Below are 444,965 nucleotides of genomic sequence, written 5' to 3'. Positions count from 1 at the left end.
AAAATGGCTGCCCCTTCCTTCTCCAAGTCGGGGCCCGCGCCCTGCGACCCTGAAATCGGAATTTCGATGTCCTCCCCATTAAGCCGAAGGCACACGGGCGGCCATAACGAAGAATCACTAAACAAGGGGACCCCAGGAAGCACAGTGTGGCCGACGCTGGTCGCGTGGATCTTGCAAGGGAATCTAGGTTTCTACATCTTGCCAAGCTTTGGAGCGGAAATATTAGCGGCGGGGGGTTAACCCCCAGCGATGTCCGTCTCGGTGCACCGCTCCTCAGTCGCTTCCTGGTCTTCCCAGGAGCTGGATAAGCCTGAAATTGCTCAGTTTGGGTTTCCTAGTAGAACTGGGGCTTGTTTTTACTTTCATTTTCCCCTTAGGCCGACTCAGCCACATCAGCCAGAAAGCTGTGGCCCCACGCCTAATGTGCCTTGCGGGAGTCCAGCATGCTGTTTGGGCAAGGACCAAACTTAAGGCTTAACATGTCATGGTCATCTCCAGGACTCAAACATGGCGGAGGTTGACGAACACCAGAATGCCTCCTAGACTCTTTTCCTTCCAAGGGTGCACAGAGCCGAGATGGGACCAGGGCCAAAGCAAAGAACGTAACAATCCCAGTATGTGTGCTCCTCGTAGAGTCAAGGTCCCCTAAACTCAGGGACGCATCCTTCTGAGGAAAAGTCTGGGCTAGCTGTTTTGTGCCTGGATATACTTTGGGAAGGGAGGCTGCTTTGAAATAGTAGGGACAGCTGATTACCTCCAGCTTCCAGGTACCTTTGCACAGAAGACAGCAAAGTGGAGAGAGGAAACCAAAGGAAGAAAGGGTGTTATCACCAGCAACTGAACTTAGCCTCCTCCTAAGGATATTTTCATGAATTCCAGGGACTCCCAAGCAGCTTTTTACTGTTGATGGCAACTTCTGAGCTCTAAGTCCTGGAGAGCTTCTAATTAATTCCCTCATCCTAGAGATGAACAAACAGAAAAGTTTGCCCTCCTGGAGTGGGATCCTACCCCCATTCTGTTGAGGAGGAGCCTCAGTTCCTTCTTGGCACCGTGAAAATTCCAGGAAGGATCAATCAGATCCGTTTTAATCCCTGTATCCTGACAATGGCACATATCAGGCACCCAAATACCCAATGAATGGATTGTACTGTACATGCTTAAATGACAAATGCGGCAATGGCAGGGACCAAGCACCTTGCTTCCTCGTCCCTACTGTATCACGGTGTTGGGCAAATTCCAGGGGAGTAAGTCTAATTTTCCACAACAGCTCAGACATGATTTAAAAAAAAAAAAAAAAAAAAAAAAAAATTGGAGTGTTTAATAAATGTAACCTTGATTTTTAAAAAAGCCGCTGTTGGGCCAGGTGTGGTGGCTCACACCTGTAATCCCAGCACTTTGGGATGCCGAGGCGGGCAGATCATCTGAGGTCAGGAGTTCCAGACCAGCCTGGCCAACATGGTGGAAACCGTCTCTACTAAAAATACAAAAATTAGCCAGTGTGGTGGCGGGTACCTGTAATCCCAGCTATTTGGGAGGCCGAGGTAGGGAATCACTTGAACCAGGGAGGCAGAGGATGCGGTGAGCCGAGATCGCGCCACTGCACTCCAGCCTGGGCAACAAGAGCGAAACTCCATCTCAAAAAAAAAAAAAAAAAAACCAACAACGAAAAAACAAAGCGCCTCTCTTCAGTTTTTCTGCACACTCTATGTTCCTACCCATCAGATTATAACTGCAAGGCTGCAGCACTAGTTGGGAAAAAGGGGTTTAAGAAGTTACTAGAGACCAGGTATGAGCTATGATTAACCACTTAAAAAAATGATTAATTAGCTCTAACAGCAACTTTAAATGTCCTAAAGAATAGATGGCTACCAAAATCAAGGGTGGCCTAAAGGGTACAAAGCCGTAAACCCAGGTATCTGAATCTGTGTCACATAGAAGGTGGGACTTAGAGCAGTATCTATATCAATACTACTACCCCTTCAGAACACTGGGTGTCATGAGTTGTGGTATCTGAGCTTTAAGACCCTGACCATTTATTAGAAACCGCTGTTAGGATCAGTTCAGTACTAATAAATGGTGGCTGGGACCGGTGGCTCACACCTGTAATCCCAGCACTTTGGGAGACCAAGGCGGGCAGATCACGAGGTCAGGAGTTTGAGACCAGCCTGGCCAATATGGTAAAACCCTGTCTTTACTAGAAAAAAAAAAAATTAGCTGGGCCTGGTGGCACACATGTGTAGTCCTAGCTACTTGGGAGGCTGAAGCAGAAAAATCGCTTGAACCCAGGAGGCTGAGGTTGCAGTGAACAGAGCGCGTGCCACTGCACTCCAGCCTAGGTAACGGAGCAAGGATCCGTCTCCAAAAAAAAAAAAAAAAAAAAAAAAAAAAAAAAAAAAAAGCAATGATGCTGTTGTAAATTTAAGTTACTGTCTCATTCTCCAAATTCACTGGAAAATAACCCCCATCAAACTTCTGTTGGATGAGTGGGCTTTCCCCCTAGCAGTAATTATTCATTCATATACTTATTTGGCTCCACAACGGAACTTTACATTTTAACTTCAAGCATCCAACTGGTTTTTGCATAGACCAAATACAAAGGTCATGAGTTATAATTTATTTTCTTTTTTTTTTTTTTTTGAGATGGAGTCTTGCTCTGTCGCCCAGGCTGGAGTGCAGTGGCGCGATCTCGGCTCACTGCAAGCTCCGCCTCCCGGGTTCACGCCATTCTCCTGCCTCAGCCTCCCGAGTAGCTGGGACTACAGGCGCCCACAACCGCGCCCGGCTAATTTTTTGTATTTTTAGTAGAGACGGGGTTTCACCGTGGTCTCGATCTCCCGACCTTGTGATCCGCCCGCCTCGGCCTCCCAAAGTGCTGGGATTACAGGCGTGAGCCACCACGCCCGGCATAATTTATTTTCTTATACTTCAATGGCTCAACTCTTGGCCTAAGCAAGCACTAAATAAGACTAATAACTACCCACCCATGTCAACTGACTGCATGGCTGGCTCCCAAGTGAAGGCATGGTAGAATAGGGAGGGAACGGCAGCCACCATGCAAGAGAGTCCTCCTTGGTTGGAGCCCATGCAACCTGAGAAAGAGGCATTAAAACATGAATAAATAACCCAATGACACCCTCCGCCCCAGTCAGTGCAGCCACAGGAGATAGGGTGAATTCAATCCAAATGGTTATTTATTCTAAAACTGGAAGCTACTTTGCCTACATTTTCGCCAGAATGGTGTAATGAGAACAGGGGAGGAAAAAGTTACAGATGTAAACAATGACACAGTTACATTTTTTTTTAAATGGTAAAACCCTTTTTTACTGGCCACTTCCAAGAATGCTTTACAGGTTGTGCAAAAACATTTACAGGCTCCATGTGGTGTTTTTCTCACAAGCTTTCCTGTCTACAACTACAACAGACGTCTGATAAAACACAAAAAGTGTTCTAAGGAAAACAAGGCTACGGATTCCTCTGGTTACCATAATCCACATTTTCCCCCTTAACAAAGTTTTTCATAATAAAAAGACAGAAACAAAACCCAGACATCTACTGTTGTTGCAAATGATCTCTTGAACTAAACCAACAAGGATGTGGCAATTTCACTTTCCACCCACCTAGAAAAAATTTTGTAAAAAAGATGACTTTCTAGTGTCAAATATCAACAGCAAGTACCTCTCCTAATCCCTGCTGGGAAAAAACCTAACTTGATTTAGTTTAGTCCCCTTGCCCCTGAGGGCCCTAGCATCCCCATCCATGTCACAGACTACAAGAAAGATGCTATTCGCAGGACTAAACATCTGAAAAGGGGTGGCAGCCACTACCTCAGGAAATTCAATTTTCTATTATAACATAATCTTGCCCTAAGGGAATTTCTTTGGGCTCGTTTTTTACCTCCTTGCCTTGACATTATAAGCAAAGCTTTCTCAAACTCCCTTAATAATAATACAAAGTTAATGTATTACAGAAAAATTCATGCAATCACTCCACTGCCACACACAAATCCATTTGAGGACACTGCAGGGAAGCAGTGCCAAGAGAAAGGACATGACTATGAGAAAGCAAACGTATCTCCTACCAGCCCTGTTCCAGCCTTGGGGTCAGAGGTATTTGGGTGGAAGGGTGTGTCATGACAGACAGAGACACTGGAAGGCAGAATAAGGGTCTGTACACCTGAACAAGGGCTGCAGGGCAGTAACAGTGGGAGGAGGAGAGGAAGACCAAATCAGCACACAATTTTAAAGAGAGCTGCCCAGGTGAGGAAATGGAAGTGAAGCATTTTCTAGTGGCACAACCCAGATTTTCTCACTAGGAAGTGCTGCAGTATGTGGTGTCTGCTGAGTAAGCTCTCGGCTGACAGTGCTGAGCAGAAGGATGAATAAAAACTGAAGCTAGACAATGGAAAAGCATTCCATATCCCACCCATATTCTTGAACCCAGCAACCTACAGCTGTCTATCAAGAACTGGGCGGATATTGGTAAAGTCACAAATGAAACTATCCCAAATGAAGTCTCTTGGCTAGAGGCCTCTCTGGGGACACACAGGGAAAGCTCCCCAAAAGGAATTTTGTTTCTAGAAGTCAGGAAGGGGTGCTCCCTTTCACACGCACATTTACACACGTTCACACTCACTCTTCCCAAGGTTCAGCAGCCCCACTGAGCTGCCTCCCGCCCCCCACCCTCCCCTCTTCTATCCACTCTCTACCTGTGTATCAAAAAAACCAGCAGGGCACAAGCCCTCCACACTGTAGAAAATAGTTGCTAATTGCTATTCTCAGCACCTGGGCCTGGAAGCCCACACCACAGGATTCACCTATATACATATCCCGCTGCAGTGAAAAGAATCCTGCTGTGTTTTCGTGTGAGCTGAAACCCTGAGAAACGTTCCTTCTCTCGCACTGTAAGAGGACACTCTAACAGGGATGATTTCAGAGACCTCCCACCTCTTTCAACCTTGGAAGACAGAGACTAGAGACTGGCAAATCATAATCTTCAGGCTGAGGGCTGCAATCCCATTCTCCCCAAGATTTTATGGGAATTAATCAATGTGTTTATAGAGGGGGCAGGCTATTCTGCTCTGCAATCAAGGACAGTCCCCAGGCTTTCTTGGCCTGGGAATCCTGCATAATAGAACCACCCGCTGGCAGTCTCCATGCCTCAGCCAAACAGCACAAAGGCACAGGAAAATGGAGAGTTGGGACACTGTAAGCCTCCCAGCCCACCAGACCACATATCCCAAAAGGGAAAGGTCGGTAAAGAAAATACAAACGGTTAGTTGGTGCAAGTGATTGATAAGAGCCAATCGTTTATTTTCACTGCCCCAGTCACAAGCTCTCCCCCGTCCCGACTCCTGCCTGCTCCTACCTGCTGTGGAGAGCACCCTCGCACTGCCTCCCCACCCTCCCCACACCACCTCATCACTCTCCTTTACTTGGCTGCCAGTCCAGCTGCCTCAGAATGTCAGAAGGGTGCCATTTTCAGTTCTTTTCCTGTCTGACTGCAGGGTATAGAACAGGCAGCCCTAAGTGCTGCTTTCTGCGCAAATGTTTTTTGATTACAAATCTCTAACTAGGTTTGAAATGTTTTATAGAATAAGACAATATTCTTTTCAACAAACTTTAAAAAAAATGTACAGTTTCGTTGTTTCCACCTCCCCCCTCCCCCACCCCTGCTTGAGCACCCTCCCCCCCCACCACCCCTCCCCGGCAGCTCAGCCCCACCCCGACAGCCCCTGTTTTCCTTGGTTGTGTTTTGCGGGGGTGCCTGGCACCCCCAGAGATTCAGCTTCATGGCTGACAGGTGACCATGGCAGGGGCTTCACCGATACCCTTGGTAACCGTAGTAGTTCCTGTAGTATCGGTCTCTGTCCTGGGGGTGGTGGTAGTAGTAACTCTGCCACTAGAAGAGAGGGGAAACCCCATCACTTGGAGCCAGAGCTGGCTGAGGATGAAGAGGCACAACATTCATCCTTCTGCTCCTGCCCCCCGTTCACCCTGTATCTATCCCAAGATGATACTCACATCCCGATTGTATTGTCTGTAATAGTCTCTGTATCTGTTGTACTCATAATCTCGCCCGTAAAATCGATCATAGTCTCCCCTGTATCGATCATAGAAATTACGGTAACCCTGAGAAAGGAAAAGAAAAAGAAGTGAAGATTTATGGGTTTTTGGCAGCATGACCCACTGCGACCCCCTTTTAAATGGGACACATCTTAGCTCGATATTATAAATTGGTTTAATTTTCCCACAGTAAATCTTCCAGAACATATTAAATGGGCAAAACCCTAAGCCCTAAGAAAACAGGCAAACCACTCTGCTCCCCTAAGCCAATAGGAATGGCTCTCACAGCCCAGAGTGAGGAGCAGAAGGAGAGCTGCACTCACCCCTCTGTTTCCAGGCTGCCCCCAGTACTGCTGCCCGTAGGCCCGGTTGTCGTAGCCTCGGCGCTGCCCGCCCACTGGAAGAGAAATGGAGAGCGCGCTCAGACAGCTGGCATGGGGTCCTGGCTCCACGTCTGGGTGGAAATCAAAAAGTCGGAGCCAAAGGCAATTCTGGGGGAATATGAGGCCTGCTTCGGCCAGGCTCACGTATGTTAATTAAAGCACCAGCCAGGAGCTTTTAAAAAGTCTGAGGGGGGAGGGCAGAGGAACAGAGACACAAGAAAACCAAGCCACTTTGTTTTTGAACCTCCCCAATTCCTGTAAAACATTTAAGATGGCAAAAGGATACATGGCAGAGTTAGAAACATAAAGAAAAACTGCCATTCATAGAATCGCAGACTTTCAGCCCTGGAAGGGATTTCAGATGTCATATAACCCATACCTATCATTTTATGCAAAAGAAACAAAGTTTCTGTCATCAGCTCCTCAAGGGCGGGAACTGTCAGCATTTACAGTACCTAGCACATAGCAAGCACTCGAAAATTCTGCTGACTTAACAGTGACACACACACATACACACACATTTTTAAAGAGCAGTGAATGCACACTGGGGTTTTAACTGACAAACTAGACATTCAGGGGGAAATTAATTCTACTAATAGCCTAACTTGCTTGGTTAACTTCCTCCCCCGATAAAAAACACTGAATAAAGCATTCACTTTCTTGTCTATACAGTTAGGATGATCGAAATGACAGAGGAGCAAGAAAACTGAAGATGAGAATCTGATTTAACTGCACAAATCCTTCAGATAGGAACAGTGACACTGCGAACCCATGTGTTAAAATGAAAACTAGACAGATGAGAGAGCCCAAGCATTGCTTTTCAAAGAAAAAAATACTTTTGTGAAAAGTAATTCTTTTTTTAAAAAGAGAATTTTTGTTGTCAAAGAATTATGGAAAAAGCACAAGAAAAAGGCAGGGATAAAGAACACAGGAAGAAATAAGCTCCATGAAGAAGGCACATCCCTATTGTTAATGACCTGACTTGGTTTCCTTGGCCTTCCCTTGCACATCTTGCTGTACTAAGCACAAAGAATGGACAGAAGCAGGGGGGCTGGCAGGTCCCCAGGACTCACCATAGCCTTGGCCGCGGCTTCGGTTCTGCCGGTTACGCTTGTTTCGGTTGTTTCGGCGGTTTGTCCGCTTCTCGGAGGGGGGCAGAAGCTTCCTCGCCTCCTCCTTGTACTTAGTGACAATGGGCTGAGCTTCCTCCTTCTCCAGCTCCCCATATGTCACTTCATCCATATAGTCGCATTTTTCAGGCAAAGAGAAGTTGGCTATAAGAGTAAGAGAGAAGCTTGTGGGCCTGAAAAGTGCATAGATGGGTAAGAACTCATTACGAAAACTCTACTACAAGAAGCATATGACTTCCTATGCCTCACCTATTACTGCACAAAAATGTGCTAGGTTCATACCCACTCACATCTCAATAATGACATTAACTTTTTCTACTCTAAGTTTTCTCTAAATTGTAACAGACCCAGGCAATAGATTTACAAGTTCTCAAGTGATCTATAATAAATTAGGAGTGAACTGGGTTAAAGTTTCTTATCAGGACAGAAGCAGGTAACCAGAGGCTAAAAGTAACTGAGAAAGTTTTGGTGTTGGTCAGATAAGATGCTAAGAAATAACATTTTAAAAAGAGACTCAGTGATGGCCAGGCATGGTGGCTCGCGCCTGTAATCCCAGCATTTTGGGAGGCCAAGGCAGGCGGACGGCTTGAGGTCAGGAGTTCGAGACCAGCCTGGCCAACATGGTGAAACCCTGTCTCTACTAAAAATACAAAAATTAGCCAGGCATGGTGGCATGCGCCTGTAATCCCAGCTACTCGGGAGGCTGAGTGCCACTGCACTCTGGCCTTAGTGACAGAACAGAGACTCAATGAGAAACTGACCCAAGCCTAAAGGCATCTGCTCATCTATACAAGAAAAGAAGACAAGAGTACAAGGGCTCTCATTTACCACCTGTCCATGATAGGCCAGCACATCTGCCAGTCTCTGGACGTCAAGTTCAGAAGCTGAGTCCCCATGGAAATTCAGTTCATTGGGGCTCTTGTGATTCTTAGATGAATAACACTTGGCCCTCAGTTTTATAAAACTGAGCTACATTTCTCTGAGTGCCTAAGTATGAGTTATAGACTGGCATAGTTCATTTTGAGTAAACTCTGAGGATCTGGCTCATAGATGTGCAAACCAGTTCCCATGCCTGGGGAATTATCAGAATTTGAAGAGCAAACAGTTGATAGAGTAGGTTGGATGTCAGGAACTAAAGGCAGCAAGGGGAAAAAAAATCACATTTTAACGGAATAGTAGGAGGATCAATCAAAATATTAATATTTCTTTCTTGTGTAGACATTACTGTCTTATGTATTGCATTACAGACTTCAGCCAAATTAACAAACAAAACATAAACATAATGTGATACCAGAAATCAAGTTACACCAATGAGATCATTCACTCCAACTGCTATATTTTAATTCGAACCACAATAATCTCTCCCTGCAGCCAGGCGCGGTGGCACACACCTGTAATCCTAGCACTTTGGGAGGCCGAGGTGCGGTGGATCACCTGAGGTCAGGAGTTTGAGACCAGCCCGATCAACATGGCGAAACCCCGTCTCTACTAAAAGTACAAAAATTAGCTGGGCGGGTGCCTGTAATCCCAGCTACTCAAGAGGCTCAGGCAGGAGAATCGCTTGAACCTGTGAGGCAGAGGTTGCAGTGAGCCGAGATCGTGCCACTGCACTCCAGCCTAGGTGACAACAGGGAGACTCTCAAAAAAAAAAAAAAAAGCAGCCGGGCGCGGTGGCTCAAGCCTGTAATCCCAGCACTTTGGGAGGCCGAGACGGGTGGATCACGAGGTCAGGAGATCGAGACCATCCTGGCTAATACGGTGAAACCCCGTCTCTACTAAAAATACAAAAAAAAAAAAACTAGCCGGGCGAGGTGGCGGGCGCCTGTAGTCCCAGCTACTCGGGAGGCTGAGGCAGGAGAATGGCGTGAACCCGGGAGGCGGAGCTTGCAGTGAGCTGAGATCCGGCCACTGCACTCCAGCCTGGGCGACAGAGCAGGACTCCGTCTCAATTAAAAAAAAAAAAAAAAAAAAAAAAAAAAAAAAAAAGCAGAGTAAGAAATGTAGACAAACAGTAGATGTACCAGAAATATTTACTTAACAAATAACAGATTCACAGAAGCCTCTCCGTTGAGTTTAAATCACCCTACGGTCACTATTTTCCTTTCTTCTTTTTTTTTTTTTGAGATGGGAGTCTCCCTCTGTTCAGGCTGGAGTGCAGTGGCACAATCTCAGCTCACTACAACCTCCACTTCCCGGGTTCAAGCAATTCTCTGCCTCAGCCTCCCAAGTAGCTGTGATTACAAGTGCCCACCACCATGCTTGACTAATTTTTTTTGTATTTTTAGTAAAGACAGGGTTCCACCATCTTGGTCAGGCTGGTCGTGAGCTCCTGACCTTGTGATCCACCAGCCTCAGCCTCCCAAAGTGCTGGGATTAGAGACATCAGTCACCGCGCCCGGCTCACTATTTCCCTTTCTGTATCTTTTTCTTTTTTTCTTTTTTTTTTTTTTTTTGAGACGGAGTCTAGCTCTGTCGCCCAGACTGGAGTGCAGTGGCGCGATCTCGGCTCACTGCAAGCTCCGCCTCCCGGGTTCACGCCATTCTCCTGCCTCAGCCTCCCGAGTAGCTGGGACTACAGGCGCCCGCCACCACGCCCGGCTAATTTCTTTTTGTATTTTTAGTAGAGACGGGGTTTCACCGTGTTAGCCAGGATGGTCTCGATCTCCTGACCTCGTGATCCGCCCGCCTCGGCCTCCCAAAGTGCTGGGATTACAGGCTTGAGCCACCGCGCCCGGCCTCTGTATCTTTTTCAAAACGAGTCAAGGCGGCTGGGTGCAGCCGCTTATGCCTGTAATCTCAGCACTTTGGGAGACCAAGGCAGGCAAATCAACTGAAGTCAGGAGTTCCAAGACCAGCCTGGGCAATATGATGAAACACCGTCTCTACTAAAAACACAAAAATTAGCTAGGCATGGTGGCACATGCTTGTAATCTCAGCTACTTGGGAGGATGAAGCAAGAGGATCGCCTGAACCCAGGAGGTAGATGTTGCAGTGAGCTGAGATCACACCACTGCACTCCAAGCTGGGCAACGGGGTGACACTCTGTCTCAAAACCAAACCAAACCAAACCAAACCAAAACAAACCAAGAAAACAATGAGTCAAGGGGTTACTGCTTCTCTCTGCTCATTCATTCACCTACAAGTGCTTGTAACCATTAAGTTCCTCTTTAGATTTATATTTTAGATGTAGAGTGTCACTCCAGGTGCTAAGAGGCTTCAATAAGGTGTGCACTGACCAGGGATAAAATCTCTTTAACTTGTTATCGTGAGAGCGGCTTTGTTATAAAAGCAAGTTCTCTCACATTTGCCCTCTTGCCTTTTGCCCTCCTGCCACAGAATGATGCAGCAAAAAGGACCTCATCAGATGCCAGTGCTGTGCTCTTGGACTTCCCAGCCTCCAGAACCATGAGGGAAATAAACCTCTATTACATTTGTAAATTACAAAGTCTGTGATATTCTGTTATAGCAGCAGAAAATGGACTAAGACACCCACCTTTCATCTCCAGCATTATAGATTCAGGCACATCATCTCCCTCTACTTCCTTCCTCAATTCCAGCCTCTTCTTCCAGTCTTCCTCATTAGGGACAACCACCACCACTTTCCGAGAGAAGGTCTTGAACAGTAATAGCTTCCGCCGTTGGCCAGAATTGTACACATTACACTAAGAACAGGAGGAATAACTGATGTTTTGGAAGAAAATGATCACTCAAATTTAACCAAAAGAATCAGTATCAGCCAGGCACAGTGGCTCACGCCTGTAATCCTAGCACTTCGGGAGGCCAAGGTGGGCAGATCATCTCAGGTCAGGAGTTCAAGACCAGCCTGGCCAACATGGTGAAACCTCATCTCTACTAAAATACAGAAATTAACTGGGCATGATGGCGGGTGCTGTAATCCCAGCTACTCGGGAGACTGAGACGGGAGAATCGCTTGAACCCGGGAGATGGTGGTTGCAGTGAGCCGAGATTGCACCACCGCACTCCAGCCTGGGTGGTGGCTGAGCAATATTCCATCTTCAAAAAAACAAAAAAGGCCGGGTGCGATGGCTCAAGCCTGTAATCCTGTAATCCCAGCACTTTGGGAGGCTGAGGCAGGTGGATCATGAGGTCAGGAAATCAAGACCAACCTGGCTAACACGGTGAAACCCTGTCTCTACTAAAAATACAAAAAATTAGCCAGGCATGGTGGCGGGCGCCAGTAGTCCTAGCTACTCTGGAGGCTGAGGCAGGAGAATAGTGTGAACCTGGGAGGTGGAGCTTGCAGCGAGCCGAGATCGCGCCACTGCACTCCGGCCTGGGCAACAGAGCGAGACCCCATCTCCAAAAAAAAAAAAAAAAGACTCAGTATCTTTGGTAACTCAGAAGACATGAGATGAGGGATCAATACACATGATCTTCTTTAACTTTTCAAACTACGTGACAGGTATTATCCTGTTTTGCTCATTAGGGAAACTGAGGTTCACAGAGGATAAAGGACTTATCCAAATTACAAACCAGAATGTGGTGGAGCCAGGAATTCAAATGAGTTCCAACTCTTTCCATTGTTTTTATTACATGTTTTAGAGCCTGGGTCCATATATTTTCAGGTAAAAACACTAATCAGGGGTACCCCTGAGTTCAAAAAACATTGCAACCATTAACACACAACCAGATGATCATAATTAGGTAAGGTGATTCTGTTCCTTAATTCAGTCTCTCTTTATATACACACCCCACATTGACTCTAGACAATTTTATCAGTTTAATACCTGATCAAGAATAAAGTTCCTCTTTGTCCGGGAAGCAATCTGGACCAGCTTACTAAGGCACTGGGAGGCTTGCTGAACTAAAAGGTCTCGGCTTTTGGGGTCCATCTCTGGCTCCTCGAGCCCCTTCATCTGATTAGTTTGAGAAGTGGTGAAAAAAAAACACACAAGTTATATATCAACTTAGAGCCCAAGAGTCACTGGTACATGTCACCTCTTCAAATACTGAATCTATGATATCATTCTATTCCTGTTCTTTGGTGCTGTGAATGTTGTCCATTTCCTGCAGTAGTCATTTCCAGTCTTAACCTGGATGTATTTCAGATCTTATGTGCTTTCAGAAATGTGACAACACAGCAAAGAAAAACAAAAATAAACCCACCTAAAACACATAGAGAGAAAAATCTCATTTCTCTATTTATGGGACCCTTGTTCTCAGACACCTGAAACTAACTCTCCATTAAAGATAGGTTATAAGAGTCTCTTGGTATGTGAAGAGCAAATACTGTATCTGACAAATATCCCCAACAGCAACTAACCCTCATTTGATTGAGCACAGTCTCAGCTCCCAGGACATTATATCTTTTCTCAGGGTTTTCTTTTGCGTATTTCAGTGCCCACTGGGTCTTTCCAGATCCCGGTAGTCCCACCATCAGAATAACCTGCAAAACACAGAACCAGAAATATAATGAAAGATAAGTGAGGGTCATGTTTATCAAATCCAATTTAAGAACATTCTCCCATTCCTGTTTGGTAATGCTCTGAGACCTGGGAGAGCATATGCACCCACCTCTGCAAAGTATACAACCTCAGTGTTTGTATACTATTTGGCATACCTCACATTCCTCTATGGTCTTGGGAGGGACTGCAGTGCGCACACGCTCCTCAACAGGCACAGCATGAATGAACACAAACTCTTCTGGTGGTGGGAAGAAGGGCTCCTCCTTCTGACCAAAGTTTAATTCTACAACACAATTTTTGCAGAGGACATGGGGTAGAAGGGCCCGGTCTGCCAGGGATTCCTTGTTGATCCAGAACGCCACACCTAGGTCTTCTCCATTCTTGGAGAAGGAAAGTTCTACTTCTTCAGTCTCAAAATTCTACAATGACAAAGGACAAGAGCACTTATTGGCTGACAAGGCTTCAGGTTGATTAAACTTTACAATTTAATCTTTTTTCACACAGACTGCTGCACAATGTAACTAAGCGAGCCACGCATCATATGCGTAAAAGCCAATAGTTGATGGGAAGCACAGTGAATTCCCAGTGCCCTCTATCCACTCCTTGTTATGACCCGCGACTTTCAGGAGCACTCACAGCAAAGCAGCCAATAACATCATTCTCCCCAAAAGTCTGGCCAAATTCCTCAAACTGTCCATTTTCTGCCTTGAGTCCTCGTCCATCGAAACCGTAAGAGAATTCATCTTCACCTAGAATAGTCAACAAATTAGTTACCTACATCCGGACTTGCCACAGAGTAAGCAATATGGTAGTAAACACTAATGAAGAAGTTAAAGAAATAACCTTACCAAGCTGTGGACGGGAAAAATCAACAGACCACCCAACTCGAAGGAGAGAGACCTCCGTGCAGCCTTCTTTCATTGGGAGATTCTGGGTTACCTGGCCAAGTCAGAAAGGGAACTATTAGATATTGTGACCAACTGAGTAGCAAACTCAGAGTTAGAAAGACACGATTTTTATACAAACTGAAAAAGACAATTATCTCAACATCAGAATAACAGTCACTGAACTGAAAGCCACAGGGATCAATTTCTTGGTTACTGAAACTAAGGTTCTTGTTAAAGCACAGTGCTTTTACCTACCTGCACTAATAAAAGCCTGATTGGACAGAAGTCCAGTATACATAGGTAGTAGTTTAATGAATAAATGAAAGGTCTTTTAAAAAAAATCTTTGTTCCTCGGCCAGGTGTGGTAGCTCACGCCTATAATCCCACCACTTTGGGAGGCCAAGGCGGGCGGATCACCTGAGGTCGGGAGTTCAAGACCAGCCTGACCAACATGGAGAAACCCCATCTCTACTAAGAATACAAAATTAGCCGGGTGTGGTGGTGCATGCCTGTAATCCTAACTGCTACTTGAGAGGCTGAGGCAGGAGAATCACTTGAACCTGGGAGGCAGAGGCTGTGGTAAGCCGAGATGGTGCCATTGGACTCCAGCCTGGGTAACAAGAGCGAAACTCCGTCTCAAAAAAAAAATAAATAAATAAATAAAAAATAATAATAATCTTTTTTTTCTCCCTAAGAACTGTAACTATCCAGGAATAAATGAATGAATGGTCTTAATGAGCTACCTTTGCCTCAAAGCAGACTTTTCCCTTTGTCACTCCATAAGTACTCCTTGCCCCAGACCAAAGGGTGGGGAACTTCTCTGAGAAAAGGGGCTGCCCTCCATAGCGGTCTTTGCTCACTTGAAAATGCAGATCCGAGGTATCTGTAAAGAAAGAAGCAATCAGTTTACTCCAATGTCCAATACTTGTAAGCTACCAACAGAGCACAAGTGTAGCCAGTTGTTGAAGTGGATACAAAGTCTCATAGAATTTATAGGCTATGAAGTTTTAATCTCCAAAATCACTTTTAGGAGATTAGTTAAAAACCACAATCTGTCTGCCTTATACATACACGTGTCCAGGTTCACAAGAGTTTGATCCTCCTCCTCATCTTTTGCCTCTTCTTCAGGAGGCAGTGGAGACTTTGAGCTATATATGTAAGATAGAAAAGAAACACAATGTAAACAAAGTCCTCTTCTTTGAGAGGTGTGTGTATGACATTATGTCCATTTTAAACTATCAGTGAATATCAAATCCCAGCAGACAGCTTTTTTCAATAAATGAGAAAGGGCAATATGAGTTTCCATGGTAGATGCAATCTAAAACTCATGCCTATAAAAACCTATTCCATTTTGAATCCACCCTCCTTCCAGTCTCTCCAGTCAATACCAGGTATACCAAAATCAGAGCAGACACTCCCTTCAAGGAAAGGGACTGTTTCCCTCACCGGCTGTGGTAAGCCTCCTCTCGGAATTCATAGTAAGCTCGGCCATGTTCATCCTTCTCATCCCGCTGTCTCTTTACCCCCCGCCGCTCACCATCTGAGCCTGCTGGTTTTGACTTTTCACTATCTTGGTCATCTCCTACAAAAACGAGGGAAAGAAAATCAGCAGTTTTCATACTGGAGTGTAGAATAAGCTCAGAACTAATAGACACTAACAGGGAATCTGAGAATCTGTCTGATCAAAACAACTAGGTTATTCCCACTACATTCACAGAACATTTTATTTCTAAAGATCATCTTTCTGTCATTGGCTGTGATTTTATTTTATTTTTTAAAAAAGGGACATGGGCTAATTACAGTCAAGCAGTAGATAAAAATTGGACAATTTTTGCATTCTAAATTTATCCACTTAAATCAGGTCAAACTTGCAGATTTCCCCAACAATATGACATAAAAAATATCCCCTAGGTCTCTAAAAAAACTTCAAAGGTTAATTTGACTCTTGTCAGATCTAGATTTAAGGTAGGCAGTTAATACGTATTTTTAACACTTTTCCACAACTTCATGATACAGAGAAGCCTCAATTTTTCTTTTCCCTTTCCTGTTTTGAAATGCACAGCCAAATGGACTCAAGTGCATTAAACATAGTTGTATTTTTACCAGGGACTTCTACTGAAAGTTGTAAGAGCAAACCACTAAGTCATAAGAGATCCATAAATAATACCTCATCTATACTGCACATAATTTGGGGCAGAAAGGTGGTGGTGTACATTTAGCAACATTCTCTACAAGGGGAAAAACCCTGGAATTTTTCCCTAGGCTTTTGCATTTTGCAACGCTAAGGTTTTTAATAATGATTTCTTTAAAAATCTTTTATCCTTCAATATATATATTTTTGAGATGGAGTCTGTTCTGTCGTGCCCAGGCTGGAGTGCAGTCTTGTGATCTCGGCTCACTGCAACCTCTGCCTCCCGGGTTCAAGCCATTCTCCCGCCTCAGTCTCCCAAGAAGTTGGGATTACAGGCACCCGCCATCACGACCGGCTAATTTTTTGTATTTTTACTAGAGACAGGGTTTCACCATGTTAGCCAGCCTGGTCTCGAACTCCTGACCTCAGGTGATCCACCCGCCTGGCCTCCCAAAGTGCTGGGATTACAGGCGTGAGCCACCACACCCAGCCTATCCTTCAATATTTTTATCTGCTCTTTAGGATACACATAAGTCAAAGGTTATGTAATGGGATTTTTGTTCCAGGACACAGGACAAACAATCTGCAAGTTGCATGCGATTGTTGTACAATGGGTTCAGACTCTCGGTTAGTGGCCTAAAAAAAAGACTAACAAAAGAACTAAGGCCACCCACCTTATAGTAAGACTTATCCTCCCTACTCTGACATAGTGTTATGGATCAGTTGTAATCATCCAATCACTTCAAAAGAAAGGAGAAAGGTCACTAACTCCCTGGGGCAATTCTACAACACACTCTTCCACAAGCTTACTCAACGGACCCACCAGCACCTCAATCATTACCAGTCAGGAAACGAGGGACCTGAAATGTAAAAGGCTAGCACCAGGTATTCAGCAAATCTACAAATATGCCCATCCACGGACTCAGTGGGAGAATTAAAATGTAATCATAATCCAAGCAAGATAAAAACCCTAGCCAAGTAACGTTAACTAACTCTAAATGCACATGATTAACGTTTTCTCTTCACTGGTTAACTATTAAACTCGACAGTGTTACACTAGAAGCTCTCCCCTACAGCTCAAAGAAGAGCAAAGTTGGATTTTCAGATTCTCTGGCTCAAGCTCTGGTAACATGCTTTTAACTGAGCGGACTTTGACGGACTTCGATTTTCGCTTAACATTTTTACGGTGAAAAAGTTAACAGGTAGCCCAAAGGCCTGACCCTCTAACCGTGGGCCTAGTTCTCCGTGTAATCCCCAATTGCTTAGCACGTTCTCAACTAAGAAAAATATAACAAGCACCGTGGGAGACTGTTCCACAGGTAGCTCACAAGCAGTTCGCGTACAAAATCACTCACTGCCATCCACTATCACCAAGGAACCAAGTTAGGCAGGAACCTTCCTCCTGCAAAGAGTAGGACCACGAGAGGCGGCCTAACCCCTCAGAAAGGTGGGTAGAGAATGAAAGGCATTCCATCAGATGGCACTTTGAGGCAAGCGAAAGCAAGGACTCGGACCCCGCGGTGCAGGGCGGGGTGCTAGATCAGGGGAGCAGCCGGCAGGTTGGAGCCGGGCTCGGCTGCCAGCTCCTCACCCTGTTCCTCGGCGGCCTTGTCACCCGGCACCTCGGATCCCGGCGTCTCGTCCCCGCTCCGTTCCTCGGGTTCGTCTTCCTCCCCCTTGCCGGGGCCCTGCTCTTCGCCACCATTTACCCCGCCTGACCCGACCGTGGTTTCCACCGGCTTCTCGGAAGCATCTGGCTCGGCTGCGGCCTCCATGGCTGCCGCCTCCGGGGGCTCCGGCGGCGGCTGCGCGGCCTGACCCAAGGCCTGAGTAGGGGGTGGCTCCTCGTCCTCGTCCTCAAGCAGCGCCTCCTCGTCCTCCTCCTCCTCCTCTTCGTCCTCCTCCTCCTCCCCGCCCGGGCCGCCGCCCGACGCGGCCACAGGCCGAGGCTCCGCCTTGCAGGCCCCGCCGGGCCCGGCCCCGCCGCCGCCGGCCTCGTCCTCGAGCATCTCGGCGTCCAGCGCCTCCTGCAGCCGCTGCGCCAGATCCACTTTGAGGCCGCGCGAGTCCAGGCCCCGCCGCTGCAGCTCTGACCGCAGCTCGGTCACTTTCAGCCGCTTCACCTCCATCGCCGCCGCCGCCTCCTCCGCCTCCCGCCGCCTCCTCCCCTGCGAACCGTCGACCGAGTCCGACCGCGCAGGCGCCGCCGCCGCCGCCCGCCTCCGCCTCACGCGCCAGCACTAAGCCCGCGCGAGCGAGCGCACGCACGCAGGAGCGGAGTCCGCGCACGGTCCCACTGCGCAGTGTTTGCTTCTGCTTCCTCTCCCCTCCCCCTTTCGGCTCACGGAGCCCAAAACAACGCCGCGGGGAGCTGTTTCCCCTCCAGGCCTTCGGTTCCCCAGCCGCGGGCAGGCGCGCGCGGAGGACGACGGAGTTCCTCCCGCTTCCTCCCGCCCCCTGGCGTCCCCGGGCCAATCGCCGCCGGTGCTTTTACCGCGCAGCCGCAGTGGAGTCCAAGACGGGCAAGGCTGGCTGCGGCTCAAGTGCCTCGTAGCACGGAAGCGTGTGCGCGCCGGTCTTTCTGTACTTCCAGCTGGGGGGTTCTGCGCAGCCGCGCGGAGCTCCCTGATGCCATTGCCCCTCCCACTACTGTTACTTCCGTCTCACTTCCAATTGCTGAGGCGTCTTAGGGGTCGCTAGCCTCTTTTTCCTGCTGTCTGTGCTTGCAGCAGTAACGACAAAAAGTCAAAAGAGAATGTGTTGCAACATGTAAGCCTACTAGCAATTGTGTTTCTGGCTAGGAAGCAAAAGGACTCCCCAGAACCAAGAAATACAGTAATCACGGGCCCTCCTTTTTTCGCAATGCCTCAACTTCTACCCAGCAACTGAGGCCTTGACCCCGCCCTTTTTCTCTTATTGGACAACTTGAATCGTCATTTGCCGTTCCGATTGGTCATCCATGATCGTCCGGATTTTTCCAATTGGCGAAGCTGCCAGGGGATTTTTTTTTTCCCCCCCCCCCGCCCCGTTTGGTTCGTTGAGGAGGCGGGGTCGTTTCTGCGGGATTATTTTTCCGGAGCCTCTTCTGATTGGGCGATGTGGCGCAATGCTCGCCACCCTTTAAGATACCACACTGTCCGCATTTCTGACGTGCTCCCGCCGGTAAACCGAAGCCTGGGAAAGTTCCAGGCTTGGGCATCTGCTGAGGGCGAGGAACTGGTCGCGGCGCTGGGTGGGCTTGCAGCTGTGACGCTTATGTGGACACCTCAGTCTCCCTTGGTGGTGGTTCACCTCGGTTTCCCAGTTTATATTACTGACGTCAACAGATAAATGATTGCTGAATAAAGAAGAGTTGGAATTGCTTCAAGCCTCCGGACTTTTAGCACTAGTCCCACCCACTCCCTTCTACTTCCAGGTCGGGGGGCGGGTCCGAAAGAAAGGCGGAAGCCAGTGTGCCCGGCGTTCTCACGCCCGTAACAATTTCTGAGTAGGGCGTCGCTTGAGTTTTTCGGAAAGTCTCCCATCGTCTCCCCCGCCCCCATCGTCTTTTTAGGAAGTCCCTTAATGTTTGGCTTCATTATTCCCACATCCCCTTCCTAACTACTTGCCTGCACTTCTGGAGAAAAAGACTGCAGAAAGGAGAGGTGGGGCTGTGAGTAGAAACAAGCAAACCGCAGGTCCCTGTTGGGGGACCCTCCAGGAAGAAGAGTAATTTCCTGCCTTCTTGAATTGGCTACTACAGTCAATTATTTTGTTCCCAACCCTAGAGCTTCAATTGCTCCTTCACTTAGCAATTTCCCAAGAACCCTGGGCGACAGTTATGGAGAAGCGTCTGCAGGAGGCTCAGCTGTACAAGGAGGAAGGGAACCAGCGCTACCGGGAAGGGAAGTACCGAGATGCTGTGAGTAGGTACCATCGAGCTCTGCTTCAGCTGCGGGGTCTGGATCCGAGTCTGCCCTCTCCATTACCTAATCTCGGACCTCAGGGCCCGGCCCTCACGCCTGAACAAGAAAACATACTGCATAACACCCAGACTGACTGCTACAACAATCTAGCTGGTAAGAACGGGGCTAAAGGGGGCTAGAGAGCATTAAGACAGGAACATGAACATCTGTGAACATTGGGGAAAAAAAACCGCTGACTTTTTTTAAACTGTCATCCATTTATTCTGCCATGAGTTAAAATAATCTGCCAATCTGTGGGGCTCTAATTAAGTTGCCATAGAACAGGGCTTCTCCGACTTCACCTGGAGAGTTTGTTAAAACACAACTTCCTAGGCCCCATCCCCAGAGGTTCGATGGGTCTGACGTGGGGCCTACCAGTTTGCATTTCTTTCTTTTTTTTTTGGAATGGAGTCTCGCTCGGTCGCCCAGGCTGGAGTGCACTGGCACGATCTGGGCTCACTGCAGCCTCCGCCTCCCGGGTTCAAGCAATTCTCCTGCCTCAGCCTCCCGAGTAGCTGGGACTACAGGCGCCCGCCACCACACCCAGCTATTTTTTTTTTTTTTTTTTTTTTTTTTTTTGAGACGGAGTTTTGCTCTTGTTGCCCAGGCTGGAGTGCAATGGCGTGATTTCGGCTCACCGAAACCTCTGCCTCCCGGGTTCAAGCGATTCTCTTGCCTCAGCTTCCCGAGTAGCTGGGATTACAGGCATGCGCCACCACACCTAATTTTTGTATTTTTAGTAGAGATGGGGTTTCATAATATTAATCAGGCTGGTCTTGAACTCCTGACCTCAGGTAATCCACGCGCTTCCACCTCCCAAAGTGCTGGGTTTACATGCGTGAGCCACCGTACCCAGCCCCAGTTTGCATTTCTAACAGCCTTCTGGGTATTGCTGATAGCTTTAGGGAATTTTGCAGGCTATAGGACAAAACTATACCTAAGGTCAGGCCATTGTTTATTTAAGGGACATTTAATATCTAAACCACCAGCTGAAGCAATGAACGTGTTTCACAAGTATTAAATGTCCCTTATTTTAATATTAAGTTTAAAGTAGGTCGTATAACTTTTCCTCATTTTTCTTTTTTTTCTTTTTTTTTTTTTGAGAAGGGTTTCCCTCTTGTTGCCCAAGCTGGGGTGCAATGGCACGATCTCAGCTCACTGCAACCTCCTCCTCCCGGATTCAAACGATTCTCCTGCCTCAGCCTCTGGAGTAGTTGGGATACAGGCGTGTGCCACCACGCCCGGCTAATTTTTTGTATTTTTATTAGAAATGGGGTTTCACCATGTTAGCCAACCATGTTAGCGAACCATGTTCAGACTCCTGGCCTCAGGCGATTTGCTCACCTCGGCCTCCCAAAGTGCTGGAATTACAGGCATGAGCCACCGTACCCGGCCCAATAATTTTTATTTATTGAGTGCCTATAACATGTTGGGCAGTCATTTACAGATGTCTGCCATCTTCACAAAACTGCAAGGATTATCCCCATTTTACAGATGAGGAAATCAGATCATGTCACTGCCTAAAACACCCCATTGGCATCTCATCACACTTATGAGAAAATCCAAACTCACCTTGGTCCCAGCACCAACTAGCTCTTTTATTTTTTTATTTTTTCTTGAGACTGAGTTTTGCTCTTGTTGACCAGGCTGGAGTGCAATGGCACCATCTTGGCTCCCCACAACCTCCGCCTCCCAGGTTCAAGCAATTCTCCTGCCTCAGCCTCCCGAGTAACTGGGATTACAGGCATATGGCACCACGCCCTGCTAATTTTGTATTTTTAGTAGCGATGGGGTTTCTCCATGTTGGTCACACTGGTCTGGAACTCCCAACCTCAGGTGATCCGCCCACCTCGGCCTCCCAAAGTGCTGGGATTACAGGCGTGAGCCACCATGCCTGGCCTTATTTTTTATTATTATTATTATTATTATTATTAATTTTTTTGAGACAGTGTCGCACTCTGTTGCTCAGGCTGGAGTGCAGTGGTGTGATCTCGGCTCACTGCAAGCTCTGCTTTCTGAATTCAAGCGATTCTCCTGCCTCAGCCTCCCAAGTAGCTGGGATCATAGGCGCCTGCCACTACACCCGGCTAATTTTTGTATTTTTAGTAGAGACAGGGTTTTGCCAGTTGTCCAGGCTGGTCTCGAGCTCCTGACTTCAGGTGATCCACCCGCCTTGGCCTCCCAAAGTGTTGGGATTACAGGTGTGAGCCACCATGCCCTTCCCGAACTGGCCCTTTTATACACTTAATGCCCAAAGTACATTTCCACCTTCACGTTTTGTAGGCTGTCTTTCTAGCTAGAATGCCCTGTCCCTTGAATGACACTTATCCAGATTTGGACTCAAAAGTTGCTTCCTTAGAGAAGCCTTCTGTCAGCTGGGCGTGGTGGCTCATGCCTGTAATCCCAGCACTTTGGGAGGCTGGGGTAGGTGAATGACGAGGTCAGGAGATCAAGACCATCCTGGACAACACGGTGAAACCGCGTCTCTACTAAAAATACAAAAATTAGCTGAGCATGGTGGCACGTGCCTGTAATCCCAGCTACTCAGGAGGCTGAGGCAGGAGAATCGCTTGAACCAGGGGAGTCGGTGGTTGCAGTGAGCCGAGATCGTGCCCTCCAGCCTGGCAACACAGTGAGACTCCGTCTCAAAAAAAAAAAAAAACAAAAACAGAAGCCTTCTGAGTTGGGCGCAGGGCGCAGTGGCTCACGTCTGGAATCCCAACACCTTGGTAGGCCAAGGAATTCAAGACCAGCCTGGGAAACGTGGCGCAACCCTGTCTCTACAAAAAGTCACAAAAATTAGCCAGGCTTGGTTATGCGTACTGGGGTAGTCCCAGCTATTCTGGAGACTGAGGTGGGCCAATGTCTTGAGCATGGGAGGTCTAGGCTGCAGTGAGCCAAGATTGGGCCACTGCCCTCCAACCTGGGCGACACAGCAAGCAAGACTCTGTCCCCCACATTCCTCCCACCAAAACATCTTCCATAAGCAAACAGCACTCTGACTTCATTCATTCTCTGTCCCAGCGTAGTTTTATTTTTCTTAAAGCAATTCTTTTTTTTTTTTCCAGACCAAGTCTCGCTCTGTCACCCGGGCTGGAGTCAGTGGTGTGATTCTGGCTCACTGCAAGCTCTGCCTTCCAGTTTCACACCATTCCCTTGCCTCAGCCTCCCGAGTAGCTGGGACTACAGGAACCCGCCACCACGCCCAGCTACTTTTTTGTATTTTAAGTAGAGACGGGGTTTCACCATTAGCCAGGATGGTCCCGATCTCCTGACCTCATGAGCCTTGGCCTCCAAAGTGCTGGCATTACAGGTGTGAGCCACTGTGCCCAGCCTCTTAAAGCACTTTTAAAACTTAATTTACGGCCGGGCGCGGTGGCTCAAGCCTGTAATCCCAGCACTTTGGGAGGCCGAGGCGGGTGGATCACGAGGTTAGGAGATCGAGACCATCCTGGCTAACATGGTGAAACCCCGTCTCTACTAAAAATACAAAAAAAAAACTAGCCGGGCGTGGTGGCGGGCGCCTGTAGTCCCAGCTACTCGGAGGCTGAGGCAGGAGAATGGCGTGAACCTGGGAGGCGGAGCTTGCAGTGAGCCGAGATCGCGCCACTGCACTCCAGCCTGGGTGACACAGCGCGAGACTCCGTCTCAAAAAAAAAAAAAAAAACTTAATTTACTTGTGCCGGGTGTGGTGGCTCACGCCTGTAATCCCAGCACTTTGGGAGGCCATGACGGCCAGATCACAAGGTCAGGAGATGGAGACCATCCTGGCTAACATGGTGAAACCCCGTCTCTACTAAAAATATTTTTTAAATTAGCTGGTTGTGTTGGTGGGTGCCTGTAGTCCCAGCTACTTGAGAAGCTGAGGCAAGAGAATTGTTTGAACCTAGGAGGTGGAGGTTGCAGTGAGCCAAGGTCGCGCCAGTGCACTCCAGCCTGGGTAACAGAGGGAGACTCTGTCTAAAAACAAACAAATTCATTTACTTGTTTCTTGTGTATTCCTCCACTTTTTCTTTTTCTTTTCTTTTTTTTTTTTTGAGATAGAGTTTCACTCTGTCAACCAGGCTAGAGTGCAGTGGCATGATCTTGGCTCATTGCAACCTCCGCCTGCCAGGTTCAAGCGATTCTCCTGCCTCAGCCTTCCAAGTAGCTGGGATTACAGGCGCCCGCCACCAAACCCAGCTAATTTCTTTGTATTTTTAGTAGAGATGGGGTTTCACCATGTTGGCCAGGCTGGTTTCGAACTCCTGACCTCAAGTGATCAACCTGCCTCAGCCTCCCAAAGTACTGGGATTACAGGCATGAGCCACTGCACCTGGCCTCAACCTCTTTAATCATCAAGATAACTGCCTTGCTTCTCTTATTCTCTGCTTCTAGCTCAGTGCCTGGCACATGGTCAGTGCACAAGAACTGGTTGTTGAATTAATGAGCAAGGGTGATAGATTGGTTGACCTCTGGGGAAATAGCTAAGTATAAACCATATGACCACTTGGTGGGGGTGTTGTAGAAGGGATACAGACATCAGCACAGGCCCTTTAATGTGCTCAGCAGTGCTGATTCTTGGTCTTTCTCAGCACTGTGATTTCATAATACTATGTTTAATTCCCACAGTTGTGAAATAGGGAATGTGTTTCCCTTCTTAATCATCAAAAGGCAGAATATTGACCTGAATTGGCTTCTCCGCAGGTTTGTATTTCAAGGTCCCATTAAGTCATCCAAGAGAATAGTGAAGTTATATACTGGATTGTTACTGAGAATCATGATTTTGGAGTTAGAGAACGCTTCATTCAAATTTCATATTCATTGCACCTAGAAGCTATAAGATCTCGGACAAGTTACTTCTCTGAGTCTTGATTTCTTCATCCACTAAATGAAGATAGTAACACCTATGTAATCGTGTAGATGCGAAGATTAAACAAGACAGTATATATCAAGCATATAGCACAGTGCTTGCCATTTCCTCACACAATTAATGGCAACCATTATTAACAAAGCTGCAGTACAAGAACTGTGGTGAAATGGGGGATACAGAACATAGAGCCTTGGGTAGAAGAGATACAATGAAGATAAATTTGTTTTTTAAAAAATTGTAATTTATCTAATTTTTTTTTTTTTTTTCTTTTTAAGATGGAGTCTCGCTCTGTAGCCCAGGCTGGAGTGCAGTGGTACAGTCTCGGCTCACTGCATTCTAATTTCATATAAAAAGTTAATGGGGCCAGGCACGGTGGCTCATGCCTGTAATCCCAGCACTTTGGGAGGCCGAGTCAGGCGGATCACAAGGTCAGGAGTTGGAGACCAGCCTGACCAACATGGTGAAATCCCGTCTCTACTAAAAATACGAAAATTAGCCAGGCATGGTGGTGAGCGCCTATAATCATAGTTACTCAGGAGGGTGAAGCAGAAGAATCTCTTGAACCCGGGAGGCAGAGGTTACAGTGAGCCAAGATCACGCTTCTGCACTCCAGCCTGGGCGACAGAGCGACACTCCATCTCAAAAAATAGTAATAATAATGGGGGGCTGGGCAGGGTGGCTCACGTCTATAATCCCAGCACTTTGGGAGGCTGAGACGAGTGAATCACCTGAGGTCAGGAGTTCAAGACCAGCCTGGCCAACATGGCGAAATCCCATCTCTACAAAAATACAAAAATTAGCCGGGCATGGTGGTGTGTGCCTATAATCCCAGCTACTTGAAAGCTGAGGCGGGAGAATTGCTTGAATCTCGGAGGCAGAGTTGCAGTGAGCTGAGATCGTGCCATTGCACTCCAGCCTGGGTGACAGAGCAAGGCTCCATCTCAAAAAAAAAAAAAAAAAATAGGGTCTCAGCTGGGCATAGTGGCTCACGCCTGTAATCCCAGTACTTTGGGAGGCCAAGGTGGGCTGATCCCTTGAGGTCAGGAGTTTGAGAACAGCCTGGCCAACATGGTGAAACCCCATCTGTATTAAAAACACAAAAATTAGCTGGATATGTTGGCACATGTCTGTAATCCCAGCTACTCGGGAGGCTGAGGCAGAAGACTTGGTTGAACCTGGGAGGTGGAGGTTGCAGATCACGCCACTGCACTCCAGCCTGGCTGATGAGTGAGACTCTGTCTTAAAAAAATAACAATAAAGAATACATTTGTTATCCGGGATACACTTGTTATAACACTGCAGTGAATACCCTGCCAAAAAAAGGGGGCAGGGGAAGGTCTCACTATGTTGCCCAGGCTGCCCAGGCTGGTCTTGAACCCCTGGGCTCAAGCGAGTCTCCTACCTTAGTCTCCCAAAGTGCTAGGATTACAGGCATGAGCCACCATGCTCAGCCCAGAGTTTTCAATAAATTTTAAAGTATGTTGTTATCAGCTTTATAGCCAGGTCTAACTCAGTACTAAATGTGTAGCAGAAAATCAGTAAATATTGAAGTAGATTACAAGATAATGTGAAGTTTTGTTTTGTTTTTTTTTTGAGGTGAAGTTTCACTCTTGTTCCCTTGGCTGGAGTGCAATGGCACAATCTTGGCTCACCGAAACCTCCGTCTCCCAGGTCCAAGCGATTGTCCTGCCTCACCCTCCCGAGTAGCTGGACAGGCATGCGCCACCACACCTGGCTAATTTTTATTTTCAGTAGAGATGGGGTTTCTCCATGTTGGTCAGGCTGATCTTGAACTCCCAACCTCAGATGATCTGCCCGCCTTGGCCTCCCAAAGTGCTGGGATTACAGTCATGAGCCCCTGCACCGGGCTGATATGTGAAGCTTTTATTCACTGCTGCATCCCCAGTGTGTAGAAGAGTGTCTGGCATATGGGAGACACTTTAGCATTTGTTGACTGAATGTTACCACCCTGTTTGGTACTGCCTTGAGCTGGCCAGTGGAACCTGGTGTAACGAACCCTCCTCCCTCTTCTCTCTTTTCATTTGGCCCATTAGCCTGTCTCCTTCAGATGGAGCCTGTGAACTACGAACGAGTGAGAGAATATAGTCAGAAAGTCCTGGAACGACAGCCTGATAATGCCAAGGCCTTGTATCGGGCCGGAGTGGCCTTTTTCCATCTGCAGGACTATGACCAGGCCCGCCACTACCTCCTGGCTGCAGTCAATAGGCAGCCTAAAGGTAAGGGAGAAGGGCTTTGAAATGGTAAAGACAAAATTGTCTTGCTAGGGTGGATCTGTGGAAAGGGGATTTTATTTTACTTTGCCAATGTATTATTTTCAATAAGTAATACATTCACATGGTTGAGAATTCAAACTGAAAAAGTATACGATGAACAGACCTTTTCCTACTCTTATGTTCTTGTCTCCACAGAAAAGCAGTATTATTGGTTTCATGTGTAGGGGGTTGATGCTTAATCAGGCACACACAATATATATGTCGGTATGTCTGTTTCATATATATATGTATGCCTATTTTAATATACATCAATGTGCTTTTATTTATAAGTACATATTTAGGCAGGCTGGGCGGGGTGGCTCACGTCTGTTATCTCAGCACTTGGGGAGGCCAAGGTAGGTGGATCACCTGAGGTCAGGAGTTCGAGACCAGCCTGACCAACATGGAGAAACCCCGTCTCTACTAAAAATACAAAATTAGCTGGGTGTGGTGGCGCACGCCTGTAATCCCAGCTACTTGGGAGGCTGAGGCAGGAGAATTGCTTGAACCCGGGAGGCAGATGTTGTGGTGAGCCGAGATCCTGGGCAACAAGAATGAGACTCTGTCTCAAAAAAAAAAAACAGTCTTATTTGTCGGGGCTGGGTACCGTGGTTTACGCCTGTAATCCTAGCACTTTGGGAGGCCCAGGCAGGCAGATCACCTGAGGTCAGGATTTCAAGACCGGCCTGGCCAACATGGCGAAACCCATCTCTACTTAAAAAATAAATAAATAAATAAATAAATAAATAAATAAATAAATAAATAAATAAAAATACAAAAATTAGCCTGCATGGCCAGACGCAGTGCTCACACCTGTAATCCCAGCCCTTTGGGAGGCCGAGGCGGGCAAATCACGAGGTTAGATCGAGGCTATCCTGGCTAACATGGTGAAACCCCGTCTCTACTAAAAATACAAAAAATTAGCCGGGCGTGGTGGTGGGCGCCTATAGTCCCAGCTACTTGGGAGGCTGAGGCAGGAGAATGGTGTGAACCCGGGAGGCGGAGCTTGCAGTGAGCCGAGTTCCTGCCAGTGCACTCCAGCCTGGATGACAGAGGGCGACTCCATCTCAAAAAAAAAAAAAAAAAAAAAAAACCAGTGTTGTTTTTCAAGTTCTGTTCCTGGTCTTTAAGAGTGATTGGACGCCAGGCGTGGTGGCTCACGCTTGTAATCCCAGCACTTTGGGACCCCGAGGTGGGCGGATAGTGTGAGGCCAGGAGTTCGAGACCATCCTGGCTAACATGATGAAACCCTGTCTCTAGTAAAAATACAAAAAATTGGCCGGGCGCGGTGGCTCAAGCCTGTAATCCCAGCACTTTGGGAGGCCGAGACGGGCGGATCACAAGGTCAGGAGATCGAGACCATCCTGGCTAACACGGTGAAACCCCGTCTCTACTAAAAAAATAGAAAAAACTAGCCGGGCGTGGTGGCGGCGCCTGTAGTCCCAGCTACTCGGGAGGCTGAGGCAGGAGAATGGCGTGAACCCGGGAGGCGGAGCTTGCAGTGAGCTGAGATCCGGCCACTGCACTCCAGCCTGGGCGGCAGAGCGAGACTCCGTCTCCAAAAAAAAAAAAAATACAAAAAATTAACCGGGCGTGGTGGCAGGTGCCTGTAGTCCCAGCTACTTGGGAGGCTGAGGCAGGAGAATGGCATGAACCTGGAAGGCAGAGCTTGCAGTGAGCTGAGATAACACCACTGCACTCCAGCCTGGGTGACAGAGGGAGACTCCATCTCAAGAAAAAAAAAAAACCACACACACACACACACACACACACACACACACACACACACACACACACACAATAACAACAAAACCAGTGATTGGAATAGGATGTGTGAATGCCAACAGATCCACCACTTTTATCCGTTAGCTCAGCTAACCCCAGGTGTGACCTAGAAAAAGGGCAGTCCTGCTGAGAGAGAATTTGGGACTTTGTTTCCAAGGCAAAAAGGATATTTTGAAGCAGATGAGAGACTCATTCCTGTGTTGGTTGGTTGAGCACTGAAAATTGTCTCCTTTTTGCATTCTGGCTTACAATAGCCACAGGATACTAGTAGCAGAGTCCCCAAATGTATAGCAGTGCAGTAAAATCTCACTAATCTAAATGAATGAGAAAGGCATTAATTATGAATTAATAAAGATATAAAATATAAGCCATTTGTTCATGTTTCTCACCTTCAAGTACATAAATTAACCTGCCATCTTTACGAATAGTATCTTTAGAGGCTCTATTTTAATAATTGCTTCATCAGTCTTGCTTTTATTATGAAATTAGCAACCAGTGGCCAGGCGTGGTGACTCACACCTGTAATCCCAGCACTTTGGGAGGCCAGGGCGGGTGGATTACGAGGTTAGGAGTTCCAGACCAGCCTGGCCAACGTGGTGGAACCCCGTCTCTACTAAAAATACAAAAGTTAGCCAGGCATGGTGGCGCACACCTGTAGTCTCAGCTATTCGGGAGGCTGAGGCAGGAGAATCGGTTGAACCCAGAAGGTGGAGGTTGCAGTAAGTGGAGATCGCGTGCCACTGCACTCCAGCCTGGGTGACAGAGTGAGACTCTGTCTCAAAAATAAATAAATAAATAAATAAATAAATAAATAAATAAATAAATATTAACAACCAGTCCAGCCCGGGACACAGATTGTTTTTTCAATTCCAAATGTTATTAATTAACGAGATTTACTGTTGCATAGAATGGTTGCGATATATTCAGATCTTGGAGAGATTTAAAAATGGGAGCATGTTAACATTGTTTCTTGCCACAGGTATGATTATGGTCTTAACTGACTCTGTTTCTAATTGCTTCTCCATCATCTTCCAAGATGCCAACGTCCGGCGGTACCTCCAGCTGACACAGTCAGAACTCAGCAGCTACCATAGAAAAGAGAAGCAGCTCTACCTGGGCATGTTTGGTTAACAAAGAAGAAAGATGCTTCTCCAGTTGAACTTAGGTGGACCATTAAACATGCATGAAGGAGAAACCTGACCCTCAGCAAGATAAATTAACCCTATACCTCTGACCCAGGTGGATTTTTGTTTCCAGTTCTGCACAAACTTTACTACTTAGACAGTCTGAGTCTTTTTCTGTCTATGCTGTTTATTTCTATAGCGTTCAATACATGTTATTGTTGGGGATATTTGCCTTGAGAAATATAATCAGAAAATATTCATCAGCTGTGGGTGGAATTAATCGTATCTCTGGCATAGATTTTTCATGACAGTGTTGTTAAATGTACTTATATACAGAGGCGATGGCTTGCAGAGGATGACATAGTAAGGATAGGCAGAAAGAAGTGTCTTCCTTTATTTTTTCAGAAGCCCAAAGCAAAATGGGAAATATGGCCGGGCACTGTGGCTCATGCCTGTAATCCCAGCACATTGGGAGGCCGAGGCAGGCAAATCACGAGGTCAGGAGATGGAGAACATCCTAGCTAACACGGTGAAACCCCATCTCTACTAAAAATACAAAAAATTAGCCGGGCATGGTGGCGGGCGCCTGTAGTCCCAGCTACTCAGGAGGCTGAGGCAGGAGAATGGCATGAACCCAGGAGGCGGAGCTTGCAGTGAGCCGAGATCGCACCATTGCACTCCAGCCTGAGTGACAGAGCAAGACTCCGTCTCAAAAAAAAAAAAAAAAAATGATGCAAAGATTAGCTGGACCTGGTGGTGGTCACCTGTAGTCCCAGCTATTCTGGAGGCTGAGGTGGGAGGATTGCTTGAGTCTGGGGGACAAAGGTTGCAGTGAGCCAAGATTCTGACAGCACTCCAGCCTGGGCGACAGAGTGACATGTCTCAATAAATAGCCCAAATGTATTAAAGTAACTTTTTGTTGTTTGAGGCAGTCTCAGTCTGTCGCCCAGGCTGGAGTACAGTGCCATCTTGGCTCACTGCAGCCTCTGCCTGTTCCCAGGTTCAAGTGATTCTCGTGTCTGAGCCACCCAAGCAGCTGGGATTACAGGCATGTGCCTCCATGCCTGGCTAATTTTTTTGTATTTCCTTTTTAGTAGAGACATAGTTTTGCCGTGTTGGCCAGGCTGGTCTTGAACTCCTGGCCTCAAGTGATCCGCCCACCTCGGGCTCCCAAAATGCTGGGATTACAGGTGTGAGCCACTATACCCGGCCAAAAGTAACCATTTTGTTTAAACTAATTTTTTTTTCTTTTCATTGTTTTTTTTTTTGAGATGGAGTTTCGCACTCGTTGCCCAGACTGGAGTGCAGTGGCGCGATATCGGCTCACTGCAACCCTTGCCTCCCGGGTTCAAGCGATTCTCCTGCCTCAGCTGCCCAAGTAGCTGGGATGGATGACAAGCGGCCGCCACCACGCTCAGCTAAATTTTTGTATTTTTAGTAGAGATGGGGTTTCGCCATGTTGGCCAGGTTTGTCGCGAACTCCTGACCTCAGGTGATCCACCCGCCTCGGCCTCCCAAAGTGCTGGGATTATAGGCGTGAGCCAGCGCGCCCGGCTTTTCTTTTTCTTTTAATGTTAAGTTCCAGTAAGCAGAGATCACATTCCACTGTACTCTAGTCTGGGCAACAAGAGCAAAACTCCATCTCAAACAAAAAATAAAAAAAGAGAAACAGTGAGTAAGGGCTTTTCTTGCTTAGTGCCTTTTAAGCACCTGATAGAACTCTCTGGAAACTGTGTTGGACTTGGAGGCAGGTTGCAGTATGGTGCAGTCCTGGCTCAGTAGGAGGTTCCATCAACCAGGAGCCCCTTTGTGATTTTGTTTCTGTTTTTTCATGGTGGATAATGTCTATGATGTGGGCACCACATAGATGAGACTATATAGCACGGCCTCTACCTTTATAAGTGGTGGCAATAAGCATGTGATTAACCATCATATAACCACAGAGCAAACAGATTTCAGGGAAAAAAAATTCACTTTAGTCCTTTATCAGTAACACCCCCTTTCTCAATGGGCTAGACTTCTGTTTGTTCTTCCCTATACCTTTAAATAATACAACCATCAGCTTACAAGAAAAACTTACTAAAGTTCAACGACAGGAGAGGAATGGTGGTTCACCCTTGTAATCCCAGCAATTTGGGAGGCCGAGGTGGGTGGATCACCTGAGGTCAGGAGTTTGAGACTGGCCTGACTGACATGATGAAACCCCCATCTCTACTAAAGAAAAATACAGTATTAGCCAGGTGTAGTGGCACATGCCTGTAACCCCAGCTACTCAGGAGGCTGAGGCAGGAGAATCATTTGAGCCCAGGAGGTGGAGGTTGCAATGAGCCGAGGTCATGCCATTACACTCCAGCCTGGTCAACCAGAGCGAAACTCTGTCTCAGTCAATCAATCAGTAAAGCCCAAGGACAGAACAAACAAGTAAAATATCTTATCCCTCTTCCCAGCTGCTTAAATTGCTAGGCCTGGGTTTATTGACAAAACATCGTCAGGATTGCATGTTTTATTTGCTTTACAATGGTTTTGTGTTCTCGTTTCCTTTTTATTTCAAAGACTTAATGTTATAGTAAGCTATCTTCTGCATCAATGAGGAAAAATAAAACTGATATTTAAAATGCATTTCAGAAACTTGTTGCACTAATCCTTTTATTAGCGCTGCTAAGAGATAGCACAGGGTCAGGCTTACATTTGTGTTTTTATTGAGAAGCCCAGCTCCTAATGAAAATCTTCATGAACAGGGAATGACAAAGGCAGTCTGATGCAGGTCTTGAGGACAACCTCAAGGTCCCAAGGGAACCAGCCAGAGAGTGCCTCAATCTCTGTATTCAGAAGTTTGTGGAAGGAGAGGCTGCTCACTTTATCAATCCTTGTTTCCACACAGGAGTTGAAGATTTTGAATGAAGAAAAAACATTCATGGTGAATGTGAAGGATTATACACCTTGGTACATGAGGGACGGTGTTTCCCAAACTCATACCCACCACCTTCACAATGTTGCCAGAACCACTGCCTGTACTAATATATATGGATATGTGTGGAAATACATATATATATGTATGTATTTACATATATATGTGTGTGTGTGCATATATATATATATATATATATTTTTTTTTTTTTTAATTTTTAACACAATCTGGCTCTGTCGCCCAGGCTGGAGTGCAATAGCATGATCTCGGCTCACTGCAACCTCCACATCCCAGGTTCAAGAAATTCTCCTGCCTCAGCCTTCCAAGTAGTGGGATTACAGGCATACACCACCATGCCTGGCTACATTTTTTTGTATTTTTAGTAGATACGGGGTTTCACCATGTTGGTCAGGCTGGTTTCAAACTCCTGACCTCAGGTGATCTACCCACCTCGGTCTCCCAAAGTGCTGGGATTATAGGCGTGAGCCACGAAGCCCAGGCTGTTTTTTTTTTTTTTTTTTTTTTTTGAGACGGAGTCTCGTTCTGTTGCCAGGCTAGAGTGCAGTGGTGCAATCTCAGCTCACTGCAACCTCTGCCTCCTGGATTAAAGAGATTCTCCTGTGTCAGCCTCCCAAGTAGCTGGGACTACAGGTACCCACCACCATGTCCGTCTAATTTTTTTATTTTTAGTAGAGATGAGGTTTCACCATCTTGGCCAGGCTAGTCTTGAACTCCTGACCTTGTGATCCACCTGCCTTGGCCTCTCAAAGTGCTGGGATTACAGGTGAGAGCCACCGTGCCTGGCCTGTTTTTTTGTGTTTGTGTATTTTTTTGTTTTTTTTGAGATGGAGTCTCGCTATGTTCCCCAGGCTGGAATGCAGTGGCGCAATCTTGGCTCGCTACAACCTCTGCCTCCCGGGTTCAAGCAATTCTCCTGCCTCAGCCCCCAAGCAACTAGATGGGACCGCAGGTGTGTGTACGCCACCACGCCTGGCTAATTTTTGTATTTTTAGTAGAGACAGGGTTTCACCATCTTCGCCAGGCTAGTCTTGAATTCCTGACCTCCCAGTAATCTGCCGGCCTTGGCCTCCCAGAGTGCTGGAATTACAGGTGTGAGGTACCATTCCTGGCCTCAAGCGGAGGTTTGATAAACAACTGCCAAAAGGAGGATTCAGTGTTAGACTAGAAATTAGATGAGCTGATCCCCAGGAGCCTATGGTTCCTTAAATCCATGAATGGGAGCATTAAGACCGGTGGAAATGAGAAAGAATTCATTGATCACATCTCTACAAATTGGCATAAACTGTTCCTAGCATTCAGCAGATAAACTAAGGCCACAGGCTGGGCACGGTGGCTTATGCCTGTAATCCCAGCCCCCACTGCAATCCAGCTTGGATGACAGAGGGAGACTCTGTCTAAAAAAAAACTTCAACTAAAAAAAATAATAACAGGCCGGGTGCAGTGGCTCAAGCCTGTAATCCCAGCACTTTGGAAGGCCGAGACGGGCGGATCACGAGGTCAGGAGATCGAGACCATCCTGGCTAACACGGTGAAACCCCGTCTCTACTAAAAAAATAGAAAAAACTAGCTGGGCGTGGTGGAGGGCGCCTGTAGTCCCAGCTACTTGGGAAGCTGAGGCAGGAGAATGGCGTGAACCCGGGAGGCGGAGCTTGCAGTGAGTTGAGATCCGGCCACTGCACTCCAGTCTGGGCGACAGAGCGAGACTGTCTCAAATAAAAAAAAATAATAATAATAATAATAAATGAGGCCGGGCCTGGTGGCTCACCCTTGTAATCCCAGCACTTTGGGAGGCCGAGGCGGGGCTGATCACCTGAGGTCGGGAGTTCGAGACCAGCCTGACCAACATGGAGAAAGCCTGTCTCTACTAAAAATACAAAAAAAATTAGCGGGGCGTGGTGGCACAGCCTGTAATTCCAGCTATTAGGGAGGCTGAGGTAGGAGAATCGCTTGAACCCAAGAGGTGGAGGTTGCAGTGAGCTGAGATTGCGCTGAGCCAAGATCGTGCCATTGTACTCCAGCCTGGGCAACAAGACTGAAACTCCGTCAAAAAATAATAACAATAATGAGACCACAGTGGCTGTAACTGTGATAGCTGCTGCTTTACAAATCTTGCAGGCTGGGCATGATGGCTCATGCCTGAATCCCAGCACTTTGGGAGGCCAAAGAAGTCGTGATAGTACCACTGCACTCCAGCCTCAGCAACAGGGAGACCTTATCTCAAAAATAAATAAATAAATAAAAATATTGCAAATACCTGACTGCCACCTGCAAGAAAGCATGCACTTTATGCTGGGTATTGAAAGCAAATGCTTGCACCTCAGGAGAATCTCACCAGGAACAGAGCCTCTTTAGCTAAGTAGTGCATGTGATCACAACTGTCTACACATATAGACCCTTTATTATGCCTTGATTTTAAGAAATGATGTTCTGAGACAACCAGTTTTTTTTTTTTCCTGCTTTGTGTTTCTGTTGAAATCGAGATATACAGACTGTAAAATCCACCCTTTTAAGGGTAACTGATTCATAAAGGCATTTTGATTTGATATTTACTCTAGGGAAGACTTGAAAAGGTGTTCCACCCAGCTAGAATAGCTTTTATTGTATTTATTTATATCTTGCCTTGTTTCATCAAGGAATTAAAGCAGTAAGGTGGCCGGGCGCGGTAGCTCAAGCCTGTAATCCCAGCACTTTGGGAGGCCGAGACGGGCGGATCACAAGGTCAGGAGATCGAGACCATCCTGGCTAACATGGTGAAACCCCGTCTCTACTAAAAAATACAAAAAACTAGCCGGGCGAGGTGGCGGGCGCCTGTAGTCCCAGCTACTCCGGAGGCTGAGGCAGGAGAATGGCGTGAATCCGGGAGGCGGAGCTTGCAGTGAGCTGAAATCCGGCCACTGCACTCCAGCCTGGGTGACAGAGCGAGACTCCATCTCAAAAAAAAAAAAAAAAAAAAAAAAAAAAAAAAAAAAAAGCAGTAAGGTACTTGCATAAATAAAATTAGAAGCCATTTGAAAGATAAGCTAGAAGGTTATTTCAACACAAAGAATGTGAAAGAACGTAGAATTCACTGAGCAGAAAAATGTTAACCATCTTTTGCTTCCCATATGTCCTAGTTAAGGAGATTTCTTGGCCGGGCGCGGTGGCTCAAGCCTGTAATCCCAGCACTTTGGGAGGCCGAGGCGGGTGGATCACGAGGTCAGGAGATCGAGACCATCCTGGCTAACACGGTGAAACCCCGTCTCTACTAAAAATACAAAAAACTAGCCGGGCGCGGTGGCGGGCGCCTGTAGTCCTAGCTACTCGGGAGGCTGAGGCAGGAGAATGGCGTAAACCCGGGAGGCGGAGCTTGCAGTGAGCTGAGATCCGGCCACTGCACTCCAGCCTGGGTGACAGAGCAAGACTCCGTCTCAAAAAAAAAAAAAAAAAAGGAGCTTTCTTTAGCCACATCACTGCTCACCTTTCTCTCCTTCCTGTAACTCAAAAATAGTCACTTGCTGGTAAGGGTTCACAGTGCTGAATATGACACCGACTCAAAAAGACAAAGAAAATTCAGAATATTTACTTGTTATTTTCCCCCTTTTCCTTTTTTTTTGAGATGGAGTCTCGCAATGTCGCCTGGGGTTAGAGTGCAATGGTGCGATCTCGGCTCACTGCAACCTCTGCCTCCCGGGTTCAAGCAATTCTCCTGCCTCAGCCTCCCGAGTAGCTGAGATTACAGGCGCCCACCACCACGCCCAGCTAATTTTTTGTAAAGATGGCGTTTCACTATGTTGACCAGGTTGGTCTCGAACTCCTGACCTCGTTGATCCACCTGCCTCAGGCTCCCAAAATGCTGGGAGTACAGGCGTAAGCCACCGCGCCCGGCCTCTTTCTGTTTTCCTTCCTGCTTTATTTACACTCACGTCCTTATGTACCAAGGAAAGGCTTGTAGGGAAACCTCTAGACCCTCATACAGCACAGGTGGGGCCAGACTCCTCACATATTCCTAGAGCTCTTTTTTGCCCCCATCCAATGATGGCACCCCAAACTGCCATTTCTTTGCTATCTCCACTGTCAGTAACCACCCGCGTGACCTTAGGTGAGTAACCTAAACCTCCCTAGACTGTTGTCGTCACACTTTTCTTTTTTTTTTTTTTTTTTTTGAGACAGAGTCTTGCTCTGTCACCCAGGCTGGAGTGCAGTAGCCGGATCTCAGCTCACTGCAAGCTCTGCCTCCCGGGTTTACGCCGTTCTCCTGCCTCAGCCTCCCGAGTAGCTGGGACTACAGGCGCCCGCCACCTCGCCCGGCTAGTTTTTTTGTATTTTTTAGTAGAGACGGGGTTTCACCGTGTTAGCCGGGATCGTCTCTCCATCTCCTGGCCTCGTGATCCGCCCGTCTCGGCCTCCCAAAGTGCTGGGATTACAGGCTTGAGCCACCGCGCCCGGCCGTCGTCACACTTTTCAAGTGAGGGAGTTGGACTCCATGAACTGTAAGATCCTCTCATCCTGAGTTTCTTACTTTAGGTTTTGCAAGCACCCATCATTGCGACAGCACCTCAGACCCTCAACCTCCCGCCGCTAGTCAGCCACCACGGGCCTTAGTGTTGCCTGCCTTTCAGTGTCTCATCTTCGGAGAATTCAATTCATATCTACAACTTGCAGGCACAAGTTTCAAATCATCAATACAGTACCCATTGTATCAACAAAAGGTCTTTCGGTGGGGAAAGCAGAGGTAACAAGGGAACAAAGCCAAATATGCAAAAGGACAAAAAAAGAAAACAACTTATGATTCTTGGTTAACTATGTTCAACTATTTATTAATTATTTTATAGTGACGGGAGGCCTCACTATGTTGCCCAGGCTAATCTGTAACTCCTAGCCACAAGGGATCCCTCACTTCGGCCTCCCAAAGTGCTGGGAGAACAGGCATGAGCCACCGCAACAGCCCTTCAAACATGTTTTTTTTTTTTCACTGCAACCTCTGCCTCCTGGGTTCAAGCAATTCTCCTACCTCAGCCTCCTGAGTAGCTGGGATTACAGGCACCTGCCACCAAGCCTGGATAATTTTTCTTTTATTTTTGAGACGGAGTTTCGGTCTTGTCGCCCAGGCTGAAGTGCAGTGGCACAATCTCGGCTCACTGCAACCTCCACTTCCCGGGTTCAAATGATTCTCCTGCCTCAGCCTCCCAGGTAACTGGGATTACAGGTGCCCACCACCACTCCTGGCTAATAGTTGTAGTTTTAGTAGAGACAGGGTTTCACCATGTTGGCCAGTCTGGTCTTGAACTCCTGATCTCAAGTGATCCGCCCGCATCAGCCTCCCAAAGTGCTGTAATTACAGGAGCGAGCCATCGTACCTAGACAATTTTTTTGTGTTTTTAGTAGAGATGGGGTTTCACCATGTTGGGCAGGCTGGTCACCTCGCAAGTCTTGGTATTACAGGCGTGAGCCACTGCACCTGGACGAAACAATGTTTTTAACCAGTATAGCAGGCAGGGTGTTTGCAGTCGCAAGCCAGGTTCAAATGCTGGCTTCCCCTTAATTAGCCTCTGTGACCCTGAACAAGTTAACTTTGATTTCTAAGTCTCAAGTTTGTTTATGAACAACAACAAACAAAACAGGAGGTGGACCCTATACGTCCTGACGTTGAGGATTAAATGAGTATTTATACGAAATGTCTGATACAGCCCAGAAGACAGGAGCTCAACTGCAATAATAAATCATAATTTTATAAGCTTCCTTAATTTGTATACTTTTCTTAAGTAAAGGCTATATCACCCTCTGCTTGTCCCACTTTTTTTCCTCATGAGCAATCTGACCTCTACCCCTATCCCAAGTACAGATGTGACATTCCAAAACGAACTGAAGGAGAGGTATGAAAGCATGCCGGTTTTTAGAAGAAATCAGCCAACACCAGTTCAAAGAAATACTTTCAATCCTAGCTTTATGTTCCAGAACATACAGTGAGAAGCGATTATACCTCAGGAAAATTCCCAGTGCCCTTGGAGAGAGCTGTCATATCTCTGCCCCACAGAGTCCTGCTTATCTGGCTGGGCAAAGAAAAGGGTAGGAGGCCAGGCACAGTGGCTCATGCCTATAATCCCGGCACTTTGGAAGGTCGAGGTGAGCGATCACCTGGGGTCAGGAGTTCGAGACCAGCCTGGCCAACATGGTGAAACCCCGTCTCTACTAAAAACGCAAGAATTAGCTGGGCATGGTGGTGCGTTCCTGTAATCCCAGCTACTCAAGAGGCTGAGTTAGGAGAATCGCTTGAACCCAGGAGGCAGAGGTTGCAGTGAGCTGAAATTGCCACTGCACTCCAGCCTGAGCGACAGAGCAAGACTGTCTCAAAAAAAAAAAGCAGCCGGGTGCGGTGGCTCATGCCTGTAATCCCAGCACTTTGGGAGGCCGAGACGGGCGGATCACGAGGTCAGGAGATCGAGACCATCCTGGCTAACACGGTGAAACCCCCGTCTCTACTAAAAATAAAAAAAATTAGCCGGGCATGGTGATGGCCACCTGTAGTCCCAGCTACTTGGGAGGCTGAGGCAGGAGAACAGCGTGAACCCAGAAGGCTGAACTTGCAGTGAGCCGAGATCACGCCACTGCACTCCAACCTGGGTGACAGAGTGAGACTCCGTCTCAAAAAACTAAAAACTAAAAAAAAAAAAAAAAAAAAAAAAAAACAGAAAAGGGTAGGAACTTTCAGCCTGGGCAGAACCTTTATTCTTGTCACCGAGCAGGGGTGATGAGATGCCACCAACCTTCTGAGCTGCCATCTAAGGATGGTAAGAGCAGCCTAGCGTCAGCTCATGCTCCTTAGATGTTAGTTTTTGGGGCCAAGTACAAAATCTTTGGGTGGCCCTCCACCACTGCTGCTCTGTCTGTCTGCTGTTGGAGAGCCAGGGAGAGGTTGCACCCCTAGAAGGGGTCCCACTTCTGGATCCGGTTTGCTGCGTTTGGCCAGGTCCTCGTTGTGAGCCTTGCGGATGTGGCGGTAGAGGTCCCCTGACTGTGTGTAGCTCCGCAGGCAGTAGCGGCACTCGTAGGGTCGCTCACGTGTGTGCACCGTGGCATGTCGCCGTAGTGTGTAAGAGCATGAGAAGGTCTTCCCACATGTCTTGCAGGTGGGAACATCCTCAGTAAAAACCCCAAAGCTTCCTGGACCTGCTTCGTACTCAGAAGGCAGGTAAAGTGGCTCATGCACGGATGCGGGCGCAGGCAGGGGTGAGGTCACCAGTCCTCGATGATACTGCCCTGCACCTGGCAGCAGATGGTAGGGTAGATGAGGGTCTGAAGGCAGGAAGTGGTCACTTGGCCCCACCTCCTCCAGTCCTGCTGCCCCTGAGTCTTCAAAAGCCTCTGGCTGGGAGGGCTGTCCCCCATACACTGCTCCTCCAGGTGGGAACACTCTCTCAGGATCCTGAGGCTGTTCATCTGACACATCGGTCTCTTCATCAGAGATCACAATAGCTTCAACTTTCACCTGGACCAGTTCAGCTTCAGCTGGGGCTGGAGCCTGGGATGGAACTGGGGCTGAGACAGGGGCTGGGGCTGAGCTGGGGGCTGAGGCTGGGGTATAGAAGCCTTGCAGTGGTCCTCCAGGATCCCTTGGTTCCACCACCCTCAGACTCTCAGGACCCACATCAAGAGTTGGCAGTGGCTCCAATGAAACTGCTGGGATGCCAGAAGAGTAGTAGTTTGCAGGAATGGTCTCAGTGGAGCTACTAGGGCTGGCAAGAGAGACATCAGCCACCGGTGGAGGAGGTGCCCGCAGATGTGGTGCGTCAACCTCCATGCCAGGCTGTGTAGTGTCAGCCCCATTGGACATTGGTGGCTCATCTGGGGGACGGACAGTAGGTGAGGGAGCAGCAGAGCCTTTCCATTCCCCTTTGCCCCAATGGCCTGATGTCTCAGCAGATGACAACGAAGGCTGGGGGCCACGGGCAGTACTGGACAAAAACTCCAAACTAGGAGGCTGTGAGTTGGTTTCTTCCTCCTTCTTGGTACTGTCTGCCTCTGCCAGGGCCCGGGCTTGAAGCCGCCGCTTACACACCTTGACGATGTCATTCATGTGCAAGTAGCTGGCAGCTGCCAGCACATCCTCCACAGGGGTATCCCCTCTCAGGGCCAGCTGGCCAGCATACATAAAGTCCAGAAGAAGCCCAAAGGCTGGGGCCGTGACAATTTCATTGTGAATACACACCAGATCCCTCTTGTCCAATTCCCGCTCCTTGTAGAAAAGCTGGAAGAATGGGCTGCAGGAGGCCAGCACAGCCCGATGGGCCAAGAACTGGGTACTACCCACCATCACGGTGCAGTCACAAAGGAAACCCTGGGACCGCTGCTCCCGGAGGCTCTGCAGCAGCTGCTGACTGTGTTCTGGGAACTCCATAGTACCCCACGAAGGAAAGGGGGCCCAAAAAAGGTCCCCACCAGTGGCTCCCTGAGAAAAAAGGACAGTGGGTTAAGACAGGTAACCTCCCCAGCAACCTTATCAGCCCTTAACTATCACTTCCCACCCCAAAACAATCGCTTAAGTTACTGCCCTCCTTTCTCCTAGGTCACACCCAAAGCTCTCCCATAAGCTCCGCCCACCTCGGCCCAACCTTAGAACAGGCCCCACCCCCGCCAATAAGCCCTGCCCCCGGAAGTCCCGCCCCTTAGCCACCCTCCGCTTCCTTGATGCCCACCCGGTAGCTTCCAACGGCTCCACGAAGTAGGGATCTTTTTCGCTCCCAGGCCTTGCCAGGCGATGCTTCGACGCCCCACTTCGGAAATTCCCTAAGCATCTCCCTCTCGCATTCCAGGGGCTAAGGACTCCCAGGGTGGGAACTAGCAGAGAAAGCTGATCCCTCACCCACCACCGAGCAGCCACAGGGCGAGCTCCGCCCCTTCCCACCTTCTCAGTTTTAATTGGCTTAAAATTGCCCTCCCCTGTCACGGATTGGTCCGCTTTCCACTAACCAGCCTCCCTCTAACGGCCATCTGCAATTGGGTGCTCGCCGCCATCGCTTTTACAGTCAGGCGTTGGATTGGGTGGCGCTTCTGTCCTCAACTTTTCCTCCTTGTCCCGCCTTCCTTGCTTCCGAGCTCTCAGGATTGGCTGAGCTTCTTCTACCTAATCCCGCAGGCAGGAGGTGCCCGGCACAGAGTCGCTGAATGCGGCGCTCTCCTGGGAAGGCCAGAGTTTGGGAACCCTGCAGTGTCGGACCTGAGCTGACAGCATGCCACTCCCGCTACAGGCTGACAGAGAATAAGAGAACCAACTAGGCCAGGCGCAGTGCTTCACGCCTGTAATCCCAGGACTCTGGGAGGCCGAGACGGGCAGATCACTTGAGGTCAGGAGTTCAAGAGCAGCCTGGCCAACATAGTGAAACCCCATCTCTACTAAAAATACAAAAATCAGCTGGGCATGGTGGCGCATACCTGAAATCCCAGCTACTTGGGAGGCTGAGGCAGGAGAATCTCTTGAACCCAGGAGGCAGAGGTTGCAGTGAGCCAAGATAGCGCCACTGCACTCCAGCCTCGGAGACAGAGCAAAACTCCATCTAAAAAAAAAAAAAAAAAAAAAAAAAAAAAAAAAAATCCAAGATGACCTACTGCTCCACTCCTCCAAGCTAAGGTTCCGGGGCTCCCGGCTCATCTTACGGTCAATTTATAGTTGAGAGGATAGAGTGTTCTTTGTTTCCAGAGCGTGCTGGGCAGGTGCTGGTAGGAAGGGGTGAGAATGGGGTCAGGGCCATAAAATGTTCCAGGACAGGAGAGAAGAAGCAAAAACCGCGTCTACTTCTGAAGGAATATTTGAGAGTCCCTACACAGCTAGAGGAAAAGGCTGTAAGTTGGGAGTCAGTGATAACTGCCCTGTCTGACCCAGGCAGTGTTACTAGAGGAGTAAAGTCGGTGCCCTAATCCTCACTTCTTCACCCACCACTCTAAGCATCTCTACCTTATTCTGCCGTCAGGGCCTCCAATCAGACCTAACCAGAATTAGGGAGAGTTTCTATGCAACAAACTTGTGCTAGATACATGCAGGGTATGTTGGCCTTAGCTTGAGATCATGCCTCTTCAAGACACTGTGTTCATTCTTTTTTTTTTTTTTTTTTTTTTGAGACAGAGTCTTGCTCTGTGCCCCAGGCTGGAGTGCAGTGGCCCGATCTCGGCTCACTGCAAGCTCCGCCGCCCCCCCCCCCCCCCCCCCGTTTCACGCCATTCTCCTGCCTCAGCCTCCCGAGTAGCTGGGACTACAGGCGCCTGCCACCTCGCCCGGCTAATTTTCTTGTATTTTTAGTAGAGACGGGGTTTCACCGTGTTAGCCAGGATGGTCTCGATCTCCTGACCTCGTGATCCGCCCGTCTCGGCCTCCCAAAGTGCTGGGATTACAGGCTTGAGCCACCGCGCCTGGCCGACACTGTGTTCATTCTTACAAGCCATACAATATTTGCTGTATAGGAATTAAAACTAAGAAATGGGCGGGGCACAGTGGCTTACGCTGGTAATCCCAGCACTTTAGGAGTGCAAGGCGGGAAGATCACCTGAGGTCGGGAGTTCGAGACCAGCCTGACCAACATGGAGAAACCCCGTCTCTATTAAAAGTACAAAAATTAGCAGGGTGTAGTGGCGCATGTCTGTAATCTCAGCTACTTGGGAGGCTGAGGCAGGAGAATCGCTTGAACTTGGGGGGCGGAGGTTGTAGTGAGCCAAGATCGCCGTTGCACTCCAGCCTGGGCAATGAGCGAAATTCCATCTCAAAAAGAATAAATAAATAATAATAATAAAAATACAAAAATTAGCTGGGTGTGGCGGTGGGCGCCTATAATCCCAGCTACTTGGGAGGCTGAGGCAGGAGAATCCGTCTCAAAAAAAAAATATATATATATATATACACACACACGCATATACACACATATATATATACACACACATATACACACATATATATATACACACATACATATATATATATATATATATATGTTGTAAATAGAGACGCGGGACTCTCTATGTTGCCCAGGCTGGTCTCAAACTCCTGGGCTCAAGTGATCCCCCCAGCTTGGCCTCCCAAAATGCTGAGATTACAGGTGTCAACCACCAAGTCTAACCTTTTTAATTTTTAATTGAAGTTTCATTTATTTTTCTTCTTTTGTGTCTTGCTCTGTCGCCCAGGCTGGAGTGCAGTGGAGTGATCTTGTCTCACTGCAATTCTGATCCCTCAGGTGATCCACCCACCTCAGCCTCTCAAAGTGTTGTGATTACAGGCATGAGCCACGTCGCCTGGTCTCATATATATGTATATTTTTTGTTTGTTTTGTTTTGAGACAGTGTCTGCTCGGTTGCCTAGGCTGGAGGGCAGTGGGTGATCTTGGCTCAATGCAAGCTCCGCCTTCCGGGTTCACGCTTCTCCTGCGTTAGCCTCCTGAGTAGCTGGGACTACAGGCGCCGGACAGCACGCCTGGCTAATTTTTTTTTGTATTTTTATTTTTTTTTTTTTTTTTTTTTTGAGACGGAGTCTCGCTGTGTCTCCCAGGCTGGAGTGCAGTGGCGCGATCTCGGCTCACTGCAAGCTCCGCCCCCTGGGTTCACGCCATTCTCCCGACTCAGCCTCCCAAGTAGCTGGGACTACAGGCGCCCGCTACCACGCCCGGCTAATTTTTTTGTATTTTTAGTAGAGACGGGGTTTCACCGTGTTAGCCAGGATAGTCTCGATCTCCTGACCTCGTGATCCACCCGCCTCGGCCTCCCAAAGTGCTGGGATTACAGGCTTGAGCCACCGCGCCCGGCTTTTGTATTTTTAGTAGATACGGGGTTTCACCGTGTTAGCCAGGATGGTCTCGATCTCCTCACCTCGTGATCTGCCCACCTCTGCCTCCCAAAGTGCTGGGATTACAGGCGTGCGCCACCGCACCCGGCTAATTTTGTATTTCTAGTAGAGACAAGGTTTCTCCATGTTGGTCAGGCTGGTCTGGAACTCCCAACCTCAGGTGATCCGCCCATCTCGGCCTCCGAAAGTGTTGGGATTACAGGCGTCAGCCACCACGCCCAGCATATATATTTTAAATAAGAGATGGAAAATAACTATTTACCAAAATCAATAAATGACGCAAGAATAATGGCATTGTTTTACAGGGGGGTTGGGGGAGACACTGTTTTTCTCTCCTCTCACACCACCACAACAATCAACAAAGAAGGCTTCTGTTTGACCAAATGTGTTGGTTTTTTTCCCCCGTCCACAAGCAAGCAAGCAATTCCAGTTGGGTGTCCCTCTTGTTTAATGCCAACACTGTCTACCTGGAGATAACCTCAGATCTCAAAGGTTTAGGGCGCAGCTCCCAAGACCGCCCTCCCCACCCGCCCCCCAGTACTAGTTTCTTTTCGTTCCTTTTGTTTTATTTCTTTTCTTTTCCTTCCTTTCCTTTTATTTTCCTTTCTTTGTCTCTTTCTCTCTCTCTTTTCCCCTTTTTTTCTTCTTTCTCTCTCTTGTCTCTCTTTCCCCCTGCCTCCCTCCCACCCTTCCTGTTTTTTTAAAATCAAATGACTGTTTACCAGACATGGCCCCTGACTTCTGATGCCAGTCAAAAGCCCCAGGCTGTTTTACCTGTGCCTCTGATTGACCAACTGTAAATCTAGGCCCCCACAACTCTACTTGGGCTTGGTTAACTTACTAGGGTGGCTCACAGAAATCAGGGAAACACTTACTTACGTTTACTGGCTTATTATAGAGGCTATTTCAAAGGATGCAGATGAAGAGGTGGCTAGGGTGAGGTATGGGGGAAGGAATGTGGAGCTTCCGAGCCCTCTTCCGGTGTGCCACCTTCCAGGAACCTCCAGGTGTTCAGCTACGTGGAAGCTCTGAACCCAGTCCTTTTGGATTTTTGTGGATGCTTCATTATGTAAGCATGACTGCTGAAACCATTAGCCACTGGTGATCAACTAAACAGTTCAGCACCCGCTCCACTCCCCAGAAGTTGGGGGTGGGCTGAAAGCCCCAACCTTCCAATCATGCCCAGCTGTTTCTAGTGACCAACCCCCCACCCGGAAGCTACCTAGGGCCTGGCAGCCATCAGTTAATCATTAGCATACCAAAAAAATCGCTTTAGAGATTTAGGAGTTGTATGCCAGAAAATGGGGTCAAAGAAATGTATATTTCACAATATCACACTGTTTCAGTAGGAGACAGCTCGACTTTCACATCTGCTTCTGTTAGCTATTAGGATATATTGTATTGATTGAAACACATGAAGAAAATTTGGTCTCACACAGACACGTAACTAGAAGAGTACTTCACCAGTCCCTGAAAGGTTCTTTCTAGGACCACAATTTCAGAATTGCTGTTCTGAGCTTTCAGGCTCTACATGTACCCACTTTGAGGAGCAGACACAACAGTCCTTTTCATTGCTTTGGTGTCTTTTTTATCCAAAGTTTCAGTCTCAGGCAGTAGAGTGTACAGTAGTGAAGAATGCAACTTTCCCAGGTGCGAGGGCTCACACCTGTAATCCCAACACTTTGGGAAACCAAAGCAAGAGGATTACTTGAGGCCAGAAGTTCAAGACCAGCCTGGTCAACAGAGTAAGACCCGTATCTCTGCAAAAACTAAAAAAATTACCCGCACATGGTGACCCACACTTGTAGCTGGGGAATGCAATGAGCACTCCAGCCTGGCAGCCTGGGTGACAGAATGAGACCCTTTCTCAAGAAAAAAAAGGGGGTGGTGCTGGGCGCAGTGGCTCAGGCCTGTAATCCCAGCATTTTGGGAGGCTGAGGTGGGTGGATTACCTAAGGTCAGAAGTTTGAGACCAGCCTGGCCAACATGGTGAAACCCCGTCTCTACTAAAAAAAAAAAAAAAAAAGAAAAAAAAAATTAGCTGGCCATGGTGGTGGGCACCTGTAATCCCAGCTACTTGGGAGGCTGAGGCAGGAGAATCACTTGAACCTGGGAGGCAGAGGTTGCAGCAAGCCGAGATCACGCCACTGCACTCCAGCCTGGGCGACAGTGAGACTCTGACTCAAAAAAAAAAAAAAAAAAAAAAAAAAAAGAAAAGAAAGAAAGAAAGAAAAAAGAAAAAAAAAGGAACACAAGCTTTGGAGCAGGTCTGCTATTCATACCCAAATACCTCCCCTTAATCTCTTTCGGTCTCATTTACAAGGTCCAGCTCCAGAGGAATGGAGTCAGTGTTGTGAAGTAAGAAAGTTAATATTTCATTTATATAGGCGAAGGGGTGGCCAGCCCCTCCACACCTGTGGGTGTCAGGTGGAACCAGAGACTTGAGAAAATAAATAAGAGAGACAAAGTAGAGAGAAAGAAAAGTGGGTCCAGTGGCACTCAGCATACGGAGGAACCGCACTGGCACTGGTCTCTGAGTCCCTTCAGTATTTATGGATCATTATCTCTACCATCTCGGAGAGGGGGATGTGGCAGAACAATAGGGTAATAGTCAGGAGAGGGTCAGCAGGAAAACATGTGAACAAAGGTCTCTGTGTCATAAATAAGTTTAAGTAAAGGTGCTGTGCCGTGATGTGCACACACACAAACATCTCGGTGCAATAAAAAGCAGTATTGCCGCCAGCATGTCTCACCTCCAGCCCTAAGGCTGTTTTCTCCTATCTCAGTAAATAGAACATACAATGGGGTTTTACACGGAGACATTCTATTCTCATGGACATGCAGGAGACAGATGCCTTCCTCTTAACTACAAAGAGGCCTCCCTCTTTCACTAATCCTCCTCGGCACGGACCCTGTCCAGGTGTCGGGCTGAGAGACCATCAGGCCTTTCCCTTCCCAGGAGGCCATATCTCAGGCTATCACATGGGGAGAAAACTTGGACAATACCTGGCTTTCCTAGGCAGAGGTCCCTGTGGCCTTCCGCAGTGTATTGTGTCCCTGGGTACTTGAGATTAGAGAATGGTGATGACTTTGAACAAGCAGACTGCCTTGAAGCACTTTTTTAACAAAGCACATCCTGCATAGCCCTAAATCCCTTAAACCTTGAGTCAACCCAGCACCTGTCTCTGCACATGTGCTGTACACATGCTTGGGGCTAGGGTTGCAGATTAACAGCAAGTTGAGGCAGAAGAATTTCTCTTAGTACAGAACAAAATAGAGTCTCTTATGTCTACTTCTTTCTATATAGACACAGTAACAGTCTGATCTCTTTCCCCACATATAGGCAAGCACACAGGACTTTTTAGCAGGATTACATTTTTCATAGAAGATTGGTACATAGTTATAGTAATTTGGTTGGCTATAGACAATGTTTCTTTTTGGGAAAAGTACATGTAACTTTTTTTTTTTTTCAATGTTTTTTGATTTGGAGTCTGGCACTGTTGCCTGAGCTGGAGTGCAGTGGCACGATCTTGGCTCACTGCAACCTCCTCCTCCCAGGTTCAAGGGATTCTTCTGCCTCAGTCTCCCAAGTAGCTGGGATTACAGGCACCTGCCACCACGCCCGGCTAATTTTTTGTATTTTTTTTTTCTTTTTTTTTGAGACGGAGTCTCTCTCTGTGGCCCAGGCTGGAGTGCAGTGGCCAGATCTCAGATCACTGCAAGCTCCGCCTCCTGGGTTCACGCGGTTCTCCTGCCTCAGCCTCCCGAGTAGCTGGGACTACAGGCGCCCGCCACCTCGCCTGGCTATTTTTTTGTATTTTTTAGTAGAGACGGGGTTTCAACGTCTTAGCCAGGATGGTCTCGATCTCCTGACCTTGTGATCCACCCGTTTTGGCCTCCCAAAGTGCTGGGATTACAGGCTTGAGCCACCGCGCCCGGCCCCAATTTTTTGTATTTTTAGTAGAGATGGGGTTTCACCATGTTGGCCAGGCTGGTCTTGAACTTCTGACCTTGTGATTCACATGTAACTTTTTTTTTTTTTGAGAGGGAATCTTGCTCTGTCTACCAGACTGGAGTGCAGTGGCACGATCTCGGCTCACTGCAACCTCTGCCTCCCGGGTTCAAGCAATTCTCCTGCCCCAGTCTCCCAAGTAGCCGGGATTACAGTCGTGAGCCATCGTGCCGGGGGTATGTAACATTTTTTTAACAGAGGATGAAATAGTCATGGATTTCCTGCACTCCAGCCTGGGTGACACAGCGAGACTCCCTCTCAAAAAAAATAAAGTGAATTAATCTATAATCTGAGAACAGAAGTTGTAAACTATATGTGACTCATAGTCATATCTCTCTCGAGGCTTAAAATGTTTTTTAGGATTGCAATAGCTTTTAAATTTTTTCTTTCTCTCTCTCTCTTTCTTTCGTTCTTTCTTAGTGTTGCTCTGTTGCCAGGCTGGAGTGCAGTGGCGCGATCTCAGCTCACCGCAGCCTCCGCCCCCCGGGTTCAAGCGATTTTCCTGCCTCAGCCTCCTGAGTAGCTGGGACTACAGGCACATGCCACCACGCCCGGCTAATTTTTTGTATTTTTAGTAGAGTCGAGGTTTCGCCGTGTTAGCAAGGATGGTCTCAATCTCCTGACCCCATGATCTGCCCGCCTCCGCCTTCCAAAGTGCTGGGATTACAGGCGTAAACCACTGCGCCCAGCCTAAATTTCATTATTTTCTGTAGCTTCCTGGCCTTTCGACTAAGGCTCATGTAAATTTTTTGTTATTTCTACACCAATTTCTGTAGATTATTATGAGAATTAAGGGAGATAATTATATAAAGGGCTTAACACAGTGTCTGGCATTTAGGAAGAAAGCAGTAAGTGGTAGCTATTATTTATTATTATTTTTTGTGATGGAGTTTCGCTTTTGTTTCCCAGGCTGGAGTGCAGTGGCCTCCCAGGTTCAAGCAATTCAGAGAGTTGCTGGCCGGGCACAGTGGCTCACGCCTGTAATTCCAGCACTTTTGGAGGCCGAGGTGGGTGGATCACCTAAGGTTGGGAGTTTGAGACTAGCCTGACCAACATGGAGAAACCCCATCTCTACTAAAAACACAAAATTGGCCGGGCGCTGTGACTCACGCCTGTAATTCCAGCACTTTGGGAGGCTGAGGAGGGCGGATCACAAGGTCAGGATATCAAGACCAGCCTGGCTAACCCGGTGAAACCCCGTCACTACTAAAAATACAAAAAATTAGCCGGGCGCGGTGGTGGGCGCCTGTAGTCCCAACTACTGGGGAGGCTGAGGCAGGAGAATGGCCCGAACCCGGGAGGCGGAGCTTGCAGTGAGCCGAGATCGCGCCACTGCACTCCAGCCTGGGAGACGGAGCCAGATCCGTCTCAAAACAAAAAAAAGAGAGTTGTGGTTTGATGGCCGGTGGGGGGGCGGTGCGGTGGTGAGGGGCGGGGCTTAGTGGTTCACGCCCACGGCTACAAGGCCCAATCAGACCCGTGGAGCAGGTGGAGTTCCGCCCTCGCGGAGGAGGTGGAGTTCCGCTCTCAACGTCGCAGCAGGCGCGGAACTGGGGTTGCGGCGGCTAAGTGTGTTTCCGGTAGATTCCCAGGGGCGGTCGGAGGTGTGGACTGTTCCTGCCTTCATGCTCTGGGAAGATGTTCTACCATGTGAGCAGGGCCCAGGGTGGCGGCAAGGGCTGGGTGGAAAGGAGGAGCAAGGCCAGGCGCCGGCGCGAGGCTCCCCTTGTCGTCTGATAAGCTCCCAGCGCGTGGCCTGGTCGCCATCCCTCTTTTCTCCGCAGATCTCCCTAGAGCACGAAATCCTGCTGCACCCGCGCTACTTCGGCCCCAACTTGCTCAACACGGTGAAGCAGAAGCTCTTCACCGAAGTGGAGGGGACCTGCACAGGGAAGTGAGTGCCGAGCTCACCGCGCCGCCAGATCGTTCGATGCGCACACGGGTCGCTATACCTGCAAACCCTCCGCAACTCCTATTAGTCCTGCCACCCACTCTAGGGACCCCGCTCACCCTCTCAGGCAGCCAGTTGCTTCCTGCTTTGGGTTCCCAGGGCGCCCTCTGCAATGCTGGACAATAAGACTTCCTTCCCTCAGCTGAGATTGGTCATTCATTCATTTACTCCTCAGACATTTTAAAAACACTTGGTGTGTGCCAGGACCCGTGTTGGGCTCAGAACAAGGTAGAATGGGAACAAGATAGAATGAGGCCAGCTCTTGTGGAGCTCACAGTGTAGTCATTGTTCCTGTGTCTCCTCTCACTCTGTCATTCTGCTGGTTTTCTCTTATCCCCTGTGTCCAGGGACCACACACCGTGGGCCTCTATATATCTTCTGAATGGATGACCAGAAAAAGTGGATCGAAAGTTTGGGGGAGGAAGGAAGTAGACTGGGACTTGACCATCTCTGGGCTTTGCACTGAGGGCCTTCTGTGATATTAATGAGCTGGGACCCAGCCCAGGGCAGTGGAGTACTTGGGCCTCCAGCATCAGAAAAACCTGCAGGAACATGCAGATTCCTGAGCCTCCTTATTCCCTACAGAATCAAGACTCTGTGAGGCAGACCTGAGAATCTGCATTTTAAGAAGATGATTCTCAGGCATCCCGAAGATTGAGATCTGTTTCCTCAAGGACTCCAGCCTTCTTGTACATTTACTGTGAAATTACCAGAACAGGCCGGGCGCGGTGGCTCAAGCCTGTAATCCCAGCACTTTGGGAGGCCGAGACGGGCGGATCACAAGGTCAGGAGATCGAGACCATCCTGGCTAACACGGTGAAACCCCGTCTCTACTAAAAAATACAAAAAAAAAAAACTAGCCGGGCGAGGTGGCGGGCGCCTGTAGTCCCAGCTACTCAGGAGGCTGAGACAGGAGAATGGCGTAAACCCGGGAGGCGGAGCTTGCAGTGAGCTGAGATCCGGCCACTGCACTCCAGCCTGGGCGACAGAGCGAGACTCCGTCTCAAAAAAAAAAAAAAAAAAAAAAAAAAAAAAAAAGAAATTACCAGAACAGCATTTGGTCTTATACATACTGATCTGTGTTCTTTTTTTTTTTTTTTTTTTTTTTTTTGAGACGGCGTCTGGCTCTGTCGCCCAGGCTGGAGTGCAGTGGCCTGATCTCAGCTCACCGCAAGCTCCGCCTCCCGGGTTCAGGCCATTCTCCTGCCTCAGCCTCCCGAGTAGGTGGGACTACAGGCGCCCGCCACCTCGCCCGGCTAGTTTTTTGTATTTTTTAGTAGAGACGGGGTTTCACCGGGTTAGCCAGGATGGTCTCGATCTCCTGACCTCGTGATCCGCCCGTCTCGGCCTCCCAAAGTGCTGGGATTACAGGCTTGAGCCACCGCACCCAGCCCATACTGATCTGTGTTCTGTCTTCTCTTGGTCATTAAGCTCTCTGGGAGCAGAGGTGCTATCTACTTGTCCTTTTGCTCTCCCCGACACTACTCCCAAGAGCTCAGTGACTTTTATTGCAGATGTCTCTAGAGGCTCTTGGACACACAATGTCTTTCTGTTTCTCATCCTCCTTGCAGGTATGGCTTTGTAATTGCTGTCACCACCATTGACAATATTGGTGCTGGTGTGATCCAGCCAGGCCGAGGCTTTGTCCTTTATCCAGTTAAGTACAAGGCCATTGTTTTCCGGCCCTTTAAAGGGGAGGTCGTGGATGCTGTTGTAACTCAGGTCAACAAGGTGAGACCATACGTAGGGGAGGCATTGGGGTAGTCTCTCAGTAGATCTGGGTTGGGTCCTGGCTCCACTTCATAACTGTGCCTTCAGCTAAGTCACTTTACTTCTTTTTTTTTTTTTTTTTTGAGACGGAGTGTTGCTCTGTCGCCCAGGCTGGAGTGCAGTGGTGCCATCTTGGCTCACTGAAACCTCTGCCTTCTGGGTTCCAGTGAGTCTCTTGCCTCGGCCTCCCAAGTAGTTGGGACTAAAGGCAGGTGCCACCATGGCCGGCTAAGTTTTTGTATTTTTTTAGTAGAGATAGGGTTTTGCCATGTTGCCCAGGCTGATCTCGAACTCCTGAGCTCAATCTGCCTACCTCGGCCTCCCAAAGCGCTAGGATTACAGGTGTGAGCTACCACGCCTGGCCATCACTTTACTTCTTGTGCTGCACTTTCAAATTGTATGGTAATCTTCCCTGCCCAACTCAGAGGGCAAGAGTCAACATTAATAGTCATAACAATAAAAGCCTGTGTTGATTGAGTAGTGACTGTGGGCCAGGTGAAGTGCAGAGACTCACAATGACTAAAAGGTGGGTGCTTTCCTTTTTTTTTTTTTAAGATGGAGTTTAGCTCTGTCGCCAGACTGGAGTGCAGTGGCACAATCTTGGCTCACTACAACCTCCGCCTCTGGGTTCAAGTGATTCTCCTGCCTCAGCCTCCCAGGTAGCTGGGACTATAGGCATGTGCCACCACGCTCAGCTAATTTTTGTATTTTTAGTAGAGATGAGGTTTCTCCATGTTGGTCAGGCTGGTCTCAAACTCCCGACCTCAGGTGATCTGCCTGCCTCAGCTACCGAAAGTGCTGGGATTGTAGGCGTGAGCCACTGCCCCCGGCCAGTGGGTGCTTTTTACAGAAGCTGAAGCTTAGAAGAAGTTAAGTGTATTGGCCAAGATCATGTGGCCAACAGGTGTTCAAATCTTGGACTAACAGGCCTAAGCTCTTTAATACTTTAAAATGAAAGGTTAGGCTGGGCATGGTGGCTCACATCTGTAATCCCAGCACTTTGGGAGGCTGAGGTGGGCAGATCACCTGAGGTTGGGAGTTCAAGACCAGCCTGGCCAATATGGTGAAACCCTATCTCTACTAAAAATACAAAAATTAGCCAGGCATCGTGGCATGTGCATGTAGTCCCAGCTACTCGGGAGGCTGAGGCATGAGAATCACTTGAACGTGGGAGGTGGAGGTTGCAGTGAGTTGAAATTGCACCACTGCACTCCAGAGTGAACAACAGAGCGAGATTCTGTCTCAAAGTAAATACATAAATAAATACAAATGAAAGCTTAAAAAAAAAGAGAAGAGGGCTGGGTGTGCTGGCTTACACCTATAATCCCAGTGCTTTGGGAGGCAGAAGTGGGAAGATTGCTTGAGCCTAGGAGTTTGAGACCAGCCTGGGCAACATAGCAAGACTCTGTCTCTACAAAAAGTTTTAAAAATTAGCCTAGCATGGTGGTGTGCACCTGTGGTCTCAGCTACTTGGAAGGCTGAGGTGGGAGGATTGCTTGAGCCCAGGAATTCAAAGGTACAGTGAGCTGTGATTACACCACTGCTTTCCAACCTGGGCAACAGTGAGAACCTGTCTCAAAATTTAGAAAGCAAAAAACAAAAACACAACACTTGAGGGGACAAAGAAAAGCAAGATCACTCTTTTTTTTTTTTTTGAGACGGAGTCTTGCTCTGTTGCCAGGCTGGAGTACAATGGCGAGATCTGGCTCACTGCAACCTCCACCTCCCGGGTTCAAACGATTCTCCTGCCTCAGTCTCTTTTTTTTTTTTTTTTTTTTTTTTGAGACGGAGTCTCGCTCTGTCACCCAGGCTGGAGTGCAGTGGCCGGATCTCAGCTCACTGCAAGCTCCGCCTCCCGGGTTCACGCCATTCTCCTGCCTCAGCCTCCCGAGTAGCTGGGACTACAGGCGCCTGCCACCTCGCCCGGCTAAGTTTTTGTATTTTTAGTAGAGATGGGGTTTCACTGTGTTAGCCAGGATGGTCTCGATCTCCTGACCTCGTGATCCGCCCGTCTCGGCCTCCCAAAGTGCTGGGATTACAGGCTTGAGCCACCTCGCCCGGCCCTCAGTCTCTTGAGTAGCTGGGATTACAGGTGTGCTACCACACCCAGCTAATTTTTGTATTTTTAGCAGAGACAAGGTTTCACCATGTTGGTCAGGCTGGTCTTGAACTTGTGACCTCATGATCCACCCGCCTCGGCCCCCCAAAGTGCTGGGATTATAGGCATAAGCCACCGTGCATGACCATAAGATCACTCATTTTTTTCTAGGTTGGACTCTTCACAGAAATTGGACCCATGTCTTGCTTCATCTCTCGACATGTAAGTCTAGGCACACTGGGTGGGGCTGAGGAAGAGATACCCATTCATTACCATCTACTGAAGCATCCTTTTAAAGTGCTACCCTAATCTCACTTTCCTTTCAGTCCATCCCTTCAGAGATGGAGTTTGATCCTAACTCCAACCCACCATGTTACAAGACAATGGATGAGGTAAGTGGACAGAAAGAAGTCAGGAAGAGGAAGAGAGAATCAGTCATCCTGAGGGAGAATATTGGCCTGAGGATGGCCGAGCACAGATGGTCCCTGAATTACCATGGCTTGATTCATGATTTTATGACTTTACGATGATGTGAAAGTGATGTGCATTCAATATGCCCCCGGGCTTACAGTGAAGTAGTTGTGATGTAACCTCTCATAAACTGAGGAGCATCTGTACACTGTTCCCTCCTCTCCCCAGGATATTGTGATTCAGCAGGACGATGAGATCCGCTTAAAGATTGTGGGGACCCGTGTGGACAAGAATGACATTGTGAGTCTTTTCCCCACCTCTACCTATACCAGGCTGAGCGGAGAGCTGTTGGATTTCTTGCCACCTAGTTTCAGGGGGTTCTATGCTCTTCTGTCAGGAAGAAGGGATGGATGGGCAGAAGGCCTGGGGCTGCGGGGTAGAGGTTGGTTCTGTGCTCATCTTGGCTTCACTTTCTTTTTTTTTTTTTTTTTTTTTTGAGACGGAGTCTTGCTTTGTCGCCCAGGCTGGAGTGCAGTGGCCGGATCTCAGCTCACTGCAAGCTCCGCCTCCCGGGTTTACGCCATTCTCCTGCCTCAGCCTCCTGAGTAGCTGGGACTACAGGTGCCCACCACCTCGCCCGGCTAGTTTTTTGTATTTTTAGTAGAGACGGGGTTTCACCATATTAGCCAGGATGGTCTCGATCTCCTGACCTCGTGATCCGCCCGTCTCGGCCTCCCAAAGTGCTGGGATTACAGGCTTGAGCCACCGTGCCCGGCCTTCACTTTCTTTTTACCATCTTTCCTGCAGTTTGCTATTGGCTCCCTGATGGACGATTACTTGGGTGAGTGCCTGATCATATGGGCTGGGGTTACTGCCTGGAGAAGGGGTGTATAGGGGTGGGGAGTAATACAGGATTTAATGCCCAAATGAGAGAGAGACAGAAGAAACTTTCACGCTGTCTGGTTGAAAGATCCAGGACACGTTCCTCGGGATGAGAAGTACATGGTTGTGGCTGCCCCCAAATTCTGGGTCTAACTGATGCACTTTTTCTGGTTTCACAGGGCTTGTAAGCTGAGCCTAGTGGCTTCCTACCCTTGGTCCTGATGTAGGAAGTGTGATTGTCACACTTACCGTGTTGTCCAGAGGTCCAGTCTGGCTGCTGTTGTGGAGGCAAGGAAGGCAACTCATTCCAGAAGGCATCTGGTGCTTCTTTTAGCTTAGCTACTGCCTCCTGATTTTTCAGTATGTGTTCTAAGTATAAAAAGTCCTTGGTTCTCATGGAAGTGTTATCCTCTTTTTTTTTTTTTTTTTTTTTTAGCAGTAACAATAACTCTTTAAGGAGGCTGTGGAGTTGTCTGCTTACTAGCCCCTCTTTCTTATACTGATGCGTCTGCTATCCTCAGCCACCCAGGGGAGCTGACTAACCCATTTGTCCAGGTTTAAAGGTGACCTCATTGAAGTCAAGGCTCTGATGTTGGGTCTTTGGCTTCCAGCAAATGATACAATCATTAGCGGCATTCTGAGTACTGATATAGTTCCAGAGTGTTTGCTCTTCTCCTGCCCTTAAAAGTAACCAAGAGCATAACTGGGAAAGAAGGGAGAGGAGACAGCAGACAGGGAGAGATGAACAAGAGGCTAGTAATGACACAGGCTATAGGATCTCAACACAGCCCTTCCTAAGATGGGTATATAAACAACAGTGTATCACTATACTACACTGAACTGAAGATGTAAAAGGGCTCAGAATCTAGTTAGGGTACAAAAATGTATGAAATACCTACAGGATTAAACAAACATGCCAATTTTCCCTGACATTATACCTCGGCAATACTATTTGTCTACCTTGGAATGCCCTTTCCCAGCTTGTCCATTTCCTATCTAGTAATCTGTGAAATTTCATTTCAGTTATGTTTTTTTTTTTTTTTCTTTAACTTTCTTTGACTACCTTGGGAAGCAGAGCTCTAGCAGAAAACAAGAAAGCATGGTATTCGGATTGATACAGAGCCGGTTTAAGTCTTAGCTGGACTCGGGAGGATGAGGGATGAGACAGGAAAATCGCTTGAATCCGGGAGGGGGAGGTTGCAGTGAGCTGAGATCCCTCCACTCCACTCCAGCCTGGGCGACAGCGAGACTCCATCTCAAAAAAAACCAAAAACAAAAAAGTCTTAGATGGATGACCTTCTGTTTCCTCATTATAAAATGGGTAGAAAACCCTCTTTGGAGGCTGCTATATCAGACATGATATGTTAAAGTGGCTGGCATAGAGCCTGGTCCATGATGGGCACTCAACTTTTTTTTTTTTCTTTTTGTTTTTTTTTTTTTTTGAGACGGAGTCTCGCTCTGTAGCCCAGGCTGGAGCGCAGTGGCGCGATCTCGGCTCACTGCAAGCTCCACCTCCTGGCTTCACGCCATTCTCCTGCCTCAGCCTCCCGAGTAGCTGGGACTACAGGCGCCCGCCACCGCGCTCAGCTGATTTTTTGTATTTTTAGTAGAGACGGGGTTTCACCGTGTTAGCCAGGATGGTCTCGATATCCTGACCTCGTGATCCGCCCGCCTCGGCCTCCCAAAGTGCTGGGATTACAGGCATGAGCCACCGTGCCCGGCCTCAACTTTTAATTATCATTATTATTATATAATGCATCCCAAAGCCAGTGCAGTGGTGTGTATCTGTAGTCTCAGGTACTTAGGAGGCTGAGGTGGGAGGATCACTGGAGTCCTGGAGTTCTTCCCAAGTTCTCAAACAGGGGAATAACACCAAGCCTGAAAGGAAGAAACTGATGGACAAAGAAGCAGCTCATGGATCCTAAGCATGTGGGTGCCGGTGAGGATGTAGGGTGTGGCATCGAAAAGGCTGGCACTAATAAGAAAAAAAAAAAAAAGGCTGTCACCTGTGGAGGAAGGGAACAAGTGGGATGCCCTGGAGATGGTTTCCAGAACTCTTCTGAGCTTTGAAGGTTGGTAGTAAGGGAGTCTGAAAGTTATAGCCTCCTAAAGAGGTCACAGGGTAATAGGGTACCATGTGCCTGGCAACATGCTAAATCCTTTACACACATTTCTGAATCTTCACAACAGTTCCATGGACTAGATTTCGTTATCCCGCTTTATAGTTGATGAGACAGGTCAGACAGGTGAACTAATATGCCTAAGGTCACACAGCTAGTGAGCCGTGATTTTTTAAGACTAGTCTGGGCCTGGTGTGGTAGCTCTTGCCTGTAATCCCAGCACTTTGAGAGGCCGAGGTGGGTGGATCACTTGAGGTCAGGAGTTTAAGAACAGCCTAGCCAACACGGCAAAACCCAATCTCTACTAAAAATACGAAAATTAAGCAGGTGTGGTGGTGCGTGCCTGTAATCCCAGCAACTCAGGAGGCTGAGGCACAAGAATCGCTTGAACCATGGAGGTGGAGGTTGCAGTAGGCTGAGATTCCTCCACTGCATTCTAGCCGCGGCAACAGAGCGAGGACTCTGTCTCAAAAAAAAAAAAAGGCTGAGCATGGTGCCTCATGCCTGTAATCCCAGCACTTTGAGAGGCTGAGGCGGGCGGATCACAAGGTTAGGAGTTCAAGACCAGCCTGGCCAACATGGCGAAACCCCATCTCTACTAAAAATACAAAAGTTACAACACTTAGCCAGGCATGGTGTCGGACACCCGTAATCCCAGCTACTCCGGAGGCTGAGGCAAAAGAATCACTTCAAACTGGAGGGCAGGGTTTGCAATGAGCCAAGATCACGCCACTGCACTCCAACCTGGGCGACAGAGTGAGACTCAATTTCAAAAAATAAATAAAAATAAAAATAAATGAATAAAAACAGTCTGACTCTGGCCAGGTATGGTGGCTCACGCCTGTAATCCCAGCACTTGGGAGGCAGAGGTGGGTGGATCACAAGGCCAGGAGTTCAAGACCAGCCTGGCCAACATGGTGAAACCCCGTCTCTACTAAAAATAAAAAAAATTAGCTGGGTGTGGTGGCGACTGCCTGTAATCCCAGTTACTTGGGAGGCTGAGGCCGGAGAATCATTTGAACCTGGGAGGCGGAGGTTGCAGTGAGCCAAGATGGTGCCACTGCACTCCAGCCTGGGCGACAGGGTGCTACTCTGTCTCAAAAAAAGGAAAAAAAAAAAAAGTGTCACAACAAAGCCATCATAGTTCTTGCCAGGCGCTGGGTGTGTAGAGCGAGCCACCTTTCTCCCATCTGTGGTCATGGAGGTCTCACTACTGCCTTCCCTGGTCCCTGCCTCCACTCGGATTGGGAGCAAATGAGCTCCAGACAGGGTGGATACAGGTTCACTACATCTAACAGGTCCCTGGCAGTCCCGGCCTCCCTCCCATCTTTTAGTGTCTCCAAGGTTGCTGATGGCTGTCCAGAACAGTAAACCTAAGCAAGGAGCTCTGCCAGCTGTCCAGGTCTGGCTAAGCTGACTTCAGGCTCAGTCAGACCTTAGAGGAGAGGCCCCTCTTTCTCTTAACGCACAGGTGGGCAGACACCTGAAACCACTTCTAATTTGTTTCTGAATATAACTGTAAGAGACTCAGCAGGGTCACATTCTCCTTTGGTGGGGTTGCCATGACAACCACAGTCGCATCCATCTGGCTTTGCCAGCTCTGTTCCCAGAGGATTTTCTTTTCCAGCGGCAGCACCATCTAGCCCTGAGAGAGGGGAAGAGAGAGAATGTGTACATTCGTGTTCCCTTATGCTCCCATAGTTCACCCAGTGCGAACTACCCCATCTTGGGTGAACCTAAAGGAATTTACTGTATGCCTTGTGACGTATGAGGGAAAGTTTCTCTTTTTCTTTTTTTTTTTTTGAGACTGAGTTTTACTCTTGTTGCCCAGGCTGGAGTGCAGTAGTGCGATCTCGGCTCACCACAACCTCCGCCTCTTGGGTTCAAGCGATTCTCCTGCCTCAGCCTCCCGAGTAGCTGGGATTACAGGCGTGTGCCACCACATCCAGCTAATTTTGTATTTTTAGTAGAGATGGTTTTTCTCCATGTTGATCAGGCTGGTCTCGATCTCCCGACCTCAGGTGATCCGCCCACCTCGGACTCTCAAAGTGTTGGGATTACAGGCGTGAGCCACCGCGCCGGGCCAGGAAAGAAAGTTTAACCTCCAACTCTGCCAGAGACTCTCAGACATTAATTTACAACAACTGTGTGAAGTGCGCATTATTACCCCATATTAGGTAATTTGCCCAAAGGCAGTGTCAGAATTTTAACCCAGCTCAGTCTGACTCCAAATACCATCCTTTACTCACTAAGCCCACTGCTTATCTATTGAGAACTGCCCAAGTAGCTGTTATCGCAGTGAGAGTTGGAGAAAGAGCTATCAGAGTGCGTGTCCAACGGTCATGCAAGGCAAGGCAGGCCAGGGCTTGTATTTGGTTCACAGGCTTGGGCAGAATGCGAAGTAGGCGCAGAAAGAGCAGAACCCTGGAGTCCGGAGCTTGCACGGGATGTTCGGCTCGGTCACAAGTCCCCTCTGCTGGGAGCCGCGCTGGCTCAGGCCGGTTGCCCTGGCACGCGGGGAGGCGAGGCTACACGTTCGAGGCCAACCTGGTAAACACTGATTAAAAAAAAAAAAAACAAAACTTTAACAGAAGTCCCCTCTGCTTGCAGAGAGCACCTACCGAGAGCCCCATCTATCCCTTCAGGAAGGGGAAGTGGTATGTGATGCTGGGGAGGTAGGCTGGGCAGGAAAACTAAGCCAGACATCAAAATCTAAAGCTTTGCTTCAGCCGCGAAAATGCAGGTGCTCAGAAACTCGAGAGCAAACAAGACAAAGAAAATGAAGACGCTGTCCTTGAGATTGTTTATTTCCTCGTGACTACTGGGAGGAGTAAAAAAATAAAATATGCTTATTAAACGTGTGTCAAAACATAATACACACTCGCAAACGTAGCAAGAGAGGTTGCTTTAAGAAGCGCGACTCTTCAGCGTCTCGTGACCGCCGGTCTCTACAGGCTGTTCACACTAGCCAATCAGGAGCCAGGAAACCTCCTAGAGGGCCGGAAACTTTCCAAGGCGCCCGCCGATTGGCTGTACTTGTGGAGGGCGGGGCCGGGGCCCCCAGAGAGGGAATTAGTGAGCTGGTGAGTGGGCGCCGCTGCCGCCGCCCCCGCCGCCGTCGTCTCCGTAGCAGCCTTCGCCACGCCGGGGTCTTCAGGTGAGCAGGCCCTGCTCTGGTCCAAGGACTCCCCATTCCCGCCGCCGACCGCTTACTCACCGGCCTTGGAGCCCGCTCCGCGGGGGCCCGCCCCCTTGGCTTACCACGTGACCCAAGTTCAGTGACCCCTGACCTCCTCCCCCCGCATCCCCCACTCCAGATCTGGGTTGGGCGAGGCCGGGTGGGAGGGTGCGCGTCGCCGAGGCCCGGCCCGCGCAGGTCAGTTCCCACGCCTCTTCGCCAGCTTGACTAGTGGCTGAGGATGCGGAGGAGAGGTGGCTGAAGAGCGGGAGACTTCGGTCACAGTCTAGACTTCGTGTACTGGCATATAATAGGAAACTTCCTCCGCGCCTTTCGCGCGGGTGGACTAAATACTCCCATTTTACAGATAGGGAAACTGCAGCTTCACAGTGATCTATTGGCGGGTCTCGGGTCACCGAGGGGTGGGTCTCCAACCCATGTCTTTGGGCTGGGATTCAGGCCTTGTTCCCCACACAGCTGGCGGCTCCTGAAGCGGCATAGAGTAATGATTAGGAGCAAGGGGTTGAGTCCCTGCTCCCCCTCCCTGCTTACTCAGTGCTTACTTCGTGATCTTGGAGAAGTAATGGAACATTTAACCTCTGAGTTTTGATTTCCTTGCCTGTGAAATAGACGAAATACATAATAATATCTTATTATTGAGGATATAGTGAAGTAGTCATATAAAGCACTTAGCTATGTCTCAGGCATAGTACAGTGCTATTCGTGGCCCGGCGCGGTGGCTCACGCCTGTAATCCTAGCACTTTGGGAGGCCGAGGCCGGCGGATTGCCTGAGCTCAGGAATTCAAGGCCAGCCTGGGCAACATGGTGAAACCCTGTCTCTACTAAAATACAAAAAATTAGCCCGGGGTGGCGGCGTACGCCTGTAGTCCCAGTTACTGGGAAGGCTGAGGCAGGAGAATTGCTTGAACCAGGGAGGTGGAGGTTGTAGTGAGCCGAGATCACGCCACACTGTACTCCAGCCTGGGTGACAGAGCGAGACTCCGTCTCCAAAAAAAAAAAAAAAAAGCTCGTCGGGCCAGGCTCGGTCTTCTCACGCCTGTAATCCCGGCACTTTAGAGGCCGAGGTGGGCGGATCACCTGAAGTCAGGAGTTCCGGACCAGCTTGGCTACCATGACGAAACTCTGTCTCTACTAAAAATACAAAAATTAGCCGGGCGTGGTGTCGCAGGCCCACCTTGGCCTCCGAAAGTGCTGGGATTAGAGGCGTGAGCCACCGGGCCCGGCTACAAATTCTTATAACTGGTTTGAAGGCAGAGTGCAAGGACATTGGGGGATCTAGGAAGACATGCCTGAGCAAGTGACATTTGAACTGAACTCTGAAGGAGTGAGTAGCAGTTCACTAGACAAAGGGATTAGGGGTGGAGGACAGGGAGGAGAGAGTTTCAAGTGGAGAAAACAGCGTTCAAAGGTCCGAAAATAGGTGTATTTGAGGAAATGAAAGGAGGCCGCAGTGGGAATGCAGAACACAAGAAAGTAAGAGGTAAGAGGTAAGAGGTGTTGCAGAAGTAGGCAGCACATGCAGAGCTTCCAGAGCCGTTGTTCAAATTTGTTCTTTATTTCAAAGACAATGGGGAGCCATTGGGAAGAGTGCTGCGCAGAAGCCACATAGCTGCCCTTGGATGTAGGGACCTGGACATCACTGGTGACCCATTGATCCCTGCCAGAGGAGTAGTGGGGGCAGTGCCTGGGTGGGTCATCGTGGATCTGGGCCCTCCTGTCTGAGGTGTTGATGCCTCACTTTGGCGCATGTGAGTCTACCTTCTCATTGTGGTGTGCGTTGTTGGAGTGAGTCATCAGCTACTGTTTTTGTCGGGTTCTTATTGTGCCGTATCCTGTGAAAATACAGGTTACTGCATTTAGGCCTTGCAGCCAAACTGGGGAAGACCAAGCACATAGGCAGAAAGCCCAGCTACTATCCAGCCTGGCCAACATGGCGAAACCCTGTCTCTACTAAAAATACAAAAATTAGCTGGGCCTGGTAGCACGTGCCTATAATCCCAGCTACGTGGGAGGCTGAGGCAGGAGAGTTGGGGGCAACAAGAACGAAACTCAAAAAATAATAATAATAATAAATAACAAAAATTAGCTGGCCGGGTGTGGTGGCGGGCACCTGTAATCCCAGCTACTCGGGAGGCTGAGGCAGAGAATTGCTTGAACCTTTGAGGCAGAGGTTGCAGTGAGCCGAGATGGTGCCACTGCACCCCAGCCTGGGCGACACAGCGAGACTCAAAAAAAAAAAAAAAAAAAGACTGGGTAGTGTATAAAGGAAAGAGGTTTAATTGACTCAGTGCTAGGAGGCCTCAGGAAACTTACAATCATGGTGGAAGGGGAAGCAAACATGGCTTTCTTCACGTGGCCGCGGCAAGGAGAAGTATCGAGCAAAAGGGGGAAACCATTAGATCTTTTGAGAACTCACTCACTGTCAGGAGAACAGCATGGGGGAAACTGGCCCCTTGATTCAGTGATCTCCACCTGGTCCTGCCCTTGGCACGTGGGGATTATTACAATTCAAGGTGAGATTGGTGTGGAGATACAGCCAAACCATATCGATCGTCTCATTTTCATAGCAACCCTGTGAGCTGGAGAGGGCAGGCATTATTGTGCCTGTTTTACAATTCAGGACACAAGGGCTCAGACTGATGAAGGCCTTGGCCAAATTCACATAGAAAGTGACAGGGCAGGAATGGGACCTAGTTCTGTGAACCCCAACGCCTGGACTTTCTCTAGCTTCACTGTTCTTGTCCCACTGGCCAGTCTGTTTCCTTCTCTGAGCCTCAGTTTCCTCGTCTGGGTACTCAGAGCTCCTGGTTCAGAAACTCCAGAGCACGAGCAGCAAGGCTGGTGTGGAGGGTCTTGGGTCACACTCCTGGGCTCTCCAGGAGACTGGGACAGCTTTTCCAATCTTCCTTCTCCACTCCCAGCTCCACTGGGGCCATGTCGGAGCGAGAGGAGCGGCGGTTTGTGGAGATCCCTCGGGAGTCTGTCCGGCTTATGGCGGAGAGCACGGGCCTGGAGCTGAGCGATGAGGTGGCGGCACTGCTCGCAGAGGACGTGTGCTATCGTCTGAGAGAGGCCACGCAGGTACACTCCCCTCACCCCCTGATACCTCCAACTGTCCTTGTTCCTGCCTTTTTACCAACCTCTACCCTCATTGATTTACTCAAGTGTACACTGGGTGCCTGCTCCATACAACAGAGACGGTCCATGCCTTTACAGAGCTCTACTTGTAGCTGTCTGGGCCTCCAGCAGACAAAGTGCTTGCCAGGCGTCTTCCCATGTGCTCCTCACAACAGCCCCGCTGGGCAGGCAGAGCGGGTACATACTCACATTCTACATGTGAGAAACTGAGGTGTTGACAGAAGATGTGACACCTGGGGGGTGTTTTTGTACAAGAACAGAGATGGAATCTAGGCTTTTTTTTTTTTTTTTTTTTTTTTTTTTTTTGAGACGGAGTCTTGCTCTGTCACCCAGGCTGGAGTGCAGTGGCCGGATCTCAGCTCACTGCAAGCTCCGCCTCCCGGGTTTACGCCATTCTCCTGCCTCAGCCTCCCGAGTAGCTGGGACTACAGGCGCCTGCCACCTCGCCCGGCTAGTTTTTTTGTATTTTTTAGTAGAGACGGGGTTTCACCGTGTTAGCCGGGATGGTCTCTCGATCTCCTGACCTCGTGATCCGCCCGTCTCGGCCTCCCAAAGTGCTGGGATTACAGGCTTGAGCCACTGCGCCCGGCCACTTTTTTTTTTTTTTTTTTGAGACAAAGTCTCACTCTTGTGCCCCAGGCTGGAGTGCAATGGCACGATCTTGGCTCACTGCACCTCCGCCTCACGAGTTCAAGCGATTCTCCTGCCTCAGCCTCCCAAGTAGCTGGGATTACAGGCGCCCGCCACCACACCCGGCTAATTTTTTTTTTTTTTTTTTTTTTTTGAGACAGAGTCTCGCTCTGTCGCCCAGGCTGGAGTGCAGTGGCCGGATCTCAGCTCACTGCAAGCTCCGCCTCCCGGGTTCCCGCCATTCTCCTGCCTCAGCCTCCCGAGTAGCTGGGAGTTTACAGGCGCCGCCACCTCGCCCGGCTAATTTTTTGTGTTTTTAGTAGAGACGGGGTTTCGCCGTGTTAGCCAGGATGGTCTCGATCTCCTGACCTTGTGATCCGCCCGTCTTGGCCTCCCAAAGTGCTGGGATTACAGGCTTGAGCCACCGCGCCCGGCCACCCGGCTAATTTTTTTACTTTTAGTAGAGACGGGGTTTCACTATGTTGGTCAGGCTGGTCTCGAACTCCTGACCTCACGTGATCTGCCCGCCTCGGCCTCCCAAAGTGCTGAGATTACAGGCGTAAGCCACTACGCCCGGCCGGAATCTGTGCTTCTGATCGCTAAGCGTGGTCTCCTGTTTGCCTTCTCTCCAGTCTGGCCCACTTCATTTGGGGTTTCCCACGCTCCCTGCTCCACATCCTTTGACTCTGGCTTCTGTTCCCTCCCTTCCAGAATAGTTCTCAGTTCATGAAGCACACCAAACGCCGGAAGCTGACGGTTGAGGACTTCAACAGGGCCCTCAGATGGAGCAGCGTGGAGGTGAGTGGGGTGCAGGCCACAGAGGGCTCAGGTGGCATGAGGCCACTTCCATGTCCAGTTCAGGGCTGGCAGTGTGGCGAGACATTAAGGCCAAACGCTGCCAGGCGTGGTGGCTCATGCCTGTAATCCCAGCACTTTGGGAAGCTGAGGTGGGCAGATCACTTGAGGCCAGGACTTCAAGACCAGCCTGGCCAACTTGGCGAAACCCCTTCTTTACTAAAAATACAAAAATTGGCTGGGCCTGGTGGTGCATGTCTGCAGTCCCAGTTAGTCAGGAAACTGAGGCATGAGAATTGCTTGAACCCAGGAGGCAGAGGTTGCGGTGAGCTGAGATTGCACTCCAGCCTGGGCAACAGAGCAAGACCTTGTCTCTAAAAAAGAAAAAAAAAAAAAAGGCTGGGCTCAGGGGCTCATACCTAAAATCCCAGCACTTTGGGAGGCCGAGGCGGGCACATCACGAGGTCAGGAGTTTGAGACCAACCTGACCAACATGGTGAAACCCCATTTCTACTAAAAATACAAAAATTAGCTGGCCGTTGCAGTGGGCGCCTGTAACCAACCCCAGCTACTCAGGATGCTGAGGTAGGAGAATCGCTTGAACCTGGGAGGCAGAGGTTGCAGTGATCTGAGATTGTGCCACTGCACTCCAGCCTGGGCGACAGAGCAGGACTCCGTGTCAGAAAAACAAAAAAACACAAAAATTAGCTGGGTGTGGTTGCGGGCACCTGTAATCCCAACTACTTGGGAGGCTGAGGCAGGAGAATCGCTTAAAACCGGAAGGCGGAGGTTGCAGTGAGCCGAGATCATGCCACTGCATTCCAGCCTGGGTGAAAGAGCAAAACTCTGTCTCAAAACAAAAAAAGAAAAAAAGACCAAACGCGCATATAAGAGAAGCAAGACACTGATAGCAACAGCAGACCAGGTGCTAGGCCCAGCCCACCTGGGCTACGTGTTCAGAAAAGAAGGAGAGGAGGCCACTGGGGGCCCAGAGGTTAGAGAAAGCTTTTTGGAGGAGGTGGGACTAGAGCTGGGCCTTAAAGGGTGGTGAAGAACTTGAGCTTGGCTTAAACTAGGCCAAGAGGAAAAGAAGGCATTCAGGCTAAGTGTTAGGTCCTCATGGTGTGGGTTTTTTTTTTTTTTTGAGACAGAGTCTCGCTTTGTTGCCCAGGCTGGAGTGCAGTGGCGCGATCTTGGCTCTCTGCAAGCTCCACCTCCCGGGTTCACGCCATTCTCCTGCCTCAGCCTCCGAGTAGCTGGGACTATAGGCGCCCGCCACCACGCCCGGCTAATTTTTTGTATTTTTAGTAGAGACGGGATTTCACCGTGTTAGCCAGGATGGTCTCGATCTCCTGACCTCGTGATCTGCCCGCCTCAGCCTCCCAAAGTGCTGGGATTACAGGCATGAGCACCGCGCCCGGCCATGGTGTGGTTTTTCTGGAGCAGTGAGATGAGAGAGGAAGGCCATGTTTAGAAGACATTAGTGAGTTTTCAAAGTGAGTGAGTGTGAATAAGGAGGACCAGTACATGGTGTGGGGCTCAGGACCCTTCCAGTTATGGGAGGAGCAACCATGTTCTCTCCCTTGACCCAAGGAGCCTAGGATGCTCCAGGCAAGTCCCCAGTGGTGGCTCTGAGCCCCAGGCTTCCACCACTTTTCTTGGGACGTCTGGACTTCCCTCAAACATGCGCTCTCTGCCCTGGTCAGTGGAGCCTCATCCTGGATCCTGACACCTGCTCCGTCCCTGGATTCAGGCTGCTCTCCAATTCCCTTTTTCCTCAGGCTGTATGTGGTTACGGATCCCAGGAGGCACTGCCCATGCGCCCTGCCAGGGAGGGTGAACTCTACTTTCCTGAGGATCGAGAGGTGAACCTGGTGGAGCTGGCCCTGGCTACCAACATCCCCAAAGGCTGTGCCGAGACAGCTGTCAGAGGTGGCTGCCGGGGTCCTGCTGAGTTGGGGATGGGAGTTGGGCCGTGAAGAGAAGTGGTGATGGGCTGGCTGGTGGAAGAGGCAGAACTTGGAGGGGTAGGCAGTACTCCTAGGGGCAGAACGCCAGGCTGACACATCTCTCTACACTGCTTCTAGTTCACGTCTCCTACCTGGATGGCAAAGGGAACCTGGCACCTCAAGGATCGGGTAAGGGGTGATGTAGGAAACAGGCCCTTGGGATGAATTTTCTCCCTTAGGTTGTGAGGGTGGTGCCTGTGTGCCCCCGAGTCCGCATCTAACGTGTTTACCCATGCCTGCCTTGTGCCGTGGTCTAAGTGGGCACTGGGCTCTGCATAGAGGGCTCAGAGTTGGAGATGGGAGCCCAGACCTGTAACCAGTCATGATGCAACATGTTGGATGCTAAGATGGAAGTCTGGGCAGCATGCTGGGGCGGTGTTTCACCCCCAGGGTATGCTGAGCAGAGCTTCACAGAGCCTGAAGCTCTCAGGAGTCTGTCCGGCAGAGGGTGGGTGGAAGACAGGACAGAGCACAGAGGTGTGCGGAGCCTAGATGGTCAGGGCTGAGCAGACCCTAAGAGCAGTGGGAGTCTCTTGCCCTGGTTGTCCTGACTGAAAGTCTTCGTGTGGATGTGTGTGGGGATGGTGGTTGAGCGGGAGGAGGCTGGAAAGGCCGGGAGAGGGCCAGCTCTCCATCTGTGCCTGCTTCCTGCCTGTCCTCTGGCAGTGCCCAGTGCTGTGTCTTCACTGACGGATGACCTTCTCAAGTACTATCACCAGGTGACTCGTGCTGTGCTAGGGGATGATCCGCAACTGATGAAGGTGAGCAAGTGGGTCCAAGTTGGGGCGCAAATTTGAACTTATAAATTCTATGAACTTGTTTTTTTTTTTTTTTTTTGAGATGGAGTTTCGCTCTTGTTGCCCCGGCTGGAGTCCCATGGCACGATCTCAGCTCACCACACCCTCCATCTCCCGGCTTCAAGCGATTCTCCTGTCTCAGCCTCCTAACTAGCTGGGATTACAGGCATGTGCCAGCACATCTGGCTAATTTTGTTTTTTGTTATTTTTTTTGAGATGGAGTCTCGCTCTGTCACCCAGGCTGGAGTACAGTGGCGCGATCTCGGCTCACTGCAAGCTCCGTCTACCGGGTTCACATCATTCTCCTGCCTTAGCCTCCCGAGAAGCTGGGACTACAGGCGCCCGCCACCACTCCCGGCTAATTTTTTGTATTTTTTAGTAGAGACGGGGTTTCACCGTGTTAGCCAGGATGATCTTGATCTCCTGACCTTGTGATCCACCCACCTCGGCCTCCCAAAGTGCTGGGATTACAGGCTTGAGCCACCGCGCCCGGCCCCGGCCTTGTATTTTTAATAGAGACGGGATTTCAGCATGTTGGTCAGACTGGTCTCGAACTCCAGACCTCAGGTGATCCGCCCACCTTGGCCTCCCAAAGTGCTGGGATGACAGGTGTGAACCACTGTGCCTGGCCTAATTCTATGAATATTTAAATTTTTATTTATTATTTTAATTAAAAATTTTTTTTTAAATTTGAGATGGGGTCTTGCTCTGTCACCTAGGCTAGAGTGCAGTGGTGTGATCTTGGCTCACTGCAGCCCCTGCCTCTTGGGTTCAAGCAATTCTCCCACCTCAGCCTCCCAAGTGACTGGGATGACAGGGGCATCCTACCATGCCCGGCTAATTTTTGCATTTTTAGTACAGACAGGGTTTCATTGTGTTGGCCAGGCTGGTCTCAAACTCCTGACCTCAGGTGATCCACCTGCCTCCGCCTCCCAAAGTGCTGGGATTACAGGCATGAGCCTATTTTTTTTTTTTTTTTGTTAGCGACAGGGTCTCACTGTGTTGCCCAGGCTGATGAAACTCCTGCCCTCAAGCAGTCCTTCCTTGGGCTCCCAGCACTTTGGGAGGCAGAGGTGGGTGGATCACTTGAGGTCAGGAGTTCGAGACCAGACTGGCCAATGTGGTGAAACCCCATCTTTACTAATAATACAAAATTAGCCAGGCATGGTGGTGGGTGCCTGTAATCCCAGCTACTTGGGAGGCTGAGGCAGGAAAATTGCTGGAACCCAGGAGGCAGAGGTTGCAGTGGGTCAAGATCGCGCCACTCGGGTGGATCACCTGAAGTCTGGAGTTCTAAAATTACAAAAATTTAAAAAAGAAAATTCTAAAAATATAAATATTAGCCAGGTGTGGTGGTGGACGCCTGTAATCCCAGCTAGTCAGGAGGCTGACGCAGGAGAATTGCTTGAACCCGGAGGCAGAGGTTGCTGTGAGCCGATATCACGCCATTGCACTCCACCCTGGGCAACAAGAGCAAAACTTCGTCTCAAAAGAAAGATCGCGCCGCTGCACTCCAGCCTGGCTGGTAGAATGAAACTCTGTCTCAAAGAAAAAAAAAAAAATACTAGTATATGTTTACTGTAGATGTACATATGATATGAAAACATAGAAAGAAAAAGAAAGTGGCCAGGTATGGTGACTCATGCCTGTAATCCCAGCATTTTGGGAGGTCGAGGTGGGCCGATCATGTGAGGCCAGGAGTTCGAGACCAGCCTGGCCAACAAGGTGATACCCCGTTTCTACTAAAAATACCATAAAATTAGCCAGGCTTGGTGGCGTGCATCTGTAATCCCAGCTACTTGCGAGGCTGACGCAGGAGAATCGCTTGAACCCAAGAGGTGGAGGTTGCAATGAGCCGAGATCGTGCCACTGCACTCCAGCCTGGGCAATAGAGTGAGACTCCATCTCAAAAAAAAAAAAAAAAAGAGAGTGCCAGGCACAGTGGCTAACGCCTGTAATCCCAGCACTTTGGGAGGCTGAGGCGGGTGGATTGCTTGAGGCCAGGAATTTGAGACCAGCCTGGTCAACATGGCGAAACCCTGTCTGTACTAAAAATTACAAAAGTTAGCTGGGCGTGGTGGCAAGCGCCTGTAATCCCAGCTACTTGGGAGGCTGAGGCAGGAGAATCGCTTGAACCCAGGAGGCAGAGGTGGCAGTGAGCCGAGATTGAGTCACTGCACTCCATCCTGGGCGACAGAGCGAGACTCCGTCTCAAAGAAAAAAAAGAAAAGAGAAAAAGAAACTGAAATGTCTGTTCCTCCACCTACTTTTTTTCCTCTGTATCAACTATGATTACTCTCATAAAAACCTAAGTGGTATTATATTAAACATCTGGTTTTATAGATTGCCTTTCTCAGTTAAAAATATGTTGGACATTCAGGTTGTATTCCGTGCCATATGTAGGTATATGTGAATGAGTTTCTGTAGGTTACATTTATAGAAATAGAATTGCTAAATCAAACAATATGAACATTTAAAATTGTAAAACATGAATAAGGTGATACACTGCCTTCCAGAAGAATACCATATTCATGTTTTACAGTTTTCTGGTGGATCCAATGCAGTCTGGGCCCTTCCTTTTAGGTTGCACTCCAGGACTTGCAGACGAACTCCAAGATCGGGGCGCTCCTGCCTTACTTTGTTTATGTGGTTAGTGGGGTAAGTGACCAGGCTGGGACAGGGAGAGTGTTTTGTAAGGAAGAGATGACCCAGCAGGTGTAGGGCTCATGGCAAGTGCTGTCAGAATGGTGGGCTCCTGCCTGTCCCCTCATGTTCCCCTAAGCTACCCTCTTCTCCCAACAGGTGAAATCTGTAAGTCATGACCTGGAGCAACTGCACCGGCTGCTGCAGGTGGCACGGAGCCTGTTTCGGAATCCACACCTGTGCTTGGGGCCCTATGTCCGCTGTCTGGTGGGCAGTGTCCTCTACTGTGTCCTGGAGCCACTGGCTGCCTCCATCAACCCCTTGAATGACCACTGGACTCTGCGGGATGGCGCTGCCCTCCTGCTCAGCCACATCTTTTGGTAGCCACTGGGCATAGACCTGAGCAAAGGGTGGGATTGCTGCAGAGCCAAGTGGGTTGGGGTAAGGAAATGGGGCAAAGTCTCTGGCTTTAAGGGTCTATGAGAAGATGGGAAACCTTTTCCCTCGGAGCATCCTAGCTGGTGTGCTGTGACACACTGGGATTCTGAAAATGGATTACAAATACGCCAAGGTATTGGTTCTTCAGCCCTCAGATTCTAGGCCAGTCACCCCTGGCAGCCTTCTTCACTTAACCCCAGCACGCCCGAATGTGCCGTACAGATGCTGTTCTCTTGGTGTTGCCTTGTGCCCTGTTGGGTGGCACTGTGCCTCATTCCCCTCACTCACTGAATGGTGCTCCCACAGGACTCATGGGGACCTTGTAAGTGGCCTCTATCAGCATATCCTGCTGTCCCTGCAGAAGATCCTGGCAGATCCTGTGCGGCCGCTCTGCTGTCACTATGGAGCCGTGGTGGGGCTGCATGCTCTTGGCTGGAAGGTGAGCATCCTGGCCTTTCTCACAGACAGAGCCGTAAGAACTCCCATTTGTGTTAGAAAAATAGTACTTGTGTGTCTTTATCTCCAAAAGGGTGTGTGCCTGCCACTGCCATGTATTGAGTTCTGGCCTTAGGCCAGCCTCAGTGATAGCTTGACTTTCTGTATGTAAATGTCTTATCCTTTCGAAAGTCCTGTATGACAGATACTGATGTCCCCCCATTTTATAAATTCCTGCCCATTCTATATTACCACATTAAAAAATACCTTCAAGGCCGGGCGCGGTGGCTCACGCCTGTAATCCCAGCACTTTGGGAGGCCGAGATGGGCGGATCACGAGGTCAGGAGATCGAGACCATCCTGACTAACAAGGTGAAGAAACCCCGTCTCTACAAAAAATACAAAAATTAGCCGAGGGCCGTGGCGGGCGCCTGTAGTCCCAGCTACTCCGGAGGCTGAGGCAGGAGAATGGCGGAAACCCGGGAGGCGGAGCTTGCAGTGAGCTGAGATCGCGCCACTGCACTCCAGCCTCGGCGACAGAGCGAGACTCTGTCTCAAAAAAAAAAAAAACAAAAAAACAAAAAAACAAAGAAATACCTTCAATTCCTGTTGTACTGAGCATTTTACACATGAATAGATACTGAATTTTGTCATGACTTTTTAGCATCTATAGAAATTATCAGGCCGGGCGCAGTGGCTCAAGCCTGTAATCCCAGCACTTTGGGAGGCCGAGATGCGCGGATCAGGAGGTCAGGAGATTGAGACCATCCTGGCTAACACGGTGAAACCCTGTCTCTACTAAAAAATACAAAAAACTAGCCGGGCGAGGTGGCGGGCGCCTGTAGTTCCAGCTACTCGGGAGGCTGAGGCAGGAGAATGGCGGGAACCCGGGAGGCGGAGCTTGCAGTGAGCTGAGATCTGGCCACAGCACTCCAGCCTGGGCGACAGAGCGAGACTCTGTCTCAAAAAAAAAAAAAAAAAAAAAAAAAAAAGAAATTATCAAATGATTATGTGCTTTAAAAATTAGGTGTTGGGGCCGGGCGCGGTGGCTCAAGCCTGTAATCCCAGCACTTTGGGAGGCCGAGGCGGGCGGATCACAAGGTCAGGAGATCGAGACCACAGTGAAACCCCGTCTCTACTAAAAATACAAAAAATTAGCCGGGCGCGGTGGCGGGCGCCTGTAGTCCCAGCTACTCAGGAGGCTGAGGCAGGAGAATGGCGGGAACCCGGGAGGCGGAGCTTGCAGTGAGCCGAGATCGCGCCACTGCACTCCAGCCTGGGCAACAGCGTGAGACTCCGTCTCAAAAAAAAAAAAAAAAAAAAAAAAAAAAATTAGGTGTTGGCACCGGGCACAGTGGCTCATACCTGTAATCCCAGCACTTTGGGAGGCTGAGGCAGGCACATCACGAGGTCAGGAGATCGAGACCATGCTGGCTAACACGGTGAAACCCCCTCACTACTAAAAATACAAAAAAATTAGCCGGGCGTGGTAGTGGGCGCCTGTAGTCCCAGCTACTCGGGAGGCTGAGGCAGGAGAATGGCGTGAACCCAGGAGGTGGAGCTTGCAGTGAGCTGAGATTGCACCACTGCACTCCAGCCTGGGCAACAGAGCGAGACTCTGTATCAAAAAAAAAAAAAAAAATACAAGTTAGGTGGGTATGGTGGTACATGCCTGTAATCCCAGCTACTCGGAAGGTTGAGGCGAGAGAATTGCTTGAACCTAGGAGGCAGAGGCTGCAGTGAGCCAAGGTTGTGCCTCTGCACTCCAGCCTGGGCGAGAAGAGCGAAACTCCATCTCAAAAAAATAAAAGATCCTACCTTTTAATACTATCACAGTGGCAACACCTGTTTTTTTTTTTTTTTTTTTTTTTTTTTGAGACAGAGTCTTGCTCTGTCACCCAGAATAGAGTGCAGTGGCGCAATCTCGGCTCACTGCAAGCTGTGCTTCCTGGGTTCAATTCTTCTGCCTCAGCCTCCCAAGTAGCTGGGACTACAGGCACCGCCACCACACCTGGCTAATTTTTTATATTTTTATTTTTTGTTTTTTTTTTTTTTATTTTTTTTTTTGAGATGGAGTCTCGCTCTGTCGCCCAGGCTACAGTGCAGTGGCTGGATCTCAGCTCACTGCAAGCTCTGCCTCCCGGGTTCACACCATTCTCCTGCCTCAGCCTCCCGAGTAGCTGGGACTACAGGCGCCTGCCACCTCGCCCGGCTAGTTTTTTGTATTTTTTAGTAGAGATGGGGTTTCACCGTGTTAGCCAGGATGGTCTCGATCTCCTGACCTCGTGATCCACCCGCCTTGGCCTCCCAAAGTGCTGGAATTACAGGCGTGAGCCACCACGTCCGGCCACTTTTAAGATTTTTATTGGAATTACATCAAATGTATTAGATTAATTTTGAAGGGGAGTGATATCATGATAGTAAGTCATCCTGTCCACGAAGGTATCATATCTCCATTTTTTTTTTTTTTTTTTTTTTTTGAGATGGAGTTTCACTCTTGTTGCTCAGACTAGAGTGCAATGGCGTGATCTTGGCTCACCACAACCTCCACCCTGACCAGGTTCAAGCGATTCTCCTGCCTCAGCCTCCCAAGTAGCTGGGATTACAGGCATGTGTCACCATGCCCGGCTAATTTTGTATTTTTAGTAGAGACGGGGTTTCTCCCATCAAGCTGGTCTGGAACTCCCAACCTCAGGGAATCCACCCATCTCAGCCTCCCAAAGTGCTGAGATTACAGGCATGAGCCACCGTGCCTGGCCTATATCTCCATTTTTTTTTTTTTTTAAACAAAAGTTTATTCTTAAATGTATAACAGCTCCAAGACAACCCTTAATTCCAGCTATAGGTGTCAAAGGATGTTATGGCAGGGAATACAGATGTTTAAATATAGATGAAATAAAGGGTCACCATCTCCTCAGGCACAAGGAACAGCTTACTTTTTGCCAGATTTCTTAATTCTACCTGTGGCCAAGGGCCCCTTCCCTGCGGCCTTCACTTTTAGCTCCTCGAGCTTCTGCTCCTCTTTTTGTTTCTGCTTGAAAGCCTTATCTTCCTCGTCCATCTCCTTGGCCTGCTTCTTTGGCTGTTTCAGTGGCTGCTTCTTGCCAGCTTCCCGGCCGGACACGGCGCCTGCCGCCCCTTCCCCCTATATCTCCATTTTTGTTTAGGTCTTCACAGGCGTTGGGGATGCTTTCATCATTTCCCTGAGTAGAACCTACACATACTTTAAAACGTTGTTTCTTTATGGATCAACTAAACTATAGAAAAACAAAGAGTAAGAAAAAGACAAAAAATAGAAACAAGATACAAAGGAAAAAGAAAGAAAGAAAGAGGAGGGCTGGGGGTGTGGTGTTTCATGCCTGTAATCCCAGGACTTTGGGAGACTGAGGTGGGTGGATCATCTGAAGTCAGGAGTTCAAGACCAGCCTGGCCAACATGGTAAAAACCCGTCTCTTCTAAAATACAAAAATTAGCTGGGCATGATGGCACATGCCTATAATCCCAGCTATTCTGGAGGCTGAGGCATGAGAATCGCTTGAACCCAGGAGGTGGAGGTTTCAGTGAACCGACATCGTGCCATTGCACTCAACCCTGGGCAACGGAGTGAGATACCATCTCAAAAAGAAAAAGAAATAAAGAGGAAAAAAAATTCTGCCTAGTGCAGTGGCTCATGTCTGTAATCGTAGTGCTTTGGGAGGCTGAGGTGGGAGGATCACTTGAGCCTAAGTGTTCAAGACTACCTTGGGCAACATAGTGAGATCCCATCTCTACAAAAAATTTTAAAAATTAGCCAAGTGAGCCGGGCGTGGTGGCTCACGCCTGTAATCCCAGCACTTTGAGAGGCCGAGACAGGGGGATCACCTCAGGTCAGGAGTTCAAGACCAGCCTGGCCTACATGGTGTAATCCCATCTCTACAAAAATACAAAAAATTAGCTGGGCGTGTTGGCAGGCACCTGTAATCCCAGCTACTCAGGAGGCTGAGGCAGGGAGAATGGCTTGAGCCCGGGAAGCGGAGGTTGCTGTGAGCCAAGATTGTGCCACTATACTCCAGCCTGGGCAACAGAGCCAGACTCCGTCTCAAAAAAAAAAAGAAAAAGAAAAAAGCCAAGTGTGTCCGGGCATGGTCTTGCACCTGCATTCCCAGCACTTTGGGAGGCCAAGGAGGGCAGATCACCTGAGGTCGGGAGTTCGAGACTAGCCTGACCAACATGGAGAAACCCCGTCTATACTAAAAACACAAAAATTCAGCCTGGGCGGCAGAGCGAGACTCCGTCTCAAAAAAAGAAAAAAAAAAAACAAAACACAAAAATTAACCGGGGGTGGTGGCGCGTGCCTGTAATCCCAGTTACTTGGGAAGCTGAGGCAAGAGAATTGCTTGAACCTGGGAGGTAGTTGCGGTGAGCCGAGATCACACCATTGCACTGCAGCCTGGGCAACAAGAGTGAAACTGCATCTTAAAAAAACCCCAAAAAACAGAAAAAACCTAGCGTGACTGGCATGCACCTTTGGTCCCAGCTACTTGGGAGGCTGTGGTGGGAGGATTGTTTGATCCTGGGAGGTCAAGGCTAAAGTGAGCCAGATTGCTGCTCTCCATCCAGCCTGGGTGACGGAGTGAGACTGTCTCAAAAAAAACCCAAACAAGCAACAAAAAAACCCCACAAACTATTCCTAGATTCTTGCTGTCCTTCGATGCTGTTGTAATGGGGTCTTTATGGTGTTAGTTTCTTGCTCGTGTATAGAAATGTAATTCACTTTTACACTCCTATCTTCCTAAACTATCCAGTTACTTTGCTAAGCACTGGGGATACATACAGGGTATAAAGACAGATAATAGTGACCCCGCTATCACTGTCATATGGGTGAAGGGCCAAGAGGGCATATGTAATGCTTATTGTTAGCAACATAAATTTACAGTTTGCAAACTGCCACCCTATACAATCAGCAGGCAAGTACTGTCCAGCTGCTTTCTTAAACTATCATTGCTAATTATAGATTCTTTGGAGGTTTTAATATAGATGATCATATCATATCATGTATAAATAATGACAGCTTTATTTCCTTTTTTTTTTTTTTGAGATGGAGTCTTGCTCTGTCGCCCAGGCTGGAGTGCAGTGGTGCGATCTCGGCTCACTGCAAGCTCCACCTCCCGGGTTCATGCCATTCTCCTCCCTCAGCCTCCCGAGTAGCTGGGACTACAGGCGCCTGCTACCACGCTTGGCTAATTTTTTGTATTTTTTAGTAGAGATGGGGTTTCACCGTGTTAGCCAGGATGGTCTCGATCTCCTGACCTCGTGATCCGCCAGCCTTGGCCTCCCAAAGTGCTGCGATTACAGGCATGAGCCACCGTGCCAGGCTTTTTTTTTTGTTTTTTGAGACGGAGTCTTGCTCTGTCGCCCTGGCTGGAGTGCAGTGACACGATCTCGGCTCACTGCAACCTCCGCTTCCCAGGTTCAAGCGATTCTCCTGCCTTAGCCTCCCAAGTAACTGGGATTACAGGCATGTGCCACCACTCCCGGCTAATTTTGTGTTTTTAGTAGAGACGGGTTTCTCCATGTTGGTCAGGCTGGTCTTGAACTCCTGAACTCAGGCGATCCGCCTGCCTCGGCCTCCCAAAGTGCTGGGATTACAGGTGTAAGCCACCGTACCCAGCATGCCTTTATTTTTCTTATTGTTAGGATTACTAATGTTATATACACATGATGATGAACATCTTTGGGATTACAGGCACCTGCCACTGCACCCATCTAATTTTTGTATTTTTAGTAGAGAGGGTTTCATCATCTTGGCCAGGCTGGTCTTGAACTCCTGACCTCGTGAGCCACCCGCCTCGCCTTCTGAAGTGCTGGGATTATATGCGTGAGCTACCATGCCCAGCCTCTTTATAGTTAATTCTTAACTACTGTTTCAGTGTCTTCCATAGTTACAGAATTATTGAAGCTTTCATATTCTCAAGTCAGCAGTAAGTTATATTTTTTAGGAATTTGAGAATTTTGTCAACACTTTCAAATGTTTGTGCTGTGGATGAATGACCATAGAACTCTGCCTCATCCATCAAAGCCCATCACAAACGTCATTTATTTGAAGTTTTGCTTTCCCCCAAATTAATCACAGGATTTTTTTTTTGAGATGAAGTCTTGCTCCATCGTCCAGGCTGGAGTGCAGTGGCGCGGTCTTGGCTCACTGCAATTTCCACCTCCTGTGTTCAAGCAATTTTCCTGTCTCAGCCTTCCTAGTAGATAGGACTACAGGCACCTGCCACCACGCCCAGCTAATTTTTGCATTTTTGGTAGAGACGGGGTTTCACCTTGTTGGTCATGCTGGTCTTGAACTCCTGACCTCAGGAGGTCTCAGCCTCGGCCTCCCAAAGTGCTGGGATTACAGGCGTGAGCCACTGCGCCTGGCCAATCACAGGATTTTAAATTGTATAATCAGAGTCCAAGTCTCTGGTTGGTGGTTTTTACGCAGATTGTTTGAACTGAGTCTCAGTTTACATCTCAGTGAAGCCAGTACTTGCCTGATTGTATCGGGTAGCAGTATGCAAACTAAATTTTGGAGTTGTTAGCAATGAGCATTGTTTTAGCCCTTGGCACACAGGGTAGTGATACTGGGTACACTTTTTATTGTCTACTTCTTTTGTGACACTTTATTATCTATCTTTGTACCTTTATTCCCAATGCCTAGCTTAGGTATACAGTAGGTTCCAAATAAATGTATGGCTGAATATGCCAGTCAGGGAATTTAGGAGGATTGAGCTCTGTCTAGGATCAGAAATAAAGGTGTTTCATGGGAAAGGGTCCTAGAGAGGGAGTAAGTGTCAAAGAGACGCTAACTGCATTCCTTCTCTTCCAGGCAGTAGAACGAGTCCTGTACCCACACCTGTCCACGTACTGGACAAACTTGCAGGCTGTGCTGGATGATTATTCAGTATCTAATGCACAGGTCAAAGCAGATGGGCACAAAGTCTATGGAGCCATTCTGGTGAGTACCATCCCCTTCCAGCCTCCCTCCCCTGCATGAGCTTAGCAGCCAAGCAGGCTTACTTTGGAATATTTGATGGGCCCAGGTTCCTCGAATTTTTTGCCTATCTTAGTCCTTGGCTTTTACAGGTGGCCGTAGAGCGACTGCTGAAGATGAAGGCCCAGGCAGCAGAGCCCAACAGGGGTGGCCCAGGTGGCAGGGGGTGCCGGCGCCTGGACGACCTGCCATGGGATAGCCTTCTCTTGCAAGAGTCGTCCTCCGGGGGCGGTGCAGAGCCCAGCTTTGGGTCCGGTCTCCCGCTGCCGCCAGGGGGAGCGGGGCAGGAGGACCCTTCTCTTTCGGTGACCCTGGCGGACATCTACCGGGAGCTCTACGCCTTCTTCGGTGACAGCTTGGCCACACGCTTCGGCACCGGCCAACCTGCACCCACCGCTCCGCGGCCGCCCGGGGACAAGAAGGAGCCGGCGACAGCCCCTGACTCGGTGCGGAAGATGCCGCAGCTGACGGCAAGCGCCATGGTCAGCCCGCAGGGCGACGAGAGCCCCCGGGGCAGCGGCGGAGGCGGCCCCACGTCGGCCTCTGGGCCAGCGGCCTCTGAGAGCAGGCCCCTGCCGCGCGTGCATCGGGCGCGCGGGGCACCCCGGCAGCAGGGCCCCGGGACCGGCACCCGCGACGTCTTCCAGAAGAGCCGTTTCGCCCCGCGCGGCGCCCCGCACTTTCGTTTCATCATCGCCGGGCGGCAGGCTGGGAGGCGCTGCCGCGGGCGCCTTTTCCAGACTGCATTCCCCGCGCCGTACGGGCCTAGCCCGGCCTCCCGCTACGTGCAGAAGCTGCCCATGATCGGCCGCACCAGCCGCCCCGCCCGCCGGTGGGCGCTCTCGGACTACTCGCTGTACTTGCCGCTCTGAGTAGGTGAGCGCTTCCATCTTTGTAAATAAATCCCGCCCCCGGAAGTGACGTCTCCATTTTCGTGGGTCGCGCCGGATAAGGTGGGGTTTGGCCGGGTTGAGGCTGTGGCGGCGCTTCCTGGTGGTCAGGGCGCCATGGCGCTGCCCTGGCTGCAGCGCGTCGAGCTTGCGCTGTTTGCTGCCGCCTTCCTGTGCGGGGCCGTGGCGGCCGCGGCGCTGACTCGGACCCAGGTGCGGCTGCAGGGCGGGGTCAGGTAGGCTGGGGAGCTGGCCGGTCCTGTCGTGGCGAGGCCACTGTCGCTTTCCGACCGAGCTCGCTGCTGCTCGGAGCCGGTGGACCTGGTAAGGCACGGCTGGCACCGGCCTGTACCTGAAATGCAGCGAGGCTAATCGCGGTTTGTGGCTACTCTGGGCCAGGTCATACTTCGAAGTTGTACTCTCGCCAAAGGGACTGGTCAGTACCGTCTTAAAGCACTAGATGGAGTCGGGTTTCGTGGCTCCTGCTGACCTTACTGTGGTTCTGAAACAGAAGTCGATGCGGAACCTGCGTCCATCCGTTAAATCAGAAGCCTTTTGTGCTGAGCTTTGTCTAGAAATAAAGCATAGTGTAGTGGAGATGATGAAGATGCCACATGATTGCAGCACAGTGTATTAAATGACAAAATGAGAGATGTAGAAAACGCTGACGTAAAGGTAGAAGCCAATAATTTACATCGTTTACCCCAGCCAGGTAATCTGGTTAGTAAACATGGGTTCATTTAATGCCTATAAAGTAGGCACTAGTGTGCCTATTTTACACCATGAGAAAACCTCAGAGATCCGCAGGGCGCGGTGACTCACGCCTGTAATCCCAGCACTTTGGGGGGCCGAGGCAGGCAGATGACTTGAGGTCAGGAGTTAGAGACCAGCCTGGCCAACATGGCAAAACTCCGCCTCTACTAAAAATACAAAAATTAGCCGGGTGTGATGGCTCATGCCTGTAATCCCAGCTACTTGGGAGGCTGAGGCAGGAGAATCGCTTGAACCTGGGAGGCGGAGGTTGCAGTGAGCGAGATCGTGCCATAGCACTCCAGCCTGGGTGACAAGAGCGAAACTCCATCTCAAAAAACAAAACAACAAAAAAAACCCTCAGAGGTAGTTATTTGTTGAAGGATATACAAGGCCTGGGTTTACTCTAAGGTTTCTGCACAAAGACCAGAATTAATGAGGCTTCTCTGAAGCTCATTGTATTCTATAGTCATTGGCTATTTTCTGATCCTTCTGGCCACTGTTTGATTCCCCAACAGGCCCTCTCCATCCATATCTCTGTCCCAGAAATAGGAACTGACAGTGCACAAATAACTTCCTGGAATGGTCGTGGCCTAGGTTATCACTAACACCTACCAAGACACTGCATCCAGAGGCATTAACCTGAAATCTAGGACTCAGCAGCTTCTCTCCACAGGGCTCCTTCAGTGGTAGATGTCCCCTGTATGGTGTCGCCACCCTGAATGGCTCCTCCCTGGCCTTATCCCATCCCTCCGCACCATCCCTCTGCTACTTTGTAGCTGGGGCCTCTGGCCTCTTGGCCCTCTACTGTCTCCTGCTTCTGCTCTTCTGGATCTACAGCAGCTGCATTGAGGACTGCCACAGGTGACTGCCCAACCCTGAGGGCCAGGGTCTGAGGTAGGATGAGCCTCGCCTCCACCACAAGGCTTGTTCTCTCCCTCTCAGAGGTTCTATAGGGCTGCGCATTGCACTGGCCATCTCAGCTATAGCCATCTTCCTGGTCTTGGTGTCTGCCTGTATCCTTCGATTTGGCACCAGGTCTCTCTGCAACTCCATCATCTCCCTGAACACTACAATTAGGTAATGGGAGAGGGAGGGAAGCCTGGCTGGGGCTACCTTCCCTCTGCACCAGGGTCCTGTAATTTCCTTTTTATCCCCATCAGTTGCTCTCAACTCACAGGGCACTGAGCACAGGTGTGCCTCGGATATAAACTATCACCCTTTCTCACAACTGTCTCTTTGACCTCACAGCTGTTCTGAAGCCCAGAAAATTCCATGGAGACCCCCTGGAACTGCTCTGCAGTTTTACTCCAACCTACACAATGCCGAAGTGAGACCCAAGGATAGAAGGAAAGATTCACATAAGTATCTGTAGCTGTGTGGGTGCTCACCAGTGTATCATGAGCTTGGCTCACCAGTGAGAGGAGCTGAGGGGGTTGTCAGCCTGAAATTCAGCAGTTAAGAGTGGTGTGTGGGTGGGAAGGACTGGATTTGAAATGGTCCCATTCCTGACACTCCTGTCCCTGTCTCCCACAGACCTCTTCTTGGGTGAATTTGGTATTGTGGTGTGTGGTCTTGGTGCTCCAGGTCGTGCAGTGGAAGTCTGAAGCCACCCCACACCGGCCTCTGGAGAGGGGTGACCCTGAGTGGAGCTCTGAGACAGATGCTCTCTTTGGGCCACGCCTTTCCCATTCCTGAAGAATAACCAGAGTCTTCCTTCAGCCAAAGACTCCATGCCCAAGTGCCTGCAATCCTCTTGCCCCCACAAGGCCCTGTTTATGTTGGGAGTCTTAGTTTTCCTTTCAGGGGGGAAACGTAATGACAGGCCCCCCTCCTCCTCTTCCTACAGCTGTTTTTGTACCAAAATATTATATTACTGTCTTCATCTTGTGAGTTTTTGATGTTAAAGTACAACTAGATAGGAGGAAGGAGTGAAGGCTAAGCAGACATGGATTGAAACTTAGAGGTACTGTTATGCAGCTGCCCTAGGGATGACTGCTCCTTTATTTGTTGTTAATGAATCTTAACCTCCTTGTGTGACCTGGTTGTTACTCCATTCTAAGATTGGCTTTTTTTTTTTTTTTTTGTAAATACAGACAAGGTCTCGCTATGTTGCCCAGGCTGGTCTCAAACTCCTGGGCTCCAGCAGTCCTCCTGCCTTACCCTCCCAAAGTGCTGGGATTACAACAGGTGTGAACCAACACACCTGGCTCCCCAAGGTTCAGCTTTTATCCCCCTGTTGGAGAGGTGAGTGACTTGAGGTTGTTTCTTCACAAGCTCCGGTAGGCACCCACAGTATTGTCAAAGAGTTTTGTGTTAGGGAAGTGTCCAGCTTTGTCCAAGAGGAAATAGAAGCGTCGGCCTTTGACTTTCAGAGGTAGCATGGCAGGGACTTCATCTCGGTGGGCCATGCAAGATACCTGCTTCAAAGGAACTGTGAAATGGGCCCACAAGCCAAAAGGGGCATGAGTGGTGAGGGTCACCTGCTGCCCTCCAGCTCGAAGCACCACTGAGCGCACAGACCGGAGAGAGAAGAGAAGACCAGCACCGAGTACGAGGGCTCCTGCAGGAAGGGCAGAGTTCGGGGTGAGGGGTTTTCACTGAACGTCTAAGTACCGACCTTTCCAGTGCCCTCTGAATAAGAAATCTTGGGGATGAAAGTAATATTTACTGAGCTTTTTTGAGACTGAGTTTCGCTCTGTCGCTCAGGCTGGAGTGCAGTACTGAGCTCCTCTTATACACCACAATCCTGTTACTCCTCCCAACAACCTTAGTAGACATCTGTTTCCATTTTAATGGGAGGACGAAGAGCTTTAAGGACCTTGCTTAAGGTCGCAGAGTGAAGGGCAGACCTCGGCCTAGACTATGACAGGGCACAGCGCTCAGGGACACAAGTGTTTCGCTTTTTTTTTTTCTTCTGAGACCGCAGTGCGACTGAGCCGGAGTGCAGTGGCGTGATCTCGGCTCATTGCAACCTCCGCCTCCCGGGTTCACGCTTCTCCTGCCTCAGCCTCCCGCGTAGCTGGGACTACAGGCGCTTGCCACCACACTCAGCTAAATTTTTGTATTTTTAGTAGAGACGGGGTTTCATGGTGTTAGCCAGGATGGTCTCGAGGTCCTGACCTAGTGATCCGCCCGCCTCCGGCCTCCCAGCATATGAGCTACCACGCCCGGCCAGTGTTTCGAATTTCTGTAGGGTTAAGCCCGCCCACCACTCTTGTATAGGGAACCCCCAACTCTCCCTGCCTGTATAGGGAAGGTCGTGTCCCGCCACCCCACGTTGCCATAGTGGGAAGCCAGCCCACGTCTTACCGATGGCGCCGCAGCCGACGGCCAGACCATAGCGCCAGAGCGCGGAGCGCAGGTCGAAGGGGCCACGGTTTGGGACCTCCGCATCCAGAGGCTTCACCCGGACCGGGTGCCGGGACACGGCTACCACAGCCAGGGAGGCCCAGAAGACGCCCTGGCCCGCGCAGAACAGCCCGAGGATGGTGAAGAAGCGGCCCCGATCATGCTCAAAGAGCAACACATCCCGTTGCAGCGTCGCGCCTTGCAGGGGCCGGCGCGTGGGCAGGGGTCGCAGCACAGTTAGCAGCCCCGTGGGCCACCGCCTCCAAGGCGCCGCCATGGCCAGCCGACTTCCGGGGTGGGACTTCCTGTCGCGGAGCCGCCTCCCGCCCTCCCTGGCCCCCCCCCTCCCCCGCCCCGCTAGAGGGCCCGCCCTCCCGCTCAGGGCTGGGAGGAGACAACCAATCCAGAACGCAGAACACAAAATACAACATCACTCTTTATATTAAAAAGTAAGGAGGTCCTGGGGTTAAGTACACAAAGCACCTAAATCCTTCGGGTAGTTTAGTGTCAGTTCTACAAAGTAAGCTTTGGCTTCCGGGCATCAGTGAGGCTCAATCTTCTGAAGGCTTCCAGGGCAGGCGAGGAGAGGGATCAGGCAGCCCTCCCTCCCTCGGTCACAGTCACGGGGCGGCCTAGGGCCAGACAGGAGGAGATGACAGACGACAACCAGATGGTAATATCCAAGGACTATTTACAGGGGAGGCTGCTTCTGGGGCATGACTACAATCACTTCATGAATGCCACTTCTGGGATCTCGCCCTTGGCCTGGAGAAAAATGAAGGTCAGTAGAGGCAGGCCTACCATCTCCACTCAGCAACCCCAGCTAACCTGACCTCCGGAAGGCCCAGAGATCCTAGTGTTTTTGCCACTGTATTTCCAGACCTTACCTTGAGATGAGTGAAGGCCTGGGCAGATCTGGTGTAGTCCCAGTTGTTGTCCTGAAGGCACCTGGAGTGGAAGAACAGGCAGCTCTGTAAGAACTCTGACCCCTAAATGCCAGTTGGAAGTCCATTCCATAAAAGCACCCAGGTTTGCCAACAAATATGTACATTCTTATACATCCTTGCACTATTTATACAAATGAGAAATTAGTAAAAGTCCAAATGTTCTACCAATGGCTTATCAAAGATAAGGAATATTAAATAGCTGTCAAGAAGTCCAAGATAGTTTTTACAGTGGTAGGGAAAGATGTTCATGGTGTAAGTAAAGAAACTAAGTTGCAGAACAGTATATGAAAAGGAACTTCCATTTGCCTTTAACGTTTTTTTTTTTTTGAGATGGAGTCTCACTGCCGCCCAGGCTGGAGTGCAATGGTGTGATCTTGGCTCACTGCAACTTCTGCCTCCCAGGTTCAAGTCATTCTCCTGCCTCAGTCTCCCGAGTACCTGGGATTACAGGCGCCGCCACCATGTCCAGCTAATTTTTGTATTTTTAGTAGAGACAGATTTCACTATGTTAGCCAGGCTGATCTCGAACTCCTGACCTCGTGATCCGCCCACCTCGGCCTCCCAAAGTGCTGGGATTACAGGCGTGAGCCACCGCGCCCGGCAACCTTTAAAAATTTTTATGCTAGGCCGGGCGCGGTGGCTCACGCCTGTAATCCCAGCACTTTGGGAGGCCGAGGCGGGCGGATCACAAGGTCAGGAGATCGAGACCACGGTGAAACCCCATCTCTACTAAAAATACAAAAAATTAGCCGGGCGCGGTTGTGGGCGCCTGTAGTCCCAGCTACTCAGGAGGCTGAGGCAGGAGAATGGTGGGAACCCGGGAGGTGGAGCTTGCAGTGAGCCGACATCGCGCCACTGCCCTCCAGCCAGGGGGACAGAGTGAGACTCCATCTCAAAAAAAAAAAAAAAAAAAAAAAAAAAATTATGCTAATTTATGCACAGGCAAATTTTTTGTAGACTATCAGGGTTTTTTGGTTTTTTGTTTTTGAGACGGAGTCTTGCTCTGTCACCAGGCTGCAGTGCAGTGGCACGATCTCGGCTCACTGCAACCTCCGCCTCCTGGGTTCAAGCAATTCTCCTGCCTCAGCCTCCCGAGTAGTTGGGACTACAGGCGTGGACCACCAAGCCCCACTAATTTTTGTATTTTTAGTAGAGATGAGGTTTCACCATGTTGTCCAGGATGGTCTTGATCTCTTGACCTCATGATATGCATGCCTCAGCCTCCCAAAGTGCTGGGATTACAAATGTGAGCCACCTTGCCTGGCCAACTATTAGGTTTTTTTAAGCAGCCAAAAGCTTTGCCTTTTAAAATTTCAGGAACCCAGGCACGGTAACTCACACCTATAACCCCAGCACTTTGGGAGGCCTAGGTGGGCAACATGGTGAAACCCCATCTCTACAAAGAAATACAAAAAAAAATGAGTCAGGTGCTGTGGCCTATGCCTGTAATCCCAGCTACTCAGGTGCCTGAGGTGGGAGAATCACCTGAGCCCTAGCAGTTGAGGCTGCAGTGAGCTGTGATCACACCACTGTACTCCAGCCTGGGCATCAGAGTGAGACCCTGTCTCAAAACAACCAAATAAAAATCTGGCTGGGCGCAGTGCCTCACGCCTGTAATCCCAGCACTTTGGGAGGCCACAGTGGGCAGATCACGAGGTTAGGAGTTCAAGACCAGCCTGGCCAACATAGTGAAACCCTGTCTCTACCAAAAAAAAAAAAAAAATACAAAAAATTAGCCAGGCATGGTGGCATGTGCCTGTAATCCCAGCTACTCGGGAGGCTGAGGCAGGAGAATTGCTTGAGCCTGGGAGGCAGAGGTTGCAATGAGCCAAGATCACACCACTGCACTCCAGCCTGGGCAACAGAGCAGGACTCCATCTCAAAAAGGAAAAAAAAAGGTGGCACATGCCTATAGGCCCAGCTACTCTGGAGGCTGAGGTGGGAGGATAGCTTGTGCTCAGCAGTTAGAGGCTACAGTGAGTTATGATCACCACTACACTCCAGCCTGGATGACAGAGCAAGAACTTGTCTCTATAAAAAAAAACCAAAAACACACACAAAAAAACCATCAGGAGCTCTCATTATTTACAACTAGCCCTCCTTCAGTTCACCCCGTCCTACACATGCCCAGTACTCACTTCTGGGACCACTCGAGGTTCATGCCAGACTGGGTAGAGAATGCCTGCAACATTTCCTGCTGCTCTGGAGAGAGGGTGGGCACTGGGCTGGAGGAAGGCGTGGGCGCAGGCATAGCGAAGGCTCTTTGGATCTCTTCAGAACTGGCATTCCGCACAAATAGCTCGTCGTTTACAATGCATAGCCTTGAGGACAAAGAGCACTTAAAAAGCTAGACAGATAACGTCATCCTCCCATCATTCCTATTCTCTGATTCTTTCAATATCCACAAGGTCCCCCCCTCCCCCCTTAGCTATTGTTACCTCTTATCATTTATCCCCTCCCATGGAATCAATGTTTGGAAGGATTATCTACCAAACACACTAGAGTTCTCCCAACCCATGGACAGTTCTTAGCTCTTTTATTCATCCTCACGACAAACTTAGGCAGTGAATATTGTTAAATGAATTTTCAGATAAGGCAGCAGCCTACTTGCTGGAAGTGGTGGAGCCAGGATGAAAACCCAGACGGCACAATTCCAGAGCCAAGCTATTAACTAACTGGCTCTTAACTAACTGGCTCTTAACTGTGAGCTTTCCCTGATTTCCTGTTGCCTTTCTGAAATCACCCCAAAGACTGACTCTACCTTCCAATTACCACACTGTTGGCCATGATTAGGACTGGTATCCAATGTGAAAAGCAGAATACTTACCCTGAATTGCTAGCAGGAACAGCAATGAACGTCCGGGTGAAGGCTCGCAAAGAATCCCGGGACTTTCCGTCCACTGCAATGAGAACAGCAACGACACCTTAGGGTCACTAGTGCTTTATGTTTACAAACAGCTTCTTGAATCATGGTCTTCTTTGATACAAAGAATCCTAGCGGGTCAGAGAGGGATGATTAAGTATATAAGGGTATAAGGGAAGCAGAGGTGGGGTGAAAGGTCAGGTCAGAAAGGATAATAGTAATAACTACAGCCGGGCGTGGTGTCTCATGGTTATAATCCCAGCACTTTGGGAGACCAAGGCAGGTGGATCCCGTCCAACATGGCGAAACCCCGTCTGTACTAAAAATACAAAAATTAGCTGGGCGTGGTGGTGCGCGCCTATAGGCCCAGCTACTTGGGAGGCTGAGGCAGGAGAACCAGTTGAACCCAGGAGGCGGAGGTCGCAGTGAGCCAAGACTGCGCCACTGCGCTCCAGCTTGGTGACAGAGTGCGACTCCGTCTCAAAAAAAAGTAATTACTACTAATCCACTGATAGCATCTGTGTGCCAGGCCCCAGGCCAAGCACTTTGTAAGTCACTTCAGTTACTTCCTATAGCACCACTATGAGATGGCTATTACTTAACCCCAACTTACAAATAAAGAATCTGTCTTAGAGGTAATGTTACTTGTCCGCAGCCCCACACAACCAAAACTGGGATGGAAACTAAGAACTGCCTGACTCCAAAGTCCTCCTAATCCCCAGGCTTTTCCCATATCCAGAAAGGACAGGTGGAGAGGCAGGCCAAGCCAAGACGGCTTGGGTTCAGAATGGGAGAAGGAGCTCAAAAAGAAAATGGGAGAGAAAGTAGCTGGGAGGCTAAGAGTGCTGAGGAAAATTCCAGCTGGGGGTGGGACCATGCTACAAACTCAGGACTCCAGAGATTCTTACCTTCCTTGAAGACTCCATTGACAGAAAAACACAGCAGTGTACTCTGAAAGAGAAGTAGCATCAGGTACAATGTACACTTCTCAGAGCCTGAGTGCCCCCCCTTGTCTATTAAATGCCACCCCCACCCCAATTTTAGGCTTCTGTCAGGGCACCAACAGGAGCTTACTGTCTGGGCGCTTATGTCTACCACGAAGGAATTGACGTCATGCTGGGTTTTGGGCAACTCGTTGAGGAAGGCAACAACGTTGAGACGCGTGTGCTTCAGCAGCCGGAACCGCAAGGCTGTGGGTGGAGGAGAAAGCTCAGCGGTGCTGCCACATACTCCTGAGTTCTATGACTGATTCCTTCCCATGCCCTTTTCCCATCGTATTTTGTTCATATCACACACTTACTAGGGTCTTTAAGCTTCTTCACATTTCTGCTATCCTTGAAATACTCGGCCAAGCTGCTTCTGGGGGAATAAGAGGAATGGACGTGGTGTTCAGAGCAGTGCTGCCAGCAGGTGCTGCCTTGTATCTGCTGGGAAACCCAGTGGTCCCGGGGAGATTCTGGGATGTGATACTCACCGGGCAGGGTTCTGAGGAATGAAAGGAATGCTCAGGGAACAGCAGGCCCCATCATGGTAGGCATCCAGGAGCCCTTGCCGGTCTCCAGAGTCATAAATTGCATAGTACCTATGGGAAAATCAAAAGAGAAAGTATGAACTATGTGGTCTAGAGCCATAAAAGGACCCAGTAGCTCCCAAGAGTGAGTTGTGGCCGGGCATGGAGGCTCATGTCTGTAATCCCAGCACTTTGGGAGGCTGAGGCAGATGAACAGCTTTTGCCCAGGAGTTCAAGACCAGCCTGAGCAACATGGCAAAACCCTGTCTCTACTAAAAATACAAACAAAATGGCTGGGCACGGTGGCTCATGACTCTAATCCCAACACTTTGGGAGGATAAGGCAGGCGGATCATGAGGTCAGGAGTTGGAGACTAGCCTGGCCAACATAGTGAAACCCTGTCTCTATGAAAAATACAAAAATTAGCCAGGTGTGGTGGCACACGCCTGTAGTCCCATCTACTGGGGAGGCTGAGGCAGGAGAATCACTTGAACCCTGGGAGGCAGAGGTTGCAGTGAGCCAAGATCACATCATTGCACTCCAGCCTGGGTGACAGAGTGAGACACTGTCCAAAAAACAAACAAACAAACAAAAAAAACCCCAAAAGAGTGAGGCTGAGGTGTGCCTGGGTCTGCCCACCTTTCCCTGCCAAACCCGGGGTGGGGAGGGGGGCCCTGGGATACTTACTGTTGTAGGAAGTGCAGGACCAGACTCTTCAAGTTTTCTGTTCCAAAATAGCTTCCCTGAAATCAAACAAGATATTAGGAACATGGAAGCAGTATTCTCTCCACACGTAAGTTCTTACTCAGTCCATGCTTCCTACCTTGCAGGGCGGTAACGTCGTGGGGGCTTCAACATCAAAGGCAATTGGCGGGGGTAGCTCATGGCCATCCTGTGGAAAGGAAATAAAAGTTGACAGTGTAGACTGAGCACAGTGGCTCACACCTGTGATCCCAGAACTTTGGGAGGCCGAGGCAGGCAGATGGCTTGAGCCCAGGAGTTTTAGACCAGCCTGGACAACATGGCAAAACCCATCTCTACCAAAAAAAAAATACAAAAATCAGCTGGGCGTGGTGGTGTGTGCCTGTAGTCCCAGCTATTTGGGAGGCTGAAGTGGGAGGATCACTTGAACCTGGCAGGCGAAGGTTGCAGTAAGCTACGATTGTGCCACTGCACTCCAGCCTGGATGACAGAGCGAGACCCTGTCTCAAAAACAAAACAAAAGTTGACAGTTTAAACCAGAGAGAAAAAGGCTGGATGCATAAGTAGACTAAAGAACTAACAGAGAAGGATCAGAAGTCACGTATAAAAGCATCATGAAAAGTATCCAGGAATCCAGGCTGGGCACAGTGGCTCATGCCTGTAATCCCAGCACACTGGGAGGCCAAGGTGGATGGATTAGTTGAGGTCAGGAGTTCAAGACCATCCTGGCCAACATGGTGAAACCCCCGTCTCTACTAAAAATACACAAAGAAATTAGCTGGGCGTTGTGGCACATGCATGTAATCCCAGCTACTTGGGAGGCTGAGGCAGGAAAATCGCTTGAACCCAGGAGGCGGAGGTTGCAGTGAGTCTAGATTGCACCGCACTCTGGATAACAGAGCAAGACTCCATAAACGGCCTGGCAAGGTGGCTCACGCCTATAATCCCAGCACTTTGGGAGGCCAAGGTGGATGGATCACCTGAGGTGAGGAGTTTGAGGCCAGCCTGGCCAACATGGTGAAACCCTGTCTCTACTAAAAATACAAAAATTAGCCAGGCGTGGTAGCACATGCCTGTAATTCCAGCTACTCGGGCTCAGTAAGCTGTGGCAGGAGAATCGCTTGAACCTGGGAGGCGGAGGTTGCGGTGAGCTGAGATCACGCCATTGCACTCCAACCTGGGTGATAAGAGTGAAACTCCGCCTCAAAAAAAAAAGAAAATAATAAAAAGAAAAAGAAAACTATCCAGGAATCCTTGTGAGTGGGAGACACTGTGCTTGTTAGAATGAAAAAATTATGGACTTACCAGGCGTAATAACTTGGGAAATCGTTCGCGAATGGCGCTGTCAAGAACGGGACAGAAGTAAGTGATGCTTCAGAGCCACCGTGCCTCCTGGGCTGCTCTAGGAGCAAATATACCAAACCCGAGGGACAGCCCATCCCATCCTGCTCATCCCTCCACTCCCTCCCAGCCTGTGCTCAGGGAAAAATGGCCCCACTCCCCACCTGACCCGGGGCACCCAGACATGGACTGCCTTGAAGGCTGTCTCTTTTCTCTCTGCCTGACCCTGAGTGTCAAGGAGCAGTACTCCAAACCTAGGCTTTAAGCCCAGGACCTCTTTCCCCTCCCTGCCCCCCTTACCTTCCACCTACTCACCTGTGCAGCCCCGGGAGGAGGGAATGGGGTGGGAGCCCAGGGGCTCCGCTGCCTCACCAGGTATCCATCAGTTCTGCCAGGTCTGGCCTTGGCCAAGACCCAAACACACCACAGGGATGGCACAGGATGTTGGGGCAGGGAGATGAGCAGGTGGGGCTCAGGAAGAGGAGAAGCCAAGGAGTAAGAAAGGAGAGGAAAAGGAGGAAAAAGAGAAAAAGGCAAGATGGGGCAGGGGCAAGGCAGAGATGGGGAGGTATAGGAGACACAGAAGAAAAAGAAAGAGAAAGCAAAGAAAAAGGGAAAAGAACTACAAGGCAAAAAAGCATCTAGAAAAATGAGGGAGAAAAGGGAGAAACTGACACAGCCCTTTCTTTCAGCTGCCCCATCCCTGTGGTCCAAGGTAGAAATGAGAAACAAATCCTTGCTGTGGTGAGTAGGCACTTGCTGTTGGCCAGGTCTCTGTCTGCTACCTGGGTCCCGATCTGAGCTGGGCGTGGGGAGCAAAGCAGCCATGGGGGCAGGAGACCTCCCTCAGAAGGTGTGAGGGTTCAGGCCCTTGCAGGATTGTGGGGGTGAGGGTCCATGCCCCACCTCTGTTGCCCCCAAGTTATCTCCTGATGGCCCCTCTGCGACTGTGCCTGTCTTAGGTTGTTCCTTCCCTGAGGAATCTTACCCGTCTCTGGCTAACCAGCCATCCACCGGGGCCAAACAGGGTGACGTGCAGTGTGTGAGTGAGGGAGAGGCAGCGCCCCCGAGGGGGTCAGTTCTCTGTCTCCTTGGTAGCCTATGCCCCCGTGGCCTCCACGCCCAGCACCTGCCTTGGGATTCCCTCGCCTGCTGGCGGGGCCCCAGCTCTGATCACGTCTTGGGGAACCCAGGTTTCTTCTTCAGGGAGATAGACAGATTGCATGCCACCAGCCCCTAGGAGGCCTCAACCTCAGCATGGGCAGGAATGCCCAGGCAACAACCCTGGGCAAGTGGATCCTGAGAAAAGGGTCCCTCTTCGCGCAAGGGCAAGAGGGACCATCACAGTACAAAGGACGGAAGGCCCATCTCAGTAAGGAAGTCCCAGGTAGGGAGGGCTTCCTCCGCCCACGGACATCAGGCTCTTGGTATAAGGCCACTCCATCTATAGGGTATGTACAAATACCCTCTGGTCAGAGTAGAAAGGAGAGATGCCTTTCCTGGAACAACAGGGTAGGGAGATTCTAGAAAAGGTTGTGTTCAGGAAGAAAGAGAAAGGCCACAGACCCAGCAAACAGATAGTCAGGTCAGAAGAGAAGAGAAAGGATCTCAGGACAAAGCTGGAAGACATAGACAGACCAAAGTGGGGAGCACGTGATCCTCCCAAAGGACAGGTGGTTCCAGCTCAGGGCTGCACATCTCCGCAGACGGGCCCTGGTCAGGATGCATTAGCTCAGCCTCCCAGGGGATGAAGGTCCCCAGGAGGGGAGACACAGGCTACAACTGACCTGATGTAGGTGGACTGGTCTCGGAAGGTGTCACACAAGGAGTTTCCGTCGAGCCAGAGCTCTTCTAGTTTCAGCCCCTTTATCTTGTCCAACTCCCGCTCAGACTTCAACTGCAAATGGTGGAAGGAAAAAAGGGAGGAGACCCTGGTGAAGACAGCCAACTGGATCCCCATACCCCCAGTACCTACGCTTAGCTCTGAAATCTTCTTTTTTAATCTCTTAAAATTTTCTTTTTTTGGGGGGGACAGGGTCTCACTCTGTCACCCAAGTTCAGTGCTGTGGCATGATCATAGTTCACTGCAGCCTCAAACTCCTGGACTCAAGAGATCCTCCCACCTCAGACTCCTGGGTATCTAGGACTACAGGCATGTGACATCATGCTTGACTAATTTATTTTTTAAATTAAAAAAAATTTTTTGGCCGGGCGCGGTGGCTCAAGCCTGTAATCCCAGCACTTTGGGAGGCCGAGACAGGCGGATCACAAGGTCAGGAGATCGAGACGGTCCTGGCTAACACGGCGAAACCCCGTCTCTACTAAAAACACAAAAAGTTAGCCGGGCGAGGTGGCGGCGCCTGTGGTCCCAGCTACTCGGGAGGCTGAGGCAGGAGAATGGCGGGAACCCGGGAGGCGGAGCTTGCAGTGAGCTGAGATCCGGCCACTGCACTCCAGCCTGGGCGACAGAGCGAGACTCCGTCTCAAAAAAAAAAAAAAAAAAAAAAAAAAAAAATTTTTGAGACAGGTTGCTCAAGCTAGAATGCAACAGCGCAATCATAACTCACTGCAGCCTTGAACTCCTGTGCTCTAGCAACCCTCCCACCTCAGCCCCCAGGAGCAGCCTGGACTACAGGCAAGTGAACTCCTAGCCTTAAGTGATCTTCCTGCCCTGGCCTCCCAAAGTGTTAGGATTACAGTCGCAAACCAGCGCATCTGGCCCGAGTTCTCTCTCTTGCCTCTTGCCATCACCAGACAAACTCTCTACACGCTCTACCCATCCCTTCAAAAATATAGCCGAGCGATCAATTCTCACTTCATTTCCAGAAAGGTTTAGGATCTTCAGGTTGGGCGCCTTCTGAACAATGCTAGACATGTCATCCAGCCTGTATAGCCTGTTGTTGCTCAAGTTCAAGGACAATAGCTGTGAGGAGAAAAGTTTAGAGAAAGCACCACCAGCAAGTGGATCAGAGACGAATCTGCCCTCCAGCCACATCCTATCTAACCCACCCTGCTTCCTCATGCCTAATACTGGGCCAAAGGCCTTACCTCAGGGATGTTCTCTTCAATGATCCTCAGGGTAGCTGCCATACAGCTTCTGCGATTCAGGACAACGTCAATGTTCTGGGCCACCAAATCTTCAGGAAGCAGAAGGGAAGGAAAGGGAAGGCTGAAGGGTTTGCCCAGGGCAGCATTAACAGTAAAACATCCTCAAACTTTCCCTCCCTGACAAATTCCACCTTGTCACCACCTATCTGAGAACTACTGCTGTCAACCAACCTGGGTCTGAACGGAGGCCCTTGAGGTCAAGGGCTTGCTGGGAGCCATCGTATCGTTTGCTCATGATCAGCTACAGAGGTAAAAGAAGGGTTTAGTGGTCACTGGGGTGGTATGAGTGGGGTGGGGGTGTGAGAAGTGGTAAGACTGGGTTGGAAACATCTAATTTGAGCCTGCCTCACCTTTAGCTGTTCTACTTGTTCTGGCTTCAGTTCATTCAGTATAGTGTGGGGCGGAGCAGAAGAGTTGATGATGATAGATATCTGGAGGGAAGACACAAAGGGCACAGAAAACTCTAGAGAAGCCTAAGCCGCAAGACCCAGACCAAGACCCAGTCCCTGCTCTGAGCACCAACTTCCACCTCCAGCCAAGCCAGGTCCTTTAAACACACCCTTCGGTTCTCCCGATCCAAAATCTTATAGTTGACAGCCTTCAATGCAGAGGCAGTGCTGGCGTCCTCAACGAAGAACTGGGCCCGTGTATTCTCATAGTGAAACTGCAAGAGGAAACAGGAGCATTACACTGGGAGTCCAGAGCCTCTTGGGGAGGGGCATTACACTGGGAGTCCAGAGCCCCTTGGGGAGGGGCATTACACTGGGAGTCCAGCTTGCCCCTTCACCATCCCTGATGCCTGGCCAGCCACTCAGGCCTTGTCTTACCTCAATAGGGGTGAAGGGCACACTGCACTTGCTCTGAATCATGCTCAGGAGCCATGCCTTGTCATACTTTCTGCCATAAGGAATCTAGAAATGAGAGAAAGAGCAAAGAAGGGAACGATAAGTAAGGCTGAATAGCAGACCCAACACAATGCCTTTTATACCTTCTACCAAACTTTAAAAGACTACCTAAAGGACGGACCAGTACTAGGTTTTCTACTTGAGACATACATAGATTCTTTAACTTCCTTTCTGTCTACTTACACTTACTATATTCTTTTTTTTTTTTTTTTTTTTTTAGACAAAGCTTCGCTCTTGTTGCCCAGGCTAGAATGCAATGGCACGATCTCAGCTCACTGCAACCTCCACCTCCCAGGTTCAAGCGATTTTCTTGCCTCAGCCTCCCGAGTAGCTGAGATTACAAGCACGCCTGACTAATTATTTGTATTTTTAGTAGAGATGGGGTTTCACCATGTTGGTCAGACTGGTCTTGAACTCCTGACCTCAGGTGATCCACCTGCCTCGGCCTCCCAAAGTGCTGGGATTACAGGCATGAGCCACCACACCTGGCCAACACTTGCTATATTTTCTTAGTAATAGGGCCTCACTCTGTCACTCAGGCTAGAGTGCAGTGGTGCGATCATAACTCACTGCAGCCTTCATCTCTTGGGCTCAAGCGATCCTCCTGTCTCAGTCTTCTAGAGTAGCCAGGACTACAGTCATGCACCACCATGTCTGGCTAATTTTAAAATTTCCTGTAGAGAAGGGGTCTTGCTGTATTTCCCAGACTGGTCTTGAACTCCCAGCCTCAAGTGATCCTCCACCTCGGCCTCTCAAACTGCTGGCATTACAGGCATGCGCCACTGTACCCAGCCCACTTACGCTTATAATCCCTCCAAAAAAAAAAATCGGCCGGGCGCGGTGGCTCACGCCTGTAATCCCAGCACTTTGGGAGGCCGAGGCGGGCGGATCACAAGGTCAGCAGATCGAGACCATGGTGAAACCCCATCTCTACTAAAAATAGAAAAAATTAGCCGGGCGCAGTGGCGGGCGCCTGTAGTCCCAGCTACTCGGGAGGCTGAGGCCGGAGAATGGCGTGAACCCGGGAGGCGGAGCTTGCAGTGAGCCGAGATTGCGCCACTGCACTCCAGCCTGGGCGACAGAGCGAGACTCCGTCTCAAAAAAAAAAAAAAAAAAAATTTTTTTCATTCTAAAAGTTTCAAGATACTATTTACACCTTGCCTGTCCCTCAGAGAACTTCATGGACTCCAAGCCCCATACTCAGCCTGAGCCAAATGAAGACATCCAGAGGAATTACTCCTTCCACAACCACAGTTTTCATATTTCTCTTCCACCCCTTCTCTGAACCTGCTCTAAGGTGTTGGAAGATACTGATTCCTAGGAGAAGAGACAGATACTTGACTATGGCGTAATCAGCTAACAAGAATAATTTTTGGGCTGGGCACGCTGGCTCATGCCTATAATCCCAGCACTTTGCGAGGCCAAGGCGGGCGGATCACGAAGTCAGCAGTTCAAGACCAGCCTGGCCAATACAGTGAAACCTTGTCTCTACTAAAAATATAAAAATTAGCTGGGCGTGGTGGTGGGTGTCTGTAGTCCCAGCTACTCAGGAGGCTGAGGCAGAAGAATCGCTTGAACCCAGGAGGCGGAGGATGCAGTGAGCCGAGATCACGCCACCGCACTCCAGCCTGGATGACAGAGCAAGATTCCATTAAAAAAAAAAAAAAAAGCCGGGCGCGGTGGCTCAAGCCTGTAATCCCAGCACTTTGGGAGGCCGAGACGGGCGGATCACGAGGTCAGGAGATCCAGACCATCCTGGCTAACCCGGTGAAACCCCGTCTCTACTAAAAAATAAAAAAACTAGCCGGGCATGGTGGCAGGTGCCTGTAGTCCCAGCTACTCGGGAGGCTGAGGCAGGAGAATGGCGTGAACCCGGGAGGCGGAGCTTGCAGTGAGCTGAGATCCGGCCACTGCATTCCAGCCTAGGCGACAGAGCGAGACTCCGTCTCGAAAAAAAAAAAAAGAATAATTTTTGTGGAATAAAATTAAACATCGCCACTCTGAGCGTGGCCTCCGATCTCTACTGTACCATCTACTTTCTCAAAGTACTCACTGTAATCTTGAACCAGTTCTTTGAGGTCCCATCCTGGCTGGTGCCAGCCCCTCCTCTCTCTGGGGGAGCTCTGTCTCTCCGCACAGTAACATGAATGCGATCTCGATCATGCCAAGTATCACCCCGACGGTTAGGTCGGGTGGTATAGGGGTTGCTGTGGGTAAACAGAGAATAAAATGACCACAAATGCTAGGAAAGTCTTCTCAAAGACCTTCCTGCACTGTGTTGGCGGGACTAAACTAAGACTGTTCAATCGCTAAGCTAGTCCTGGCATTTCTCACTATAACAGGTGGGAAGGAAAATGACATGGACAGTAAAAGGGCCATATAATCTCATGAGCCACTAAATTCAAACCAGACCAACTGGTCACTTACTATCGTACTCGGGGACCATCCTGGGCATCACTCATTGCCACATCTCCATCATCTTCCTCCAGGCGGGAAGACCGAATACCAGAACCGCCTCTTCCAGACCTACGGTTTCCTTCACCATATTTCCACCGGAAGGGACCCCGGCCTTTTTTCTTTCTTTGAGGGAAATTAACGCGTTCATCATCGTGTTCTGGAGTTAGAAACAGGAACACAAATTAGAAGTAACTGGTCCGGCTTGGTGTGGCAATCATAGTTTCTACTCTGAACTACTGGAAGAGATACATACTAACTACACAGGCCATCTCCATGCAAACTCCGCTGCCTGTCCACAGGAAAGAACTCTCTCTGTGGGAGGTCAGCATCAAGGAAAAGTTATTGGAAATCTGTGCAGGGCTTTTGAAAAATGAAGTAGAAACTGGAATTAGAAGCAGAATGTATAAATGTGAGACCCAAAAGTGTAAGTGAACACAAATCAGACCTCTGAAAGCCACCTGAAATCTGCCACTCAATACTTTGTCTATACAGTACAGATGCCAGTTACAAATATGATCAGTTTAAGGATCCTCTAAAAATTCTCCTTGTTCTCAAATTGCCACTTTGAAGTTTTCTGAGGAGCTCTTCGATTCCTTGGCCAGAAATGCCCTTTAACTCAGGAGACAATTTCTAGACTCAGGCTCTAGTGGTAGTGCCAGGCTAGGGTGCTTAACCAGGGACCCTGGAATGCTCTCCAGGAATATGATCTGATTCATGCTGTGCAGGACTAGCATCTTAAAAAGGGTCCCTAACTCCCAAAAGAGATCTGCCTAATACCGAGCACTCTGTAAACAATGAATCTCAACAAATGACCCTAGGAAAAAAGAACACAGAAGGCGCAGCTAACATTCATTGAGAACTGTTCTCCAGTACCGGCCACTATGCTTCAGGCACTTGATAGGAATCATCTCATTTTCCCCCCTACTTCCCCCCCAACTCTTAAGAAATACTGTTGTTATTCCACTTTAAAGGGGTGGAAGAGGAGAGTTTTAAATTCACGGTTTCAACCTCCACCATGCACTCCTAACTACTACAAAGAACTAACACCCAGTGTAGTGTTCAGACTGGAACATCCAGTTGATGTGTAAGTCTCGAATATTAAGCCAAAGCCCAGGCCCGAGGGTTCAAGACCGACTGGACGCAGTAAAAAATAGGGCACCAGGGCAGCCCACGAGTAGGGCACTAACTCACATTAAAGGAAGAGTCAGGCCGCCAAACCGAACTGACAGGCATCAACCACCCACAAAGTTCAAAGGAATCCCGTCCCCCTACACCCGAGCCACCCGCTCCGAGCCGCAGGTCCCCCAACACCAGGATTCCAGGAGGAATCCAGGAGTCAACAACTCGGTAATCCACCTCGAGTGCCCCCGACCCCCCGCGCGCCGCTCCCCGCGGACGCCGGGCCCCTGGCGGCCTCACGCCCCGGAGGCTGAGGCCTAGGCCGGCGCCGCCCACCCGCGCCCTAGATAGCCGGTTCCCGACCCGAGGACCAGCACTGACCGCTGTACGACTTCCCCTCGTCCGCCATGCCACAGCGAAGAGCAAGGGCGGGCTCAAGCGCTGGCCGCTACGCCGGCAAACGACCGAACGCCCAAGCACTCAGGACCGAAGTGTCCCTACGCCGGGCGCCACCGCATTTATATAGCAAGGCACGTCGCGCGCCGCTGACGTCCCAGGCTGGGGGCGGTGTCGCCGCCCGGAGAAAGCGCGACCCCCTGCGCGTGCGCACACTTAAGGCCGTCGTGCGAGGGGCGGGGCCTGACCCTCCGCGCCCTGCCCAAGACCTGAGCTTGCGGAACCCCGGCTGGTAGCCAGCAGGTCCCCGCATGTTTTCATCTGTCCGCTGACGCTGCCCTGGCAGCTTGAGTTAGTGCTAGAGCAGAGTGCTGCCGCTGCAGCCCAGAACTCAGCGGGGAACGGGGCCGTACCAAGGGCTTCCGAGGAATGGAGACCGCGCCTCCGGGTGGGAGTGATGGCTCAGACCCCTACCCGCATCTAGCCAGTGTTTCAGCTCGGCTCCTTGTCTATGCCTCGCTTTCTTCGCCTATAAGATGGATTAACAAATCACGAAGTTGAGAATTAGAATGTGAGCTCGAACGTTGACTAATGGCTTTTTTTTCCTCGAGGGCTTGACTCGGCAGGTACTATGCCTGGCACATAGTAAAAATTCAACATGTATTTGTGAAATAAATGAATTTCTATTCTGTGAATTTCCCCCACCCCACCCTGAGTTGCTGAGTCAAATGAGACGACATCTGTCAGGGGTTTGCCGAGCATTGTCTTCACAGACCTTCCATCAATGGCGTCCCCTGTTAGAAACCCATCGTGTCAACGGGGCAGACAGTGAAGCTCACCAGCAGTGGCAACTTGCTGGAGATGCCGAGGAGGAGGACATTTTAAAATATCAGGGCCTTGGGCTCTCCTAGACCCCCAAAAGCACCACCATCAGCCCCTGATTGATTGTTGTCTCTATAGCTTCAGCTTCCTTTGGAATGTATGAGACAGGGGCACTCGAGCGTCCTCAGAATGTGGTTGCGAGTCTTGGTCAGGAAGAACAAAGCACATTAATCTCTCTGGACGGTGGGTATTTTGGGCAGGTGTCTCCTCCATTCTCTGTGACTGGCTTTGATTTGGTGAAGTGCTTTGAGGGAATCAAAAGCCTCAACTGGAGTTGGGAACAAATTCTTCACCTTCCACTCCTGGCAGCAGGCAGAGCTTCTGCCTTGCTTAGCTCAAGGAAGAATTACGGCCAAATAGTTGGAAGATACAGATGAAACAGGTCCAAACACTGTTTGAGATGGTCCTGGAAGCTGCCACCAATCAGGGACCCCCTCTGGGATCCTGCTTCTGTGTGAAAGGAAGTTTCCACGCTAATCAAGTGTTGCAACACTTGGTTCTCCCCTGTCTAGAGGCAGCTGTGTGTCAGAGCCCAAAATAGCCTGCCTCAGCAGTGATACCTGGCACGGCCATTAGCCCAACCCTTTCAGTTCTGGTACTGGGCAGTGGGCTCACTCCACTCGCTGCCTAGGCCCTTCGACGCTCCCACCCAGAAATGATGACATGGCTAGTGAGGCTGACAGTCTTGCTGTAATTGGGAGAAAACGGGCTGCAGCACATTTGGCAGATTGAGAGTCACCAGCAGCCAATGTCAGGGGTTGTGCAGGCAGCTGAAGGGCTCAGGGTTCCCTGCCTCACATGATGAAAGAGGAAGAAAGAGGTCAATTGGGAAAATTGGTCCCTGGGGCTGCTTCCTCTCTTCACTCACAGGAAGGTGGGGAAAGGCATCATCTCCCTTTGCTGCCAACGTTTCCTTTGGGAGAGGCTGGAGAGGGTTTATAAAAGTCTCCTAGTGGAGACAACCTACCCCACTGGCCCCCAGCTGGCCTCTGTTCCCTTCCAGTCACTTCACACACAGAGTCCAAATCTAGAACCCTGTGTGTTTCATAGGCCTGAGGGTGGTGGGGGGAGGACAGGGTGGCCAGAGGCAAGGGGTGGGGGGTCAGGGGCAGTGGCCATTCTTTGCAGTTCCAGGGAAACAGGGCCTTTCTCCCAAGCACCCTGCACAGGCTCAGTGGCAGCACTGGCCACTTGCCTTCCTAGGAGGGTCCCAAACCCCAACGGAGTGCCTCAGAGTGGAGAGGGTTCAAGCAAGGAAGACCACAAAGATGATGAAGAAGACAATGAGGATGAGGAAGATTTTGACCATGAGCCACCGGTTGGAGGTGACTGACTGGAAGTACTTGAGGATCTCTGAATGGGCGGCCTCAACGTCCAGCTGGGCTCCCAGCACGTTCTCGTCGATCCTGGGGACAAGGCCGGGAGAAGAGGAAACAAAAGGACACTGGATTAAAAAGAATGCTGCTGAAGTCTATTTATTGACATGGAAAGATGGTCACAATATGATCCCATTCTTATATATATATATTTGTGTATAGAAAAAGTTTTGGAAGGATACTATAAACAAGTTATTTCTGGCTTGAAAACCAACTCTGCCATTTATTAACTTAAGACTCTTAAGTTAGTCTAACTTCAAGCTTCATTTTCCTCACCAGCAAAATGAGGATAACCCAAGCCCTGCCTTCTCTCAGACTGCTGTCAGTCTTCAATTAGTTAGTATAAAGTCCCTAACCCACAAGAGCCCCAAAAATATTAGTTATAATTTTTGCTCATCAGTATTTAGATTTTTATCTGGTGAGTATGTATTATATTTATTGTAAGGGGAAAAATGTTCACAGACCATTACAGTCAAGAAATCATGGTTCTGAGTGAAAAAGAAAAATGTAATGACATGGACAGGAAGTCACGGGATAAGAAAAGCTCTATGGCCAGCCATGGTGGCTCACGCCTGTAATCCTAGCACTTTGGGAGGCTGAGGTGGGCAGATGGCTTGAGCTCACGAGTTTGAGACCAGCCTAGGCATCATGGGAAAACCCCATCTCTGCAAAAAATACAAAAATTAACTGGGTGTGGTGGTGTGACCCTATAGTCCTAGCTACTTGGGAGGCTGAGGTGGGAGGACAGCTTGAACCCAGGAGGCTGAGGAGCTCGAGGATGCAGTGAGATTGTGCCACTGCACTCCAGCCTGGGTGACATAGCAAGACTTTATCTCAAAAAAAAAACAACAAAAAACCACCAAAAAAAAAAGGTATATGGACCCTAGTTTTGGCCGGGCTGTAATCCCAGCACTTTGGTAGGCCCAGGCAAGAGTATCACTTGAGCCTAGGAATTGGAGACCAGCTTGAACAACATGGTAAGACTCTGTCTCTATTTAAAAAAAAAAAAAAAAAAAAAAAAAAAAAAAAGGCCGGGCGCGGTGGCTCACGCCTGTAATCCCAGCACTTTGGGAGGCTGAGACGGGCGGATCATGAGGTCAGGGGATCGAGACCATCCTGGCTAACACGGTGAAACCCCGTCTCTACTAAAAATACAAAACAATTAGCTGGGCGTGGTGGAGGGCGCCTGTAGTCCCAGCTACTCGGGAGGCTGAGGCAGGAGAATGGCGTGAACCCGGGAGGCGGAGCTTACAGTGAGCCAAGATCGCACCACCGCACTCCAGCCTGGGTGTCTGAGCAAGACTCTGTCTCAAAAAATAAATAAATAAAATAAAATAAAATTTAAATAAGTATATCAGAGGATGTGAGTAGATTACAAACAAATATGACAAGATGTTATGGGCCTTGTGGATGCACAGATTTTGGTTTCCTCTGGGTCTCCTGGAGCCAATGCCCTGCAATACCAAGGGATGAGTGTGCTTGGTCTGACAGCACCTTGAACAAGTGATTCAATTGACATCAGCAATAAAGGGACAACCTCATCAATTGCCTACTAATGTAATCATCATGGCAGAAGTATTTACCCTAATTTCATCAATGTTAAATTTAATTTGTCATGAAAAATAAAACAAAAGGCACACTAAAGACACACATTGAATACAAAATGTGAATCTTCCTGTGTCTTAAATTAAAAGAAAAAGAGATAAAAACTTCTGTTTTAAATATCAGATGGGGGCTGGGCGTGGTGGCTCACGCCTGTAATCCCAGAACTTTGGGAGGCCGAGACAGGCAGATCATCAGGTCAGGAGATAGAGACCACTCAGGCTAACACAGTGAAACCCCGTCTCTACTAAAAATACAAAAAATTAGCCAGGCCTGGTGGCAGGCACCTGTAGTCCCAGCTACTCAGGAGGCTGAGGCAGGAGAATCTCTTGAACCCAGGAGGTGGAGCTTGCAGTGAGCCAAAATCATGCCACTGCACTCCAGCCTGGGTGACAGAGCGAGACTGCATCTCAATAATAATAATAAATAAATAAATAAAATAAAATCAGATGGGGAAACTTGAACATGGGCTGATTACTGAATCATGCTGGAGAATTGTTAATTTTCTTAGCTTGAAAATGACATTATGGGTTGGGCGCGGTGGGTCACGCCTGTAATCCCAGCACTTTGGGAGGCTGAGGCCGGTGGATTACGAGGTCAGGAGATTGAGACCATCCTGCCTAACACGGTGAAACCCCATGTCTACTAAAAATACAAAAAATTAGCCAGGCGTGGTGGCGGGTGCCTGTAGTGCCAGCTACTCAGGAGGCTGAGGCAGGAGAATGACGTGAACCTGGGAGGCGGAGCTTGCAGTGAGCGGAGATCGTGGCACTGCACTCCAGCCTGAGCAACAAAGCAAGACTCCATCTCAAAAAAAAAAAAAAAAAAAAAGAAAGAAAATGACATTATGGCTGTTTAGGAGAATGCCTTATTCTTAGCATGCTGAATGAAGTATTTCGGGATAAAACAGCATGACATTTGCACCTACTTTCAAATAATTCGGCAAAAGAAAGAGGGGAAAGGCTGAGCATGGTGGCTCATGTCAATAATCCCAGCACTTTGGGAGGCTGAGGTGGGCGGAACACAAGGTCAGGGGTTTGAGACCAGCCTGACCAACATGGTGAAAACCTGTCTCTACTAAAAATACAAAAATTAGCTGGATGTGATGGCAGGCACCTGTAACCCCAGCTACTCAGAAGGCTGAGGCAGGAGAACCACCTGAACCCGGGAGGCAGAGGTTGCAGTGAGCCGAGATCTCGCACCGCTGCACTCCAGTCTGGGTGACAGAGTGAGATTCCGTCTCAAAAGAAAAAAAAAGAAAGAAAGAAAGAGAGGAAAAAAAGTGATAAAATGTTAACTACTGGTGGCCAGACCAGATGGCCCATGCCTGTAATCCCAGCACTTGGGAAGCCAAGGTGGCTGTACTGCTTGAGTTCAGGAGTTCGAGACCAGCCTGGGGAAAATAGGAGACTCTGTCTCTACAAAAAAAAAAATGTAGCCGGGCACGGTGGCTCAAGCCTGTAATCCCAGCACTTTGGGAGGCTGAGACGGGCGGATCACAAGGTCAGGAGATCGAGACCATCCTGGCTAACACGGTGAAACCCCGTCTCTACTAAAAAATACAAAAAACTAGCCGGGCGAGGTGGCGGGCGCCTGTGGTCCCAGCTACTCCGGAGGCTGAGGCAGGAGAATGGCGGGAACCCGGGAGGCGGAGCTTGCAGTGAGCTGAGATCCGGCCACTGAACTCCAGCCTGGGCGACAGAGCCAGACTCAGTCTCAAAAAAAAAAAAAAAAAAAAAAAAAAGTAAAAATTAGCTGGACATGGTGGCATGTACCTGTTATTCCAGCTACTGGGGAGGCTGAGGTGGGGGGATCACTTGTGCCCAGAAGTTTGAGGCTGCAGTGAGCCATTATTGTGCTACTGCACTATAGCCCGAGTGTCACCTTGTCTCAAAAGAAAAAAACAAAGATGAAAACAAAGTTAGTGACTACAGGTGAAGGGAATATGAGTGTTTATTGTGCTATCCTCCCAACTTTTCTGTAGTTTGAATATTTTATGAGGTGAAAAGGAAAATGAGCAACATCGATCAGTGGTTTTCACACCTTAGGAAAAATAAGAATCACCTGTTGAATTCTCAAATATAAAAATTCTCAAGTGTCACAACCAGAAATTCTAAGTTGGGGACCAAGAATCTGCATCCCAAAGAACTTCAGACTTAATCAGTGGTTTATAGAGCAAGTGCTCAAACCCAGATCCACTGCCATGCAGGGAGGACGCATATGAATGTCTACACCTATTTTAAAGACTGCATCCTTTCATAAATTTATTTTGTATATGGTTGCCCATAAATTCTACTTCCTTATTTCCCTTTTATGCTCCAACATACTGTAAAATTGCTACTGAGCCATTCTACTGAAAATACTGGCACTGATCCAATTAATTCAAGCCTCCCCACCCCCACCCCCACCCCAGACTCTAACACATCCTTACCTCTAACTTTCTCAGGAGCAATAAGAAATAACCACTCCTTAAAATTCCTCTACCCCAAGTTCTATTTTTCTCTCTCTGCTTTCTTCTCTCATCTTCCTCAACCTTCCTCCTCAGTCTGGCCAGATTCTTCCCTTCTCTACATACCCTGACTCCATGGGGGATCTGTCCTGACCTTTTTCTTACTTTACCCACTGTCTCTGGGTGGTCTATGCCCAGGGTTTCACCAAGAGGCCACTGTCCTAAGTCCTTACACTGCCTTCTCTTCCAAACATCAGAACATGAAATGCCTACTAAACTGTCATTTAGCTGTCCCATGCAGTCTGAGGCACTCAGCACATCCAGAACCAACCTAATTCTCACCCAGCATCAATCTGCTCACTTCTTCTTATGTTCTCTCCCTGACACCAAATTTCTTGCTGTGACACACAGGTCATTTGTGACCTGGCCTTGCCTCTCACCACTCCCCCAGCCATGCTGAGTAATTCTGCACTCCTGAATCTACCAAGTTCTTTCTCATTTCTGTGCTGTTTTTCCCTCACATGGAACAGCTTCTCCTTTCCCCTTTTTGGGCTGGCATTCCCCTCAAGTCTTAGCTTGGTATCACTTCTGGGAAGGCCCCTTGGCCCCACCTAGGAGCAGTACCTACTCCTAGGAGTTCTCTCGTCCCCTTCTTTTTTTTTTTTTTAAATAGAGACAGGGTCTCTGTGTTGCACAGGCTGTCTTGAACTCCGGGCCTCCCAAAAGTAATCCTGCCTTGGCCTCCCAAAGTGCTGGGATTACAGGGATGAGCCACTGCACCCAGCCTCATCCCCTTCTCTTCTTGCCCTATCATACTGAGCTGTCACTGTCAACTTATGTCTCTCCTACTAGTGAGCTCCAGGAGGACCAGAATGGTCTTTCACCCTCTTATCCTCAGACCCAGCAGGATAAGCTCACAGCAGCAAGAAATGTTTGCGAAACCAATGAGCAAATGCATGCTAACAGTGAAAACTACTTACGACACTGTTTCAAGGAAGACTAGAATGTAAAGTTGCCTATATGCTATTTTTAGATGTATACTGATTGAGGAAAGAACTCAAGTATCTTTTATAATTCTGTTTCACTGAATCTATAATAATATTCTTTTTTTTTGAGTTGGAGTCTCTGTCACCCAGGCTGAAGTGCAGTGGCGTGATCTGGGCTCACTGCAAGCTTCGCATCCCGGGTTCACGCCATTCTCCTGCCTCAGCCTCCTGAGTAGCTGGGACTACAGGTGCCCGCCACCATACCTCGCTAGTTTTTTTGTATTGTTTTAGTAGAGATGCGGTTTCACTGTATTAGCCAGGATGGTCTCCATCTCCTGCCCTCGTGATCCACCTGTCTCAGCCTCCCAAAGAGCTGGGATTATAGAAGTGAGCCACTGTGCCCAGTCTTAATATTCTAATATTCAAAATACAACATAGCTCAAGGAGCTATGGTGTTTATGGCCTAACTCTGCAAGGGGTTTCCTAGGTCTCAGCTGAAATAGATAAAAATCAGTCAGGCCAGGCGTGGTGGCTCACGCCTGTAATCCCAGCACTTTGGGAGACCGAGGTGGGCGGACAATGAGGTCTAGGAGTTCGAGACCAGCCTGACCAATATGCTGAGATGAGTCAATATGGCTCCTTCTCTACTAAAAATACAAAAATTCGCCGGCTGTGGTGGCTTGCACCTGTAGTCCCAGCTACTTGGGAGGCTGAGGCAGAAGAATCACTTGAACCTAGGAGGTGGAGGTTGCCACTGCACTCCAGCCTGGGTGACAGAGCCAGACTCCATCTCAAAAAAAAAAAAAAAAAAAAAAAAAAAGAAGGGCTGGGCGCAGTGGCTCATGCCTATAATCCCAGGACTTTGGGAGGCAGAGGTGGGCGGATCACGAGGTCAGGAGATCGAGACCATGGTGAAACCCCATCTCTACTAAAAATACAAAAAATTAGCTGGGCGTGGTGGTGGGCGTCTGTAGTTCCAGCTACTCAGGAGGCTGAGGCAGGAGAATGGCACGAACCTGAGAGGTGGAGCTTGCAGTGGGTGGAGATCGCGCCACTGCACTCCAGCCTGGATGACAGAGCGAGACTCCGTCTCAAAAAAAAAAAAAAGAAAGGAAAATAAAAAATCAGTCAATTATTAGCCGGGCATGGTATGGTGGCACATGCCTGTAATCCCAGCTACTCAGGAGGCTGAGGCAGGAGAATCACTCGAACCTGGGAGGCAGAGGTTGCAGTGAGCCAAGATCGTGCCACTGCACTCCGGCCTGGGTGACAGAGTGAGACTGTCTCAAACAAACAACAACAAATATCAGTCAATTCTCCTGACTCTAGGATCAAGACAGCTGTACTCACAGTACCTTATAAATGGCTGGTGCTCAACATACAGTAGTTGAATAAACAAACTTTTTTTAAATCAGTGGTTCCCAAACCTGGATGCTTGTCAGAACTTCTACAGATTTTGTAAAAATGAAGCTCCCTGAAAGCCCACTCCATTCACATCTCTCGAATCAGAATCTCCAAGTGTTTTCTTTTACCTTGGCCAATCAAATGTGTGAGGCTGCTTAATGGATTGACGTTCAGAAAGTGGCTTTATACAAATGTAGGTGCTCACTCAGTTTCACATGATCAACAACATAGAGTAAAAGCACTCTGCTAGATACCGTGGGGAAGAAAGATCAATCAGGGTTGGACCTTGACTAAAGGGATAAGAGCAAGTAAGCAGGAGTGGATTCCGAAAACCTCCTACACTTCCTCTCCCCTATCCTCTCCTCTACTGGCCTTTCTTCTTAAGGAGCTGGGAAGACTGAAGTGGTCTGAAGATAAATGCCGCTCCACCCCCTGCATTGCTACAATAGCCTGTCTTCGCACCTATCACCAGCTCCTCTTAGAGCCAAGCTTCGATTTCTCTGCTGGAGCCACTTCTTCTCACCTTCTTAAGGACATCATTTCAAGAATTCTCCCATCTTTCTCCAACCTCATCATTTTAAAATTTATCTGTTGCATCATTCCCATTGGCATGCAAACATACTTTTATTTCTCTCAGCCTTTTAAACCCTCTAGACTCCCACCAGAGATATTTGGAACAACTTGAGCACTGGCAATAATCATTGCCCTAATAAGAAGACAATACATTAAAACCTATCATTAAAGCCTATAGTGATGCTCAGAAAAGAGGAAGAATTTAATTAATTTACTTGAGATGGAGTTTTGCTCTTGTTGCTCAGGATGAAGTGCAATGGCACGATCTTGGCTCACTGCAACCTCCACCTCCTGGGTTCAAGCGACTTTCGTGCCTCAGCCTCCTGAGTAGCTAGGATTACAGGCATGTGTCACCACGCCCTAATTTTCTATTTTTAGTAGAGATGGGTTTCACCATGTTGATCAGCATGGTCTCCTGACCTCACGTGATCCACCCACCTCTGCCTCCCAAAGTGCTGGGATTACAGGTGTGAGCCACCGCACCCAGACTCTTTGTTTTGTTTTGTTTTTTTTTTTGAGACAAGAGTTTCACTCCGTTGCCCAGACTGGAGTGCCACGGCGTGATCTCAGCTCACCCCAACTTCTGCCTCCCGGGTTCAAGCGATTCTCCTGCCTCAGCCTGCCAAATAGCTGGGATTACAGGCATGTGTCACCACGTCCGGCTAATTTTTTTTTTTTTTTTTGAGACAGAGTTTCGCTCTTGTTGCCCAGGCTGGAGTGCAATGGCATGATCTTGGCTCACTGCAACCACTGCCTCCCGGGTTCAAGTGATTCTCCTGCCTCAGCCTCCTGAGTAGCTGAGATTACAGGCATGCACCACCATGCTCAGCAAATTTTGTATTTTTAGTAGAAACGGGGTTTCTCCATGTTGGTCAGGCTGGTCTCCAGCTCCTGACCTCAGGTAATCTGCCCGCCTCGGCCTCCCAAAGCGCTGGGATTACAGGTGTAAGCCACCACGTCTGGCTTTCTGATTTAATTTTTTAAAACCTAATAAACAGTTTGGGGATAACTGGGAAAATGTAAACACTCACTGGATATCACATAGTATTAGGAAATAGTTAATTTTAACAGATATGATAACTGGGTGTCTTTTTTTTTTTTTTTGAGACAGAGTCTTGCTCTGTTGCCAGGCTGGAGTGCAGTGGTATAATCTCGGCTCACTGAAACCTACACGTCCCAGGTTCAAGCGAGTCTCCTGCCTCAGCCTCCCAAGTAGCTGGGACTATAGACACGCACCACCACGCCCAGCTAATTTTTCTGTTTTCAGTAGAGACGGGGTTTCACCATGTTGGCCAGGATGGTCTCAATCTCTTGACCCTGGGAACTACCTCGGCCTCCCAAAGTACTGGGATTACAGGCATGAACCACCGCCCCCGGCCAACTGGGTGTGGTTTTTATTTTTATTTTTTGGGACAGAGTCTCACTGTCGTAACACTAATTGGATAATACATAATTACTAGGAAATTGTTAATTTTCACAGATATGATAACTGGGTTATTTTTTATTTTTTGAGACAGAGTATTGCTCTGTGGTGAGTGACACTCACTGGATAATACATAATATTAGGAAATCGTTAATTTTCACAGATAGGATAACTGGGTGTGTTTATTTTTTTGAGACAGAGTCTCGCTCTGTCGCCCAGGCTGGAGTGAGGTGGCACAATCTCAGCTCACTGCAACCTCTGCCTCCCAGGTTCAAGCACTTCTCCTGCCTCAGCCTCCCAAGTAGCTGGGACCACAGACGTGCACCACTATGCCCATCTAATTTTTATATTTTTAGTAGACAAGGGGTTTCTCCATGTTGGCCAGGCTGGTCTCAAACTCCTGACCTCAGGTGATCTGCCCACTTCGGTCTCCCAAAGTGCTAGGATTACAGATGTGAGCCACCGTGCCCAGTCTGGTTTTAATTTTTTTAATTTTTAAATTTTATTCTAGTTTTAGGGGTACACGTGCAGGTTGGTTCTATAAATAAATTACGTGTCTTGGGGCTTGGTATACATATTATCTCATCACCCAGGTAATAAAAAATACAGAATGCTTCAAAAATTTGTGCCATCCATGTGCAGAGGCCATGCTAACCTGTGTATCATTCAAATTTTAATATACGTCCTGCTGAAGTGAGTACTGGATGTGGTTTTTAAAGAGAATTTGTGTATTCTTAGGAGACGCATGTTAAAATATTTAAGGATTAAGTGTCATGATATCGGCAACCTTGTGAAATGGTTCAGAAAAATAAAAGATAAAGCCAATCTGGCCAACTGTGAACTGCTGAATGTAGGGTGTAGGTTGTAGGTATATTAGTGTTTACTATTGTTCTTTCAATTTACTGGTAAATTAAAAATTTTTCTTTTAAAACATTTTTTAGAGACAGGGTCTCACTTTATTGCCCAGGCTGTAGTACAATGGCACCATCATAGCTTATTGTAACCTCCTACTCCTCGGCTCAAGTGATCTCCGCTCAGCCTCCTAAATAGCTAGGACTACAGGCATGTCACCATGCCAGGCTAATTTTCCATTTTCTTGGAGAGATAGGGTCTTGCTATGTTGCCTAGACTGGTCCCGAACTTATGGCCTCAAGCGATCTTCCCGCCTTGAACTCCCAGAGCGCTAGGATTACAGGTGTAAGCTACTTTGCCTAACCCCCAAATTTTCATATTAAAAAAAAAAAAAAGGAAATCTTCTGATTAACTTCCTCCTATCAGCTATTACTCCATTTCCTTTCTCCATTTTGAAGCAAAACTCTTAGAGCTGTCCATTCTCCATCCTGGCTAACATGGTGAAACATCCCCTTTACTGAAAAAAAAAAGAATTAGCTGGGTGTGGTGGTGCGTGCCTGTACTTGGGAGGCTGAGGAAAGAGAACTGCTTGAACCCAGGAGATGAAGGTTGCAGTGAGCCAAGATCGCGCCACTGCACTGGATCCAGCCTGGCGACAGAGCAAGACTCTGTCTCAAAAAAAAAAAAAAAAAAAAAAAGAGCTGTCTATTCATCTATTTCTACTCTTTCTAATTGCTCTCTCATTTTTTTTTTTTTTTTTTGAGACAGAGTCTTACTCTGTCACTCAGGTTGGAGTGCAATGGCGTGATCTTGGCTCACTGCAACCTCAGTCTCTGGTGGTGGCACATGCCACCATGCCCAATTATTTTTTTGTATTTTTAGTGGAGGTGGAGTTTCACCATGTTACCCAGGCTGGTCTTGAACTCCTGGCCTCAAGTGATCTGCCTGCCTCAGCCCCACAAAGTTCTAGGATTATAGGCAAGAGCCACCATGGCTGGCCTCATTCTCTCTTAAACGCCATTGCATTCAAGCTTTTGCTCCCATCCCTCTATTGAATCTGACTCAAAGTCACCAACAATATCTGCATTGCTGAATCCAATGAGTATTTCTCACTCCTCGAGGTTCTGCTTCCAGTAATGCCTGGGTAGCTCCTATTAGACTGACCATTCCATAAATCACATAAACCACAGAGGAAATATAAAAAACAACAATCTTACTTCAGCCAAGTTAACTGCCTGCGAAAACAAAAAAGTCAACATTCTTTATAGAAACATAATCCAGAATCTTCAGATCAATTATAACATGCATGATAAAATCCTCAATTAGTAGATAAACAATGAAACAGGAAACTGTGACCCATACAGAAAAGAAAAGGCAATGAAAGGAACCATCCCTAGGATAATCCAGATGATGAGAATTAAATTTTAAGGCAGCTATTATAACTGAGGGAAAATATGATTGTACTGACTAAGAAAGTAGTAAGTCACAGCAGAGAAACATAATCTCTAAAAAAGAACCAAGTGTAAATTTGAAACTGAAAATTATCTAAAAAAATTCACCAAATGGGCTTAACAGCAGATTGACCTGAAAATATATATATATAATAAATATAAATAAATTTATTATATGAGACATGTATCTGGAAACATACATATGTATATATTTCCAGATGGAAAGGACAGAAAGAGGCAGAAAAATGTTTAAATAATAGCCAAATACTTCCTAAATTTAAAGACAAATTTACACATAAAAGAAACTCAGAGGCTGGGCATGGCGGCTCATGCCTATAATCCCAGCACTTTGGGTGCCCAAGGCGGGCGGATCACCTGAGGTCTGTAGTTCGAGACCAGGCTGCCCAACATGGTGAAACCCCAACTCTACTAAAAATATAAAAAATTAGCCAGGCGTGGTGGCTGGCGCCTGTAATCCCAGCTACTCAGGAGGCTGAGGCAGGAGAATCGCTTGAATTCAGGAGGTGGAGGTTGCAGTGAGCCAAGATCGCACCACTGTACTCTGGCCTGGGTGACAACGGCAAAACTCCATCTCAAAAAAAAAAAGACATGATCAGGCCGGGTGCTGTGGCTCATGCCTGTGATACCAGCACTTTGGGAGGCAGAGGCAGAGGCAGGAGGATCACTTGAGGTCAGGAGTTCAAGACCAGCCTGGCCAGTATAGTGAAACCCTGTCTCTACTAAAAATACAAAACAAAAATTACCTGGGTGTGGTGGTGGGTGCCTGTAATCTCAGCTATTCAGTAAGCTGAGGAACAAGAATCGCTTGAACCCAGGAGGTGGAGGTTGCAATGAACCAAGATCGCACCACTGCACTCCAGCCTGGGCAACAAGACTAAAAACTCCGTCTCGGAAAAAAAAAAAAAGAATAAATCTGTATGAGCCAGGTATATTGGGAGGTCAAGGTGGGAAGATTTCTTGAGCCCATGAGTTTGAGACCTCCCTGGGCAACATGTGAAACCCTCGTCTCTACCAAAAAAAAAAAAAAAAAAAAAAAAAAAAATCAGCCTGGTGTGGTGGTGTATGCCTGTAGCCCCAGCTACTAAGGAGGCTGAGGTGGGAGGTCAAGGCTGCAGTGAGCCATGATCGTGCCACTGCACTCCAACCTGGGCAAAAACAGAGTGAGACCCTGTCTCAGGAAAAAATAAATAAAAAGTTAAAAAAAAAAAACCAACCTGAATATTCAGAATTCTATATCCAGAGAAAACATCCTTCAATAATGAAGGTGAGGCTGGGCGCAGTGGCTCACACCCGTAATCCCAGCACTTTGGGAGGCTGAGGCAAGCAGATCACGAGGTCAGGAGATTGAGACCATCCTTGCTAACATAGTGAAACCCCGTCTCTACTAAAAATATAAAAAATTAGCCGGAGTGGTGGCAGGTGCCTGTAGTCCCAGCTACTCGGGAGGCTGAGGCAGAATGGCGTGAACCCGGGAGGCGGAGCTTGCAGTGAGCCGAGATCGCGCCACTGCACTCCAGCCTGGGCAACAGAGTGAGACTCTGTCTCAAAAAAAAAAATGAAGGTGAAAAAAGTTTAGTTTTGATTTAGTGAAAAAGATTTGTTTTCTTTTCAGATGAAAGAAAACTGAAAGAAATTGTTGTCAGCAGATCTCCACTACAAAAAAAAATACCAAAGGAAGTGCTTCTTCAGGATAAAGGGAAGAGATACCAGTGGGAAACTTAGATCTATTCAAGGAGGAATGAAGAACAGTGAAGATGGTAAATATGTGAGTACTATTACCATGTCTTCCTCTTATTTAAAATACATTTAACTTTTTAATACCTTTTTTTTTTTTTTTTTTTTTTGAGACAGGGTGTTGCGGTTACCCAGGCTGGAGTGCAGTGGCGCAATCTCGGCTCACTGCAACCTCCGCCCCCGGGGCTCAGATCCTCCTGCCTCAGACTTCGCAGTAGCTGGGACCAAGAAGTGCACCACCACGCCCAGCTTGTGTTTTTGTTTTTTGAGAGTTTTGCTCTTGTTGCCCAGGCTAGAATGCAATGGCACGATCTCGGCTCACTGCAACCTCCACCTCTAGGGTTAAAGTGATTCTACCACCTCAGGCTCCTGAGTAGCTGGGATTACAGGCATGTGTCACCATGCCCAGCTATTTTTTTTTCTTTTGTATTTTTAGTTGAGATGGGGTTTCACCATTTTGGTCAAGCAGGTATCAAACTGCTGAACCTCAAATGATCCACCTGCCTCAGCCTCCCAAAATGTTAGGAATACAGGCATGAGCCACCACTCCCAGGCCAGTAAGTGGAGATGTTGAACAGGAATATGGATATATGGAGTTTAGGAGAGTGGTCTGGGATGGAGATTAAAATATGGGCAGAATTGGCCAACACCTGTAATCCCAGCACTTTGGGAGGCCGAGGCAGGCGGATCACAAGGTCAGGAGATTGAGACCATCCTGGCTAACATAGTGAAACCCCGTCTCTACTAAAAATACAAAAAAAAATTAGCCAGGCATGGTGGCGGGCACCTGTAGTCCCGGCTACCTGGGAGGCTAAGGCAGGAGAATGGCATGAACCCGGGAGGCGGAGCTTGCAGTGAGCTGAGATTGCGCCACTGCGCTCCAGCCTGGATGACACAGTGAGACTCTGTCTCAAAAAAAAAAAAAGGGCAGAATCTGGCCAGGCATGGTGGCTCACATGCGTAATCCCAGCACTTTTGGAGGCCAAGGCGGGGAGATCACTTGAGGCCACAGGTAATTTTTAATAAAGTTGGATTTAGGGCTGCCATTTTACCTTTTTTTTTGAGACCGAGTCTCGCTCTGTTGCCCAGGCTGGAGGGCAGTGGCGTGATCTCAGTTCACTGCTCTACCTCCTGGGTTCACGCCATTCTCCTGCCTCAGCCTCCCAAGTAGCTGGGACTACAGGCGCCCGCCACCATGCCTGGTTAATTTTTTGTCTAATTTTAGTAGAGACGAGGTTTCACCGTGTTAGCCAGGATGGTCTCCATCTCCTGACCTTGTGATCCGCCCACCTCGGCCTCCCAAAGTGACGAGATTACAGGTGTGAGCCACCGTGCCCGGCACTATTTTCTATTTTTCTCCTTTATTTTTTGTTTCTCTGTTTATCCTCTCTTGTCCTTCTTTTGAATTAACTGAAATTTTGGTTAAAATTCTATTTCCATTTCAATTTGGTTGTTGCTCTTCTTGCTATATGTCATTGTTGAGTTTGTTTTATTTCAGTGGTTGCTCTAAGGATGACAATATACCTTATGAACTTTTCACAGCCTACTTTATATAAACTGTCAAAATCGGCCAGGCACAGTGGCTCACACCTGTAATCCTAGCACTTTGGGAGGCCAAGGCAGGCAGATCATGAGGTCAAGAGATTGAGACCGTCCTGGCCAACATGGTGAAACCTCGTCTCTACTAAAAATACAAAATTTAGCTGGGCGTGGTGGCGGGCGCCTATAATCCCAGCTATTCGGGAGGCTCAGGCAGGAGAATTACTTGAACCTGGGAGGCGGAGGCTGCAGTGACCTGAGATTGAGCCACTGCACTCCAGCCTGGCAACAGAGCAAAACTCCATTTCAAAACAAAAAACAAAAAAAAAACCTGTCAAAATATTGAAACCCTCTTGCTTCATCCTTTATTCTACAGTTAAATTTGCTGCATCTACGTACCTTATAAATCCCAGAGTATATGCTGTTATAATTTTTGTTTTAAAGTTAAATGTGGCCAGGCGCAGTGGCTCACATCTGCAATCCCAGCACTTTGGGAGGCCGAAGTGCATGGATTGCCTGAGGTCAGGAGGTCAAGACCAGCCTGGTCAACATGGTGAAACCCCATCTCTGCTAAAAATACAAAAATTAGCTGGGCGTGGTGTGGGTGCATGTAATCCCAGTTACTCGGGAGGCTGAGGCAGGAAAATTACTTGAACCTGGAGGTTTCAGTGAGGCAAGAGGTGCCACTGCACTCCAGCCTGGACAACAAGAGAGAAACTCCACCTCAAGAATAAATAAATAAATAAAAATAAAGTTAACGCTGGGCATGGTGGCTCATGCCTGTAATCCCAGCACTTTGGGAGGCTGAGGTGGGTGGATCATGAGGTCAAGAGATTAAGACCATCCTGGCCAACATGGTGAAACTCTGTCTCTACTAAAAATACAAAAATTAGCTGGGCATAGTCTCACACACCTGCAGTCCTAGCTACTCAGGAGACTGAGGCAGGAGAATCGCTTGAACCCAGGAGGCAGAGGCTGCAGTGAGTCGAGACTGTAACACTGCACTCCAGCCTGGCAACAGAGTGAGACTCTATCTCAAAAATAAAAATAAAAAATATATAAATAAATAAAATAAATAAAGTTAAATGTATTTGGCCAGTTGTGATGGCTCACACCTGTAATCTCAGCACTTTGGGGGGCCAAGAAGGACAGGTCATTTGAGGCCAGGAGTTCAAGACCAGCCTGGCCAACATGGCAAAACTCCGTCTCTACTAAAAATACAAAATGTAGTTGGGCATGGCAGTGCACACCTGTGGTCCAGGGTACTAGGGAGACTGAGGCATGAGAATCACTTGAACCTAGGAGGCAGAGGTTGCAGTGAGCCAAGATCGTGCCACTGCATTCCGGCCTGGGCGACAGAGCAAGGCTCTGTCTGAAACAAAAACAGAAACAAAAACAAAACCCTGCAATGGCTCCCTATGTCACTTGGAATAAAAGCTAAGGCCTACCAATGGTCCCAAGAGGTCTCACCAGTTCCCCTCTGACCACACCTTGTACAACTCTCTTCCTTACTGATCCCAGCTGCAGTAGTCTCTGCTGTCCGTTAATTCATCAGATATATTGTCACCTGGAGGTCTTTGCCAGAGTCTATGTACCTAACTTCCTCACCTTCTCCCAAGTGTGATGCCACCTTCTTAATAAGGCTTACCTCCCTCCAAACCTGGCACTCCTGATTAGTTTATCCTGTGTTGACTCTTTTTTTTTTTTGCATTTATGACTTGTTTTTAAACATACTATTTATTATGACTTTTTCACATCTATCTCCCTACTAGGATACACGTTCCACAAGGGCAAGGATTTTGTCTCTTCTGTCCACTGCTGTATTTCCCATAACTGACTGACTGAATGCTAAGCACCACAGAGGAGGAGCAGATAAAACCTCTTATTTTTTTTTTTTTTTTTTTTTTTTTTTTTGAGACGGAGTCTCGCTCTGTCGCCCAGGCTGGAGTGCAGTGGCCGGATCTCAGCTCACTGCAAGCTCCGCCTCCCGGGTTCGGGCCATTCTCCTGTCTCAGCCTCCTGAGTAGCTGGGACTACAAGCGCCCGCCACCTCGCCTGGCTAGTTTTTTGTATTTTTTAGTAGAGACGGGGTTTCACCGTGTTAGCCAGGATGGTCTCGATCTCCTGACCTAGTGATCTGCCCGTCTCGGCCTCCCAAAGTGCTGGGATTACAGGCTTGAGCCACCGCGCCCGGCCAAAACCTCTTATAGTAGCAGGAGACACCAGAGGAACAGAGAGGCCAGCCCATTGTTGGGCCTCTGCCTACATCCCTCCAGTACACCCTGTACTTCTCTATCCCTGTTCATTACTTTCTAGCCATGCAGGCCTTCTTGATTCTTGCGTATAGTTAGACCGTCCCATTACAAGGCTTTGCTCTAGCTGTCCACTCAGCCGAGAACACTCACTCTCTCTTCTTTGCCTGGCTGGATCCCTCTTGTCATTCAAGTCTCTACTTAAATGTGGTGTCTTCAGAGCAGCATTCCCTGCCACACAATCTGATATACCTTAGTCACTTCCTTATTTTTTCTTGAGATGGAGTCTCGCTCTGTCACTCAGGCTGGAGCGCAGTGGTTCCATCATGGCTCACTGCAGCCTCAACCTCCCATGCTTAAGTCATCCTCCCACCTCAGCCTCCCGAGTAGCTGGAACCACAGGCCTATGCAACCACGTCTAGCTAATTTTTTTATTTTTGTAGAGATGGGGTTTCACCATGTTGCCTAGGCTGGTCTCGAACTCCTTAGCTCAGGTGACTGTGTGGGCCTCTCAAAGTGCTGGAATTACAGGTGTAAGCCACGGTACCCATCCATTACTTTCTTAACACATCATCCTACTTTAACTCTGTATACAGTCTTCATTACTACCTGAAATTTTGTTGGTCAATTTTTATTTTTATTTTTTGACACAGAATCTGGCTCTGTCGCCTAGGCTGGAGTGCAGTGGCATGATCTTGGCTCACTGCAACCTCTGTCTCCCAGGCTCAAGCCATCCTCCCACCTCAGTCTCTTGAGTAGCTGGGACTACAGGCCCGTGCCACCATGCCCAGCTAGTTTTTGTATTTTTTTGTAGAGACAGGGTCTCACTTTGTTGCCCAAGCTGGTCTTGAATTCCTGAACTCAAGCGATCTGCCTTGCTCGGCCTCCCAAATGCTGCCTATGAGATTACAGGTGTGAGCCACTATGCCAGCCTTGTCAGTTCTTTTCCACAGCTGTCCTCATCTGCCCTATGAAATTCTAGACACTTACACATGCTACAAAGTAGCTCCAGAGAGACTTTACTGTCCTATTTGCCGCTGTTATCTCCCGCACCTGGAACAGCGCCTCACATGAACAGGTGCTCAATAAATACTTGTTGGGTGGACGGAAGCAGGTGAACTGGGTCCCATGGGTGGGCAGAATTCACTCTATCTTCCAAAGGTCATCAAGCAGTCCCTGGGGACTTTAAGATGCCAATCTACGGGGAAGAGAAAGCTCCTCTGTTTGGGGTGAGAGAGTATGTCTCACCTCTGAATGGTTTCCTCCTGTTCCTTAACCATGTGTGCCAACTGCTGAAAGATGGAGCCCAGCTCAACAATTGTCGACTCAATGTTCTGCATGGTGTCTGCCCGACTCTGGATGTAGGAATCCTTCAGGAGAGGGAGAGAGCACATGAGCACCATCAGCTTCTTCAGGGTCAGACCTGCATCTTTACAGCCCTCCCAGCTTGTCATTCTGCCCATGGCACACTCCAGACACTCTCTTGGGAACCACAGAGGATAATGGAGAAGCTGATTCTCCCTAGTTCAGAGCCTGGGTACCTGCTCGTCAATGAGCTGCAGCTGCTGGCTGGTCCGAGAGTCCATCATGTCGATGGCAACATCCTTGGAGGCATGGGACTCTGCCCCCAAAACCACAGCACCACCCCCTGGGGAGAAAACAGGACGTGGCACATCTTCACAGTTAAAAGCAGGTTCAAAGCCCACATGCTCTGGGTTTGAATCCCAGCTCTGGCACTTACTAGCCTTGTGACCCTGGACAGGTCATTTAACCTCTCTGAGCCTCAGTTTCCTCACCTGTAAAATGGGGGATAATAATAGTTGCTTTCTCAAAGGGTGGTTGTGAAAATTAAATGAGAGAATGTGAATAAAGGTAAGTGTATGAAAAAAATTAGAAATTATCATTCTTCTGAATACAACTGAATTCACCCCAACAGTGAGAATGTGGGAGTCTAAATGTGGATCACGAATCTCAACCATCTGGTTCGGCCTCTGAGAGATAGAGCCTAGAAACTTCCTTGACCCTCCACTCTCCTACCCAACCCGTGCCTTCAGAGGATGCCATCACAACCAGAGTAAGTAACCTTACCTCCCGGGGCTTCCCGTTTTACCTCTGACTTACCCAGGTGGTTAGGGGCAAGGGGCAGGGCTGACACAGGTGCCCGGGAGAACTGCTCTCTCCGGCTCCTCTGCTGCTTCAGGTTCTGGGGTTGGGGAAAAACGCAAAGGACCTGAAGCCACTAGAAAGCAGGCATGTTAAAGAGACTCCCACCATTGGCCCCATGACCCTGTAGAACCTGTACCTTCCCCATTTCCTCTTGGATCTTTACCCCCATATTCCTATCCCTCCTAGGCAAATTGTTCTCACCTCAGTCCTCACTTCTAAAACCGATTTGAAGTCATTGGACATAGAAGCCAGTTTCGACTAGAAGAAAAGGAGAGACGGTCAACCAAACAAGACTCCACATTCTTCCCCTTTGCCTCCTTCCCTTCCTCCCCAGCTCCCACCTGCAAGGAGACCACAATGGTGTTGGAGTGGGTCTGCAGGTGCCGGCCACTCTGGCTGCCCTTGGCCCTCACGAAATCCTGGAGCTGAGCAATTTGTTTGTTGAGGCTATTGATGTCCTGGTAAAAGAGTCCAGGGAAAAACAAAGTATTAGCCAAGGAGTCCTCAGTCAGCATCTCTCCCGATGGCCATCTCTGGTAGGAAGGGCAAGGTGGAAGTTACTAGCTAGAGTGAGAGTATCCCAGACAGTTAGACCAGATGGGCCTGCTAGGATTTTCCAAGGTCTATTGTTTGCTCTGGCTCAGTTCCTGCAGAGAAGAGCTAGAAAGAGGCAAAGTAGGCCTTCATCCATTTGTAAATAACTTGTTTACTCCTCCAGCCTACTGCCCTGCTCCATTCTGTGAGGCCATGCTCTTGGCCACAGAACCCTTTCAAAGGCCAAAATCTTGGGTCTAGAGCATGACCAACAAAGCCCCTGGACAGCACTCAGGAAAAGGGAAGAGTCAAAGGCACTGTAGCTTCAAGAGGCATCAACAGAATTATATTTATACACACAATTCCTCAGTGGCTCACATCTGTAAACCCAGCACTTTGAGAGGCCAAGGCAGACAGATCATGAGGTCAAGAGATTGAGACTATCCTGGCCAACATGGTGAAACCCCATCTCTACTAAAAATACAAAAAATTAGCTGGGTGTGGTGGCGCATGCCTATAGTCCCACAGTCCCAGCTACTTGGGAGGCTGAGGCAAAAGAATCACTTGAACCTGGGAGGTGGAGGTAGCAGTAGGCCTAGATCGCACCACTGCACTCCAGCCTGGCAACAGAGTAAGACACCATCTTTAAAAAAAAAAAAAGAAAAGAAAAGTTATTATTGGCCTGGCGCTGGGGCTCACGCCTGTAATCCCATCACTTTGGTAGGCTGAAGTGGGCGGACCACCTGAGGTCAGGAGTTTGAGACCAGCCTGACCAACATGGAGAAACCCCACCTCTACTAAAAATACAAAATTAGCTGGGCACGGTGGCATGTGCCCAGCTATTCAGGAGGCTGAGGCAGTGGAATCACTTGAACCCAGAAGACAGAGGTTGTGGTGAGCTGAGATCACACCACTGTGCTCCAGCCTGGGCAACAAGAGTGAAACTGTCTCAAAAAATAATAAATAAATAAATAAATAAGTTATTACAGTTGAGTGCAGTGGCTCACACCTGTAATCCCAGCACTCTGGGAGGCCGAAGTGGGCGGCTCACTTGAGGTCAGGAGTTTGAGACCAGTCTGGCCAACATGGTGAAACCCCTTCTCTACTAAAGAGAAAACAATTAGCCAGGCATTGGTGGCAGGTGGCTGTAGTCCCAGGTACTGGGGAGGCTGAGGCAGGAGAATAGCCTGAACCTGGGAGGTGGAAGTTACAGTGAGCCAAGATCACACCACTGCACTCCCACCTGGGCAAAAGAGCAAAACTCTGTCTCAAAAAAAAAAAAAAAAAATTATCCAGGTATGAGGGCATGTCCCTATAGTCTCAACCGCTCAGGAGGCTCAGGCTGGAGGATAGCTTGAGCCCAGGAGTTAACAGCTATAGTGAGCTAGGATCACACCACAACACTCCAGTCTGGTCAACACAGTGAGACCCCCTCTCTAAAAAAAGAAACTTGCTCTGGGTCCCCATGGCAATGGAAAATGACAGGAAGACAGAAGTGATCTGATTGGAATGCTGGGCTCTCCTGATGGCTAGTAGCTCACCTGTTTGATGATATATGTTAGTTCTTCAATTTCCACTGCTTTATCATCAAAGAGGGACTTGCGCTTTGCCACTACAGAGACAAACAAGAAGCCACAATGGGTGAGGTCAACGACAAAACTCAGGGAATATAGCCCTCAGTCCTCTTTGATTTACTGCCCCACTTCTGAAAGACCCCAAGAACACTCACAGATTGTCAGCTTCTCCAGCTTGGCAAATGTGTTGCTAAGGTCTTTCCCAATGCGCCTGCAAATGACCACTAGTGAGACTGTGGGAAAGGGCAGGAGGCCTTTTCCCACATAAGGTCCAGCACAACCAACCCCAGACTTCACAGCCAAGGCCACTGATCGCAAGTCTACTTTTCTTCAGACATTGTAGCACCCCACCAGAAACCTTCTCTCAACTCACTTGGCCATGAGGGTGAATTCACTGCGTTGTCGGACAGCACGCAAAGCTGGCTTATTTGTCTGGATTCCATTCTGAAAAGCAATGGCAGGAGGTGACAACTTTAGTTCTCCCTTCCCCAGTTCCAGCTTTCACTCTTCCTGAGGAGTCCACTAAACTATCTCTAGCACTAGTGGCATCCATCAGATGATCCAGACTTATGAGTGGAAGTCATTTAGAGTCCAGATTTGAAGACAAGTAGATCTGAGTTCAAATCTTGACTTACCACTTACTAGCTGGGGGATTTGGGGCAAGTTACTTAAAACATTCTGATTCTCTACTTCCTCTTCTATAAGACGAAGACAATACACACATCTCCCATTGTTGTTGCTAAGGTTAAATAACAAAAAGGCTGAAAAGTACTTCAGTCAACTACCTGGTACATAGTAAGCACTAAATAAATGGTAGCTAGTATTGCCATTCTATTCCTCAAATCAGGAAATCAATAAGGATGACTGCAAAGTTCTTGGAGATCATATAGAAAAGCAGCTTTACCATGAGCTGAAAAACACATTTTTATAACTTTACTATTTTTGAGACAGGGTCTCACTCTGTCTCCCAGGTTGGAATATAGTAGCATGATCATAACTTACTGCGGCCTCGACATCCTGGGCTCAAGCGATCCTCCCACATCAGCCTCCCAAGTAGCTGGGACTACAGGGCACACCACCGCACCTAGCTAATTTTTAACTTTTGTAGAGATAGGGTCTTGCTATATTGCCCAGGCTGGTCTTGAACTCCTGGGCTCGCACAATCCTCCCACCTCAGCCTCCCAAGTACTGGGATTACAGGTGTGAGCCAGCATGCCCACCCATCAGTAAAAATATTTAATAATACAGTTACTCAGCCAGGCGCGGTGGCTCACGCCTGTAATCCTAGCACTTTGGGAGGCTGAGGCAGCAGATCACGAGGTCAAGAGATCGAGATCAACCTGGCTAACACGGTGAAACTCCGTCTCTACTAAAAATACAAAAAATTAGGCAGGTGTGGTGGCATGCACCTGTAGTGCCAGCTACTCAGGAGGCAAAGGCAGGAGAATCGCTTCAACCTGGAGGCTGCAGTGAGCTGAAATCCCACCACTGCACTCCAGCCTGGGTGACAGAGCGAGACTCCATTTCAAAATAAATAAATAAATACAGTTACTTGGCCGGGTGCAGTGGCTCATGCCTGTAATCCCAGCATTTTGGGAGGCCGAGGCAAGCAGATCACAAAATCAAGAGACGGAGACCATCCTGGCGAACATGGTGAAACCCCGTCTCTACTAAAAATACAAAAACTAGCTGGGTGTGGTGGCGCACGCCTGTAGTCCCAGCTAATCGGGAGGCTGAGGCAGGAGAATCGCTTGAACGCGGAGGCGGAGGCTGAAGTGAACCCAGATCATGTCACTGCACTCCAGCCTGGCAACAAAACGAGACTCCGTCTCAAAAACAAATGAACAAACAAACAAAAAAATACTTACTCAGGTGCTTGTAACCCCAGCACTTTGGGAGGCTGAGGCGGGCAGATCACTTGAGGTCGAGAATTTGAGACTAGCCTAACCAACATGGAGAAACCCCATCTCTACTAAAAATACAAAATTAGCCGGGCGTGGTGTCACATGTCTGTAATCCCAGCTACTTGGGAGGCTGAGGCAGGAGAAACACTTGAACCCAGGAGGTGGAGGTTGCAGTGAGCTGAGATCACGCCATTGCACTTCAGCCTGGGCGACAAGAGTGAAACTCCCATCTCAAAAATAATTAATTAATTAAATAAATAAATAATTAGAAAGCACTCCCAAATTTTTTTTTAAGAGGAGCTGAGTGCAGTGGCTGACACCTGTAATCCCAGCACTTTGAGAAGATGAAGAAGGTGGATCACTTGAGCACAGAAGTTCGAGACCAGTCTGGGCAACATGGTAAAACCCCGTCTCTACTAACAAAACAAAAATTAGGCAGACATGGTAGCACATGCCTATAATCCCAGCTACTGAGAAGCTGGAGGCAGGAGGGCTGCTTGAGCCCAGGAGGGCAGATGTTGCAGTGAGCCGAGATAGAACCACTGCACTCCAGCTTTGGTGACAGAGTGAGACCCTGTTTCCAAAAAAGGAGAGAGAGGCTGGGCGCAGTGGCTTATGCCTGTAATCCCAGCACTTTGGGAGGCTGAGGAAGGCAGATCACCTGAGGTCAAGAGTTCAAGATCGGCCCGACCAACATGGTGAAACCCCGTCTCTACTAAAAAAAAATACAAAAATTAGCCGGGCACGGTGACGGGCACCTGTAATCCCAGCTACTCCAGAAGCTGAGGCAGGAGAATCGCTTGAACCCGGGAAGAGAAGGTTGCAGTGAGCTGAGATTGCACCACTGCACTCCAGTCTAGGCGACAAGAGTGAAATTCCTTCTTAAAATAAAAAAAAAAAAAAAAAAGAGAAAGAGACTGGGCCTCGCTCAGCCTTCTAAGTAGGTGGGACTACAGGCACATGCCACCACGTCCAGCTTTTTTTTTCTTTTCTTGTAGAGACAGGGTCTTTCTTCATTGCCCCTGCTGGTCTCTAACTCCTGGCCTCAAGCGATCCTGTGGCCTAGGCCTCCCAAAGTGCTGGAATTACAGGTACGAGCCACCACATCCAACCCTAAGTTATTTTGATACAAATTACTGGTCTAGGGCCAGGTGTTTGTGTCCAGACCAACCTGGGCAACATAGTGAGACACTGCCTGTACGAAAAAAATTTTAAAATTAGCTGGTTGGTGCATCCATGTAGTCCCAGCTGCTCAGGAGGCTGTGGAAAGAGGATCCCTTGAGTCTAAGAGTTCAAGACTGCAGTGAGCTATCATCACGCCACTACACTCCAGCCTGTTGACAGAGTTGAAAACAGATCTCAAAACAAAACAAAAACAACAAATTACTGATCTAGAAAATGTCCGTAATGTTACAGAGATAAAAACTAAGATGTAACTAGATTAATTTTCTCATGGTTACAGAGCAAATTTATGGTAGAAATTTATTGGAAAATTCAAGGTGCGTGTTTCTCAGCTACAGGCTCTTCCTAGAACTTGTTCCTTATTCACACCAATTATATTACAGCCAAGTACTCTCTGAAGTACTCCCTCCAGAATAGCACTCCTGCCCTCCAAGGGATTCCTCCTAAAAAAAGGTCTAAGTCCTTGCCTCTAGTTAGCCAGCCGACCTCTTCTCTGTTGCTTACAGCAGACCCTACTGGCCCCATCCAAGCCTATCAGTTCCATCAGGTACCCCCAAGAATTACTTCAGTTAACAGTGGTGGAGCACAGTCCTTCCTAGATTTGAGTATGGCTCACTCCTCGCCTTTTCCACTCCAGGTCCTTACCTGACGGGTCTGCAGCGACTTGCAGGCAGACAGAAACTCCTGGGTCCGATCCCGGCAGGACATGGTGTCGGGAGGGGGAGGGACGAGGGCCACTGGGGGGGGCAGAGGGGCGATGTCGCTGCTGCTACTGCCAGCAGGTGCAGGGGACAGGACCTGTGTCTTTGAGAGACCCAGGTAGACACCCTGATCCGTGTTCTTAGACCCGTAGCGTTTCCGCGGGATCATTGAGACGCATAACCTCGGACTGTTGTGGAGGGGAGAGTGTCATTCCCCAGGCAGCTTCTTTCCCCAAACTCCCCCGCCCCACCCCAATCAACAAATCCTCGAGCCCCTTCCGCACTTCTCATGGACTTTCGCGCCCAAGACGCTCGCAGATCCTGGGGCGGGCCAGCAGCGGAAAGGGCTCTGCTTTTCCCCTGTCCCAAGTCGAACCCGCTTCAGACTCTTCTTCCAACTTGGCTCCGGCGGCCAGAGCGCGGGCCGGGGGCCCTGAAGCAGAGACAGGGCCAGAGCCAAGTCCCGTGGCCCTCAGACTGCGGCCTGGCCCGTGTAACTGCCCCGGGCCCTAACCCAGTCCCTTCGTTTCCGTGGTTTCCTTCGGCCCCTCGGGGGGGGGCCGGTGACGGACCTCCAAAGACTGACACACTTCGGTGGGCGGAGGGGGAAACCTCTGGGTGTTTATTTGAAACAGGAAGTCCCACCCCCCGCCCAAGGTCCGCCTTCTGGAAGACTTCAACCACTCATTAGCTAATGCCGACGTCTCTCTCAACAGAGGCTTTCCTGATTGGACGGCAAGGAATTCGCTCACCAGGAGCCGGGCCGGCAGGACTTGCCTGCTTGCCCCTGGTTCCCTTCCCCCTGCCAGTCGTCGCCCCTGTAAAACCACTGCCCCAGAGCTGACACGGTGGCCAGACCCCCTCTTAGAGCAAGTCTTACCTCCCCTCTGCTGCCTGTCGCCGCCGCCACTACCAATCTCCCCGGCCGTCACTGCCTCCTCCCTGGGCACTGAGGCCGCCGAAACCCGACCAGACTGGAAGCGGCCACGTCACCTACACGTAACCCCACCCCCGGTGACGAGGGGGCGGTCCCACGCATTTTCAAGCCAGGCGACCCGAAAGACACGCCCCACATCCAAACGCAAGAGCGACCCCCCCTCCCATTGGCTAAGGCGCTGCCGTGACCCCGCCCCTGAGTACTACAGCGGGAGCCCAGGGGGCTGGGCCCGCCTCCGGGGAGGAGCCTTAAAGAACCAGCTGCCCGGCGGTGTCCGCGCCCGTTTCCCAGAGTGGTGGTGCAGGTACACGTTAGAAATTTTATTCTCTGGAGGTTGGGGCGGACTAAGAGCAGGTCTGGGGTCATCCCTTCTCCGGCTCCTCCTGGTTGCCTTCTCGGATCGGACGCTCCTGTTTCCGAGTCTGATCTGATTGCCTCTTGCTTGACGGCAAGGAGTCCCGACCACTGAACATTGATGACCTAATCTGGTCTGATTGTCTCTTGCTTGACCGCGAGGAGCCCCGACGACTGAACATGGATAGTCGCCGCCACAGCACGGTGATCAGAAGGCTTTCGTTCGACTTATGATTCCGATGGTCCGGGGAGTTCAAGTCGATACCTTCGGCGCCTGAGGCGACGAGGCCTCTGAGCTCACCCCTACCCTCGGGAAGCCCCTTCTCACACTCCCTGGGCCCTCTGTGTGTGCCTCTGGTCCCATCTTCCCTGACGGCCTCAGACTCTGCCTCCTTGGACTGCTCATCCGACATCTCAAAGTCCTTGTCTTGGCAGCAGCCCATGGCCCCGCGGGGCCCCGGACTCCCTGCCACCCACGCCAGCCTACCTGCCTCCAGGCCCGGCTTTTGTGACATCAGATATCCCGTCGCCCCAGCTCAGGGAGCCCCCACCCCAAGCTACCCCTCATTCCTTTCTCCCATCACAAAAGGCTCAGGGTCATGGTGGATGTTCAGCTGTTTATTTACAAAGTGGGCAGGCACAGGGGCGTCAGGGGCTGGTGGACCCAGGCCGCTTCTTCTTTCTCCGTCTGGTTTGGAGAGCTCCTTGGGTCTGCTCCAAATCCGAGAGCTTCCGCTTGGCAGCTGCCTCCAAGGATGCCCAAAGTTCGTCTGTCTCTGTGTCTTCTAGGGGCACCTTGTTGGGTTCTTGAGGCTCTTGGGGCTCATCCTGGTGAGTGGGAAGAAAGTGTAGGAGTCAGGGGGACTGGGCATGGTAGCTCCCACCTGTAATCTCAGCACTTTGGGAGACCAAGGCAGGAGGATTGCTTGAGCCCAGGACTTAGCGACCAGACTGGGCAACATAGGAGACCCCATCTCCACAAAAAGAAGTTAAAAAAAAAAAGAAAAAGTAGTCAGGGGCACAGGGACAAACCCACAGGGAAGGAGACCCTGGCTGAGAAATAATCCCTCTGGGTATCACCACCTTTATTATTCCCTGCTCCCAGAAAGCAACCCCATCCATGCTCTTGGCAATAACCCTCAGGATTTTAACTGTTAATGCCTCTCAGAGAAATTAAGTGACCAGGCAGGTAAACAGATAGTCCCAGGTCTGCATTCCAGCTGCCTCCTTTTCCTCTTCATAGGGAGATCCTCACATCTATGCCCTTAGCTCCCACATTCCCAGACCCAATTGCTCACCTCCCAGTTGTCCCTGCCTGACAGGAGGAGGCAGTTCAATTGAGACTTGAGATAAACCTGCAAAAGATGAAGGACCTTAAGGAGCTAGGCATGCTGAGACAGAAACATGAAAGGGGACAAAGGAGGCGGAGCCTCCACAAGACCATGAGTTTGGGGTGGGAGAGACGACTTACCTTATGCTCCAGACCCCGTGGATTCTGGATCCTGTGTATCCTCAAGACTCTGTCCAAGCCACAGGAAGCTAGTAGAGGCTTTGAAGGGTGGCACTGCAACCCACGGACACTGCCTGCCAGCCCCTTCAGACAGCCCAGTAGACGCCCTAGAGAAGGGGGGAAGCATCTGTGATAACTGGCTGGCCAATAACCAACCATTCATTGTTTCCTGTTCCAATCACTTTCCATTTCAACATTTAATCTGCAACAAAACCCTGAGACTGGAGCTTCTACTAATATTTCCATTTCGCAGGTGAGGAAATTACGGCACAGGGAGTTGAAATAGTTTAAGGTCATACAGCTTTTGAGGAAACCAGGATTTGAACCCAGGCAATCTGGCACCTGAATGAGGCCTCACTGGCCCCACTGCACCGCCTTAGAGGGAATCCTTACCCTTCTCCCTGCTCCTTCCTTTCCCCCCAACATACCCTAGTCCACTCACCTTGCCGAAGGTCAATTTCTGCCAGCTGCCCATGAGTGTTTCCCACAATCACTGAGCTGAGGATGAGACCAGAGGCAAGCGGAGTCAGCAGTAACCTCCTGGAGCCCTTCCCAAGCCCCACCCTCCCACCCCTTCCCCTCTAAACACTCACTTGCCTCCCGGAGTGAGGGTCATGGCTGTCAGTGGGTACTCTCCATAGGTGGTCTCTAGGACTGGCCGGCGCTGGGGGGATGCTGGATCATAGACACGAACCTAGAGGAAGGCTGAAGCATCACGAAAGTATCCTCACCCTGCACCTACCCTCTGGCATCTCTGCATCCTCACCCGCTCCCTGCACACTGCTCTCTTATTTATGATCCACTGTCAGAAACTTTCTCATCTTAGATGTATGCCTCTTCTCTGAGCATCAGGGTGTCAGAAGAGCTGCTTAGCAGCATAAATGGACAGAGCTGAGGGGAGAGGTCCCCTAGGTTGGAAGTGTGTGAGCATTCCATCCTCCCATACTCCCATCTAGGGGAAATGGAGGGATGGAAAAGCAAGTCAGTCTAGTAGTCAGTGGGTACTAAATTTCAAGCAGAGGTTAGCCTGAATGAAGGAGGAAAGAGGATGCCCTCATATGTGTTTTGAGCAAAGGCGTATGACCAAGATCAGACTTCAATGTGCAGAAAGCAAAGAAAACAGGACAAATACAGTGACCCAGCCCTACCCGTGTCTCAAGACCTCAAATGAGACAGCCATAAAGATTTCTCATTTGGGGCCTTCATGTAAAGCTGAGGAGCTGAGGCCAGAGATGGGAGGCTCAGGCCTCAGTCCCAAAGCAAATCAGAGAGGCTGCATCAGGACCAGAACCCAGTTCTCTTAACCCCTAGCCCAATGTCCTCTGACACCTGCACCCTATAATTCCCACAGTGAAGGGGATCCACTGTCCTTTCCTCTCTTCCAGGTGGGAGGAAAACAGCACAGTTCAGGAAACTCCACCCTAGAATGCAGCAGAGGACAGTCATGGGCTCAGGGACAGGGTTGGAACGGATGGGGACGCGCTTGCTCCTTTGAGCTCAGAATGGTGAGAAAGGCAGTTGTGCCAAACCGTGGGGGCCATTTCTTCAGAAGGCTGCTTTATCCCAGGAGAAGGTAGGGGTGAGATGACACCTTACCTGGTGGTACCCTGTGCAGGTGACAAGCTTCTGTGATCCTGGGAGAAACTGTATGTCCTGGTCCCAGATGGGAACCCGCAGGTCCAGCCAGTCATTCCGCACCTGGTGGGGTGGGCAGATGGGGAACAGGGCTGTGGGGGGCTTGATGTGCTCCTCCTTCGCCCCCTAAAGCCCATCTAGTCTCTGACGCATAGTCAGTGGCCACAGCCTCCCTCAACTTCAGGAACAGCTCCTTCACTCTCTTGTCACTCACGTTCTTGGCCCTGAACACAGGTTCCTCAGAGCCCTGCAGGTCCCACATCTTCAAAGCATTCTCTTTCCCACCTGTGGCAACCACATGGGGGTGTGCTGGGTCTTGGCGCATCCTACACACCCCAGGGCCCACTCTCAGTTCCAGGAGCTAAAAAGAATGGGAGATAAGAGTTCGTTCCAGAGTTCTTAATCCTCCCTTCCCCAACACGATCATTAGGCACCTACCCCAGCCCCCCTCCCCCAACCATCAGGGCAGGGAAGCCTCACTGGGTCAGAGGATGTGTTCTTGTCATTGTCGTGCCAGACTCTGAGAATCCCAGAATCCACACATGTGATGAGGGTGCTGCAGAGAAAGGACAGAGTTGGGATGTTTTAAGTGCTTAAACTCCTTGTTCTAATCTTTCTCTCCTTCTCACTACTAGACTTGACAATGTTTAAAAACAAACAAACAAAAAAGTACAAAAGTATTCCTAGGCCCCAAACTCATATCAACCCGATTCCCTACTAGCAGTCCAGTTTAGAAGAAAGCCTCTAGGTCACTAGGCTCTAGGCAGAGCCTGACAGCTTCCAGCTTCCTAATCTGTTAATTCAACTTACTCAACAGGGTGAGAGTTTACCAAGTGAGGAAACAGAAGTGCTGAGAAGCTAATCTGCCACTCAGCTATGTTACAACCACAGCTGGAAATCCACTCTGTAATATTCCGGAGTGCTTTTGCTGTTCACAGCTGTGTCTAGCGCCTGGCTGTACTGGTCTACCTGGCCATGCTGGTCTATCTGAATCTTGAGTTGCCTACTAGGGCTCAGGATCAGCAGTTCTAAAAGGATTGAAATGGGACTGGTCTGAATTTAGGGTTTGGTCAAAGTCAAACACCAGCTTCTTATGTTCCTTGCTCTGGGTTTCAGGCACTAAATGTCAGTCTCTTGCTTAAAGTATCTCAAGAAGTCCAAGCAAGTCTCTCCCTAGGATCTGCACAGCCTGCGCCTATGTTCTTTCTCATGCCTGCCAACCCTCCCCAGCTGGGTTCAGGCTCTGTTTCGACTTGCCTGAGCTGTGACAAAAGTCTCCCAGTTGCTGTCTCCAATCTATCCTCCATACTCCTACAGGTTCCCAGTGCTGACTATGGTACTTCTTTTTTTTTTTTCCCCCCAAATCAACAGGTCTTTTATTGCATCATTAAAATATCACAAGTAGGTCTTAGGAGTCATCTGGCATCTTCTTTCTGTAGCTGAATAACTCTTAGATCTTATTTATCAGCCTGCTGAACAGTTCCTTTTTCAGAGACATAGATACCATCCAAAAATTTCCTGATATCCTTGTTTTTAACTGTTGTGGCTTGCTGAATCAAAGCCGCTGAATTTGAAACAAGTTCGATGTCATTTCCTTCAAGGATTAATTCATTTTTCTGGGCTTGAGATACTGAACAAGCAACCCCTGGTCTCATCCGAACCCTGCGGATGTATTTTTCACCCAAGAAATTTCGGATTTCAACAAGAGACGCATTCTCCTGGATAATGACGTTGATGGGGAAGTGAGCATATACAGACCTCATCTTGTAACGGAAACCCAGTGTAACACCCTTGATCATGTTCTGTACATGACTACAAATAGTCCGAACGGTAGCCAGTTCCTTTCTGTTACCCCACCATTTGTCAACCCGAAGCCTCTTTTTTTTCTTTCCAAGAAGACTGAGTTCTACATTGATGTGATTGAAGTCCCTCCGCAGGGTTCCCCTGGGGCCCTTCACGATAACTGTGCGTCCCTTCAGAGTAATGTCAACATTTTCTGGAATGTCGACAGTCTGATTGCTGAGAATCGTCTTCATTCTTGCAGTAGACGCAGCAAAGAAAGCGACTATGGTACTTCCTATTCAAAAACTGGTAACTCGGCCAGGCACAGTGGCTTGCACCTGTAATCCCAGCGCTTTGGGAGGCTGAGGCAGGCAGATCACCTGAGGTCAGGAGTTCCAGACCAGCCTGGCCAACATATAGTGAAACTCTGTCTCTACTAAAAAATACAAAAATTAGCTGGGTGTGGTGGCACATGCCTGTAGTCCTAGCTACTTGGGGAGCTGAGGCAGGAGAATCGCTTGAACAAGGCAGGTGGAGGTTGCAGTGAGCCGGGATTATGCCACTGCACTTCAGCCTCAGAGACAGAGCAAGATTACGTCTCTCAGAAAAACAAAAACAAAAAATGAATAACTCGCCAACACCAATAAACGTGCACATCTCTCAACCTAGCACTTAAAGCCCTTTACATTTAATCCCAACCTAATATAGTGTCCATCTTGTATTAAAATGCTTTCTTGGTTGGGTGCAGTGGCTTACACCTGTAATCCCAGCATTTTGGGAAGCTAAGGTGAGCGGATCGCTTGAGGTCAGGAGATGCAGACCAGCCTGGCCAACATGGTGAAACCCTGTCTCTAATAAAAATATTAAAAAAAAAAAAACTTAGCCGGGCGTGGTGGCGGATGCCTGTAATCCCAGCTACTTGGGAGGCTGAGGCAGGAGAATCGCTTGAGCCTGGGAGTTGGAGGTTGCAGTAAGCCGAGACCCTGCCACTGCACTCCAGCCTGGGTAACAGGGTGAGACTCTGCATTTAAAAAAAAAAAAAAAAAGCTTCCTTGTTGTCAACTTCCAAATCAAATGCTATTTATCCTATTTATGTACCCTATAGCATGCCCCCAGTCCTTGGCCTCTCCCAGAGAGTACCCTCTTTCTAGAATACCCTTATCCCCTTCTCCACCAGTCAAAATTCTACCCATCCCTCAAGACCCAGTTCAAACATCCAGTCCCCACCAGAGGCTTTCCAGACCTCACCTGTCAGAATTACCACTACCAAACCTATGCAGCCTGCTTCACAGCCCTCTTTCATCGTCTTTGGAAGAAAGCACGGCCAGTAATCCAACCACTTAGCACCTTCCTAATCTTTGCTTTCAGAGGTACATCACCTTGTTGGTTGAGCTCAAGTTGAGCCCAGGAGTTTGAGACTGGCCCGGGCACACAGTGAGACCCTATCTCTACAAAAAACTTAAAAATTTAGCTGGGCGGGGTGGCACCTGCCTGTGGTCCCAGGTACTCAGGAGGCTGAGGCGGGAGGATTGTTCGACCTCGGAAGGCTGAGGCTGTAATGAGCCATGAATGCACCACCGCACTCAAGCCTAGGTGACACTGAGGCTCTGTCTCAAAATATATAAATGAAGTAATGAATGAATGCTTAAAACCTTTTTTTTTTTTTTTTTTTTTGAGATGGAGTCTCGCTGTGTCTCCCAGGCTGGAGTGCAGTGGTGCGATCTCTGGGTCACTGCAAGCTCCGCCTCCCGGGTTCACACCATTCTCCTGCCTCAGCCTCCTGAGGAGCTGGGACTACAGGCCGCCCACCACCCCACCCGGCTAATTTTTTGTATTTTTAGTAGAGACGGGGTTTCACTGTGGTCTCGATCTCATGACTTCGTGATCCGCCTGCCTAAGCCTCCCAAAGTGCTGGGATTACAGGCGTGAGCTACCGCGCTTGGCTCCTTTTTTTTTTTTGAGATGAAGTATTGCTCTCTTCCCCAGCCTGGAGTGCATTGGTGCGATCTCTGCTCACTGCAACCTCTGAGGGACGGATTCAAGCGATTCTCCAGCCTCAACCTCCCAAGTAGCTGGGATTACAGGCATGCGCCACCACACCTGGCTAATTTTTGTATTTTTTCAGTAGAGAAGGGGTTTCACCATGTTGGCCAGGTTGGTCTTGAACTCCTGACTTCAAGTGATCCGCCCATCTCGGCCTTCCAAAGTGCTGTGATGACAGGTATAAGCCACCACACCCAGACTTGCTTAAAACTGTTAAATGACAGGTGGGCACAGTGGCTCACGCCTGTCATCCCAGCACTTTGGGGATCCGCGGCAGGTAGATCACCTGAGGTCAGGAGTTCGAGACCAGCCTAGCCAATACAGTGAAACCGTCTCTACTAAAAATACAAAAACTAGCTGTGCGCGGTGGCGGGCGCCTGTAATCCCAGCTACTCGGGAGGCTGAGGCAGTTCTCCTAGGCAGAGGTTGCAGTGAGCCGAGATCGCGCCAGTGCACTCCAGCCTGGGCAAGAAGAGCGAAAACTCCGTCTACACACACACACACAAAACTCAGAGGGTTATAATGGAGTAAGGTGAAAAACCTTACAGGATGCGAACTTTTTGAAAGCAGAAATTTTACCGGCAGCCCCTGTACTTCGCCCAGTGCCTGGAATTCAGTAGGTGTTCAGTAAATGTGTTACAGGTATTAACTACGTAAGGCAGAAACTCAGGTCTCTGTCACCTATTGAAAACCGTGTCACTCAGCTTGTCTGTCGCCATCATTCCAGTATCCGCAGGGAGCATCAAAGCTCTCTCTTAGGCCCTGAGTTTAGCGAGGGGATTGGTCTTACCCGTCGGTCTGGGCGAGGCCACGGAATATGCCCTCCCCGCCAGGGCAGTGTCTCTGACCCTGGAATATGCCATCCTCGGTGCTGAAGTGCTTCACCGTCCTGTCCGCGCAGCCCACCAGGATCTGCGGCAAAGAAGGGCAAGATGGCAAGGAGAGCAAGGCTGCTGTGCCCCAGGCCCCCAGCTCCGGCACGGCCAGCGGCCACTCACCTGGGTCTCGCCGCCCGTGCCCCAACACAGGGCGCTCACTGCCTCCTCGCGCCGCGGCTGTCCTCCGGCCGTGAAGTTCGCCGCCTGTTTTCGCTGAAGGTTTACCCCTGAGAGAGGAGGGCGTCAGTCACACCAGGGGCGCGAGTGCACCCCTGCACTTCCCGACGCCCGAGCCTGCCACCCACCTTTCAAGATCCCAGTCTCGGTGCCGACCCACACATGGTTCCAGCGCGCGGCAGCAGCAGCCATGACAAAGCCTGGAGGCAGATGGTTCGCACTTCCGGCGCAGCGTGTGCGTCACTGGCGGGCGTCGAGTCCAAGGCAGGGCAGTGCAGTTGCTAGGAGTTTTTTCGTTGTTTGTTTGTTTGTTTGTTTTTTGAGACGGAGTCTCGCTCTGTTGCCCAGGCTGGAGTGCAGCGGCGCGATCTCGGCTCACTGCAAGCTCCGCCTCCCGGGTTCACGCCATTCTCCTGCCTCAGCCTCCCGAGTAGCTTGGAGTACAGGCGCCCGCCACCACGCCCGGCTAATTTTTTGTATTTTTAGTAGAGACGGGGTTTCACTGTATTAGGCAGGATGGTCTCGATCTCCTGACCTCGTGATCCGCCCGCCTCGGCCTCCCAAAGTGCTGGGATTACAGGCGCGCCCGGCCCAGTTTCTGGGAGTTCAAAGAGCCGAAAGAGTAAAGCTTCCTTGCTTGTTTTGCTTTACGAAAATGAAACCAGGAGGTGCTTGTATAGGGAGATCGGAAGAGTACATTGATCATTTTGCACTTGGAGTGAAACGCACCTTTCCTGGACTGCGTGGCCGGGTCAAGCTGGCCCTAGTCTCTCTCCGCGCTCCATTATGTAATACGTGTTCTGGACTGTTAGACAAGAAACAACAAACGATTTAAGAAACACTTTAGAAACGATTCAGATCATTAACGATGTGTGGGCTTCATTCTGGAATATAAGTCACAAAAGAAAGAAAGATGGGAAAAGGAAACCGAAGGTTTTTTTGGTTTTTTTTTTCAGACAGAGACAGCTTTGCTCTGTCGCCCAGGCTGGAATGCAATGGCGCGATCTCCTCTCACCTAAACCTCCGCCTCCCTGGTTCAAGCGATTCTCCTGCCTCAGCCTCCCAAGTAGCTGGGATTACAGCTGGAATTACTAAACCACTGCGCCCGGCCTCGTTTACTCTTTAAGGGGCGGATAGCCGGGCGCGGTGGCTCATGCCTGTAATCCCAGTACTTTGGTAGGCTGAGGTGGGCGGATCACGAGGTCAGGAGATCGAGAGCACCCTGGCTAACATGGTGAAACCCTATGTCTACTAAAAATACAAAAAATTAGCCGGGCGTGGTGGCGAACGCCTGTAGTCCCAGCTACTCGGGAGGCTGAGGCAGGAGAATGGCGTGAACCCAGGAGGCGGAGTTTGCAGTGAGCCGAAGTTGCGCCCACTGCACTCCAGCCTGGGCGACAGAGCAAGACTCCGTCTCAAAAAAAAAAAAAAAAAGAAAAGAAAAAGGGATTCGAGTGGAGTCACAGTGCATTGCAACCTGGAATTCCTTAGTTACAGAGATTCTTCCGCCTTAGTTTCTAGTTAAAACCATGGGGAAAAAAGCGTTAAACACATGATAAAAATAACTAAGGCCGGGCGCGGTGGCTCATGCCTGTATGTAATCTTTGGGAGGCCGAGGGGGGCGGATCTCAGCTTTTAGTAGAGATGGTGAAGCCCCATCTCTACTAAAAATATAAAAATTTAGCCGGGCGCGGTGGCACGCACCTTCATTCATAGACCCAACCCCCCTGAAGATAAAAACAGATAAACAGCTTGAAGTCAGACGGTAGCCATGCAGAGCCAGTGTGAAACTCTGCCTAATAGCACAAAAACACACACACATACCCAAAATTCACCGCTAAACTGGTAGTAATATCAACCAAATTCCGGGTAACTAATTTTTTTCCTTTCCACTCATTCTTTCGTTTTAGACATATAATTGTTTCCCCCAAAGGGGGGTGCACCGTTCCTGGAAGTACTGCAATACCAAGCCGATGCGTGGAGTGGACGGAGCAAGCTCCTTTTCCATCTCCTAATTCCAAAAATCCATTTAATATATTGTCCTCGGATAGAGGACGTATCAGATATTAAACTGATAAGAACAGATACTACACTTGATCTTAGCCAAAAGGCCGAGAAGCGATACCCTTACTCACGCTGCCTTGGCGGCCTTATCCTTCCTATCTTCTACACACTTATGGTAACTATCTAGGCATTAAATGTTAAATTATTTTCCAATACGTTATAATTCCGAAACGCAGTTTTCATTATTCTTTCTTAATAGTAGTGGCTATAGTTTGGAAACATACCTATTTAAGAGTCCTGTACTGCTTCTCCCGCCTGCTCTCTGCTTAGTGTGTTTTGCATAAACCCGCCCCTTCGCTTTTTTAGGATCCTGGGATTGGCCCACATACCAATCGTGATTTCAGTACCCGCGTAGCCTCTTTTTCCCAGATTGTGGCGTTAGTCTCCCAACCTAGAGGTTTTTGGGCTCTCCAGGGGGCGGCGTGACAGTGCTGCAGGTGGGGGCGCCCCTCTCTGGGACCTTTCTTGGGAGAAGCCGCGGCGCGGTTTCAAAGCACAGGTTTTGGAGTCCATAAAAGGAGGTTGGGCTCCCCGCTCTCCAGTTCCTGACTTAATGGCCTGAGGCTTGGTACTTAGGCCCTTGTCTCCTCCCCAGTTAAACGGGGAAACGGTGATACGCACTCTCAGGAGTTTGTGAGAACTGAGGACACAGTGGCGAGGCACGACCTGCACTTTGCATTTGTACTGTCCACCAGCAGCCGCCCGGCCCTTCACTGAGAGGGAAAGATGCCCTGAGAAAGCCATTTCGGAGGCTCCTGATCCTCAAACCCGGGATCCCGCGGTGGGAGAAGGGTACTGACGCCTCAGCTCCGATGTCCTCCGACCCACGCACTCCTTAGAGTTACTTTCAGACCGGCCAGCAACGCGGTAAGGCAGCCCACTCGGAAGTCCGACCAAGAAACCACAGGGCCTCTCCTCGAAGGCAGAGGCAGGGTCGTTAGAGGACTGGGGTGAAGGAGGAGGAGGAGAGTATAGGTAAAATTGAAATGGAGCGATTTTTTTTTAATCGATCAAAGCAAACCCGCCAGAATGAAAGAGATTAATATGAGGCCCTCGCTGAGAAGGGACTTAAGGTCTTGCTTTCTTGGGAGCTCTATTAATATAAACGTAGATCGTTCTGTTGGAAACCCTTTAACCCGAGTTGGAAATAGAGGCAGTGTCTTTGTATCAAAGCGTTTTGCATGGCTGAGATCCTCCAGGCAGGAGTCAGGCGTTACATTCTCTGATAAAATGTCAACCAGGGAAGAATAAAGATCTCTGTGACATGAATAAGTTTAAGGAAAAGTGCGGTGCCTTGATATGCATATGTAAACATCTCCATAAACCCTTTTAGTGCATAAAGAGCAGCATTGCGCTAGCAAGTTCCACCTTTCGCCCTAAGGCAGTTTTCTCCCATCTTAGTAAACAGAACATACAATCGGGTTTTACACGGAGATGTTCCATTGCCCAGGGACGGGCAGGAGACAGATGCTTTTCTCTATCTCAACTGCCAAGAGGCCTTCTTTCCTCTTATACTAGTCCTCCTCAGCACAGACCCTTCACGGGTGTCAGGCTGGGGGACGATCAGGTCTTTCCCTTCCCACAAGGCCATATTTCAGACTATCACATGGGGAGAAACCTTGGACAATACCACTACTTTCCTAGGCAGAGGTCCCTGCGACCTTTGGCAGTGTACGTGTCCCTGGGTACTTGAGATTAAGAGAATGGTGATGACTTTTCACAAGCATACTGCCTTCAGGCACTTGTTTAACAAAGCACACCCTGCACAGCCCCAAATCCGTTAAACCTTGAGTCACCACAACAAGGTTGGGGGTAGGGTCACAGATTAACAGCATCTCAGATACAGAACAAAATGGAGTCTGTTATGTCTACTTCTTTCTATATAGACACAGTAGCAGGCTGATCCATCTTTCTTTTCCCCACATGAATCATTAGTCCTTTTTATGTCATCTGCTGTTTCCTCAACTTGGACCTTTCTGCCCATGTCTCCCTATCGTCTCTTACAGGTGTCAGCTCAAGTGGCACCCCTTCAGGGATGCCTTCCCTGATCACTTTTTTTTTTTTTTTTGAGACAGAATCTCACTCTGTTGCCCAGGCTGGAGTGCAGTGGCACAATCTCGGCTCACTGTAACCTCTGCCTCCCGGGTTTACGCCATTCTCCTGCCTCAGCCTCCCGAGTAGCTGGGACTACAGGTGCCCGCCACTGTGCCCAGCTAAGTTTTTGTATTTTTTAGTAGAGACGGGATTTCACCATGTTAGCCAGGATGGTCTGGATTTCCTGACCTCGTGATCCACCCGCCTCGGCCTCCAGAAGTGTTGGGATTACAGGCGTGGGCCACCCCACCGGGCCAATTTTTGTATTTTTTTCTGAAACAGAGTCTTGCTCTGTTGCCAGGCTGGAGTGCAGTGGTGCGATCTCGGCTTACTGCAACCTCCGTCTCCTGGGTTCAAGCGATTCTCCTGCCTCAGCCTCCCTAGTAGCTGGGACTACAGGTGTGTGCCACCATGCCCAGCTAATTTTTGTATTTTTAGTAGACATGGGGTTTCACCATGTTGGCCAGGCTGGTCTCGAACTCCTGACCTCAGGTGATCCGCCTACCTCGGCCCCCCAAAGTTCTGGGGTTACAGGCATGAGCCACTACACCCAGCCTTCTGACCACCATCTTTCTTGCTGCATCACACTTTCTTCTTTGCCGGTAAATATTGTAAATCTCAGGGTGTCTGAAATTCAGCATTATTGAGTTTTTGGACTGGACAGTTCATTGTTTGGGGGTGATGGGGGAGAGGGGCTGTCCTGTGCAGTGTAGGATTTAGCAGCATCCTTGCCCAGTACCCAATAGTTGTCAGTAGTATATACCTCCCCTCTCCAAGTTGTGACAGCCAAAAATGTCTGCAGGTGTTGCTAAATGTCCCCTAGTGGGCAAAAAACACCCTTGGTCAAGAACTACTGCACAATTTCAATAATATTCAGTTGTTTGTTTGACTGTCTCATGTTGTCTCTCCTGCTTCCTCTAGGATGTAACCAAACAGGTGTCAACAAAAAACACAAGGCCTTGGTTTTCCTGGTGAGCCCATTGCTGCATTTGAGATAGAGGAGCTTGTTGGTGCTGGGTGGGGAGATGGAGTTGAGGGGAGGAGCAGGGGGAAGGCAGGGAATCAAGGAGCTGAATGTCTCATTGTATATTAAGTGGGAGGTTTGTTTGATGTATCTGGAGCTTAGGGAAGAGGTTCTCACTAGAAACATTGTAGTCTGAGTCATTAATGTACAGAAGAAATGTGAGGAGCCAGGCTTCAATCATTCCAGCCATCTCCTCCATTTCTCCGTTTTGTCCTACTCTCATTTCTGTTTTTGCTTTTGAGACGGAGTTTCTCTCTTGTTGCCCAGGCTGGAGTACAATGGTGTGATCTCAGCTTATCGCAACCCCTGCCTCCTGGGTTCAAGCGATTCTCCTGCCTCAGCCTCAGCTGGGATTACAGGCGTGTGCCACCACGCCCGGCTAATTTTGTATTTTTAGTAGAGACAGGGTTTCTCCATGTTGGTCAGGCTGGTCTTGAACTCCTGGCCTCAGGTGATCCGCCTGTCTCAGCCTCCCAAAGTGCTGGGATTACAGGCGCGAGGCACTGCGCACAGCCCTTTTTTTTTTTTTTTTTTTTTTTTTTGAGATACAGTCTTGCTGTGTCGCCTTGGCTGGAGTGCAGTGGCGTGATCTCAGCTCATTGCAACCTCCACTGCCTCCCAGGTTCAAGAGATTCTCCTGCTTCAGCCTTCTGAGTAGCTGAGACTACAGGCGCACGCTGCCACACCCAGCTAATTTTAGTAGAGATGGGGTTTCACCATGTTGGCCAGGCTGGTCTTGAACTTGTGACCTCAGGTAATCCGCCCACCTTGGCCTCCCAAAGTGCTGGGATTACAGGTGTGAACCACTGCGCCTGGCCAGTCCCCACCTGACTTCTTTGTGGCTTTAACAAAAGATTCAACTGTGGGCAGTGGGGAGACTTCCCTCAGTTCGCAAGTCAGTACCGCGCAGGTTCCCACTGCTTGCGTTGCTTTTCTGTTTCTGCTCTGCTGATCCTCCATCTCTAAATTCTGGTGCTCCCCTAGGGTCCTTGGGTGGTCTTCTCAGAACTGACCCTTCCATTCTTGTGGTTGTAATTATTGTGATAACAACTCTCAAGTCTATGTGGCTACCATTTAATGAGCAAAAAATATGTGTTGTTTCAGCTGAGTTGCCGTTCTTATAATTCTGACTGGAGAAATCCTAAAATTTATGAACAAAAATTAAAAGCAGGGTCTGGTGCAGTGGCTCACACCTGTAATCCCGGCACTTTGGAAGGGCGAGGTGGGCGAATCATCTGAGGTCAGGAGTTCGAGACCAGCCTGGCCAACATATAGTAAAACCCCATGTCTACTAAAAATACAAAAATTATCTGGGTGTAGTGGCACACGCCTGTAGTCCCAGCTACTTGGGAAGCTGAGGCAGGAGAATCACTTGAACCCGGGAGGCAGAGGTTGCAGTAAGCTGAGATCACACCACTGGACTCCAGCCTGGGTGACACAGCAAAACTCCTTCTTAAAAATAAATGAGGCCGGGCGCGGTGGCTCAAGCCTGTAATCCCAGCACTTTGGGAGGCCGAGATGGGCGGATCACGAGGTCAGGAGATCGAGACCATCCTGGCGAACACGGTGAAACCCCGTCTCTACTAAAAAATACAAAAAACTAGCCGGGCGAGATGGCGGGCGCCTGTAGTCCCAGTTACTTGGGAGGCTGAGGCAGGAGAATGGCGTAAACCCGGGAGGCGGAGCTTGCAGTGAGCTGAGATCCGGCCACTGCACTCCAGCCCGGGCGACAGAGCGAGACTCCGCCTCAAAAAAAAAAATAAATAAATAAATAAAATAAAATAAATGAAAATAGGGCCGGGCGCGGTGGCTCAAGCCTGTAATCCAGCACTTTGGGAGGCCAAGACGGGTGGATCACGAGGTCAGGAGATCGAGACCATCCTGGCTAACACGGTGAAACCCCGTCTCTACTAAAAAAAATACAAAAAAAAACTGGCTGGGCGAGGTGGCGGGCGCCTGTAGTCCCAGCTACTCGGGAGGCTGAGGCCGGAGAATGGCGTGAACCCGGGAGGCGGAGCTTGCAGTGAGCTGAGATCCGGCCACTGCACTCCAGCCTGGGCGACAGAGCGAGACTCCGTCTCAAAAAAAAAAAAAAAAAAGAAAAAGAAAAGAAAAATACAAATAAATAAAAACGGTTAGAAATCCCCTAACTTATCACTAGTTGGTATCCATTCTCCCAAACACTCTGAGAAATATAAGGGTAGTCATTATCTGACGGCTTATAACAGAATCACCCGATGGGGGGCTACCTGTCAATGCAGGTTGGAGTCTCCAAGTTCAGGGAAGATTTAAAAAATTGCTCTTTTGAGGGATGCAGGGTGCAGTGGCTCATGCCTGTAATCGCAACACTTTGAGACACTGGGCAATGGGATCACTTGAGCCCAGTTCGAGACCAACTTGGGCAACATAGTGAGACTATCTCTACAAAAAATTAAAATTACCTGGGCATAATAGGCATGTCCCTATAGTCCTAGCTACTCGGGAAACTGAGGTGTCGGATCGCTTGAGCCCAGGAGCTTGAGGCTATGTTGAGACATGATGACACTACTACACTCCAGCCTGGGTGACAAAGAGCTTCTAAAAAAAAAAAAAAAAAAAAAGTTCCCAAAACACTGAAGAAATCTCTCCAAAAATATTCTGGTTTGGGGGCTGCCTGGTTAAAAAGATTGAGAACCGGCTTAAATACCTGATGGCTTAAAAAAAAAAAAAAAAGAAAGAAAGAAAAGCGGCCAAGTGCAGATGTCTGTAATCCCAGTGCTTTGGGAGACAGAATTGGGTGGACTGCTTGAGCTCAGTTCAAGACCAGCCTAGGTAACATGGTGAAACTGTCTGTACTCTACCAAAAATACAAAATTAGCTGGGCGTGGTGGTGTGCACCTGTAGTCCCAGCTATTTGGGAGGCTGAGGTGGGAGAATCCCTGCAGCCCAGGAAGTTTAGGCTGCAATGAGCTGTGATTGCACAACTGTACCACAGCCTGGCTGACAGAGTGAGACTGTCTGAAAAAATTGAGAGCTGCTGACTAACCATACACAACTTTACCCCCACAGTATCCACAGGTTGGCACTGTCCTTGTGCTTTCCCTTCTTCCTCAAGGCAAATTGAAAAGCGAGATTTGGCCAGGTGCGGTGGCTCACGCCTGTAATCCCAGCACTTTAGGAGGCCGAGGCAGGCGGATCACCTGAGGTCGCGAGTTTGAGATCAGCCTGACCAACATGTAGAAATCCCGTCTCTACTAAAAAAAAAAAAAAAAAGTATATATATATATATATATATACACACACACACACACACACACAAATTAGCTGGGCGCGGTGGCACATGCCTGTAATCCCAGCTACTTAGGAGGCTAAGGCAGGAGAATCGCTTGAAGCCGAGGCGGAGGTTGCAGTGGGGAGATGCCGCTATTGCACTCCAGCCTGGGCAATAAGAGTGAAACTCCGTCTCAAAATAAATAAAAAGCATAGATTATTTGGCTAGGCGCGGTGGCTCCCACCTATAATCCCACCACTTTGGGAGGCCGAGGTGGGAGGATCCTGAGGTCAGGAGATCGAGAACATCCTGGTTAACACGATGAAGCCCCATCTCTACTAAAATTACTAAAAATTAGCTGGGTGTGGTGGCACACACCTGTAGTCCCAGCTACACAGGAGGCTGAGGCAGGGAGAATGGCTTGAACCTAGGTGGTAGAAGTTGCAGTGATCTGAGATCATGCCACCACATTCCAGCCTGGGTGACAAGAACAAGACTCCACCTGCTGGTTAAAGTGAAGGTTTGCTTGAGCCCAAAAGCTTGAATTTGTAGTGAGCTTGTGATCATGTCACTGCACCCTAGGACTAGGCAAGAGGGAAACTTTAAAAAAAGCTCCAATGTAATGGTATTGTGCACACCAAGATGGATGCTCTGCTCAGATCAGGTTAGTCATTTAACATACTGCCTAGCAGGCAGACCCTGTCAGGTGTCCCTTCCAGTTCCAGGGACTTGAGGGAACATGAGAGGAAGCCAGTTTCCCATGGAAATTTACACACTGGTGCTAAGGAGGCACATACAAACAGGACTATGTAATCAATCATTTTATTATTTTCATCAACAACCAATACAGCAACACAAATTGACAGCCACTCCTCAAGGGAACCTTTTTTTGTAGTTTAGAGCAATGCCCTGAATGAGCTACCTACATGGCACATAGTATTTGCAACATGCAAATGGAGACCTAAAGGCTCATGATGGGAATAGAAGGTGGCTCTATACAGAGGAACAGAAATGGAGTTATGGGAAGCTCAATCAACAATTGGCAACAAGCTAGGTCAGTAGTTTGCCAAACTGGCCATCTATGCAGTGCCTGAGTTTTGGTTCTGGGCTTGGATCATGTAAGAAAGGCAGCAAAGTCTGGGTGCCAAGAATCACACCTACAATCCCAGCACTTTGGAAATCTGTGGTGGGAGGATCTCTTAAAGCCGGGGCCTTGAGCGCAGCCTTGGTAGTAAAACCAAGCCCTTGTATCTAAAAAACAAAAGGGCAGGTAGATTCCACAGAAATAATGTTGCAGGAAGGGGGTGATAAAATACAGAAACATCAACACACAGCAAACCCTAAACTGTTTCATTGGCTCCCAGTGTCTTAATCTGTGTCTGCTAACATTTTAAGGTACATCTAAAAGACCCCCTAAACCCAGCAAGCTTTTCATTTAAAATTCCTTCAGTGAGGTACATCTAGGGAAAAAGTCCCTAAAGTGTGCTGATAAATTAGGCTCCTTGAATGCTGCCTTGGAGTAGGAAATGCAGCATTAGACAGACTGCCTAAGCAAGCTGGGTAAAACCCAGTTAAAAATAGCAAACTCTCAAGGGGTCACTTCCTTGTGCCCAGGCAGACCCACCCAAAGGCATGATTCACAGTAAAGCTTTGAAAAAAAAAAAAGCAGCCACGCCATTAAGACGACTAAAATTATGCTGTGGTAACTTCAACAGCTAGGTTATCCAAGGACTTGGAAAATTCACCTTCTGATGTCCTCCAAGACAGATTCCTGCAGAGGGAAAACAAAAGTTCTTATTGGATTGGAAAATATGAATGTACACAATAGTTAACACTATGTAACCTAAGAGTAAAAGGTTGCTATTATAAAACCAGTTAAATATTTAAACAGATACCTACCATTTCTTATGCACCTTGTTCTTTACTCAGACCTGGAAAAATTAAAATCAATGTTTTCAACAAGTGATGATTACTCCCTTTCTTTGTATAGAAATATTTGTCATCCCTCAGACAGTTCCTTCTGGAACAAATCTTCCTCTTTTCCCCCAGCCAGTCCCAGTGGGTTCACCTTTACAGGCTCTGGGACTAGGACAGAGAGTAAGACGTGTGAAAGTTTCTTCATTGGGAATTTTTAGCATAGTCCACCTTACATTTAGGTTTACTCACCTGTAACTGCAGTCTGGAGTGAACAGTAACACCTAGTTTCCCTGCAAAATCAAGAAAAAATCATGTAGTCTTGAGAGACTTTCATTCTACAGTACATTTTACAATCTCTCAACTATATCTGTTGCTTGGCAGACAGAAGTTTCAGGGCACATATTAGAGGAAACACTACTTAGCCCAAGAACTTCCTATTGGCTGTAATGCCTCCTCAAATAACTTGTAATTTTTAGAAGTTGTCACTGGAAGGCAGGCTCACAGCTCAGAAAATACCTTTCAGTCACATTGATCAGACTGGGGCGGTATTCAATTCATCACTGGTGAGCAGGTGATCATCACTTGGTGGTCCAGGAGATCAAAGATTTGGGTTAAGCCAGTTCTATCTGTACACATCCACCCAGACCACAGTGCTATCACACACAAAAATCACAGAAAATTGTATATAGCAGCCATTGATGGCAGCTATTGCAAAGCCACTTACCTCAAACTCCTCGAGTGCTAGAGAGAAGGTGCTGGCCCTGAAAGGAGGAAGACCAAGTCAGTAGTGCTTCTCCTATCCTGCATTAAGTTGTTCCCACGCATCATTCTTAGAAATCAGATTTCAGAGTCTCAACAGCAAGTCATCAGCCGAACGAGATTCCATGTAAGTCATCATATATACAGGCCTAAAAAGGCAGTTTTTTCTACTCTATATGCTGGATGCATTGAATACAGTGAAATTACTCACCTTAGAGCCAAAGAGGTTATTGGTTAATAACACCTAGAGAAAAACAAAACTGTGGGTGAAAGATTCCTCAGACATGGTTACCCCCCACTCCCTGCATTCTCCAATTTCTCAGGTGTTCATGTATTTTCACTGTCAGTCATAGTGAGCTAGTTTGATTCATCATAGAAACTGTCTACTTGGTGGCATAAGCGGTAAGGAGGAAAAAGAAAAAAAAAAATCAACTAACCTCTCAGCTCTAAAGGTTTTTCAATGGTATATGACAACAAGCTGCTCCTGAATCAAAAAAATCAATCAATTAGCTAATTATCCCAAACAGCCAAAACGATTTTAGTTACGGTTGCTAGTGGACAAGCTAAGAAAAGGTAACCAAATGCCTCAGACAGCTTATGGAATAAGCTCTCATGCCCTTTTTCAGTTAATCCTGGTGGGTTCACAATTACTGGTTCCCAGGCTAGAACAGGGCTGAGGCAGGATGTTTCCTCCTCATTGGAGCTGAACCGTGGAAACCTACAACTGACAAGCATTAGTCTGACCCTGGGCAGATCAGTGGGCATCTATCTGAGAGAAAAAAGGGGAGGTCTGGAAACATCACTACAGAGAACAAGAGGAACCAGAAAGCTTTATGGTTTAAGCAGGCTTTGATAACAAACATCAAGATGGCTAAGTTATCAATTAGATAATAGGCCCATAGAATTAAAAAAGCAACGTACTGTAAGATAGAGGCAGGTTGTCATGAGGAATACCTGGAAAGCAAAGCAAATTAGTTATTTTAAGGTATTAGGATGGAATGAAACTTATTCAAAATCAACAACTGCCATCAGAACTCTAACATGCTATTAATTTTTGTACCTCACAGAACATCAGCTTATCAATTCAAATCATCTGACAGTAAAGTGATCGATATATGGATGAGGATAACAGCGCACCCTTACAAGAACTGTAGTACCGGGTTGCGGATCTCGCTTCCCAGAAAATTATCTCAAGAGGAACAAGATGGAAGGCGCCAAAAAACAAAATTGCTTCCGCCGGCCACTTGTTCTCTTGTGAACATTTACAGAGATGACATACACCAATTTGAATAATTACCTGTATTCACCCTGGGAGGCAGCTGAATTCCTCAGGATAGATTATGAGATGCTGTAGACAACAGAGGAAGGCATTTTATGTACCTAAAAATAGTCATTCAAAGACCCCTGAAGACCTCGCTGTCACTTCTCAGTAGTAAGATGACATCACTTATAAGTTCAGCCATATGCTTGTCATTTTGTGTTCATCACGGAGTGGTTATCTAGCAAGGTCTCCTCTGTAAGAGCATAAAAGCATGTACACCTACCTGGAACATTACTGTAACGCTGGCTTTGCAGAAAGATGGGTCTTGTCCCATTCCTTCACCAGTGAGCTCTTGTGGGCTAAACATCTGAAAAAATAACAGCCTTCACTAACACCTCAGACAAATCACTAAGTCCCTGACATTTATTGCGTACAGTACAGTGCTACTCAGAATTTTTGTTTTCTCCACTAATCCATCAGAAAGAGAGAGTTCAGTTTGTAAAATCATCCCCGTAGCAACTTCTACACACTCAACGAAAGAGCAGAGGTTAAGAAATGGCCATAAGAACTTACTGTAACATAGAGCTCTCTTCGATTCCAACGTGCGCGTAAACCCTGCAGACAAGAGTCCAAGACATTAGGTCAACACAGGGCATTTCGAAAACGCTATCTTCTGAGCCGATGGCTAAGTAGGAGGCTTGCAGGGCCCATCTCCTCAGAGTCACTTATCCTCACGGAGCTCAGTACAGGTCTGTGAAAAGGTCCTCATCATAGGGAGGGGACCCGCACGGCCCGCCATCGCCATCTTGTCCTTCACAAAGCCCCGCTGCTACTTAATTTAAGTCTCGAGGCCACCCACAAGACCTCACCCGCCAGTCACCCTGGCTAGACAGCTACAACACAGAAGGCATAGCGCGTGCTATGCGATGTCCGCACAATCGTTCAAAATAAAAGAAACGGACAAAGCACAAAACACTGACAGCTACAAATCTTACGAAATCACTTACCAGCGGCAGTAGAACAATGAGACCGAAATTGGCACGGAGAGACGATTAAATACCATCCCGCAGAGGCCCACGGGATTTGGGGGCGGTGCTATGGCGAACGCACGCGCATACGTTGACCGCATGCGACCCCGGGGAGTTGTGGGTAGAGAGTTCCAGGGAAGGAGGGCGTGGACAAAGCGCTACCTGAACTTGCGGCGCGAAAAGGGCGCGCATGCGTCCTACGGAACCTCACCGACCGCATTGCGGCTTAGTTTTCTCACCCAGTGCATGTGGCAGGAGCGGTGAGATAGATCACTGCCTCACGCGGATCCTGGACTGACGGTCACGACTGCTTACCCGCTAACCCTGTTCTGAGCTCCCCCTTGCCCCCACACACCCGAAACCTGTGTGCAGGATCCGCCTCCATGGAGCTACAGCCTCCTGAAGCCTCGACCGCCGTCGTTTCGATTCCCCGCCAGCTGCCGGGCTCACATTCGGAGGCTGGTGTCCAGGGTCTCAGCGCGGGGGATGACTCAGGTACTGGATCCCGAGCTAAACTCGGGAGGAGGTCCCCTTTGGGGGAGCCATTTCGGGAAAGTAAGTCAGGGCGTAAGTGCTCCACTGAAGACAGGATCTGATTTTTTTCTAACTGGTCCCCTATGTCCTGCCTTCTGGTGCGTTTTCTTTAGATCTTGGACTACTACGGGCCAGCATTAGCTAACATTTGTGGAGCACCGTTTTAAGCACACTGTATTAATCGATTAATCCATCAAAATCCCAAAAGCTAGGTAGGATGACAGCCCCCTTTATTGATGGGGAACCTTAAAGGGCTCCCGCGGTGCTGCCTGCTGCAACTCCTGCCTGATCACTATGGTTGCAGTCAGCTATAGACTGTTTTACTGAGACCGGACAGCATTAGTTCAGTCGTTCGTGGTAAACATCTACGTGTACAAGCACACTTTATAAACATTTTTTTTTTTCCGAGACAGAGTTCTGCTCTGTCGCCCAGAGTGCAGTGGCGGGATGTCGGTTCACTGCAACCTCTGCCTCCCAGGTTCAAGCGATTCTCCTTCCTCAGCCTCCTGAGTAGCTGGGATTACGGGCTCCCGCAATCATCAAGCCACGCTAATTTTTGTATTTTTAGGAGAGATGGGGTTTCATCACGTTGGCCAGGCTGGTCTCGAACTGCTGACCTGGTGACCTCCTGCCTCAGCCTCCCAAAGTGCTGGGATTACAGGCGTAGGCCACCACACCCGGCCTGGCTCAGCATTTTGGGAGGCCAAGGTGGGAGGATCTCTTGAACCCAAGAGTTCAAGACCAGCCTAAGCAACATAGTGAGAAACCGATACCCATCTCTACAGAAAAATAGAAAAAAATAGCCAGGAGCGGTGGTGCATGCCTGTAGCCTCAGCTACTTGGGAAGCTGAGGTGGGAGGATTGCTTGAGCCCAGGAATTTGAGGCTGTAAGTGAGTTGTGATCAAGCCACTGCACTGCACTCCAGCCTGGATGACTGAGTGAGACCCTGTCTAAAAAAAAAAAAAAAAAAAAAAAAAAAAAAAAAAAGTGGGACAGATAAACTATGGAAAATCAAGATGGCCCAGAGTAGACAGACAAGGCTGGGGAGGTTGTGAGTGGGAATGGCAGTTGGGAAATGCTTTATAGAGTGTCTGGGCCTGAAAGGGTTGAAAGACTCCGGAGGGGAATTCCAGTTAAAGAAACAACTGGGCCGGGCGCGGTGGCTCAAGCCTGTAATCCCAGCACTTTGGGAGGCCGAGACGGGTGGATCACGACGTCAGGAGATCGAGACCATCCTGGCTAACACGGTGAAACCCCGTCTCTACTAAAAAATACAAAAAACTAACCGGGCGAGGTGGCGGGCGCCTGTAGTCCCAGCTACTCGGGAGGCTGAGGCAGGAGAATGGCGTGAACCCGGGAGGCGGAGCTTGCAGTGAGCTGAGATCCGGCCACTGCACTGCAGCCTGGGTGACAGAGCGAGACTCCGTCTCAAAAAAAAAAAAAAAAAAAAAACAAGAAACAACTGGAGCACAAGCTTGGTGCAAGAAAAAGAAGGAAGTGTGTGGCTACAATTCATGAAAGATGGGCAAAAGGGGAGTATTAGAATATAAAACTGGAATGTATTTCCTGGGGAAAGCCACATAAGCAGGACCTTGAGAGCAAAGCTAAATCACTTGAATCATAGATAGAAAAAAAAAACCAGGGAGAGTTTTTAAGTAGGAAAGTGATAAGACATTGGGGGATAAGATGGAGACAAGGTCATTAATTAGATTGCCATAGTAGTTTAGGCAAGAGGATTCAATACTAGCAAGTGTAACGGCAGTGGAAGTGGAAAAGAGGGGATTTGGGTTAGGGGTCTCCAACTCACATACAGAAATCAGCTAAGTAATGTAGGTAAGTGAAATGAACTGAGTTGGGACTCTGGTGAACTGGGCAGCCCTTTCACAGCTCCAGCTGATTGTTGCCTTGTGACAGTATTGTCTCTGTGTGATCAAATAGTTTTCAAAAGAATCCAGAAGTCCAGAATTGTGTATTTACCCACTTTAAAATGTTGAGTTTAAATTTTTTTGGCCGGGCGCGGTGGCTCATGTCTGTAATCCTAGCACTTTGGGAGGCCGAAGTGGGCGGATCACCTGAGGTCAGGAGTTTGAGACCAGCATGGCCAACATGGTGAAACCCCTTCTCTACTAAAAATACAAAAATAAGCCGGGCGTGGTGTGGGTGCGGTGGCGGGCGATTGTAATCCCAGCTACTTAGGAGGGTGAGGCAGGAGAAGCGGTTGAACCCGGGAGGTGGAAGTTGCAGTGAGCCAAGATCACCCCACTGCACTCCAGCCTGGGGGACAAGAGCGAGTCTCAAAAACAAACAAACAAAAAACCGAAATATGCCGGGCGCGGTGGCTCACGCCTGTAATCCCAGCACTTTGGGAGGCCGAGGCGGGCGGATCACAAGGTCAGGAGATCGAGACCACGGTGAAACCCCGTCTCTACTAAAAATACAAAAAATTAGCCGGGCGCGGTTGTGGGCGCCTGTAGTCCCAGCTACTCGGGAGGCTGAGGCAGGAGAATGGCGTGAACCCGGGAGGCGGAGCTTGCAGTGAGCCGAGATCGCGCCACTGCACTCCAGCCTGGGCGACAGAGCGAGACTCCGTCTCAAAAAAAAAAAAAACAAAAAACAAAAAACCGAAATATGCCTGTGGGCCAAAGGTGGCCCTCATTGTGAGTTTGCAACCTCTTGTGTAGTGACATAGAATCTACTAGAAAATAGGGCATTTAAAAAAAAGTAGGCTAGGTAGAGCGGCTCACGCCTGTAATCCTGAAGGGGGCCAGCCCCTCCACACCTGTGGGTATTTCTCATCAGGTGGGACGAGAGACTGAGAAAATAAGACAGAGAGACAAAGTATAGAGGAAGAAAAGTGGGCCCAGGGGACCGACACTCAGCATAAGGAGGACCCGCACCGGCACCGGTCTCTGAGTTCCCTCAGCATTTATTGATCACTATCTCTACCATCTCGGTGAGGGGGATGTGGCAGGACTATAGGGTAATGGTGGGGAGAGGGTCAGCAGGAAAACATGTGAGCAAAGGACTCTGTCATAAATAAGTTTAAGGAAAGGTGCTGTGCCTCGATGTGCATGTAGGCCAGATTTATGTTTGACTTGACACAAACATCTCAGTGCAGTAAAGAGCAGAATTGTCGGCCAGGCACGGTGGCTCACGCCTGTAATCCCAGCACTGTAATCTCAGCACTTTGGGAGGCCCAGACGGGCGGATCACGAGGTCAGGAGATGGAGACCATCCTGGCTAACATGGTGAAACCCCATCTCTACTAAAATACAAAAAAATTAGCTGGATGTGATGGCGCGCACCTGTAGTCCCAGCTACTTGGGAGGCTGAGGCAGGAGAATGGAGGGAACCCGGGAGGCGGAGCTTGCAGTGAACTGAGATTGCACCACTGCACTCCAGCCTGGGTGACAAGGCAAGACTCCCTCTCAAAAAAAAAAAAAAGCAGTATTGCCGCCAGCATGTCTAACCTCCATCGATAAGGCAGTTTTCTCCTATCTCAGTAAATAGAATGTAACGTACGATCAGGTTTTATACCGAGACATTCCATTGCCCAGGGATGAGCAGGAGACAGATAGATGCCTTCCTTTTATCTCAACTGCAAAGAAGCCTTCCTCTTTCACTAATCCTCCTCAGCACAGACCCTTTACGGGTGTCTGGGGGACGGTCAGGTCTTTCCCTTCCCACGAGGCCATATCTCAGGCTGTCTCAGTGGGGAGAAACCTTGGACAATACCCAGGCTTTGTTGGGCAGCAGTCCCTGTGGCCTTCCGCAGTGCGTTGTGTCCCTGGGTACTCGAGACCGGAGACTGGAGAATGGCGGTGACTTTTACCAAGCATACTGCCTGCAAACACATTTTTAACAAAGCACATCCTGCACAGCCCTAAATCCATTAAACCTTGAGTCAATACAGCACATGTTTCTGTGAGCACAGTGTTGGGGCTAGGGTTACAGATTAATAGCATCTCAAGGCAGAAGAATTTTTCTTAGTACAGATCAAAATGGAATTTCTTATGTCTTCCTTTTTTACATAGACACAGTAACAGTCTGATCTCTTTTTTCTTTCCCCCACATAATCCCAGCACTTTGGGGGGCCAAGGCAAGCAGCGTGCTTGAGCCCAGGAGTTTGAGACCAGCCTGGACAACATACGGAGACCCGTCTCTGCAAAAATAAAAATTAGCTGAGTGTGGTGGTGCATGTGTATAGTCCCAGTTCTGGGGGAGGCTGAGGTAGGGAGGATTGCTTGAGCCCAGGAGTTCAAGGCTGCAGTGAGCTTTAATTGTGCAACAAATAGAGACCCTGTCTCAAAAAAAAGAGGGTTTCACTCTTGGTCACTGTAACCTCAAACTCCTGGGCTCAAGCAATCCTCTGGGCTGAGCTGGGAGTACAGGCACTGGCCACTATGCCCAGCTAATTTATTTTACTTTTTGTATAGACAGAGGTCTTGCTGTGTTGCCCAGGCTGGTCTCAAACTCCTGGGCTCAGGTGATTCTCCAGCCTTGGCCTCCCAAAGCAATCTGTAGGTAACAGACTTAGTCTGACTTCCTGGCTCTGGCTTCTTCCCTTCTAGTTCATTCTCCACATGGTAGCCAGAGTGATCTTTACAAATAAAAACTCTGGTCTGTCGGGCAGGATGGCTCACGCTGGGAGGCCTAGGTGGGTGGATCACTTGAGGTTGGGAGTTTGAGACCAGCCGGACCAACATGGAGGAACCTTGTCTCTACTAAAAATACACAATCAGCCAGGCATGGTCGCGCATGCCTGTAATCCCAGCTACTCAGCAGGCTGAGGCAGGAGAATGACTTGAGGAAGGCGGAGGTTGCGGTGAGCTGAGATCGAGCCACTGCACTCCAACCTGGCCTGCAAGAGCGAAACCTCTCTCTCAAAAAAAAAAAAAAGTCTGGTCAGGTCTCACTTCCGCTCACAATCCTTCAGTGCCTCTCCATTGTCTTTAAGCTATAGCCCAACTTGATCAATACAGCCATTAAGAAGTGCTGCTAGACCGGGCACGTAATTCCAGCACTTTGGGAGGCCGAGGCGGGCAGATCACTTGAGGTCAGGAGTTCAAGACCAGCCTGGGCAACGTGGTGAAATTGTGTCTCTACTAAAAATGCAACAATTAGCTGGATATGTTGGAGTGTGCCTGTAATCTCAACTACTTGGGAGGCTGAGGCATGAGAATTGCTTGAACCCGGGAGGTGGAGATTGTGATGAGCTGAGATCACCCCATTGAACTCCAGCCTGGGCGACAGAGTGAGACTCTGTCTCAAAAAAAAGAAAAGGAAAAAAAAAAAAGCCCTGCTTCTAATGGCCAATGGCTCACACCTGTAACCCCAGCACTTTGGGAGGCCAAGGTGAGAGGGTCCCTTGAGGCCAGAGGTTTGAGACCAGCCTGGGCAACATAGTAAGACGAAACCCCCATCTCTACAGGAAAAAGAAGCCCTGCCTCCCTATCACCACTGCTCCCCCAAGCCTAATCTACCCCTTCCCACCCACAATAAACTCCTTGGGGTTTGATTCAATGTGGGTAAATCATCCTGCTATCTCTATTGTCTAGCAGAATACAATTCACAAATAGGACTCAATATACATTTATTAGTTACCTTCATAAGTTTTTTTCAGTTTGCCTTTTTATGTTGGGAATTTTATAAATTTTCAAATGATTATTTCTCAGCCAATTCATTGACTGTCTTATCAAATGATTTTGCTAGTAGCGAGGTCTGGAAAGTGTTTGTTCAAGGGGCAACACTGCCCCCACCTGGCAGCAAGAGGCACTGCCTCAATTAATGGAGGGGAAGGATATGCAAATAACCAGTGCTTGGCAGGGAACTGGTAGACATGACAGTGGAAAAAAGGCTCAATTTCTTTTTGAGATGGAGTCTCGCTCTGTTCCCCAGGCTGCAGTGCAGTGGCTTGATCTCAGCTCACTGCAACCTCTGCCTCCCAGCTTAACGCAATTCTCTTGCCTCAGCCTCCTGGGTAGCTGGGATTACAGGTGCCCACCACCACTCCCGGCTGATTTTTGATTTTTGTATTTTTAGTAGAGACAGGGTTTCACCATGTTGGTCAGGCTGGTCTCGAACTCCTGACCTCAAGTGATCAGACTGGCTCGGCCTCCCAAAGTGTTGGGATTACAGGCGTGAGCCACCACACTGGGCCTCAATTTCTTTTTTTTTGTTTTTTGTTTTTTTTTTTGAGACGGAGTCTCGCTCTGTCGCCCAGGCTGGAGTGCAGTGGCGCGATCTCGGCTCACTGCAAGCTCCGCCTCCTGGGTTTACGCCATTCTCCTGCCTCAGCCTCCTGAGTAGCTGGGACTACAGGCGCCCGCCACCGTGCCCGGCTAATTTTTTGTATTTTTAGTAGAGACGGGGTTTCACCGTGCCAGATGGTCTCGATCTCCTGACCTTGTGATCCGCCCGCCTCGGCCTCCCAAAGTGCTGGGATTACAGGCGTGAGCCACCGCGCCCGGCCACTGGGCCTCAATTTCTTTTTGAACCAGGATCTCACTCTGTCGTCTAGGCTGGAATGCAGTGTGTGATCACAGCTCACTGCAGCGTTGAACTCCTGGGCTCAGAGCATCCTCCCACCTCAGCCTCCTGAGTAGCTGGGACTGTAGGCATGTGCCATCACACCCAGCTAATTCTTTAATTTTTTGGAGTGTGACAGTGCCTCACTATGGTGCCTAGGCTGGTCTCCAACTCCTGGGCTCAAGTGACCAAATTGCTGGGAAACAGGCATGAGCCACTGTACCTGGCCCAAAAGAAATAGCATAGAATTTCCTGGGTTGTGGAGGAGTGTGGCATTGAGGTGGTCTTCCAGGGAAGAGGTACTTTTACAACTGTGGTGGGTACCATGGGTGTCTGGGCTACCTGCTCATGCAGAGTACTAATGTTTTCTGGTTGTGCTTTCAGCTTCATCCTGGATATACCATTTCCATCTTAATGTCTGACTAAAGGGTCTGTCTGACTTTGTGACTAGGTAGGTCTGACAAGACCCAATTCATAATGGGGCAGTTCTGGATGCTTCATAGTCAAGCTTTCCAGTAACAGCCTTGACGCTGTTTCTCAAAAGGCACCTACTTCCCTGCTTTGGACAGCTTGGTCTTGCTCCAGAATCTCAGGGACTCGCATTGTGCTTTTGCCGTAGGAGCTTGCCATAAGTTCTCCACTGCATCTTTTTTTTCGCTACTGATACTTTGGCTCCCCCAGGATCTGCTGGGTTGCATGGCTTAAGTGGCAAGGCCGTGTACATTGCAGCCTAGACTAGGTGCAGAGCCGTTTCCTACTCACAGTTTGAGTCAAAGTTGGCAGCTTACCCAGTGTGTGGGCTGGAGATATATTTCTCGGTATGGATGTGATAGACACCACACCCATGCATCCTTTTTGTCTTTAGTGGTGGTACTGATCTCTGTCCCTCCCCAGGATGTAATACTGCTTTGATTTACTATCATGGCTGAAGAGAGGGAGGGGTTTTAGAGGGGTTTGTCTGTCCCAGTATGATAGCTCTTATCTCTTAGGCCAAGGACCCAATGTGATTACTTCAACTCCTAAGTATATCAGTCCTGTTAAATTTTTTTTTTTTTTTTTTTTTTTGAGATGGAATGTGCTGGCTTGCAGTGGTGCCATCTGGCCTCACTGCAACTTTCACCTTCCGAGTTCAAGCAATTCTTGGACCTCAGCCTCCCAAGCAGCTGAGACTACAAGCATGCACCACCACGCCTGGCTAATTTTTGTTTGTTTGTTTGTTTGTTTGTTTTGTTTTGAGATAGAGTCCCACTCTGTCACCCAGGCTGGAGTGCAGTGGCGCAATCTCGGCTCACTGCAACCTCTACCTCCTGGGTTTAAACAATTCTCCTGCCTCAGCCTCCCATGCCCAGCCCTCGTTTAAACACTTGGACCTGAGGAAATGACTAGTGATGGGTCCATGGACAAGCAGACTTACTATGAGCTAGTAAGTTTTGGCTAAGACTTCAGTTACTGCCTGACACCTGTAAGTCCCCAGTCTAATGCAGGGATCATGGTGATGCTTTGGGTTTCCAGGTCTCAATGTCAGTTCAGATCTTGTCCCCCAAATCCTCAAAGTGTTTAGGCATTTCCCTTTACCCAATAGTCTGAGTAGGTGATATGTTGACATACTCCCGTTTAGGAGGAACTAGCGGAACCATTACAGTTTTAGCATCCTTTCCTAGGGATTTGGGCACCTCTTCAGTAATTGAGTTTTGGATGTGAAAGTTGGTTCAGCCAGGTGCGGTGACTCATGCCTGTAATCCCAGCACTTTGGGAGGCCAAGGCATTCAGATCACTTGAGGTCAGGAGTTTGAGACCAGCTTGGCCAATGTGGCGAAACCCCGTCTCTACTAAAAACACAAAAATTAGCTGGGCGTGGTGGCGTGTGCCTGTAATCCCAGCTACTAGGGAGACTGAGGCCGGAGAGTCCCTTGAACCCTGGAGGTGGAGGATGTTGCAGTGAGCCTAGATTTAAAAAGTTGGCTCAGATCCGGGAGCCGAATGAAGGATTTTGACTGTGTATTATGGTGATGGCCCTTAGCTGCCTCTTCCTCCTCTATTCTTGCCTTTTTCTCTTTGTAGATGTGTAGTAGCATCCTTTTTGGCTATCCACATATTTTTCCCCTAAGGATGCCATGCTCTATTGTATCCACAACTCTGAATCGAACTCCCCATGACTACCTACCCCTGCAACATTGCCAGTTTTATGGTAGTTGCATATTTCTGGCTTTTGGCAGCTAAGCAATGCTATCTGGCCTCTGTTATGTGTTGAAACATACTTCTCCATATATCTTGAGTAACTCAGCTCTGTGACTGCTTCTCCTGTCATCAGCTGTGGACTGCTCAGAAGCCACCACTGAATTTCTAAGTGATGCTGATGCCCACCGATGTCACCAGTGTCTTCCTGATGGTTTTGTAAATGTGTCCTTTGGGTCCTTTCTTGGAACACTATTCTCTGGTCTCACATCGTACAGTACAGTATGTTTATCTATTCCAGCATGCCCACTTTTTTCAGTCACTTTTTTTTTTTTTGGTTGGGGGATGGAGTTTCACTCTTGTCGCCCAGGCTGGAGGGCAATGGTGCGATTTCGGCTCATTGCAACCTCCGCCTCCCGGGTTTAAGAGATTCTCTTGCCTCAGCCTCCTGAGTAGCTGGGATTACAGGTGCCTGCTACCATGCCCAGCTAATTTTTGTATTTTTAGTAGAGATGGGGTTTCACCGTGTTGGCCATGCTGGTCTTGAACTCCTGACCTCAGGTGATCCACCCTGATGGGAATGTTAATTATAGTAGTTTCTTTGCTTTTTTTTGTGGGAGGGGTCTTACTCTATTGCCCAGGCTGGAGTGCAGTGGTACGATCTTGGCTCACTGTAACCTCTATCTCCTGAGTCCAAGCTATTCTCGTGCCTCAGCCTCCCAAGTAGCTGGGATTACAGGTTTGTGCCACCAAACCTGGCTAATTTTTGTATTTTTAATAGAGATGGGCCTTCACCATGTTGGCCAGGTTGGTTGCAAGCTCCTGACCTCAGGTAATCCGCCCTCCACAGCCTCCCAAAGTGCTGGGATTACAAGGTGAGCCCCCATATCCGGCCATGCTTTTTTGGTCTGTGAGCAAGAATAGTATCTGTTCTTATCCTCTAACATCTCATCAGTTCTGTAATTGAGGATACTTTATCAGGTGGATTTTTTGGAACAGGGAGATGGAACAAAAGCTTGCTCATCCTTTTTACAAGTCAATATAGTATTGCAGTACCTCCATGAATGCTATGGTTCCTCCTTTTGGGGTAGATGTCAGTTAAAATGCAGACTGTTGCATTCCACTGTATCTTTTGGTTTCTGGAAAAATCTTTAAGGTGAATCTGCTCATTTTCTTTTTCTTTCTCTTTCTTTTTTCTTTTTCTTTCTTTTTTTTTTTTTTTGAGACGGAGTTTCTTGTTACCCAGGCTGGAGTACGATGGACCAATCTCGGGTCACCACAACTTCCGCCTCCCGGGTTCAAGTGATTCTCCCGCCTCAGCCTCCTGAGTAGCTGGGATTACAAGCATGCGCCACCACAATCGGCTAATTTTTTGTATTTTTATTAGAGACGGGGTTTCTCCATATTGGTCAGGCTGATCTTGAACTTCTGACCTCAGGTGATGTGCCTACCTCGACCTCCCAAAGCGTGGGGATTACAGGCGTGAGCCACCGCAACCGGCCTATTTCCTTTTTTTCTTTCTTTTCTTTTCTTTCTTTCTTTCTTTTTTCTTTTTTTTTTTTATTTGAGACGGAGTCTCGCTCTGTCGCCAGGCTGGAGTGCAGTGGCCTGACCTCGGCTCACTGCACTCTCCGCTCCGGGGTTCAAGCGATCCTCCTGCTTCAGCCTCCCGAGTAGCTGGGATTACAGGTGTGCGCCATCACACCCAGCTAATTTTTGTGTTTTTGGTAGAGACGGGGTTTCACCATGTTGGCCAGGATGGTCTCCATCTCCTGACCTTGTGATCTGCTCGCCTCGGCCTCCCAGAGTGCTGGAGTTACAGGCGTGAGCCACCGTGCCTGGCCGCTTCCCTTTTTCTTTACATTTAATTTAATTTAAAAAATTAAGATGTTTGTCTCAGCCTGTTGCCCAGGCTGGTCCCAAATTCTTGGCCACCAGCAATCCTCCCACCTCGGCCTTTCAAAGTGCTGGGATTATAGGCATGAGCCACCATGCCTGGCCCGTTTTTTTCTTTAACATTATGTTTTTGACACATTTTGCCTATCTTTTATGTCCTGGTTCTTTCAGATTTAGTCATTTCTAGTATTCTAGTTAGAAATTTTCTACAAATTATTTTACAAATGTTCTACAAATTATGTAAAAAAACAAAATTTTTTTTTTGAGACAGTCTCACTCTTGTTGCCCAGGCTGGAATGCAATGGCATGATCTTGGCTCACTGCAAACTCCTCCACCCAGGTTCAAGCGATTCGTCTGCCTCAGCCTCCTGAGTAGCTGCGATTACAGGCTCCTGCCTCCACGCCCAGCTAATTTTTGTATTTTTAGTAGAGACGGGGTTTCACTGTGTGGTCCAGGTTGGTTTCAAATTCCTGACCTCAGGTGATCTGCCTGCCTTGACCTCCCAAAGTGCTAGGATTACAGGTGTGAGCCACCACGCCTAGCCTATTTTTCAAGTTTCCAAATTTTTACTACTATAACCAGTGCTGCAGTGAAATCTTTTATATATTGCTTTGTGTACATGTGTGAGAGTTTCTCTAGGATATGAATCTACCTAGGACTGTTGCTGGGTAAAAGGGCATCTTCATTCTATAGGCAGTTGCAAATTTTTTCCTAGACCGAATATACCAAATAATGTTGCCACTTACGCAATTTGTATCCTCCTAATCACTTTGTTTAGTCAGATGTTTTAATATTGCCAATCCGATGGACATGAAGTTCTATTTTCTTGCCATTTGAATTTGCACTTTCCAGATTACTAATGAGGTTCTGTAATCTTTACATTCTTTTGTATATCTAATTTTGTGAATTGGGTTTTTTTTTTTTTTTTTGAGACGGAGTCTCGCTCTGTCGCCCAGGCTGGAGTGCAGTGGCCGGATCTCAGCTCACTGCAAGCTCTGCCTCCCGGGTTCACGCCATTCTCCTGCCTCAGCCTCCCGAGTAGCTGGGACTACAGGCGCCCACAACCGCGCCCGGCTAATTTTTTGTATTTTTAGTAGAGACGGGGTTTCACCGTGGTCTTGATCTCCTGACCTTGTGATCCGCCCGCCTCGGCTTCCTAAAGTGCTGGGATTACAGGCGTGAGCCACCGCACCCGGCCCAGGTTTTTTTTTTTTTTTAAGACAGAGTCTCAGTCTGTCGCCCAGGCTGGAGTGCAGTGGTGTAATTTCTGTTCACTGCAATCTCTGCCTCCCGTGTTCAAGTGAATCTGCTGCCTCAGCCTCCCGAATAGCTGGGACTACAGGCGTGCACCACCACGTCCTGCTAATTTTTGTATTTTTAGTAGAGACAAGGTTTCACCGTGTTAGCCAGGCTGGTCTCGAACTCCTGACCTCAAGTTATCCACCCACCTTGGCCTCCCAAAGTGCTAGGATTGCAGGTGTGAGCCACCATGCCTGGCTTGAATTGGCTATTTCTATTATGTGATTAGAATAGAATTTCTATTCAGTGATTTTTTTTCTTGCTGAAGTATTGTGCTTTTTCTTACTGATTTTTAGTGATAATTTGTATGTTTCATCTACTTTGTTAGTTGTATTAGTTTCAGATAGTATGTCTTCTATTTGTGGCTTGTCTTTTCAGTTTGTTATGGCAAGTTGTAGATGCATAATTTTTTCTCTTTTTTTTTTTTATTTTTTATTTTTTGAGACGGAGTCTTGCTCTGTCGCCCAGGCTGGAGTGCAGTGGCCGGATCTCAGCTCACTGCAAGCTCCGCCTCCCGGGTTTACGCCATTCTCCTGCCTCAGCCTCCCGAGTAGCTGGGACTACAGGCGCCCGTCACCTCGCCCGGCTAGTTTTTTGTATTTTTTAGTAGAGATGGGGTTTCACCATGTTAGCCAGGATGGTCTCGATCTCCTGACCTTGTGATCCACCCGTCTCGGCCTCCCAAAGTGCTGGGATTACAGGCTTGAGCCACCGCGCCCGGCCTAATTTTTTCTCTTTTAATGTTGCAAAATTTATTTGTCTTTTTCTTAATGGTTTATTCTTTTGTGTGTGTGTTTTTTTTTCTTTCTTTGAGTTGGAGTCTTGCTCTGTCGCCCAGGCTGGAGTGCAGTAGTGAGATCTTGGCTCACTGCAACCTCTGCCTCCCAGGTTCAAGCTGTTCTTCTGCCTCGGTCTCCTGAGTAGCTGGGATTACAGGTGCCTGCCACCATGCCCAGCTAATGTTTGTATTTTTATTTTATTTTATTTTTTGAGACGGAGTCTCTCTCTGTTTTTCCAGGCTGGAGTGCAGTGGCCCAATCTCAGCTCACTGCAAGCTCCGCCTCCCAGGTTCACGCCATTCTCCTGCCTCAGCCTCCTGAGTAGGTGGGACTACAGGCGCCCGCCACTACGCCCGGCTAGTTTTTTATATTTTTAGTAGAGACAGGGTTTCACCGTGTTAGCCAGGATGGTCTCGATTTCCTGACCTTGTGATCGACCCGCCTCGGCCTCCCAAAGTGCTGGGATTACAGGCATGAACCACTGTGCCCGGCTAATTTTTGTATTTTTAGTAGAGACGGGGTTTCACCATGTTGGCTAGGGTGATCTCTGGCCAGGCTGGTCTCGAACTCCTGACCTTGTGATCTGCCCACCCTGGCCTCTCAAAGTGCTGGGATTACAGACGTGAGTCACTGCGCCTGGCCTCTTTGGTTTCTTCTTTAAAAACTCTTTCCTCATCGTGAGGTCAGAAAGATATTCTTTTTTTCTTTTTCCTTTTTTTTTTTTTTTTTGAGACAGAGTTTCGCTCTTATTGCCTAGGCTGGAGTGCAATGGCACGAAGTCCGCTCACCGCAACCTCTGCCTCCCGGGTTCAAGCGATTCTCCTGCCTCAGCCTCCCAAGTAGCTGAGATTACAGGCGTGCACCACCACTCCTGGCTACTTTTGTATTTAGTAAGACAGTCTTTCTCCATGTTGGTCAGGCTGGTCTCGAACTCCTGACCTCAGGTGATCTGCCCTCCTCGGCCTCCCAAAGTGCTGGGATTACAGGCATGAGCCATCGCACTTGGCCTCAGATGTTCTTATTTTCTTCTAAAATTTTATTTATTTATTTATTTATTTATTTTTGAGACAGAGTCTCGCTTTGTCGCCAGGCTGGAGTGCAGTGGCGCAATCCTGGCTCACTGCAACCTCCGCCTCCCGGGTTCAAGCGATTCTCCTGCTTCAGGCTCCCAAGTAGATGGGACTGTAGGCGCGCGCCAACACGCCCAGCTAATTTTTGTATTTTTAGTAGAGATGGGGTTTCACCGTGTTGGCCAAGATGGTCTCGATCTCTTGACCTTGTGATCCGCCCGCCTTGGCCTCCCAAAGTGCTGGGATTACAGGTGTGAGCCACCATGCCCGGCCAATTTGATTACTTAGAATATAATTGTGTGATTGGGCCGGGCGCGGTGGCTCAAGCCTGTAATCCCAGCACTTTGGGAGGCCGAGGCGGGCGGATCACAAGGTCAGGAGATCGAGACCACAGTGAAACCCCGTCTCTACTAAAAATACAAAAAATTAGCCGGGCGAGGTGGCGGGCGCCTGTAGTCCCAGCTACTCAGGAGGCTGAGGCAGGAGAATGGCGGGAACCCGGGAGGCGGAGCTTGCAGTGAGCCGAGATCGCACCACTGCACTCCAGCCTGGGCAACAGCGTGAGACTCTGTCTCAAAAAAAAAAAAAAAAAAAAAAAAAAAAATAATAATAATAATAATTGTGTGATTGGTGTGAAGTAGTGATCTAATTTTATTTTTTATAGTGCCATTTGGTAAATAGTTCATTCTTTCCCCAGTGATTATATTATCTCTGTCATATATTGTTTCAAGTATGCATGGGTTATTTTTAGGCTCTGTTTTCTGTTCCATTGGACATTTGCCCATCCCTGTGTTTTTGGCATACTATGATTGTTACTTTATACATAATTATTATTGTTATTTTTTTTTGTAGAGTTGGGGTCTCACTGTGTTGCCCAGACTGGTCTCGACCTCTTGGCCTCAAGCAATCCTCCTCCCTCAGCTTCCCAGAATGCTGAGATTACAGGTAATTATTATTATTATTATTATTATTTGAGATGGAGTCTTGCTCTGTTGCCCAGGCTGGAGTGCACGGGCATGATCTTGGCTCACTACAAGTTCCGCCTCCCAGGTTCAAGTATTTCTCCTGCCTCAGCCTCCCGAGTAGCTGGGACTACAGGTACATGCCACCACGCCTAGCTAATTTTTTTATTTTTAGTAGAGACGGAGTTTCACCATATTGGCCAGGCTGGTCTCAAACTCCTGACCTGTGATCCGCCCACCTCGGCCTCCCAAAGTGCTGGGATTACAGGCATGAGCCACCGTGCCCAGCCTGATTACAGGTAATTATTACTTTAGCAAATAACATGCCTGCTGCCTGGTAGGACTTGTCCTTTTTTGTTGTTTTTTGGTATGGGGTCTTGCTCTGTTGCTCAGGCTGCAGTGCAGTGGCGTGATCTTGGCTCATTGCAACTTCTACCTCCCAGGTTAAAGCAATTCTGCCTCAGCCTCCCAAGGAGCTGGGATTTCAGGCTTCTGCCACGATGCCTGGCTAATTTTTTGTATTTTTAGTAGAGACAGGGTTTTGCCGTGTTGACCAGCCTGATCTCCAACTCCTGATCTCAGGTGATCTGCCTGTCTCGGCCTTCCAAAGTGCTGGGATTACAGGCGTGAGCCACTGTGCCCAACCATACTTTATCTACTATTATTATTATTATTATTATTATTATTATTATTATTTGTAGAGACGGGGTCTGACTGTGTTGCCCAGGCTGGTCTTCAATTCTTGGCCTCAAGTGATCCTCCTGTCTCAGCTTCCAAGAATGCTGAAGTTACAGGTAATTATTATTTTAGCAAATAACATGCTTGCTATCTGGTAGAATTTGTCTTTAAAAATATGATTTTTTTTCTTTTTCTTTTCTTTTTTTTTTTTTTGAGACGGAGTCTCGCTCTGTCTCCCAGGCTGGAGTGCAGTGGCGTGATCTCAGCTCACTGCAAGCTCCACTTCCCGGGTTCACGCCATTCTCCTGCCTCAGCCTCCCGAGTAGCTGGGACTACAGGCGCCTGCCACCACGCCCGGCTAATTTTTTTTTTTTTTGTATTTTTAGTAGAGACGGGGTTTCACTGTGTTAGCCAGGATGGTCTCGATCTCCTGACCTCATGATCCACCTGCCTTGGCCTCCCAAAGTGCTGGGATTACAGGTGTGAGCCATTGCGCCCGGCCGATATTTTTTTTCTTTAAAGATATCTTTACTATTCTTGGCCCTTTTCTTGGCTTACTGCAACCTCTGCCTCCCGGGTTCAAGCAATTCTCCTGCTTCAGCCTCCCGAGTAGCAGGGATTACAGGCTCCTGCCACCACATCCGGCTAATTTTTGTAGTTTTAGTAGAGATGGAGTTTCACCATGTTGGCCAGACTGGTCTCAAATTCCTAACCTTGTGATCCACCCACCTTGGCCTCCCAAAGTGCTGGGATTACAGGCGTGAACCACCATGCCCATGAAATCTTTCTACTCATGAATATATGTGGGGTTTTTTGGGTTATTATTTGTTTGTTTGTTTGTTTGTAGAGACAGGGTCTCACTATGTTGCCCAGGCTAGTCTTGAACTCTTGGACTCGAGATCCTCCTGGCTGGGCATGGTGGCTCACGCCTGTAATCCTAGCACTTTGGGAGGCCGAGACAGGTGGATCACGAGATCAGGAGATCGAGACCATCCTGGTTAACACGGTGAAACCTCGTCTCTACTGAAAATACAAAAAATGAGCTGGGCGTGGTGGCGGGCGCCTGTAGTCTCAGCTACTTTGGAGGCTGAGGCAGGAGAATGATGTGAACCCAGGAGGCGGAGCTTGCAGTGAGCCGAGATCGCGCCGCTGCATTCCAACCTTGGCAACAGAGTAAGACACTGTCTCAGAAAAAAAAAAAACAACGAGATCCTCCCACGTTGGCCTTTCACAGTGCTGAGATTGCAGGCAAGAACCACCACGCCCAGCCATTTCAGTTTTTTTTTTTTTTTTGAGATAAGAGTCTTGCTCTGTAGCCCAGGCTGGAGTGTGGTGGTGCAATCTCAGCTCACTGCAAGCTCTGCCTTCCGGGTTCACACCATTCTCCTGCCTCAGCCTCCTGAGTAGTTGAGACTACAGGTGCCCGCCACCACGCCTAGCTAATTTTTTGTATTTTTAGTACAGACGGGGGTTTCACTGTGTTAGCCAGGATGGTCTTGAACTCCTGACCTTGTGATCCACCCGCCTCGGCCTCCCAAAGTTCTGGGATTACAGGCATGAGCCCCACTGCATTTCAGTTTTTTTAAAAAAGAATTCATTAGCTGAGTGCAGTGGCTCATGCCTCTAATGCTAGCACTTTGGGAGGCAGATCAGTTGAACCCAGGGGTTCAAGACCAGCTTGGACAACATGGCAAAACCCTGTCTCTACCAAAAAAACCAAAAATTAGCCAGGCATGGTTGCATGCTCCTGTAATACCAGCTATTCAGGAGGTTGAGGTGGGACGATCACGAGGTCAGGAGTTCGAGACCAGCTTGGCCAACATGGCAAATCCCCATCTCTACTAAAAATACAAAAATTAGCCACGCACAGTGGCAGGTGCCTGTAATCCCAGCTACTTGGCTGAGGCAGGAGAATCGCTTGAACCTGGGAGTCGGAGGTTGCAGTAAGCTGAGATTGCACCACTGCACTACAGCCTTGGTGACAGAGCAAGATTCTGTCTCAAAAAAAAAAAAAAAAAAGAAAGAAAAAGAAAAATGAAAGATGGGTGAGGTTAAGGAATTGAGCATTTGGAAGTCAAAGCATGGCTGAAATTAAAGCAGAGAAAGAGACTCCAACCAAAGCAGTTCACTTGGCAGTTACTATCTGAAGAACCGATGTCAGAATACCATTAATTGTTACTATGAATCCTATAGGAGGGCCACTGGCTGCTAAAGAAGAGAACTATCAGAGTTGTCTTAGTAAAAAGGCTGAAGAATGCAAAGTGGGGATAAAAGCCAGAAAGAGTGAAAGAAATAGAACCAAAGTCATCTCTTAGAAGAGAAATAAATGCACCATCTGAAAAGTATCCAGTATTCAAGTAAGTTAGACGAATGAACAACATTGCAGCAAGCCATTCTCTGAAATGCAACCAAATACTAAAAGATAAACACCAGAGAAATAGCAGGTCAATATGTGGAAAAGATGGGGCAGTACTTTTAACATGTTATCCTTGGATTAATGACATCAGATATTCAACTGATCAGAGACAGCAATACTTAATCTCATCAAAAAAGCTAAGTAGCAATAAGAGACCTTAAAATGATCACTGAGGCCCTCCAACACCAGCTGTTTCTGCAGTCATGATTACACAATACTGCATCCTCATTTTCTCCCTCCCCTGGCCCTCCAAAACTCTGTCATCACACTCTTCGGAAGAGAGTCACTAAGCGCAGCCCACACTCAAAAGGTAGAGGTAAACTCTGTATCTCTGGGCAGAGGGAAGATCTACATAAATTATTTGAGACTCTTTCTCAAAAAAAAAAAGAAAAGAAAAACAAACAAACAAACAAAAATATATATATATTAGCTGGGCATAGTGCAAGTACCTGTGGTCCCAGCTACTTGGGAAGCTGAGGTGGGAGGGACCACTTGAGGTGGGACGATTTCTTAAGCTGAGGAAGTTAAGGCTGTAGTAAGCCAAGATATATAAATTTTTCTAATTATAAAAGTAACACATGGGCCGGGCGCGGTGGCTCACGTCTGTAATCCCAGCACTTTGGGAGGCCGAGGCGGGTGGATCACGAGGTCAGGAGATCAAGACCATCCTGGCTAACACGGTGAAACCGCGTGTTTACTAAAAATACAAAAACCAAACAAACAAACAAAATTAACTGCACGTGGTGGCGGGTGCCTGTGGTCCTTAGGAGAATGGCGTGAACCCAGGGGGCGGAGCTTGCGGTGAGCTGAGATCGTGCCACTGCACTCCAGCCTGGGCGACCGAGTGAGACTCTGTCTCAAAAAAGAAATCCTTTTTAGATGTTTTTTGTTGTTTGTTTGTTTTTTCGTTTGTTTTTCGAGATGGAGTTTCCCTCTTATTGCCCAGGCTGGAGTGCAATGGCACAATCTAGGCGCTCACTGTAACCTCTGCCTCCCAGGTTCAAGCCATTCTCCTGCTTCAGCCTCCTCAGTAGCTGGGATTACAGGCACCCACTACCACGCCCAGCTCATTTTTGTATTTTTAGTAGAGACGGGCTTTCACCAGGTTGACCAGGCTGGTCTCAAACTCCTGACCTCAGGTGATCCACCTGCCTCGGCCTCCCAAAGTGCTGGGATTGCAGGCATGAGCCGCCACACCTGACCTGTTTGTTTTCAGATAGGGTCACTCTGTCAGCCAGGCTGGAATGCGATGGTGTGATTTTGTGATCATAGCTCACTGCTGTCTCGACCTGAGGGCTCAAGTGATCCTCCCACTTCAGCCTCCTGAGTAACTGGGACCACAGGGGTGAGCCACCATGCCTGGCTAATTTATTAATTTTTGTAGAGATGGGGTCTCCCTATGTTGCCAAGGCTGGTCTCAAACTACTGGGCTTAAGTGATCCTCCTGCCTTGGCTTCCCAGAGCAATGGGACTAAAGGCATGAGTCACCATACCTGGTCACTCCTTTTTACATGTTTGAGGAAAAATAAATGTGCTATTTTCAGGCTAAGATCAAGTAATCATAATGTGTTAGGAAGCGTGTGACGGATTTTTGCAGCAGAGGGTTAGAAAGGAACTTTCTTTGTATACTTGGCCCTCTGCATTTCAGGGCTCCATCGCCATCTGCCTGTCTGAGTGTAAAGTGGACCTTATTGGCATCTGGACTGCCAAACTGCTTTCTTTCCTTTGCTTTGTCCCAGCCTTCTCTTAAAGGCTAAACTCTTGAAAAATTATATTCTTTGCATTCCTATAGTAAATATAAAGCTTTATGTCAACACATATGGCAGGATCTGAGGCTCTCTAGTCACCTCCGGTCCCTTTCTCTAGTCTTTTTCTCTGTAGTCTTTTTGTTTTCCTGTCCTCTATCTCCTAATTTATTAGTTTTTATTATTATATTTTATATTTTTTTTGAGACGGAGTTTTGTTCTTGTTGCCCAGGCTGGAATGCAATGGCGCGATCTTGGCTCACCGCAACCTCTGCCTCCTGAGTTCAAGTGATTCTTCTGCCTCAGCCTCCCGAGTAGCTGAGATTACAGGCAGGCGCCACCATGCCTGGCTAATATTTGTAATTTTAGTAGAGACGGGGTTTCACCATGTTAGCCAGGCTGGTCTTGAACTCCTGACCTCAATTGATCCGACTGCCTTGGCCTCCCAAAGCGCTGGGATTACAAGCGTGAGCCACAGTGCCTGGCAGTTTGTTTTATTTTGGTTGAACAGTTACAAGTCTTGGTTTGTTTTCCTGCAGTAACAGGTTCATCTTGATATGATACAGTGTTATTTAAATTCTTTTCCATTTTCCTGCCTTTGTCTTCACATGCTAGTTTTTTTCCGTTGTTTCTTTTTTCTTTTTTTTTGAGAGATAGTCTTGTTGTGTTGCCCAGGTTGCAGTGCAGTGGTACGATCTGGGCTCACTGCAACCTCTGCGTCATGGGTTCAAGTGATTCTCTCACCTCAGCCTCTTGAGTAGCTGGGATTACAGGTGCCCATCACCACAACTGGCAAATTTTTGTATTTTTATTACAGACAGGGTTTCACCACGTTGGCCAAGCTGGTCTTGAACTCCTGACCTCAATTATCTGCCTGCCTTGGCCTCCGAAAGTGCTGATTACAGGTGTGATCCACCACGCCTAGCCTGTTTAGTTGTTTCTAAGAAGGAAGATATTGGTTTTGATTGACATAGTTCATCCACTTATTTACCAACCACTTGCGAAGTGCCTATTATATGCTGCCTCTGAATGGGCAGGGAATAGGCAGGTTCATTGACAATAGCACAAGGCGCCTGCCACTTGTCTTCAAGGACAAAAAGACATCCAGACAAAGAAATGTAACAAACAAATGGGACATGATTGTAGCAGAGGCAGATGCATGGTGGAGGGAAAGTAATTTTGTCTGGGGAATTGAGAAAAGCTGTCACTTGAGCTAGATCTTGAATGAATAGGAACTCATGAGGTTGAGTGGACGAATAGGAAGTGCCAACAGCAGAGGTAGGGCATGTACAAGATGCAGAGACCTGAAAAAGCCTGGTGTGTTGTGAGACTGGCAGGTGTTTCAAGGCTGATAAGGCTGGAGGATAGTGCCTGTGAAGCGGTGGTAGCTTATAAGATTGGAGAGGCAAGCTGTTATCCTCTTTATGCATGCAGAAGGAATTAACTTCAGGCCAGGCACGGTGGCTCATGCCTGTAATCCCAGCACTTTGGGAGGCTGAAGTGGGCAGATCACCTGAAATAGTTCAAGATCAGTCTGGCCAACCACGTGAAACCCCGTCTCTCCTAAAAATATAAAATTAGCCGGGTGTGGTGGTGCACGCCTCCTGTAATCCCAGCTACTGGGGAGGCTCAGGCAGAAGAATCGCTTGAACCTGAAAGGCAGAGGTTGCAGTGAGCTGAGATCGCGCCACTGCACTCCATGCTGGGTGACAGTGTGAGACCCTGTCTCAAAAAATAAAGGAATTGACTTGAGTCATTTGGAGCCATGAGGGTCTGTGAGTGAGATACTGTGTCATGTTGGACCATCTCAAAGACAGCTTCTGACCCCACAGTTCTCAACCTTGTTCTGAGGCCTTGCTCTGTCTCCTAGGCTGGCATGCAGTGGTGCCACCATGGCTCACTGCAGCCTCACAAACTCCTGAACTCAAGTGATCCTCCTGCTTTTGCTTCCCTTGAATGTTGGTACCTCATGGGATTACAGGGACACATCACCAGTCACAGATTTTTTTTTTTTTTTTTTTTTTTTGAGACAGAGTCTCACTCTGTCACCCAGGCTGGAGTGCAGCTGCGCAGTCTTGGCTCATTGCAACCTCTGCCTCTCGGGTTCAAGCGATTCTCATGCCTCACCCCTCCAAGTCTGAGACTACAGGCGCGTGCCACCATACCCAGTTAATTTTTGTATTTTTAGTGGAGATGGGGTTTCACCATGTTGGCCAGGCTCGTCACGAACTCCTGACCTCAAGTTATCTGCCACCCTCAGCCTCCCAAAGTGCTGGGATTACAGGTGTCAGCCACCACACCTGGCCTGTTAGTTTTTTTGAGGCAGAGTCTTGCTGTGTCACCCAGGCCCATTCTCGGCTCACTGCAACCTCTACCTCCTGGGTTCAAGGGATTCTCATGCCACAGTGTAAGAAGTGGGATTACAGGGATTAGCAGGTGGGATTACAGGTGTGAGGCACCATGCCCAGCCAGGCCCAGATAATTTTAAAATGTATTTATTTATTTATTTATTTAGAAATTGGGTCTCAATATGTTGTCCAGGTTGGTCTTAAACTCCTGGCCTCAAGAAATCCTCCCTCCTTGGCCTCCTGAAGGGCTAAGTGACAGGCATGAGTCACACTGCGCCCAGCCTTGAGCAGTTGTGCTCGAGATAAAGTCCATTCAGAACCTCTGGTTGGCACTTCTTATCCGGCACATGCAGGGTACCTTGGACCTCTTATCATCTTTGAGCACTGATCTGAACGCACTTGCTCGCCTTCTCCCAGGGGCTGCCCCCTGCACCCCTTGTTCCTAGGGTGGGGATGAGGATGGCTGCCTGGGGTTGCGGAGGGGACCAGCAGAAGATGATCCTTTTCTCTGTGCTATTACTTAAGACCTTGGCTTTTGCTTTCTTCCAAATACACAGCAATCTTGGCTTCCAGCCTAGGTGGGAAAGGGCGAAAGAACCGGTCTCCTCCAGCTCCTCTCTGAAAGTAGCCCAGCTGGCACTGTTTAGGAACGAGGAGTTCCTGAGAGTGTTGGCACCTCATGCTGTTGATGTCCGGTGGTTTCCTGCTGTGAACCTTTTCTCTGCCCCACTTCAATCCAAGGACCCTGTGGAGGGAATTCTAGGCTTCTTCAAAGCCTTTGCAGTATCAGCTGCCTCCAAGGCCTAACATAGTGAAGTGATAGGGAGACAGGACCGTGGTGGAGTTTGGGATGACCGTGATAGACCTTGCAAGGTGGGAAAGAGTCTGGCCATGGCATCTTCTGGTCTATTCTAGGAAGAAGGCACCATGCCCAGCCAGGCCCAGATAATTTTAAAATGTATTTATTTTAAAATGAGACCTAGCTCTGTTATGTTCGTTACAGCCCTAGCAGTCTCTTCTGGATTCCTAGGTGCCAAACATCTACGTGCTAGCAGCTGGGGGTGGGGTAGGATAAGAAGCGGGGTGTCTACCTCAACTCTCCTGCCCAAACAGTTCATTTTAAAGTACTGTGAAGAAGACTGGATTCTTGTTAATTCAATAAAGTTAACAAAGCAAAGTATTGTAGTGAGTACACAATAAATAGTTGCTGCATGAGGAATTACTTGAAATAAATTCAAGATGAGTCTTGAAAAACGAGTGGGAGTAAGCCGTGCATGGAAGCAGAGGTCTAGCGCCAAGTCCCAGAGGCCTGAGAGGGCAAGCCTTGGTGGGGGAAAAGGCAGAAGTTGCGACTGGCTGCCTCTGACAGCGCAAGGAGCCATGCGAAGTTGGGAAAACCCGGCGGTGAACCAGGGGCAAATGGAGGATGGTGTTGGGGTAGTTACTAGCCTGCCGGAACGGAAGAAGAGGGGCCTTTGGGGGCGGTAAGGCTTAAAGGACACTGGAGGGGCCTCGGGATTTGGGCGAGGATCACAGGCCTCGTCCACTTAAAGGTGGCTCCGTGCCAAGCCTTCCTAGAGTCAGGTTGAAAAGAACCTTAGGTTTAGACAAGTTGGAGATGAGAAATTGGACGACGCAGGAAGTACTGTCGGAGGCGTGTTCCTGACTTTACTACCCTGAGCCGCCCACTGCTGGGGCAGTCCCCGAGGTTCCACCTTAAGGGGCGGGCCGGGGCGGGGCTCCGCTGCCCCTTCCCAGAGGCCGCGCCCGTTGCTGAGCAGATGCAGTAGCCGAAGCTGCGCGGAGGCACACAGGCCGGGAGACCGTTCTGGGTCCGAGGGTCCGGGCAGGGGTTGAGCCACCATCTGACCTCAAGCTTCGTCGTGTCGCCGGTTCTGCAGGCACCATGAGCCAGGACACCGAGGTGGATATGAAGGAGGTGGAGCTGAATGAGTTAGAACCCGAGAAGCAGCCGATGAACGCGGCGTCTGGGGCTGCCATGGCCGTGGTGGGAGCCGAGAAGAATGGTCTGGTGAAGATCAAGGTGGCGGAAGACGAGGCGGAGGCAGCAGCCGCCGCTAAGTTCACGGGCCTGTCCAAGGAGGAGCTGCTGAAGGTGGCGGGCAGTCCCGGCTGGGTACGTACCCGCTGGGTGCTGCTGCTGCTCTTCTGGCTCGGCTGGCTCGGCATGCTGGCGGGTGCCGTGGTCATAATCGTGCGGGCGCCGCGCTGTCGCGAGCTACCGGCGCAGAAGTGGTGGCACACGGGCGCCCTCTACCGCATCGGCGACCTTCAGGCCTTCCAGGGCCACGGCTCGGGCAACTTGGCGGGTGAGTGCAGCGCGCCGCCGCCCCGGGTGCCCCGGGTTGAATCTGGTGGCCTGCACCGACCCCCTCCCCTGTCCCCAGACGATCTAGATGGTTCTCCCCTCCATCCGGTACCGACGACCGTTCCCTCTTCCCCCACCCCCTCCCCGGCACATTGCCCTTCCCTCCTTTCTTTGAAGAAAGCCGACCCGCCCCTCACTCTGTCACGAGGGTGGGTGACTCAGCGTCCTCCCTCCCCGCGGCGCCAGAAGCCAGTTGCAACCGGTTTCTCAAGTAATGTGCAGGAGTCCTTACATCAGCTCCTCTGAGTCTCGTGATTCAGCCTTGCCTCCCCGTCACCCCCTCTCCCCCCTCCCCGCTCCCCGTCCCATCCTTAGGCTCTGGGAGAAGGGAGAGTAGAGAGGTCAGGGGCCCCTCAGAGGGGCCTCACCTGTTAACCCAGCCCCCCATTTCAGGTCTGAAGGGGCGTCTCGATTACCTGAGCTCTCTGAAGGTGAAGGGCCTTGTGCTGGGCCCACTTCACAAGAACCAGAAGGACGATGTCGCTCAGACCGACTTGGTGCAGATCGACCCCAATTTTGGCTCCAAGGAAGATTTTGACAGTCTCTTGCAATCGGCTAAAAAAAAGAGTGGGTATCTTGGGGTTCCCAAGGAAACAGCTAGAAAGGACTTGGCCAGAGGAAAAGTAGGATAGAACTTTTGTCTCGTTTCCTCCTAACTAGCTCTGAGTTTTCCTAAAGCAGGTAGAGGGGAGATTTGTTAGTCTTCAGCCCAAAATGGATTTGTCCAGTCGTTTGGGGGCTTTCTATTTGGCTGTGGGATCTTGAGCAGGTCATTTAACTTCCGGGCTTTAGTGCCTTTATTTGCAAAATGTAGATATTTACTAAACCAGTGGTTTTAAACTTGTAAAACAGTAGGTTCTTTGCGGGGGAAGAATCCCAAATATTGTTTTACAACTCAGTATAGACACATGTTTAAAAAGGTTCACTTTGGGAGTGGGGAACACAGGGGCCACTTCTCTGCACTATAAACTTTCTGCCTTCCAATATCTTTTTTTTTTTTTTTTTTGAGATGGAGTCTCACTCTGTCGCCCAGGCTGTAGTGCAGTGGAACGATCTCAGCTTACTGCAGTCTCCTCCTCTGGGGTTCAAGCGATTCTCGTGCCTCAGCCTCCTGAGTCGCTGGGACTACAGCCATGTGCCACCACACCGGGATAATTTTTATATTTTTAGTAGAGACGATTTTCACCATGTTGACCCGGCTGGTTTTGAACTCGCCTGGCCTGCCTTCCGGTATCTTAAGGCCCGCCCTTGCTCACATCTGTTTCAATGGAATGAATTTTGCCAGGGTTCAAATTCAAGTTTTTGTACCAAATAATAGATAGGAAACACTCAGTGACTTGCGTTTGTGATTTCCTTGTTTCCCCTTAACTCACAGACTGTCTCATAACTGCGTCTTCCTCCATTATTCTAGGCATCCGTGTCATTCTGGACCTCACTCCCAATTACCGGGGTGAGAACTTGTGGTTCTCCACCCAGGTTGACAGTGTGGCCACCAAGGTGAAGGTGAGTGTTGGAGCTGATGGCTGGTGGAAGTCAGATGCTGGGGCTGGAATGGTCCTTTCACAGCAAGCCCTGTAGACCCAGCCTGGCTGCAGCTGAGGGTCCATTTGCTCCTTGGGACCAAGCAGGAATGCCTCCTCCTATAGCCAAAGGATAGGCCAACAGCACATCTGTTTTTCTTGTTCCTTTTCTGACCTCTTATTTTTCTTATTTCCTTGACTCTGAGGATGAGACAGTGACAGGAAGGGACCTTCTCAGATGTCAGTCTGGAAGTTTGATTTTTCTTTCTTTTGGGAGAGGAAGCCCTTTCTCTGTGGGAATCCTGTCCTGACTGGTTTCCCAGTTCTTGTTTGATGTATTTGGACTAGAGCCCAGTCTGAAATGATAAGCACTGGGGTACTCTGTGTCTGGGACTGTGCCAAGGATTTTATAGATGTTTTCCAATTCCCTGTATAACCAGCAAGGTATCTAATTTGCCATAGGCTCAGATCTATGCTCAGCAGGCTAGGAGTAGGACTTCGAATGTTACCCTAGCTCCTGATGTCTGGGTGCTCGGACACTGACATGTTCCGCATGGGTAGAACAAAAATGGAAGAAGATACTGACCCTGCTGGTAGCTGTGATTCTAAGATAGAAGTCTAGACTCCCAGCATTTGGGTAGGACCCTGGGATCATCCAGTTTAGGCCTTGCCATTTACTAGGGGACCTGTTAAAAGATGCTGATGAGGGAATGTTTTTGGATGGTTTGGCATGAGGGTCTCAGATGGAAATGGAGACCAGAGGAGAGGGTACATGGCCCAGAGAAAGGGAAGAATAGGAGAGTGAGGGTGAAGTTCTGTGGTGTGTGCAGGATGACTGCCAGGATTCCATTCTGCAGCACTGGCCTCTTTTCAAATCTAAACTGCCCTGGGGCTGTGCTTTGAATTTCAATCTTTCATCCTTGGCCTTGCTCTGAGCAGCTATTGTGCTCACACCTTCCCCAGACCTCAGGAAACTGGGAGAGGGGCCATCTTGACTGACATTTTAGATCCTGTCTGCTGCTCACTGATTGTGAATGACCGTGGATGTGTCTCCTTGCTCCTCTGTTTCTTCATCTCTAAGATAGATACACTAACATTCCAATGCTAAGTGTTTTTTTTTTTTTTTTTTTTGAGACGGAATCTCACTCTGTCCCCCTTGCTGGAGTGCAGTGGCCGGATCTCAGCTCACTGCAAGCTCCGCCTCCCGGGTTCAGGCCATTCTCCTGCCTCAGCCTCCCGAGTAGCTGGGACTACAGGCGCCCGCCACCTCGCCCGGCTAGTTTTTTTGTATTTTTTAGTAGAAAGGGGGTTTCACTGTGTTAGCCAGGATGGTCTCGATCTCCTGACCTCGTGATCCACCCGTCTCGGCCTCCCAAAGTGCTGGGATTACAGGCTTGAGCCACCGCGCCCGGCCTCCAATGCTAAGTGTTAAACGAAGTTTTGTTTATGGATGTACTTTTTCTCTGGTGCCTTTTCTGTAGCTTTCAAAGGTGAAGCTGTGTGATTTGCCAGAGGCAAGAATAGAGAACTAACATGCTGTAGCACTAAGAAAATCAGTGGAAGGGTAGAACTGGAAGGGTCCAAAGGCTAAACCTTTGTAGTGCAGGTGGGGAAGACAGAGGCAAGGCACAGGCCTCTCTCCCCAGCTCCCGGGGAAGTGTGGGGTGGGTGAGGTTTAGTGTGGGCTGGAATTTTCTGAGCCTTTTCCTAAGAATCGACGTCTGTCCTCTATTCTTCTGTCCCGTATAGGATGCTCTGGAGTTTTGGCTGCAAGCTGGCGTGGATGGGTTCCAGGTTCGGGACATAGAGAATCTGAAGGTGAGTTCCCTTTCCACATTAGGGACAAAGCTTGGGCGAGAACAGAGGGACTCAGCCAGAGCCTAGTAATATTCCCTGTTCCTTGATTCTACTTTTTTCTTTCTAGGATGCATCCTCATTCTTGGCTGAGTGGGAAAACATCACCAAGGGCTTCAGTGAAGATAGGTGGGTGCGGGTGCCATTCTGCTGACTGAGTTCCATTGTGGGAACCCCTCAGTGGAGTGCTAGGCCTAAGAAGGGGGGATTCCTAGTCTAGAGAACTTTCTTTACCTTTATTCTTTCTTTCTTTCTTTTTTTTTTTGAGACGAAGCTTCGCTCTTGTTGCCTGGGCTGGAGTGCGATGGCACGATCTCAGCTCACCGCAACCTCCGCCTCCCGGGTTCAAGTGATTCTCCTCCCTCAGCCTCCCGAGTAGGTGGGATTACAAGCATGTGCCACCACGCCCGGCTAATTTTTGTATTTTCAATAGAGACGGGGTTTCTCCATGTTGGTCAGGCTGGTCTCGAACTCCTGACCTCAGGTGATCGCCTGCCTCAGCCTCCCAAAGTTCTGGGATTACAGGCGTGAGCCACTGCGCCCGGCCCCGTTCTTTCTTTCTTATACTAACCTTGACCCCCTCCCTCCCTTCTGCAGGCTCTTGATTGCAGGGACTAACTCCTCCGACCTTCAGCAGATCGTGAGCCTACTCGAATCCAACAAAGACTTGCTGTTGACCAGCTCATACCTGTCTGATTCCAGCTTTACTGGGGAGCATACAAAATCCCTAGTCACACAGTATTTGAATGCCACTGGCAATCGCTGGTGCAGCTGGAGTGTGAGTACCATGCTGGTGGGAAAGGGGGCAGATGGGAGAAGAAAGCGTTGCTGGGAGACGGAGGCAGAGGTGGGTTATGGGGCTCACCGGAGTGTCTCTCCCTGTAGTTGTCTCAGGCAGGGCTCCTGACTTCCTTCTTGCCGGCTCAACTTCTCCGACTCTACCAGCTGATGCTCTTCACCCTGCCAGGGACCCCTGTGTTCAGCTACGGGGATGAGATTGGCCTGAAGGCAGCTGCCCTTCCTGGACAGGTACTGCTCGTTGTCTGTCTATCACAGGGAGGTTGTTTCTCCATCTTATGATGATTCTGGGGATGGCGGCAGATAGACGTGAGCCTTGGGGTGAAAACGCATTTGATTCCTAGTCAGTATTTGGGTAGCTGTGTGACTTTGGGCAGATTATTTTACCTTTCTGAATTTTGGTCATCCCTTGTGTTACTGCATTTCTTGAAGGGTGATTAGCATTAAATGAGGGCATGTTTTTAATGGTAATTCCTGGTACCTGGCAGATGTTTGCTATGGTAGCCACCATTCATTTATTCATTCCTTTATTCTTTGGACAGTGGGTACTGTGCTAGACTCTGTGCCCTCGGAAGCTCATAGCTTAGTGAGGGAGCCAGACAAATAAGTAGAGAAGTACATGGCAGTGGCTGGGCACAGTGGCTCACGCCTGTAATCCTAGCACTTTGGGAGTCCAAAGCGGGTGAATCACCGTAGGTCAGGAGTTCGAAACCAGCCTGGCCAACATGGTGAAACCCAGTCTCTGCTAAAAATACAAAAATTAGCCAGGCGTGGTGGTGCACGCCTGTAGTCCCAGCTACTCAGGAGGCTGAGGCAGGAGAATCACTTGAACCAGGAGGCAGAGGTTGCAGTGAACTGAGATTGCGCCACTGCACTTCAGCCTGGGTGACAGAGCAAGACTCCTTCTCAAAAAAAGAAAAGAAAAGAAAAAGAAAGAAATACATGGTGGGATACTACTACAAAGGCATTCGCAAGCTTTGGACACAGGGTTACTGTTGATGCCCGACTTTTTTTTTTTAAAGACAGCATTTCACTATGTTGCCCAGGCTGGAGTGCAGTGGCATGATCTTGGTTCACTGCAGCCTCCGCCTCCCAGGCTGAAGTGATCATCCCACCTCAGCCTTCTGAGTAGCTGGGATATGTACCGTAGATAGGTGTGTGCCACCATGCCCAGCTAATCTTTTTTTGGAGACAGGGTCTTGCTCTGTTGCTCAGGCTAGATTCCAGTGGTGCGATTATGTCTCACTGCAACTTCTGCCTCCCAGCTTCCCAAGTAGCTGGGAATACAGGCACACACCACCACGCTCAGCTAATTTTTGTAGAGACAGGGTTTCACTGTTGTTGCCCAGGCTGGTCTCCAACTCCTGGGCTCAATCGATCTGCCTGCCCTGACCTCCCAAAGTGCTGGGACTACAGGTGTGAGCCACTGTGCCTGGCCACAGCTAATTATTAAAATCTGTAGAGGTGTGGTCTCACTGTGTTGCCCAGGCTGGTCTCAAACTCCTGGGCGCAAGTGATCCTCCCACCTTGGCCTCCCAAACTGCTATGATTACAGGTGCGAGCCACTGCACCCTGCCATCAGCACGATGTTTATAGGACCAGTTATTCATTTATTCCACAGATGTTTATAGAATAATTTTTATCTGTTACGCTGAGGATACAGCATTGCACAAGAGAGCTGGAGGTGGTTAGATAACTAGATATGCCTAAATAAAATGCCAGCTGCTGATCAGTGCTATGCAAAAGAAGGCAGGGTAAGTAGCCTAGAGACTAGGGGATGATAGGGCTTGTTTTATAGAGAGCAGCCATGGGAGACCTGGTAAGATAACCAAGCAGATACCTGAGGGAAGTGAGAGAGCTGGCTGGCAGTCATCTGGGAGCTCTCGGCTGGGGCGCAACAGTGTATGTGTGAGGACCCTGAGGTGGGAGCCTGCCTCACTCATGCAGCAGAAGTTAGCCAGGCCGGGCGTGGTGGCTCATGCCTGTAATCCCAGCACTTTGGGAGGCCAAGGTGGGTGGATCACCTGAGGTCAGGAGTTCGAGACCAGCCTGGCCAACATGGTGAAACCCTGTCTTTACTAAAAATACAAAAAAATTAGCTGGGTGTGGTGGCGAGCACCTATAGTCAACTACTCGGGAGGCTGAGGCAGGAGAATCGCTTGAACCCAGGAGGCAGAGGTTGCAGTGAGCCAAGATCGAGCCACTGCACTCCAACCTGAGCAGAGCGAGACTCCGTCTCAAAAAAAAAAAAAAAGCCAGACATAAGTAGGGGAGGTTATATATCGATGAGGATGGGAATGGGAAGAGGGATAAGGGACAGTGGGCCCAGGGCTTTTTTTTTTTTTGAAACAGGGTTTTCACTCTGTTGCCCAGGCTGGAGTACAGTGGTGCAGTCATGGCTCACTGCAAGCTCAAATTCCTGGGTTCAAGTGATCCTCCCTCCTCAGCCTCCCCAGTTGCTGGGACTATAGGGACACTACACCCAGCTAATTTTTTAAAATTTTGTAGTAGAGATCAGGGCTCATTATTTTGCTGAGGCTGGTTTCAAATGCCTGGGCTCAAGCGATCCTCTTGCCTTGGGCTTCCAGAGTGCTGGAATTACACATGTGAGCCCCCATGCCTGACCCCAGGCCTTTTTTAAGTCCTATTTTCTCTGCATTTCAGCCTGTGGAGGCTCCAGTCATGCTGTGGGATGAGTCCAGCTTCCCCGACATCCCAGGGGCTGTAAGTGCCAACATGACTGTGAAGGTAAGAGTTTTAGATGGGTAGAACATGACCAGGGGAGGCGGCTGGGCTTGTAGAAGTCTGTACCGGGGAACCTCTCACATGCTTCCGCTATGTGTTTATCATTCTTAGGGCCAGAGTGAAGACCCTGGCTCCCTCCTTTCCTTGTTCCGGCAGCTGAGTGACCAGCGGAGTAAGGAGCGCTCCCTATTGCATGGGGACTTCCATACGTTCTCCTCTGGGCCTGGACTCTTCTCCTATATCCGCCACTGGGACCAGAATGAGCGTTTTCTGGTAGTGCTTAACTTTGGGGATGTGGGCCTCTCGGCTGGGCTGCAGGCCTCCGACCTGCCCGCCAGCGCCAGCCTGCCAACCAAGGCTGACCTTGTGCTCAGCACCCAGCCAGGCCGTGAGGAGGGCTCCCCGCTTGAGCTGGAACGCCTGAAACTGGAGCCTCACGAAGGGCTGCTGCTCCGCTTCCCCTATGTGGCCTGACCCCAGCCTGACGTGGACCCACTACCCTCCTTTCCTTCCTAGACCCTTTGGGTTCTGGTTTTTCTCTTTTTTCCCCTTTTTTAAAAAACAACAACAAAATGGTTGCAGATTATAAATGAACCCCCAAATAGGGTGTTTTCTGCCTTCAAATAAAAGTCACCCCTGCCTGGTGAGGTCCTGTCTTCCCTCTGCATCTCTCATAGCAGGGATTTCTCTCCTTCCTCCCCTCCCATGAGTCTGCTGCTCCAACTACTTCGTTATTTACGTAGGGACCAAGGCCCAGAGAAGGGGGTCCTCCCAAAGTCAACAGCATGGAGGTGTCAGGGCTGGGATAGCACCCGTGCCTCACCCACGCCGGGCCACAGGGCTCTCTGGACATCCTTGGTCTTGCCGACTGTTAACTTCATCTCCCTCAGCAAAGGGCTCTATCTAGACAAACATAGTTAATTTTCCTGTTTTTGCAGACTCGGCCTTTCACGGAGGGTAGGGGTGTGATGGTCTGGTTTTTAAAAGGTATTTCTAAAGGATACTAGAAGTCATGCGTTCAAGAATTTGTTGAACACTCAGCACATGTCAGAAACTATCCCTGTTCTGGGGTCACAGCAGGGAACACGGTACAAAAATTCCTTCCTCCTTGAGGCTGATACTCTTGTGGGGAGCAAAGAAAAAAACACAGCAGTTGTAGTGCGGTGGATACGGTGACAGTGTTTTTATGGAGGAAAAAGTAAAGCAGGAAAGGTGTTTCAGGGTGGAGGGGGGCCAGAGGAGGCCTCACCAAGGAGGTGATGTGTGAGTAAAGGCCTAATAAGTGAGGGAGTTCACCTGGTGAGTATCTGGGGAAGGGGCTTCCTGGGACCGAGGGGTGGGAGCCTGGCTGATATGAGTGAGAAGAGGAGTAAGGGATGAAGTCTCGTCGGAGTGGGCAGATCATGACAGTTGTAATAAGGTGGTCACACAGGGTGCAGAGAGTTTGGCAGCCTACACGGTTGGAGGGCATGGTCCCCACTGGTCTGTCCTCACTTCAATACCAGCTGCAAGTTCGGGGTGCCCATGACCACCTTCAGTAGGTAATAGACTAGAGTGACTCACAGAACTCAGGAAGGTATCGGGATTATGGTTTTATTACAGCAAAAGCATGCCCAGAACCAGCCAAAGGATGAGAGGCCTAGGGCAGGGTCGGAGGGAAGTAAACAGGAAGCTTCCTGCTGTCTTCTTGCAATGGAGTCCTGGTACCTCTTCCCGGCCATGATGGAGGTACAACCAGGGAAGCTCACTTGATCCTTGGGTGTGCCGAATTCCCTTGGTGCTTAATCACATAGTGCTCTGTGGCTGACCTTTAGTCTTCAGCCCCTGCGGGGATTTTGGGCTAAGGCCTTTAGTTGTCTCCATTTCCCCCAGAGGTTGCCTGTCCCCAAAGCTCACTCCTATTAGGACATTCCATGGGTCTAGAAGGCACTTACCAGTAGCCGAGGGTAAAGGCCAGACTTCCAAGTAAGATTAATTCTTCACTACCCATAGGGTCTGAGGGAGTGGAATGGGAGTTGTTGGAGGGTTTTGAGCGGAGTGACATGGTCTCACTTGGAATTTAACAGACTCACTGGCTGTTACTAGCCAGCAAGCAGGGAGGCCAGTTAAGATGGTTTGTTCCTGCAACCTAGAATACTTTTTAGGATGGTAGTAGTGCAGGTGGTAAGAAGTATTTGGGTCCTGTATTTTTATTAGAGATGGGGTTTCACCGTGTTAGCCAGGATGGTCTCGATCTACTGACCTTGTGATCCACCGGCCTCGGCCTCCCAAAGTGCTGGGATTACAGGCCACCGCGCCCGGCTGGTCCTGCATTTATTTTGCAAGCAGATCCGCAGTATTTGCTGTGGGATCCTGTTGCAGTACTAGTGATCTGCACAGGCCTCGTGGCCCTTGGGGTTAGTTTGGCTCTCAGCTTTCTCACAGAAAAGAAAGCCGGCTGGGCGCAGTGGCTCATGCCTGTAATCCCAGCACCTTGGGAGGACAAGGCAGTTGGATCACCTGAGGTCAGGAGTTCAAGAACAGCCTGACCAATATGGTGAAACCCCATCTCTACTGAAAATACAAAAGTTAACTGGGCGCGGTGGTGGGCACCTGTAATCCCAGCTACTCGGGAGGCTGAGACAGGAGAACTTGAACCTGAGAGGTGGAGGTTGCGGTGAGCAAGATCGCACCACTGCACTCTAGCCTGGGCAGCAGAGCGAGACTCAGTCTCGGGAAAAAAAAAAAAAAAGAATGCAGGTCACTGGTGCAGGCTTCACTTTCCATGGGCTGTGTCCTGGAGTGGGCCTGGGCCTCTGAGGGTTTCCTGGTGTAGGGGAGAGATCAAGACATTAAAAGACCCAAATTAAGGCCCAGGATCCTGAGGCTGTCAGAGCACAGTTCCTGAGAAGACACCCAGCCTGCTGGGCCTTGGCTTCCCTCTGCCTAGGGTTTCCCTTCTCTCAGTAACTGCCCCACCTTCTGGCTCTTCCCCGCTCTGGGCCTCTTCCTGAGGCTCCCCACCCTTCCCTGGTCATGTCCTTTCCCAGGGTCCCAGCTCCAGCCCTCCCTTTTCTCCTTCCTCTGCCTCCTGGACTCCCCTCTTAGACAGTTTTTATCATGGTGCTGTTATGGATGGAGCCTCGTTATGGTTATATGCTTATTTAATTTTCATCTTTTCCCCCTATTGTAACCACTAGACCACCAGGGAGATTTTCACTTAAGAAAAATATAGTAAGACCAGGTGGTGGCTCATGCTTGTAATCCTAGCACTTTGGAAGGCTGAGGTCGGAGGGTTTCTTGAGGCTGGGAGTTTGAGGCCAACCTGGGCAACATAGTGAGACCCCTGTCTCTATTTAAAAAAAAAAATTAGCTGGGCATGGTTGCATGTGCCTGTAGTCCCAGCTACCCTGGAAGCTAAGGCGGCAAGATCACTTGAACTTTGGAGGTTGAGGCTGCAGTGAGGTATGATTGTACCACTGCACTCCAACCTGGGTGACAGAGTGAGACTCTTGTCTCAAAAAAAAAAAAAAAAAGTAAGATATATGACATAAAATTTACTATTTTATTTATTTATTTATTTTTGAGATGGAATCTTGCTCTTTCACCGAGGCTGGAGTGCAGTGGTATCTGGACTCACTGCAACCTCCACCTTCCGGGTTCGGGCGCTTCTCCTGCCTCAACCTCCTGAGTAGCTGGGATTTACAGGTGCCCGCCACCATACCCAGCTAATTTTTGCATTTTTAGTAGAGACGGTTTCATCATGTTGACCAGGCTGGTCTTGAACTTGTGACCTCACCTGCCCTCCTTGGCCTCCCAAAGTGCTGGAATTACAGGCATGAGCCACTGTGCCCAGCCGTTAGCAAGCATGTTTGAGTTACTGCTCTGTCTCTGGTACCATCCTCAACTTTCTGGGTACAGGGGTGAACAAGACCCTGTTTTCTAACCTTAGAGCAGGTCAGTGTTTCCGAAGTGTGCTGAGTTGTGCCTGAGGGCAATGATTAGAAATAAAAGCCTTGGCCTCCCGCAGTGACTCATGCCTGTAATTCCACGATTTCCAACCTCCAAAGGACCAAATGCTTGACGTGACAAGCACTGAGACCCTCTCTTAAGGGTTAAGGGCATCACAAACTGAGAACAATGTAACAAGTCATTGGTTTAATGGCTTTCACTTTTTTTTTTTTTTTTTTTTTTTTTTTTTTTTTTTTGAGACGGAGTCTTGCTCTGTCACCCAGGCTGGAGTGCAGTGGCCGGATCTCAGCCCACTGCAAGCTCCTCCTCTCGGGTTCACGCCATTCTCCTGCCTCAGCCTCCCCAGTAGCTGGGACTACAGGCACCCGCCACTTCGCCCGGCTAGTTTTTTGTATTTTTTAGTAGAGACGGGGTTTCACCGTGTTAGCCAGGATGGTCTCGATCTCCTGACCTCATGATCCGCCCGTCTCGGCCTCCCAAAGTGCTGGGATTACAGGCTTGAGCCACCGCGCCCAGCCGGCTTTCACTTTTAAGTCATTATGACACACCTAGGAGGACTGTGGGGACCCTGTTTATGGAGGCTGAGGGCTCAGAGAAGTAAAGGGACCTTTCTAGACACAGCAGTGGAGCTGCTGTTCGGACCCAGGCCTTAGTACCACAGTCAAGCCCCATGTGCCAATGGACTTGGTCCTTCCTGGGATCCGTGGCCAATTACCTGCCTTTGGATCATGGGTCAGGGTGGACATCTCTGTCAGCCTGAGCCATTCTTCTGGTTCCAATTGATGTGCTACATGTTGGGGACATAAACGAACCTAAAATACTGTCCTGCTGATCTGACCTTCACTGATGGGGAGTGAAAGCAGATGTGTAAGTAATCGGGGCTGAGATAAAGGCTGTAGAGCGGCCGGGCGTGGTGGCTCACGCCTGTAATCCCAGCACTCTGGGAGGCCGAGGCGGGCGGATCGCAAGGTCAGGAGATCGAGACCATCCTGGCTAACACGGTGAAACTCCATCTCTATAAAAATACAAAAAATTAGCCGGGTGTGGTGGCGGGCGCCTGTAGTCCCAGCTACTCGGGAGGCTGAGGCACGAGAATGGCGTGAACCCGGAGGCGGAGCTTGCAGTGAACCAAGATCGTGCCACTGCACTCCAGCCTGGGTGACCAGCAAGACTCCGTCTCAAAAAAAAAAAAAAAAAAAAAAAAAAAAGGCTGTAGAGCACCAGGCCCCGTGATGGACGGAGGAGGAGTTTAACCCCAGAGGGATCAGGGAAAGCTTCTTGGAGCCTTCATGTGAGCTGAGATTGAGGCACTAGTAGGCATTGACGTTATGCATGTGAAGGAAAAGGCCACCGGGTAAGGTAACATTATGCACCACTGCTCAGTTGAGACAGCCTGATGAGTGTGAGGAACTGTAACTGGGACATAAAGCATGATTTTGGACAACTTGGGAGAGTGGTGAGAGCCAACCAGAGGCTGAAGCACAAAGGGCTTTAACAGCCATGGCTCAAGTTGTCTGTACTTTACCCCATCATAACCAGATTAGTGGTCCCCAGCCTGGTTATGCAGAATCCTCTGGAAAAAATTTTCCCATCCAACTTACACCAAATCAGAATTTCCAAGGGGGATATGCCGTGAATCTCCAAGGGTATGAGCTTGGAAGTTTATTTTATTTTTTATTTTATTATTTTATTTTATTACTCTTTTTGAGAAGGAGTCTTCTGTCGCCCAGGCTGGAGTGCAGTGGCGCAATCTCAGCTTGCTGCAACCTCTGCCTCCCGGGTTCAAGCGATTCTCCTGCCTCAGCCTCCCAAGTAGCTGGGATTATAGGTGCTTGCCATCATGTCCTACTCAATTTTTGTATTTTTTTAGTAGAGACAGGTTTCACCATGTTCAGGCTGGTCTCAAACTTCTGACCTCAGCTGATCCACCCGCCTTGGCCTCCCAAAGTTCTGGGATTACTGGCATGGACCACTGCGCCTGGCTGAAAGTTTATTTTTAGCCACCTTCCCCAAATTATTCTTAGAGCAGGTCAGTGTTTCCCAAGTTTGCTGAGTTATGCCCAAGGGCAATGATTAGAAATAAAAGCCTTGGCCTCCCATGGTGGTTCACGCCTGTAATCCCAGCACTTTGGGAGGCCGAGGCGGGCAGATCCTGAGGTCAAGAGATGGAGACCATCCTGGCCAACATGGTCAAACCCTGTCTCTTCTACAATAGCAAAAATTAGCCGAGCATGAGGCAGGAGAAATGCTTGAACCCTGGAGGCGGAGGTTGCAGGTTGCAGTGAGCCGAGATTGTGCCACTGTACTCCAGTCTGGCGACAGATCGAGACTCCATCTCAAAAAAAAGAAAGAAAGAAAGAAAGTCTTGAATTTTTCTCCTGGATGTTCTGATTCAGAAGGTCTGGGATGGGACACTAGAATCTATGTAACAAGCTCAGATAAGAACAAGAGAAAGAACAAAAAAAGAACAAGAGGTTGGGCGCGGTGGCTCACGCCTGTAATCCCAGCACTTTGGGAGGCCAAGGTGGGCAGATCACGAGGTCAGGGAATCGAGACCATCCTGGCTAACATGGTGAAATGCTGTCTCTACTAAAAATATAAAAAAATTAGCCGGGCGAGGTGGCGGGCTCCTGTAGTCCCAGCTACTCAGGAGGCTGAGGCAGGGGAATGGTGTGAACCTGGGAGGTGGAGCTTGCAGTTAGCCGAGATTGTGCCACTGCACTCCAGCCTGGGTGACAGAGTGAGACTCCCTCTCAGAAAAAAAAAAAAAAAAAAAAAAAGCCGGGCGCGGTGGCTCAAGCCTGTAATCCCAGCACTTTGGGAGGCTGAGACGGGCGGATCACGAGGTCAGGAGATCGAGACCATCCTGGCTAACACGGTGAAACCCCGTCTCTACTAAAAATACAAAAAATTAGCCGGGCGCGGTGGCGGGCGCCTGTAGTCCCAGCTACTCCGGAGGCTGAGGCAGGAGAATGGCGGAAACCCGGGAGGCGGAGCTTGCAGTGAGCTGAGATCGGCCACTGCACTCCAGGCCGGGCTACAGAGCAAGACTCCGTCTCAAAAAAAAAAAAAAAAAAAAAGTAGCTGAGGGTGGAAAAAGCTGATCAGCTCCGTGCAGATACGCTGGGTGCCCTTATCCTTGCAGGTGGAGGTTTCCAGCAGGGTAGAGTCTACAGCTCAGCAGAGGGCAAGATCTGGGAGCCCTGGGGGTAGAGGTGGGGGATTTGCCATGAGGATAAATGATGTGTGTGGGTGGAGAAGGGCGGAAGGGTGAGATTGGAGCCCTGAGGACTGGCAACATCTATAGACGAGAGACAGTTGAAGAGAGACCCATATAGAAGGCAGAGAACAGAGCCTGGGACTAGGGCTAGGAAGACAAGAAGAGGCCAGTTGGTATTGGTAGAACTGTCCCAGGTGGCCTTCAGATTTGCTGACAAGGAGAGCATCCGTGGTTTCCGGGTGATCTTCTCCAGAGCACTTCCAAGGGAACGTGGAGAAATTGATTTTTTTAATTTGAGGGGTGAGAGGGATTTGTACATGTTTCTAGATAGTATCAGTTGGAGCACCTGGCTTTCTTTTTTTTTTTTTTTTTTTTTTTTGAGACGGAGTCTCGCTTTGCCACCCAGGCTGGAGTGCAGTGGCGCGATCTCGGCTCACTGCAAGCTCCACCTCCTGGGTTCAAGCAATTCTCCTGCCTCAGCCTCCCGAGTAGCTGGGACTACAGGCGCCTGCCACCATGCCCAGCTAATTTTTTGTATTTTTAGTAGAGACGGGGTTTCACTGTGTTAGCCAGGATGGTCTCGATCTCCTGACCTCGTGATCCGCCTGCCTTGGCCTCCTAAAGTGCTGGGATTACAGGTGCGAGCCACCGCGCCCAGCCGGAGCACCTGGTTTTCTGAAGCAGCAAAATAATTTATTGGAAGGGCACCAGGAACTGCCAAGAGGAAGCAGGACCAGACTTGGAAAATGGGCAGGAAGCAAGCGCCAAGAAGCAGGAAGTACAATTGTCTTTTAACTGGAACAGCCTGGAATGCTGTCGCCAGGAGACATTCTGCCAAGATGTGTGTGGCTGGGCACAAAGGCGTGCTGCATGAAGGTATTGGCCACCCTGGGTGGGATGTGGGTGGTGCTGAAATTCAGAACATGTTCCATTTGCAATGGCCCTTGCGTGTCCCGAGTTCAAGGACAAAGGGGGATCACCTTTTACTTCTTACAAAGGGCTCTCTCCACTGTAATCCCAGCTACTCAGGAAGCTGAGGTGGGAGGACTGTCTGAGGCCAGGAGTGTGAGACCAGCCTGGGCAACATAGCGAGACCACGTCTCTACAAAAAATAAAAGAAATAGGCCGGGCGCGGTGGCTCAAGCCTGTAATCCCAGCACTTTGGGAGGCCGAGACGGGCGGATCACGAGGTCAGGAGATCGAGACCATCCTGGCTAACACAATGAAACCCCGTCTCTACTAAAAATACAAAAAAATTAGCCGGGCGAGGTGGCGGGCGCCTGTAGTCCCAGCTACTCGGGAGGCTGAGGCAGGAGAATGGCGTAAACCCGGGAGGCGGAGCTTGCAGTGAGCCGAGATCGCGCCACTGCACTCCAGCCTGGGCGACAGAGCGAGACTCCGTCTCAAAAAAAAAAAATAAATAAATAAAATAAAATAAAAGAAATAGCCTGGCATGGTGGCACATGCCTGTAGTCCCAGCTGCTTGGGAGGCTGAGGTGGGAGGATTGGTGGGAGGATTGCTTGAGCTGGGGAGATTGAGGCTGCTGTGAGCCATGATTATACCACTGCACTCCAGCCTAGGCGACAGAGTGAGTCCCTAAATCTAAAAAACAACAAACGACTCCATCCAGTTGCCAAATCATGCACCCATGATTCTGTCACTGCTCTGCTGGGACACCCTTTTAATATTCACACAATGATGCTGATGTGGTCAGTGTGGCCCTAGAAATAAAATAGTCAATGGTGATTTTGTTTTATTTTATTTTATTTGAGACGGTGTCTCGCTCTGTCACCCAAGCTGGAGTGCAGTGGTGCGATCTTGGCAACCTCTACCTCCAGAGTTCAAGCGTTCCTTCTGCCTTAGCCTCCCGAGTAGCTGGGATTACAGGCGCCCACCACCGTGCCCAGCTAATTTTTGAATTTTCAATAGAGACGGGGTTTCACCATGTTGGTCAGGCTTGTCTCGAATTCCTGACCTCATGATCCACCCACCTTGGCCTCCCAAAGTGCTGGGATTACAGGTGTGAGCCACCAAGCCCTGCCTGATTTTATTTTTTAATTTTGTTTTTGAGATGGAGTCTTGCTCTGTCACCCAGGCTGCAGTGCAGTGGCTCAGTCTTGGCTCACTGCAACCTCTGCCTCACCCACGGTGATTAAGATTTTTGGTTTGAGCAGCTGGAAGATTGGATTTGCCATTTAATGAGATGGGGAAGACTGCAGAAGGAGTGGACTTAAAAGGAGAAATAGGCAGCTGAGTTTGGGCCTTTAATGCCTTTGAAATTTTAGACATTAAAGTGGAAATGTGAAGGCGTCAGCTGGACATACTGCCCTGCTGTTCACGGAGAGGCCTGGGCTGGAGAAGTGAATTTAGGAGTCCTCTGCACAGCTGATGTTTAAAGCCATGAGATAATAGGAGGTGGTCAGAGGAGTAAGTGCAGAGAGGGACTCAGCTCTTCAGAGGTTGGAGAAATGGGGGTGGGCCAGCAATACAGACAAAGTGTGAGGGGACAGTGAGATGGGCAGAGGGATGTGGTCCTGGGGACCAAGTGAGGAGGAAGGGGTGAATGTTGTCAAATGCTGCTGAGGGGGCCGGGCGAAGTGGCTCACGCCTGTAATCCCAGAACTTTGGGAGGCGGGGATTGGGGGTGGGGGTGGATCACCTGAGGTCGGGAGTTCGAGACCAGCCTGATCAACATGGAGAAACCCCATCTCTACTAAAAATACAAAATTAGCCGGGTGTGGTGGCACATGCCTGTAATCCCAGCTACTCGGGAGGCTGAGGCAGGAGAATCGCTTGAACCCGGGAGGCGGAGGTTGTGGTGAGCCGAGATTGCACCACTGCACTCCAGCCTGGGCAACAGAGTGACACTCTGTCTCAAAAAACAAAAAATTAATAGAGAATTAATAATAATTGTATAGATTTACGGGGTGTGATAAACCTCCAAGTGTCGGAGGTTTGGGGAGAAAGGAGAAATTGTGAATAAACACCTCAGACCTTCCTATTCACAGTGTCTGTCTGGCGACCAGTAGCAACCACAGTAACAACTTACTTGTTGGAAATGCAGATTCTCAGGTCTACCCAAACCTACTGAGTCAGGGTCTTGCTGCCAATCAGGCTGGCGTCAGTGGTGCCATCATAGCTTACTGCAGCATCGAACTCCTGGGCTCAAAGGATCCTCCCATCTCAGCCTCCTGAGTAGCTAGGACTACAGGCATGCATCACCACACCTGGCTTTTTTTTTTTTTTTTTTTTAACTTTTTGTAGAGATGGGATCATACTACATTGCCCAGATTGGTCTCAAACCTCTGGCTTCAGACAATCCTCCCACCTCAGGCTCCCAAAGCACTGGGATTACAGATGTGAGCCATTGTGCTCCGCTGGAATCTGCATTTTTTTTTTTTTTTTTGACGGAGTCTTGCTCTGCCACCTAGGCTGGAGTGCAGTGGTGCCATCTTCACTCACCACAATCCCCACCATCCCAGGTTCAAGCAATTCTCCTGCCTCAGCCTCCCCAGTAGCTGGGATTACAGGCACGTGCCACCACGCCCCGCTAATTTTTGTATTGTTAGTAGAGGCGGGGTTTTGCCATGTTGACCAGGCTGGTCTTGAACTCCTGACCTCAGGTGATCCACCCACCTCAACCTCCCAAAGTGCTGGGATTACAGGCGTGAGCCACCGCGCCTGGCCCGGAATCTGCATTTTAATGAGATCCCAGGTGATTCCTATGCACACTCAAATTTGACAAGTTCTGATGTAGGAGTGTGGGAGAGCCACTGTTTGAGACATTTGCAAGTTGATTGCCATGTAGTGGGTGGTGGGAACAACTGGCTTGAGATCAACCTCTCAGCCTGCCTTTGTTTCTCTTGGTGCTGCCTTGAAGACTCCAGGTCCTTCTAACTGGAGGTGACAAAAAAAAAAAACCTCAGTATGAGAAAGAGAAAATGTGCCCTGTTCTTCTACAGCAGCAGAAATAGAAAGCAGATTCTTTTGTGCATGTGAAACCATCTTTGCAAACGTTATTTCTAACAAGGGAGTCTTGTCAGACAATTAAATTTGTGAGACTTGCTTTGTCCTGCGAAAGTAACCTTTAACTTTTAAAAAGCTTGTGGTTCTGATTGCTTGTCTTCCTTAATAATATGTTGCCCTGGCAATAATATTTAAATTCACATCTCTGTTTTCTAGAAGGTGAGTTTTCTTTGTTAAGCCAGAGGGGGAGCATTGACACATTCCTCTTCTCCCACGCCCATGAGGTAGAATAAACCCAGTCACTGCAAGATTTCTTAATCAAACAAAGAATGTGAGAATATTGTCTTATTTAAATCAACATGGAGACCAGGTGTGGTGGCTCACGCCTATAATCCCAGCATTTTGGGAGGCTGAGGTAGGAGGATTGTTTGAGCCCGGGAGTTTGAGACGAGCTTGGGCAACACAGTGAGACCCTGTTTCTTTTTTTTTTTTTTTTTTTTTTGAGACAGAGTCTCGCTCTGTAGCCCGGGCTGGAGTGCAGTGGCCGGATCTCAGCTCACTGCAAGCTCCGCCTCCCAGGTTTACGCCATTCTCCTGCCTCAGCCTCCCGAGTAGCTGGGACTACAGGCGCCCGCCACCTCGCCCGGCTAGTTTTTTGTATTTTTTAGTAGAGACGGGGTTTCACGGTGTTCGCCAGGATGGTCTCGATCTCCTGACCTCGTGATCCACCCGTCTCGGCCTCCCAAAGTGCTGGGATTACAGGCTTGAGCCACCACGCCCGGCCGACCCTGTTTCTACAAAATAAAAAAAATTAGCTGGGTGTGGTGGTGTGCTCCTGTAGTCCCATCTACTTGGGAGGCTGAGGTGGGAGGATCCCTTGAACCCAGTAATTTGAGGTCGCAGTGAGCCACTCCAGCCTGGGTGGCAGAGCGAGACCCCCCAACTCTTTTTTTTCTTTTTGAGACGGAGTCTTGCTCTGTCACTCAGGCTGGAGTGCAGTGCCACCATCTCGGCTCACTGCAACCTCTGCCTCCCGGGTTCACGCGATTCTCCTGCCTCAGCCCCCCGAGTAGCTGGGACTACAGGTGCCCACCACCACACCTGGTTAATTTTTGTATTTTTAGTAGAGATGGGTTTTCACCATGTTAGCCAGGCTGGTCTTGAACTCCTGACCTCCGGTTATCCATGTGCCTTGGCCTCCCAAAGTGTTGCGGTTACAGGTATGAGCCACCGCACCCGACCCCCCAACTCTTAAAAAAAGAAATCATGCAGGCAGCAAGCCAGAGATAGCGGCCATGAAGAGAGGTGGAAGTGGAGAACAAGCACTTTTGGGAATAAGGCAAGGGAGTTGACTGAGGACAAGCACAAAGACGTGAGGTGGCGCCATGAGGCTCCTGAGCAGAGGTCAGGAACCCTGCATTTGTTCTGGTGCCAATCTGCCAGACAGTGGGAGCTTTTTCCAGCAGTGCTTGAATGCCCATGTGTCGGGTCAGAGAAGATGGATGGTGGCATTGACCCAGGGTGATGAATTTCTAGTAGAAGCAAGGGGCCGCGGGATTGTGAGTGTTGGTGGTGCTGAGGAAAGATTCCAGGGTCCAGGCTGTTCAGGGAAGGAAAGCACTTGCTGAGGATGGCCAAGGACAGGGCCTGCAGGAAGGTGAGAGGCTGAGCGGGTGGGAGAGTGAGAGGGGAAGACATTGGGGTTTTAGCTCTTGAAGCAGGAGCAGTTGAGGGCTCTGGATTTGACTGACATAGGGTAGAGGATAAGGTCCTTGGGGCTGAAGACATCATGACACTGGCACTATTGAGTTGAATGGGTCACCCAGCCAGGATGGTGGCCAGATTTAAGAGGAGGAGGCTGGGCACAGTGACTCATGCCTGTAATCCCAGTTACTCAGGAGGCTGAGGCTGGAGAACTGTTTGCACCCAGGAGGCATAGGTTGCAGTGAGCTGAAAAGGCACTACTGCACTCTAACCTGGGCGACAGAGTGAGGCTTTGCCTCAAAAAAAAAAAAAAAAAAAAAAAAAAAAAAAAAAAATTATTGCCTACTATGTCACAGACAATGTGCCAGGTGCTTACAGATCCTGAGAGGTCAGGGTCTGAAGTGTGCTGGCCTAGGCTTGGTTGGGCAGAGGCAGAGAGGAATAAAGGGAAAGTGAAGACTGCAGGGAATGGGGAAGGAAACCAGTGTTTTCTGAGTGTTTAACATATAACATGCTTAGCATGATTTGTCCCCCTTTTATTGATGAGGAAACTGAAGCTTGGAATAATGAAGTGACTCGTCCATGTTCACGAAACTCTGGCTCCCAAACTCTTGCCATATTCCATATCATCTCCTTTGAGGGGATTGGGAGAAGAGAGGAGGAAAGAAGAGGGAGGGATTCCAGGCATTAGGGAAGTCTGAATTAGGGAGGAGAGGCTCAAGATCTGGTATGCTCTGAGAAATATGTGGAGGCATAGTATTTTTTGGCTTTGCAAGATTTCTGCATTGGGTTTCAAGAACAGGAAACTAGAGGTTCTGATGGTTTAGTACTTCCCAACTCAAGCACCCAGACTTGAAGCCCTAGACTTACAGGTGCTTGAAGGCTCCTGGGCTGGCTCTCTGCAGGAGACAAGCTCAAAGAACTCTCCCTGAGAGCCTGACGAGGTGCTGGGCACTGTCCTGTAATGTTATGGGTTGAATTGTGTACCCTAAAAAGATATATTGAAGCCCTAACCCTCAGTACTAGAGAATGCAGATATGGTTAATTAGGATGAGGTCACAATGGAGTAGGGTTGACCATTAATCCAACATGACTGGTATCCTTGTTAGAAGAGAAGAGACAGTCCGGGTGTGGTGGCTCACGCCTGTAACCCCAGCACTTTGGGAGGCCGAGACAGGCGGATCACGAGGTCAGGAGATCGAGACCATCCTGGCTAACACGGTGAAACCCCGTCTCTACTAAAAATACAAAAAAAAATTAGCCGGGCGTGGTGGCAGGCGCCTGTAGTCCCAGCTACACGAGAAGCTGAGGCAGTAGAATGGCGTGAACCTGGGGGTGGAGCTTGCAGTGAGCCGAGATCGCGCTGCTGCACTCCAGCCTGGGCGGACAGAACAAGACTCCATCTCAAAAAAAAAAAAAAAAAAGAAGAGAAGAGACAGAGAGACTTAGACAGAGGAGGGGAGAATGCCATGTGATGATTGAGGCAGAGATTGAAGTGTGGCAGCTGTAAGACAAGGAATGCCTGGGGTTACCAGAAGTGGAAGAGGCAAGGAAAAAGTCTTCCCTACAGGTTCCAGAGGGAGCGAGCCTGCTCCAAAACCTTGATTTTAGACTTCTAGGCTCCTGATTTTAGACTTCTAGACTGCAGAATTGTGAGACAACGGGTTTCTGTTACAAGCTACCCAGTTTGTGGTACCTCATTATGGCAGCCCTAGGAAACTAATCCACATGCTTTATCTCCTTTAGTCCTTTCAGTGACTCCCAGTCCAGGGGATTTCAAACTCCTAGTACCGTGTTCCACCATTAGAAATAGTTTACCTAATGATCTGGTGCATGCAAACATGTATCTGTTTTCTCTTTCTAAAGTGAAACAAAAGTTTCAAAAAGTACTACTTACCCTCATTATGTGTCACACCCCAGTATTTTCAAATCTATTTTAAACAAGTTCATTAAAAAAAAAAAAAAAAAAAAAAGCTGATCATGACTCTGATTTCATGACTCACTAATGGGGTCACAACCCACATTTTAAAAGCTCTTAGAATGTGAGCTTCTCTAGGGCAGAGACTATGTTCTGTTTACTTCTCTGTTCCCTGCTCCTACAGTCTCTGAAACAGAGTGGGGACCTGGCAAATATTTATCTGAACTGAACTCCCCATCAGGAAAATATAGCAGCTGTATTTTCCCAGTAAGGAAATGAAAGTTCACAGAGGTTAAAAAAGTTGGCCGGGCACGGTGGCTCAAGCCTGTAATCCCAGCACTTTGGGAGGCCGAGATGGGCGGATCACGAGGTCAGGAGATCGAGACCATGCTGGCTAACACGGTGAAACCCCGTCTCTACTAAAAAATACAAAAAAAAAGTTAGCCGGGCGAGGTGGCGGGCGCCTGTAGTCCCAGCTACTCGGGAGGCTGAAGCAGGAGAATGGCGTAAACCCAGGAGGCGGAGCTTGCAGTGAGCTGAGATCCGGCCACTGCACTCCAGCCTGGGCGACAGAGCGAAACTCCATCTCAAAAAAAAAAAAAAAAAAAAAAAAAAAAAAAAGTTGCCAAAAGTCATCCAGCTTGTGAGCAGAGGAGTTCGTGTCGAGATAACACCTTGGTTTAGCTCTGGATTTGGACAGCCCTGGTTGTCCTGGTCCTGCCATTACCAAAGTGGTTCTAAGTAAGCACCTCCACTGCTCACAGAATGATCCCTTTCTAAGCATTGCCTCAGCAGAGGTGTTTCTGCAGATAACCACAGTAGGTGTGGTGGACCTACACCTACTTAGAGGACCACAGTAGGTGTCCTGGAATAGCACTGGGAGTGAGGCGATGGTAGAGATTGCCACAAAACGAGACACTATCCGTACTCTCCAGGACCTTGGAGCTGGCCCAGTGCACAAAAAGTCCTCCAGGATGCAGGATGGGTCTTCGGGGAGGACTGCTGAAGGAGGAGTGGGCTCATGTGGGTCTGTCTCTGCTTTTTTCTTTTTCTTTTTTTTTTGAGACGTCGTTTCGCTCTTGTAGCCCCAGTGGAGTGCAATGGCGCAATCTCGGCTCACCACAGCCTCTACCTCCCAGGTTCAAGCAATTCTCCTGCCTCAGCCTCCCGAGTAGCTGAGATTACAGGCATGCACCACCATGCCCAGCTAATTTTGTATTTTTAGTAGAGATGGGGTTCCTCCATGTTGGTCAGGCTGGTCTCAAACTCCTGACCTCAGGTGATCCGCCCATCTCGGCCTCCCAAAGAGCTGGGATTACAGGTGCGAGCCACTGCGCCCGGCCTGTCTCTGCTTTAACTGCCATTTCCCTACCCTTCCCCATGTGTCCCCCACAGCCCCTCCCTCTACTGCCTGGGCCCTTCCTCCCAGCCCTCTCTGCTGTGCCCTCTCTGTTCAGTGGTCTGCCAGTGCCTCTGCATCTGAGCCTCTTCTCTGACCATCCCCTCCACCGTCTGGCTTCAACTGAAACCCGCCGTCCCCCCGAGGACACCCTGCAACCCCTTCAGGTGGGGGCTGTTTTTTTCTCTCTGGCTCTTGAAGAAAGTATATAAATTTCCCAGGTGAAGTAGGAAAAGACTATTCCAAGCAAAGGAACGGAAAGGAATAAAACCATGAAGAAGAAAGCTGAGGACCTGTATGAGGACCAGGAGAATTCCAGAGGCTGGGACTAAGGTCTGTGAGAGGAGGCGTCACGGAAGAGGCTGAAGAATTAAGTAGGGCTGAATGGGAAGGCTTTTGAAGGCTAAGGAGCTTGCATTTTTATTTTAAGCGATTGGCTAGCTGGAAGCAAGGAGTTGAAAGCATCAGATCTGTGTTTTGGCAAAATCACTTTGGCTAGAGCATGGAGAATGGATGGGAGTGGGACCAATTAAGGCAGGGTTGGCTGACTATGTCTGGGAGGCCTGTTTTTGTACCAGTCATTAGCTAAGAATGGATTTTGCTTTTTTTTTTAAAACGGAGTTTCCCTCTGTTGCCCAGGGTGGAGTGCAGTGGCGTGATTTCGGCTCACTGCCACCTCCACCTCCCTGGTTCAAGCAATTCCCCTGCCTCAGCCTCCCAAATAGCTGGGATTACAGGTGCACACCACCACACCTGGTGAATTTTTTAATTTTTATTTTGAGTAGAGATTGGGTTTTACCATGTTGGCCAGACTGGTCTCGAACTCCTCACCTTAGGCAATTTGCCCACCTTGGCCTCCCAAAGTGCTGGGATTACAGGCGTGAGCCACCACGCCTGGCCTGAATTTTGCATTTTTAAAAGGCTGAAAAGTAAACAAAAATAGTATTTGTGACACAAGAAAAATTATATGAAATTCAAATCTCAGTGATATTCAAAGAAAATATTTTTGGAACACAGCCATGCTCATTTAAGTATGTATTGTCTATGGCTGCTTTTGACTGCATCAGCAGAGTGGAATAGTAGTGACAGAGACTGTGTAATATTGGAGTACCTACATAATATTCTTGATTCTGTCTCTTGGTCTGCAGAGTCTAAAACTAAAATATTTGCTATCTGGCCCTTTACAGAAAAAATTTGCTAATCCCTGAATTAAGGGATTGTTTTGGCACTTCAGGCAAGAAGCCTGGACTAGTTTAGAGGCAGTCGGGATGCAGAAAACTGGATGAATTTGGGAACTATTCAGGAGATAGGCTGAGCACAGGGAGTAAAAGAGAGGAGTCTGGGATGACTCCCAGCTTTCTGGTTTGAGCAACTGTGTGAATGGTGGTGCTAGCCAGGCCAAGAATATCAAGAGAGAAAGTGAAACTCAAGGGCAGGGGAAGGACAGGGGCTCACAGTGAAGAGTGAGAACCGTTTTCAGGCCCATTTTGTGTGACAGTCTGATTTGTGGGGTTATCCAGTTTGTGTGTGTTACCAAAGATGCTAACAACAACGATGTCAGAAGCAATAACCTCAAGCCCCCTCAAGCCCGTTAGAGCGTGAGGCTGGTGTAGGGCACCTGGGCATTCAGAAGACTTTCGTGCTCTAAAGGTGAGCGGGTACTTGTCTAAATTTCCAGTTGGGTCAGCATGAGTCCTGTGAAATCCCAGCCAGTGTCCTAAGAATAAAACCAAGGATTCCAGAGGCCTGGGGCCATGGGGGATTAGGAGAAGATGGAGCTGTTCCTAGACGCCAAGCCCCCTACCTTCTATCTCCTTGTTGGTGAATTTGGTATACTGGCCAGAGAGGTAGGGCCTGTCTCTGCAAGTTTATAGTGGTATCCAAGGAAGCTGATTCTTCTGGGGTCTGATGTACCTGCTGAGACTTGGGGGCAGGGACTGGGGTGGCCAAAGCCACCTACTCCATCTTGTCCTGTGGTCTTGTTATCTGAGGAGCAGGCCCAGGCGGGTTCCAAGAGCCGTGTTTTGGCAGAGCTACTCCTGTGATTGCCAGCAGATGGCGCTAAAGCAATACGGTGGGAGTGGAAGGAAGGTGGCGCAGAAGGAGAGAGGATCCTAACTTCTCAGGGCTGGAGAAGGGGTCGGTAGCAGTGGGGGGAAGACAGCATTCACAAAACCGCTTCATTCTTTCCCTATTTCCAGCTCAGGCGCGTGGTCGCCCTTGTTTCTGGGGCCAAGAAGGACTCTCAGAACGGGGTAGTGGTGGAGTGTTTGGGGTGGACTGTTGCCATGTCCAGCCACCCTCTCTTTGGGCTTATCCCGTTTCCCCAATTCTGTGGCAGCTGGGCCTGCGGGAATCTTGCTTCAGAGGACTGAGGGCACAGACCCCATCTCTGGGAAGCCTTCCTGGAATGCACACACCCTCTCCCGCTGAAACTTGTTCCCCCAAACTCCTTTAACCAAGCCATGACGGGGCTTAAGTTTCTTCTCCTTGGACTGGGGGCATGGGCTTTTCAAAGCTCAGGCTGGAGGTGTAGGGTCAGAGCTGGGTCTGAAACTAGTCCTGGTTTCTGGCATTTACCGGCTAGCAGCCCTGTCCCGTGGTAACACTGATCATAGAGCCATTGAGGGCATTTCCCTCCAGTCTTTCTCATCCTCCGAACTCTTCTGCAAAGGGCTTGTTTCCATTTCAGAGATGAAGACATTGAGAAGAGACATGTCTAAGGTTGTTCAGTGAGGGACATGGCAGGTCAGACCTGCATCTGGGACAAGGGACAAGTGTGAACTGCTAGCCCCATTCCTGATGTGAATACCAGATTTGACCCCCTCCTCTTCTGGTCTTCAGTAGAGACCAGGTTAATCTGACCCCAAAGTTCCTGTTCTCCCAGCACTGCTCAGCTTGCTCAGTCCTTCTGCCTCCCAGGACCTCAGTTTCAACACCTTTAACACGGGGCAGGACATTCAACCTTAAAGGGGCCTTAGGGCTGTGAGGGAGCAGTGGTAAGGGAGAGGCCCTCTTATGATCTTGAACTCACAACCCAGTAAGCTGTGCTGGTGGGAAGGGGATATGGGGTTTGGATCCTAGGGTCATTCTCACAGTGCTGTAGTTCTTGGCTAGCCTATCCTGTTTAGATCTTCACTGGATACCATTTCCCATCGTGTTGGAAGCTTTCTTCCAAAGGCTCCTGGGAGTCCCAACAGCTACAAGTGGGCTGAATCCCCACTCCTCCTCTCTGCAAGGGCTTAGCTCCACCCAGGCCTCATCCCTCTAGGCCAACGATTCTCAAACTTTACCCTGCATCACAACACCTAGAGGGCTTGTTAAAAACAGGTGGTGGGTTCCACAGAGTTTCTGATTTAGTGAATCTAGGGGGACCCTGAGAATTCTCATAGCTAACAAGTTCCCAGGTGATACTGAGGCTACTGATCAGAACCACTGTGAAATGAAAGATTGACTCAGCAGGTCTGGATGATCCGAACCCTGCACATTTGCACATTTCAAAGAAAGGTTTGGCCTTGCCTGGCTCCTGGAAGATAACACTAAACCCTTGGAATATCCTGCCTGGTAAGTGTTTTTGCTTACCTTTGCTCCTTGGGCCACATGGTATCAGTTTAACTTCTGGAAGGGCTGGAGACTAAGTAAGGTCAGCCATGTGGGTGGTCAACCATGCTTACATGACCAGCCTCCAGTAAGAACACTGGACACCAAAGCTCTGCTGAGCTTTCTTGGTTGGCAGTACTTCATTTTGTTGTCATACATCATTGCTTGGAAGACTGGGCACAGTCTGCACGACTCCACTGGGAGAGGACAGCTGGAAGTTTGTATCTGGTCTCTCCTTGTCTCTGCTCTGTGCACCTTTTGCTGTTGCTGTTTTATGCTCTGTGTTCTTTCACTGTAATAAACTGTGAGGATAATAGCTTTGCTGAGTTCTATGCATCGTTCTAGCAAATCACTGAACCCAGTGACGGTCTTGGAAACCACTACTCCAGACTATGGGATTAACCTCTCTAGAATTCCTTTGCGTTGGGCTTTGGGGACCCTTCACCAAAGAAGTGCCTTATAACCTGACCTGAGGGTCATCCTCATGGAGTGTTTTGGCCCAAATACTTTAGGCCTCTCATCTACTCACGGAAGAGTCCAGAGGTCAGGAGGCTATGAATTGCCTGGAAGTCTGGGTGTTGCTTTGTGGGGTAACCCTGAACAATCCTCCTGGATCTCTGGGCCTTATCTCCTCATGTGTAAGTGGGGGTTTGGAAGAGTTCTGTTCTCCCTGGGTATGGCAGAGCCAATAGAGAATATGCAGGGATGTGGGCCGGGGTGGTTTATTTCACCTAGCTGCCTCACTTTCAGAGGTCAAGTCTGCCTTTTATAGCCCCACTCACCTGAGCCAGGGACTCTGTGGTGCTGGGGTCCCCCAGGCTTTAGTAGATCCAACCATGCAGTGCTGTCCCTCCTAGAACCACTTTCAGGGCCACGGCCCACATTCCAAAGTACTTGGGCCCTCCCTGCCCCATCCAGCCCTGGCCTGAGACCAAGGCCTTGAGCCAACACAGGGAGGAAGGCACCTTAGTGCCCGCTGGTTATGTGGCTTTATTCACAGACTCAGCACTTGCTGAGGATGAAGGAAAGAACATTTGGGGCCAGGCTGGGCCTGGAGATCCGGGTGGCTGGGAGGCCATGCACGGGTTGGATTGGGGAGCTCACAGGAGAGAACCTGCTGGCTGGGCCAGGCCTGTGTGGGGCAGGGCCGGAGGCAGGCAGCATGCGGGAGGCCTGGCTACATCTGCATGGAGCAGATCCTCCAGGTGGTGGCTGTGAGCCAGGAGGGAGGGACTGAGGCTTCTCTGGGGCAGGGGTATGGATGTGGGGCTGGAGAGCAGACACACTTGACTCCCGCTCCCAGGAAAATGATACTGTAAGACAGTCGGCACACCTGGCTCCCGGCCCTGTTGCTGCCTTGGGACTTGATGTGTGACTAGCCAAGCCGGACCCCTCCAGTGTCATTATCTTCTTGATGTTTGGACATTTGCCTTGGAGTTGACCCACCTAGGGACCCTCTGGGGACATATGTCGGGGGTCTGGACAATCCTGGAGAGTATGCCTAGGGCCCAGGTGGTCGGGCTCTGCCTATGAAGTGAGGGGATCCCCAGGTCGGGTTCCCCAGCTCCCTGTAGTCAGGCTTTTCTCCCAGTGGCCGGTTCAGTTCCTGACTGTGCCCCCCACGCGCACCATCTCACACCACAATCCGGGCGGGCGGCCGCTGGGCCAAGGAATACTTAATGTTAAGCCTTCTTTCTCCTGGCCCGCCCTGCTGGCTCCTGACTTCCTGCCTAAAGGCAAACAAGGAGTCCAAAGCCCGGATCCTCCTCCCGGGCCTTCTTCCTGGTGAAGAGCCCATTCTCACTCAGCAGGGAACAGAAAAACCAGTTCCCCAGGTTTCCCTCCCTGCCTGGGAATAGCGAAGTCTGGAAAGTTGGCAGGGTCTCTCTGGGCTGCCCAGGAAGGTGACCCAGGGGCCTGGGAAGCCAGGTGAGGCCTGAGCAGGGCCCTGGGGCTGAGGATGCAGCCCCTGCCCACTTCCCACCGGCCTCTCCTGGGGACTGGGGTAGAGGGATGCAGGAGAGGGGACCATCAGCATTGGCGGGACGGGGTGCGGTGCACGGAGCCAGGGCGCTTGGGGATCTTGCGCCAGCGTCTCTTGTCCCAGCGGCAAAGCAGCAGCAGGCGAAAGGTGTCCCGGAAGGCTTTGTTGCAGAGCGCATAGCACATGGGGTTGATGGTGCTGTTGACGTAGCACAGCCAGTAGCCCAGCTCCCACAGGGTCTCGGGAACACAGTCCTTGCAGAAGGTGGACACCAGCACCATGATGTTGTACGGTGTCCAGGTGAGGATGAAGGCCAGGAGGATGGCACTCAGGGTCCGAGCCGCCTTCTTCTCCTTGACCAGTGAGAAGGTCTTCCGCTTGGCCAGCTGCTCCTTCCCACGGGGCTTCTGGCCCTTGCCAGCTCGATCACGCCCTTTCTTAGTCGGCCTCTTCACTGTATTTGGGGAGCTCCGGGGGGGCTGCTTGGTGGGAGCCTGTGCCTCAGGGTCCACCATTGGCATCTTGATCACCACTTCGGAGCCAGGCTCCTCTCCCTCAGAGGATGTGAGGGACTCCATGGAGCCTTCATCCTCTTCCTCGTCTTCCTTCCAGCTGTAGGCCTGCAGCAGCCTGGGGGCCCGGCAGCAGCGACAGCAACGGCCTGGAGGAGTCTCTGGTGAACCCTCAGCCCCTGGCTGAGACCTCTCTGAGCTGCTGCTGCTGCCACCCCCTTTGCCTGGCGTCTCGGAGCCCTGAAGGGCTGCCAGCTCCCGTGCTCGGTTCTCTGTCTCCCGGTAGATGCGCCAGTAGAGCGTGCACATGACTGTGACAGGGAGGTAGAAGGCAGCCATGGCTGTGCCAAAGGTGATGATGGGCTGGGAGAGGAACTGGATGTAGCACTGCCCAGCCAGCACTGTCCGCTCCCCTACCAGGTACTGCCAGAAGAGGATGGCTGGGGCCCAGAGGACAAAGGAAACCAGCCAGGCCAGGCCGATCATCAGGGCTGCCCGGCGGGGTGTGCGCTTGGCGCGGTAGCTCAGGGGCCGAGTCACGGAGAAGTAGCGGTCAAAACTGATGAGCAGCAGATTCATGACGGAAGCATTGCTGGCCACATAGTCCAGGGCCAGCCAGAGGTCGCAAGCCAGTGTGCCCAGAGCCCAGTGGCCCATGAGCAGGTACGTGGTATAGAGGTTCATGGAGAAGGTACCGATGATGAGGTCAGCACAGGCCAGGCTCAGCAGGAAGTAGTTATTGACTGTCTTGAGCTCCGTGTTGACCTTGAAGGAGATGAGTACCAGCAGGTTGCCTGTCACTGTGGCTAGCGACAGGAGGCCCGTGGTGATCCCAATGAAGGCCACTTGCCAGGGACCCTTTCCTGGTGCCAGGACGGTGATGTTGGGGCTGACAGCAGGTGGGGCTGAGGTGTTCATGGTGGCTAGGCGGGGCTGGGGTTGGAGAGCCCCTTCCTCCAGGCACGCTACAGGGCTTCCTCAGAGGAAAGTCATCACCTGAAAAGAGAGGACGTGGGCTTTGGTTGGGCCACTGGACTTCTCTGATAGCCCTTATTGGAAGATGCTGGGGATGTAATTCCTGCCCTTGCAGAGCTTCAGAGCAGATAGCATCGCCCTCCCTTACTGATGCCCACTCATGGTCATTTATCATGCACTTTCCCAGCCATAAGTGGATTTGCCAGCAGTGTGCAGTGGCTTTGGGATCCAGGGATTTGAATCTTCATTCCAGTTTTACCATTCAGACTCTGGGCCTCGATTTTCTCACTGGGAAATTACCGCAAATTCCTGTCTTACATAACTCGGGTGGCAGGAGTTGGGAAACTCACTTTGTGTACAGTTCTGCCAAATTCTCCAAGCATTTCACTCAACTTTATTAAAGCCCTCACTTACTGAGTAGTCACTGCATGCCAGACACAGTGCTAGCCACCTAAACGAATTATCTAATTTAACTGTTGTACGTCTCTAGGAGAAAGGGCTCTTATTACGCCCATCTCGCTGTGAGGCAACTGTGGCTCTGAGCAGCTGCAAGGCTTGGCCGTGGTGACAGAGATAGTATGATAGAACCCGCAAGAACAGAAATGTGTCCTAAAAGAGGAAAAAAAGCAAAGAACCCATTCTCACCCTCCCTGGGTATGTGGTACTCTAGTGGGATTCTTCTACTAATAAGGAGAGATGGGAAGAAAAGGGAGCTCCTGAGAAGATAAACAGAGATGGGAACAGAGGGGCCTTAGGGGTGTGTGCCTGTGTATATTTTTTTCTGCACGTTTTTCTGTGCATGTGGGTTTACATATGTATGTAGTGGGTGGTTTTGGGGGCTGAATTGAATTCTCTATGAGGGCAGCAGGGAAAATTGTGCTGGACTCAGACACTCACTTGGCAGTAAGAAGGTCTGGGGCAGGCCGGCATGGTGGCTCACGCCTGTAATCCCAGCACTTTGGGAGGCCAAGGCAGCCAGATCACGAGGTCAGGAGATTGAGACCATCCTGGCTCACATGGTGAAACCCCGTCTCTACTAAAAATGCAAAAAATTAGCCGGGCACGGTGGCGGGTGTCTGTAGTCCCAGCTACTCGGGAGGCTGAGGCAGGAGAATTGCTTGAACCCAGGAGGCGGAGGTTGCAGTGAGTCGAGATTGCGCCACTGCACTCCAGCCTGGGCAACAGAACGAGACTCCATCTCAGAAAAAAAAAAACAACAAAAAACCACTACCACCAACAATAAAAGAAGGTCTGGGGCAGAAGCAGGAAGCAGGAATGAGGGCCTCAGCTCCTAGCTCAGGGGGATCTGGTCCCATATGGGGTGTGGGAGGCTTCCCTCCCTCTCCTGGCTCTGTTCCTGGGCCCCAGCTAAGTGGGGGGAAGCAAGGGGAATGGGAAGATCCCCCAGACTTTTCTTGGATCTGGAATCTGGTCCAGGTACTAAGCCTGGGTAAAGAGAAAGGCCACGGCCCTTAACAACCTGCTGGCTGGGCGGGAGGCCCCCACAGCCACAGTGAAGCCAGATGGAAGGGTGAGGGTCCAGGCAGCTCAGCCAGGGGCTTTGCGGCCATGTGATTTGGTGGGTCCCTTCCTGTTCTGCCTCAGGTGTCCATCTGTCCATTGAAGAGATTGATGGTCCCCTGACCCTCAGCTGTGACTTTCAGGGGCTATACTGTTGGGAAAATTCCAAGGGAGAGATGTTGGGCAAGGGTCCACTGAGCCTCAGTGTTCCTTGGGCACCTGGCTTGTGACAGGCTGCTGTGATAGGTGACCTGGGTGGTTTGTGGCTGAGGGCATCTCCATGGCTTGCCGTGAACCCTCAGTGTGCGCAAGTCACTTTCAGCGTGGCAAGTTCAGTGGGGGACAGAATGAGCAAGGACTGTGGCTGGCAGTGTGTGCTTGTGTGTCTGGGACAGTTTGCACATGAGGGGGCATGTGCAACCTGGACTCCGGAGCCAGACTGTCTGGATTTGAATCCAGTCTATCTTGTTCACTGGATGTGTGATTATTGCTAGTGATATAACTTCCATATGCCTAGGTTTCCTCAGTTGAAAAATGGGATTAATACCCATTAGCAAGACCATTGCCTCTTTTCAGGTGATAAGGATTAAATGAATCAATGCATGTAAAGTGCTTAGAATGGCCCTGGCACATGGCACACAGTAGGTCTCCTTTAATTCTCAGGATATGTAGTGATGAGGGTGCTAGGCTGCCTAGAAAGATCTACTTCTTTTTTTTTTTTTTTTTTTTTGAGACAGAGTCTTGCTCTGTCGCCCCGGCTGGGGTGCAGTGGCCGGATCTCAGCTCACTGCAAGCTCCGCCTCCCGGGTTTAGACCATTCTCCTGCCTCAGCCTCCCGAGTAGCTGGGACTACAGGCGCCCGCCACCTCGCCCGGCTAGTTTTTTGTATTTTTTAGTAGAGACGGGGTTTCACCGTGTTAGCCAGGATGGTCTCGATCTCCTGACCTCGTGATCCGCCCGTCTGGGCCTCCCAAAGTGCCGGGATTACAGGCTTGAGCCACCGCGCCCGGTCAAGATCTACTTCTTGACCGGGCGTGGTGGCTGACGCCTGTAATCCCGGCACTTTGGGAGGCTGAGGCGGGTGGATCACCTGAGGTCGGGAGTTCGATACCAGCCTGGCCAACATAGTGAAACTCTGTCCCTACTAAAAATACAAAATTAGCCAGGCGTGGTGGTACATGGCTGTAATCCCAGCTACTCTGGAAACTCAGGCAGGAGAATCGCTTGAACCTAGGACGCGGAGGTTGCGGTGAGCCAAGATTGTGCCGTTGCACTCCAGCCTGGGCAACAAGAGTGAAACTCCGTCTCAAAAAAAAAAAAAAAAAAGAAATGTCTGATACGATGACAACAGCAACTAGTAATAATAACGCTCATTGTTGTTATTGAGTGCCCCTTGAGTGCCAGTTGCTGCTAAACGGTTTATATGCATAATCTCATTTAATCTTTTTTTTTTTTCTCTCTCTCTCTCTGTTTTTTTTTTTCTTTTTTTTGAGATGGAGTCTCGCTCTGTCACCCAGGCTGGAGTGCAGTGGCACAATCTTGGCTCACTGCAAGCTCCACCTCCTGGGTTCACGCCATTCTCCTGCCTCAGCCTCCCGAGTAGCTGGGACTACAGATGCCCGCCACCGCGCCCGGCTAATGTTTTGTATATTTAGTAGAGACAGGGTTTCACCGTGTTAGCCAGGATGGTCTCGATCTCCTGACCTTGTGATCTGCCCGCCTTGGCCTCCTAAAGTGCTGGGATTACAGGCGTGAGCCACTGCACCCAGCCAATCTCATTTAATCTTAACAGGAGCCTATGATCAAGGGATTGCTGTTGTCTCCATTTTTTTTTTTTTTTTTTGAGATGGAGTCTCACTCTGTCACACAGGCTGGAGTGCAGTGGTGCGATCTCAGCTCACTTCAGCTATTGTCTCCATTTTATAGATAAGGAAGCTGAGGCTGAGAAAAGCAAGAGAATTTGTACGAGATCATGCAAGAAGGTAGGAACTAGGATTTGAGCCCAAGCAGTTTGTTCCAATGAAACTTCATTTACAAGAACTGAAGGCCAGCCTGGGGATCATAGTTTGCTAATTTGAATTCTAAAAATATTACATTAAAATATGATTTGTCTTGATTACTGAGTTTTGCCGTACCCTTTCCCTTAAACAAAGTCAGCCATTGGGCTGGAGGCTGGGATTAGGCTGGTGCTCTCCCCAGTGAGGCCACTGGTAAACACTACCCTTGAGAATTTGAGAATTTGTGCAATTCTCGTCACTGTCATCTTCTGAGCTCAGTGCTCCTTAATGCCCATTGCTCACAGGGAGCAGCTGAGGCCCAGAGAAGAGGGAGTAGAAGGCATTGTCTAGTCCAAGGTCTCCTGGCTCCTAGATTGGGTACTGCCCCTCATGCCATACCCTCCTTAGTTTGGATCAGCTGTGTAGCTCTGGGCCCTGGACAAAGACCTGCAAAGGCTGAGTTAGACAAGAGGAAGTCGCCAGCCTGAGAGGCTGCACCCTGCCCTGCTGCAGGCGCCTCTCATCTGCCTGGGCATGGTGCAGCCTTTAAAGCTTGACTCCTTAGGCCTGGCGTGGTGGCTCACGCCTGTAATCCTAGCACTTTGGGAGGTTGAGGCAGACGGATCACGTGAGCTCAGGAGTTCGAGACTAGCCTCAGCAACTTGGTGAAACCCTGTCTCTACTAAAAATATAAAAATCAGCCGGGCACGATGGCAGGTACCTGTGGTCCCAGCTACTTGGGAGGCTGAGGCAGGAGGATCACTTGAGCCCAGGAGGCAGAGGTTGCAGTGAGCCGCGATCATGCCACTGCACTCCAGCCTGGGTGCCAGAGTGAGACCCCGTCTCAAAAAAAAAATAGCCTGACTCCTTATACCTCAGCAGGCTAGGGTAAGGTGAAAATCAGGCACTTGCCTCCAATGCAGAATGTAAGGGGTGCCCCAAAACTTAGTAATCAAGAAAATATTTTAATGTAATGTTTACAAAAATGGAAGTTTAATGCAAAAAAAATCCAAGATGAACAACATGTTAAATAAAGACAGGGTCTACCCTGTACTTGCATAACCCTTTCTCACTCACCTCACCCTAATCCTGACCTTGGTTCCAATAAAACTTTATTTACAAAAACAGCCAGCCAGCCTGTGGGCTGGAATTTGTTATTTGATTTAAAAAAATATTATTGTGATATTATTTCTCTTGATTAGTGAGTATTTTTATGTCTCCTTCTTACATTTTGCTCCGAGGCGAGTGCCTTGCTTGATTCACCCTAGTGCTGGCCTTGTAGTTCCCAGTCTTGGGTTTGAGCTCGGTGCTGAGCCTTCCTTGCTGTGTGACCATCAGCAACCAGTCAATCTTTCATTCCTCTGCTGCCCTCATCCCCAGCTGTGAGGATGATACCGTTCAGAGTGCCTGGCACTGAAACAGACACTCAGTTAAAAAGTTAAAGCCTTATTGTTATTCTTTTTTTTTTTTTTTTTTGAGATGAACTCTTACTCCATCACCCAGGCTGGAGTGCAGTGATATGATTTCAGCTCACTGCAACCTCTGCCTTCTGGATTCAAGCAGTCGTCCTGTCTCAGCCTCCCGAGTAGCTGGGATCATAGGCTCCTGCCACCACACTCAGCTAATTTTTGTATTTTTAGGAGAGGCAGGATTTCACCATGTTGTCCAGGTTGGTCTCAAACTCCTGATGTCAAGTGATCCGCCCGCCTCAGCCTCCCAAAGTGCTGGGATTATAGGCATGAGCCACTGTGCCCAGGCCTGTTGTTATCCTCCACTCCTTCTCCTGATCCAATGCCCAGCTTCTTCCCACCATGCCCCTTCCCCTCCAGACCCCAGGCACGCCTCTGCTCTGGTTCCCAGTTTGCTCATTTGTAATGGAGGAGTTGGACAAGCCTGGTGTCTGGGGAGATTTTACAGAGTACAGAAACCAACATCTCAAGGTGCCGAACAGAAAGAACCCAGGTCCCTGAGGCAAGGCTGAAGGCTCACTTACATTATCTCACTTGGGGCTGGAAATGACATCAACTCAGGGTGGGAACACGGTGCTCATCGCAAGGCTAGCTATAACTTTGGTGAATTAAAAAATGCTTTCAGAATAGGGGGCGTGTGAGAAGTAACTCAAGGAGTCCCTGGAGGTGAGGACCTCTCTTAGAGGGGTCCTTGGAGGTGAAGAAGCCGGCAGTCCCTTGCCTTGATGTCTGGAAATCCCTTCCAAATCTTCCATTTTAATAGTCATATTGCTAACCACCATAATTAATGCCTCCTGGATGGTAGGTACTTAATATATATTCTTTCCCTTAACCACAGGACACCTCAGTGACATCCCATGGGGTGCTCTATCTTTATATTATGGATAAGGGCATTGAGGCTCAGGGTGCAAAGTTGATTTCTGCTGGTCCCACAGAAGTGGTGGAGGTGGGATTCTGACCCACACCTGTGGGCTCCAACCCTGTGTCCTTTCCGCCTCGGCAAAACCCCTCTGCCCCACCTATGCCGGATGAGGGACAGGCCTCACTCCTGGGACAGGTGGCAGGAAGAGAAGTCACCAGAGGTTTCAGAGAATTGGAACCTGATTCTTGCCACCATCTAGATCTTCTGCCCCCTATGATGCAGCCCAAGAACAGACCCATCAATGAATGACTGCCTTTCCTCTGTATCAGAAGCAGAGGTCCTCACCCCCAGCCCTCTCTTGGACAGAGAAAGAGCTCAGGAGAAGGTTCCTGGAGATGTGCTCTAGTCCCTTCTGTGTGACCTTGTCCAAGTCTCCTTAACTGTCGATGTGGGGCGGTCTTCTACCTGTCCAAGGCTCCTGTGGGATCAGTGAGACGGTGACTGTGAAAGAACCTGGTTTCCCATGATTGTGGCAGATTCCCCTGGGGAGACCAGCCCTAGGCTGAGGGTTAGGGTGCGGGGTTCAGTGGTAGCTCTAGAATCTCTAAAAAGGAGGGACTCAGGTCAGCCAGCTGGTTGAAAAGGGGGCTTGAAGCTGCATTTGCAGGTCACGTCCTGTGAAGGCATCCATGGGGGCTGGGGCTCACGTATGGAGTGAGTTTGTCAATGGGGATTGTAGTGGGCAGCAGGAAGACCCCTGAGGCAGTCCTTGGCACTGCCTCTGCCTAGCTGCAAGCTCTTGTCTTGCTATGTGACCTTGGGTAAAAGACCGTCCTGAGCTGGTGGCCCTTCGGTGGGATGGGGTGAACTCCTAGGATGAGTGTTTGTGTGTGAGGGTATATGCATTGGTGAGCAGGCTGGGAATGGTGGAGGTGGGCCCATAGCTTTGTGTGATGGGTAGGGACTCATCCTCAGAGGGTGTTTCGCCTGGAGTTCAGGAAGATAGTGAGAAAGCAGGGATGGGGCTTCTCTCCAGGACTGTGATCTCCTGATGAAAGCTGTTAGAAGCCTTTAATAATATTACTAATACTCCTTACGCATAAATAGCAGCAAAGAAAAATTACTAATATTATAGTAACTGGTATTTACTGGCTGCATACTATATGCCAGACATGGCTTTAAGCATTATATACATAACCATTATAAACTCGATCTACTCTACCTGTTACAACTCCTCGTGAAGTAGGTCCTGTTATCCCAGTTTGCAAAAGGCCTAACCTGAGGCATTATGACCTGAAGGACCTTACGGCTCATCAGCGATGCAACCAGGATTTGGATCCAGGCCGTCTGCCTCCAAGACCAACCTCTCCAAACCTACTCCTGCTCTTGAGAGGTTGCGGGTGTTCGCCAGCCTCCTTGCCCGCCTCAGCTAGCTTACTCAAGCCCTGCTTTGAATCAGTTAACGATGAGCAATTGGTCCTCCTTTCAGAATCTGGCCTCCTTGTGTGCGCGGCAGTGTCTGTCGTATAGCCGTGTGATGTGTGATGACAGCGCTGTGGGAAGAGGGTGGGTCTGCTGAAGCCCTTTAAAGGGCAGGGTAGGGGATGTGTCTGTCTCATTCAGTGCTTTATCCCAGGGCTTGGCACATAGTAGTTGCTCAGTAAATACCTGTGGAATAAATGTACGCATGTGTACTCAACTTCAGACCCTGGAGCCTGAAGGTGAGCCTGTGGGGGTCAGGACCAGGTCCAGAGCATGGTCCAGAGGTCCCTCTTCTCTCTCGAGCTCCCACATCTCATCTGCTAGGTCCTTGCACCCCTGAGTGAGGCCCTGCCTGGCTGGAGAGCATAGGAGAAAAATAGCCAAGAGCATCCTTGTCTGTAAAATGGACCAAGGAAACTCTGCCTCACCCGGCTGCAGGGAAGCTAAGTGAGGTGACGGGACAGACATGGATGTGCCAAGGCATTTGTCACTGGGGAAAGGAAAATGTTAGCCTGGGCTCAAAGGGTTAAGCGATGAGGTCAGAGCCTTTATTACAGCAGGCCAGACTGTTGACTGCCAGCGCCCAGGACCAATCCCTAGGGGCTGGCTTGTGAGAGGAACTGGGAGGGGAGAGAGCCACTGGGGGAGGCAGGGAAAGAGAAATGGGGAGAGGGATTCCTGAACACCAGGCTTTTCTGAACTTACCACTGGCCAAGGAGTACGGAAGGGGAGGGAGAGAATGAGGGATGCTGGGGAAGAGATTTAGGAGGGAGGAGCGGAGCCATCTTGTGATTTTGGGCCTGGAAGCTGGTAGAGTCCTGGTTAGGGAGAGGGGATAATACTGGGGAGTGGAAGGTATGTGGAGGGGGCTGTGGGGTTGGGCACCTGAGGCCTCACCTATGCGATGAGGAGGGCGCTCCTTCTGGCTAGGTCTACTCACTGGTCCCTTCTGCTAGGGTCTGACCCCAGAAGCCAGCCCAGATGGGGCAGCTCTCCCCTCAGGGTTAACTTTTCTTTGACGGCAGCTCTTGACCCATTAAGGTGCACAAAACTTCCACCCCTGATGCCTGGCTTTGGGAATGAGGGAGTAAACAGATAGAATTGATCACATTTTCAAGGCTCAACAGTTGCCATTGGGAGGGCCAACCAGCCTTGTGGAGGGCAGCAGTCATCAGTTAAATGCTACATAAAACCCACCACTTAGCTGGAAGAGGAGCATGAGCCCTAGAATCACTGCCAAATTTGCTCACCCATGATGGATCTTAAGCAGTTGCCTGACTTTGGCCAGACCATGCCAGAGCGTGGGCATGAGCAGCTGGACCCTAGACCTCACTCTGCCAGTGTGGCATCAGAGATGCTGGGTCCCTCATCCTCCTCTCCGCAAGCCCCCTGCTCCTGGCTCCTTGCACTCCCCTCCTCATTTCCTTTCTTCTCTCTCCCTCCCTCCTCCATCCTTGTAGGCATCACCATGGCACCACAGCACAGCAGAAACCCAGTGCAATTCACCCACCTCTCCCCGCCTGCTGGGAGCCCAAGCTTCTGCGTCTCAGAGCTTACTGCGCCCCCTGCTCTCCCACCCCATCTTCCTGCTCATGGAGGCGGCAGCGCAGCGTTGTGCTGAGGATGCGGAGCCCAAGCCCCAAGTGGATCCCTACATATCTCTTCTCCGACCATGAGCATGTCCCTTTCCCTTTCTCAGCCTCAGTATCTCCATACAATGAAAGCCTCCTTTCTAGGTCTGATATGACCTCTAACCTCTGGTTAGCCCCTTCTTGACACTTTGGACTCCCCATTACACTTCAGAATCCAGTTCTCAGAACTCCAGCCGCCAGCTGTCAGCTGCGAGCCAAGACTCACATCTTCTGCAGCCCATTTCACTACCTCCTTCCTTTTCATATCTCAGCAGTGTTAGTGACTTCAGCTTGCCAGGTGGCTGAGGTCAGAGGGCAGAGAACTCTCATCTGACAGCCCAGTGAACAGCTGATTACCCCAAGAAAGGAGACGTCTGGCCACCGGAGACTGCCCGACTCCTTCTAGCCAGTTGGGCAGAGGTCCTGGGTCAGTCTGGGTGGAGCTGCAGGTGTGTTTTGTGCAAAGAGGTGAACCTGTCTCCACTGGCTCTGTAACCTCTAAGCTGCACATGTCTGGATGATCTAGTGAGAGCTGATGACCCCCTCTCCAGCTGGCCTGCCCAGGAGCTGACAGCTGTACAAGAATCAGAGTTCATGGCCCCTAGCCCATCCCTACATTGTGCAGTCTGCGGGCACTGGGGTGAGTACCTGGCATGGGTGCCCATTGGTATCCATGCATTGACTGGATATAGGACTGAGATCCACCCTGCGGGAACCCAAGATATTAGAAATATAAGAAGGGTCCTCTGGGCCCCTGCGCACGTCAGGGCCACGTTCCCTGGCCAGTGTGACCATTCGTGTGCCCGTTTGTCCCCAAAGAGCCCTGGGGCTCTTTGCCTGGTCTGCTGGCTTCTGGCCCGACACCCACCTTGGCTTCCAGCTTCTCTGTCTGGCCAGCAGACTGATTCAGTCCATCTCGGGGGAGCTGAGGTGGACGGGGGTGGTGGGTTTCAGGGTGTCCTGAGGGAGGAGAGGAGGAGGTTCTAGGACTGGCACCCCCATCAAGATGGGGGTCAACCTCCCACAGGATGCTGGTGGCAAGGGCTGCTTCCTGGCCCCTTGCCCTTCCCACTCTGCCCCTAGGGTGCTGGGGGCTCTGCCTCTACCAGGCAGCCTAATCCATTCTGGGCCTCAGGTCCAGTTTCCTGAGGGGGGTCTCCATCTCCTCTGCCAGCTGAAGCCCAGAAAAACATCAGATATATCCACTCAAAGCCAGGAGGCCGAGTGTTTGGAGCAGCCAGTGTTCAATGCTACAGAGCCCCCTTGCCCTCTAGACCCCTGCCTGGCCTCCTCCTATCTCTGGGAGTCCATCCCTATTTCCATCTCATTCTGGTCCCTGCCCTCCCCCGCTCCCCAGTACCCTCCTACCCTCTACCTCAGAGCAGCCCCTCCCAAGCCCTCCCAAACGTACTCACCATGGGGCTGAAGAGGGGTCTGTAGGGTCCTCAGCCCCACTGCCTCCCTGGGGGCCGGCGGCGTCTCCAGGGACCCAAACACCTGGCTCCCGGGGGGAGCTGCGCCCTGTGCTGGCAGCGGGAGAGGCACAGCCAGTGATTGGCATGTCCCACCCCCTGGCACGCCAGCCTTAGGGGGGAGGGAGAAAGAGAAAGAGAGGGAGGGAGGAAAGGGAGAAAACGAAGGGAGGGGAGCTGGAGGGAAGCCTCAGGCAGCGTCTGGGGTTGGACTAGGTTCTGGAGTGTGCCCCCCTCCTTCACCAGGGCACCCAATTTGAGACCCAAGAGGGAGGAGGAAGGACATGAGGAAGGCGAGCCCAGGAAGGCTAAAAGTCCAGGACGGGAGAGAAGGCGGATACAGGGAGACAAACACCCACACCCACTGCACAGACCCAGCGGCACACACACCCTCACAAAGGCACACTGTTTCCTTGGACTCCTTCCCCCACCCAACCTTAGAGCCCCCAACCCATGTGCACCATGCCCTAACACACTTGCCCCGGTATTCACATGCCTGCTTCCCTCACACACACGCCCTCCCCCCTGCACATGCCCACGCGCCCACCCACCCAACTACACACCCTGCTCTTCCTCCCTGCTGCGAGAGAGCTAGATTCCTTCTGTTTGGAAATGACACATTGGGCCTCACGTGAGAGGCTCCAACTTGGAACAGACCCAGAGGGCTGGCGCACCCGCCCGGGGGGCTGAGCGAACGTGCCCGCGTGCTGGGCTGTGTGCACTAGCATTGGGCTATGCATAGCCCGTTGTGAGGTTATATGGGTGTCTGCTTTTCGGGGATGAGTAGAGGGCTAGGTGCCTGCCCCATGTGTGGCTGAGTGCCCTGCATGTATGTGTCCCTGTGTCCTCATGTCATCATGTAGCCTGTGTAAATGCAGGTGTGACCCTGTCAGTCTGGAGGCAGGATGCATGTGCACACGTGTGTCTGTATCTGATGTGTGGCTGAGTGTTGCCCAACTGTGGAACTTGCTAATTCTGACAAGTGAGGCAGCCTCTACCTGCCTGCTCCACCCCAAGCTTCCCCTTGGAAGACAGACAGGCAGACAGACAGCTCTCCTCCCAGCTTGTCAAACTCTGTCTCCCCTGACTCCCACTCAGGGCTCACAGGTGTGTACCTGGGAGGAGATGAGTCCTCCTCCCCATCTCCCTCAGCCCTACTGGGTGAGGCCAGCATCCCTCCCTGCCAGGCTGGTTTGGACTTCTGTGTTGAGCTTCCTCAGAGATAGAACCCCTGGGGGCCATTTGCCATAGAGATGTGGGTCCTGCACCGCCTCCGTTTGGCCCTAGACACTTCCCAGGGAGCTTACTGGGGAGGAGAGTTGGAGGCTGCAGGGACTGCCTGCTGGGGCTGCTGTGTTCTTTGCCCCACTGGGCTGTGTCAAAGTCCTGGCTTGAGAGGCAGGAAGGAATGGGAGCATCAGTTATCCCCATTTTGTAGGTGAGAAATCTGAAAAGCAGAGGTATGATTAGCATGTGGTGGGCAGGTGTTTGGACTCGGGTCCCTTGGCTCTAAGCGCAGGGCTCTGGAGTCTGGGGCAGGGGTTTCCCCTACTCATTCCCACACGGAGCGCCCCCCTCCCCCCAACAACCCCGCCAATGCTGGTGCCTGAGGGTAACCTGGGGCTTTCTCACCCAGGAGCCCAGTTGGCCAATGGAGCCAAGTGGAGCTGAAACTGGAGTTCCTGGGATTTGGTCAGCAGCTACTGGTGGGCACACGTGACAGGTACATGTGGGGGCATCTGTGCTTCTCAAAGCCAGCTGGGGTTCCAGCAGGCACCCAGTCCTCCTCCCTGCTGAAGTCAAGCAGACGCTGCAGCTTGGACAGAAAATCTAAGTGAGCATCCCCCTTCATCCCAGGGTCACCCAGCTGGTCAGGGTTGGGTCAGAACTTGACCAGTCCCTACCCTTGGGCGTGGACTCGGGATGCCCCCTGCTGGGCTGCCCTGGATTTGCGGCTGCGGCTTGGGCTGCGCGGTGGGGCTGCGTGTACTTGTGCGCGTACACGTGGCTGAGTGTGGGGGTGTTAGGCCTCCACACTCAACATCCATTTCCGAATCTGAATCAGGCACCCTCTTTGCCACCTCCCCCCAATCTCCTTGGTCTCCCTTTTCTCTTCTCCCACCGCCTCTGCACACGTCCCTTTAGAAATAAAAACACTTATTTTGTGGGCGGGCGGGGAGGGTGTCCAGCTTTCCCCTGCCTCCTCCTGAGTGCCCCCCTCTGTCCCACGCGGCTTCCTTCTGAAGTCTGTGCAGTCGCGGATGCAAGGGGATGACGCCCCCCCCACCACCCCCACCACTGTATCACTCTTCTGACTTCCCCGCGCAGACTTGGCTAGGTCACCCTTATCAGATGGGGAAACTGAGGCAGGAGGAGAGAAGAGAGGTAGGACCCGGAGAAGCGCTCCCGCCCGGCTCGCTCACCACCCCCGCACTCGCGCCCGATTTAGCCGCAGGGAGGCTGGGAACATTGTCTTTATTTTAAGCCGCCGAGTGCGGCACGAACGCTGCTGCTAGCGACAAAGGGCTTCTTGAAGCGGCTGCAGGCGGTGCACGTGGGGCTTTGGCCCCGCCCCCGCGCGACCCCCTCCAGTTCTCCCCCATCTCTGGCTGGGTGGGGTGGGGGGCTGACTCTCGGGTCTGGGCTCCTGCTGGTTGTTATTTTTGGTCGCCTGGTAGAGAATTCACTCCTCTGTGCCACGGAGGGAACGTGGAGTCGCCCTTGCGCGGCTCGGCCCCAGTCTCGGCCCCCTTACTGTGCAGGAGGAGAGTGCCCTGGGTGCGGATTCAGCTTGGCCTTTTTCTAGTTGAAGCGGCCTGAGCAAGCTAGGCCCCTCTCTAGGTCTCAGTTTCTTTTTTTTTTTCCTCAGTTTCTTCATCAATAACAAGAAGGGTAGAAATACCTCCCCGACCAGGTTGTTTGACGGGTTAGTTGAGCTTCTGCAGGTAAAACGTGGCACGTGCGTCTGCAGAGAGTGAAAGCCATCATTGTGGGTTTTTTTTTTTTTTTTTGATACACGGTTTCGGTCTCTTGCCCAAGCTGGAGTGCAGTGGTGCGATCAGAGCTCACTGTAATTGCTTCCCGGGCTCAAGCGATCCTCCCACCGCAGCCCTATCCCCTCACCCACTCCGAGTAGCTGGGACTACAGGCGCGCGCCACCCCACCGGCATTATTATTTTTTAAATTTTTTATTGACGGGGTTTCACCATGTTGGCCAGGCTGGTCTTGAACTCCTAAGCTTAAGTGATCCTCCCGCCTCCGCCCCGCTCGGCCTCCCAAAGTGCTCGGATTACTGAGCCACCGCGCCCGGCTGTTCTTATTTATAATACTTATTGAGCATTTACTATGTGTCAGGAACTGCTAAGTGCTCTGCATTTTTTTATGAGACAGGGTCTCTGTCACCCAGACTGGGGTACAGTGGTGTGATCTAGGCTTTCCAGCAACCTCCGCCTCCCAGGCTCAAGCGATTCTCCCGAGTAGCTGGGATAACAGGCGAGCGCCACTACCGCCCAGCTAATTTTTGTATTCTTAGTAGAGACAGGGTTTCGCTATATTGGCCAGGCTGATCTCGAACTCCTGACCTCAAATGATCCACCCACCTTGGCCTCCCAAAGTGCTGGGTTTACAGGCGTGAGCCACCGCATCCGGCCGGCCTCTATCTTTTTTTTTTTTTTTTTTTTTTGAGATGGCGTCTCGCTCTGTCGCCCAGCCTGGGGTGCAGTGGCGCGATCTCGGCTCACTGCAAGCTCCGCCTTCTGGGTTCCAGCGATTCTCCCGCCTCAGCCTTCCGAGTAGCTGGGACCACAGGCGCATGCCACCACTCCCGGCTAATTTTCTGTATTTTTAGTAGAGACGGGGTTTCACCTTGTTAGCCAGGATACTCTTGATATGCTGACCTCGTGATCCACCCGCCTCGGCCTCCTAAAGTGCTGGGATTACAGGCGTGAGCCACAGCGCCCGGCCTATATTCTTTAACTTACTTTCACAACTCTATGAGGGAGGTTCCATTATTCCCATTTTACAGATGAGTAGATTTGCAAGCGGCTTGGGTCCCTGTGGTTTCATGGAGGTTGCGGTCAGTGCGCCTGGAGCCATCCTGGGGCTTAGCACCGGTTGCAGTTCCGGGGACGGCAGGGACTGTGGGACAGCATTTTTAAGATTCCCAGGGTCCGAAAAGGCTGCAGGTGGGTGGAGGAAGGAAGTGAGCAGGCTGCGGGAGTGCGCTGCAGACCTGGAGTGTAAGTCTTCGCCCTCGGTTTTAATCGGTGTCAGAAACTCAAACTCAGCTAAAAGTGCTACTTTTACCGTGCTGCTTCCTCTGTCCTCGAGCGTGCATTCTGAGTCCGGGTGGGAGGCAGCGGGTCGACCTGAGGGCGCCCCCTCCTCGCGCCTTCACCTTCAACGGCTTTAGGCCCTCAACTTCCTCTCTCCCCCGCACCCCTTCCCGCCAGGACTCGAGGAGACACTAATTCCCAGATGAAAAACAAGAAACTGAAATCCAGGGCGGGGATGCGGATAGAGCAGGCCCAGCAAGAGGCCACCAGAGTCCCCGCCGTCCGAGGTGAGAACGGACGCGGCCACAACAAAGGCATCTTATTGGGACAGGAAATCGGGATTTCCCGAGTCCTCTTTCGAAGTTGAGGCCTTGTAGACTATCACCTTTCCTGCCCGGCTACGTGCTGGGCGCCGGAGGGCAGGGGGAGTGCGGAGAAGCAGCTCCACTCTACCGCCCCAAGTCTTGCCGGCAGTTCCCGAAGAAGAGGTTGGTTTGGGGTGGTCGCGAAAGCGGCGCCTGGCGTGTTTTCCTGTCCTTCCCGGGTCCTTATGGCCCGGCCGGAGACTCCGCTGAGTTGACTGGGCGCCCAGGGTCCTGCCAGGGATAGTGAATGCTGGGACCTGAGATAATGCAACGTGGCGTTTCGGACTTCCCGCTGGACCTGGCCGTGGAGAGGAACTGCGTTCCCACAGGGCATCCCTAAGCGTCCTCTGTCCCCACCTATGAGGACACGACCTGGAAGTCCAGGCCACTGGCTGCCGCCTTGGAGTTGGACGTGCCGTGGATTTGCGGCCCCGACGGAGGAAGCAGGCACCTTCCCCCGCACTATGGAAGCTCGCGCCACTCGCTGCTCGAAACACCTGATTCACGGCGTCGACCCTGCTTCGCTGGGTCTGCGGACATTGGGCTCCCCAGCTTTCCGCCACAGGGTGTACGCGCCCGGGCCCAGGCGAGAGTAGGTCCCACGTGAAACTGCTGGAGCCCCGAGGAGCTTCGAACGGGAGTTTGGGGTCAGAGCAGGTCCAGGTCTCAAGACAACCCCTAACTCTGTACAGTGGAATCCGGTCGTCCAGGGTCGTGACCCGGGTGAGGCAGTGCAGGTTTCAGGATCCCCTGCTCCCAGCCCGGCGAAGTTTCACCCTTCCTTCCCTTGCCCGCTCCCTCCCCCAGTTCCCTGGACACCGGGTCCTCGAGTCTCCCCCTTCTCCCCCACGAGGCGAAGGCCAAAGCTTGAAGCCCACGATGACGAAGGATGGGTGGGAAGGCGCCGGGCGAGTGGTGCCTCAGCCCGGTTCCTTTCCTGAGACCCTCGCAGAAGTACATCCGAGGCACTGAGAGGTTCAGTAACCTGTCCAAGGTCACACAGCTAGTAGGTGCCAGAGTCAGGCCAGTAGAATTCCAATCATTGCTTTTGCCCGGATCCTAAAGGTGCCCCCAATGTCAAATGTACTCGCCTCTCCGCGAGACCCTCTCCCCTCGCCCCTCGCCCTTGCACAGGTGCCGCAAGTAAGTCGGTGGGTCGGGGGCTGCCCTTTATCCTCCCGGCCTGCCGGGTCGAGAACCTTTGTTTATTGGCTCCCAGGGGTTCTCCACCTCAGTCACTACCGCCCGGGGGCCCTCTGGGGACGCCCACGACCCTCCGCGCCCCTGCCGTGGCCCCTAGGGGCCCACCCAGCTCCCTGCCTAGGAGGGGCTCGGCGAGGGGCTGGAGTGCCTGGGCTGGGAGAGGGGCCTGGTGCCAAGCGCCCACTCTCCTTCTCAGGGAAAGGAATAACAGCACTTATATCCCCTTCATGCCCCAGTGCAGGCCTTTTGTTGGCGAGGGTGGGTAAGGGGTTGGGCAGAGCTAACGCTAGAAAGGCACAGGAGCTCGCTGCCCTTTATTGAGGGCTTGTTCCTGGCTACCGCATTCATAACATCTTTGCGTGCAGTTTCTCATTTAATCTTCACGACTGCCCCGCGATGTAGGCACAGTTAAGGTCCCCATTTTGCAGACAGAAAACTGAGGCCCAGGGAGATTAGGTAACAATCTGCCCTCTTAACCCCTTCCCAGTTTGCAGGTTTTGCCCCCAGTTGGAGCCTAACTAGCTGAGAACACCCTCTGCCATGTGTAAGAGGGAGTTTCTTGGGAAATTGCTAAATCACTGTCTCCCGCAGTCCTTCATTTTGTGGCCCCATTATATTAACAAACACTTGCATAGCACCAGCAATGTGCCGTCTCCCTCTCAGTGTTTTATGCTTTAATTCATTTAGTTTTCATAATAACCTGACAAAGCAGGTAGAATTATTATTCCCATTTTACAGATGAAGAAACCGAGGCACCGAGCGGTTCAGTAGCCTGTCCAAGGTCACACAGCTAGTACATGCCAGAGCCAGACTAGTTGACTTCCAATCATTGCTTTACCCCTATCCTAAAGGTTCCTCAAATGTCAATGGCGATGTATCCACCTCATCTCCTGTCTCCTCCCCTTCTGGCTCCCACTGTGGGGCAATCAGCCTTTTCGTTAGGACCTGACATGATCGTGGACCCACAGCCCCCCTTCCCCGCCCCCTTGGCGCCTCCTGCCAGCCCCATTGCTGATGGAGGCCTGACCAGGTCAGAGATTGATGAGAATGAGAGGATCTCCGAGGCCGCCTGTTTACTCTGCCGGCAGGCACACGCAGTGATTAACAGTGCACAATCCAGTTAGGACCTGAGCTCTGGGGCTGGAGGCCGGCTGGAGGCCGGGGGCAGGGAGAGGGGCCTGCCGCCTAGAGCTTCTGTTCCCTGGGGATCTTGGGGATTTGCAAGAAGCCCCTTGAGGAGACCGAGGAGACGGAGAATGAGTAGTGCCCGGCCAGAGGGTATAGGGTGCATGTAGACAACCTTCCCTGTCCTTCTTGCCCCGCCCCCTTTCCACAGCGATAGTGGGGCCAGGCATGTCTCAGCTCCAGACCTTGTCCAAGGAAGGAAGGAATGAAGGCAGACTTTTCCCAAAGGGCAACCTCCCAACAGGAAATGGTAGCAATGCAGGGAGAGAGGCAGGAGCTGGGCTGGGTCCGTCCGGGGTTTGGTCCGTCTGGGACCCTGTCTAGCACCTTGTAGAAGGGGAGTCATGGCCTCTTTCCCACCTTCAGTCTACTCTTCTGTACAGGGAGTGGAGATGGAGGCAAAGTTGGACCTGGTAGCCTCAGTGGGCTCTCCCAGCTCTGATGTTCCTTGAAGATGGGACACCTGGGACTTGACTCTGTTCTGTGTCCTGGCAGATCCCTCCATCCTCTGAGCTTCAATGTCTCTGAAAGTAAAACGGGAACTCAGGCTAGCCTAGTGTTCCTCAGTCTATTTTGTGGATGTTAGTAGGTGTTATTTATTTATTTATCTTTTTAAAAAGGCCTCTGTGATTAAATGGGAAATTAATTAGGCTTTCTTTACTGCAGGAACCTCTCCAAGCAAATACATGGCAAACGTGTGTTGAGAGTCTCTGAGAGGCAGAGAGAACGATTAGCATTTCCCAAACTTATTTCTCCACAGGATGTTTTTTTAACATGGAGCGTCTCATAGGACTGGCTTCTGAGGAACACAGGTGGGTCACTCTGGACTGGCTTATCTAGAAAACCTCCAGCTCTGATGTGATAGTTTTAGGCACCGCCCGTCACCCATTCGGCCTCTACTCCTGCCCCCTTGAAGGACTCCTTTCCCTGGCCCCAACCTTTCCCAGACACTGCCCACCTCTGGACCCCTTACTGTACTCTCTTTAGGGAGCCCTTCCTGTGCCTGGCTTCCTGTGACCTCCCTGGCTCAGTCCCCTAGAGGGCTCAACTTCATCCTGCTGCCCCTTGTCTGGTCCTTTCCAGTCCCCAGAGGACCTAAGGGGTGCTGTCTGGGCTCTTCTGGTAGCATCAGTGTGACAGCCACCCTCAGCCCCAGTACGTGGTTTTCTGGTTCCTAATCCCAGACCCTAGTCCCAAGTTTCCCAGGCTCAGCTTCAAGCCTCCCTCTTTAGCCCTCAATCAACAGACCTCATTTCCTATCCCCTACATGAGGCCTCTAGCCCCAAGTCTCCTGGCTCCCAGCTCCATGCTCCTGCACCTCGATCTGCAGCTCCAAGCCCCTGTCCCACTGCCCACTCATGGTGCCCAGCCTTCCTCTCCAAAGCAGTTTCTGAGATTCTGGGTTCTAGGGGGTTAATAGGCAGCCTCTTTCCTCTCTCCAGCTGCAGCTGCAACCTACTTGGTTTTTGGGCCTGAGCCAGGGGCCTGGGCCAGAGGAGAGCAATTGAGCACCCTGGCTGAGTGAGGGATGAATCTCAGGAGTTGAGGACAACTATTTACAGTAACACTGCCCTCAACCCCCCAGCCTGGTTCAAGGTAAGGGAACCCCTTAGAGGCAAAATTGCAGACTATGAACAGAAAATTCTAGTGAGATAAATGGTGGGAGGTGGGGGTTGGGGCCAAGGGCAGGATAAGGAGAAGACAGGAGAGGGATGGGGGTGGTAAGCCTGGTCCAACCAGTGGTCCTGAGATGGTGCTGAGGATAGGGCCTGCCACAGGGTGTCCTAGCTGGGGAATCTCTAAAGAACCATTTTACAGATGGGGAAGCTGAGGCCCTGTGATTTGCCAAAGGCTAGTTAGTGGCCAGTGCCCAACCCAAAACTGTCTCCTCATATCATGATCTCAATGTGCAGTTTCCACAGCGCTTTTTCTTCAGCACTTCCTCCTTCTAGAACTCCTTGCTGTGCTTAGCCTCTGGGGACACCCGCTCTTGGGTCTCTTCCTGCTCCCCTGGCTGTTGTTCCACATTCTCCTTTGCAGATGTTCCTTGCCATCCTGCTCTGAACTTTGGAGTGTCTGGGCTCAACTATTTTTTTGTTTTTTTTTTTTTTGAGACGAAGTCTTGCTCTGTCGCCCAGGCTGGAGTGCAGTGGCACGATCTCTGCTCACTGCAGCCTCCACCTCCTGGGTTCTAGCAATTCTCCCTGCCTCAGCTTCCTGAGTAGCTGGGATTACAGGCACGCACCACCATGCCTGGCTAATTTTTGTATTTTTAGTAGAGATGGGTTTTTGCCATGTTGGCCAGGTTGGTCTTGAACTCCTGACCTCAGTGATCCACCCACCTCAGCCTCTCAAAGTTTTTGGATTACAAGTGTGAGCCACCACGCCCGTCTGGGCTCAGTCTTTGGACCTTCATACCCACTTTCCAGGTGAGCTTATGCCACCCACACACTGATGACTCCCAAATGTATATGTCTAGCCTCCTCTGAACACCAGTCTTGTCTATCCAATATTTCCTCCTCTGTAAAATGGGAATAATAATAGCTCTACATCCTAGGGCCATGATGAGGATTAAATAAGTTTAGACATGGAGAGTGTTGGAAAAATGCTTGGGTCAGAGTGAGCACTACGGCTGGAGCTATGCTTATTATTACCACTGTCATTATTGCTGCCTGCCAGCCAGCTCCATTTGCATGTGTAGAATCATCTCAGTCATGACTCATCCCAAACCCCAAACTTGCTCTATCTGCAGCCTTGCCCATCTCAGCAGGTGGCAACCCTGTCCTTTCAGTAGCTCAGGCCAAAAATCTTTGGAGCCACCCTTGACTCCATTCTTTCTCTCACGAGCTAAATCTAATCCATTAGAAAATCCTCTTGTCTTTTCCTTAGATACATCCGGAGTGCAACCACTGCGATCTTGCTAGTGTTGTATTTCACCTGGATTAGTGTCTCGGGCCCTTTTGATATGTATGTTATATCATGCTCTCCTCTGTGCAGAATGCTCTAACAACTCTCCAGCCTTCTCAGAGTAAAGCTTGAGTTCCCACAGGAGCAGCCCTGCTTCCTCCTTAGCCTCATTTCCTGCCACTGACTCCTCACTGCTCTGCCCCAGCCACACTGGCCTTTCGGTTCCCAGAACCTGCCAAGCACTTTCCTGCCTCAAGGACTTTGTACTAGTGTTCTCTTTGCCCAGGTAATAGTAAACAAACCATCAGGTTTCTACGGGATAAAGATTATGATAGAGATCATGCAAAGGTTTGGGAGCTGGGGCAGTGGGCACATAGAGAGGGGCCCAGAGAGCCTGGCTGGAGCCAGTCATGAAAGTCACCGAATGTCCCTTAAGCAGTGGGCAGCCAAGGAAGGTGTGTGTGCAGGGCAGGGTTGGGACTAGGGTGAGGTGAGGTACAAATTTAAGAGGATGCAAAAAAACTCAACAATTATGATAAATAATATTTTAATGTAGTCTTTTAAAAACCAAAATTAATGCAAAAGTTCACGATGAACAAAATATCAAACTTTCTTTTTTTTTTTTTTTTGAGATGGAGTCTCGCTCTGTTGCCCAGGTTGGAGTGCAGTGGCTCGATCTCGGCTCACTGCAAGCTCCGCCTCCCCGGTTCATGCCATTCTCCTGCCTCAGCCTCCTGAGTAGCTGGGACTACAGGCGCCCGCCACCTCACCTGGCTAATTTTTTATATTTTTAGTAGAGACGGGGTTTCACCGTGTTAGCCAGGATAGTCTCGATCTCCTGACCTCATGATCTGCTCGCCTTGGCCTCCCAAAGTGCTGGGATTACAGGTGTATAATCCCGGCCTAATATCAAACTTTCAATTAAAGACTGGATCAGGGCTGGGCGCGATGGCTCATGCCTGTAATCCCAGCACTTTGGGAGGCTGAGGCGGGCAGATATGAGTTAGGAGTTTGAGACCAGCTTGGCCGACATGGTGAAACCCCCTCTCTACTAAAAATAAAAATAGAAAAAAATTAGCTGGGCATGGTGGCGGGTGCCTGTAATCCCAGCTACTCGGGAGGCTGAGGCAGGAGGATCACTTGAACCCTGGGTGCGGGGGGAGGAGGGCAGAGGTTGCAGTGAGCCGAGTTGGCACCACTTCACTCTAGCCTTGGCGAAAGAGTGAAACTCCGTCTCAGAAAAAAGAGGCTGGATCAGGCAGGGCTCAGACAGGAGAGGGAAGTCCATTGCTTCAACGCTTCACTCACTCTACGCTAGTCTTGGCTGTAGACTGCAGGCTGGTGACTCAAGATCCTTCTGGAGTTGTGGGAGGATGGACTGGACAGGGACACCAAATAATGGGCCAGGAAGAAATTAGGTGGAGAAGCCTGGCCCAGGGCATGGCAGTGGGCTGGACAAGATGTTCCTGGCCTGTGAAATGGTATTAGCAAGTCTTGGTGAGGTAATGGACAGAAACTCCGTGCTTGATGGTGGTGCAAGTTTGACTGAGAGGCAGTTAAAGACCAGGGAAGGGCGGGGCATCAGGGACAGGGGTGGGGCCACATGGAGGAAGGGACACTCACTTGGCTCACGTTGAGGACTACCCTGAATCGGCCATCTGATCAGGAAGGGTAGCTGCAGCAGGTGGAGAAGCTGAGAGAGAAGGCTGTGCAGATCCTCACATTCTCAGCTGAGGTGGGACCAGGGAAATGAGGCCTCGAGATTAACCCTGGCAACAAGGTCTTGGGGCAGCACTAAGGCCAAGAGGTCAGGGGTTGGGGGGTGGGTCAGAGCCACATTCAGGGTCTGAAGGCTGGGCTGGTAGATTGGGGGTCATCAGGCCAAGGCTAGGGGACGGGATCAGGGCAGGGAAGAAGGGTGGGTCTGGAGACTAAATCTAGCACCCGTCTAGGACTGACCTGCATGTTGGGTTAGCCTTAGCATGGTTGCCTCCTTCCCCTGCAGGGCCAGGTGCGGGTAATGCCAGCCCTCTTCCCCCTCTCCTTGGGGCTGGGACAGTGCATGCCTGTCTTTGGATGTGGCTGGAGTCAGGCTCCTAGGCCCAGGGCAGGGTCCTGTTAGACCAGAGTAGGCCTTGGGTGGGCAGATAGACCTGGTGAATGGTTAACTGTTGTGCTGGGCAGCCACAGCTTGCATCCCACCCCGCTCTGGCCACTCCGCAGTCCCTGCCAGAGCACCTCATGGCCTGCACCCTCAGGTCCTTCCTGATGTGAGCAGCAGAACAGGCACTGGGCATCCTGGGTTCTGTCCTGAACTGCTGATCGTGGCTATCCTTCATCCTGCTCTCATGTGGTCTCCCCAGTGCCATCAGCACTGGCTCCTACCAGCCCAGGAAAGGCAGGAAGGCGTTGGGGAGGAGGCAAGACCTGAGGATGGAGGTTGGAGGAGATCAGACCTCAGTCACTCTCCTGGCTGTGCTTTTCCTTCTGAGGCCTCACTACTGCCAGCCTAGGGCTCTCTAGAGGTAAGATTACTGTAAAGTCCAGAAGTGCTACAGAAAAGTCCAAAAGTGCAACAGAAGAGCTAAGGTTAGCTGAGGGGTTGAACTTCCTGGGCAAGGGCCTAGATGTAAGGTGGCAAACTGCTCTTGCAGCCAGGATCTGGCCTAGGGAGGAGGGGCTATTGCCCCCTGCCCCTGCATTCTTCTCTCCTCCTGTTTCCAGATGTTTGCACCTGCCTCAGGGAGGGGAAGGGCCTTAAAGAAAGCCTTCTTATTGGCTGCCTTCATTTTAGTTCCTTTTACCTTTCCAGGAAAGACTGAAGTGGGAGGAGGAGGAGCAAGACACATAACAAAGGAAACCTTTAAGGGAGCAGAGAAAATGGCAAGGAAGGTAAGGAGTAAGGGGTGTGTATGTGTATACACATCCCGAATTCTGCCAAGCTGACTCTCCAGGTTCAAGTATATCTCCTAGCCTTCCTTACCTTGAGAATAATGCATTACTTGCCTTATAGGTTATTGAGGGTTTTGATATGTACAATGTCATGTATCTACCATTATAGTACCATAAAGAATAGTTTCAGTGCCCTAAAAAATCCCCCATGCTGGCCTACTCATCTCTCTCCTCTGCCTCTGAACCCCTGGCAACCACTGATCTTTTTGCTGTCTCCTTATATTTTTTGATGCTATTGTAAATGGTATTATTTTTTAAATTTCAATTGCTGATTGTTTACTGCTAGTATTTAGAAGCACATTTTTTTTTTTTTTTGAGACGGAGTCTCACTCTGTTGCCCAGGCTGAAGTGCAGTGGTGTGATCTTGGCTCACCGCAACCTCTGCCTCCTGGGTTCAAGTGATTCTTGTGCCTCGGCCTCCCGAGTAGCTGGGATTACAGGTGTGCGCGCCACCACGCACGGCTAATTTTTGTATTTTTAGTAGTGACAGGGTTTTACCATGTTGACCAGGCTGGTCTCGAACTCCTGACCTCAGGTGATTCATCCACCTCGGCCTCCCAAAGTGCTGGGATTACAGGCGTGAGCCACTGCGCCTGGCCACAATCCTTTTTTTGTTTTGTTTTGTTTTGTTTTCTTGAGACGGAGTCTAACTCTGTCACCCAAGCTGGAGTGTAGTGGTGTGATCTCGGCTCACTGCAACCTCTGCCTCCTGGGTTCAAGTGATTCTTCTGCCTCAGCCTCCCAAGCAGCTGGGACTACAGGCATGAGCCACCATACCTGGCTAATTTTTGTATTTTTAGTAAAGATGGAGTTTCATCATATTGGCCAGGCTGGTCTTGAACTCCTGACCTTGTGATCTGCCTGCCTTAGCCTTCCAAAGTGCTGGGATTACAGGCGTGAGCCACTGAGCCCAGCCACAATTCCTTTTTTTATATTGATCTTATAACCTGCAACCTTGCTAATATCATGTTTTAGTTGTAGTAGTATTTTTGTAGATTCCACTAGATTTTCTACATAGATAGTCACTGAAAGGTTTTGAACCAAGGGTTGGCTAATGTGGAGTGGCCACTATGTATGGGCCAGAGGGGAACAATGGGATAAATTGTGCCTTTTTTTTTTTTTTTTAAAGAGATGGGGTCTTGCTATGTTGCCCATGCTGGAGTGCAGTGGCTGTTCACAGGTGTGATACCACTAGTGATCAGCTCCATTTCTGACCTGGAGCGGTTCATCCCTCTTTAGGCAACCTGGTGGTCCCCTGCTTGCAGGAGGTCATCATGCTGAGCTTAGTGCAGACACTCCATCGGCATAGTGCTTAGAACTCCTGAGCCCAAGTGATCCTCCTGTCTCAGCCTCCCAAGTAGCTGGGACTAGAGGCCTGGCTCCATAGTTACTTTTAATGAAGTGGTCTTGGGTGGGTCTGGCCAGGAGTGTGGGGCCCAGGGGAAGCATTTCTCTGAGACCTTACAGGCCCTGCCCTCTACTGGCTGCCATTTCTCCATCTACCTCCTGGTGTGGATATCCAAGAGATACAGCGCTCCTCCTCTCCACCCTCTGCTCCTTCTCAGTCCTCAGGAGGCTTGGAGTGGGACCATCTGCTGTTCCTGTTGCTGCTGCCCCAGTTTCTCTTTCCACCTGGGAGGGAAGGAGAAACAGCGTTCAGGAGTAGAGTTGGGGGATTCTTTTTAGGTATCTGTGCTCAGTCGTCCTACTTTATATCCAAAGCCACCCACTATTTCCAAGAGCTGAGAGTCTCAGGGAGGTTTCCTGGGACTCAGCCAATGTGTGAGAATAGGATTCAGGGGGCCTGGATTTCAGCCTTGGCTCCATCAGGGACCAGCTGCATGACCCTGCCTAAGTTCCTGCTCTCCCCTGGTCTGACCTTTTCTGACAAAAGAAGCTTGGGTGAGGGTGCAGCCCACCTTCTCTCCAGGTCCTTCTCCACCTTTTCACCATGTTGGGCAGTGCCTGGCCAAGGATCTCTGGCAGGAGGACAGGGATGATACTGGCAGCCACAGGGACCACACCATAGATGAATAGAGACAGAGAAGGGTAGAACTCAGCAGCCATGTCCACCAGTAGGCTTAGGATGGTGCCACCATTGGTCATAGTTGTTGTCATGCTCGGACCCCTCTGCCTATGGGAAGGAGGAGCACCTTGGTGAGGACCGTGAGACTTGTGGGTGCCCTTACAAGTGCCTGCCACCCTGGCTTCCTCTTTTCACATTTGCTACAGGGTCAAATGATCGCATTTAATTTAGCTAAAAGGAAAGGGGGAGCAAATGATTTTGAACCTAGGAAGTCTGGGTTCCAGTTCTAATGTGAACTTACTGTGTGACTGAACAAATTCCCAACCAACCTGTCTCTCCAGCTCCAGGCTACAGAGCAAGCTACTCTACGTCTTCACTTGGATGTCTAAAAGGCCTCTCAAATTTTGTATAGTCAAGGAACTCTTCATTTCTTCCTCCAAGCTTGCTCCTCCCGCATCTTAGTAAATGGCACGTCTAACCACCTACTTGCTCAAGCTCAAGTATCTAGGAATTATCCTTGATGCCTCCTGTTCCCTTATTTTTCCACATCCAAAATAGGAACTTGGATAGCTGTTCCTCCCAAACTTACAGGGTTAGTTCCCTTCTCTCTATCTCTACAACCTTTGTCCACCACTGATATGGTTTGGGTGTGTCCCCACCCAAATCTCATCTTGAATTGTAACTCTCACTATTCCCATGTGTCATGGGAGGAACCCGGTGGGAGGTAATTGAATCATGGGGGCGGGTCTTTCCTGTGTGGTTTTCATGAGAGTGAATAAGCCTCACCAGATCTGATGGTTTTAAAAACAGTAGTTTCGGCCAGGCGTGGTGGCTCACGCCTCTAATCCCAGCACTTTGGGAGGCCAAGGCGGGTGGATCACCCGAGGTCAGGAGTTCAAGACCAGCCTGGCCAACATGGCGAGACCCTGTCTCTACTAAAAACAGAAAAATTAGCTGGGCGTGGTGGCAGGCACCTGTAATCCCAGCTACTCGGGAGGCTGAGACAGGAGAATCGCTTGAACCCTGGAGGCAGAGGTTGCAGTGAGCCGAGATCGTGCCATTGCACTCCAGCCTGGGCAATAAGAGTGAAACTCCATCTCAAAAAAAAAACAAAAAAAAACAAACAAAAAAAACCCAGTAGTTTCCCTGCACAAGCTCTCTTTTTGACTGCTGTCATCCATGTAAGACATGACTTGCTCTTCCTTGCCTTCCACCATGATTGTGAGGCCTCCCCAGCCATGTGGAACTGTAAGTCCATTAAACCTCTTTCTTTTGTAAATTGCCCAGTCTTGGGTATGTCTTTATCAGCGGCATGAAAATGAACTAATACAAACTTGTCACTTGAGTGATTTTCACCTCTTGCCTGTACTATTGCAGTAGCCTCCTGACGGGTCTTCCCATTTCTACCGTTGACCTTGACTCTGATTCCCTGGTCCCACCCCATTCTCTATGCAAAAGCCAAAGTATTCTCTTAAAACCATAATTCAGATCATTTCACCCTCTGCTTAAAACCATCCAGTGATGTCCCATTGTATTACTAGAATACGATCTGACCTTATTATACGTCCCTATGTGACTGGTCTCTGCCTACCTCTTCTCTTATCTTGTGCCCTGTCCCTTTGTTTACACATTAAAACCATCAGACTTGGTCTTTTTTTTTTTTTGGGAGACGAAGCCTTGCTCTGTCACCCAGGCTGGAGTGCAGTGGCGCTATCTCGGCTCACTGCCACCTCTGCCTACTGGGTTCAAGCAATTCTCCCTGCCTCAGTCTCCCAAGTAGCTGGGATTACAGTCACCCGCCACCATGCCTGGCTAATTTTCGTATTTTTAGTAGAGACGGGGGTTTTGACATGTTGGCCAGGCTGGTCTCTAACTCCTGGACTCAAGTGATCTGCCTGTCTGGGCCTCCCAAAGTGCTGGGGTTACAGACATGAGCCACTGTGCCCAGCCCAGACTTGGTCTTTAACTTGGTCTTTACCTTTGATCTTTACTGAGGAGACTTCCCTGATTGCCCTGATCATTTTATCTAAACTAGCTACCTGATGGTTCCTTCTCTGCACTTCTCTTTTAATGTCAGGTGCAGAGGGTTGAATTAATCATACTCCTCATTTCATGACCCTCTATTTTTGTCTTTGCAATGGCCCCTTGTTTTACCCTTGAATGTTTATTCCCCTTTATCACCATTACCCACTTCTAATTCCCTTCCTGCCAAAGTCAACTAGTGTATTGTGTTTGGTGTGCACTCTTTTATTTGTATATGTTCTTATAAAATGTGTATTGTTGGCTGGGCTTGGTGGCTCATGCTTGTAATCCCAGCACTTTGGGAGGCCAAGATAGGTGGATCACTTGAGGTCAAGAGTTTGAGACCAGCCTGGCTAACGTGGTGAAATCCTCTCTCTACTAAAAATACAAAAATTAGCCAGGCATGGTGGTGTGTGCTTGTAATCCCAGCTACTCAGGAGGCTGAGGCAGGAGAATCGCTTGAACCTGGGGGGCAGAGGTTGCAGTGAGCCGAGATTGTGCCACTGCACTTCAGCCTGGGCAACCCAGCAAGACTCTGTCTCAAAAAAAAAAATGTATATTGTTTTGTGTACAGATATTTTAACTTACCTTAGTGGTATAGGCAATAGATCTTATTCTATTTTTCATTCCATTCAGCACTTCGTTTTAAAGAGATTTTTATGTCGATGGTGTTTACCTGCTGCTGCATACTATGCCATGGTGTGCCTGTCTCCACATTTTACCTAAACACTCATTCCCCTGGCTATGGGGATCTAGATTGTTGCCAACACCCATGACCTCAAACAATATTACAGTGAATGTCCTTATACATGTCTCCATCAGGGCCTTTGTGAGAAGTTCTCTGAGACACAGGCCCAAGAAGGGAATTACTGGAGTGTGTGTGTTCATGGGTGTGAATGTTGCCAATTGCTTTCCAGAATGGTGGTACCAACTTTCCCTCCCACCAGCAGTGCATTTGAGACATGTGAGGATATAGAGGTCCTGTATTCTAACGTGGTCACTAACACTTGCCATTACCTGACTTTCTAATGCTGCCAGTTTGATGGGTGTAAAGTGCTATCTCATTTTTCTTTTTTCTTTTTATTTTTTGAGATGGAGTCTTGCTCTGTCAACAGGCTGGAGTGCAGTGGTATGATCTTGGCTCACTGCAACCTCTGCTTCCTGGGTTCAAGAGATTCTCCCGCCTCAGCCTCCCAAGCAGCTGGGACTACAGGCATGCGCCACCACACCCAGCTAATTTTTGTATTTTTAGTAGAGACAGGGTTTCACTATATTGGCCAGGATGGTCTTGATCTCTTGACCTTGTGATTCGCCTGCCTCAGCCTCCCAAAGTGCTGGGATTACAGGCGTGAGCCACCGCACCCCGCCACTATCTCGTTTTTCATGTGGTGATTAATCTTCTGGATTTCTTTCTCTGTAAAATGTCTATTCATTTTCTTTGCACGTGTGTCTACTAGTAGTGTTCCTTTGTTTTTCTTGTTGAAGGAGTCTTGTCCGTGTTAAAGGCGCAGAGGCTCACACCTGTAATCTCAGCACTTCAGGAAGCCAAGGCGGGTGGATGGTTTGAGCTCATGAGTTTGGGACCAGCCTGGGCAGCATGGCAAAACCCTGTCTCTACAAAAAATACAGAAATTAGCTGGGCATGGTGGTGAGTGCCTATAGTCCCAGCTACTCAGGAGGCAGAGGTGGGAGGATGGCTTGAGCCCGGGTGGTGGAGGGTTTTGTGAGCCGAGATAGCACCACCACACTCCAGCCTGGGCAATAGAGCCAGACCTTGTCTCAAAAAAAAAAAAAAAAAAAAAGTTGCAAATCTCTCCTCTCAATCTGTTATCTGTTAAATTTGTCCATTGTGTCCTTCGGTAAACAGAAATCCTTTTTGATATAATCAAATTTACATATTTACATGTCTGTTTCTAAGCTGTCTTCTCAATTCTGTTTCTTCTTGCATCAAGAAAAGCTGTAAACAAATTTAACAGGATGTCCTTTGTTAATTCCCTAATGATATATATCTTTTGGTGCTATTCTGAGTGGTGTCTTACTTTTCAAAACAGTATTTTCTAGATTATTGCTTCTAAGTTATTGCTATTGATATTTTGGTAATTTGGTTTTGTATCCAGCATCCTTGCAGAACTCTCTTATTAGTTTTAATTATTTGTTGGTTTTGTTCATTTATCCAGGTAGATGAACATATTCTAAATAATGAGATTTTTAGAACATATTCTAAATAATGAGATTTTTAGAACATATTCTAAATAATGAGATTTTTAGAACATATTCTAAGTAATGAGATTTCTAACTTTTCTTTTTTAATTTTTAATTTTCTTATATCCTTTTCTTTCCTACTACAGTGGTATTGGTCATGTCCCCCAGTACTGTGTTAAATAGTTGATTCTGATGCTGAAGTGAATGCATATATATTTTCTCATTATATATAGTGTTTGCTTACCTCTCTGGGTTTGCACTTTTCCTTAGATGATTGGCCTAGATTTTCCTTTTTTTTTTTTTTTTTGAGACAAAGTTTCACGCTGTTGCTCCAGCTGGAGTACAGTGGCATGATCTTGGCTCACTGCAGCCTCAAACTTCTAGGGTCAAGTGATCCTTTGCTCCTCAGCCTCCTGAGTAGCTGGGACTACAGGCACATGCCATCGCCCCTAGCTAATTTCTGTATTTTTTGGTAGAGATGGGTTTTTGCCATGTTGGCCAGGTTGGTCTTGAACTCCTGGGCTCAAGCAGTTTGCCCATCTCTGCCTCCCAAAGACATTACAGGTGTGAGCTGCCACACCCGGCCCCATTTTCCTTACTGTCTTTCTAGCTCTTTGGTGCTTTTTTTCTTTTTTTGAGATGGAGTCTCACTCTGTTGCCCCAGGCTGGAGTGCAGTGGCACGATCTTGGCTCACTGCAAACTCCGCCTCCTGGGTTCACGCCATTCTCCCACCTCAGCCTCCTGAGTAGCTGGGACTGCAGGCGCCCCCCACCACACCTGGCTAATTTTTTTGTATTTTTAGTAGAGATGGGGTTTCACCATGGTCTTGATCTTCTGACCTCATGATCCGCCTGCCTTGGCCTCCCAAAGTCCTGGGATTACAGGCGTGAGCCACCGCGCCCAACCTTTTTTTTTTTGAGACGGAGTCGTGCTCTGTCACCCAGGCCGGAGTATAGTGGTGCAATCTCGGCTCATTGCAACCTCCACTTCCCGGGTTCAAGTGATTCTCCTGCCTTGAGTAGCTGGGATTACAGGCGCATGCCACCACGACCAGCTAATTTTTGTATTTTTAGTAGAGACGGGGTTTCACCATGTTGGTCAAGCTGGTCTCAAACTCCTGACCTCATGATCTGCCTGCCTCGGCCTCCCAAAGTGCTGGGATTACAGGAGTGAGCCACCGCGCCCGGCTGCTTTTTGGTGCTTTTAAGATTATCTTTTCCTTACTATCTTTCTTGTTCTTCGGTTCTTTTAAGGTTATTTAAAAATACTTTATACCTTTTTTGGGGGGATGATTTTCAGTGTAATTTTGTTATTTTAATGGAAATAGAAATCCTTTTTCTAATCAATTTCCAGAAATTCTTTATAAATTCTGAATACAAATCCTTGTAAATTCCATCTTTTACTCTTTTCACCTTATATATAGTAAAACAGATGACCCAAATTAAAACACTTCAAACCAGAAAAATTTATCAATTTTTTTTTTTTTGGCTAGCACTTTTTATGTCTTAAATTCTCCTCCCTTCAGCAGGAATTCATTTTTGTTCAAGGTTGGAATATGGATTGCATTTTATTTCTTTCCTGTGTGGGTAAATACATGTCCTGGTACTACTTATTGAATAGTCCATGTTTTATCTAGTGATCTGCAGTGCCGCCTCTGTAACTTCCTAAGTTCTTTTTTTTTTTTTTTCTTTTTCTGAGATGGAGTCCTGCTCTGTCACCCAGGCTGGAGTGCTGATCTGATCTCAGCTCCCTGCAACCTCCACCTCCCAGGTTCAAGCAATTCTCCTGCCTCAGTCTCCCGAGTAGCTAGGATTACAAGCGCCTGCCACCACGCCCAGCTAATTTTTTTTTTGTATTTTTAGTAGAGACGGGGGTTTCACTATGTTGGCCAGGCTGTTCTCGAACTCCTGACCTCGTGATCTGCCCACCTTGGCCTCCCAAAGTGCTGGGATTACAGGCATGAGCCACCACGCCCCGCCTCAAGTTTCTTCTATGTGTTTCTGGGCTTGATCTTCTCCACTGGCCTATTTTGTTTATCCTGCACCATCATCTACTGTCCTAATTACTACAGTGATACAGTAAGAGTTTATAATATGTACTAACTTCTGGTAGGGCAATTTCTTCTACCTTGTTCTTTCTAAAAAGAGCATCTTAATTCTACTTGGCACTTAGCACTTTTATGTAAATTTTAGAATTTGCTTAGCCAGTTTCTTGAATATGGCCAATGGGATTTTGATCAGAATCGCATTGAATTTATAGGCCAGGCGTGGTGGCTCACGCCTGTAATCCCAGCGCTTTGGGAGGCTGAGGTGCGCAGATCACCTGAGGTCGGGAGTGTAAGACAAGCCTGGCCTACATGGCAAAACCCTGTCTCTATTAAAAATACAAAAATTAGCTGGGTATGGTGGTATGTGCCTGTAATCTCAGCTACTCAGGAGGCTGAGGTAGGAGAATTGCTTGAACCTGGGAGGCAGAGGTTGTGGTGAGCTGAGATCGCACCACTGCACTCCAGTCTGGGTGACAGAGCAAGACTCCATCTAAAAAAAAAAAAAAAAAATCTACCCTATCAGGTACTATGCTCACTACCCAGGTGAAAAAAATCATTTGTACACCAAACTCCAGTGCCATGCAATTTACCTGTATAGCAAACCTGCACATGTACCCCCAAACTTAAAATAAAAATTGGAAGAAAAAAATACTACCTCACACTCACTAGGAATGGCTATAATAAAAACATCAGATAGTAATGAGTGTTGGTCAGGATATAGAGCCCTCATATGTGCTGATGGTGGGTAGCCACTTTGGAAAACAGTCTGGTAGTTTCTCAAAAAGTTAAAGATACTGTTACCAAATTGACTCAGCAATTTCACTTCAATCTATACCTAAGAGAAATGAAAACATATGTCTATGCAAAAACTTGTACAGAAATGTTCATAGCAGCATTATTTATAATAGCTAAAAGATATAAACAGCTCAGATGTTTATCAACTGACAAGTGGATGAACAAAATTGATATTTCCATATGATGGAATATTGCTCAGCTATAAAATTGAATGAAGTACTGATACATGCTACAACGTGAATGAACTTTGAAGCATCATGCTAAAAGAGGCCAGTCATAAAACACTACATATTATATGATTCCATGTATATGAAATGTCCAAAAAAGACAAATCTATAGAGATAGAAAATAGATTAGTGGGGCCGGGCACAGTGGCTCATGCCTGTAATCCCAGCAGTTTGGGAGGCCGAGGCGGGTGGGTCAACTGAGGTCAGGAGTTCGAGACCAGCCTGGTCAACATGGTGAAACCCTGTCTCTACTAAAAATACAAAATTAGCCGGGCATGGTGGCAGATGCCTGTAATCCCAGCTACTTGGGAGGCTGAGGCAGGAGAATCACTTGAACCCAGGAGGCGGAGGTTGCAGTAAGCTCAGATCATACCATTGTACTCCAGCCTGGGCTAACAGGGTGATACTCCATGTAAAAAAAAAAAAAAAAAAAAAAAGGATTAGTGGTTGCTTAGGATTGGATAGGGGATAGAGATGAATGTTTGGGGGTTGAAAGCTAAAGGATACAGGTTTTCTGCTTGAGGGGATGAAAGTGTTCTAAAATTTACTGTGGTGATGGTTGTACATATCTATGAGCATACTAAATATCATTCAATTGTATACTTGAAATGGATGACTTGTATGGTATGTGAATTACACGTAAGTAAAGCTGTTACAAAATAAAGTATTCACTGTTATTTGAAATTCAAAAATATTAAATTCATCAGCATAGACTTGTTCATAGATTTTTTGCATCTTTCTAATGACTCAGTCTTTAGTTCTGGTTTTTTAAAATTCATAATATTTGCTTATGTCCTCTATCCTTCATTTTTTGATTATTGTTACCCAAGATTTGTCCATTTTATTGATATTATTAAACACCAACTTTTTGTTTTGTTGAGCTTCTATATTATATCTTAGTTTTCTATTTAATTTATTTATGGCATTATTGTTATTGTTGATGTTGTTGTTGTTTTACAACTAAGGTAACTGAGCATTAGGACCAAAAACTTTGGCTCCAGAGCCAAATTCTTTTTTTTTTTTTTTTTTGAGACAGAGTCTCGCTCTGCCGCCCAGGCTGGAGTGCAGTGGCGTGATCTTGGCTCACTGCAAGCTCCGCCTCCCGGGTTCACGCCATTCTCCTGCCTCAGCCTCCCGAGTAGCTGGGACTACAGACGCCCGCCACCTCGCCCGGCTAGTTCTTTTGTATTTTTTAGTAGAGACGAGGTTTCACCATGTCAGCCAGGATGGTCTCGATCTCCTGACCTCGTGATCCGCCCGTCTCGGCCTCCCAAAGTGCTGGGATTACAGGCTTGAGCCACCGCGCCCGGCCAGAGCCAAATTCTTAACCATTGCACCTTTTTTTTGATCTTAAAGTTTATTTGGACTACTATTAGTGTAGCTAATCGCTTTCTTCTGGTTAATATTTGTCTGCTATATCATTTTCCATCTCTCTACATTTAACATTGATATATACAAAATTTTAGATGAGTTTCTTGTAAAAAGCATGAACTAGATTTTAAAAAAATGTTATTTGGAATATCTTTGCCTTTGAATTGGTAAATTTAATTCATTTACATTTATTGTGGTGACTGAGATGTTTGGAGTTATTGATACCATCTTACCTTTTGTCTTTTATGTACCTTGATTTTTCATGTTTTTGTCCTCCTTTCTTGCCTTAAGAAACAGTTGATTGACCTTTGTGTCCTTTCCAACTTGAAATCTGCTCTAGGGCCTGATTGTCCAGGATCCCTCCCCTAAAACCTCACTCACTTACATTATCATAGGCATAGTTCTCTTGTATAGATGAAGACGCAGTTCTAGATCCAGTAGCATAGTCTTTTCCTAACATGACCATTGTAATGCAGAGGAATAACTGATATGGAAGGGAATGAAGATGATGGCAAGGTGCTAGGAAAAGTTTGAAAGAATCTTGGGTCTTTTCCACCCTTCTAGGTAGCTGACCTGGGGCAGATTTGGGTCTGGGTAAGAATTAGGACAGGAGCAGAGGCTCCGCAGCTGCTCACCCAGGAGTACCATTGCGCAAGCCAGAATACAGATCTCTGAAAGCAGCAAGAAGGCCATTTGAGTAGGCCTGTGGCCCAGAAATCTGGTGACCAAAAAGCCCAACAAATAAAATAGTGGATTCACAGTTGCAAAGAACACTTGGTTTAGGTAGATATTGATTTCCAAACTTTGCAGATTTATGACTGAACTGTAGAAACTGAAGACGATTACAGACCTGGGGCAGGAGCTGAAGAAGAATACAGACTGAGGGCAGGAGCAGAGAGGATGTACTCTGGGGAAGAGCCAAGATACATCTATATAGCAACTGCAGCTGGCAAACTACTCTCACATCTCTTCTCTCCTTTAGACCTTACATCAGCCCTGTGCTGTGTGTGAGTGGAGTTTTTAATCTTTCAATTGCAGATGAGAAAATCTTCCCTTAATTCTATTTCTTTGTTTATTTATTGAGACCGTCTCCCTCTGTTACCCAGGCTGGAGTGCAGTGGCCCGATCTCAGCTCACTGCAACCTCCGCCTCCCAGGTTCAAGTGATTCTCTTGCCTCAGCCTCCTGAGTCGTTAGAATTAACAGGTGCATGCCATTACGCCTGGCTGATTTTTGTGTTTTTAGTAGAGACAGGGTTTCACCATGCTGGCCAGGCTGGTCTCAAACTCCTGAGCTCAAATGATCTGTCTTCCTTGGCCTCCCAAAATGCTGGAATTACAGGCATGAGCCACCGTGCCTGGCCAGAAATTAGACAACATTTAAAAATTATCTGGGAAAGGGCAGGTGCGGTGGCTAATGCCTGTAATCCCAGCACTTTGGGAGGCTGAGGTGGGCGGATTGCTTGAGGCCAGGAGTTCAAGACCAGCCTGGCCAACATGGCAAAACCCTGTCTCTGCTAAAACTACAAAAAGAAAAATTAGCTGGGCATGGTGGAACATGCCTGTAATCTCAGCCATTCAGGAGGGTGAGACATGAGAATTACTTGAGTCCGGGAGGTGGAGGCTACAGTGAGCTGAGATTGCTTGATTGTACTCCAGCCTGGGTGACAGAGGGAGACTGTCCCCCCCAAAAAATTTATCTGGGAAAAATAATATTTTTTACTTAGCAATAGGTCTCCCTTTTCCCCTCCTAATTCCCTGTCCTAAGAGACCAGCTTTTGATGATTGCTTGCATGTGTAAGTTGATTGTACTGGGAAGTTTTATGTGTGTACATGTGTGTGTGTGTCCATCCCTCCCCACTGGAATGCTCAAGTAACAACTGATCTGATGAACTGATGAATTCTAAGAAGTAAAGATTTATTTAATGGCAGGAGTTTTGCTTTGCTGAGTGACTTATACAAGTTTACAGCCAGACATGATTTTTTAGGACAGTGGAGGAGACCTCAGAGATTAAATGGGAGAAGAGTCGGGAGAGAGAGGAAACATGTATGGCTGTTAGCTGAGGAAGGATTTGAGGGAGAACAGAAATGCCTGTTAAGTTTTTTATGCTGTGTGGTATGTGATGTGAACGTCTCCTTTATCTCCCCATGAAGTCTTGGAAAAATCAACAGTGTTTAGTGACACTTTGTGGGGAAGCTTTGCTCTGAGATGTGACATGTTCTGTGTCCTGCCTCAGCACTGGTGAAGGGCACAGTGAGAAGCTGTCCACAGAAGACAATCATATATGTGCCACACTGTAATTAAGAATTAAACTGAACACTATTGGCACCAGAAGAGACTGACAAATCAATGAGATGAAATAGTCCAGAAATAGTATGTGATAAGCGTGGTGTTTTACACCAGCCAGGGAAGGTGGAACTATTCATTAAATGTATTTGGGACAATTAGCTCATCTAGAAAAAAAATAGGATTCTACTTCCTACCCTATGCTAAACTAAATTTCAGATGAAACTATAATACAACATGAAAGCCCAAACAAATACATATGTGCTCGAAGAAAATCTAGGTGAATAGTTTTATACTTAGGGGGAGAGGAAGGCCTTTCTAAATGTAACCCAAAACACAGAAGCTGAATGTGAAAAAAATGGATAGATGTGATTATATAAAGCAATAGAAGGTCATTATTTTAAAAAAGTAATATTTTTAAAAAAGTAATAAATGTAAAAGACACTTTAAAATGCAAAAATTATTGATCACATATGGTGATAGGCTAATATCTTTTTTTTTTGAGACAGAGTCTTACTCTGTTGCCCAGGCTGGAGTGCAGTTGTGTGATCTCAGCTCACTGCAACCTCCACTTCCTGGGTTCAAGTGATTTTCGTGCCAAAGCCTCCCGAGTATCTGGGACTATAGGTGTGTGTCACCACACTTGGCTAACTTTTGTATTTTTAGTAGAGATGGGGTTTCACCATGTTGGCCAGGCTGGTCTTGAACTTCTGACATCAGGCGATCTGCCTGCCTTGGCTTCCCAAAGTGCTGGGATTACAGGCATGAACCACCATGCCCACCCCTAATAAGTTAATATCATTCATGTAAAAGATGATTCTTATAAATCATTAAAAAGGAAAAAATGGGTAAGGGATATGAATGGGAAGTTTATAGGATAAAGATTTATAAATAGATCAAAATCATGTGAAAAAAATGTCCAACTCCTTCCAGAATCGAATAAATGTGAATTAACACAACATACTATTTTCTGCTTCTCAGAGCAAGAACATTCAGTGTTAATGAGGGTATCTAATACACTTTTGCAAAATCTTACTTTTCTGGAGAGTAGAATATCTCCAGAAATATCTGTGAAAAGTCTTACCAATTTTTTGGACTTTTGACCCGATAATCACACTTTTAAGCTTTATCCCAAGGGTTTAGTCAGACTACAGGTGTGAGCCACGATGTCCAGCTAATTTTTTTGTATTTTTAGTAGAGACAGGGTTTCATCATGTTGGCCAGGCTGGTCCGGAATTCTTGAGCTCAAGTGATCCACCTGCCTCAGCCTCCCAAATTGCTGGGGTTACAGGCATGAGTCACCACACCTGGCCAGGAGTCCTGGGTTCTAATCCAAGGATTGCCATTGTCTTCTTGGGAGACCTCAGGCAGGCTTGGCTGGGCATTGATGGGCACCCACACAAGGCCTGGGGAGAATAATCTGTCTCTTCTGGTGGAGAGGAGGATCTTACATTGGGATTAGCACATAAAGAGCGGCTTCCTCCCCTGCTACCCAATCTTTCTCATTATTTCCTGGTGAGAATTATTCAAGTTACCCTTTCCTTTCCTTTCCTTTCCTTTTCCTTTTCCTTTTCCTTTTCCTTTTCCTTTTCCTTTCCTTTTCCTTTCTTTTTTTTTTTTGAGACAGGGTCTGACTCTGTTGCCCAGGCTAGAGTGCAGTGGTGCGATCTCAGCTCACTGCAACCTCTGCCTCCCAGGCTCAAGTGATCCTCCCACTTCAACCTCCTGAGTAGCTGGGACCACAGCTCACTTCCAACTGGATTATTTAAGTGATCCAGCCACCTTGGCCTCCCAAAGTGTTAGGATTATAGGCGTGAGCCACTGCACCTGGCCAAGTTATTTTACAAAATGGAAAAGATGGCTTTTGGGGTGCCTGCTTAGCCTATTCTCCTTTTCTGAGCACTAACCCCTCATTCTCCTCAGGACTCCTGAAGTCTTATTTTACCTCCGAGGCTGTCTCTTCCCAACACAACTGAGGACACCTGACCCCAGGGCTAGACTGAGCTAACGAGAGTCTATTTTATGAATTTGGAAATATAGGCTGGGCGCTGTGGCTCACTCCTGTAATCCCAGCACTTTAGGAGGTCAAGGTGGGTGGATCACCTAAGGTCAGGAGTGACTGGCCTGGCCAACATGACGAAACCCCATCTCTACTAAAAATACAAAAATTAACTGGACATGGTGGTGGGCACCTGTAATCCCAGCTACTTGGGAGGCTGAGACAGGAGAATCGTTTGAACCCAGGAGGTGGAGGTTGCAGTGAGCCAAAATTGTTCCACTGCACTCTAGCCTGGGTGACAAAGCAAGACTCCATCTCAAAAAAAAAAAAAAAAAAAAAAAAAAAGAAAAGAAAAGGAAATGTGACTCAGAGAAGCGGGATTTATAAGGACATCCAACATTGGAGTGGGACCCAAAGTTTGGGCCAATGTGAAAGGAGAAAACAGTAGAAAACAGAAGAGAGGGAGGAGGAGGAAGAGGAGGCCGTGGTGAGAGGGGAGGGTAAAATGAAGTAATCCAGTTGGAGAGAAGTCAGGACCAGGATTCAGTTAGTACCAGACAGTAGAGATGGAGATTCAAGTTGAGTGGTCTTAGTCATTCATGAAGCTAGGCTCAAGTTCCTGACCCTGTGTTCTGTGAAATACTCTTGCATCCTTCCATTAACTTTTCATTTCTGCATAGGCATATTTGAGAGTTTTGGTTATCTGTAACCCTGAATAAACAACAATTGGCACTAAACCAATAATGTAAATTTTCTTGTTCTTTTTTTTTTTTTAGACAGAGTCTTGCTCTGTCGCCCAGGTTGGAGTACAGTGGCATGATCTCACGACCTCAGCTCAATGCAACCTCCGCCTCCTGGGTTCAAGCGATTCTCCTGCCTCAGCCTGCTGAGTAGCTGAGACTACAGGTGCACGTCACCACGCCTGGTGAATATTTGTATTTTTAGTAGAGATGGGGTTTCACCATGTTGGCCAGGCTGGTCTTGGAGTCCTGGTGTCAAGTGATCCACCCATCTCAGCCTCCCAAAGTGCTGGGATTACAGGCGTGAGCCACCACACCCAGCCTGTTCTTTCTTAAAGTAGATTTTATTTTTTAGAGCAGTTTCAGGTTCACAGCCAAATTGGCTGGAAGGTACAGAGATTTCTCATATATTCCCTGTCCCTACATACACACACTCCTCCACTATCAACAACACTACCAGAGTGGTATTTGTTACAACTGATGAACCTACATTGAACTCCAAGTCCAGAGTTTACATTAGGGTTCACTCCTGGTGTTGTACCTTCTATATGTTTTTTTTTTTTTTTTTTTTTTGAGACAGGGTCTTGCTCTGTCACCCAGGCTGGAGTGCAGTGGCACAATCTTGGCTCACCACAACCTCTGCCTCCCAGGCTCAAGCGATTCTCCTGCTTCAGCCTCCCGAGTAGCTGGGATTACAGGTGCGTGCCACCACGCCTGGCTAATTTTTGTATTTTTAGTAGAGACGGGATTTCACCTTGTTGGCCAGGCTGGTCTTGAACTCCTGACCTTGTGATCCGCCCGCTTCGGCCTCCCAAAGTGCTGGGATTACAGGTGTGAACCACCGCACCCCGCCCATTCTACATGTTTTGACAAATGTGTAATGACATATATCCACCCTCACAGTATCATACAGTAATTTCACTGCCCTACAAAATCCTCTGTGCTCTATTTGTCTCTTTATCCCCTCTGAACTCTGGTGATCACTGACCCTTGTACTGTCTCCATAGTTTTGCCTTTTCCAGAATGTCATATAGCTGGGCCTAGTGTAGGGGCTCACATTTGTAATCCTAGCACTTCGGGAGGCTGAGGTGGGAGGATGGTTTGACCTCAAGAGTTTGAGATCAGCCTGGGCAACATAGTGAGATCGCATCTCTACAAAAAGCGAAAAAGAAAAAATTAGCCAGGTGTGGTGGTGCATGCTCATAGTGCTAGCTGCTTGGGAAGCTGAGGTGGGAGGATCATTTGAGCCTGGGAGTTTGAGGTTACAGTGAGCTATTATCATCCTACTGCATGCCAGCCTGGGGGACAGAGCGAGACCCTGTCTCAAAACAAACAATCCCTGCCCCCCTCAAAACAACAAAAAAGCAAAATGTCATACTTGGACCCATGCAGTGTATAGCCTTTTCAGACTGGCTTTTTTCACTTGGCGATGTGCTTTTAAGTTTCCTTCAAGGTTTTTCATGGCTTGATAGCTCATTTCTTTTTTTTTCTTTTCTTTTTTTTTTGAGATGGAGTTTCTCTCTTGTTGCCCAGGCTAGAGTGCAGTGGCGTGATCTTGGCTCACTGCAACTGCCTCCCTGGTTCAAGTGATTCTCCTGCCTCAGCCTCCTGAGGAGCTGGGATTCCAGGCATGCGCCACCACGCCCGGCTAATTTTGTATTTTTAGTAAAAACAGGGTTTCTCCAAGTTCGTCAGGCTGGTCTTGAACTCCCAACCTCAGGTGATCTGCCCGCGTCGGCCTCCCAAAGTGCTGGGATTACAGGTGTGGGCCACTGTACCCAGCCCCCATTTCTTTTTCTTGAATAATTTTGTTGTTCTTTTAAATTTAGATAAGAAAATGTTCTTGATTTGAAAGTACTTCCTCTCTAACTGGAGTAAAACAGCTCCATACCCTGTAGAAAATCCATAGTGCTGAAGGATGTACCATTAAAATTAAGTTAAAATGACAAATGGTTGTGGCATTTTCTTTAAAATTAATAACTCATTTTTGTATTAAATATATGGATTTTTGAATGGATTTTTAAACTGTCATTTCTTTTGTTAACAGAAAAAAGGAAAAGGGACTGGAATGACCAGAATGATTAGGGAATGGCCCTAAAATGTGTTTATATATCTAAATGAATTCATCCTTCAGGTGTAGTTACTTGATAATGTTGATTTTGTGGCAAGAAATCCTTATTTGTGAATGTAATTATTACTGTGGTATTTTTAGTATCTTGTGGATGCAAATATCACATGATGTAAAATTTGAGATACTGGCATTTGAACACCTTCTCCAAACAGGAATGGCCTTTTTTTCCCTACTTTATTCATATAACTGCTTTGAGATGGAGTTTCACTCTTGTTGCCCAGGCTGGAGTGCAGTGGTGCGGTCTTGGCTCACTGCAACCTCTGTCTCCTTGGTTCAAGTGATTCTCCTGCCTCAGCCTCCCAAGTAGCTGGGATTACAGTCGCTTGCCACCATGCCTGGCTAATTTTTGTATTTTTGGTAGAGATGGAGTTTCGCCATGTTAGCCAGGCTGATCTCAAACTCCTGACCTCAGGTGATCTGGCCACTTTGGCCTCCCAAAGTTCTGGGATTACAGGGGTGAGCCACCTTGCCTGGCCACATAACTTTTATTTGAAAGAGATTCTGGGGTTATATCAAAGAAGACTGGGAGCTGACTTGACAGCACTTTAATGGAAATACGTGAATGGAATATGGCTGTGGAGATGCCTGTGGGACACACCATGGTGCGTGGGATGAGGACAGCCTGGATAGGAACTGAGGAATGGGAAGCTAAGAAGCAAGAGAATGTAGGAAAGAGGCAAGAAGTCAGAGGAGTACAAAGAAAACAAAATCTATATGCAGTCTAACGATGAAATCTACGTGTAGTCCAGATTAACAATTGACTGATGCATACAAAATACTTAGCAAGAATCTGTCAGCCTCTGGTTTCCTCTAAGGTGCTTCTCATCTGCAAAAGTAATAGTTGCATGGGGGCTTGCACCACCTTGGGGTTATTAATGGCTTTCACCATCTGAGTTCTCTTCATGTACACCTGAAACCCCTGGGGATCTCATATTTCCGTGTATTCCTGGGCCTCAAGTATAGAGAATTGCTTTATCACTAACAGGAACCAAAACCTAAGAAGAGACAGGGGTGGATTTGAGGGAGACTGAGAATTACTGCCCAGGACAGCCCTGTACTGCTAACTTGATAAAAGCTGTGATCAGTGACAGATGCTATGAGACTGGCCTCAGAGGAAAGAAAAGGAGGAAAAGAGAAAACAAATGACAGTGGAACCAGGAAGCAGAGAGGTGAAATGGTGCTTGTTATCCATCTGCAATGTGGGAGTGAACAGGAGACTTAGGCTGGGTCATTCATAATAACTCACGCCCCTGCCCTACAGTCAGTGGACTAATGTGTAGGCACATGACTCAGGCTAGCCAATCAGTGTTTCGAAGTTGGAGGTGGGGGATATTTCAAAGTTGGAGGAGGGAGACAGAAACGTTTATTTTTTTCTCCCTGGTTACAAGGTTATTAGGGGTGATCCCAGAATGGCAAGTGGCCACCGTATGAAGGATCCTGTGCACAACAGACATGCCCGGCATGGAAAGACAAGCAAAGATGAGAGCACACAAGAATTCTGATGACATGACCCTGGTTCTCAATGTCCCTAGAGCCAGCTCCACCTCTATCCGTCTTTACTTTGGTAATGGGAGCCTTTATACACCCCCTTTATGCTCAAATTAGCTAGAATTGAATTACAGCCACTTGCAAACAAGAGTCCTTATGGATATAGGTTCAGATAGATGTTGCTAGTTATTGCCCAGTGTATTAGTCTGTTCTCACACTGCTAATAAAGACATACTTGAGATGGGGTAATTTATAAAGAAAAAGGTTTAATGGACTCACAGTTTCACATGGCTGGGGAGGCTTCACAATCATGGCAGAAGGTGAAGAAGGAGCAAATCCATGTCTTACATGGTAGCAGGCAAGAGAGCTTGTGCAGGGGAACTCCCATTTATAAAGGCATGAGATCTCGGGAGACTTATTCACTACCATGAGAAAAAGTATGGGGGTAACTGCCGCCATGATTCAATTATCTGCACCTGGCCCTGCCCTTGCCACATGGGGATTATTACAATTCAAGGTGAGATTTGAGTGGGGACACAGCTAAACCATATCACCCAGGATATTTAACTCAAAGAAAATAACAGGCGGGATCAGGCAGGGTTTCGTTGTTGCTGCTGTTGTTGAGATGGGAGGCCTCTGTCACCCAGGTTGGAATGCAGTGGCACGATGATAGCTTGTTACTGTAGGTAGCTAGCCAGGCATGAGCGGGGCAGGAGAGGGTCCCCCCACCCCACCAGCAATGTCAGGCGACCATCAGGTGATGATCAGGCAGTTGTCACACTGCCTCTCTAACGTAATAATTGGTCGCAGTCGTCGCCAGGGAAAGGCAGTTTCACAATAGATTAAAAACACCCGTAACTGGTGATCGGCGACTTCTCAACAAGATCTCAGGAGCTGGGTGAGTGAGTCAAGCATGCGCATTAAGAGGCAAAATGGTGGAGTTTAACTGGCGTATAACCTTCTGGGGGCATTCCACTGGAAAAGAGATGCAAGACGCCAGAGGTAGGCCAGCATATAAAACCCCAAGTCCCAGGTCAAATGGGACACTTGACTTGCTGGTGTCTGCTTGACCTTCTTCCAAGTGTATTTTATTTTCTTTTCATTCCTGCTTTAAGTCTTTTAAAAAAACTTTCACTCCTGCTCTAAAACTTGCCTCAATCTCTTTTGCCTTATGTCCCTCAGTCGAATTTTTCTGAGGAGGCAAGAATTGAGGTTGCTGTAGTAACAAGCTCACTGCAGCCCTGAACTCCTGGGTTCAAGCAGTCCTACTTCAGCCTCCCTAGTAACTAGGACTACAGGCATGAACCACCACTCCCAGCTAATTGAATTTTTTAAAAAATAGAGTAGGGTCTCACTATGTTGCCCAGGCTGGTCTCAAACTTCTGGGTTCAAGCGGTCCTCCCACCTCAACCTCCCAGAGTGCTGGGATTACGTGAGTGAGCCATTGCACCTGGCTAGGCTTTTTATTAAAACCCATGGCCTACATGTTTTTCTTGTTATATTTATTAAAGTTTTGCTTTGTATTCAGAGTGCTGAAGTGTCCCTTTGGGATACTGGGGTCTTTGGGAGTTCCTGCTGAGGGGCATCCTGGGGCTTGTCTTTCTTTGGTGACCTACCTGTGTTGTGCTTACCAGTTACAGCCATGTGGCCTTGGGGCAGGGGTGTCTTCATTGCAATGAAACGATAAAATGTCTTGTTCTTTTTTTTTTGAGATGGACTCTTGCTATAGTCGCCCAGGCTGGAGTGCAGTGGCACTATCTCAGCTCACTGCAAACTCCGCCTCCCAGGTTCGAGTGATTCTCCTGCCTCAGCCTCCCAAGTAGCTGGGATTACGGGTGTACACCGCCACACCAGGCTAATTTTTTGTATTTTAATAGAGACAGAGTTTCACCGTGTTGCCCAGGTTGGTCTGGAACTCCTGAGCTCAGGCAATTCACCTGCCTTGGCCTCCCAAAGTGCTAGAATTACAGGCGTGAGTCACTGTGCCCAGCCTGAATGTTTTGTTCTTAAGTAACCCCTGTTGGCTTATGAGCCATTTCATTCGCTTAACAATCCAGCTTCACATTAGGTTATGCATGCAAGCTACCCATCCTCCTAATGAGATGTTCTCCTGATGCAGCCATAGGCTTTGACATTATTGGCCCAAGGAAGAGGTTTCTTGGCTGTGATCATAAAATAGGCCGTTTAGTGCCCCATGCCTATATGTGGTAGTGGACGGTGGTACCATCCCCAGTGCCTACTGGAAGAGGATTGGATTATTTCTGGCATTTCACATATAGACATATTTGGAATTTAGTGTCACTGACCACATCAGATGTACACAGTTATCCTGATGAAATAACTGTGTGCATCTGATGTGGTCCGTTACTAACACCAAAAATGGTAAGGAGATTACTACCGAGTCTCCATTTAGGAGGAAATCCAAGATGCTCACTCACCCACATTCTCTGGACAGCAAGGAATCTAGGCTTTTGGATGGAACTGCCTGCTGTTTTGAACAGAAGAGCAACAGGTGGGTTGATAGTTCCTGGAGTATTGTTGGCCTGGGAACACAGAGAGTAGAGTTTAAGAAGGCAAATAGGGAAGCCGAATTGGGAGGATGACATACAAGTTAAGGTGGGTGGACAAAGGTATCTCAGAACTTGGGTTGAGGCTAGCAAATAATGAAGAGAGTGTCCGTAACTCTGCATGGAGGGGATTGCATATGATGCCTACATGCATCAGAGGAAGACTAGCCATATTGGTTACCTTCTGCTTCTGTGTCTTGGGTCTTTCTAGTAGGAATATTGCTTAACTTTTACCAGTTTCAGAGAGTTGCTGCATGAGGCAGGTTTGTGGGGGCTATGCCTGACTGCAGCCCTTCTCAGGTAATCTTTTCTTTCTTTTTTTTTTGAGACGTACGTTTCCTCTTGTTGCCTAGGTTGGAGTGCAATGGTGCGATCTTGGCTCACCACAACCTCTGCCTCCTGGGTTCAAGTGATTCTCCTGCTTCCCCTTCCCGAGTAGCTGGGATTACAGGCATGCACCACCACACCCAGCTAATTTTGTATTTTTAGTAGAGATGAGGTTTCTCCATGTTGGTCAGGCTGGTCTCGAACTCCCGACCTCAACTGATCCACCTGCCTCGGCCTCTCAAAGTGCTGGGATTACAGGTGTGAGCCACCACACCCAGCCAAGGGCATCTTTTCTTTGCACAACTGTGACTAATGGACAATGGGCCACAAAATCCCACTACACTCCTCTTTGGTACACTGATGAGATAAAGTGTTGACACCTGACTTGAGTGGGGGGTTGGTGCATCAGTATGAGGCACTAAGCCAATCAGAGCCTGTTCTAGGAATGTGAATTAAGATACACAGAAATGTTCTGGTTGCTGCTGGGTTCTAAATCTGAGAAATAATGAATCAGAGCTGGGACTGGTAGTCATCCCTTAAGAAGAGCACACGGTTGAAACGGATTTGAGTAGGAGAGAGGAATGGAGTCAGTGTACAGAGATGCCTCTCGTGCTCCGGTTCCTGGTTCCGGTTTCCATGAGGCCTGAACACACTTTGTTTCCTGTTCTTGAATTCCCTGTAGTCTGTGTATCCTTGCAGTCATGCCCCCTTTTCCCAAGAGCTGATTCGACGGGGCTTCTCTTCTTTATGACCAAAAGACCATTGACTAGAACAGATGTTAAGAACATGATGAGTGTGACAGCTACTAAGTACAGAAAGCAGCCTGATGAACCACTCAGCAGGCCAGGGTGGCTACAATTGCACGTGTGTGTGTATGTTTACGGGGAGGGGCGCTAAATCACTAGAGATGAAAGGACCCCCCCCACACACATAACCATCTTCTCTTTCCCGTCTTCGTTCCTTGGCTGCTCTCCATCTCCTGGCCCCAGCTGCTAAGAGCTATTTCTAGATGAAGTCAGCAAACTGTTTCTAAGACTCTGAGTCCAGAATCCCCTGCTCAGGAATGTCCCCTTTGCCCTCACCACGTGCACTCTTCCTCTCTCCCTTTCTCTGTATCACCTCTTCACCTTATGGAATTGTCTTATCCCTCAGGGTTTTTTGACATTTTGAGAAAATGAAGTAGAACATTAAACTCCTGCAGCAGTGTCTCTCTCTGGTAGGGGCTGGGAGGCAGGGAGCAGCTCTCTGTGAGGACTTCATGTCTCCTCTGCCAGGAAGTTCCCTAGCTCCATGCTGGGTAAAACTCTTCGAAGCTCCAGGGTCTTCCCAAATTCAGACAAACTTGGGTCAAGGTTGCACAGTCTGCGTCTGTAGGTGGGATGGTAAGATGAGGGCACAGGGGTTGGAAGGGGGCAGAAGGCCCAGCACCACCGCACCCAGCTAATTTTGTATTTTTAGTAGAGATGAGGTTTCTCCATGTTGGTCAGGCTGGTCTCGAACTCCCGACCTCAACTGATCCACCTGCCTCGGCCTCTCAAAGTGCTGGGATTACAGGTGTGAGCCACCACACCCAGCCAAGGGCATCTTTTCTTTGCACAACTGTGACTAATGGACAATGGGCCACTTCAGTCACGGTGGTCATTGGGAAGGTGCTGTTGTCATAAATCCAGCCATTGGTGCAGGGCTCTATGGCCCCGTGTTGTTGGCCTCTGTGTTGTTAGGAAAAGGTGGTCCCCACTGAGAGGAGGTGAAGTGGAGGTAGGACTGAGGCCACACCAGCCAGTTTTGCGGCAGCCACGCCTCCAGCCACCTGTCCTTGCTGAGGGTGGGGGCGGCAGGTGGGGGTGGCAGGGGTTGGGTGTGGAGAAGCAGTGGCAGTGAAGTTTTGCAGAGTAGTGTGCAAACACAGGAGGAACACTGGGAGGACCACCAGGGGGACTTGGATCTGCTGGAAGTAGCTGACACCCCCCATTTGCTGCATGAGGTCATTGAAGGCCATGGAACTAGGCCTGGTCAAGTGACTGGGGGCTGGGTCTGCAAATCAAGCAACCTGTTTCCTTTCTTCCAGTGGAGGGGGAGGAGAGGGGCTGCCTTTGTTTCCTGCACTCATCAGTTCCTGGGTCTGCTGTAGCCCTAGGCCCCCTAATGGCCAGCAGTAGGTTTTTTTTTTTTTTTTGAGATGAAGTTTCACTCTTGTTGCCTAGGCTGGAGTGCAGGAGTGCAATGGCGCGATCTCGGCTCACTGCAACCTCCGCCTCCTGGGTTCAAGTGATCCTCCTGTCTCAGCCTCCCAAGTAGCTGGGATTACAGGTACCTGCCACCATGCCTGGCTACTTTTTGTATTCTTAGTAAAGACAGGGTTTCACCACGTTGGCCAGGCTGGTCTCGAACTCCTGACCTCAGGTGATCCACCTGGCTCGGCCTCCCAAAGTGCTGGGATGACAGGTGTGAGCCACCGTGCCCAGCCCAGTAGTTTTTATAACTTCTTTTGAAGCACCAAGTTAAACTGACTCAAGAGTCAGACATTTAATTATAAGACTCATCACGTCAATTGTTTGTTCCAGGAAGTCAAATGGGCAAGTAAAGTTGGCTCTGGCGGAGGAAAGTACCCTCCTGTGAGGGAGGGACGTGTTTGAGCCTCTTCACCACACTGGACCAGGTAGGGAGGAAGGGAAAGCACCCAGGGTGAAGCAGAGCTCAAGATGGTGTGAGCATGAAGCCTGAGCTGAGCTCTCCTGTCTCAGGGCCGGGTCCTACCTCACTCTGAGCCAGACTGAACTGGGGAGGCTCTGAAAAGCCCATGTAGAAATGCTGTGGTGCATGGGCTGTGGCATCCCTTAACCTGCGAGCATCGCCTCTGCGCGGCTCCCGGAGCCTGGGCCTGCAGCCCTAGTCGAGGGCCAGGCCACAGCTCAGCCTTCACTTGCAGGAGGAAGTCTTTGTTAGAGGTTTGTGTCGGCAGGGTCTCTTTTCTCGTTAGAACATCCTCTCTAATCCACTCCCATTCTTTTTCCCCTTTCCAGAATTGTACCAGTATATGTGACATGATAAACAGCCATCCGGTGCTTTCACATTCTTCAAGGGTCTGGGCATATTGGGGTCTGCGCCGTGAACAGGGCCCAGGCGAATCCAGGTGTTCTGGTATCTTGGCCCCTGTGATGGACTGAATTCTGTCCCCCTCATTCATATGTTGAAGCCCTAACCCCCAATGTGACTATATTTGGAAACAGAACCTTTAAGGAGGTAATGAAGGTTAAGTGAGATCATGGGGTGGGGCCCTCATCCAGGGTGACTGGTATCCTTACAAGAAGAGAGAGGGACAGCAGGGTGGGAGGCACGTGCTCAGAGGAAAGGCCATGTGAGGACGTGGTGGGAAGGCGGCCATCTGCAAGCCAAAGAGAGGCCTCAGGAGAAACCAAACCTAATGACAGCTTGATTGTGGACTTCCAGCCTCCAGAGCTGTGAGAAAATAAATTTCTGTTGTTTAAGCCACCCAGCCTGTGGTATTTTGTTATGGCAGCCCAAGGCTGTCACTTATATCTGTAATGTAACACAATTCTAGCCAAGAAATGTGGCAGGAGGCCCATTGTGGGGGAGGTGGCTTTTGGGAAAGGTCTTCAAAAGAGATGTCTTGCTCTTCTAAACAGATATGTGAGGAGTCATTTCCTTTGCTGCCTTTGGATGCTGTGTGAGGGGATGATGCCTGTAGCCATGGCAGCCCTCTTGCTGTCATTAGGGAAATTGTTGACCTGCTGAGGAGAGGGTTGAAAAGAACCTGGATCCATGATGATGTTGGGTGCCTGAATCATGGAAGCTAACGAATCTGCTTTTTTTTTTTTTTTTTTGGAGGCGGGGCTTAAGCCAGTTAGTTTTGTGTCACTTACAACTGAAAGAGTCCTGGCTGATACTTCCATCATAAGAGCCATAACCTGGGCTGGGCGTGGTGGCTCACACCTGTAATTCCAGCACTTTGGGAGGCCGAGGTGGGTGGATCATGAGGTCAGGAGTTCGAGACCAGCCTGGCCAACATAGTGAAACCCCATCTCTACTAAAAATACAAAAAATTAGCTGGGCGTGGTGGCGGGCACCTGTAATCCCAGCTACTCGGGAGGCTGAGGCAGGAGAATTGCTTGAACTCAGGAGGCAGAGGTTGCAGTGAGCCGAGATCACACCACTGCACTCCAACCCGGGCAAGTAGAGCCAAACTCCACTCTACTAAAAAAAAAAAAAAAAAAAGAAAGAAAAAGCCATAAACCGGAAGCACAGGGAAACTGAAGCCAGGGAAACTGAAGTCAGGGAAACTGAAGCCAGGGAAGCCTCTTAGGCTGAGTGATAGAATGGCTGTATTAGTCAGGGTTGTCGGGTGTAAACAACAAAAACAGACTGTGGCTAATGTAAGCTGTAGAAAAATCACTGGAAGGATAATGGGCTGCTCATGGAATTGATGAGAATCTGGCTCAGAAATGGGCAGGAGCTGAGGGTGGCCAGGAAACAGTTTGGCTAGGACTCCACTGGAGTATTCCCTGGAGGTTTCCATTCCTCCCTGGACCCTCACATGCTGTTGTGTGTCATTTCCCAAATGTTCCTGCGGCTTTGTGATCTAGTGCAAGAGTCAAGGCCCTAGGTGGGAGTACTGGTTATTTGCAAATGGTTCATGCACCTGAGTAAAACTTTATTAGGGTTTAGTATATGCAATAAAATGCATCAATTTTAGGGGTACATTTTTACAAGTTCTGACAATTTTTTTTAAGACAGAGTCTCGTTGTGTTGCCCAGGCTGGAGTGCGTTGGTGCGATCTTGGCTCACTGCAACGTCGCCTCCTCGGTTCAAGAGATTCTCATGCCTCAGCCTCCTGAGTAGCTGGTACTACAGGTGTGAACCACCACACCTGGTTAATTTGTGTATTTTTAGTAGAGACGGGGTTCCACCATGTTGGCCAGGCTGGTCTCAATCTCCTGACCTCAGGTGATTCACCTGCCTCGGCCTCCCAAAGTGCTGGGATTACAGTCAGCTCTGATAAATTTTTATACCACATAACCACTATATAGAACATTTTCATCTCCTGCCTCTCCCACCACAGCAATGCCCTAGTACTGTATCCCAGCCTATTCTCATCTTCTACCCTAGGCAATAGATTTGTCTTTTCTGGAGTTTCAAATGAATGATATCCTACAGTGTATCCTCTTTTGTGTCTGGCTTCTTTTGCTCAGCAAAATGTTATTGAGATTCATCCACCTTGTAGGATGCCAGTAGTTAATTCCCTATTTTTTTTTGAGACGGAGTCTCGCTCTGTTGCCAGGCTGGAGTGCAGTGGCGCGATCTCTGCTCACTGCAACCTCCACCTCCCGGGTTCAAGAGATTCTCCTGCCTCGGCCTCCCGAGTAGCTGGGACTACAGGTGCATGCCACCACGCCCAGCTAATTTTTGTATTTTTAATAGAGACAGGGTTTCACCATGTTGGCCAGGATGGTCTCGATCTCTTGACCTTGTGATCTGCCCACCTTGGCCTCCCAAAGTGCTGGGATCACAGGTGTGAACCACCACACCTGGCCCCATTCCTTTTTAATACTGAATAGTATTCCATTTTATGTACAACCACAGTTTGCTTGTTCATTGACCTGTTGATGAACATTTGTGTTGTTTCCAGTTTTTGGCTTTTATAAAGAAAGCTGCCATGAACATTTGTGTATAGTGAGGGGACATGTACTTTCATATCTCTTGGGTAAACACCTAGAAGTAGAAGTGCTGGGTCATATATTTAACTTTATCAGAAACTGTCAAGTTGTTTTTCAAAGTGTTTCCAAATTTTACATTTCTACCAGCAATGGATGAGAATTCCAGTTATTCCACATTCTTGTCGACATCTCGGTATGGCCAGTCTTTTACGTTTTAGCCATTTATATGAATATGAAGAGACATCTCATTGTGGTCTAACTTGCATTTTCCTGATGACTAATGATGTTGAGCATTTTTTCATGTGCTTATTGGCTCTTCATATATCTACCATGGTGAAGCGTATGTGTAATTTTTTTTGCCTGTGTTTGAATTGGGGTGTTTGACTTCTTTTTATTGAGTTGTAGGAGTACTTTTTATATTCTGCAGATTTGTTTGCACAGCTCTCTCCTCTCCTGAGAAATCTTGGCTATCCTGAACTTCTCTTTTATTCTCCTCAGCTCAGTGAGGTTGCTGGCTCTGTTTGGGTTCTGCCTCTCCACACTGCAGTCCAGAAGTTGCTCCCAGGAAGAAAGCCTGGGTGATAAAAGTTGATGCAAAAGTAATTGCGGGTTTTGCAATTAAAAGTAATGATAAAAACCACAATTACTTTTGCATCAACCTAATAGTAGGCCTTAAATAATCTGTTTGCCTTCTCACAGAAATTACAGTCCTGCGCTGCCTGCTGCCTGTTGTCCAATGTGTGAATCTCATTATTTTCCACATTTCCTTCAGTTTTCTAGCTTTTTTTTTTTTTTTTTTTTTTTTTTGAGATGGAGTCTTACACTGTCGCCTGGACTGGAGTACAGTGGCATGATCCCGGCTCACTGCAACCTCCGCCTCCCGGGTTCAAGCAATTTTCCTTGGCTTAGCCTCTAAAGTAGCTGGGATTGCAGGCTCCTGCCACCACACCCGGCTAATTTTTTTATTTTTATTTTTTATTTTTAGTAGAGACGGGGTTTCGCTATGTTGGCCAGGCTGGTCTCGAACTCCTGCCCACATGATCCACCCGCCTCGGCCTCCTAAAGTGCTGGGATTACAGCCATGAGCCACCATGCCTGACCCAGTTTTCTAGTTTTTTACAATGGGAGAGTTGTTGGGAAAGTTTGTTATTTCCTGATGACTGGAACTTTTCCTTTTCCATTCTGAATGCATTTAAAACAACAGTGTTCCTTGTATAATTGAAAGTGCCTTTCTTCCTCTCTAGAGGGGGATGCTGGGTAGCGAGTAGAGGGAGAAACTTCCATTCTTCTGGCTTCTTATTTCCTTATGGAATAAGGAGTGGGTTATCTGGTGAATTTGGGAGAAAGAACAGGGCATGTATAGCTACCTTCTTCTTTTATTTTGGACACTCTTTACCTTCAGCGAGCTTGTGTTTTTTATTGTGTTTGACCACATGGTAAGGTATTTGGCTGCTGTGTCTCTCAGTTGGTTCCATATGTGGTGCAGAAGAGATGCATTTTTTTCTTTTTTTTTGAGGCAGGGTCTCACTCTATCACCCAGGCTGGAGTGCAGTGGCACGATCATGGCTCACTGAAGCCTTGACCTCCTGAGCTCAAGCCATCCTGTCACCTCAGCCTCCACGTAGCTGTGTTACTGGAAAGGAGTCCTGATCCAGACCCCAAAAGAGGGTTCTTGGACCTTACATAAGAAAGAATTTCGGGTGAGTTCATAGGATAAAGTGAAAGCAATTTTATTAGGGAAATAAGCAAACAGAACAATGGCTACTCCATAGTCAGAGCAGCCCTGAGGGCTACTGGTTGGCTATTTTTACAGTTATTTCTTGATTATATGCTAAACAAGGAGTGGATTATTCATGAGTTTTCTAGGAAAGGGGCAGGCAATTCCCAGAACTGAGGCTTCCTCCCCTTTTTAGACCTTTTAGGGTACCGTCTGGATGTTGCCATGGCATTTGTAAACTGTGATGGTGCTGGTGGGAGTGTCTTTCAGCATCCTAATGCATTATAGTTAGTTAGCATATAATGGGCAGTAAGGATGACCAGAGGTCACTTACATTGCCATCTTGGCTTTGGTAGGTTTCGGTGGGCTTCTTTACTGCATCCTATTTTATCAGCAGGGTCTTTATGACCTGTATGTTGTGCTACCAATCCTGCCGAACTTCGTCTCATCCTGTGATTAAGGATGCCTAACCTTCTGGGAATGCGACCCAGTAGGTCTCAGCCTTACTTTACCCAGCCCCTATTAAAGATGGTGTTGCTCTGGTTTGAATGCCTCTGACAGCCGGAACCAAGTTAAAGATTTCTGAGTGATGTCTTCTTCTTGAGTTCTGTTGCAATGCCGTTGTTACGCTATGCATAGAAATAAGAAAATATTGTCTTTAATGTCTTCAATCATTTCTGTTTATGGAAATGTATTTGGCAAGAAGTCGTGAGACTACAATAATATATCAGTTGTTAGGATTCTGCTTCCAACCAAGATGGAGGAACAGGGACTAGTAAATAGTAAATACTATCCTGCCTTTAATAAAAGAACCTGACACATTAGGTTTGTATGGTAACTCTTTTTAGACATTGGACAATAGGCAGTTCAGGACAGTTGTTCCTGAGCGAGGGAAACAAACAGAATGAGCCTTACGAACCAGTTTACTTCCTGGACAAACTCTGCAGGCTGCAGAGCAGGGAGAGGGGATCTACTCAGAGCCCAGAAGTCTCCCTGCATTGAGGAAACAAAGTTGGGAGTCTGGGGAGACCCCGGTGACAAGAGTTTACAGAGCAGAGGACTGGAGAGGAGAAAGCTGCACAGAGCACTGGAGATTTGTAGGTGGTTTTTGTTATTAACAGAATCTTCAGGTGAGTATTGGTTTTTTTTTTTTTTTTTTTTTTTTGAGACGGAGTCTCGCTCTGTCGCCCAGGCTGGAGTGCAGTGGCCGGATCTCGGCTCACTGCAAGCTCCGCCTCCCGGGTTTACGCCATTCTCCTGCCTCAGCCTCCCGAGTAGCTGGGACTACAGGCGCCCGCCACCTCGCCCGGCTAGTTTTTTGTATTTTTTAGTAGAGACAGGGTTTCACCGTGTTCGCCAGGATGGTCTCGATCTCCTGACCTCGTGATCCGCCCGTCTCGGCCTCCCAAAGTGCTGGGATTACAAGCTTGAGCCACCGCGCCCGGCCCAGGTGAGTATTGGTTGATGCATACATTTGGTGCAAGAACCTAGATGATTCTCAGGGTTCACACAGGCCAGGAACAGTTTATCTTCCCACCAGCCACAGTGATGACAAAACTCATAGTATTCAGGGCACTGGCATAGCAAACTCAGAAAGATCACTTGAGAGGAAAAATTAGCAGCATCTCTGCTCTCACCTCACAAAGCCTAAAAGCAAGCCTTGAAAAGTAACTTACTGTGACCCAGAAAAAAGTTCAAAATAGGCCGGGTGTGGTGGCTTATGCCTGTAATCCCAGTACTTTGGGAGGCTGAGGAGGGCAGATTACCTGAGGCCAGGAGTTTGAGACTAGCCTGGCCAATATATAGTGAAAGCCGTCTCTACCAAAAAATACAAAAATTAGCTGGGTGTGGTGGTGCATGCCTATAGTCCCAGCTACTTGGGAAGCTGAGGCAGGAGAATCGCTTGAACCTAGGAGGCGGAGGTTGCAGTGAGCCATGATTACGCCTCTGTACTCCAGCCTGGTGAAGACGCTGTCTCAAGGAAACAAACAAACAAACAAAATAGTTCAAAATAAAAACTGTAGATCCCAGATCCAAGAAGGTAAATTAACTCTGATATGATAATATTATAAAAACTACAAGGTGCTTCATAATCAAATGCTTAGAACCAGGGATAAAGAGAAAATCTTGCTTGCAAACAGCTGGAGGAAAAAAAGACACGTTAATATAAAGCAAAACGTAGAAGAATAGCAGCAGATTTCTTGTCAAAAATGATGTAAGCCAGAAGACAATGGAGAAATACCTTTAAAAGCTGAAAGAGAAAATCTGTCAACCTAAAGCTCTCTGCCAGCAAAAATATCTTTCAAAAATGATAATAGAATCAATGCCTTTTCAGGCATACAAAAGTTGAAAAAAAACAGCAGCGACAGACCTGCACTGCAAGAAATGTTAAATGAAATTAAATTTGTACTTAAAAACCACCCCACAAAGAAGATTCCAGGAACAGATGACTTAACTGATTAATTCTGTCAAACATTTAAGGAAGAAATAATACCAACTCAACACAAACACCTACAGAAAGGTGAAAAGTAGGGAATACTTCACAACTCATTCTATGAGGCCAAAATTACCCTGACACTAAAACCAGACAAAACATTACAAAAAGGGAAACTAGAGACAGGTATCTCTCATGAATATAGATGTAAAATTCTTTTTTTTTTTTTTTTTTGAGATGGAGTCTCGCTCTGTCGCCCAGGCTGGAGTGCAGTGGCTGGATCTCAGCTCACTGCAAGCTCCGCCTCCTGGGTTCATGCCATTCTCCTGCCTCAGCCTCCTGAGTAGCTGGGACTACAGGTGCCCGCCACCTCGCCCGGCTAGTTTTTTGTATTTCTTTTTTTAAGTAGAAACAGGGTTTCACCGTGTTAGCCAGGATGGTCTCGATCTCCTGACCTCGTGATCCGCCCTTTTCGGCCTCCCAAAGTGCTGGAATAGATGTAAAATTCTTAATATCATTTTATCAAATTTAACAAAAACATATAAAAAGGATAATATATCTTGACCAAGTGGGGTTTATTCCAGAAATGCAAGATTTGTTTAACATTAAAAAAAAAATCAGTTAATATAATTCACCATACTAATAGACTAAAAAAAGAAAAACCATATAATCATCTCAGTAGATGCAGAAAGAACATTTGATAACACTCAATATTCATTCATGATAAAACTTCTCAGCAAACTAGGCATAAAGGGAACTTCTCAAAATAGATAAGCTGGGTGTGGTGGTACATGCCTGTAGTCCCATCTACTCAGGAGGCTGAGGAAAGAGGATCCCTTGAGCCCAGGATTTCAAGATCAGCCTGGGCAACATGGGAGGATCCCATCCCAAAAAATAATTGATAAAGGACAACTATGGAAAAAATATAGGTAACATTATACTAAATTGTGAAAGACAATGTTTTTCCCCTAAGTTCAGAGACAAAGGTATTCACTCTCACCACTTCTATTTAACAGTGTACTGGAGATTCTAGGCAATGTAATAATGCAACAAAAAGAAATGAAAGAATTCCAGAAAGGAAGAAAAAAGGAAATATACCTTTATTTGCAAATAGCATGATTGTACCAGAAATCCTGAGGAATCTACAAAAAAGCTATTGGGACTAATAAATGATTTGAGTGAGTTTTCAGGATGCAAGTAGGATATATTAAAAACCAGTGGTATTTCTATATACTAGCAACAAACAATTGGTAATTGAAATAAGAATACCATTCATAATAACTGTTAAAGCAAAATAAGCAGGAAGTTATTAGCCTGGAATTGTTTCTGTATCCAGAAACCCTTACACAAGCAAACTGAAACTTAACCTAGAGGCATTCTTTGTAACTAATTAATTTTGAAAAACCAAAACCAAAACAGATACCAAGCTTCAGCCAATCACAAATAGCCGGTTAGTCTTTAGTTATATAACTAGGAACTTTCCACCAGATGGTACCCAAATAAGACAAATAGTGGCTGAGCATGATTCATGCCTGTAATCCCAGCACTTTGGGAGGCCAAGGTGGGGGAGTCACTTGAAGCCAGGGGCTCGAGACCAGCCTGGTCAAGATGGTGAAACCCTGTCTCTACAAAGAAAACAAAACAAAACAAAACAAATGCCTACCTACAGCCAATTAAGTTATTTCTTTTTTCTTTACTTCTGTGTTCAGACTATGAAGATCTGCTTGTAGTGCTTAAGTGCAGCTACATGAACCTCTTCTGATTTCAAGTGCTGCCCAATTCATTAATGCTTTAATGCTCCAATAAAATCTGTTACATTTATTTTGTCAGAAGTTTTTCTTTCAACATAGTATTAAAAATATGAAATCTGTAGGGATAAATTTGACAAAAGATGTACAAAACCTATGCAATGAAAATACAAACCATCATTGTGAAGACCTACATAAATGGAGAACTATATCATGGATTGGGATACTCGATATTATTAAGATGTCAGTTTTTCCCAAGATGATTTATGATTCAACATAATACAAATAAAAATCATAGAAGTTTTCTTGGTAGAAATGTACAAGTTGATTTTAAAATTTATATGGAAATGCAAAGCATGTAGACTAGCCAAAACAACTTTGAAAAAGTTGAACAAAGTTAGAGAATCTATACTATGTTCAAGGCTAATTACAAAGTTGCATCAATTATGACAGTGTGGGCCGGGCGCGGTGGCTCAAGCCTGTAATCCCAGCACTTTGGGAGGCCGAGACGGGCGGATCACGAGGTCAGGAGATCGAGACCATCCTGGCTGACACAGTGAAACCCCGTCTCTACTAAAAAATACAAAAAAACTAGCCGGGCGAGGTGGCGGGCGCCTGTAGTCCCAGCTACTCGGGAGGCTGAGGCAGGAGAATGGCGTGAACCCGGGAGACGGAGCTTGCAGTGAGCCAAGATCACACCACTGCACTCCAGCCTGGGCGGCAGAGCGAGACTCTGTCTCAAAAAAAAAAAAAAAAAAAAAAAAAAAAAAAAAAAAATTATGACAGTGTGGGATTTATGTAAAGACAAATAGATCAATGGAACAAAATAGAGTCCAGAAATAGAACCACACCTATGTAGCCAATTGATCTCCAACCAAGATGTTTAGATAATTCAATGAGGAAAAGAAAATCTTTCAACAAATGGTGCTGGAACAATTGGATATCCATACGCAAAAAGCAATGAACCACAATCTGTATACCTCACATCATTTACAAAAATAAATTGGATCATAGACCTAAATATAAAAGTTAAAACTATAAAACTTCTATTAAAAAAAGGAGAAAAATTTAGTGGCCTTGGGTTTGGCAAAGATTAAAAAAAAAAGACATAAAAAGCATTAACTATAAAATCAGCAAACTGGACTTCATCACAGTTGAAAAACTTTTGTTCTTCAGAAGTCACTGTTATAAAACTGAAAAGGCAAGCTGTAAACATGGAGAAAACATTTGCAAAACATATCTGGCAAGGGGCTTGTTTTTGAAATATATAAAAAGTTTCCAACTCAACAATATGAAACAATCAAAATTTAAAAATGTGCAAATTTTTTAATAGACACCTCACCAAAGAAGAGGTCTAGACAGAAATAAGCACGTGAACAGTTGCTTTAGATCATTAGTCTTCAGAGAAATGTAAATTAAAACTACAATAAGATACCAGTACACATTAACTAGAATGGCTTAAATTAAAAACAGCAATCAGACCAGACATGGTGACTCATGCCTGTAATCCCAGCACTTTGAGAGGCCGAGGCGAGTGGATCACTTGAGGTCAGAAGTTCCAGATCAGCCTAGCCAACATGGTAAAACCCCATCTCTACTAAAAATACAAAAAAATTAGCTGGGTGTGGTGGTGTGCACCTGTAATCCCAGCTACTTAGGAGGCTGAGGCAGGAGAATTGCTTGAATCCAGGAGGTGGAGGTTGCAGTAAGCAGAGATCACACTACTACACTCCAGCTTGGGCTACAGAGAGAGACTCCATCTCAAACAACAACAACAACAACAACAACAACAACAAAAGCAATCATACAAGTTTTGGCAAAGATGTGGAACAACTGGATCTCTCATATACTGCTGGTGGGAATATAAAATGTTAAGAAAATTGTTTGGCTATTTCTTTTGTAAAATTTTGGCTGGTGTGACAACTCATGACTATAATCCCAGCACTTGGGGCCAGGAGTTTGAGATCAGCCTGGGTAACATGGCAAGACCCTGTCTCTACTAAAAACATGGTTTAAAATTATTAATTTATTTTTATTTTTTAGAGACAGGGTCTTGGTATATTGTCCAGGCTGGTCTTGAACTCTTGGGGTCAAGGGGTCCTCCTGCCTCAGCCTCTTGAGTTATTGGGGTTACAGATGTGAGCCACCACATCCGGCTGTTTGGCTATTTCTTAAAAAGTTAAACATATGGCTGGACTCAGTGGCTCATGCCTATAATCCCAGCTCTTTGGGATTTGGGATCTGCTGAGGCAGGCAGATCACTAGGTCAGGAGTTTGAGACAAGCCTGGCCAACATGATGAAACCCCATCTCTACTAAAAATACAACAAACAAACAAAACCCCCCAAAAAAACTACCTGGGTGGGGCGGGTGCCTGTAGTCCCAGCTACTTGGGAGGCTGAGGCAGGAAAATGGTGTCAACCTGGGAGGCAGAGTCTGCAGTGAGCCGAGATTGCGCCACTGCTCTCCAGCCTGGGCGACAGAGCAAGACTCCGTCTCGAAAAAAAAAAAATGCTAAACTTACACCTTACATACTACTCAGCCATTCCACTCCTTGATATCTGAGGATAATATAATGGAAAGATGAAACTAATCTGGGGAAGAGAATCTGGTTCAAGAGAAGTAGAAACCTATGTCCACACGAAGAAGGAGCATGAGAAAACTTTTGGTGGTGATGGATATGTTCATTGTCTTGATTGTAGTGATGGTTTCATGCATGTGTCGAAATGCATCCACTTTTACACTGTAAATATGAGCAACTCAGCATGGGCATTGTAGCGAGACTGTGTCTCTTCAAAAAAAAAAATACAAACATTATCTAGGAGTGGTGGCCCTTGCCTGTAGTCCCAGCTATTCAGGAGAATTGCTTGAGCCCAGAAGGTTGAGGCTGCAGTAAGCTGTGATTGCACCACTGCACTCCAGCCTGGGGCCAAGAGCAAGAGCCTGTCTCAACAATACCACCACCACCACCACCACCTGAGCAACTGTCTGTCTGTTGTATTTCAATAAAGCTGTAAAAATATAAGATATCTTTGACTGCAAATCACAGAAAAACGAACTCACACTGGCTTAAAGTATAAGGAGGACTTAAATTTAAATTGTTACCCTTAACAATCAGAGTAGAGGTAGGTGGTGCCAGTATTGATTAAATCGGTGGGGTTAAATCATCAAACACCCAGATTAGTTCCATCTTTCCATTATATTATCCTCATTGGTTGCCTTAGTCCATGCTTTGGTTTCCTTCTGGGTTACAAGATGGCTGCCACAGTTCTGGACATCCATCCAGACTCAACGTTGTCTGCCACTTACATCTAAACCCTACATTCAGCCCTTATAGGCTGCTTGGTCTCTTCTATGGGTGTGGTTTACATGGCACTTGCTGTTGCTACTGAAGTGCAGGATTCTCTTGGGGGAGGGTTTCAGGAGGAGCAGACCTCACTAGAATGGGTCAGGGAAGTTGAGCCTCAAGTTCATCTAGCTTATTACTGCATTTTTTTTTTTTTTTTTTTGAGACTGAGTCTTGCTCTTGTCGCCCAGGCTGGAGTGCAGTGGTGCAATCTCGGCTCACTGCAACCTTCATATCCCGGGTTGAAGCTTTCCCTGCCTCCACCTCCTGAGTAGCTGGGATTACAGGTGCCTGCCATCACGCCCGGCTAATTTTTGTACTTTTAGTACAGATGGGGTTTTGCCATGTTAGCCAGGCTGGTCTTGAACTCCTGACCTCAGGTGATTCGCCTGCCTCAACCTCCCAAAGTGCTGGGATTACAGGCGTGAGCCACCACACCCGGCCATTACTACAGCATTTTTGCAGTAGACTGTTCTATGGCTATGACATGAACCACATGGAGACAGTCACATCTCAGAGAACATCCAAATGATTTTCTTGACAGAGGAGGTGCAGTGGGGCAGTGGAGTCTACCCGGTCAGTGTTTTCATTGTGTTTCCTGCACCTATGACACAATTTTCCTTCCACAGTTTTTAAACATAAGGAATGGTAGTGGTGGGAGGGTAGCACAGGGAAGTGTAGGAGTCCCAAACTTAAGTGTCTACAAGGGCTAGTGACTAATTTAAACTCTGTGAATCTGACAAGCTATAAGACAATAGGGAGAGGTGAGGCCTATGATGATCCAGACATTACATCCCATCCCTACAAAAATTGTGGTGCATGGGAAAAAGAAACTCTCTAGGGGCCTCCCTGGAGGAATCTAGGAACAAGGGATGCATATCAGTTTCATATTGCTGTTGTTAACAAACTGCCACAAATTTAGTGGCTTAAAACAGTATAGATTTGTTCTCTTATAATTCTGGAGGCCAGATGTCTAAAATCAATATGTCGGCGGGGCGTAGTAGCTTACGCCTGTAATTCTCGCACTTTGGGAGGGCAAGGCAGGCGGATCACCTGAGGTCAGGAGTTTGAGACCAGCCTGGCCAACATGGTGAAACCCTGTCCCTACTAAAAATGCAAAAATTAGCGGGGCGTGATGGTGTACTCTTGTAGTCCCAGCTATTTGGGAGGCTGAGGTGGGAGAATCACTTGAACTCGGGAGGCAGCCTGGCCAACATGGCGAAACCCCATCTCTACAAAAAATACAAAAAGTAGCTGGGCGTGGTGATACATGCCTGTAATCCCAGCTACTCGGGAGGCTGAGGCAGGAGAGTCGCTTGAACCCAGGAGGTGGAAGTTGCAGTGAGCTGAGATCATGCCCGTGCACTCCAGTCTGGGTGACACAGCAAGACTCCACCTCAAAAAAAAAAAAAAAAAAAGAAAAGAAAATCAATATGTCAACCCAGCTGCGTTTCTGCTGCAGGCTTTAGGGGAGAATCCATTTCCTTGCCTTTTAGAGGCCATTTGCATTCTTTGGCTGGTGGTTCCTTCTTTTTTTTTTTTTTTTTTTTTTTTTTTTTTACACATCACCATATGCGTTTACTTAGTGGTTTGAATGATAAGTTATTGAATGAGTTGAGGTTTATGGTCTCTGTTTTGACTTGAATGTGTTTTTTGAAAATTCTTTTTGGTCCCTTCTTGCTTCACTGCACACTCTTGCTTCTGTTGTCTCAACTACTACCCACTCTGATCGCCTGCCTTTCTCTTATAAGTACTGTTGTGACCACGTCGGGTCCACCCAGATAATCCAGGATAACATACCCCCGATCTCAAAATCGTTAATTTAATCAGAACTGCAAAACCCCTTTTACCATGTAAGGTAACATACTCACAGGTTCCAGAGATTAGGATGTGGGCATATTGGGGGTCATTATTCAGCCTCCCACATGATATGAAATTTAGCTATTTGGGCATCTGCTCTATACATGACCCAAATGGGTCATGCAAACTCCTGGGAAAGGGGAAAGAAGAGCCTAAGGGAGGGGCTTGGAGTGGTGTGAAACTGGGGCTGTCAAGGTGGGACCTGGGATGATAGCATGGAACCCTGAGAATGTGGCTTCTGGTGAGCACTCTACAGGACCAGGCAGTTGAGGATCCTCCTGAGTGTGCCATCCTGGTCAGGAAACTGAGGGTGGCTACAAGGCCCTGCCAGGCTGACTGAGGATAGGACCTATGGTCAAAACTGGAGATAGGCCAGGCGCGGTGGCTCATACCTGTAATCTCAGCACTTTGGGAGGCTGAGGCGAAACGGATCACTTGAGGTCAGGAGTTCAAGACCAGCCTGGCTAACATGGTGAAACCCTGTCCCTACTAAAAATAGAAAAATTAGGCAGGTGTGGTGGTGTGTGCCTGTAATCTGAGTTACTTGGGAGGCTGACATTGCAGTGAGAATCGCTTGAAACCAGGAGGCGGAGGTTGCAGTGAGCTGAGATCATGTCACTGCACTCCAGCCTGGGCAACAGAGAAAGATACTGTCTCAGGAAAAAAAAGAAAAAAATGGGGAGAGCATCTGAGGTCACTATGGTGGGGCATGACAGTGTCCTAACTCAGCTTCAGGGCCAAGGCTAGAGGATAGGATCTGAGCCTGTGTTTGGGGCTGACTCCTTGGGGAGGCAAAGTCAGAAGTCACTTACTGGTGACTTAGAAGTGGGAGGAAGGTTTATGGTTTAGGGTTCTCTTTTGTCAAGCACACAGGATGAGTATAGGAAGTCCCCGGCCAGGAGCTGGGAGAATGGATTCTGTGTGCATGGTCTGAGCTGGCTGAATCAGCACCCAGGACTTGTACCAGTTGGGGTGCAGCTGAGGCAGGCTACGGCTGGCTCTGGGCAGCCTTGCTGAGGCATCTGCAGATACCAGGTGATATGAGCAGAGATGAGAGACTTGCAGGAGGAACCAGGGCATGTCAGAGTTGCTGGCAGGGTCTGGAGCCAGTAGTAGGCCAAGTCACTGGTCTCAAAACCCCGGATCTGCAGAAGCAGGGCTAAATCCACGTGTCTCGTCTCCCAGTCTCAGTCCAGATGCCCCATGAGGGTCAGTCATGAGGGCAGTGCTGCCTGAGAAACTGCAGGATGAGTGGGGCTGGTGACCCTCAAGCAACCAATGGGAGCATGAGGAGTTTCAGCACCAAGGGGGAACACCAAGGCTCCAGATGTTCCAGGAGGTGAGGTGGGTTGTGGTGATTTCTGCTGTGCCCAGATTTGCCCTGAGAGTCCTGTTGTCTGAATTGCTAGGAGCTCCCCCTGGGCTGTGTGGTTTTTTTTCAGGGGATCTTCAGGCCAACCCCTCTTTCCAGGTTGCCCTAACTCAACCCGAGCCCCCGGGGTCCTACCTGCAAGGCAGTGTGTACAGCTCAAGGAATGCGGACTTTCCCCCGGGGATAAACTGGCTACTGGGGATAGGGTTCCAGGCAGAGTGCCAGTGGGCATTTATGGCAGGGCGTGGCAGGCCTCACTCCTGCCGCCTGTAGGTGCGCATAAGGCTGCCTTTCTTGGGCTGCCCCAGGCTTCCCTGAAGTGAGCTCCTTTGAGGACACAGATGCTGGACATCCTGGTCTTTTCCTGACTGTAACCCTTAAATTGCCTTATCCTAACTCATTTCACATGGTTCCTCCCATGATCATCTCCCTTCTTCCCCTATTCGTCCTTTTCAGCCCAGAAGGAAGGAGGAGAAGGGTCCCGGGGGTGAAAGAGGCTAAAGTTTCAGTGCCTCACAGCTCCTGGCAGCAGAGGGGTCAGGCGCACACATCCTGGTGCCAGATTGTCTGGATTCTAATCCTGACTCCACAATGTACCAGCTGTATGAACTGGACAGGTTACTTAACGTCTCTGTGTCTTGATTTTCTTGTCTGTAAAATAGGGAATAATTGTAGTAATCTCCAAGGGTTGCTGGGAGGAGTAAATGAGTTAATATAGGCAAATGGTTTAGGACAGTGCCTGGCACATAGTTAGCATTCCCCACAACCCCTTCCCTCTTCTCTTCCCTCCACCAGCCCAGAGCCCACAGGAGGCAGAGCAACCAAGAGAGCTCAGGTAGTGCAGCAGGCAGGATTAGGTTAGCTAGCAGGCTAATCTAGAGTGGGCTTTGAGTCCAGACCCTGTTGGAATCTAAAGATTCCATCATCCTGACCATGCTGCTAGAGGGGCCAACTGCCTGAAGTCACAGCTGTTGTCTTTTTTTTTTTTTTTTAATAGAGGCAGGGTCTCGCTATGTTGTCCAGGCTGGTCTTGAACTCCTGGGTTCAAGTGATCCACCCACCTCGGCCTCCCAACATGCTAGGATTACAGGTGTGAGCCACCACACCTGGCCAGCTGTTGTCCTTTTTCTTCTGCTTTGCTGTCAGAGGTTCCCACCTGCTGTCACAGAGGGGGAGGAGCTTGAAACAAAGCCTCTGATTGGCTGCTTTCATTTCAGCCAGTCATTTCAGCTCTTGTCAATTTCTAGCCTGACAGGGAGGGGAGGAGCATTAGATATTTAGCTAAACCTCACAGGAATATTTGAATAGGTTAGAGGATGGGGGAGGGAAGAGGGAGGAAAGGAGAGATACAGAGGCACAAAGGCAAGAGTCTTTTCTAATTGTCTAGGATGGCTTGGAAAATCCTGGGGATGGAGTGGGTGGGAGGGGACTGTATGGCCTCCGGGGCTGGAAGCTGACGAAAATGGAGTGGCCATTCCATTTGAGACAAGAGAGACATGGAGAGATGGTGTGCAGTCAAACCTTTTAATGATGTGGTTTTGGTGGGGATTATAAAGGGAGGTGGACCCCTGGGAAGGTGCTTTCCTGAACCACAGCCCCCAGACTTGGGTCACCATTTCCTCTTCCTCCTCCTTGTGTGGGTGGCCCGAGACCTGTAGGACCTTCCCTCCCTTTAGGGTTCTGTAAGGCCCCTTCTCAGTCCTCAGAGTCCATTCTTCTCTTGTGCTGAGGCCTGCAGCGGGACCATATACTTCTGGTGCTCTTGTTGCTGTGGCGTCTGTTTCCCTTTCCTGCAGGGGGCAGAAGAATGGCACTCTGGGTACGTAGCCTCCAGGCCAGGGCCAGGAGATGGGGGCTCCTGTGGGGTCTCCACTCAGCTGTGCCTGGCCACCTGCTCTCTGCCCCCAATGCCTACTGCTCCCCGGAGCTGGGATCCCCAGGAAGGATTCTAGGAGAAGCTCAGGCAATTGGGGACAAAGGGACACAGAGCTTTGGGCTAGAAGAGGACGCCTGGACTTGAGTCTCCATGCCACCTCGCCCTGCATGTGTGACCTGGGATAGATCCCTGCTCCTTTCTGGGTGGGGGCCCACCTGCTCTCCAGGTCCTGCACCGTGTCTGGCAGTGGCTGGCCCAGGGTCTCTGGCAGGAGGACAGTGACAGCGCTGGCGGCCACGGGAACAGCACCGTAGATGAAGAGAGGCACGGAGGGGTAGAGCTCGGTGGTCATGCTCACCAGTGGGCTCACGATGCTGCCCACTCGGGCCATGGTGCTACCCATTCCCAAGCCTGTCTGCCTGCAGGGCCCGCAGCGGATGGGTGTTGGTTAGAGTTCTGGCATGAATGCCCAGGCTCTGGTCCCATCTGGAGGGTGGCAGCTCAGGCTCAGCCCCCAGGACACTCCCAGTACCTCCTCTGTTCCCCATTTAATTAGCAAACCAATTTGGCGATTTTTTTTTTTTTTTTTTTTTGGTAGAGATAGGGTCTCTACATTGCCAGGGCTGGTCTTAAACTCGTGGGCTCAAATGGTCCTCCCCCACCACAGCTGTTGGTGATCTTTTTCAAAAGAGAAATTGGAAAGGGTTCTGGCCAAAGAATAAGGAGACTTAAGATTGAATTTTGCCTCTGCCCTTAACTTGCTGTGTGACTTTGGGCAAGCCCCTTTCCCTCCCTGGGCTTCAGTTTCTGCTGTCAAATGATTCAGTTGTGTTACACTATGGTTCTCAGATCACCTGGAGGAATTGTGTTATAGTTGCAACCAGCCAACATACACCTATTGGATTAGAATCCCTAGTGGGAGGGAGCTGGAATCTGCATGTTAAGAACATTATTCATGACAGAAGAGGTTAAAAACATTGACTCAGGAGACATACTGCTTGGGGTTCAAATGCATGCTTCACCATCTGTTAGCTGTGTGATCTTGGAGAAGTCACTTAACCTCTCTTTGCCTCAGCTTTCATGTTTGTAAATGGGAATAATGATAGTGCCTACCACAATGGCTTGTTATGCAGATTAAATGAATTAATGTTTGTGAAAAGTTTAAGACACTGCCTGGTACATAGTGAGTGCTTCGGATTATTGCTCTTTCATCTGAAATCGGATAAGGGCACAGGACCATGACCCTCAGGGTTCCACTCTGCAGACTTTACAGGCCCACTCCAAGTAGCCCAGGGAAGCCTGACATTTCTTTGACATCTCATGTAAATCTTGCATCCCATTCTTGTTTCTTTTCTTTTCTTTTCTTTTTTGAAATGGAGTCTCGCTCTGTTGCTGGGGCTGGAGTGCAGTGGCACAATCTCAGCTTACTGCAACCTCCACCTCCTGGGATGAAGCGATTCTCCTGCCTCAGCCTCCCAAGTAGCTGGGACTACAAGTGTGCACCACTACGCCCAGCTAATTTTTGTATTTTTAGTAGAGATGGAGTTTCACCATGTTGGTTGGCCAGGATGGTCTCGATCTCTTGACCTCGTGATCTGCCTGCCTCGGCCTCCCAAAGTGTTGGGATTATAGGCATGAGCCACCGTGCCCGGCCCCCGTTCTTGTTTCTTAATGCAAAAATACTGCCCCCCCATCTTAGGACTCAAATGAGCAATACTATATTTATTCCTACTGCTGGGATATTATCAGGAGTGAATCCTGAGATAGGAAATTGCTTTCACGTTTGTGGTCTTTGCTTTCAGATGTATCACTTGGTTTATAGATGGAATGTAGGTTTGGTGGCAGCTTCTAATTTGTGTTTTGGAGATTAAGGGAGGACTTCAATTTGTTGCCTCTGAAATGTGCCTTCTTGGTTCCTTACCCTGCCCCAGTTGGTGGTTCCTTTTGAGATCTTCTTCTAGGGTCTAGTAAGGGCTTAGAGGACAGTAACACCTGTGTTAGCTAGGCCATGAGGTGTGTACTGAGTGGCTACGATGTGCCTTGCAATGGTGAGTGTTGGGAGGGGCCTTTGGGCTGGGATGTACTTGATTTAGCTCTGGGGTCCGACCTGTGCACAGGAGAAATCTTTCTCCTCTTGGAGAACAGCCTCTCCAAGAAAAGGCTGTCATTCTCCTGTTAGCCTCCCACTCACCGGATCATTGTGGGATACAGTTCCCCAGTGTACAGGAAGATGCAGTTGAAGGAGGCAGCCAGACAACCCTTCCCCAGCACAGCAAGAGAGGTTCGGATAACGGACTGGTCTAGAGAGAAAGAAGGAGGGATAGCTGGAGCCTGGGAGTGGAGGCTAGGAGGAATTGGCCCCCTCCCTTCTGAGAGGTTGGGTTATATGTGGGGATGGGACTGAGGAGAAGGGGCCAAGGTGCTCTTGGGTGCTCACCCTGGGGTACCACCCCATTGAGCAGGATGCAGATGCCTGCCAGCAGCAGTGCGGCCATCTGGGCAGGCCGGCGACCCAGGGAGTTGATGACAAGGAAGCCCACAAGCTTGGCAGGTAGGTCCACAGCACCAAAGATCACCTGGATTAGGTAGATGCTGACTCCAAAGCCCTGCAGGTCCATGACCAGCCCATAGTATGCAAAGCTAGTGGCAAACCTAGCAGAGAGAAGAGAGGGATATGGAGTTTGTTAGGGAGGCTTAAAGTGGGGTCCTTTTTCAAAAGCGGGGGAGTTGCATTGGGTACCCTGCTTAAGGAGCTGGAATCTGTCTTGGCTAATATTTCTTCGTTTAACCATATAATCAAACTGCAGGGTTTAAGTATTGAGGTTGTCCTCTAATACTCCAGATTTCTCAATCTTCTGATAACTAGGGTCCCAGTTAATTGGGGGAATTTTCACTTAGTTGCTGTGTAGGATTTACATAGGTCTAGTTCTCATCTTTGCAGTTGATGCTGGGCTGAGGGAGGGCAGGTGGATATCCAAGCCATCTTCAGGGCCAAGGCAGCTGGGAGAGTACATACCCTTCTGGGACCTGTCCATGGTCCTGGGATGAGTGTTGTGCTTTTTAAGATGTCAAGAGCCCAAAAAACAAAGCTCAAGATTATTGGCTAGAGCCCATGGCTGAGAATAAATCCCAAATTGGAAGCAAATAATTCATTGGCAGGATTGTTCCTTCTGATCATGTTTCCCTTAACTGTCATGGGATTGCTATGGTGATGGGAAGGAAGGATAATGGGGAGTGTTGCAAAGGGAAAGGAAGATTTTCTTTGGCCTTGGCCAAAGTGTTCTTTGGAGATGAATTTTAGTCATCTTGTTGCCTGTGCCTGTGTTTCTGGCAGGCACCATCAAGCCAGTAAAATCTATGAATATTTTGCAAGCCAGACTGGTCTCTGCCTTCATGATGTAAGTCTATTGACTCTGGAGCCCATTGGTCCTGATGAGGTGTCTCCATATTGGAACAGGGCTAGTGAAAGGACAAGATGGGGAGACTGGTGTCCTGTGTGGAGACTGGGACTGAGTCGAGGCTGGGGGGCATTTGGTTCCTAAGGGTGATCCCTAGTAAGGGGTTACTGCTTCTCACAGCAGGTCTGCTGACCTTCCTGCCCTCTTGTCTGGCCTCTTCCACCCATTGTGTCTCCTCCCGCCCCAGCCAGCCTTTTGTCTCAGTCTGTCCGTCTTTCTGGGCCTACCACAGCATGGAGAGGCAGAGGAAGAGGTGGCGGAGGGTGGGGCAACGCAGCAGCTCCATGGCCGATGCCTGGCCTTTGCCCATGGTCAGCTCCTTCTGCAGACTGGCCCGGAGTACCTGCTGGGACCGGCAGAGCTCAGGGCCCGGGATCTTCCCAAGGAGCTCCTCCCTAATCGCTTACTCAGAGGAGTTCCCTGGGCCCTGGGTTTGGGGTTTGAGGATGAAGCCCTAGGAGGTTATCATGGGAAGTCTCAGGGGATCTCACCTCCATACTCAACTTGGCTCCTTCTTCCCGCTTCCCATTGATCCGGGCGACTCTCTGCAGGGCCCTCAGGGTGAGGTCCAGCCTCCCGGAGGAGGAGTGCCAGCGGGCCGACTCGATGAAGAACCTGGGAGCAGGGGTGGGGGTGGGTGTCAGCATGGCTTCAGTTCCAGTCAGCTGGGTGGGGGGCTGGGGCTGGGCTTTCCAGGGGCCTGCGATGGGATTTTATTTAAGGTTGGGAACCCAGGGGCCTTGCCAAATCCCTCTCTCTAGGACCACGAGGCAGTGCCCAGCTTGGTAATGACATATTCCCCAATCCAGAAGCTCAGCTCTTGGTTGCTGGTAGGGGGAGCAGAGCAGGCAGGCTGACTGAGTAGGGGAAGCCAGAGAATTGGATATCCTGGGGCAAAGCCTTCTCCCCGCAGCCTTGGTTTCCCTGTCTGCCACACAGAGGCATTGTACTGGGTTTGACCTTCTCTCCATTTGTGGGATGGGATGTGTGCTGAGCTCTGGGAGATGTCCTGTCCCTTGCAGCCCTCTGGGCTCCTGTGGCAACCATGTCCTACCCTAGGCCCCACGCACCAGGAGTAGATGAAGAAGGCAAAAAAAGGCACAGAGATCAGCAGCTGCAGGTGGCGCCAGTGGGGCACAGCATAGGCCACACCGGCCAGGAGGAACTGGCCCAGGCTGTAGACATAGCCAATCAAGGTGCCCACGCAGGCCCGCGTGTGGATGGGCATCCACTCCACATCTGGAAAGAGGGTTAAGACAGGATGCTGCAACTACCTGGGCTGCTGGGCTAGTAAAGACCCTCCCTCCATCCAAACCTTGGCCTGTCCCAAGGCTCAGTGGAAAATGCATCGAGTAAGTTGAGTGCCGGGGTGATGAGAGCGGGGCAATTTCAGTGGAGGTATGGATGGGGAATTGGGTTCAGAATATCTGGGAACTGCCCGCTCCACATTCTTGATTTTTTTGTTTTTTCTGCTCCTCCTCAACCCATTCTCCTGACTAGAGTTCCTTCTCCATTGAGAGCACCTCTGGCCACTTGGTCTGTCTTCAACAGCAACCATTCTTCTGGCCTTCCTCAGCTGTGGACTGGATTCCACTCTCACTGGCCAGAGCAGCTTGGAGGAGGCAGTGGCTCTTCTGCATCCCGGAGTCTTGAGGTAGGAGTGGGACCACCTGTCTGGTGTGGTCTGGAGAGGCCTACCTCCTGTCCAGGTGGGCTCCCCATTGGGCTGCTGGGACAGGGACTTGGATACTTAGGCTGGACTTGGGGGCTGGATTTCTTAGGTGTCTTGCCCAGGTTCTAGCCCAGTCCCGGTTAATTCGTCTAGTCCAGAGAATCCCAAATCCTTGGATTTCCTTCTATGGTTGAGGAATGACCTTGGGTAAATCCTTTCCCTTCTTCTCAGCCTCAGATTCCTCACTTGAGAAACATGGGGTAAGGGGGGGTTATCTATCAGAGGATGCACATCCATGGCCCATGGAGAGACCACACTCAGTCCACGAATGTGTCTTGTCTGCACGATGCTGCCTCACCCTATGTTTATTATTAGAGTTAATTGCAAACATTGAAAACACTGGGACATTTTACATTAATCAAAGAGGAGGGGGAAGCTATGACAGCCCTAGGATCTCCTGCCTGGAGCAGCTGTGTGCCTGGGGTGTCTCTGGATGAATGTGTCTCTCCTTTGAATACAGTTCTCACCATTCCCTAATGCCTCCTGCACCTGGCCTGCTTGGCCTCTTGCATGACCTGCTGGCTCTAACAATGGAGATCGCAATCCTGTTTTTAAATGAGGGGTCAGGGTGGCATGAGCCTGAGAAAAAGCTTGTTGTATTGGCAGGAAGGTGAGACCCAAGAGAGAGGCTGGAGGGCAGGCAGGGCTCAGGAGGGGCAGGCTGGGAGGGGAGGCTGGAAAGGGGTTGCTGGGCTGGGTGGCCAGAGGGGAGTGGGCTGGTAAGCGTCTCTCACTCAGTGTCATGCAGTTGAGGGCGATGCCAGCCAGAGACATGCCCGAGAGGAGCCGGAAGGCGCAGTAGATGGGGAAGTTGGGTGCGAAGGCTGCACAGGTCCCTGACACAGCTGTCTGCAGGTAGTTCAAGATCAGTACCTTCCGGCGGCCTAGCCTGTGGGAGGAGGGGAGACCTGTAACACGGCCCTGGAGACTGATGGGGGCCAGGCTGAGCCAGGAGAGGAGGGCTCGCACTGGATCATGCCTAGGCTGGGGTATTTTGAGGACCTCTGTGGTATTATGAGACTGGTGCTGTAGATTCTCAAACCAGCCCCGGCTGGCAATGCCAAGCTCCCACCTAGACCCCCTGAGCCCAGCTGAGCCCCTAATCCCAGCCCAGCCCCTTGACCCTACCCAGGACTGACCTGTCTGCAAGGTAGCCGAACACCATGGCTCCGAGCAGCACCCCCACCATGTATAAGGACTGGGCCAGCTGGCGTAAGGCCCTGTGAGAGCACACGAGGTCCCACTGTGGGGAGAGGAGCAAGGGTCAGGCAGAGATGAGCCTGGCTTCAGAGAATCCCCTTCCCCTCCTTCAGCTGGTCCTCTGGGGTCCATGTCACCCTCTTCCTCTGGCACTTTGCCCTTTGCTTCTCTAGTCCTGACAGCTGAAAGCGTTTTTCTTTTTAACTCAGCAATTAAAAAACTCAGCAGTTAACTTCTCCATGTACATTTTTTTTTTTAACAAAGGCCCCCATCTTCCCATCTTGGCCCCTGGATGGGGAGCCCCAGGTCCTCACCTCAGTCACGATGGTAGATGGGAAGGTGCTGTTGTCATAGATCCAGCCATCGGTGCAGGGCTCTGTGGCCCCCGTGCCATTGGCTTCTGTGCCATTGGGAAAGGGCGGTCCCCACTGAGGGGAGGTGAAGCGGAGGCAGGACTCAGGCTGCCCCTGCCTGTCCCGGGGCAGCCAGGCCTCCAGCCCCCCATCCTTGCTGAGGTTGGCGTTGGCAGGTGGGCGGCAGTGGTGGGTGGGGATGGCAGCAGTGAAGTTCTGCACAGTGTTGTGAGAAGCCATCAGGAGCAGGGGGAGGACCACCAGGGTGACCTGGATCTGCTGGAAGCGGCCGACACCCCCCACCTGCTGCAGGAGGTCATTAAAGGCCATTGGGCCAGGCCCAGCCCAGCGGCTGGGGGCTGAGGCCTCCCAATCCCAGGACCTCTGCCTCTCTGCCTGCCTGCCGTCCTCTGCTGGAGGAGCAGCACTGCCGTTGCCTCCGCAGCTGGGTTGCTCCGGGAGCTGAGTCCGAGCTGCTCTGTGGGGGGACAGCAGCCTCCTTGGCTGCTCCTCCTTCTTCCCCGGTCTCCCTGATCTGTCCCTCCCTTTTCCCCTTGCAGCTTCTCCTCACTTCGGGGGTCAGGGCAGCTCGGCTTTCAGGGTCGGCTGGAGGCCTGACCCTTGCATGGGCAGTTTTTAATCCTTGACCTGGAGGGAATGAGTTAAAGTGTGACTTGGTATCAGAAGGATTAACCCTCCAAGGATTCCTTGTGTCAGTGGAATTTCTCCAAGTGGTTATAAAGGGCAGGAGAGGGTGGACTGAAGCAGGAGTGGGGAGAGGGGTGTATTGGGGGGGCATCTGGGCGTCTGGGGGTAGGAGGAGCCAGAGTAGGATCTATTGGATCTATTTGTCTTCCTTTTAAGAATGAGACTGGGCTCTGGGAAGTGTGGTGGCCTCTTGAGGAGTTTCTGCCCTTTTTAGTGGATGAGATCCAAATAGTCTGCCTTTGGGAAGGGTTGCCAGGGAAATTACAGGGTGCCCAATCAAATTTGCATTTTAGGTCAATGAAGAATTTTTAAAAGTATGAGTATGTCTCTAATATTGCATGGGACATACTTATACTAAAAAATTCTTCATTGATTTGAAATGCAAATTTGACTGGGCACCCTGTATCCTTATTTGCTAAATGTGACAGCCCCAGTCGTTGTTCTTCTGGGGACAGCTCGCATCTTATAGAACCACGGGCTTGTTCATTTGGAAGAAACAACAGAGGTCAGAGGCTGCTCTTGGAGTGGGACCTAAGACCAATGTCATACACAACGTGGGGTGGTTCTGCAGTGGCTCTTCTGGCCCTTCCAAGGGTTGGATTTTCCCCTAGTCATACTGTCTTCTGTCCAAAGTGTCTCTTTCCTTTTCTTTTCATTTCTCTTTTCTTTTTTTCTTTTCTTTTCTGACACAGTCTCACTCTGTTGCCCAGGCTGGAGTGCAATGGTGCAATCTCCCCTCCCCTCACCTCCTTTTCTCTTTTCTTTTCTTTTCTGACACAGTCTTACTCTGTTGCCCAGGCTGGAGTGCAATGGTGCAATCTCAGTTCACTGCAACCTCCACCTCTCAGGTTCAAGCGATTCTTGTGCCTCAGCCTCCTGAGTAGCTGGGATTACAGGCATGTGCTACCACGCGTGGCTAATTTTTGTTATTTTTAGTAGAGATGGGGTTTCGCCATGTTGGCCAGGCTGGTCTTGAACTCCTGACTTCAGATGATCTGCCCCCCTCGGCCTCCCAAAATGCTGAGATTACAGGCGTGAGCCACCGCGACTGGCCTCTTTGCTTTATTTTTGAGATAGGGTCTCACTCTGTCATCCAGGCTGGAGTGCAGTGGCACAGTCTTGGCACACTGCAGCCTTGACTTCCCTGGTCTCAGGTGATCTTCCCAGTTCAGCTTCCTGAGTAGCTAGAACTACATGTGCGCACCAGTACACATGTATTTATTTATTTATTTTTAAGAGATGTGGTTTTGCCATGTTGCCCAGGCTGGTCTTGAACTCCTGGGCTCAAGCAATCCACCTGCCTCAGCCTTCCAAATTGCTGGGATTACAGGAGTAACCCACTGCGCCCAGCCATAGTGTTATTTTTTAAAACAATGAGCATGAACTTACTGTATTTTTAGCCACAACTCTAAGATGACATGAATTCAATGACATGAATTCCTCCAACAGAGTTTTGGCTCCTGAGTCACATGTGATCAGGGAAGTGTGGAGCTCTGATTGGATGGGCTTCCATGGGATCCAGTTGGTTGGATCCCAGATTGGGGACACTGAGAGACAGTAGGTGGCAGCTTCTTGTTATTAACTTGTGCAATTCATATTATATAAAACATAGACTCTGGAGTCAGTCTACTTGGACCCACACCCTCACTCCACACTTATTGGCTGTGGAACCAGGGGCAAGTGACTAAACTCCTCTGTACCTCAGTGTCCTCATTTGCAAGATGGGGATAATAGCTACGTTTGCTGCCTTGAGTTTTTGGAGCATTAAATGAACTAATATAGATAAGAAGCTTAAAGTAGCTCAGATGCCCTGTAATTCAGTGGTTACTGACTCTTCTTATTTGTTTCTGGTGAAAAGGTGAGACTATCACATTGATTTTAGAAAGAAAATGTGTCTAAGTACATCTTATCCGAAGAAGAGTGATTTTTGACTGGGGGTGATTTTGCCCCCCAGGGGACACTTGGCAATGTCTGGAGGTATTTTTGGTTGTCACGACTCAGGATGGTGGTGGTGCTACTGGCTTTTAGCAGGTAGAGGTTAGGGATGCCGCTGAATATCCTGCAATGCACAGGACAGGCCCCCACAACAAAGAAATATCTAGACCCCCAAATGTCAGTGGTGCTGAGATTGAGAAACGCTACCTTAAAAGATGTTGCAGGCCGGGCACAGTGGCTCATGCTTATAATCCTAGCACTTTGGGAGGCTGAGGCAGGCAGATCACAAGGTCAGGAGTTTGAGACCATCCTGGCTAACATGGTGAAACCCCATCTCTACTAAAAATACAAAAATTAGGTGGTGCGCACCTGTAATCCCAGCTACTCAAAAAGGCTGAGGCAGAAGAATTGCTTGAACCTGGGAGGTGGAGGTTGCAGTGAGCTGAGATCATGCCACTGCACTCCAGTCTGGGCGACAGAGTGAGACTTCATTAAAAAAGGAAAAAAAAAAAAAAAAAAAAGATGTTGCAGAGTTTGTGTGTTTAGTAATCAATCTTATACCTGCTTGGTCAAGGAAAGATGACTCCTATCAAAATATTTCCAGGAACCCCCAGAATCTCATTTTGTGAAGAAAATGTTTTAGAAGGCAAGGAAGAGAAATCCTCCTCCTCCTTGTTCTGCTGGAGGACAGCTGGATAACCTGGCCTCCAAAGGCCTGCAGCTCTTCCCCAGCCTGGGCCCACCCAGCCACTTCCACCACTGGGGTGGCTGAATCAGGAAACGGATCTTCCTGTGTCTGCTCTAACACCCTTCTCCACTATGTCCTAGCTTGACTGTTGAGCTTGGCTTACCATGCTGGACTCTTCCTTGCCCTTTATGGTGTGTTTCCATTCTGAGTCTCTAACTGTCCCTCTAGGTAACCTGGCTCCTGCTGACTGCCCCTCCACCTAGCTTTGTCATTCTCTTGGCATGTGTCTAAACATGATGGATGATTAGGGTTCCATCGTTTTACAGAAAGCACTCTAGGTCCTATACAAATGAGCCAATGCCAAGGGTCATGAGAAGAAAGGATGTTTCTCTCCGTCTTGCTGTTGAAGGGATGTAGTTTGATGTCCAACTTCTCTCGTTAGAAGTCAAGATGCCCTGTTCATGTTGTGTAGTTTATGCAAACTTCAGTCTTGTGCATGAAGCTGGGAGGGTATTTATCATTCATCAGGACCCTGAGATCCATGAAGTCTTTGATTGGTTCAGACCTATTCTGTCTAACTTCAAAGCTGAGTTCTTTTTTTTTTTTTTTTTTTTTTTTTTTTTGAGACGGAGTCTCGCTCTGCCGCCCAGGCTGGAGTGCAGTGGCCGGATCTCAGCTCACTGCAAGCTCCGCCTCCCGGGTTCACGCCATTCTCCTGCCTCAGCCTCCCGAGTAGTTGGGACTACAGGCGCCCGCCACCGCGCCCGGCTAGTTTTTTGTATTTTTTAGTAGAGACGGGGTTTCACCGTGTTAGCCAGGATGGTCTCGATCTCCTGACCTCATGATCCGCCCGTCTCGGCCTCCCAAAGTGCTGGGATTACAGGCTTGAGCCACCGCGCCCGGCCAAAGCTGAGTTCTTAACTGCTGCTGTTGAGGTGTAGACTGCCCAGCCCAAAGGGTTTTGGAAATTATCTGGGCTCATTTGTACAAAAGAGAAAAGGGGAGGCCCAGAAAGGGATGCAACTCAACCCAGCCTTCCCCCTCCCACCTGGTGTTGGTTCTGGGCTGGGACCCAGTGGGTATCCAGATGCCTGACAACATTCTCCAGGCCAAGATACATAAGAGTCCTGTGGTCTGGGGTTGCGAGGACAGCTGGACAAACAGCTTGGGGACTGTGGGGCCAGTCTCCTGCTAGGACCTGGTGCCCTCATGGGGGAGTGGGTGGAGTGTTGAGGGCAGCAGGGGATGGTGGGCCCCTACAAGCACCCTCCCTCTCTAAGCCTGTGCCAACCCCGCCTTGGAGAAGAGCTCCCTCCTGACTGCCTGAGGAGCTCCGAGCCTGGCTGAGTCTGGAAAAACCTCCATTGGAGACTCTGGGCCCTGAATTGTGTTTGGGTCCTGGGATCATCTGAGTGCCAAGGGTTTCCCAGCAGCCTCCTGGCTCATGGAGAGTTTCTGGATGGGCATACTCGCATGGCAAGTGATTTCCAGAGCCAGGAACTGTCCCTTAGGGGAAACTTCTGGGCCACTGAAACCTCACAATTGCACTTCCTTGTGCTGACTGGAATGTAGACTTAAATTCTGGTCATACTTACTGAGAAAGGGTCAAATCTGGGAATCTGTGATTGGCCCAGAGCCATAGAACCACATGCCATCTAAGTTTAACACCATCACTCAGGTAAAAACGTCTCATTGTACACATAAGGAGACCAAGGCCCAGAGCAGGCAAAGGATTTGTCCATGATCACACAGCAAGCAAGTCTGGAACTCAACTCTTTGGACTCCATTGTTCTTCCTACCATGCCAGCAGCCATCACATATCCCAGATTTTCTGGGAGAAGTCCTGATTTTGTATAACTTTATTCCATTATATAAATGGGATTTAAAGTGTGGGACTACCTGTGATTTTGGTTTTTATTCTTTTGTGAGACGTTTCAAATAAATAATTTACAGATCATATAAAACAGTCTTGCTTAGATCACGTGCCCTAACCATGGGTTTGAAATGATTGACTTGGGGAGGAGTCCAGCAGATTCCAAGTGTGTGCCAGGCCCCTCGCAACATTCTGAGTAAGGAATTCTGAGATACACTGTGAGCTTTGTGCCTTGTGGCCTGATTATCCTGGCTGATGGATGGTGCAGAAATTAGAAATTCCTCCAAAGACTTCCATTTATAGACTGGACATGAGGCCAGTGACCTGTGAGTTGACACAGCATGAGGACTCTGCCCAAAAGTGGTGCTCCATATTGGATCTCCATGCATCGAGCCAGGTGGAGTCCCTGCTTAGAGACAGAAGGGAGGGAGTAGAAAAAGCAAGCGGAGCTGGGGCTGTAGAGGAATAAGCAGCAATGGAGAGGAGGAAGAATCCAGAATGGGGATTTGGGGATTGCAAGAAGAACCGGTCTTGTGAGTGGCCGGTTTGTCCTGACCAACATCCCAGTTCACCATGAGTCCTGACCATGTACCTGGAAAGCATTTTCCTGGGTGTCTTCCCTTCCCGTCATGCATGTCCTTGCAATAAGCACCCCGAAGCAGCACAGGAATAGTCATGGCCGGGACATCCCGGCAACCACTCTGAATTCTGGACAGCTGAAAGATGGGGGCATGGCAGGGTCAGTGTTCCTCCCTGAGCCTAGTCCTTCTCCCTCCAGGTTGAGACCCAGTCAAACGAAGGGGAGGCATTGCTGGCTCTGTTGTCAGCTGATCCTAGGCTCCAAGGTAGAAACTCTATAGGTAGAAACCAGGTTCCAAGATAGAAACTAGCTGGCTTCTCCCCATTCAACCCCATAGCACTTTCAGCATAAGGGCCAGATCTCAGGGGGCAGTGTGGCACAAGGCTGGTCCTAGGTGCCAGCCCCAGGTGCGCAAGAGGGAGTCCTGCATCCAAAATGATCACAAATGGCCAGTCCCAGCAGCTTCCCACGTGGCTGGGTGACAGATGGGTTGGGATGGGAGACCCTTCTGCCCTTCTCATTCTTTTTCTTCTTGCCTCTTGATTCTCTTCCCTGACTTACCCCTGACTTCCCCTACTTATGCTTTCTAGGATCTCCTGCCAAATCATCTATGGTACTTGGACTCAAATTCTTGTCTTGGAGTCTGCTTCCAGGCAAACACCCACTAAGACACGACTGTGATCATAGTTCATTGTCTGATAAGCAGGTACCCAACCCAGGCTCTGGGGCGGGCGGGGAGTCCCAGAAGGCTTTTCAGAGGAATCCATCCAAGCTAGGCCTTAAGGATGAGTTGGTGTGAGCCAAGTGCCGTGGAGTTGGATGGGGAGAAGCCAAGCGCTGGACATGGTGAAGAGCAGAGGCAGTCTAGGATCTGAAAAAAGTCAGTGGAGGCTGGATTTCTGGGTACAAGGTAGAGAGTGTTAAAAACCAAAGCTGTTGAGGCAGGTTGGGCCTGGTCATGGCAGGCCTTGTGAAAGACTTTAGATTAAAATCTAAATGTTTTAATGTTGAAGCAGGGGTACAATATGACCCCTTTCATATTTATTAAGCTGTCTCTCAAATATCTAAATATAGATTTGAGAGTAATTAGCTCTGTGTCTGATAATTGAAGCCCTGTAGTATGTCTGAGTTGTCCAATGTGGTAGCCAGTAGCCACTACTGAGTGCTTGAATTGAGTTAGTCCAGGCCGGGTGTGGTGGCTCAAGCCTGTAATCCCAGCACTTTGGGAGGCCGAGACGGGCGGATCACGAGGTCAGGAGATCGAGACCATCCTGGCTAACACCGTGAAACCCCATCTCTACTAAAAAAAATACAAAAAACTAGCCGGGCGAGGTGGCAGGTGCCTGTAGTCCCAGCTACTCGGGAGGCTGAGACAGGAGAATGGCGTGAACCCGGGAGGCGGAGCTTGCAGTGAGCCGAGATCTGGCCATTGCAATCCAGCCTGGGTGACAGAGCAAGACTCCGTCTCAAAAAAAAAAAAAAAAAAAAAAAATGAATTGAGTTAGTCCAAACTGAAATATGCTGCTAGTGGAAAATACACACCAGAATTTGAAGACTTAGTTTGAATTTAAGGTTATAAAATATCTAATTAATAATGTTAATATTGATTAATCCTGAAATGCAATATTTGAAGATATTGGGCCAAACAAATATTATTATATTATATATATAATATACTCAAGATTTATCTCACCTGTTTTCTTTTAGCTTTTTAGAAATGGCTACTAGATGATTTGGAATTACATACGTGGCTTATACTCTATTTCCCCTGGATAGTGCTGGGGAAGAATGTTACAGGAAGAGGTCCTAGGAAAGATTCTTGGGAACATCAGTGTTGAAGAGATGATGGGGGAGAGGATCTGCTTTTGGAGCTGTTTGGTTACAAGGAGCAGCCCATCAAGTTAGCTTAAACAGAAAGGGGAATTTATTTGGAGAATTCAGGGATATTTCATAGAATCCCAAGGTAAAAAGCGCATCCAGGTCTGATGAGGAACCGAGACCTGGAATTCGTTAAGAACCAGTGGAAGTCACCTCACCAGCTCTTTTCATCTGGGCCCATGTGGTCTCTTGTTCTCTTTTTCTCTGTGCACCTGCCTTACTCTCTTGCTGCAACTGGCCTTGTCTGCTCTATCTGCGTCTGGGCCAGCCTAGCCTCATGCTAGCTTGCCTTCCCAGGGCAAGGACAAAGACATGGATAAGAACCTCTAAGATCTCAAATCCTAGCCTAGGAAAGAGTATGTGATCAATGAGATTTGGATCTGGAGTGCCCTCTGGTCTAGTTGGTCACTACCAGAGATGGTGGGTCATGGAACTGTTCAGTTGGCAGATTCTGGGGATGCAGATCCTTAGAGAAGGGGTTGGGGCAGGATAGGCAAAGTGAACACTGCAGCATTTACAGGATACCCCAGAGGGGCCTGAGAAGGAGTAGCCAGTGTGTGGGAGGGAGCTGCAAACACGTGGCCTCTCAGAAACCAAGGAAGAAGAGAGTGACCAGTAGGACCAAATCTGCCGAAAGGGCAGTAAGAGGAGGGCTGAAGAGTGACTTATGGATTCAGCACAGGGAGGTGATGAGCGTTCTTGGTGAAAGCAGTTCCGAGGAGAGAAGGGGTAGGGGCCGGAGTGCAGTGGGGGAGATGTATGAGGCTAGAAGGTGGATACAGGGAGGCAGACAGTTCCTTTATGAAGTCTGGCTTCGAAGGGGAGAAAGGGCCAGTGTGGCCCCTGGAAGGAGATACAGCAGCCTGGCATGTGTTTGCTTTGATTTTTGTTAAGTTGGGAGAAGCCTAAGCTTGTTTAACTGGTGATGGGCAGCAGCCAGGGTAGAGGGAATGGGCAGAGACCCCAGAGGGAAAGGGATGGCTGCCGGTGGGAGAGGCTGGATGTGGAGGGACTGGCTGTTCTCCTGCAGCTGGAGGGAACCGGGAACGTGGCAGCAGACACTGACAGCGGTCAACTACCATTGTAGTTTTCTCAGTTAACAGGAGAAAAACTCTCTGTTGGGCATGGGGCTGAGATATAAGTCAGAGGTTTGGGGTGATCAGGGGAAGGGAATCAGGATTGGTGGGGCTCTGGCTTCTGTCTGCAGCCACTCTGGGCTTGGTCAGTCATCTGCTCACATGCATACTGGGACATGTAGACACATAAATGTATTTTCACGCACAGGTGTGGTGTACACACCTCAGAGCACTCACATGTGCTTGCTCATGTTCACATCAGTCCAGCTTGCATGTACCTGTGGTGCCTGTACACAGGCCTGTCGTACATGAAAGTGTGGATGGACAGATGTGCATGCTCACGTGTCCACACAGTGGCCAGCTCCCATCCCCACCCCCACTCCTGAACATCATGGCTTGAGTTCTTATTGCTGTTTATTGAAACCTCCCATCAAAGAAAAGTGTGGGAGTCAAGAAGGGGAGGACTTCTTATCTTGTTAAGACTCAGTCTTGTTAGGACTGAGCCAGGGGGACATCAGGGGACCTCAGGGGAAGAGAACCAGGACAGTGGAGGAAGGTGGCCAGTGGGGAAGGGCTGGACAGAAGAATGGCAGGGCCTGGGTTGCAGGGAGAACAAGGGCAGGGATGGGTATGGAAAGGTCTATGGCTGAACCTTTGAACTGTCCAGGGCTGGGCAGGAGGCTCTGGTGGTGGTGATGGAGACACCTTCACCAAGCTCTCAGAAGGCTTCATCCCAGGAGGGTGGACCTATCTGGGGCCTCCCTGTACCCCTAAGGTGCCTGGCTAGGATCAGTCTCTGGAGGGCAGGGAAAGGGGGTTCCGTTGTCCTCAGCTGGAGCCCAGGTCTGGTCCGTAAGGCTGCAGAGGGATCCTCTGGGAGGCCTTTTCCACCTCTGGCTCCTGCTTTGGCTCCTTTGCCCGCAGGGACCTAGGGACAGAGAGCTCAGGAAAAGCCCTGGGCCCAGACCTGCTTCCCCAGGGAGGAGCACTGATGGGGCCAGAGGCAGTGACTGACCAGTTTTCCAGGTCTTCGATAGTCTCTGGCAAGGGCTGATTCAAGGTCTCAGGCAGGAAGAGGGCAGCACTGCCCCCGAGGAGGGCGGTGATCCCGTAGATGATATTGGGGATGAAGGGCTGTACCTCACCCGTGATTTTCACCAGCGGGGACAACATGCTTCCCACACGGGTCCACAGGTTACTTACGCCCATACCTGTTTGCCTGCGAGGGTTCAGAGTAGGGATTGGCAACCTGTGTGTGGGGTTCATAAAGGATGGCTCCCCTGGGCAGAGGACAGGAAAATGCCACAGTCCCACCTGACTTGTGTCCTCTGGCTGGGCCTGGCCCCAGGTCCAGCACCTACCTGATGACTGTGGGATATAATTCACTTGTGTAGAGGAAGAGGCAGCTGAAGGAGCTGGATAGGCATCCCTTCCCAAACACAGCCAATACTGTCCTCACGGTCTGCAAGTCTGCAGAGGGAAGAAAATGTGGTGGGCCTCGGGGTTCAGGAGCACCTATGAGTTCTCACTCCTTAGCTGATTTTGTCTCCCTTTTTGCTTTGGCTTCCAGGAAGCTCAGATCCAAACTTAAAGCTGAGTAATAGTCTTTCTGGTATTCCTAATGCTTTGCATGCTTGTATCCTGCTATGTTTGTGTTTTCCCCTGCCTCTGATCCTCTATTTCCATTTATATTTTGTTGTATATGTTCTTGTTCTTGTCTTAAAATACCTCAAGTTCTTTTGGAAGGATATAGGTGTATCAACCAACTAACACCCATATAAAATAAGCATAGCTTTTCCAGGGTCATGATGGAGTAGGTTGTGGGGTCTTTCTTGAGCATGAGCTCTGTCATTTTACCATTTCAGTTTATCTTCTACAGTGATATCACTCAGGACACTCTCAATACTTCAAAAATTTTCACACTATCCAGATATCACCGTACTTTGCCCAGTCCAGGTCAGATCTGGAAAGAAGCTTTGATGTCATCTAGCCCAGTTGAGTTATTTTCTAGATTAGAGACCCTGAGCCCCAGAGAGTGCAGTGACCTGCTCAAGGTAACACAGTGACTTAGCGGCAGAGCTAGCAGTGAAGTCCCTGGTGCCCAACCTGGCAGCCTCTTCCAGAGGGTTCTGGGGTAGCCCCAGTCTCTCACCCAAGGGCACAAAGGTGAGAGCCAAGATGGCCCCTCCTGCCAGGAGTAGGGCAGCGGCCTGAGTGGTATGCCGGCCCAGATAGCTTAAGGAGAGGATGGTGATGAACTTGGCTGGGATATCGACCCCACCAAAGATGATCTGGAGGATGTAGAGGTTGACTCCAAATTCTTCCACACCCATAGCCAAACTATAGTAGGCAAAACCGGTAGCAAACCTGAGAGGCAGAGAAGGATTGGTTAGCACCTGCAGCCAGGCAGAAGCCACTCCCCATGCTGGTCATTGGGTCACCAGGATGATGAATAGCTTCACTTCTTGTGCCAACTGCATCTGATGATAGGGGCTATTTGAGTGTCCTTTTGAGGTCTCTGAGATCGTGTCTGGGCTCAGGGAGAAAGCGCTGTGATTGATTGGTCATGTCTGACGTGGGCATGGTCCAGGGTGTGGTGGCAAAGGTGCTGATAACTGACTCTAGAGAAGATCGGGACTGAAGGGAATCTCGGAGACCAAAGGAGGCAGTAAATGATCTCTCTTGGTTGGGTAGCAGTTTAACATCCAGACTGGGGAGGTGAGCATAGAGCTGTATGCCTGGGTCACATGTTTTCCTTCCTCTCTCTGAACTGTGGGATCCCTTTGAAGGGTTCCTGGACAAATTGAATCCTATTCACAAATAAATGGCCAGGATGGAAAGCAGAAGCCAGGTCACAGAAAGGGCTTTCAGGGAGCTGGAGAAAGTCAGACAGAGGAGAAAACTTGAGAGAAATATAATTTTTGTCTTCAAGTCTGAAACCTATTGGTCTAGCCTTGCTCTGTGGGGTTCCAGAGGGCAGAGCTGACCCAGAGTGGGGCAGTGACAGAGAGGGAGAGCGTGGGGACACTGAGCAGCAGGGATGCGAGCTGGGGAAGGTGTCTGGAGCATTTGTCCTGGGGGTGAGGAGTGGGGCATTGTGACCCCAGAGGGAAGCAGACCCTGATGGCTGGACCTGAGTGTGGGGCAGGAATGCAGCAGATTTCTGGGGTTGGGGCTGGGCTGTGGTGGCCTAGGAGCGGGAACCCCTGACTTCTCTTTCAGATGCCGTAGGCCTTGCCCTTAGGTGAGCCTGCTGGAGGCCTTGTCTATCACCCCTGCCTTGGCAGGGTGTGGGCAGGGAGGAGGTGGGTTACCAGGCCAGGGAAAGACAGAAGGTCATGCGGCGCAGCATGGGTATCCGGAACAGGTCAGCTGCGGTGTACTTGGCCTTGGCCAAGGAGATCTCCTTCTGCAGGTTGAGTTTGAGCTCCTTGGGGCAGAGGAGGGGGAGGGGTGCCATTAATGACCAGCTGGTGGGCAGGAAGAAGAGAGGGAGATGCAGGCCTGGTGCCTCTAGAGGAACTCAGGGAATCAGATGTAATCAGGTGTGAGCCAGGGAAACAGAGGCAAGGGGAGGGGCCAGCCCCAGAGTGGAGCACAGGGGTTCTGCTCCCAGGCTATAGTCCTTCTCAGCCCCTACCTCCAAGCTGAGCCTTTCTCCCTCTTCCTTCTTGCCATTGAAGGCAGCCACCCGCCGGAGTATCTTCAGGGCCTTCGAGGACTTTCCAGTCAGGACCAACCAGCGTATGGACTCTGGTGTCCACCTGGGGGCCAGAGACCAGTCACAGTGGCTCCTCCCACTCCAGAGCCCCTTTTGAGAGGTTGGAAGAACATCAACAGCCAGGGCCAAGGGGTAGGAAGACCAGAAACCTGAGCTATCTCACTGCAGGTTTCATGGAATTTAAACTTGGCCAAACTCTGCACCTGGGCTGCCTGCAGCCAGCACAAATTCCAGTGTTCTCTTCTTCCCCTTCCAGAAGAGCCTTTCCTCCACCCCCGACCTGGGCCGCTTGTTATTGTTGGGTGTCTTCCTTAACTAGGAGCCCCAGGCTCTAGGCCAAGGCAGGTGGGGCCTGGGGAGGGGACGGCATGTTCAAGGCTGGACTGCTGGAGGGTCCTGCACATCCACCTCCCCAGCCCTCCTTGGGCTGCATTCCCAGCCTAGCCACAGGGCAGCTTGAGAGGGGGATGGAGGCTAAGGTGAGGTTAGGGACTAGGCTTTGGAAGCTTCAGATTCTCCCTGCAAAGGACTAACTCTGCTGGGGGAGTTGTGGGGAGGGAGTGAGCACAACATGGGGTCCTGGGATTGATAAATGGGCAGTCACCCCCACTCTCCCTTGCCCCCAGGCTATGCTTTTGAGGTTGGCTCATTCTGAGCAGTCCCTGAGGGTCACTAGGATAAGAGGAAAGGAAGAGGCTGAGATGTGGGGAGAAAGGAGTCGTGTTTGGAGAAGTCTGGTCCAAGGCGGGGTCAGCTTTAGCTGTAGCCCCTGTGGGTGACCTGGATCCAGTGAGGCCCTTAGGGAGTGGATATTGGTCGCCTGGCCTCAGGCCACTGCCCCAGCTGATGGTGGCAGCTTCCTGGGCCCATTGCTGTCCCTCCTCCTGCCCTGACGGTCTTCTGAGCCTGCTCTCACCAAGATTATCAGTGACTTCCTCCCAAAACCATGGCAAGGCCTGGACTCTATCCTCCTCTTCCCGCGAATTATGGCAGGAATGGCTTACAGTTAGTGAGCCTTCCTGTGTACCAGACCCATGAAACTCTGGGTGACAGGCAACATTATCTTCATTTACCTAGAAAAATCATTTTCTTTTTTTTTTTTTTTTTCTTTTTTTGAGACGGAGTCAGTCTCGCACTATTGCCTGGGCTAGAGTGCAATGGTGTGATCTCTGCTCACTGCAACCTCCACCTCCCGGGTTCAAGCGATTCTCCTGCCCCAGCCTCTGAGTAGCTGGGATTACAGGCACGTGTCACCACGCCTGGCTAATTTTTCGTGTTTTTAGTAGAGATGGGGTTTCACTATGTTGGCCAGGCTGGTCTGAAACTCCTGACCCCGTGATCCACCCGCCTCGGCCTTCCAAAGTGCTGGGATTACAGTCGTGAGCCACTGTGCCTGGCTACCTAGAAAAATCTGGAAGCTCAGAGTGCATGAGACTTGCCCCAAGTCACACAGTGAATTGGCCCAAGCTCTCAACTGTACTCTGCCAATCGCCCACCCTCATTTTGCCTCCTGACTCTGAGTGCTCTCAGGCCCAGGTTGCCCATCCCCTCTGGGAGCTACTATTCTCATTTCCGAGCTGATGTTCCATCCCAGCTTTGCATCTTTTCATGTAACTCTGAGGAATTGCTTCACATCTCTGAGCCTCAGTTTCCTCATCTGTAAAATGGGGACAATAATGTCTCCCTCACTCAGAGAAGCCATGAGAATCACAGACGATGTAGGTCGATGCCCCAAACGGGCCTTGCACGTAGCAGATACTCAATAAAAGGTCACTCCAAGACTTCACTTCTTTTCCTGAGCTCCTGTGGGGATTTCCTGCTCTTTGGCTCTGATTACTCTTTTTTTTTTTTTTTTTTTTTTGTGATTCGAGACGAAGTTTTGCTTTTGTTGCCCAGGCTGGGCGTGACCTTGGCTCCCTGCAACCTTCACCTCTTAGGTTCAAGCGATTCTCCTGCCTCAGCCTCCCGAGTAGCTGGGATTACAGGCATGCGCCACTATGCCCGGCTAACTTTTGTATTTTTAGTGGAGACGGGGTTTCACCATGTTGGCCAGGCTGGTCTCAAACTCCTGACCTCAAGTGATCCCCCGCCTTGGCCTCCCAAAGTGCTGGGATTACAGGCGTGAGCCACCGCGCCCGGCCAGCTCTGACTACTTTCTAAAGACCCATTTCCTGTCCTTCAGTGTGGCCTCAGGTTCAACATGTTGGTAATGAGCTCTCGGCCCACCCTGGGTCTCTGACCCAGGCACCTCCATTTTCCCAGGTTCCCAGGCTCAGGCTCCTCTTTGAACTTTCCTTTGTACTTCAACTCCAGCAGTCCCAAATTCTCCAGATTTTTCCTTCAAGGTATATCCCAGATTAGTCTCCCAGAATCCCCCTCCCTGCACCGTCCCCTCCCATCTGTCTGTTGTCCCCACTCAGTTGGGTCTGTCCTTCTGGGCTATTATGTCACAGCTGGAAACTTGGTCAGGCCTGTAGCACCACAGACTCTTTCCGTGGCTTTCTACCTCCCTCCACATGAAGGCCAGCCTCCCCCAGCTTTCTGTGCTCTCCCAGCCGGTCCCCATCCTGTCCACCTCCACTTACCCTCTTCTTCAGTTGCAGGCAGGCCCTGCTTCCCCACGTGCCCCCATCCCTGCTCTCTCCTGCAGCATGCATTTGTTTATGTCATTCCTCCTTCCTGGAGTGCCCGTCCCTGACTCTGGGACAGGGTGCCCGGGGACACAGAGTTGGCCAGCCTGGGCAGGTATAGGCTCCCCTTTTTGGCCCTGGGGTGCCTAAGGAAACAGATGAAGGGGAGAGGGCCACATACCAGGATGATAGGAAGAAGATGAAGAAGGGAATGGACACAGTTAACTGCAGCCAACGCCACTGGGGGATGGCGTAGGCCAGGCCGGGCAGAATGAACTGGCCAACGGTGTAGCAGTACCCGAGTGCTGTCGACATGATGGCCCGCATCCGGGTAGGCACCCATTCCACATCTGTGGGAGGAGTCCAAGGATCAGATTAGCATTCTGCTAGGTCCCAGGCACCTCCCCGTGAAGGGGCACCAGCTTCTGCATCCCTATGGCTACTGATATCCTCCCCACGGATGCTGTTGATATTGCCCTCCATTGGGGCTTCCTGCTGTTCTGAGGCTGACCGTAAGTTCATCATCCCCATTTCACAGATGCCACAGCTGTGGCTCAAGGGGGTAGGACTCAAACCTAGGTGTGTCTGTTTCCAAACTCACGCTCTTGACCACTGCTTCTCCAGTGGCAAGTGACTTTCCTTGTTCTGCCTCAGTTTCCTCATCTGTAAAATGGGGATAACAGTGTTGCTGACTTGCAGGTTTTATTGAAGGAGATTGTGTACCCAGCAGAGTATCAGGCCCAGGGTGAGTCCTCAGTACTGATAGCTGCTATTACTACGCTTCTTGTCACTGTTAAGTTTAAGTGAGGCCTCTGAGGTCCTGAGAGGGGGTAGCACCTTGACCAAGGTCACAGGGAGCCTGTGGTTGAGCCAGACCCAGACCCCATTCTCTTTTGGCTTCTGGATGGTGCTCCCCAAAGCCCAGCTCCCTGCCCCACTGCAGCTCACTCAAGATGACGGTGCTCAGGGTAATGCCTGAGATGCCGCAGCCACACAGGAAGCGGAAGACCACGTAGACGGGGAAGGTGGGGCTGAAGGCTGCACCGGAGCCGCTGGCTGCCAGCAGCAGGTAGCTGCAAGTTAGGATGGGCCTGCGGCCAAACCTGTGGCTCAAAGGAGAGGAGGGGCTGAGTTAGCCACAGTGTGCCTGCCAAGAGGAGTGACTCTGCAGGCTGTGGGGCAAAGGGCTGGACCCGACCCCCAACCTTTTCCTGTGGGGCACATGAAGTTCCCTCCCTGGACAGAGCTTTCTTGGTAATTGCTATTTTTGACAAGTTTGCAATTAGAGGTTTGAGTTAATGAGTGATCTCCTCTACATCCGCCTCAGCTTAGCTGACTGAGCAGGGGTCAAAGGACCACCCATCTCTAAGCAGTCCATCTTCTCTGCCTCCACTGCTACACAGCCACTACGCTGTGTCCCAAAACCTGGAGATTTTTTCCCTTGGACGAAAGGAAGGCTGGAGGCCAGACACGGTGGCTCATGCCTATAATCTGGGCACTTTGGGAGGCCAAGACTGGAGAATCACTTGAGGTCAGGAGTTTGAGACCAGCCTAACCAACGTGGTGAAACCTCTTCTCTACTAAAAATACAAAAATTAGCCAGGCGTGGTGGCACACACCTGTAATCCCAGCTACTTGGGAGGCTGAGGCAGGAGAATCACTTGAATCTGGGAGGCGGAGGTTGCAGTGAGCCGAGATCGTGCCATTGCACTCCAGCCGGGGCAACAAGAGTGAGACTCTGTCTTAAGAAAAAACAAAAAACAAAAAGGAAGGCTAGAAGATTCCAGTCGTAAGGGCCTTGGGGTGGAGAGAAGGCTGTAGTCCAGAAAGGTAGTGAGGTTTGCCCAAGGCCACACAGCAAGCGCCATCCCACCCTCCCCCAGCTCTTTGCCTCTTTGGGGGTGCATGGGTGGAGCAGAGTAGGGAGGGGTCTCCATGGGTCATGCCTCCATGGGCTGTGCCCCCACGTCTCACCTGTCAGACAGGTCTCCAAGCACGAGCCCTCCAATCAGTATGCCTGCCATGAAGATAGACTGGGCCATCTCCTTCAGTTTGTTGGAGTTGCACACCAAGTTCCACTGCACGAGAGAAAGGTAGGGCTAGCCTGACTCAGTGTAGACAGCCTGCTCAGCCATGCTCAGCCTGTGCCCTCATACATGTGGGCTTCCTCTCCCAGCGTCCTGACTCAACCCCTACCTCCCAAGGACCATTTCCTTTTTCAGCCTGGCTTGGAGCTTCTTGGTTTGTCTGTGGTACTCTGGCCCCTGACCTGCATCCCTCAGGCATGTGTGGCCTCTCGTATGGGTCTCAAAGTCTACTCAGCTGCCACATCCAGGTCTGACCTCAACTTCTTCCTCCTCTCCAAGTTGCCTGCATCCCTGTTTGCCTCCTCCCTGCCCCTCACATAGCCCAGGCCAGTCCCTCTGCCTACCCCCTTGACCTTGCCTTCTCTCCTCTACAGGGACGTTCCTCTATCCTTGCCACCTCTCTTCCTCCTGCAGATCCAGTCTCTCTCTCTGCTCCTCCTCATCAGTATTTAGGTGTGTCCAAATCTCTCCATCTTAACACCTCTTTCCTTTCCCATTCACTTCATTTCTCTCTTCCCTTCAAAGCCAAATCCTTTGAATGAGGAGCTGTACTTGGTATCACTCCATCCTCATCTCCTTTTCATGTTTCAATCCTGCCGCCAACCCGTCTACTGAATCTGTGCCTATCAAGGTCACTGAAGCTTCGTTTTCACAGTCCACAACGCAGCGTCCCGAATCCTGGCCTGGCTTGCCCTCTGGAAGATGTGGACGCTGCTGATCTCACCCTCCATCGGGCTTCCTGCAGTTCTGCGCTCCTCTCCTTCACGGCTCCTTTCTCTCTGCCTAGCCCTTGGAGTTTCCCAGGGCTCTTCCTGAATCCTCCTCTCTCTCCACTTTCCCCAGGCGATGCCATCTGTTCCTATGGCTTCAATTCCTATTTTATGCTGAAGATTCCAAATCTCTACCTGCAGCCCAACCTCTCTTCTGACCCCCAGAGGAGCAGATTCAGTGGTCCCAGTTGAGAACTCCACCTGGATAAAGTCACAGGCACATCCCAGATTCAATAGGACTTATTACCCCACTTCTTATTAAAGTCCCAATCTCAGGGACTGGTAACATTCTCTTTTTAATTAATTAATTACATTCATTTTTTTTTTTTTTTTTGAGACAGGGCCTCACTCTGTTGCCCAGGCTGAGTACAGTGGCATGATCGTGGCTCACTGAAGCCTCAATCTCCTGGGCTAAAGCCATCCTCCTAAGTAGCTGGGACTACACGTGTGCATGACCACACCTGGCTAATTTTGGATATTTTATATAGACGAGAGCTCACTATGTTGCCCAGGCTGGTCTCTAACTCCTGGCCTCAAGTGATCTGCCTGCCTCGGCCTCCCAAAGTACTGGGATCACAGATGTGAGTCACCACATCCAGCCTCTTTTTTATTTTTATTTTTAAAAAATTATATTATTTTTAATTCACAAATCATAATTATTTTACATGTATGAAAACAATGTGATGTTTTGATATGTGTATGCAATGTGAAGTGATGAAATCAAGCTAATTAACATCACTTCATTTACTTGACTTTTTTTTTTTTTTTTTTGAGACGGAGTCTCGCTTTGTCGCCCAGGCTGGCGTGCAGTGGCCGGATCTCAGCTCACTGCAAGCTCCGCCTCCCGGGTTTACGCCATTCTCCTGCCTCAGCCTCCCGAGTAGCTGGGACTACAGGCGCCCACCACCTCGCCCGGCTAGTTTTTTGTATTTTTAGTAGAGACGGGATTTCACCATATTAGCCAGGATGGTCTGGATCTCCTGACCTCGTGATCCGCCCGTCTCGGCCTCCCAAAGTGCTGGGATTACAGGCTTGAGCCACCGCGCCCGGCCTACTTGACATTTTTTGTGGTGATACATTTGAAAGTCACCCTTTTAGTTATTGTGAAATAAACAATACATCATTGTTCTTGACTGTAGCCATCATGCTGTGCAACAGATCTCAAAACGTATTCCACCTATCTAGCTGAAACTTCGTACCCTTTGATCAGTAACTCCCCATTCCTTTGCTCCAGCCCCTTCCCCCCGAGCTTTTGGTAACCATCATTCTACTCTCTACTTCTGTGAACTGGACTTTTTTTTAGATGCCATATATAAGTGAGGTCATGCTGATAACCCCCTTGATTCCTTCCTCCCTCTCCTACTCCACAATCACTTGATCTTCAAGATTCTAGCTTTTTTGTATTTCTTGAATGTGGATTCTTCTATTTCCACTACTACTGCCTTAGTGTAGGCCTCATCATCTTGCACTTAGATTAATAATAACAGCCGATATTTATTGAGGGCATTCTAGGTACTGGGCACTGTTCTAAACTCTTTACATGTTTTAACTTTAATCTTCACAATAACTTTATTATGTAGGTGCTAATATCACCCTATTTTACAGATAAAGAAACTGAGGCCTAGATGAGGCTGCCGCAGCAACCTCTTGACAGGTCTACTGGCCTTTGGCCTCATCCCTTCCTAGCCATGCTTTCACTGATAACCTGAAGGGCTAAAACGTCACTCAAATCAGGTGCCTGTCTTGCCTAAAGTGCTCACTGGCTTCTCCTTGCCCTTTGGGTAAAGATAATGCCCCATTAACACAGGTTTATGAGGCCCTCCATGCTCTGGCCTCTGCCTACCTGTCTGGTCTAATCTGCTAATCCCTTTGCTCCAGCCATCTGAATTACTTGTGCAATGAAGTGGAGAATTTAATTCGATAGAAATGCCTCACAAGAATGTTTTGGAAGCAAAACATTCCAAAAGGTGAAGAACCACACATTCCAGGGAGCTCTTTCCCACTTTCCTCAGCTGGAAGTGAGGGAGGATGATGGTGGAAGGAGTCTCCAGGTCCTGCAGCTGTCTCAGAGTGGCCCAGCATGGCCAGCAAGCCTGGTGGTCCCTTTTAGTTGGGAAGGGGGCCTGCATGGTATGTGTGTTGGGAGGAGATGGGGGAGGGAAAAAGGCAAAGGAAAAAGCAAGGGGGTGTGAGGTGGGTATGCAAGTGGGCATCTAGAGAGACTTCTGGTACTTTGTGGCATGCTGTGTAAAGTCCCTTTAGGAAAATCTAAAGGACAGACCTACCGTTCACCTAAATTCGTTCACCCCTTCTTCTATAGTAAATAGCACATTTCACTGATGACCTCGTACTGGGTGGGGCCATGTAGTTCTTGACAATGGAATGTGAGTAGAAGAGATGTATGTTACTTCCACTTCATCTGCTTAAGAGGGATTCCCTAGTCTGGACTTGCACGCTTTCTCCCCTCCTGTTGGTGGGAATGGTTGACAACTAGAACAACTCTGGAGAGTTGCTGTCAGTCTGGGTCCCTGAATGACCCTGTGGAGCAGAACCACCCACAGGCCTAAAATGCTACTCACCTTGGAACTGTTACGTGAGAAAGAGAAACACTTCAATATTCTTCAAACCATGAATTATTGTTGTTATAATAACCTAGCCTATCCTGATACATCCCATAAGAAGTTGCAAATGGAAATTAGAGTTTTATCCCAACCTCCATGATAATTAGTGCCTTAAGAAATCAATCATCTGTTTGGATCACGAGAAGGTCAATTGTCAGACCTGCTTGGAATAGTTTCAGGCTACTGTCCTGCGCCACCGTCTGAGACCAGATATGCTGGGTCTTGGTTTCTTGCCATGATGCTCATGATCATGTAGGCTTTAGAATAACTGTCACGAGCTGATTTCTACCAGAAAATTGATCAATTTATAGAAAATATCATTCCTGGAATAAACTTTGAGTCCTGTTTAGAACATGCCCGAATCCTTACAATGGCTTAGGAGGCCCTGGAAAATCAGTTAACATCTTTATCCCTGTCACCTCTCTGCTCTCACCTGCTACTGCCCTCTCCCTCACATACTCCACTCTTGTTGAATTGTTTGCCTTGCTGCTCTGTAAACATTTCAAGCATGCTCCTACTTCAGAGTCTTGGCGTATGTTGTTCTCTTTTTCTAGAATGTTCTCCCAGATAGCTACTTGGCTTGCACCTCCTTCAGATCTTTGCTCAAATGTTATCTTCTCAGTGAGACCTCCCTATTTACAATTATAACCCCCAGTAGCCTATACCTCTCTACCCTACTTAATTTTCTCCATAGTACTTATACCATCAGAATGCTGCAAAATTTTCCCTCTTTTTGGTTTCTTGCATGTTCCTCTTCCAAGAATATCAGCCTGGTGAAGATAAGGCTTTTAGTCTGTTTTGTTTACTACTGTACTTTCATTGTCAAGAACAGCGCCCAACACATAGTAGGCACTCAATAAATACTTGTGGAATTGAATGTGTGAACATTCCACAGAAAGAACAGAGGGATTGAAAGCCTTAGAAGTTAGAGATCTGCCAATGTCTACATGAGAGGTCGGTCATAGGGCCCACACTCCAAATGCTATGTGGAGAACTGCCTCATTTCACCAGAATGAGCGCATGTCAAGATGGATAGTGTCTAGGCTGTGTGTGCTGAGGATATAACCACACGCCAGTGAGCAGGAAAGAAGTATTTTTTCTTCACAGTCAGATTGGAAAACCTTCTATGGAAAAATTGTCTACTGGAGGATTATCATCCTTCAATGAAGTTTTGAAGCTTGGAAGGAGGAGTGCTTTGTGGTTAAATATTTTTTAAAAATTGAACTTCAATTGCACTCTAAATTGCTCCAGAGATTTCATGGTTAATGAAGCACATCAGAACTGATGAGAAAAATGTGGCCATGGCTTCCCTAAAGATCAACACAAATCTATTTTCCCTGAAGACCAACACAAATCTTCCCTGAAGATCAGGAGAAAGCTTTGCAGATAATGCCATAATAACCTTATAAAGTAGGTACTCATGTTATATCTTTTTATAGGCAAAGAACCTGATCTCACAGGGTAAGTGACTTGCCCAAGCATGGCGTGGTTCAGGACAGAGACTGAAACTCAGATCTGAGATCTGCAACTGTGATGGGCTGACTTGTGTCCCTCCAAAAAATACATGTAAGTTTTAACAATTCGTGGATCAGAATATGACCTCATTTCTGAATAGAGTTGTTGTAGATGTAAGTAGCTAAGTTATAATATGATGAGATTATACTGAACTACGTAGAGCGGGTTCTTAATTCACCATGACTCATGTTCTTATAAGAAAAGAGAGACACATGGGGATGTTATGATGCAGAGGGGCAGAGGTTGGAGTGATACATCTACAAGCTGGGGAATGCCAAGGGTTGCCAGCAACCACCGGAAGCTGGCAGAGGCAAGCAAGGATTCTTCCCTAGAGCTTTTGGAGAGGACACACCGACACCTTGAGTTTGGACTTCTAGCCTCCAGATCTGAGACAATAAAATCTCTGTTGTTCTGAGCCACCCAATTTGTTGTGCTTTGTTATGGCAGCCCTAGGAAACTAATATACGGCATGATTCCTGAATGTTTGAAGGACTTGCTGGTTTTATAAAGGGTGATCGGAAGCGGATTGGGACTAGACAAGCATGGCAATAGGGAACCAGATGTAGAGGAAATGGGAGAGATTTTTAAAGGCATCCTGGAATTTCTGGGAGAGAGGAAGGTATTTAGAGAGAATTTTGGCATGCTTTCTGTGCAAAGACCCTAAGAAGGCCCTGTTAAGAAAACTTATGGCAGATGTCTTAATTATTACTCAAGGTGTCAAGAGTGTGACTTGTGTTTCCCTTGACTGTGTCTCCATGATAGTCTGAGCCATGCGGAGTCCTTGGATTTAATCAGGTTACACTACAGAAGCTCCATGCTATTGCATTTCTCTTTGCTTTGGTGTTGGTTATAATCCCCTTATTCTAGTAATGTTGGCAGTCTTTTGAAACTCATGTCAGTATCATCTTTCTGGAGAACCAGGAACTTCTTTTATGGTTGTCTGGTACAAACAGGTGGTCAGTAAGCGTTTGTCAGATTGATAAATGGAGGAGAAGAGTGTCTAGCCACCCAGGGTAGGTAAGGTGCTCCTCATTTCCCTTTCTTGTTCTTACCTCCAGTAGGGTACCTATTACATGGCATTCTAGCTGCTTATTCACTTGTTTGCTCTCTTGTATTCTGTAATCTTACTGAGGACAGAGAATGTCTCATTTGAGTTTTTTCTTTGTGAGACAGAGTCTCACTCTATCACCCAGGCTGGAGTACAGTGGCGCAATCTCAGCTCACTGCAACCTCTGCCTCCCAGGTTCAAGTGATTCTCCTGCATCAGCCTCCTGAGTAGCTGGGATTACAGGCATGCGCCACCACGCCTGGCTAATTTTTTGTATTTTTTTTTTTTTTTAGTAGAAGTGAGATTTCACCGTGTTAGCTAGCATGGTTTCGACCTCCTGACCTCGTGATCCACCTGCCTAGGCCTCCCAAAGTGCTGGGACTACTGGCGTGAGCCACCGCGCCTGGCCTTGAGTTTTTATCTCTAATGGCTAGCAGAGTAGTTGCTAGGTAGTATATGTTAACGTTTCCTCAGCAAATAATTAATGAGTGAACAGGGCTGGGAGAATTTTGGCATGCTTTCTGTTCAAAGCCCCTAAGGAGGCTCTGTTAAGAAAACCTATAGCAGATGTCTTGCTTGTTACTCAAAGTGTTGAGTGTGACTTGTGTTTCCCTGGACTGTGTCTCCACGCATAGGCTGTGCCACTTGGAGCCCTTAGATTTAATTACCCTTATTTCATTGAGGAAGCCCAGAGAGGGAAGAAAGGCAACTTGCTGAACAGAGCTAGTTACTCAACTTCCTGGTGCTTCTTTCTAGTCCTTGACATGACCGTGGCTGATCCGTCTCATCAACTTGGCAATTCCACATAATGTTCTCACTCCCAATATTCTAGTTCAGTGTTCTTTTTTTTTTTTTTTTTTTTTTTTTGAGACGGAGTCTCGCTCTGTTACCCAGGCTGGAGTGAGTGCAGTGGCCGGATCTCAGCTCACTGCAAGCTCCGCCTCCCAGGTTTACACCATTCTCCTGCCTCAGCCTCCGGAGTAGCTGGGACTACAGGTGCCCGCCACCTCGCCCGGCTAGTCTTTTTGTATTTATTTAGTAGAGACGGGGTTTCACCGTGTTAGCCAGGATGGTCTCGATCTCCTGATGTCATGATCCGCCCGTCTCGGCCTCCCAAAGTGCTGGGATTACAGGCTTGAGCCACTGCGCCCGGCCTTTTTTTTTTTTTTTTTTTTTTTTTTTTAAGATGGAAGCTCACTCTGTCACCCAGGCTGGAGTGCAGTGGCGCAATCTCGGCTCACTGCAACCTCTGCCTCCCAGGTTCATGCAATTCTCCTGTCTCAGCCTCTGGAGTAGCTGGGACTACAGGCACCCGCCACCATGCCTGGCTAGTTTTTGTATTTTTAGTAGAGATGAGGTTTCACCACGTTGGACCAGGCTGGTCTCAAACTCCTGACCTCAGGTCATCTACCCACTTCAGCCTCCCCAAATTCTGGGATTACAGGCATGAGCCACTGCGCCTGGCCTAGCTCAGTGTTCTTGACCATCTTTTTCCTTTCTTGGAATATAGCCGAGCCCCGAGGGAGCTGGGTTCTGGAAGGGAAGGGTAGGAAACTCACTGCCATGCCTTCCTGTGTGGGCTGATGCATCAGGAAGGTGGTGGGGAAGAAAGAGAAAAGCACTATGCTCAGGAGAAAGCTTTGCAATTTGCGCCATAATAACCTTATAAAGTAGGTACTATTGTTATCTCTTTTTATAGACAAAGAACCTGAGGCTCAGAGGGTAAGTGGCTTGCTCAAGCATAGCTTAATTCATTTCAAGAAAGAGCCTCAAACTCAGGTCTGCTGGACCCAAGATGCTGCCCTTGGCCCTGAGCACAGCTCCTCGATGCCTCCTGCGTGCCATGCTCTGAGGCCTGGGCTGCTGAAGGAAATGCACCATACACGGGAGCTGTTACTGTGGGCCACTGTAAGACAGCAGAGCCCAGCATAGGCTGGGATTGTGGTCAAGGAGGCAGTCAAGGTCAGAGCCAGATGAGCTGCTCTGACATTGTATCCAAAGAGTGAGCAGCAAGAAGCGAGGCCAGGTGGCCCCTGCAGAGCATGAGGCAGAAAGTGGGCTGCAGAGAGTCAGGATGAGCCGTTTGTGATCAGGACCATGATCAGCGGGATGGGGCCCTGCTATGTGTGTGGGGAGCTGGCTCTGCCTGGAACCACATATGTGGTCCCTACCCCCTAGAGCAGGAACAAGGAAATAGCCTGCCTTCATTCAGGGGCCTTTTAGAGCTAGGTCAGATCTAGCTTAGGGGAGAATTGCTGCTGCCCGTGTGCATTCCTGGATCCCGGAAGGAACCTGTGCTGGGGCACAAGGACCAGAAAGGATGAGCCAGGTATCTTGGGGACAGTTAAAAAGACATCAGTTTCCAGCTCTGCCACTTAGGAGCTATGTGTTCTGGGGCCAATTACTTAACCTCTGTGTGGCTCAGCCTCTTCATCAGTACCCACAGGTACCTAGTACCTGCTTCTCAGGCTTGTGAATGACATAGGAATGAAAAGCATCTAGCACTTATACCTGGAAAACAGGCACTCAATTCACAATAGCTGTCTTATTATTCTTGTCACTATTAATGTCATTAAGTCATTGTAAGGCCTGCGCTCACAAGAACAGGTAATGCAGTGGAAAGGGCATGGATTCTGTAGTCAGGACCTCCCAACACCCCCCTTCTTCTATAAAAGCTTGACCCACCAGTGTGGCTGGGAAGGCCACCTTCTGGATCTGAGCCCAGTGTACTGAGCCCAGTGTATCCCTCTGTAAAATGGGGACAATGGTGCCTGATTTGCAGGGTCACGAGAGAAGGGATGCAAACGCCAGCCCAGGGCCCTGCATACAGTGGGTGCTTACTGGTGAGTTCCTGATCCTGGAGAGCTCACAGGAAGGTCCCGGCTCCTCCTGTGCACATAATCAGGGGCTTTCTAGGTCAGGGCTGTCAATAGGGATCAGGCTGGCTTGAAAAGTGGTTTGGGTGGGGGCTCTCAGGCCTTTTCCCAGGAGTCAGATTGGAGGCGAGGGAAGAGATGGGGGAGGATGAGCCCCCGGCAGGGCTGAGGGTGGGCAAATGGGGGTGTGAAGCAGAAGTACTGCTGGAGATGAGAGATGGGCAACTGGGGACTGGGGATTGGGATGAAGGAGTGTCAGAGGTGGCTGACCAGAGACCCGGCAGGGGACCCTCCCCGGGGTGGAAGTCTGCTCCCCGGAGGCCTCACTGGGCAGCCTCTCTGCTTCTCCAGCAGCTGACCTGAGGGCCCCTTGGAGCAGTCTTCCCCCCTGGAGAGGGTGGGAGACGGGCTTCTTGCAGCCCTGGAGACAAGACAGGGAGGCTCAAGGCCCGGAGAGGAAGCCCAGGGCCCTTAGAGAGATGAGTCTTGCTCATCCATGGCCCGGCCGAGGCCCTGAGGCCCACAAGCTGAGGTTCAGTGGTGTGGACTATGGGGTACGTGCCTCTCCAGGGAGCCCAGCGTCCAGAATTCGTGTTCCCATGCTTTCCAGACTTAAAGGCCTTTGTTTTCTCTTAATGTTCTAATAAAGCTCATTCTGAAAAATCTTGACCTTCTCTGCTGCACCAAGAGAAAGGAATTTGTGGTCACCCCTGCCAGGAAAGCTTAGGGGATCAGAAGGGGGAGGGAGACTGGCTCCACTCCTGTCCAGACCTGGTGCTGGGCTTGCGCACTCCACCAGCTCAGTCCTCCAGCCCTCTTGCCCACTCCAAGAGGGAGGATCCCTAAAATCCCCATTCTACAGATGAGGGGACTGAAGCTGGAGTGGCGAGGTCACTTGCCAGGTTGCTGACTGTAGGGGAGGAGCTGGATCTGAGCCGAAGAGGAGGGCCAGGCTGAGGAGGGAGGCAAAGTCAGGGCTTGGGCGAGCCAGAAACAACTGCGAGAGCTGGCTACCCTTTTTTACTGGGGGATCCCCCTTCTCTTCTGATGGGGACAAACCCGCTAGTTCTCAGACATCCCTATTAACAACAACAGCAAAAAAGCATGGCACCAGCAAGCAGTGCAGCTAACATGAAAATGGAATGCTGTGTGCCAGGCCCTGGGCTCAGTACTGTGCTTGCGTCATCCCCGTTAACCCTCACACTTGCTTTCTTAGCCCTTTTTACGGATGAGGAATCCGAGACTTCTAGGGATCATGACATTCCTGATCATTGGCAGAGGGAGGTTGTGAGCTCTGGTGCACGATCCCACACTGTTTGCGGGATGACTCCTTGCTTCTACTAACGGGTGTCACCTGGACTGACCTTGCTCTTCGCCAAATACCCTGCCTTCCTCATTACCACCCTCTTCACCTGGAGCCAACGCAGCGGTTCCCTGCCTCTGCGTCAGAGACCTACTTCTAGGTAAGGTCCAGCCACTGCTCTGTCTCTAGCCAAGGGGCGCCAGAACCTGACCCAAGCACATGGAGCTGGACTTGTTATGGCTGAACCAGAACAGAAAGATGAAAGGGTCTGCCCTTGCTGTGCCGGTACCAGTGTGGCTGGCTGGGTCCAGCCACTGATGCATTAATGGCTGGGCAGGGATGCTTCCTAAGGGCTCTCACAGCGGAGAGTCCTAGGGATCCAGCGCCTGATGAATGCCTGGGCCAGACCTGACCCAGAGAAGGGTGCATGCCCTGAGGCCTGGCGACCTCTGGTGTCCTATTGGGATGGTGGTTCACACTGTCTCAGCTGCTGAAATGGTGACTGGGAACTGGCTCAAGCGTGAACTGATGCTTGACTGGGTTCAAGGCCTGCAACCTCTCTCCCCGTCTGGCCTTCCTAGAGGCTGCTCGAGGGATTTTCTGGAAAGGAAGCCACTTCCCTGCAGTGAGCAGGGTCTGCATCCCTCCCGTCTGTCTCTCCCACCAGGCTCTGAGGGGGCAAGTCCTTCATTCAGTGTTAATTGAGCGCTTGCCATGTATCTAGTCCCTTGATGACAGAGATGGGTGAGAGAGGCATGGTCCCTGCCCTGGAGATGCTACTGGAGGCAGGGAAGGAGGATCTGTGATGCCCTGGGCAGCAGGGTACACAGTCAGCCTTACGGATTGTGGGTTGGGGGTTGTGCATTCCTGAGGAGCGTAGGCTCTGGAGCCTGACTCCTGACTTTGACTCCTCACTCCATCCTGTATGAAACATGAGGCCTTGGGCCGGTGACCTGTCCCTCAGTTTCCTCATCTGTGAAATGGGATAATAAAGGTGCTAACCTTAGAGGGTTATTGTGAAGATGAAATGAGTTTATGTGGCCGAAGTGCTTAGAACCATGTGGCACAGTGCGAGCATGCAGTGAATGTTATTGATGGTGATTTAATTGTTCCCTGTGAGATTTTTGTTTCTTTGGCTAGGTTCTGTGTTTTTGGAGGACCTGGGTAGTTGTACTCCTGTTTGTCTTCCCAGGTCGCAGGTGCATGGCAAGTACATTTGGAAACTCACTTATTGCTATTGAGGCATCTTTGACTCCCTCCCTACATCATTCAGTTGCATTCAGTTACCAGGTCCCAGAGATTCCAACTTCCTGACCTTCCTGGTGTCTATTCTGACTGTCCCTTCTATCTGTCGTCTCTGTCCTGGATCCCTGTGCAGCTTGCTAATGGGTCTCCCCGCTGCTGGACTAAAAGACTCCACAAACTACTCTAAGGGGCAGTCAGAGTGACAAGCCTTCGAAGGTGACCTGTGGTGCCACTCTCCTGCTTAACACCACCACAGTCACTGGCTCCCCATTGCCCTTAGGACAGAGGCTACACTTTCACCTCTGTATCATCTAAGATGGGCCCTCTTGCTGTCCTCTCCAGCTCCGTGTCTGGGGACCCCCATATCCTACTGCTCACTCCTCCAGCCTTCCCCTGGCCCTTGCAGTCTTGACTTTTTGAGACGGGGTTGTCTTGCTCTGTACCCAGGCTGGAGTGCAGTGGTGCAATCTTGGCTCACTGCAACCTCTGCCTCCTATGTCCAAGCAATTCTCCTGTCTCAGCCACCTGAGTAGCTGGGACTACAGGTGGGCACGACCACACCTGGCTAATTTTTATGTTTTTGGTAGAGACGGGGTTTCACTATATTGGCCAGGCTAGTCTTGAACTCCTGACCTCAGGTGATCTGCCTGCCTTGGCCTCCCAAAGTAGCTGGGATTACAGGTGTGAGCCACTGCACCCGGCCTTTCTTCTTGCTTATGTGCCTTTGTATTTGACCCTCCTTCCCCGCCACTCTTCCTTTTGCCTAGGGTTCACTGCTTACTAACTCTCACCTCCCAAACTGCTGGGATTACAGGCATGAGCTACTGTGCCGGGTCTTTCTTCTTGCCTCTGTGCCTTTGCATTTAACCCTTCTCCCCCGCCACCCTTCCTTTTGCCCGGGGTGCACTGCTCACTGACTCCCACCTCTCCATGAACAGTGTGGGCATTGCTGACTCCAGCCTGACTTTGATCCTCACTCCAGGCTGGTTAGATAACCCTCCCCTGGGCCTCAGAGCACTCTGAGTGTACAAAGCGCACATTCATTCATTCATTCCACAGAACACCTCCCCTGTGCCAGGCACTATTCTAGCTGCTGCAGATAGAGTAGTAAACAAAGCAGCAGAAAATCCCTGCCTTGGGAAACGTGTGTATTCCACCAACTGCCCATGATCCTTGAGAGTGGGTCTGCGTCTCACTAGTGGTGTGCTCCTGGAGGGCAGGCAGGGCTAGCCGCTCTTTGACTTTGTGTCCTTAGTATTATGCATTGGGTGTCCATAAATGGATACTTGATGGGTTTCAGGCGTTATGCTTGGTGCTGGGGGGAAACAGTAGCAAACATGACAGGGAGGGGATATAATCTAGGGATATGAGAGCAGCAAATGTGGTGGTGTGGAGTGCAGGTGTGTGTGTTTGGGTCCTGAATCTGCGACTTACTAGCTATGTGACCTTGAGTAAGCTACTTAACCTCTCTGTGCTTCAGTTTCCCCATCTGAGAGAGAGAATGACAATACAGACTATCTTATCGTGTTGTCAGGAAGGTTAAAAGTATTAATATCTGTGAAGCTCTTAGAACAATGCCTGGCACATAGTGAACACTTTATATAAAAATATTTGTTAAACAAATGAATAGCAATCACACAGACTCTGAACATAGCCTTAAATTCAAATCCTGCCTCTGCCAGGTTGTAGCCATGTGTAACATAGGCAGGTCATGGAATCAAGCTGAACCTCAGTTTCTTGATCTGTGAACTGGAGATAATACTTCTCTTAAAGAGATTACATCTCCTGGGCCTCCAGGAGCCCACAGACATATAGTGCTTGGCACCAGGTAAGGGCTTTGCAACACATCTCTTCTCATGAGGAAAAACGGGATCCTGCCCTTGAGGGGTTCATGGTTCCCGAGGGAGGATGAAAACAGTAGTCCCTGCTCACCGCTCAGACGCCACCTCCTCCATGAAGCCTCCCTTGAATCCAACGGTTTCTCCCTCTTTTGGACTCCCATAAACATTTGTCTCCCTGTACCTCTGATGGGCTTTAGCTCTAAATTCCAGTTCTGAAACTGACCAGCCATGTGGCACTGGACAATCATTTCCCTTCTCTGAGTCTTAGGTTTTTATTTTTAAAAATTCTGTGAGGGGAGATAGAGTTCACCTTCAACAGAGCATCACGTTGGAATCAAGCAAGACAGTGTCTACAAACAAAGCACCCAAATGTGCCTGGCGGTTAGTGATGTCCAATACAAGCCAATTCCCAATTTCTCATCTTCATCCTAGCATAGGCTCCTGACTGGCCTGTCAGTTCCCTGAAGAGTCCGATTTAACTCTGGATTTCCCTGAGGTGGCAGGTGAGACAGTCAATGAATCAGTGAAGGGCTGCGGGAATGAGAGGTGAACCCACGAGTGCCTGTGTGTGGGGATGAGACATTTTCTGGGTCTGCTGTGGAGTGTTTCAAGCCTGTGCGGTCCCTCCTCCACAGCCCTCCCACCTTGGGGCCTTTGCACAAGATGGAATTTTCCTCCTTTCCCTCACTGCCTGTTTGGCCCTTGACTGATGTTTCTATCTCAGTTCCAGGGGCATTTGTGTAGGGAGGATTCCTTCAATGCCCATTCCCCACGCCCTCACTCTCACACCTACCCCAGGGGTAGGTCATAGTGCAAAGTCACTTTGAAGTTGCGATTTTACACTTCTTTGTGTGGTATTTTTCTTAATGGGTGCTATCCCCACCAGGCTGTAGACCCCTGGGAGCAGGCATGGTGCATTTTTGTATTCCCGGAGCTGAGCTCTGTGCCTGTCACAGAACAGGCCCTCGGTAGCAGTTTGTTGAAGCACTGCTTGGACTCTGAGTGGGAAGAAGCCAAGGCTCTTGGCGCTTCTGCACTCAGGTCCTTCCTCGTTGCCTGCCCAGTGGCCTGTCCTCAGTTCCTGGGAATACCAGACCCTAGCGTCCTCTGCTGCCCGCCAGGGTACGGGGCACATGGGTAAGTGGAGGGAGAGGGTTTGCCCAGGCATACCTCTGTCACAATGGAGTCCTTGGTGCTGTTGTAGACCCAGCCATCCAGGCATGGCTCCATGGACCTCTGGGTGTCATTGGGCAGGCTGGCATTGGACGGATGTACAAAACGGAGGCACCTCTCAGGCTTCCCATTTGGGCCCATGGGGATCACCCAAGGCCCTGCGGAGGCGTTGGGCGGCGGGCGGCAGTGGTGGACAGGGGTGGCGGCTGTGAAGATCTGCAGCAGGTTGTGGTTGGCCATGTTGAGGATCGGGAGGCCCAGTATGGCTACATGCAGGAACTGGAAACGGCCCATGCTTCCCACACGGTCCAGGATCTCCGAGAAGGTCATGGCACTGGGGCAAGATGAGCCAGAGCTGTGGGCAGGGCATAGGCCCGGGAGAGGTCTGTGTGTGCCCGGTGGTGCGTGGGCCTATGGAACCATATGTGAGAGGGTGAACCAGGTGGCTACGCGAGCACAGGTGTGTGGAGCGGTGCGTGTGTGACTGTGTAAGGATGTGGAAGCTCAGGCGTGTGGAGCCGCAGATTCTTGTGCGGATGCCTGAGGAAGAACCCAGCTGCATGGAGGGCTATGGGATCAAAGGTGTAAGTGTGTGTCCAGGTGTGTGGACACAAAGGTATCTATAGGTATGTGCTCGTTTAGGCTGGAGCGTAAGGACGCAGCTGTGTGAACTCGCGTGTGTGTTGCGTGTGTGTGCACCTGTGGGTACGAGCATGTGTGTGCTCAGCTAGGCTGGTCGCACATGCTGCATGCACAGAGCAGTGCAGGACACATAGCAGGGGCCAAGGGGCCTGGCCTTGGATGTTGGCTACAAAGGATGGATTGCGAGGTGGGTGGCAGGTGTCCCCAGTTGCTCCAGGCAGATACACAGGGTCAGCAGAGTACAGGTTGCCTGGTGGGAAAGGCCTCCCCAAGCCCAGAGCCTCCTGGCTTCTGGCAGTTCCCTGGGGCTGGGCCCACCATGCTGGGGTATCTGTAAAAGCCCGAAGTGGGTCTCAGAGGGCACTAGTGGCTTGGCCAGTCACAATGAGAGCCTGGCCGCGGGAGATTCCCGGGGATTCCTGGGCGCCTGGGCTGGGGGCCCTCCGTCCCTCCTCACCTGGTGGCTGGGTCTGGGTCCGATGGGGCTGGTGATCAGTGCAGTTGAGGTCCCTGCTCTGTCCTAGGGGCCGGCTGCTGCTGTAGTTGGGCAGCTCAGCTCTAACAAGCTGTGTTTGTGCCTCCCCCAGGGGGGCTTATATAAGGCATAAGCTGTTTCCCGGGCTAATGTTTGACTTTCTTTTGCGGATTAACATCACTGGCAGGGAGAGTGCTGTGGACCCACCAAGCCCAGCTCTCCTCAAAGGGCTGCCTCAGCGAAGGCTGGTGGGGGTGGGGCAGCGTGGCTGAGCCTAGCAGGGCTGCTGGATGGACACCATGGGCCCAAATGGGAAGCCCGAGAGGTTGCCTCCGTTTTGTACATCCACCCAGTGCGAGCAGCCCAGGCGGGCTCACCGAGGGGAGAGTCTGGGAAGGAATCTGGCCTGACCGCTGAGGGTTCAAGGTTCTTCTCAACTGATGTTCAGAGGACTTGGAGCTGAGGACAACCAATGGGAAACACGCGGGTGCCCGTAAGCAGGCAGCATTCTCCTCTGTGCTGCCTCCCCTGCCTGGCACCTCCTGAGTAGGGGAAGGGGATTTGCCTCTCAGGACGTGTTAGGGCATACCCAGACAGAAAATGTCACTTTCATCTATCCCCCAGGATGCAGGGCTGCCATCTCCTGGGCCCCTGGGGCAGCAGCCAGGACCTCCCTGTCTGCGTCTCTGACACAGGTGAACTGTCCCCTTCCATCCCACCCTCAACGGACAGGCCTCTCTCCGGATCAGCCGCTTCCCCCTGGGGACCAAGTGCCGTCCCTACTGTTTTATTTTCACTCTGAATATTATTTTAATTATATAATAATGTGTGTTTCTTGCATAAAATGTGGGAAATACAGACAAGCCAAAGAAAACAAAACAAAACAAAGCAAAATGTCCAGCCTCACCTGAGAGCCTATCTGTTCTTCTGGTCTTTTCCTCAGCAGACTTCGGTCTAAGACCCCGACTTCTAGCCACCAACATTAGACTCGTTTAACCCTCACGGCAGCCCTGTGACTAGTCTAGCATTAATAATTAGGGAACTGAGGCAAAGAGATTAAGTGACCTCCTCACCATGCCCCAGCCAGGAAGCACAGGGCAGGGCAGGGTGGCCCTAAGCCCATTCCCTCCCTTAGAACCAACATTTTCTATGAAGCCTATGTGGGCACTGTACTATTAATATATTGCCTCTCCCTTAAAAAGTCACCTAGAAGGCTGGGCGTGGTGGCTCACGCCTGTAATCCCAGCACTCTGGGAGGTCAAGGTGGATGGGTCACGAGGTCAGGAGTTCGAGACCAGCCTGGCCAATATGGAGAAAGCCCATCTCTACTAAAAATACAAAAATTAGCCGGGCATGGTGGCGTGCGCCTATAGTTCCCAGCTACTTGGGAAGCTGAGGCAGGAGACTCACTGGGACCGGGGAGGCAGAGGTTGCAGTGAGCCAAGATTGTGCCACTGCACTCCAGCCTGGGTGACAAAGCGAGATTATGTCTCAAAAAAAAAAAAAAAAAAAAAAAAAGTCACCTAGGCTGGTCTTCAATATCACTCCTGCTTCCTTTTACCTCTCTGTTCCTACCTCCAGAAACCCCTGGGAGCTGCCCCTTCCCACCTGCTCTGGGGGCTAGGGAGGGTCCCCCTTAGGGCTCCCCTTTTTGGTTAGGGACGGCTTTCCACTCTCCTCCCGGGCCCCCCTCTCCACCAAGGCAGCATCCAGCCCGCAGGGTCCAGACTGAGCTTCCCTCCCACCGCAGGTCAGGGTCAGCTGGTCAAGCTGGGTCCCGCCCTGCCCCTCGGCTTCCCACCTGGGCCCAGCGGTTATTGATGCTCTCAGAGGGGCCTGAGGCAGGGCGAGATCCGGAGTCATCAAAGGAAGATTAAATTATGCTCCAAGGCAGCCAAGGGGTTGTTTTAGGAAGGTTTTCGACTGTGAGGCTTGCAGTGAGCTGGGCTGCTGCCCCGAGCTCCCCCTGCTCTGGGCATTCGCCCTCTTGGAGATTTTGTGGTTCCTAATTGGCTTGGGTTATCCATCTGTTCCTGTCCTAGTGGAATGTTGTTTAAAGGAGCCTGGCGACTCCCCACTGAGGCTGCTGGAGTAAAGCCAGAGTATACATATCTAAACTGCCCAGCCAGGGGCAGCTGCATCCGGGCAGCGCCCCCAACCCCTAATGGATGTGATTGGATTAGTGATATCAGGAATTGTGTGATGCACTTGTTATATGACCTTGGCCAGATCACTCTCTCTGTGCGCCTCTTGTTTCTCTTCATTAGTTAAGTGGCTTTTTTAAAAAAAAAGCACCAGAAACCTTTTATTCAAACAATATATTGGGTTCATAACATCAGTGTATAAAGCAGACAATGGAGGTCTTCTGGCTAAAGTGGGGTCTGTGGGTGTGGGGGGATGCTCCGGCTAAAGTGAGAGAGAAAGTGACCAGAAGAGCCCTCTGCCCTCAAACCCCAATCTCTCTCCCTTCACAGGTTGATGCTAAAGTTTCCTTTATGGGAGTGAGGCAGTTCAGGGAATGAGGATTCCGCAGGCCTGAATTTGAATCTCGACTCCACCTCTTGTTAGCTGCGTGGACTTGGCCAGGTGATGCCCGCCTGAGCCTCAGTTTCCTCACTCGTAACTGCCAAATGGGGAATAAAACCTACCTATGGGATTGTTGGGGTTTTAAATAACAGTGTATAAAGCCTGAGCACAGTGCCAAGCACACAGTATTTAGTGACAGGGTCAGCCCTGAGGGCACAGGCCTCAGGAAGGCCGGACACTCCCGGAAGAAGAGGAGGAAGAGAGGCCAGGACAGGAGGTGTGCTCTCCAGCCCTTGGGCACAGGCCGAAAGCGCTTCCAGGTGCGTGGGTTTCTTGAGGGCCTTCCTGGGTCCCTGGAGGCGGCCCTGGCCCAGTCAATTCTGGTCGAGCCCATCATGTTGCCAGGCAGCCTGGGCCTCAGCTGCCACCTCAGGTGGCACAGGGCAGGGACACAGGACGCTCCGAGGGCTGTGCTCCAGTTGCCAGGGCAAGGCTAGGAATGGCCCTCATGGGCAGCTCTGAAGGCACGGCTGGGAGAGTCGCCCCCTTCTGGTGTGCACTGGAACGACACCTCTTTCCTCAAGAGGGCGTCGCTGCATTTTGGCAAAGAATCCAGCACAGGGAACGGATTATGTGGTTCCCGGAGCTCCCTCACACCAGACACCTGCCTAAGAACTCGAGGGCGGGACCCCAGGCTGACGTTCCTTAGCAGCAGGCGGAGGGGACACATGCCACTGTCCCCATGTCCCAGCATGGCTTTCTGTTCATGGGATGTCTTAAGCCAGGGTTGGCCAACTCATCCCAGGGGGCCAGGTGATGTGGCCGAGTGAGGTGGGCAGAGTGCCAGCGAAAGGGAGCGCGGGGCCGCGAGGAGTTGCAGAGCGCATGTCCAGTCTGAAGGGGGCAGCGCCCGCTCAGCACCAGCCGGTGTTGCCATGGGGATGTGCAGGCTTTGGTTGCCAGATCTTCAGATATTTTAAAAATAGCTTGAAATCTGGACTTTTGTGTGAAATTTTCCAATTGTGTAGGCGACCCCTCCTCCCACCTTCTGGAATCCCTTTGTCTTTTCTGCTTGAACCACCTAAAGGGGCCATCAGCTCCATCAAGTGATTCCCTGCAGAGGAAGGTAGGATCTCCTCTGATTCGTCCTCACAGTTCCTCCTTGCTTGTCTTCAGGAGTTTATTCACTCAGCAAACATTTATCCAGCAACTGCTCTGGGCTAAGCCTTGTGCAGAAATGGATTCTGAAGATGGGAGGAAATGGAGAAGACACAGAGCATTGCTTTGGAGAATGAAGGAAGAATGGAGGGGCCAGGTGTCAGGTTCCCTGGGACACCTTCCCACCACTTCCCCACTGGGATCTCCTATCTGAGCTATGAGGTCCTCTCCCTGCTATGCCATCCATGCTTTGGGTGGAGAGCCTCGTTCTCACTCAGCATCTCTTTGCTCGTTGTTTCCAAGGCTGGGTCTTTCTTGGCTCCTCAAATCACACCTCCTCCGAGAGGCTTTCCTGGACCGTGCTAGCTAGAGCAGCGTTCTCTATACTGCCGTACACTCTTTATAGCACTCATGACTCTGAAATGACACGCTTGCTTATTATCTGCCCTCTCCCCACCGAACTCTAAGGTCACAAAGGCATGGCCTTCCTGAAGGATGTGTTTGCCACTCTCTGAACCCTTGGCAGGAGTTGAAGAATTTATATTCCCCAGATGCTCTTCAGGCACAAAAAGCTAGACTAGAGGTTTTCAACAATGTCCTAAGGGTCTTTAAAACTCCGGAGTCACCTCCATCATCTGTAGTCCTTTTACCTCCACTGGTGTGTCCGTGGCAGGGCCCTGCTTTTTGCTGTCCTTTGGGGCCCTGGAAATCCCAGATCTGTTTTCAGGAAACATTCTTAGCAGAGGTAGTGCTCTGCCCCAGACCACACTTGCTGGGCCTCAGTTTTCTCGCCTGCAAAAATGGGTGGAAGGATAACTGTTGCAAGCTTGTACGGGTGTGAGGAGGGGAGGGCACGTTGTCCTGTGAGGTGGTAACCCCAAACTCTGTCATGAAGTATGGTGTCCCCTGGGTCCTGCCTCGGAGCTTGGAGCCCATTTTATACCTACCCCCACCAAGCAGCGCACGTATTCTGCCTGCCTTATTTCCTGCCCATGGCGCTTGCACAGGCCTGCTCTGCAGTTGGTCTCCCTCAGCGTGGCAGAAGAGCTTAATGATAAAGTTGGGCTGAGCCTCCAGGAGCAGACAGCGTGGGAGAGAAGTCACAGATACAAGGAAGATACTCAGAGCCTGTGAAATCCCCTCAGCGGCCTCTCGCCAACCTTGTCCTTGGACTTGGAGTGTCCCTCCTGGGGAGGGGATTGGCAAATGAAACTTTATCATGATGAAGTCAAGGGCCAGTCACAGCTGAGCTCCTACACGTAGAGGACTCGGCAGCAGGGACCAGTTTGATGATAAAGATGACAGCAACCATATACATAGCTGCTTGTCAGGGGAGGGAACCTGGGGCTGGGGGTGAGGGCGGGAGTTCACTGTTGGGTGCATTTGTATCTGCTGAACCCACAGGGTTCAGAATCATAGATGACTGTTTATCTTGGGCAGGGGGGCACGGGTGGCCCACCCCAGAGCTCTGATCTCATCTTAGCTTCCTCGGTGCTGTTGATGAAATTCAGAGAAGTTTATCAGGTTTGCAGAGAACCCAAAGCTGGGATACAAGGTGTCTTAAGTAGGAGGACAGAATCAAGATCCAAAGCAATTGGAAGGCTGAATACTGGGCCTGCTTCCTTCTGGCAATGTCATTTCAGACAAGTCTCAAAGTTTTTGAGCCTTGGTTTTCCCATCGCAAAATGGGGACAGTGCCACCGACACTGCAGTGCTGTAAGGGTTAAGAAGATAGCCTAAATACAGCACCCAGCAGAGGCTGTATGCCTGGCACACAGTAGTCCCTCACTCACTGGTGGCTACTGCTGAGATGAACACCAATGTGAGCTCCTTAGGCCAGGAGCCTTGTCTTTCGTTCCTGTATTCCTGGTGCCTGGTATGGCGTGGGCACTGAACAAATGTTTGTCAGATGAATGAACAAGATGAATTTGACAGGGATAAATGTCAGTTCCTGGACTCGGATCCAAAGACCCAGCTGCACAAGGATGCAGTGGGGGAGAAATGGCTTAGCAACAGCACATGTGAGAAAAGCCGAGGGATTGAAACTGACAGAAATTCAGTCAACATGAGGTGGCTGCCAAAACCAGCCACGGCAAACTTGGGTAGCATTATTAGAGGCTGGGTGCTCAGAGGAGGGAGGCCACAGTGGTCAGATCAGCCTCAAGAGCCACAGACCCTTGTACGTTTCGCCTGTAGGGAGGCTGGCCAAACAGATGAGGTAGGGAAGAGCCCTAAAGACCACATATCATGAGATACGGCTGAAGAAACCAGGGCACTGAGCTTGGAGAAGAGAATCACAAGGCACGTGGCGGCATTCGGATCTTGCCTCTTCCACTTGCTCTGGACAATCAACAGCTCCAAGTCCCAGTTTCCTCATCCGTAAAAGGTGCAAGCCACAGGTTGGAGGTCATGCCGCTGCTGGAGAAGGGCAGGAATGGGAACCCGAGCCTTACTGGACCCAGCCCCCCTCCGCCTCCCTCCTGAGCTCTTCAGCACGGAGGTTGTTCACGCTGAGGACAGCTGGCAGGGAAACTGTGGGTGGCCAGAGGCGTCTGTTTCCATTTTAGGGGTTGGACCAGGATCACAGGGGCAGCTCCTTCCAGCCCTAACACTCCCTTCTCCTTTTCTCCACTTGTGGCCGATTCTATAGTCTGGGTGCTTTCCTGGCGGCCAGCTTGCCTCTATTTGCATGGTTTCTGCGTGTAAGATTTTGTGTGCAAAAGCTGGATCCGTTCCTCTTCTTCCCGGAAACCGCCCGGTGCCTGCAGTGTGCCCGCCTGGTGTGTCCTCTGCTCCCTCTGGTGGCTACAGGGGGTACTGCACTGGGCTCAACAGGGCCAACCAGAACAGCGTTGGAATCAGACATCTTGGTAAAAGTCCCCGCTCTCCATCAAGAGATGAATGGATAAACACAGTGTGATATAACATACAGTGGAATATTATTCAGTCTTAAAATGGAAGAAAACGATGACACCTGAATGAGTCCCAAAAACATTAAGAGAAAATAAGTTGGCACAGAAGGACAAATATTTTATGATTCCATTTATAGGAGGTACATAGAACAGGTAAATTCAGAGATAGAAAGTAGAACAGAAGTTACCTTAAACAATAACAGAAGGTGAGTTATCGTTTAATGGGTACTGAGTTTCTATTTGAGATGATGAAAAAGTTCTGGAAATGGATAATAATCGTGGTCACGCAACATCGTGAATATACTTAATGCCACTTATTGTACCCTTAAAAATGCTTAAAATGGTAAATTTTGTGTTATATATATTTCATTACAATAAAAAGTAGTAAAATGTACGTAACACAAAATTTACCATTTTAACTATCTTGCCACATAACGGCTGCATGAGGTTTATTAAGTCACTTAACTTCTCTGGGCCTCTCTTTCCTCATCTGTAAAGTAGGGAGAGCAATAATGCTTACCCCACTGCCACCACCCTGGTCCAAGCCACCTTACTGTCTCACCTGGAGGATTGAAAACTGCCTCCTTGATGGTCTCCTGGCTTCACTTTGGCCCTCCCCAACAAGTCTTTTTCTACTAAGCAGCCATAACATCTAGAAACCTAGGTCAAATCAGTCACGCTCGTGCTTAAAATTCTCCCCACACTCCTCTTCTTGACCAACAGGATCTGGTCTGTGATCACCTCTCCTCCCTCAGTGCTTTCTGCCACCTCTCCCTCACCAAAATATTACTCCATGCTCCTTTTGCCTCCAGGCTTTTGGCCTCATTGGTTACCCTGACTTGAATGCTGTTTTCCTGATTGTCTTATATTGTCAGGTTGTCCTTGTCATCAAGGTCTCATCTCAAATGTCACCTTCTATTTCTGGGGATTTCATTTCTTACCAGCCACTCCAATGTTGTCTTACCTTCTAGCCTGACTCTTATCACCTCTATCTTGTTTGATTTTCTTCATAGCACCTGTCATGATCTGAAATTGTCTTACCTCTGTGAAACTGGGTCATTTTATGGGCTGGATTTTGTAGAGTGTAAAGTAGGATATAGTTTTTATTTTTCTTCTGCCTCCATCCTTGCACTTGTTCTGTTGCTTCTCTTTCCCCACATTGTCTTAGTCCATTTTCTGTTGCCTATAACAGAATACCACAGACTGGGTCATTTAAAAAAATAAAAAAAGAGATTCATTTGGCTCATGGTTCTGGAGGGTGGGAAGTCCAAGAGCATGGCACCACATCTAGTGATGGCCTTAGTGCTGCATCATAACATGGTGGCAGGCATCACATGGTGAGAGAGGGTGAGAGAGTGTGAGACACAGAGAGAACTGGGGGTTGAACTTATCCTTTTACCAGGAGCCCACTTCCAGGATAACTAACCCACTCCTCTGATAACAGCATTAACCCACTGATGAGGGCAAAGCCCTCATGACCTAATCATATCTTAAAGTTCCCACCTGTTTCAGATGGAATTTCACTCTTGTCTCCCAGGCTGGAGTGCAGTGGCATGATCTTGGCTCACTGTAACCTCCACCTCCCGGGTTCAAGCGATTCTCCTGCCTCAGCCTCTCAAGTAGCTGGGATTACAGGTGCATGCCACCAGACTCAGCTCATTGTTGTATTTTTAGTAGAGATGGGGTTTCACCATGTTGGTGAGGCTGGTCTTGAATTCCTGACCTCAGGTGATCCACCTGCCTTGGCCTCCCAAAGTGTTGGGATTACAGGTGTGAGCCACTGCGCCGGGCCCCCAGCTATTAATACCATCACAATAGCAATTCAATTTCAACATGAGTTTTGAAGGGGACATTCAAACCACAGCACCCCTCCTTGAAAATGTTTCAGCTAAGTATAGTTTACCCATTTTTTTCAGGTATTAGAGTAATTTCAATTTTAGACATTAAAAGTCTGATTCTTTTAGAAGTTGTACATTGAAGGATTTAAGAATGAAGAGTCATGATGTCTGAAGCTTGCTTTCAAGTGGTTTAGCAAGACCATGTATACACACATACACACAATGTTAATAATTTTTGAATCTAGGTGGTGAATATATAGGTATTTATTATACTATTCTTTCAACTTTTCTGTATGCTTGAAAATTCTTATAAAATGTTGGGCAAAAAGGAAACTGCTTTTGTCAAGTTAAGAAAATAAACCCAGTCCTATCTAAATAAAAATATTTATCTCCCATCGAATATAAAGCTTCTCCTATTCAAGCTGACCCAGGCCTGGCTTTCTGCAGTAGGGAAGGTTGCGGGGATGGGCAGTGGGTGTATGGCCAATGTCCTTACTCTCTTGGATTTACCTCCTCTCCCCATGCTAGCAGCTGCTTCAGCTCCTTCAGGGTCTGGGAAGGGAGGAGGGAGGAAAGGAAAAGGAGAGGGCTCCTCAACTGTGCTCTTGTCATCCATGTGGGGTGTACTGCTGGGTGTCCCCCTCCGGGAACTCTGCCCACACTATTGTTTTATTATTATTATTATTTTTATATTATTTACTTATTTATTTGAGATGGAATCTCACTCTGTCACCCAGGCTGGAGTGCAGTGGTGCAGTTTTGGCTCACTGCAACCTCTGGGTTCAAGCAATTCTCCTGCCTAGGCCTTTCTAGAAGGTGGGATTACAGGTGTGCACCACCACGTGCGGCTAATTTTTGTATTTTAGTAGAGATGGGGTTTTACCATGTTGGCCACACTGGTCTTGAATTCCTGACCTCAGGTGATCTGCCCACCTCGGCCTCCCAAAGTGCTGGGATTACAGACGTGAGCCACCACACCCGGCCCCCACACCATTGTGGATGTGAGTGATGCCCAGCTGATCTCTCACACTCTGCCCAGTACTACCAACAAAGTCTCTTTCTGCTGGGGTCACCTTCTGCCCGCAGGTAGCCTTCTTGGGTGAGGTCCCATTGAGGAGACAGTGTATTAGTCTGTTCTCATGCTGATAATACAGATACCCAAGACTGGGTAATTTATAAAGGAAAGCAGGTTTAGTGGACTTGTAGTTCTACATGGCTGGGGAGGCCTCACAATCATGGTGGAAGATGAAGGAGAAACAAAGTCACGTCTTACATGGTAGCAGGCAGGAGAGAGTGTGTGCAGGGGAACTCCTCTTTATAAAACCATCAGACCTTGTGAGACTTATTCACTATCATGAAATCACTATCATGGGAAATGTCTACCCCCGTGATTCAATTATCCCCTACTGGGTCTCTCCCATGACACGTGGGAGTTATGGGAGCTACAATTCAAGATTTGGGTGGGGACACAGCAAAACCATATCATTCCACCCCTGGCCCCTCCCAAATTTCATGTCCTCACATTTCAAAACCAATCATCCCTTCCCAACAGTCCCCCAAAGTCTTAACTCATTCCAACATTAACTCAAAAGTCCATAGTCCAAAGTGCCATCTGAGACAAGCCTAGTCCCTTCTGCCTATGAGCCTGTAAAATCAAAAGCAAGTTAGTTACTTCCTAGATACAGTGGGGGTACAGGAATTGGGTAGATACACCCATTTCAAATGGGAGGAACTGGCCAAAAGAAAGGGGCTACAGCCTCCATGCAAGTCCAAAATCCAGTGGGGAAGTCAAATCTTAAAGCTCCAAAATGATGTCCTTTGACTCCATGTCTCACATTCAGGCCACACTGATATGAGAGGTGGATTCCCATGGCCTTGTGTAGATCTGCCCTTGAGGCTGGGAAAAAAACAGAAGCGATCATGTGACATTCCTGAACACCAAGGTATAGTCCAGTGGACTTTCCTGAGCCCTGCTTGGTCCCTGATGAAGGGATAGGGTTAGTGTCAGGGTTAGGGTTAGGATTAGGGTTAGGGTTACAACGGGCTGGGATGGGGGTGGAGGTCGGCAGGGCTGCACTTCTTTTGGAAGCTTTCTCAGGCAGAATCAGTTCTGTTTTTCTCCTAGCTTCTGGTGGCTCTGGGTCTTCCTTGACCTCTGGATGCACTCTCTGCACTCTCCAATCTCTGCCTCTGTGGTCACACTGTCTACTCTGCTGTGGGTGGAATCTCCCCCGGCCTCATGATCATAGAACATTTTTCACTGAACTTAGAGCCCTCTCAGGTAACCAGGATGAGCTCCTCCCTTCAAAACCCTTTTTTTAAAAAAATTGATTTAAAAAATTTTTATTTCCATAGGTTTTTGGGGAACAGGTGGTATTTCATTACATGAATAAGTTCTTTAGTGGTAATTTGGGAGAATTTGGTGCACTCATTACCCGAGCAGTGTATAGTGAACTCTATGGTCTTTTATCCCTCACCTCCTTCCCAGCTTTTCCCCCTGAGTCCCCAAAGTCCATTGTGTCATTCTTACACCTTTGCATTCGCATAGTTTAGCTCCCACTTATGAGTGAGAACATATGATTTTGGTTTTCCATTCCTGAGTTACTTCACTTAGAATAATAGTCTCCAGTTCCATCCCGGTTGCTGTGAATGCCATTAATTCATTCCTTTTTATGGCTGAGTAGTATTCCATTGTATATATATACCACAGTTTCTTTATCCATTCGTTGATTGATGGGTCTTTAGGCCGGTTCCACATTTTTGCAATTGTGAAATGTGCTGCTATAAACATGGGTGTGTAGGTATCTTTTTTGTGTAATGACTCCTTTTCCTCTGGGTACCCGGTAGTGGGATTGCTGGATCAAATGGTAGTTCTACTTTTAGTTCTTTAAGGAATCTCCACACTGTTTTCCATAGCGGCTGTACTAGTTTGCATTCCCACCAGCAGTGTAGAAGTGTTCCCTGTTCACTGCATCCACACCAACATCTATTATTTTTTGATTATGACCATTCTTGCAGGAGTAAGGTGGTATCGCTTTGTGGTTTTGATTTGCAGTTCTCTGATCATTAGTGATGTTGAGGATTGTTTCATATATTTCAAAACCCTTAACTTAATCACATCTTTTATCATTTACAGTTATATTCCCAGGTGTTGGAGTTTAGGATGAAGACATATCTTTTTGGGAACTGCCTTTCAGTCCACTACAAGTGGATTTGGAAAGCTAGATTGACCTCCATCAATTTTGTAAAGGTGGAAAGAGAGAAAGAATGTGGATGAGGATTGTTTTCTCATTTGACCCAGCAATCCCATCACTGGGCAAATACCCAGAGGAACAGAAATTATTCTACCATAAAGACACATGCACATGTGTGTTCATTGCAGCACTGTTCACAATAGCAAAGACATGGAATCAATGTAAATGCTCGTTAGTGATGGACTGGGTAAAGAAAACGTGGTACATATACACCATGGAATATTGTGCAGCCATAAAAGAAGAATGAGAGCATGTCCTTTGTAGGAACATGGATGGAGCTGCAGGCCATTATCTTTAGCAAAGTAACACAGGAACAGAAAGCCGAATATGCATGTTCTCATTTATAAGTGGGAGCTAAATGATGAGAACACATGGACACATAAAGGCGAACAGCACACAGTGGGGTCTGTTGGAGGGTGGAGGATGGTAGGAGTGAGAGGAGCAGAAAAAAATAGCTATTGGGCAGTAGGGTTAGTACCTGGGTGATGAAATAATCTGTACAACACACCCTCATGACACAATTTTACTATATAACGAACCTGCATTTGTACCCCTAGAAAAAAAAAAGAGTGTGGATATGGGAGGAAGCAGGCACCGGGAGAGCCTGGGGGTGGAGGTTTGTCATGAAGCACACAGACCCAAAGTGTGTGTTTCATCCCTTGTGCTGAAATTGACCCTGACTTCAGTCTGTTCTCTTAATTTGCATGCCATTAGAGGAAAATCCAAGCTCCAGTCTTCAGAATACCCATTTCAGACCCTGCTGCAAAAACTCAGATTCCCATAGGACATCTCTCTATTCATTATTACTGTGTGGCAAATGACTCCCTCCACCAACCCTGGCTTAGTGATTTAAAACAGCACCTTTGTACTAGCTCACAGTTTCTGTGTGTCAGGATTCTGAACCTGGCTTAGCTGGAGGTCTCTGGCCCAGGGTCGTTCATGAGGTGGCCGTCAAGCTGGTGGCTAGACCCAGGGTTTTATCTAAAGGCTTTTTTGGGGCAGATGATCCAACTCCATGTGGTCATTGCCAGGTTTCAGTCCCCTACTGTGTGAGCCTCTCTGCATGGCTACCTCACAGCATGGCAGCTGGCTTCCTCTGGAGTGAGCCGTGAGAAAGAGCCACTCTGACTCTCAAGATGCAAGCCACAGTCCTTTTATAATGGAATCTTGGGAGCTCGTCACTTTTGCTGTTTTCTTTTTCCTTTTTTTTTTTTTTTTGAGACGGAGTCTCGCTCTGTCGCCCAGGCTGGAGTGCAGTGGCCAGATCTCAGCTCACTGCAAGCTCCGCCTCCCGGGTTTACGCCATTCTCCTGCCTCAGCCTCCTGAGTAGCTGGGACTACAGGCGCCCACCACCTCGCCTAGTTTTTTGTATTTTTTAGTAGAGACGGGGTTTCACCGTGTTAGCCAGGATGGTCTTGATCTCCTGACCTCGTGATCCACCCGTCTCAGCCTCCCAAAGTGCTGGGATTACAGGCTTGAGCCACTGCGCCCCGCCCCTGCTGTTTTCTATTTGTTAGAAGCAAGGCAGTAAATGCAATCCACACTTAAGAGGGAGGGATTACATAAGGGTTCCAATACCAGGAGGTGGGGATCATTGGGGCACCTTAGAAGCTGCCTACCACAGCCCCCAAAGTCTAATATACGTAAGACATAAAATGAATTGAATTACCTTTAAGGTTAATCATAGATTTATTTCCTAATTTATGATAATAAACCCAAACATTGGGGGGCTGTGGGGGAGATGGGTGTTATGGTTTCACTGTGTCTCCACCCAAATCTCATCTTGAATTGTACTCTCATAATTTCCATGTGTTGTGGGAGGGACCTGGTAAGAGATAATTGAATCACGGGGGCAGTTTCTCCCATACTGTTCTGTTGGTAGACAGTAAGTCTCATGAGATCTGACAGTTTGATAAGGGGAGACCCGTTTTTCTTGGCTCTCATTCTGTCTCTTGTCGCCGCCATGTAAGAAGTGCCTCTTGCCTTCTGCCATGATTGTGAGGCCTCCCTAGCCACATGGAACTGTAAGTCCATTAAACCTCTTTCTTTTGTAGATTGACCAGTCTTGGGTATGTCTTTATCAGTCATGTGAAAACAATTAATACAATGGGGATGGTTAATGGGCACAAAAAAATTAGAAAGAATGAATAAGACCTACTATTTTCAGCACAATAGAGTGACTATAGCCAATAATAACTTGATTGTATGTTTAAAAATAACTAAAACAATGTAATTGGATAGTTCGTAACACAAAGGATAAATGCTTGAAGGGATGGAGACCCCATTCTCCATGATGTGATTATTTCACTTTCCATGTCTGTAGGAAAACATCTCGTGTATCCCATAAATATATACACCTACTGTATACCCACAAAAATTAAAAATAAAAAAATAGCTCAGGTGTGGTGGCTCATGCCTGTAATTCCAGCACTTTAGGAGGCCAAGGCAGGTGGATCGCTTTAGCTCAGGAGTTTGAGATGAGCCTGGGCATCATAGTGAAACCCTGTCTCTATCACAAGAAATACAAAAAATTGGCCAGGCATGGTGGTGCACGTTTGTGGTTCCAGCTACTCGGGAGGCTGAGGTAGGAGAATTGCTTGAACCTGGGAGGCAGAGGTGGCAGTGAACTGTGATCACACCTCTGCCCTCCAGCCTGGGCAACAGAATGAGACACTGTCTCAAAAACAAAATAAAACAAAAAACAAAACAAAACAACAACAACAAAAAAATCACACACACACACACAAACAAAAAACAAAACCCCAAAAACCAAAAACACAAAAAACCAAAAGGACCCATATAAATTAGTTTAAAAAACCTTAAACACCTTAAAACTAATGTGTATGTTCCCAAATCATCAATGGAACTGACATAAATGTCTCAGTAGGATTTTGAGTTAGATGGCTTGATCCCCTTCTCCCTTTGTTTTTCTAGAAGAAGGGCCTAGAGAAGTTAATAACATTTCTAGAGTAAACCCAAGAGTATGCTAGCATTGAACCCTAGATCTCCCCAGTTTCACATCCTAGATATGCCCAGGTTCCTGACAGGAGAGCAGATTTTATGAGTGACCTGCCACCGTGCGTCAGTGCTCAGCTTCTCCACTCAGTTACTTTATATTCGTTTCTTAGGGCTGCTGTAACATGGTCTGCCAAACTGTGTGAATGAAAAAAACCCAGAAATTTATTGTCTCACAGTTCTGGAGGCTGGAAGTGCAAAATTAAGGTGTTAGCAGGGTGAGTTTTTTTTTCTTGTTGAAAAAGAATGCTTTATTAATAGAAACACACATAAACCCTAAAGCATCAAGAAATTTAAATATTTATGTCATAGCATGGCCGGGCGTGGTGGCTCACACCTGTGGTCCCAGCACTTTGGGAGGCCAAGGTGAGCAGATCACCTGAGGTCAGGAGTTTGAGATCAGCCTCTACATGGAGAAACTCTGTCTCTACTCAAAATACGAAATTAGCCAGGCGTGGTGGTGCATGCTTGTAATCCCAGCTACTTGGGAGGCTGAGGCAGGAGAGTTGCTTGAACCTGGGAGGTGGAGGTTGCGGTGAGCTGAGATTGTGCCATGGCACTCCAGCCTGGGCAACAAGAGCAAAACTCCATCTAAAAAAAAAAATATGTATATATATATATATATTTATGTCATAGCAAACAGGTGGCAATTCCACATCCAGGGTCAACAGAAGGGTTGAAGGAGACTACAACAGATTGGGCTCCCATGATGGAGAGGGCATCTTCACAGGTGGAGGCAGGCCCAGCTGAAACAGCTTTTCAAGCTCTCTCTCCTTATCAAGGATCATAAGAGGCATTCCACTCAAGGGGAGGCCTGTAATCTGGTGCTCTTCAGGTTGGTTAAAACTCTCAAAATCTAGAAGACTGAAGTGAAAGAATTTTTCTATTTCTGGATAACATTATCTGAGGCAGGAACAGAGCTTTTTGCTTTAACAGTCTCCCTGGTCATCTTTTTGGCAGAGAAATTTCGGTGTTTTAGTTTGAGGAGTCTGTTGGTCTTTACTCGCGTTTCTGTAGCCCTGTCGACAGTTCCAAAAGACTTTCTGGTAGCTTTAGGTAAGGCTGGTAAAGCACCGGACATTTTGCCAACACATGGTGTTGAAACTTGAGATCTCCCTTTTAAGCCTTTGATTGAAGGTCCAGATCCCAGCTTCAGCCTATCTTTAGGAGCTGCATGGATACCTGGTTCTCCATTCTCCTTATCAATATAGATCAGAGCAGGGTGGGTTCCTTCTAAGGGTTCTGGGGGAGCATCTGTTCCATGCCTCTCTCTTTGCTTCTGGTAGCCCCAAGCATTCCTTGGCTTGTGGATGCATCTCTGCAGTGTTCCATCTCCACATGGTGTTCTCCTTGTGTGTCTGTGTCTTCTTGCATGGACACCAGTCATATTGGGTTAGGGGCCCACTCTGCTCCAGTAGGACCTTATCCTGACGAATCACGTCTGTAACAGCCCTATTTCCAAACATGGTCACGTTCTGAGGACTTCACTATATCTTTTTTTGGGGCCGCAATTCAACCGATGACATACCCCTGAAAGATGAAAAGAGTAGAATTTGGGACATTACATTTCTAAGTAGTTAGAAAAACTACTTTTGTTTATCTAATAAAGGAGGTATTTGAAGTTGCCCCTTCAGCTTTCATGTTTTTAAAAACTGTTGACTCTGGGGTTTGCCTGATGGGTTAAAGGCTATCCCAGTTTTAGCCGCACGTCAGTCATGTCACCTGCACCCTTCTTTGCCCTCAGGTGTAGATTAAGGACCTGGAGGCTGGAGGGGTTTTTCCTTTAGCAAGTGTTCCTATGACAAAATACTGAGCTGTTGACTGAGGCTGGGAAGAGGGGATATCCTTAGGACTCCTGTAGAGGGCTTATTCCAAGCTGTCTCTAAAGCCTCTTGGGCAGTGGGCTTTGGGATGAGGACTGACACACCCTGCATGCCTGGAGGATGCTGGGCCACTGGGAGCTGGCTCTTCCTACTGTGCTCCAGGCTAGGGACTGAAGAAGCTCAATGAGTCATTTGCACAGCTGCAATGAGTCCTAGAAGAGAGCTTCTTACCTGGTTTTGCCTATTCCTGAATCAAGAATCATTTCAGCGTTAGGTGGGATCCATCCAGACCAGTCACCTAGACATTTCCTTAAATTGGGAATTTTTTTTTTTTTTTTTTGAGATGGAGTCTCACTCTGTCCCCCAGACTGGAGTGCAGCGGTGCGATCTCCGCTCACTGCGAGCTCCACCTCCCGGGTTCACGCCATTCTCCTGCCTCAGTCTCCCGAGTAGCTGAGACTACAGGCGCCCGCCACCACACCCAGCTAATTTTTTGTATTTTTAGTAGAGAGCGTTTCACCGTGTTAGCCAGGATGGTCTTGATCTCCTGACCTCGTGATCTGCCCGTCTCGGCCTCCCAAAGTGCTGGGATTACAGGCGTGAGCCACCGTGCCTGGCCAGTTGGAATTTTTTTAAGCAAAAAAAGAGGATATATTGAGAATGATGGAACTCCTGGTCTGAAATGAGAGCTATATATAACTCCTGGATTTTTTCCTTTCCCTCAACTCCCCTGCAATGGACTGAATGTTTGCATCCCCCACAAATTCTTATGTTGAAATCCTAACCCTCAATAGAACAGTATTAGAAGGTGGGACTTTTGGAAGGTAATTAGATCATAAGAGCAGACCCCTCATGAATAGGATTCGTGCCCTTGAACAAGAGGCACAGAGAGCTCTCCAGCTTTCTGTCTGTCATGTGAGGAGACAATGAGAAGACAGTAGTCTTCAACCTGGAAAAAGGCTCGTACCAGAGCCTGACCAAGCTGGCACCTATCTCGGATTTCCAGCTTCCAGAACTGTGAGAAATCCATTTCTGATTTTTATAGGCCACCGGTATATTGTATTTTTATGGTAGCAGCATGAACAGACTAAGGCCTGTTGGCTTTACTTTCACAATGGAAACCAGTCTTTTCACTCCTCATTCTCTGCTGCTTCCTTTCTAATTCAAGCTACCATCACGGCTCCTCCGGACCCCTACACCCATCTTCCAGCTGGTCTCCCTCCTCCATCCCTGTCTTGTACAATTCATCCTCCACCTAGAAGCCAGAGTGGTGTTTTAGAAACCTGAATCCAAGCATGTTATCTCTATGTTAAAACTCTCCAATGCATTTAAAAATCTCCACAATCTGGCCCCTGTTTACCTTTATCTGACACCACTTGTGTTGATTTCTTTTTTTTTTTTCTGACAGAGTCTGACTCTGTCACTCACGCTGGAATGCAGTGGCATGATCTTGGCTCACTGCAGCCTCTGCCTCCTGGGTTCAAGTGATTCTCCTGCCTCAACCTCTTGCCGTAGCTGGGATTACAGGCGCATGCCACCACGCCCGACTGAGTTTTGTATTTTTAATAGAGACAGGGTTTTGCCATGTTGGCCAGTCTGGTCTTGAATTCCTGGCCTCAGGTGATCCACCCGCCTCTGACTGCCAAAGTGCTGGGATTACAGGTGTGAGGCACCACGCCCAACCTCGTGTTGGTTCATTTCTTGTTATTGTCTTTTCCTTCGCCCACCCTTACCCTCCTCTCCCCTTAGAATGTACACCTTTGAAAGAAGGGGCCTTGTTTGTCTCGATCATAGAGACAGGGCTGTGCCTGGCACTAGGTGGATGCTCAGTCAATATGTTTATAATGCAAATGGCAGAGACAGAAATTTAGGCAAGCAACCGTGGGTTTTCTGTATTCAGTTCTGATACCGACTTTCAGTTCTTTTCACCAAAGAATGGGCAAGAGTCCTGAGCTGGAGGGAATCATTGTGGCTTCTCTTCTAGGCTCTGCAGATAGCCTTTTGTGTGTCCCAATATTGTTCTTTTCGCACACCAATCCATGGCTTGGTGGCCCTTTTCACGTACAGCTTTCATTCTTGCCAATGTAGTTATGCAATGATTGTGTCAAGTACCGGAACATTCCACTAGAGGGCAGTAGAATATAGTGTTAAAGTTTGGGATCTGACGCCATTGACTGCCTTGCCATCTATTCCCTTCCAAGAATCATTTTGGAGAGAGGGCAGCGATCATTTTGAACTGTGATGATATGAGGGCAACCACCTAGGGATGGCAGAAGAGCAAGCTGGATCAAATGGTCATATAACACAAAAATCACTATGGTTAAGAACTTAGTACCCCCTGCCCCTCCTTCCTGCCCCCTAAAGGCAGGCTGCCTGGGTTAAAAAGGGGAGGGAGAGGGAGGTGATGTACATTACTTCTGCTCACATCTCACTGTCCAGAAAATACTGCTTGCTGAAGGGTCATATGGCTACACTTCCCTATAAGAAAGATTGTGAAATGTAGCCTTTTTTTCTTGGTGGCCAAAAATCTATTATGGAAGAATGGGAAAATGGATATTGGAAGTTAACTGGCAGTTTCTGCCACAAATTCTTAAACCAGCTGAGGTTAAATAATCTGAGTTACGGCCGGGCGCGGTGGCTCATGCCTGCAATCCCAGCACTTTGGGAGGCTGAGGCAGGGGCATCACGAGGTCAGGAGTTCGAGGCCAGCCTGGCCAATATGGTGAAACCCTGTTTCTACTAAAAATACAAAAATGTGGCGGGTGCATGTAATCCCAGCTACTCGGGAGGCTGAGTCAGGAGAATCACTTGAAACTGGAAGGTGGAGGTTGCAGTGAGCTGACATCGTGCCACTGCACTCCAGCCTGGGCAACAAGAGCAAAGCTCCGTCTAAAAAAAAAAAAAAAAAAAAAAAATATCTGAGCTAAGTAATCTGGGCTTTTGTTACGGCAAGGGATTTCCACGGTGATTCAGACCCAAGCCACTGGCCATCAGGCTTTGCTTCCTTCTTTGTAGTTAAACTTAACTTGTTATGTCAACTAGATTTTTGAATTTTATAGCCTGGAAACTCCCCGAGGGATGCACTTTTAGAATCCCCTATAGCTGGTGTCCTATCATTTTGATTATGCAAAACTGGTCTGTTAGTATTATTAAAAACTTTAGTTTGCCTTATTAGCATCTTATTATATTTAGTAGTGCCATCTGGAAGTTTCATCTACTAGTGAGAGGTGACAACATGCTAGCAGCCCTCGCTGGCTCTGGGCACCTCCCCGGCCTCGGCTCTAGCCGTGCTTGAGAAGCCCTTCAGCCCGCTGCACTGTGGGAGCCCCTCTGTGGCTGGCGGAGGCCAGAGCCGGCTCCCTCCGCTTGCCGGGAGGTGTGGAGGGAGAGGAGCGGGTGGGAACCGGGGCTGCCAGCGGCCTGGCCAGCGCGAGCTCCGGGTGGGCGTGGGCTCGGCGGGCCCCGCACTCGGAGCAGCTGCAGGCGCCGCCAGCCTGGCAGTGAGGGGCTTAGCAACCAGGCCACCAGCTGCGGAGGGTGCCCAGGGTCCCCCAGCGGTGCCACCCGCCCATGCCGCTCGAATTCTTGTTGGGCCTCACCCGCCTCCTGGTGGGGCAGGGCTCGGGACCTGCAGCCCACCATGCCCTACCCGTGGGCTCCTGCCCGAGCCTCCCCGACAGGTACTGCCCTCTGCTCTGCAGCACCCAGTCCCATCAGCCTCCCAAGGGCTGAGGAGTGCAGGAGCAGGCGGGACTGGCGGGCAGCTCTGCTCACGCGCCTGCGTCGGATCCACTAGGTGAAGCCCCCTAGGCTCCTGAGTCCCCTGAGGACTTGGAGAACTTTTATGTCTAGCTAAAGGATTGTAAATGCACCAGTCAGCACTCTGTGTCTAACTCAAGGTTTGTAAAGGCACCAATCAGTGCTCTGTGTCTAGTTAATCTAGTGGAGACTTGGAGAACTTTTCTGTCTAGCACTCTGCCTCTAGTTAAAGGATTGTAAACACACCAATCAGTACTCTTTGTCTAGCTCAAGGTTTGTAAATACACCAGTCAGCACTCTGTGTCTAGCTAAAGGTTTGTAAATGCACCAATCAGCACTCTGTGTCTAGCTAAAGGTTTGTAAATGCACCAATCAGCACCCTGTCAAAACGGACCAATCAGTTCTCTGTAAAATGGGCCAATCAGCAGGATGTGGGTGGGGTCAGATAAGGGAATAAAAGCAGGCTGCCCCAGCCAGCGGGGGCAACCCTCTCCAGTCTCCTTCCATGCTGTGGAAGATTTGTTCTTTTGCTCTTTGCAATAAATCTTGCTGCTGCTCACTCTTTGGTTCCACACCACCTTTCACTTGCTATTTTGTCCTATTTTTCCTTAGAATTTGGGGGCTAAATACCGGGCACCTGTCAGCTAGTTAAAAGCGACTAGTGCGGCTGCCAGACTAAAGACATGGACATCAGGCTTTCTGGCAAAGGGCTGTCTAATAACCCCTGACTCTTTGGAGTTGGGAGCGTTGGTTTGCCTGGAACCAGCTTCTGCTTTTCCTATACTTCTGGGCTGAGCCGAGGGTCAACAGAGAGGAAAACCATTGAGCTCCAGGGTCCTGACAACAAGTTGGTTGACCCTGTGGCCTTGAGCGGAACTCTCAAAGTCATGTTGCCCAAGCGAGACTCACCCATCTATTCTATCTACCCTGACCCTTGCCTCCTGGGTCCTAACGCCTGTCAGACAAACTTCCTCTTGCCTCTCTTCTCCAAGACTAGTCCTGCTTCTAAAAATCACTCCCTGTCTCTGGTACTTTTCTAATTTCTCCTATAAGAATGATTTCTAGTATAAACTTCAGGACTCTGTTACCTTCTTTAGGTACCCAAAGTCACCAATCAGAAAGACATAATTTTTGCCCAAAGCCCCATCATAGGGGGAATTATCCAGAATTTTAGGATCCCTTCTCAGACAAGCAGGCCTAACAAAAGCTATTCCTGAAGCTAGGATATCGGGAGCCTCAGAAATTGTATCCTTCCTATTCATATAAGTGAGGACCAAAGGTGTCACTCTTCCAACCCTGGAGATCTCTTCCCTCCCTCAGGGTATGGCCCTCCACTTCGCTTTTGGGGCATAACATCTTTATAGGACATGGGCAAAGTCCCAGTACTAACAGGAGAATGCTTAGGACTCTAACAGGTTTTCGAGAATGTGTTGGTAAGGGCCACTAAATCCAATTTTTCTTGGTCCTCTTTGTGGTCTAGAAGGACAGCCAGGGGTGGAGGTTTTCGAGAATGCATCAGTAAAGGCCACTAAATCTGACCTTCCTCGGTCCTCCTTGTGGTCTGGGAGGAAAACTAGTGTTTCTGATGCTGTGTCGGTGAGTGCAACTGTTCTGATCAGCAGGGTCCAGGAACCGTTGTGGGTTCTTGGACAGGGGTTGTTTCTGCTGCTGCGTCGGTGAGTGCAACTATTCTCATCAGCAGGGTCCAGGGACTGTTGCAGGTTCTTGGGCAGGGGGAGAAACAAAACAACCTGGAGCCTATTTACTGTGTTTATTGCAAAACTTTAGGAATAAGCAGTCTCCCTGCATGATTAAGAAAATAAAATAGAAGTTCGAAGAAAAAAATCTTCTGCTTGTTTTAAATCAACAAAAATTAATCATTCACCTTTAATTTTGATATTTGTAACTCCCCTTTTTGCATACTTTGTATTAGCTTTTCTCTTTTGAATGTTATTATGAATTATTGGAATTTCACATACTCAACTATTTCAATTAACCATTCTTCCCCTTTATTCTTTCCATCCCTCCCCTCCTTATGCTTCCTCTTGAAATGAAGTACTTTCAAATTTATTGGTTTTAATTAATTAATGCATTTTTTAACTTTTAGGTTTGGGGGTACATGTGAAGGTTTGTTACACAGGTAAAGACATGTCATGAGGATTTGTTGTACGTATTATTTCATCACCCTGGTATTAAGCCTAGTACCCAATAACTAGTTATCTTTTCTGCTCCTCCCCCTCCTTCCACCCCCACCCTTAAGTAGACCCCAGTGTCTGTTGTTTCCTTCTTTGTGTTCATAAATTGTTATCATTTAGCTCCCATTTATAAGTGAGAATATGTGGTATTTGGTTTTCTGTTCCTGCATTAGCTTGCTAAGGATAATAGCCTCCAGCTCCATTCATGTTCCTGCAAAATACATGATCTCATTCTTTTTTATGGCTGCATAGTATTCCGTGGTATATATGTACCACATTTTCTTTATCTAATCTGTCATTGATGGGCATTTAGGCTGATTCTTTTTCTTTGCTATTGTGAATAGTGCTGCAGTGAACATTTGTGTACATGTGAAATGTGGAACATTGCACATGAGTGTGTGAAATTCCAATAATTCATGGTCTTTATGGTATGATTTATATTCCTCTGGGTATATACCCAATAATGGGATTGATAGGTTGAATGGTAGTTCTGCTTTTAGCTTTTTGAGGAATCACCATACTACTTTCCACAATGTTTGAACTAATTTACACTCCCATCAACAGTGTATCAGTGTTCAATTTTCTCCTGAGTCTTGCCAGCATCTGTTATTTTTTGACTTTTTAGTTATAGTCATTCTGACTAGTGTGAGATGGTATCTCATTGTGGTTTTGATTTGCATTTCTCTAATGATCAGGGATACTGAGCTTTTTTCATATGCTTCTTGGCTGTACTTCCTTTGAGAAGTGTCTGTTCATGTCCTGTGGCCACTTTTTAATGGGGTTGTTTGTTTTTCTCTTGTAAATTTTTTAAGTTCCTTATAGATGATGGAACTTTGTCAGATACGTACTTTGCAAAATTTTCCTCCCATTCTGTAGGCTGTCTGTTTACTCTGTCGAGAGTTTCTTTTTATTTTTATTATTATTATACTTTAAGTTCTAGGGTACACGTGCACAACGTGCAGGCTTGTCACATATGTATACACATGCCATGTTGGTGTGCTGCAGCCATTAACTTGTCATTTACATTAGGTATATCTCCCAATGCTATCCCTCCCCCTCCCCCCTCCCCACAATAGGACCCGGTGTGTGATGTTCCCCTTCCTGTGTCCAAGTGATCTCATTGTTCAATTCCCACCTATGAGTGAGAACATGCGGTATTTGGTTTTCTGTTCTTGCGATAGTTTGCTGAGAATGGTGGTTTCCAGTTTCATCCATGTCCCTACAAAGGACACAAACTCATCCTTTTTTATGGCTGCCTAGTATTCCATGGTGTATATGTGCCACATTTTCTTTATCCAGTCTGTCACTGATGGACATTTGGGTTGATTCCAAGTCTTTGCTATTGTGAATAGTGCTGCAATAAACATACGTGTGCATGTGTCTTTATAGCAGCATGACTTATAATCCTTTGGGTATATACCCAGTAATGGGATGGCTGGGTCATATGGTACTTCTAGTTCTAGTTCTAGATCCTTGAGGAATCGCCACACTGTCTTCCAAAATGGTTGAACTAATTTACAGTACCACTAACAGTATAAAAGTTTTCCTATTTCTCCCCATCCTCATCAGTATCTGTTGTTTCCAGACTTTTTAATGATCACCATTTTAACTGGCATGAAATGGTATCTCATTGTGGTTTTGATTTACATTTGTCTAATGACAAGTGATGATGAGCTTTTATTCGTGTTTGCTGGCCACATAAATGTTGTCTTTTGAGAAGTGTCTGTTCATATCCTTTGCCCACTTTTTGATGGGGTTGTTTGTTTTTTTCTGGTAAATTTGTTTAAGTTCCTTGTACATTCTGGATATTAGACCTTTGTCAGATGGGTAGCTTGCAAAAATTTTCTCCCATTCTGTAGATTGCCTGTTCACTCTGATGATAGTTTCTTTTGATGTGCAGAAGCTCTTGAGTTTGATTAGATCTCATTTGTCAATTTTGGCTTTTGTTGCCATTGCTTTTGGTGTTTTAGTCATGAAGTCTTTGCCCATGCCTATGTCCTGAATGGTATCGCCTAGGTTTTCTTCTAGGGTTTTTATGGTTTTAGACTTACATTTAAGTGTCTAATCCATCTTTAGTTAATTTTTGTATTAAGTGTAAAGAAGGGGTTCAGTTTCTGTTTTCTGCATGTGGCTAGCCAGTTTTTCCAGCACCATTTATTAAATTGGGAATCCTTTTCCCATTGCTTGTTTTTGTCAGGTTTGTCAAAGATCAGATGGTTGTAGATGTGTGGTGTTATTTCTGAGGTCTCTGTTCTATTCCATTGGTCTATATATCTGCTTTGGTACCAATGCCATGCTGTTTTGGTTATTGCAACCTTGTAGTATAGTTTGAAGCTAGGTAGCGTGATGCCTCCAGCTTTGTTCTTTTTGCTTAAGATTGTCTTGGCTATATGAGCTCTTTTTTGGTTCCATATGAAATTTAAAGTAGTTTTTTCTAATTCTGTGAAGAGAGTCACTGGTAGCTTGATGGGAATAGCATTGAATCTATGAATTACTTTGGGCAGTATGGCTATTTTCACAATATTGATTCTTCCTATCCATGTGTGCTCTAATCTTTATTATTTATTTTCTTCTACTGATTTGGGGTTTGGTTTGCTCTTGCTTTTCCAGTTCTTTAAGATGCGTCATGAGGTTGTTTCTTTCAACTCATTCTACTTTTTTGATGTAGACACTTATAGCTATAAATATACCTCTTAGTACTTCTTTTGCTGTATCCCATAGGTTTTGATATGTTGTGTTTCCATTATCATTTGTTTCAAGAAACTTTTAAATTTCCTTTTTAATTTATTTATTGACCCACTTGCACTCAGGAGCATATTGTTTAATTTCCACATGTTGATATGATTTTCAAAATTCCTCTTGTTATTGATTTCTAGTTGTATTCCATGTGGCCAGATAAGACCCTTGATATAATTTCAATTTTTATGACTTTTTTCAGACTTGTTTTGTGGCTTAAGATATGGTCTATCCTTAAGAAGTATCCATGTGCGTATTCTTCAGCCATTGGATGAAATGTTTCATAAGTATCTATTAGGTCCATTTGTTCTACAATGCAGATTAAGTCCAATGTCTCATTGTTTATTTTCTGTCAGGATGATCTGTCCATTGCAGAAAGTGGGAAGTTGAAGTCTCCAGTTATTAATATAATTGTATTGGGATCTATCTCTCTCTTTATTAATATTTGCTTTATATACCTGGGTGTGTATATATTTACAATTGTTATGTTCTCTTGCTGAATGAGCCCTTAATCATTATATAATTACCTTCTTTGTCTCTTTTTAGACTTTTGCCTTAAAATCTGTTTTCTCTGATAAGTGTATCTACTCCTGCTCTTTCTTACTTTCCATTGGCATAGAATATTGTTTCCATCCCTTTGTTTTCAGTCTGTGTATCTTTATAAATACAGTGGATTTCTTGTAAGCAACAGATCATTGAGTCCTGTTTTTAATCCATTCAGGAACTCTCTGTCTTTTGATTGGGCAGTTTAGTTCATTTACCTTAAATGTTATTTTTGATTTTAAAAAAAGACTTACTTTTGTCATTTTGTTATTTGGTTTTTGGTTGTTTTGTGGTATTATCTTCCCTCTCTCCTTCCTTCCTGTGTTCCTTTTGGTGAAGATGACTTTCTCTGGTGATATGTTATAATCTCTTACTTTTCATTCTTTGTGTACCTGTTGTATGTTTTTCTTTTTTTTTTTTTTTTTTGAGACGGAGTCTCGCTCTGTTGCCCAGACTGGAGTGCAGTGGCACGATCTCGGCTCACTGCAAGCTCCGCCTCCTGGGTTCACGCCATTCTCCTGCCTCAGCCTCCGGAGTAGCTGGGACTACAGGCGCCCGCCACCACGCCCGGCTAATTTCTTTTTGTATTTTTAGTAGAGACGGGGTTTCACCATGTTAGCCAGGATGGTCTCGATCTCCTGACCTCGTGATCCGCCCGTCTCGGCCTCCCAAAGTGCTGGGATTACAGGCTTGAGCCACCGCGCCCGGCCTGTTGTATGTTTTTTAATTTGAGGTTACCATGAGGCTTGCAAATAATATCTTTAACCCATAATTTTAAACCAATGACATTGTAACAGTAATTGCATAAACAAATAAGCAAAGAGAAAACTAATAAAATGTCTACACTGTAACTTTGTCCCCTGGCTTTTTAACCTTTTCTTGTTTTTATTTATATCTTATTGTATTTTCCATGTCTGAAATTTATTATTTTTTATTGTTTCATCTTGTAATCTTCCTACTCAAAATACAAGTAGTTTAGGCACCATAATTACAGTGCAATTACAGTGTTATACTATTCCGTGTTTTTCTGTGTACTTACTTTTGCCATTGAATTTTGTACATTCAGATGATGTATTCCTGCTCATCAATGTCATTTTCTTTCAGATTGAAGAAATCTCTTTGACATTTCTTGTAGGACAGGTCTGGTGGTGATGAAATCTCTCAGTATTTGTTTTTCTAGGAAAGTCTTTATTTCTCCTTCATATTTGAGGCTATTTTTTCACTGGAATACTACTCTAGGATAAAAGGGTTTTTCCCTCCTTCGGCTCTTAAAATATATCATGCTTGTTTCTCCTGGTCTTTAAATTTTCCACTGCAATGTCTGTTACCAAATGTATAGGAGCTCCACTGCATGTTATTTGTTCCTTTTCTCTGGCTGCTTTTAGAATTTTTTCTTTATCGTTGGCTTTTGGGAGTCTATTAAAAATCCTTGAGGAAGTCTCTTTTTTTGCAACACTAATATATTGCAGTTTAATAAAAACATAGCTTATACAGTTCATTGAAAAAGTATTTTAATACAAACACCACTTTCACACAAAACCAAATGTTGATATTCTCATTTTTAAAAATTCTTGGTTTTTCTAAAATGATAAGATGATACCCCAATAAAGATTTCTTCACATTTTCCAGTTTCTTGATCTGTGCATGTCACAAATAAAGATCCAGATTTGTTCTTTTTGCATAGTCTTGCTTTGGCCATGCAGGCTCTCTTTTGGTTCCATGTGAATTACAGAATTGTTTTTTCTAATTCTGTGAAGAATGATGGTGTTATTTTCATAGGAATTGCGTTGGATTTGTAGATTGCTCTTGGCAGTATAGTCATTTTCACAATATTGATTCTACCCATCCATGAACATGGGATGTGTTTCTATTTGTTTGTGTCATCTATGATTTCTTTCAGCAGTGTTTTGTAGCTTTCCTTATAGGGATCTTTTGCCGCCTTGGTTAGTGTATTCCTAAGTATTTTAATATTTTTGCAGCTATTATAAAAGGGGTTGGGTTCTTGATTTGATTCTTCACTTGGTCTCTGTTGGTGTATAGAAGAGCAACTGATTAGTGTACATTAATTTTGTATCTGGAAACTTTGCTGCATTCTTTTATTAGTTCTAGGAACTTTCTGGAGAAGTCTCTAGTGTTTTCAAGGTAAACAATCATATCATCAGCAAACAGTGACAGTTTGACTTTCAGTAATATGCTGAAGAGGAGTGGTGAGAGTGGGCATCTTTGCCTTATTCCAGTTTTCAGAGGGAATGCTTTCAACTTTTCCCCATTCAGTATTATGTTGGCTGTGGGTTTGTCATAGATGGCTTTTATTACACGGATGTATGTCCTTTGTATGCCAATTTTGCTGAGAGTTTTAATTATAAAAAGATGCTGAATTTTGTCAAATGCTTTTCCTGCTATTAGTCTAATGGGCTTCCCTTTTTGGGTAACCCGATCTTTCTCTCTGGTTGCCCTTAACATTTTTTCCTTGGTGAATATGAAGATTATGTGTCTTGGGGTTACTCTTCTTGAGGGGTATCTTTGTGGTGCTCTCTGTATTTCCTGAATTTGAATGTTGGCCTGTCTTTCTAGGTTGGGGAAGTTCTCGTGAATAGTATTCTGAAGAGTGTTTTTCAACTTGGTTCCATTCTCCCCATCACTTTCAGATACACCAAGCAAACGTGGGTTTGGTCTTTTCACATAGTCCCATATTTATTGGAGACTGTATTCATTCCTTTTCATTCTTTTTTCTCTAATCTTGTCTTCTCGCTTTATTTCATCAAGTTGATCTTCAATCTCTGATATCCTTTCTTCTGTTAGATCAATTTGGCTATTGATACTTGTGTATGCTTCACAAAGTTCTCGTGCTGTGTTTTTCAGTTCCATCGGGTCATTTATGTTCTTCTCTAAACTGGTTATTCTAGTTAGCAATTCCTCTAACGTTTTTTCAAGGTTCTTAGCTTGAGATGTGAGGTATCATTCCAGTCATCATGCTATTTGTCACATGTATGCCTTGGTTTTTTGTTTTTTCTTTTTTCTTTTTTCTTTTTTTAATTCTATTTTTGTTTTATAGGTCCTGTGAGATTTAGGCTTTAAAGAGGTTCTATTTTGATGTGTTTCCAGGATTTGTTTCAAGATTTAGAGATCTTGGCCGGGCGCGGTGGCTCAAGCCTGTAATCCCAGCACTTTGGGAGGCCGAGACGGGCGGATCACTAGGTCAGGAGATCGAGACCATCCTGGCGAACACGGTGAAACCCCGTCTCTACTAAAAAATACAAAAAACTAGCCGGGCGAGGCGGCGGGCGCCTGTAGTCCCAGCTACTCGGGAGGCTGAGGCAGGAGAATGGCATAAACCCGGGGGGCGGAGCTTGCAGTGAGCTGAGATCCGGCCACTGCACTCCAGCCCGGGCGACAGAGCCAGACTCCGTCTCAAAAAAAAAAAAAAAAAAAAAAGATTTAGAGATCTTTTTAGCAGTTCTTGTAGGGGTGGCTTGGTAATGGTGAATTCTCTCAGCATTTGTTTATCTGAAAAAGACTATCTTTCCTTCATATGAGATGCTTAGTTTCACTGGATACAAAATTCTTGGCTGATAATTGTCTTGTTTGAAGAGGCTGAAGATGGGACCCCAATCCCTTCTAGATTGTAGGGTTTCTTCTGAGAAATCTTCTGTTAATCTGATAGGTTTTCCCTTATAGGTTACCTGGTGCTTTTGTCTCACAGCTCTTAAGCTTCTTTCCTTCATCTTAACTTTAGATAACCTGATGACAATGTGCCTAGGCGATTATCTATTTGAGATGAATTTCCCATTAGTTCTTTGTGCTTCTTATATTTGCATGTCTGATTCTGTCTAGCAAGGCTGGAGAAGTTTTCCTCAATTATTCCCCCAAATATGTTTTCCAAACTTTTAGATTTCTCTTCTTACTCAGGAACACCAAATATTCTTAGGTTTGGTCATTTCGCATAATCCCAGACTTTTTGGAGGCTTTGTTCATATTTTCTTGTTCTTTCTTTCTTTCTTTATTTGTGTTTGTTAGATTGGGTTAATTTGAGGATCTTGTCTTTGAGCTCTGAATTTTTTTCTTCTACTTGTTCAGTTCTATTGCTGAGGCTTTCCAGAGCATTTTGCATTTCTATAAGTGTGTCCAACGTTTTCTGAAGTTTCTATTGCTTTTTCTTTAGGCTATCTATTTCCTTGAATATTTCTCCCTTCACTTCTTGTATCAATTTTTATTTTTTATTTCCCTGCCTTGGGCTTTGCCTTTCTCTGGTGCCTCCCTGATTAGCTTAATAACTAACCTCTTGAATTCTTTTTCAGGTAAATCAAGAATTTCTTCTTGGTTTGGATCCATTGCTGGTGAGCTAGTGTAATGTTGGGGGGTTGTTTAAGAGCCTTGTTTTGTCATTTTACCAGAGTTGGTTTTCTGATTCCTTCTCATTTGGGTAGGTCTAGGGCTAAAGGCTGTTGTTCAGGTTATTTTGTCCCATGGTGTTCCCTTGATGGAGTGCTCTCTCCCTTTTTCTAGGGATGTGGCTTCCTGAGAGCTGAGCTGCCATCTTCTGGGTCTAGCCATCTAACAAGTCTACCAGGCTCCGGGCTGGTACTGGGGATTGTCTGCACAGAGTCCTGTGATTTGAACTGTCTATTGGTCTCTTAGCCATGGATACCAGCACCTGTTCCAGTGGTGTTGGCAGGGGGTTGAAATTGACTCTATGCGGGTTCTTAGCTTTGGTGGTTTAATGTTCTATTTTTGTGCTGGTTGGCCTCCTGGCTGGGGGTGGAACTTTCTACAGAGCATCAGCTGTGGAGAGAAACCAGCAGTGAGTGGAGCCCTAGAACTCCCAAGAGTATATGCCTTTTGTCCTCGGAAGTTGGGTAGGGAAAGGCTATCAGGTGGGGGCAGGACTAGGCATCTCTGAGCTCAGACTCTCCTTGGGCAGGTCTTGCTGCAGCTGCTGTTGGGGATAGGGGTGAGGTTCCCAGGTCAAAGGAGTTGTGTATTTAGGAGTATTATGGCTGCCTCTGCTGAGTAATGCAGGTTGTCAGGGAAGTGGGGGAAAGCCGACAGTCACAGGCCTCGCCAAGCTCCCATGCAATCCAAAGAGCCAGTCTCACTCCCATTGTGCCCCACTAACAGCACCAAGTCTGTCTTCCAGGCAGTGAAAGAGCAGGGCTTTAGAGCTTTCCCCAGGCTGCCCACCTCCCGGCTGCAAAAGAAAAGGGCTTTAGTTCTTCCCCTGCCTGTGGAGTCTGCAGGCCAAATTCACACTCTCTCCCAAGTTCTGACCAGGAGGCTTCACAACCAGTTCAAATTATCACAAAGTTCAGCTGGAGATGTCCTTCTTCCTGTGACATTTCTCTGCCTCTGTCCACAGGCCCCCACAAAGGATCCCTGTAGTGCCAGGCAGGAATGGCCGGCTTGGGGGCCCAGCAAGCTCCCAGGGCCTTTCCTGCTGCTTCCTCTACCCCTGTGTTTCTCTTGGCTCTCCATTAACTCAGCTCCAGGTAAGGTCAGAAACCTGTGAACTAGACCTTCAGTTTCCCCAGTGGGAGTGTGTGTTTGGGGGTGAAGGATCTCCCTTTTCTACTTCTGCAGTTTGGGCACTCATAGTACTTGGGGTATCTCCTGGTTCCCGCAGGAGCAGTCTGCTTCCTTCAAAGGATCTGTGGGTCTTCTCAGGATTCCCGTTTTGTTCCTGCAGTTGTTCTGGAGCTAAAAAATTCATGATACAAGCCTCCAAACACTGATCTTCAATTGCATTTTCAATTCCAAAATTTCTGCTTCATTATTTTTAATTATTTCATTTTCTTTGTTAAATTTATCTGATAAAATTCTGATTGTTTTCTCTGTGTTATCTTTAATTTCATAGATTTTCCTCAAAAGAGCTATTTTGAATTCTCTGTGTGAAAGGTCACATATGTCTGTCTCTGCAGGATTGGTCCCTAGTGCCTTATTTAGTTTCTTTGGTGAGATAATGTTTTCTGGATGATGTTGATGCTTGTGGATGTTCATCAGTGTCTGTGCACTGAAAACTTAGGTATTTATTGTAGTCTTCACAGTCTGAGTTTGTTTGTACACATATTTCTTGGGAAAGTTTTCCATGTATGCAAAGGGACTGTGGTGATTTGATCTGTTTCTCATTACTGCAGACATATATTCATTAGGAGAGACCCCAAGGCCAGTAATGCTGCGGTTCTTGCAGACTCGCAGATATACTGACATCATGGTCATGGATAACATCCAGAAGAATTATCTGGATTGCCAGGCAGATACTTTTGTTCTCTTCCCTTACTTTCTCTGAAAGAAATGGGAGTTTTGTCTCTACTGAGCTGCCTGGAGCTGGGGGAGGGGTGACACAAGCACGCCTGTGGCCACCACCACTGGAACTGCACGGCATCAGACCTGAAGCCAGTATAGCACTGGGTATCCCCCAAGGCCCACAGTAATCACTGCCTGGCTACTGCCTAGGTTTGCCCAAGGCCCTAGGGCTCTACAGCCAGCAGGTGTCAAAGCTGGCTAGGTTCATGTTATTCCCTTCATGGTCACAAGTTCCCCACAACCACAGGTGGGTCTATAGATGCCATGGAGCAACCAGGGTCTAGAGTAAGAAACCTTTGAAATCTATCTGGTGTTTTATTTTACCGTGGCTGACCTGGCAACCCAAGGCACAGAAGAAAGTCTTAGGCCGGACGCAGTGGCTCAAGCCTGTAATCCCAGCACTTTGGGAGGCCGAGGCGGGCGGATCAGAGGTCAGGAGATTGAGACCATCCTGGCTAACACGGTGAAACTCCGTCTCTACTAAAAAATACAATAAAAACTAGCCGGGCGAGGTGGCGGGCGCCTGTAGTCCCAGCTACTCGGGAGGCTGAGGCAGGAGAATGGTGTGAACCCGGGAGGCGGAGCTTGCAGTGAGCTGAGATCCGGCCACCGCACTCCAGCCTGGGCGGCAGAGCGAGACTCCGTCTCAAAAAAAAAAAAAGAAAAAAAAATACCCATAATTTGCCGGGCGCGGTGGCTCAAGCCTGTAATCCCAGCACTTTGGGAGGCCGAGACGGGCGGATCACAAGGTCAGGAGATCGAGACCATCCTGGCTAACACGGTGAAACCCCGTCTCTACTAAAAAAATACAAAAAACCAGCCAGGCAAGGTGGCTGGCACCTGTAGTCCCAGCTACTCGGGAGGCTGAGGCAGGAGAATGGCGTGAACCCGGGAGGCAGAGCTTGCAGTGAGCTCAGATCCGGCCACTGCATTCCAGCCTGGGCGACAGCGCGAGACCCCGTCTCAAAAAAAAAAAAAAAAGAAAGAAAGTCTTTTCCACTCTTCCCACCCTTTTCAGTAAGCAGAGGAGTCATCTCATGGCCACCACCACCCCAGGTTTATGGTAAGTACTACGTCGTTATTGCCGATGTGCACTCAAGGTCTAAGTGTTCATCAGTTAGCTTGTGGTAAATGCTGCTTCCAGGACTGAGAATTACCTTTCAGGGAAATGGGCTCCCCTCTGGCCCAGAGCAGGTCCAAAACTGCCATCCAAGAGCCCAGGCTTGGATTTATGGACCCCAAGACCCTACTTGGTGGTCTGTCCTACTGTGACTGAGTTGGTACCTAAGCTGCAAGATGAAGCCCCCTTTAATCTTGCCTCTTCTTTTCTCAAGTAGAAGGAGTGTCTCCCCTTAATTATCACTGCTGGAAATGTGCCAGGTCACACCTGAAGCCAGCACAATGCAGAGTCTCTCACCCAAGGCCAATCGAGTGAACTACCTGACCACCACTGATGATTATTGAGGACCCAAGGTTTTTTAGTCAGCAGGTGATGAATCCTGTCAGGCCTGGGTCCTTCCCTTCAAGGCAGTAGGTTCCCTTCTGCCCCTGGAGATGTCTGGAGATGTCATCTGGGAGCTATGTCCTGGAATGCAGGCGCCAGGACCCTATTCTACTGTGGCTGAAATAGTATCCATGTTGCAAGACAAAGTCCTCTTTATTCTTCCCTCTCCTCTCCTCAAGCCAAAGGGAGAATTCTCTCCTAGAGCTGCAAGCTGCTGGGCTCTCACTAGATCACAGGTCCCCCGAGTTCACTGACCCAAGGCCCAGCACAGCACCAGGGTTTGCCTAGGAATAGCAGTCCTTGTAGCCAAGACTGTCTTTTAAGTTTATTTAAGACCCCATAGCCCTTTAGTCCATGATGGTGAGGCTTGCAGATTCTGACCACTGGGATGGGCAATTCTCCTCTGGCTAGAGCTGGTCTAAATTCTCCCTCCATGGTTGCTGGCTGAGTTCTGTCTGGTGCTGCTTTCCTCTGTGACAGGGCAGCACTGAGTTCCAATGCAAAATCCCACAATAACTGTGCTCTCTATCCCCCAGCACACGAAGATTCTGAAGCTGCTTTTTGTGTGTAGATAATTGTTAAATTTTCTGTTCCTGTGGGAAAGATGACCTTAGAGGCTTCTACTCAGCCAACTCGCTCCTCCTCCTCATTCTGTGTTACTATTTCTTCAAATAAACTTTCTACTTCAGCGTATGCATCCGTATTAAGGCAAATAATTTAGACTTTAAAATACTTTATCATAAGGTATTTTTGCAGGCCTCATATTAACCACAAAGCAAAAAATCTCTAATAGACACATAAAAATGAAAAGCAAGAAATTAAAACATACTACCGCACAAAGTCACTTACACACAAAAAAGAAAGGAAGAAGGTAGAGAGAGGACTTACAAAGTAACCACAGAACAAATAACAAAATGGCAGTTATAAATTCTTACTTATTAATCGCATTGAATATACATGGACTAAATTCTCCAATTAAAAGTTATGGAGTAGCTAAATGGGTTAAAAAACAAGACCCAATTCTAAGTTCCTACAAGTGATGTACTTTGCCTGTAAAATCACACCTGCACTAGAAATGAATGGCTGGAAAAAGATAGTCCATGCAAACAGAGGTCAAAAAAGAGCAGGAGCTGCTATGGTGATATCAGATAAAATAGATTTCACATCAATACTGTAAAAACAGACAAAGGAGATCATTATATAATGATAAAGGGGTCAATTCAGTAAGAATATATAAAAATTGTAAATGTATATGTTATCAACATGGGAACACCTAGATATATAAAGTAAATATTGCTAGAACTAAAGAAAGAGATAGACCCCAGTACAAAAATGGCTGGGAATTTCAACAACCAACATTCTGCATTGATAAGTTCCTCTAGATGGAAAATCAAAAAAGAAGCATTGGACTTTATTTTCATGATAGATGAAATGGACTTAATAAACACTTACAGAACATTTTACTCAACAAATACAGGATGTACATTCTTCTCATCAGCACATGCAACATTCTTTAGATAGACCATATTAGAAGAGAAAACTTCTCAGGAAATTTTAAAATTTCATATCAAGTTACCTTTTCTGATCACATTGGAATAAAATAATAACAAAAGGAACTTTGAAAAATATACAAATACCTGAAAATTAAACAATATGCTCCTAAATGACAAATGGGTCAATCAAGAAATTAAGAAGAAAATTAAAAATTTCTTTATATTGTGGAAACACAATATACCAAACCTTTGAGATATGACAAAAGAAGCAGTAACAGGTATGTTTACAGAAATAAACACCTACCTCAAAACAGTAGAAAGACTTCAAATATCCTAGGATGCACCTTAAAGAAGTAGAACTAAAACAACAAATGAGACCCAAAATTAGTAGCAGGAAAGAAATAATAAAGATCAGTGCAAGAAATAAATTGACACAAAAAATACAAAAGTCAAAAGTTGTTTTGTGAAAAATAAAAAACATCAACAAACCTTTATGCAAGCTAAGAAAAAAATAGAGGAAACAAAAATAAATCAAATTGATGATAAAAAAGAGACATTACAACTGACATAACAGAAATTCAATGGATCATTAGAGGCTATTATGAGCAATTTTATGCCAATAAATGGAAAACCCTAGAATAGGTGGATAAATTTTTTGTGACACATAGAACATTGATTGAACCAAGTTGACACATTAAGAAATACAAACCATGAACAGAGCAATAACCAGCAGCAAGATACCAGCAGTAATAAAAAGTCCCCCATCAAAGAACAATCTAGAACCTGATAGCTTCAGAACAACTAAATTCTACCAAACATTTAAAGAACTCATACCTATTGTACTCAAACTATTTGAGAAAATAAAGGAGGGGGGAATACTTTCAAACTCATTTCACAAGGCCAGAATTACCCTGATGCCAAGACCAGAAACAAACACACACAAAAAAGAAAACATCACTGATGAACATAGGTGTAAAAATCCTCCACAAAATAGTAGCAAACAAAATTTTAAAACACATTAAAGAGATCATTCATCACGACCAAGTGTGATTCATCCCAGGGATGCAGGAATGGTTCTGCAGAGGCAAGTCCATAAACATAAAACATAACATTAGTAGAATCAATGTTATATAATCATTTCAACAGATGCCAAAAGCAACTGATAAAATTCAAATTCTCTTTATGATAAAAGCTCTCAACAAACTAAGCATAAAAGGAAAATACCTCAAAACAATAAGATGATATGTAATAAACCCACAGGTAGCATCATAGAGAATGGGGAAAAAAATGAAAGCTCTACTTCTAAGATCATGTAAAAGACAAGTATGCCCACTTTCACCACTTTTACTCAATATAGTAGTGGAAGTCCTACCCAGAGCAACTAGGCAAGAGAAAAAAATAAAGGGAATCCATATTGGAAAGGAAGAAATCAAAATGTCCTCATTTACATATGATATGATTTTATATTTACAAAAACCTAAAGACTCACTCAAAAATCTATCTGAATAAACAAAAAATTCAGTAAAGTTGCAGGATACAAAATCAACATAAAACATAATTAACATAACTATATTTCAATAAAGAGCAATCTGAAAAACAAATTAAGAAAGCAATCTCATTTGCAATTTGTTACAAGAAGTAAAATACCCAGTAATAAACTACACCAAAGAAATGAAAGATTTCTACAATGAAAACAATAAAACATTGATGAAACAAATTGAAGCTGATACAAAAAATAGACATCCTGTGTGCATGGATTAGAAGAATCAATATTGTTAAAATGTCCCTATTACCCAAAGCAATCTGCAGATTCAATGCAATCTCTATCAAAATACCAACGACATTCTTCACAGAATTTTTTTTAGTCCTAAAATTTACACAAAATCAAAAAAGACCCATAAAGCCAAAGAAATCCTAAGCAAAAAGAACAAAGCTGGGGTGGCTGAGCTAATTTGCATTCCCACCAGCAGTTTATTACTGTTCCCTTTTCTCCACAACATCAACAGCATGTTAATTTTTGACTTTTTAATAACAGCCATTCTGACTGGTGTGAGACGCTATCTCATTATTGTTTTGATTTGTATTTCTCAAATGATTAATGCTATTATAAGTTTTTTTATATGCTTGTTGGCCATGTGTATGTCTTCTCTGGAGAACTGTCAGTTCATGTCCTTTGCCCATTTTTAATGGGTTTGTTTGTTCATTTGTTTGTTTGTTTTTTGATTGTTGCTTTATTTGAGTCCCTTATAGATTCCAAACATTAGACCTTTGTCAAATGCATAACCTGCAAATATTTCTTCCCATTCTGTAGGTTGTCTGTTTACTCTGGTGTTAGCTTCCTTTGCTGTTCAGACGCTCCTTGGTTTAATTAGTTCCCACTTTTCAATTTTTGGTTTTGTTGCAATTGCTTTTGGAGTCTTTATCAAAAAATCTTTGCCAGGACTGATGTCCAGCGTGGTATTTCCTCTTTTCTTCTGTGTTTTTAACACTTTTACATCTTACATTTAAGTCTTTAATCCATCTTGAGTTGAATTTTGTATATGGTCAAAGGAAGGGGTCTAGTTTCAAAATTTTGCCTATGACTAGCCAGTTATCCAAGCACCGTTTATTGAATAGAGAGTCTTTCCCCATTGCTTACTTTTTTCAGCTTTGTTGAAGATCAGGCAGTTGTAGGTATGTGGCTTTATTTCTGGGTTATCTAATTAATGTGTTGCATTGGTCTATGTATCTGCTCTTGTGCCAGTATCATGCTGTTTTCAATACTGTAGCCTTGTTGTGTAGTTTGAAATCAGGTAGTGTGATGCCTCTCATTCTGTTCCTTTTGCTTAGGATTGATTTGGCTATTTGGGCTCCACTGTGACATTTACCCATGTAACAAACCTACATGTGTACCCCAAACCTAAAATGAAAGTTGAAAAAAATAATAATAAAGTTTTTTAACTAAATGTAAAATTATGTTTTAAAAGATCACATAATTAGTGAATAGTACATACAGAACTTGAACACTAATCTGACATTAAATGTTGCACTTATAGCCATTATACCATATTACTTTCCTTTTAAACTATACTGTCTTCACTCAATATGTAATTATTTTGGAAGTTAAGTACACTAAAATTCCCATAAACACTAACATTTTTAGACTATTTGTATGTTTGCTCACATTTCACCATTTTTTGAAGTTCACACATGTACACGCTCATCAACTTATGATTCAGCTTCCCTGAAGGAAGATTTAAGGAGAAGAAAAACACTTTCCAAAATATATCAATACAAAAGATTGTTATAAAAAGTCAATGACTTATAATTGACAATTGGATAAATGGACAGATTCTAAGAATTTCAGACTATTAAGTGAAATTAATATAGTCAGAAGACTATAAACCAAATAAATATATAAAAGTAAAAAAGAATTCCATATTAATACATTTTCTAATTACATTATCAAAGAAAATAGAGAATTTTGAAAGCAGCAAGATAAAGTAACTTGTTGCATACTAAGAGAACGTCCTCCATAAGACAATTGGGGGATGGCAGGTTTCTGCAGAAACCTTGTAGGCCAACAGAGAGTGGGATGATATGTCCAGAGAGATGAAAAAATAAAATGCTAACAAAAATTAATGTATGTTGCACACCATCCCTCAATAACGAAAAGAAATACTTTCCCACACAAACAAAAGTTGAGTGAGTCTGTCAGCACCCTACCTCCATTATTATTTCCAAAGGGAAACCTTGAACTTTAAAAAATGGGACTAAAGAGCAGCATGAGAACATAGGAACGTATAAAGCTCACTGATAAATGACTAATATGAAAAGTCTAGTACTAATATTATACTCAACAATAAAAAACTGAAAACTCTTCCTTTAAGATCAAGAACAAGATAAGGATTCTACTCTCACCACTTCTATTCAGTATGGTACTTGAAATCCTAACAAGAGCAATTAGGGAAGAGAAAGAGAGAAAAAGATAAGAAAAGGATATAAAATATGAAGTGTTTTATGGAGGATTAAACACATAAAAAATGAAATAGTATCTTATACCTATTAGGATTATCATTATCAAAAATAAATAAATGAACAAGAAATAAGAAGTGTTCAAAGGATGTGGGGAAATTGGAACCCTTGTATACTGTTCGTGGCCATATAAAATGCTACGCCCACCATGACACTATGGAGGTTAGAACTACCATATGATTCGGTATTCTCACTTATGGGATCTCAATTCTTCAAAAAAAGAATTGAAATCAGTATTTGGAAGAGATATTTGCACTCCCATATGTTCATTGCAGCATTATTCACAATTGCCAAAATATGGAAGCAACTTAACTATTATTTACATAGGAATGAATAAGCAAACTATGTTATATACATATAATGGAATATTAGCCTCAAAAAGAAAGAAAAAGGTCATACCCAACGGCTATGAACCTTGGGCTAGCACAGAAGAACAAACACTGATTTCACTTATATGAGATATCTAAAAAAGTCGACGCATAGAAGCAGAAAGTAGAATGGTGGTTTTCTCGGACGGGGGCAGAGGGGAATAGGGAGTTGTCATTTAAGGGCATAAAGTGTCAGTTATGCAAATGTCAGTTATGCAAGTGTCAGTTATGCAAATGTCTCGGAAATCTGCTGTTCAACATTATGCTTACAGTTAATACTGGACTATACCTAAAAATGTGTTAAGTAGGTAAATCTCATGTTATGTATATTTATCACAATATTTTAAAAATAAATAAGTGTTTTGAGAGCCCCCAGCTAAATTGAGATTTCAGTACCAGAGTGGTTAAAAACCCTGCCCTAAAAAGGAAAGGAATGGGAGCTGGATGTAGGGGTTTACAGTGTTCACACAACACTTTTCCTTCAGTGGATGGCCTGATGCCTAGTTGTTAGACCCGTGACCAGGGGAACCTTCACACAGGAAACTTGTTTATACTGGCAGATGCCCTTGGGGCTCTTATCTGACCCATGTCCAGTTTATGTCTGCCTGACCACTGCTCTGGCTCTGGTTGCCTGACACTGTGTTCTCACTGCAGTCCTAGGGAAAACCCAGCCTGAAACAGCCCCTAATTTTTCAGACAGAAAGCGTAAATTCAGTACACCACCGCAAGAGGAAACAAATTCAAAGCCGTCTAATTGCAGATCCTGGGAAAGGAGAGAATAATGAATTGGGAGGGCAGTGTTCTGTCCCCGGGTCAGATGAGGTGGAAATGAAGAAACTGGCAGAGAGACCAAAATCTCAGAAATCACCACTAAAGAACTTATCCGTGTAACCAAACACCACCTGTTCCCCAAAAGCTATTGAAATAATAACAATAATAGTAATAATAAAAGGAATACATGGCAACTAGCAGTTTATGTAAGGAAATCAGGTGTGGGTCACTTAAAGTTTGCAGGCAAATGCCTGAATAGTTCATTCAAAGGAAGCAACAGGAAAGCAGGGAACCCAGTCAGCTAGCCAGGAGAGATGCCTCTAAGTTATCTCTGGCGTCTGGCTTGAGCCATTTGGAAGTGGTGTAAGGACTAGAAACTGTGTCAAGGGTGACTAAGCCCTGCTGTGGTGTGAGAAAGTTAAACTTGTAATCAAAATGAATGATGAGACAACATAAAATCATAAGAATTCCCTCCGATAAGATACATATGTATACTGAATACATAATAAAAATTATTGACTCCTTTCTATGCTAATAAAACCATCACGAGGTTATATGCCATTAAACATAAGTAATATAAAAATAGGTTTCCTTGTTCCATTCTGGATTTACTACACGGGACCACCTACACAGTGAATGCTGTGGATATACAATCTGTCACTCAATAAGTTGTACATTTTAGTGACATTTCTGATTGTAATGGAGGTAAATGGACATTTCAGCTCCTGAGGTACTCACTGGGAGTTTGACTAATATCTGTAAATTTTTACTTTTAATTTTATGGCCCTCAGGATAGTGAATTGTCTTGCAGTGGTTTTTGTTGTCATGTGAGCAAATTGGCTTTAGAATACTAATAAAAGCAATTAGTTCTAATAAATAAATAAATAAATCCCAGGCCCTATAGTTTAATCATCCATAAAACACTTGCTGTCTTCCAAAAAATTAATGACAATTATGACCATCATCATCTTACCATCATTTTATGGTAATTTAAAACTCAACATATTGTGGTATCTTCAGTTCTCTTTGACACTTATTTTAGCTTTGAGAGACAGAACTTGGTGGTTGAAATATGAGTTTGAGACGTGGTGTGCTTTTGCGGAGGAAGGTGGCAGCATTTTCAAATGGAACTCTCTTCTTTTCCCACACCTTTAGTCATCATCTTTGTAGGTAGTATAAGACTTTTGTCTCATTTTTATCAAATAGAAGCTACCAAAGGTACCTTTGACAACTCCTCAGAAATTATCATGCTTCCTAAGACGCAGTCTGTAACCCTTTCTGAACATATTTAAGCGTCTAACTTCCAGCCTCTTGTCTAGTATTAATAACTTCTTCACAAAGAGTTCCATAATGTTATCATTGTCACTTAATAGATTTTTAAAAATCACATTGCAAGAAAATATTCCACGCAATAGACCCAGCCTTTATACTTTAACAATCCCTAGCTGCCTGGGCCAATATTATTCTCATTTGTAGGATGTAGGCTGCACGGATTATAATATGTGCCTTTCCTTTTTAATCACCACAGATTTGCAAACTTCATGGCCTATTTTGGCCTTAATCTCAACGTCCAGCATCTGGGGAATAATGTTTCCCTGTTGCAGACTCTCTTTGGTGCAGTCATCCTCTTGGCCAATTGTGTTGCACCTTGGGCACTGAAATACATGAACCCTCGAGCAAGCCAGATGCTTCTCATGTTCCTCCTGGCAATCTGCCTTCTGGCCATCATACTTGTGCCACAAGGTGAGAAAAGATCACAGGTGGAAGAAAGAGAATGCCTTTCCCTCTCTTCTCAGGGATTGTACTGGTCACACCTATCTGAAGCCAGAAGGAAAGGGAGATTTGGGTTCTCAGGATTTCCTGACAATAATCTGGGGATTTGGGACAGATTCTGCCACAAGTTGCTGGAAAACGAGTCACAGATGAGTAAAGGTTGGCTCTATTATGTGGTTGTCTTCATCATATTCAAGAAATACTAAGAAACTGAAGCCATTTATTTCTGACGGTTTCTCTACAACAGCAATCACTTACTTACTCTTTGGCCGATCAAACTTATTTAAATGAGTATTGAGGTATAGGCCTTGTCATTGTTTCCCAACATGAGGACATAATACTACTACTTCCTCTGTCCGGGCTCTTTCTTATTACTACAGCTTCAGTGACAAAGTATCCCAATTCCCATGTATCTACTTGTGGGCCTTGTATTAGGTCACCTTAACTACAATCCTGGTTTAGGGGAGTCATCTTGACTTCAAGGGAACAAAAGTGCCCCATCTTTATGTAAAGAACTGTACAGTAGAAATGAAGAAATTGTCAGTTAATAGCCTCTTGTAGATTCTATTTTAAGAAATTAACTGATCATATGTAATAAGTAAGGGAACCCAGGTGGCCACCAGTCTTCACCTAACTCTTACTGTAGTAATGTATTTAACAGGATCCCAGATTGGTGTGCTCCACTCCCCTTCTTGAATGCCAGCAATGATCCGAGTGTGCTACAAAGCAACAGAACCCTCCAGTGTCATGAGGCTATTACAGGATTTCTTCAGCTGGATAGAAACAAGGCTCTGAAACTTCCCTTCAATGCTTTCTAAAGTCTGACTTTTTTCCTCTTTTCGAGGTCCTTATTCCTGATCCTTAAAACACTGATACTCTCTAGCTTCTCTCCTAACATAGAACTCCTGATCTTTTATGACTCTCTTCTGCAACCCTAGCCCCATGTCAATGCTGTGTATGTACCTAGGTTTTAAAGGCCAGGAGAACATGGATGGGTCTTACACTCCCAAGTATTGCACACATGACAGTTCTACCAGCTAGGCAGAGGAGTCCCTGGACGGAATAAATGAAAAAGCATTCAGCTCAACTTACATGCCTCTCTCTTGCTATGGCGTATCTCTGGTACATAGTGAGAAGTGAAGTAATAGCTCAGATCCTTTTTATTCACTGTTTAAGCCACAAGGTGAAGATAAATCACGTTTCTCAGCTATCAGCCACTGCACATTCTTTGCCCCTGTGCAGTTTCCTGACAGTACATTTTAACCTTGCGAACACCTCCAATACAGTCCTTTTCACTTCTAGCTTGGGGGATGCTGATTCCTTCAGCTGAAATTTCCTAAGGCCTTGTGTTCTTCCTTTCTCCAGAAATGCAGACGCTGCGTGAGGTTTTGGCAACGCTGGGCTTAGGAGCGTCTTCCCTTGCCAATACCCTTGCTTTTGCCCATGGAAATGAAGTAATTCCCACCGTAATCAGGTACGAAACCTTATGTATGCTCTGTTAGGCTCAAAATGGACCTTTCTCAGATAATTGACACTTTTTGCGGGAAGAAATCTAAGACTGGTTAGTTAAGAAAATAAATTGTAACAGTCATAAACACAAATAATTATAGACCAACTTTATCTCAAGCTGACTTTTCGCCACTGTGTTAAGTCCTTTGATGTATTATAGCATCCCACATAACCTTCTGAGTCACCTAAGAGGTTGGTGCTAAAGGATAGCAGTATTTCCTAGATGATGAAAATGCATCTAATGCACTTGTGACCTGAAAAATTAATTGCCAGCAAATAAAAGTGAAAATTTCAAACACAGGAGTATTTCGTCACCTCTGTGTGTCTAAATGTTTCCCCATAATGAGAGCAAAATGATAAATCACAAATTGCCTGTGTGGATTTTTAACAGATATTCTTGTATTGCTGTTTCCACTCAAAGGGCAAGAGCTATGGGAATCAATGCAACCTTTGCTAATATTGCAGGAGCCCTGGCTCCCCTCATGATCATCGTAAGTGTATATTCTCCACCCCTGCCCTGGATCATCTATGGAGTCTTCCCCTTCATCTCTGGCTTTGCTTTCCTCCTCCTTCCTGAAACCAGGAACAAGCCTCTGTCTGACACCATCCAGGATGAGAAAAATGAGTGAGTCAACAGCCCAGTTGCCCCTCAGAGGATCTGTGTGCTATAGGTCTGTGCTGAGGAAGGCAAGATACCATTTAGGGCCACTGTCCTCCCAAAAGGCGTAGACTGAGGATTTTCCCATGTAATCAGTGCCTTAGGTCTGGGTACAGCCTCATGCCTTCCCACAGTGACCTCAGACATCCCCTGAGGCTCTCCAGATCACACAGACCAGCTCTGCCCAGCTTGTCAAAGGTTCGTAGTGAAGAAGCCAAAATTAGGTCTCCTCTTCCCTCCCTGCCCTAGTGTGATATGCACACTCTTGAAGGTATTGTACAAACATGCAGAGATCCAAACACCAGATTTTCATCCCTGGGGAACCCGCAAGCCAATGGGTGTCTGTAAGCTGTCTGAGACTGCCGGTGCTTACAGGCCTGACTACTAGGCCACTGAAGAATCTGTGGGAGAGTCTGCAGATGCAGGGATAGCCAATCTTTTGGCTTCCCTGGGCTACAATGGAATAAGAATTGTCTTGGGCCACACATAAAATACGCTAACACTAATAATATCTGATGAGTTAAAAAAAAAATCACAAAAATATCTCATAATGTTTTAAGAAAGTTTACAAATTTGTGTTGGGCCACGTTCGAAGCCATCCTGGGCCACAAGCAACCTGTGGGCCATGGGCTGGACAAGCTTGCACCAGGTGTCCAAGGATGACAACTAGAAGGTGTCCAAGCTGCCTTCCCAGATCCTAATCTGGGAGCTTCATCTTTTACTTCACAAGGTTCACTCAGTCCCTTGGGGACAGAGATATGGTTTTTACCAAAGCTAATGGACAAAGAATCAACATGCCCTAAAGAATGCAGGACTTACATGCTTAGTCCATGTCTTTTCATTTTTGTGATTTTTTGTTTGTTGGTTTCTTTGTGTTTGTTCCAGGAGAAAAGACTCCAGAGAACCAAAGCAGGAGGGTCCCAGCATGGAAGTAACACAGTTTTAAGGAATTCCGGGAGCTGACTGCTGATCAATGAGCCAAATGAAGGGAACAATCAGGACTGTTCCTAGACACTAGCAAAATCTAGAAAATAAATAACAGGGCTGGGCGCGGTGGCTCACGCCTGTAATCCCAGCACTTTGGGAGGCTGAGGCGGGCGGATCACAAGGTCAGGAGATCGAGACCACCCTGGCCAACATGGTGAAACCCTGTCTCTACTAAAAAAAAAATACAAAACTTAGCTGGGCGTAGTGGCACATGCCTTTAATTCCAGCTACTTGGGAGACTGAGGCAGGAGAATCACTTGAACCCGGGAGGCAGAAATTGCAATGAGCCAAGATCGGGTCACTGCACTCCAGCCTGGTGACAGAGCGAGATGCTGTCTCAAAAAAAAGAAAGAAAGAAAGAAATTAAAATAAATAACAAGATATAGTGAATAAGTAGATTTACTTCACAATTGTGGTACTAAATAAATATAAGCTATCTACAAATAATCATAGAAAAAGTTTGAAGAAAATTACATAACACTTTAAAATAAATCATAGTAGACTATATAGTTGCAGGTCCCTAGCAAATTTCTGGATAGGAAGATTGAATGATATTAAACACAATGTTTCTTTTTCAATTATTTGATAGAGTAATTGGTGGGATAAGTACAATGAAAAATCTGATACTTTTACAAAAACTTGAAAAATAAATTCAAATTTATCTAGGAATTAATAGTAGACATTTGGTTCAGAAAAAGGAAGATCAGGGAGTGAAAATGTGACTGTCAGGTAAGTGGGGTAGATACACAGAGCTTTATCGTAAGTTGTAATATTCATAACATTGTTAGCAGATGCATTTACAAAACAAAGAAATTCAAAAGTAGACTTTAGTATGTATAACATCTAATGTGTAACAATTTCAGCATTGTACATTTTTAGAGGAAACACCAAATTATGGAATAAATAGCATTAGCCAACGAATCGGAAATACATGACTAACAATTCAACTTTATATCTTGCATTAGTCAGGGTTATCTAAAGGAACTGAAATAATAGGATATATGTGTACATGAAAGTGAGTTTATTAGGAGAACTGACTCACACAGTCACGGGATGAAGTCCCACACTAGGCCATCTGCAAGCTGAGGAGCCAAGAAGCCAGTGCGAGTCCCAAAACCCCAAAAGTAGGGAAGCCGACCATGCAGCCTTCAGTCTGTGGCCAAAAGCCTGAGAACCCCTGGCAAATCACTGGTATAAGTCCAAGAGTTCAAAAGCTGAAGAGCTTGAAGTCGGATGTTTGAGGGCAGGAAGTATCCAGCAGGGGAGAAAGATGAAGGCCAGAAGACTCAGCAAGTCTGCCCTTTCCCTCTTCTTCTGCCTGCTTTATTCTAGCTGCACTGGCAGCTGATACGATGGTGTCCCCCCAGACTAAGGGTAGGTCTGCCTCTCCCAGTCCACTGACTCAAACAAGGATGCCCACTTTTACCACGTTTATGCAACGTAATATCGAAAGTCCCAGTCAGAGCAATTAGGCAAGAGAAACAAATAAAGGGCATCCAAATTGGAAAGGAAGAAGTCAAATTCTCTTGTTTGCAGAAGATAATTTTTTTATGGGAGTTTAATCTTTTCACTGACAAGTAAGCTTTATTATGTGTCAAATCAACATTTTAGTTTTTTTTATTGACACATTGTGACAATGTATGGAATGAGTAATAATCAAGCCAGGGTAATTTGGGATATCCATCACCATGCATGTATGCATGTTTATCATTTTTAGGTGTTGTTATCATTTCCAGTCTTCTCTTCTAGTTACTTTGCAATATACTTAATAATATTGCTACATATGGTCATCCTAGTCTGCTATCAAACATTAGGATGATTTCTTCAATCTAACTGCATGTTTGTATCCATAAACAACCTCTCTTCTCCTCCCTTTCCCAGTTCCTGATATCTATCCTATTCTTGATGTCCATGAGATCCAGTTTTTAGCTCCCACATTTGAGTGAGAACATGTGGCATTTATCTTTTTGTGCCTCCCTTATGTCACTTATCATAATGACACCCAGTTCCATCCATGTTGCTGGAAAAGGATTCCACTCTTTTTACTGGCTGAATAGTGTATATGTATATATGTGTATGGGTATGTGTGTGGATGTGGGTACATATGAGTGTGGGTGTAGGTGTGTATCCAGAAAACAAATAGTGCGTATAAACACGTACATATGCATGCGCGCGCGCGCACACACACACACACACACACACACACACACCATTTTTCTTTTCCAGTCAGTCATTGATGAACACTTAGGTTGATTCCATATCTGTGCTACTGGGAATAGCATTGTGATAAACCTGGGAGTCAAAGGTATCCCTTTGAAACAATAATTTCGTTTCTTTTGGATAGATACCCTGTAGTGGGATTGCTGCATCATGTGGTAGTTCTAGTTTTAGTTTTTCTGAGAAATATCCATACTGTTTTCCATAATGGTTGCACTATTTTACATTCCCACCATGTCTAAGAGTACCCTTTTCTCTGCACCCTCACCAGCATCTGGGGGTGCGTGTGTGTGTCTGTGTGAGTGTGTGTGTATCTGTCTTTTTAATAATAAACATTCTGTGATGAGATAATATCTCATTGTGGTTTTGATTTACAATCCCTGATAATTAGTGTTGAGCATTTTTCATATACTATTGGTCATTTGTATGTCTTCTTTTGAAAAATATTGTCCATTTTTAGTGGGATTGTTTGGTTTTCTATAGTTGAATTGTTATTCTTGTATAGAATACCTATTAGTCCCCTTAGGATGAGCACTTTGCAAATGGCTTCTCCCATTCAAGTGACTTGCACTTCCCTTATAATAGGTGATGTTGAGCAGATTTTCATATACCTATTAGCCATTTGCACATCTTTTTTTAGGTAAGATTTTATTTATTATGATGGGTGTGCTTGCCTGTTCATAAGTTCATTCCAGTCTGGAACACAGGAAAATAATTCTACCTGCATAGCTGCTGTACCATTCAGCCCATTTCTTTCCTTTGTTTTTAACTGGGTTAAGATAGAAAACCCTAGTTCACACTAACTAGTTGTTGTGAGTGGTAGTAATAGCAGGACACTCTTTTGACTTAACAATGGAAAGTCGTCCTTTACCTTAATCCAAAATGCTGATAAACTTAAGGTCTCATAATCATTCTTTAATGTATATGAAGAACTAAGCTGCACTAATTCATTCTCTTCTTCAGGCACCAAGTTTAGCTCAATTATTGATTCAGGGTTTCAAAAAGCAGATGGATCTTTTACCCAACAGTTTTCCCTTAATGTTTCAAATTTTTCTTCTGGAAAGAACTGGTTAAAAGTTTGAGATACATCACTTCCAAGATGGCTGAATAGGAACAGCTTCAGTCTGCAGCTCCCAGTGAGATCAATACAGAAGACGGGTGATTTCTGCATTTCCAGCTGAGGTACCTGGTTCATCTCATTGGGACTGGTTGGACAGTGGGTGCAGCCCATAGATGGTGAGCCAAAGCAGGGCAGGGCATCACCTCACCCGGAAGTGCAAGGGGTTGGAGGATTTCCCTTTCCTAGTCAAGGGAAGCTGTGAGTGACTGTACCTGGAGGAACAGTACACTTCTGCCCAAATACTGCACTTTTCCCAGGGTCACGGCAAGCAGCAGACCAGGAGATTCCCTCCCGAGCCTGACTAGGCAGGTCCCATGCCCATGGAGCCTTGCTCGCTGCTAGCACAGCAGTCCAGCAGTCTGAGATCAATCTGGGATGCTGGAGCTTGGCGGGGAGAGGGGCATCCGCCACTGCTGAGGCTTGAGTAGACGGTTCTATGTTCACAGTGTAAACAAAGCGGCAGGGAAGTTCGAACTGGGCAGAGCCCACCGCAGCTCAGCAAGGCCTACTGCCTCTCTATATTCCGCCTCTGGGGGCAGGGCATAGCTGAACAAAAGGCAGGAGACAGCTTCTGCAGATTTAAACCTCCCTGCCTGACAGCTCTGAAGACAGCAGTGGTTCTTCCAGCATGGCGTTCGAGCTCCAATAACAGACAGACTGCCTACTCACGTGGGTCCCTGACCCCTGTGATTCCTGATGGGGAGACACCTCCCAGTGGGGGCCGACAGACGTCTCATACAGATGGGTGCCCCTCTGGGACAAAACTTCCAGAGGAAGGATCAGGCAGAAATATTTGCTGTTCTGCAGCCTCTGCTGGTGATACCCAGGCAAACAGGGTCTGGAGTGGACCTCCAGCAAACTCCAACAGACCTGCAGCTGAGGGGCCTGACTGTTAGAAGGAAAGCTAACAAACAGAAAGGAATAGCATCAACATCAACAAAAAGGACGTCCACACCAAAACCCCATTCATTGGTCACCAACATCAAAGACCAAAGATAGATAAAACCACAAAAATGGGGAGAAACCAGAGCAGAAAGGCTGAAAATTCCAAAAACCAGAACACCTCTTCTCCTCCAAAGGAACACAACTACTCGCCAGCAAGGGAACAAAACTGGATGGAGAATAAGTTTGACAAGTTGACAGAGATAGGCATCAGAAGGTTGGTAATAACAAACTTCTCTGAGCTAAAGGAGCATGTTATAACCCATTGCAAGGAAACTAAACCTTGAAAAAAGGTTAGACGAATGGCTAACTAGAATAACCAGTGTAGAGAAGAGCTTAAATGACCTGATGGAGCTGAAAACCCCAGTACGAGACCTTCACGAAGCATACACAAGCTTCAACAGCCAATTCCATCAAGTAGAAGAAAGGATATCAGTGATTGAAGATCAAATTAATGAAATAAAGTGAGAAGACAAGATTAGAGAAAAAAGGGTGAAAACAAACAAAGCCTCCAAGAAACATGAGACTATATGAAAAGACCAAATCTGTGTTTGATTGGTGTACCTGAAAGTGACGGAGAGAATGGAATCAAGTTAGAAAACACTCTTCAGGATATTATCCAGGAGAACTTCCCCAACCTAGCAAGGCAGGCCAACATTCAAATTCAGGAAGTACAGAGAACACCACAAAGACACTCCTCTAGAAGAGCAACCTCAAGACACATAATCATCACATTCACCAAGGTTGAGATGAAGGAAAAAATGTTAAGTGCAGCCAGAGAGAAAGGCCAGGTTACCCACAAAGGGAAGCCCATCAGACTAACAGTGGATCTCTCTGTAGAAACCCTACAAGCCAGAAGAGAGTGGGGGCCAATATTCAGCATTCCTAAAGAAAATAATTTTCAATCCAGAATTTCATATCCAGCCAAACTAAGCTTCATAAGTGAGGAAGAAATAAAATTCTTTCCAGACAAGCAAATGCTGAGGGATTTTGTCACCATCAGGCATGCCTTAAAGAGTTCCTGAAGGAAGCACTAAATATGGAAAGGAAAAACTGGTACCAGCCACTGCAAAAAACAAACCAAAATGTAAAGACCATCGACACTATGAAGAAACCACATCAACTAATGGGGAAAATAACCAGCTAGCATCATAATGACAGGACCATATTCACACATAACATTATTAACATTAAATGTAAGTGGGCTAAATGCCCCAATTAATAGGCACAGATGGGCAAATTGGATAAAGAGTCAAGACCCATCAGTGTCCTGTATTCAGGAGACCCATCTCACATGTAAAGACACACATAGGCTCAAAATAAAGGGATGGAGAAATATTTACCAAGCAAATGGAAAGAAAAAAAGCAGGGTTTACAATCCTAGTCTCTGATAAAACAGATTTTAAACCAACAAAGATCAAAAAAGACAAAGAAGAGCATTAAATAATGGTAAAGGGATAAATTCAACAAAAAGAGCTAACTATCCTAAATATATATGCACCCAATATAGGAGCACCCAGATTCATAAAGCAAGTTCTTAGAGACCTACAAAGAGACTTAGACTCCCATACAATAATAGTGGGAGACTTTAACACCCCACTGTCAATATTAGACAGACCAATGAGACAGAAAATTAACAAGGATATTCAGGACTTCAACTCAGCTCTGGACAGGCTGACCTAATAGACATCTACAGAACTCTCCACCTCAAATCAACAGAATATACATTCTTCTCAGCATCACATAGCACTCATTCTAAAATCCACCACATAATTGGAAATAAAACACTCCTCAGCAAATGCAAAAACAGAAATCATAACAAACAGTCTCTCAGACCACAGTGCAATCAAATTAGAACTCAGGATTAAGAAATTCACTCAAAACCACACAACTACCTGGAAACTGAACAACCTACTCCTGAATGACTACTGGGTAAATATTGAAATTAAGGCAGAAATAAAAAAGTTATTTGAAATGAATGAGAGCAAAGACACAACATACCAGAATCTCTGGGACACAGCTAAAGCACTATTAGAGGGAAATTTAGAGGGAAATTTATAGCACTAAATGCCCACAGGAGAAAGCAGGAAAGATCTGAAATCAACACCCCAATATCACAATTAGAAGAACTAGAGAGAAGCAAGAGCAAACAAATTCAAAAGCTAGCAGAAGAGAAATAACTAAGATCACAGAAGAATAGAAGGAGATAGCGATACAAAAACCTCTTTAAAACATCAATGAATCTGGGAACTGGTTTTTTTTTTTAAAAAAAAGATTGACAAAATAGATAGACTGCTGGCCAAACTAATAAAGAAGAAAAGAGAGAAAAAATCAAATAGGCAAAATAAAAAATGGTAAAGGAGAGATCACCACTGACCCCACAGAAATACAAACTACCATCAGAGAATACTATAAACACCTCAATGCAAATAAAATAGAAAATCTAGAATAATGAATACATTCCTGGACTCATGCACCTCCTAAGACTAAATCAGGAAGAAGTTGAATCCCTGAATAGACAAATAACAAGTTCTGAAATTGAGGCAGTAATTAATAGCCTACCAACCAAAAAAAAAGCCCAGGACCAGATGGATTCACACCCAAATTCTACCAGAGATACAAAGAGGAGCTGGTACCATTCCTTCTGAAAGTATTCCAATCAATAGAAAAAGAAAAAATCCTCCTTAACTCATTTTATGAGGCGAGCATCATCCTCATGCCAAAACCTAGCAGAGACACACACACAAAATAATTTCAGGCCAATATTCTTGAAGAAGATCCATGTGAAAATCCTCAATAAAATACCAGCAAACGGCATCCAGCAGCACATTAAAAAGCTTATCCACGACGATCAAGTTGGCTTCATCCCTGGGGTGCAAGGCTGCTTCAACATACACAAATCAATAAATGTAATCCATCACATAAACAGAACCAATGATAAAAATCACATGATTATCTCAATAGATGTGGAAAAGGCCTTCAATAAAATTCAACACCCCTTCATGCTAAAAACACTCAATAAACTTGGTATTGATTAAACACATCTCAAAATAATAAGAGCTATTTATGACAAACCTACAGCCAATATCATATTGAATGGGCAAAAACTGGAAGCATTCCCTTTAAAAACTGGCACAAGACAAGTATGCCCTCTCTCACTACTCCTACTCAGCGTAGTATTGGAAGTTCTGGCCAGGGCAATCAGGCAAGAGAAAGAAATAAATGGTATTCAAATAGGAAAAGAGGAAGTCAGATTGTCTCTGTTTGCAGATGACATTATTCCATATTTAGAAAACCCCATGGTCTCAGCCCGAAAAACTCCTTAAGCTGGAAAACAACTTCAGCAAAGTCTCAGGATACAAAATCAATGTGAAAAATCACGAGCATCTCTATACACCAATAATAGACAAGCAGAGAGCCAAATCATGAGTGAACTCCCATTCACAATTGCTACAAAGAAAATAAAATACCTAGGAATACAACTTACAAAGGATATGAAGGACCTCTTCAAGAAGAACTACAAACCACTGCTCAAGGAAATAAGAGAGGACACAAATGAAAAAACATTCCATGCTCGGGGTAGGAAGAATCAATATTGTGAAAATGGCCATAATGCCCAAAGTAATCTATACATTCAATGCTATCCCCATCAAGCTACTACTGACTTTTTTCACAGAATTAGAAAAAAACTACTTTAAAGTTCATATGGTACCAAAAAAGAGCCCATATAGCCAAGACAATCCTAAACAAAAAGAACAAAGCTAGAGGCATCACGCTACCTGACTTCAAACTATACTACAAGACTAAAGTAACCAAAACAACATGGTACTGGTACCAAAACAGATATATAGACCAATGGAATAGAACAGAGGCCTCAGAAATAACACTACACATCTACAACCATCTGATCTTTGACAAACCTGACAGAAATAAGCAATGGGGAAAGGATTCCCTATTCAATAAGTGGTGCCGGGAAAACTGTCTAGCCATATGCAGAAAACAGAAGCTGGACCCCTTCTTTACACCTTATACAAAAATGAGCTCAAGATGGATTAAAGATTTAAATGTAAGAACTAAAACCATAAAAAACCCTAGAAGAAAACCTAGGCAATACCATTCAGGACATAGGCATGGGCAAAGACTTCATGACTAAAACACCGAACGCAGTTGCAACAAAAGCCAAAATTGACAAATGGGATCCAATTAAACTAAGAGCTTCCGCACAGCAAAAGAAACGATCATCAGAGTGAACAGGGAACCTACAGAATGGGAGAAAACTTTTGCAATCTATCCATCTGACAAAGGGCTAATATCCAGAATCTACAAGGAACTTAAACAAATTTACAAGGAAAAAAAAAACCTCATCAAAAAGTGGGCAAAGGATATGAATAGGCACTCCACAAAAGAAGACATTTATGTGGCCAACAAACATATGAAAAAAAGCTCATCATCACCAGTCATTAGAGAAATGCAAATCAAAACCACAATGAGATACCATCTTATGCCAATTAGAATGGTGATCGTTAAAATGTCAGGAAACAACAGATGCTGGCAAGGATGCGGAGAAATAGGAATGCTTTTACACTGTTGGTGGGAGTGTAAATTAGTTCAACCATTGTGGAAGACAGTGTGGCGATTCCTCAAGGATCTATAACTAGAAATACCATTTGACCCAGCAATCCCATTACTGGGTATATACCCAAAGGATTATAAACCATTCTACTATAAAGACACATGTGCATGTATGTTTATTGTAGCACTATTCACAATAGCAAAGACTTGGAACCAACTCAAATGCCCATCAATGATAGACTGGATAAAGAAAATGTGGCATATATACACCATGGAATACTATGCAGTCATAAAAAAGAATGAGTTCATGTCCTTCTCAGGGACATGGATGAAGCTGGAAACCATCATTCTCAGCAAACTAACGCAGGAACAGAAAACCAAACACTGCCTGTTTTCACTCATAAGTGGGAGCTGAATAATGAGAACGTATAGGTACAGGGAGGGGAAAGTCACACATCAGGGCCTGTCAAGGGGTGGGGTACAAAGGGAGGGGGTATTAGGAGAAATACCTAATGTAGATGACGGGTTGATGTGTGCGGCAAACCACCATGGCACATGTATACCTATGTAACAAACCTGCACGTTCTGCACACGCACCCCAGAACTTAAAATATAATAAAAAATAAGTATGTAAATAAATAATTAATAAATAAGAGTAAAGTATCCATTTGGTGGTGAAGTATAATGATCATAAGTAGAAAAATTCGATTGTGGGAAGGAAGGTGGCCCATTTTTCTTTCAGTCGCTAGTGGGCGGTAGAGGCGTTCTTCAGGCACCTAATTAATACTTTCATTCAGGTTATCATTCTGCATTAGGATGGCCAGTGACTTTTTTTTCATTTACTGGTGCATTATAATATTTTTTCAAATTAAATTTTATGAAAGAAAAAGAAACCAGTCTAAGAACTGATGATTATACTTTATATAAGAAGGGAAATATTTGAAATTATGTAAAATCCTATCTCCCAATTGTATTAGAGCTCCTTCAGGACAGGCATATTCATAACCCCTTGAAAGGAAGCTCTTTCAACAATCCTCCTCTAAGCAACATAGCTATCAATAATTTTGGACAGTCATCTTATATAACAAATACCTAATTAATTTATTGAATTAAGTTCCCTGGACTTGGTTCCTAGACCAAGGTGGTGCCTGAAACAAATTATTCATATGTCATCAGGTGATTTGCAGGACAAATTGCCATAAAAATCACTGTGGAAAGAGGTATCCAACTGTACTCCTTCAACTGCTCTTGTGAAAATCCAGGCTCATTCCCAATCAGCATGCTTCTAAACAAGTGAACTAGTCTATCTCCTATAACTTCCTGTTATATACATTCTGCCTAGCGTTACCCCTTCATCTATCACTTCCATTTATGAATCTTGTAATCTGAGTTGGGAACTGAAACATATGAAAGAGGTTCTAGATTCCTACTTTTACCACTACCAACTCAAGCATCTAATACAAGTCACGTATTTGACAGCAGCAGTTGTAGAAACTAGTCGCCAATCTAAATTATGTCATTTGAAGGCACCAGGGACCTTCAATAGGCACATTCAGAGAGCCCCTGAATGGACTTGTACTTTCTATATTCTAATCTGTAAAGGGAAATCAGTGGATGCCTTTTTAGCAAGAGATTCACATTTCTTTTGTTTGTTCCTCTCCGGTTTTTACAATCCTCCAATTACTGACACTATTCCTCTCAAATCTGTTCTCTGACATTTGTCCTTGGATTTGGCACTGGTATTTCATTAACAGGTACTAGGTCCAGGTGAAGATGAGACTGCTCACATGCACTTCCTTAAACATGCCTCTCAAGTACAGTTTCTCTCCATCTGTAAACCTGTGAACTAAACAGATAAGCTTTCTGTCCCCTACACATTACTCAGACAGTGGAGTGATGAGCATAGTATAACCAACACAGATATTTCTATTCAAAGAGATGTCATGCAAAGTACAGAGAAGTCATTGATCCAGAACAGTTCTGAAACCCAGCTGGGCAAATGTTGCAGGTTCCATGACTAAGACCCATCCATTTCTTCCCCAAGAGTTGTTCTATATGACTCCTGGCTACATCCTCCAGGCTGTTTGTTCTGCCTTCTAAGTCATCTTTTCATTTTCATTAAAATTGACATATAGCTGAAGACATACAGTTTTCTCAGCCTGATTCTTATCAGTAATGTTTGAGGGTCCAGTGGTCTATTTTCATTGTCTACTGTCTCTGTCCATTTCTGTCCAAACTGGCTGTGTTTCTCCTGATATAATTCTATTAAAAATTTAAAATGTACTGGGTCTCCTTTGAATCTTATTGGAGGGCCCACTCATTAAGTAAAAGACATCTAAAAATCTCCCCAAGTAAGCCCATCTCCTTATTATGCTTCTATCAGAAACAATGCCCTTAAGCTTCTTACAAGTGATTTTTTTATTGAAAGAATCTGTGGGTCATAACATCAAAATATTTAGAGAGCCTTTTGAACTGAGTAATAATCTGGGGCATCATGTAAGATAGCTTTGATGATTTAACAAAGGTTTTTTTTTTTTAATTTGTGTGGGTACATAGTAGGTGTATGTATTTATGGGGTACATAAGATGTTTTGCTACAGGCATGAAATGTATCATAATTACATCATGGAGAATGAGGTATTCATCCCCTCAAGCATTTATCCTTTGTGTTACAAGCAATTCAATCATACTCTTTTAGTTATTTTATGATGTACGATTAACTTATTATTGACTATAGTCACTCTGTTGGGCTATCAAATACTAGCTCTTATTCATTCATTCCATTTTTTGTTCTCATTGACTATCCCTATCTCCCCTCAATCCCAGTTCTCCCACTACATTTCCCAGCCTCTGGTAACCATCCGTCTGCTCTCTATCTCCATTAGTTCAATTGTTTTGATTTTTAGATCTCACAAACAAGTGGGAACATGTGAGGCTTGTCTTGCTGCGGCTTATTTCACTTAGCATAATGACCTCCAGTTCCATTTAACGATGGATCTTTGTTAACATTCAACTCCCAACTTATTCATGTTTGACATTTCCTTCTTTTCTCTGCTTGTATTTTACTCTAAGCAGCAATATGAAACCAGGCTGTATTTTTAGCACTTTACCCAGAAATCTCCTTATCAACAACACCCAGTTCATTAGGCATGTTTTCTGCTTTCCATATACCATATGGAAGAATATTGCTAAACATCTGCCATTCACAACAAGAGGTCCTTTCCTCCAGTTTCCATGTTTTTCACATTGCTTTAAGTCTTACTCACAACTGCCTAAAAATCGCAAGCTTCTAAAAATATTTTCAAGACTGTTCAAGCTTTATATAACTCTCTCATCAAAATCTTTCTAGTTGCAGACCACTGCCCACTGCCAAAGCCACTTTCACATGTATAGATATTATTAGGATAGCACTCTGCTCCCAGTATCAAAAGATGTATGAATTACCTATTGCTGCAAAACAAATCATCCCAATACCTAGCCACTTAAACAACAAACATTCACCTCACACAGTTTCTAAGGGTCTAGCATCCTAAAGCAACTTTGCCAGATACCTCTGGTTCAAGGTCTTTTATGATGTTGCAGTCAAGGTGTGAGCAGGGGTTGAATTTGTCTAAAGGACTGAGTGGTGCTGGAGGATCTGCCTCAAGATGGCTCACTCTCCAGCTGCTGTTGGAAGAAGGCCTCAGTTCCTTGACAAAAAGGCCTCTCCTCAGGGAATGTCCTCATGGCATGGCATCTTGCTTGCCTAGGAGTAAATAACCCAAGAGGCAGAGCCACCATGCCTTCTTACGACTGTCTGCAAAGCCACACACCATCACTTCTGTTTTGTTCAGTTACTCAGAAGTGAGTCACCATGTCCAGCCCACACTCAAGTAGAAGAGAATTAAGCTCTAATTTTTAAAGACAGGATTATTAAACTGTAAGTGCCTATATTTCTTTTCAAAACCACAAACTGCATCACTGTTCAACTTCTACCTTTGCCCAATCCTGTGTTCCTTCTATGCTTACAACTATTGGTTCTAAGAGTACGCCAAACAAAACCTTCCTGCATGTACATTTCTGCCTCAGACTCTCTTTCCCAGGGAACCAACCCAAAGAAACCTATGGCAATGGCTAACACAGCAACGCTTTGGCCAAAATAGATGGGCCACCAGCAAGAGTGCTACTAATATATACAATCAAAAGAAGTTAGGAAGGGTAATCAACAATTTGAGGGCAGATTCCCCGATAAAAAAATTATTTCTTTTTTAATTTCCACATCAGAGTAGCCTCTCAGAAGCCAAAACCAGTGGATGAAGGAGAAGTTGTATTCCTAGAAGGAAGACCTCTGAAACACCAGAGTATTTGCATATTTAAATGATTCCTGCAGACCTTCTCAAATGAATCTATGCCATTTACTTGCATGAACATGCACTGGAAACATTTTGAGGACTGCTGGGCACAGAGTTCATGGTGGTATAAATATTCAGGGACTCAAAGAGTCATCATTCTGCCGTTTTAAAGCAGGAGTTTTGGGAGTGACATAATAGAGTATCACAAGCAAAGCCTGACTCACAGCAGATCCACAATCACAAAGGAGTTATTCCCCCATTCCTTCCTGAATAATGGGATTCACCATACTTGATGGCTTGCAGAATACCCACAGGTCCTTGACCTGTAGAATAAGAGCCACCATGGTGGAAAAGGTCAAGCGGAAACAAGAAAACTGTATCTCACTCCCTCCCAAAATAGTAAATCAAAAATAACACTGTGTTCCTAGTGAATAACAACTTTTCTACCCTTAAAAGCTTAAAGCACACAGGGGTTGTGGTCTCCAGAATGTCTCCATCTAATTGTTCACGGGGCCAGACTGAAGTCCACTTGAGTCTGGCCCTGAAAATAATTGACGGATTGTCTTATTCTGTTTAGTGTTGCTATAATAGAATACGTGAGGCTAAGTAATTTATAAAGAGAAGAGGTTTATTTAGCACCCAGTTAGGTGGGTTAGGAAGTTCAAGGGTCTTACCATGGCTTCTGGCAGGGGCTTTCATGCCGTGTCCTAATATGACAGAGGAAGACAAATAGGAAGTGGACATGTTTGAAGAAACAAAACCCAAGGGGCACCCTGACTTTGTAACAGCCATCTCAGTTCCAGAGCTCTGCATAGCTTGGCCTTTGCTGTAATTGCATCACAGTTCAGCTTCTGCCTCTGCCCAATCCTGTTCCTCCACCTTCCCCAGTAAATTTCATGCCCACAAACCTCAGACTCAGAGTCTGTTTCACAGGGAGCCTGACCAGTAGATTCTGTATAATGCTGGACTGAAAAGAAACTATAGGAACTAAAACCCCCAAAACACATATTTTCTATAGAGAAGGGGAAGATCTGTTAACAGGTTCTACCCACATGTCTCGCTATGAAACTTCTTTAAGGAATTCCAGCCATGAATCTAGACAGAAGGACCAGCTGTTGTGCATTAGAGCATATTCTGGGTCCTGTTGGAAGAAAGAGCAAGGAACTAAGATTGTGAGGTGTACCGAGGTCCTGTGCTGTTTCCATCCACCTGGCGCCTTCACTTCCTTCACCACAATGTTTCACATAGCTCTGGAGAACTGACCAATCACGTTATTTTGAAGCTTATGTCATGAAGCCCTAAATCCAGCTGTACTGTTTTATATTCCAGGATTTGATAGTCACTTAAACCAGCAAGTTTCTCACTTTGCTTAAGGTATTTTGTTTGCTGTCCCTTGCAACTGAGAGAGTCCTAACACAGGTCTAGGAACAGGTCTTGTTAGCCCTGGGAATATCTAGAGAGATTAGACTAATGAAGCCTCTAACAGGTTCATTTCTCATATTTGGAAATGGACAGATCACTAAAGCCACACACATCCTTTTCTTTCTTTACTTTTCTTAATATCATACATCTGCCAGGCTCCTTGTGTTAAGAGTCTGGGTGTATGTTCTTGACAGACAAGCCCTGATGAGCCTTGCCCACACCCCTTCCCGAGCCCAGCCTTGTAGAGTAGTAGTCCTAAGTGTGAGCCCCCAAAAGCCTGTTTAATCAATTATCTATAGGAAATTATCAGAGTGCTGTTCTCCTGTTGCCCCGTGAAGTGACAAGACTTCGGGGAAGGTGCTCAGGGCTTCAGTGGACCCCTCTCCACAGGGTACAGAGGTATGGAAGAACAGAGTCCTTGGCATCTGCATTTGAGCAAGACACAGAAATTTCTTGCTATATTTCCCTCAGCTGAGATGGTGGTAAAGTTTGCTCCCGCTACAGTTGTGTCAGACCGGGCTCCCCAAGACATTAAAGCTGCCCTCCTGATAGGTTCCACTATCCAGGCAGGTTCTGCCACAGCCACAAGGATGGCAGTCTCTGTGCTACATCAGTACCAAAAGACTGATTAGCACTAAGGAGTTTCTGAGGTTCTATAGCTTTCTATTTCCTCCCTGGTCTGAATTCTCACCCCAACCCTCATAAAGAAGACACACTTTCTTGCTTCTACTCTTGTAAGCAGATATTGAAGGTGGAGGAACAGGATTGGGCAGAGGCAGAAGCTGAACTGTGATGCAATTACAGTAAAGGCCGAGCTATGGGGAGCTTTGGAACTGAGATGGTTGTCACAAAGTCAGGGTGCCCCTTGGGTTTTGTTTCTTCAAACATGTCCACTTCCTATTTGTCCTTCTCTGTCATATTAGGACACGGCATGAAAGCCCTTGCCAGAAGCCATGGTAAGGCCCTTGAACTTCCTAACCCACCTAACTGGGTGCTAAATAAACCTCTTCTCTTTATAAATTACTTAGCCTCATGTATTCTAATCAAAACTCAGTGTCTATATCCTGCAGAGAACTACCATCCCACGGGTTCCAACAATCAGGTTTGTAAGTTTATCCTACTCACTGATACATGCTTTTACTCACCTGATAGTGGGATTGTATGCAATTGACTTTGCCCCTGCTAGAGAGCCCTGTGGATGGTACAGCCCCTTGCCACAGCCCAAATTGTCTCCATTGTGATGCATCCTTGGTCCTTAACTACCCATTTCCTCTATCTCTTGGTCCATTGTAAATCAGCTCTTTATTTCAATTTCCTTATTCTATAAATATTCACTCAGTTAAAGCACCACCAAAGCTGGTTGAAGGGGGAGTCTGTCAAAGAGGGCCACAAAGTCTGCAATAGTAGAAATAATGGAGATGAACACATAGCCATGGAGTGAGTGAATATCCTCATTAGTTGTTTCTAAAATGTGCAAAACAGTGCCTGGCACAGTGGGAACACTTGAATGTCACCATTGTTGTCATTGTTTTATTCCTATTGACTCTTTGTTGGCAGAGCATGTCAATGAAGGCTTCCAATCTAACAGGTGCCTCTCCAGCTTTCTGCAGAAAGCTATGGAGCAATCAGAGCTACTCCATTTATTTTATCCCTTTTTCACGTTGGACAGCTCAGTGATACCCTCAGGAAGGCAGGGTTCTGCTGCAAAAGAAAAGTGTAGCTCTGGAAAATCAGTGGAGGCTACAGTTCCTCATCTTTCCAACATAGAACCTACAGCCAACCCTGACCACAGCTCAGGTTCAGGCAAAGCTGGGGGCAGCCACCTTTCATCAGGACAAAAAGACAAGAAACCCGTGGCCTCCACTTATTTTCAAAAGCCCTTCTTTTTGAAGCAAAGCTTTTTGAAGTACCAAAAATTAATCATTTACAAAACATCCCCCATATTTTTATAAACTCAGAAATGTTTTACTTTGAAGTTGAAATTTAATATTTTTTAAACAAATGTAAAAATTGATCTTTTTATGTTTCACCTAGAAAACTGAATAATCTGAATTACCAGGAATATTTTTTTTCATTTTTATAATTATTTTTAAGTAAAAACTTTGCAATGGAAAACAAAATAGTGTATAGAAACATTTTGTAAACTATAAGTTGAAAACATTTATTACATGTTTTTGTTTTTAGTTCAAGTTCTGGGATACATGTGCGGAACATGCAGGTTTGTTACATAGGTATACATGTGCCATGGTGGTTTGCTGCACCTATCAACCCGTCATCTAGGTTTTAAGCCCTGCCTGACAAATACCTATTTGTCCTAATGCTCTCCCTCCTCTTTCTGCCCACGCCCTGACAGGCTCTGGTGTGTGATATTCTCCTCCCTGTGTTCATGTGTTCTCATTGTTCATCTCCCACTTATGAGAACATGCGGTGTTCGGTTTTCTGTTCCTGTGTTAGTTTGCTGAGAACGATGGTGTCCAGCTTCATCCATGTCCCTGCAAAGGACATGAACTCATTCTTTTTTATGGCTGCATAGTATTCCATGGTGTGTATGTGCCACATTTTTCTTTATCCAGTCTAATATTGATGGGCATTTGGGTTGGTTCCAAGTCTTTGCTATTGTGAATAGTGCTACAATAAACATACATGTGCATGTGTCTTTATAGTAGAATGATTTATAACCTTTTGGGTATATACTCAATAATGGGATTGCTGGGTCAAATGGTATTTCTGGTTCTAGATCCTTGAGGAATTGCCACACTGTCTTCCACAATGGTTGCACAAATTTACACTCCCACCAACAGTGTAAAAGCATTCCTATTTCTCTGCATCCTTGCCAGAATCTGTCATTACCAGACTTTTTAATGAGCACCATTCTAACTGGCGTGAGATGGTATCTCATTGTGGTTTTGATTCGCATTTCTGTAGTGACCAGTGATGATGACCTTTTTTTCATATGTTTGTTGGCTGCATAAATGTCTTCTTTTGTGAAGTGTCTGTTCATATCCTTTGCCCACTTTTTGATGGAGTTGTTTTTTCCTGTAAATGTGTTTGAGTTCCTTGTGGATTTTGGATATTAGCCCTTTGTCAGATGGATAGATTGAAAAATTTTCTCCCATTCTGAATGTAGGTTGCCTGTTCACTCTGATGATAGTTTCTTTTGCTGTGCAGAAGCTCTTTAGTTTAATTAGATACCTTTTGTCAACTTTGGTTTTTGTTGCAATTGCTTTTGGTGTTTTAGTCATGAAGATTTTGCCCATGTCTATGTCCTGAATGGTATTGCCTAGGTTTTCTTCTAGGGTTTTTATGGTTTTAGGTTTTATGTTTAAGTCTTTAATCCATCTTAATTTTTGTATAAGGTGTAAGGAAGGCATCCAGTTTCAGTTTTTTGCATATGTCTAGCCAGTTTTCCCAGCACCATTTATTAAATAAGAAATCCTTTCCCCATTGCATTTTTGTCAGGATTTTTGAAGATCAGATGGTTGTTGATGTGTGAGGTTATTTCTGAGGCCTCTGTTCTGTTCCATTGGTCTATATATCTGTTTTGATACCAGTACCATACTGTTTTGGTTACTGTAGCCTTGTATTATAGTTTGAAGTCAGGTAGCATAATGCCTTCAGCTTTGTTCTTTTTGCTTATGATTGTCTTGGCTATACAACCTTTTTTGGTTCCATATAAAATTTAAAATCGTTCTTTCTAATTCTGTGAAGAAAGTCAGTGGTAGCGTGATGGGAAAAGTGTTGAATCTATAAATTACTTTGGGCAGTATGGCTATTTTCATGATATTGATTCTTCCTATCCATGAGCAGGGAATGTTTCCCTATTTGTTTGTGTCCTCTCTTACTGAGCAGTGGTTTGTAGTTCTCCTTGAAGAGGTCCTTCACATCTCTTAGAAGTTGTATTCCTAGGTATTTTATTTTCTTTGTAGCAATTGTGAATGGGAGTTGACTCACGATTTGCCTCTCTGTTTATATTTGTGTATAGGAATGCTTGTGATTTTTGCACATTGATTTTGCATCCTGAGACTTTGCTGAAGTTTCTTATCAGCTTAAGAAGTTTTGGGGCTAAGACAATGGGGTTTTCTAAATATACAATCATGTCATCTGTAAACAGAGACAACTTGACTTCTTCTCTTCCTGTTTAAATACCCTTTTTTTCCTTTTCTTGCTTCATTTCCCTGGCCAGAATTTCCAGTACTATGTTGAATAGGAGTGGTGAGAAGGGGCATGTTTGTGCCAGTTTTCAAAGGGAATGCTTCCAGCTTTTGCCCATTCAGTACAATATTAGCTGTGGGTTTGTCATAAATAGGTCTTACTATTTTGAGCTATGTTCCATCAATACCTGGTTTATTGAGAGCATGAAGCGGTGTTGAATTTTATCGAAAGCCTTTTCTGCATCTATTGAGATAATCATGTGGTGTTTGTCATTGGTTCTGTTTATATGATGGATTACGTTTATTGATTTGTGTATGTTGAACCAGCCTTGCATCCCAGGGATGAAGCCATCTTGATCATGGTGAATAAGCATTTTTGATGTGCTGCTAGATTCGGTTTGCCAGTATTTTATTGAGGATTTTCACATCAATGTTCATCAGGGATATTGGCCTGAAATGTTCTTTTTTTGTTGTGTCTCTGTCAGATTTTGGAATCAGGATGATGCCGGCCTCATAAAATGAGTCAGGGAGGAATCCCTCTTTTTCTATTGTTTAGAATAGTTTCAGAAGGAATAGTACCAGCTCCTCTTTGTACCTCTGGTAGAATTCGGCTGTGAATCCATCTGGTCCTGAGATTTTTTTGGTTGATAGGCTATTAATTACTGCCTCAATTTCAGAACTTGTTATCAGTCTATTCAGGGATTCAACTTCTTCTTGGTTTAGTCTTTGGAGGGTGTATGTGTCCAGGAATTTATCAATTTTTTCTAGATTTTCTAGTTTATTTGCATAAAGGTGTTTATAGTATTCTCTGATGGTAGTTTGTATTTCTGTGGGACCAGTGGTGTTATCCTCTGTATCATTTTTTATTGTGTCTATTTGATTAGTCTCTCTTTTCTTCTTTATTAGTCTAGCTGTCTATTTTATTAATTTTTTCAAAAAAAAAAAACACCTCTGGATTCACTGATTATTTGAAGAGTTTTTTGTGTCTCTATCTCCTTCAGTTCCACTCTGATGTTAGTTTTTTCTTGTCTTCTGCTAGTTCGATCATCCCAGGGCAACATCCCAGGTCAATTCCTGCTGTGCTGGCAGCAGGAATTTCAAGCCAGTGATTCATAGCTTGTTGGGCTCCATGGAAGTGGGACCTGCTGAGTGAGACTACTTGGCTCCCTGGCTTCAGCATCCTTTCCAGATAAGTGAACGGTTATGACTCACCAGGGTTCCAGGCACCATCAGGGTATGAAAAACAAAATTCCTGCAGCTGGCTCGGTGTCTGCCCGAACAGCCACCCAGTTTTGTGCTTGAAACCCAGGGCCCTGGTGGTGTAGGCTCACCATGGAATCTCCTGGTCTGCGGATTGCAAAAGCTGTGGGAAAAGCGTAGTATCTGGGTTGGATAGCACAGTCCCTCGTGGCTTCCCTTGGCTGGGAAAGGGAAGCCCCCCGCTCCTTGCACTTCCCAGGCAAGGTGATGCCCCACCTTGCTTCTGCTCACCTTCCGTGGGCTGCACCCACTGCCTAACCAGTCGCAATGAGATGAACAGGGTATCTCAGTTGGAAATGCAGAAATCACACGCCTTCTGCGTTGGTCTCACTGGGCGCTGCAGACTGGAGCTGTTCCTATTTGACCATCTTGCCAGAACCCCCAACAAGAATATTTTTAAAACAAAGTAAATACCACCATACTCCTGGAAAAAAAAAATACACATTTGCTCTCTGCCAAGAAGCAGCAGCATGGGGTTTGTAAATAGTTGGATTCCTAGTAAAGATTCTGCCCAGCTGAAAGTTGGCTTTGAAAATAATGCGACCAGAAACTTTGGGAGAACAGAACTTTAAGTAGCTCAGATAGCCTTCTTAGAGTTTGGATTACCATTGATTGTTCTCCTAAAGTGATAAGAAGTTTCTAGAGGAACAGTGTGGAGATCAAAATGTCCTATGATCACCAGAATGCTATGTATCCAGCCCTTATGCACCTTGTGCTGTGCTTGTCTATGTGTGCTATAAGGACCCAAGTCCTACAGAGTCAGGAATCACCCTTCCCTTTAAAATCTTCCTTCTTTGACAAAGTCCCCCTCCTGCATGACTGCAGGAAATTCAGTTCTTTCCCAAAGTGTTCCGGAGAATACCAAAGGTAGCTGACATTTTCAACCAACATGGTGCCTCTCTAGTCTGCTTGTTTCCTATGGACCACCTCTGGTCCTGAGCTTCTTCTCTCCATAGCTACAAACTTTTTGGGTACCACAAACCATACTCCTCCTTTTATTCTCTAAGAACAGCCAATAACAAAGCTTGAAGATAACAAAAGGGGAGCATAAGACAGTAACTTAAAACTGGGAACTAAAGAGTAGCTTCTTTCTACTCCCGGTGTCACCCAAGGCTCCCTTCTGGTTTTTCCCTGCTGCCTCTGCTCTGCTCCCTCCATGGTGGGATCCATTCCCCCTTTTTCAGTTGGCATCTCTGGCTGACATGTTCTCCACCCCTAACCAGCAAAACCAGATTCCTTTATGGCCAAAAAAATCTCTGCAGAGGCGTTTATTTCCTGAAGTCATTCTTCTATCATTAAGCAAAATAACTGGATTGTGCCAGCCCCTACTGGCTCATGTGTCACTAGTACTGGGCCTCCCTACCATTAAGGAACGCAGCACTTTCAAGTTCTCTGATTCTCCATGTGACATGCCCAAGTGAACCAAGACCGCCACTGCCCCAATCACCCACCCATTCCCAAAAAGTGAAAAATAAGCACACAAACGAGTGACTCGCGTTTAACTAATCTCAGAAACATTTGCATTCAGATTACTCTGCCTTAGAATTTCCTCCTCTCCACTCCATCAGGAGTGGGCATGTGCTTTATTATATCAACAAGACTAAGAAGCCTCACCCGAGTGGTCCCACTCAAAGAAGAGATTTCAGTTTCTACCTTAAAATGCAGAAGCCACTACAGATTAAAAGAGAAACACACACACTTTAAGAAACTCTCCCCTCCTCATCTTCAAAGTGTGGGGTAAGCATTCCAGATCTCTCAGCCTGATGGACAGCTTGGAAGTGGGAGGGACCAATGTCCAACAAGTGGCCTTTGCCCCATGTCCATTGTGCCTTGTGTCTTCCCAGCTGACTCAGAATTCCTCACACCCAGCCCCCAGACTACTGCTCATGGGCTCAGGCAAAGGTGAGAGTAGCCAGGGTTTGGCACTTGGGAGACTCTCAAAAATATTTTTTGGACAAACAAGTGAATATGAGCCCTGAAACTTTCCAGGAGTCTCTGTCCCATTGGGTTCAAACCAGTAAAAAGCCAGAGAAGTGTCTTTCTGTCCCAAACATAAGCAAGAGATGGATGAGCCCTTTGTGCAGAAGTTACTAGACACTCTTTGGTGTGGAGGAGTTTTTGTTAATCAAACAACAACCAGTTTGTTTGATGAAAGATTAATATGGTTGAGGAGTTCAAAGTCATCTTCCAATTAAAGCATTCACTAAAACATGGCTGGGTTAGTTCGCAGCTACAAGGAATAAATACACTTTATAAAATATGAGTTCCTGGTACTCAGGTTCTGCTTCAAAGGAAGTCTCAACCTAGACCATATAATGAATAGAGACTGAAGGAAGAGGTATTGGGAACTCAACTGATTACCAGGCAGGGGAGTGTGAGAGGAAATGGGGAAGAGGAACTAGGGATATCAGCTTCATCCTGGTCATGATTCACAGAAATGAGTGCAGAGGGAAGACAAAGTCAGATGCCCAGACTGCGGTGTTGGGGAACAGGAGGTCATTGAGTGTAGATTGCTAAGAAAAGAATGGAGGGTAAAAAAATTGGAAGAGTTTCAATGACAGTCTATTTTCTCCAAATAGGAGAAAAGCTTATGGGAGATCCCAACGGACCTTATCTGAAACACTTTGAGGGATCCATCTTGCTCTTTTCTACATTCTTCGTATTTTCTAGGTATTTCTGGAGGCATAAGAGAACCCTTCTCTAGCTTTTTTTGGGGTGGTTTCAGCTCCCAGCTGTCACTACAATCCCCAGCCATAATTTCAGATCTTCCATCCTGTCAACATTCTTCAAAACACAAAAATAACTCCTTTCTCTCTCTCACTCGCACAGTAGAGTTCAACTGATTAAACTTATCAAATTATTTTAAATATTTATCTGAAATCAGTGAGACTAGAAACTTCACATTTTAGGGTAATGATGAGGGAGAAAAGCAAGATAAATTGTCTTATCGATACTTTTGATAGATGATTTTTAAACAATAAGGAATAAAGTTGATGTATAATTCTAAAAAGAAAATATTTCTTGGGATATGTGTTTCTAGATTAAGGTACTGAATAGCCCTGAATAGCGAATCACAGTTTTTCTTAAGGTCCTCCTCCCCTGAGGCTACACTATGGCTCAAAAAGGGCGGGATTATCATAAATAGAAAGAAGCTAGAGGCATTTTAGTTCAATAAAAAGAACATCTGGAAAAAGACATCTTCGTTACTGGAAATATTCAAGCAGAGGCTGCTGGGATGTTTCTGATGGCATTCAAGCATCAGAGACCAAGATCAGCCTCAGAAACAAGCAAGGTCTCTTCCTACAAAGAGAATGAAATTAGATCAGTATATGAAATGCCTAGCACAGTGCCTGGCGCATCAGAGATACACACTAGATACCAGATCCTTCCCATCCTGAGAGTCTGTGGGTCTATGCTTGTATATATTGGATGTATTTCTGGAAGGGTAATTGGATACATTGTAGATTCTTCCAGAAGTTCACAGTTTTCTTAATCAGAGGCATTGAGAGAAGGCAAGGGAAGGAAGCATGTTCTTTTTGCTTGTGTCAGTAACTCTTCCTCTAGTTGGAGTTCTCATCACCTTCAGGCAGTTATTGGTTTGGGCTTTATGCTATCCACTACAGCTGAAATAACTGCTCCAGCAGCCTTCGCTCCTTCCATCAGGGCGTGCTCTACCTGCAAGGCACATCAGTTCACAGGACAATCGGTACCAATCCTAGGCTTGCACCCTCCCCTACCTCTACCCCACCATACCCATTCAGCAACCAGCCTGCCTGGAGTCTATTCCCAAGAGAAGAAGCAGTCCATGCTATCTTATATTTTCAAAACTCCTAGAGTGACAAGAGACCAAGAAAAGCCAGGACTGTTGGAGACAACTCCTTCCTCCCTCTGTGCCATTTGGCCCAGGGCCTGCTTCCAGGGTGGAGCTCAGAAGCAAAGGATCTCACAGCACCACAGTCACTGAGGCCCTCATTCTACAAACAGGGGATCCAAGAGCCAGGGAACGGAACTCACTTGTACAGAGCCGTACAGTGAATTCGTGTCCAAACTTAGCTCTTGGGTTCTTGGGCCTCATGACTCCTGGGCCCAAGCTTCTTCAGAGGACTTCTTGTAATGCCCTCAGTCCTTGGGATCTTCTTGTACAAATTCTCATGGGATGGGAGGTTTCTCACACCAGGGCCCACCAAGCCCCTGACTCTAGAGCAAAGCCTCACAAGAATGGAGTGCAGCCTGGAGAGGATGCAGAGCAGAGAGGAGGAAGGTGCAGAAAGTAAAGGGCACAGCAGGGAGGCTGCCAATGCTCTGAGGATGGGCTGGTAGCAGCAGAGACCAACATGGGAATGTGAGCCCAATCTGCTTAGACAACAGAAGAAACATAGAAAAAAATAGAACAATTGTGTTAGCTTCTAATCCTTAATTTTTTTCATCTCTTTAAAGGGGGATAATAGGCCGGGTGTGGTGGCTCACACCTGAATCCCAGCACTTTGAGAGACTGAGGCGGGTGGATCATGAGGTCAAGAGATTGAGACCATCCTGGCCAACATGGTGAAACCCTGTCTCTACTAAAAATACAAAAATTAGCTGGGCGTGGTGGCGTGCACCTGTAGTCCCAGCTACTTGGGAGACTGAGGCAGGAGAATCGCTTGAACCTGGGAGGCAGAGGTTGCAGTGAGCCAAGATCGTGCCACTGCACTCCAGTCTGAGTGACAGAGCGAGACTCTGTCTCAAAAAAAAAAAGGGCGGGGGGGTGATAATAAATACTTTCTCTGCTCATCTCATGGAGTTTTAGTAAGGATCGCCTATTAATATGAACAGCTCAAGTTTTTACATATATTTAGGATTCAAAGTTCTTTCACAAGCACTGAACTACACGAATTTATTACTTCTCTATATGGAAGGAAATGACAGAGCCAAATGCAGTATAGGCCAGGGAGGTAATGTGAGTGAGGCAGGTGGGTGACACACCTACCCCTTATCCCCTGCAAAGCCACAGCATGTCCCTACAGAGTATCAGCAAGTAGGAATGCCAGCCCAGTGGCCTGATCAATTGTCTGTTAAAGAAAAGCTGAGGGCCAGGCGCAGTGGCTCACGCCTGTAATGTAGCACTCTGGGAGGCCGAGGTGGGTGGATCACCTGAGGTCAGGCATTCCAGACCAGCCTGGCCAACGTGGCGAAACCCCGTCTCTACTAAAAATACAAAAATTAGCTGGACGTGGTGGTGCACACCTAGTAATCCCAGCTACTTGGGAGACTGAGGCATAAGAATTGCTTGAACCCAAGAGGCGGAGGTTGCAGTGAGCCGAGACTGCACTACTGCGCTCCAGCTTGGGTGACAGAACAAAACTCTGTCTCAAAAGAGAAAGAGAGAGAGAGAAGCTGAGAAGCTACATATTTTTATATAAAATTGTATATAAAATGTCTATATTTTTTAATATTGGTAGGTAATTCAAACAAAAATTGTGTGTGTGTGTGTGTGTGTATCCAAGATGTGGCCCACAAGGTACTAGTTTACAATTTTAGCAACAAGGTATCTGCTTCCGCTTATCCCTGCTTTGTTAAGGAAGAAATGGTCTTTGGCCAGGCACGGTGGCTCACACCTGTAATCCCAGCACTTTGGGAGGCTGAAGTGGAGGATCACTTGAGCCCAGGAGTTCAAGACCAGCCTGGGCAACATAGCAAAACCACCTCTCTACAAAAAAATTAAAATTATCTGGGTGTGGTGATGCACGCCTGAAGTCCCAGCTATTCAGGAGGCTAAGGCAGGAGGATTGCCTGAGCCCAGGAGGTTGTGGTTGCAATGAGCCATGATTATGCCATTACACTCCAGCCTAGGTGACAGAGTGAGACCCTGTCTCCAAAGAAAGAGGGGGAAAAAAAGAATAGAAAGAAAAGCTTTCAGAAATATAGTGACTTGACCAAGCATACCCCTCTAGTTAATAGTTGAGCTGGGGCTCCAACCGGTGGTCTTACTATTAGCCCAGTGCCTTTTCTCTCCTCCCTGGGTTAATAAAGGTGAAAACACCTCTTGAACCATAAAGTCCTGCAGAAATAGAAGGCCCTACTAGTACAACGAATAATATAATGAAAGCACTGATGCTGGGCGCAGTGGCTCACGCCTGTTATCCCAGCACTTTGGGAGGCCGAGACGGGCAGATCACGAGGTCAGGAGATTGAGACCATCCTGGCTAACACGGTGAAACCCCGTCTCTACTAAAAAATACAAAAAAATAGCCGGGGGAGGTGGCGGGCGCCTGTAGTCCAGCTACTCGGGAGGCTGAGGCAGGAGAATGGCGTGAACCCGGGAGCTTGCAGTGAGCTGAGATCCGACCACTGCACTCCAGCCTGGGCGACAGAGCGAGACTCCATCCCAAAAAAAAAAAAAAAGAAAGAAAGCACTAATTACCATTCTGATCACTAATGAAATGACAAACCCCAAGAAAGCTCTGTAAGAAGCCATTATCAGAGCAAATGGGGTCACACCTGCTGGCTCCGGGGTACGCCGTATCTGAGGCCATTGACAAAGTGCTCACAGTTCCCTTCAATCAGGCTGTACTGCACGGTCTTGTTGACCATCTTTTTTGTACGCTGGATGATCTTGTCCACCGGTAGGGGCAGGTACGTCCCATCTAGCTTGTTATTGACCTTCCAGGAGCAGCCATGCAGCACATCCTCCAGACGACTGTATTTCACCACAGCCCGATTGCTAAAGATGGAACTAATACTGCCCACCTCAAACTCCTCACCTGGAGACCAAAGACAAACAGAGGTTGGGACGTGCAAGGAGTAGCAGAGCAGAGCACAGTCTAAGGCTCTGAGTAAGCTGCTTCCCCTGGGGTCTCATTGGCATCATCAGTAGAAGGGTGACAGAAGAGGGGGAGTTGGAGTCAAAGAACTGCAGAGAATCAACTTTCCTGAGAAGCCCTTTGCCCTGCGCCTCACTCCTTGCTCTCAACCTGCACAGGAGTCTCTTTGTCATTAAACTCTTGCAGCACCTTCCCATGTGGTCCCTGATTGTGTTGCACTGACCTGCCCAAGTCCTAGGATTTGAGTTTCGTTTCCTAAGCAGACTTCAGTAATCGTCACAAACATGTAAAGAGCACTCTCTATGTGAGTGTCAGTCCCTGGGTAAAGGACTATCACATACATGATTATGGTGGTTCCATGACACACCTCCCTCTGGGGCTGCCACAGGGGCACAGGGGAAGCCAGCCAAGCAGGGCTCTGAATGGCACCTGCTCCTGCCAGCTTCCACCTACAGCCACTTGACTGTTACCTGTACTCAAATACGGGGATTCTCATTAAGGGTATGTTTGAAAACGGGGTTCCACAGCTTTGAAAAGAGAAATGTTTGAAAGCTGCTACATTATCATATTCAAGCCCTTAGACAAGACAGAGACTCGAAGAGGGTCAGACACCTGCCCAAAGCCAGGTGGATAGTCATTTAAAGCCAGCACTGTTTTTCTGCTACAACCGTGTCGACATGCAAATGTCTATACCCTTCCCTTTATAAGTTGTCCAAGGGCAAGAAATGCTCCATGATCTTTTCTTACAAATTTGAAGAAAATCTGCTGATTTTATAAAAGCTGGTAGCAGATAATTGAGCATTCAGGAGCAGAAATGGCAGAATTCATTTTCAGAGAGAGCAAGATAGGAGTGGGGGAAGATATAACTGATAAGTATCTCTGTGGTTACACAAGAGGGAAACTCCTGGACTTAGTCTGGAAAGAAGAGATGAATTACCACATTCTTGGAGTAGGTTCTGAGACAAGAAGCGGGAATGGTACGAGCCGATGGTGCAGAGAAGAGAAGCAATGAGAAAGGGGCTCTGCTCCATGGGAACATCCCAGCATGGTGGGAGACGGGGCCAGAGGAAGAGGACAGGACACGGAGATGACAGCTGAGAACAAGTTAGGACCAAAGGCCTTTGGTATAGTGCCCTTCTGTAATTCAACTTTGAACTGGCAATACCTGCACAGGAGACAGCATTCAAAGGGCATTCAAGGGTATTCAACAGGGTCCCCCTACCCCTTCCTCTCCCACACCCCAGCCCTCATCAGGCCTCATCTCCTGAGACAACCATTGTGACCAGCAGTTCTAGACACCCAAATTTTCAGTTGTTTCCCATTTTGCTGTAATCTCCGTCTACTATCATCACCTCCTCCCCCATCAAATCTCCACTAAGATTTAATGAACACAAATTGAATCTCAGCCATATGTTAAGACAGCTGTGAGAAATGAAAGGAGGGCTCTATCTACATTGAGGGTGAAACAGCACGGAGCGTGTTGGAACAGCAGGGAGACAAGGTGAGGACAAAGGTGCCAAAGGTGATCAAGAAGCCAGATGCAGTGTTTGAGGACTATAGAAAACAAATGACGATCAGAACATGTGAGCATCTGCACCCTCCTTGGGGAATCCTCAGAAAGGTGAGGACAGATGCTCAACTCTTGTCAATACAAAACAGAGCTCAAGTTCTAAAACGTGTGTTTTTAAACAAAGGGCCCCCTAGGAGGTCAGGGAACTTGGGCCACGCTCTTTACACTTGTATCACTCTTAGGCCTGGACACTCGGTGGTTTTTGGTGAAGAGAGACCAAGCTCTGTCACAGTAAACAACGGTCCAGTCATGCTTCAAGGGGTCCCATTGCTAAAGAATGGCAATAACTGAGGAACACAGGAATGAACTGTGCTACTATTTACTTGGCTAACTTCAATATTAATATTTCAATATACTATTCATTCTTACTCGGGGGAGCCAGATGGACCACGCAATCATCTTCTACATAGATGGCCCAGTGCTCATAGCCAATTCGAAAAATCTCAATCAGGTCTCCAGGTCTGGGTCTTGGTTTTCCCTACAACGGAAAAATAAAAGATACATGGCACATGCCCAAGGAATTCCAGAGATCTAGTCTTAGGATCAGGTACAGCTCAGCCTAAAGATCCCCTCAGTGTGGTTCATCGCTTCACAGAAACCCAAGCTAAAGAAATTTCTCTTCACACCGAGGACCAAAGAAGTCCGCTCCTCTCCTACCACCACTCACATTACTAAAGCCATCAAGGATACCTGTGCCAGTTATCAATGTATTGCCTCTCAGCTGTGAATGTACCCTCCAATATATACCCTGTGATAGATGACTAAACTTCTTTAAGCATTTCTTCCTTAAAGCAAGTAAGATGTTAAACCTTCTCAGTAGAGGGTGCTGGAGGGACACTGCAAGAGAAAGAGGCTCTCCTGCAGTTTCTGGCCAGGGGTGGGCAGGATGATGGTCAGCAGTGTGGTGTGTGGACATCTAGTAGAGTTCTACCTCAGACCCAGGATCCTCAAGGCCTCCTGCCTCTGCTGGCACCCTGATTCCCTCTGCAGGGCCCCCACATGACCCACCTGAAGCCCAGAGAGTGCCCCCATCCTCTGCACACCCACATCACCAGTTGCTAATAGCCACTTCAGTCCTGCTTGCCCAGCAATTGCAAACTTCTCTATTATTGTGTGCGTGTGTGTGTGTGTGTGTGTGTGTGTGTGTGTGTGTATGTGTCAGGTAGAGAGAGAATGAGAATATACATGAAAAGGTAGGCATAGAGTTGTAAATATGATGAGCATCCATCTTTTTAAAAAATCTTTGGCCAGAGCTCCAGGTCTCACCTTCACTGCTGTGTTATCATCTCCTGGGCGCCCAGCTTCTGGGGCCCTGTGACCTGCAGGTCTTTGAAAATCCATAGGTAATAGGTAAGATGTGGCCGGGCGCGGTGGCTCAAGCCTGTAATCCCAGCACTTTGGGAGACCGAGGCGGGCGGATCACGAGGTCAGGAGATCGAGACCATCCTGGCTAACCCGGTGAAACCCTGTCTCTAGTAAAAAATACAAAAAAATAGCCGGGCGAGGTGGCGGGTGCCTGTAGTCCCAGCTACTCGGGAGGCTGAGGCAGGAGAATGGCGTAAACCCGGGAGGCGGAGCTTGCAGTGAGCCGAGATCCGACCACTGCACTCCAGTCTCGGCGACAGAGCAAGACTCCGTCTCAAAAAAAAAAAAAAAAAAAAAAAAAAAGAAAATCCATAGGTAAGATGTTAGGACCCCCTGGAAGCCTACAAATGGTATTGCTGTCTCTAAACCAGACCTGATCACCTACTTGGAGCAAAGAAAAGAGCCCTGGAATATGGAGAGACAAGATGGTAGAGAAACACCCAGTTACATGTTCTCATTTCACCCAAGACCCTTGGCCAGAACAGGGTATAAAAGACTCATTCCCAAAAGTGATACTAAAAAGATATGGAAAATGTAAGCATGAAGATTTACAATTAAGGAAAGGCTATAAAAGTGTGGGTGAGTGCAAAGTGCACAAAGGTCATAATGGACTTAATTAACATCGTTAATGTCATTAATTTGTCAACTACTCAGAGCAAAATATTTTAATGCAATACATGTGTGAAAGTCTGTAGCAAATTTTCGAATTCAAATAGACATAAGACATGACACACTGGAGAGAAATCCTTCAAATGTAAAGAATATGGCAAATTGGCCAGGTGCCGTGGCTCACACCTGTAATACTAGCACTCTGGAAGGGCGAGGTGGGTGTATCACCTGAGGTCAGGAGTTCGAGACCAGCCTGACCAGCATGGTGAAACCCCATCTCTACTAAAAATACAAAAAAATTAGCCAGGCTTGGTGGCATGCACCTATAGTTCCAGCTATTCAGGAGGCTGAGGTAGGAGAATGGCTTGAACCTGGGAGGCGGAAGTTGCAGTGAGCCGAGATCACACCATTGCACTCCAGCCTGGGCGACAGAGCAAGACTCTATCTCAAAAAAAAAAAAAAAAAAGAATGTGGCAAATTATTTCACATGCTTTCACGCCTAACTCAACGTCAGAGAAGTCATACTAGACAGAATTCCTACAGATGTGAAGAATGTGGCAAAGCCTTTAACCAGTTCTGAGCCCTTACTAAACATAAGATAATTCGCACTGGAGAGAATCCCCACCAATGTGAAGAATGTGGCAAAACCTTCAACCAGTTATTAACCCTTATTACACATAAGATAATTCACACTGGAGAGAACTCCCACAAATGTGAAGAATGTGGCAAAGCCTTTAACCATTACTCAACTCTTATTAAACATGATTCATAGTGGAGAGAAACCCTACAAATGTAAAGAATGTACCAAAGCCTTTAACTGGTCTTCAAACCATAATGAACATGACAGAAGTCATACTAGAGAGAAACCCTACAAATGTAAAGGATGTGACAAAGCCTTTTAAGTGCGTCTCAAGCCTTACTAAACATAAGATAATTCGTACTGGAGAAAAACCCTCCAAATGCAAAGAATGTGGTAAAGCTTTTAACCAGTCTTCAACTCTTATTATACATAAGAGATTCATACTGGAGAGAACCCTGTGATTGAATATGGCAAAGCATTTTAACGGTCCTCAAACGTAAGATAATTGATACCAGAGAGAAACTCTAGAAATCTGAAAAATGTGGAAAAGCTTTTAACCACACCTCATACCTTTCCAAACATAAATTATACTGGTGAGAAATCCTAGAAATGTGAAGAACGTGGCAAAGCCTTTAAATGGTTGTCATACCTTACTGTATGTAAGATAATTCATACCGAAGAAAACCCCTACAGATATAAATAATGTGGTAAAACTTTTAATTAATGTTCATGCCTTATTGCATAGGAAAGCATTTATACTTTAGAAAAATTGTACAAATATAAAGAATGTGGAAAAGCCATTGCTATCTGCTCACATCTTACTCAAAATCAGAGAATTCATACTTAATGAAACCATTATAAATGTAATTAGTGTAAAAAAAACTTTCAGAAAATTAAGCCTTTAAAGTGAATAAGAGTATTTTGAAGAAAAACATTATATATATAAAGAGGATTGTAGTACCTTTACTTGTATTACAAACCTTATTGTACACATTTTATACCAGAGAAAAACACCAAAGCAGTTGTTCAAACCTTGTTGAATATCAGAGAATTTATGTTGCAAAGAAACCCTACAAATGTAATGAATGTGGAAACACATTTGTTTAAAAACTCCAGTGTGGAGAACGCCAGAGAGATCATATTAAAAGATACTTTTGCAGATGCAGTAAATGTGAAAAAAATATTTAATCAAACATTAAGTCTCTGTAAACATTAGAGGATTCACGGTAGAAAGAACTAAGGTACTAACACTTCATACATTACACTAAATCAGAGTGTAGGGTACGGAAAATAATTCAAAGCTAAAACTGTCAGATTTTTTTGTATATAACTTTACAAGAAACAAGACTTTTTTCAAGAGTTATAATTACAAAGTATTTGTTTTCCCTTGAAAAAATTATAGTTTGTTGAAAGCAAATGTCATTTAATTCTCAGATTACTTCATGCTGTTCCTTCATTCTCATTGTTTATGTGAAAGCATGTGATCCATTATTGTTGCATCAGATCTATGAGAGATTCGTTTTCATTAGGTGGGCATTATTTATGACCTTTTCCATGGAAGAGTAAGGACATTGAAATGCAAGGTGTGCAATGAAAATCTAAGTGAAGAGGCTCCTTGTGGTTGAATTCTAACATGGTTTGAGTGAAGCAAGAGGTAGGTATTCAGAGTAATATTCTTCTACATGATAGTGAGAGAAAAACATTTTGAATTTTAGCAGTAAATCATTTTAAATGCAGTACATTTTGAAATTCTGATTTAAGATTACAGGTGAACTTAATTTTTTAAACAAAACTGTTTTGAAAAATATTAATAGGCTGGATAAAGAAAATGTGAAATACTATGCAACCATAAAAAGGATGAGAGCATGTCCTTTGCAGAGACATGGTTGGAGCTGGAAGCCATTATCCTCAGCAAACTACCACAGGAACAGAAAACCAAACACCGCATGTTCTCACTTATAAGTGAGAGCTGAACGATGAGAACATGTGGACACACAGGAAGAGGAACAACACACACTGGGGCCTGTTGGGGTGAGGGTTGGAAGAGGGAAAGCATCAGGAACAATAGTGAATGGATGCTGGGCTTAATACCAAGATGATGGGTTGATCTGTGCACGAACCACCATAGCACAATTTTACCTCTGTAACAAACCTGCACATCCTGCACATGTACCCCAGAACTTAAAAGCTGAAGAAAAAAAAAGAAAGAAAAAAACAGCCCAAACAGCCATCAGTAAGCACCAGTTAAGTAAATAATCCTACATCCACACACACAGACACATTAGAGAGAGCAAGCTGAATTTACATGAGCAGCATAATGCTGCTGAGACTCATGCTTGCTGCATGTACTCCATTATATGGAGGCACCACATTTTACCTAACCAACATTGTTCTTTTTCAATATCACTTTGGCTATCCCAGGTCCTTTGTCTTTCCATGTAAATTTTAGGATCACTTCATCAATGGATATCAAAAAAAATATTTTGACAGGGATTGTGTTTAATCTGTTGATCGATTTGGTGAAGACTGCCACCTTAAGATTACAGATATTTTGCAACCCACAAACATGGAATTTGTTTTGTGTACTTAAATCTTCAATCTCCCTTACCAATGTTTTGTAGCCTAACATTTTTGTTAAAGTTATTCCTGAGGATTTTTATGCTATGATGAATGGAATTATTTTCTTAATTTCATTTTCAGATAGTTCACTTGTAATATACAGAAATTCCATTGATTTTTGCACATTCACCTTGCATCCTGCAACTTTGCTGAACATATGTATTAATTCTGATGGTTTTGTGGCCCAGGTGTGGTGGCTCATGCCTGTAATCCCAGCACTTTGGGAGGCCAAGGTGGACAGATCACTTGAGGCAAGGAATTCAAGACCAGTCTGGGCAACATGGTGAAACCCCATCTCTACTAAAAATACAAAAAAAAAAAAAAAAATTAGCCAGGAGTGGTGGTGCACGCCTGTAGTCCCAGTTACTTGGGAGGCTCAGGCATGAGAATCGCTTGAACCTGGGAGGTGGAGGTGGAAGTGAGCTGAGATGGTGCCACTGCACCACTGCACTCCAGCATGGGTGACAGAGCAAGACTCCGTCTCAAAAAAAAAAAAAAATTCTAATAGTTTTGTAAGTACAGGCACGTCTCATTTTATTGTGCTTTGCTTTATTGTACTTCACAGATAATTTCATTTTTTACGGGTTAAAGGTTTGTGACAACCGTGCGTCAGATAAGTCAATTGGTGCCTTTTTTCAAACAGCATGTGCTCGCTTTGCTAGCATTTTTTAGCAATAAAGTATTTTTAATTAAAGCATGTACTTTTTTACATGTAATGCTATTGCAAACTTAATAGGCTACAGAATAATATAAGCATATCTTTTATGTTATGACTCGCTTTCTTGCAATATTCGTTTTATTGTGATGGTCTAGAACCAAACCCACAATATGTCTGAAGTACACCTGTATGTGATTGATTCTTTAGGATTTTCTACATACATTGAATACATGTGATGAGAGTGGGGATCGTTGCCTTGCTAGCTCTAGTCTCTTACCATTAAATATGTTAGTTACAAATTTTTCATAGGTGCCCTTTTTCAGGTTGAGGAAACTCCCTTTAATTGAGGTCAAGAGAATGTTTTTTATCATGAATGGCAGATTTTGTCAAATGCTTTTTCCAGAGGTATTGATATGATCATATGATTTTTGTCCTTTATTAACATGGTATGTTACTTTTTTTTTTTTTGAGAGGAAGTCTCACTCTGTTGCCCAGGCTGGAGTGCAGTGGCATAATCTTGGCTCACTGCAATCTCCACCTCCTGGGTTCAAGTGTTTCTTGTGCCTCAGCTTCCCGAGTAGCTGGGACTACAGGCGTGTGTCACCACTCCCGGGTAATTTTTTTGGTTTGTTTCACCTTGTTGACCAGGCCGGTCTCAAACTCCTGACCTCAAGTGATCTGCCTGCCTCCACCTCCCAAAGTGCGAGGATTACAGGCATGCGCCACAGCGCCCCGCCCTGGTATATTACATTAACTGATTTTGGGATGTTACACCAAACTTGCATTTCTGGGATAAATCTTAGTCATTGTGTATAATCCTTTTTACATACATGCTGGATTCAGCTTGCTAGCATTATTCTGAGGGTTTTTACATGTATATTCATAAGACATATTAGTCTTGTAGTTTTCTTTTTTTGAGATATCTTGGCTTTGGTATCAAGGTAATACTGGCCTCACAGAATGAGTTGGGAAGCATTTCATTCCTCTATTTTCAGAAAGAGTTTGTGAAAGATTGGTAATTTTTCTTATTTAAATGCATGGTAGAATTCTTGAGCAAAGCCATCTGGGCATGAGATTTTCTTTGTGAAAAGATTTTTATTTACTAATTCAATTTAGATTTTCTAGTTTTTCTTGGCCAGTTTTATAATTTGTATCTTTCTAGGACTTACCCAATTCATCTCAGTTGTCTAATTTGTTTGCTTACAGTTTTTCACAGTATTCCATTTTATGTCTATAAGATTGACAGTGAGCCCCCTCTTACATTCCCAATTTTGGCAATTTGAGTGCTCTCTCTTTTTGTCTTGGTTAGTGTAGCTAAAAGTTTGTCTATTTTGCCTTTCCAAAATACTATCTTTTGGCTTCATTCGTTTTATTGATTTCTGTTTTCTATTTCATTGATTTCTACTCCAGTAGTTATCATTTTCTTACTTCTGCTTGTTTTGGTTTTAGTTTGCTTTGTTTCCCTAGTTTCTTAAAGTAGGAACTTAGATTATTGATTTTGAGATTTTTTTTCCTTTCTAATATAGGCATTTGCAGCTACAAATTTTCCTCTAAGTGCTTCAGCTGCGTCTCATAAAATTGATAAGTTCTGTTTTCATTTTCACTCAGCTCAAAATATTTTCTAACTTCCTTGTTCCTTTTTTGACATTATTTAGATGTATGTTGTTTAATTTCCAAATATTTGTGAATTTCCCAAAATATCACTTTGTTATTAATTTCTAATTTAATTTCATGTGATCAAATAAAATATTTTGCAGAATTTTTTTTTTTTTTTTTTTTTTTGAGACGGAGTCTTGCTCTGTAGCCCGGGCTGGAGTGCAGTGGCCGGATCTCAGCTCACTGCAAGCTCCGCCTCCCGGGTTTACGCCATTCTCCTGCCTCAGCCTCCCCAGTAGCTGGGACTACAGGCGCCCGCCACCTCGCCCGGCTAGTTTTTTGTATTTTTAGTAGAGACGGGGTTTCACGGTGTTAGCCAGGATGGTCTCGATCCCCTGACCTCGTGATCCGCCCATCTCGGCCTCCCAAAGTGCTGGGATTACAGGCTTGAGCCACCGCGCCCGGCCTATTTTGCAGAATTTTAATCCCTGCAAATTTACTGAGACTTACTTTATGGCCTAGAAGAGGGTCTATCCTGGAAAACATTCATGTGTGCTGGAGAAGAATATGTATTCTGTTGTTGAGTGAAATGTTTTATGAATGTCAGTTAGTCACATCAGTGAGCTGCTTACATCTTCTATCTGCTCACTGATTTTCTGCCTAGTTGTTCTATCCACTACTGAGAGTGGGGTATTGAAGTTTCCCAACTATTATTTCTGAATTCCCAATTTATCCCTTTATTTCTATCAGTTTTTGCTTCATACTTTTTGGGATTATTTTGTTGGATATGTATATGTTTATAATTGTTATATCTTCCTGATGAATTAACCTTTTGTCATTATAGAATGACCCCACTTTTTTCAAGAATATCTCTTCTCTTAAAGTCTATTTTGTCTGATATTGGTACAACCACTCCTGCTACGGCCACTGTGTACATCAACCTATTTGTGACTTTAGATCTAAAGTGTGTCTCTTGTGAATGGCATTTAACTGGATCTTGTTCTATTAAGTCATATGATCTCTGCCTTTTTTCGGTGTGTTTAATTCATTCACATTTAATGTTACTATTAATAAAATTGGATTTATGACTATAATCTGCTGTCAGTCTTCTGTACCTCACGTCTTTTTTGTTCCTCTGTTCCTCTTTTGCCTTCTTTTTTGTATCAAATACGTATTTTCTAATGATCATTTTAATTCCTCTGTTAACTCTTTGATAACATTTTTAATTGTTTCCTTGTGGTTGCTCTAAAGATTCCAATATGCATCTTGACTTATTGCTATCTATTTTAGATTAATACTAACTTAATTCCTGTAAAATACGGAAACTTAAAATTAGCTGCATTGCTTCTTCCCTCCTTTATGTTATTATTGTCAGATATATTACATCCATATATGTTATAAACCGAAGACAGTGTTACAAATATTGCTTTATATAAACTTTTGTCTTTTAAATTAGTTAAGAGAAAAAGGAAAAAATATACTTATGGTCATATATATTAACTACACTTTACCATTTCTGGCACTCTCCATTTCTTCCTGTTGATTAAGATACTGTCTGGCGTCATCGATCTAATATAGCTTCATATCAGTCCCTCTCCTTTGTGCTATTACTATTATATTTATTATGTATTGCATGTTATAAGACCAAGAATAGGATTTATAACTAGTTTCATTCAATTACCTTTCAAATTGGTCAGCATAAATGATAAAATATATATTTATATTCTTCTATATAATCACCTATATAATTATCTTTACTGGTGCTTTGTATTTCATGTGGCTTAGAATGCTATCCGGTGTGACTTTCTTTCCACCGGAAGAATTTTCTTTGCTATTTCTTTTAAGGTAAGTGTGCTAGGCAAAAATTCTCTCATTCTTCATTCATCTAGGACTACCTTTATTTCACCTTCATCTTTGTAAGATATATTACTGGATATAAAATTATTGGTTAACAGGTTTTTTTCTTTCAGCACTTTTAATACATCATCCCACTGCCTTCTGGCCTCCATTGCTTCTGATGAAAAGTTGACTGTTGTTTTTTATTGTGCAACTCTTGTATAGAATAAGTCTTTTCTTCTCTTGTTGTTTTCAAGATTCTGTCTTCGTGTTTGGCTTTCATCTGTTTGAATGATATGTCTAGATATTCACAGAGCTTCTTGGGTGTATAAATGTTTTATATCAAATTTGGAAAGTGTTCAGGTATCTTTCATACAGGTATTTTTTCTGCCTTTTTATCTTCTCTCTTTCTGGGACTCCAATTACACATTTGCTGGTTTGCTCAATGATGTCTCCTGGCCTCTGAGGCTCTGTTCATTTTTATTTTTATTTTTCCTCCTACTCTTCATATTAGATAGTTGCTGTTGATCCAGCTTTGAGTTTGCTGATTCTTTTTCCTTTTTAGGAACTCAAATTTGCTGTTAAATCACTCTAGTGAATGTTTTATTTTGGCCATTGCATTTTTCAACCCCAGGATTTTCATTCGGTGCTTCTTTATCATTTCTACCTCTTTATTAAGATTCTATATTTGATCAGTTATTGTCATTCCACTTTCCTTTAATTCTTCAAACTTGATTTACTTATTTAAACATACTCATAATAGCTGTTGAGAAGTATTTGCTACATTCAACATGTAGGCCCACTAGGAAAGAGTCTCTGTTGACTGTTTTTGTGTGGGGGGGTCACTCTATCCTGTTTCTTTGCATGTCTCATAATTTGTTGTTGAAAAACTGGATATTCTAGGTAACATATAGTAACTGTGGGTTCTGATCTCCTTCCCCACCTAACCAGGGCTGATGGATGTTGCTGTTTGCTTGTTTGTTTGTTGTTTGTTTAGTGACCTACCTGGACTGATTCTGTGATGTCTGTTTCTCTCACAGCATGTAACCACTGAGATATCTGCTTAGAGGTTTTGGGTTTTTTTTTTTTTTCCTTGTTTTTATTTTGTTTATTTTTATTTATTTATTTACTTTTAATTTTTTTTTTTTTTTTTTTTGAGACAGAGTCTCATGCTGTCGCCCAGGCCAGAGTGCAATGGCATGATCTTGGCTCACTGCAACCTCCACCTCCCAGGTTCAAATGATTCCCCTGCTTCAGCCTCCTGAGTAGCTTGGATTACAGGTGCCCGCCACCACACCCAACTAATTTTTGTATTTTAGTAGAGACAGGGTTTCACCACGTTGGCCAGGCTGGTCTTGAACTCCTGACCTTGTGATCCACCTGCCTCAGCCTCCCAAAGTGCTGGGATTACAGGCGTGAGCCACAGCGCCTGGTTTCTTGTTTTTAAGCCTGGCTTAGATCAGCATAGCTTAATGGTCAGCCAGTGACTGGCCAAAGGTTGAGTCACACCTTGTGCCAGGAAAGCTTCACCTTTTGTCAGTGGATCTCTGTGTGGCTTGGAGAATTCATTCAAAGTTCCGGATTTTTATGAGTCTTCAGTCTCTCCTGAATGTGAATGTGTATGCAGCCTTATGCATACCTTTCAGACCACTAGATACATGTGGTAGCTTTTCAAGACCCCTCTTTAGTTGTATCATTACCTGGATTTCCATGTTAAATTTTTGGCTGGCCTGTTGGCTTATTGCTTGTCCTAACCAGTACTGCAACCTCAAGCTAGCTGCAATTTTGGTCTTCCATGATTGTTTGTCACTGAGATAACTATTGTTTTCAACATCCCTGGGCATGGAAGTAAAATCAACCACCCTCTGCTGCCACTGCCATTCCCTCCCACAAGCCCCGCCCACCTGGAAAGAACTTCCTTACCACAACCACACAGCTGGAGGTGAGGGGGCAATGCTAAAACTCTACAGACTTCCACTGTTCTTTCTGAAATTCTGAGAACCAGTATACTTTTTTTTTTTTTTTTTTTTTTTTTAGGCAGAGTCTTGCTCTGTTACCCAGGCTGGAGTGCAGTGGCGTGATCTTAGCTCACTACAACCTCCACCTCTCTGGTTTCAAGGGATTCTCCTGCCTCAGCCACCCGAGTAGCTGGGATTACAAGCTCGCGCCACCACACCCTGCTAATTTTTTTGTATTTTTAGTAGAGATGGGGTTTTACCGTGTTAGCCAGGATGGTCTCAATCTCCTGACCTGCCCGCCTCGGCCTCCCAAAGTGCTAGGATTACAGGCGTGAACCCACACCAGGCCACGGATGGACTTTCTTAAATTAACCCTTCTCAATTTGTTGTATGCCTTTGGTCAAATTTCCAGTCTTTAAATAACTGTCTTTGGCAATTTCGTCTAGCTTTATAACTGTTTTGGGAAAAGAGGATTTGCTGAGATCTGCACTCAGCCATTCCCCAAGTCCTGCCCACCTGCAGGAATGAGTTGTTGTGGGCACAAAGCAAACAGTATACACTACAATATTTCATGGAAGGAACTGAGGCCAAGAGAGAGGAAGTGCTTTGTCTAAAGTCCCACAGCAAGTCCATGGTCCAGCTAGGACCAGAACCACCCCTTTGCCCCTGCCAACAAACCAACTCTTTCTTCTGCCTTACTCAAACGGAAAATGTAATGGCAGCCATATATCCACTAGAGGGCGCCCCAAACCAGACTTCTCACCCAGAAAGCAGCATGATATTGCAGGAGACTTCAAACTGGACTTCATTTTCTTTTGCCATAAGCCCAGGGAGAGCAATAGGGATATCCCCCACCATAAAACCCGGAAGCTGGTAGTATACAGAAGAGGTTGAGAGCTAAGAGTTGGGAAGACAGCATGTGAGTGATGTAGACGGATACAGAGGAGCAGAAAGCAGCCAAGAGAGTAAGTGAAGAAAGGGAAAGTGGAGGAGAGATCTTTCTCATCCTTTGGAGAAGACTAAAAAGGAACAATAGCAAATAGTATTTTCTTTGTGATTCAGATAGCAATAAGAATATATTGCTTTAAGCAGATGCCTCTGTCTTCATAAATGGCAAAGGGATCAGAGAACAATGTTTTAAAATGTTCATAAGAAAGTCTGAAGTTTAAATATTTTGATGCTTATTTTAAAAAATCAAGTCAGATTCAACATTTGCATGTGCAGATGCAGGTAAACAGTTAAATTGCCTTTAATTGATAATTTAGGTATATACAGATTTTTGATTCATAGATTGATTATTTTTTCCTTTCAGACATAGGTAAATGAGAGAGGAAGAGAAGTTATTTAACCTAATTTCTTTATATGAACATATGTGCCAACCTGAGGTCATTTCTGCTATTATACACACATGACAGGAAAGCCCATAGGCCCATCCTCACTGTTACAGTAACGTAAGGACCATTACTATCTAAGTCCTGACACTGGTCAGGAAGAAAAACAGAAAGGCCCATGGACGAAAGATGAACAAGAAGTGAAGAACAGGTGCCAGAGCTCAAATCAATCCAACTCAGGCTATTATTTCTGGCATTGATCAGGGTGAAAGGAATGGCAGTAACAGTAAGATTATGGGACAGGTTTTCCTGAGTCAGTCCAGAGGGAAAGCCAGTTGACACGTTATGTTACTCTTGAACCAACCCCTGACTCCATCTCACTCTACCTGAGCACAGACCCCAATACCTTAGAGTCCTAACCAATGCCTTTCACCCACCATCCACGGTATGTAGTGGAGGGCAGGGCTCGCAGAGTCGGCCAAGCCAGCTGGACAGTCACGTCTGTTCTTCGTAGGAACATGCAGTCTGTTCTTGGCCATCCCTCCACCTTGGACACACTTCCCCACCAACCAAATAACCAGTTACTTCCCACCCAACATGACTAGGTCATTTCTAATGACAACAAACAAGCAGTCAATTAAATCCTTGTTGTTGTTTCCTGGAAAACTGACAGCAAGAAGATAGCCCAGTTCATTGTGAGGCCAGTCTAAGCCAGAAGAAAGCTCACAAAACCCAAGTTCTGTTCATCAAGGATGTCGAACGAGCTTTGTGGTACAAAAAACAGAAGGCTCAGGGATTGGAGAAGAGGAGGGAATTTTGGAATTTTAGATACTTTCTTTTGCATTTTAATACTCGCTCATCTGCAATTTTGCCACTGGATGGGGTAGTAAGGTATAAAACTAAATGGGATTCACAGAGACTTAACAGTTATCCACTCTCTTGTTAAATTTCCTCCCACTGTAAATGGATTATATTGAATATTGATTCTCAGCCTTGGTTACAAATTGAAATCGCCTGTGGAGCTTTAAAAAGTTCAGATCTGTCTGGAGTACAGCCTAGGTGCCAGAGTTTTAAAAGCTCCTCCGGTGAGTTTAAGGTGTAGCCAAGGTTGCAGTTATACTGGGGGCTTTTCTACAGTCCCATCCTTCCCTTCTTCTTTAACATCTCTCCAGCATTTGATGAAGTTCTGCTAACTTCATGAGCCACAGTGTAGCTGTCAGTATGTTCCAGAGCTGCCTCCAATCCCAGCTGATGCTGCCACCTTCAATTCCAGGTGAAGATTTTGCTGCCGTTTGTCTTCATGTGATTGGGTTAATTCAAAAGCCTTGTCTTCAAGCTCTTTCTTTTATTAATACTTGTTCAGTTCTATTTCCTACGCATTTTGTATATCTCTAAGTGTGTCTTTCATTTCCATAAGTTGTGATTATTTTTTATTTGTAATATCTACTTTTTCTGGAGCATTTTTCATCCATATCCTGTATTGTCTTTAAAGTTTTCTTTAAGTTGGTTTTCACCTTTCTCTGGTATCTCCTTGAATAGCTTAGTAATCAACCTTCTGGGCTGGGTGCGGTGGTTCATGCCTATAATCCCAGCACTGTGGGACGCCGAAGCAGGTGGATCACCTGAGGTCAGGCATTCAAGACCAGCCTGGCCGATATGGCAAAACCCCTCCTCTACTAAAAATACAAAAATTAGCGAGACATGGTGGCACATGCCTGTAATCCCAGCAACTGGGGAGGCTGAAGCAGGAGAATCACTTGAACCTGGGAGATGGAGGTGGCAGTGAGCCAAGAGTGTGCCATTGCACTCCAGCCTGGGTGACAGAGCAAGACTCCATCTCAAAAATAATACTAATAATAATCAACCTTCTGAATTCTGTTTGTCCCTTTGGAATAAATGGTCATTTCAAAGCTCCCTGTACATCTGCACAGGCTGGCAACCCAGCTCTGGCCCTTCTCCCAGAAACAGGCACCCACTTAGAGAAACTCCTCTTTTGTAAGGCCTCCTATCTGACAAAGACAAAGAAAAAAATAATCAAAAATATGAACAAAGCCTCCTAGAAATTTGGGATTATCTTAAATGACCAAAACTAAAAATAATTGGTGTTCCTAAGGAAGAAGAGGAATCTAAAAGTTTGGAAAACACATTTGAGGGAATAATTGAGAAAAACTTCCCTGGCCTTACCACAGATCTAGACATCCAAATACAGGAAACTCAACACCTGGGAAATTCATCACAAAAAGATCATCATCCAGGCACATAGTCATCACGTTATCTAAAATCAAGACAAAGGAAAGAATCTTATGAGCTGTGAGGCAAAAGCATCAGGTAACCTAGAAAGGAAACCCTAACAGATTAACAGCAGATTTCTCAGCAGAAACCCTACAAGACAGAAGGGATTGGGGTTCTATCTTTAGCCATTTCAAACAAAACAATGATCAGCCAAGAATTTTGTATCCAGCAAAACTAAGCTTCATAAGTGAAGGAGAAATAAAGTCTTTTTCAGACAAACAAATGCTGACAGAATTCACCACAACTAAGCCAGCACTACAAGAAATGATAAAAGGAGTTCTAAATCTTGAAAGAAAACTTCAAAATACACCAAAATAGAACCTCCTTAAATCTCACACAGCCTGTAAAACAATAACACAAATTTTTTTAAAAAGATATTCAGGCAACAACTAGCACAATGAGTAAAACAGCACCTCACATCTCAATACTAACATTGACTGTAAATGGCCTAAATGTTTCACTGAAAGGATACGGAATGGCAGAATCGATTAAAATCCACCAACCAAGTATCTGCTATCTCTAAGAGACTCACCTAATGCATAAGGACTCACATAAAAGGGGTGGAAAAAGATATTCCAAGCAAATGGAAACCAAAAGTGAGCTACAGTAACTATTCTTATATAAGACAAAACAGACCTTAAAACAACAACAGTTTAAAAAGATCAAGAGGGACATTATGTCATAATAAAAAGATCAGTCCAGCAGGAAAAGATCACAATCCTAAATATATGCACCTAACACAAGAGCTCCCAAATGTATAAACCAATTATTACTACACCTAAGAAATGAGATAGATGGCAACACAGTAATAGCGGGGGACTTCAGTACTCCACTGACAGCACTAGACAGGTCATCAAGACAGAATGTCAACAAAGAAACAACGGACTTAAACTATACCCAGAGCAAATAAACTTAACAGATATTTACAGAACATTCCACCCAACAACTGCAAAATATACATTCTTTTCATCAGCACACGGAACATTCTCCAAGATAGACCATTTGATAGGCCACAAAACAAGTTTCAATAAATTTAAGAAAATCAAAAATATATCAAGTACCCTCTCAGACCACAGTAGAATAAAATTAGAAATTAACTCTGAAAAGGAACCCTCAAAACTATACAAATACATGGAAATTAAGTCATCTACTCCTCAATGATATTTGGTCAACAATGAAATCAAGATGGAAATTTAAAAATTCTTTGAACTGAACAATAATAGTGACACAACTTATCAAAAGCTCAGTGACACAGCAAAAGTGGTGCTAAGAGGAAAGTTCATAGCATTAAATGCCTACATCAAAACAAAAAAACAAAAAAAACCTCTAAAGTTACACCACAAGGAACTAGAGAAACAAGAATAAACTAAACCTAAATCAGCAGAGGAAAAGAAATAACCAAGATCAGAGCAGAACTAAATGAAATTGAAGCCAAAAAAAAACAAAAACAAAAAACAAAAACACACACAAAAGATAAATGAAACACAAAGCTGGTTCTTTGAAAAGATAAACAAAATTGATAGACCATTAGTGAGATTAACCAAGAAAAGAGAAGAAATCCAAATAAATTCAATTAGAAAAGACATGCGAGATATTAAAACTGATACCACAGAAATACAAAAGATCATTCACACACACAAACTAGAAAATCTAGAGGAGATGGATAAATTCCTGGAAATATGCAATCCTCCTATATTAAATCAGGAAGAAATAGAAACTCTGAACAGATGATAACAAGCAGCAAGATTGAAACAGTAATTTTTAAAAATGCCAACAACAACAAAAAAGTCCAGAACCAGACAGATTCACAGTTGAATTCTATCAGGCTTTCAAAGCATTGATACCAATCTTACTGAAACTATTCCAAAAGACAGAGAAAGGGGGAATGCTCCTTAAATCGTTTTATGAAGCCAGCATCACCTTAATACCAAAACCAGGAAAGGACATAACAAAAAAAGAAAACTACAGACCAATATCCCTGATGAACACGGATGCAAAAATCCTCAAGAAAATACTAGTTAACTGAATCAAAAGCATATCAAAAAGATAATCCACCATGATCAAGTGGGTTTTATAGCAGGGATGCAGGGATGGTTTAATATATACAAGTCAATAAATGTGATACATCACACAAACAGCATTAAAAACAAAAATCACATAATCATCTCAATAGCCACAGAAATAGCATTGGCAAGATCCAGCATCCCTTTATGATTAAAAACCTCAACAAAATCAGCATAAAAGGGACATACCTCAAGGCAATAAAAGACATCTATGACAAACCCACAGCCAACATTATACTGATTGGGGAAAAGTTGAAAGCATTCCCCCTGATAATTAGAACAAGACAAGGATGCCCACTTTCACCACATTTATTCGATATAGTACTGGAAGTCCTAGCCAGCACAATCAGACAAGAGAAAGAAATAAAGGGCATCCAAATCAGTAAAAAGGAAGTCAAACTGTTGCTGTTTGCTGATATGATCATATACCTAGAAAACCCTAAAGCCTAATCCAAAAAGTCCTAGAACTGGTAAATCAATTTAGCAAAGTTTCAGGATACAAAATTATTGTACACAAATCCAGTAGCCCTGCTGTACACCAACAATGACTAAGCTGAGAATCAAATCAAGAACTCAACCCCTTCTACAACAGCTGTAAAAAAAAAAAAAAAATACTTAGTAATATACCTAACCAAAGACATGAAAGATCTCTACAAGGAAAACAAAACACTGCCGAAAGAAATCACAGATGACACAAACAAATGGAAACACATCTCGCGCTCATGGATGGGTAGAATCAATATCGTGAAAATGACCATACTGCCAAAAGCAATCTACAAATTTAGTGTAATTCCCATCAAAATACCTATTCACAGAACTAGAATAAAACAACCCTAAAATTAGTATGGAACCAAAAAAGAGCCCACATAGCCAAAGCAAGACTAAGCAAAAAGAACAAATCTTGAGGCGTCACATTACCTGACTTTGAACTACACAGCAAGGCTATAGTTACCAAAACAGCATGGTACTGGTATAAAAACAGGCATGTAGACCAATGTAACAGAATATGGAAGCCAGAAATAAAGCAAAATACAGCCAACTGTTTTCAACAAAGCAAACAAAAACATAAAGTAGAAAAGGACATCCTATTCAACAAAAAATGCCGGGATAATTGGCAAGCCACATGTAGAAGAATAAAGCTGGATCCTCAACTCTCACCTTCTATAAAATTCAACTCAAGACGGATCAGAGATTTAAATCTAAGATATGAAACCATAAAAATTCTAGAAGATAACATCAGAAAAACCCTTCTAGACATTAGCATAGAAAAAGAATTCATAATCAAGAACCCAAAAGCAAATGTAATGGAAACAAATATAAATAGATGGGACCTAATTAAACCCAAAAGCTTCTGCACAGCAAAAGAACAATCAGCTGAGTAAACGGACAACCCACAGAGTGTGAGAGAATATTCACAAACTATGCATCCAACAAAGGACTAATATCCAGAATCTGCAAGGAACTCAAGCAAATCAGCAAGGAAAAAAACAAACAATCCCATCAAAAAGTGGGCAAAGGACATGAACAGGCAATTCTCAAAAGAAGATATATAAATGGCCAACAAACATATTTTAAAAACTGCTCAACATCACTAATTATCAGAGAAATGTAAATCAAAACCACAATGCAATAATACCACCTTACTCCTGCAAGACTGGCCATAACTTAAAAATCAAAAAATAATATGTGTTGGCATAGATGTGGTGAAAAGGGAACACTTACACTGCTGGTGGGGATGTAAACTGGTACAATCACTATGGAAAACACTATGAAGAGTCCTTAAAGAACTAAAAGTAGAACAACAATTTGATCCCACTACTGGGGTATCTAACCAGAGGAAAAGAAGTCATTGTATGAAAAAGACACTTGCACATCCATGTGTATAGCAGCACAATTCACAACTGCAAAAATATGGAACCAGCCTAAATGACCATCAACAAATGAGTGGACAAAGAAAATGTGGTATGTATACACACACACACACACACACACACCATGGAATACTACTCAGCCATAAAAAGGAATGAAACAACGGCATTCACAGCAACCTGGATAGAACTGGAGACCATTATTCTAAGTGAAGTAACTCAGGAACGGAAAACCAAAAAATCATATGTTCTCACTTATAAGTGGGGGCTAAGCTATGAGGGCACAAAGGCATAAGAATGATGTAATTGACTTTAGGGACTCGGAAGGGAAGGGTAGGAGTGGGGTGAGGGATAAAAGACCACGCACTGAGTACAGTGTACACTGCTCAGGTGATGGATGCACTAAAATCTCAGAAATCACCACTAAAGAACTTTTCCATGCAACCAAACACCACCTGTTCCCCCAAAACTATTGAAATAAAAGTACAAATAAAGATGTATCAAATATGTAAATGTAAAAAATAAAACTATAAAATATCTAAAAGAAAACAGGAGAAAATCTTTGTGACCTAGGCAAAGGTTTCTTAGATATGACATGAAAGGCACTATTCATAAATAGAGATTTATGTGAAATCATATTGTATGTCCACTTCTTTGTCTCCTTCTTATAACTATTTTGAGTGACATCAATGTTGTTGCTTTTTATCAATAGTTCATTCCTGTTTATTACTGAGCAGTATTTCATTACATTTCCTTTTTATAAAAGGAAAAGCTGATACATTGGACTTCATCAAAATTCAAGAACCTGTTCTGAAGAGACAAGCTACAGATGGAGAGAAAATATCATAAAGTATTTATCTGATGTCGTACTTGTATAGAGAACTTCTGGAGAACTCTCAAAACGTACAAACCAATAGGAAAAAATGGGCAAAAGATTTGAACACTTCACCAAAGATTATATATATGGATGGCAAATATACACATGAAAAGATGTTTAACATTATTAGTCATTAGGAAAATGCAAATGAAAACCACAATGAGATACCAACACATCTATTAAAATAGCTCAAATTTAGAAGATTTTGACCATGCCAAATGCTGATGAACTGGAACTCTTATATACTGCCAGTAGGAAGGTAAAATGATACAACCACTGTGGAAAACAGTAAGTTAAGGTTAGAGGTCTTTTAGAATTTGTCTAGCAGGCTTGGAGAGCCCCAAAAAAGAAAAAAAAAATTAAGGAAAACAGTAAGTTAAATATACATCTACCACATGACCTAGCCATTTCATTCCTACATAGTCACCCAAGAGGAAAAAATACACAGTCTGCACAAAGACTTGTACATAAATGTCCAAGCAGATTGTGATAGTCAAAAACTAGAAACAACTTAAATGCTCAATCAACAGATGCACAGATAAACAAGAGTAGCATATCCATGCAATGAAATACTGCTCAGTAATAAAAAGGAATGAACTGTTGATAAAAAGCAACAACACGGATGTCATCCAAAATAGTTACCTGAAGGAGACAGACAAAGTGCACATACAATATGATTACATATAAATCTCTCAAAATGCAAACAAATCTATGGTGACAAAAAGCGTATCAGTTGTTGCCTGGGGATAGGAGTGGTGTGGGAAGAGAGAGGGATTACAAAAGGTACAAAGAAACTTTTGTAAATGATAGAGATTATTCATTTTCTTGATTGTGGTGAAGATTTCACAGGATATATATATAGATGTCAAAGTGTATCAAATTGTACATTTCCCTGGCATATACATATGCCAAATGTATCAAATTGTATATTTTAGATATGTGGAGTTTACTATATGTTAATTACATCTCAATAAAATTGCTTTAAAACAAAGCATAACTAACATCCCAAATCAGGATATTTATTAGACTGTCTAAACCAAGCTTGTCCAACCTGCAGCCCACAGGCCACATACAGCCCAGGACAGCTTTGAATGTGGCCCAACACAAATTTGTAAACTTTATTAAAACATTATGACATTTGTGTGTGTGTGTGTGTGTGTGTGTGTGTGTTTTAAGCTTAACAGCTATCGTCAGTGTTAGTGTATTTTATGTGTGGCCCAAGGTGTTTCTTCTTCTTCCGATGTGGCTCAGGGAAGCCAAAAGATTGGACACCCCTGGAAACAAAGTAAAATACAATATGTAGAGAAGTTGCCAGGAGGTTAAAGATAGTCACTTTGAGAATTCTTGTTATACCTACCTCAGCTGCTTGCTTTATTAACTTGCCTTTATTCTCAGGCTTGGGAATTGAACTCCAGTCTGCTTTCTGGCTGAGTGTGGTCTCCAAGCTAACTACAGGCTTCTCCCTGAATGATTTTGTAATCACATAGTTAACAAATATCACTATTTCACAATTATTAGAAAATCTGTATTACAGATGTGTGATTTTTAAGATGCCTTTCGGTTTGGAGATTGTAGGGAATATTTCCCCCCAAGCTTGTGTCTGTGAACCCATTAGAACTTGTTTCTGTGAGCCCAGAAGAACTGCTGTTGGCCGGTTTTCTGACAATTGTTTAAATGCTAATGATAGCAAGAAGCAGTTTTGGGGTTTTTTATTATTTTTTAATTTGCTAATAATCTCTTTTTAATGTTTGTCAAAGTGATACTTGCACATGGTTGTGGTTGTTGTTGTTGTTGTTGTCGTTAAGGAACCAGTACATAAGAATTTATAATGAAATGCAAGGAGCCTTCCTTCTTTCCCTTCTCATCCCAGCCCTACTGCCCAGAGGCAAACCCCTTGAACTCTAGAGCTCCTTCTTCCAATAATTAGCTCCAGATTTCTAAGAAAGCTTGATAAGCCACAACACTGTAACTGCAAGTAATATGAATGAAATCAGTATATTTCTCCCTTGAAACAAAATGTTACAGGAGGGGACAGAAACAAAAGGCAAGAATAGGCTTTTAAGCATATTAAATGAAGGTAAAGTAGAGTAAAATACAGTAGAGTAAAATACTTCAAAGCCAAAAGATCTAGGTTTGAATCCTAGCTCTCATGATTGCTGTCCCACCTTGAGCTAGTAAATTAATGTCTGACCCTCAGCTTGATTATCTTTAAAATAGAGATGAAGATATGTCTCACAGAGGTGTTATGAGAGGGAAAAGAGACAGCACATGTAAACAGCTGGTATACCACCAGCTCAGAAATGGCTTTTTCTTTACCTTTTCCCATGCTTTAAACTCTTCTCCAGAAAAAAATAGTGTACGGGGCAGATGGGACACCCCTCATTTTCACTATAGCTCCTCTCCAAAATGTCAGCCCCTCGGAATTTTTTAAAGCAGCAACCATCATGTTGTTAATGAAAGTGAATTCAGGAAATCTGCCAAAGGCTGACTCATTGTTCATTGATTAGTGAGACCAAGGACAATATTGTAAGCCTCCTGCTAAAGCCATTCATTTCTCTGGGGTCTAGACAAGGGCCTTGTGGCTAGAAACAGCTGCAAGGCGTGCCTGTGGCCAACAGGTCCCAAGCCCAGTATAATCTGTTATCACCCAGGATCACACCAGCCTTTCCCTTGCTGGGTAGCAGCTGGCTGGTTCACACAAAAACCACCTCTGGGTTTGCTTTACAGAACTGCATTCCAAGTCAGTTCTTCAAAAGACTTCTTCCACCCAAAGACCTCATCCTTACAATCTTCTTACCCTTGCTGGATGCTTCTGCCCTGTTCTAATGTGCCCGGCCTAGGCTGCTTGGCTGGGAGCTGGACCAACGCTGCGGATCCCACGGATTCTTCTAATTCAAGGGGAGAAATGCTATTTAGACCTGTGAAAGGAGAGTTCGAGCAAGCACCTTGACCGCTACGGAGAGTGGGCTCAGAGCTCTAGTCCAGCATCGTGCCCGGCTCCTGGTTAGGCCTCAGGAAACCTTGGGATGAATGGAGAGGGTTGTGGAACTAGGTGCTGGAGCGGGTTCAGTTCCTCTGCCAAAGAGAGACTTTGGAATTCGTGGGGACGGAATCGGGGAGAGCATGAAGAGGGCGCCTCGCCTCTGTCCTAAGCCAGATGGGAGGAACCTCTGCAGAGCGAGAGCTGGTCTTAACGCCACCCTCCGGAGCTGCCACCACTGCCTCACCTCCATATAAAATACGGCAGGAATGAGGGAGTGGCTGCCTGGCTCGCTTCGATTAGCTTTATAACAAGCGGTCGTTCTGAAACGTTCCATCACGATGGCTAACAGACAACACAATCACCAAATGTCTAAGAAAAGGAGCTTTGAGGGTAACGGCCCGCTGGGAGCTGAAGGACAATTGCGGAAAGGGCCCCCATTCTCGGGGCTGACCTGAGTGGGGCACAGTTGAACGTCTGGGCGCAGGCTGCTGGTCCTTGCGCCCGGTACCGGCGGTTCGCGAGGCGGGTTTGGGGCGGGGTGGGGGAATCCTAGGGAGGCGGGGCGCGTACTTCCCCCGGGCGCCCGGGCTCAGGCCCATCCCGCCTCTGCTGCCTCGCCGGCCCCCAGGCCTCGCAGGGGACTACGCGCCTGGCGAGTTCCCGGTCTGCGCGGCCCCTGGTCGGCGGAGCCGCGGAATCGTGGGCGCTGGGGGCGGCTCGGGGAGGAACCGCGGAGGGGAAAGCGCCGCGGGCGGCAAACGGCAGAGGCGCGCGGGGCGGCGACAGTGGCGCGGGCGCAGTGAGCGCGTCCGAGGACAGAGTGGGGCGAAATGGGGCGCTTAGAGGCCCGGGAATCTGTGGGTCTTTTAGCGGGAGGGGGGCGAAGGAGTTATTCGTTTCGGGGAAGGTCATGGAAACAGCAAAGGCTCAGAGGTGGTGCCTAAACTGGCTGGAGAAGCTCAGCAGTTTGGAACAGAGGCGTGACATGGAGGGGTAAATGGAGACCAGATTAGGAAGCCTTGGGAGGCACCATCAGGAGTTAAAATCTTGAACAATTCAGTTATTTTGTTTTAAAAAATATCTAGAAAATGAAATCTACACATACGTGACAGATAACATAAGAAAAAGTACATGGAATACACATGTTGCCGTCTTGCCAATGTACTTTAATGTAGCATTTTCTCCTTGTTTGGACTAATACCTGGGATTCTTTGTCCTACTCCAAGAAAACTAAGGAACGGGACACAGGGTGAGGTGGGAGTGAAAGTTTCATAAGCGAAAGTAGAAAGCTCTCCACAGTGAGCTGAGTATGCAAGTGGATTGCCCTGTTACAGCTGAATTCAAAAGCTTTTGCAAGAAAACCTCTTATCTCTGTAGTAGTTTGAGTAACTTCTCTTATCAGTAAAGCTGTCTTATCTTATGCAGCTGTGGGTATGTGTCTATGCAAGCACAAAGCACCGCCTTTTTTGTTTGCATAACTGTGAGTTTGTTTTAGGTTAGCACCCCTCCTCCCTGTGCCAGTTCCCACCATGTATATGCCTGAAAAGGGGAGGAAACTTTCCTGGAAGCTCGCTAATTATGAAAGAACAAAGGGCTTCTATGCTGGACCCTGTCTGCTTGTCTGTGTGCAGGTGCAGCCTGAGTTTTTTACCAGGTTGTTTTATTTTTGCCTGTTGCTGTGACTTTTCAGGCAGGCCGCTTCTGCAGTGAGTCTTCTGCGCTGATTTTCTCGTTCCTTCTCCCTCACACATCGTTAGGAAACATAATACAATTACTATCCACGACAAAACCATCCTACTTAAGAAATGGAACATTCCTAGTATAGATGCTCCCACCTGTGGTTTCCTTCCTTATCCCTTCTCCCTCTGCACGCCCAACTTCTATCCTGACCTTTGTGTCTGTCACACCCTCACTTTTTAAAATAGTTTTTTTAAATCGTTTCTTTGTATCCCTAATACATCACTTCGTTTTGCTTCTCTGTAACTTTATAAAAATGGTGCTATGGTCTGGGTGTTTGTGACTCCATAAATTCATGTGCTAGAATCCTAACCCCCAAAGTGATAGTATCAGGAGATGGGCCCTTTGGTCATGAGTGGGATTCATAAGAACCCTTATAAAGGAGGTCCTGCAGAGCTATCTAGCCACTCCCACCATGTGGGAACACAGCAGTTGCCATCATCTAATAACTGACACCCGTCCCTCACAAGACAGGAATCTGCTGGTGCCTTGATCTTGGACTTCCCAGCCTCCAGAACTGTGAGAAATAAATTGGTGTTTATAAGCCACCCAGCCTATGGTATTTTGTTATAGCAGCCCAAATGGACTAAGACAAATGGTATCATGCTGTTAAGTTCTCTTCTGCAATTTTCTTCTTTCAAAGTTGTTTCTGTAATACATACACAGTGCTGTATAGTCCTGTAATTCATTTTCACTACAGTAAAATATTCCACTATGTGGCTATACCACAATTTATTGATCCAGCGATAAAGCCACTTGGTGGTTTGTTGGTTCTTTTTTTTTTTTCCAATTTGGGGTTGGAAACAATTGAAAAGGACCCAATTCGTATCCTGGTGTACTCATGCAGACACCCCACAAGATGTAATACCTAGTAGTATACGCAAATATCCAACTTTACAATAAAACACTAGAACTGTTTCCCCAACTGGTGGTCCCAATTTCACCTCTACCAGCAATGGGTAAGAATTGTTAATTTACATCCTCACCAACACTTAGTATTGTCACACTTCTTGATTTTTCCAGGTAGGTAAATGTAAGATAGTATTTCACCAGAGTTTTAATTTGCATTTCCCTGATCACTAATAAAGTTGAGACCTTAACATATATTTATCATATTCCCTCTTTTTAAAAGTGCCCGTTCATGTCCTTTGCCCATTTTTCTTTAGCATTCTGTTCTTTTTGATTTGTAGGAGCTCTTTGTATAATCTTGATACTCATCTTTAGTCAATTATACTTGTTTACACACATTTTCTTGCAGTTCATGGCTTGTCTTTTCACTTTCTTCATGACGTCTTTTGACAAATAGAATTCATGTATTTTCTTTTGTGGTCAGCTCCCTATCTTTTCATGAAGTCTTTCTTGCCCTAAATTCAGAAATTCAGAAAATGTTCTCTCATATATATATATACTTATATATACGTATAAGTATATATACGTATAAGTATATATATACGTATATATAAGTATATATATACGTGTGTGTGTGTGTGTATATATATATATATATATATTTTTTTTTTTTTTTTTTTTTGAGATGGAGTCTCGCTCTGTCACCCAGACTGGAGTGCAGTGGCGCTATCTCAGCTCACTGCAAGCTCCGCCTCCCAGGTTCACGCCATTATCCTGCCTCAGCCTCCCAAGTAGCTGGGATTACAGGCACCCACCACCATGCCCAGCTAATTTGTGTGTGTGTATTTTTGTATTTTTAGTTGAGATGGTGTTTCACCATGTTAGCCAGGATACTCTCGATCTCCTGACCTTGTGATCTGCCTGCCTCGGCCTCCCAAGTACTGGGATTACAGGCATGAGCCACCATGCTTGGCCAGATATTCTCCTATATTTTCTTGAAAATGTTTTTAAATTTTGCCTTTTCGCTAATCCATTTGGAATTGATTTTTGTATATGTGGAAGGCAGGGATCCAACTTCATTTTTCTTCATGTGAATAATTATCTCAGCATCAGTTGTTCATAGTTTCCACTTCCTCATGGATGAACAAGGTCACCTCTGTCCTGCATAATGCTTGAATGAGCAGGGATACTGTTGACTCTATTCAGTTTCACTGATAAATGTATCTGTCTTTATGCTTCTATCATGTAATTTTAATTGCTGCATCTTTATGATAAATTTTGATGTACAGATATCTCAAGATCCCACTCTCAACCATGCCTGAGCTTTTGCCTTTCATTATAAGTTGCAAAACTAGTTTGTCAAGTTGCTCAAAATACCCTATTGGCATTTTGCCTGGAATTACAGTAAATCAATAAATCAGCTTGGCAATTGTGGCATCTTTACAAAAATTGTTTCCTTCAGTTAATTATGTATTCTATCTATTTGTTAGGTTTTTAAATATTTCAATGAATTCTTCTAATATTCTTCATAAATATCTAATCTTAGTATATTGCATTTTTCTCTCTACTCATTTGGAAGTTTACACTGTTTTCTTTTACTTATTGCCCTTGAAATTTTAAAATGTATGCTTAAGTCTAAAATTAACATCCTAAACAATCCTCTGAAACAATGTAAGGAACACTTTCACTCTAATCTTTCCTGCCCGTGCTGTTTTAGTCTGCCCCTTTTTTATCCCCAATTCACATTATTATTACCATTGTTATATTATGCAGACATTCATTTAGATTTGCCTATATGTTTGCCACCACCTTTGCTCATCATTCCTTCTTGCATCACAAACCTTCTGTCTGAGGTCACCTTTCTTCCCAAAATACAGATGGGCCTTGAAGGTCCTATAGTGAAGGTCTATTGGTCATTAACTCCTGGTTCTCATGGTGCTGAGATGAGGACCTCAGGGCTTCCTGGGACAACATGTGGAGGAGCTGAGATGGAGAAGCAGAAGGACTTCTAATTCTGGAAGGGCCTGTTAAATTAAGCTTAGCCTAAACCTCCTCCTTACGTATTTTAAATTCAGCCTAAAGGTTTCTCTGTACAGAGTGAAATGTAACTTAACTGGATGTGTAAACAGACTAAAATCTACTCTTGTGCCAACTACCAAGTTTTAGCCAACTGTTCAAATCATGTTCAAATAAGGCACAAGCCAAGCTGTAACCCATTCAGCTGTTGCTGTACCTCACTTGTTTCTGTATATCACTTTCCTTTTTCTGTCCATAAATCGTCTTCAACCATGCAGTATCACTGGAGTGTTTCTGAATCTTCTGTGATTCGACAGGTTGCCTGATTCATAAATTGTTCTTTGCTCATTTAAACTCTGTTAAATTTAATATATCTTTCTTTTAACAGGCCCAAAGGGAGACCCAGGGGCCTCTCTGGCGGTGGGGGGTGAGAGTCCTCAGTGGCAGAGAGTGTTGGAATGAAAGCTCTTGCCTGCACACTGTCTCTATGGAGACCACATTTGCAAAGGCCCCCAGCACAAGAGCTAGAACTACACAGAGCTGGAGGGAGTCCATGGACTGTCCCACGGCACACTAGAATCTGTCACCTCTGTCCCTTCTCCCTGCTGCCAACTGCAGAGGGAGGAAGAGGTGGTGTCTTTGAGGTGGACATAGTAGCTCCTGCCATCCTTCTATTCCAGGGTACTGCAGTGGGAGGGAGGGTGCCCAAAGGAGCAAACCATGCTCCCCACCTCCAGGCCCTTACCCGTGCATCTCACCTGCCACTAATAGGATATGGAATCAAAAGCTTAACATTAATTAAGTATGACTTTTGTTTTGAATTTCTACTTTTTACTTTGGACATGTTCACATACATATGAAAGTGAGAAAGAAAAGAAGTATTTTGTTTGAGAAATACAAGCCTCCTTTAAATTATTAGACCCAGAGAGACATTGGAATGAGAAGCAGTCATGTCCCACTGCCCCCTTAAGCTTAGTAAGGATTTCAAAGCTGCTTGCTATGCAGGATCCAGACTGAGAACCCACATAGCTTGCCACCCTCTGGATTATACCCACGGCGTCTCTATTTTGTTTTGTTTTGTTTTGTTTTGTTTTTTGGTTGGGGGGGATATTCATCCCTTCAAGGATTTATCCTTTGTGTTACAAACAATCCAATTATATTCTTTTAGTTATTTTTAAATGGACAATTAAATTATTGACTATAGTCTCCCTATTGTGATATCAATACTAGGTCTTATTCATTCTATTTTTTTGTACACATTAACAATCCCTCCTCCCTCCCACCTTCCCACTACCCTTCCCAGCATCTGGTAACCGTCCTTCTACTCTCTATCTCCATGAGTTGAATTGTTTTGATTTTTACATCCCACAAATAAATGAGAACATGGGATGTTCGTCTCTCTGTGCCCAGCTTATTTCCCTTAGCATAATGACCTCCAGTTCCATCCATGTTGTTGCCAGTGAGAGGATCTCATTCTTTCTTGAGGCTGAATATTACTCCCTTGTGTATATGTACCACATTTTCTTTATCCATTCATCTGTTGATAGACACTTACTTTGCTTCTGAATCTTGGCTATTGTGAACAGTGCTGCAGTAAACACGGGCATGCAGATATCTCTCTGATATACTGACTTCCTTTCTTTTGGGCATAGACCTAGCAGTGAGATTGCTGGATCATATGGTGGCTCTATTTTTAGTTTTTAGGAACCGCCAAACTATTCTCTACAGTGGTAGTACTAATTTACATCCCCACCAACATTGTACAGCAGTTCCCTTCTCTAGAAGGCTGTCAGATAGAAGAGGGAGGCAGAGATATAGACCAAAGTAGGTGAATGTAAGCATTAGTCCCTCCTCTAGGCCCTGAGAGTTACACCCATTCAGAAGCAGGGATTGTGAAAGAGGCTATTGGAACAAAGAAGGGGACAGAGGGGGTATCTCAAGATCCCTGACCACAAATTGTTTTTCCTAGGCTGTTAATTGGTAACTGATTAATAATAATTATAATTGGGGGATTATAATTAATAAATTATAATTTTATATTATAATTTTAAATTTATATATAATTTACTAATTATAATCCCCCAATTATAATCTGTGGCCAGTTGGAAGAAGAGTATGGGACTAGTTTGTGCTTGGGCCACAATTCCAGGTCTACAGGGAGAAATTGAAGAGGCGTGGCTGGACAAGAGCCATAAATCACCAAGGGTTATGAAACCACCTTTGCAAATTTATGACAGTGAGAAAATTATGACAGTGAAAGAGATCTGATTCAACCAACATCCATCTTGCTCTTGACCTCCAAACTGCCCTTGATCATTCCTGAGCTTAGGCCAAGCTAACTTTGGGAGACATGTATGTAAAAAGAAAAGTAGAGGTTCCTCTTCAAAGACTTTCCTCCCCGTCTAATTAGGAATCAATTGTAACTTCTCTTAGAAGCAAAATGTATTCAAAGACCTGTGCTAACATTCTTAAATATCTGCTAGCCGAAATAAAGAAATCAAAGTACTTTATGTTCTTGGCTCCCAAAGTTTAGCCTAAATATTTGCCCTGGCAGGCTTATACTGGTTCAAGCAAGCATTAGGTTATAGCCTGTTCCTCTTCCTTATTTAAAGGTGTTTTTACCTTTCTCAGCATTCCACAAGTTACTTCCTCCTTCCTTTGTTCTCCTCTGCCTTTGCCTCTTTTAAAAAGTTCTAAGTTGCTAGCCAATCAAGACAAATACAGAATGTGAGGTCCCATGCCAGCCAATGGAAACTGGACACAGCAGTAGGGTGAATGCATCAGGTTAAAATGACCCTGTCTCCTTTGTTCAGTGTACTCTCATGGCAAAACTGCTGGTGAGTGTACCCTTTCTGCAGAAAGTATAAAAATGGCCTTGCTGAGAAAATTAAATTTATCTTCAAGTGCTATTTCATTAAGGTACTGGGGAACAAGCATTTCAAACATTTAATTTATAGTTTAAATGATAATAGCCCTTCCCTAAAACTAACCCACTTTGGTAAAGCTAATGAAAGGCCACCAGGTTAGGAGGATGAGAGGAGCCTAAATTCTGCTAAGGTGTAGCGGTAAACAATTACCAGCCATTATTCTGGAGGTCATAAGATTTGCCACTCTCCCAATTACTCCTGCAGATAATATCATGGTTGTAGAACCTAAGATTAACAATTTGAGATGTATTTTCAGGTTTTTGCATTTCTGACAATCAACCAATGGCTCCATCTGGACCTGCCAACCCCGCCAACCAGCCATAGACCCAGAAGCAGACTCCCTGGCCTGCCAAACTATCCTTACAAAACCCTGGCCTCCAACTTTTCAGGGAGATTGATTTGAGTAATAACTCCATTTCCCACATGGCATGGCTGGCCTCAATTTAATTAAACTCTATTGCAATGCTGTGGTCTCAGTGAATTGGTTTTGTCTGTGCAATGGGCAGGAAGAATCCATGGGGCAGTTACAGTTACATTCATTCATTCCGTAAATAGATTTGAACACTCACTCTGGGTCAGGCAGTTTGCTCAGTACTGAGGGTATAGGAATAAGTCTGCCCTCATGAAACATAGCGAGTAGAGCGAATGGGGAGAAAACATTAAACAGTTCTTCAAATATATAATGATGAGTGATGGTAGGTGCCGTAAGGGAAAAATAGAGGGAGTAGGGAGCTGAGCTGGGCATAGGGAATACCAGGTTTGGGGAGAAAGGTGTGAGGACTAAACTCTGATTTTTTTAATCTTGCCCAAATTCCTATCTAAGGGGTGTGGGGAGTCATGCCCTATAAATCATAAATTCTCATCACATGGGTTTTATTTAACCCTATATATTGTGACTTACTTTCCAACCTAGCTCTGGCATAACATTAGAAGACAAGGAGGAAAATCAAAATATTTTACCCCAAAACATGTTTCTTTGCCATATTTTGAAATGGTCCTGCAAACTTTTCTTTGTGGGGGAAAATTTGCATCTGTAAAGAATCTCTATTAACATAGCTAGGTCTTTTTCTTCCAGACTCTCCCAGTCTCCTAAAGAGATTAACTAAGATCTGAATAGGAAACATTTGTCATCTATTATCTCTAAGGGCAGCCACCATCAGACTTCAAAAGAACTTTGGTCTCCACAATCTTTATCTTAATCAGAACTTTCTCTTTCTATGAATTCCAGGTCTTTAGACAAACTCAACCAATTGTCAACCAGAAAATGTTTAAATTCACCTATAGCCTGGAAGCCCCCTGCCCCCCTCCTTCCTACTTTGAGTTGTCCCACCTTTCTGGACCAAACAACCTATGTATATGGTTTTTGTTGTTGTTGTTGTTGTTTTTGAGATGGATGGAGTCTTGCTCTGTCACCTAGGCTGAAGTGCAGTGGTGTGATCTCAGCTTACTGCAACTTCTGCCTCCTGGGTTCAAGTGATTCTTGTGCCTCAGCCTTCCGAGTAGCTGGGATCACAGGTGTGCACCACTATGCCCAGCTAATTTTTTTGTGTTTTTAGTAGAGATGGGGGTTTCACCATGTTGGCCAGGCTGGTCTCAAACTCCTGACCTCAAGTGATCCACCCACCTCAGCCTCCCAAACTGCTGGGATTACAGGCGTGAGCCTCCATGCCCGGCCCCAAACCTATGTATTTCTTCAATGTATTTGATTGGCGTCTCATACCTCTCTAAAATGTATAAAACCAAGCTGCACCCCAACCACCTTGCACACATGTTCTCAGGACCTCCTGAGGGCTGTCATGGGCCATGGTCACTCATATTTGGCTCAGAATAAATTTCTTCAAATATTTTAGAGTTCGACTCTTTTTGTCAACAGGTGGGAATAGATGCTCCCCTGCCAGTGTCAGAGTCACCCTAGGCCATTGGCCCCCTGAGGTCACCAGCACTTTCCTGGATTTCTCTCACAAGTTCTCCCTCATTCTGGCTCTGGAAGAGAGATTTGCCCTGCCTCACCCCCAGACACTCACAGACACTGAGGCCCTTTCTTATTCTGGAGCAAGCACAAGCTCTCGACCAGCCCAGTAAAGTCCCTCCCAGCTATCAAAAAGCAGTTATGTAAAAAGAGAAAGGAAATGCGCCATCCTCTTCCTGCTGCTCCCTCCCCAGGACAGGCCTCATCAGCCTCACCTTCGACTGTGGCAATAGCCTTGGGGTTTCAGGAAGATGACAGTTACAGCTACTCCTCTCTTAGGGGCTGAGTTAGGTCCTTCCAAAAACCCTGTGTTGAAGCCCCAGACCCTTAGAACGTGACTGTTATCTGTAGGCAAGGCATTTTAAGAGGTGATTAAGGTAAAAGGAGGTCATGTGGTTTGGCCCTAATCCAATATGTCTGGTGTCCTCATAAGACGAGAAGATTAAGACAAATGCAGAGACCTGGGGAAGGTCTATCTGCAAGCCAAACAGAGAGGCCTCAGAAGAAACCAAGTCCTCTGACACATGATCTTGGACTTCTGGCCTCCAGAACAGTAAGAAAATAAGTTTCTGTTGTTCAAGCCACCTGGGCTGTGGGTTTTGTTATGGCAGTGAGGACTAAACTCTGACGTTTTTCTTCTCTTGCTAAATTCCTATTTAAGGGGCCTGGGGAGTCACAACCTACAAACCATAAAATCTCAACAGAGCGGTTTTGTTTAACCTTATATAATGTGGCTCGCTTTCCATACTGACTCTGGCATAACATCACATGACAGATAAGAAAGAAATCAAATATTTTACCGCCAAATATGTTTCTTTGCCATATTTTAAAATGGCCTGCAGAGCCATTCTTGTGGGGGGAAATTGCATTTGTAAAAAATCTCTGCTAACATAACTAGACCTTTCCCCCTTCCAGGCCCTCCCAAGCCTGAAGAAATTAATTGAGTCTAGCACCTTTTTGGGGTCTGAATAGAAAACATTTGCCATCTATTGTCTCTAAGGGTGGCCATCCATGAGGCTTCATCTACATAATGAGAACCCTGGTCTCCACAACCTCTTATCTTGACCCAGACACTCCTTTCTATTGATTCCAGACCTTTAGATAGTAACTTAACTCTTTCCACCAATAGCCAATCACAAAGTCTTGGAGTCCCCCTATGACCTGTAACCCCCATCCCGACTGCCTCTTTGAATTGTGCCACCTTTGGAAACTGAACCAATCCATAAAACCTGGCTGCAGCCCAATCACCTCAGGCACATATTCTCAGGACCTCTTGGGACTGTGCCTTGGGCCTTGGTCACTCATATTTGGCTCTGAATAAACCTCTTTAAATATTTTACAGAGTTTGACTTTTTTCATCCACAGCAGCCCAAGCAAACGAACGTATCCTCCTTCCTCATTCACCCAGGAAGGAAGTGAGGCTGGATGGGGACCCTGCACCATTGGCCTCAAGCTGCAAGATCTGCACTGGTTCCAGGGGCTGGGACTAGGACCCAGATCTGATTCCAGTGCAGTGTCCCATGTCCAGACCCATTCAACTTGTAAACCAAAAGTAAATTTCTAGGCCCCACAACCAACCGAATGGACCCCTCCTCTCAGCCAAAGGCATTCCAAAGTTAACCTGAAAAACAGTTCAGACTGTGATGGGAAGTGGGGGTTGGATATGCCTTATTATGCCGTCTCCTCCCTTTGGAATTCAGGCACAACCGACCAGCATTAATATTAAAACAAAGATCTGAAGACTGACCAAACAGACTCATTGCAGCAATAAGACACCAAGTTCTAACCTGGCTCTAGTATAGCATCACGTGACAGTGGGCCCTGAAAGAAATTAAAGTATTTTACCCCAAAATATTAATATATTTATTTGACATATTTTGAAATGGCCCTGCAAACCTTGCTCTTGTGGGGAAAATCTACTCTGCAGAGAATCCCCATCCCTTTCCAAGTCTTTTCCCTGATCCAGGCACCATTTTAGGTCTGATAAGAGCTCTAAAGCCTACTTCCTGGAGGCTTCATCTGCATGATAAAACCTCCATACCCCTTAACTTAACCCAGACACTCTCTTCTATTGAGTCCAGGTCTGTAGGTACTTACTTAACTCTTTCAACCAATAACCAATCAGGAAGTCTTTGAATCCGCCTATGACCTGGAAGCCCACCTCTTCGAGTTGTCCCACCTTTCTGGACCAAACCAATGTACATATTACATGTATTGATTGATGTCTCATGTCTCCCTAAAATGTATAAAACCAAGATGTAGCCCAATAACCCTCAGCACACATTCTCAGGATCTCCTGGGGCTGTGTCACAGGCCATTGGTCTCTCATATTTGCCTCAGAATAAATCTCTTCAACTATTTCGGAATTTGACTCTTTTCTTCCACAAACTGGCCCCTCCAGCCCCAGCTTCCTCTCACTGTGTATGCAGAGCACCCTTCCTGAGCACATCTGACTGAATTTCCCCGAATAAGCCCCTTAAGTAACCCAGCTCCACCTACTCAACAACATCTGAACAAACTCAGCTCCGCACCCAAAGCCCTTCCAGTTCCATCCTGAGTCAACGCTTCTCAAACTTTAAAGTGCATCAGAATCACCTGGAGGGCCTGGTAAAATGCAGATTCCTGGGCCCAGCTTCCAGAAAGTGCTCCTCAATCGGTCTGGGGTGGGGACCCAAAACTTGCATTTTTAACAAGTTTCCAGGTGAGGCTGATGCTAGTGGCCACAGCTTAGGTAGCACTGGCTAAGACACCTTATCCCAGGACCCTTCATGCACTCTCCCTCCGTCCTCCGCCTCAGCACCCCACGTGCTTGAGCCTTTGCCCAGCCTGGGCCCAGTGCAGGAATTCCCTGCTGCCAAGTCTGACGCTATGGGTCAGATCCCGGACCTCCTCACTCAGGATAAAGTTGAGAGGTTGTGCTTCTTTTTAAAGGGAAAGCCTTTTTGGGATTTGAACCAGAACTGGAAGGACTCTAGTAAAATGCAGATATTTGGGCCCACCCCCAGACACAGGCCTCCCTGTGGGACATGCTGCTATGGTCGCTTTCTCCATGTACGGATGAACAAAGGATGGCCCAGAGACGGGAAGTGACTTTTCCAAGGGCACACAGCACATTAGACGAGAGGCTGAAGAAGAATTCAAGTCTCAAGTCTCCTTCTTGTGCAGTTCTGTGCTTCTTGTGCTGCCCTTTCCGAGCTTAAGGGGTTCTGTTTTTTTCCCCTTCCCTCATTCTACTTTCTTGTGAGCCCAGCTGGGCCCCAGCATTTCAGGCTGACGCTGACATGGAGCCTCAGAAGGCTGTAAAACTTGGAAAAGGAAGAAGATTGGAGGAAGGGACAAGAAAATGGGGGGAAGAGGGCCGGGCGTGGTGGCTCACACCTATAATCCCAGCACTTTGGGAGGCCGAGTCAGGCAGATCACAAGGTCAGGAGATGGAGACCATCCTGGCCAGCATGGTGAAACTCAGTCTTTCCTGAAAATACAAAAATTAGCTGGGCGTGGTGGCGCACACTTGCAGTCACAGGGAGGCTGAGGCAGGAGAATCGCTTGAACCCAGGAGGCAGAGGTTGCAGTGAGCCGAGATTGCGCCACTGCACTGCAGCCTGGCAACAGAGCAAGACTCCATCTCAAAAAAAAAAAAAAAAAAAGAAAGAAAGAAAGAAAGAAATTGAGGGGAAGAGATAAAACCCTTTGTGGTGAAGGGAGGAAGAAATGGGAAGTCACCCAAGGCTGTCCAGGGAGCTGGGGGTGGGGCTGTTTCTGGAACCTAAACACACATACCACCTCCCCTTCCTCTGACCCAATGAGGTCTCGAGCTGGAAACCACAAACCCTCACTGACCCCACAGAAGCCAGCGTCTGGCTTCCCTCTGGCCACATGCTGCAGACCCGGAGTGGGTGGTTAGTTGGTTAATGCCAGTCTTCCTCCCCCGGACACGGAGTTCTGCCGACAGCCCCCCACCACACCCCCCGTCAGAGCTCTACCTTATACCGCTGCGAGTGGGGCTGGTGGGGAGCCTGGAGGTCACCCGCTGCCCTCCCAGGGCTGCTCCGGACAGCATTAAGACCCTGCAGGGCGCAGGTGAGACTAACAGCTGGGAGAGCTGCTCCAGGCATTTAGGACCTGGGACAGGTGAGTCAGCCCAGTGGGGGCAGGGCTCCTGGAACAAGGATCTACAGCTGGAGTTGCCCCACCCTCATGTCACCTGGAGAAAAACTGGACCCAATTCCCGACAGCTTCATTCTGCAACCGCCAGTCTTCCACCCGGTGAGTTGTCACTCTAATGTGGAACCTCCTCGGTCTCTGGGCTCTTCCCTTCCAACTGGGCCCAGACTCCTGGGTGGTGGGGTGGAGAGGACCTCAGTCTTTGGCTCTGCTTCTCCCAAGCACCTGCCCTGGGTTCTGGAAGGCCCTCCTGAGCTAAGCGAAGTGGCTGACTGCTAATTCCCACTTGGGTGTAAATGACTGCTAGGCTTCCAGGGTTGCTGCATTTTGAAAGTGGTGAAGCCTGGAGCCGCAGTGCTCTGCCCCTACTGTAAAGGATGCTAGGAGGATGAGGGTGTGGGTAGGATTGTTGGGGGGATGCTGATTACTTAGTAAGGAGAGTCTCATCCCCAACTTGGAAGGAACGGTCGGGTGGGAATTTCCACTCAGGGATGGGGGTTGCGGGGGGTTTCTCTCTTCCTTCTCTTGCTCAGTCAGTGCCCAAGAGGTTTTCTGAAGCCAGGCAATGATTTACAGGAGGCTGAATTCCCAGCAGACACTCTCTACTAATGAGCATTAATTATCACTTTCCCTTACTTGGCCCTCCCCTCCCATGAGAGCTGCGTCCTCTCAGTTAATTACAAGCCTGGAGGAAGCCTGGGAATGGGAAGTGATCAACTGCTGAACCAGCTGAGCTTGCCAGGCTGGCATCCCAAGCCTCCCTCCCATGCTTCTCAGGTGCCTAAGGAATGGGCAGAAGCAGCTGCCCAGGTTACGGCAGCTCCTCGCTTTAGAGGCTGCGAGCTCCCACCTGGAGGGCCATCCTGGTGGGTTTCAGGTTTTTCTAGGTGGTTTGGGTTCCTAAAGGTTGCTGGGAGTTAGAGAGAAACACAGGAAGGCCTATCTTGTGATACCACTGGTGTGTACCTGCCGTCCTGCTCACACTCATTCCGAACACATCTATGCAGAGCCCTCACGGCGCCAGGCGAGGCACTGAGCCTACAGGAGGGAAAGATAAGGCTTCAGTTTTGAAGGGCTTATAAACTCCTAGGGAAAACAGCCAACCAGACCCTCTAAGCCAAGGGCCAAGCCAGCCACATGAGCAAAATGCCCTGGGAGCTCCGGGGAAGAAAGGAATAATCCAGGAACCCAAGTGGATGATGCTTAGAAAAAGAGTCAGGGTGAAAAGAGACAGGAGGAACAGCCCAGAAAAGGCAGGAAGTTGTAAAAGTGTGTAATGTATTTTAGGAAGGCCGGGTAACTTCTTCTTCTTCTTCTTTTTTTTTTTTTTTTTTTTTTTTGAGACTGAGTCTTGCTTTTTTGCCCAGCCTGGAGTACAGTGGCATGCATGATCTCAGCTCGCTGCAACCTCTGCCTCCCAGGCTCAAGAAATTCTCCTGCCTCAGCCTCCTGAGTAGCTGGGATTACAGGTGCATGCCACCACTCCCAGCTAATTTTTGCATTTTTAGTAGAGATGGTTTCACCATGTTGGCCAGGCTGGTCTCGAACTCCTGATCTCAAGTTGATCTGCCTGCCTCAGCCTCCTAGAGTGCTGAGATTACAGGCATAAACCACAGAGCCCAGCCCAGGAAACTTCTACTTGGGGAAAGGTGAGCCTGGGAAGGCCATTGTTAAGCGTCTCTCCAGGGGTCCATTTCAGAGTTAGCTGTCAGTTCCTAACTTGTCCATTCTTCTTGCTTCCCAGTTCCTAGTCTCCAGCCACTAAACAGTCCTCAGAAAGTCCCAGTACCAGGCTTCTGGGGACCAGGGTGGCATCTAGTGGATGGCAAGCGTCCCTGGGGTCACTGCAGCCTGTTGTGCCCTAGGAGCTGGAGAAAGGCAGCTGGCTGGTGCTGAATTTGGCAAGGGAGCTGAATTTGACTTCTCTGGTGTAATGTGGCTTTGCTGTATGAAGGTCCAGGAAAGGGGATTAGGTGGAAGAAAATATTTCAGTGAACACTGATTTTTACCTCTAAGGAATTTTCTGTTTGGGGAGGAAAAGTTGAGTTTTATTCTGCTCCTTTCCTCCCACTCCCCTGACATAGAGGTTCCTAAGCCCTTTCTCCAACCCTGCATGGATGGGTTTCTCTTCTTGTTCAGGTGGTTCCTTATGTCACGACAATTTTTGGAGGCCTGCATGCAGGCAAGATGGTCATGCTGCAAGGAGTGGTCCCTCTAGATGCACACAGGTAAGGTGGGGGAGGTGACCCAGGGGGTGCTGGAGCTCAGTCCTAGAGGCATCGAGCTGGAGGGCTCCTCGCTGCCTCCGGGATCTCTGTGGGTCTCTGATCAGAACTGCACTTCGAGGGGCTCACCTCCCAGTAGGTTTCAGGTGGACTTCCAGTGTGGCTGCAGCCTGTGTCCCCGGCCAGATATCGCCTTCCACTTCAACCCTCGTTTCCATACCACCAAGTCCCATGTCATCTGCAACACTCTGCATGGTGGACGCTGGCAAAGGGAGGCCCGGTGGCCCCACCTGGCCCTGCAGAAAGGCTCCAGCTTCCTCATCCTCTTTCTCTTTGGGAATGAGGAAGTGAAGGTGAAGGAAGGGATGGGCATTGGGTGGTCTAGAATTTGTGTCCTTGCACCCTTCCTTCCCTTCCCAGACTCCCCACGATGCGGTGTTGAGTGTCATTGGTAGTGGTCAAGTACCAAGAGGACCAAGAAGCTGCCATGCCCAGTTCCAGGCTGCCCTGGGCCTACATGGCAGCAAGAAAGCTCTACAGTGCCTGGCTCCAAAGAGGGCACTGCTGTCATAGTCATGGCAAGCACTTAGAGAGCACCTGCTGTATACCAGGAACTGTTCTAAGCCCTTTAAAGGTATCTGCTCATTGAATCCTCACAATAACCCCATTAGGTAGGTACCTTCATTATCCCCATCTTACAGCCATAGTGGCAGGGAAGAGGGAGAGAGAACTTGACCTCAAGGTTTTGACCTCTAATGTGAGCTCCTGCCAGAAACATGATGGGATCTTCAGATTTCTCCAGGAGACAGGGCAGCTGGTGGGAGAGGAGCCTCTTGGGCCTCAGTTTCCTCACGTAAATGGAGTGAAGATGATTCTTTGGGCTGCTGAGAAAGCGCAATGAGGGGCCTCTATCGGGGTAGAGGGAGCGTTGAAGGTGCCTTTATCTCCAGACCACCTCTGCAACCTTTGGAAGATTACTTAAGCCACCCAAGGCTCTGTAAAATGTACCTACCTCATAGAGTTGATATGAAGTTAAGTGAGGAAAATTGAGGGAAAAGTGCTTGGCAATGCCTGGGACGTTGTTATGAACTCAATGAACATTAGCTGCCGATGAGCCAGCCTCTGTCTGTCTCTCCAGGTGAGTGTGAATGGACAGCACTTTCTCCACTTCCGCTACCGGCTCCCACTGTCTCATGTGGACACACTGGGCATATTTGGTGACATTCTGGTAGAGGCTGTTGGATTCCTGAACATCAATGTAAGTTTCCTTGGGACCAAGGCCTGGGCAGTGGCAGTGTCTAATTTCCCCTGACTCCTGGACAGGCCTGGGACCCCTTCCTCCACCCTAGACTGAGAGAGGGAGGAGGCCCTGTGCACCAGTAATAGCCAAGGGGGAGGGAGTCCACTGAGGTTTCAGGTGTGAGCGGGCTGAGGGGGAAGAGAAGGTGATGGCAGAAAGAGGGCCCAGGAGCCACAGGCAGGAGCCTGTACCCAGTGTGGGTCTGGTTAACACTGAGAAGCAATGGCCAGGAATGATTTGGCACACTGGGGCTGAAACAGGCGGCAGCTGGCTTTATCATTCCCACCTGATGGGCTTATGAAAGCCCAGATTTCTGGGGCTTGTCACCAGAGATTCTGATTTGGTAAGTACAAGGTGGGGCCTAGAAATTGGGATGTTCAAAATGCCAGCAAGAAGCCACCACTGACCAGCTGAATGGGAACATGAGGAGCTCTAAAGGCCAAAGCCAGGGCTCTGCCCATCTCCCAGGCGTAGGTAGGGGACTGCAGTGGTCCTAAATGCTGCTGATTCTTTTCTCTCTTTCTGAACAGCCATTCGTGGAGGGCAGCAGAGAGTACCCAGCTGGACACGTGAGTCTCTTGTGAGCAAGGTCTGAGCAGCCACACCAGCTGATCCGCCCTTCTGTACAGCTGCTCCCATTACACAAGACCCAGCTGCCCCTTCCCTCACTGCTATGGTTGCCATGGACACAGCTGGCTCTGCTTCAGTCTCTGGAGGGCCTGGATTTGCCTCTCCCAGCCCCTCTCCAGGCCCAGCTTGGGAAGATGAATGGGGGTGCGCTGCATGCAGAGGGGGCAAGACCCTATATTCCTAGCAGGAGAGGCCTTAGTTGAAACGCTCATTTCTCAAACCACCCCCGCGAGGTGGCTGGGGTTGGCCTAGCAGGACAGAAGGGGAGATGAGGCCCATGTACTGCTCAAGGCCACACAGGGAGTGGATGACAGATCCTCCACCCCATTCTTCTCTATTATTCCAGAGTTGGTGAACCTCTGAAGTCCAGAGGATCCCCCTGGGGCTCCAATAACTCACCTGCTACTGTGAGAGAGACAAACCCCAAAGATTCCCAATTTGTCAGAATAACAAGAGGTTCCCTTTTCCTGAGCAAACACCGCATGGCCTTGTGTCCTCTCTTTCTTTCCCTGACAGCCTTTCCTGCTGATGAGCCCCAGGCTGGTGAGTGAACCTCCCTCCTGCTCCATCAGGGCTGGGGGCGCAGTCTGGGTAAGCAGCTAATGAGCTCCTCCTGGTGGGAAATCCCCAGCCTCAGGATTTCCCCTTCCTTTACAGAAAACTGCAAGCTGTGGGTAGGCCAGGAAGTTTGCGCCCTCAGCCCCAGGATTTCCCTTTCCTTTATAGCAAGCTGCGGGCTGTGGGAGGGCTGGGCAGCTTCAGGCTGAAGCTCCAGCTTCATTTTCCCTTTTCTCCACTTATTCTGAACATCGTTACTTGATACTTCTCTGTGCCAGGCCCAGTGCCAGGCTCTAGGATAGAGGAACAAGCTGGTCCCAGCCATCCAGTTGCTCACAAGGTGGTGGGGGACAGACCACTAGATGGTCATTACAGTTCAGGATGCAGTGAAGGGAGAAGGACATGGTGGTCGGGACACAGAGAGGCCAAGCTCAGCCTGGAGGGGCCAGGGAAAGTGTTTGGCGGGAGCAGAGTACAGGAGGCCAGGTGCTAAACAAATAAGCAGCGCCTCCTGGCTGCAGGTCTGGGCAGAACATGCCTGCCCGCGTGCTCCCCTGGCCCCCGGGGGTGGGTGGTTCTCCCCAACACCCCCTGGGAGTCAACTTCTCAATACCTCCCTCGTTCCTTCAGGAGGTGCCCTGCTCACATGCTCTTCCCCAGGGTCTCTGGCCCGGGCAGGTCATCATAGTGCGGGCACTGGTTTTGCAAGAGCCCAAGCAGTAAGTATCCAGCTTGTAAGTGGAGGGGAGGGAGCAGCCTCTCTGTGACAGTCATGTGCTCTATAAAACATCATCTCTTTTAATCTCCTAGCCCCACCATTTAATCCCCATTTTACAGATGAGGTAACAGAGGAGCAGAAAGGAGAAGTGGCCCAATTTGACAGAGCTTAGGAAGGTCAGGCTGGGACTGGGACCAACAGCCCCAGTGCGGGGAGCATCATTCCCGCTGGTACATGTAGTCAGGCCTAGCCTCTTGTCCCAGGTCCTAGGAAAGGGGCCCCAGGAAAGGCCCTTTGTAGATGCAGGCTGAGGCCCAGAGCAAACATGTAGCTTCCCATGGTAACACAATGTGTGGTTCAAAAGATACAGCCAGACTGCCCCGGAGAAGAGGACTGGTATTTGGAAGCCAGGACTTGGAGGGACACAATGACTAAGTGGACACTACCAAACTTCTCCTACATGGTGCGTTCAAACCCAGACCTGTGGCTGCAATCCAGTTAGACAAGAGCCACTGGCCAGGCTGCCTTGAGGAAATGCATTAGAGCTTATGACTTCTCTGGGCCCGAATGCCTGGGTTGGCATGTGCTCAGGACACCTACTACCTGTGCAACCTTAGGACCGATACTTTTCCTCTCCGTGCCTCTGTTTCCCTGTCTGTAACAAGGAGATGATAGACCGGGCGTGGTGGCTCATGCCTATGATCCCAGTACTTTGGGAGGCCGAGGTGGGCAGATCATGAGGCCAGGAGTTCGAGACCAGCCTGACCAACATGGTGAAACCCCGTCTCTACTAAAAATACAAAAATTAGCCAGGTGTGGTGGTGCACGCCTGTAATCTCAGCTACTTGGGAGGCTGAGGCAGGAGAATAGCTTGAACCCAGGAGGCAGAGGTTGCAGTGAGCCGAGATCACACCACTGCACTCCAGCCTGGGTGACAAAGCGAGACTCCTTCTCAAAAAATAAATAAATAAATAAAGTGGGGTTGATAACAATGCCACCTTTAGGGATGGTGCTTAGAATAGTACCTGGCACGTGGTAAGTGCTCCAGAAATGTGGGTGCTATTGCAATCATCTCAGTACAGGCAGGGGAGGGCAGAGTAAGGGAAGCACCCTGTGTTCTCCTTGCTCAATTTTTTTTTTTTTTTTTTTTGAGACAAAGTCTCGCTCTTGTCCCCCAGGCTGGAGTGAAATGACGTGGATTACAGGTGTGAGCCACCGTGCCTGGCCTTCTTACTCAATTTTGTTTTTATATTTAAGCCACTGACCTCACTAAACCCTTACCCTGCACACTGTCAGTCATGCCTGTGAATTCCTGGGCAGGCATGAAGCTCAGCACTCAGCGGCCTGAGCCTCCAAAGACAGGCACGGCTGAGTTGGATTTCTGGTTCTGTCTCTTATAAACGGTGCAGTCGTGGACCAGTCACTAAACCTCTCTGAGTCTGAGTTTCCCTACCAGAAAAAGGCGAACGATAATTCCAGCCCGCTAGGGAAAATGAAAAGTCCTCAGTGATGGAACCAACACTTCTTCCCACAAAACTTGGAGGCATGAGACCAGGTTCATATCGTAGCTCAAAGTCACAAGGTTACTAATGACATAGTCAGCAAGTAACTGCCCTTTCCCAAGGGCCATGAATGCATGTGTCCTCAGAAGCCAGACAAGTCTCATAAATAGTGAGGAATCCAGTTGGGAAGGTGGTGAAGGGGAAGGAGTATTTCCATACACCCAGTCATGCCAGATCTTCTGACTATTTTTAAAGCGAAAATAGAAGCCGTCTTTTCTACAAACTCTCTCAATTTTTTTTTTTTTTTTTTTTTTTTTTTGAGACGGAGTCTCGCTCTGTCGCCCAGGCTGGAGTGCAGTGGCCGGATCTCAGCTCACTGCAAGCTCCGCCTCCCGGGTTCACGCCATTCTCCTGCCTCAGCCTCCCGAGTAGCTGGGACTACAGGCGCCCGCCACCTCGCCCGGCTAGTTTTTTGTATTTTTTAGTAGAGACGGGGTTTCACCGTGTTAGCCAGGATAGTCTCGATCTCCTGACCTCGTGATCCACCCGTCTCGGCCTCCCAAAGTGCTGGGATTACAGGCTTGAGCCACTGCGCCCGGCCGTCAATTTTTGAATATTGTATTAAAGTTGAAGAATACTATGGACCAGACAAAACATTCCTATATACCAGTTCAGCTGAGATCCACCAACATGAAGATTTAGCACAGCACCTGGTACTTAGCGAGGCTGCAAAGAATGCAGCTGCTGCTATTTTGTGAAGGCAACCGATGGCTTGAATGGGGCAGAGGGAGTAAGAGATGGAGGGCGCAGGATTCATCTGCAGTGAAAATCTATCCCTTTTTCTCCACCTCATCCCTTTCCTCCTCCTCACTGAGTGAGAGTATATGACTGCAGCCTCAAAGAGCTTCAGCAGAGCTTCACTGGGCATCTGGTGATTTGTGATTATTCAGCGATCTAGTGGGCATCTAGTGATTCATGATTATCCGGTGATCTGGTGAGCTGAGCTGCATGGAGGTGAGGTAGGGAGACACTGAGGCCTCCTCACCAGGAGTTCGCAGGCCAGGGAAAGACAAAGCGTTGTCTGGCAGGACAGGGTAGGGGGAGCCGTAGTGGGGATGGAGGCTCCACGCAGTCCACTCTCCAGGGTTCCTGCCTTCCAAGCTTCTTTCCAAAATTGAGTCCTGGCCACCTCCTTCCCAAAGCTGGAAACTTACGGAACCTCCTCCTGTGACGATCTACCAGTAGTCCCTGAAAGGCCTGTCCAGGGCGGCCTTTTCCCCTACCTTACCTGCTCTCTGCATCTTGTCGGGATGCAGCCTTCTCCGGCATAGTGCTTCAAAGAAGGAGACTTTGGAAGTTCCCAAGAGATAAAAATAATCTCGGCCAGACGCAGTGGCTCACACCTGTAATCCCAGCACTTTGGGAAGCTGAGGTGGGTAGATCACGAGGTCAAGAGATCAAGACCATCCTGGCCAACATAGTGAAACCCCGTCTCTATTAAAAATACAAAAATTAGCTGGGCATGGTGGTGCACACACCTGTAATCCCCGCTACTCGGGAGGCTGAGGCAGGAGAATCACTTGAACCCGAGAGGGGGAGGTTGCAGTGAGCCGAGATCGTGCCGCTGCACTCCAGCCTGGGTGACAGAGCAAGACTCCATCTCAAAAAACTAAAATAAAGAAAAATAATAATAATCTGGTTGCCCTATTTGAGAGGCAGGTACCGGATCCCCCCACCCCCAAATCTGGGGTCATGAATCCTAGTTCACATCCTAACCTGAGGCTGTACAACTATTACTCATAACAGAAGTCATTTAACTTCTTCTTGTTCTCATCACTTAAACGGGCTGACAAACTCACAGCACAGAATTTGTGAGGATTAAGGAAAGGCAAACTAGCTTCTGTAAAACACCTACTGTGTGCTAGGAATCACTAGTTTTCACATACATTATCTCCTTTGTTGCTTTTTGTGGCTCTGTGAGGTAGAGATTGTACTATATAGTAATATTTTTAAATAGTAGGTATCATCTGAATGCTTATTACATACCAGGTGCTGTTCTCCATAAGCATTTTTTATGTATTAATTCGTTTAATTCTTATGACAATGCCACAGGCAGGTACAGTGCAGTTATCGCCACATTACAGATGAGGAAGCTGAGGCAGAGAGATTAAGGGTCTTGCCCAAGGTCACAGGACTAGAAAGTAGCAGAGCCAGGGTTGAACCTGGGCTGCCTGACTCTAACCACTATGCTATTTGGAAAACACTTAAGACAATTTTTAAGACAATACCTGGCACTAAGCATTCAATAAATGTTAGCTGCGGCTATCATCATCATAATCACCCCCATTTTGAGAAGGAGAAACTGAGGCTCGGGCTAGGCAATTTTCACACATTTCCCTCCCACCCCCATCCTCCTGTAGTCAGTAGATGGCAACCCTGAAGTCAATCTCAAGTTCATCTAGAACTCGTGTTCTTTCCACTGTTCTGAGCATCCAGCCATGAGGCTGTCATAGGCCCTCAGTGCTTGTTTCTGGAGGCTGAAGAGCTCAATCTTCCATCCACTCCCCCACCTCCACCCTTCCCCTGGGGGCTGAGCAGCAGCCTGCGGGCAACGGGCGGGCGCTGATCCCTTCTCCCTCCTCCTGCTTTCTGCAGTTTCACTCTGAGCCTGAGGGACCAGGCTTCCCGTGCTCCTGTGACACTCAGGGCTTCCTTCACAGACAGAACTCTGGCCTGGATATCCCCCTGGGGGCAGAAGAAGCTGATCTCAGCCCCCTTCCTCTTTTACCCCCAGAGATTCTTTGAGGTGGGTCAGAGCCAAGTGGTTACATCCCTTCAGGCAGGAGCACAGAGCTGAAGTCCCATAATGACCTGGGAGACTCTGGGGCGGGTGTACAGGGCAGATGTTATGGGGTGGGAGGCCCGAGCCAGCAGAGCACAGCGAATGTCTGTTCAGCGGTCCTCAATGCTCCACTCTGATGCCAGGGATCCCATGGCCAGAAACTCAATTGGTGCAGGTGGGGACCCAACATCAGCTTTAGTAAAAAGCTCCCCTAATGATGCCGACACGCAGAACCACTCCTCTACAGGAAGCAGCCCCAGTTACAGGTGGTGAAACTGAGGCCCAAGGCTGGGAAGATCCTTGTCAAAGGCCACAATGGACTGGTGACAAGCCAGGCTCCCGTCCTGCTCTTTTCCAGCACTGTACTGGCTGCCTCCGGGTCCAATCTTTGTGTCCTCTGAGAGGAGAGGGTCTCACCGGGGAGAGCATCAGGCAGACAAGGGAAAGTCTGGCTGGAAGCTGCAGCCTCCTCATTCCTCCTTTCCCAGGTGCTGCTCCTGTGCCAGGAGGGAGGGCTGAAGCTGGCGCTCAATGGGCAGGGACTGGGGGCCACCAGCGTGAACCAGCAGGCCCTGGAGCAGCTGCGGGAGCTCCGGATCAGTGGAAGTGTCCGGCTCTACTGTGTCCACTCCTGAGGAGGGTTCCAGGGAAACCCTGACAGAAAACAGGAAGGTCAGCCCACACCCAGGGCCCAGCTCTCCTCCCCTCATTAAACTGTCCACCTGACACCCCCACATCAGGCCTGGTTCACTTCTGGGCTCACGGGCCTGAGTCTGTAGGAGCTTTGGGCCTGAGGGAAGGCACAAGGGTGCAAAGGTTCCTCGGACTCTGCACCTTCCTCCACCACGAGCCTGGGATTTGGCTCCATCTGCCTTCAGGGCCTGAACTGCACTCACAGAGGCAGGTTTTGTAGACTAACAAAGATATTCCAAAATACAATGGCTTAAAGGATGCGGTCATTTATTATTTATTATTCATTTGTTGCATTCTCATCTAGCAGTTCTAGAGACAATGGTCCAGGTTAGTGGGGCAGCTCTGCTCCCCAGAGACATTCAGGGTCTGTCCTAGCCATTGTTCCACCACCCCCCGGGCATCATCATTGTCTCCTTGGCCGAAGCTCAGCTGCCACCCTATCTTGGTCTCAGCCACTGAGAAGGCTAACAGTGGCTGTGAACAAGACCCACCTGATCTCATATGCCCCAGGCCTGGGTCTGACACACACCCGCGACAGTCACATTTTATCTGCAGGCACTCGCTCTCGGTCTCACTACCTGGAAGGGAGGCTGAACATGTTCTCCAGTGGGACATCCATGAGACCCGCCACATAAAACAGAATAGTCACAAAATAACAGAATAGTTTTATTCTATTGCTATAAAAAACAGGGAGAATGGATTTTGGTGGATAGCCACAGTCTCTGAGACAAGTAGATGCTGTGAATATCCTCATTTTATAACACAGGAAACTGAGGCACAGAAAGGCTAAGTAATTGGCCAAGATCACACAGTGAGTAAGTCATGGGATTAGAACCCATGGGATTCTGTCTGCAGAGTTTGTGGCTCTTAACCACACTAGAGCTTCCAGATAAAGATGGGCATTGGAGCTGGAGGCTTGAGAGGAATCAAAGAACCTTGCAAATTGAAAAGTACAGACAAGAGAAAAGAAGGACCACCACCAAGGAAAGAGCAAAATTAAATGAGAAATAATTTAAGAATTACATACAACTGTATATAATATGTACCATATAAAAATATATATAGCATAGTATACATTATACAGTAATATATGTGCCATGGTCTGAATGTTTGTGTCCCCCCTAGCTAAAATTTATATGTTGAAATCCTAGCACCCAAGGAGATGGTATTTGGAGGTGGGGCCTTTGGGAAGTGATTAGGTCATGAAGGTGGAGCCCTCATGAATGGGATTAGTGCCCTTATAAAAGAGACTCCAGGCTGGGCGTGGTGGCTCATGCCTGTAATCCCAGCACTTTGAGAGGCCAAGGCAGGCAGATCACCTGAAGTCAGGAGTTCGAGACCAGCCTGGCCAACATGGCAAAACCCCGTTTCTACTAAAAACACAAAAATTAACTGCATATGGTGGCACATGCCTGTAATCCCAGCTATTCAAGAGGCTAAGGCAGGAGAATTGCTCGAACCTAGGAGGCAGAGGTTGCAGTGAACCAACATCATGCTGCTGTACTCCAGCCTGCATGACAGAGCCAGACTCTGTCTCAAAAAAAAAAAAAAAAAAAAGTATAAGTAAAATAAAAGAGACTCCAGAGAGCTCCCTCATCCCTACCATCATGTGAGATTACAGCAAGAAAACAGGCGTTTATGAAATGGGAAGCAGGCCTCCACCAGACACAAAATCTGCCAGTGCTTTGTTCTTGAATTTTCCAGCCTCCAGAACTGTCAGCGATAAATTTGTTGTTTATAAGTTACCCAGTCTAAGATATTTTAAAGCTGGACCTCTACCATTAACCATATACAAAAGTTAACACAAGATGGATTAAAGATTTAAAGTAAGACCTTGAACTGTAAGAATCCTAGAAGAAAACCTAGGAAACACCATTCTGGACCCTGATCTTGGAAAAGAATTTGTGACTGAGTCCTCAGAAGCAAATGCAGCAAAAACAAAAATTGGCAAGTGGGACCTAGTTAAAGAGCTTCTGGGCAGCAAAATAAACTATCAACAGAATAAACAGACACCACACAGAATGAGAGAAAAACAGTATATTCACAAAGTATGCATCCCACAAAGGTCTAATATCCAGAATCTATAAGGAACTTAAGAAAAAAAAACCATCAAAAAGTGGACAAAAGACATGACAGACACATCTCAAAAGGAGACATACAAGCAGCCAATAAACACATGAGAAAATGCTCATCATCACTAATCGTCAGAGAAATGCAACTCAAAACCACAAGAGCATATCATCTCATACCAGTCAGGATGGTTATGATTAAAAGGTCAAAAAACAACAGATGCTGGTTTGTCTTCAGAGGAAAGGAAATGCTTATGCACTGTTGGTGGGAATGTATGTTAGTTCAGCCACTGTGAAACGCAGTTTGGAGATTTCTCAGACTTAGAACTACCATTCAATCCAGCAATCCCTCTACTGGGTATATATCCAAAAGAAAATCATTCTACCAAAAAGACAGTTGGACTTGTATGTTCATTGCAGCACTATTCACAATAGCAAAGACATGGAATCAACCTAGATGCCTGTCAACGGTGGATTGGATGAAGAAAATGTGGTGCATATACACCATGGAATACTATACAGCCATGAAAAAGAATGAAACCATGTCCTTTGCAGCAACATAGATACAGCTGGAGGCCATTATCCTTAGTGAATTAACAGAAGAACAGAAAACCAAATACCATGTATTCTTACTTATAAGTAGGAGCTAAACATTGGGTGGTCATGAACAGAAAGATGTCTATAGACTCTGGGGACTACTAGACTGGAGGGAGAAAATAAAGAGGGAATGGGAGAAAGGGTTGAAAAACCGTTGGGTATTATGTTCACTACCTGAGTGATGGGATCATTCACACCCCAAACCTCAGCTTCACACAATATATAAACCTGCACAGGTACTCTCTGAATCTAAAATAAAAGTTGAACTTATGTTTTAAAAGAAGATAAACCTCAATTTCCACAAATATGTTTTATAGGATTTTTTTTAGTAAAATGTATTCTGTGTATAGATTTTTAGGAGCACAGGAGAGCTTGCATCTCTACACTGCTTCTTCCCAATCATATATACAGTATACCCCTCAATCTATTTTGGTCATCCTTTATTTCCTTCTGTCACTGGGAAACCAAGTTCTTTCCTTACTTTGTATTGATGGCCAAGAAAGAATATCCAATTGGAAGAAAAAGGCAAGCAGGTTTTATTGCTGGTCAGGAATGAAGGAGTGAGCTCTTTTTCTAAAGAACCCCTTCTTGGCCGGGCGCGGTGGCTCAAGCCTGTAATCCCAGCACTTTGGGAGGCCGAGACGGGCGGATCATGAGGTCAGGAGTTCGAGACCATCCTGGCTAACACGGTGAAACCCCGTCTCTACTAAAAAATACAAAAAACTAGCCGGGCGAGGTGGCGGGCGCCTGTAGTCCCGGCTACTCGGGAGGCTGAGGCAGGAGAATGGCGTAAAAACCCGGGAGGCAGAGCTTGCAGTGAGCTGAGATCCGGCCACTGCACTCCAGCCTGGGCGACACAGCGAGACTCCGTCTCAAAAAAAAAAAAAAGAACCCCTTCTCCAGAAGGTGATGGAAGCCAGGGAACTTTAAGGAATTAGATGTGGGGCGGGGAGGTATGTATGTAAGCATGGGAGGGACTCCAGATGTGCAGCTGCAGATCATAAACATGCTTCTTCATATGAGGTATGTTCAGAAAATGGCAGCAATTTTCTTCTAGGGGTGGGCATTTGATATGGTTTGGCTGTGTCCCCACCCAAATCTCATCTTGAATTCCCACGTGTTGTGGGAGGGACCTGGTGGGAGGTAATTGAATCATGGGGGCAAGCTTTTCCCAGGTTGTTCTCATGATAATGAATAAGTCTCCTGAGATCTGACGGTTTTAAAAAGAGGAGTTTCCCCTCCCCCTCTTTTTTTTTTAAGTTTTTAAACTTCTGTTTGCATATTTTTCGAAAATTGTGCATTCCAGTACTTAAAATCATTTGAACAACAACAACAAAAATGGCACTCTGGTTAAACTGTATTACAGCCTGCATGACACCTTGAGCCAGCTTGGTTTTACTCTAGATTTTACTGTTGTCCCATCCCACTTCTTCCTTCACCAACATGCACATTCTTTCCTTTTCTGCCAGCCAGATAGACAGATGGGAGTGGCAGATTTGGCCTTCATTGTCAGTAGTTCTTTGATGTGAAAGGGTCAGCAGAGTCATTTAAACTTGGTCCAACCTCTCTGCATCTTACAAAGTTAAACAGCTAAAAGAAGTAAAATAAGAAAGCAATGCTTGTGGAATGTACAGTGCATATTGGCAGCACATGCCTCATTACGATTCACCAGCTTGCGTCTCCTGTTCAGTTGTTTCTTTGGAAGGCAGTGGATTTTTCTCTTGTGCTTCTGTCTTCTTCAATTTTGACTTACCTCTTTGTCTGCTGCCATCCATGTAAGATGTGATTTGTTCCTCTTTGCCCTGCACCGTGATTGTGAGGCTTCCCCAGCCTCATGGAACTGTTAGTCCAATTAAACCTCTTTATTTTGTAAATTGCCTAGTCTCAGATATGTCTTTATCAGCAGCATGGCCTAATATAGGACTTTAGCATTACAATGATACGTCAATGATCTAAAGGTAACAAGGGGTCGCCAGCTCTGGTTTGCTGGGGTCTTGCTCTGACCTTACCTTCCTCCAGTAATTGCCAGAGTCCAGAGACTCCTGGGCCATCTGAAGTTCTCTTAAGCAAACATACATGTAGATAAAATGATTTAAAAACCTGTTTAAGGAAGAACAATGAGTTTTCTTAGTTATCTACTGTTTAAGAAAATAAAGAGCTTTCTCAACTATGTCTCCAGGGTTGCCCTGGTAACATAAGATGTGTGTGTTTGTTTTTACCAGGACCTTGCACAACTTTTGTTAGATTTATACTTAGGCACTTTATAGCTTTGTGTGCGATTTGTAAATGCTATCTTTTTAAAAAATTGTATTTACTTGATACTGGTACAAAAATGCACCTGATTTATGTATATGAATCTCATTCCTAGCAAACTTGCTAAATTCTTTTATTAGTTCAAATAGACAATCTTGCCCTGGCACAGTGGTTTACACCTGTAATCCCAGCGCTTGGGGAGGCTGAGGCAGGTGGATAACTTGAGGTCAGGAGTTTGAAACCAGCCTGGCCAACATGGCGAAACTCTGTCTCTACTAAAAATACAAAAAATTAGCTGGGCATGGTGGCACACGCCTGTAATCCCAGCTGTCAGGAGGCTGAGGCACAAGAATCGGTTGAACCCAGGAGGCAGAGGTTGCAGTGGACCGAGATCACACAACTGTACTCCAGGCTGGGAGACAGAGCAAGACTCTATCTCAATAAATAAACAGGTAATCTTACCACCTGCAAAAAAATAATGATTTCTGATTTCTTCCTTTCCAATCTCCCTCTCCCTCTCTCTCTCACACTCTTCCCCCTACTCTTAACAACATTCCCTCCCTTCCTTCCTCTCTCCCTCATGTTTCCTTTATTATATCACATTGGCCAAGAATTCTTGCACACTGTTGAGTAGCAGTGTGGTTAGCAGGCATCGTTGACCTGTTCCTGACCGTAGGGAAATGCAACTAAGGTTTCACTATTAAATATGAAGATTGTCATAGGTTGGGAATAGATACAATTTTTAGGGTAAGAAGATTTTCATTTTTTCTTAGTTTGTTAAGAGATTTTTTCATTTTTTTCGTGAGTGTCAAGTCTGTCTTCTGCATTTACAGATATGATCATATTTTTTCTAATCTGTTAATGAGGTAAATTACATGAATAGGCTCTCTAATGTCATGCTATAAGTATCTTTAAATTCCTTAAATTCCTAGAGTAAATGCATTTTTAATGACTACATTGCCGCATTTCATTTACTGATATTACTGGTTTTGCATTAAGTTCATAAATTGGCTTATAATTTTACTTATCCATCCATCAATACTATCTCAGCCTTAGATTCTGGATTGTCTCTTTTCTGTGCAAGGTCATCGATTGTTTATATGTACTCTAGGTCTTTATTTAATCCATAGATTCCATCTTCCTCTCTTTTTTTCTTACATTTTATTGTTGGTGATAAAACTGATAACTTTTTCTTATAGAGTTTCCCAGAGTCTGAATTCTACTGATTAATCCCTAGGTCATTGTTTAAAATACTCCACTGTCTCCTGTACTTCTTTTCGTCTAGAATTTTGATCAGATTCAGTTTCAATTTTTCAGCAAGAAAACCAAAACTACTATCTTATTCTCTAAATGTTTCCTTTTATAATTTAATTTAATTTAATTTATATTTTCTTGAGAGAGTCTCAACTCTGTCACCCAGGCTGGAGTGCAGTGGCGCAATCTCAGTTCATTGCAGCCTCCACCTACCAGGTTCAAGCGATTCTTATGCCTCAGCCTCCTGAGTACCTGGAATTACAGGTGTGCTCCACCACTCCTGGCTAATTTTTGTATTTTTAGTAGAGATGAGGTATCGCTATGTTAGCCAGGCTGGTCTCAAACTCCTGACCTCAAGTGATCCACCTGCCTCAGCCTCCCAAAGTGCTAGGATTCCAGTCATGAACCACCATGCCCAGCTAAATGTTTCTTTTTTATAGCCTCCTGTTCTTGTTTACTGAATATATTTTCTCTTATCTCTTCCATGATATAAATTGTGGGGAGCCAAAGGCCTGTGGGACGTGACCAACTCAGCACTCCACAGGAGGCTATATGATCAAAGAGCAAACTGTTTATCATGAATGCAGGATGTGAGCAAACTCATGACTGCTTCTGCCGACGGAAGGTTTGCTGAGGGCAATCGCTTCCTGACACCAAGCTTCTTGAGGTTGTCTACTGGGACATCTAGGGAATGAAGTCTTGCAATCCTACTCTGGACCAAGCAGCTGACCCCTTCTTCCACACCCCTTCTCACTATCTCTTTTGCCTAATAAATACAGAGGGCTGTGTAAAGCTCAGGACCCTTGTCCACTAGAGGCAAGGTGCCCTCTGACCCCTTCTTCCAAATATACTGTTTTGTCTCTTGTCTCTTATTCCCGCATTTGTCCCCTCTTTGTTCAGTCCCCCTAGGTCCATGCGGGTTAAATAGTGACACCCCAAACAGTGACAGAATTGGGCGCTCCACAAGTGGCTTCCAAACACAGGGACTTCAAGGATGTGAATGAAGAAGCTCTGCTGGAGCACAGGAACTGAAATTGACAAGGCAAATGGGGACCCTGGGTCAAGTCTGCTGGCAGTGGATATAAGGACAGTGCCCTAAAGAGGTACATGGAGCAGTGTTTTAAAGAAGTACTGGGAATGGGAAGTTTTTGCAATCAGGGTAACATGGGGCAGGCTTTGTCTATTGAAGAAAAACATGATGTGCAGTTGCTTAAAGTTTTGTTGAAACAAACTGGTGCTCCGGTTAGTTCTCAGACACTAACTAAGCTGCTGCAGGAGGTTATTATGCATAACCCATGGTTTCCACAGGCAGGCACTCTTGATATGGAAAACTGGGACAGAGTAGAAGGATTAAAACGGGCTCATCAAAAAGGTCTTAAAGTTGATTCTTCTGTTTTCTCTGCTTGGAGTTTACTTCAGCTGTACTTCTGCCATTATCTCCTTATTCTTTGGGACAGCAGGCTGAATCTAAAAATCTGCAAGAATCTGTTGTCCCACTCACAGCTCCAATTGAAAATTTAAAAAAAACAGGCCGGGCGCGGTGGCTCAAGCCTGTAATCCCAGCACTTTGGGAGGCCGAGACGGGCGGATCACGAGGCCAGGAGATCGAGAGACGATCCCGGCTAACACGGTGAAACCCCGTCTCTACTAAAAAATACAAAAAAACTAGCCGGGCGAGGTGGCGGGTGCCTGTAGTCCCAGCTACTCGGGAGGCTGAGGCAGGAGAACGGCGTAAACCCGGGAGGCGGAGCTTGCAGTGAGCTGAGATCCGGCCACTGCACTCCAGCCTGGGTGACAGAGCAAGACTCCGTCTCAAAAAAAAAAAAAAAAAACAGAAGAGGGAGGATAAAAATTGGCCTATACCGCCTCCTCCAGTTGCAGAAACATCTGTACCGTCTCCTTTGGTAGCAGAAGTAGAGACCCCAGTACAAAGAATTTTGCGCTCTGCTCCCATAGCCAGAGAGCCCTTAGGACCCTGTGCTTTTCCTATTTCTGTAAGGCCTGATCCAAATAATCCACAGCAGGTTATTCATGAACACACTCCACTAGAGTGTAAGTTGTTGAAGGAATTAAAAGTGAATGTGGTAAATAATGGCATACAGAGCCCATTCACTTTAGGATTGCTAGAATCTGTGTTCGGTGCTATGCGTCTTTTACCCTTTGATGTGAAACACTTGGCGTGAACTTGCTTGTACACTAATGCACATCTGACATGGAATTTAAATTGGCAAGAAACGTGTGCAGATGGAACCGTGTCGCTGGACATGGAGACATTACAGAGGATATGCTGTTAGGTGATGGCCCTTATTCAGACCTGGAACGTCAACTGGCAGTCCCAGATGCTGCTTATCAGCAGTGTGCACAGGACCCTAAATGCGCCTGGGCCACAATTCCTGAAGAGAAAGTCCCAGTACAATCCTTTTTACATATAATGCAAGGGTCACAGGAGCCCTATGTGCAAATTCTTGCAAGATTATAAGAGGCAGTGAAGCGTCAGATTCCTCACACCACAGCTGCAGAAATGCTGACCTTAACTCTAGCTTTTGAGAATGCAAACGCAGATTGTAAACATGCACTGGCACCAGTGAGGTATGCAAAAAACTTGGGAAGTTTTCTCTGAGCTTGTCAGGATGTAGGAACTGAGCTTCATCGCTCTGCAATGTTAGCGCAAGTACTGGCTAATTTAGCAGGTGACAAATCTAAAAGGAGCCAAAGGTCAGACCCTAAAATGGGAAAATGTTATAATTGTGGAAAAACTGGACATTTTGAAAAAGGAATGCCGCCAGGTCTCAGGACAGAAAGGACCTTACAATGCAGTGCCCCACCCAGCTGAAAAAAAATGCCAGGACTTTGTCCTTGCTGTAACAAAGGAAATAACTGGGCTAATCAGTGCTGCTCAAAATGTCATCAGAATGGCACCCCCATGCTGGGAAATGCAAACAATGAGGGTGTTCCCAGTCCAGCCCTCAACCCCGTTTCAGGGATGGGTTCCCAGAGGCACATTGATTCCCTCACCCCAGGGACACCAGGAAGTGCAGGATTAGATCTCCCAGTCAGAGAATGGGTAACGTTACCTGGGGGAGACCAACCCACCAAGATTCCCAGTGGCATTTGGGGACCTTTACCAACAGGATATATGGGACTAATTTTAGGCAAAAGCCATCTTAACTTGCAAGGCATCACTGTAGTCCCAGGAGTAATTGACTCCGATTATGAAGGAGAAATTCAAGTAGTTTTAATGTCACAAGATCTTTGGGTTTTTTAACCAGGAGAATATATTGCTCAATTATTGCTTATTCCCTGCAAGTCACACCCTTCTCCACGAAAGGAGAAACAAGGAAATAAAGGATTTGGGAGCACAAATAGGTCAATAGTCAATGGTCTCATTGTCTGAAGTGTTATCCAAGTTCATTGTCTCATGACCAAGAAAATTAAGGAGCATGGCTCCAAAGGGTGAGGTTGGAGTGAAACTTTAATAAGCAAAACAAGAAAGCTCTCCATAGCAAAGAGGGGAGCCTGAGTGGGATGTCATTTTACAGTTGAATGCAAAAGCTCTTATAAGAAACTCCTCTCATTTCTGTAACTGTTTGAGTAACTTCTCTTATCTGTTTAGGTGTCTCTGTAATTCCCCTTATCTGTGCAGCTGTGGGTATGTCTCTAGGCAAGCCCAAAGCACAGCATCTCTTGTTTGTATAACTGTGAGTCTGTTTTAAGTAAGTCTCCCTCCCTTCCCCACGAAAGCTCCTACAGCATCCCCTTGTACATGTCTGAAAAGCGGAGGAAACTTTTTCCTGGGAGCCCACTAATCACACAAAGTACAAAAGGCTTCTGTGCTGGGAGCCTGCTTATCTGTGCAGCTGCAGTCTGAGCTCCCCAGGCTGCTCTATTTTTGCCTGTAGCTGTAATTTTTCAGGCAGGCTGCTTCTCTGAGGACCAGCCTTAGCTGTCTGCCTAACTGATTTTTCCTTTTATTCTCCCTCAACAGGGTGACTGGGAAAATAAATGGCTTTTTTTTCCCCAATAAAATTAGTCACTTTTATTTAAAAGAAACATTAGGCTGGGCGCGGTGGCTCAAGCCTGTAATCCCAGCACTTTGGGAGGCCGAGACGGGTGGATCACGAGGTCAGGAGATGGAGACCATCCTGGCTAACATGGTGAAACCCCGTCTCTACTAAGAAATACAAAAAACTAGCCCAGCGAGGTGGCGGGCACCTGTAGTCCCAGTTACTTGGGAGGCTGAGGCAGGAGAATGGCGTGAACCCGGGAGGCGGAGCTTGCTGTGAGCTGAGATCCAGTCATTGCACTCCAGCCTGGGTGACAGAGCGAGACTCTGTCTCAAAAAAAATAAAATAAATAAAATAAAAGAAACATTAAAAATAAGTGTGTAAAATTAAACTGCATGATTAAATACACATAAAAGTAATATCCATACTTTACATCAAAATCCATATACAAAGTTTGTTGATTGCATAACAGCAAAGGAAATGGCAAAACTGAGAACTTGCTGCAAATGTTTGCAGCCTAAAATAACTATAAAATTGTTTCTTTAAAGGGAATTTAAGAATTAAATATATCCCTCAAGTAGTTGACAATGAAGAGCCCATAACTTATTTTAGTTACCAAATGTTTAAAAAGTGTTCTGCGTTCTTCCTCCCCAAAATGTTAGTGTACAGCTATTCTTATAAATGTTGAGGAGAGAAGATGGTGAGAAAGGAATGCAGAAATGACGGACCGACCAAGGCATTTCCTTCCACGCCGACAGCAGTCACCAGGGGTTGCTCTCAGGCACTGTTTTGTGGCGATGTCCCCACATTAAGTGATGCTTTCTTCTATGACAATTTTTAAAGCCTACGCATTACTTTGTTCCATGTACATCACAGGGAAGCTCAGTTTTAGCCCAGAATTTAACTTGGAGACCCAGCTGTCTCCCTCAAGCCCCAAGGACTGGTTGTTCTGCTTACTGAGTGAGTCTGGTGTTTGCCTCATCCTAATGGCTCCAACAGAAAGACTGAGATACCCACCTGTGGACACAGACAACCATCTTACAGACACAGAAAAGACCATGAGACTGGGCTCACATGAAAGGAAACATCCACACTGCGTTTTCTTAACAGGGTTATGTCATTTTTTTTTCATGCTCAGGTGGAAGAAGGGATTTCTTTTTCCTTTTTTTTTTTTTTTTTTTAAGACAGTCTTGCTCTGTCGCCCAGGCTGGAGTGCAGTGGCATGATCTCAGCTCACTGCAACCTCTGCTTCCTGGGTTCAAGTGATTCTTCTACCTTAGCCTCCCAAGTAGCTGGGACTACAAGCACGCGCCACCATACCTAATTTTTGTATTTTTAGTCGAGGCGGGGTTTCACCATATTGGCTAGGCTGGTCTCGAACTCTTGACCTTGTGATCCAACCACCTCAGCCTCCCAAAGTGCTGGAATTACAGGTGTGAGCCACTGCAGCCGGCCTCTTTCTCTTTTTTTAAGACAACCTGCTGGTGTTCTATTTAAGTATGCTTATGGTGCAAGAACTAACATTTACATACTTGTTCATTTCCCCACTATAGTCTCTGTAAAAATGATGAAATCTACTGCAAAAACAAACTTTTTATTGAATACTGTTAAATGGAACAGTATGTTCCATTTAACAGTATTCAATAAAAACATTTACATTTAAATGTTCCATTTAACAGTATTCAATAAAAACTCAGTGAGTTTTAGCATATATGTAGATTTCTGTAACACTGCTACAATCTATAACCATAGAGCAGCAAACAAAGACTTTCAAATTCTGTGATTTGTAAGTTTAAAAATATTAAAGGAAAAAAGTCAAGAAATACCCAACTCAACTTTTTAAAGTACAAAGACTTGAGCAGGTATTTTACAAAGAATGATATTCAAATGCCCAAGTGTCGTATGAAATGAATTTTATGATTTCTTATAAAGTGATATGAAAAAGCTATTCAACATCATTACTGATCAGGTGAATACAAATGAAAACCACAAATTTATACATCTAGGCTTCCTCCAGAGGGATTTAAATGAAAAAGAATGGCCATGATAGTTGTTTTTAAGAAAGTGAATCAACTAGAACTTACAAAGTTTCCAGGTGGGAATATAAATTGATTTAACCACTTTGGAAGATGGCTTGGCTCTAGGTACTGGAGCTAAGTATACACTCCCCCAATCCATGACCCAGAAATTCTACTGCTAGACATGCACTCAAGAGAAATGAGTGTCTATACCACCAAATGCATGTACTAGAAAGTTCTGCTTTCCCAAATTCTTTAGCAACCAATTATCCCACTGATTGTGTCTACTGTCTCCCTTTCTGACAACTTATAAGCTTGTGTGGTTTGTAATGTCTTAGTGTAATTTTCATTCATAATTATTTCTGTATGAGAGTCCAGTATGCCCTAAATCTTGAGGGGCTTCACTAGTCGAACTTAGGAATTCCTCCAGTGAGTAGTAAAAATACAGACTTCCTATCTGCACATAAAAAATGTCCGGTTTTGGTCCAGCTGCAAAAGTGGCAAGAAGCCCCTGAAACAGCCCAAGAAGCAAGCCAAGGAGATGAATGAGATAAGGCTTTCAAGAAGAAATAAGAGGAACAGAAGAAACTGCAGGAGCTAAAAGCGAAGTTCTCATGGAAGTGTCCCCTGGCTACAGGTAGAATTAAGAAGTCCGGCAAAAAGTAAGCTGTTCCTTGTTCCTGAGGTGATGGTGACCCTTGATTCCATTTCTGTTTAAACATCAGTAGGTATCCCTGCTGTAACATCTTTTGCCGCCCGTAGCTAGAATGGAGTGTTGTCTTGGAGCCTGTTGCACATTTGGCTGGGCATGGTGGCTAACACCTGTAATCCCAGCACTTTGGGAGGATAAGTTGGGGGGATCACTTGAGGTCAGGAGTTCGAGACCAACCTGGCCAACATGGTGAAACCCCGTCTCTACTAAAAATACAAAATATACCTGTAGTCCCAGCTACTCAGAAGGCTAAGGTGGGAGGATTGCTTGAACCCAGGAAGCGGAGGGTGCAGTGAGCCCAGATCACTCCACTGCACTCCAGCCTGGGTGACAGAGTGAGACTCTGTCTCAAAAATAAAATAAGCTTTTGTTCTAAACAAATAAATAATAAAAGCCTTGGGTTTAAATTTCTTATAGGAAGCTTTTAAATTTTTCCACTCAGAACTCTAAGCAGACTTCAGCTTTATATAGAAATCTCAGTTCTCAGTTCATATCTCTCATGGACTACACCTGGCTCCCTTTTTCCCACACAGGCATTAAAATCCTAGTTCCAAACACTTAGAATCTAGATCTAGACTAATGTACGCACACCTCCACCTGTCCCTGATACCCAGGTATCAGCTCATAAGTTTACGACTTCAACTTTAAGTTACTTCTTCATTCCTGGCAGTGGGATTTTTCTTTTTTTTTTTTTTTCCTTTTAAATTCAGTTATATATATATATATATATATATATATATATATTTGTTCAGCCTTTCTAGATGTTTTTGGAATACCTTTATATATAAGACATTATAGTAGATTCTGGGAGTCACGGTGCCTGGTTGCAGGGAATAACAAGTCTTTTTTTTTTTTTTTCTTTTTTTCTTCTTTTTTTCTTTTTGAGACAGAGTTTCGCTCTTATTGCCCAGGATGGAGTGCAGTGGCGCAATCTCAGCTTACTGCAACCTCCACCTCCCAGATTCAAGCAATTCTCCTGCCTCAACCTCCCAAGTAGCTCAGATTACAGGTGTGCACCACCATGCTCAGCTAATTTTTTTTTTTTTTTTTTTTTAGTAGAGATGGGGTTTCACCATGTTGGCCAGGCTAGTCTCAAACTCTTGACCTCAGGTAATCTGCCCACCTCAGCCTCCCAAAGTACAGGGATTACAGGCATGAGCCACTGCACCCAGCCTGGGAATAACAATTCTTGTAGGGAAAATAGAGGTGAATCAGAGAAACGCATAATCAAAATTCAGTTGTAAATATGATGAGTGTCACAAAAAGGGACTTGCAGAGCTGAGAGCTCTGACCTAGTCATGGAGAGTGGACAGAATTTTCATAGGAAGGATCCAGACTTTCCAATGAAGTAAATAGATACTCACATGCCCTGGGAACCAGGCTAGAGAATAAGTCGTCCTGAAAAAGGGAAGGTCCTTCTCCTCTCCATGTGCCCAAGCAACACTGGGCTGGACCCTGGTGAAGCAGCCATGGTGGAGAACACTGCCATCATGTAAGGCAAGCTGGGCCCTTGTACATGCCGGGAGAACAGGAGCTAGGCAGGCAGGCCCAGGCAGGACTCTCTAAATATATGAGCTGACTTGGGCCTGGGATTCTGAGCATAGGCACATTCAGTATTATAGTAGCAGGACTAAGTTATTCCCTTAGTTGGTCATCTTTTCTGGTATCTCTGGGCTTCCAGTAAATTCCTATTGTTAGATAAAGGCTTGGATTTGTTGTGCTGTGGGGATTAAGGAACCAGCATTTCATCTCTTTGAGATAATGAGTAAAGTAAGAGGTGTCACCTCTCCTCTCAAGGCCAGAACAATGGTGCCATAGTGACCTCACGAGAGGATGACTGTCCTGGAGAGGCCACTCTCTGGGGAAGGTTACTGGGGGCAGTGGCAGCAGCATGGCAGCCTGCAGGATGAAGATGCTGGAGTGAAAGACCATAGAGTCCATGCCATTTCTGAAGTCATGCCTGAAGCATGCAAGGACTAGCTAGGAGCCATATTGAGGACTTCCTGAAATCCAAGGGCAGCTTGACCCACAGAAGTGACTATTATTTCATGTAGTAGACACAGATGGATAAAGCCTACACTCTTTGTTACAAATGAACATCTTTTATAACAAAGAAGGCTGACCAAAAGAGGGTACTGGAGGGATGGTGGAAGTTGTTGCCCTATCAGGGTTATTGGACTCATGCACAAGATGCTGGGGTTACCCAAGAATGTTAGTGCCTAGCCCACCCCAAGAATAAAATTGAGCAAGTCAGAAGTAAATGCAAGGAGCAAATTTATTGAGCATCTGCTATGGTCAGGGATTGTACCAAGCCATTTTACACCATCTCATTTAATCTCAGCAAAACATGGTGAAACCGTCCTTGTTACCCCCATAATATAAATGCAGTGGAAGCTCAGATTTTAGGAGACTCTTTCAAAGGTGTGCAGCCGGAAGTACTCAACAAGTGCTCAATCATAGTTGCTTCCTTTCCAATGATTCATGAATCTATAATCAAGTAGTGGAAATATCTGATGAAGGGGTCACTAGGTTCCTTCATTTGATTCTTCAAGAAGTTCAGTCTTGTTAAAATTGGTCCTTCCAAAAGCCAGTGAGAGAGAGAATGAGGCACACAGAGGAGCAGCTGGTCTGTGAAGCAGCCTCTAACTAGGGAATTTTTAATGGCTTCTTCAAGCAGTGATAACTTTGGGCAAGAATGACTCAAATCATACAAGTCACTCCCATCCAAGCCACAATGATAGACACCGCATGTTTACCCTGCAAAGTAGAACAGGGCATTGTTCAGCGTCAAAAGAAAGTCAAGACTTTATTTTTCTCAAGTCACACAAAGACATAGTAATTCTTCTGTCCACCCCAGAGACCTTTCCCCCAGGAGGAAGTTGACTGTGTCCCTTCAGCAGCCCTGACCCTGGAGGTCCCCTAGAGGATAAGGAATCTGATCTAGATCTGAGATCAGTCCACACTCTGACAGCCCATGGGACCTTTTACGAGCTGCCTTCAGAGCTGGGCTCAGAAACAAAGGATCCCATATGGTCAGGGCCAGCCAGGCCTACACAGGTCCCCCACGCAAC

General features: G+C 47.3%; 19 protein-coding genes, 4 long non-coding RNA genes, 10 other non-coding genes and 3 pseudogenes across 75 annotated transcripts; 9 read left to right on the top strand and 27 right to left on the bottom strand.

Moving 5' to 3' along the window:
- Positions 1-3,173: 3,173 nt before the first annotated feature.
- LOC105469460 (heterogeneous nuclear ribonucleoprotein U like 2) lies at positions 3,174-18,450 on the bottom strand. Of its 2 annotated transcripts, XM_011720479.2 has the most exons (14): positions 17,611-18,450; positions 15,335-15,470; positions 14,960-15,036; positions 14,632-14,771; positions 13,850-13,940; positions 13,638-13,750; positions 13,157-13,420; positions 12,860-12,982; positions 12,324-12,452; positions 11,069-11,237; positions 7,519-7,719; positions 6,386-6,459; positions 6,021-6,128; positions 3,174-5,898 (listed from the first exon to the last, which is right to left on the bottom strand). In XM_011720479.2, the coding sequence occupies exons 1-14, from the start codon at positions 18,146-18,148 to the stop codon at positions 5,818-5,820; spliced, it is 2,244 nt and encodes a 747-aa protein (XP_011718781.1). In that variant the 5' UTR covers positions 18,149-18,450; the 3' UTR covers positions 3,174-5,817. The 2 variants fall into 2 exon arrangements, with proteins under 2 accessions (XP_011718781.1, XP_011718782.1); XM_011720480.2 differs by lacking the exons at positions 3,174-5,898; positions 6,386-6,459 and having other exon boundaries at positions 17,611-18,165.
- Positions 18,451-19,125: 675 nt separating this feature from the next.
- On the top strand, positions 19,126-32,616 carry LOC105469461 (tetratricopeptide repeat domain 9C). 2 transcript variants are annotated; one of them, XM_024788995.2, is made up of 4 exons: positions 19,126-20,077; positions 24,575-24,649; positions 26,870-27,052; positions 29,910-32,616. In XM_024788995.2, exons 3-4 carry the CDS (start codon positions 26,884-26,886, stop codon positions 30,002-30,004), a joined length of 264 nt encoding a protein of 87 aa, XP_024644763.1. In that variant the 5' UTR covers positions 19,126-20,077; positions 24,575-24,649; positions 26,870-26,883; the 3' UTR covers positions 30,005-32,616. The 2 variants fall into 2 exon arrangements, with proteins under 2 accessions (XP_024644763.1, XP_011718783.1); XM_011720481.3 differs by lacking the exon at positions 24,575-24,649 and having other exon boundaries at positions 19,157-20,077.
- Positions 32,617-38,822: 6,206 nt separating this feature from the next.
- LOC105469462 (zinc finger and BTB domain containing 3) lies at positions 38,823-45,944 on the bottom strand. Of its 3 annotated transcripts, none has more exons than XM_011720485.3 (2): positions 45,606-45,944; positions 38,823-41,351 (listed from the first exon to the last, which is right to left on the bottom strand). In XM_011720485.3, the coding sequence occupies exon 2, from the start codon at positions 41,298-41,300 to the stop codon at positions 39,732-39,734; it is 1,569 nt and encodes a 522-aa protein (XP_011718787.1). In that variant the 5' UTR covers positions 41,301-41,351; positions 45,606-45,944; the 3' UTR covers positions 38,823-39,731. The 3 variants fall into 3 exon arrangements, with proteins under 3 accessions (XP_011718787.1, XP_070930557.1, XP_011718784.1); XM_071074456.1 differs by lacking the exon at positions 45,606-45,944 and adding an exon at positions 41,873-42,171; XM_011720482.2 differs by lacking the exon at positions 45,606-45,944 and adding an exon at positions 41,599-41,817.
- Positions 45,945-50,238: 4,294 nt separating this feature from the next.
- Positions 50,239-56,246, top strand: LOC105469463 (RNA polymerase II subunit G). 2 transcript variants are annotated; one of them, XM_071074455.1, is made up of 8 exons: positions 50,239-50,388; positions 50,523-50,632; positions 52,261-52,420; positions 54,729-54,779; positions 54,884-54,949; positions 55,197-55,268; positions 55,776-55,809; positions 56,030-56,246. In XM_071074455.1, exons 1-8 carry the CDS (start codon positions 50,377-50,379, stop codon positions 56,041-56,043), a joined length of 519 nt encoding a protein of 172 aa, XP_070930556.1. In that variant the 5' UTR covers positions 50,239-50,376; the 3' UTR covers positions 56,044-56,246. The 2 variants fall into 2 exon arrangements, with proteins under 2 accessions (XP_070930556.1, XP_070930555.1); XM_071074454.1 differs by having other exon boundaries at positions 50,267-50,632.
- Positions 56,247-61,029: 4,783 nt separating this feature from the next.
- LOC105469813 (TATA-box binding protein associated factor 6 like) lies at positions 61,030-81,524 on the top strand. 3 transcript variants are annotated; one of them, XM_071074451.1, is made up of 12 exons: positions 61,030-61,127; positions 64,092-64,251; positions 65,650-65,736; positions 67,515-67,665; positions 67,821-67,871; positions 68,409-68,503; positions 71,123-71,197; positions 71,342-71,562; positions 71,927-72,059; positions 78,906-79,034; positions 79,163-79,946; positions 81,387-81,524. In XM_071074451.1, the coding sequence occupies exons 2-11, from the start codon at positions 64,105-64,107 to the stop codon at positions 79,940-79,942; spliced, it is 1,869 nt and encodes a 622-aa protein (XP_070930552.1). In that variant the 5' UTR covers positions 61,030-61,127; positions 64,092-64,104; the 3' UTR covers positions 79,943-79,946; positions 81,387-81,524. The 3 variants fall into 3 exon arrangements, with proteins under 3 accessions (XP_070930552.1, XP_070930551.1, XP_070930553.1); XM_071074450.1 differs by lacking the exon at positions 81,387-81,524 and having other exon boundaries at positions 79,163-79,987; XM_071074452.1 differs by lacking the exons at positions 61,030-61,127; positions 81,387-81,524 and adding an exon at positions 61,274-61,346 and having other exon boundaries at positions 79,163-79,987.
- On the bottom strand, positions 74,218-75,807 carry LOC112424558 (translation machinery-associated protein 7-like). Its single transcript, XM_071075872.1, has 2 exons — positions 75,796-75,807; positions 74,218-75,200 (listed from the first exon to the last, which is right to left on the bottom strand). Exons 1-2 carry the CDS (start codon positions 75,805-75,807, stop codon positions 74,988-74,990), a joined length of 225 nt encoding a protein of 74 aa, XP_070931973.1. The 3' UTR covers positions 74,218-74,987.
- LOC105469465 (transmembrane protein 179B) lies at positions 79,986-82,595 on the top strand. Its single transcript, XM_011720490.3, has 5 exons — positions 79,986-80,173; positions 81,387-81,574; positions 81,656-81,790; positions 81,962-82,040; positions 82,247-82,595. The coding sequence occupies exons 1-5, from the start codon at positions 80,078-80,080 to the stop codon at positions 82,406-82,408; spliced, it is 660 nt and encodes a 219-aa protein (XP_011718792.1). The 5' UTR covers positions 79,986-80,077; the 3' UTR covers positions 82,409-82,595.
- An 82-nt stretch (positions 82,596-82,677) lies between these two features.
- LOC105469464 (transmembrane protein 223) lies at positions 82,678-84,366 on the bottom strand. Its single transcript, XM_011720489.3, has 2 exons — positions 84,023-84,366; positions 82,678-83,273 (listed from the first exon to the last, which is right to left on the bottom strand). The coding sequence occupies exons 1-2, from the start codon at positions 84,336-84,338 to the stop codon at positions 82,981-82,983; spliced, it is 609 nt and encodes a 202-aa protein (XP_011718791.2). The 5' UTR covers positions 84,339-84,366; the 3' UTR covers positions 82,678-82,980.
- Positions 84,367-84,479: 113 nt separating this feature from the next.
- LOC105469466 (nuclear RNA export factor 1) lies at positions 84,480-99,551 on the bottom strand. Its single transcript, XM_011720491.3, has 21 exons — positions 99,395-99,551; positions 97,865-98,051; positions 97,491-97,644; positions 95,360-95,443; positions 95,092-95,196; positions 94,883-94,963; positions 94,704-94,773; positions 94,473-94,561; positions 94,240-94,347; positions 93,212-93,321; positions 91,389-91,425; positions 90,205-90,273; positions 90,069-90,124; positions 89,346-89,453; positions 89,172-89,230; positions 88,946-89,061; positions 88,780-88,822; positions 87,836-87,908; positions 87,147-87,329; positions 84,949-85,009; positions 84,480-84,826 (listed from the first exon to the last, which is right to left on the bottom strand). Exons 1-21 carry the CDS (start codon positions 99,420-99,422, stop codon positions 84,788-84,790), a joined length of 1,860 nt encoding a protein of 619 aa, XP_011718793.1. The 5' UTR covers positions 99,423-99,551; the 3' UTR covers positions 84,480-84,787.
- A 1,411-nt stretch (positions 99,552-100,962) lies between these two features.
- On the bottom strand, positions 100,963-127,037 carry LOC105469467 (syntaxin 5). 3 transcript variants are annotated; one of them, XM_011720492.2, is made up of 11 exons: positions 126,895-127,037; positions 125,959-126,202; positions 122,601-122,671; positions 122,383-122,438; positions 122,195-122,265; positions 120,461-120,577; positions 120,321-120,377; positions 120,075-120,156; positions 119,495-119,601; positions 119,202-119,323; positions 100,963-101,697 (listed from the first exon to the last, which is right to left on the bottom strand). In XM_011720492.2, the coding sequence occupies exons 2-11, from the start codon at positions 126,181-126,183 to the stop codon at positions 101,538-101,540; spliced, it is 1,068 nt and encodes a 355-aa protein (XP_011718794.1). In that variant the 5' UTR covers positions 126,184-126,202; positions 126,895-127,037; the 3' UTR covers positions 100,963-101,537. The 3 variants fall into 3 exon arrangements, with proteins under 3 accessions (XP_011718794.1, XP_011718795.1, XP_011718796.1); XM_011720493.3 differs by lacking the exon at positions 126,895-127,037 and adding an exon at positions 126,299-126,865; XM_011720494.3 differs by lacking the exon at positions 125,959-126,202 and having other exon boundaries at positions 126,895-127,036.
- LOC112424592 (U6 spliceosomal RNA) lies at positions 110,704-110,805 on the bottom strand. The gene has a single exon (XR_003015382.1). It is a non-coding gene; the product is annotated as a U6 spliceosomal RNA (small nuclear RNA).
- A 276-nt stretch (positions 127,038-127,313) lies between the features above and the next one.
- LOC139357677 (testis expressed 54) lies at positions 127,314-127,802 on the bottom strand. Its single transcript, XM_071076077.1, has one exon. It carries the CDS (start codon positions 127,746-127,748, stop codon positions 127,314-127,316), a length of 435 nt encoding a protein of 144 aa, XP_070932178.1. The 5' UTR covers positions 127,749-127,802.
- A 106-nt stretch (positions 127,803-127,908) lies between these two features.
- LOC105469469 (WD repeat domain 74) lies at positions 127,909-135,628 on the bottom strand. Of its 2 annotated transcripts, XM_011720496.2 has the most exons (11): positions 135,459-135,628; positions 135,274-135,380; positions 135,066-135,187; positions 130,931-131,006; positions 130,665-130,811; positions 130,412-130,513; positions 129,409-129,509; positions 129,258-129,313; positions 128,777-128,922; positions 128,604-128,660; positions 127,909-128,133 (listed from the first exon to the last, which is right to left on the bottom strand). In XM_011720496.2, exons 1-11 carry the CDS (start codon positions 135,520-135,522, stop codon positions 127,954-127,956), a joined length of 1,158 nt encoding a protein of 385 aa, XP_011718798.1. In that variant the 5' UTR covers positions 135,523-135,628; the 3' UTR covers positions 127,909-127,953. The 2 variants fall into 2 exon arrangements, with proteins under 2 accessions (XP_011718798.1, XP_070930554.1); XM_071074453.1 differs by lacking the exons at positions 135,066-135,187; positions 135,274-135,380; positions 135,459-135,628 and adding an exon at positions 131,708-131,797.
- LOC105469468 (large ribosomal subunit protein uL6 pseudogene) lies at positions 131,905-132,501 on the bottom strand (annotated as a pseudogene).
- A 1,634-nt stretch (positions 135,629-137,262) lies between the features above and the next one.
- Positions 137,263-137,453, bottom strand: LOC112424615 (U2 spliceosomal RNA). Its single transcript, XR_003015401.2, has one exon. It is a non-coding gene; the product is annotated as a U2 spliceosomal RNA (small nuclear RNA).
- Positions 137,454-137,731: 278 nt separating this feature from the next.
- LOC139357433 (uncharacterized) lies at positions 137,732-147,737 on the top strand. The gene is made up of 3 exons (XR_011610518.1): positions 137,732-138,261; positions 140,410-140,459; positions 147,506-147,737. It is a non-coding gene; the product is annotated as an uncharacterized lncRNA (long non-coding RNA).
- Positions 144,560-148,919, bottom strand: LOC105469471 (uncharacterized). 5 transcript variants are annotated; one of them, XR_011610514.1, is made up of 12 exons: positions 148,707-148,898; positions 148,273-148,314; positions 147,983-148,066; positions 147,736-147,786; positions 147,360-147,392; positions 146,876-146,922; positions 146,650-146,682; positions 146,404-146,440; positions 145,929-145,969; positions 145,662-145,693; positions 145,508-145,533; positions 144,560-145,013 (listed from the first exon to the last, which is right to left on the bottom strand). It is a non-coding gene; the product is annotated as an uncharacterized lncRNA (long non-coding RNA). The 5 variants fall into 5 exon arrangements; XR_011610515.1 differs by lacking the exon at positions 147,736-147,786 and having other exon boundaries at positions 148,707-148,919; XR_979940.3 differs by lacking the exons at positions 144,560-145,013; positions 147,983-148,066 and having other exon boundaries at positions 145,113-145,533; positions 147,736-147,952; positions 148,707-148,807.
- LOC112424604 (small nucleolar RNA SNORD22) lies at positions 145,764-145,889 on the bottom strand. Its single transcript, XR_003015392.1, has one exon. It is a non-coding gene; the product is annotated as a small nucleolar RNA SNORD22 (small nucleolar RNA).
- On the bottom strand, positions 146,179-146,247 carry LOC112424603 (small nucleolar RNA SNORD31). The gene has a single exon (XR_003015391.2). It is a non-coding gene; the product is annotated as a small nucleolar RNA SNORD31 (small nucleolar RNA).
- Positions 146,512-146,581, bottom strand: LOC112424602 (small nucleolar RNA SNORD30). Its single transcript, XR_003015390.1, has one exon. It is a non-coding gene; the product is annotated as a small nucleolar RNA SNORD30 (small nucleolar RNA).
- On the bottom strand, positions 146,753-146,817 carry LOC112424598 (small nucleolar RNA SNORD29). Its single transcript, XR_003015385.1, has one exon. It is a non-coding gene; the product is annotated as a small nucleolar RNA SNORD29 (small nucleolar RNA).
- LOC112424605 (small nucleolar RNA SNORD22) lies at positions 147,020-147,141 on the bottom strand. The gene has a single exon (XR_003015393.1). It is a non-coding gene; the product is annotated as a small nucleolar RNA SNORD22 (small nucleolar RNA).
- Positions 147,462-147,536, bottom strand: LOC112424599 (small nucleolar RNA SNORD28). The gene has a single exon (XR_003015386.1). It is a non-coding gene; the product is annotated as a small nucleolar RNA SNORD28 (small nucleolar RNA).
- On the bottom strand, positions 147,860-147,931 carry LOC112424600 (small nucleolar RNA SNORD27). The gene has a single exon (XR_003015387.1). It is a non-coding gene; the product is annotated as a small nucleolar RNA SNORD27 (small nucleolar RNA).
- Positions 148,142-148,215, bottom strand: LOC112424601 (small nucleolar RNA SNORD26). The gene has a single exon (XR_003015388.1). It is a non-coding gene; the product is annotated as a small nucleolar RNA SNORD26 (small nucleolar RNA).
- Positions 148,920-148,936: 17 nt separating the features above from the next.
- LOC105469470 (solute carrier family 3 member 2) lies at positions 148,937-181,112 on the top strand. Of its 2 annotated transcripts, XM_071074431.1 has the most exons (12): positions 148,937-149,222; positions 163,863-163,955; positions 164,674-164,766; positions 173,061-173,489; positions 173,942-174,115; positions 174,960-175,051; positions 176,818-176,886; positions 176,993-177,051; positions 177,520-177,700; positions 177,808-177,951; positions 180,385-180,468; positions 180,577-181,112. In XM_071074431.1, the coding sequence occupies exons 1-12, from the start codon at positions 149,111-149,113 to the stop codon at positions 180,937-180,939; spliced, it is 1,893 nt and encodes a 630-aa protein (XP_070930532.1). In that variant the 5' UTR covers positions 148,937-149,110; the 3' UTR covers positions 180,940-181,112. The 2 variants fall into 2 exon arrangements, with proteins under 2 accessions (XP_070930532.1, XP_070930533.1); XM_071074432.1 differs by lacking the exon at positions 164,674-164,766 and having other exon boundaries at positions 148,968-149,222.
- A 7,220-nt stretch (positions 181,113-188,332) lies between these two features.
- Positions 188,333-357,497, top strand: LOC105469473 (organic anion transporter 7). 12 transcript variants are annotated; one of them, XM_071074438.1, is made up of 11 exons: positions 188,333-188,512; positions 218,581-219,491; positions 221,823-221,968; positions 222,599-222,752; positions 226,876-226,955; positions 238,517-238,713; positions 274,229-274,382; positions 350,437-350,651; positions 352,047-352,155; positions 352,612-352,815; positions 353,734-357,497. In XM_071074438.1, exons 8-11 carry the CDS (start codon positions 350,450-350,452, stop codon positions 353,792-353,794), a joined length of 576 nt encoding a protein of 191 aa, XP_070930539.1. In that variant the 5' UTR covers positions 188,333-188,512; positions 218,581-219,491; positions 221,823-221,968; positions 222,599-222,752; positions 226,876-226,955; positions 238,517-238,713; positions 274,229-274,382; positions 350,437-350,449; the 3' UTR covers positions 353,795-357,497. The 12 variants fall into 12 exon arrangements, with proteins under 12 accessions (XP_070930539.1, XP_070930543.1, XP_070930541.1 ...); XM_071074442.1 differs by lacking the exon at positions 188,333-188,512 and adding an exon at positions 213,138-213,297 and having other exon boundaries at positions 218,581-218,690; XM_071074440.1 differs by lacking the exon at positions 188,333-188,512 and adding an exon at positions 213,138-213,297 and having other exon boundaries at positions 218,581-219,360.
- Positions 201,191-214,710, bottom strand: LOC105469478 (cholinergic receptor muscarinic 1). Of its 3 annotated transcripts, XM_011720509.2 has the most exons (3): positions 214,693-214,710; positions 214,073-214,183; positions 201,191-203,716 (listed from the first exon to the last, which is right to left on the bottom strand). In XM_011720509.2, the coding sequence occupies exon 3, from the start codon at positions 203,636-203,638 to the stop codon at positions 202,256-202,258; it is 1,383 nt and encodes a 460-aa protein (XP_011718811.1). In that variant the 5' UTR covers positions 203,639-203,716; positions 214,073-214,183; positions 214,693-214,710; the 3' UTR covers positions 201,191-202,255. The 3 variants fall into 3 exon arrangements, with proteins under 3 accessions (XP_011718811.1, XP_011718812.1, XP_011718813.1); XM_011720510.3 differs by lacking the exons at positions 214,073-214,183; positions 214,693-214,710 and adding an exon at positions 213,526-213,617; XM_011720511.3 differs by lacking the exons at positions 214,073-214,183; positions 214,693-214,710 and adding an exon at positions 208,442-208,626.
- LOC105469476 (solute carrier family 22 member 6) lies at positions 268,905-276,635 on the bottom strand. Of its 3 annotated transcripts, none has more exons than XM_011720506.2 (10): positions 275,975-276,634; positions 275,600-275,703; positions 275,195-275,349; positions 273,799-273,967; positions 273,220-273,343; positions 272,956-273,074; positions 271,708-271,922; positions 271,462-271,570; positions 269,486-269,689; positions 268,905-269,184 (listed from the first exon to the last, which is right to left on the bottom strand). In XM_011720506.2, the coding sequence occupies exons 1-10, from the start codon at positions 276,341-276,343 to the stop codon at positions 269,097-269,099; spliced, it is 1,656 nt and encodes a 551-aa protein (XP_011718808.1). In that variant the 5' UTR covers positions 276,344-276,634; the 3' UTR covers positions 268,905-269,096. The 3 variants fall into 3 exon arrangements, with proteins under 3 accessions (XP_011718808.1, XP_011718809.1, XP_011718810.1); XM_011720507.3 differs by having other exon boundaries at positions 272,956-273,071; XM_011720508.2 differs by lacking the exon at positions 269,486-269,689 and having other exon boundaries at positions 275,975-276,635.
- Positions 285,148-308,809, bottom strand: LOC105469475 (solute carrier family 22 member 8). 3 transcript variants are annotated; one of them, XM_011720505.3, is made up of 11 exons: positions 308,681-308,809; positions 307,579-307,936; positions 293,077-293,180; positions 292,051-292,205; positions 291,284-291,452; positions 288,392-288,515; positions 288,066-288,181; positions 286,904-287,118; positions 286,113-286,221; positions 285,767-285,970; positions 285,148-285,679 (listed from the first exon to the last, which is right to left on the bottom strand). In XM_011720505.3, the coding sequence occupies exons 2-11, from the start codon at positions 307,909-307,911 to the stop codon at positions 285,580-285,582; spliced, it is 1,629 nt and encodes a 542-aa protein (XP_011718807.1). In that variant the 5' UTR covers positions 307,912-307,936; positions 308,681-308,809; the 3' UTR covers positions 285,148-285,579. The 3 variants fall into 3 exon arrangements, with proteins under 3 accessions (XP_011718807.1, XP_011718806.1, XP_070930534.1); XM_011720504.2 differs by having other exon boundaries at positions 307,579-307,915; XM_071074433.1 differs by lacking the exon at positions 285,148-285,679 and having other exon boundaries at positions 285,853-286,031; positions 307,579-307,915.
- Positions 323,080-324,789, bottom strand: LOC139355387 (securin-like; annotated as a pseudogene).
- LOC105469474 (uncharacterized) lies at positions 342,575-348,187 on the bottom strand. Its single transcript, XR_011610516.1, has 3 exons — positions 348,169-348,187; positions 344,060-344,114; positions 342,575-342,855 (listed from the first exon to the last, which is right to left on the bottom strand). It is a non-coding gene; the product is annotated as an uncharacterized lncRNA (long non-coding RNA).
- A 19,765-nt stretch (positions 357,498-377,262) lies between the features above and the next one.
- Positions 377,263-405,623, bottom strand: PLAAT5 (phospholipase A and acyltransferase 5). Of its 5 annotated transcripts, none has more exons than XR_011610513.1 (6): positions 405,309-405,623; positions 404,672-404,792; positions 403,232-403,337; positions 382,592-382,700; positions 380,253-380,592; positions 377,263-377,524 (listed from the first exon to the last, which is right to left on the bottom strand). XR_011610513.1 is itself a non-coding variant. In XM_011720502.2 (6 exons), the coding sequence occupies exons 1-6, from the start codon at positions 405,454-405,456 to the stop codon at positions 377,460-377,462; spliced, it is 762 nt and encodes a 253-aa protein (XP_011718804.1). In that variant the 5' UTR covers positions 405,457-405,623; the 3' UTR covers positions 377,263-377,459. The 5 variants fall into 5 exon arrangements, 4 of the variants coding, with proteins under 4 accessions (XP_011718804.1, XP_011718801.1, XP_070930537.1 ...); XM_011720502.2 differs by having other exon boundaries at positions 380,380-380,592; XM_011720499.2 differs by having other exon boundaries at positions 380,330-380,592; positions 405,309-405,622.
- On the top strand, positions 402,169-402,217 carry LOC112424597 (U7 small nuclear RNA; annotated as a pseudogene).
- A 12,541-nt stretch (positions 405,624-418,164) lies between the features above and the next one.
- On the top strand, positions 418,165-430,476 carry LOC105469479 (galectin 12). Of its 7 annotated transcripts, XM_011720521.3 has the most exons (10): positions 418,166-418,486; positions 418,591-418,621; positions 420,659-420,747; positions 421,165-421,378; positions 421,883-422,002; positions 422,575-422,613; positions 423,191-423,265; positions 423,863-423,951; positions 428,108-428,258; positions 428,783-430,476. In XM_011720521.3, exons 4-10 carry the CDS (start codon positions 421,232-421,234, stop codon positions 428,927-428,929), a joined length of 768 nt encoding a protein of 255 aa, XP_011718823.2. In that variant the 5' UTR covers positions 418,166-418,486; positions 418,591-418,621; positions 420,659-420,747; positions 421,165-421,231; the 3' UTR covers positions 428,930-430,476. The 7 variants fall into 7 exon arrangements, with proteins under 7 accessions (XP_011718817.2, XP_011718821.2, XP_011718823.2 ...); XM_011720515.3 differs by lacking the exon at positions 421,165-421,378 and having other exon boundaries at positions 418,165-418,486; positions 420,659-421,097; positions 428,783-430,474; XM_011720519.2 differs by lacking the exon at positions 421,165-421,378 and adding an exon at positions 420,884-421,097 and having other exon boundaries at positions 418,165-418,621; positions 428,173-428,258; positions 428,783-428,884.
- A 2,718-nt stretch (positions 430,477-433,194) lies between these two features.
- Positions 433,195-443,456, bottom strand: LOC139357432 (uncharacterized). Its single transcript, XR_011610517.1, has 3 exons — positions 443,259-443,456; positions 433,663-433,753; positions 433,195-433,243 (listed from the first exon to the last, which is right to left on the bottom strand). It is a non-coding gene; the product is annotated as an uncharacterized lncRNA (long non-coding RNA).
- Between the last annotated feature and the right edge of the window lie 1,509 nt (positions 443,457-444,965).

This window comes from Macaca nemestrina, chromosome 12 (genome assembly GCF_043159975.1).
Source record: "Macaca nemestrina isolate mMacNem1 chromosome 12, mMacNem.hap1, whole genome shotgun sequence".
In the NCBI taxonomy this organism is placed as follows: Eukaryota; Metazoa; Chordata; class Mammalia; order Primates; family Cercopithecidae; genus Macaca; species Macaca nemestrina.
The sequence above is the reverse complement of the archived record's forward strand: the minus strand, read 5'-3'. Positions and strand labels throughout refer to the sequence as shown.

Bases quoted from the DNA above. Each gene is read 5' to 3' on its own strand.
- LOC105469460 (XM_011720479.2), bottom strand. From the start codon at position 18,148: ATGGAGGTGAAGCGGCTGAAAGTGACCGAGCTGCGGTCAGAGCTGCAG. The intron at 14,772-14,959 runs GTATGTATAAGG...CTTTCTTTACAG, and splicing joins TCTTGTGAACCTGGACACGT to ATACCTCGGATCTGCATTTT. The intron at 7,720-11,068 runs GTGGGTGTCTTA...TTACTCTTATAG, and splicing joins TATAATGCTGGAGATGAAAG to CCAACTTCTCTTTGCCTGAA.
- LOC105469476 (XM_011720506.2), bottom strand. From the start codon at position 276,343: ATGGCCTTTAATGACCTCCTGCAGCAGGTGGGGGGTGTCGGCCGCTTC. The intron at 275,350-275,599 runs GTCAGTCCTGGG...CTCCTCCCACAG, and splicing joins TTCGGCTACCTTGCAGACAG to GCTAGGCCGCCGGAAGGTAC. The intron at 273,344-273,798 runs GTGCGTGGGGCC...CCCTGCTCCCAG, and splicing joins GCCTTCTTCATCTACTCCTG to GTTCTTCATCGAGTCGGCCC.
- LOC105469475 (XM_011720505.3), bottom strand. From the start codon at position 307,911: ATGACCTTCTCGGAGATCCTGGACCGTGTGGGAAGCATGGGCCGTTTC. The intron at 293,181-307,578 runs GTATGCCTGGGC...TCTCTCGTGCAG, and splicing joins AGGACTCCATTGTGACAGAG to TGGAACTTGGTGTGCAACTC. The intron at 285,680-285,766 runs GTCAGTCACTGC...CTCTGTCCCTAG, and splicing joins ATCGAAGACCTGGAAAACTG to GTCCCTGCGGGCAAAGGAGC.
- LOC105469470 (XM_071074431.1), top strand. From the start codon at position 149,111: ATGGAGCTACAGCCTCCTGAAGCCTCGACCGCCGTCGTTTCGATTCCC. The intron at 164,767-173,060 runs GTAATTATTATT...CCGGTTCTGCAG, and splicing joins CAAGAATGCTGAAGTTACAG to GCACCATGAGCCAGGACACC. The intron at 180,469-180,576 runs GTAAGAGTTTTA...TATCATTCTTAG, and splicing joins GTGCCAACATGACTGTGAAG to GGCCAGAGTGAAGACCCTGG.
- LOC105469479 (XM_011720512.2), top strand. From the start codon at position 418,553: ATGTCACCTGGAGAAAAACTGGACCCAATTCCCGACAGCTTCATTCTG. The intron at 421,098-421,882 runs GTGAAGGAAGGG...CTGTCTCTCCAG, and splicing joins TTGGGAATGAGGAAGTGAAG to GTGAGTGTGAATGGACAGCA. The intron at 423,952-428,107 runs GTAAGTATCCAG...TGCTTTCTGCAG, and splicing joins GTTTTGCAAGAGCCCAAGCA to TTTCACTCTGAGCCTGAGGG.
- LOC105469478 (XM_011720509.2), bottom strand. From the start codon at position 203,638: ATGAACACCTCAGCCCCACCTGCTGTCAGCCCCAACATCACCGTCCTG.
- PLAAT5 (XM_011720499.2), bottom strand. From the start codon at position 405,456: ATGGGCCTGAGCCCGGGCGCCCGGGGGAAGTACGCGCCCCGCCTCCCT. The intron at 404,793-405,308 runs GTCAGCCCCGAG...CTCCTTTCACAG, and splicing joins TTCAACTGTGCCCCACTCAG to GTCTAAATAGCATTTCTCCC. The intron at 377,525-380,329 runs GTGTGACCCCAT...TGTGCCTTGCAG, and splicing joins GCGTACCCCGGAGCCAGCAG to GTAGAGCACGCCCTGATGGA.
- LOC105469466 (XM_011720491.3), bottom strand. From the start codon at position 99,422: ATGGCGGACGAGGGGAAGTCGTACAGCG. The intron at 94,964-95,091 runs GTGTGTTTAAAG...TCTTCCCTCCAG, and splicing joins TGGATCGGGAGAACCGAAGG to ATATCTATCATCATCAACTC. The intron at 94,562-94,703 runs GTTGGTTGACAG...TGCTTCCTGAAG, and splicing joins GGGCCTCCGTTCAGACCCAG to ATTTGGTGGCCCAGAACATT.
- LOC105469461 (XM_011720481.3), top strand. From the start codon at position 19,840: ATGGAGAAGCGTCTGCAGGAGGCTCAGCTGTACAAGGAGGAAGGGAAC. The intron at 20,078-26,869 runs GTAAGAACGGGG...TTGGCCCATTAG, and splicing joins CTGCTACAACAATCTAGCTG to CCTGTCTCCTTCAGATGGAG. The intron at 27,053-29,909 runs GTAAGGGAGAAG...TCATCTTCCAAG, and splicing joins AGTCAATAGGCAGCCTAAAG to ATGCCAACGTCCGGCGGTAC.
- LOC105469467 (XM_011720492.2), bottom strand. From the start codon at position 126,183: ATGATCCCGCGGAAACGCTACGGGTCTAAGAACACGGATCAGGGTGTC. The intron at 120,578-122,194 runs GTGAGCTACTAG...CTCTTTTACCAG, and splicing joins TAACATATATCATCAAACAG to GACATCAATAGCCTCAACAA. The intron at 119,324-119,494 runs GTACCCAGGCTC...CCTCTCCTGAAG, and splicing joins TGCAGCTCATTGACGAGCAG to GATTCCTACATCCAGAGTCG.
- LOC105469813 (XM_071074451.1), top strand. From the start codon at position 64,105: ATGTCGGAGCGAGAGGAGCGGCGGTTTGTGGAGATCCCTCGGGAGTCT. The intron at 65,737-67,514 runs GTGAGTGGGGTG...CTTTTTCCTCAG, and splicing joins TCAGATGGAGCAGCGTGGAG to GCTGTATGTGGTTACGGATC. The intron at 68,504-71,122 runs GTGAGCAAGTGG...CCTTCCTTTTAG, and splicing joins ATGATCCGCAACTGATGAAG to GTTGCACTCCAGGACTTGCA.
- LOC105469464 (XM_011720489.3), bottom strand. From the start codon at position 84,338: ATGGCGGCGCCTTGGAGGCGGTGGCCCACGGGGCTGCTAACTGTGCTG. The intron at 83,274-84,022 runs GTAAGACGTGGG...CCCTTCCTGCAG, and splicing joins CGTCGGCTGCGGCGCCATCG to GAGCCCTCGTACTCGGTGCT.
- LOC105469465 (XM_011720490.3), top strand. From the start codon at position 80,078: ATGGCGCTGCCCTGGCTGCAGCGCGTCGAGCTTGCGCTGTTTGCTGCC. The intron at 80,174-81,386 runs GTGCGGCTGCAG...TTCTCTCCACAG, and splicing joins CGGCGCTGACTCGGACCCAG to GGCTCCTTCAGTGGTAGATG. The intron at 81,791-81,961 runs GTAATGGGAGAG...TTGACCTCACAG, and splicing joins TCCCTGAACACTACAATTAG to CTGTTCTGAAGCCCAGAAAA.
- LOC105469463 (XM_071074454.1), top strand. From the start codon at position 50,364: ATGCTCTGGGAAGATGTTCTACCATGTGAGCAGGGCCCAGGGTGGCGG. The intron at 54,780-54,883 runs GTAAGTCTAGGC...CTTTCCTTTCAG, and splicing joins CTTGCTTCATCTCTCGACAT to TCCATCCCTTCAGAGATGGA. The intron at 54,950-55,196 runs GTAAGTGGACAG...TCCTCTCCCCAG, and splicing joins GTTACAAGACAATGGATGAG to GATATTGTGATTCAGCAGGA.
- LOC105469469 (XM_011720496.2), bottom strand. From the start codon at position 135,522: ATGGCTGCTGCTGCCGCGCGCTGGAACCATGTGTGGGTCGGCACCGAG. The intron at 130,514-130,664 runs GTGAGTGACAAG...CCACCCCACCAG, and splicing joins CTGTGTTCAGGGCCAAGAAC to GTGCGGAATGACTGGCTGGA. The intron at 128,661-128,776 runs GTAAGTCGTCTC...CATCTTTTGCAG, and splicing joins CACGGGGTCTGGAGCATAAG to GTTTATCTCAAGTCTCAATT.
- LOC105469473 (XM_071074438.1), top strand. From the start codon at position 350,450: ATGGCCTATTTTGGCCTTAATCTCAACGTCCAGCATCTGGGGAATAAT. The intron at 352,156-352,611 runs GTACGAAACCTT...TTCCACTCAAAG, and splicing joins GTAATTCCCACCGTAATCAG to GGCAAGAGCTATGGGAATCA. The intron at 352,816-353,733 runs GTGAGTCAACAG...TGTTTGTTCCAG, and splicing joins ATCCAGGATGAGAAAAATGA to GAGAAAAGACTCCAGAGAAC.
- LOC105469462 (XM_011720482.2), bottom strand. From the start codon at position 41,697: ATGCTTAGGGAATTTCCGAAGTGGGGCGTCGAAGCATCGCCTGGCAAG. The intron at 41,352-41,598 runs GTGGGCATCAAG...CTTTTTTCTCAG, and splicing joins GAGCCGTTGGAAGCTACCGG to GGAGCCACTGGTGGGGACCT.
- LOC139357677 (XM_071076077.1), bottom strand. From the start codon at position 127,748: ATGGGCTGCTGCCAAGACAAGGACTTTGAGATGTCGGATGAGCAGTCC.